The 576716-nt window shown below is 46.0% G+C and overlaps 1 protein-coding gene across 4 annotated transcripts; it reads right to left on the reverse strand.

Annotated features, from left to right (window-relative positions):
• Positions 1-171086: 171086 nt before the first annotated feature.
• On the reverse strand, positions 171087-473906 carry NIPBL (NIPBL cohesin loading factor). 4 transcript variants are annotated; one of them, XM_068155381.1, is made up of 47 exons: positions 473343-473905; positions 381673-381816; positions 373057-373222; positions 371762-371892; positions 357706-357805; positions 355727-355878; positions 353835-353995; positions 349200-349293; positions 332277-332909; positions 321248-322750; positions 286947-287129; positions 247826-248014; positions 247600-247671; positions 247424-247513; positions 245666-245766; positions 244265-244351; positions 233047-233278; positions 232587-232738; positions 230669-230749; positions 226287-226387; positions 223893-224031; positions 223605-223687; positions 222260-222392; positions 221206-221349; positions 209195-209281; positions 208739-208953; positions 208543-208645; positions 207556-207654; positions 207293-207439; positions 200586-200720; positions 199065-199163; positions 197968-198021; positions 197025-197133; positions 196321-196457; positions 185964-186104; positions 185545-185638; positions 185283-185437; positions 184646-184736; positions 179937-180110; positions 179211-179401; positions 178333-178440; positions 177174-177374; positions 175965-176111; positions 174423-174718; positions 173940-174114; positions 172652-172837; positions 171087-172061 (listed from the first exon to the last, which is right to left on the reverse strand). In XM_068155381.1, exons 2-47 carry the CDS (start codon positions 381734-381736, stop codon positions 171693-171695), a joined length of 8304 nt encoding a protein of 2767 aa, XP_068011482.1. In that variant the 5' UTR covers positions 381737-381816; positions 473343-473905; the 3' UTR covers positions 171087-171692. The 4 variants fall into 4 exon arrangements, with proteins under 4 accessions (XP_068011482.1, XP_068011486.1, XP_068011485.1 ...); XM_068155382.1 differs by having other exon boundaries at positions 171981-172061; positions 172611-172837; positions 473343-473906; XM_068155385.1 differs by lacking the exon at positions 321248-322750 and having other exon boundaries at positions 473343-473906.
• Positions 473907-576716: the final 102810 nt, after the last annotated feature.

The raw sequence follows: 576716 nt of genomic DNA on the forward strand, positions 1-576716 counted from the left end.
TTTGAATTGGATGTTCAAAGGCAAAGGCTCCACACCACATCGTGCTACAGACTCAACATGGTCTAAGTGGATGGTACTGATAACACAGAGAGCTCGAATGGGAAATCTTGAAAGACCTGGTCTGGTGGAGGTGATCTCTAGTTGGCCTGAAGGTACCAACTGTGCTAAACTTCCAGAGGAGAAAGTAACTCGTGCTGGGGAGGCTCCTCCTTACAATGACCTTTCTGATGATGAAAAGAAATATGCTTTGTTCACAGACGGTTCCTGTCGTCTTGTTGGAAACAAGTGGAGGTGGAAGTCTGCGGTGTGGAGTCCAACACGACGAGTTGCAGAGGTGAAGGATGGAGAAGGAGAATCCAGTCAGTTCGCAGAGGTAAAAGCTGTCCAGCTAGCTCTCGACGTAGCTGAACGTGAGAGATGGCCAAAGCTTTATCTCTACACTGACTCATGGATGGTAGCCAATGCTCTGTGGGGTTGGCTAAAGAACTGGAAGAAGAGTGGTTGGCAGAGGAAAGGAAAACCCATTTGGGCAGCCAACCTGTGGCAGGACATTGCTGATCGAGTTGAGAGAATTCCAGTGAAGGTGAGACACATCGATGCTCACATTCCTAAGAGCAAAGCTACTGAGGAACAGCAACACAACCATCAGGCAGATCTAGCTGCAAGAGTTTCTCAAGTAGACATGGACTCTAATCTTGATCTTGACTGGAAACACCGAGGAGAGATATTCTTAGCTCGGTGGGCTCATGATTCGTCAGGACATCAAGGCAGAGATGCAACATACCAATGGGCTTGTGACAGATTGTCGTAGTTTAGGCTGGCTGCCCTCTGCTACAGGGGTGTTTCCTGTGTCCAGAAGTCCAGCCCAGTGGGTGGACACAGGAAATTAGGTTATTTCCTACCATGATCCCTTGCACCACTATAAGTTTCACGGCGGGGTCTGGCACTTCCTATTTTCTTCCTCCTCCGTCAGCCGGTAACTGGGGAGATGTCTCCTGGCTTTGGGCCTGGCTAGGCCCAAGGCCACGGGGGGATGGGCAGTCTCAGATCTGGCCAGCTGAGACTAGCCTAGCAATGGGAGGGGGAAGAAGGAGCCCTGGGGGTCTCGGGTGTACCCTCAGGTAGGGATGGGATTTCTCTGGGTCTGTTTTGGGTTCTTTTTCTCTTGTCACTGTATTTCTAGTTCTCTGCACGCACTCACTGTTCTATTTAAACTTTCCATCACTTTTGCAATCCATTTGTCTGAGTCGTTATTTCTGCGCGTGGTGGGGAGGGGGGCCTGCCCCAACCCATTACACAGATCCATAGACATTTCCATGGATGCTATCACACAAGTCATCCATGACTGTGACATTTGTGCTGCTATTAAGCAGGCAAAGCGAATTAAGCCCTTGTGGTATTTTCTCCCTCAGGAGAGGCTAAACCTGTCCAAGGGGTGGTTTCAGCTGAAGGTCCGGGTCACACTTATTGGGTAATACAAGGGAATGGTGAAATTCAGTGTATTCCACAAATAAATTCAACTTTAGCTGCAAGAGTTTAATTTCAGACTGTTGTACAGCCACATTGTGTCCAAAGGAAGAATCTACGAGGAATCTATGGTGCACGAACCCTGAGATCCCTGAAAGCCATGAGTCATCTAAGAGACCCTGAGAATCCTTGTTTCCCTTTTCTTCGCTTCGTCGGCGAAGAAACAAACTGTTTTCCATTTTTCTCATTTTCTGATTTTCTTGGACTTTTGAATCATCTACATCTGAGCATAGCCGGAATGGACTATGAACTTTACTCATGAACTGTAAATATCGTTTTGGATTGGATGGACTGTATGAACAGCCAATGAAATTGTTTAGAAGGGGTGGACTGTGACCGTTTGAGGCTGTCCCCTTAAGAAAGGGAATATTGTGGTCGGATGTTTGTAAACGAAAGACGGATCTAAACTAATTTCATTGGTAGACTGGGGGAAAGCACCTTTTGAACTGGGAGTGCAGCAGTGAATCCTGGGCATTCCTGTACTTTACTTTCTCCTTTGCAGCTCGCAGTTTTCTGGGCTTTCGGTCAGGCTTGACCTTGGAGTAGATAAGACAGTGTCTAACATTCTAACACATAACCGCTTTTAATTAATTTTCTCTTTTCTCTCTTTCTAACCCTCTCTGGGGAAAGGGGGGGAGAAGGGGGAGTAGAGGTAGGGAACCCCCCTCAGCAGAGGGGGGAACTCTCATTTCTGTGTTGCTTTGTTGTATATTTCCGTATATATTGTAAATACTGTAAATTCTGTATATGTTTCCCTGCATTCCCTAAACTGCCTTATAAATATACAGCACCCACTCCTTTGGTAATCCAGCTGTGAGTTTTTCTTTCCCTTTCAACTTTCTTTCCCTTCACTTTATAGGGGGCAGGAGAAGGCCCGGCCTTTCCCTTCCAACCCTCGACATTCTTTTCTTGGCGAAAGATTCAGCTTCTGTATGACCGCTGCAGGGTTCGACCCCAATATTCCCTTTCTTAAGGGGACAGCCTCAAACGTTCACAGTCCACCCCTTCTAAACAATTTCATCAGTGGACAGGCAGAAGCAATGCCTTAAGTTTGATTCCCAGCAGGACTAGTCTCAGTCTTGGTTTTCCCCCTTTGCAGCTCACAGTTTTCTGGGCTCTCGGCAAGGCTTGACCTTGAAGCAGATAAAATCATGAGGCCTCTTCGAACATTCTAACACGCAACTGCTTTTTAATTAACAGTTTCTCTTTTCCTCTCCTTCTAACCCTCTCTGGGGAAAGGGGGAAAGAAGGGGGAGCAGGGGTGGGGAACCCCCCTCAGCAGAGGAGGGAAACCTCATTTCTGTGTTACTTTGTTGTATATTTCTGTATATATTTAATTACTGTAAATTCTGTATATATTTCCCTGTGTTTCCCTAAATTGCTTTGTAAATATACAGCACACACTCCTTTGCTAATCCGGCTGTGAGGCTTTTTTTCCCTTTTCAACTTTCTTTCCCTTCACTTCACAGGGGGGAGGAGAAGGCCCGGCCTTTCCCTCCCAACCCTACGACAACCACCTCCCTGGGCATCCCATTCCAATGGGCAATCACTCTCTCTGTGTAGAACTTCTTCCTAACATCCAGCCTAAACCTCCCCTGGTGCAGCCTGAGACTGTGTCCTCTTGTGCTGGAGCTAGCTCCCTGGGAGAAGAGACCATCATCCGCCTGTCTACAACCCCCCTTCAGGTAGTTGTAGACAGCAATAAGGTCACCCCTGAGTCTCCTCTTCTCCAGGCTAAGAAGCCCCAGCTCCCTCAGCCTCTCCTCATAGGGCTTGTGTTCCAAACCCCTCACCAATTTTGTTGCCCTTCTCTGGACACGCTCCAGCAAGTCAACATCCTTCCTAAACTGAGGGGCCCAGAACTGGACACAGTACTCAAGATGTGGCCTAACCAGTGCAGTGTACAGGGGCAGAATGATCTTCCTGCTCCTGCTGGCCACACTATTCCTGATGCAGGCCAGGATGCCATTGGCCCTCCTGGCCACCTGGGCACACTGCAGGCTCATGTTCAGCCTACCATCAGCCAGCATCCCCAGGTCCCTCTCTGCCTGGCTGCTCTCCAGCCACTCTGACCCCAGCCTGTAGCACTGCATGGGGTTGTTGTGGCCAATGTGCAGAACCCGGCACTTGGATGTGTTAAATCTCATGCTGTTGGATTCTGCCCATCTGTCCAGCCTGTCGAGGTCCCTCTGCAGAGCCTCTTCACCCTCCAGCAGATCAACTCCTGCCCCCAGCTTGGTGTCATCAGCAAATTTACTGATGATGGACTCAATGCCCTCATCCAGATCATCAATAAAGATGTTAAAGAGCACGGGGCCCAGCACTGATCCTTGGGGCACACCACTAGTGACTGGCCGCCGGCTGGATGTGGCACCATTCACCACCACTGTGGCCGGTTGACGTTGCCCCCTTAAGAAAGGGAATATGGTGGACGGAAGTTGGTAAACGGAAGGAATAGTCTAAACTAATTTCATTGGGAGAGTGGGAGGAAGCACCTTCGGAACTGGGAGTGAACTGGACATTTCCACGACTTTTCTGTCAGTCTTGCTTCTGCCTTTTCTTCATGCAGCAGCTCTGTCTCTGTGCTGGGCTTTCTGCCAAGGCCTTGGCCTTGAAGACAGATAAAGGCCGGTATATTAACTCCCTTCCAATTAACACGAACTGCTTCTAACTTTTTTTTCCTCTCTCTTCTTTCTCTTTCTATCCCATTCTGGGGAAAGGCGGGGAGAGAGGGGAGAGCGGAGGTGGGGAACCCCTCTCTGTCCGAGGGGGGTTACTCTCATTTCTGTGTTACTCTGTTGTATATCTATGTATATATTGTAGATATTGTAAATTTGTAAATATTCCCCTGCATTCCCTACATTGCTTTGTAAATATAGCTCCACTGCTTTGCTAATTCAGCTTGTGAGTTTTTTTTTCCTTTCCCTTCAATTTTTTTTTCCCTTTTACCTTACAAGGGGGAAGGGAGGAGGCTTCTCGGCCTTACCCTTCCAAACCCACCACAACCACTCTCTGGGCTCAGCCCTCCAGCCATTAGCTGGATTAGCTGCATTAGCTTCTACTTGTTGCAGTGTGACAGGCTAAGCAAAAGGCTCAGACACATAACCTTGTCAACAGGGGCCACCGAAAAAAACTGCTATTTATATCTCTGGAAGCTGCCAACTTCAAAATCCCACAGAACTGAAGTAGCTGAGCATACACCCACTGAAAGAGGAAAATATGAAATTCTATTAACATGACTACAGCTTGTTTTCTAGAGGAAAAGTTAGTTTAGATACTTAAATTTAAGCAAGAAAATGCAGCATCATGTGGTAGTCATCTCAAACACACATTTTCATTTCTATTTCACAGCAAGAACAGAAAATAATTGCCCGTGATCAGAGAACTAAGAAGGGCTGGAAGGTTGATTCAAGGAACTACAGGCCTGTCATTATCATATGAGTTCCAGGAATGGTTATGGAGTAGGCCATCCTGAATGCCATCACATGGCACATGCAAGACAACCAAGCAATCAGGCTGTCGAGGGTTGGAAGGGAAAGGCCTCCTCCCCCTGGAAAGTGAAGAAAAAAAACCTCACAGCTGAATTAGCAAAGCAGTGGGTGCTGTATATTTACAAAGCAATATAGGATATGCAGGGGAATATACAGAATTTACAATATTTACAATATATACAAAAATATACAATAAAGTAGCACAGAAATGAGAGTTCCCCCCTCTGCTGAGGGGGTTCCCCACCTCTGCTCCCCCTTCTCTCCCCCTTTCCCCAGAGAGAGTTAGAAAGAGAGAAAAGAGGAAAAAATTAAAAGCAGTTATGTGTTAATTGGAAAGCAGTTAATACAGGCCTTGCAGTTTATCAGTTTCAAGGTCAGGCTTGGCTGAAAGCCCAGGAGCTGCGAGCTGCAAGCCACCGAAGGAGGGGAAGGCAGACTGACCAGAAAAGTGCAGGAATGCCCAGGATACTCCGCTGTACTCCCAGTTCAAAAGGTGCTTCCTCCCAATCTACCAATGAAATTAGTTTAGATCCGTCTTTCGTTTACAAACATCCGACTACCATATTCCCTTTCTTAAGGGGACAGCCTCAAACAGTCACACAGGCCCAGTCAGCACGGGTTTATTAAAGGCAGGTCCTGTCTGACTAATCTGATCTCCTTCTACAATAAGGTGACCTACCTAGTGGATGAGTGAAGGACTGTGGCCATCTTGAGCCCCTATTACAAGAGGGATGTGGAGGTGCTGGAACGTGTCCAGAGAAGGGCCACGAGGATGATCAGAGGGCTGGAGCACCTCTCCTATGAGGGCAGACTGAAGGAATTTGGCCTGTTCAGTCTGCAGAAGAGAAGGCTCCGAGGTGACCTAATTGTGGCCTTCCAGTATCTGAAGGGGGCCTACAGGAAGGCTGGGGAAGGACTTCTCAGGATCTCAGGTAGTGATAGGACTAGGGGGAATGGAATGAAGCTGGAGGTGGGGAGATTCAGCCTAGATGTGAGGAAGAGGTTCTTCACCATGAGAGTGGTGAAACCCTGGAATGGGTTGTCCAGGGAAGTGGTCGAGGCCCCGTCCCTGGAGGTGTTTAAGCCCAGGCTGGATGAGGCTCTGTCCAGCCTGATCTAGTGTGGGGTGTCCCTGCCCATGGCAGGGGGGTTGGAACTAGATGATCCTTGTGGTCCCTTCCAACCCTGAATGAAACTATGAAACTATGAAACTATTGTCTACCTGGACTTTAGTAAAGCCTTTGACACTGTTTCCCACAGCATTCTCCTTCAGAAACTCATGTCATGTGGCTTGGATAGGTGCACTCTGCACTGGATAAAAAACTGTTTGGCTGGCCAGGCCCAAAGTGTGGCGGTGAATGGAGTTAAGTCTGGCTGGTGCCCAGTCACTAGTGGTGTCCCCCAGGGTTCAGTACTGGGGCCTTTCCTCTTTAATATCATAATTAATGATCTGCATGAGGGGATTGAGTGCACCCTCAGTAAGTTTACAATGACACCAAACTGGATGGCTGTGTCGATCTGCTAGAGGGTAGGGGAGCTTTGCAATGGGATCTGGACATGTTAGACCAATGGGTCAAGACTAACTGTATGAAGTTCAACAAGGCCATCTGCCAGGTCCTGCACCTGGGTCACAATAGCCCCATTATAAGATACAAACTTGGGGAGGTGTAATTGGAAAGCTACAACTCTGAGCAGGACCTCAGGTTATTGGTTGACAGTCAACTGAATATGAGTTAGCAGTGTGCCCAGGTCGGCAAGTGTGGTAGGTTGAAAGACCAAGTCCCCCACCACGGGCAAAAGAGAAAACTCAGATGTGGCAATGCCAGCGATGAGCAGTGTGAGCAATCTGGCAGTGTAGGCCTAGAGCCTGACATGGTGGTAGGCCATGCTCAGCATAAGTGCAGAGCCAGCTAGCAGTTTAGCAAAACAGTGCTGTGCCTGCAGCATGTAACTAAAACAAGGCACTGGTAGCTATAAACATAGAAAGTTATCTTGGGACAACAGGACATGCACCTGCATCAACAAACCTTGCGTGTCGTTAGTAGTTGGACCAATAATATATAATAGTGCGATGTGTGGTCACTCATAGGGTACCAATGAAGCCATGCCAACAAGGCACTCCAAGTTTATATAAGTTGTAAAAGTTCCCTTGCTACGCACTTCTGCCTTTCTTTTCCCTTCTTCCTCTATGCTTTACTTTACTGTGCTATACTCGCATCACAGACCGGCACCATATGCCTGCAATACTGGAACAATAAAGGAACAATACTCGATCACATTGGTCACCTGTATTGACTCCAACCTCCGTCGTCCCATTACCTGGCACCCGAATACACGCAAACTCGTGGACATGGAATCCTCGGCGCACGATGCTGCTCGACTCAGCAGGGTGTTTAGGGGCCAGCGACCATGAGATAATTGAATTCTCAGTATTTGGTCAAGCAAAGAGGGGTAGCAAGAAGACCTCCACTCTGGATTTCCGGAAGGCAGACTTCAGGCTACTCAAGGAACTTATTCAGAGGGTTCCTTGGGATAAAGCCCTTAAAAACAAAGGGGTCCAGGAGAGCTGGACCTACTTCAAGGAAGAATTGTTGAAGGCGCAGGAACAGGCTGTGCCAATGTGCCAGAAGATGAGCCGCCGGGGCAGACGGCCAGCCTGGATGGTTAATGAACTTTTAATAGAACTAAGGGAAAAAACCCCATGAAAAATTTAAGGATGTTGCTAGGTCTTGTAGGAAGAAAATTAGGGAGGCAAAAGCACATTTGGAGCTTAGCCTGGCCTGTGCTGTGAAGAACAACAAAAAGTCTTTCTATAAATACATTAATAGCAAGAGGAAGGGCAGAGACAACCTCCACTCCTTGGTGGACACGGAGGGGAACGTTGTAACAAAGGATGAGGAAAAGGCAGAGATGCTTAACACCTTCTTTCCCTCAATTTTTACTAGCAGGACTGAATGTCTTCCAGACAGCTGGCCTGCAGAGCTGGCAGAAGGAGACAGGGAGCAGCATAGTTTTACTCTGTTCCAGAAAGGGGTAGTTGGTGATCTGCTCAGCTGCTTGGATCCCCACAAGTCCATGGGACCAAATAGGAATCCATCCTAGGGTGCTGAGAGAGCTGTCAGAGGAGCTGGCCAAGCCACTCTCCATCATTTTTCAACAGTCCTGGCTCACTGGAGAGGTCCCAGAAGACTGGAAGCTGGCCAACGTGGTGCCCATCCACAAGAAGGGCCAGTTGGATGAGCCAGGGAATTATAGGCCTGTCAGCCTGACCTCAGTGCCAGGCAAGATCATGGAACAGGTCATCCTGAGTGCAATCACACAGCACTTACAGGATGGCCAAGGGATCAGGCCCAGCCAACATGGATTTAGGAAGGGCAGGTCCTGCCTGACCAACCTGATCTCCTTCTATGATCAGGTGACCCACCTGGTGGATGTGGGGAGGCCTGTGGATGTAGTCTACCTGAACCTCAGCAAGGCCTTTGACACCGTCCCCCATAGCAAACTCCTGGCCAAGCTGTCAGCCCATGGCTTGGACGGGAGCACACTGCGATGGGTTAGGAACTGGCTGGATGGCCGAGCCCAGAGAGTGGTCGTGAATGGTGTCACATCCAGCTGGCGGCCAGTCAGTAGTGGAGTCCCCCAGGGATCAGTGCTGGGCCCTATCCTCTTTAACATCTTTATTGATGATCTGGATGAGGGCATTGAGTCCATCATCAGTAAATTTGCTGACGACACCAAGCTGGGGACAGGAGTTGATCTGCTGGAGGGTAGAGAGCCTCTGCAGAGGGACCTTGACAGGCTGGACAGATGGGCAGAGTCCAACGGCATGAGATTTAACACATCCAAGTGCCGGGTTCTGCACATTGGCCACAACAACCCCATGCAGAGCTACAGGCTAGGGTCAGAGTGGCTGGAGAGCTCCCAAACAGGGAGGGACCTGGGGGTGCTGGTTGATGGTAGGCTGAACATGAGCCGGCAGTGTGCCCAGGTGGCCAGGAGGGCCAATGGCATCCTGGCCTGCATCAAGAACAGTGTGGCCAGCAGGAGCAGGAAGGTCATTCTGCCCCTGTGCACTGCACCGGTTAGGCCACCCCTCGAGTACTGTGTCTAGTTCTGGGCCACTCAGTTTAGGAAGGATGTTGACTTGCTGGAGCGTGTCCAGAGAAGGGCAACAAAGTTGGTGAGGGGCTTGGAACACAAGCCCTATGAGGAGAGGCAGAGAGAGCTGGGGCTTCTTAGCCTGGAGAAGAGGAGACTCAGGGGTGACCTTATTGCTCTCTACAACTACCTGAAGGGGGGTTGTAGGCAGGCAGAGGTTGGTCTCCTCTCCCAGGCAGCCAGCACCAGAACAAGAGGACACAGTCTCAGGCTGCGCCAGGGGAGGTTCGGGCTGGAGGTCAGGAGGAAGTTTTACACAGAGAGAGTGATTGCCCACTGGAATGGGCTGCCCGGGGAGGTGGTAGAATCACCATCGCTGGAGGTGTTCAGGAGGAGATTTGACAGGGTGCTTGGTTGCATGGGTTAGTTGATTAGGTGGTGTTGGATGATAGGTTGGACACGATGATCTTGAAGGTCTCTTCCAACCTGGTCTGTTCTATTCTATTCTATTCTATTCTATTCTATTCTATTCTATTCTATTCTATAAAGAGGTACGTCCAAGCGATATGGAAAGCCGGTCAAACTAGCACTGCCCCGGTGCTGACCAAATTAGCAGTGCATGCTCAAAAATGATGTGAATCTCACCTTGGGCCCGGTGAGCGGCCGGAGGAGGGGCAAGGGGGAGCACGCCATGAAACAGAAGAGGCTGTGCTAAACGCCCTACAAACTATCCTCTCCGTGGGAGGTTGTGACCATTTGAGGAGGTGCCTTTAACAAAAGGACACCATGGCCGAATGTTTTATAAACAAAAGACAGGTCTAAATTAATTTTATTGTTGGAGAGGCAGAGCACTGCCTTAAGTTTTGATTCCCAGTGAGACATGTCTCAGTCCAGTCTTGCACTTTCTCCTTTCGCATGCTTGCAGCTTCTGGGCTTTCGGCCATACTGACTTTGGAACTGATAACCGTGAGGCACTAACATATTCTGCTTTAATTAACTATTGCTCTTTTTCTCTCTTTCTAACCCTCTTTGGGGAAAAAGGGGAGAGAAGGGGGTACAGGGGGAAACCCTTCCTCCTGGTGGGGGAGGGGAATCTCATTCCTGTGTTACTTTGTAGTATATGTCTGTATATATTGTAAATACTGTAAATTGTGTATATATTCCCCTGCATTTCCTAAACCGCTTGTAAATACAGCACATTTCCTTTGCTAATCCAGCTGTGGTTTTTTTTCCTTTCTTTCATTTTTCTTTCCCTTCACTTTACAGGGCGGGGAGAAGGCTGAGCCTTCCCCTCAACCCTCCACAGATGTATTACTGGCGATTCTGGGATCTTAAAAGGGCTATTAGCCTGGGCCTGGAATCATCCCCACGGCAACCAAGCTTTTACTTCTGAAGCACGGAACAAAATTGCAGCCCAGCTGTGGGATGAGGTGCTCCATACTTAAAAAATAAGCTTTTCGCTAGAGCACCATGTGACGGATCGTCACATACATTGCAATCAAAAAAAGCAGAGCAGTCTACTCCCGATTCAGTTGCTGCGGCATTGGTTCTAACCGAGACGAAAAAGGGAGATTTGGAAGGCACCCCCCGCCCTCCACCCCCCTCCTCTCCCCCTGCACATTGTCTGCCGCTCCGTCAGCATCCTCCTCAGAATTCCAATTGCCTGCTACTTCTTCTACACGAATCGCAGCTCTCTTATTACCATCCTTTTGCGTGAAAAACATCTGCTCCTGCCACGTCAATAGCGGCAGAAGCAAATCCCGATCGAACTGATAAGGTGCACGAAATCAAAATGGACGTCGCTACGCATTAGGAATTAGACAAAGAAGACGCCACATCTGCCACGTTGGCGAGCACACCGTGTTTATTAGACACCACCACCGCCGTCCGCACCCAGCACAGAAACCCATAAAAAGGCAGCAAAACTTGTGATTCAGTGTTTTCGATCCCCTTCATCAACACCTTCCTCTAATACCGCCAGCAACGGCTTGGACTTGGAAGCTGAGAGGACTGATGCTGGGAGGCCGGACAGTGCCAACTCTGCCCTACAACTCCTCTTAGAAAAAATGGAGCACTTGGAGGCTCATGATGGCGGCATTCTTGCGGCTGCACCCCTCCCGCAAGCCCCGGCCACCCCAGCAGTGGTTCCCACCCCACCAGTGCTCATCCCGGTGGCCCTCAGCCTGGTGGCGCCCACCCCAGCCATGCCCCACACCCCAGCAGTTCTCCTGGCGACGGCTCCCGCAAGCCCCCACGACCCCCACAGCTTCCACCAATACCAGCACCACTGATACCAGCAGCCCCAGCAGCAGCCGTCCTCATGGCGGCGGCAGGAACGGCACGCGCGGCCCCAGCGGTCCCTTCCCCCCAGCAGTTTCAGCTGCGCTACACCCCCCTGTTGGGGTTTGTTTTGAGCAAGAGGGGACTTGGGTCCCAGGAACACCTGTGCAATTCAGGCCTTGAAGAATTCTCTGTTGATAATATAGTGGTGGAGTAGGAGCTGTGAGAAAGTGCTGATTGCTTGGTATGCTGAAGTCCAGCTGCCCCTGAGAAGGGAGGCAAGCAAGATAAGGAGGAGGCGAGATCTGGGAAAGAGAGCAATTAGGCCAGATAGAAGAAATCCACAGAGTTGTGAAAACAATGATGTAACCTTTTAGAGAGTAACCAATAGTGTGTTGCCAAGTGGGCATAATTATAGCAAACTGTATATAAGATGTGTCTGATGCTCAATAAAGTTGGATTCCGCTGATCACATTGATCGTATAGCGGCCCCTTCTTGCAACAATGGTGGAGAATGCGGGCAGTGGCGCCTTGAACAGGGACCCCACAGAGTGGGTCCTGAACCCAAAAAGGAGGGTTCTGAAAATCTCCGAAAGGAGTCACGGCGAAGAAGGGAGCCGTGCCATTCCGACGAGGGCTATCAGGGTTCAAGAGCGCAGAAAGCAAGAAGTATTCCGGTCCAGGATAGCAGCACTGGTGCTGTGTTTACCGACCCACAGAGAGGCGGAGGAAACAGCAGAAGACCGAAGACGCCGTAAGCCGATACTGCTCTGAGTAGTCTGTGCGCACAGGTATTACCGCATAATAGATAGTAATGGATAGGCAGGCGGCATATGATTTATTTAAGTGCTTTTTAGAAAAGCGTAAGGCAGAGATATCGTCTAAAGTAATGCCTGGACTTTTGGCCCATGGATCCGCTTTAGGGCATTTCCCTAGCGGAGATAGTTATTTTGATGAAGCTTGTTGGAGAGAATACAGGAACAAGTTGTGGGACTTGGTAATTGATGGTGATAAAACTGCTATAAAACTGCAAAAGTCGTGGCGAGAATGCATGAACTGTGATAAAACCTATGAACTGGAACAGCAAATGGCTGCTGCAGTTTCTGCGAATTTGTCAGAACAGGATGCAGCGCCAGTTGTATCAGAATTGCTACCGAAGGAGGTGTTTGAAAAATATCGCCCGGGGCCGCCTCCAGCACAGAGCACAATACCACTACCGTGCCCTGCAAGACCTGAATTTCCACCTCCACCCCCACCGACGGAATTCAGTGAGGCGCCTAATGACCTAGCCCCAGGCGCAGCCTGCCTGGCTAAGGGAGTGGGGGCTTCGGCTGAACTGAACGACAGCGTAGAATCACAAACTGAGACAGTAAATCAGAGGGAGACACCGTTATCTATTTCTCCGGCTCAGTTAGAAAAGTTGGTGGAGCGCATGTGTCAAAAACTGATTTTAGAAAGTTCCCAGGGAAAAGAAATGCTCTTAGAAAATAAAGGGGGTAAAATGGAGAAGAAACCTAGCTCGGGAGCGGTTGTGCGAATTAACTGGAAAGCGACTGCGCAGGAGGCTGTGAAAAATGGATGTTACGATGTGGCTGCTGAGTTGTCTGAAGTACTGTGTTTTCCTGTAACGTATGATATTGATCATAATCAAGGACACTATCAGGTTTTGGACTGGAAGATTTTGCAGCGATTGAGAGCAACAGTAGCTGAAAGCAGGCTACACAGCGAGCCTGGCCGACAAATGCTGCAGTATATCTGGGGTAGTGATTTGTTGGTTCCAGAGGACATTAAGACACTGATGAGAATGATTTTGACTCCTTCTCAAATGATCATGTTTGATGAGTTTTGGGGTCAGTTTTGTCAGCTCTCAGAGAATACACAACGGCAGCAGGGGGATCCCCTGGCTGGAGTCACAGCACAACAATTAATGGGAACAGGACAATGGTTTGGTGTTGAACGACAAGTTCAAAGTGGTCCTGCGGTCTTTCAGGAATCAATGGAATGTGCCCAAAAGGCATTAAAAAGAGTACAAGCAGACCCTAAAAGGCCGCACTATATGTCTTTAAGACAAAAGCCAGAAGAGTCATTTGCAGAATTTGTAGATCGAGTATGTGAGGCAATGAGTAATTCGGATATTCCTGACTATTTAAAGGGTCATATGTTAAAAAATTTAGCTTTTGAAGGAGCTAATACAAAAACAAAATCAGTATTGGTAAATTTACCACAGGGGACCACAATTGAGGAAATGCTGGAAAGAGCATCTAACATACCTTCTGGTCCACAGGCTTTTCTCATAGATACTATGCACAAATTGGCTGAACGATCACTGAAATTGGAAGAGGCTGCGGAGTCACAAACCCAAATATTGGCAGCCTTAGCTCCTTTAAAGGCTAATACGAGGGGGCAACAAGGGGATGTTTTTCAAAGGAAGATACAATGTTATAAGTGTGGTAAAGAAGGGCATATCCGATCACAATGTAGAGTGAGATTTGTATGGTGTGATAATTGTAGAAGCAATTCTCATTCCACCAATGCATGTCAAAGTTCGGGAAATGGCCAGAGCAGCACGAAGAGCCGCCGCGCCGGGACACAAGTGGCAGCTCCAGTCTATTACCAGCAGGATGCAGAAATGAAAACGACACCTCAGCCTTACAACCAGCAACCAGAGGGAGCATCGGCTTGGACGTGGCAACAGCAGTAGATGTTACCTTAATAGATAATCGGCCCATTAAAGTGGAAACAAATGTAAAGGGACCTATATACATCAATGGTCAGCCTGTAGGAGCATTGTTAATGGGTCGATCATCTATGGGTGTTAAAGGGGTAATGGTATTGCCAGGGGTAATTGATGCGGATTACAGTGGTGTTATTAGTGTTGTGATGTGGAAATGGCATGCGATCAGCCTGTACGAGGTGACAAAGGCTTTGGATCCACAGGGGGACTGGCTCTCTTAACTATACCAATGGGAAGACGACCAGTCACTGGTGTTGAATTTTGGTACGGGTCTCAGCACGTGAAATTAATTTGCCTGCTAGATACTGGTGCTGACATCACAATCATGAGTAATGCACACTGGCCGAGACACTGGCCTTTAGAGCCAGCAATAGAAGTAGAAGGTGTTGGAGGAGCTCAAGCAGTAATGCAGAGTAGTCACAAAATTGTATTGAAGATTGAAGGAAAACAGGCCTTAATTACAGTTACAGTTATGTCATTGCCTAATGGAATCAATGCTTTGGTGGGCTGGGATGTGATGCAGCAATTGGGTGTGGTCTTAACCTCAGCACCCCCCCCCCCCCAGCGGTTTCTGGTACGGCTACTGTCGACCATGGCTCTGCTCTGATTTAAAGCAACAGTACTCATTTTGTCATTTTTGATTGTAATGTCTTTCAGAGATTTGTTATTTAGAGTTTTGTTAAGTTTTTCTAATAAGCATAATGAATAAGTAAGCATTTGGTATTTATAAGTACTTGGTACATAGTAATTGCAGTAAGGTGTAAGTACTTTGTAATGAGTTCACATTGTATGATTTTCTTTTGGTTCGAACCTTTTTTAATTGTGTGCCTATAGGCATTTCAAAGGAGCTCCATGTAATATAGTTAAGGAATGTATAAACAGGTTTTAATTTTGGAAAGTGTTTTTTAGTTAATGTAACAATTTTATTTCTTTTTAGACACTGATTTGATGGATTAATTTTAACATAGTTTTTTAAGGTTTTAAGGATTTTTGGTATTAGCATAAGTTAAGGTTTGTAGCAAATAGGTATTAATTTTAACAACTATTCCTTCACTAATGTGCAGAAGAATCAAGACTAAGAGGAAATAGCATTTCCCATGAAGTCGAACATCGATCACAATAACTGTTATGATAATCTGGGGTCAAAAGCATCAATCAGAAGAATGTAACACAGCATCATGTGAATTAGGACTGAATATTATGGTTGGTTGATTGTTGTGTGATTAGAGAAAATGTTCATAGGGACTTATATGTTATCTCACCAGTTTGCTATAATTTTACACACCTAGAGGGAAAATCAAAATTCATAACAACACAACATGCATTTTCATTTTCGGTTGAAAACATCAACAAACAAACAAAAAAAAAAAAAGGGGGGGGGGGGGAAGAGAGAATACCCCATAGCAAAAATAAAAAGGTTTTTTAATGGTACCAATAAGAGATCAGTATTACTAGGATGAGCAAAACCACATTATTATGGGTAATTTTATATTGGGCAAAGCAATGAAGCTCTTTTGCTCTTGCTGATTGCCTGCAAGTTTTCTGTCTGTGAAGCTAGAGCCTGGCCAGATCTACCTTTACAGATTAAAGAAAACTTGCTACCATTAAACAATTTATGATTTTTGACCATCCTAGAGAAAATAAAAATGTAACATATCCCTAAAGTAGATTGTAAAACAGTGTTAAGGATTGCATTTATGTTTTAATCTTTGTAATGTGTTCAGGCATAATCAAGTCTTCTCTGTCAATAAGAAGAGTGAAATGTAAAGATCAGAACTATTAAGATCTAAGTTCTTCTTTACAATGTCTGTTATCTTTGACCATGTATTATGCCAGCTCTGTTAGAGCATTCTATCTAGATTCAACTTAAGCTTTGTGCCTTGTATAGGTAACATTGCCCAACATAACAGGCAATAATGAATTTTGATTGAGCCTTCAGACTGTGAGTGAACCTTTTCAGACGTGTCTGATAGGGATACCCAGATTTGATGCAAATATGTTTGTTAATTATAGTAGTAAGTTTTAAGGTTTTTAGGTATTATTGTACTAATTTTGATTATTGTTAAACTTGTTTATAATTGTATTATGCAAAGTGTTCAAAGGACAACCTCCAAGGCCTTACTTGCACAAAAGAAAAGCGGGGGATTTGTTGGGGTTTGTTTTGAGCAAGAGGGGACTTGGGTCCCAGGAACACCTGTGCAATTCAGGCCTTGAAGAATTCTCTGTTGATAATATAGTGGTGGAGTAGGAGCTGTGAGAAAGTGCTGATTGCTTGGTATGCTGAAGTCCAGCTGCCCCTGAGAAGGGAGGCAAGCAAGATAAGGAGGAGGCGAGATCTGGGAAAGAGAGCAATTAGGCCAGATAGAAGAATTCCACAGAGTTGTGAAAACAATGATGTAACCTTTTAGAGAGTAACCAATAGTGTGTTGCCAAGTGGGCATAATTATAGCAAACTGTATATAAGATGTGTCTGATGCTCAATAAAGTTGGATTCCGCTGATCACATTGATCGTATAGCGGCCCCTTCTTGCAACACACCCCCCCTGCCTCCTACATTCCAGACATTATCAGCAGAGTATAGCACTCCGACGGAGGTTCCAATTGAGTCCCGATAGAGTGATTGGGAGGTGGGAGGGACAGGGAACTGTCCCACTGCACTGGTGGAAAGGTATAGTGGGAAATGTAGTCACAGATGGAGAATCTGCAGAAGGTTAACAACGACATTTTAGTTCGCTAGCCGATTGGGACCGCTCGTTCGGGACCGCTCCGCTTGAACTGGGAGTTTCTGCTCGGGGTTTTTTTGCCTTCCTTTCGGGGTTTTGCAGGTCGGGAGGACTCCTGGTAGGGGGGAGCCGGCAGGATCGTGCTCTTGCGAGCCTGCACAGGAACGGGAGCCTGACGTCAGCCGTGGCAGTTTTAAATTATGCCCAGGCTGTGCACGCGGCACCATTTTGGTATGCTAGCTAGCCTATTATCTGGTTAAAAGAAAAAAAAAACCTTAAATTTTTTTTTTCTTTTTTTTTTTCTTTTCACCCAAATGTTCCACCATGGTTGCCACTCAGATGAAGGGTAGAAAAGCAGCATCTGCCCAGACAGAGCTGTTTTACCAGCATGCTGGAGTCCAGGCTGCCACCTGCAGAGAGTGCTTCAGCCTGGCACTTGGAATAGAAGGGGAGGGAGAGGACACCTGTGTCAGGTGTGAGCAGGTGAACTTTCTCCTCAGACTGGTGGCAGAGCTGAAGGACGAGGTGGCTGAGTTGAAGGAGGAGGTATCTAGGCTAAGGACAATAAGGGAAAGTGAAAGGGAGTTAGATTTGTGGGAGAAGGCTCTGCAGATCTCCTCTGCTGAGGGAATGGTCCCTGGAAACGGAGAGGGATGGATACAAGTCCCTGCCAGGGGGGGCAAGAGAAATCCACCCCGACCCTCTCCTCCCCCTCCGCTGCCCTTGCATAGTAAGTATGAGGCCCTGCAGGCTGAGGGCAGTAAGGATGAGAGGGCTGAGGCTGAGGAGCAGCCATCCAGAGGGGAGCCTAAGGCCAAGCGGTCCCCACCAGCTATAACGACCAGCTCCACAAAGAAAAGGAGAAGGGTTATAGTTGTTGGGGACTCCCTCCTGGGGGATACTGAGGGATCCGTATGTCGTCCCGACCCATCCCACAGGGAGGTCTGCTCCCTACCAGGGGCAGGGGTTAGGGACATTGCAAGGAGACTCCCTAAATTAATCCAGCCCACTGACTATTACCCTCTGCTGGTAATACAGGCTGGGAGTGATGAGATTTACAAGAAGGGCACCAGGGCAATTAAGAAGGAGTTCAGGGCCCTTGGACAATTGATTGATGGGGCAGGAGCTCAAGTGGTGTTCCGCTCAGTTCCCTCAGTGGCAGGGGTGTACACTGAGAGGAATGGGCGAACCCACACCATCAACAATTGGCTCAGGGGATGGTGCCAGAGGCAGAACTTTGGGTTCTTTGACCATGGGACAACTTTCACAGCACTTGACCTGCTGGGTCCTGATGGGGTGCATTTATCTAGAAGGGGTAAGAGAGTCATAGTATCATCATATTATCATTCAGGTTAGGAAGGGACCACAAGGATCATGTAGTTCCAACCCCCCTGCCATGGGCAGGGACACCCCACACTAGATCAGGCTGGACAGAGCCTCATCCAGCCTGGGCTTAAACACCTCCAGGGACGGGGCCTCGACCACCTCCCTGGACAACCCATTCCAGGGTCTCACCACTCTCATGGTGAAGAACCTCCTCCTCACATCTAGCCTGAATCTCCCCACCTCCAGCTTCATTCCATTCCCTCTAGTCCTATCACTACCTGAGATCCTGAGAAGTCCTTCCCCAGCCTTCCTGTAGGCCCCCTTCAGATACTGGAAGGCCACAATTAGGTCACCTCGGAGCCTTCGCTTCTCCAGACTGAACAGCCCCAACTCCTTCAGTCTGTCCTCATAGGAGAGGTACTCCAGCCCTCTGATCATCCTTGTGGCCCTTCTCTGGACACGTTCCAGCGCCTCCACATCCCTCTTGTAATAGGGGCTCCAGAACTGGACACAGTACTCCAGGTGGGGTCTCACCAGGGCTGAGTAGAGGGGGAGGATCACCTCCCTTGACCTGCTGGCCACACTTCTCCTGATGCAGCCCAGGATCTGATTGGCTTTGCAGGCTGCAAGTGCACACTGAGAGCTCATGTTGAGCTTCTCGTCCACCAGCACCCCCAAGTCTCTCTCCTCAGGGCTACTTTCCAGCCAGTAACTGCCCAGCCTGTATTTGTGCCTGGGATTGCCTCGACCCAGATGCAGGACCCTGCACTTGCTCTTATTGAACTTCATGAGGTTGGCTTGTGCCCACCTCTCCAGCCTGTCAAGGTCCCTCTGGATGGCCTCCCTTCCCTCCAGCGTGTCTGCTGCACCACACAGCTTGGTGTCATCAGCAAACTTGCTGAGGGTGCACTCAATGCCCCTGTCCATGTCACCCACAAAGATGTTGAACAAGACAGGTCCCAGGACTGATCCCTGAGGGACTCCGCTTGTCACTGGCCTCCACTGGGACATGGAGCCATTGACAGCCACTCTTTGGGTGCGGCCATCAAGCCAGTTCCTTATCCATCTAGTGGTCCACCCATCAAACCCATGTGTCACCAGTTTGGAGACCAGGATGTGGTGTGGGACAGTGTCGAAGGCTTTGCTCAGGTCCACGTAAATGACATCAGTTGCTCGCCCCTCATCTATTAATTTTGTCACCTGCTCATAGAAGGCAACCAGGTTGGTCAGGCAGGATTTGCCCTTGGCAAAGCCATGCTGACTGTTCCCAATCACCTCTTCACTATTCTTCTGAGCGAGTAGTGCCTCCAGGAGGATCTGCTCCATGATCTTTCCAGGCACAGAGGTGAGACTGACTGGCCTGTAGTTCCCTGGTTCCTCCTTCTTACCCTTTTTGAAGATGGGGGCAATGTTTCCCCTTTTCCAGTCTGTGGGGACTTCACCAGATTGCCATGACTTTTGAAATATAATAGTGAGGGGGTTCAGCAACCTCATCTGCCAGTTCTCTCAGCACCCGTGGGTGTATCCCGTCGGGTCCCATGGACTTGAACACTTTCAGGTTCTTCAGGTGATTACGAACCTGATCTTCACTTACAATGGGCAGTTCTTCCTCCCCGTCCCTGGCATTGTCTTCCATAACATCTGGAGTGTGGATAGAGGCCCTTGCAGTGAAGACTGAGTCCTGCCACTGGAGTTGGCAGGGCTCATTAGGAGGGCTTTAAACTAGGTCTGAAGGGGGTGGGTGAGGCAATCGGTCCTTCTGCAGAGGAAATAGTAGGGCACACCTCGAGTACTGTGTCCAGTTCTGGGCCCCTCAGTTTAGGAAGGATGTTGACTTGCTGGAACAAGTCCAGAGAAGGGCAACGAAGTTAGTGAGGGGCTTGGAACACAAGCCCTATGAGGAGAGACTGAGGGAGCTGGGGCTGCTTAGCCTGGAGAGGAGAAGACTCAGGGGTGACCTTATTGCTCTCTACAACTGCCTGAAGGGGGGTTGTAAACAGGCAGAGGTTGGTCTCTTCTCCCAGGCAGCCAGCACCAGAACAAGAGGACACAGTCCCAGGCTGCGCCAGGGGAAGTTCAGGCTGGAGGTCAGGAGGAAGTTTTACACAGAGAGAGTGATTGCCCATTGGAATGGACTACCCGGGGAGGTGGTGGAGTCTCCGTCACTGGAGGTGTTCAGGAGGAGACTTGACAGGGTGCTTGGTTACATGGGTTAGTTGATTAGGTGGTGTTGGGTGATAGGTTGGACGTGATGATCTTGAAGGTCTCTTCCAACCTGGTTTATTCTATTCTATTCTATTCTACAAGGCAGGGTCAATTGGGAAGTCAGGAACCCAGCTGCGATGCATGTACACCAATGCACACAGCCTGGGCAATAAGCAAGAGGAGATGCAGGTCCTGATCCATCAGGGTGACTATGTGTGCTGGGTTGAGGCAGCCCCCTTCCCCACCCCTGGCAACAATAAACACTCAGACAAACGGATTGCAAAAGTGATAGAAAGTTTAAATAGAAAGCAGTGAACTTTTACAGAAAACCAAAAGCACAGTGACAAGAAAAAATTCCCAAACAGACCCAGAGAGATCCCATCCTTACCTGAGGGTACACCCGAGACCCCCAGGGCTCCTTCTTCCCCCTCCCACTGCTAGGCTAGTCTCAGCTGGCCAGATCTGAGACTGCCCATCCCCCTGTGGCCTTGGGCCTAGCCAGGCCCAAAGCCAGGAGACATCTCCCCAGTTACTGGCTGACGGAGGAGGAAGAAAAGAGATAGTGCTAGACTCCGTACTGCATCTTATAGTGGTGCAAAGGATTGTGGTATGAAATACTACATAATTTCCTGTGTCCACCCCTCTGGGCTGGACCTCTGGACACAGGAAGTAAACATTGCAGGGGGCACCCAGCTCAAACTGTAACACGCCACCCCTTATTTCATACCATAATCTTTGCACCCAAATACATCATTAAATCAGAAATCTTCTGATGACATGTTCGGCAAAGTCCATATCTTCATCTGGGCGTCCACCCAAACAGTCTCTCATTCAGGCTCTAGTGTCCGTCCATTCCAGTTCTTCCCTCATCTAATGGAACCTCTCAGCGATGCAGAGTTCACTGTTCTGCGGTGCAAGCTCTTCATGGATCCGTTGGACATCCTGGTCACCTGGAAGGAACCTCACAACTTCTCAACCAAACCTTTATTCCCATCTCTATTTACTCAGCGGCATGTTTCCACCCCTGGGGCAATCCAGTCAGAACAATCAGGCTCTAACTGCTTCTCTACCCCTCCAGGAAAACAGCACGCTGAGCCTTTCATAACCCTGCACGGACCTATCCCAAGCCCAGTGCTGACCGCTTCCAGCCGCGGCCCGAGGCTCTACAGATGCATGTCACGGTACACCGCCTTCCCACTAGGCGTTCGCGTACCAAAACGTGCCAGCATCCAACAACTTAACCCTCCCCTGGCGGAGGGAGGGGCTACACCACAACCTAGTGAGAAGAAGGGAGGTGGAGCCAGGTGCTCGGCACCATTTTCGGAACTTGTCCAAAAAAGTCGGGAAAGAGACTAGGGCCGGCCCCGCCGCAACCCGAGCGCACGGCCAGGGACCGCCGTCGCCGCTCCGAGCACACGGCTGTGCTCACCGCCGCCGCAGCCCGAGCGGACAGCCGGGGACCGCCATCGCCGCTCCGAGCGCACGGCCGGTCCCGCCGCCACCGCAGCTCAAGTGGACGGCCAGGGACCGCTGTCGCCGCTCCAAGCACACGGCCAGACCCGCCGCCGCCCGAGCACACAGCAGGGCTCCGCCCACCTCTGCCACCGTGGTACAGAATCAAAATCGCCTCCACCCCTCGGGCATTCAAACGTCTCCTCCAGCAAAAGCCATGATCAAGTCCTCAGGGCCCTTGAGAACAGCTTTCAGTTGGAGTCCCCGTTCGCCCATAGGGAGCCGAGCTCGCCCGCTCACCGCGGCTGGCCCTACCCTGCAGCGAGAGCGGACCTGACTTTGATCTGCTTGCCACTGCTCCTCCCCCACTTCACTCCCTGCCGCTTTTACCACAGAGAATAAAGGTGGGGGAAGGCAGGTCCCGCATTCTCAAGCAGTGCCCCCATTCTGATGGTTAAGAACCACCCCTGTTTGAAATAGCAGGAGGGACTCTCTGCCACCGGTCACGCACCAGGAGTCCCCCTGCAATCCACAAGAACTGACACAGTTGCCCCAACAACAACACGAGCCCCCAACTGCCAAAAAACCAAAACGATGCCCAGAACTAAATTTAAACTCTCTTATCTTTTGCAATCCGATCTGCAGAGTAGCCACAATAACCAACTCCTACTCCTGGCTGGCTCGCCAAGAATGTAAATGGGTTGGGGGCAGATCCTCTGCCCACCTCAACCATCCTCTGCTACCAAGAATGTGCTGGGTTGAGGCAGCCCCCTTCCCCACCCCTGGCAACAATAAACACTCAGACAAACGGATTGCAAAAGTGATAGAAAGTTTAAATAGAAAGCAGTGAACTTTTACAGAAAACCAAAAGCACAGTGACAAGAAAAAATTCCCAAACAGACCCAGAGAGATCCCATCCCTACCTGAGGGTACACCCGAGACCCCCAGGGCTCCTTCTTCCCCCTCCCACTGCTAGGCTAGTCTCAGCTGGCCAGATCTGAGACTGCCCATCCCCCTGTGGCCTTGGGCCTAGCCAGGCCCAAAGCCAGGAGACATCTCCCCAGTTACTGGCTGACGGAGGAGGAAGAAAAGAGATAGTGCTAGACTCCACACTGGATCTTATAGTGGTGCAAAGGATTGTGGTATGAAATACTACATAATTTCCTGTGTCCACCCCTCTGGGCTGGACCTCTGGACACAGGAAGTAAACATTGCAGGGGGCACCCAGCTCAAACTGTAACACGATTAAATAGTCGCCATCTCAGAAACATGGTGGGACAACACGCACGATTGGAGTGCTACACTGGGGGGCTACAGGCTCTTTAGGAGAGACAGGCGAGGGAGAAGAGGAGGAGGGGTGGCTCTGTATATTAGGGAGTCACTCTCTGCCACACAACTTGAGGTGGAAGATGTGGGAGTTGAGAGCCTGTGGGTTAAAATAAGAGGGCAGCCTAACAAATCTGACATCCTGATTGGAATCCCTTACAGACCACCCAACCAGGATGAGGAGGCTGATGAGTTGTTCTAAAAGCAACTGGAGGCCGTCTCAAGATCATCAGATCTTATCCTTGCTGGCGACTTCAACCTATCAGATATCTCCTGGGAACTTAACTCAGCAGAGAGGAGGCAGTCCAGAAGATTCCTGGAACAAATGGAGGACAGCTTCCTGACACAGCTGTTAAGCGAGCCTACCAGGGGACAGGCTGGACTGGAGGAAAATGATGGAGAGTGGCCTAGCTAGCACATCTGCCAGCTCTCTCAGCACCCTAGGATGGATCCCATCCGGTCCCATGGACTTGTGAATATACAAGTGGCTCAGCAGGTCCCGAACTAATTCCTCATGGATTTCCGAGGCATTACACTGCTCCCCGACCCCATCTCCCAGCTCTGGAGGCCACTCGTCCTGAACTCCTCCTGCCTTGCTGTTAAAAATTGAGGCAAAGAAGGTGTTCAGGAGCTCAGCTTACTCCTCGTCTTCAGTCACCATGTTCCCCTCCAGGTCCAATAGGGAGTGCAGGTGCTTTCTGCCCTTCTTCTTATTTTTAATATATTTATAAAAATGCTTTTTATTATCTTTGACTGAGGTGGCCAGCTTCAGTTCCAGCTGGGCCTTAGCCTCCCTAATTTTATTCCTACATAATCTAACAGCTTCCTTGAACATACCTCAAGAAGCCTTCCCCTCCTTCCAAAGGTGATACAACCTCTTCTTCCCCCTTAAATCCTCCAGGAGCTGCTTGCTCATCCAGGCCGGTCGCCTTCCCCGCCGGCTTGCCTTCCGGCACGTGGGAACTGCCAATTCCTGTGCCTTCAAGAGCTCCTGTTTGAAGTAGGTCCAACCCTCCTGAACCCCTTGGTTCATGAGGGCTGGTACCCAGGGGACTTTGCAGATAAGTTTCTTAAATAGGCTGAAGTTCGCCCTTCGGAAGTCCAAGGTGAAGGTTCTGTTGGTGCTCCTCCCTATCTCCCTGCATATTGAAAACTTCACTGCACCCTAGGTAGCCTCCCACAATCACGTCTCCCAGCAGCCCTTACCTATTGCAGAACAGCAGGTCAAGCAGAGCCTGTCCCCTGGTAGGCTCGCTTAACAGCTGTGTCAGGAAGCAGTCCTCCATTCGCTCCAGGAATCTTCTGGACTGCCTCCTCCCTGCTGAATGAAGTTCCCAGCAGATATCTGGGAGGTTGAAGTCACCAACAAGGACAAGATCTGATGATCTTGAGACAGCCTCCAGTTGCTTGTAGAACAAATCATCAGCCGCCTCATCCTGGTTGGGTGGTCTTTAACAGATTCCAATCAGGATGTCAGACTTATTAGGCTGTCCTCTGATTTTGACCCACAGGCTCTCAAGTACCTCATCTTCCACCTCAAGTTGTTCCACAGTTCCCCAGAATGCCTCTTATGGCCCCAACAGTGGCTCCAGTTATAACATGCAAAGTTATAACCCTGCAAATTATGTGCAGTGCACATGTGCGCATGTTCCCCATAACTAGGGGCGCCCTGCCTCCCGCCAGGGGGAGGAGAGGGATTACAGAGATAATAGAATCTATTGGGATGTGTACATCCAGTGGCCTGGCACTTCACAATTTCGGAAGTACAGGGCCTTGGTTGACACAGGAGCTCAGTGCACCATAATACCATCAAATTATCAGGGATCAGAGTCTATAACTATTCTGGGAGTCACTGGTGGATCTCAAGAGTTAAGTAAGGTAGAGGTTAATATAAGTTTAACTGGTAAACAATGGAGGAAGCATACAATTGTGAGCGGACCTGATGCACCTTGTATTTTGGGAATTGATTTTCTGAGAGAAGGGCGTTTCAAGGACCCTAGAGGTTACAAATGGGCTTTTGGAGTAGCTTCAATAGAAAATGATGGACAAAAATTGAAGCTGTCTGCTAGACCTGAGCTTTCTGATGAATCTGCAGTTGTGGGACAACATAAGATACAGGACATTAAATTGCCGGTTGCTTCTCAGACTGTGCATCACAGACAATACAGAAACAACCGTGACTCTTTGTTGCCCATTCAGAATCTGATTCGTCAGCTGGAGAGTCAGAAAGTCGTCAGCAAAACTCATTCACCTTTCAACAGTTCAGTGTGGCCAGTGCGGAAGCAGAATGGAGACTGGCGTCTGACGGTAGACTACCGAGCCCTGAATGAAGTAATACCACCTATGAGTGCAGCAGTGCCAGACATGATGGAGCTACAGTATGAGCTGGAATCCAAAGAGGCCAAATGGTATGCTACCATAGACATTGCTAATGCATTTTTCTCTATTCCCATAGCAGAGGAATGCAGGCCTCAGTTTGCTTTCACCTGGAGAGGAATCCAGTACACTTTCAACAGACTGCCAATGGGCTGGATCCACAGCTCAAGCATATGCCATGCAGTGATCCATGATGCTCTGGAGAAAGGAGGTGCTCCAGAACACATCCAGTTCATCGATGATATCATTGTCTGGGGTAAAACTGCTGAAGAAGTCTTCGAGAAAGGCAACAAAATCATTGACATTCTTCTGGATGCAGGTTTTGCCATCAAGCAAGACAAGGTGAAAGGGCCTACCACAGAGATTCAGTTTCTGGGAGTGCGGTGGCAGGATGGATGCCGACACATTCCAGTGGATGTGGTAAACAGAGTCTCTACCATGGCAAATCCCACCAACAAGCAAGAGACCCTATGTTTCCTGGGGATAGTGGGATTTTGGAGACTGCACATTCCTGGATACAGTCAGATTGTGAAACCTCTGTATGATGTGACTCGAAAGAGAAACCATTTCCACTGGGGACCTGAACAACAAGCAGCCTTTGACCAGATAAAGCAAGAGGTAGTTCAAGCAATGGGTCTGGGACCTGTCCGAGATGGTCCAGACATTAAGAATATTTTATACACGGCTGCAAGTGACAATGGTCCAACCTGGTGCTTGTGGCAAAAATCTCCAGGTGAGACACGTGGACGACCTCTTGGTTTCTGGAGTCGAGGTTACAGAGGTTCAGAGGCTAATTATACTCCAACAGAGAAAGAAATTTTAGCTGCCTATGAAGGAGTAAAAGCATCTTCTGAAGTGACTGGAACTGAATCACAACTTCTCTTAGCTCCCAGATTACCAGTTTTGAATTGGATGTTCAAAGGCAAAGGCTCCACACCACATCATGCCACAGACTCAACATGGTCCAAGTGGATGGCTCTGATAACACAGAGAGCTCGAATGGGAGATTTTGAAAGACCTGGTATAGTGGAGGTGATCTCAAGTTGGCCTGAAGGCATCAACTGTGCTAAACCTCCAGAGGAGAAAGTAACTCGTGCTGAGGAAGCTCCTCCTTACAATGACCTTTCTGATGATGAAAAGAAATATGCTTTGTTCACAGACGGTTCCTGTCGTCTTGTTGGAAACAAGTGAAGGTGGACGTCTGCAGTGTGGAGTCCAACACGCCGAGTTGCAGAGGCCAAAGATGGAGAAGGAGAATCCAGTCAGTTTGCAGAGGTAAAAGCTGTCCAGCTAGCTCTCGACGTAGCTGAGCGTGAGAGATGGCCAAAGCTTTATCTCTACACCGACTCATGGATGGTAGCCAATGCTCTATGGGGTTGGCTAAAGAACTGGAAGAAGAGTGGTTGGCAGAGAAAAGGAAAACCCATTTGAGCAGCCAACCTATGGCAGGACATTGCTGATCGAATCGAGAGAATTCCAGTGAAAGTGAGACACATCGATGCTCACATTCCTAAGAGCAAAGCTACTGAGGAACAGCAACACAACCATCAGGCAGATCTAGCTGCAAGAGTTTCTCGAGTAGACATGGACTCTAATCTTGATCTAGACTGGAAACACCGAGGTGAGATATTCTTAGCTCGGTGGGCTCATGATTCGTCAGGACATCAAGGCAGAGATGCAACATACCAATGGGCTCGTGACAGATCCATAGACATTTCCATGGATGCTATCACACAAGTCATCCATGACTGTGACATTTGTGCTGCTATTAAGCAGGCAAAACGACTTAAGCCCTTGTGGTATGGTGACAGATGGTCCAAGTACAAGTATGGTGAAGCTTGTCAGATTGACTACATCACTCTACCACGTTCTCGTTCTGGTAAGCAATACGTGCTTACTATGGTATAGGCAAACACTGGATGGTTGGAAACTTATCCAGTTCCACATGCAACTGCACGCAACACCATTCTCGGTCTGGAGAGACAGATCCTGTGGAGACACGGAACTCCAGAAAGGATTGAGTCAGACAACGGAACTCATTTCAAGAACAACCTTGTAAAGAGCTGGGCAAAAGAGCACGGTATTGAGTGGATATTCCATATTCCCTACTATGCACCAGCTTCAGGGAAGATTGAACGCTACAACGGTTTGTTGAAGACCACTCTCAAAGCCATGGGGGGTGGATCTTTGAAAAACTGGGAAAAACATTTAGCACAAGCAACCTGGCTGGTAAATAGTAGAGGTTCAGTGAACCGAGCTGGACCTGCACATTCAGATTTGCTACAGAAAGTAGAAGGTGATAGAGTTCCTGTTGTTAGAGAAAAGAATCTGTTAGGTAAAACTGTTTGGGTGTTTTCACCTTCAGGAGAGGCTAAGCCTGTCCGAGGGGTGGTTTCTGCTGAAGGTCCGGGTCACACTTATTGGGTAATGCAAGAGAATGGTGAGATTCAGTGTATTCCACAAAGAAATTTAACTTTAGCTGAAAGAGGTTAATTTCAAACTGTTGTACAGCTACATCGCGTCCAAAGGAAGAATCAACGAGGAATCTACGGTGTACGAACCCTGAGAGCCCTGAGTCAACTAAGAGACCCTGAGAATCCCTGTTTCCCTTTTCTTTACTTCGCCGGCGAAGAAATGAACTGTTTTCCATTTTTCTCACTTTCTGATTTTCTTGGACTTTTGAATCATCTACATCTGAGCATAGCCGGAATGGACTATGAACTTTACTCACGAACTGTAAATATCGTTTTGGATTGGATGGACAGTATGAACGGCCAATGAAATTGTTTAGAAGGGGTGGACTGTGACCGGTTGACGTTGCCCCCATAAGAAAGGGAATATGGTGGACGGAAGTTGGTAAACGGAAGGAATAATCTAAACTAATTTCATTGGTGAAGTGGGAGGAAGCACCTTCTGAACTGGGAGTGAACTGGGCATTCCAGCACTTCTCTGTCAGTCTTGCTTCCGCCTCTTCTTTGGGTAGCAGCTCTCTCTCTGCTGGGCTTTCTGCCAAGACTTCGGCCTTGAAACCGATAAGATAGAAGGCCTGTATTGACTCCTTTCCAATTAACACAAAACTGCTTTTAACTTCTTTCTTTCTTCTTTCTCCCTTTTTCTGACCTACTCTGGGGAAAGGGGGGGAGAGAGGGGAGAGCGGAGGTGGAGAACCCCCTCTGCCGAGGGGGGTTACTCTCATTTCTGTGTTACCTTATTGTATATCTTTGTATATATTGTAGATATTGTAAATTTGTAAATATTCCCCTGCTTACCCTGCATTGCTTTGTAAATATAAAGCTCCACTGCTTTGCTAATTCAGCTTGTGAGTTTTTTTTTTCTTTCCCTTCAATTTTTTTTTCCCTTTTACTTTACAGGGGGGAGGGAAGAGGCTTCTTGGCCTTACCCTTCCAACCCACCACAGGCAGAGATTGACTCTCTAATATACAGAGCCACCCCTCCTCCTCTTCTCCCTCGTCTGTCTCTCCTAAAGAGCCTGTAACCCCCCACTGTAGCACTCCAATCGTGGGTGCTGTCCCACCAAGTTTCTGAGATGGCGACTACATCATAGTCGCCCTGATGGATTAGGACCTCCAACTCCTCTTGCTTGTTGCCCAGGCTGCGTGCATTGGTGTACATGCATCGCAGCTGGGTTCCTGACTTCTCAACTGACCCTAACTTGTGCCCTACTCTTACCTCTGCAGAGGGACCGATTGCCTCAGCCACCCCCTTCAGACCTAGTTTAAAGCCCTCCTAATGAGCCCTGCCAACTCCAGTGCCAGGACTCTCTTACCCCTTCTAGATAGATGCACCCCATCAGGACCCAGCAGGTCAAGTGCTCTGAAAGTTGTCCCATGGTCAAAGAACCCAAAGTTCTGCCTCTGGCACCATCCCCTGAGCCAATTGTTGATGGTGTGGGTTCGCCCATTCCTCTCAGTGTACACCCCTGCCACTGAGGGAACTGAGCAGAACACCACTTGAGCTCCTGCCCCATCAATCAATTGTCCAAGGGCCCTGAACTCCTTCTTAATTGCCCTGGTGCCCTTCTTGTAAATCTCATCACTCCCAGCCTGTATTACCAGCAGAGGGTAATAGTCAGTGGGCTGGAGTAATTTAGGGAGTCTCCTTGCAATGTCCCTAACCCCTGCCCCTGGTAGGGAGCAGACCTCCCTGTGGGATGGGTCGGGACGACATATGGGTCCCTCAGTACCCCCCAGGAGAGAGTCCCCAACAACTTCCCTTTGTGGGGGAGAGAGGGCTCGGCCACAGTTGGAGTTGCTGTGAAACTGCAGATCAGATTGCAAAAGATGGAGAGTTTAAAGTCGTATCTGGGCATTGCTGGTTTTGGAAGTTGGGGCTCAAGTTTTCCTGCCGGGGCAACTGTGTGAGCTTTTATGGACTGCAGGGGGACACCTGGTACATGGCCGATGGCATGGAATCCCTCCTGTTGTTTGAAAAGAGTGAGGGGTGGTTCTTTCTGTCGCTTTCACCTTGGGGTAGCTTGGGAATGCAAGACCTGCTTTTTTGTTTTCTTTTTTCCTCCTTGTTCTCTGCGGAGCAGGAAGTGCCAGGGAGCAAAATGGAGGAGTGGCAGCAGCAAGCAGACTGGAGTCAGGCCCATTGGCGCTGTGGGGGTGGGCCACCTGTGGCAAGTGATGGCTCCTGAAACCCAAGAAGGCGAACGGGGACTCCAGATGGAAAGCCATTCTGAAAGGCTATGGGAATGCATTCATAGCTTTGGCTGGAAAAGCTGTTTGTGTGCCCGAAGGGGTGGAGGTGACTTTGATTCTGCATCATGGCGATAGAGATGGTGGGAGCCCTGCCGGGTACCGAGTGGTGGTGGCGGCAGCTTGGCGGGAGCCGTGCTGGGCACAGCCCGTGCCGTGCTGCGTTTGGGCGGCAGCAGCAGCTGTAAATATCTTCCCTGGTTTTCGGATATGTTCTGAAAATGGCACCTAGCACCTGCCTCTGCCTCCTCTCTTCTCAGTAAGTTGTGGTGCTGCCGCTCTCTCTACCGGGGGAGGGCTGTGTAACCGGATGCTGTCCTGCCTCGGTACACGAACACCCAGTGGGGGGCCAGTGTACCTGTGATGTGCATTTCTATAGCCTCGGACCACGTCTGGAAGCAGTTGGTGCTGGGCTTGGGATAGGCCCGTGCAGGTTTATGGGAGGCTCAATGTGCAGGTCCTTGGAGGAATGAAAAAAAGTGGTCATGGACCCTGATTGCTCCGACTGGCTTGTCCCAGGGGTAGAAAAACCCACTGAGTAAATGTAGATGCATATAAAAGCTTGGCTGAGAAGTTGTGAGGTTCTTCCAGGTGACCTGTGGCAATGCCAGCGACAAGCAGTGTGAGCAATCTGGCAGTGCAGGCCTAGAGCCTGACATGGTGGTAGGCCATGCTCAGCATAAATGCAGAGCCAGCTAGCAGTGTAGCAAAACAGTGCTGTGCCTGCAGCATGTAACTAAAACAAGACACTCGATCAATACTCGATCATATTGATTGATCATATTGATTCCAATCTCCATCGCCCATACCTGGTGCCTGAATACACCTGAACTCGTGGACAAGGGATCCTCGGACTACAATACTGAGCGACTCAGCATAAAGAGGTACATCTGAGCGATATGGAAAGCCAGTCGGAATAGAACTGCCCCGGTGCTGGAAAAATTAGCAGCACGCGTGCTTAAAAAGGAAGCGAATCTAACCCTGGCCCGGTGAGTGACCGGAGGACGGGCAAGGGGAAGCACGCCACAAAACAGAAGAGGCTGTGCTATATGCCCTCCACCTATCGTCTCCATGAGAGGTATTACTGGCGATTCTGGGGTTTTAAAAGGGCTATTAGCCTGTGCCCAGAGTCATCCCCACGGCAAATAAGCTTTTACTTCCGAAGCACGGGACGAAATTGCAGCCCAGCTGTGGGATGAGGTGCTACATACTTAAAAAAGAAGCTTTTCGCTAGAGCACCGTGTGACGGATCGTCACATACATTGCAATCAAAAAAAGCAGAGCAGTCTACTCCCGATTGAGCTGCTGCGGCATTTGGTTCTAACCGAGACGAAAAAGGGAGACTCGGAAGGCACCCCCCTCCCTCCGCCCCCCTCCTCTCTCCCTGCACATCGTCTGCCGCTCCATCAGCATCCTCCTCACAATTTCAATTGCCTGCTACTCCTTCTACACGAATCGCAGCTCTCTTATTACCATCCTTTTGCGTGAAAAAATCTGCTCCTGCCACGTCAATAGCGGCAGAAGCAAATCCCGATCGAACTGATAAGGCGCACGAAATCAAAATGGACGTCGCTACGCATTAGGAATTAGACAAAGAAGACGCCACCTCTGCCATCTTGGTGAGCACACCGTGTTTATTAACCCACTGCCACAGCCGTCCGCACCCAGCAGAGAAACCCATTAAAAAAAAAAAAAAGTCGCGAAACCTGTGGCTCAGCGTTTTCGATCCCCTTCATCAACATCTTCCTCTGACACCGCCAGCGACGGCTTAGACTTGGAAGACGAGAGGACCGATGCTAGGAGGCCGTACAGTGCCGACTCTACCCTGCAACTCCTCTTAGAAAAAAAAATGGAGCGCTTGCAGGCTCGCAATCACGGCATTTTTGCACCCCCACCCCACCCGTGAACCCTGGCCGCCCCGATGGTGGTCGTCACCATCCCAGCAGCGCTCAGCCCGGCAGCCCTCAGCCCAGTGGCGCCCACTCCCACGGTGCCCCACACCCCGGCAGGTCTCCTGGCGATGCCTCCCGCGACCCCCCATGGCCCCCGCAAGTACTGGCGGCTCCGATCAAGGCGGCATCGACCGATGCACCGCCAATAACAGCACTGATACCGGCAGCGGCCACCCCCATGGTCGGCGGTAGAAACGGCCCCTTCCCCCGGCGGCTTCAGCTGCACTACACCCCCCCCCCCACCTCCTACATTCCAGACATTATCAGCAGAGTGTAGCACTCCGACGGAGGTTCCAATTGAGTCCCGATAGGGCAATCGGGAGGTGGGAGGGACAGGGAACTGTCCCGCTGCAGTGGTGGAAAGGTATTGTGGGAAATGTAGTCACAGATGGAGAAGGTTAACAATGACTAATCTCTGGACTAACAAATGTTAAAGGAAGCTAGACAAGCCATAGCTACCTATGGGCTACAGTCAGGATACACAACTGCTGCAATCAATCAGTTGTTTTCAACACATTTGTTAATCCCTTTTCACACACGTATGTCAGCACATGGTGTTTATTACGTGGTCTGAGAGCAATCCATCATGGAAGAGATGGGTGCCTTACAACCCGGCCTCCCAACTCTCAGTCCCCACAAAATGGGACCTGATCATCATTCATTTGAAGGATTGTTTTCTTTACAATTTGCTCACACCTGGAGGATTCAACAAAGTCTCCATCTACTGACTCATCGATTAAGGCAGACTCCACCCACCGATATCAATGGGTAGCCTCAAGGCACTCTCTTCCCACTTAGATAGACCCATTGTGACTTTCTCATCTATAAGTCTATGGATGATATTCTGATTGCAACAAAAAGTTACATCCTAACACAGTGCTCTCTGAGTTTCAGCCCCTGTCAGCAAGCAGAGACTTGAAAGCCATACCGCCTCAGACCTTGCAACTTCTCAATTAAGTGGTAATTCACTTGCAAATGGCTGGGAAGCCACGCCCCGGCGACTTCAACCTGCCAGATATCTCCTGGGAACTTAACTCAGCAGAGAGGAGGCAGTCCAGAAGGTTCCTGGAGCAAATGGAGGACTGCTTCCTGACACAGCTGTTAAGCGAGCCTACCAGGGGACAGGCTCTGCTTGACCTGCTGTTCTGCAATAGGGAAGGGCTGGTGGGAGACGTGATCGTGGGAGGCTGCCTAGGGTGCAGTGACCACGAGATAGTGAAGTTTTCAATATGCAGGGAGATAGGGAAGAGCACCAACAGAACCTTCACATTGGACTTCTGAAGGGCGAACTTCAGCCTGTTTAAGAAACTTATTTGTAAAGTCCCCTGGGTACCAGCCCTCATGAACCAAGGGGTTCAGGAGGGTTGGACCTACTTCAAACAGGAGCTCTTGAAGGCACAGGAACTGGCAGTTCACACGTGCCGAAAGGCAAGCCGGCGGGGAAGGCGACCAGCCTGGATGAGCAAGCAGCTCCTGGAGGATTTAAGGGGGAAGAAGAGGCTGTATCACCTTTGGAAGGAGGGGAAGGCTTCTTGAGGTATGTTCAAGGAAGTTGTTAGATTATGTAGGAATAAAATTAGGGAGGCAAAGGCCCAGCTGGAACTGAAGCTGGCCACCTCAGTCAAAGACAATAAAAAGCATTTTTATAAATGTATTAACAATAAGAAGAAGGGCAGGAAGAACCTCCACTCCTTATTAGACCTGGAGGGGAACACGGTGACTGAAGACGAGGAAAAGGCTGAGGTCCTGAACACCTTCTTTGCCTCAATTTTTAACAGCAAGGCAGGAGTTCAGGACGAGTGGCCTCCTGAGCTGGGCGATGGGGTCGGGGAGCAGTGTGGTGCCCCGGTAATCCATGAGGAATGAGTTCAGGACCTGCTGAGCCACTTGGACACTCACAAGTCCATGGGACCGGATGGGATCCATCCTAGGGTGCTGAGAGAGCTGGCAGATGTGCTAGCTAGGCCACTCTCCATCATTTTCCTCCAGTCCTGGCTCACAGGTGAGGTCCCAGATGACTGGAAACTGGCCAACGTGGTCCCTATCCACAAGAAGGGTCGGATGGAGGAACCTGGAAACTACAGGCCAGCCAGCCTGACCTCAGTGCCGGGGAAAGTGATGGAGCAGATTATCCTGGCGGCAAAAACTGCGCACCTGAAGGATGGCCAAGGGCTCAGGTCCAGCCAACATGGATTTAGGAAGGGCAGGTCCTGCCTCTCCAACCTGATCTCCTTCTATGATCAGGTGACCCGTCTGGTGGATGTAGGGAGGCCTGTGGATGTGGTCTACCTGGACTTCAGCAAGGCTTTTGACACCGTCCCCCACAGCAAACTGCTGCCTAAGCTGTCAGCTCTTGGCTTGGACAGCAAGACTATGCTGGTTTAGGAACTGGCTGGAGGGCCGAGCCCAGAGAGTGGTGGTGAATGGTGCCACATCCAGCTGGCGGCCAGTCACCAGTGGCGTCCCCCAGGGATCAGTGCTGGGCCCTGTGATCTTTAACATCTTCACTGATGTTCTGGATGAGGGGGTCGAGTCAGTCATCAGCAAGTTTGCAGATGACACCAAGTTAGGAGCAGATGTTAGTCAGTTAGAGGATAGAAAGGCTCTGCAGAGGGACCTTGACCGGCTGGACAGATGGGCAGAATCGAATGGGATAGCATTTAACAAGTCCAAGTGCCGAGTGCTGCACTTTGGCTATGGCAATCCCATGCAGAGCTACAGGCTGGGGTCGGAGTGGCTGGAGAGCTCCCAAACAGAGAGGGACCTGGGGGTGCTGATTGACAGCCACCTGAATATGAGCCAGCAGTGTGCCCAGGTGGCCAAGAGGGCCAATGGCATCCTGGCCTGCATTAGGAATGGTGTGGCCAGCAGGAGCAGGGAAGTCATTGTGCCCCTGTACTCTGCTTTGGTTAGGCCGCACCTTGAGTACTGTGTCCAGTTCTGGGCCCCTCAGTTTAAGAAGGACATCGAAACACTTGAATGTGTCCAGAGAAGGGCAACAAGGCTGGTGAGAGGCCTTGAACACAAGCCCTATGAGGAGAGGCTGAGGGAGCTGGGATTGTTTAGCCTGGAGAAGAGGAGGCTCATGGGTGACCTCATTGCCCTCTACAACTACCTGAGGGGTGGTTGTGGCTGGGAAGGGGTTGGTCTCTTCTCCCAGGCAACCAGCACCAGAACAAGGGGACACAGTCTCAAGCTGCGCCAGGGGAGGTTTAGACTCGAGGTGAGGAGAAAATTCTTCACTGAGCGAGTCATTTGTCATTGGAATGGGCTGCCCAGGGAGGTGGTTGAGTCATCGACCCTGGAGGCTTTCAAGAGGGGATTGGACATGGCACTTGGTGCCATGGTCTAGTCATGGGGTCTGTGTTGATAGGTTGGACTCGATGATCCTCAAGGTCATTTCCAACCTTAGTTATACTGTGATACTGTGACTATGGCAATCTCGGGACTGACAAATGTTAAAGGAAGCTAGACAAGCCATAGCTACCTATGGGTTACAGTCAGGATACACAACTGCTGTAATCAATCAGTTGTTTTCAACACATTTGTTAATCCCTTTTGACGCATTTATGTCAGCAAATGGTGTTTATTACATGATCTGAGAGCAATCCATCATGGAGGAGATGGGTGCCTTACAACCTGGCCTCCCAACCCTCAGTCCCCACAAATTGGGTCCTGATTATTATTCATTTGAAGGATTGTCTTCTTTACAATTTGCTTACACCCAGAGGATTCAAAAAAGTCTGCATCTACTGAGTCATCGATTAAGGCAGACTCCACCCACCGATATCAATGAGTAGCCTCAAGGCATGCCAGAATTCTCTGGCTTGGCCTTTGTTCCCATTTAGACAGACTTATTGTGACTTCCTTGCTCATAAGTCTATGGATGATATCCTGATTGCAAAACAAAGTTACATGTTAAGACAATACTCTCTGAGTTTCAGCCCCTGTCAGCAAGCAGAGACTTGAAAATAACACCATGCCAGACCTTGTGACTTCTCAATTAAGTGGCAATTCACTTGCAAATGCCTGGGAAGCCACGCCCCGGCAGCCAGCAGACTCTTTACAAGGTGTCACCACTAATCATATCATTGGGGCGAGACCTTTGCTAGATCATATCAGCAATTGCAGCTTCCTGATAAGGCTTTACAATTAAGTCAGGATATAGCGATCAAAGAGTGGTCCAGAATCCAGGACAACAGCTCTGATCCTGTGCTTCTCACTACTCAGCAGGGTCTAGCAGGGCCACTTGGTTCCTTTGTCGATATCACACATACGGCATTCAATCCTAATTCAGACCTGACTCACGATATGAAGGAAAAAATGCTGGATATTCTGGCATTTGACAATGCTAATGAAGAAACTAAACAGGTTCTCAGCATTTTATCAACAGGTGCCATCAACAGGTCTCATGACAGCAGAATGAATGAAGCACCAACAAACAGCAACGTATCTAGCCATGGCCATAGAAAGAGTCCTGGAACCACCAGTACGACCACCGCACAAAGGAAACAAACTGGGTGGAAATCATCATGCTTCTGAGAAACCTAGGTACCTTAAATCAAATTGCCTGACTGTTGGACAGACTCGAAAGTGTCACAGACCTAATCATTTTACTCCAGATTGTCGCAGGCAGGGAAGTCGCAGATTGTCGCAGCGCAAGTACACCCCACGCGACGACACCAAACCAGGGTGCTTGGACTGCCCCCCCCCCCCCTCCCAGCCCCCCTCTGGCAGCGCATAGCGGACCGGACAACAGCCGCATATCGCTTTTAATCCACAAAGCGTTGTCGAGTTCAATTGGCACGGTCCTTTGAATCACAGACCCTGTGCTCTGTTAATTGGCAGATTGTCTACCTCTAGACAGGGCATCCTTATAATTCCTGGTTCAATACATTCTGATTATGACTGGGCTATGAAAATTATGCTCTATACCATTGCCCCTCCTGTTAGCACTCTTCTTGGGACAGAAATTGCTCAGCTAATACCATCTGAGTCCCGAATGCCTAAAACTTCTAACAGGATCCGAGGGCAAGAAGGCTTGGGTTCCACCGATATGCCTAATATTTATTGATGATCTGGATGAGGGCATTGAGTCTATCATCAGTAAATTTGCTGATGACACCAAGCTGGGGACAGGAGTTGATCTGCTAGAGGGTAGAGAGGCTTTGCAGAGAGACCTTGACAGGCTGGACAGATGGGCAGAGTCCAACGGCATGAGATTTAACACATCCAAGTGCCGGGTTCTGCACATTGGCCACAACAACCCCATGCAGTGCTACAGGCTGGGGTCGGAGTGGCTGGAGAGCTCCCAAACAGAGAGGGACCTGGGGGTGCTGGTTGATGGTAGGACGAACATGAGCCTGCAGTGTGCCCAGGCGGCCAGGAGGGCCAATGGCATCCTGGCCTGCATTAAGAACAGTGTGGCCAGCAGGAGCAGGGAGGTCATTCTGCCCCTGTACACTGCACTGGTTAGGCCACCCCTCGAGTACTGTGTCCAGTTCTGGGCCCCTCAGTTTAGGAAGGATGTTGACTTGCTGGAATGAGTCCAGAGAAGGGCAATGAAGTTAGTGAGGAGCTTGGAACACAAGCCCTATGAGGAGAGACTGAGGGAGCTGGGGCTGCTTAGCCTGGAGAGGAGGAGACTCAGGGGTGACCTTATTGTTCTCTACAACTACGTGAAGGGGGGTTGTAAACAGGCAGAGGTTGGTCTCTTCTCCCAGGCAGCCAGCACCAGAACAAGAGGACACAGTCTCAGGCTGCGCCAGGGGAAGTTCAGGCTGGAGGTCAGGAGGAAGTTTTACACAGAGAGAGTGATTGCCCATTGGAATGGACTGCCCGGGGAGGTGGTGGCGTCGCTGTCACTGGAGGTGTTCAGGAGGAGACTTGACAGGGTGCTTGGTTACATGGGTTAGTTGAATAGGTGGTGTTGGATGATAGGTTGGACGCGATGATCTTGAAGGTCTCTTCCAACCTGGTTTATTCTATTCTATTCTATTCTATTCTAATATCTTATTAGCCCTAGAAATCCATAAGGGAAAACTGGAACAGATTGTAACTGTGGATTGACCCTTGTGGACAAACTATACAATCTTCATGCAATTTTCAGTGATTATGGATACTGGAGACAATGTCATCATTATACCTAGTCAAAAATGGAATGGTCACTAGCCATTGCTTATGGCAAATGCTGAAGTCATGGGTTTAAAAGGTATCCAAACAACCTGGGTTAGCAAAGATCCAGTGCAATTAGCTTTTAACTACGGCAAATCAATCACTGTAAGACTGTACGTGTTAACTCTTCCAGTTGCTCTATTGGGCTGAGATGCCTTAAGTTAGCTAGGAGCAAAACTCGTTACTGTTGCTTTTCTGTGGTGGCTACTAGTCAGCAATCAACCTTCAAATTAAAATGGAAAACAGGTAATCCAGTATGGGTGGAACAATGGTCGCTCAGACACGATAAGCTACAAGTCGTTAAAACCCTAATACAGAAACAATAGCAACTAGGGCACACCTTGCTGGCCACCCTAAACCCACCCCTACCCCCACCCCCACAAAAGGGAGGATTTTCTGGTAGGATTCTAAGTCTACCAAAAGCTCTGCTCTGATTTAAAGCTACAGTGCTAATTTTTTCATTTCTGATTGCAACGTCCTTAAGAGATTTCTTCTTTAGAGTTTTGCTAAGTTTTCCTGGTAAGCATAATGAATGGTAAGCATTCGGTATTTACAGATACCTAGTACACAGTAATTGTAGTAAGGTATACCTACTTTGTAATGAGTTCACATTGTAAGATTTTCCTTTGGTTCGAACCTTCTTAATTGTGTGCCTAGACATCTCAAAGGAGCTCCATGTAATATAGTTAAGATTTGTAGTAAATAGGTATTCATTTTAAGAAGTATTCCTTAGCTAAGGTAATGTCTTTATATTTCCTTCTTAGACATAGACTAGAAAAAATACAAAAAATACCAAAAAAAAAAGTAAACAAAAAGGTAACAAGTGCAAAACCAAAGAAATTAAAACATACAAATATATAACAAAATGTACAAAAACTCTGGATACAAAAAATAGAGTACTAAATAACAGAATAATAAAAAAGAAGAGCAACAATAAAAAAAAAATATTAAAAACAAAATATGACACACTAAAAAATCATAAGTATTACTAACACAGAATAGCTATTAACAAAAATCATAGGAAATGTTAGCAAAAACTAAAAATAAGGATTATCAACACTACTAGAAACAATCCAAAAAATCTGTAAAAAGAAAAAATCAAGAAAATTAAAATGAAAAATTATAATTAAAAAAATTAATATAAAATAAGTTTAACAAATAAAAAAGCAAAAATCAAAATTAAAATAGAAAATAGATTAAACTAAACATGCAAAATTAAAAATAATTACAATAAAGAATATAAGATAAAAAAATAAAATATTAAAAACTAGATAAAAAATACATTAAAAATTTGAAAATAAAAAAATTGATTAGAATAACAAATTAACATACATATTTAAAAAATTACAATAACAAAATAAAGAAGGTAATTTCTTCATTTCTGATTGCAATGTCCTTAAGAGTGGCGTCCATCCTGCCACTTTATTCCCAAGAACTGAATTTCTTGCGCAGGTCCTTTGACTTTGCTTTTCTTTATAGCAAACCCAGCCTTAAAGAGTATTTGAATGATTTTTTCTCCCTTCTTGAACACTTCCTTTGCTTTATCACCCCACACAATGATGTCATTAATGTACTGGAGATGTTCAGGGGGCCTCACCCTTTTCCAGTTCACTCTGAATTAGTCCATGACAGATGGTGGAGCTATGCTTCCACCCCTGGGGCAATCGATTCCACGTGTATTGAACACCCCTCCAGGTGAAAGCAAATTGTGGCCTGCACTCTGCTGCCAATGGGATTGAGAAGAACGCATTGGCGATGTCAATAGTAGCATACCATTTAGCTGCCTTTGACTCCAGCTCATACTGGAGCTCTAGCATGTCTGGTACAGCAGCACTCCGTGGTGGCGTCACTTCGTTCAGGCCACGATAGTCCACAGTTAATCTCCATCCTCCATCAGATTTTGGCACTGGCCATATGAGGCTGTTAAAAGGTGAGTGTGTTTTGCTGATCACTCCCTGGATCTCCAGCTGGTGAATCAGTTCATGAATGGGACCCAGGGAGTCTGGGTTTGTACGATACTGCCGTAGGTGCACTGTTCTAGTAGCAATTGGCACCTGTTGTTCTTCAACCTGCAGCAATCCCACAACGAAAGGACTTTCTGAAAGGCCAGGCAGGGTAGACAGCTGTCTGATCTTCTCTGTACTCACCGTGGCCACACCAAAAACCCATCTATAACCCTTTGAATCCTTGAAGTACCCTCTCTTGAGGTAATCAATACCAAGAATGCAAGGGGCTTCTGGTCCAGTCACAATGGGGTGTCTTTCCCACTTGTCCCCTGTTAGGCTCACATCAGCTTCTAATACAGACAGCTCCTGGCAGCCTCCTGTCACTCCAGAAATCCAAAGAGATTCAGCACCTCTATGCCCTGATGGCATCAATGTACACTGTGCCCCTGTGTCTACCAGCGCCTTGTATTTCTGTGGCTTTGATGTGTCAGGCCATCGAATCCACACAGTCCAATATACTCTGTCATCCCTCTCCTCCTCCTGGCCGAAGGCAGCCCAGAGGGGAGATACTTGGGTTAACAAAGAGCCAGCGCAATTAGCTTTTATATACGGCAAATCAATCACTGTAAGACCATATGTGTTAACCCGTCCAGTTGCTCTATTGGGCTGAGATGCCTTAAGTCAGCTAGGAGCAAAACTCGTTTCTGCTCCTTCTCTGTAGTGGCTCCTATTCAGCAACCAACCCTCAAATTAAAATGGAAAACACATAATCCAGTATGGGTGGAACAATGGTCGTTCAGACACGATAGGCTGCAAGTTTAGAATAAACCAAAACAGGTTGGAAGAGACCTTCAAGATCATCGCGTCCAACCCATCAACCAATCCAACCCACCCAAACATCTAAGCCATGGAACCAAGTACCCCATCAAGTCTCCTCCTGAACACCCCCAATGACGGCGACTCCACCACCTCCCCAGGCAGCCCATTCCAATGGGCAATCACTCTTTCTGTATAGAACTTCTTCCTAACATCCAACCTGAACCTCCCCTGGCGCAGCCTGAGACTGTGTCCTCTTGTTCTGGTACTGGGTGCCTGGGAGAAGAGACCATCATCCGCCTGTCTAAAACCTCCCTTCAGGTAGTTGTAGAGAGTGATAAGGTCACCCCTGAGTCTCCTCTTCTCCAGGCTAAGCAACCCCAGCTCCCTCAGTCTTTCCTCATAGGGCTTGTGTTCCAAAACCCTCACCAACTTTGTTGCTCTTCTCTGGACTCGTTCCAGCAAGTCAACCTCCTTCCTAAACTGAGGGGTCCAGAACTGGACACAGTGCTCGAGGTGTGGCCTAACCAGTGCAGTGTACAGGGGCAGAATGACCTCCCTGCTCCTGCTGGCCACACTGTTCCTGATGCAGGCCAGGATGCCATTGGCCCTCTTGGCTGCCTGGGCACACTGCAGGCTCCTGTTCAGCCTGGCATCGACCAGTACCCCCAGGTCCCTCTCTGCCTGGCTGCTCTCCAGCCACTCCGACCCCAGCCTGTAGCACTGCATGGGGTTGTTGTGGCCAATGTGCAGAACCCGGCACTTGGATGTGTTAAATCTCATGCCGTTGGATTCTGCCCATCTGTCCAGCCTGTCGAGGTCCCTCTGCAGAGCCTCTCTACCCACCAACAGATCAACTCCTGCCCCCAGCTTGGTGTCGTCAGCAAATTTACTGATGATGGACTCAATGCCCTCATCCAGATCATCAATAAAGATGTTAAAGAGCACAGGGCCCAGCACTGATCCTTGGGGCACACCACTAGTGACTGGCCGCCAGCTGGATGTGGCACCATTCACCACCACTCTCTGGGCTCGGCCATCCAGCCAGTTCCTAACCCATCGCAGTGTGCTCCCGTCCAAGCCATGGGCTGACAGCTTGGCCAGCAGTTTGCTATGGGGGACGGTGTCAAAGGCCTTGCTGAGGTCCAGGTAAACTACATCCACAGGCCTCCCCACATCCACCAGGCGGGTCACCTGATCATAGAAGGAGATCAGGTTGGTCAGGCAGGACCTGCCCTTCCTAAATCCATGCTGGCTAGGCCTGATCCCTTGGCCATCCTGTAAGTGCTGTGTTATTGCACTCAGGATGACCTGTTCCATGATCTTGCCTGGCACTGAGGTCAGGCTGACAGGCCTATAATTCCCTGGCTCATCCAACCAGCCCTTCTTATGGATGGGCACAACGTTGGCCAGCTTCCAGTCCTCTGGGACCTCTCCAGTGAGCCAGGACTGCTGGAAAATTATGGATAGTGGCTTGGCCAGCTCCTCTGCCAGCTCTCTCAGCACCCTAGGATGAATCCCATCTGGTCCCATGGACTTGTGGGGATCCAAGCTGCTAAGGAGAGTTCCAACCACCTCCTCATGGAACGTAGGGAAACTGTGCAGCTCCTTGGCTCCTTCTGCCACCTCTGCAGGCCAGCTGTCAGGAAGACGTTCTGTCCTTCTAGTAAAAATTGAGGCAAAGAAGGTGTTAAGTATCTCTGCCTTTTCCTCATCCCTTGATACAACATGAGGAATTCCATGAGGAATTAGTTCGGGACCTGCTGAGCCACTTGCATATTCACAAGTCCATGGGACTGGATGGGATCCATCCTAGGGTGCTGAGAGAGCTGGCAGATGTGCTAGCTAGGCCACTCTCCATCATTTTCCTCCAGTCCTGGCTCACAGGTGAGGTCCCAGATGACTGGAAACTGGCCAATGTGGTCCCCATCCACAAGAAGGGTCGGATGGAGGAACCTGGAAACTACAGGCCGGTCAGCCTGACCTCAGTGCCAGGGAAAGTGATGGTGCAGATTATCCTGGTGGCAATAACTGCGCACCTGAAGGATGGCCAAGGGCTCAGGTCCAGTCAACATGGATTTAGGAAGGGCAGATCCTGCCTCTCCAACCTGATCTCTATCTATGGTCAGGTGACCCGTCTGGTGGATGTAGGGAGGCCTGTGGATGTGGTCTACCTGGACTTCAGCAAGGCCTTTGACACCGTCCCCCACAGCAAACTGCTAACTAAGTTGTCAGCCTGTGGATTGGACCATTATACTCTGTGCTGGGTTAGGAACTGGCTGGAGGGCCGGGCCCAGAGAGTGGTAGTGAACGGTGCCACATCCAGCTGGCGGCCAGTCACCAGTGGTGTCCCCCAGGGATCAGTGCTGGGCCCTGTGATCTTTAACATCTTCACTGATGTTCTGGATGAGGGGGTCGAGTCAGTCATCAGCAAGTTTGCAGATGACGCAAAGTTAGCGGCAGATGTTAGTCAGTTAGAGGGTAGAAAGGCTCGGCAGAGGGATCTCGACCGACTGTACAGATGGGCAGAGTCCAATGGGATGGCATTCAACGTGTCCAAGTGCCGAGTGCTGCACTTTGGCTACGGCAATCCCATGCAGAGCTACAGGCTGGGGTCGGAGTGGCTGGAGAGCTCCCAAACAGAGAGGGACCTGGGTGTTCTGATCGACAGCCACCTGAATATGAGCCAACAGTGTGCCCAGGTGGCCAGGAGGGCCAATAGCATCCTGGCCTGCATTAGGAATAGTGTGGCCAGCAGGAGGAGGGAGGTCATAGTGCCCCTGTACTCTGCTTTGGTTAGGCCGCACCTTGAGTACTGTGTCCAGTTCTGGGCCCCTCAGTTTAAGAAGGACATTGAAACACTTGAACGTGTCCAGAGAAGGGCAACAAGGCTGGTGAGAGGCCTTGAACACAAGCCCTATGAGGAGAGGCTGAGGGAGCTGGGATTGTTTAGCCTGGAGAAGAGGAGGCTCATGGGCGACCTCACTGCCCTCTACAACTACCTGAAAGGTGGTTGTAGCCAGGAAGGGGTTGGCCTCTTCTCCCAGGCAACCAGTGTGGTGAAGAGGTTATTAAATTTATGAATATGAAATATGAATTATGAAAAATATTATTTTATTAATTATCAAACTATTAATAACCGATGAATCACCAACTTATATACATGTTCTAGTGCACGTTCGTGAAATAGATTCCACAACTGGCTTAGTGTTATGATTATAACGTAATTGAACTATCTATAAACCCTTTCTATATTTATATAACGAAGGGTGCAGTTCTGCCGCTTGGCCACTAGATGGAGACTCGGCGGGACGCGGGCGGCTTCTGGCTATACACAGCAATATTATAACCTTGCTATGCGTCAGCGCTTAGTCTGCTAGACGCGGATACTTTGAACTGAGTGCTAGTGGATGGAAAGCACGTGAACGATATTCAGTTCCCTCCAGACAACAGGGATCGGTCCTGGACAGGGTCGGTCTGTGGGGTCGGCCCTCTAAAGTCGGCTCGCACGGCAGGGCGGGACGGCGGTGGCCGGTAGGTGGGCTCGAACGACGGAAGCAGGCGAAGCTACGGGGGTCGGCCCAACCACGGCGGTTCTCGGGGCTGATGCAAACAGCCTCGGGGAGAGAATGCGGCTGCGTTAGGCGGCGGATTCTCTTTAATGAGGTTAAAGGAGCAACAGGACTCTCGCAGTGGTCCCGGGTCCGGTGCAATACAAGCACGGACAATGCTCTGGTTTTCCCTGGAATTCACAGGGCTCAGAGCGGCACTCGGCGGCTCCTCTCCCGCTACGGCGGGGCTAAGCATAGGTGGAGTCGGTATTGATCAAGTCCCTTCTCCCCGGCAACTGGGCAGATCTTACCCGCGGGGGTTGGTCCACTCCTCCAGTGGCACGATGGGCTCTCCCGGTCGGCACGACTGGTTGTAGCAATGCTGAGCTCCTCAGGCTCAGCGAAGGTCCTCCCTCTGGGCTTCTTCACTATGCAGACGCTTCCAGTATGCGTGCATGTATAACAGAAGCTAAAAACAATAAGCTCAATGGCAAAGGCTGCAGCTCGAGAGTTACTCTCTCGAGCAAGCACAGAGACAAAGTAAATGAGGGGGCAACGTGCTCACCAACTGGGGTGATACTTATAGATTCCTCGAGGCTGGGCTTGACCAATGGGCACTCTCATAAGCAACTGGCTTCAGCCTATAGAAAGCATGAAGCTAGAATTATGCCCATACTTGGTGTAAGCACAAGCGCTGTATGCGCTGGGTGCGTGCAAGCCTGGCTAATGCCTTGGCTTTTGTCTTCCTCCAGGAGGAGGGGGAAGCTGCCCACATGCTGGGACAAGATTCAGTATTGGGGCGTAATGTGCCTTCACCACAACCAGCACCAGAACAAGGGGACACAGTCTCAAGCTGTGCCAGGGGAGGTTTAGACTCGAGGTGAGGAGGAAGTTCTTCACCGAGCGAGTAATTCGTCATTGGAACGGGTTGCCCAGGGAGGTGGTTGAGTCATCGACCCTGGAGGCGTTCAAGGGGAGATTGGACGTGGCACTTGGTGCCATGGTCTAGTCATGGGGTCTGTGTTGATAGGTTGGACTCGATGATCCTCGAGGTCCTTTCCAACCTAAGTGGTACTGTGAAACTGTGATTTCCCTCCATGTCAACCAAGGAGTGGAGGTTGTACTTTCCCTTCCTCTTGCTATTAATGTATTTATAGAGGGAATTTTTTCTTGTTAAGACCCTAATACAGAAACAATAGCAACTAGAGTACACCTTGCTAACCACCCACCCCTACCCCCACCCCCAGAAAAGGGAGGATTTTCTGGTACGACTCTTGCCGACTAAAGCTCTGCTCTGATTTAAAGCTAATTTCTTCATTACTGATTGCAATGTCCTTAAGAGGATTTGTTATTTCGAGTTTTGCTAAGTTTTCCTGGTAAGCATAATGAATGGTAAGAATAGAATAAACCAGGTTGGAAGAGACCTTCAAGATCATCGCGTCCAACCTATCACCCAACACCACCTAATCAACTGACCCATTTAACCAAGCACCCTGTTGAGTCTCCTCCTGAACACCTCCAGTGACGGTGACGCCACCACCTCCCCGGGCAGTCCATTCCAATGGGCAATCACTCTCTCTGTGTAAAACTTCCTGCTGACCTCCAGCCTGAACTTCCCCTGGCACAGCCTGAGATTGTGTCCTCTTGTTCTGGTGCTGGGTGCCTGGGAGAAGAGACCAACCTCTGCCTGTTTACAACCCCCCTTCAGGTAGTTGTAGAGAACAATAAGGTCACCCCTGTTTCGGAAAGCATGCACGGACTCCCATGTTGGTGAGGCAGGAATCGTTTATTGGTACAGAACAAGCAGCTTATATAGGAAAAATCGTGCAGGGTAAGCAATTCCCTGACATTCTTGCACCACTGCTGCTAATTGGGTTTTCTCCTTTGATATGCAGCTGTCCATTGTTATCTTCATCCCATATCAGGTTGGTCTTCTCCAGCATGGAGACAAGCATCCTCTTGTCTGGCACGTCAGGTTGTTTACCACGGTCAGCTCTTCTTTATCATCAAGCCATCCTTCCAGTATCAGTGGCCTGTTGTTCTTTCTTGTCCTGAAACCTTCCATAGATACTTTCTGCTTTCCTACAACTCCCCATTTTTATATTGTTTAACACAGCAGCCATCACTTGTGTTCTGACCATCCTCATATTCCTAAAAGCTATGATTACAAATACCATTAACACTACAATTACAATACCAATCACTACCAGGATTCCACCTATAACCCACACTCGTAGATTCAGACCTGAGAACCAATTTTTTGGATTCAACCAGCTAAGATCTTTGTTCAGTGCTTGCCATGTTGAATCAATCTGCACCTGTTGTATATTTGCTAATTGCACTTCCAGCTGATGCTTCAATGTTTGGACATTATATTTCAAGGAGCTATCAAAGGCCCCTTGTAAGTGTGATCTTACTGAGTTCCAATCATGCTGAGAGTCATTCCAAGACAAGGATGTTACACACATGTCCTTCTTATGATATTCCCAATCACACTGCAGCATCATATGGGTCTGCAAGGCAGCTTGTTGGTCTCCTAACCAAACAATGCTGGCTTCAAGTGCATATAGCCTTGCCATTATTTCCTCATCGATAGCTTCCTGCATCTGCAAATCATTTGTCACATTGGTTAATAAAGTTCTCACTGTGTCTGCAGTTTGTATGCCCTTTGTCAAAGCTGTAACTGAAGCAGCAGCAGATGCTAATATTATCACAGCTGATATTATAGCAAAAAATTAACCATCCCACAAATCTTTTTGCCCTTTTTCTAGAATCTTTTAGTCCCTGGTCTAATAGCCTGATGACATGGTCCAATCCATTCTCACTCTCCCATCCTCTTGTCATATTCACTGGAATCCATACTTCTGCCCTCCTTTGGAAGGGAATAATCATGCTCCAGTGATCAATGTCTTTATCAATAATACAAGTCTTAAAACTAATATTGCTACAACTAAGATGATATATGCTTGATTTGTTATAGATTATACAATCAATGCCTATTCCTAATACATATGGGTGGGTAGTACACACAGTAGCAAAGGAACTACGTAGTACACATTCTACTAAAATGCCTTTACATGAGAGGTCTTTTATATTGTGACAAGGCAAGTCCTTCTGACAATGCATCAAGGAACCTTCAACATTAGAGTTTAAATGAGAAACACAACCTCAAAACATACAAAACTGCTACTGCCAGGTTTCACACACACACCCCTTTTTTTCTTATTCTTTTTTTTTTCTCTTTTTTTTTCCTTTTTTTTTCTTTTTTTTTTCCTTGCTTTTTTGTTTTTCTTTTTTTCCCTTTTTTCTTCCTTTTTTTAATTTTTTTTTTTTTTTTTTTTTTTGTCCTTAATGATTTCACCTGGGTCCTTTTACAATTTTTTGGTGAGCTGCTGGATCATGCTTCACCCCCTGCTCACCACTTAGGGGAGAAGCCCTTAACTGCTCTGGGAGGCCCACCACTCCCCTCACCTAATGGTCCTACCAAGAGGGGAGCGGTGGGCTCAGCCCCCTCCTTGGGCTCAGGCCAGCAACTCACAACCACTTCTAAATGCCTTGTGGTTAGTCCATCTATCGCTTCTGTTTGAATACCTTTCTTCTGACCCACCAGGAGACAAAGGGGGGATTCAAAATGACGTTTTAGTTCTGTTAAGATATCATATGATAGAGAGTGATACACGGGAACAGTCCCACCTCCTGGTCTGTTTTCCACCACTACTGGCATCGCACGCATCTGTAACATTTCTGTATTTATAAAACCCTTATCATCTTTATCCATCAAAACATCAGAAATTGAAATCTGCAATCGTGTAGCTACACTTGGAACATGTTCATTAATCAACAATCCATTAGACATTTTAACACCATCCTGCACATTGCCTCCTTGATAAAGCATCCCGTTATCCCTCACCCCCATATTACTCATAATAGCGGCAGGAGGTACACAAACACCTCCATAAGGTGGCGGGGGGGTAGACAAAGCCCCCGCCTGCTGGGGTGTAGGAACCGAATGAGACTGAGGGTAAAAACCTGCTGGAAAAGGAAAGGGATAGGGAACAGAGTTAAGAACTTCAGTAGTGGTATTTAAGGGAAGAGAGGAAGACAAACTTGGTGCTGTGGGTTGGAAAAGTGGCTGGTTTGATTTGTTGAGCGATTCTTGAGTAACAGAGCTGTCAGAATCAAAAGAAATTAGTTTTTCATCAGTTACTTGAGTTGGTGGTTTTAACTTTGCATCTGGTTTTCTTTGTTTCTTCTGCTCCGCCGGAGGATTTGTTTCTTCTGTAACTGCGACGGCTGCCTTAAGCGGAGGTACCTGTGGATATAAACCTGGCTCCTTTTCTGTAGCGGTGGAGCCCTGATCGAAAGGATCATGCGGCTCTGGGTCTGACTCAGAGCTGCTGTCCCCGTATTTTGTATTTGCATCAGGCAGTGTCTTAGACTTCTTAAGGGGCACGTCAAACGGCCTCTTTCGCTGTTGAACTAGGAGCTTTTGTGACCGTGCTCCCATTAGCGGGTCATCAGTGCCTATTCTTTCCTCCCCCGTGTGCCCTGCGGCCAGACCGCTTGTTTCTGCCTGTGTTGTGTTGTTTCCTGCTTCTGAGGCCCGCACGGGTAATGGGAGTGTTTAGAGTCCCCGAGGGTGAAGTGCTGTTGGATTTACTCATTAGCGTGGTCAGCGCTAGCCACAGTATGCGCCACGTTATTAAAATGTCCGGTGAAAAATCATCCCCGGATTTTTGTGCTTCTGAGAGGGTCTCTCCAACCCTGTTCCACTCTGTTAATTCGTATGTCCCTGATTCAGGATACCAGGGACAATTGCGATTTATCCACAGCAAAAGAAGGGTAAGTTTTTGAGAGCTCTGTCTGTACCCTTGCTCTTTGATAATTCGCATAAGCACATCATGGTGCAGCTCTGTGATCTCGTGGCTCCCTGGCCCATATTCTTCCCCGGCCGCAGTCCCTGTACCTGACCTGCAAGTGTAGGGGATGGACGCGTCGTTTGCTCACTTCTCCCGTTCGGCTCACTGGGGGTGCAATCCGAGGGTGAGTCTGGACAAAGACCTCACTGAAATTCCCAATACGGGCGCCATTATTTCGGAAAGCATGCACGGACTCCCATGTTGGTGAGGCAGGAATCGTTTATTAGTACAGAACAAGCAGCTTATATAGGAAAAATCGTGCAGGGTAAGCAATTCCCTGACATTCTTGCACCACTGCTGCTAATTGGGTTTTCTCCTTTGATATGCAGCTGTCCATTGTTATCTTCATCCCATATCAGGTTGGTCTTCTCCAGCATGGAGACAAGCATCCTCTTGTCTGGCACGTCAGGTTGTTTACCACGGTCAGCTCTTCTTTATCATCAAACCATCCTTCCAGTATCAGTGGCCTGTTGTTCTTTCTTGTCCTGAAACCTTCCATAGATACTTTCTGCTTTCCTACACCCCTGAGTCTCCTTCTCTCCAGGCTAAGCAGCCCCAGCTCCCTCAGTCTTTCCTCATAGGGCTTGTGTTCCAAGCCCCTCACTAACTTCGTTGCCCTTCTCTGGACTCGTTCCAGCAAGTCAACATCCTTCCTAAACTGAGGGGCCCAGAACTGGACACAGTACTCGAGGTGTGGCCTAACCAGTGCAGTGTACAGGGGCAGAATGACCTCCCTGCTCCTGCTGGCCACACCATTCCTAATGCAGGCCAGGATGCCATTGGCCCTCCTGGCCACCTGGGCACACTGCAGGCTCATGTTCATCCTACCATCAACCAGCACCCCCAGGTCCCTCTCTGTTTGGGAGCTCTCCAGCCACTCCGACCCCAGCCTGTAGCACTGCATGGGGTTGTTGTGGCCAATGTGCAGAACCCGGCACTTGGATGTGTTAAATCTCATGCCGTTGGACTCTGCCCATCTGTCCAGCCTGTCGAGGTCTCTCTGCAAAGCCTCTCTACCCTCTAGCAGATCAACTCCTGTCCCCAGCTTGGTGTCATCAGCAAATTTACTGATGATAGACTTAATGCCCTCATCCAGATCATCAATAAAGATGTTAAAGAGGATGGGCCCCAGCACTGATCCCTGGGGGACTCCACTACTGACTGGCCGCCAGCTGGATGTGGCACCATTCACCACCACTCTCTGGGTTCGGCCATCCAGCCAGTTCCTAACCCAGCTCAGAGTGCTGCTGTCCAAGCCATGGGCTGACAGCTTGGCCAGGAGTTTGCTATGGGGGACGGTGTCAAAGGCCTTGCTGAAGTCCAGGTAAACTACATCCACAGGCCTCCCCACATCCACCAGGTGGGTCACCTGCTTGTAGAAGGAGATCAGGTTGGTCAGGCAGGACCTGCCCTTCCTAAATCCATGTTGGCTGAGCCTGATCCCTTGGCCATCCTGTAAGTGCTGTGTGATTGCACTCAGGATGACCTGTTCCATGATCTTGCCTGGCACTGAGGTCAGGCTGACAGGCCTGTAATTCCCTGGCTCATCCAACCGGCCCTTCTTGTGGATGGGCACCACGTTGGCCAGCTTCCAGTCCTCTGGGACATCTCCAGTGAGCCAGGACTGCTGAAAAATGATGGAGAGCGGCTTGGCCAGCTCGTCTGACAGCTCCCTCAGCACCCTAGGATGGATCCCATCTGGTCCCATGGACTTGTGGGGATCCAGGCGGATGAGCAGATCACCAACTACCCCATTTTGGAACAGTGGAAAACTATGCTGCTCCCTGGCTCCTTCTGCCAGCTCTGCAGGCCAGCTTTCTGGAAGACATTCTGTCCTGCTAGTAAAAATTGAGGCAAAGAAGGTGTTAAGTATCTCTGCCTTTTCCTCATCCCTTATCACAACGTTCCCCTCCGTGTCCACCAAGGAGTGGAGGTTGTCTCTGCCCTTCCTCTTGCTATTAATGTATTTCTAGAAGGACTTTTTGTTGTCCTTCACAGCAGAGGCCAGACTAAGCTCCAAGTGTGCTTTTGCCTCCCTAATTTTCTTCCTGCAAGACCTAGCAACATCCTTAAATTTTTCACGGGTTGCCTCCCCTCTCTTCCAAAGGTGATACACCCTCTTTTTTTCCCTTAGTTCCATTAAAAGTTCTTTAACCATCCAGGCTGGCCGTCTGCCCCGGCGGCTCATCTTCCGGCACATTGGCACAGCCTGTCCCTGAGCCTTCAACAGTTCTTCCTTGAAGTAGGACCAGCTCCCCTGGACCCCTTTGTTTTTAAGGGCTTTATCCCAAGGAACCCTCTGAATTAGTTCCTTGAGTAGCCTGAAGTCCACCCTCCGGAAATCCAGAGTGGAGGTCTTCTTGCTACCCCTCTCAGCTTGACCAAATAATGAGAATTCAATTATCTCGTGGTCACTGGCACCTAAACGCCCTCCGACCACCACATCACCCACCACCCCTTCCCTGTTGGTGAAGAGGAGGTCAAGCATAGCCTTGCCCCTGGTAGGCTCTCGCAGCACCTGGGATAAGAAGCTGTCCTCCATGCATTCTAAGATCCTCCTAGATTGCCACTTCTCTGCTATGTTAAGATCCCAGCAGATATCAGGCAAGTTGAAGTCACCCATGAGAACAAGGTCAGGCGATCTTGAGACAGCCTTAAGCTGCCTATAGAATGACTCATCAACATCCTCCTCCTGGTTGAGTGGTCTATAACAGACTCCAACCAGGATGTCAGCCCTGTCGGCCTTCCCTGTAATTCTTACCCACAGGCACTCAACCCGATCGTCCCTAATCTCCGTCTCAATGGCATCTAGTGCCTCCCTGATGTACAGGGCCACCCCTCCACCCCTTCTTCCTTGCCTGTCTCTCCTGAAGAGCCTGTAGACATCAATTGCAGCGCTCCAGTCATGTGAGTCGTCCCACCACGTCTCTGTGATGGCAACTACATCATAACTTTCCTGCTGCAGCAAGGCTTCCAGCTCCTCTTGTTTGTTGCCCATGCTTCGTGCATTAGTGTACACGCACTTCATCCGGGATGCTGGTTTCACCTCTGGCTCTGGCTTATCACCCCCAGACCCCAGCCTGGGGGGACTGGTTTCAACCCCTTCCCCCTTCGAAACTACTTAGTAATGAGTTCACATTGTAAGATTTCTTTTGGTTCAAACCTTCTTAGTTGTGTGCCTAGGCATCTCAAAGCAGCTCCATGTAATATAGTTAAGATTTGTAGTAAATAGGCATTCATTTTAAAAAGTGTTTCTTAGCTAAGGTAATTCTTTATATTTCCTTCTTAGACATAGACTAGAAAAAATACAAAAAATGCAAAAAAAAAAGGTAAACAAAAGGTAACATGTGCAAAGAAAAAATTTAAACATAGAAATATATAACAAAAGTACAAAAACTCTGGATACAAGAAATAGAGTACTAAATAACAGAAGAATAATAAAATAGAAGAGCAACAATAAAAGCAAAGTATTAAAACCAAAATATGACAAACAAAAAAATCATAAAGATTACTAACAAAAAATAGCTATTAACAAAAAATATAAGAATTGTTAGCAAAAAATAAAAATAAGGATTATCAAGACTACTAGATTAAAAGAAACAAAAAATTATACAAAGAAAAAATAAAGAAAATTACAATGAAAAATGATAAAAAAAATACTTAATAGAGGAGAAAGTTAAAAAATATAATAAAAAAGCAAAAATGAAAATTAAAATAGAGAATAGATTAAATAAAACAAACATGCAAAATAAAAAATATATTCAAAAAAGAATATAAGATAAAAATAAAAGATTAAACACTAGATAAAAAGAAAAAATAGAAATTACAAAAAAAAAGGAATTGAAAAGAAAATATTGATTAGAATAACAAATTAAAATACAGATTAAAAAATTGCAATAACAAAATAAAAATTATAATAAAGAAGGCAAAGAAGAAATAAATTTTTAAAATTACAAAAAGTAAGTTAAAATATTAATAATAAAAATTTTATGAATAAGGAAAAATTAAATTACAAAAGAACAAAAATTAATTGGAAAAATATAATATCAAAATTAGATTAAAATTAAAACAAAAAAAAAGTTAACAAAAATAATTAAAAAGTGCAGATAAAAAATAAAATAATAAAATACAATGAAGAAAACAAAAAAATCCACACATTAGAACAGTATAAAAATAATTTGAAAACAAAAATTAAAATGAATTAAAGATTACACAAAAGAACTAGATTAAAAGTAAAAATATTAAACATATAAAAATAATAAATTCAGAATAGAAAATAGTAACTAAAAATTAAATAAAATAACAAAAATAAACAAAAAATATATAATAAAAGAAATACATTAAAAATAAAATATTAAACTACTGAACAGAGAACCACAAGCACCGTGGGGGTGCACCCAAAAACCCCCATGGCTCTTTCTCCCCTCTCCAACATGGCCTTGGGCCTAGCCCGGCTCAAGAGAGGCGGCTCACCCCATTACTCAGGCAGCAGTGAGGGAAGAAAGAGGCAGAGAGGACCCCCAGCTGAAGTCTTATAGGGGAGCAGGGCATTATGGGATTAAATACCTGGCTTCCTGTGCTCACCCACTGTCCTGGCCCCTTTTGGTTCATCCCAGGTGTGGCTTCTGCAGTGGCATCGATGGCAGCGCCCCCCCCCCCCGCCTGAACCATCACATGCCACCCCTTATTTCATACCATAATTCCTGCACCCAAAGCATATCATCAAATTAGGAATCTTCTGATGACATGTCTAGCAAAAGTCTCTGTCTTCATCTGGGTGTACTTCCAAGCAGCCTCTCATTCATGCTCAAGTATCAGTCCATTCCAGTTCTTCTTCCTCATATGATGGAACCTCCCAGCAATGCAGAGTCATTCTTCTGCAGTGTAAATTCTACGTGGACTCGTTTGACATCCTGGTCACTACGGGCCACGAAGATTGGAATCAATACAGCTGACCAATATGATTGAATATTGTTCCTTTATTGTTCCAGAGTTGAAGGCCTATGGTGCAGGCCTGTGGTGCAGGCCTATGGAGCAGGCCTGCAGTGCGAGTATAGCACAGTAAAGTGTCACAGTATCACAGTATCACAGAATCACTTAGGTTGGAAAGAACCTCGAGGATCATCGAGTCCAACCTATCAACACAGACCCCATGACTAGACCATGGCACCAAGTGCCACGTCCAATCTCCCCTTGAACGTCTCCAGGGTCGATGACTCAACCACCTCCCTGGGCAACCCGTTCCAATGACGAATTACTCGCTCGGTGAAGAACTTCCTCCTCACCTCGAGTCTAAACCTCCCCTGGCGCAGCTTGAGACTGTGTCCCCTTGTTCTGGTGCTGGTTGCCTGGGAGAAGAGACCAACCCCTTCCCAGCCACAACCACCCCTCAGGTAGTTGTAGAGGGCAATGAGGTCACCCATGAGCCTCCTCTTCTCCAGGCTAAACAATCCCAGCTCCCTCAGCCTCTCCTCATAGGGCTTGTGTTCAAGGCCTCTCACCAGCCTTGTTGCCCTTCTCTGGACACGTTCAAGTGTTTCGATGTCCTTCTTAAACAGAGGGGCCCAGAACTGGACACAGTACTCAAGCTGCGGCCTAACCAAAGCAGAGTACAGGGGCACAATGACTTCCCTGCTCCTGCTGGCCACACCATTCCTAATGCAGGCCAGTATGCCATTGGCCCTCCTGGCCGCCTGGGCACACTGCAGGCTCATATTCACATGGCTGTCGATCAGCACCCCCAGGTCCCTCTCTGTTTGGGAGCTCTCCAGCCACTCTGACCCCAGCCTGTAGCACTGCATGGGGTTGTTGTGGCCAATGTGCAGAACCCGGCACTTGGATGTGTTAAATCTCATGCCGTTGGACTCTGCCCATCTGTCCAGCCTGTCAAGGTCTCTCTGCAAAGCCTCTCTACCCTCTAGCAGATCAACTCCTGTCCCCAGCTTGGTGTCATCAGCAAATTTACTGATGATAGACTCAATGCCCTCATCCAGATCATCAATAAATATTAGGCATATCGGTGGAACCCAAGCCTTCTTGCCCTCGGATCCTGTTAGAAGTTTTAGGCATTCGGGACTCAGATGGTATTAGCTGAGCAATTTCTGTCCCAAGAAGAGTGCTAACAGGAGGGGCAATGGTATAGAGCATAATTTTCATAGCCCAGTCATAATCAGAATGTATTGAACCAGGAATTATAAGGATGCCCTGTCTAGAGGTAGACAATCTGCCAATTAACAGAGCACAGGGTCTGTGACTCAAAGGACCGTGCCAATTGAACTCGACAACGCTTTGTGGATTAAAAGCGATATGCGGCTGTTGTCCGGTCCGCTATGCGCTGCCAGAGGGGGGCTGGGGGGGGGGGGGGGGCAGTCCAAGCACCCTGGTTTGGTGTCGTCGCGTGGGGTGTACTTGCGCTGCGACAATCTGCGACTTCCCTGCCTGCGACAATCTGGAGTAAAATGATTAGGTCTGTGACACTTTCGAGTCTGTCCAACAGTCAGGCAATTTGATTTAAGGTACCTAGGTTTCTCAGAAGCACGATGATTTCCACCCAGTTTGTTTCCTTTGTGCGGTGGTCGTACTGGTGGTTCCAGGACTCTTTCTATGGCCATGGCTAGATACGTTGCTGTTTGTTGGTGCTTCATTCATTCTGCTGTCATGAGACCTGTTGATGGCACCTGTTGATAAAATGCTGAGAACCTGTTTAGTTTCTTCATTAGCATTGTCAAATGCCAGAATATCCAGCATTTTTTCCTTCATATCGTGAGTCAGGTCTGAATTAGGATTGAATGCCGTATGTGTGATATCGACAAAGGAACCAAGTGGCCCTGCTAGACCCTGCTGAGTAGTGAGAAGCACAGGATCAGAGCTGTTGTCCTGGATTCTGGACCACTCTTTGATCGCTATATCCTGACTTAATTGCAATTGCTTATTTTTTTGCTTAATTATTTTATTTGCTTAATTATTGCTTAATTGCAATTCCTTATCAGGAAGCTGCAATTGCTGATATGATCTAGCAAAGGTCTCGCCCCAATGACATGATTAGCGGTGACACCTTGTAAAGAGTCTGCTGGCTGCCGGGGCGTGGCTTCCCAGGCATTTGCAAGTGAATTGCCACTTAATTGAGAAGTCACAAGGTCTGGCATGGTGTTATTTTCAAGTCTCTGCTTGCTGACAGGGGCTGAAACTCAGAGAGTATTGTCTTAACATGTAACTTTGTTTTGCAATCAGGATATCATCCATAGACTTATGAGCAAGGAAGTCACAATAAGTCTGTCTAAATGGGAACAAAGGCCAAGCCAGAGAATTCTGGCATGCCTTGAGGCTACTCATTGATATCGGTGGGTGGAGTCTGCCTTAATCGATGACTCAGTAGATGCAGACTTTTTTGAATCCTCTGGGTGTAAGCAAATTGTAAAGAAGACAATCCTTCAAATGAATAATAATCAGGACCCAATTTGTGGGGACTGAGGGTTGGGAGGCCAGGTTGTAAGGCACCCATCTCCTCCATGATGGATTGCTCTCAGATCATGTAATAAACACCATTTGCTGACATAAATGCGTCAAAAGGGATTAACAAATGTGTTGAAAACAACTGATTGATTACAGCAGTTGTGTATCCTGACTGTAACCCATAGGTAGCTATGGCTTGTCTAGCTTCCTTTAACATTTGTCAGTCCCGAGATTGCCATAGTCACAGTATCACAGTATCACAGTATAACTAAGGTTGGAAATGACCTTGAGGATCATCGAGTCCAACCTATCAACACAGACCTCATGACTAGACCATGGCACAAAGTGCCATGTCCAATCCCCTCTTGAAAGCCTCCAGGGTCGATGACTCAACCACCTCCCTGGGCAGCCCATTCCAATGACAAATGACTCGCTCGGTGAAGAATTTTCTCCTCACCTCGAGTCTAAACCTCCCCTGGCGCAGCTTGAGACTGTGTCCCCTTGTTCTGGTGCTGGTTGCCTGGGAGAAGAGACCAACCCCTTCCCAGCCACAACCACCCCTCAGGTAGATGTAGAGGGCAATGAGGTCACCCATGAGCCTCCTCTTCTCCAGGCTAAACAATCCCAGCTCCCTCAGCCTCTCCTCATAGGGCTTGTGTTCAAGGCCTCTCACCAGCCTTGTTGCCCTTCTCTGGACACGTTCAAGTGTCTCGATGTCCTTCTTAAACTGAGGGGCCCATAACTGGACACAGTACTCAAGGTGTGGCCTAACCAATGCAGTATACAGGGGTAGAATGACCTCCAAGCTCCTGCTGGCCACACTGTTCCAAATGCAGGCCAGGATGCCATTGCCGTTCTTGGCCACCTGGGCACACTGCTGGCTCATGTTTAGGCATCTGTCAAGCAGCACCCCCAGGTCCCTTTCTGTTCGAGAGCTGTCCAGCCACTCTGAACCCAGCCTGTAGCTCTTCATAGGGTTGTTGTGGCCAAAGTGCAGCACCCAGCAGTTGGATTTGTTGACTGCCATCCTGTTAGACTCTGCCCATCTGTCCAGTCAGTCAAGGTCCCTCTGAAGAGCCCTTCTGCCCTCTAACAGATCAACATCTGCTCCCAACTTGGTGTCATCTGCAAATTTGCTGAAGACTGTCTCAATCCCTTCATACAGATCATCAGTGAAGATGGTGTCAAAGGCCGTGCTGAAGTCCAGGTAGACCACATCTACAGGCCTTTCCCACACCCACCAGGCGGGTCACCTGATCATAGAAGGAGATCAGGTTGGAGAGGCAGGACCTGCCCTTCCTAAATCCATGTTGGCTGGACCTGAGCCCTTGGCCATCCTTCAGGTGCGCAGTTATTACTGCCAAGATAATCTGCTCCATCATTTTCCCTGGCACTGACGTCAGGCTGACAGGCCTGTAGTTTCCAGGTTCCTCCATCAGACCCTTCTTGTGGATGGGGATTACATTGGCCAGTTTCCAGTCATCTAGGACTTCTCCAGTGAGCCAGGACTGGTGGAAAATGATGAAAAGACTCAGACAAACGGATTGCAAAAATGGTGGAAAGTTTAAATGGAAAAACAATGAAAGTTTTACAGAGAACCACAAGCACCGTGACAAAAAGAGGGAGAGATCCCAAAACATACCCAAGAACAGAACCCAGAGTGTGGCTGAAGAGAGGAGACAGCTTGAGAAGCGCACCTCTGAGAGTTTGCTTTTGGCTTTGCTTCCCTTACTTTTCAGGCAGTGAGGGGCTGGTGGCTCGGGACCTCCTGAAGAGGGGAGGAGGGGCAGTGGGCTCAGGTTGCCTCAGGCAGTGACGTAGCTGGGGGAGGGGTTGCCGCGGAAACCGTGAGCAAACCAAACAGAACCCAGCGCGTGGCTGAAGAGAGGAGGCAGCTTGAGGAGCGCAGCTCGCCTTCTTACTGACAGCGGGAAAAAAAAAAAAAGCCGGGTGGAGAGGGTGGTTACTGCAAGATGGTTACTACTAGAACAAAGGCTAACAGAAGAACAGTGGGCACCCAAACAGAGACCACTTACAAGCATGCAGATGTTCAGGTAGATGGCTGCAGTGAGTGCTGGAACCTGGCACTCAATATGGAGGATGGAAGGAACAACTCCTGTGTTAGGTGTGAGCAGATCAGTGATCTGATGAGCATGGTGGTTGAACTAAAAGAAGAGGTGGAAAGGCTAAGAGCTATAAGAGATGGCGAACGGAAAATTGATGATTCCCATAATGTAACCTCTTCTAAACCAGAACAGGGGGTAACTCTTAGTGGAGTTTGATACCTTCCCAGCAGCAAGCCTCTCAACCTCCCTGTAGTAACCCACATGAGCAGGGCCAATGGGAACAGGTCTCTGCCCGACGGAAGAAATGGAAACGGGGAAAGTCTGCTACTTTGAGCAGCACGCTGCCTCCAGTGCAGTTACAGAACAGGTATGAGGCTCTGCAGGAGGAACAGGTCATTGGTAAGGTTGAGGACTCAAGAAGGTCAGAAGCTGCACCAATGACAGGTTGCCTCAGGCCAGCCATCAAAGCTCAAGGCACCAGAGCTGAAAACAACTTATGGGACACACTTGTCCCAGAGGGGGAAAAGAATCCTGGGGCAGGAATTGGCAGGGCTCATTGATAGGGCTTTAAACTAGATTTGAAGGGGGAAGGGGTTAATAGTCTCCTGCTGGCTGGTGACAAACAGAGAGGCAGCTCACCAGCAGCAGAGAGAAGGAGAGCTGGTAAGGGCTCTCAACTTGCTGCCCTGAGGCAAGCCACGAATGATCCACCAGGACATTCTGTGGAAACCAAGGGGAATTGGCACAAGAGGAGGACAGGGCCAGCCCAGCTGAAGTGCTTCTATGCGAATGCATGCAGCTTGAGCAACAAACAGGATGCCCAGGCGGATGATGGTCTCTTCTCCCAGGCACCCAGTACCAGAACAAGAGGACACAGTCTCAGGCTGCACCAGGGGAGGTTCAGGTTGGATGTTAGGAAGAAGTTCTATACAGAAAGAGTGATTGCCCATTGGAATGGGCTGCCCGGGGAGGTGGTGGAGTCGCCGTCATTGAAGGTGTTCAGGAGGAGACTTGATGGGGTACTTGGTGCCATGGGTTAGCTGTTTGGGTGGGTTGGATTGGTTGATGGGTTGGACACGATGATCTTGAAGGTCTCTTCCAACCTGGTTTGGTTTATTCTAATAAAGGTTTATTCTAATAAAGAGTTAAGGGACACTGTGCTGCTGGGATGCCACGACATAGTGGCTATTACTGAAACTTGGTGGGATTACTCCCATGACTGGAATGTAGGGATAGATGGGTATAAGCTCTTTAGGAAGGATAGGCAGGGAAGGAGAGGAGGAGGTGTTGCCCTCTGTCGTAGGGTGGGGGAAAGGCAAGGCCCTTCCCCCCCACTGTGAGTAGAGGGAAGAAGATTTAAGGGAAAGAAAAAAAAACTCACAGCTGAATTAGCAAAGCAGTGGGTGCTGCATATTTACAAAGCAGTTTAGGGAAACGCAGGGAAATATATACAGAATTTACAATATTTATATACAGAAATATACAACAAAGTAGCACAGAAATGAGAGTTCCCCCCTCTGCTGAGGGGGTTCCCCACCTCTGCTCCCCCTTCTCTCCCCCTTTCCCCAGAGAGGGTTAGAAAGAGAGAAAAAAGAAAATTAATTAAAAGCAGTTATGTGTTAATTGGAAAGCGGTTAATACAGGCCTTGCGGTTTATCAGTTTCTGGCCGAGATCCCAGAACGCTGTGAGCTGAAAAGGGGGAAAAGCAAGACTGAGGAAAAGTGCAGGAATGCTCAGAATTCTCTGTTGTACTCCCAGTTCAAAAGGTGCTTCCCCCCAATCTACCAATGAAATTAGTTTAGATCCGTCTTTCGTTTACAAACATCCGACCACAATATTCCCTTTCTTAAAGGGACAGCCTCAAACGGTCACACCCTCTATGTCAATAACCAGTTGGAATCAGTGGAACTCCACCTGGGGAGGGATGATGAGCTGGTTGAGAGTGTATGGGTTAGAATTAAAGGCAGGACAGGGGAAGGAGATATTACTATGGGGGTCTCCTACAGGCCACCTGACCAGCAGATCCAAGCAGATGAGGCTCTCCACAGGCAAATAGAAGCGGCTTCCAGGTCACAAGCCCTGGTCCTCATGGGTGATTTCAACCACCCGGATATCTGCTGGAGGGACAACACAGCAATCCAGGATGTTCCTGGACTGCGTAGAAGACAACTTCCTCCTCCAAATGGTAGAGGAACCAACAAGAAATGGTGCTATGCTGGACCTTGTTCTCACCAACAGGGAAGGGCTGGTAAGCAATGTGAGGCTCATAGACGGCCTTGGCTGCAGTGACCATGAAGCAGTTGAATTTAATATCCTCAGGGCAATCAGGAGGAAGTATTCCAAGCTCACGACCCAGATTTTGATCGCATCAGGGATCTGCTAGCCAAAGTGTCGTGGGACAAAGCCCTGGAGGGAAGAGGGACCCAGGACAGCTGGTCAGTATTCAAGGACCACCTCCTCTGTGTCCAGGAGCTCTGTATACCAACAAAGAGAAAAGCAGGGAAGAATGCTAGGAGGCCTGCCTGGATGGGCAAGGAGCTACTGGACACACTATTACTTAAAAGGAAACTCTACAGGAAGTGGAGAGAAGGGCAGCTAGAACAGGGGGAATATAAGGAAGCTGCCTGAGCAGCAAGAGTCCTGGTTAGGAAAGCCAAAGCAGAGTTTGAATTGAATCTAGCCAGGGAGATTAAAGGGAACACTAAGAACTTCTACAGGTATATTAATAGGAAGAAGAAGACTAGAGAAGGTGTGGGCCCCCTCAGAAAGGAAACTGGTGACATGGTCACAAGTGATGAGGAAAAGGCTGAGGTACTTAATAACTTCTTTACCTCAGTCTTCACTGCAAGGGCCTCTAGCCACACTCCTGATGTTATGGAAGACAATGCCAGGGACGGGGAGGAAGTACTGCCCATTGTAAGTGGAGATCAGGCTCGTGATCACCTGAAGAACCTGAAAGTGTTCAAGTCCATGGGACCCGACGGTATACACCCACAGGTGCTGAGAGAACTGGCAGATGAGGTTGCTGAACCCCTCTCTATTATATTTCAAAAGTCATGGCAATCTGGTGAAGTCCCCACAGACTGGAAAAGGGGAAACATTGCCCCCATCTTCAAAAAGGGTAAGAAGGAGGAACCAGGGAACTACAGGCCAGTCAGTCTCACCTCTGTGCCTGGAAAGATCATGGAGCAGATCCTCCTGGAGTCACTACTCGCTCAAAAGAATAGTGAAGAGGTGATTGGGAACAGTCAGCATGGCTTTGCCAAGGGCAAATCCTGCCTGACCAACCTGGTGGCCTTCTATGAGCAGGTGACAAAATTAATAGATGAGGGGCGAGCAACTGATGTCGTTTACCTGGACCTGAGCAAAGCCTTTGACACTGTCCCGCACCACATCCTGGTCTCCAAACTGGTGACACATGGGTTTGATGGGTGGACCACTAGATGGATAAGGAACTGGCTTGATGGCCGCACCCAAAGAGTGGCTGTCAATGGCTCCATGTCCCAGTGGAGGCCAGTGACAAGCGGAGTCCCTCAGGGATCAGTCCTGGGACCTGTCTTGTTCAACATCTTTGTGGGTGACTGTAATGGGTTGACGCAAACCCCCTCCCCACCACGCGCAGAAATAATGACTCAGACAAACGGATTGCAAAAGTGATGGAAAGTTTAAATAGAACAGTGAGTGCGTGCAGAAAAAAAAACTAGAAATACAGTGACAAGAGAGAGACCCCAAAACAGACCCAGAGAGATCCCATCCCCACCTGGGGGTGCACCCAAACCCCCAGGGCTCCTCCTTCCCCCCCCCACTGCTAGGCTAGTCTCAGCTGGCCAGATCTGAGACTGCCCATCCCCCCGTGGCCTTGGGCCTAACCAGGCCCATGGCCGGGAGATCTCTCCCCCAATTACCAGGCGGCGGAGAGGAAGGAAAGAGCAAGTGCCAGACCCCGCCGTGAAACTTATAGTGGTGCAAGGGATCATGGTAGGAAATAACCTAATTTCCTGTGTCCACCCACTGGGCTGGACTTCTGGACACAGGAAACACCCCTGTAGCAGAGGGCACCCAGCCCAAACTACGACAGGAGCCGCCCCTTATTTCATACCATAATCCCTGCACCCAAACACATCATCAAATCAGAAAACTGATGACATGTCTGGCGAAGTCCGTGTCTTCATCTGGGTGTCCACTCAAGCAGTCTCTCAGTCAGGCTCTAGTGTCTATCCATTCCAGTTCTTCTTCCTTCATCCAGTGGAACCTCCCGGCGATGCAGAGCTCATTCTCCTGCGGTGCAAGTTCTCCATGGATCCGTTGGACATCCTGGTCACCTGGAAAAGCCTCACAACTTCTCAACCAAGCCTCTACTTTTCACCTATGTTCACTCAGAGGCATATTCTCCACGCCTGGGGCAGGCCAGTCGAAACAATCCAACCCACGACTGCCTTTTTCAATCCATCCAGGGTGCCGCAAGCAACCGCTTCCAACTGCGGTCCAAAACCACACGGATGCATGTCCGAGGTACTCTGCCCCCCCACTAGGCATACCCGTACCAAGGCAAGACAGCATCCGGCTGCACACCCCCCCCCGGAAAGGGAGGGGCTGCACCACAGCTCACTGAGAGGAAGGGAGGTGGAGCCAGGTGCTCGGCGCCATTTTTCGGGACTCGTCCGAAAAAGTCGGGGAAGAGACTAGGGCCGGCCCCGCCACAGCGCACGGCCGGGTCCGCCGCTGCCGCTCCTCCGAGCGCACAGCAGGGCTCCACCCACCTCTGCCGCCATGGCACAGAATCAAAATCACCTCCACCCCTCAGACACTCAAACGGCTTCTCCAGCGAAAGCCATACACGCGTTCTCAGAGCCCTTGAAAACGGCCTTCCAGCCGGAGTCCCCGTCGGCCCCCCGGGGCTTCGGGAGCTGGCTCGCCCGCTCGCAGCGGCTGGCTCTATCCCCGCAGCGAGAACGGGCCTGACTCTGATCTGCTCGCCGCTGCCCCTCCCCCACTTCGCTTCCCACCGCGGAGGAAGGGCAGGTTCCGCGTTCTCAAGCGGTTCCCCGATGCCGATGGTCGAAAACCACCCCTGCCTGAAATAGCAGGAGAAGATCCGAGCCCCCGGCAGCGCACCAGTTATCCCCCCACAATCCACAAGAACTTACACGGTCGCCCCGGCAACATCACTTGAGCCCCCAACTGCCAAACCCAAACCGACGCCCAGAACTAAATTTAAACTCTCCATCCTTTGCAATCGATCTGCAGAGTGGGCACAACAGCCAGCCCCACGTTGGTGCGCCAAAATGTAATGGGTTGGGGCAAGCCCCCTCCCCACCACGCGCAGAAATAATGACTCAGACAAACGGATTGCAAAAGTGATGGAAAGTTTAAATAGAACAGTGAGTGCGTGCAGAAAAAAAAACTAGAAATACAGTGACAAGAGAGAGACCCCAAAACAGACCCAGAGAGATCCCATCCCCACCTGGGGGTGCACCCAAACCCCCAGGGCTCCTCCTTCCCCCCCCCCCACTGCTAGGCTAGTCTCAGCTGGCCAGATCTGAGACTGCCCATCCCCCCGTGGCCTTGGGCCTAACCAGGCCCATGGCCGGGAGATCTCTCCCCCAATTACCAGGCGGCGGAGAGGAAGGAAAGAGCAAGTGCCAGACCCTGCTGTGAAACTTATAGTGGTGCAAGGGATCATGGTAGGAAATAACCTAATTTCCTGTGTCCACCCACTGGGCTGGACTTCTGGACACAGGAAACACCCCTGTAGCAGAGGGCACCCAGCCCAAACTATGACAGTGACATGGACAGTGGCATTGAGTGCACCCTCAGCAAGTTTGCTGATGACACCAAGCTGTGTGGTGCAGCAGACACACTGGAGGGAAAGGGAGGCCATCCAGAGGGACCTTGACAGGCTGGAGAGGTGGGCACAAGCCAACCTCATGAAGTTCAGTAAGAGCAAGTGCAGGGTCCTGCATCTGGGTCGAGGCAATCCCAGGCACAAATACAGGCTGGGCAGTGACTGGCTGGAAAGCAGCCCTGAGGAGAGAGACTTGGGGGTGCTGGTGGACGAGAAGCTCAACATGAGCTCTCAGTGTGCACTTGCAGCCCGCAAAGCCAATCAGATCCTGGGCTGCATCAGGAGAAGTGTGGCCAGCAGGTCGAAGGAGGTGATCCTCCCCCTCTACTCAGCCCTGGTGAGACCCCACCTGGAGTACTGTGTCCAGTTCTGGAGCCCCTATTACAAGAGGGATGTGGAGGTGCTGGAACGTGTCCAGAGAAGGGCCACAAGGATGATCAGAGGGCTGGAGCACCTCTCCTATGAGGACAGACTGAAGGAGTTGGGGCTGTTCAGTCTGCAGAAGAGAAGGCTCCGAGGTGACCTAATTGTGGCCTTCCAGTATCTGAAGGGGGCCTACAGGAAGGCTGGGGAAGGACTTCTCAGGATCTCAGGTAGTGATAGGACTAGGGGGAATGGAATGAAGCTGGAGGTGGGGAGATTCAGGCTAGATGTGAGGAGGAGGTTCTTCACCATGAGAGTGGTGAGACCCTGGAATGGGCTGTCCAGGGAGTTGGTCGAGGCCCCGTCCCTGGGGGTGTTTAAGACCAGGCTGGATGAGGCTCTGTCCAGCCTGATCTAGTGTGGGGTGTCCCTGCCCATGGCAGGGGGGTTGGAACTAGATGATCCTTGTGGTCCCTTCCAACCCTGAATGATACTATGATACTATTAGATTGGAAAGTGATGGAAAGTTTAAATGGAAAAGCTATTGGTGTTTTAGAGAAACTACAAAGCATAGTGGCAAAGATATCCCAAACCATAGAGTCCCTTACACTACACCCAAAGACCCCCAACATTTCCCTTCCCCCCACCTGGGGGTCTACCCAAAACCCCCTAGGGCTCTTTCTTCCCCTTCCCCCACTGCTACGCTAGTCTCAGGCTGGCCAGGTCGGAGACTGTCCCCCCCTTCTCCTTCTTGCATTAGGCCTAGACAGGCCTAAGAGACCTTGATATATTCCCCCACTGTTACCCAATAGGGAGCATCTCCCACAGAGGCAGAGAGGGAAGAAAGAAGAGAATTACTTTGCAGATGGATTTATAGGGTGCAGGATTTATGGGTATGAAATATGCTGTTTCCTGTGTCCACCTTCTGGGTTGGACACTTGGGACAGCAGAGGTATAACTTATGTGGCAGTAACAGGAGGCACCCAGCCTAAACTGCTACACTCATGTTCAGCCAGCCATCAATCAACACCCCCAGGTCCTTCTCTGTTGAGCAGCTCTCCTGCTGCTCATCCTCAAACCTGTAATATTGCACTGTATACTGTATACTGTATACTGCACTGGTTAGGCCACACCTCGAGTACTGTGTCCAGTTCTGGGCCCCTCAGTTTAGGAAGGATGTTGACTTGCTGGAACGAGTCCAGAGAAGAGCAACAAAGTTGGTGAGGGGTTTGGAACACAAGCCCTATGAGGAAAGACTGAGGGAGCTGGGGTTGCTCAGCCTGGAGAAGAGGAGACTCAGGGGTGACCTTATCACTCTCTACAACTACCTGCAGGGAGGTTGTAGACAGGCAGATGATGGTCTCTTCTCCCAGGCACCCAGTACCAGAACAAGAGGACACAGTCTCAGGCTGTGCCAGGGGAGGTTCAGGTTGGATGTTAGGAGGAAGTTCTATACAGAAAGAGTGATTGCGCTTTGGAATGGGCTGCCCAGGGAGGTGGTGGAGTCGCCATCACTGGAGGTGTTCAGGAGGAGACTTGATGGGGTACTTGGTGCCATGGGTTAGCTGTTTGGGTGGGTTGGATTGGTTGATGGGTTGGACACGATGATCTTGAAGGTCTCTTCCAACCTGGTTTGGTTTATTCTAATTCTAATAAAGGTTTATTCTATTCTAATTGCATCCAGTTGTCATAGCCCAAGCGCAGCACTTGACTTTGTTGAATCTCATACTGTTAGCCTCAGCCCATCTATCCAGTCTGTTCAGATCTCTCTGCAGAGCCTTCCTGACCTCCAGCATATTGACACACCCACCCAACTTGGTGTCATCTGCAATTTGATCCCCTCATCCAAATCACCGAAAAAGATGTCAAACAGAAATGGCCCCAGTGCTAAGCTGTAGGAGGTTGAGAAAGAAGGCCCAGCTCTCCCTCCCCCACAAAGAGGAAAAAACCACAGCTAACTCGGTCGGAGAAGCAAAGGAATGCTATATTTACAAGCAATATATGGAATGCAGGTTGTATATACACAATATATATACAGTATTTACAATATATATACAGAAATATACAGCAAAGAAAAAAAAGTACAGGAACGAAATTCCCTCCTCTGGACAGAGGAGGGTTCCACCCCTGTACCCCGCTCTCTTCCCCTACCTCCCTTTTTTCCCAAAAAGAGTTAGAGAGAGAAAAAGCAGTTATTAAGGAAGAGGCCTCCAGGCACATGCAGGATTAATGCTTATCTTATCCAAGGTCATTCTGGCTAGGTGCCCAGAAGCAGACAAGCTGGAAAGGGAGAAGGAAAGGAACTCAGAAAAATTCCAACTGCACTAAAACTTAAAGCTGCGTTCTACCAATCTACCAATGAAATTCGTTTAGACCTGTCTTTGTTTACAAAATATTTAGCCAGAGTGTCCCAGCACTGTCCCTTTCTTAAACGCTGTGACCGTTTGAAGCTGTCCCCTTAAGAAAGGGAATATTGTGGTGGGATGTTTGTAAACGAAAGACGGATCTAAACTAATTTCATTGGTAGATTGGGGGGAAGCACCTTTTGAACTGGGAGTACAGCAGAGAATCCTGGGCATTCCTGCACTTTTCTAGTCAGTCTTGCTTTTCCCCCTTTGCAGCTCACAGCTCCTGGGCTTTCAGCCAAGCCCGACTTTGAAACTGATGAACTGCAAGGCCTGTATTAACCGCTTTCCAATTAACACATAACTGCTTTTAATTAATTTTCTCTTTTCTCTCTTTCTAACCCTCTCTGGGGAAAGGGGGAGAGAAGGGGGAGCAGAGGTGGGGAACCCCCTCAGCAGAGGGGGGAACTCTCATTTCTGTGCTACTTTGTTGTATATTTCTGTATATATTGTAAATACTGTAAATTCTGTATATATTTCCCTGCGTTTCCCTAAACTGCTTTGTAAGTATGCAGCACCCACTGCTTTGCTAATTCAGCTGTGAGCTTTTTTTCTTTCCCTTCAATTTTCTTCCGTCTACTCACAGTGCGGGGGGGGAGGGCCTGGCCTTTCCCTCAACCCTACGACAAAGGCACAGCCTCAAACAGTCACATAAGCCCTGGGGAACAACACTTGTAACTGGCTGGATTTAACTCCATTCACCACCATTCTTTGGGCCCAGACATTCAGCCAGTTTTTCAACCACCAAGGCATGTGCCTCTCCAAGTCATGAGCAGATATTTCTCCAGGAGGATGCTGAGGGAAACTGTCAAAGGCCTTACTAAAGTCCAGGTAGATAACATCGATGGCCCTTCCCTCATCTACCAGGCAGGTCACCTTGTCATAAAAGGAGATCAGATTGGTCAAACAGGACTTGCTTTTCATAAACCCATGTTGACTGGGCATCTTGTTGTCCCACACATAACGCATGATGTCACTCAAGATAATCTGCTCCATGACTTTTCCTGGCACTGAGGGCAGACTGATAGGCCTGTAATGTCCTGGATCCTCCTTCCAGCCCTTCTTCTAGATGGACATCATATTTGCTAATCTCCAGTCTACCGGGACCTCACTGGTTATTCAGGACTGCTGAAACATGATGAAGAGTAGCTTGACAAGCACTTTCTGCCATCTCCTTCAGCACCCTTGGGTGGATGCCATCTGGTCCCATACGTTTGTGTGTGTCTAAATGGTGCAGCAAGTTGCGAACTATTTTTCTTGGAGCATGGAGGCCTCATTCCCTTCCCCTTCCCTGTCTAGCAGCTCATGGGGCTGAGTACCCAGAGAACAACTACTCTTGCTGCTAAAGACTGAAGCAAAGAAGGCACTGAGTAACTGTGGCCGGTTGACGTTGCCCCCTTAAGAAAGGGAATATGGTGGACGGAAGTTGGTAAACGGAAGGAATAGTCTAAACTAATTTCATTGGAAGAGTGGGAGGAAGCACCTTCTGAACTGGGAGTGAACTGGGAATGAACTGGGCACTCTGGTACTTCTATCTTCAGTCTTGCTTCCGCCTTTTCTTCGTGCAGCAGCTCTGTCTCTGTGCTGGGCTTTCTGCCAAGGCCTCGGCCTTGAAAACAAGATACCAGGCCTGTATTAACTCCCTTCCAATTAACACGAACTGCTTCTAACTTTTTTTTCCTCTCTTTTCTTTCTCTTTCTATCCCATTCTGGGGAAAGGGGGGGAAGAGAGGGGAGATCGGAGGTGGGGAACCCCCTCTCTGCCGAGGGGGGTCACTCTCATTTCTGTGTTACTCTGTTGTATATCTTTGTATATATTGTAGATATTGTAAATTTGTAAATATTCCCCTGCATACCTTACATTGCTTTGTAAATATAGCTCCACTGCTTTGCTAATTCAGCTTGTGAGTTTTTTTCCCTTTCCCTTCAATTTTTTTTCCCTTTGCCTTACAAGGGGGAAGGGAGGAGGCTTCTCGGCCTTACCCTTCCACCCACCACATTTTTTTTTATTGGCGTACCCAACGTGCGGCAGATAATTAGTTTAATTTATTATTTGATTGATTTAGTGTTTTTCCAGCTGAATTAGCAAACATGAAGGTATTGTGGTTTGTGGAGCGATTATTCTTTTCAATTTTTGGGGCTCTGGTTTACAGGTATTGTCTGGGTTTGATTTTGGATTACCTGGGCAAATATTTGGTGCGGACAATTTATATGTGGGTTATGTATAGAGTTAAATTATGGTATGGAAAATGTATTAATTTACTATGGCCAGTGAGATACAGAAATGTTACCTCCACCACTCTCCCAATTGAGATAAAGGGTTTTAAGATTCCGCCTGAGGAGAGAGTAACTTTAGGTGATGCCTGGGATCCAAAAGTGATTTATTTGATGTGTATAAATCTGTTGCTGGTGATGGTAATCGCATATTTACTGTTCTCTTTGCGGCGAGAGAGAAAGGTGTCCAGAGCTTGTTTTGTTATTAAAACTAGATCAAAAAGAAAACGCCGTGGCTCTCGATCAGTCCCAGAGTCATCTAGTGACGAGGACTGTGGAGAACCCATGTCAGTTAAAAAGAAGGCTAAAAAGTTAATTGGTAAAGCAGCTCTAAATGACTTTGCTGATTCGAGCAAGCTGCCAAAGGCGGCAGCTGGTATCAACATGGCGCCTACTCCTTCTCCCACTCCTTCTCCTTCTTCTTCTTCTCCGTCGGCCATTAATGGAGCAACGTCATTTCCGCCCACTCCCTCGGTGGGACTGGAAGTCACTGCCCCAGAAGCTGATTTATCTCAGGACCTGTCAGCTTCCATTAAGGTGGCTGTAAATTCAAACACAGCTCCAGTTAAGGTGGCTCCTTTAAAGACTAGAGGTGGAAAGGCCCAAGATGGAGAAGAAGAGGAGGACACTGATCCTGGTGAGGGGCCCTCTACTCTAAAAGATCCTGCTGAGGAGGAAGAGAAGGTTTGTTTTAAAGATCTAGCTAACCTAGTGAGATCAAAGCAGGATAGAGATGAAGTTAGGAAGGCAGCTGGCAAAGGTGGTTCTCAGCTTAAAGAGATCCTTAGGAGAATGACAGCAGGATTATATGGACAGAGAATTCAGGGAGACGAGGAACAAGATGATATTTCAGACTGTTCTTCGCCCCGGGAGGAATTGTGAAATGTCCGTAAAGATTTCACCAGGGCAGATAAGGAGCCAGTTCTAGCTTGGCTTAGTAGGTGTTATGATACAGGTGCTTCAGCTCTAACAGTTGGAGACAAGTCAGCAGCTCAGTTAGGAACTCTCTCGAGGGATAATGGAATCGATAGACATCTAGGCAGGGTTCTCGGTAAGGTTAATCTGTGGATACGCCTTTTAATGGCGGTTACCCTGAGATACCCTTCCCGAGATGATCTTCCATGGAATCCTAAACCCTGGACTACCATAGATGAGGGAATTAAGCGCTTGAGAGAATTTGCTGTTAGAGAGCTACTCTATGGTGAACATGAAACTCTGAATCCTGATGACATTCCTGTGGGTATTGGTCTTGCTAAAAAGATCATCAAACTTGCTCCTTCTAATTATGCAAGCATTCTGGCAAGCAGAATTCTGTCAAGAAGTTATGGTGGAGCTTCTCCTACGGTTGGCCAATTCAGTGATCAAATGAGACAATTGGAGGATAGCATGACACGTGGTTCTTTGGTTTCGGCCATTAAAACTATGTCTGGTGATATTCAGAATTGCATAAGAGAGTTAAAAGATGAATTTAGAAATTCCATATCCCAATTGGCACAGAGGGATAATTTCAATTCTTCCTCCAGGTGGGTACAAGTTTCATCTGTGAGGAATACACGTCCTCCAAGGAGGTCATTCCAAAACAGGACATTCCAAAACAGGTAATTCCAAAACAGACCACCAAGGCAATCACGTAGAACTATTTGGATAACTCTGCGTGATCAGTTTGGTGAGAACATGAACCGCTGGGATGGCCAACCAACTTCTGATCTTTTCTGGAGACTGAGGGAATTGCAAAGTGGCAGAACCCGAGGTAGCAATACCAGAAGGGTAGCTGTTACTTCCACAGTTCCCCAGAACGACTCTTATGGCTCCAACAGTGGCTCCAGTTATAACATGCAAAGTTATAACCCTGCAAACTATGTGCAATGCACATGTGCACATGTTCCCCATAACTAGGGGTGCCCTGCCTCCCGCCAGGGGGAGAAGAGGGATAACAGAGATAACAGAATCTATTGGGATGTGTACATCCAGTGGCCTGGCACTTCGCAATTTCGGAAGTACAGGGCCTTGGTTGACACAGGAGCTCAGTGCACCATAATACCATCAAATTATCAGGGATCAGAGTTTATAACTATTCTGGGAGTCACTGGTGGATCTCAAGAGTTAAGTAAGGTAGAGGTTAATATAAGTCTAACTGGCAAACAATGGAGGAAGCATACAGTTGTGACCGGACCTGACGCACCTTGTATTTTGGGAATTGATTTTCTAAGAGAAGGGCGTTTTAAAGACCCTAAAGGTTACAAATGGGCTTTTGGAGTAGCTTCTATAGAAATTGATGGACAAAAATTGAAGCTATCTGCCAGACCCGAACTTTCTGATGAATCTGCAGTTGTGGGACAACATAAGATACAGGACATTAAATTGCCGGTTGCTTCTCAGACTGTGCATCACAGAGAGTACAGAACCAACTGTGACTCTTTGTTGCCCATTCAGAATCTGATTCGTCAGTTGGAAAATCAGAAAGTCGTCAGCAAAACTCATTCACCTTTCAACAGTCCAGTGTGGCCTGTGCGGAAGCAGAATGGAGACTGGCGTCTGACGGTAGACTACCGAGCCCTAAATGAAGTGACACCACCTATGAGTGCAGCAGTGCCAGACATGATGGAGCTACAGTATGAACTGGAATCCAAAGAGGCCAAATGGTATGCTACCATAGACAGTAACTCAGCCCCTTCCTCATTCTTTGTCACCGTTTCCTCCTGCATTCATTAAAGGATGGAGATTTTCCTTAGCTTTCCTTCTGCTGTTTATGTATATATATAAACATTTTTATTACCTTTCACAGGATTAGCCAGATTAAGTTCAAGCTGAGCTTTGGCCCTTCTAATTTTCTCCCTATAGTGTCTCACCACATATTTATAGTCCTCCCGAGTGGCCTGTCCCCTCTTCCAAAGGTGATAAATTCTCCTGTTATTCCTGATCTCCAACCAAAGCTCACTATTCAGCCATGCAGGTCTCCTTCCTTGCCAGCCTGTCTTCCAGGACATGGGGATGGCCTGTTCCTGTGCCTTTAAGACTTCCTTTTTAAAGAGCGTCCAGCCCTCCTCAACTCCTTATCTTAATATAATAAAAAAAAATACAAATGCAAACTAATTTTAGATATTTTTCAATAATAAAACGTTGGAATAGTGATGGGGCTAAACCATATGGTTAAATAGGTACTTATTTGTGGCAATGCCAGCGACGAGCAGTGTGAGCAATCTGGCAGTGCAGGCCTAGAGCCTGACATGATGGCAGGCCATGCTCAGCATAAATGCAGAGTCAGCTAGCAGTGGAGCAAAACAGTGCTGTGCCTGCAGCATGTAACTAAAACAAGACACTGGTAGCTATAAACATGGACAGTTATCTTGGGACAACAGGACATGCACCTGCATCAACAACCTCGTTGTGTCATTAGTAGTTGGACCAATAATCTGTAATAGTGCAATGTGTGGTCACTCATAGGGAACCAATGGAGCTATGCCAACAGGGCACTCCAAGTTTATATAAGTTGTAGCAGTTGCCTTGCTACGCACTTCTGCCTTTCCTGTCTCCTGTTTCTTCTACACTTTACCGTGCTATACTTGCACTACAGGCCTACTCCATAGGCCTGCACCTCAGGCCTGCACCATCAGCCTGCACCACTGGAACAATAAAGGAACAATACTCGATCACATTGGTCAGCCGTATTGATTCCCAATCTCCGTCGTCTACATCTGGTGCCCGAATAAACCTGAACTCATGGACAAGGGATCCTTGGACTACAATACTGATCGACTCAGCACACAGAGGTACGTCCAAGTGATACGGAAAGCCGGTCGAACAGCACTGCCCCGGTGCTGGAAAAATTAGCAGCGCGCGCTCACAAAGGAAGTGAATCTCACCCTGGCCCGGTGAGCGACCGGAGGGGCAAGGGGCAGCACGCCACCACAGAAGAGGCTGTGCTAAACGCTCTCCACCTATCCTCTCCATGAGAGGTATTACTGGCGATTCTGGGATCGTAAAAGGGCTATTAACCTGTGCCCAGAGTCATCCCCACGACAATAAGCTTTTACTTCCGAAGCGTGGGACGAAATTGCAGCCCAGCTGTGGGATGAGGTGCTAAATGCTTAAAAAAGCAGCTTTTCGCTAGAGCACTGTGTGACGGATCGTCACGGACATTGCAATCGACAAAAGCAGAGCAGGCTACTCCCGATTCAGCTGCTGCGGCGTTTGGTTCTAACCGAGACGACAAAGAGAGACTCGGAAGGCACTCCCCGCCCTCCGACCCCCATCTCTCCTTGCACATCGTCTGCCGCTCCTCAATTTCAATTGCCCACTACTCCTTCTACATGAATCGCGGCTCTCTATTACCGTCCTTTTGCGCGGAAAAATCTGCTCCTGCCACATCAATAGCGGCAGAAGCAAATCCTGATCGAACTGATAAGGCGCGCGAAATCAAAATGGAGGTCGCTACGCATTAAGAATTAGACAAAGGAGACGGCACCTCCGCCATCTTGGCAAGCACACCGTGTTTATTAACCCACCGCCACAGCCGCCCGCGCCCAGCGGAGAAACCCATTAAAAAAAAAAAAACAAAACAAAACAAAAAACCACGCGGCGAAACCTGCGGCTCAGCGTTTTCGATCCCCTTCATGAATATCTTCCTGATACCGCCAGTGATGGCTTGGCCTTGGGAGCCGGACAGCGCGAACTCTGCCCTAGAACTCCTGCAGTGCTTGCAGGCTCGCGATCACGGCATTTTTGCACCGCCGCCCCGATGGTGGCCCCCACCACCCCAGCAGCGCTCACCTCGGCAGCCCGCAGCCCTCAGCCCGGCGGCGCCCATCCCAACGGCGCCCCACCCTCCGGCAGTTCTCCTGGTGACGCCTCCCGCGACCCCCCATGGCCCCCGCGAGTACTGACGGCTCCGATCAAGTGGCATCGACCGACGCACCGCCGACAACAGCGGCCCCGGCAACAGCCACCCCCACTGCAGCGGCAGGAACGGCCCCAGCAGCCCCTTCCCCCCAGCGGTTTCAGCTGCGCTACACCCCCCGCCTCCTACATTCCAGTCATTATCAGCAGAGTATAGCCTCGGACGGAGATTTCAATTGAGTCCCGATGGGGCGATTGGGAGGTGGGAGGGACACAGAACTGTCCCGCTGAGCTGGTGGAAAGGTATTGTGGGAAATGTAGTCACAGATGGAGAAGGTTAACAATGACTATGGTAATCTGAACTGACTAATGTTCTTTAACAGAAGCTAAACAAGCCATAGCTACCTATGGGCTACAGTCAAGATACACAACTGCTGTAATCAATCAGTTGTTTTCAACACATTTGTTAATCCCTTTTGACACACGTATGTCAGCAAATGGTGTTTATTACGAGGTCTGAGAGCGATCATGGAGGAGATGGGTGCCTTACAACCTGGCCTCCCAACTCCCAGTCCCCACAAATTGGGACCTGATTATTATTCATTTGAAGGATCGTTTTCTTTACAATTTGCTCACACTCGGAGGACTTAACAAAGTCTGCATCTACTGAGTCATCGATTAAGGCAGACTCCACCCACCGATATCAATGGGTAGCCTGAAGGCATGCTTGAATCCTCAAAGCACTCTCTTCCCACTTAAACAGACTCATTGTGACATAGACTTGTGACATCTATAAGTCTATGGATGGTATTCTGATTGCAACAAAAAAGTTACATCGTAAGACAGTGCTGTGTGAGTTTCAGCAGCAAGCAGACTTGAAAGTCACACCATCTTAGGCCTTGCAACTTCTCAATTAACTGACAATTCACTTGCAAATGCCTGAGAAGCCATGCCCCGGCAGCCAGCAGACTCTACGAGGTGTCGCCATTAGCCATCTCATTGGGGCCAGATCTTTGCCAGATCTTATTAGCAAATGCAGCTTCCTGAGAATGTTTTGCAATTAAGTCAGGATTTAGTGATCAAAGGGTGGTCCAGAATCCAGGACAATAACTCTGATCATGTGTTTCTTATTACTGAGCAGGGTCTAACAGGGACACTTGGTTCCTTTGTCAATAGTTTCATTCAGGGTTGGAAGGGACCACACTGATCATCTAGTTCCAACCCCCTTGCCATGGGCAGGGACACCCCACACTAGACCAGGCTGTCCAGAGCCTCATCCAGCCTGGGCTTAAACACCTCCAGGGATGGGGCCTCGACCAACTCCCTGGACAACCCATTCCAGGGTCTCACCACTCTCATGGTGAAGAACCTCCTCATCACATCTAGCCTGAATCTCCCCACCTCCAGCTTCATTCCATTCCCCCTAGTCCTGTCACTACCTGAGATCCTGAGAAGTCCTTCCCCAGCCTTCCTGTAGGCCCCCTTCAGATACTGGAAGGCCACAATGAGGTCACCTCGGAGCCTTCTCTTCTGCAGACTGAACAGCCCCAACTCCTTCAGTCTGTCCTCATAGGAGAGGTGCTCCAGCCCTCTGATCATCCTTGTGGCCCTTCTCTGGACACGCTCCAGCACCTCCACATCCCTCTTGTAATAGGGGCTCCAGAACTGGACACAGTACTCCAGGTGGGGTCTCACCAGGGCTGAGTAGAGGGGGAGGATCACCTCCCTCGACCTGCTGGCCACACTTCTCCTGATGCAGCCCAGGATCTGATTGGCTTTGCGGGCTGCAAGTGCACATTGAGAGCTCATGTTGAGCTTTTTGTCCACCAGCACCCCCAAGTCTCTCTCCTCAGGGCTACTTTCCAGCCAGTCACTGCCCAGCCTGTATTTGTGCCTGGGATTGCCTCGACCCAGATGCAGGACCCTGCACTTGCTCTTATTGAACTTCATGAGGTTGGCTTGTGCCCACCTCTCCAGCCTGTCAAAGTCCCTCTGGATGGCCTCCCTTCCCTCCAGCGTGTCTGCTGCACCATACAGCTTGGTGTCATCAGCAAACTTGCTGAGGGTGCACTAAATGCCACTGTCCATGTCACCCACAAAGATGTTGAATAAGACAGGTCCCAGGACTGATCCCTGAGGGACTCCGCTTGTCACTGGCCTCCACTGGGACATGGAGCCATTGACAGCCACTCTTTGGGTGCGGCCATCAAGCCAGTTCCTTATCCATCTAGTGGTCCACCCATCAAACCCATGTGTCACCAGTTTGGAGACCAGGATGTGGTGCGGGACAGTGTCGAAGGCTTTGCTCAGGTCCAGGTAAACGACATCAGTTGCTCGCCCCTCATCTATTAATTTTGTCACCTGCTCATAGAAGGCAACCAGGTTGGTCAGGCAGGATTTGCCCTTGGCAAAGCCATGCTGACTGTTCCCAATCACCTCTTCACTATTCTTTTGAGCGAGTAGTGACTCCAGGAGGATCTGCTCCATGATCTTTCCAGGCACAGAGGTGAGACTGACTGGCCTGTAGTTCCCTGGTTCCTCCTTCTTGCCCTTTTTGAAGATGCGGGCAATGTTTCCCCTTTTCCAGACTGTGGGGACTTCACCAGATTGCCATGACTTTTGAAATATAATAGAGAGGGGTTCAGCAACCTCATCTGCCAGTTCTCTCAGCACCTGTGGGTGTATACCATCGGGTCCCATGGACTTGAACACTTTCAGGTTCTTCAGATGATCACGAACCTGATCTGCACTTACAATGGGCAGTTCTTCCTCCCCGTCCCTGGCTTTGACTTCCATAACATCAGGAGTGCGGCTAGAGGCCCTTGCAGTGAAGACTGAGGTAAAGAAGTTATTAAGTACCTCAGCCTTTTCCTCATCACTTGTGACCATGTCACCAGTTTCCTTTCTGAGGGGGCCCACACCTTCCCTAGTCTTCTTCTTCCCATTAATATACCTGTAAAAGTTCTTAGTGTTCCCTTTAATCTCCCTGGCTAGATTCAATTCAAACTCTGCTTTGGCTTTCCTAACCAGGACTCTTGCTGCTCGGGCAGCTTCCTTATATTCCCCCTGTTCTAGCTGCCCTTCTCTCCACTTCCTGTAGAGTTTCCTTTTAAGTAATAGTGTGTCCAGTAGCTCCTTGCCCATCCAGGCAGGCCTCCTAGCATTCTTCCCTGCTTTTCTCTTTGTTGGTATACAGAGCTCCTGGACACAGAGGAGGTGGTCCTTGAATACTGTCCTTGAATACCATCCCTTACATACGGCATTCAATACATTCAGGCCTGACTCACGATATGAAGGTAGAATATTTTGGCATTTGTCAAAGCTAATGAAGAAACTAAAAAGGTTCTCAGCATTTTATCAACAGGTGCCACTGCCTCATGACTGCAGGACCACAACGAATGAAGGCATCGACAAGCAGCAATGTATCTAGCTACGGCCATAGAAGCAGTCCTGAAATCATCGTGCCTCTGAGAAACCTAGGTACCTTAAAGTGTCTGATTGTTGGACAGACTCGAAAGGGTCACAAATCTAATCATTTTACTCAAGATCGTCGCAGAAGCTGCTCCTGTAGCGTGAATATACCCCGCACGACGACACCCAACCAGGGTCCTTGGACCGCGCCCCCCCCCCCCCCCCCTTTCCCCACCCCAGCCCCCTCTGGCAGCGCATAGCGGACCTGACAACAGCCGCATATCACCTTTTGAATCCACAAAGCGCTGTCGAGTTTAACTGGCATGGTCCTTTGGGTCACAGACCCTCTGCTCTGTTAATTGGCAGACCTGTCTATCTTTAGACAGGGCATTCGTATAATTCCTGGTTCAATACATTCTGATTATGACTGGGCTATGAAAATTATGCTCGATACCATTGCCTCTCCTGTTAGCACTCTTGTTGGGACAGAAATTGCCTAGTTAATACCATCTGAGTCCCGAGTGCCTAAAACTTCTAACAGGATCCAAGGGCAAGAAGGCTCAGGTTCCACCCATATGCCTAATACCTTATTAGCCCTAGAAATCCAAAAGAGAAAACTGGAACCGATTTTATCTGTCAGACACCCTTGTGGACAAATTATACAATTTTCAATTATTATGGATACTGGAGACGATGTCACCATTATACCTAGTCATAAATGGAATGGTCACTAGCCATTGCTTATGGCAAATGCTGAAGTCATGTGTTTAAAAGGTATCCAAACAACCTGGGTTAGCAAAGAGCCAGTGCAATTAGCTTTTAACTACAGCAAATCAATCACTGTAAGACCGTACATGTTAACCCTTCCAGTTGCTCTATCGGGATGATATGCCTTAAGTCAACTAGGAGCAAAACTTGTTACCGTTCCTTCTTTGTAGTGGCTACTAATCAGCAACCAACCCTCAAATTAAAAAGGAAAACACGTAATCCAGTATGGGTGGAACAATGGTCGTTCAGACACGATAGTTATTAAGACATTAAGTCGTTAAGACCCTAATACAGAAACAATAGCAACTAGGTCACACCTTGCTAGCCACCCACCCCTACCACCCCCACCCCCAGAAAAGGGAGGATTTTCTAGTACTACTCTTGCCAACCAAAGCTCTGTTCTGATTTAAAGTTACAGTGATAATTTCTTAATTTCTGATTGCAATGTCCTTAAGAGATTTGTTATTTAGAGTTTTGCTAAGTTTTCCTGGCAAGCATAATGAATGGTAAGCATTTGGTTTTTACAGATACCTAGTACATAGTAATTGCAGTAAGGTGTAAGTACTTAGTAATGAGTTCACATTGTAAGATTTCTTTTGGTTTGAACCTTCTTAGTTGTGTGCCATGGCATTTCAAAGGAGCTCCATGTAATATAGTTAAGACTTGTAGTAAATAGATATTCATTTTAAAAAGTATTCCTTAGCTAAGGTAATGTCTTTATATTTCCTTCTTAGACATAGACTAGAAAAAAATACAAAAAAAATGAAAAAAAAAATGGTAAACAATAAGGTAACGTGCAAAGAAAAAGTGTAAACATAGAAATATATAACAAAAGCACAAAAACTCTGGATACAAAACATAGAGTGCTAAATAACAGAATAGTAATAAAAAAGAAGAGCAACAATAAAAACAAAATATTAAAAACAAATATGACACACTGAAAAATCATAAGGATTACTAACACAGAATAGCTATTAACAGAAAAAAACCATAAGAATTGTTAGCAAAAAATAAAAATAAGGATATCAAGACTACTAGATTAAAACAAACACAAATTTCTAAAAAAAAAGTCGAGAAAATTAAAATGAAAAATGATAATAAAAAAGAATTAATAGAAAAGGTTAAAAAAGATAATAAAAAATAAAAAATGAAAATTAAAATAGAAAATAGATTAAATAAAACAAACATGCAAAATAAAAAATAATTACAATAAAAAATATAAGATAAAAAATAAAAGATTAAACACTAGATAAAAAGAAAAACATAGAAATTACAAAAATAAAATAAATTGAAAAAGAAAAAATTGATTAGAATAACAAATTAAAATACAGATTAAAAAATTACAATAAGAAAATAAAAATTATAATAAAGAAGGTAAAAAAGAGATAAATTAAAAATGACAAAAAGTAAGTTAAAAAAATATAATAAAAATTTAAAGAACAAAGAAAAATTAAAATACAAAAATAACAAAAATTAATTGAATAAAATTATATCAAAATTAGATTAAAATTAACAAATAAAAAAGTTAACTAAAAATAATTTAAAAGTGCAAATAAAAAAATATAATAAAATGCAATGAAGAAAAAAACACATTAAAACAGTATAGAAATAAATTTAAAAATAAAAATTTTAATTAATTAAAGATTAAACAAAGAACGAGATTAAAAGTAAAAATATTAAACATATCATAATAATAAATTCACAAAAGAAAACAATAGCTAAAAATGAAATAAAATAACAAAATTAAACAAAAAATAAATAATAAAAGAGATACTGGATGGCCACGATCTGGTCACCTCGAGCCTTCTTTTCTGCTAACTGCAATCATCGCAATAAACAACGGCGGAAGAATCAAGACCACGAGGACACAGCATTTCCCATGCAGTCGAACATCACAACAACTGCTATGATCATCTGGGATCATACAGCATCACTCAGAAGAATGTACCACAGCATCGTGTGAATTAGGATTGAATATTGTGGTTGCTTGATAACTTTGTATTCTCTCTTGTTAACTAAGTGTGCCCCTGAATGTAGACATCCTAGAGGATGCAGTTTCATCTTTACATTTTGCTTAGTAGAGATTATTAACAAAAAAAAAAAAACAAAAAAAGGGGGGAAAAGAGAGAATACCCCATAGCAAAAAGTTAGCTCATGGCAACCCTAGAAATGCTGTAACCCTAGAAATATCAACCCTAGAAAATGTTGTAACCCTAGAAAATGCTGTAACCCTAGAAACATCAACTTTGCAATGTGCTGTAACCCTCTCACCACAAGACAGCACAAACACGGCACAACTGTCATGAAAATGACAATCAGCAAACCTGCTTAGCACTGACCTCAACGACGGTCACGATAAACCAAGGTGTCAACAGAAAGCATCTAACTTATAACTGAGTGTCGTGACTGCTTTACTGTTGTGTGAACATTAAGAGATCAGCATTACTAGGATGAGCAAAAACACATTATTCAGTGTAATTTTATATTGGGCAATGCAATGAAGCTCTTTTTGCTCTTGCTACTTGCCTGCAAGTTTTCTGTCTGTGAAGCTAGAGCCTGGCCAGATCTACCTTTACAGATTAAAGAAATCTTGCTACCATTAAACAATTCATGATTTTTGACCATCCTAGAGAAAATAAAGATGCAACATAATCCTAAAGCAGATTGCAAAAGACAGTGCTAAGGATTGCATTTGTGCCTCGATCTCTGTGTGCAATGTGTTCAGGCATAATCAAGTCTTCTCTGTCAATAAGAGGAGTGAAATGTAAAGATGGGAACTGTTAAGATCTAAGTCCTTCTTTACAATGTTTGTCGTAGGGTTGGAAGGGTAAGGCCCAAAAGCCTCCTCCCTCCCCCCTGTAAAGTAAAGGGAAAGAAAATTGAAGGGAAAAGAAAAAAAAACTCACAGCTGAATTAGCAAAGCAGTGGAGCTGTATATTTACAAAGCAATGTAGCATATGCAGGGAAATATATACAAATTTACAATATTTACAATATATACAAAGATATACAATAAAGTAGCACAGAAATGAGAGTTCCCCCCTCTGCTGAGGGGGTTCCCCACCTCCGCTCTCCCCCTCTCTCCCCCTTTTCCCCAGAGCGGGTTAGAGAGAGAGAGAAAGAGAAAATAGGTTAGAAGCAGTTGTGTTAATTGGAAAGCAGTTAATACAGGCCTTATCAGTTTCAATTTTCAAGGCCAAAGCCTTGGCCGAAAGCCCAGCACAGAGAGCTGCTGCCCTGCGGAGGAGCGGAAGCAAGACTAAAGATAAAAGTGCCGGAGTGCCTGGTATACCCTCCTGCACTCCCAGTTCAGAAGGTGCTTCCTCCCACTCTACCAATGAAATTAGTTTAGATCCTTCTTTTAGTTTACCAACTTCCGTCCACCATATTCCCTTTCCTAAGGGGACAACGTCAAACGGTCACAACCATGTATTATGCCAGCTCTGTAGAGCATTGTAACTAGTTCAACTTAAGCTTTGTGCCTTGTATGGGTTACACCAGTCCGTTAGACATGCTGCACTACAGAACTCTTGCTTTTGCTACACAGCTTAGCTTTACCTTGCTTGCTTCTGTGTTTGCAGTAGCATCTTGTATGGGATGAGAACAACTCCCATGACCAGATTGCTCACAAAAACAAAAAGGGGGATTTGTGGCAATGCCAGCAACGAGCAGTGTGAGCAATCTGGCAGTGCAGGCCTAGAGCCTGACATGATGGCAGGCCATGCTCAGCATAAATGCAGAGTCTGCTAGCAGTGGAGCAAAACAGTGCTGTGCCTGCAGCATGTAACTAAAACAAGACACTGGTAGCTATAAACATGGACAGTTATCCTGGGACAACAGGACATGCACCTGCATCAACAACCTCGTTGTGTCATTAGTAGTTGGACCAATAATCTGTAATAGTTTCATAGTTTCATAGTTTCATTCAGGATTGGAAGGGACCACAAGGATCATCTAGTTCCAACCCCCCTGCCATGGGCAGGGACACCCCACACTAGATCAGGCTGGCCAGAGCCTCATCCAGCCTGGTCTTAAACACCCCTAGGGACGGGGCCTCGACCACTTCCCTGGACAACACATTCCAGGGTTTCACCACTCTCATGGTGAAGAACCTCCTCCTCACATCTAGCCTGAATCTCCCCACCTCCAGCTTCATTCCATTCCCCCTAGTCCTATCACTACCTGAGATCCTGAGAAGTCCTTCCCCAGCCTTCCTGTAGGCCCCCTTCAGATACTGGAAGGCCACAATTAGGTCACCTCGGAGCCTTCTCTTCTGCAGACTGAACAGCCCCAACTCCTTCAGTCTGTCCTCATAGGAGAGGTGCTCCAGCCCTCTGATCATCCTCGTGGCCCTTCTCTGGACACGTTCCAGCACCTCCACATCCCTCTTGTAATAGGGGCTCCAGAACTGGACACAAGTCACTCATAGGGAACCAATGGAGCTATGCCAACAGGGCACTCCAAGTTTATATAAGTTGTAGCAGTTGCCTTGCTACGCACTTCTGCCTTTCCTGTCTCCTGTTTCTTCTACACTTTACCGTGCTATACTTGCACTACAGGCCTACTCCATAGGCCTGCACCTCAGGCCTGCACCATCGGCCTGCACCACTGGAACAATAAAGGAACAATACTCGATCACATTGGTCAGCCGTATTGATTCCCAATCTCCGTCGTCTACACTTATTTGTCTGGATATCCTCAGGTAGAAAATGTACCACAATAAAAACTCAAGACAAACAAAAGCAAACAGCAAGGATGCTTAAGGTATATGCCTCTTTAACAGTGTTCTAGGTGAAGCAAAAAGACAAAGTAAATGCAAATAATCAAAATCGGTCATTTCCCAATGACAATTAAATGTACCTCAATGAGTCAGACACTGTCAAGTGCTCAAAGTATAGTATGTTTCGGTCGTCTTCTTCCCCCCCCCCCCCCCCCCCCCCGACATCGGAACACAAAAGACACGGAGGTTGCTGGGCTAAGGAGCAAAAAGAAAAAAAAAATTAAAAAAAAAATTTAAAAAAAGAAGGGGTGGAAGTCAAACTGGAAATGTGGAGCCCCGGCCCGGGCACTCCTCTCTGCTCCGGAGCCTCTCACACACCCCTGAATCACGTTCAGATTCGGCTGCGGCTCGGCCCCTTTCACCGCCTGTGACCGTTTGAGGCTGTGCCTTTAAGAAAGGGAATATGGTGGACGGAAGTTGGTGAACGAAAAGAACAGATCTAAACTAATTTCATTGGTAAAGTGGGAGGAAGCACCTTCTGAACTGGGAGTGCAGGAGGGTATACCAGGCACTCCGGCACTTTTATCTTCAGTCTTGCTTCCGCTTCTCCTTTGGGCAGCAGCTTGCAGCTCCTGGGCTTTCTGCCAAGGCTTCGGCCTTGAAAAACTGATAAAGGCCTGTATTAACTCCCTTCCAATTAACACAAACTGCTTCTAACTTTTTTCTCTCTTTTCTTTCTCTTTCTAACCCACTCTGGGGAAAGGGGGAAAGAGGGGAGAGCGGAGGTGGGAAACCCCCCTCAGCAGAGGGGGGAACTCTCATTTCTGTGCTACTCTATTGTATATCTTTGTATATATTGTACATATTGTAAATTTGTATATATTCCCCTGCATATCCTACATTGCTTTGTAAATATACAGCTCCACTGCTTTGCTAATTCAGCTGTGAGGTTTTTTTTCTTTTCCCTTCAATTTTCTTTCCCTTTACTTTACAGGGGGGAGGGAGGAGGCTTTTGGGCCTTACCCTTCCAACCCTACGACACCGCCCATGGCCCCTCTGCCAGCGAGGACTACGGAAACCTTATTGTCTCGCTTCCTTTGTGTGCCCCACTAAGGGGGAGTGGGGTGTGCTCCAGCCTGGCCCGCAGCCTCCCTCCGCAGCACCCGCCGTGTCAGTGAAAGGAAGGAGACGGCCGAGGGAGACGAGAGACGCCCTGCCTCTCCTCGCATCGTGAAAGGCAGCAGAGGGGCAGAGAGTCCCAAGTGCCCCCCGCGCCGTTCCTCCGCACTAACTGCTTTCAGAGACGGAGCCTACATCTCTCCCAGCCGCCACTCAGCGCCCGCGTACCTGGGGCGTGCAGCGAGAAACCTCACAGCCGATGTCGGAGGCGCTGAAGGTGGCTATGGACTGTTTCTGGAGAGTAACGGGTAAGAAGGTGGCAGCGCTACTACCGCTTCCTTTCTGCGGCAGCAACATGGAATGAGATGCACGACGTGCAGAGAAGAATGAAAGAGGAAGAAGGGTGGAAGAAGGAGGAACCCAAAACTGCCGGTCCGCTCCGCCTCCTCCTGGCTACTGCTGAAGCCTGCACACTCCCATGCGGAGACGGCTAGGGAGGAAGAATTAGAGGACGAGGCACACGCGAGGTGACTCTAAGTACCGTGCCATCACCTGCAGAATCACCAACCTCCCCCTCCCCATGACTAGAGACTATACAGGAATGGACAAAGACTCTGCATAGTCAAAGAACGTCGTCTGCCCTCCAGGGAGGCGAGGAAGCGGGAGAATCTGTGTCCAGAGCAGTGACAACCGTCTCAATCGGCTTCACCCCGCCCACAGGAAAGGTACAAGGCAACGCGCAATGGGACAGAGGAAACAAAGCCTTTCCCCATCTACTTTTCCTAATAACAGACATCTCCAACCCTAGTCATAAGAATCATAGACTCATTTTGGTTGGAAGAGAGATTTCAGATTATCAAGTTCAACTTTATTGGTTGTGACTTCCATTCAGATTTGCAAATTAACTTCTCAGGTCGCTGAACTCAAGATTAAATTTTTATACCTTTTTGTACGTCTGTGGTGGGGTGGAAGGGTAAGGCCAAGAAGACTCCTCCCTTCCCCCTTGTAAGGCAAAGGGAAAGAAACTTGAAGGGAAAGGAAAAAAAAAAACTCACAAGCTGAATTAGCAAGGCAGTGGAGCTATATTTACAAAGCAATGTAGGGTATGCAGGGGAATATTTACAAATTTACAATATCTACAATATATACAAAGATATACAACAGAGTAACACAGAAATGAGAGTAACCCCCCTTGGCAGAGGGGGTTCCCCACCTCCGCTCTCCCCTCTCTCCCCCCCTTTCCCCAGAGTGGGATAGAAAGAGAAAGAAAAGAGAGGAAAAAAAAATGTTAGAAGCAGTTCGTGTTAATTGGAAGGGAGTTAATACCGGCTTTTATCAGGTCTTCAAGGCCGAGGCCTTGGCAGAAAGCCGAGCAGAGAAAGAGAGCTGCTGCACCGTGGAGAGGCGGAAGCAAGACTAAAGATAGAAGTACCAGAGTGCCCAGTTCACTCCCAGTTCACTCCCAGTTCAGAAGGTGCTTCCTCCCACTTCACCAATGAAATAGTTTAGATTATTCTTTCCGTTTACCAACTTCCGTCCACCATATTCCCTTTCTTAAGGGCACAGCCTCAAACGGCCACAGTCCACCCCTTCTAAACAATTTCATTGGCTGTTCATACTGTCCATCCAATCCAAAACGATATTTACAGTTCGTGAGTAAAGTTCATAGTCCATTCCGGCTATGCTCAGATGTAGATGATTCAAAAGTCCAAGAAAATCAGAAAATGAGAAAAATGGAAAACAGTTCATTTCTTCACTGACGAAGCGAAGAAAAGGGAAACAGGGATTCTCAGGGTCTCTTAGTTGACTCAGGGCTCTCAGGGATCTCAGGGTTCGTGCACCGTAGATTCCTCGTTGATTCTTCCTCTGGACGCGATGTAGCTGTACAACAGTTTGAAATTAACCTCTTTCAGCTAAAGTTAAATTTCTTTGTGGAATACACTGAATTTCACCATTCTCTTGCATTACCCAATAAGTGTGACCCGGACCTTCAGCTGAAACCACCCCTCGGACAGGTTTAGCCTCTCCTGAGGGTGAAAATACCCAAACAGTTTTACCTAACAGATTCTTTTCTCTAACAACAGGAACTCTGTCACCTTCTACTTTCCGTAGCAAATCTGAATGTGCAGGTCCAGCTCGGTTCACTGAACCTCTACTATTTACCAGCCAGGTTGCTTGTGCTAAATGTTTTTCCCAGTTTTTCAAAGATCCACCCCCCATGGCTTTAAGAGTGGTCTTCAACAAACCATTGTAGCGTTCAATCTTCCCTGAAGCTGGTGCATAGTAGGGAATGTGGAATATCCACTCAATACCGTGCTCTTTTTCCCAGCTCTTTACAAGGTTGTTCTTGAAATGAGTTCCGTTGTCTGACTCAATCCTCTCTGGAGTTCCGTGTCTCCACAGGATCTGTCTCTCCAGACCGAGAATGGTGTTGCGTGCAGTTGCATGCGGAACTGGATAAGTTTCCAACCATCCGGTGTTTGCTTCTACCATAGTAAGCACGTATTGCTTACCAGAACGAGAACGTGGTAGAGTGATGTAGTCAATCTGCCAAGCTTCACCATACTTGTACTTGGACCATCTGTCACCAGACCACAAGGGCTTAAGTCGTTTTGCCTGCTTAATAGCAGCACAAATGTCACAGTCATGGATGACTTGTGTGATAGCATCCATGGAAATGTCTATGGATCTGTCACGAGCGCATTGGTATGTTGCATCTCTGCCTTGATGTCCTGATGAATCATGAGCCCACCGAGCTAAGAATATCTCACCTCGGTGTTTCCAGTCGAGATCAAGATTAGAGTCCATGTCTACTTGAGAAACTCTTGCAGCTAGATCTGCCTGATGGTTGTGTTGCTGTTCCTCAGTAGCTTTGCTCTTAGGAATGTGAGCATCGATGTGTCTCACTTTCACTGGAATTCTCTCGATTCGATCAGCAATGTCCTGCCACAGGTCTGCTGCTCAAATGGGTTTTCCTTTTCTCTGCCAACCACTCTTCTTCCAGTTCTTTAGCCAACCCCATAGAGCATTGGCTACCATCCATGAGTCGGTGTAGAGATAAAGCTTTGGCCATCTCTCACGTTCAGCTACGTCGAGAACTAGCTGGACAGCTTTTACCTCTGCGAACTGACTGGATTCTCCTTCTCCATCTTTCGCCTCTGCAACTCAGCGTGTTGGACTCCACACTGCAGACTTCCACCTTCACTTGTTTCCAACAAGACGACAGGAACCGTCTGTGAACAGAGCATATTTCTTTTCATCATCAGAAAGGTCATTGTAAGGAGGAGCTTCCTTAGCACGAGTTACTTTCTCCTCTGGAGGTTTGGCACAGTTGATGCCTTCAGGCCAACTTGAGATCACCTCCACTAGACCAGGTCTTTCAAGATTTCCCATTCGAGCTCTCTGTGTTATCAGAGCCATCTACTTAGACCAGGTTGAGTCTGTGGCATGATGTGGTGTGGAGCCTTTGCCTTTGAACATCCAATTCAAAACTGGTAATCTGGGAGCTAAGAGAAGTTGTGATTCAGTTCCAATTACTTCAGAAGATGCTTTTACTCCCTCATAGGCAGATAAAATTTCTTTCTCTGTTGGAGTATAATTAGCCTCTGAACCTCTGTAACCTCGACTCCAGAAACCAAGAGGTCGTCCACGTGTCTCACCTGGAGTTTTTTGCCACAAGCACCAGGTTGGACCATTGTCACTTGCAGCCGTGTACAAAATGTTCTTAATGTCTGGACCATCTCGGACTGGTCCCAGACCCATTGCTTGAATTACCTCTTGCTTTATCTGGTCAAAGGCTGCTTGTTGTTCAGGTCCTCAGTGGAAATGGTTTCTCTTTCGAGTCACATCATACAGAGGTTTCACAATTTGACTGTATCCAGGAATGTGCAGTCTCCAAAATCCCACTATCCCCAAGAAACGTAGGGTCTCTTGCTTGTTGGTGGGACTTGCCATGGTAGAGACTCTATTTACCACATCCACTGGAATGTGTCGGCGTCCATCCTGCCACCGCACTCCCAGAAACTGAATCTCTGTGGTAGGTCCTTTCACCTTGTCTCTTTTGATGGCAAAACCTGCATTCAGAAGAATGTCAATGATTTTGTTACCTTTCTCGAAGACTTCCTCAGCAGTTTTACCCCAGATGATGATATCATCGATGAACTGGATGTGTTCTGGAGCACTGCCTTTCTCCAGAGCATCGTGGATTACTGCATGACAGATGCTTGAGCTGTGGATCCAGCCCATTGGCAGACTGTTGAAAGTGTATTGGATTCCTCTCCAGGTGAAAGCAAACTGAGGCCTGCATTCCTCTGCTATGGGAATAGAGAAAAATGCATTAGCAACGTCTACGGTAGCATACCATTTGGCCTCTTTGGATTCCAGCTCATACTGTAGCTCCATCATGTCTGGTACTGCTGCACTCATAGGTGGTGTCACTTCATTTAGGGCTCGGTAGTCCACTGTCAGACGCCAGTCTCCATTCTGCTTCCGCACAGGCCACACTGCACTGTTGAAAGGTGAATGAGTTTTGCTGACGACTTTCTGACTCTCCAACTGACGAATCAGATTCTGAATGGGCAACAAAGAGTCACGGTTGCTTCTGTATTGTCTGTGATGCACAGTCTGAGAAGCAACCAGCAATTTAATGTCCTGTATCTTATGTTGTCCCACAACTGCAGATTCATCAGAAAGTTAAGGTCTGGCAGACAGCTTCAATTTTTGTCCATCAATTTCTATTGAAGCTACTCCAAAAGCCCATTTGTAACCTCTAGGGTCTTTGAAATGCCCTTCTCTCAGAAAATCAATTCCCAAAATATAAGGTGCATCAGGTCCGGTCACAACTGTATGCTTCCTCCATTGTTTACCAGTTAGACTTATATTAACCTCTACCTTATTTAACTCTTGAGATCCACCAGTGACTCCCAGAATAGTTATAGACTCTGATCCCTGATAATTTGATGGCATTATGGTGCACTGAGCTCCTGTGTCAACCAAGGCCCTGTACTTCCGAAATTGTGAAGTGCCAGGCCACTGGATGTACACATCCCAATAGATTCTATTATCTCTGTTATCCCTCTCCTCCCCCTGGCGGGAGGCAGGGCACCCCTAGTTATGGGGAACATGCCCACATGTGCATTGCACATATTGTGCAGGGTTATAACTTTGCATGTTATAACTGGAGCCACTGTTGGAGCCATAAGTGTCATTCTGGGGAACTGTGGAAGTAACAGCTACCCTTCTGGTATTGCTACCTCGGGTTCTGCCACTTTGCAATTTCCTCAGTCTCCTGAAAAGATTAGAAGTTGGTTGGCCATCCCAGCGATTCATGTTCTCACCAAACTGATCACGCAGAGTTATCCAAATAGTTCTACGTGATTGCCTTGGTGGTCTGTTTTAGAATGACCTGTTTTGGAATATCCTGTTTTGGAATGACCTCCTTGGAGGACGTGTATTCCTCACAGATGAAACTTGTACCCACCTGGAGGAAGAATTGAAACTATCCCTTTGTGCCAATTGGGATATGGAATCTTTTAACTCTCTTATGCAATTCTGAATATCACCAGACATTGTTTTAATGGCCGAAACCAAAGAACCACGTGTCATGCTATCCTCCAATTGTCTCATTTGATCACAGAATTGGCCAACCGTGGGAGAAGCTCCACCATAACTTCTTGACACAATTCTGCTTGCCAGAATGCTTGCATAATTAGAAGGAGCAAGTTTGATGATCTTTTTAGCAAGACCAATACCCACAGGAATGTCATCAGGATTCAGAGTTTCATGTTCACCATAGAGTAGCTCTCTAACAGCAAATTCTCTCAAGCGCTTAATTCCCTCATCTATGGTAGTCCAGGGTTTAGGATTCCATGGAAGATCATCTCGGGAAGGGTATCTCAGGGTAACCGCCATTAAAAGGCGTATCCACAGATTAACCTTACCGAGAACCCTGCCTAGATGTCTATCGATTCCATTATCCCTCGAGAGAGTTCCTAACTGAGCTGCTGACTTGTCTCCAACTGTTAGAGCTGGAGCACCTGTATCATAACACCTACTAAGCCAAGCTAGAACTGACTCCTTATCTGCCCTGGTGAAATCTTTACGGACATGATGCAATTCCTCCCGTGGTGACGAACAGTCTGAAATATCATCTTGGTCTTCGTCTCCCTGAATTCTTTGTCCATACAATCCTGCTGTCATTCTCCTGAGGATCTCTTTAAGCTGAGAACCACCTTTGCCAGCTGCCTTCCTAACTTCATCTCTATCCTGCTTTGATGTCACTAGGTTAGCTAGATCTTTAAAACAAACCTTCTCTTCCTCCTCAGCAGGATCTTTTAGAGTAGAGGGCCCCTCACCAGGATCAGTCTCCACCTCTTCTTCTCCATCTTGGGCCTTTCCACTTCTAGTCTTTAAAGGAGCCATCTTGACTGGAGCTGTGTTTGAATTTACAGCCACCTTAATGGAAGCTGACAGGTCCTGAGATAAATCAGCTGCTGGGGCAGTGACTTCCGGTCCCACCGAGGGAGTGGACGGAAGTGACGTTGCTCCGTTAATGGCCGACGGAGAAGAAGAAGAAGGAGAAGGAGTGGGAGAAGGAGTAGGCGCCATGTTGATACCAGCCGATGCCCTTGGCTGCTTGCTAGAATCAGCAGAAAAGTCATTTAGAGCTGCCTTACCAATTAACTTTTTAGCCTTCTTTTTAACTGACATGGGTTCTGCACAGTCCTCGTCACTAGATGACTCTGGGACTGATCGAGAGCCACGGCGTTTTCTTTTTGATCTAGTTTTAATAACAAAACACGCCCTGGACACCTTTTTCTCTCGCCGTAAAGAGAACAGTAAATATGCAATTACCATCACCAGCAACAGATTTATACACATCAAATAAATCACCTTTGGATCCCAGGCATCACCTAAAGTTACTCTCTCCTCAGGCGGAATCTTAAAACCCTTTATCTCAATTGGGAGAGTGGTGGAGGTAACATTCCTGTATCTCACTGGCCATAATAAATTAATACATTTTCCATACCATAATTTAACTCTATACATAACCCACATATAAATTGTCCGCGCCAAATATTTACCCAGGTAATCCAAAATCAAACCCAAACAATATCTGTAAACCAAAGCCCCAAAAATTGAAAAGAATAATCGCTCCACAAACCACAATACCTTCATGTTTGCTAATTCAGCTAGAAAACACTAAATCAATCAAGTAATAAATTAAACTAATTATCTGCCGCACGTTGGGTACGCCTATAGAAAAATGTGGTGGGGTGGAAGGGTAAGGCCAAGAAGACTCCTCCCTTCCCCCTTGTAAGGCAAAGGGAAAGAAACTTGAAGGGAAAGGAAAAAAAAAAACCTCACAAGCTGAATTAGCAAGGCAGTGGAGCTATATTTACAAAGCAATGTAGGGTATGCAGGGGAATATTTACAAATTTACAATATCTACAATATATACAAAGATATACAACAGAGTAACACAGAAATGAGAGTAACCCCCCTTGGCAGAGGGGGTTCCCCACCTCCGCTCTCCCCTCTCTCCCCCCCTTTCCTCAGAGTGGGATAGAAAGAGAAAGAAAAGAGAGGAAAAAATAATGTTAGAAGCAGTTCGTGTTAATTGGAAGGGAGTTAATACCGGCTTTTATCTGGTCTTCCAGGCCGAGGCCTTGGCAGAAAGCCGAGCAGAGAAAGAGAGCTGCTGCACCGTGGAGAGGCGGAAGCAAGACTAAAGATAGAAGTACCAGAGTGCCCAGTTCACTCCCAGTTCACTCCCAGTTCAGAAGGTGCTTCCTCCCACTTCACCAATGAAATAGTTTAGATTATTCTTTCCGTTTACCAACTTCCGTCCACCATATTCCCTTTGTTAAGGGCACAGCCTCAAACGGTCACAACGTCCAAACTTTATATCAGATTTTGTGCCTATTGGATGTTGATAAAACTGCATGTTTAGAGGATGTAATACTGACCTAGATAGGTAAAAGAGACTGAAAGGTTACATTGCTGTGGAGAGAGGGAGTTAGAAGGGTGTGCACAACTGGAGAACAAAGGAAAGGATAAAGCTGGTTATTTCAGGCTTCCTGCTCACTTGCACACGGGGTAGCTTATAGTTTCAAAACACCATTAGGTATAGGAGAATGATTGTTTCACCAGAGTAATTTAAGGACAATTAACATATTTTTAAGGTAGTATTTCTAGGAAATGGAAGATAAACATACCATGTTTACATGAATACACATTTAGATCATCTGAAAAAATCAAAGCTGCTTTGGATAAATGATCTAGACAATTCAACATTGCTTAAATGCAGTTTCTACCATATTCTATTGATTTTCTGTGGCTACAGTATATTTGGGCATATAGGTATGGGCCTCTTAAAACCCTTTAATCTGAAGAAAACAGCTAGAATTGGAAGGTATGGCTTTATGGGGACTACACCACTGCAATCATTACAAAAAATGCTGACAGCTGATTTCTTTCCTAGTTTGTCAGAGGGATGTCTTCTGAATCTAAAAGCTTCTATCAGAGATATATAAAACTTCCAGGTAAATGGAAGGACAGCAATCTCTGCAAAAGTATAGGGCACTCATAATTGAGCTCTAACACATAAAGACAGCATACAAAGGATGAAAGCAGAGATAGGCAACAGAAGAGGAATTGAGAAACATTGTCCAGGCATATAGGGATGGTATCAGGACAGTTAAAGCTCAGTTGAAGTTGAGGCTTGCAAGGAATGTCAAGAGCAACAGGAAGAGCTTTGTTAGGAAAATCACAATCTCTAACGATTGTACAAATTAGTCTTTATAGTATTAAATTGTATGAACTTTCCTAATAGTATGAAATAATATTAGCTTTTTAAGATATATTTTTTTTTACATTGTATAGTTCATAAACATGGTTAAGTCAGCATAATTAAAAGGTCCCAGCTGACTGCAAGGAGGAGGAAGACTGTTCCCACCTTGAAGAAAAGGACCTTTTGTTTCTCAGAATCTTAAAGCCATTCACAAAGAAAAGGTACCCCTGGACTACAGAGATGATGGCAGCATAAATAAGTAATTACTCCAGGGATAGCTAGAACAAGAATGAAGCAGATGGATGATGATAATGCCATACAATTATAGCTGCTTTACAAAATAGTAGTGTGTGTCGAGTAGTGATTAGCCAAATTATGTTGTACCTCAATGATTGAAAGGTATATGAACCATGTGTAAAACCACATTCAAGGTGCCACATTTTGAATGGGGCATCTCATGTGCATGACTCTTGCAATTCTACCGTGTTAGGTTGAAATTTCCCCCCCAGCATTAACTTTGCCAGACTGACTCAGATGGAAGCAAATGAAAATCTGTATTTACAAGCAAAACTACACTCTACAATGGAATGCAATGAATATGTACAAAATATACAGGATTTACAATATTATACAGATATTTACAATTAGCAAACAACACGAAAATCCCTCTGGGTAGAGAACAGAGAAGCCGTTCCACTGCCCCGCATCCCCCTGTCTAAAGAGAGAAAAGAAGCAGAGAGAGAGCAGGGATTAGACTTAACTAAAAAAACACAGCCAAGGTCAGCCAAAAAGCAGGTTAATCTTTCCCGAGCGAAGCAAGCAGAGAAGAGATCAGAAAAGAGAAAGAATTATTTTGGTACAGCCAATCTTATAGCACATATCTTTCCAATGAATTTGTTTACAATAATCTTTAGTTTTCCTTTTTACACCCAATAGTGATTTGTTTATATTTTTCTACTTTTCTGTTCAAAATCTGTAACTAAATTTTAAAGGCATAGCCTAAAGCCACCATAATCCACCCTTCTAAACAATTTGATTGGCTGCTAACACTGTCCATCTAATCTAAAACAATATAATAATGAGTAAATAAAGTTCATAGTCCATTCCAGCTATCCCAGGTATAGATCACAGTATCACAGTATAACTAAGGTTGGAAGAGACCTCGAAGATCATCGAGTCCAACCTATCAACACAGACCTCATGACTGCCAACTGAGTTGGCAGGGCTCCTTAGGAGGGCTTTAAACTAGGTCTGAAGGGGGTGGGTGAGGCAATCGGTCCCTCTGCAGAGGTAAGAGTAGGGCACGAGGTAGGGTCAGTTGAGAAGTCAGGAACCCAGATGCGATGCGTGTACACCAATGCACGCAGCCTGGGCAACAAGCAAGAGGAGTTGGAGGTCCTAATCCATCAGGGCGACTATGATGTAGTCGCCATCTCAGAAACTTGGTGGGACAACACCCACGATTGGAGTGCTACAATGGGGGGTTACAGGCTCTTTAGGAGAGACAGGCGAGGGAGAAGAGGAGGAGGGGTGGCTCTGTATATTAGGGAGTCACTCTCTGCCACACAACTTGAGGTGGAAGATGAGGTAGTTGAGAGCCTGTGGGTCAAAATCAGAGGACAGCCTAACAAATCTGACATCCTGATTGGAATCTGTTACAGACCACCCAACCAGGATGAGGAGGCTGATGAAGTATTCTACAAGCAGCTGGAGGCCGTATCAAGATCATCAGATCTTGTCCTCGTTGGCGACTTCAACCTCCCAGATATCTGCTGGGAACTTAATTCAGCAGGGTGGAGGCATTCAGCGAATGGAGGACTGCTTCCTGACACAGCTGTTAAGCGAGCCTACCAGGGGACAGGCTCTGCTTGACCTGCTGTTCTGCAATAGGGAAGGGCTGGTGGGAGACGTGATCGTGGGAGGCTGCCTAGGGTGCAGTGACCACGAGATAGTGAAGTTTTCAATATGCAGGGAGATAGGGAGGAGCACCAACAGAACCTTCACCTTGGACTTCCGCAGGGCAAACTTCAGCCTATTTAAGAAACTTGTTTGTAAAGTCCCCTGGGTACCAACCCTCATGAACCAAGGGGTTCAGGAGGGTTGGACCTACTTCAAACAGGAGCTCTTGAAGGCACAGGAATTGGCGGTTCCCACGTGCCGGAAGGCAAGCCGGCAGGGAAGGTGACCGGCCTGGATGAGCAAGCAGCTCCTGGAGGATTTAAGGGGGAAGAAGAGGCTGTATCACCTTTGGAAGGAGGGGAAGGCTTCTCAAAGTATGTTCAAGGAAGCTGTTAGATTATGTAGGAATAAAATTAGGGAGGCAAAGGCCCAGCTGGAACGGAAGCTGGCCACCTCTGTCAAAGATAATAAAAAGCATTTTTATAAATATATTAACAATAAGAAGAAGGGCAGGAAGAACCTGCACTCCCTATTGGACCTGGAGGGGAACACGGTGACTGAAGACGAGGAGAAGGCTGAGGTCCTGAACGCCTTCTTAGCCTCAATTTTTAACAGCAAGGCAGGAGGAAGAATTCAGGACGAGTGGCCTCCGCAGCTGGGCGATGGGGTCGGGGAGCAGTGTAATGACCCGGAAATCCATGAGGAATTAGTTCGGGACCTGCTGAGCCACTTGTATATTCACAAGTCCATGGGACCGGATGGGATCCATCCTAGGGTGCTGAGAGAGCTGGCAGATGTGCTAGCTAGGCCACTCTCCGTCATTTTCCTCCAGTCCTGGCTCACAGGTGAGGTCCCAGATGACTGGAAACTGGCCAATGTGGTCCCCATCCACAAGAAGGGTCGGATGGAGAAACCTGGAAACTACAGGCCGGTCAGCCTGACCTCAGTGCCAGGGAAAGTGATGGAGCAGATGATCCTGGCGGCAATAACTGCGCACCTGAAGGATGGCCAAGGGCTCAGGTCCAGCCAACATGGATTTAGGAAGGGCAGGTCCTGCCTCTCCAACCTGATCTCTTTCTATGATCAGGTGACCCGTCTGGTGGATGTGGGGAGGCCTGTGGATGTGGTCTACCTGGACTTCAGCAAGGCCTTTGACACCGTCCCCCACAGCAAACTGCTGACTAAGCTGTCAGTCCGTGGATTGGACCATTACACTCTGTGCTGGGTTAGGAACTGGCTGGAGGGCCGGGCCCAGAGAGTGGTAGTGACTCAGTGCTCTCGGGGTTCTTAGGCTTCGTGCACCGTAGACTCCTTATGGATTCTTCTTTTGGGTGCGATGTTGTATCTGTACAACACTGAATTTAAACTCTCTCATCTAAAGTTAGATTTCTTTGTGTAATTGTGACCGTTTGAGGCAGTCCCTTTAAGAAAGGGGACATTGTGGCTGAATGTTTATAAATGAATGACAGATGTAAAGTAATTTCATTGGTAGATTGGTAGAAAGCACCTTTGAACTTGGAGTACAGCAGAGTATTCTGGGCAGTCCTGCACTTCTTTTCTTCCTTGCTGCAGCTTGCAGCTTTCTGGGCTTTCGGCCAGACTGACCTTGGAAAAAAAGAGATAAGGCCTTTTCTAACACATAACTGCCTAACTGCTTTTAATTAACAATTATTCCTTTTTCTCTCTTTCTAACCCTCTCTGGGGAAAAGGGGGAGAGAAGGGGGTACAGGGGTGGGGAACCCTCCTCAGCAGAGGAGGGAAATCTCGTTTCTGTGTCACTTTGTTGAATATTTCTGTATATATTGTAAATACTGTAAATTCTGTATATATATTTCCCTGCGTTCCCTAAACTGCTTTGTAAATACAGCACACAATCCCTTTGCTAATCCGGCTGTGTGGTGTTTTTTTTTCCTTTCAATTTTCTTCCCTTTACTTACAGGGCGGAAGAAGAAGTCTTTTGCGGCCTTCCCCTTCAACCCTCGACAGTAATACACTGAATTTCACCATTTTCTTGCATTACCCAGCAAGCATGACCAGCATTCGTTGTGGTCCTGCAGTCATGAGGCAGTGGCACCTGTTGATAAAATGCTGAGAACCTGTTTAGTTTCTTCATTAGCATTGTCAAATGCCAAAATATCCAGCATTTCTACCTTCATATCGTGAGTCAGGTCTGAATTAGTATTGAATGCCGTATGTAAGGGATGGTATTGACAAAGGAACCAAGTGTCCCTGTTAGACCCTGCTCAGTAATAAGAAGCACAGGATCAGAGTTATTGTCCTGGATTTTGGATGACCTTTTGATCACTAAATCCTGACTTAATTGCAAAGCCTTCTCAGGAAGCTGCATTTGCTGATAAGGTCTGACAAGGATCTCACCCCAACGAGATGGTTAATGGTGACACCTCGTAGAGTCTGCTGGCTGCCGGGGCATGGCTTCTCAGGCATTTGCAAGTGAATTGTCAGTTAATTGAGAAGTTGCAAGGTCTACAGATTACCATAGTCATGGTTAACCTTCTCCATCTGTGACTACATTTCCCACAATACCTTTCCACCAGCGCAGCGGGACAGTTCCCTGTCCCTCCCACCTCCCGATCGCCCCATCGGGACTCAATTGAAATCTCCGTCTGAGGCTATACTCTGCTGATAATGACTGGAAGGTAGGCGGCGGGGGGGGTGTAGCGGGTGAAACTGCCAGGATGGGAACCCGTGCTGGAGCCGCCGGGGCCACCGGCATGGGGGCCATCGCTAGGAGAGCTGCCGGGGAGGCCGTGGCCACTGGGGCCATCGCCAAGGGGAGGGCCGCGGGGATGGAGACTATCGCCGAAACCGCCAGGACGGAGACCCGCACCGGAGCTGACGGGGTCACTGGCATAGGGGTCATCGCCAAGAGAGCTGCCGGGGCGGGGGGCGCTGCTGGAGTAGGCGCTGCTGGGATTGGCGCTGCCGGGATGGGCGCTGCCGGGGTGGTGGGGACCGCCATCGGGGCAGCCGGGGCTCGCGGGCGGGGCGGGGGTGCAAAAATGCCGTGATCGCGATCGTGCAGGCGCTCCAGGAGTCGTAGGGCAGAGTTCGCACTGTCCGGCTTCCAAGGCCAAGCCATCACTGGCGGAATCAGGAAGATGTTGATGAAGGGGACGGCTGTGGTGGTGTGTTAATAAACACGGTGTGCTGGCCAAGATGGCGGAGGTGGCGTATCCTTTGTCTAATTCTTAATGCGTAGCGACCTCCATTTTGATTTCGCGTGACTTATCAGTTTGATCGGGATTCGATTCTGCTGCTATTGACGTGGCAGGAGCAGATTTTTCTGTGCAAAAGGACGGTAATAGAGAGCCACGATTCGTGGAGAGGGAGTAGAGGGCAATTGAAATTGAGGAGGATGCTGACGGAGCGGCAGATGATGTGGAGGGAGAGAGGAGGGAGGCGGAGGGCGGGGAGTGCCTTCTGAGTCTCTCTTTCTCGTCTCGGTTAGAACCAAACGCCGCACCAGCTGAATTGGGAGTAGCCTGCTCTGCTTTTTTTTTTTTCGATTACAATGTCCATGACGACCCGTCACACGGTGCTATAGTGAAAAGCTGCTTTTTAAGCATTTAGCACCTCATCCCACAGCTGGGCTGCAATTTTGTCTCGTGCTTCGGAAGTAAAAGCTTAATTGCTGTGGGGATGACTCTGGGCACAGGCTAATAGCCCTTTTAAGATCCCAGAATTGCCAGTAATACCTCTCACGGAGAGGATAGGTGGAGAGCGTTTAGCACAGCCTCTTCTGTGGTGGCGTGCTACCCCTTGCCCCTCCTCCGGTCGCTCACCGGGCCGGGGTGAGATTCACTTCCTTTTTGAGCGCGTGCTTCTAATTTTTTCAGCACCAGGGCAGTGCTGTTCGACCGGCTTTCCGTATCGCTCGGACGTACCTCTGTGTGCTGAGTCGAGCAGTATTGTAGTCCGAGGATCCCTTGTCCATGAGTTCAGGTTTATTCGGGCGTGAGATATGGTTATCAGCGACGGAGATAGGAATCAATACGGCTGACCAATATGATCAAGTATTGTTCCTTTATTGTTCCAGTGGTGCAGGCTGATGGTGCAGGCCTGAGGTGCAGGCCTATGGAGCAGGCCTGTAGTGCAAGTATAGCACTGTAAAGTGTAGAAGAAACAGGAGACAGGAAAGGCAGAAGTGCGTAGCAAGGCAACTGCTACAACTTATATAAACTCGGAGTGCCCTGTTGGCATAGCTCCATTGGTTCCCTATGAGTGACCACACATTGCACTATTACAGATTATTGGTCCAACTACTAATGACACAACGAGGTTGTTGATGCAGGTGCATGTCCTGTTGTCCCAAGATAACTGTCCATGTTTATAGTTACCAGTGTCTTGTTTTAGTTACATGCTGCAGGCACAGCACTGTTTTGCTCCACTGCTAGCTGACTCTGCAGTTATGCTGAGCATGGCCTACCATCATGTCAGGCTCTAGGCCTGCACTGCCAGATTGCTCACACTGCTCGTCGCTGGCATTGCCACAAGCCTGTAGCTCTGCATGGGGTTGTTGTGGCCAATGTGCAGAACCTGGCACTTGGATGAGTAAAATCTCATGCCATTGGATTCTGCCCATCTGTCCAGCCTGTCGAGGTCCCTCTGCAGAGCCTCTCTACCCTCCAGCAGATCAACTCCCGCCCCCAGCTTCGTGTCATCAGCAAATTTACTGATGATGGACTCAATGCCCTCATCCAGATCATCAATAAAGATGTTAAAGAGCACAGGGCCCAGCACTGATCCTTGGGGCACACCACTAGTGACTGGCCACCAGCTGGATGTGGCACCATTCACCACCACTCTCTGGGCTCGGACATCCAGCCAGTTCCTAACCCATCGCAGTGTGCTCCCATCCAAGCCATGGGCTGACAGCTTGGCCAGGAGTTTGCTATAGGGGACGGTGTCAAAGGCCTTGCTGAGGTCCAGGTAGACTACATCCACAGGCCTCCCCACATCCACCAGGTGGGTCACCTGCTCGTAGAAGGAGATCAGGTTGGTCAGGCAGGACCTGCCCTTCCTAAATCCATGCTGGCTAGGCCTGATCCCTTGGCCATCCTCTAAGTGCTGTGTGATTGCACTCAGGATGACCTGTTCCATGATCTTGCCTGGCACTGAGGTCAGGCTGACAGCCCTGGCTCATCCAACCCGCCCTTCTTGTGTATGGGCACAATGTTGGTCAGCTTCCAGTCTTCTGGGACATCTCCAGTGAGCCAGGACTGCTGGAAAAGGATGGATAGTGGCTTGGCTAGCTCATCAGCCAACTCTCTCAGCACCCTAGAATGGATCCCATCCGGTCCCATGGATTTGTGGGGATCCAAGCTGCTGAGGAGAGTTCCAACCACCCCCTCATGGAACATAGGGAAACTGTGCAGCTCCCTGGCTCCTTCTGCCAGCTCTGCAGGCCAGATGTCAGGAAGACATTCTGTCCTTCTAGTAAAAATTGAGGCAAAGAAGGTGTTAAGTATCTCTGCCTTTTCCTCATCCCTTGATACAACATTTCCCTCCATGTCAACCAAGGAGTGCAGGTTGTCCTTGCCCTTCCTCTTGCTATTAACATATTTATAGAAGGACTTTTTGTTGTCCTTCACAGTAGGGGCCAGTTTAAGCTCCAAATGTGCTTTTGCCTCCCTAATTTTCTTCCTACATTATTTGGCAACATCCTTAAACATTCCATGGCTTTCCTCCCCTTTCTTCCAAAGGTAATACACCCTCTTTTTTTCCCTTAGTTCTATTAAAAGTTCATTAACCATCCAGGCTGGCCGTCTGCCCCGGCGGCTCACCTTCCGGCACATTGGGACAGCCTGTCCCTGAGCCTTCAACAATTCTTCCTTGAAGTAGATGCAGCTCTCCTGGACCCCTTTATTTTTAAGGGCTTTATCCCAAGGAACCCTCTGAATTAGTTCCTTGAGTAACCTGAAGTCTGCCCTCCGGAAGTCCAGAGTGGAGGTCTTCTTGCTACCCCTCTTAGCTTGACCAAAAACCGAGAATTCAATTATCTCGTGGTCACTGGACCCCAAACACCCTCCGACCACCACATCACCCACCACCCCTTCCCTGTTGGTGTAGAGGAGGTCAAGCATAGCCTTGCCCCTGGTAGGCGCTCGCAGCACCTGTGATCAGAAGCTGTCCTCCATGCATTCTAAGAACCTCCTAGACTGTCTCCTCTCTGCTGTGTTGAGATCCCAGCAGATGTCAGGCAGGTTGAAGTTGCCCATGAGAACAAGGTCAGGCAATCTTGAGACAGCCTTAAGCTGCCTATGGAATCCTTCATCAACATCTTCCTCCTGGTTGGGTGGTCTATAACAGACTCCAACCAGGATGTCTGCCCTGCTGGTCTTCCCTCTAATTCTTACCCACAGGCACTCAACCCGATCATCCCTGATCTCCAGCTCAATGGCATCTAGTGCCTTTCTGATGTACAGGGCCACGCCTCCACCCCTTCTTCCTTGCCTGTCTCTCCTGAAGAGCCTGTGGCCATTAATTGCAGCGCTCCAGTCATGTGAGTCATCCCACCACGTCTCTGTGATGGCAACTACATCATAACTTTCCTGCTGCAACAAGGCTTCCAGCTCCTCTTGTTTGTTACCCATGCTTTGTGCATTAGTGTACATGCACTTCAGCTGGGTTACTGGTTTCACCTCCGACTCTAGCTTATTGCCCCCAGACTCTTGTCTGAGGGGACTAGTTTCAGCCCCTTCCCCCTTCGAAACTAGTTTAAAGCCCTGTCGATGAGACCTGCCAATTCCCTTCCCAGAATCTTTTTACCTTTGGGGGACAGGCCATTCTCATATACTGTGACCTTTCCCCTCCTCTGGGACAGATGTACTCCATCTGTTGCCAGCTGGCCTGGTGCAGTAGGAAGTTTCCCAAGATCAAAAAAGCCAAAATTCTTTTGACTGCACCAGCCTCTAAGCCACTTGTTAACTATAGCTGCTGACCTGTTCCTTATGGTATTCCCTCATGCAGCTAAGGGTATTGATGAAAAAATTATTTGTGCACCTGACCCCTCAACCAGGTCTCCCAGGGCCCTGAAGTCATTTTTGGTAGCCCTAAGAGTTCTGGTTGCAACATTGTGGCCGGTTGACGTTGCCCCCTTAAGAAAGGGGATATGGTGGACGGAAGTTGGTAAACAGAAAGAATAATCTAAACTATTTCATTGGTGAAGTGGGAGGAAGCACCTTCTGAACTGGGACAGCAGGAGGGTATACTGGGTTTTTCCAGCACTTTATCTTCAGTCTTGATTCCGCCTCTCCACGGTGCAGCAGCTCTCTCTCTGCTCGGCTTTCTGCCAAGGCCTCGGCCTTGAAGACTAGATAAAGGCCGGTATTAACTCCCTTCCAATTAACACGAACTGCTTCTAACATTTTTTTTTCTCTCTTTTCTCTCTCTTTCTATCCCACTCTGGGGAAAGGGGGAGAGAGGGGAGAGTGGAGGTGGGGAACCCCCTCTGCCGAGGGGGGTTACTCTCATTTCTGTGTTACTCTGTTGTATATCTTTGTATATATTGTAGATATTGTAAATTTGTAAATATTCCCCTGCATACCCTACATTGCTTTGTAAATATAAAGCTCCACTGCTTTGCTAATTCAGCTTGTGAGTTTTTTTTTCCTTTCCCTTCAATTTTTTTTCCCTTTACCTTACAAGGGGGAAGGGAGGAGGCTTCTTGGCCTTACCCTTCCAACCCACTACAAACATCATCATTCCCTAACTGCATAACTAGTAAAGGGTAGTAGTCAGAGGGCTGCACCAGTCTAGGCAGCCTACTGTTCACATTATTGACTTGGGCTCCTGGCAGACAACAGAGTTCCTTAAGAGATGGGTCAGGCTGACATATAGGGCCCTCCGTTCCCCTCAGAAGGGCATCACCAATAACAATTACCCTCTTTTTTTTGAGGGAACAGGTCCTGATGCCAGGGGAAGGCTGTTTAACCTTAGGCTGCTTTGCCTTAGGCTGTTTAACCTTAGGCTGTTTAACCACAGGGAGAACCCCAGATGGTTTGTCCTCCGGCATCAGGACCACCTCACCCTCGATCTCCAGTGCTCCATACCTGTTTTCCAAGAGCAGCAGGGAAGGTGAGGGGAGGCAAGTAGGTTTAACGTTGCATCTTTTGAGAGGAACCTGCGTACATTCCCCTCTGCTTTTTGAATAACCAGCCTCTGCTGGGGGGGCCTGCAGAGCCTGCTTACTCTGATTCAACTCTTTCCTCCTTTGGTCCATCTCCTTCCTCCTCTGGTTCATCTCTTTCCTACATACCCTTACATTTCTAAGGCTAGCAACCTCATCCTTCAGTCTGGCCACCAGATTAAGCAGATAGTCAATCTGCCCACATCTTATACAAGAGTTGCCCCCACTACCCTGCTTCTCAAGAGCCAGGCTCCAGCATTCTTGTTACAGTTTGAGCTGGGTGCCCCCCTGCTATGTTTACTTCCTTTGTCCAGAAGTCCAGCCCAGAGGGGTGGACACAGGAAATTATGTAGTATTTCATACCACAATCCTTTGCACCACTATAAGATGCAGTGCGGGGTCTAGCACTCTCTCTTTTCTTCCTCCTCCATGTGGTGAAGAGGTTATTAAATTTATTAATATGAAATATGAATTATGGAAAATATTATTTTATTAATTATCAAACTATTAATAACCGATGAATCACCAACTTATATACATGTTCTAGTGCACGTTCGTGAAATAGATTCCACAACTGGCTTAGTGTTATGATTATAACGTAATTGAACGATCTATAAACCCTTTCTATATTTATATAACGAAGGGTGCAGTTCTTCCACTTGGCCACTAGATGGAGACTCGGCGGGACGCGGGCGGCTCCTGGCTATACACAGCAATACTATAATCTGTCTATGCGTCAGCGCTTACTCTGCTAGACGCGGATACTTTGAACTGAGTGCTAGTGGATGGAAAGCACGTGAACGATATTCAATTCCCTTCAGACAACAGGGATCAGTCCTGGTCAGGGTCGGCCCTCAGAAGTCGGCTCGCACGGCAGGGCGGGACAACGGTGGCCGGTAGGTGGGCTCGAACGACGGAAGCAGGCAAAGCTACGGGGTTCGGCCCAAACACGGCGGTTCTCGGGGCTGATGCAAACAGCCTCAGGGAGAGAATGCGGCTGCGTCAGGCGGCGGATTCTCTTTACCGAACTTAAAGGAGCAACAGGACTCTCGTAGTGGTCCTGGGTTCGGTGCAGTATAGGCACGAACAATGCTTTGGTTTTCCCTGGGATTCACAGGGCTCAGAGCGGCACTCGGCGGCTCCTCAGAGCGGCACTCGGCGGCGTCTCTCCCGCTACGGCGGGGCTAAGCATACGTGGACTCGGTATCGATCAAGTCCCTTCTCCCCGGCAACTGGGCAGATCTTACCCTCAGGGGTTTGGTCCAGTCCTCCGGTGGCACGATGGGCTCTTCCGATCGGCACGACTGGTTGTAGCAATGCTGAGCTCCTCAGGCTCAGCGAAGGTCCTCCCTCTGGGCTTCTCAACGATGCAGACGCTTTCAGTATGCGTGCATGTATAACAGAAGCTAATAACAATAAGCTCAATGGCAAAGGCTGCAGCTCGAGAGTTGCTCTCTCAAGCAAGCACAGAGACAAAGTGAACGAGGGGGGCAACGTGTTTAACAATTGGGGTGATACTTATAGATTCCTCGAGGCTGGGCTTGACCAATGGGCACTCTCATAAACAACTGGCTTCAGCCTATAGAAAGCGTGAAGCTAGAATTATGCCCATACTTGGTGTCAGCACGAGCACTGCATGTGCTGGGTGCGTGCAAGCCTGGCTAATGCCTTGGCTTTTGTCTCCCTCCTGGAGGGAGGGGGAACTTGCCCACATGCTGGGACAAGATTCAGTATCTGGGCATAATGTGCCTTCACCACATCAGGTCAGCAAACGGGTGCCTCAGTTTCCTTTGAGTGAGAGTCTCCCACTACAGGCACCCATTGTTTCTTTTTATAATCACTGTGTTTTTGGGGTTTTGTAGAAGGGTTGTCTCCGCACACAATTCCAAGCCAAGATGTTACAAGTGAAGATGTTTATTACATTACATAGTTATATATTTTTCTAATGCAGTGTTGTCACACTAATTGGTTACGTTTCTACTGACATGCGCTCAAGCAAAGCATACAATTGGTTAATGCTAACAATCTTTTCAAACACATCTCAACATATCCAGCCAAGTCCTGTCTGATGTCTCTCAGTTCCTTATAAAGTGTATGTGACCGGTTGACACTGTCCCCTTAACAAAGGGAATATGGTGGACGGAAGTTGATAAACGAAAAGAAGGATCTAAACTAATTTCATTGGTAGGGTGGGAGGAAGTACCTTCTGAACTGGGAGTGCAGGAGGGTATCCTGGGCATTCCGGCACTTTATCTTCAGTCTTTCTTCTGCTCCTCCGCCGAGCAGCAGCAGCTCTCTCTGTGCTGGGCTTTCGGACAAGGCTTTGGCCTTGAAACTGATAAGCTACCAGGCCTGTATTAACTGCTTTCCAATTAACACAAAACTGCTTTTAACTTCTTTTTTTCTCTTTCTCTCTCTTTCTAACCCGCTCTGGGGAAAAGGGGGAGAGAGAGGGAGAGCGGAGGTGGGGAACCCCCTCAGCAGAGGGGGGAACTCTCATTTCTGTGCTACTTTATTGTATATCTTTGTATATATTGTACATATTGTAAATTTGTATATATTTCCCTGCATATCCTACATTGCTTTGTAAATATGCGGCTCCCATTGCTTTGCTAATTCAGCTGTGAGTTTTTTTTTCCTTTCCCTTCAATTTTTTTCCTTCCCTTTAAGTTACAGGGGGGAGGGAGGAGGCTTTTTGGCCTTACCCTTCCAACCCTACCACATTTTTTTTTTCTTGGCGCCCAATGTGGGGCAGATAATTAGTTTAATTTATTACTTGATTGATTTAGTGTTTTCTAGCTGAATTAGCAAACATGAAGGTGTTGTGGCTTGCAGAACGGCTATTCTTTTCAATTTTTGGGGCTCTGGTTTACAGATATTGTTTGGGTTTGATTTTGGATTACCTGGGTAAATATTTGGTGCGGACAATTTATATGTGGGTTATGTATAGAGTTAGACTATGGTATGAAAAATGCATGGACTTCTTGTGGCCTGCGAGATACAGAAATGTTACCTCCACCACTCTCCCAATTGAGATAAAGGGCTTTAGGATTCCACCGGAGGAGAGAGTAACTTTAGGTGATGCCTGGGATCCAAAGGTGATTTATGTGATGTGCATAAATCTTTTGCTGGTTATGGTAACTGCATATTTACTGTTCTCTCTGCGGCAAGAGAGAAAGATATCCAAAGCTTGTTTTGTTATTAAAACTACATCAAAAAGAAAACGCCGTGGCTCTGGATCAGTCCCAGAGTCATCTAGTGATGAGGAGTGTGCAGAACCCGTGTCAGTTAAAAAGAGGGCTAAAAAGTTAATTGGTAAAGCAGCTCTTAATGATTTTGCTGCTGATTCTGGCAATCTGCCAAAGGCGGTGGCTGGTATCAACATGGCGCCTACTCCTTCTCCTCCTTCTTCTTCTCCGTTGGCCATTAACGGAGCAACGTCATTACCGCCCACTCTCTTGGTGGGACCAGAAGTCAATGCCCCAGCAGCTGATTTATCTCAGCACTGGTCAGCTTCTATTAAGGTGGCTGTAAATTCAGACACAGCTCCAGTTAAGGTGGCTGTTTTAAAGACTAGAGGTGGAAAGGCCAAAGATGGAGAAGAAGAGCTGGAGACTGATCCTGGTGAGGGGACCTCCACTCTAAGAAATCCTGCTGAGGAGGAAGAGAAGGTTTGTTTTAAAGATCTAGCTAACCTAGTGCGAACAAAGCAGGATAGAGATGAAGCTAGGAAAGGAGCTGGCAAAGGTGGTTCTCAGCTTAAAGAGATCCTTGAGAAAATGACAGCAGGATTATTAGGACAAAAAGTTCAGGGAGAGGAAGACGAAGATGATATTTTAGAATGTTCCTCACTGCGTGAGGAATTGCGAAATGTCCGTAAAGATTTCACCAGGGCAGATAAGTAGCCAGTTCTAGCTTGGCTTACTAGGTGTTATGATACAGGTGCTCCAGCTCTAACAGTTGGAGACAAGTCAGCAGCTCAGTTAGGAACTCTCTCGAGGGACAATGGAATAGATAGACATCTAGGCGAAGCTCTCAGTAAGGTTAATCTGTGGATACGCCTTTTAATAGCGGTTGCCCTGAGATACCCTTCCCGAGATGATCTTCCATGGAATCCTAAATCCTGGACTACCATAGATGAGGGAATTAAGCGCTTGAGAGAATTTGCTGTTAGAGAGCTACTCTATGGTGAACATGAAACTCTGAATCCTGATGACATTCCTGTGGGTATTGGTCTTGCTAAAAAGATCATCAAACTTGCTCCTTCTAATTATGCAAGCATTCTGGCAAGCAGAATTGTGTCAAGAAATTATGGTGGAGCTTCTCCTACGGTTGGCCAATTCAGTGATCAAATGAGACAATTGGAGGATACCATGACACGTGTTTCTTTGGTTTCAGCCATGGAAACTATGTCTGGAAAAATTCAGAATTGCATAACAGAGTTAAAAGATGAATTTAGAAATTCCATATCCCAATTGGCACAAAGGGATAATTTCAATTATTCCTCCAGGTGGATACAAGTTTCATCTGTGAGGAATACACGTCCTCCAAGGAGGTCATTCCAAAACAGATCAAATCAAAACAGACCACCAAGGCAATCACGTAGAACTATTTGGATAACTCTGCGTGATCAGTTTGGTGAGAACATGAACCGCTGGGATGGCCAACCAACTTCTAATCTTTTCAGGAGACTGAGGGAATTGCAAAGTGGCAGAACCCGAGGTAGCAATACCAGAAGGGTAGCTGTTACTTCCACAGTTCCCCAGAACAACTCTAGTAGCTCCAACAGTGGCTCCAGTTATAACATGCAAAGTTATAACCCTGCACATTATGTGCACTGCACATGTGGGCATGTTCCCCAAAACTAGGGGTGCCCTGCCTCCCGCCAGGGGGAGGAGAGGGATAACAGAGATAATAGAATCTATTGGGATGTGTACATCCAGTGGCCTGGCACTTCACAATTTCGGAAGTACAGGGCCTTGGTTGACACAGGAGCTCAGTGCACCATAATGCCATCAAATTATTAGGGATCAGAGTCTATAACTATTCTGGGAGTCACTGGTGGATCTCAAGAGTTAAGTAAAGTGGAGGTTAATATAAGTTTAAGTGGTAGACAATGGAGGAAGCATACGGTTGTGACCGGACCTGACGCACCTTGTATTTTGGGAATTGATTTTCTGAGAGAAGGGTGTTTCAAAGACCCTAGAGGTTACAAATGGGCTTTTGGAGTAGCTTCGGTAGAGATTGATGGACAAAAATTGAAGCTATCTGCTAGACCTGAGCTTTCTGATGAATCTGCAGTTGTGGGACAACATAAGATACAGGACATTAAATTGCCGGTTGCTTCTCAGACTGTGCATCACAGACAATACAGAACCAACCGTGACTCTTTGTTGCCCATTCAGAATCTGATTCGTCAGTTGGAGAGTCAGAAAGTCGTCAGTAAAACTCATTCACCTTTCAACAGTCCAGTGTGGCCTGTGCGGAAGCAGAATGGAGACTGGCGTCTGACAGTAGACTACCGAGCCCTGAACGAAGTGACACCACCTATGAGTGCAGCAGTGCCAGACATGATGGAGCTACAGTATGAGCTGGAATCCAAAGAGGCCAAATGGTATGCTACCATAGACATTGCTAATGCATTTTTCTCTATTCCCATAGCAGAGGAATGCAGGCCTCAGTTTGCTTTCACCTGGAGAGGAATCCAGTACACTTTCAACAGTTTGCCATAGACATTTCCATGGATGCTATCACACAAGTCATCCATGACTGTGACATTTGTGCTGCTATTAAGCAGGCAAAACGACTTAAGCCCTTGTGGTATGGTGACAGATGGTCCAAGTACAAGTATGGTGAAGCTTGGCAGATTGACTACATCGCTCTACCACGTTCTCGTTCTGGTAAGCAATACGTGCTTACTATGGTAGAAGCAAACACTGGATGGTTGGAAACTTATACAGTTCCACATGCAACTGCACGCAGCACCATTCTCGGTCCGGAGAGACAGATCCTGTGGAGACACGGAACTCCAGAGAGGATTGAGTCAGACAATGGAACTCATTTCAAGAACAACCTTTTAAAGAACTGGGCAAAAGAGCACAGTATTGAGTGGATATTCCATATTCCCTCCTATGCACCAGCTTCAGGGAAGATTGAACGCTACAACGGTTTGTTGAAGACCACTCTTAAAGCCATGGGGGCACATTCAGATTTGCTACGGAAAGTAGAAGGTGATAGAGTTCCTGTTGTTAGAGAAAAGAATCTGTTAGGTAAAACTGTTTGGGTGTTTTCACCCTCAGGAGAGGCTAAGCCTGTCCGAGGGGTGGTTTCAGCTGAAGGTTAATTTCAAACTGTTGTACAGCTACATCGCGTCCAAAGAAAGAATCAACGAGGAATCTATGGTGCACGAACCCTGAGATTCCTGAGAGTCCTGAGTCAACTAAGAGACCCTGAGAATCCCTGTTTCCCTTTTCTTTGCTTCGTCGGTGAAGAAATGAACTGTTTTCCATTTTTCTCATTTTCTGATTTTCTTGGACTTTTGAATCATCTACATCTGAGCATAGCCGGAATGGACTATGAACTTTACTCACGAACTCTAAATGTCGTCTTGGATTGGATGGACAGTATGAACGGCCAATGAAATTGTTTAGAAGGGGTGGACTGTGACCCATTGACACTGTCCCCTTAAGAAAGGGAATATGGTGGACAGAAGTTGATAAACGAAAAGAAGGATCTAAACTAATTTCATTGGTAGGGTGGGAGGAAGCACCTTCTGAACTGGGAGTGCAGGAGGGTATCCTGGGCATTCCGGCACTTTATCTTCAGTCTTTCCTCCGCTCCTCCGCCGAGCAGCAGCAGCTCCCTCTGTGCTGGGCTTTCGGCCAAGGCTTTGGCCTTGAAACTGATAAGCTACCAGGCCTGTATTAACTGCTTTCCAATTAACACAAAACTGCTTTTAACTTCTTTTTTTCTCTTTCTCTCTCTTTCTAACCCGCTCTGGGGAAAAGGGGGAGAGAGAGGGAGAGCGGAGGTGGGGGAACCCCCTCAGCAGAGGGGGGAACTCTCATTTCTGTGCTACTTTATTGTATATCTTTGTATATATTGTAAATATTGTAAATTTGTATATATTTCCCTGCATATCCTACATTGCTTTGTAAATATGCGGCTCCCATTGCTTTGCTAATTCAGCTGTGAGTTTTTTTTTCTTTTCCCTTCAATTTCTTTTCCTTCCCTTTACTTTACAGGGGGGAGGGAGGAGGCTTTTTGGCCTTACCCTTCCAACCTTACCACAGTGTACATTCCTAGACTTCAAGACAAAACACAGATGTCCCTAAGATAGCCAAAAGCAACCCTTCTCCTACATGTCCCCCTTTTTCTTTTTCTAATAAAAATACACTATTGTTTGATTTTTCTAACATTCACAGAATCACAGAATCACCAAGGTTGGAAGAGACCTCAAAGATCATCAAGTCCAACCTGTCACCACAGACCTCATGATCTTTGCATACATAAAAGCAAGCAAGGTAAAATTAACAATATAACAAAAATAATCAATAAAATCAACAATCCAGTTTTGATAAGAGATTTTCTCCTCCCTGGTAACAACACATCCCATTGAGGTCTTCACATCCATGTCCATGGTCAAGTAACAAGAAATCTATAGAGGCCTGTGGAGGGTTGGAAGGGAAAGGCCTCCTCCCCCCGGAAAGTGAAGAAAAAAAAGTCACAGCTGAATTAGCAAAGCAGTGGATGCTGTATATTTACAAAGCAACATAGGATATGCAGGGGAATATATACAGAATTTACAGTATTTACAATATATAGAGAAATATACAACAAAGTAGTACCGAAATGAGAGTTCCCCCCCCCCCCCTCTGCTGAGGGGGTTCCCCACCTCTGCTCCCCCTTCTCTCCCCCTTTCCCCAGTGAGGGTTAGAAAGAGAGAAAAGAGAAAAAAATTAAAAGCAGTTATGTGTTAATTGGAAAGCGGTTAATACAGGCCTTGCAGTTTATCAGCTTCAAGGTCAAGCCTTGGCCGAAAGCCCAGAACGCTGTGAGCTGCAAAGGGGGAAAAGTAAGACTGAGGAAAAAGTGCAGGAATGCCCATGATACTCTGCTGCACTCCCAGTTCAGAAGGTGCTTCCTCCCAATCTACCAATGAAATTAGTTTAGATCCATCTTTCGTTTACAAACATCCGACTACAATATTCCCTTTCTTAAGGGGACAGCCTCAAACGGTCACAAGGTCCTATTCTGTAACAGAGCATGTCTAATAAATTGATGTTCAGTAGCTACATCACTTAATACTTCCAACGTGATATTGCTTTGTTTTGCCAACCAGGAACTCACTTTGTTGGACATTGTGAGAGACTAAAAGCTTGCCTCTTCTGGTGTGACTCAACAAAGATAAAATCACTTGCTGCTTGCCCAGACAATAGCTGATATGTGTTGGGCAGAGCCACTGGAATGACTCTTGGAAGGTGCAAAGATAACATTGCTCACTGGACCACAGCTGGCCTGACAACAATGGCCCAAGGACCCAGCCATCACACCTTCAGGACAAGATCATTTCCAGCCATCAGATACCCCAGGAAGGGAGGATGGTGAGACAATGGATTCACCACCTGTTTCCTGATGTGTAATGAGTGTGTGGGCAGGTAGATGGAGAAGGAGGAGGCAGAGGGCCCCCCCCTCCATCCAGACCACTGCCCAAACTCACAGAAATACACAGAAAGATTTCCTGGGGAACGATACCTGGATACTTACCTAAGGATGATTTCCTGGCCCCTGAATTCCTGAGGGACAATACTTGGACACATACCTAAGGACTAAAAAACTGTATAAAAGACTTGAGTAACTACTGGCTTGGCAGTAGAAGAAAAATGGAGAACCAAAAACACAGATGAAGGAAAACACAGGACAATGCCGCTGAGAAAGAAAGCACGAGAGATGGAAAAGCCCGGGACAATGCTGCTCCAAAGAAAAGAGGTCATGGAGCCTGGAAGAAGCAGACGGAACCCTCTCTCCATGTCCTAAGTTCCGCCTGCTGCAACTCATGGAGCTGAAGAGGCTGCTCAGAGGACCACATCACTTCTACAGCCAAAGCCTCAGCACCATTTCTCTACAGACCCAACATCTCCTGCAGCACCTTTCCTCCACAGACTCAAACTGTCTTGGTGGGGGGGCGAGGGGTGTGGTAATATAATTCCTTTCCTCTCTCTCTTCTCTCTCTCTCTATTTTCTCTCTCTCCCCTTCTGATCCATCCACTTTATTTATGTAATAAATAGTCTAGCTGTTGATATTTTGGCCTCATTTGTGCCTCTAATTTCAAAACACGGGAATATTCAAAAGAACTGAGTCTCTTTCCCTCTCCGGACCAAGACAGACTCCAATATGATAATTGAAGGCATTTATTATAGCATCTGAGGGTCCTTTTATACTTGTGCCAAGAATGGCTGATGTTACCATGATGTAAAGATACAAAACCCAGAGCTGTACCAACTAGCTCATTCTAACACAACTGGCATAATATATATGTAAAGATAACAAGTCTTGCAGCTACACTAAAATAACAAGCATACATTCCTTTCCACTTATCTTACAAGGTCAAGATAAAAACAGGACAGTTACCTCTTTCAGACAGACACCAGAAAGATTTCATACCACAGTTTTGAACTTTCAAGCACAACACTTCTTTCTTACCTGTCTTATCTCTTAATGGGGACTTAGAATAGAATAGAATAGAATAGAATAGAATAGAATAGAATAGAATAGAATAGAATAGAATAGAATAAACCAGGTTGGAAGAGACCTTCACAGTATCACTTAGGTTGGAAAGGACCTCGAGGATCATCGAGTCCAACCTGTCAACACAGACCCCATGACTAGACCATGGCACCAAGTGCCATGTCCAATCTCCCCTTGAACGCCTCCAGGGTCGATGACTCAACCACCTCCCTGGGCAACCGGTTCCAATGCCGAATGACTCGCTCGGTGAAGAATTTCCTCCTCACCTCGAGTCTGAACCTCCCCTGGCGCAGCTTGAGACTGTGTCCCCTTGTTCTGGTGCTGGTTGCCTGGGAGAAGAGGCCAACCCCCTCCTGGCTACAACCACCTTTCAGGTAGTTGTAGAGGGCAATGAGGTCACCCCTGAGCCTCCTCTTCTCCAGGCTAAACAATCCCAGCTCCCTCAGCCTCTCCTCATAGGGCTTGTGTTCAAGGCCTCTCACCAGCCTTGTTGCCCTTCTCTGGACACGTTCAAGTGTTTCAATGTCCTTCTTAAACTGAGGAGCCCAGAACTGGACACAGTACTCAAGGTGCGGCCTAACCAGAGTAGAGTACAGGGGCACTATGACCTCCCTGCTCCTGCTGGCCACACTATTCCTAATGCAGGCCAGTATGCTATTGGCCCTCCTGGCCACCTGGGCACACTGTTGGCTCATATTCAGGTGGCTGTCGATCAGCACACCCAGGTCCCTCTCTGTTTGGGAGCTCTCCAGCCACTCCGACCCCAGCCTGTAGCTCTGCATGGGATTGCCGTAGCCAAAGTGCAGCACTCGGCACTTGGACTTGTTGAAAGCCATCCCATTGGACTCTGCCCATCTGTCCAGTCGGTCGAGGTCCCTCTGCAGAGCCTTTCTACCCTCTAACTGACTAACATCTGCCCCTGACTTTGTGTCATCTGCAAACTTGCTGATGACTGACTCTACCCCTTCATCCAGATCATCAACGAATATGTTGAAGAGGACAGGGCCCAGCACTGATCCCTGGGGGACACCACTGGTGACTGGACTCCAGCTGGATGTGGCACCGTTCACCACCACTCTCTGGGCTAGGCCCTCCAGCCAGTTCCTAACCCAGCACAGAGTGTAATGGTCCAATCCATGGGCTGACAGCTTAGTCAGCAGTTTGCTGTGGGGGACGGTGTCAAAGGCCTTGCTGAAGTCTAGGTAGACCACATCCACAGGCCTCCCCACATCCACCAGGCGGGTCACCTGATCATAGAAAGAGATCAGGTTGGAGAGGCAGGATCTGCCCTTCCTGAATCCATGTTGGCTGGACCTGAGCCCTTGGCCCTTGGCCATCCTTCAGGTGCGCAGTTATTGCCGCCAGGATAATCTGCTCCATCACTTTCCCTGGCACTGAGGTCAGGCTGACCGGCCTGTAGTTTCCAGGTTCCTCCATCCGACCCTTCTTGTGGATGGGGACCACATTGGCCAATTTCCAGTCATCTGGGACCTCACCGGTGAGCCAGGACTGGAGGAAAATGATGGAGAGTGGCCTAGCTAGCACATCCGCCAGCTCTCTCAGCACCCTAGGATGGATCCCATCTGGTCCCATGGACTTGTGGATATCCAAGTGGCTCAGCAGGTCCCGAACTAACTCCTCATGGATTTCCAGGGTATTACTCTGCTCCCCGACCCCAATGCCCAGCTCCGGAGACCACTCATCCTGAACTCCTGCCTTGCTGTTAAACATTGAGGCAAAGAAGGTGTTCAGGACCTCAGCTTTATCCTCATCCTCAGTAACTGTGTTCCCCTCCAGGTCCACTAGGGAGTTCAGGTTCTTCCTGCCCTTCTTCTTATTGTTAATATATTTATAAAAATGCTTTTTATTGTCTTTGACTGAGGTGGCCAGCTTCAGTTCCAGCTGGGCCTTAGCCTCCCTAATTTTATTCCTACATAATCTAACAGCTTCCTTGAACATACCTCGAGAAGCCTTCCCCTCCTTCCAAAGGTGATACAGCCTCCTCTTCCCCCTTAAATCCTCCAGGAGCTGCTTGCTCATCCAGGCCGGTCGCCTTCCCCGCCGGCTTGCCTTCCGGCACGTGGGAACCGCCAATTCCTGTGCCTTCAAGAGCTCCTGTTTGAAGTAGGTCCAACCCTCCTGAACCCCTTGGTTCATGAGGGCTGGTACCCAGGGGACCTTCAAGATCATCGCATCCAACCTATCACCCAACACCACCTAATCAACTAACCCATGTAACCAAGCACCCTGTCAAGTCTCCTCCTGAACACCTCCAGTGACGGCAACTCCACCACCTCCCCGGGCAGTCCATTCCAATGGGCAATCACTCTCTCTTGAGTGAGTGAGGTAATCAATACCAAAAATGCAAAGGGCTTCTGGTCCAGTCACAATGGGATGTCTTTCTCACTTGTCCCCTGTTAGGCTCACATCAGCTTCTAATACAGACAGCTCCTGGCAGCCTCCTGTCACTCCAGAAATCCAAAGAGATTCAGCACCTCTATGCCCTGATGGCATCAATGTACACTGTGCCCCTGTGTCTACCAGCGCCTTGTATTTCTGTGGCTTTGATGTGCCAGGCCATCGAATCCACACAGTCCAATATACTCTGTCATCCCTCTCCTCCTCCTGGCCGAAGGCAGCCCAGAGGAGAGATACTTGGGTTAACAAAGAGCCAGCGCAATTAGCTTTTATATACGGCAAATCAATCACTGTAAGACCATATGTGTTAACCCGTCCAGTTGCTCTATTGGGCTGAGATGCCTTAAGTCAGCTAGGAGCAAAACTCGTTTCTGCTCCTTCTCTGTAGTGGCTCCTATTCAGCAACCAACCCTCAAATTAAAATGGAAAACACATAATCCAGTATGGGTGGAACAATGGTCGTTCAGACACGATAAGCTGCAAGTTTAGAATAAACCAAAACAGGTTGGAAGAGACCTTCAAGATCATCGCGTCCAACCCATCAACCAATCCAACCCACCCAAACATCTAAGCCATGGAACCAAGTACCCCATCAAGTCTCCTCCTGAACACCCCCAATGACGGCGACTCCACCACCTCCCCAGGCAGCCCATTCCAATGGGCAATCACTCTTTCTGTATAGAACTTCTTCCTAACATCCAACCTGAAAATCCCCTGGCGCAGCCTGAGACTGTGTCCTCTTGTTCTGGTACTGGGTGCCTGGGAGAAGAGACCATCATCCGCCTGTCTAAAACCTCCCTTCAGGTAGTTGTAGAGAGTGATAAGGTCACCCCTGAGTCTCCTCTTCTCCAGGCTGAGCAACCCCAGCTCCCTCAGTCTTTCCTCATAGGGCTTGTGTTCCAAACCCCTCACCAACATTGTTGCTCTTCTCTGGACTCGTTCCAGCAAGTCAACATCCTTCCTAAACTGAGGGGCCCAGAACTGGACACAGTACTCGAGGTGTGGCCTAACCAGTGCAGTGTACAGGGGCAGAATGACCTCCCTGCTCCTGCTGGCCACACTGTTCTTGATGCAGGCCAGGATGCCATTGGCCCTACTGGCCACCTGGGCACACTGCAGGCTCCTGTTCAGCCTGCCATCGACCAGTACCCCCAGGTCCCTCTCTGCCTGGCTGCTCTCCAGCCACTCTGACCCCAGCCTGTAGCACTGCATGGGGTTGTTGTGGCCAATGTGCAGAACCCGGCACTTGGATGTGTTAAATCTCATGCCGTTGGATTCTGCCCATCTGTCCAGCCTGTCGAGGTCCCTCTGAAGAGCCTCTCTACCCACCAGCAGATCAACTCCTGCCCCCAGCTTGGTGTCATCAGCAAATTTACTGATGATGGACTCAATGCCTTCATCCAGATCATCAATAAAGATGTTAAAGAGCACAGGGCCCAGCACTGATCCTTGGGGCACACCACTAGCGACTGGCCGCCAGCTGGATGTGGCACCATTCACCACCACTCTCTGGGCTCGGCCCTCCAGCCAGTTCCTAACCCATCGCAGTGTGCTCCCATCCAAGCCATGGGCTGACAGCTTGGCCAGCAGTTTGCTATGGGGGACGGTGTCAAAGGCCTTGCTGAGGTCCAGGTAGACTACATCCACAGGCCTCCCCACATCCACCAGGCGGGTCACCTGATCATAGAAGGAGATCAGGTTGGTCAGGCAGGACCTGCCCTTCCTAAATCCATGCTGGCTAGGCCTGATCCCTTGGCCATCCTGTAAGTGCTGTGTTATTGCACTCAGGATGACCTGTTCCATGATCTTGCCTGACACTGAGGTCAGGCTGACAGGCCTATAATTCCCTGGCTCATCTAACCAGCCCTTCTTATGGATGGGCACAACGTTGGCCAGCTTCCAGTCCTCTGGGACCTCTCCAGTGAGCCAGGACTGCTGGAAAATTATGGATAGTGGCTTGGCCAGCTCCTCTGCCAGCTCTCTCAGCACCCTAGGATGAATCCCATCTGGTCCCATGGACTTGTGGGGATCCAAGCTGCTAAGGAGAGTTCCAACCACCTCCTCATGGAACGTAGGGAAACTGTGCAGCTCCCTGGCTCCTTCTGCCACCTCTGCAGGCCAGCTGTCAGGAAGACGTTCTGTCCTTCTAGTAAAAATTGAGGCAAAGAAGGTGTTAAGTATCTCTGCCTTTTCCTCATCCCTTGATACAACATGAGGAATTCCATGAGGAATTAGTTCGGGACCTGCTGAGCCACTTGCATATTCACAAGTCCATGGGACCGGATGGGATCCATCCTAGGGTGCTGAGAGAGCTGGCAGATGTGCTAGCTAGGCCACTCTCCATCATTTTCCTCCAGTCCTGGCTCACAGGTGAGGTCCCAGATGACTGGAAACTGGCCAATGTGGTCCCCATCCACAAGAAGGGTTGGATGGAGGAACCTGGAAACTACAGGCCGGTCAGCCTGACCTCAGTGCCAGGGAAAGTGATGGAGCAGATTATCCTGGCGGCAATAACTGCGCACCTGAAGGATGGCCAAGGGCCAAGGGCTCAGGTCCAGCCAACATGGATTTAGGAAGGGCAGATCCTGCCTCTCCAACCTGATCTCTTTCTATGATCAGGTGACCCGTCTGGTGGATGTAGGGAGGCCTGTGGATGTGGTCTACCTGGACTTCAGCAAGGCCTTTGACACCGTCCCCCACAGCAAACTGCTGGCTAAGCTGTCAGCCCGTGGATTGGACCATTACACTCTGTGCTGGGTTAGGAACTGGCTGAAGGGCCGGGCCCAGAGAGTGGTGGTGAATGGTGCCACATCCAGCTGGCGGCCAGTCACCAGTGGCGTCCCCCAGGGATCAGTGCTGGGCCCCGTCGTCTTCAACATATTCATCGATGATCTGGATGAAGGGGTAGAGTCAGTCATCAGCAAGTTTGCAGATGACACAAAGTTAGGGGCAGATGTTAGTCAGTTAGAGGGTAGAAAGTCTCTGCAGAGGGACCTCGACAGGCTGGACAGATGGGCAGAGTCCAATGGGATGTCATTCAACAAGTCCAAGTGCCGAGTGCTGCACTTTGGCCATGGCAATCCCATGCAGAGCTACAGGCTGGGGTCGGAGTGGCTGGAGAGCTCCCAAACAGAGAGGGACCTGGGGGTGCTGATCGACAGCCACCTGAATATGAGCCAACAGTGTGCCCAGGTGGCCAGGAGGGCAAATAGCTTCCTGGCCTGCATTAGGAATAGTGTGGCCAGCAGGAGCAGGGAAGTCATAGTGCCCCTGTACTCTGCTTTGGTTAGGCTGCACCTTGAGTACTGTGTCCAGTTCTGGGCCCCTCAGTTTAAGAAGGACATTGAAACACTTGAACGTGTCCAGAGAAGGGCAACAAGGCTGGTGAGAGGCCTTGAACACAAGCCCTATGAGGAGAGGCTGAGGGAGCTGGGATTGTTTAGCCTGGAGAAGAGGAGGCTCAGGGGTGACTTCATTGCCCTCTACAACTACCTGAAAGGTGGTTGTAGCCAGGAAGGGGTTGGCCTCTTCTCCCAGGCAACCAGCACCAGAACAAGGGGACACAGTCTCAAGCTGCGCCAGGGGAGGTTTACACTCGAGGTGAGGAGGAAATTCTTCACCGAGCGAGTCATTCGTCATTGGAACGGGCTGCCCAGGGAGGTGGTTGAGTCATCGACCCTGGAGGCGTTCAAGGGGAGATTGGATGTGGCACTTGGTGCCATTGTCTAGTCATGGGGTCTGTGTTGATAGGTTGGACTCGATGATCCTCGAGGTCCTTTCCAACCTAAGTGGTACTGTGAAACTGTGATTTCCCTCCATGTCAATCAAGGAGTGGAGGTTGTCCTTTCCCTTCCTCTGGCTATTAATGTATTTATAGAAGGACTTTTTGTTGTTAAGACCCTAATACAGAAACAATAGCAACTAGAGTACACCTTGCTAACCACCCACCCCTACCCCCACCCCCAGAAATGGGAGGATTTTCTGGTACGACTCTTGCTGACTAAAGCTCTGCTCTGATTTAAAGCTAATTTCTTCATTTCTGATTGAAATGTCCTTAAGAGGATTTGTTATTTAGAGTTTTGCTAAGTTTTCCTTGTAAGCATAATGAATGGTAAGAATTTGGTATTTACAGATACCTAGTACACAGTAATTGTAGTAAGGTGTAAGTAGAATAGAATAGAATAGAATAGAATAGAATAGAATAAACCAGGTTGGAAGAGACCTTCAAGATCATCGCGTCCAACCTATCACCCAACACCACCTAATGAACTAACCCATGTAACCAAGCACCTTGTCGAGTCTCCTCCTGAACACCTCCAGTGACGGCGACTCCACCACCTCCCCGGGCAGTCCATTCCAATGGGCAATCACTCTCTCTGTGTAAAACTTCCTCCTGACGTTGTCGAGGGTTGGAAGGGTAAGGCCCAGAAGCCTCCTCCCTTCCACCTTGTAAGGTAAAGGGAAAGAAAATTGAAGGGAAAGGGAAAGAAAAAAAAACTCACAAATGAATTAGCAAAGCAGTGGAGCTTTATATTTACAAATCAATGTAGGATATGCAGGGAATATATACAAATTTACAATATTAACAATATATACAAAGATATACAACAGAGTGGCACAGAAATGAGAGTTCCCCCCTCTGCTGAGGGGGTTCCCCACCTCCGCTCTCCCCTTCTCTCCCCCTTTTCCCCAGAGCGGGTTAGAAAGAGAGAGAAAGAGAAAAAAAAGTTAGAAGCAGTGTTAATTGGAAAGCAGTTAATACAGGCCTGGTAGCTTATCAGTTTTCAAGGCCAAAGCCTTGGCCGAAAGCCCAGGAGATACAAGCTGCTGCCCGAAGGAGAAGCGGAAGCAAGACTGAAGATAAAGTGCCGGAGTGCCCAGGATACCCTCCTGCACTCCCAGTTCAGAAGTTGCTTCCTCCCAATCTACCAATGAAATTAGTTTAGATAGTTTTTTTCATTTACCGACTACCGTCCACCATACTCCCTTTCTTAAGGGGACAACGTCAAACGGTCACAGTCCACCCCTTCTAAACAATTTCATTGGCTGTTCACACTGTCCATTCGATCCAAAACGACATTTACAGTTCGTGAGTAAAGTTCATAGTCCACTCCGGCTAAGCTCAGATGTAGGTGATTCAAAAGTCCAAGAAAATCAGAAAATGAGAAAAATGGAAAACAGTTTGTTTCTTCGCCGACAAAGCAAAGAAAAAGGAAACAGGGATTCTCAGGGTCTCTTAGTTGACTCTGGGCTCTCAGAGATCTCAGGGTTCGTGCACCGTAGATTCCTCGTTGATTCTTCCTTTGGACGCGATGTAGCTGTACAACAGTTTGAAATTAACCTCTTTCAGCTAAAGTTAAATTTCTTTGTGGTATACACTGAATTTCACCATTCTCTTGTATTACCCAATAAGTGTGACCCGGACCTTCAGCTGAAACCACCCCTCGGACATGCTTAGCCTCTCCTGAGGGTGAAAATATCCAAACAGTTTTACCTAACAGATTCTTTTCTCTAACAACAGGAACTCTATCACCTTCTACTTTCCGTAGCAAATCTGAATGTGCAGGTCCAGCTCGGTTCACTGAACCTCTGCTATTTACCAGCCAGGTTGCTTGTGCTAAATGTTTTTCCCAGTTTTTCAAAGATCCACCCCCCATGGCTTTAAGAGTGGTCTTCAACAAACCGTTGTAGCGTTCAATCATCCCTGAAGCTGGTGCATAGGAGGGAATATGGAATATCCACTCAATACCGTGCTCTTTTTCCCAGCTCTTTACAAGGTTGTTCTTGAAATGAGTTCCGTTGTCTGACTCAATCCTCTCTGGAGTTCCATGTCTCCACAGGATCTGTCTCTCCAGACCGAGAATGGTGTTGCGTGCAGTTGCATGTGGAACTGGATAGGTTTCCAACCATCCAGTGTTTGCCTCTACCATAGTAAGCACGTATTGCTTACCAGAACGAGAACGGGGTAGAGCGATGTAGTCAATCTGCCAAGCTTCACCATACTTGTACTTGGACCATCTGTCACCATACCACAAGGGCTTAAGTCGTTTTGCCTGCTTAATAGCAGCACAAATGTCACAGTCATGGATGACTTGTGTGATAGCATCCATGGAAATGTCTATGGATCTGTCACGAGCCCATTGGTATGTTGCATCTCTGCCTTGATGTCCCGACGAATCATGAGCCCACCGAGCTAAGAATATCTCACCTCGGTGTTTCCAGTCGAGATCAAGATTAGAGTCCATGTCTACTTGAGAAACTCTTGCAGCTAGATCTGCCTGATGGTTGTGTTGCTGTTCCTCAGTAGCTTTGCTCTTAGGAATATGAGCATCGATGTGTCTCACTTTCACTGGAATTCTCTCGATTCGATCAGCAATGTCCTGCCACAGGTCGGCTGCCCAAATGGGTTTTCCTTTCCTCTGCCAACCACTCTTCTTCCAGTTCTTTAGCCAACCCCATAGAGCATTGGCTACCATCCATGAGTCGGTGTAGAGATAAAGCTTTGGCCATCTCTCACGTTCAGCTACATCGAGAGCTAGCTGGACAGCTTTTACCTCTGCGAACTGACTGGATTCTCCTTCTCCATCTATCGCCTCTGCAACTCGGCATGTTGGACTCCACACTGCAGACTTCCACCTTCGCTTGTTTCCAACAAGACGACAGGAACCGTCTGTGAACAAAGCATATTTCTTTTCATCATCAGAAAGGTCATTGTAAGGAGGAGCTTCCTCAGCACGAGTTACTTTCTCCTCTGGAGGTTTAGCACAGTTGATACCTTCAGGCCAACTTGAGATCACCTCCACTAGACCAGGTCTTTCAAGATTTCCCATTCGAGCTCTCTGTGTTATCAGAGCCATCCACTTAGACCATGTTGAGTCTGTGGCATGATGTGGTGTGGAGCCTTTGCCTTTGAACATCCAATTCAAAACTGGTAATCTGGGAGCTAGAAGAAGTTGTGATTCAGTTCCAATTACTTCAGAAGATGCTTTTACTCCTTCATAGGCAGCTAAAATTTCTTTCTCTGTTGGAGTATAATTAGCCTCTGAACCTCTGTAACCTCGACTCCAGAAACCAAGAGGTCGTCCACGTGTCTCACCTGGAGCTTTTTGCCACAAGCACCAGGTTGGACCATTGTCACTTGCAGCCGTGTGCAAAATGTTCTTAATGTCTGGACCATCTCGGACAGGTCCCAGACCCATTGCTTGAACTACCTCTTGCTTTATCTGGTCAAAGGCTGCTTGTTGTTCAGGTCCCCAGTGGAAATGGTTTTGCTTTTGAGTCACATCATACAGAGGTTTCACAATCTGACTGTATCCAGGAATGTGCAGTCTCCAAAATCCCACTATCCCCAAGAATCATAGGGTCTCTTGCTTGTGTGTGGGATTCGCCATGGTGGAGACTCTATTTACCACATCCACTGGAATGTGTCGGCGTCCGTCCTGCCACCGCACTCCCAGAAACTGAATCTCTGTGGTAGGCCCTTTCACCTTGTCTCGCTTGATGGCAAAACCTGCATTCAGAAGAATGTCAATGATTTTGTTACCTTTCTCGAAGACTTCCTCAGCAGTTTTACCCCAGACCATGAGATCATCGGTGAACTGGATGTGTTCTGGAGCACCGCCTTTCTCCAGAGCATCGTGGATCACTGCATGACAGATGCTGGATCCAGCCCATTGGCAGTCTGTTGAAAGTATACTGGATTCCTCTCCAGGTGAAAGCAAACTGAGGCCTGCACTCCTCTGCTATGGGAATAGAGAAAAAGGCATTAGCAATGTCTATGGTAGCATACCATTTGGCCTCTTTGGATTCCAGCTCATACTGGAGTTCCATCATGTCTGGTACTGCTGCACTCATAGGTGGTGTCACTTCATTCAGGGCTCGGTAGTCGACCGTCAGACGCCAGTCTCCATTCTGCTTCCGCACAGGCCACACTGCACTTTTGAAAGGTGAATGAGCTTTGCTGATGACTTTCTGACTCTCAAACTGACGAATCAGATTCTGAATGGGCAACAAAGAGTCACGGTTGGCTCTGTATTGTCTGTGATGCACAGTCTGAGAAGCAACCGGCAATTTAATGTCCTGTATCTTATGTTGTCCCACAACTGCAGATTCATCAGAAAGCTCAGGTCTAGCAGACAACTTCAATTTTTGTCCATCAATTTCTATAGAAGCTACTCCAAAAGCCCATTTGTAACCTCTTGGGTCTTTGAAACGCCCTTCTCTCAGAAAATCAATTCCCAAAATACAAGATGCATCAGGTCCGGTCATAACTGTATGCTTCCTCCATTGTTTACCAGTTAAACTTATATTAACCTCTACCTTACTTAACTCTTGAGATCCACCAGTGACTCCCAGAATAGATATAGACTCTGATCCCTGATAATTTGATGGCATTATGATGCACCGAGCTCCTGTGTCAACCAAGGCCCTGTACTTCCGAAATTGTGAAGTGCCAGGCCACTGGATGTACATATCCCAATAGATTCTATTATCTCTGTTATCCCTCTCCTCCCCCAAGCGGGAGGCAGGGCACCCCTAATTATGGGGAACATGCCCACATGTGCATTGCGCACAGTGTGCAGTGCTATAGCTTTGCATGTTACAACTGGAGCCACTGTTGGAGCTACTAGGGTTGTTCTGGGGAACTGTGGAAGTAACAGCTACCCTTCTGGTATTGCTACCTCGGGTTCTGCCACTTTGCAATTCCCTCAGTCTCCTGAAAAGATTAGAAGTTGGTTGGCCATCCCAGCGGTTCATGTTCTCACCAAACTGATCACGCAGAGTTATCCAAATAGTTCTACGTGATTGCCTTGGTGGTCTATTTTGGAATGGCCTGTTTTGGAATGACCTCCTTGGAGGACGTGTATTCCTCACAGATGAAACTTGTATCCACCTGGAGGAAGAATTGAAATTATCCCTTTGTGCCAGTTGGGATATGGAATTTCTAAATTCATCTTTTAACTCTCTTATGCAATTCTGTATATCTCCAGACATAGTTTCAATGGTTGAAACCAAAGAAACACGTGTCATGGTATCCTCCAATTGTCTCATTTGATCACTGAATTGGCCAACCATAGGAGAAGCTCCACCATAATTTCTTGACACAATTCTGCTTGCCAGAATGTTTGCATAATTAGAAGGAGAAAGTTTGATGATCTTTTTAGCAAGACCAATACCCACAGGAATGTCATCAGGATTCAGAGTTTCATGTTCACCATAGAGTAGCTCTCTAACAGCAAATTCTCTCAAGTGCTTAATTCCCTCATCTATGGTAGTCCAGGGTTTAGGATTCCATGGAAGATCATCTCGGGAAGGGTATCTCAGGGCAACCGCCATTAAAAGGCGTATCCACAGATTAACCTTACCGAGAACCCTGCCTAGATGTCTATCGATTCCATTATCCCTCAAGAGAGTTCCTAACTGAGCTGCTGACTTGTCTCCAACTGTTAGAGCTGGAGCACCTGTATCATAACACCTAGTAAGCCAAGCTAGAACTGACTCCTTATCTGCCCTGGTGTAATATTTACGGACATTTCTTATCTCTTTGCGGGGTGACGAACACTCAGTTATGTCATCTTCTTATTCCTCTCCCTCAGCTTGTTGCCCTAATAATCCTCCTGCCATTTTCTCAAGGATCTCTTTAAGCTGAGAACCACCTTTGCCAGCTCCTATCCTAGCTGCATCTCTATCCTGCTTTGCTCTCACTAGGTCAGCTAGATCTTTAAAACAAACCTTCTCTTCCTCCTCAGCAGGATTTCTTAGAGTAGAGGGCCCCTCACCAGGATCAGTCTCCTGCTCTTCTTCTCCATCAGCTTTGATCTTTCCACTTCTAGTCTTTAAAACAGCCACCTTAACTGGAGCTGTGTTTGAATTTACAGCCACCTTAATGGAAGCTGACCAGTGCTGAGATAAATCAGCTGCTGGGGCAGTGACTTCCCGTCCCACCGAGAGAGTGGGCGGAAATGATGTTGCTCTATTAATGGCCGACGGAGAGGAAGGAGGAGGAGAAGGAGTAGGCACCATGTTGATACCTGCTGCTGCCCTTGGCAGCTTGCCAGAGTCAGCAGCAAAGTCCTTCAGGGCTGCCTTTCCAATTAACTTCTTAGCCCTCTTTTTAACTGACACAGATTCTCGACACTCCTCATCACTAGATGTCTCTGGGACTGACCCAGAGCTACAGTGTTTCCTCTTTGATCTAGTTTCAATAACAAAGCACGCCCTGGACATCTTCCTCTCCCGTCGCAAAGAAAACAGTAAATATGCAAACATCATCACCAGCAGCAGATTTATACACATCACATAAATCACCTTTGGATCCCAGCCATCACCTAAAGTTACTCTCTCCTCCGGCAGAATCTTAAAACCCTTTATCTCAATTGGGAGAGTGGTGGAGGTAACATTTCTGTATCTCGTCGGCCATAAGAAATCAATACATTTTCCATACCATAATCTAACTCTATACATATATCTATCTACATCTATATATCTATCTTCATCTATATATCTATATATATACATCTATATATCTATCTACATATATACATCTAACTCAAAAGGTCATCTAGTCAACCCCCTCTGCCAGAGCAGGATTGCCTAGAGCAGGTCACACAGGAACACATTTAGGCAGGTTTTGAATGTCTCCAGGGAAGGGGACTTAACAACCTGTTAGGGTGTTCCACCCTAACAGTGAGGAAGTTTTTCCTTATCTTTAGGCAGAATTTCCTCTTCTCCAGCTTGAACTCATTACACTTTGTCTTCTCATTGGACATCACTGAGAACAGCTTGGCTTCACCCTCCTGAGATGTGCTAAGTGAGTAAATGTTGTTTAGAGCAAGCAGTGGAGGAGTTTGAAATTTTGTGAGCAAATTTGTTGTATTGAATATAAAAATTTTAACGTACATGGAAAGGTGCAGTTATTTGTACAGTCTGTTGTATATGATTGTGCTTTCTTCAATCCCCACATATGATGTCTCAGCTGATGACTCATGTGACATCAGGATATGGTTTTGAGGTGAACCTTGTAGAGTAAGGCTTTCAGTTGGACATGGTGATCCTGAGGGTCTTTTCCAATCTGAATGTTTCTGTGATGTGTTGACTCCATCTGATCCTTACTGAGCTTTCTCGTGTTAGCTTTCTCATTACATTTGTGGCAGCTTCATCTCTGAGAATAAAACATAAACCACAGATAAGTTGTCCGCACCAAATATTTACCCAGGTGTGACCATTTAAGGCTGTCCCCTTAAGAAAGAGAATATGGTAGTCAGATGTTTGTAAATGAAAAGGCGGATCTAAACTAATTTCATTGGTAGATTGGGAGGAAGCACCTTCTGAACTGAGAGTGCAGCAGAGTATCATGGGCATTCCTGCACTTTTCTGGTCAGTCTGTCTTCCCTCCTTCGGTGGCTTTGCAGCTCACAGCGTTCTGGGCTTTCAGCCAAGGCTTGACCTTGAAACTGATAAACTGCAAGGCCTGTATTAACTGCTTTCCAATTAACACATAACTGCTTCTAACTTTTTTTCTCTTTTCTCTCTTTCTAACCCTCTCTGGGGAAAGGGGGAGAGAAGGGGGAGCAGAGGTGGGGAACCCCCTCAGCAGAGGGGGGAACTCTCATTTCTGTGCTACTTTATTGTATATTTTTGTATATATTGTAAATATTGTAAATCCTGTATATTCCCCTGCATATCCTATGTTGCTTTGTAAATATACAGCACTCACTGCTTTGCTAATTCAGCTGTGAGTTTTTTTGTCCCTTTCACTTGTCCAGGGGGAGGAGGCCTTTGCCTTCCAACCCTACGACACCAGGTAATCCAAAATCAAACCCAAACAATATCTGTAAACCAGAGCCCCAAAAATTGAAAAGAATAGTCGCTCTACGAAAAACAACACCTTCATGTTTGCTAATCCAGCTAGAAAACACTAAATCAATCAAGTAATAAATTAAGCTAATTATCTGCCGCACGTTGGGTAAGCCAAGAAAAAGAATGTCGTAGGGTTGAGGGAAAGGCCAGGCCCTTCCCCCCCCACTGTGAGTAGAGGGAAGAAAATCGAAGGGAAAGAAAAAAATACAGCTGAATTAGCAAAGCAGTGGGTGCTGTATATTTACAAAGCAGTTTAGGGAAACGCAGGGAAATATATACAGAATTTACAGTATTTACAATATATACAGAAATATACAACAAAGTCACACAGAAATGAGGGTTCCCTCCTCTACTGAGGGGAGGGTCCCCCACCTCTGCTCCCCCTTCTCTCCCCCTTTCCCCAGAGAGGGTTAGAAAGAGAGGAAAAGAGAAACTGTTAATTAAAAAGCAGTTATGTGTTAGGATGTTAGAAGAGGCCTCACGCTTTTAGCTTGCTTCAAGGTCAAGCCTGGCCGAGAGCCCAGAAAGCTGTGAGCCGAAAAGGGGGAAAAACAAGACTGAGGAAAAGTGCAGGAATGCCCAGGATTCTCTGCTGCACTCCCAGTTCAAAAGGTGCTTCCCCCCAGTCTACCAATGAAATTAGTTTAGATCCGTCTTTCATTTAAAAACATCCGACCACAATATTCCCTTTCTTAAGGGGACAGCCTCAAACGGTCACAGTAATACTTATGATTTTTCAGTGTGTCATATTTTGTTTTTAATATTTTTTTTTTATTATTGGTCTTCTTTTTTATTATTATTCTGTTATTTAGTACTCCATGTTTTGTATCCAGAGTTTTTGTGCTTTTGTTATATATTTCTACGTTTACATTTTTTCTTTTCACATGTCACCTTTTTGTTTCCCTTTTTGTTTGCATTTTTTTTTTAATTGAACTATCTATAAACCCTTTCTATATTCATATACCGAAGGGTGCAGTTCCGACGCTTGGCCACTAGATGGAGACTCGGCGGGACGCGGGCGGCTTCTGGCTATACACAGCAATATTACAATCTTTCTATGCGTGAGCGCTTACTCTGCTGGACGCGGATACTTTGAACTGAGTGCTAGTGGGTGGAAAGCACGTGGAAGATATTTGATTCCCTTCAGACAACAGGGATCGGTCCTGGTCAGGGTCGGTCCGTGGGGTCGGCCCTCTAAAGTCGGCTCGCACGGCAGGGCGGGACGACGGTGGCCGGTAGATGGGCTCGAACGATGGAAGCAGGCAAAGCTACGGGGGTCGGCCTGATCACGGCGGTTCTCGGGGCTGATGCAAACAGCCTCGGGGAGAGAAATGCAGCTGCGTTAGGCGGCGGATTCTCGTTTAATGAACTTAAAGGAGCAACAGGACTCTCGTAGTGGTCCCGGGTTTGGTGCAGTATAGGCATGAACAATGCTTTAGTCTTCCCTGAGGTTCACAGGGCTCAGAGCGGCATTCGACGGCTTCTCTCCCGCTACGGCGGGGCTAGGCATACGTGGACTTGGTATCGATCAAGTCCCTTCTCCCCGGCAACTGGGCAGATCTTACCCTCGGGGGTCGGTCCAGTCCTCCGGTGGCACGGTGGGCTATCCCGGTCGGTACGACTGGCTGTAGCAACGCTGAGCTCCTCAGAAACAGCGAAGGTCCTCCCTCTGGGCTTCTCACCATGCACGGGCTTTCAGTATGTGTGCATGTATAACAGAAGCTAATAACAATAAGCTCAATGGCAAAGGCTGCAGCTCGAGAGTTACTCTCTCAAGCAAGCACAGAGACAAAGTGAATGAGGGGGGCAACTTGTTTACCAACTGGGGTGATACTTATAGATTCCTCGAGGCTGGGCTTGACCAATGGGCACTCTCATAAACAACTGGCTTCAGCCTATAGAAAGCGTGAAGCTAGAATTATGCCCATACTTGGTGTCAGCACGAGCACTGCATGCGCTGGGTGCGTGCAAGCCTGGCTAATGCCTTGGCTTTTGTCTCCCTCCTGGAGGAGGGGGAACTTGCCCACATGCTGGGACAAGATTCAGTATCTGGGCATAATGTGTCTTCACCACACCGTGATGTCTCCAATTAACCAGACAGTATCCTTGCATGTCTGCAAGATAGGTTTCTTTCTCTTTACCCTCTAAACAGTCCTCACAAGATCCTGACCCTTAATCCCAGTGCACTCTAAGTCTTATAATTTTAACACAATTATATTCATCACAATCCCCCATTTTCTTTTTGTCACCATTGATTTGTGTTAAAATTTCCAGATATTTCAGAACCTTCTTAATTGGATCATGATTAAGTTCCTCTATTTTGATCACCTTCAGATCATAACCACCTGCTTGTAACTTATTGGCATAAACAATTTTACCTAAAGGTCTTACCATTTTAAAACAACAATTACAATGAATTACACAGATCAGTATTACAATTATCCCAACAGGTATTTCAAACAATTGTTTAAAGCAACTTGTATTCGATAAGCAAGAAGTTAACTTATCCCATATTTCTTTAAATCCACAAGAAGTATCATCCAATGAAATTTGATGTAATATTTGATTGTGAACTACAATCGCTTAACATAACTACAGATTAACATCATCATAATTTCAGCTGTAGCAGAAAAATTTACCATTGCTTTTTCAAGTTCACTAACCCCAAGCCAAGGTAGAAACCTCCTAGCAAAACTATGAAACTTGCTATGCCTGGTTGGTAGTGGATTTGCTCCCCTCTTGGTTCTTCTTGCAAAGCTCCTGAGTAATTCCTGTGGCTGATTTACTATAAAGATATGAGGATAGGCCAGTCCTATAGCACATCTTCCTTACCAGCCTAAGGGTAATACCTTATAAGCATTTTTACCACATATCCAATACCATCCTGACCCAATAGTATCAGCCATCCTTTAGGTATGTGTTCTTTCTTTCTGGTCTGATCATGGCTCCCCATATTCCCTTCTTCCTAACTAATAAATTGTGAACACTTTGATTACTGTTCTATAAAAATTACATTCCCACATCCAGGGTCAGTCCTATTTCCCCTTTATTCCTGCATATAGTTGTCTCCCAACATCGCTGGATACAAGGTACAGGCATATTTACATCCAAGGGTTCTTCAAATTGTAATCTCCCCCTTAACTGAGATTGTGGAATCTTGGTACAATCCTCAAGTTGCTGGGCTTTTGGAATGCTTTTTGTATTTCTGTTACATCAGGAAAGACTGTCCCTATCAAAGGAAACCTGTGTGCTGAATTCTCAGGTAGCTGGGAACATATCCAACAGTAAAAGGACACTACTGCCTGTCTGCTGCAGGCTTGAACCCACGACCCTGAGATTAAGAGTCTCATGCTCCACTGACTGAGCTGACTGTGCTCCCTTTCAACAACTGCAGATAAGTGTTCTGTTCTCATACCTTTACTTCAGATGATGTTATAATCTTAGCTCCATAATGGCCTTTCAACCTACCTATCATTACTAATATTAGAAGAGAATTTATCCACACATGGGAACATGGTCTTTGATTTTGATTGGACTCCTTATACAAAAATAGGGTTAGGATCAAGATTAAGCTCCACCAGTATATGTTAACTCTGCCTCCTTAGCCTACTGGGTGCAACCAGCAGCGAGGTGTCATGTCTTCTTGGCAGCAGTTACATTCTTCAGGAGCCCCACAGATTCCTTAACCCACTTTAAGATTTCATTCGGAGCCTCTTCTCTACTTCCTCAGTTAGCTTGTTTACCATTTCCCATTGTGCTTTTGTTATTTCAATTCCTCTTCCCTCAAAATCCTCTACAATAATTTTTCTTATGTCTTCCTTACTTTTTTCCTTCTACTAACCCTTTCAATTTCAGAAACCTGATCTCCTTCTATGATCAGGTGACTGCCTGGTGGATGTGGGGAAGCCTGTGGATGTAGTCTACCTGGACCTCAGCAAGGCCTTTGACACTGTCCCCCACAGCAAACTCCTGGCCAAGCTGTCAGCCCCTGGCTTGGACAGCAGCACTCTGAGCTAGGTTAGGAACTGGCTGGAGGCAGAGCCCAGAGAGTTGTGGCGAATGGTGCCACATCCAGCTGGTGGCCAGTCACTAGTGGTGTGCCCCAAGGATCAGGGCCCCACGCTCTTTAACATCTTTATTGATGATCTGGATGAGGGCATTGAGTCCATCATCAGTAAATTTGCGGACAACACCAAGCTGGGGCAGAAGTTGATCTGCTGGAGGGTAGAGAGGCTTTGCGGAGGGACCTCGACAGATGAGCAGAATCCAATGGCATGAGATTTAACACATCCAAGTGCTGGGTTCTGCACATTGGTCACAGTAACCCCATGCAGTGCTACAGGCTGGGGTCAGAGTGGATGAAGAGTGGCCAGGCAGAGAGGGACCTGGGGATGCTGGTTGATGGTAGGCTGAACATGAGCCTGTAGTGTGCCCAGGCAGCCAAGAAGGCAAATGGCATCCTGGCCTGCATCAAGAATAGTATGGCCAGCAGGAGCAGGGAGGTCATTCTGCCCCCGTATGCTGCACTGGTTGGGCCACACCTTGAGTACTATGTCCAGTTCTGGGCCCCTCAGTTTAGGAAGGATGTTGACTTGCTGGAGCGTGTCCAGAGAAGGGCAATGAAGTTGGTGAGGGGCTTGGAACACAAGCCCTATGAGGAGAGGCTGAGGGAGCTGGGGCTGCTTAGCCTGGAGAAGAGGAGACTCAGGGAAGACCTCCTTGCTCTCTACAACTACCTGAAGGAAGGTTGTAGACAGGCGGATGATGGTCTCTTCTCCCAGGCAGCCAGCACCAGAACAAGAGGACACAGTCCCAGGCTGCACCAGGGGAGGTTCAGGCTGGAGGTCAGGAGGAAGTTCTACACAGAGAGAGTAACTACCCACTGGAATGGGCCGCCTGGGGAGGTGGTGGAGTCACCACCACTGGAAGTGCCCAGGAGGAGACCTGATAGGGTGCTTGGTGCCATGGCCCTGTTGATCAGGTGGGTTGGATTGGTTGATAGGCCGGACACGACGATCCCGAAGGTCTCCTCCAACCTGGCCTACTCCATTCCATTCTATTCTATTCTAATTGTTCTTGGTATCCCTAACTAAAAATTTCTCTAGCCTTTATTTCCCACTTATGCCAATCCCTTTCAAGAATTTTCCATGGGGATTTAAATCCTTTTTCGTTACCACAAAATAAGATCTCTATATTTATCAATCCAAACTGCCTATTTTTGGGCCTACTTTTACAGTTTTACAGTTACAGCATTCAGGACAAAATACTCCTCAATTATAAGAGATACAAGACCATTTCTTACAACATTTAAAACATTTACAAGTTACCCATCCCCCATGAGTTCTATGATGTTTTATACACAGAATGAAATGGGGATACTCCTCAATGTTCTCTTGCAACGTAGATTCAATATCACACGCTATTGCATATATTTCAGGAGGTGGGTCTGTCTTGTAAGTTCCAGAGCTTTCAGACTGAGATGTTACAGTATTACATCGAGTACTTATCTGTCAGCACTAACTGCAGTCTTGGAGATGCTTCCAATCATCTGTATAGGTGGCGTGGAATTCATGCTGATGTCAGTTTTGCTTTCTCTGTAGAGTCACTCTAATCTCTCCAGGCTCAGAGGTTACTGTCCTTTTACTTGTGACACATGCATCCACCCTTTTTCTGCAGTCCGGGCAGCTGTAATCTGTTGTTGACAAAACAAAAAAAAAGATCTCTCCCAAGAGAGTGTATTCAGTCTCTGAAACAGCTAACAAATCATTTAAACAAATCCTTTTCCAGATTCTATTTCTATAGTTTCAAGCAGGGGCACCTTAAAAGGTTCCCCTTTAGCTTCAATTACTGTTGCTGGGGTTTTTCCTTCTCAACCCTCTTAGGAGTCTTAGGAGTCTTTTGTATAATCGATTTTCTGCTCCCATATCTACTAAAAAAAATTACCTCCTCCTTCTGGGGACTCATTTGATATTCTTGTCCCCAGAATATACAGCCCCTGACACCTTTATCCATGATCGATAGTACCCCAAAGGTCCGAGCAGCTGCCTGATTTCTGACTTTTCCTTACAGCAGTTACAAACAGTTTAGCCTCTGCTTTTTGTTTCTCTTCATCCCTCCTTACATATACTTTCTGAGCTTCCCATAGTAACTCCTCTAATCCCCTGTCTTGCCAATCCTCGATCTTTTCCAGTTTCTTTCTAATATCTCCCCATGATTTCACCACAAACTGTGTCCTGAGAAGTATCACTCCAACTGCAGGATTGGGGTCTATTCCAGAATACATCTGCAAACTTTTCTTCAATCTTTCCATCCACTCCGTGGGAGATTCATCCTTCCTCTGTTGGTCACTAAAAGCTTTATCAAAATTCTGTCCTCTAGGAACAGCTTCCCTAATTCCTTGTATTATTATAGTTCTCAGGTCACTCATATTCTGTCTCCCTTGGGGATGCTGATGGTCCCACCCAGGGCCACTTTGGATCTCCTGGTGGCCCGCCCTGGTTCTGCCTTTCCCATATTCTCATACCAGCCTGTCTAATCATGTTTCTTTCCTCTGCAGTGAATAGAATGCTGTGGTGGGTTAACATCTTTTTCTGAAAACAAAAGAAGAAAGCAGGGTGGAGGGCTTGTGGGTACTTTACACTCCCTGAAGGGCGTCTCCCCCTAGGAAAGCTGAGTCTGTTCCACTTCCCCCTCCCTGCCCAGCAAGGGTATAAAAAAGCAGGACCTCATAGCTGTTGGATCTCCTTTTTGGCTCCTGCCTCTGCTGGATGAGAGCTACTGCAGCTGCTCTCCTGATCCTCAGCCACGTGGCCGGACCTGATCCTTCTCCCTGCTGCCTCTGCGCCTTCTCAGAGACAGACTGGTTTTGTATTATTCTTTTTCTATCCCCCTCCCATCCATTTTTGTTCCTTGCCCTTGTGAACCTTTTTTCCCTGTTATTGCTATATATATATATATTTTGAAGGAAAAAAAAATTACTTGCCTCTCTACTTCCAAGCTGACTCCAGATTGTTGCTTAGTGGGTTTGCTCCTTACCTTTTTTTTTCCCTCCTCTCCCTGTTTGGAGGGAGGAGGTGGGGGGGAAGTGGGGAAGAGATTCTCAGCCTTTTCCCCATTTGAGCTTTTAACTCTCAGTTAAGGCTCAAACCACTACAATTTTTGGCGCCTCCAACGTGGGGCTTGGAAATTGATCTTGTATTGGGAAAGCAATACTTTTTTTCTGAAAAAGGAGCTTGAAGTAGAAATGGCAATTTTAAAGAACCTGATGGTCCAAGCCTTTTCATGGGCTTTTGGATGGATCTTTTGGACCCACATCTACAAATTAATAACTTACCACGTGGTGTGGTTAATGATAGAGATGCTGATCAAGTGGATAAAAACTTTACCAATTAAGTTAGGCATGTATCTCTTGAATTCATTGAATTTCACTGTCAGTGGTAACTTTTCTAACATAGGAAACTTTCCTGAAGCAAGTTATGAAACCAATGGTGTAGATAAAAGTGCCTGTGATGGAAAATTGCTCTACGTTGCAATATGCTCCATATGCCTAAATGTAATCCTTATAGGGGCATTTGCTGGGACCGTGTTGGGTGGAGGACTAGCTAACCCATTAAGAGCTGTTTGGAGGGTGATAACACACTCCTTTGTGCTCTTTAATGACTGGGGGCGTGTCTGCTGTGGGCATTGTAAGCACTCTGTAGACACAAAGAGGGAGGGGTCGGGTTGTAATGACTGTGCCAGCTCTCAGCCTGAGCCCCAGGCACAAGGGTTTGCCCCACCACCAGCAGTCCCACAGTTGACCCCTGATGCTCCTGCCAATGCAGTCTCTCTAGCACTGGTCACCACACGCAGGAAAAGAAATCAAAAATCATCGCCAAGCACGGATGGTGAGGAAGGAACCTCAGCAGGCCCCAGCACCTCACAGAACCCAGCGGTGGATGAAGATGATTCAGACCAGGAAATAACTGTTACATCGCTGCCCAGAAAGGAACTAAGGCAAACTCGTCTGGACTACGCCAGGAAAGAGGGTGAGCCAATACTAAGCTAGGCCCTGAGATGCTGGGACGAGGGGGTGGATACAGTGGACCTGGATAAGAGGGAGGCAAAGCTTTTAGGCTCCCTGACTCGTGATGCTGGTCTGGACAAAGAGTTAGCCAAACTTGATGGAATACACACTCTCTGGGCCCGGATTCTGAACGCCATCAAGAGCTGGTACCGCTCAAGAGATGACCTGCCCTGGGCCCCAGTTAGATGGACAACTATGGAACAGGGCATTCGGTATCTGAGGCAGATGGCCGTGATGGAAATAATTTATGGGGATGGCCAGCTCCCTTTGGACCCAGATGAGGTGCCCATGAGACGGCCCTTCGTAAAGAAACTCACCCAGGGTGCTCGTCAGAAATATGCTCACACATTAGGAGGGATACTCTTGACTGGACAGGATGGAAGTCCTAAAACTGTCTGTGAGTTTGCCAATGATTTAAGGGAATATGAGGGCAGCGTAAATCAGAAACCCCTGATCTCAGCCATAGAAACTATGGCTAAAGACATTGTCAAAGAGATCAAGACCTCCATGTCTGAACTGAAAAAGGGAAGAGATGCCTCCTTTTCCCCTTCTCCTTCAGAATGGGTCCAGGTTTCAGCAATCAGGAACAGGCGACCTTCCCCTAGGAGATCACCCCAAGCCAATCGGGGAATGTCAAGGGGGTCTCTGTGGAGGTTCCTCTGTGACCATGGAGAGGACATGGACACCTGGCATGGCCAACCCACCTCTGCCCTCTGGAACAGGGTGCGGGAACTGCAAGGCGGGCACCACGGGGATAACTCATCTAGGAGAAGAGCTGCCCCAGTTTCCTGGAGTGGTCCCTCTCGCTCATGAGACCCTTCCCCTAGTAACACAGGACCATGTGACAAGTGTGGACATTGCCGCCAGCATTAGAGGTGCCCTACCTCCAGCCAGGTGGAGGCCAGGGATAACAGAGTATACTGGGATGTGTACGTGAAATGGCCTGGCACTTCAGAAGCCCTGAAGTACCGAGCTCTGGTGGACACAGGGGCCCAATGCACCCTGATACCATCGAGGTACAAAGGGGCTGAGTCCATAAGCATTCAAGGAGTCACAGGAGGCTCACAAGACTTGACTGTACTGCAAGCTGAGATAAGCCTGACCGGGAATGAATGGGGAAAGCACAACATAGTGACTGGTCCAGATGCACCTTGCATTCTTGGCATTGACTTTCTGCGGGAGGGATGCTTCAAGGACCCTAGGGGGCACAAGTGGGCGTTTGGGGTGGCAGCTGTGGAGACTGCAGGCAAAGAACAGCTGTCCACCATGCCCGAGCTTTCAGATGACCCCTCCGTAGTGGGCAGCCATAAGGTGCAGGATTTGAAGTTACCTATTGCCTCTCGCATAGTACATCGCAGGCAATACAGGACCAACAGAGACTCTCTGCACCCCATACACCAACTGATTCGACGACTGGAGAGCCAGAGCGTGATCACTGTCGTGGGATGGAAGGGGTAAGGCCAAGAAGCCTCCTCCCTTCCCCCTTGTAAAGTAAAAGGGAAAAAAAATTGAAGGGAAAAGAAAAAAAAACCTCACAAGCTGAATTAGCAAAGCAGTGGAGCTATATTTACAAAGCAATGTAGAGAATGCAGGGGATTATTTACAAATTTACAATATCTACAATATATACAAAGATATACAACAGAGTAACACAGAAATGAGAGTAAACCCCTCTCGGCAGAGAGGGGGGTTCCCCACCTCCTCTTTCCCCTCTTTCCCCCCTTTCCCCAGATTAGGTTAGAAGAGAGAGAGAGCGAAAGAAAGAAGTTAAAAGCAGTTTTGTGTTAATTGGAAAGGAGTTAATACAGGCCTTATCAGTTTTTCTCTCAAGGCCGGAGCCTTGGCAGAAAGCCCAGCACAGGGACAGAGAGAAGCCGCACCGTAGAAAGGCGGAAGCAAGACTGAAAATAAAATGCCGGAGTGCCCAAGATATCTTTCCTACACTCCCAGTTCAGAGGGTGCTTCCTCCCACTCTTCCAATGAAATTAGTTTAGACTATTCCTTCCGTTTACCAACTTCCGTCCACCATATTCCCTTTCTTACGGGGGCAATGTCAACCGGCCACAGTCCACCCCTTCTAAACAATTTCATTGGCTGTTCACACTGTCCATCCAATCCAAAACGATATTTACAGTTCGTGAGTAAAGTTCATAGTCCATTCCGGCTATGCTCAGATATAGATGATTCAAAAGTCCAAGAAAATCAGAAAATGAGAAAAATGGAAAACAGTTCATTTCTTCGCCGACGAAGCGAAGAAAAGGGAAACAGGGATTCTCAGGATCTCTTAGTTGACTCAGGGCTCTCAGGGATCTCAGGGTTCGTGCACTGTAGACTCCTCGTTGATTCTTCCTTTGGACGCGATGTAGCTGTACAACAGTTCAAAGTTAACCTCTTTCAGCTAAAGTTAAATTTCTTTGTGGAATACACTGAATTTCACCATTCTCTTGCATTACCCAATAAGTGTGACCCAGACCTTCAGCTGAGACCACCCCTCGGACAGGTTTAGCCTCTCCTGAGGGTGAAAATACCCAAACAGTTTTACCTAACAGATTCTTTTCTCTAACAACAGGAACTTTATCACCTTCTACTTTCTGTAGCAAATCTGAATGTGCAGGTCCAGCTCGGTTCACTGAACCTCTACTATTTACCAGCCAGGTTGCTTGTGCTAAATGTTTTTCCCAGTTTTTCAAAGATCCACCTCCCATGGCTTTGAGAGTGGTCTTCAACAAACCGTTGTAGCGTTCAATCTTCCCTGAAGCTGGTGCATAGTAGGGAATGTGGAATATCCACTCAATACCGTGCTCTTTTGCCCAGTTCTTTACAAGGTTGTTCTTGAAATGAGTTCCGTTGTCTGACTCGATCCTCTCCGGAGTTCCGTGTCTCCACAGGATCTGTCTTTCCAGACCAAGAATGGTGTTGCGTGCAGTTGCATGTGGAACTGGATAAGTTTCCAACCATCCAGTGTTTGCCTCTACCATAGTAAGCACGTATTGCTTACCAGAACGAGAACGGGGTAGAGTGATGTAGTCAATCTGCCAAGCTTCACCATACTTGTACTTGGACCATCTGTCACCATACCACAAGGGCTTAAGTCGTTTTGCCTGCTTAATAGCAGCACAAATGTCACAGTCATGGATGACTTGTGTGATAGCATCCATGGAAATGTCTATGGATCTGTCACGAGCCCATTGGTATGTTGCATCTCTGCCTTGATGTCCTGACGAATCGTGAGCCCACCGAGCTAAGAATATCTCACCTCGATGTTTCCAGTCGAGATCAAGATTAGAGTCCATGTCTACTTGAGAAACTCTTGCAGCTAGATCTGCCTGATGGTTGTGTTGCTGTTCCTCAGTAGCTTTGCTCTTAGGAATGTGAGCATCGATGTGTCTCACTTTCACTGGAATTCTCTCGATTCGGTCAGCAATGTCCTGCCACAGGTTGGCTGCCCAAATGGGTTTTCCTTTTCTCTGCCAACCACTCTTCTTCCAGTTCTTTAGCCAACTCCATAGAGCATTGGCTACCATCCATGAGTCGGTGTAGAGATAAAGATTTGGCCATCTCTCACGTTCAGCTACGTCAAGAGCTAGCTGGACAGCTTTTACCTCTGCGAACTGACTGGATTCTCCTTCTCCATCTCTCGCCTCAGCAACTCGGCGTGTTGGACTCCACACTGCAGACTTCCACCTTCGCCTGTTTCCAACAAGACGACAGGAACCGTCTGTGAACATATTTCTTTTCATCATCAGAAAGGTCATTGTAAGGAGGAGCTTCCTCAGCACGAGTTACTTTCTCCTCTGGAGGTTTAGCACAGTTGATGCCTTCAGGCCAACTTGAGATCACCTCCACTAGACCAGGTCTTTCAAGATTTCCCATTCGAGCTCTCTGTGTTATCAGAGCCATCCACTTAGACCAGGTTGAGCCTGTGGCATGATGTGGTGTGGATCCTTTGCCTTTGAACATCCAATTCAAAACTGGTAATCTGGGAGCTAGAAGAAGTTGTGATTCAGTTCCAATCACTTCAGAAGATGCTTTCACTCCTTCATAGGCAGCTAGAATTTCTTTCTCTGTTGGAGTATAGTTAGCCTCTGAACCTCTGTAACCTCGACTCCAGAAACCAAGAGGTCGTCCACGTGTCTCACCTGGAGCTTTTTGCCACAAGCACCAGGTTGGACCATTGTCACTTGCAGCCGTGTGCAAAATGTTCTTAATGTCTGGACCATCTCGGACAGGTCCCAGACCCATTGCTTGAATTACCTCTTGCTTTATCTGGTCAAAGGCTGCTTGTTGTTCAGGTCCCCAGTGGAAATGGTTTCTCTTTCGAGTCACATCATACAGAGGTTTCACAATCTGGCTGTATCCAGGAATGTGCAGTCTCCAAAATCCCACTATCCCCAAGAAACGTAGGGTCTCTTGCTTGTTTGTGGGACTTGCCATGGTAGAGACTCTATTTACCACATCCACTGGAATGTGTCGGCGTCCATCCTGCCACCGCACTCCCAGAAATTGAATCTCTGTGGTAGGTCCTTTCACCTTGTCTCGCTTGATGGCAAAACCTGCATTCAGAAGAATGTCAATGATTTTGTTACCTTTCTTGAAGACTTCCTCAGCAGTTTTACCCCAGACGATGATGTCATCGATGAACTGGATGTGTTCTGGAGCACCTCCTTTCTCCAGAGCATCGTGGATCACTGCATGACAGATGCTTGAGCTGTGGATCCAGCCCATTGGCAAACTGTTGAAGGTGTACTGGATTCCTCTCCAGGTGAAAGCAAACTGAGGCCTGCATTCCTCTGCTATGGGAATAGAGAAAAATGCATTAGCAATGTCTATGGTAGCATACCATTTGGCCTCTTTGGATTCCAGCTCATACTGTAGCTCCATCATGTCTGGTACTGCTGCACTCATAGGTGGTGTCACTTCATTTAGGGCTCGGTAGTCTACCGTCAGACGCCAGTCTCCATTCTGCTTCCGCACAGGCCACACTGGACTGTTGAAAGGTGAATGAGTTTTGCTGACGACTTTCTGACTCTCCAACTGACGAATCAGATTCTGAATGGGCAACAAAGAGTCACGGTTGGTTCTGTATTGTCTGTGATGCACAGTCTGAGAAGCAACCGGCAATTTAATGTCCTGTATCTTATGTTGTCCCACAACTGCAGATTCATCAGAAAGTTCAGGTCTGGCAGACAGCTTCAATTTTTGTCCATCAATTTCTATAGAAGCTACTCCAAAAGCCCATTTGTAACCTCTAGGGTCTTTGAAACGCCCTTCTCTCAGAAAATCAATTCCCAAAATACAAGGTGCGTCAGATCCGGTCACAACTGTATGCTTCCTCCATTGTTTACCAGTTAAACTTATATTAACCTCTACCTTACTTAACTCTTGAGATCCACCAGTGACTCCCAGAATAGTTATTGACTCTGATCCCTGATAATTTGATGGTATTATGGTGCACTGAGCTCCTGTGTCAACCAAGGCCCTGTACTTCCGAAATTGCGAAGTGCCAGGCCACTGGATGTACACATCCCAATAGATTCTATTATCTCTGTTATCCCTCTCCTCCCCCTGGCGGGAGGCAGGGCACCCCTAGTTATGGGGAACATGTGCACATGTGCATTGCACATATTGTGCAGGGTTATAACTTTGCATGTTATAACTGGAGCCACTGTTGGAGCCATAAGAGTCGTTCTGGGGAACTGTGGAAGTAACAGCTACCCTTCTGGTATTGCTACCTCGGGTTCTGCCACTTTGCAATTCCCTTAGTCTCCTGAAAAGACTAGAAGTTGGTTGGCCATCCCAGCGGTTCATGTTCTCACCAAACTGATCACGCAGAGTTATCCAAATAGTTCTACGTGATTGCCTTGGTGGTCTGTTTTGGAATGACCTGTTTTGAAATGTCCTGTTTTGGAATGACCTCCTTGGAGGACGTGTATTCCTCACAGATGAAACTTGTACCCACCTGGAGGAAGAATTGAAATTATCCTTCTGTGCCAATTGGTATATGGAATCTTTCAGATCCTTCATGCAATTCTCGATTTTTCCAGACAGAGTTTCAATGGCTGAAACCAAAGAACCACGTGTCATGGTATCCTCCAATTGTCTCATTTGATCACTGAATTGGCCAACCGTAGGAGAAGCTCCACCATAACTTCTTGACACAATTCTGCTTGCCAGAATGCTTGCATAATTAGAAGGAGCAAGTTTGATGATCTTTTTAGCAAGACCAATACCCACAGGAACGTCATCAGGATTCAGAGTTTCATGTTCACCATAGAGTAGCTCTCTAACAGCGAATACTCTCAAGCGCTTAATTCCCTCATCTATGGTAGTCCAGGGTTTAGGATTCCATGGAAGATCATCTCGGGAAGGGTATCTCAGGGCAACCGGTATTAAAAGGCGTATCCACAGATTAACCTTACCGAGAGCTTCGCCTAGATGTCTATCTATTCCATTGTCCCTTGAGAGAGTTCCTAACTGAGCTGCTGACTTGTCTCCAACTGTTAGAGCTGAAGCACCTGTATCATAACACCTACTAAGCCAAGCTAGAACTGGCTCCTTATCTGCCCTGGTGAAATCTTTACGGACATTTCGCAATTCCTCCCGTGGTGACGAACAGTCTGTAATATCATCTTGATCTTCATCTCCCTGAATTCTTTGCCCATTAAATCCTGCTGTCATTCTCCTAAGGATCTCTTTAAGCTGAGACCCACCTTTGCCAGCTGCCTTCCTAGCTTCATCTCTATCCTGCTTTGATCTCACTAGGTTAGCTAGATCTTTAAAACAAACCTTCTCTTCCTCCTGAGCAGGATCTTTTAGAGCAGAGGGCCCCTCACCAGGATCAGTCTCCTCCTCTTCTTCTCCATCTTTGGCCTTTCCAGCTCTAGTCTTTAAAGGAGCCACCTTAACTGGAGCTGTGTTTGAATTTACAGCCACCTTAAGGGAAGCTGACAGGTCCTGAGATAAATCAGCTGCTGGGGCAGTGACTTCCGGCCCCACCGAGGGAGTGGGTGGAAGTGACGTTGCTCCATTACTGGCCGACGGAGAAGAAGAAGAAGGAGAAGGAGTAGGAAAAGGAGTAGGCGCCATGTTGATACCAGCCGATGCCCTTGGCTGCTTGCTAGAATCAGCAGAAAAGTCATTTAGAGCTGCCTTACCAATTAACTTTTTAGCCTTCTTTTTGACTGACACGGGTTCTCCACAGTCCTTGTCACTAGATGACTCTGGGACTGACCGAGAGCCACGGCGTTTTCTTTTTGGTCTAGTTTTAATAACAAAACAAGCTCTGGACACCTTTCTCTCTCGCCGCAAAGAGACCAGCAGATACACGTTAATTATCACTGACAGCAGGATTATACACATGAAATAAATCACCTTTGGATCCCAGGCATCACCTAAAGTTGCTGTCTCCTCAGGCGGAATCTTAAAACTCTTTATCTCAATTGGGAGAGTGGTGGAGGTAACATTCCTGTATCTCACTGGCCATAATAAATTAATACATTTTCCATACCATAATTTAACTTTATACATAACCCACATATAAATTGTCCGCACCAAATATTTACCCAGGTAATCCAAAATCAAACCCAAACAATACCTGTAAATCAGAGCCCCAAAAATTGAAAAGAATAATCGCTCCACAAACCACAATACCTTCATGTTTGCTAATTCAGCTAGAAAACACTAAATCAATCAAATAACAAATTAAACTAATTATCTGCCGCACGTTGGGTACGCCAATAAAAAAAATGTCGTGGGATGGAAGGGGTAAGGCCAAGAAGCCTCCTCCCTTCCCCCTTGTAAAGTAAAAGGGAAAAAAAATTGAAGGGAAAAGAAAAAAAAACCTCACAAGCTGAATTAGCAAAGCAGTGGAGCTATATTTACAAAGCAATGTAGAGAATGCAGGGGATTATTTACAAATTTACAATATCTACAATATATACAAAGATATACAACAGAGTAACACAGAAATGAGAGTAAACCCCTCTCGGCAGAGAGGGGGGTTCCCCACCTCCTCTTTCCCCTCTTTCCCCCCTTTCCCCAGATTAGGTTAGAAGAGAGAGAGAGCGAAAGAAAGAAGTTAAAAGCAGTTTTGTGTTAATTGGAAAGGAGTTAATACAGGCCTTATCAGTTTTTCTCTCAAGGCCGGAGCCTTGGCAGAAAGCCCAGCACAGGGACAGAGAGCAGCCGCACCGTAGAAAGGCGGAAGCAAGACTGAAAATAAAATGCCGGAGTGCCCAAGATATCTTTCCTACACTCCCAGTTCAGAGGGTGCTTCCTCCCACTCTTCCAATGAAATTAGTTTAGACTATTCCTTCCGTTTACCAACTTCCGTCCACCATATTCCCTTTCTTAAGGGGGCAACGTCAACCGGCCACAATCAGCAAGACTCACTCCCCCTTCAACAGCCCGATATGGCCAGTGCGGAAGGCAAATGGGGAATGGAGACTGACTGTGGACTACCGTGGCCTGAATGAAGTGACTCCTCCAATCAGCGCTGCCGTGCCGGACATGCTGGAGCTCCAGTACGAGCTGGAATCGAAGACGGCCAAGTGGTATGCCACAATTGACATTGCTAATGCCTTTTTCTCCATTCCCATTGCAGAAGAATGCCGGCCACAGTTTGCTTTCACCTGGAGGGGAGTACAGTATCAATGGATTCGGTTACCTCAGGGCTGGGTCCATAGCTCAACCATCTGCCATGAGGTGATCCAGACTGCCTTGGAGAAAGGTGGAGCTCCTGAGCATCTGCAGTTCATTGATGACATCATTGTATGGGGTGAGACAGCGCAGGAAGTTTACCAGAAGGGTAAGAGGATAATTGACATCCTGCTGGAGGCTGGCTTTGCCATCAAGAGAAGCAAGGTGAAAGGGCCTGCCAGGGAGATCCAGTTCCTGGGTGTTCAATGGCAGGATGGCCGTCACCACATCCCTCAGGAGGTGGTGAACAGGGTAGCCACTATGGTGCAGCCCACGAACAAGAAAGAGACACAGTTGTTTTTGGGGCTTGTGGGCTTCTGGAAAATGCACATTCCCGGGTACAGTCAAATTGTGAAGCCTCTCTTCCATGTAACAAGGAAGAAAAATGATTTTGTGTGGGGACCTGAGCAGCAGGTGGCGTTTGACCAGATCAAACGAGAGGTGGTCCATGCTATGGCTCTGGGACCTGTTCGAACTGGGCCAGAGATCAAGAATGTGCTGTACACTGCAGCTGGTGAGAATGGTCCTACATGGAGCTTGTGGCAGAAGGCTCCTGGTGAAACCAGGGGCAGGCCCCTAGGTTTCTGGAGTAAGGGGTACAAAGGCTCTGAGGCCAACTACACCGCGACAGAGAAGGAAATCCTAGCTGCCTATGAGGGCGTCTGGGCTGCCTCTGAGGTAATTGGGACTGAGTCACCTCTATTTCTAGCTCCGAGACTTCCAGTCCTGACCTGGATGTTCAAAGGGAGAGGCTCAACCCCACATCATGCCACAGATGCTACCTGGAGTAAGTGGATGGCCCTGATAACTCAGCGAGCTCGGATGGGGAACTTCGAACACCCTGGCATAGTGGAAGTGACCACCAACTGGCCAGAGGGTGCTGACTTTGGAATGCCACCAGAGCAGACAGTGACCCGTGCTGAGGAGGCTCCCCCATACAACGATCTCCCTGACAACGAGAAGGGCTATGCTCTATTTACAGATGGGTCCTGCCGGCTTGTAGGAAGCAAGCGGAGATGGAAGGCAGCTGTCTGGAGCCCAACAAGGCAAGTGGCAGAAGCAAGGGATGGAGAAGGTGAATCCAGTCAGTACGCAGAGGTAAAAGCTGTCCAGCTGGCCCTGGATATAGCAGAACGAGAGAACTGGCCAGTGCTGTACCTCTACACTGACTCCTGGATGGTAGCCAACGCCTTGTGGGGGTGGCTGAAGGAATGGAGGAGGAACGGGTGGCAGAGAAAAGGGAAGCCTGTTTGGGCCGCTGACCTGTGGCAAGACATCACCGCCCGCCTGGACAGGCTGCCAACCAAGGTACGGCACATCGATGCACACATCTCTCACCAACAGGGAAGGGCTGGTAAGCAATGTGAGGCTCATAGACGGCCTTGGCTGCAGTGACCATGAAGCAGTTGAATTTAACATCCTCAGGGCAATCAGGAGGAAGTATTCCAAGCTCATGACCCTAGACTTTAGGCATGCAGATTTTGATCGCTTCAGGGATCTGCTAGCCAAAGTGTCCTGGGACAAAGCCCTGGAGGGAAGAGGGACCCAGGACAGCTGGTCAGTATTCAAGGACCACCTCCTCTGTGTCCAGGAGCTCTGTGTACCAACAAAGAGAAAAGCAGGTAAGAATGCTAGGAGGCCTGCCTGGATGGGCAAGGAGCTACTGGACACACTATTACTTAAAAGGAAACTCTACAGGAAGTGGAGGGAAGGACAGGTAGAACAGGGGGAATACAAGGAAGCTGCCCGAGCAGCAAGAGTCCTGGTTAGGAAAGCCAAAGCAGAGTTTGAGTTGAATCTAGCCAGGGAGATTAAAGGGAATACTAAGAACTTTTACAGGTATATTAATGGGAAGAAGAAGACTAGGGAAGGTGTGGGCCCCCTCAGAAAGGAAAATGGTGACATGGTCACCTGTGATGAGGAAAAGGCTGAGGTACTTAATAACTTCTTTACCTCAGTCTTCACTGCAAGGGCCTCTAGCCACACTCCTGATGTTATGGAAGTCAAAGCCAGGGACGGGGAGGAAGAACTGCCCATTGTAAGTGCAGATCAGGTTCGTGATCATCTGAAGAACCTGAAAGTGTTCAAGTCCATGGGACCCGACGGGTTACACCCACGGGTACTGAGAGAACTGGCAGATGAGGTTGCTAAACCCCTCTCTATTATATTTCAAAAGTCCTGGCAGTCTGGTGAAGTCCCCACAGACTGGAAAAGGGGAAACATTGCCCCCATCTTCAAAAAGGGCAAGAAGGAGGAACCAGGGAACTACAGGCCAGTCAGTCTCACCTCTGTGCCTGGAAAGATCATGGAACAGATCCTCCTGGAGTCACTACTCGCTCAAAAGAATAGTGAAGAGGTGATTGGGAACAGTCAGCATGGCTTTGCCAAGGGCAAATCCTGCCTGACCAACCTGGTGGCCTTCTATGAGCAGGTGACAAAATTAATAGATGAGGGGCAAGCAACTGATGTCGTTTACCTGGACCTGAGCAAAGCCTTTGACACTGTCCCACACCACATCCTGGTCTCCAAACTGGTGACACATGGGTTTGATTGGTGGACCACTAGATGGATAAGGAACTGGCTTGATGGCCGCACCCAAAGAGTGGCTGTCAATGGCTCCATGTCCCAGTGGAGGCCAGTGACAAGTGGAGTCCCTCAGGGATCAGTCCTGGGACCTGTCTTATTCAACATCTTTGTGGGGGACATGGACAGTGGCATTGAGTGCACCCTCAGCAAGTTTGCTGATGACACCAAGCTGTGTGGTGCAGCAGACACGCTGGAGGGAAGGGAGGCCATCCAGAGGGACCTTGACAGGCTGGAGAGGTGGGCACAGGCCAACCTCATGAAGTTCAATAAGAGCAAGTGCAGGGTCCTGCATCTGGGTCGAGGCAATCCCAGGCACAAATACAGGCTGGGCAGTGACTGGCTGGAGGATAGCCCTGAGGAGAGAGACTTGGGGGTGCTGGTGGACAAAAAGCTCAACATGAGCTCTCAGTGTGCACTTGCAGCCCGCAAAGCCAATCAGATCCTGGGCTGCATCAGAAGAAGTGTGGCTAGCAGGTCAAGGGAGGTGATCCTCCCCCTCTACTCAGCCCTGGTGAGACCCCACCTGGAGTACTGTGTCCAGTTCTGGAGCCCCTATTACAAGAGGGATGTGGAGGTGCTGGAACGTGTCCAGAGAAGGGCCACGAGGATGATCAGAGGGCTGGAGCACCTCTCCTATGAGGACAGACTGAAGGAGTTGGGGCTGTACAGTCTGCAGAGGAGAAGGCTCCGAGGTGACCTAATTGTCGCCTTCCAGTATCTGAAGGGGGCCTACAGGAAGGCTGGGGAAGGACTTCTCAGGATATCAGGTAGTGATAGGACTAGGGGGAATGGAATGAAGCTGGAGGTGGGGAGATTCAGGCTGGATGTGAGGAGGAGGTTCTTCACCATGAGAGTGGTGAAACCCTGGAATGGGTTGTCCAGGGAGGTGGTCGAGGCCCCGTCCCTGGGGGTGTTTAAGAGCAGGCTGGATGAGGCTCTGTCCAGCCTGATCTAGTGTGGGGTGTCCCTGCCCATGGCAGGGGGGTTGGAACTAGATGATCCTTGTGGTCCCTTCCAACCCTGAATGAAACTATGAAACTATGAAACATCCCCAAGAGCAGAGCCACAGAGGAGCACAAGCACAACCACCAAGCAGACCTGGCTGCTAAGATCTCCCAAATAGACTTGGACTGGGAACACAAGGGTGAGCTGTTCTTAGCTCGCTGGGCCCATGACACTGCTGGCCACCAAGGGAGAGATGCCACATACCGGTGGGCTCGGGACAGAGCTGTGGACATCTCTATGGAGGCCATCTCACAGGTCATCCATGAGTGTGACATCTGTGCTGCCATCAAGCAGGCCAAGCGCATGAGGCCTCTGTGGTATGGGGGGAGATGGTCGAAATATAAATATGGAGAGGCCTGGCAGATCGACTACATCACCCTTCCTCGGTCTCACAGTGGCAAGCAGTACGTACTGATCATGGTGGAGGCAAGTACAGGGTGGCTGGAAACCTACCCAGTTCCTCATGCCACTGCTCGCAACACCATCCTGGGCCTAGAGAGACATATCCTGTGGAGACACGGCACCCCCGGGAGGATTGAATCAGGCAATGGAACCCACTTCAGGAACCATCTCATAAGGGACTGGGCTAAGGAACATGGGATTGAGTGGATTTACCACATCCCATACCATGCACCAGCTGCAGGGAAGGTCGAGCGCTACAATGGCTTGCTAAAGACCACCCTAAAAGCCATGGGGGGTGGAACCTTCAGGAACTGGGAAAAGCACCTAGCTCAAGCCACTTGGTTAGTGAACAGCAGAGGATCTGTGAACTGAGCTGGTCCTGCCCAGTCCGACCTGCTGCAAACAGTGGATGGAGATGGAGTTCCTGTGATTGCTGAGAAGAACCTGCTGGGGAAGTCAGTGTGGGTTTTCCCTGCTGCTGGTGGGGGCAAACCAACCCGAGGGGTGGTTTTGGCTGAGGGGCCTGGTCACACGTACTGGGTTATGTTAGAAACTGGGGACATTCAGTGTATCCCACAGCAGAACATGACTCTGGCTGAGAGAGGATGAACTCAGAGGAGGCAACACTCATCAATGTAATTATGTGAACAGTTATAAGTTGTTCTAAGTTTCTCCATCCTAGTTTAATACCAGCCCAGCATCCAGGACCCAACGTACCCACTGCACACCAACCCAAAGAGCATCATCTCACCTGTACCCGTTCCTGATGTCCCTACAGCAACGGACTGTTCCCTATGTCCATACAGCAACAGACTGTTCCTGACTTTTTCCTTTCCCTTTCAAAGACAGACTGATTCCTGATTCTCCTCCACATGCCTGCCCAGTTCAAGCACCACCTACAGCGACCATCAGCAGAGAGAGAGACTGCCCTGGGAGAGAGCAAGCCAGGATAGCAAGAGACTTGCACCAAGGATTCAAATACCATGTGTCAAAATCACATAAAGGGGCTGTGGCAGGAGAGAGGAAGTGGAAGAGAGGGGTGGATTGTGGTGGGTTAACACCTTTTTCTGAAAACAAAAGAAGAAAGCAGGGTGGAGGGCTTGCGGGTACTTTACACTCCCTGAAGGGCGTCTCCCCCTAGGAAAGCTGAGTCTGTTCCACTTCCCCCTCCCTGCCCAGCAAGGGTATAAAAAAGCAGGACCTCATAGCTGTTGGATCTCCTTTTTGGCTCCTGCCTCTGCTGGATGAGAGCTACTGCAGCTGCTCTCCTGATCCTCAGCCACGTGGCCGGACCTGATCCTTCTCCCTGCTGCCTCTGCGCCTTCTCAGAGACAGACTGGTTTTGTATTATTCTTTTTCTATCCCCCTCCCATCCATTTTTGTTCCTTGCCCTTGTGAACCTTTTTTCCCTGTTATTGCTATATATATATATATATTTTGAAGGAAAAAAAAAAATTACTTGCCTCTCTACTTCCAAGCTGACTCCAGATTGTTGCTTAGTGGGTTTGCTCCTTACCTTTTTTTTTCCCTCCTCTCCCTGTTTGGAGGGAGGAGGTGGGGGGGAAGTGGGGAAGAGATTCTCAGCCTTTTCCCCATTTGAGCTTTTAACTCTCAGTTAAGGCTCAAACCACTACAAATGCTCAAAATAGACTGCATCTCTTTCCAAGTATATATATTGGGACCCAAAAATTGGTCCAGTCTCTCAGCTACACCTAAGGGATCATCCAGCAAGGTACCTGTAGGACGACGGAGATTGGGAATCAATACGGCTGACCAATGTGATCGAGTATTGTTCCTTTATTGTTCCAGTGTTGCAAGCCAATGGTGCAGGCCTGAGGTGCAGGCCTATGGAGTAGGCCTGTAGTGCAAGTATAGCACGGTAAAGTGTAGAAGAAACAGGAGACAGGAAAGGCAGAAGTGCGTAGCAAGGCAACTGCTACAACTTATATAAACTCGGAGTGCCCTGTTGGCATAGCTCCATTGGTTCCCTATGAGTGACCACACATTGCACTATTACAGATTATTGGTCCAACTACTAGTGACACAACGAGGTTGTTGATGCAGGTGCATGTCCTGTTGTCCCAAGATAACTGTCCATGTTTATAGCTACCAGTGTCTTGTTTTAGTTACATGCTGCAGGCACAGCACTGTTTTGCTCCACTGCTATCTAACTCTGCATTTATGCTGAGCATGGCCTGCCACCATGTCAGGCTCTAGGCCTGCACTGCCAGATTGCTCACACTGCTCGTCGCTGGCATTGCCACAGGTACCCATCTCTTTCTTAAAACTGCGGACATCTGACGTACTGAGAGGTACAGTCACAAACCCTATTCCTCCTTGCTGCCCCCCCATAGGCACTTCCCTGAGTGGATGTAATCCTACACTGTCTCCCTCTTGTTCATTCCTGTCATTCCTCACTCTGCTTCTTGTTTGGGGAGGTGAAGGAGAAGTTGATTGCAGGGCTATTTGATTTAGAGGACCTTGACCCCTGTTCTGGTGAAAAGGTGGTGGTAGGTTATCCAGGGGTTCCCATTTCTCCTTCTCCTTGTTTTTGTCCTTATACTCAGTTCTTAATATTGGAACAGGAGAGGGACATGAGACCCTAATCCAAATAGCAACATATTCAGCTTCTTCCTTACTTAAACACTTTTTAGAATTCACATGATGGTTCAAAGCTTGGCAAATCCAATCCTCAAAAGATCCAAAAATAGGCCAAAACACATGTGGTCTTAATGATTCTTTTGGCCATACCTCCATACAGTAGTGAATCACTCTTTCCTTTGATTTCCCTTTTCTCTGTCCATCATCCTCCCAGTATTGAATGAGCATTCCTAACGGACTCTCTGGAGGAATAGAAGGTAAAGCCTTCTCTCCACCCTGCCTTGATGACTTACTCTTCTTTTGTCCCATTGTCTCCTGACTACCACAAATATTACAAATAATAAATAAATAAAATAAAACTAAAATAAAAAAATAAAAAAATAAATCCAAAGAATTCCTGCTCAGCAATACCATTCCTAGCTACCACAAAAACTCATGCGAGTGGAACAGTCTAAACAATTCCTACTCACGAATACAATTCCTGGCTACTACAAAAACTCATGCGAGTGGAACAGTCTGAACTATTCCTACTCACGAATACAATTCCTGGCTACTACAAAAACTCATGCGAGTGGAACAGTCTAAACAATTCCTACTCACGAATACAATTCCTGGCTACTACAAAAACTCATGCGAGTGGAACAGTCTGAACTATTCCTACTCATTAATACAATTCCTGGCTACCACAAATGCTCATGCAAGTGGAACAATACCACAAATAATCATGCAAGCGGAATAATCAAAATAATTCCTACTCACGAATACCCCTCTTCTTTACCAGCCAGAGCCACCGCACCAGATCCACCATACCTCCCCCCTTGCAGAACCTGAAACAGCAGACTCAAACACTCAAACTATGGTAGCCGAATACAAATGTAGCCGAATCCTTCCCCCCCCAAGCGGTATTCTCACCACCGTGGTCGTTGTCGCTTGGATCTCGTATATGAAGTTTTACGGGGTCCATGTCCTCCAATTGGACATCAAACAACAAAACAACACCAAAAAAAAAAAAGGAAAATAAAATAAAAGAAAAAAAGATTAAAAGAAAAAAAAATTTCTTTGCTTGCCTCTATTGAGTTCTGATCGTGCTGACCATTCCGTCTTTTGACTACAATGAAGCCACAGAAAATGCTGTGGGGTGCCCCTTCATTTGCAGTTCAAAAGATGTGAAGGTTCAGACGATTCCTGGCCAACGCACCATTTGTTATAGATGACTCCAGGTAAAAGTTTTTGGTAACAGATTTATTGGCACTAAAAGATTGTAAAAAGGCAATAAAAGCAATAAAAGCAAGCAAAGCAACCGGTTGGGCATGTGAGGGTACAAAACTTCACCAAAAAGCAACCTTACAATAGTTTTCTTCATCTTATATAGTTACATCATCTACATAAGCAAACTTATGCTAAATAGAAGGCAGCCATATGATAATGAGTCTTAGAATAGATGGTCAAATCCTTTCTCGCTACATTCAGTGTGGTAAGGGTCAAAGCATCCACTTTCACGCATGCCCAATTGTGCAGGCTTCTTATCTGAAGAAAACAAATTCCTAGTTCTGAATGTTTATCTTTAAGACAGCTCCTTCTCAGCTGTGATGTCTCCAATTAACCAGACAGTATCCTTGCAAGTCTGCAAGATAGGTTTCTTTCCCTTTACCCTCTAAACAGGCCTCACAAGATCCTGACCCTTAATCCCAGTGCACTCTAAGTCTTATAATTTTGACACAAATCACCAGTATATTCATCACACACAATAATTGAATTGTATAATTTGTTCACAAGGGTGTCTGTCAGTGACAATCTGTTCCAGTTTTCCCTTTTGGATTTCTAGGGCTAATAAGGTATTAGGCATATCGGTGGACTCTGAGCCTTCTTGCCCTTGGACCCTGTTAGAAGTTTTAGGCACTCGGGACTCAGATGGTATTAGCTGAGCTATTTCAGTCTGTCGTAGGGTTGGAAGGGTAAGGCCCAAAAGACTCCTCCCTCCCCCCTGTAAAGTAAAGGGAAAGAAAATTGAAGGGAAAGGGAAAAAAAAACACACAGCTGAATTAGCAAAGCAGTGGAGCTGTATATTTACAAAGCAATGTAGGATATGCAGGGGAATATATACAAATTTACAATATTTACAATATATACAAAGATATACAACAGAGTAGCACAGAAATGAGAGTTCCCCCCTCTGCTGAGGGGGTTCCCCACCTCCGCTCTCCCCCTCTCTCCCCCTTTTCCCCAGAGCGGGTTAGAAAGAGAGAGAAAGAGGGAAAAAAAAGTTAGAAGCAGTTTTGTGTTAATTGGAAAGGAGTTAATACAGGCCTTACAGCTTATCAGTTTTCAAGGCCAAAGCCTTGGCAGAAAGCCCAGCACAGAGAGCTGCTGCCCTGCGGAGGAGCGGAAGCAAGACTAAAGATAAAAGTGCCGGAGTGCCCAGGATACCCACCTGCACTCCCAATTCAGAAGGTGCTTCCTCCTACTATACCAATGAAATTAGTTTAGATCGTTCTTTTCATTTACCAACTTCTGTCCACCATATTCCCTTTCTTAAAGGCACAGCCTTCCTCTCCGTCGGCCATTAATGGAGCAACATCACTTCCGCCCACTCTCTCGGTGGGACGGGAAGTCACTGCCCCAGCAGCTGATTTATCTCAGCACTGGTCAGCTTCCATTAAGGTGGCTGTAAATTCAAACACAGCTCCAGTTAAGGTGGCTGTTTTAAAGACTAGAAGTGGAAAGATCAAAGCTGATGGAGAAGAAGAGCAGGAGACTGATCCTGGTGAGGGGCCCTCTACTCTAAGAAATCCTGCTGAGGAGGAAGAGAAGGTTTGTTTTAAAGATCTAGCTGACCTAGTGAGAGCAAAGCAGGATAGAGATGCAGCTAGGATAGGAGCTGGCAAAGGTGGTTCTCAGCTTAAAGAGATCCTTGAGAAAATGGCAGGAGGATTATTAGGGCAACAAGCTGAGGGAGAGGAATAAGAAGATGACATAACTGAGTGTTCGTCACCCCGCAAAGAGATAAGAAATGTCCGTAAATATTACACCAGGGCAGATAAGGAGTCAGTTCTAGCTTGGCTTACTAGGTGTTATGATACAGGTGCTCCAGCTCTAACAGTTGGAGACAAGTCAGCAGCTCAGTTAGGAACTCTCTTGAGGGATAATGGAATCGATAGACATCTAGGCAGGGTTCTCGGTAAGGTTAATCTGTGGATACGCCTTTTAATGGCGGTTGCCCTGAGATACCCTTCCCGAGATGATCTTCCATGGAATCCTAAACGCTGGACTACCATAGATGAGGGAATTAAGCACTTGAGAGAATTTGCTGTTAGAGAGCTACTCTATGGTGAACATGAAACTCTGAATCCTGATGACATTCCTGTGGGTATTAGTCTTGCTAAAAAGATCGTCAAACTTTCTCCTTCTAATTATGCAAACATTCTGGCAAGCAGAATTGTGTCAAGAAATTATGGTGGAGCTTCTCCTACGGTTGGCCAATTCAGTGATCAAATGAGACAATTGGAGGATACCATGACACGTGTTTCTTCGGTTTCAGCCATTGAAACTATGTCTGGAGATATACAGAATTGCATAAGAGAGTTAAAAGATTAATTTAGAAATTCCATATCCCAACTGGCACAAAGGGATAATTTCAATTCTTCCTCCAGGTGGATACAAGTTTCATCTGTGAGGAATACACGTCCTCCAAGGAGGTCATTCCAAAACAGGCCATTCCAAAATAGACCACCAAGGCAATCACGTAGAACTATTTGGATAACTCTGCGTGATCAGTTTGGTGAGAACATGAACCGCTGGGATGGCCAACCAACTTCTAGTCTTTTCAGGAGACTGAGGGAATTGCAAAGTGGCAGAACCCGAGGTAGCAATACCAGAAGGGTAGCTGTTACTTCCACAGTTCCCCAGAACAACCCTAGTAGCTCCAACAGTGGCTCCAGTTGTAACATGCAAAGCTATAGCACTGCACACTGTGCGCAATGCACATGTGGGCATGTTCCCCATAATTAGGGGTGCCCTGCCTCCCGCTTGGGGGAGGAGAGGGATAACAGAGATAATAGAATCTATTGGGATATGTACATCCAGTGGCCTGGCACTTCACAATTTCGGAAGTACAGGGCCTTGGTTGACACAGGAGCTCGGTGCATCATAATGCCATCAAATTATCAGGGATCAGAGTCTATATCTATTCTGGGAGTCACTGGTGGATCTCAAGAGTTAAGTAAGGTAGAGGTTAATATAAGTTTAACTGGTAAACAATGGAGGAAGCATAGTTATGACCGGACCTGATGCATCTTGTATTTTGGGAATTGATTTTCTGAGAGAAGGGCGTTTCAAAGACCCAAGAGGTTACAAATGGGCTTTTGGAGTAGCTTCTATAGAAATTGATGGACAAAAATTGAAGTTGTCTGCTAGACCTGAGCTTTCTGATGAATCTGCAGTTGTGGGACAACATAAGATACAGGACATTAAATTGCCGGTTGCTTCTCAGACTGTGCATCACAGACAATACAGAACCAACCGTGACTCTTTGTTGCCCATTCAGAATCTGATTCGTCAGTTGGAGAGTCAGAAAGTCATCAGCAAAGCTCATTCACCTTTCAACAGTGCAGTGTGGCCTGTGCGGAAGCAGAATGGAGACTGGTGTCTGACGGTCGACTACCGAGCCCTGAATGAAGTGACACCACCTATGAGTGCAGCAGTACCAGACATGATGGAACTCCAGTATGAGCTGGAATCCAAAGAGGCCAAATGGTATGCTACCATAGACATTGCTAATGCCTTTTTCTCTATTCCCATAGCAGAGGAGTGCAGGCCTCAGTTTGCTTTCACCTGGAGAGGAATCCAGTATACTTTCAACAGACTGCCAATGGGCTGGATCCAGCATCTGTCATGCAGTGATCCACGATGCTCTGGAGAAAGGCGGTGCTCCAGAACACATCCAGTTCACCGATGATCTCATGGTCTGGGGTAAAACTGCTGAGGAAGACTTCGAGAAAGGTAACAAAATCATTGACATTCTTATGAATGCAGGTTTTGCCATCAAAAGAGACAAGGTGAAAGGACCTACCACAGAGATTCAGTTTCTGGGAGTGCGGTGGCAGGACGGACGCCGACACATTCCAGTGTATGTGGTAAATAGAGTCTCCACCATGGCGAATCCCACACACAAGCAAGAGACCCTATGATTCTTGGGGATAGTGGGATTTTGGAGACTGCACATTCCTGGATACAGTCAGATTGTGAAACCTCTGTATGATGTGACTCAAAAGCAAAACCATTTCCACTGGGGACCTGAACAACAAGCAGCCTTTGACCAGATAAAGCAAGAGGTAGTTCAAGCAATGGGTCTGGGACCTGTCCGAGATGGTCCAGACATTAAGAACATTTTGCACACGGCTGCAAGTGACAATGGTCCAACCTGGTGCTTGTGGCAAAAAGCTCCAGGTGAGACACGTGGACGACCTCTTGGTTTCTGGAGTCGAGGTTACAGAGGTTCAGAGGCTAATTATACTCCAACCGAGAAAGAAATTTTAGCTGCCTATGAAGGAGTAAAAGCATCTTCTGAAGTAATTGGAACTGAATCACAACTTCTTCTAGCTCCCAGATTACCAGTTTCGAATTGGATGTTCAAAGGCAAAGGCTCCACACCACATCATGCCACAGACTCAACATGGTCTAAGTGGATGGCTCTGATAACACAGAGAGCTCGAATGGGAAATCTTGAAAGACCTGGTCTAGTGGAAGTGATCTCAAGTTGGCCTGAAGGTACCAACTGTGCTAAACCTCCAGAGGAGAAAGTAACTCGTGCTGAGGAAGCTCCTCCTTACAATGACCTCTCTGATGATGAAAAGAAATATGCTTTGTTCACAGACGGTTCCTGTCGTCTTGTTGGAAACAAGCGAAGGTGGAAGTCTGCAGTGTGGAGTCCAACATGCCGAGTTGCAGAAGTGAAGGATGGAGAAGGAGAATCCAGTCAGTTCGCAGAGGTAAAAGCTGTCCAGCTAGCTCTCGACGTGGCTGAACGTGAGAGATGGTCAAAGCTTTATCTCTACACCGACTCATGGATGGTAGCCAATGCTCTATGGGGTTGGCTAAAGAACTGGAAGAAGAGTGGTTGGCAGAGGGAAGGAAAACCCATTGGGGCAGCCGACCTATGGCAGGACATTGTTGATCGAATCGAGAGAATTCCAGTGAAAGTGAGACACATCGATGCTCACATTCCTAAGAGCGAAGCTACTGAGGAACAGCAACACAACCATCAGGCAGATCTAGCTGCAAGAGTTTCTCAAGTAGACATGGAATCTAATCTTGACCTCGACTGGAAACACCGAGGTGAGATATTCTTAGCTCGGTGGGCTCACGATTCGTCAGGACATCAAGGCAGAGATGCAACATACCAATGGGCTCGTGACAGATCCATAGACATTTCCATGGATGCTATCACACAAGTCATCCATGACTGTGACATTTGTGCTGCTATTAAGCAGGCAAAGCGAATTAAGCCCTTGTGGTCTGGTGACAGATGGTCCAAGTACAAGTATGGTGAAGCTTGGCAGATTGACTATATCACTCTACCGTGTTCTCGTTCTGGTAAGCAATACATGCTTACTATAGTAGAGGCAAACACTGGATGGTTGGAAACCTATCCAGTTCCACATGCAACTGCACGCAACACCATTCTCGGTCTGGAGAGACAGATCCTGTGGAGACATGGAACTCCAGAGAGGATTGAGTCAGACAACGGAACTCATTTCAAGAACAACCTTGTAAAGAACTGGGCAAAAGAGCACGGTATTGAGTGGATATTCCATATCCCCTACTATGCACCAGCTTCGGGGAAGATTGAACGCTACAACGGTTTATTGAAGACCACTCTTAAAGCCATGGGGGGTGGATCTTTGAAAAACCGGGAAAAACATTTAGCACAAGCAACCTGGCTGGTAAATAGTAGAGGTTCTGTGAACCGAGCTGGACCTGCACATTCAGATTTGCTACAGAAAGTAGAAGGTGATAGAGTTCCGGTTGTTAGAGAAAAGAATCTGTTAGGTAAAACTGTTTGGGTATTTTCACCCTCAGAAGAGGATAGACCTGTCCGAGGGGTGGTTTCAGCTGAAGGTCCGGGTCACACTTATTGGGTAATGCAAGAGAATGGTGAAATTCAGTGTATTCCACAAAGAAATTTAACTTTAGCTGAAAGAGGTTAATTTCAAACTGTTGTACAGCTACATCGCGTCCAAAGGAAGAATCAACGAGGAATCTATGGTGCACGAACCCTGAGATCCCTGAGAGCCCTGAGTCAACTAAGAGAACCTGAGAATCCCTGTTTCCCTTTTCTTCGCTTCATCGGCGAAGAAACAAACTGTTTTCCATTTTTCACATTTATGATATTCCCAGACTTTTGAATCAACTACATGTGAGCATAGACGGAATGGACTATGAACTTTACTCATGAACTGTAAATGTCGCCTTGGATTGGATGGACAGTATGAACAGCCAATGAAATTGTTTAGAAGGGGTGGACTGTGACCGTTTGAGTCTGTGCCCTTAAGAAAGGGAATATTGTGGTCGGATGTTTGTAAACGAAAGACGGATCTAAACTAATTTCATTGGTAGATTGGGGGGAAGCAGCTTTTGAACTGGGAGTGCAGCAGAGAATCCTGGGCATTCCTGCACTTTTCCTCAGTCTTGCTTTCCCCCTTTTCGGCTCACAGTTTTCTGGGCTCTCGGCCAGGCTTGACCTTGAAGCAAGCTAAAAGCGTGAGGCCTCTTCTAACATCCTAACACATAACTGCTTTTTAATTAACAGTTTCTCTTTTCCTCTCTTTCTAACCCTCTCTAGGGAAAGGGGGAGAGAAGGGGGAGCAGAGGTGGGGAACCCCCCCCTCAGTAGAGGAGGGAACCCTCATTTCTGTGTGACTTTGTTGTATATTTCTGTATATATTGTAAATACTGTAAATTCTGTATATATTTCCCTGCGTTTCCCTAAACTGCTTTGTAAATATACAGCACCCACTGCTTTGCTAAATCACCTGTGAGGTTTTTTTTTCTTTCCCTTCGATTTTCTTCCCTCTACTCACAGTGGGGGGGGAAGGGCCTGGCCTTTCCCACAACCCTACGAGAATTACTAACACAGAATCATAGTATCACAGTATCACAGTATAACTTAGGTTGGAAAGGACCTCGAGGATCATCGAGTCCAACCTATCAACACAGACCCCATGACTAGACCATGGCACCAAGTGCCATGTCCAATCCCCTCTTGAATGCCTCCAGGGATGGTGACTCAACCACCTCCCTGGGCAACCTGTTCCAATGACGAATGACTCGCTCGGTGAAGAACTTCCTCCTCACCTCGAGTCTAAACCTCCCCTGGCGCAGCTTGAGACTGTGTCCCCTTGTTCTGGTGCTGGTTGCCTGGGAGAAGAGGCCAACCCCTTCCCGGCCACAACCACCTTTCAGGTAGTTGTAGAGGGCAATGAGGTCACCCCTGAGCCTCCTCTTCTCCACGCTAAACAATCCCAACTCCCTCAGCCTCATAGGGCTTGTGTTCAAGGCCTCTCACCAGCCTTGTTGCCCTTCTCTGGACACGCTCAAGTGTTTCAATGTCCTTCTTAAACTGAGGGGCCCAGAACTGGACACAGTACTCAAGGTGCGGCCTAACCAAAGCAGAGTACAGGGGCACAATGACTTCCCTGCTCCTGCTGGCCACACTATTCCTAATGCAGGCCAGGATGCCATTGGCCCTCCTGGCCACCTGGGCACACTGCTGGCTCATATTCAGGTGGCTGTCGATCAGTACCCCCAGGTCCCTTTCTGTTTGGGAGCTCTCCAGCCACTCTGACCCTAGCCTGTAGCTCTGCATGGGATTGCCGTAGCCAAAGTGCAGCACTCGGCACTTGGACTTGTTGAATGCCATCCCATTGGATTCTGCCCATCGGTCCAGTCGGTCGAGGTCCCTCTGCAGAGCCTTTCTACCCTCTAACTGACTAACATCTGCTCCTAACTTGGTGTCATCTGCAAACTTGCTGATGACTGACTCGACCCCCTCATCCAGATCATCAATGAAGATGTTAAAGAGGACGGGGCCCAGCACTGATCCCTGGGGGATGCCACTGGTGACTGGCCACCAGCTGGATGTGGCACCATTCACCACCACTCTCTGGGCTAGGCCCTCCAGCCAGTTCCTAACCCATCACAGAGTGTAGTGGTCCAAGCCATGAGCTGACAGCTTAGCCAGCAGTTTGCTGTGGGGGACGGTGTCAAAGGCCTTGCTGAAGTCCAGGTAGACCACATCCACAGGCCTCCCCACATCCACCAGACAGGTCACCTGATCATAGAAAGAGATCAGGTTGGAGAGGCAGGATCTGCCCTTCCTAAATCCATGCTGGCTGGACCTGAGCCCTTGGCCATCCTTCAGGTGCGCAGTTATTGCCGCCAGGATGATCTGCTCCACCACTTCCCTGGCACAGAGTTCAGGCTGACAGGCCTGTAGTTTCCAGGTTCCTCCATCCGACCTTTCTTATGGATGGGGACCACATTGGCCAGTTTCCAGTCATCTGGGACCTCACGGGTGAGCCAGGACTGGAGGAAAATGATTGCGAGCGGCCTGGCCAGCACATCTGCCAGCTCTCTCAGCACCCTAGGATGGATCCCATCCAGTCCCATGGACTTGTGAGTGTCCAAGTGGCTCAGCAGGTCCCGAACTAATTCCTCACGGATTACCGGGGCATTACACTGCTCCCTGACCCCATTGCCCAGCTCAGGAGGCCACTCATCCTGAACTCCTGCCTTGCTGTTAAACATTGAGGCAAAGAAGGCGTTCAGGACCTCAGCCTTTTCCTCATCTTCGGTTACCATGTTCTCCTCCAGGTCCAATAGGGAGTGCAGGTTCTTCATGCCGTTCTTCTTATTGTTAATATATTTATAAAAATGCTTGTTATTATCTTTGACTGAGGTGGGCAGCTTCAGTTCCAGCTGGGCCTTTGCCTCCCTAATTTTATTCCTACATAATCTAACAGCTTCCTTGAACATACCTCGAGAAGCCTTCCCCTCCTTCCAAAGGTGATACAGCCTCTTCTTCCCTCTTAAATCCTCCAGGAGCTGCTTGCTCATCCAGGCCGGTCGCCTTCCCCGCTGGCTTGCCTTTCGGCACGTGGGAACTGCCAGTTCCTTTGCCTTCAAGAGCTCTTGTTTGAGGTAGGTCCAACCCTCCTGAACCCCTTGGTTCATGAGGGTTGGTACCCAGGGGACTTTACAAACAAGTTTCTTAAATAGGCTAAAGTTCGCTCTCCGGAAGTCCAAGGTGATGGTTCTGTTGGTGCTCCTCCCTATCTCCCTGCATATTGAAAACTTCACTGCACCCTAGGCAGCCTCCCACGATCACGTCTCCCACCAGCCCTTACCTATTGCAGAACAACAGGTCAAGCAGAGCCTGTCCCCTGGTAGGCTCACTTAAAAGCTGTGTCAGGAAGCAGTCCTCCATTCGCTCTAAGAATCTTCTGTGTTTGCAGTAGCATCTTGTATTGGATGAGAACAACTCCCATGACCCGATTGCTCACAAAAAGAAAAAGGGGGATTTGTGGCAATGCCAGCGACGAGCAGTGTGAGCAATCTGGCAGTGCAGGCCTAGAGCCTGACATGGTGGTAGGTCATGCTCAGCATAAATGCAGAGCCAGCTAGCAGTGGAGCAAAACAGTGCTGTGCCTGCAGCATGTAACTAAAACAATGCACTGGTAACTATAAACATGGACAGTTATCTTGGGACAACAGGACATGCACCTGCATCAACAACCTTGTTGTGTCATTAGTGGTTGGACCAATAATCTATAATAGTGCAATGTGTGGTCACTCAGAGGGAACCAATGGAGCTATGCTAACGGGGCACTCCGCGTTTGTATAAGTTGTAGCAGTTCCCTTGCTACGCACTTCTGCCTTTCTTGTCTCCTGTTTCTTCTACACTTCACTGTGCTATACTTGCGCTACAGGCCTGCTCTACAGGCCTCTACCTAAGGCCTGCACCATTGGCTTGCAACACTGGAACAATAAAAGAACAATACTCGATCATATTGGTCAGTCGTATTGATTCCAATCTCCGTCGCTGATATCCATACTAACTGGACTTCAGCAAGGCCTTTGACACCGTCCCCCACAGCAAACTGCTGGCTAAGCTGTCAGCTCATGGCTTGGACCACTACACTCTGTGATGGGTTAGGAACTGGCTGGAGGGCCTAGCCCAGAGAGTGGTGGTGAATGGTGCCACATCCAGCTGGTGGCCAGTCACCAGTGGCATCCCCCAGGGATCAGTGCTGGGCCCCGTCCTCTTTAACATCTTCATTGATGATCTGGATGAGGGGGTCGAGTCAGTCATCAGCAAGTTTGCAGATGACACCAAGTTAGGAGCAGATGTTAGTCAGTTAGAGGGTAGAAAGGCTCTGCAGAGGGACCTCGACCGACTGGACCGATGGGCAGAATCCAATGGGATGGCATTCAACAAGTCCAAGTGCCGAGTGCTGCACTTTGGCTACGGCAATCCCATGCAGAGCTACAGGCTGGGGTCAGAGTGGCTGGAGAGCTCCCAAACAGAGAGGGACCTGGGGGTACTGATCGACAGCCACCTGAATATGAGCCAGCAGTGTGCCCAGGTGGCCAGGAGGGCCAATAGCATCCTGGCCTGCATTAGGAATAGTGTGGCCAGCAGGAGCAGGGAAGTCATTGTGCCCCTGTACTCTGCTTTGGTTAGGCCGCACCTTGAGTACTGTGTCCAGTTCTGGGCCCCTCAGTTTAAGAAGGACATTGAAACACTTGAACGTGTCCAGAGAAGGGCAACAAGGCTGGTGAGAGGCCTTGAACACAAGCCCTATGAGGAGAGACAGAGGGAGTTGGGATTGTTTAGCGTGGAGAAGAGGAGGCTCAGGGGTGACCTCATTGCCCTCTACAACGACCTGAGGGGTGGTTGTAGCCGGGAAGGTGTTGGTCTCTTCTCCCAGGCAACCAGCACCAGAACAAGGGGACATAGTCTCAGGCTGCGCCAGGGGAGGTTTAGACTCGAGGTGAGGAGGAAGTTATTCACCGTGCGAGTCATTTGTCATTGGAACGGGCTGCCCAGGGAGGTGGTTGAGTCACCATCCCTGGAGGCGTTCAAGAGGGGATTGGACATGGCACTTGGTGCCATGGTCTAGCCACGGGGTCTGTTTCGATAGGTTGGACTCGATGATCCTCGAGGTCATTTCCAACCTTAGTTATACTGTGATACTGTGATTATGTGGCAGTGAGAGAAGCACCCAGCCTAAACTGCCACATGCCACCCCTTATTTCATACAATAATTCCTGCACCCAAAAAACATCATCAAATTAGAAATGTTCTTAGGATGATGTGTATAGCAAAGTCCAAGTCTTCATCTGGTCATGCTTCCAAATAGTGTTCCATTCCAGTTCTTTTCCCTCACCTGACGGAATCTCCCAATGATGCAGAGTTCCTTCTTCTGCAGTGTGAGCTCTTAATGGATTCAATGGATATCCTGGTCACCTGGAAAAAAACTCATAACTTCTCAACCAAACCTTTATCTCCATCCACATCTGCTCAAGCGGCATGTTTCCACCCCTTGGGGCAACCAAGTCAGAATATTCAGGCTCTTCGACTTCTTTCCACCCCTTCAGGAAACAGCACACTGACACTTCGAAAAACTGCACAGACCTTTCCCAAGCCTAGTACTGACCACTTCCTGCTGTGGCCCCAAGATACACTGATGCACACCACTCACAGGCACTCTGCTCCCCATGAGCGATAGTCTACCAAGGCATAGTGGCATCTGGCTACACAGCCCTCCCCCAGGAGAGGGAGTGGCTGCACTGCAACCCACTGAGAGGAGAGGTGGAGCCAGGTGCTAGGTGCCATTTTTGGAATGCATCCAAAAATCAGGGGAGAGGTAACAACCACTGCGTATGTCATCTGATATATGGAACAACAGAGCCACCGTCACCCCTTCCACCACAGTACATATCAAAGCTGTCACCATCCCTTGGGCTACAGAGCGGCTTTTCCAGCGAAAGCCATTACTCACTCCCTGATCCTTGGGAGCAGCTTTCAGCTAAAGCCACTGCTCGCCTTCTTAGATTGCAGGAGCCACCGCTCACCTTCCCGCTGCAGCTAGCCCCCACTGTGGCAGTACAAGACGACTCTGGTCTGCTTGCAAGTCATGGAGCAGATCATCCTGAGTGTCATTATGCAGCATGTACAGGGCAACCAGGGAATCAGACCCAGTCAGCATGGGTTCATGAAGGGCAGGTCTGCTTAACCAACCTGATCTCCTATGACAGTGACCCACTTGGTGCATGAAGGAAAGGCTGTGGATGTTGTCCACCTGGACTTTGGTAAAGCCTTTAACACCATTTCCCACAGCATCCTCCTGGAGAAACTGGCAGCTCATGGCTTGGGTGGGTGGAGGCTTTGCTGGGTTAAGAACTGGTTGGACGGCTGGGACCAAAGAGTGGTGGGGAAAGGAGTTAAATCTAGTTGGTGGCTGGTACACCAGTGGGGTTCCCCAGGGCTCAGTTTTGGTGCCAGTTCTCTTTAATATCTTTATCAATGATCTGAATGAGGGGATTGATTTCACCTTCAGTAAGTTTGCAGATGACACTAAATTGGGTGGGAGTGTTGATCTGCTTGAGGTCAGGGAGGCTCTGCAAAAGGATCTGGCTAGGCTGGATCAATGGGCCGCAGTACATTGTATGAGGTTTAACAAGGCGAAGTGCTGTGTCCTGCACTTGGGTCACAGCAACCCCATGCAATGTTCCAGGTTTGGGGGAAAATGTCTAGAAAGCTGCCCAACAGGAAAGGACCTGGGGGCACTGGTTCACCTGTTGATCTCTTAGAGGATAGGACTCCGCAGAGGGACCTCGACAGGCTGGATAGATGGGCAGAGTCCAATGGCATGAGATTTAATAAGTCTAAGTCCTGGGTTCTACAGCCTGAGGACAGAGTGGCTGGAGAGCAGCCAGGCAGAAAGGGACCTGGGGGAACTGGTCGACAACCAGCTGAACATGCGCCAGCATTGTGGCCAAGAAAGCCACCAGCATCCTGGCCTGGATCAGGAATAGTGTGGCCAGCAGGAGTAGGTAAGTGATCGTGCCCCTGTACTAGGCACTGGTGAGGCTGCACCTTGAATCCTGGGTTCAGTTTTGGGGCCCTCATTCCAAGAAGGAAACAGAGGGGCTGGAGCAGGTCCAGAGAAAAGCAAGGAATCTGGTGAAGGGTCTGGAGAACAGGGCTGGTGAGGAGCAGCTGAGGGACCTGGGGTTGTTTAGTCTGGAGAAGAGAAGGCTGAGGGGAGACTTAATTGCTCTCTACAACTCCCTGAAAAGAGGTTGGAGTGAGGTGGGATTGGTCTCTTCTCCCTAGTATGAGGTGATTGGATGAGAGGAAATGGCCTGAAATTGCGCCAAGGGTTTAGGTTATGTATTAGGAAAAAATTTGCTGCAAGAGTGGTCAAGCATTGTAACAGGCTGCCCAGGAAGGTGGTGGAGTCACTGTCCCTGGAGGTGTTCATAAAACATGTAGACATGGCACTTTGGGACATGGTTTAATGGCCATGGTGGTCTTAGGTTGATAGTTTGAGGTCTTTTCCATCTGATATGATTCTATAGTTCTATAATTGTATATAATTGAATTTTCCTCTGCTATCCCATGAACAATGGGAGATCTAGACTTAGTAGGAACATATCTGGATGCTAAGATGAATATAGACACCTCTTCTGACTCATAACAGGAAAACTAGCAAGTAAGTTTTGGAAGATCTCTAAAAGGCTTGGCAGAAGTTGTGTATTGCCTCTGGCTACAAGATGAAAGCAGAAGAAGAACACTTCTGGCAAAGCCACCACCAGCAGAATTCTCAGTGAGAGCAAATATACCATTGATCCTACTAGAAAAATTAACAAACATTGTCTATTTATGAAAACAGCAGAGTGCAACATGGAAGCTTGGAGTTGTCTTAACCTTGGACTGGAAGGGCTAATTCCAAATTCAGTTTTACTGTACTCTTTGAAAGTGTCATCCATGGTAAGAGATCATCTCTTCCTTTTTTCCAAGCGTCTGATGCAAAGACACGCAGAGGAAGGGCAAATCCTGCCCTGCACGCAATCCTGCTTTCATGAAAGAACTTCTGATTTATCTGTCTGCTTGTTAACCAGAAGGCTCTGAACATAAGCCAAATAGAATATGCTATGAAACAGATCAGTTGCAGAAAGATGGAAATATCAATTAGTTAAAACAAAAAAAAAAGGAGATACAGAGGAAGAAAATGTGGGCAATATAATCTATATAATCTAATGTATAATTAGAATGATATAATTAAAAAAGAGAAATGGAGAAAAAGTATTTTAAAAAGAAGGGTTGACTACTACACATTGTTTAGAACAGCTCAAGTATCACAAGAACAGCAATTTTTATTTACCATGTGTTTTGGAGATCTACCTGAAGAAAATTAAATTTTCTTTAGCAGTTTCGTAGTGAAACATTTCTGTGTGACTCCAAGATACTGAAATTTCACAGCTTTAAGTATAGGAGTATTTTATTGGGTCAAATCATATACACAAAGTTAGAAACTTAAATTTCTGTATCCTTTTTATAAGAATGACCGAAATATTTTTTCCTTTATTTTGTATTTAATTCCACACATTTGACATCTTATTATATGTTTTTGGTTTTGGTTTCTTCGGTAGTTTCAGTCAGAAAGCTTAAAAAAAACCCAAATTAATTTCTTCCAGAAAGAAAAAGCCCAACTTTCTTCCAGGAAGTTATAAAAAAAAAACAACAAAAGCCAACAATGGAGAGACACTGATAACATTCACCCAAAATCCCCAAGAAAACAAAGGAGATAGCATAGGAAGAAGAAAAAAGAGAAAGCTACAAAAGAAGATGCTGTTTTGATAATCTTTATTCTTTAATATGATATTTTTATTACTAAGGGACTTGGAGTAATAAAGAAAGTGGTACTTACTAGTCCTTGGCTGTCTGTAGCTATACATCTTGAGCAGAAGTCTGTCTCTTTGTCAGAGCTCTGGATGAGGTACTTCAACTAAGAGAACACTAAAGATATGTCAAATTATGTTGAAAAGACAGCTTAAGATACACAGGGCTGGCATCTATGTTTTATTAAAAAAAAATACTGTGCCAGTAAAGAATAAAGGTATCATTCACAAGGAACATGCAAGTAAAGGTAGGTGCATTTTGTACTTCCTACCTCCTCAGTCACACTCACCTTCTCAAGATGGAAAAGAGTTTGTTTAGCTCTGGAACAAGATACTTTAAAGATCATACACAGGCTTCAAGAAAATGTACTTGGCAAGTGCTAGAGTCTGAACTAAAATTTGCAAAATTTTGTAAGAAAAATTAACAAATATTCATTAATAGCTACTACAAACAGAATACATACAACCCTGAAATCATATTGCACAGCTTTATGTAAGGCAGAAGAGGTAATGCATCAAGACTACCATTATCCTCAATTGGAATATTTTTAAATAAGCTAAAATAATAGAAGGATTTATTTGTGTGCATTTTTTTTCTGATATAGACACATCAAATAGAAAGAAGGTAAATTGAGAAAATACAAAGATGAAAAGGAACAGGAGAAATACAGACCTTGTGATGAACAACTGTGCACTCTCCTAAAATTTATTTAAGGAAGTGACCTGTTTGAATGGGTTTCCTAGCCATCATTTAACATTGAAAGCAGGAAAAAATTCCACTAGCCATGGAGCATCCAGTACTTATCAGAGTTGCCCATAGAGTAGGTGTGTAGAAGGCTGTACAATGTTTAATAGTTAATACCCTGGGGAGGTGGGAGTGAAAATCAGCTAAATCATCATTTTCACTTTTAGGAACTAGGACATTTGTCTTCAAAACAAAATTATGAGCCTTTCAACAGAGCTTTACTAAGTTATAGAGAAAAGCTCATTTGAAGTCAAACCAAAATGTCACTAAAATCCTGAGAAACACTTGCCACTATCTTAGTAACTGGCACAGTCAGTTATTTGGTAACGTACTTTCACACCTCCAGTGTTGTAGGCTACTTTGTCTGGACAGATGATGGCTAAAATGCATGCCACACTTGTACAATCATAACACTGATATTTGGTTGCCTGAGCTATAGCTGTTCCACATTTGCCCTTCACACCCCTCCTAATACAGAGAACTAAAAAATTAATTTGGAAACCACAGCTGAATCATGTAGAAACTAGAAACTACATAGTTATATCTGATGGTTTGAACATAGACTGGCAAGAATTCCCTCAGAATAAGGAAAAAATTTATTCCCTGGATGCTTTATAGGTGCCCCAGGCAAAATTTGAGCATTGTGAGCACAATGAGAAAGTATGCACATTCTATGATAAAATCCTGCAAGTTTCATTTTGGAAGAGGCCAAATTGAACTTGTGGATTTGTGCTGGAAACAGTGTTGATAATTCAGGAATGTTTTCATTATTGCTGAGCAGTGCTTACAGAAAGTCAAGGTCTTTTCTGCTCCTCACATCACCCCACCAGCAAGTAGGCTGGGGATGCACAAGATGGTGGGAAGGGACACAACTGGGATGATTGACCCCCAACTGATCTTTTATAGCTGTACATAATGAAAATACTCAAGAATTATTCTGCAATTCGACAGTACTGAAATGGAAAAAAAAAAAGCCTGATCTAGTGTGGGGTGTCCCTGCCCATGGCAGGGGGGTTGGAACTAGATGATCCTTGTGGTCCCTTCCAACCCTGAATGAAACTATGAAACTATGAAACTATTTAGATTGTGGAAATGTCTGTGTTTTCTTAGAGTACAATATGGGTAGTGTTACTTCTGAAAGCTTGACAATATTCCTGTTAGGTAAGCTGCTGCAACAAATTTCCTTGTACATAAATTGTACTTGAAAGAAGAAGGCAGTAAGAAAAAAGTGCAATAATCATTATAGTTATGTAAAAATCGATAGCCACAAAGCTATGTCAACATAAAGGAGTAAAATTCTCTTAGTCCATCAATTACCGCACTTCTTTTTTATGTAAAAACCCCACCATTATCTTGGTATCTACTTTTGCCAATAATGTGGTTCATGTTTGTAAACTTGTGACTTCTACTCAAGAGACTGAGCATGGCACAGATTACAGTGCTTTTCTATTTTATATTTCTGAAAATTATCAGCTCAAGTTATATGAAGCTAACAGAAATATTTTTCTCAAAAATGAACTCTGCTTCCACCTTTCAGATTACTTGCTGTGACTCTTTCTGATAAGCAAAAAAGCCCTAGATATTACTCTAGGGAGTACAGAATGGGAAAATTCAAATCAACTAGTGAGAATCTTGTTCAATTTACTCAATAATCTAGAGTTAATTTTATAAGTCTATATTATAGCAAATAGATTCAATCAAGGAGCATGTATGCTTCAGGTTTCTATTATTTAATTATATTTTCTGATTACTTTATTTTAATAAATACCAAACAAATAGAAATAAAGAAAACTCTTTGCCATTGGGAAAGCTACATGACCTGGAAAAAATTTGCTTATGACAAAGAAAACATTTGTATTACCTATTAAAAATAAGATTATGTAATATAAATAGCATCAGAAATGGCTAACAGACTAGTAATAATTTCATTTTAGACTGCATCTGTATGTAATCCTTGGTTTGAATCATTTGGGAGTTTTCTTGTGAAATATTTTCAACTATTTCTGCTAGTAATGAGACATACCATACATTCCCCTTCAAAGTATGAAATTCCAAGTATAAAAGGTGAGAAATAGACCCTGGGAAATAGAGTATTTCATCTTTTGCTACAAAAATGTCCTGCTTTCAGAGTTGCAGGGGTGACTTCTGCTTGATGTACTTCTCCCTACTTTAACAATACCTATCTTAGCACAAGATGGGGCTTTTTTGTACAGTGAAGTAAACACCATGAACAGTGAAAACAAAAAGGTGAGAAAATTTTTCTGTTTAGAAAAATTCCAGTGGTGATACAATAAAAAAGCATTTCCCATGGGAACAATTACTAACTAGATTCTGAGGAGGGATTGATTCAGTTTAATGTTGTTTTTTTCCTGTACATGAGAATATTTTGGAATACTGTTACTATTACTTTCACTAAAAACCATAAATTAAATTTGTAAAAGAAAATAAGCATAAGAGAAAGATTTACTTATTGAGGAATACTTGTTTTAGATAAGCACATTTGAAAACACAGCAGGGTTTGATACTCCTCTAAAAAGTTTAGTTGCTTTATTTTTTTCAGTTTGCAAATCAGCTGCTTTTGTTACTATCTAGGAAGGCAAATTGCTTATGAAAGACTTCTGGCAATGTAGTAAAAACAAATACTTCTGAAAGCTTTCAAAAGTTTTTTTTTTTCAATTTACAAAATGTGAGAACATCTTTCGGTTAGTAAAAAAAATAGGCTAATATACAAACATTAAAAAAAAAATTCATTTGTGAAGGAAGGTAGCATAATTACTCAAATTCATACCCATTCACTCCTTAGATACTGGTAACTGTCTCCTTTTGACACAAATCTCTGCATATTAACCCAGAGAAATGCATACATAACCAGTTAGTCCAAATAGAATACTCATTCAGCTTTCCCCAAATTTAAACTATCATAAATTATAATTTGGACAGCATTAGAAAGAAGCATACAAGGAATATACTATAGTTTCTTTTTATATCAAAATGTACTTTTGAAAATGTGTTTGGCACAATGCTGAATCATATAGTTAATACTAAATATTGCAGGATACAATAAAACCCTGCAATTAACTTGTGTTTATATCTTTTAAGGGATAAAAAAAAAAGATACCAATTATTCAGAAGTCAGTCTATACAAACTGTATAAACAATATTTTATGTCTTGTTTTGAAATCCACTGATATAGTAAATTTTACATAAATGACTGCAAAATAATATAAATTGATTTAAACAGATCTTTACAATAAAAAAGTCAAATGGAAACAGACAAGTAACAAAGAAGTAAAAAAATTTATTGCAGTATTTGTTCCACCAGATTTGCTGGGGATCCCTTTTTTCATGTATTATTTCAGGGTAGCCTAATACATCAAAATCTACATTTACAAAAACTCCTTCTGCAGATAGGTCATAGATACTGCATGCTTTTTTTTCTTCAACAGAATAAATTATATATCCAGGAGATTCTGCCATTTTACAGCCTGGAAAAACAATGTTTCCCTGGAAACTGGCCTAAGCTAAAGAAAGCCATCCATTGCTAGGTTAAAATCCAAGAACACTTTATTAAGAACATTAACAGACTAATTTTCAACATTCACTTGTTTATTTTTTTAAACAGAAAGGTTTTTTTTTTCCAAGATATAAACATTTTTTTGTTAAACTATAATACAGTGGGAGTAAAAATGAACTGAGAAGTTTCTGCTGCACAACAGCGAAGGAAGCTCCCACATAAATGTTTACTAAACATTTCCTTCTTTTTTCCTGTGTCCCAGGTTCCATTCTTACTCTTCATTTAATTGATTATTTCTTTTTGTCAGAAAGTTGATATTTCAAGATTTTATGTAATTTCAATTCCTGTAAATTTGGCTGCATGTACAAATTCAGTAGCTGGAAGTTCCATCCCTGGCAGCATACAACGATCGTAAAGTCTGCACAACTTTATTAGTCAGCTTATTAGCACTCGTTAGAGCAATTTTTTTGTAAATAATGTCTGACTCTTTAATAGTGTCTACCCAAGGCACCAGTTTGCGGCCATCACGGCGCTTAGCCTCTGTCCAGGAGCCACTGTAGGAGCCTGCCATCCACTGAACACTGAAGCCATTGCTGGTTTTCTGTACTACTCTTGCAATTTGTGGTCGGTCTTTGTACTTTGGACAGCAAATAGCGATGACATCCATGACATCAACACTTTCATTCATCTGTGCTGCCAACTCCGTAGAGTCTGAATTTCGTTTTGATTTTCTCAATGACTAAAACATTGGGGGGGAAAAAAGACCAAGTGTTACACAAAAGAACTTTAGTGAAATTATTGCTTTTATTGCTTTTAATCCCTTGACGCCAGGAGTTGGGATTTCCCAGCAAACATTCCATTGCCGGCAATGAGACGCACCGTGACCGCCAGCGCCAAGGGGTTAACATAACCTTGTAAAACCACATACTCTTAATTTGTACCCGTGTCTTTATCTCTTATTGATATATAAAATTATATATACACACAAATCATAAAGCTACATAAAAACTTGGCAACAATAAAAAGGATAACACACAGTACATTCCAAAGGTAAATTAATAAATTTTTATAAGGGATAAATCTCATTTTCTAGTTGTTATTGGGGTTTTTTGTTGTTGTTTTTGTTGGTTTTTTTTATTGTCTTTTCTGTTAAACTTTCTACAAAAGTTGTATAAACGGTTAAGTAGAGAATCTCTATCTACAAAATGCTTTTTCATGTGGATTACATTACTTGGTATACATTTAATATGATAGACTGACATTTATAAGCACATAAAAATAATTTTACGTAATACGCTGCGAAATACGTTGACTCCTCCTCCGCCTCACCCCTGAAGTGCCTCCTCCTCTATCCTCCCCATCACTTTCATCATCCTCTGTCTCAGCTGCATTGTTTTTAGGACTGCCTCCTCCAAGCAGCGAGGTAATTGCTTTGTTCCGAGCATTTGTGCTAGCTGACACCTCTCCATCTTCTTCCTCTTCATCAGGATCCAAATGTTCCATAAGGAGCTTGAACTATTAGAAAAAAGCCCAACAAAACAGATCAGTCCACATTCTAATTTTAAAAACAGACATCAAACACACACTACATTAAAAAAACAACAAAAAAAGCCCAAAAAAAGATAAACAGGTTAAAACAAATGGGAGACAGCTCGTGTTTTGTTCTATGAACTTTTTATTTTCATTTTCTAGTAGATATGTAAATGCTTTCTTCTTGTGTTTCCAAAAATGTAAGTTATCTCTAGTTAATATTTTAAAGAATTGGTGGAGGGGAAGGTAAAAACACTAGATCTAGTCTCTGTTCCTACAATGGAAACAGGGATAAAGCAAACAAATTATATGGTGGAGGTATACAAGACGGATACCAGAAATTAAAAAATACTCTGTAAAGATGAACATTGTTTAGTTAAAATTAATTATTTTTAATTGTGTTTAAATTAGAAGACATTGAAAAATAATGCTGCTAAAATTCTGAAAGGAAATGGTGAGTTATCAGTAAATCACATAAGATTATCAGAAATGTAACATTTTGAAATGTTAACACATCAGTATCAAACTTTCAAGTTTATACTGCTGTTGCAGTTTGAGCTGGGTGCCCCCCTGCAATGTTTACTTCCTGTGTCCAGAAGTCTAGCCCAGAGGGGTGGACACAGGAAATTATGTAGTATTTCCTACCACAATTCTTTGCACCACTATAAGATGCAGTGCGGAGTCTAGCATCTCCTCTTCTCTTCCTCCTCCATCTGCCGGTAACTGGGGGAGATGTCTCCTGGCTTTGGGCCTGGCTAGGCCCAAGGCCATAGGGGGATGGGCAGTCTCAGATCTGGCCAGCTGAGACTAGCATAGCAGTGGGAGGGGGAAGAAGGAGCCCTGGGGGTCTTGGGTGTACCCTCAGGTGGGGATGGGATCTCTCTGGGTCTGTTTTGGGATTTTTCTTTGTCACTGTGCTTTTGGTTTTCTGTAAAAGTTCACTGCTTTCTATTTAAACTTTCCATCACTTTTGCAATTCGTTTGTCTGAGTGTTTATTGTTGCCAGTGGTGGGGAAGGGGGCTGCCTCAACCCAGCACAACTGCATTCAAAAGGATTTCAGATTTTTTGCAAAGCAACTTTACTTACATCTAAGTACTGTTTTACTATACTCCTCTTCACTTCTTCTGTGATCTTGGAATTAGCCATATCACTCCGCAGAAAATCCAGAGTTTGTTTTGGATGGAAATGAACTCCTGTCTTCCTGTTTATCGCTTTATCATAAACTTTTGCAGATTCAGATGGAGAATATTTCTGAATTTTACTGTTTAAAGAAAACAGAAGAGCTTTTAAGGAAAGTCCAAAGCATTTTCAATGAAAAGCTTTAAAAATCTTCAATATAAGTATTTATATTTTAATCATTCTGTATACAATAGACATCTTGATAAAAAATAAAATTGTTGCTGTTTCTAAGCCAAAGTTTTATTGGATTCCATCTATTATATTTATGCTTTTCTCTTATACAAATTTATTGCTTTAACAATTATTAACAATCAACTTCAGAACAGCAACTTCCAAACTTAACCCTTACTCACTAGGTAAAAAGATGGCCTATTATCTAAATATCCTTACCTATCAGAGAATCCACAGAGGTTCTTTAAATGCTGTTTCAGCATCAAAAGTAATAATATGCCTTGGGAGACATTTGCAAATTCAATTAAAGGAGCTGAATTTTCTGGTAAACATTTCATCACAGCATTTATATCATTTTCTTCTTCAGAATCTGAATCAGAGTCTACTCGTTTCCGTAACCTCCGAGGCTTAGAAGCTTCCTCCTCACTTTCGCTCTCACTACAACTTTTACTGTCACTCTCGGTCTCCTCGTCTGATGAAGGCTTTCTTTCCTTTTTTTTGTCTTTCACCATAGACTGCAAGACAGAGAAGTTAATACACATTCTAAAATTAGCGTAAGTAGTATCATGAATGTTTCTAAAAAATACATTTCCAAAATCATTACTGTCTTAAAATAGAAAGAATTCCCTGAATAATGTTATTACTTCATAACTTGATATTCAAAGAATAAATTAATTTATGGCAAAAATACCTGAATATAATTTTTGCATGCTACATATATTTCCATATGCACTTTGGTGCAGAGTAGTCCAAGGTTTTAACCTTTGTCTCTGTCAAAATTATATGATACTAATTACACTGCTGACCAGAGAAACCCTCAAGTCATCATATATAGTATTACTAACAACCAGTTCTACTTGTAAGCATGAAATTGTGAAGCTCTATATTATTACTTCACACAGTATGATTTGTCATAACAGAACTTAAGATGTTCCAAGTAGGATCTCATCTTCTGTGTGCTGGTGCTATACACTGGTCCCTCATGTCAACAATGTACTGTCACTTTCTAGCAGATTAAAAATTGACTTTAGTAGGCTGAGAATTCAAAGCAGTGTAGTGTACAGGTATCAATTTTGACCTGTACTTACAAGTCAGATTGGACATTCTTGAAACAAGTTTGCTCCCTGACAATTTGGACCTTATACTCTTAAAGTTATCCAGTAAATGAAGACACTGAAGTCTTTAAGAAATGGAGGCCTTTTTTGTACAGGGTTAGGTATTGCCATAGCAACAGCTACTATACCGTTATTGAGGTACTTATATGCTACCTTAAGAAAAGACATATTGTTCACTCTTTTCTTGCAATAAAAAATGCAGTCTCCTAGGTGACACACATGCAACTGCCATCAACTACTTGACAACAAAAGAAACATCAAGCTGGATTTTATTATTAAAATTATACAGTCACAACACACCAGTATTTCATGATGATTATGGGTTCATGTACTTCCCAGATGCATACAATTAATATTAATTAGAAATAATTCAGCAATATTAAGGAATTATATAGATTGAATATTAAGATCTCAATATTTGTCATTCTTAATGACATAAGCACCAATGTAAGGGAAGGTTTTAACTACTGTCTACCAGATATAGGCCAGAACAGAAAGGGTTGTTTGCTTTCTACTTACCAGTTACAAAGTAACACTACTGGTACATATCATAACAATGGCACTTTATTCACTGAAAAATTGACAAAATTATAGAGAAGTTTATGTTGACATAATAATAAATATACTAAAATATAAATGTGCATACCTCTTTAAATGACTGTAGTAGGTTGCTACCAGAAACTGATAGTGTAATGTCTATATGATGCATTATAAACAGTGGCTCTTCCTGTGTTTGATAAGGAAAACAGGCTAGATTGTCTGCTATGTACAAGAGCATATTCACCTCTGTTTTCTGGAAGTTAAAAAAAGGTGCATATAAATATATATACAAATATCTTAAATTTATCATAACAGTCTTAGAGGAAAACATGATCACAAAATGTATTCTACATACTCACCAAACCCACTGTAAAGAACATATATGTTTATGTAAATTCAGTCATACCTACAGATATATTTCTGATCAACCCAAACTAAGTACAGAAAGGTACAGAACAATAGAAAAGTAACAGATGCATCCTGTTATATAGGTAAATAGCTTATATTGCAAAGCAAAACAAAGTACCTTAGAGAAAAATAGTTATAAAAAATTATGTCATAAAAACACATTGTAAAAGGAGAATTTAAGCTTGTAATGATGCATTTTATTTTCTTTTTAAGTGAAGGAAATGTGTCCTGAAGTAAAGGACTTGGGGGTGCTGGTGGATGAGAAGCAAAACATGAGCCACATGTGTGCACCTGCAGCCCAGAAAGCCAATCACATCCTGGGCTGCATGAAGAGAAGCACAGCCAGCTTCTGATTCTCCCCCTCTACTCCGCTCTGGTGAGACCACACCTGGAGTACTGTGTCCAGTTCTGGAGCCCCTAATACAAGAAGGACCTGGACATGATAGAACGTGTCCAGAGAAGGGCCATTAGGATGATCAGAGGGCTGGAGCTCCTATGAAGACAGACAGAGAGTTGGGGCTGTTCAGCCTGGAGAAGAGAAGGCTCTGAGGAGACCTTATTGTGGCTTTCCAGTATCTGAAGGGGGCTACAAGAAAGCTGGTGAGGAACTTTTTAGGGTGTCAGGTAATGATAGGACTAGGGGGAATGGAACAAAACTAGAAATGGGTAGATTCAGATTGGATGTTAGGAGGAAATTCTTCATCATGAGGGTGGTGAGGCACTGGAACAGGTTGCCCAGGGAGGTGGTAGAAGTGTCATCCCTGGAGGTTTTTAAGGCCAGGCTAGATTTGGCTCTGAGCAACCTGATCTAGTGTGAGGTGTCCCTGCCCATGGCAGGGGGGTTGGAACTACATGATCTTTGAGGTCCCTTATAACCCTAACAATTCTATGATTCTATGATGCTTACTGCAGTATCATCAAAGAGGTTGAGTAAAGAAATTAGAAATGCTCGTCTGTGTTGACGGTTTCCTCTGATCATGGAGTATAGGTGTGAACACAATGCATTGGATGATTCATCGTGTCTAAAACCTCTTACAGGATCCTTTGGGCAGGTATTGATTGCCTGTTGTACCTGGTAAGACATCTTCATACCAGCCACTGCTTTCATCTGAAATGGGAAAGTAAAGTATTTATTTTTAATTAAGCCATTGCTTTCAAAAGAGTAAAACTGAAGGTGGAAAATCAAACAAATGCCTGTCAACAGAAACTGCTAGCTCACTATCTTTTATTTATATTTATTTTTATCTTTTATTTCCTTTTATGTGGATGCTCATCTGAAGTTTAACTTTCAAACATGCACTGAGGTGCACTGCCTTATAAGTTGGCAAACAGATTAAAAGAGAATTAGTGGCAGAGATCAAAATGTCTTCAAAATTGCTTTCACTGTAAATTCTGTGTTAGAAATATACAGCTAATCTGTTTACCCACTGTGGCTAGACATTCCATACATGAACAGAATATTTTACTAACTGTGTATGCTTGATGTCACTTGTAGTGAAGCCTACATCTGAATCCATATTAGTACAATAGAACTGACAAACATAAAATGAGGTTTTTGCATATATTCTGTAATTTCCAGTTGATTTTACTTACCTCAGGACTCCTCTTCTAGTTTCAGAACAAACAATCTCTAGCTAGGCTGCATATCCAACTCACCTCATACCACCTTTGCTTCTGTTCTATGTAGTTGTCTCTTCATCTATACAGTGCCTTAAAATCCAGTTGCCTACATAGTAAATTTTATCTGCTAGCCTTCACCTACTGGATTAGTTAGCTGTTTGGATGTCATGAATACTACAATGCTCCAATGTCACTGGAATACAATCAGATTTGGAAAGTCCCACAATGCAGTACAATGTAGACTAGGGCCTTCTGAAATAAGAGGAGGGTGCTGTAGCTCAATTTCAGATCTTAAGCAAAAACTAATGGCACTATGCCACAATTTCACAAGTTCTCACTTAGCCTTCAGATTTTCCTTTCTTAATCTGCAGCTAAGTCATATTGAAGTGTTAAGGCACCAGAGAACCTAACAGTGTTTTCTAAAACGATAAATTACAATTACTTACGTGAATAAACCCAGCATATTTTTTGTCTATTTCCACCAACTGCTGGTCAGCTTTGTTTCGCATAGAGGGCTCTGGATCTGTGCCCATAGCAATTAAGTATGGCACACACTTGAAAAACAAATGAAATTATTATTCAGTCATTGTACCTCCTCTTTCTCTCTTTCTTTGTTCTTCTATTATACTGTTCTTGTTATATTTTGACTACTGCAGAAACTAGAATAGGAAGCTCTATGCAACTAAGAGACTACTTGTTTTGCAAGAAAATATTACAAAATACACAACAGACCAGCATTATAAATGACAGAAGTTATGTGAGTTTTCAGGCAGTATTTCCATTTCTCTCAAACTTTAATGTCAATTTATACTACCAAAAAAAATCATTAAAAAAAAAGCAACATCACCTCTGACTGAACCTGCACAATGGCTGTGATATAAACGAATAATTTTTTAAAAAGGATTAATGGAGATGATAAATGAAGTTCTGACATTGACTCTGGAATTCCATAGTGTTTGGAGGACATGAGGACTGGAGGAGAGGCAAGCTAACACAGTTTTCAGGATAAAGAATCAAAGAAAACTGCTTGTCATACATCTGAAATTTCTAAGTGTAACAGAAATATGCTCCAGTGAACATTTGAAAGTACTCTTTAGGCATCAAGTACATCTTGATCCAAAGACAATAAAGTACAGCATTTAAAACTTCACTGGCTAAACCATATACATCAGATTTCAGAATATGTTTTCTGTAAAGGCTCCTTGCTACAATAAGAAATTACTATAACTTAGTTGGAAGACAAAAACTATAAATGTATCTAGTAAGTGTAAAAATCTCTGAAAACCTGAACAGCAAAGCCCCGTATCATAAAAGCCTACCATACCTGAACAGGATGGATGAGACCCTGGTTTAATGTCAGTGCAATGACATTTAGAGCAAAGTGGCGTACACTGGACTGGGTATGAAAGAAAGCCTCAAGGACCTGTTTGAGATAGAGTTGCATGATGGAACTACTCATCCCTGAGGAAATATCACCCATTTCTTTCAGGTCTTCCTGCTTTTCTACTTTTTTCCCTGTAAAAAGGACAAAAGCAATAGCATGCTCATCACAGTATAATCATTTACTTTGCCATTACTTGATGCATACTGATCTTTAAGCTTTACAATGTATACACATTTCAGCTATCTTAGAATGGGTTCATGATCTCATGAGAAACACAGAACAGTGTGATGTCAAATATACTTCAGAAAACTAAAGCTATGACTTTCAAGTCTTGTTCCTCAATAAGTTGTAATTTTAAAAATTTCTTATTTTGTATCTGCAAATTAAGCTTAGAGAAGATTTTGATTAAAAGTGTTACTATCATTATTACAGCAATTATGCATTCTGGATTGCTTTCAGGATTTATGCAACTTGAAAGTAAATAATAAGCTACACTTCTCAATATACCTATGCACATAATGAATTTTCGAAAACTATTCTAAGATACATTGTGTACAATATTATCAATTAGATAACAACCTTAAGTGACTCAGTTCATGTATATAGTAATTATATATAAGAAAGTTAGGGTTTGCATGCCTTGATAGAATAGAACTCAACACTTACAGTCTCTGTCTGCCTGCTGCATACGTGTATCCTCCTCCTGCAAGTAGGTCTGGAGGTTTTTTAAAACCTGGATTTTTAAGTTTACTGAACAGTTCTTATCTGAAAGAATGCTGTTGTACAGAGTCTTCACTTCCTGTTCAAACATTAAACTTGGGTGTTGTATAAATGCAAATCCTAAGGGGGGAAGAAAAGAGGAAATATTCCATATTATTATCTAGAAATTGTATTTTTGCTTTTAAAGTCTTCCTTCAAAATAGAGGTATGAAATGTATCACACACACACCACCACCCCCCCAACAGCATAGCTTTTTCTATTAGAAACAGTAGTGCTTTTTCATATGGACACCATTCTAAGCTTACAATGAGTTCTATTAGCAATGACTCTGATACATAAAGATGGGGGTCTGACCCAGGGCAGTTGCACTAAGAAGTGTTATAGAGATCTGGAAGCATATTCAGTCTAAAACTTCCCAGTCACGACTTGAGGCTGGTCCCTCTTGTTCTATCATTAATTACCTGGGAGAAGAGACCAGCACCAGCCTGTCCACAGTGTCATTTCAGGTAGTTGTAGAAAGCAATGAGGTCTCCCCTCAGTGTCCTCTTTTTCAAACTAAGCAGCCCCAGCTCTTCATAAGATTTATTCTCCAGGCCCTTCACCAGCTTCATTGCCCTCTTCTCCACTCACTCCAGATCATCTAGTTCCAAGCCCCCTGCCATGGGCAGGGACATCTCCCACTAGCCCAAAGTCTCATCAAGCCTGGTCTTAAACACTTCCAAGGATGAGGTGCCCACAACTTCTCTGGGCAACCTGTTTCAGTGTCTCACCACCCTTACATTAAAGGACTTATTCCTAATATCCAATCTAAATCTTCCTTCTAGTTTCAAACCATTGCTCCTTGTCCTATCACCACAGGCCCTTATAAATAGTCCGTCTCCAGCTTTCCTATAGGCCCCCTATTTTCAAGAGAAGGCCTTAATAGGTATATGAATAATGAAAGTGAGAGGTATAAATTTTATTTTACTGTATTCACTATCTGAGGCAGTCCCAAGAGTACATCTATTGGAAGATGTATACTGTACAATTACTTTAGGCTGCAGCCTTACCCTTAACAAAGAACTGCTTATTCTTAGTCAGTCTTTATTTCATAAAACTCTGATCTAAATTAATGACAGTATCACAGAATCACAGAATGTTAGGAGCTGGAAGGGACCTTGAAAGCTCATCTGGTCCAACCTCCCTGCCAGGGCAGGATCACCTAGAGCACATCACACAGGAACACGTCCAAATGGATTTTTAATATCTCCAGAGACTCTACAACCCCCCCGGGCATCCTGTTCCTGTGTTCTGGCACCCTCATAGTGAAAAAAATTTTCCTCATTTTTCCATGGAACTTCCTATGCCTCAACTTCCACCCATTGCCCATTGCCCCTTGCCCTGTCATTGGGCATCACCAAGCAGAGCCTGACTCCATCTTCTTGGCACTCACCCTTTACATATTTATAAACATTAATGAGGTCACCCCTTAGTCTCCTTCTCTCCAAACTAAAGACCCCCAGCTCCCTCAAGACTGTCCTCGTAAGGAAGAGAGATATCATATATCATTTTAGATCATGCATATATATTTAGAAATGCTGTTGACAAAATCTTACAGAGAATCATAAAAAAACCATAATAGGAACATAATTTTTCAATCTAAACTAAATTTAACTACTTGATTCAGTTTTTTTAAGACTGTGAGGAAAGCATATAATAAGTGCATTTTTTCATGACCACAGAAAACTAAGATAAAAGAATGAGGGGAAAATGAAAGTAAATAAAATTATGCAAACGTGCTGTAACAAAGGGAAGATTGAGTTGAGTTTTTTTAACTGGATCTGTGCACACACACAAGTGTAGGCAAAGGCTAAGTCTAAGGCAAGACCTCTGTGTTTAAGATCTCATTTCAGTCTCAAAACAGGAAGAGGAGAGAAAGCAGGGAAGACAGAGGGGAAAGAGATGAAAGAAAAAAGATTGATGCTCCTCTTTGGAGTATGTAGTATAATTGGGCACTTTGTACAGGTATATATTGATGTTTATAAATCACTTGACTGCCTTTGAGAAAGTCCAACCCATTTCTTAAGGTTAATTTAAAAAACTAAATGCACTTGCATATATGTGCAACAAACCATAACTCTTTCATTCCTTCATTCACTTACTAAATGGCCTAAACCCACCAGTATTCTCAGATAAATTCTTGATTTTCCATCATCTGTAAGTGGGGAAGAAATCTTACTTGACATCAGGATTTGTCATAGGAAATGAAAAAAGGTATCTCCTGTGTTCTTTTAAGGACTGACTTTGCACCTCAGGCTACTCTTGAACCAGTTCTCTTCATACCTTTGTTTTCACTCTGTTAAGAGTAAGCACTGAACTTGGCTGAATAAGACCTTGCCTGTTAGATAATTACAGGTTTAGATAAATTTAATAACAAAATTTCTCTGGAAAAAAAGCATAACCATAATCCTTAATCTCATGGTTAAAACTAATCCCTTGACAACAGTGATATACCAAACAAAGGCTAAAAGTGTTGAGTGTCCTTACTGAAAAGATACACTAATAATTACCGATAGGAAAGCACACACTCTTCACACGATGCCTTCATTATACATAAATGTTAATTTAGGTTGTTAAGTAATTTTCATCTTATTACTGCACACAAGTATTGACTGGATTTGACAGCTGGGCTCAATTATCAGACTGTAAGGTAGAACTTTGCACTGCCTACCACATATCTGTACATCCAGCACAGAATCACAGAATCACCAAGGTTGGAAGAGACCCCAAAGATCATTGAGTCCAACCTGTCACCACAAACCTGACTAAACCATGGCACCAAATGCCACATCCAATCCCCTCTTGTACACCTCCAGGGATGGTGACTCCACCACCTCCCTGGGCAGCCCATTCCAATGGCGAATGACTCAGTGAAGAACTTCCTCCTCACCACGAGCCTAAACTTCCCCTGGTGCAGCTTGAGACTGTGTCCCTTTGTTCTGGTGCTGGTTGCCTGGGAGAAGAGACCAGCCCCCTTCTGGCTATAACCACCCTTCAGGTAGTTGTAGACAGCAATAAGGTCTCCCATGAGCCTACTCTTCTCCAGGCTAAACAATTCCAGCTCCCTCAGCCTCTCCTCATAGGGCTTGTGCTCAAGGCCTCTCACCAGCCATGTTGACCTTCTCTGGACACGTTCAAGTGTCTTGATGTCCTTCTTAAACTGAGGGGCCCAGAACTGGACACAGTACTCAAGTTGTGGCCTAACTAGTGCAGTTACCTTCAAAATGGAATCAGTACTTAAATGAGATTAATATACCAATGAAAACAGTTGTCTGAGTTTTAATTAAAATAAAGACTAATGTGCTTACAGGCAGAGGAAAAATAAAAATCTGAAGAATGCCTAGTGGTAGCCACCTATGTTTTCTTTTCTTACCCCAAACTGATCGGACTGTAACTTAGAGACATTTTTGACAAATGCAACATTCTCAGCATCCATGAGTACAGCAATCATGTCTATGGTTAGGAAGATAGCCCCTATCCCATGTGCAACATTGTGTAGAGGACAATTAAATTAGAACAGGCTACAGTAAGTACTGTGCATCTTGACACAATGCCTAGTAAAACCTCCAGCTAGTCCAGAACACTGTAGCATTGCATCTGCAACAGTGGCAACTCTAAAACCATTAATCCCGCTCTGTTGTCTGAAATAGTTTCCTTAGAGAATATCAAATCAAGAATCAGTTTCAGTCCTTATCCTCACAGTCCTCCCCAGCCTGAATTGAAGCAGGACGTTTAAAAAGTCACCTAAAAAGCAGCATAAGGCGGCAAATTAATGTCTACAGTTAAATCATACAATGCAAGCTCACATGCATGGGAGAACTTTCTTCAGAATAAGCCATAACTATGAACTGAACTCTTCCAGAAACCAAGGCCTATCTGTCCAAACAAGATCCTTTCACATGTATTGTTTTGGCCCTTGAGCAGAGGATGAACATGATACAAACCACTCAAGTGTCAGTTCATGTACATGTAAGTCACTGAAATACCATACTAATGCCTTCAGATAAAGAAATGATTTAAAATTTAAATATTGTCAAAATCCCAAAACAAATTGTAATGTTTAGACTACAACATCATCTCAATATCTCATTAAATCTTACAGAGCATCCTCCATCTGGTACAAACTGCCAGAGTTCCCTTGACTCCCTTACACTTAAAAGTCTCAAAGTTTTTCTAGCATTTTTTCTTGTTATTCTTTAATCATACTTTGGTGGACTGCAAAAGAATATTTGGAGTTATATTTTCACGTGGGGAAAAATAATATTTCCATTAATTTGGAAACCTGATGCTTTTAAAGACTTGGTCACACATAAAAAGGTATTCACTGTCAAAAGTATCTGCTCTACTGAAGAAGTATGGAACTTCAGAGTATTCCTTTGACTACATTTCTATAGCCTGTTCCCAGATAAAACATTGTAATGGTTTAGTGCAAGGGCTAACCTTCCTGCTTCTCCAACAAAAAAGTGAGCAGCAGATTTTATCACTCCATGACAAACATGCAGTGAACTATGATTTTAAATAAATACCCCTGTCACTACACAAATAAATTAATTCCTGCTGAAATGCATGGATTTTTTACTATAGTAGAATAATAAAAACTATTAATATTTCTTACCAAGGCCAATAATGGCTTTTGTCTGTACTTCTTCATCTGAATGCTTTGTAAAATACATCAGCAGTTCAAGTACTTTATCCTTAATGTTAACCTGAGGAAATAAAAACAAAAATAATAGCTATTTGAAAATGAAACAGTTAGTTTTAATCTCTAATAAAATGCATAAAAACCAAAAAGGAGAAACACAGTCTTACTGTATGGCCTTTATTGTATACATTTAGAAAAAATTACATAGAATCATAGAATCATTTAAGTTGGAAAAGATTTTTAAGATCACCAAGTCAAACCATTCTTTAACATTACCCAGTCTGGTGCTAAACCATGTCCTTCAGTATCACATATCTGCATCTTTTAAACACCTCCAGGGATGGGGATTCGACCACCTCCCTGGGGAGCCTATTTCAGTGTTTTTTCTAATATCCATTCTAAACCTCTCCTGGTGCAACTTTAGGCCATTTCCTCTTGTCCTATTTCTTGTTTCTTGGGAGAAGAGATCAACCTCCACCTCACTACAACTTACTTTCAGGGAGCTGTAGAGTGAGAAGATATTTTTTGAGGGACAATGAACATTGCTTTCAAATTGATGTGGAACATTAAACAAACGTAAGTCATGGAACTCAAATATAAGTTATTTTACCTTACTGTTGCCCTTAAAATCCTCCTGATCAAAATCAAAATGCCGACACAATGCTCCAACAGTGAAAAGTGATCTAAGGAGTGCTGGTTTATTGGCAGTAAGTATTGTACTGTTGGAGTCTTCTTGATGTTGACTTTTTAATTTTGAAAGTGCACCTACAGAAAAATAAAAGTTGATCACAGTATTAAGCATGGTGTATCCCTACGGCAGGACTTATAGTCAAAACTGATGTGTGACAATTGCATGTTGTGATTTAACTTACCATAGTATCTGTTAAAACAGGCCCACACAAATTTATAGTTCTGGGTGACTTTGTTCACAACGGCCCCAAGACAGCTCACACAATGCTGAACAACCTAGGATCAAGAAAGAACAAATGAGTTATATATTTAGAAGTTAAAGCCGAGAATTTTGTGAGTTTTTGCAGGAAAAAGCTATGTAGAACTAAAACTAAGGATCTAACAGATGTAATGCCCATCTCCTAGACTGCTATGAAAACTTGCCCAAACTTAAACTTGTTAAAATACAGCAACAATATGTACAAACACTGATAAACCAAGAACACATTTTTTTTTGTGGCTCAAAAGTTATCTTCATAATTAAGATAGACTTCCTTTAAATCAAAACCCTGTATTACAATGTGGAAGGGAATCCACTGAATAGCAGCAAATAAAAGCTTACTGTCATGCCATATTTGATGATGAGTTTCATGAGGTCTTCCTCAATAGTGGCAAGAAATGTCTCACTTGGGTGCTCCATTAGTGGCACTACAAGTTCTAGGATTTTTGCAACATTGCAGATCACCATGAAATCATTCTGGGTCTGAAACAACAGTATTTATAGTATTTAACATTTCTGGCTGTGTTACCTATAAGTTAAATATTATTAATATGTATTATGCAGTATATATGCATTAATATTACACAATAATATTAATACAATAAAATGACACAACAATATATATTAATATATTACAGATACATAATAGTATAATACAATTATATATCTTATGTAAGATATTTGATACAGATTTAAAAGACCATTTATATAGTTTACATCTGCTTTTAAAATACATATTATTTTGAAAGCAAGTTTTTGTTTTCTACAGAACTTCTGGAGGGAAACAAAAAACAATTGAAAAAAATATCTGATGAATGATAACTTCAATTCATCAAGGCTGTGAGAGACCTGAAAACTTTTGGTCCTGATAGTTTTTTGGAATCCTACAACAAATCTAGGGACCCTTCCTGAATGTATACACACTAGAGAGCATACACCACCTCTGAACAGGTATTGGCAACAAATGAAGTTTTACTATGGCTGAATGTGTTTTAAACAAAACAGGTAATAATTCACACAAATACAGAAATTGCAATTAGAATTATTATTAGTTTGCATTATCATGACTGTATATGTGAGTGAGGACTCTATGGAAAACATAAATATACAACCTGCTAGAAATTGTCTTTTTGACAAATCAAGCTCAGTAATCACACAGAATAATTTCCAATTGTTAATATCAGGATCTTTAAATATTTAAGTTGACTGGTAATTCTATAATTTGACTCAACCTGTATAAGTTCAAAATTTCTGGCACACACTAAAGAGATGTAGAAGCAAGTTATAATAAGATAATCCTTTCCTATATTTTTTGACCAGGAGGAGCTTTAAAAGTCTGTTGTAGATGTGCCAAGAAAATGCCCCAGGGCTAAACCTGTAGAATGCTAGACTATGTCTACAATCAATGTTTTGTTTTTATTATTATTATATTTATTATTTGTATTCTTCAAGCCTGCCCTTCCCTGGGCATTTGACCTAATATAATGGATTGCTGCCACCCACCCAGCCAAGCCATGGCTGCATGATCCTGCCCTGCTCCTTCTGCAAGATCAGGGGTCTATCACAACCTTCACTGAGCCAATTGTGCTAATCAAAATGGCAGAAACAAAAGCAGTGTTTCAGAGGAAGAGGTTCACCATTATAGCTCTCTGCCATTTTTGTCTTACAGGTGTAGTGAAGGATGCTTATGATCAGGATTGTGCCCCAAACATTTGGGTAGGATATATTTCTGTATGTGTTAACCCTCCTTTGTCCCCCCTCCTTTCTGGAGGCAGCAGGGGGAATCCTGGCGCCACTGAGTCCAGGTAAACAGCCTACCTGGGCGTGGTCTCACCCCTGCAGTACTAGAGGCAGGCTATATATTTGTTTCCCCGAGTATAGCATATACTCAGGCCATATTTGGTAGCTGGTAGTTCATTGGTTAATGTTTGCGTTGGCAACAGATGCTTATTGGGCCAGTATTCACTGGGGCAAATGGTAAATAGGGGTCGTTTGGCAAATGAGCCCCCCCACCTCGGTGTTGGAGCCTGTGTGTGCGTGCGTGCCAGCCAGTGCTTCGGGAGGCCTCGTGGTCCTTTTGCCACTGTCGCCCAGCTGTGTGCGGTGCCGTGGACAGCACTCCGTGGGATCAACCGCTACGTGATCCATCGTAGGAGAAAACCTGGTAGACCGTGTGAACCAGCGTTGCTGACCTGCCACTACCCCCCCTCTGAACGAGGAATTTTGCATCCTGGGAGAGAACAGCAGAGCCACGCGGTGCGGCCACGCGGCCAGCGCCATTTCCTGCCTCCTTATTACGGCACATCCGTGCCACGTTGTCTGGATTATAAATATTACTGAGGAAAGACTCCACGAAGTTCTCAGCTTGTGAGTAAGCCAAGCCCTTTGTAGAGCTTCGGTTAGGATAGCGTTTATATTGCTCCGGGTGGAGGGTTGCCGGTCACTGATCAACCCCTCCCCTGCCACTCTCTGACCCAGTTTAGATTCTAAGTTCTGTGAATCATTTTGGTTTAAATGCCCATACATAACATTCTGTAAAGATAGTTCCACTAACCGAATATTGATACCTGTGAAGGGCGATTGTAAATACCCCGTTACAGAGTTTGTATATATATAAATAAACTTATTATTTTCGTTGATGGATCTGCCGTGCATTTCTGAGGGCATATCCACGACATTAATGGCGCAGTGCAAGGGTTATCCGATAAGTGACTATCTCTACAGAATGGGATACGTAATAAAACGATCCGATATGCAATGGGCTATAGAAAACCTGACAAATCCGGATCAAATCACCACGAAATTAGCCGAATACGTGGTCGAGCTATGCGCTGATCCAACCGCAATAACCGAGGAGAGAGTTACTGCGATCGGGGCTTGCATAATGCGAGCACAAGACGAATTTACAGCATTAGAGGAAAAGATTAAAAAACTTGAGGAAAAAAATAACTTCCTGGAAAGAGAGTTAGGAAAGTCTGAGGCACAAAATGATAAACTTCATGACTTGTTAACGTTGCAAATTAAAGAAAGCAACGCTACTATGAAGGTATTAGCGGGATCAGACAGAGACTCTGTTTCGAGCCTTCCTGGAATCTCCCAACCGCCTAGCCCCGAGCAGCCCCGCGACCACGATGTCGCGCCCAGAGCCAGCTCTCCCGTACAGTCCTTTTACGAATTACCCCCACCGCAGTCTCGCGGAAAGGACAGAAAGGTAGCGAATCCCACCGTAGCGCAAGACTTTAGACCCACGGTCCCCTTGGACCTGCCGAGACTCCGAACACTGCAAAGCCCGAGTCCCGATTCACTCGCTCAGCCCAGCACGTCAGCAGCAGCGCGTGAATTAAATTCGCCTGACAATAGTGCTCCGAGAAGCGAAGCCCGGAAAAAATCCCATAGCTACCGAACGGAGAGAAACCCATCTGACCGGGACGATACGGATTACAGTTCGGAAGATGAACCCATACGGAGGAAAGCCGTGCATTTACGTCCTGTTCTTAAAGAGCAATACACGGACGGCCGCCGTGGCCGAGGGACAACAACTACCTCTGTTCGCCCGTACAGCGGAGCAAAGCTTCGGGACCTGCAGGAGACGTTTGCACGAGAACCGGACGAGTCGGTAACAGACTTTTTGTATCGCGTTATGGAATTGGGTGGGGATACAATTATTTTGGACCGTAATGAAGCAAAAGGCTGTTCATGGGGTCATGAAGTATTTTTGGGCATGGGTCCAGAGGGATACCACTCGTTAACTTCCCGTGTCGCTCACTGGGCTGGAAGTTTAGATCCTATAGATAGAGACGAACCCACAGAAGTGAGGGTTACCAGTTCGGCCGAACTCACTGCCGCGATTAAAAAGTTGGCGTGCGTTCAAGCAATGTACGATCGCGGGGCATATCCTTCCCCACTAGATGCCCCAATTAACCCAGTGCGACTCAAAATCCTAATCCGTGGTCTGCCGCCGGGTCTGAAAAATGCATGTGATGCCAAAAAGGAGGAAATTGAACGAGTAGTCGAAAGGAATATGGCCTCTACTAATTCCCGGGAACACCAATTAACTTGGGAAGAGCTTCTGATGGCATTATCCCACAAGGGCCGAGACTTGGGCTACTCTGATCATACGCTCATGGCCAAGACCCCCAGCGACAGACCCCATACTGGTTTCAAAGGCAACCACGCGGCGACACCGCGGGGGAAAAAGCAGGAAGTGCGCCACACTAAGACATCCCCTACTGCAACTTCTTCGGGTTCAAGCAGCAGCCCGGAGTCAGATCGCCGTCACTCGGGAAGTCCCAGAGGGAGAAATTCCGACCGCTGGAGAGATAAACGGCGTACTTCTAATAGATCATTTTCACCCAGAGAGAAATGGTATCGACTAGCACTGTCTTTGAATGTACCTGAATTTGTAATAGCGCCATTATCAACGGGAATGTTAAAAGAAGTAGTGCTGAGAATACAAAATAAATCCGGTAGCTGGGAAGAGAACGACTACCGAAGTGACCGCCGTGGCAAGGGGAAGAATGAAGCTGGAAGCATCAGTCCTAAAACTGTTTCACCCAGCAAGGATGCTAACCCCTTCATACCTCGCCGCCAGAGCCCAGATAAAAAGCCAAAAAACTAGACACAGCGGTGACTGTTCCAGGCCTCACTCATCACTTTGTTAATACTTGTCAATGGTCTGAGGATCCGGAGCCTTTCATTTTGATTCCCACTGGACCTACTCGAACTGCTGTAAAATTCCTTATTGACACTGGGGCGCAAATCAGTGTTTTGAATGTGCAACAAGCTAAACGCTTGAAGATCCTGCCATCCCGGAAAAGGATTAAGATACAGGGTGTTACAGGAATGCCTCATACGTGCCATTTAGCCAAAACAAGGTTGTGGCTTCCTGGTGACAAGCGGAGTACCCTGGTAGAAGTTGCCCTGAGTCCGTACCCAGAGAACATCCTTGGATTTGATGTTTTAGCTGGCAAACGGTGGCATCTCCCTAATGGTACCCTGTGGTGCTTTGGCTCCTATGGAGTAGGAGCAAAAGGGACTGAAACCGCTCGGGTAGGCACTCTCCAAATTGCTCCACCCTTACCCAAACCAAGTATCACATGTGTTGCACAGTATTCCCTACCAGCAGCAGCCAGACAAGGCATCACTGAGGTGATTGCAGACCTGGAAAAGAGACAAATCATTACCAGGACACACTCACCCTATAACTCACCAGTGTGGCCAGTGCGTAAACCTGATGGACGATGGAGACTCACCATTGACTACAGGAGGCTCAATAGCAACACGCCCCCACTCACCGCTGCAGTCCCAAGCCTGACATCCATCGTGACAGCAATCCAAGCTGCGTCACATACTTGGATGGCTTCACTGGACATTAAGGACATGTACTTTATGATCCCTCTACGTGAGGAGGATAAACCACAGTTCGCTTTCACATGGCAAGGTTCCCAATACACCTTCAATTGTCTTCCCCAGGGGTACAAGCACTCAGGAACCATTGCACACAACTCCTTAGCAGCACTGTTAGACATCATTGAAGTCCCAAGAGATGTAAGTGTCTACCAGTACATAGATGACATCTTTGTCGGGGGAAATGACGAAGGTAAGGTGGGTTCAGTAGCTGCAGCGATCTGGGACCTTTTGACCAAAAATGGGTTACAGGTTCCACAAGCTAAATGTCAAGGCCCGAGCCAAGAAATTAAATTTCTTGGATCCTGGTGGGTAGCAGGAGCAATATCAGTGCCAGAGGATGCTCTTGAGGCTATTGAAAAGGGCCAACTTCCCAATAACAAAAGGGAGCTTCAGCGGCTCTTGGGTACCTTGGGTTACTGGAGAAAACATATTCCAGGTTTCTCAGTAATTGCTCGTCCCCTCTATGACCTGCTTAAAAAGAGCAGAGTCTGGGACTGGACCCCAAGGCATACTGAAAGCCTAAAGGTTTTGAAGGACAAATTAAAGGCTTACCAGAAATTGGGCCCTTTGCACCCACATGACCCCTTAAGGGCAGAATGGGGCTTCTCTGAACATGCTTCCTACTGTGGGATTTTTCAAAGGGGACCTAAAGGCCCAAACAGAGCCCTTTTATTCTCTTCAACAGCATTCAAAGATGCTGAAAGGAGATACTCTGAATGGGAGAAGGGACTCTTGTCTCTGACCCGAGCTGTCAAAGAGGCAGAGAAGCTGCGCACTACGCAGGATATCGTAGTGCAAGGTCCATTCTCTCTGCTCAAAGCAATCCTCAATGGAACCCCACCACCAGAAGGAATTGCTCAGAAGGCTACCGTAAGAAAATGGTATGCCTATCTGGAAGGGATGGCTCAGCTTATGCCTCTAAGAGAAGGGCCCACAAAAGTATCCAAATTGCAGCAGCCCATCAACCCACATACTATCCCACTGTGCCAGCCCTACAAGCCATCTCCTATTCAGGTAGCACCTGAACTGACTGCCGATGCCAATACTGAGGGAGTGTGGTTCACAGATGCATCTGCCCAAAGGGTAGAATCACAGTGGCATTACAAGGCTGCAGCACTGGAGATTGGCACAGACAGGACTGTCATTGAAGAGGGCGAAGGCAGTGCCCAAGTGGGAGAACTGCGTGCCCTTATGCTAGCTGTGGAAAATGGTGCAGAGACCATATACACTGATTCATATGCTACTTTCAAAGGTGCCACAGAATGGATTTGCCAGTGGGAAGCAAACCAGTGGATAGTTGGCAATACCCCAGTTTGGAGGGCAACCGACTGGCAAAGACTACTAGAGATAAGTCGAGCCAGGACCATCAAAGTAGGATGGGTAAAGGGACACTGCAGGAAGCAAACCCCTGCTGCTACTTGGAATCAACAAGTAGATCACTTAGCAAAAATCAGCGTAGTTGATTGTGAGGAAAAGGAGTGGGAGCGATTGGCTGAGTGGCTACATATTAAAAGAGGTCACTCAGGTAAGTCAGACCTTTACTACGAATGCAGATCCAGGGGGTGGCCAGTTTCTTTGACCACATGCGAAACCATTGTTTCAGCCTGCCCTCAGTGCCAGATCAGATTAAAAGCTAACCATCCCGGTCTGGCTCCAGCCCAGCATATCAAGAAAGACAAAGTGCTATGGAGCACATGGCAGATTGATTATGTTGGTCCCCTCCGACCCTCACATGGGAAAAAATACATACTGGTAGGGGTAGAAGTGGTTTCAGGCTTAGTCATGGCCACTGCTACTAGCACTGCTTCAGGAGCTCAAACCATTGAAACTCTAAAGGATTGGTTCAGCATTCTGCCTATGCCTGAACATATTCAGAGTGATAATGGTTCACATTTCACCTCAACCTCAGTCCAAGACTGGGCCCGAGGGGAAGGAGTCAAATGGACATTTCATACTCCATATTATCCCCAGGCAAATGGCATAGTGGAGAGGGCAAATGGCCTCATTAAGAAACATGCAAATGTTTCAAGGAGTAATTGGGATAAACGCCTGCCTTCTGCAGTTTTCATTGTAAACAACCGATTGGGGAATTATGGCAGCCCCAAAGTCAAGGCATTTTGCCCTGCTGACCCAGTTAGGGATGTCAGCCACATGCCAGGGGAGGCAAAGGATGAACACCCACATTCCGTAACACAGATGCAGGTGGGCCAACCAGTGTTAGTGAAACTGCCTTCTATCAGTATTGTACCCATGACACTGGCTAAGCCCAGGGGTCTATACGCTTGGGAGGCTACTGACATCAATGGAAAAACTCATCGCATAAGTGCTCGGTGGGTCGTTCCAAATTACTAACTGTCAAGCCCGGCTTTAAACACCGTGGCCAGTTTTGTTTCTCCACAGAATGACAACGGTTCCAGTGGACAGATTATCCTGGAAAGGAAGACCCGTCTCGGGAGTAACAGGGATCCACCACCGGTCAGGGGGTGGAGACTAGAAAACACTAAGGTCACCAATACTGACCTTAGACTTAACGAGTTCTATACTGTGTTGTAGCATGCTTTGTTTAGAGTACAGTTGTACACTTCTGATATATGTATATATATATATGTATGCATGATGTTCTTGTGATGTTTCTATATAATGTTAATTCATTTTTGGTAGAGTTTAATTATAGAGTAATATTTGCCCACATATACTTGCCCATAAGCAGGGGGTGGAATGTAGTGAAGGATGCTTATGATCAGGATTGTGCCCCAAACATTTGGGTAGGATATATTTCTGTATGTGTTAACCCTCCTTTGTCCCCCCTCCTTTCTGGAGGCAGCAGGGGGAATCCTGGCGCCACTGAGTCCAGGTAAACAGCCTACCTGGGCGTGGTCTCACCCCTGCAGTACTAGAGGCAGGCTATATATTTGTTTCCCCGAGTATAGCATATACTCAGGCCATATTTGGTAGCTGGTAGTTCATTGGTTAATGTTTGCGTTGGCAACAGATGCTTATTGGGCCAGTATTCACTGGGGCAAATGGTAAATAGGGGTCGTTTGGCAAATGAGCCCCCCCACCTCGGTGTTGGAGCCTGTGTGTGCGTGCGTGCCAGCCAGTGCTTCGGGAGGCCTCGTGGTCCTTTTGCCACTGTCGCCCAGCTGTGTGCGGTGCCGTGGACAGCACTCCGTGGGATCAACCGCTGCGTGATCCATCGTAGGAGAAAACCTGGTAGACCGTGTGAACCAGCGTTGCTGACCTGCCACTACCCCCCCTCTGAACGAGGAATTTTGCATCCTGGGAGAGAACAGCAGAGCCACGCGGTGCGGCCACGTGGCCAGCGCCATTTCCTGCCTCCTTATTACGGCACATCCGTGCCACGTTGTCTGGATTATAAATATTACTGAGGAAAGACTCCACGAAGTTCTCAGCTTGTGAGTAAGCCAAGCCCTTTGTAGAGCTTCGGTTAGGATAGCGTTTATATTGCTCCGGGTGGAGGGTTGCCGGTCACTGATCAACCCCTCCCCTGCCACTCTCTGACCCAGTTTAGATTCTAAGTTCTGTGAATCATTTTGGTTTAAATGCCCATACATAACATTCTGTAAAGATAGTTCCACTAACCGAATATTGATACCTGTGAAGGGCGATTGTAAATACCCCGTTACAGAGTTTGTATATATATAAATAAACTTATTATTTTCGTTGATGGATCTGCCGTGCATTTCTGAGGGCATATCCACGACAACAGGGGAATATAAAAACAGCAGAGCTAGGGAAGGAAGAGATGTGCTGAAGAGGACAGTGCAGGACATTTTCCTTCTGTAATATTTACTATATGTTAAATTATTATTTTATGGAACTGTACTTTTAGTTTTATGATTTGTGTGTTAAATTTTAACTACTTTTTAGACTGTGACTATAAACCAAAACACTTGTAATATATTATTTCATAACAGGTAAAAGAGGTGGCGCAGGTTTCGGTTTCATTTGGCTGTAAAATGTGAATGTAGAGGGTGAGAAACGGCATCTTGGAAGCTATAGAGATCATTAGAAGGATCTATATATCTTCAGAAGATATGATATTCATGAATCATAGAATCACCAAGGTTGGAAGAGACCCCAAAGATCATCAAGTCCAACCTGTCATCACACACCTCATGACTAGACCATGGCACCAAGTGCCACGTCCAATCCCCTTAGAACACCTCCAGGGATGGTGACTCCACCACCTCCCTGGGCAGCCCATTACAATGGTGAACAACTCTCTCAGTTAAGAACTTTCTCCTCACCTCGAGCCTAAACTTCCCCTGGCGCAGCTTGAGACTGTCCTCTTGTTCTGGTGATGGTTGCTAGAGAGAAGAGACCAACGCCCTCCTGGCTACAACCACCCTTCAGGTAGTTGTAGACAGCAATAAGGTCTCCTGTGAGCCTCCGCTTCTCCAGGCTAAACAATTCCAGCTCCCTCAGCCTCTCCTCGTAGGGCTTGTGTTCAAGGCTTCTCACCAGCCTCGTTGCCCTTCTCTAGACACAATTAAGTGTCTCAGTGTCCTTCCTAAACTGAGGGGCCCAGAACTGGACACAGTACTCAAGATGTGGCCTAACCAGTGCAGAGTACAGGGGCACAATGACTTCCCTGCTCCTGCTGGCCACACTATTCTTGATGCAGGCCAGGATGCCATTGGCCTTCTTGGTCACCTGGGCATACTGCTGGCTCATTTTCAGCCATCTGTCAATCAGCACCCCCAGGTCCCTTTCTTTTTGGCAGCTCTCCAGCCACTCCAACCCCAGCCTATAGCTCTGCATGGGGTTGCCGTGGCCAAAGTGCAGCACCCAGTACTTGGACTTGTTGAATGCCATCCTGTTAGACTCTGCCCATATGTCCAGTCGGTCGAGGTCCCTCTGTAGAGCCCTCCTACCCTCTAACAGATCAACATCTGCTCCCAACTTGGTGTCATCTGCAAATTTGCTGATGACTGACTCAATCCCCTCATCCAGATCATCAATGAAGATATTAAATAGGATTGGGCCCAACACTGATCCCTGGGGGACACCACTAGCGACTGGCCACCAGCTGGATGTGGCACCGTTCACCACCACTCTCTGGGCTCGGCCCTCCATCCAGTTCCTAACCCAGCAGAGAGTGTTGCTGTCCAAGCCACGAGCTGACAGCTTGGCCAGCAGTTTGCTGTGGGGGAAAGGCCTTGCTATCTTCAGTTTCATCAAGCATACAAGACAGTAATCCATTTCTATGCTTAAATATCTGGGGAACAGAAAAAATAAGACTGCTTTTCTAATTTTATCTACTTACACTACATTTAGTGGTCAAGTATGGCTGCATGGTCATGGCGTGTTTAACCATTAGCTGGGGCCTGATTTTGCTGAATAAGAACAAAGTGGTTATGCAAGCAACCAAGCGACCAGAATTCACACCTTTGTTGTCAGAATCTGCAAAAAAATTAGAAAATACACAAAGTAATGTTTCAGCAATGAAAAACATATGGCCAAACCATCATATTAATATCTCTTTCATAATATATCTTTCAAGACCAGTATAGAATATTCTTATTAGATTAGAGATGAGGACATAATGTGTTGACATTTGTATGTGATCACAAAATATGTGATATAGAAGCAAAGATGCTTCAAATTTATCACTAGTTTTTAATCTACTTACTGTACATAGAACACTGACCCAGTCAATGATACCTATTTACAAGTGTAAAACAATATTAATGCAAATAAAGCTTGCCACGTTTGTTTTGTTTTCAGTGATCTAGAAGTTTAAAGACTTTATTTTAAAAGTAGTTCTGTTATTGAGGTTAGCTAGAGAAAATTAGGGATGCTTTATTATTATACAGTGCTCAAAAGTTCATAACAAACTTACATATATTAATTCATTACTGTTTCATAATTTGAATTGTGTAACTAACTTTTTGTGATAGTAAATTGAACCACCGCTGTTACAGTATCATATAAAATTCAAAGGAGCTACTGGGTTGTAAACAATATTACCTGATAAGGATTCCTCATATTTAAGAATGTGCTCAACCAAATTGTCAACAAGTTGAGTACAGGCTTTCTTCACAGGTTTATATGAGGCATCCTCTTCTGACTTCAACAGCTATAGCAGATTAAATAAAAAATTTACTATTAGGTGTGCATTCATTTATATTGGATACATGCTGGTTTTGTAATAATTACTACAGATGCACAAGGATTTTAAACTACAATCTTCTCCACAAAAGATATATGGTAAAAGGAAGTTAAAAATCAAACCAAAATGCAAGAGAAGAAAAATTAGCTGTGAAAAAAGGACCAAAAAGTTATACTGATTTTTGCATTGGGATGAAACCTAACTGTGCTTAATTAAATCATGCAGAAAACAATAATGCATTAATACTTGACAGCAGTAACTAATGAATTAGAAGGCTTTTAAAAATGCTTAGAAAAAAAAATGTAGCAAATTCAAAAAGAAAATTTGGGTTTGACACAAAACAACAATATCAAACCAAAATGAAACATAGTTCTAGAAGTAAGCTAAACTCTGAAGATCCATTGCTTCTATAAATTGAGTATTGGATGTGTAAATGTATTTACCATAAAAAAAATTGCATCACACTAGAGGTCTCATTTCAGAATTAAGTATCTTAGCTGTGGACTTCATGTTATGTCACTCACTACTGAAGAGACCATGAAATTAAAATCAACCAAACAAAACTTCTCCCCACCAAAAAGTTATTTTTAAAACAGATCATATGGAAAGAAACTCATGTTGGAAACAAAGAAAATTACACCAATGAAGATTTCAAAAAGGTCAGATGTTTGAAGGGCATGAATTTAATTTGTCTACTGTACAGGACTGCTCTGTGTAGTCTCCCTTCAGTGTGTTTTATTACCAAAAGAAATGTTAAAATTCTTACAATGATTGTGCCATATATTCAAACTCATTACTTACATTTTGAAGAAGTTGTTCAAACCAATCATACCCTGTATCTCTACAAGCTGCAACCTAAAAGTAGTTTTGAGAATAAATGGTTAAAAAAGGCATCTGAAGAAAAATTTCTTCAATACAGATGTCATCTGAAAAGATCAGTAAACATGCATAGATATATTTTCATATACATTCAGTACAATATCTTTGGAGGTCAGAAACTGTCTTGTGCATTTGAAAAACAGTTCTCACATTTAAGTGATCTCAGAACTTGCATCCCATACAACACAAGGCCTACACATTTTACTGGAGATTGCTGGATCTAATGTAAATAAAATTTTGGTTTTGTACAACAAATTTTTGTACAGATTAAAGCACAAGTACAAGTCTGACATACAAAAAATGAACATGGGCATCTATACATATATATATTTATATAAATGAACTAAGCCTTCACTGGTACCACGTCATGAACAGCTCAAAGGATCTCCAAAATAGAATAGATGGGAGAAATGAGAATTAGGCTAAAGTCAAATCAACTAATTTCCCAGTCTGGAAAAATGCACACTACAATGCCATTTAGTAGAAATCTTGAAAAGCAAGATGGAGTTTAATCTCAAAATTATAAGTAGTGAAGCAAGTACTTAGATATTTAGATCTTGGTATAACTGATATTAAAATACCTCTTCAGCACAGTGATTTTACACAACACAATTTCACTAAATATGTATAAACATTTTATTTGAAATAGATTTTTTGTTTTTTTGAGACATGCTGTTTAATTTGCTGCTCCTGAAAAGTAGATAAAGCTATGCAGACTCTAGTTTACCCTGGATGGGAACATGCCCCTGTATTTGTTAAAAGTTATTAACCTTTCAAATTTTTTTTTCTTTTAAGAGACAACTTCTTAAGTAGACTTAATTATATGCTGCTATGAGCATTTACTGGAAAATGTTAAATATAACAGAAATTTGCTGTGTTTTAACTGAACAAGTATTTTACACAACCTGAATATAATGTGGTCTCAGTTGTTACTGCCCAGCAGATTAGCGAGCATTTAAAGTTTCCTACAGTCTGTTCCTACAGTCTGCACACAATTAATTCAGTTTTGTTTATCATACCACATCAGTGATGTTTAGTATTTTCCTGGTCATTGCTTCTTTGTCGTGGTGTGGAGTAGGAGTAAACCAGAGCTTCTGGAATGTCTCATTTACTAATTTCTGAAGTTAAAAAAACCAACAAAACACATTAGCAGAAATAAATACACTTGTCTTGGCACATAGGTATTATTTGTTACATCCATACAATAGATTTGTTGAAAATAAATGCCATTTCATAAGGAATTATTCAACCTAAGTGAGACTGTTGTAGTGACTATTATGAGACAGACCCAGATCTACTATTACAGAACTTATACTGGCCTCTAAAGCAAGCTTCACTAAAATGATCACTGAATACTACAGAAAATGGAGTTACCACTTTCCTGCACTAATCTACATTCCTTGGGAAAATGTAGTACCCTGAGACACTGACAGCGAAACACAATATTACAATTTCTACAGCAAAGTTTGCAGTAATTATAGATTCACTGGCATTTTCAGAACAGCTGTGACAAGGTGGAGAAGAGAGAGAAGCAAAGTCTCTCTACCCAAACATAGGAAGTTAGTTCCCTTCCAATGTGTTTGGATGGAGGAGAAGACAGCATAGAATGAAAGTGAACTAATTGTTCATGAGCTACTTATAAAGCATATTCCTCATTCATGGAAACAAAAAAACCCAACTTTGCAGATACTGCCTCATCTTTCTGATGTTGTTGGAAAGGGAGAGGAAAGGAGAGAGAGCAAGGTCATCCTTCTTTCATAGCAGCTCCTGGGATCCAGCTATTCATCTACTTCTTAATTAACAGTTGTCTTTGAAAGGCATTTGGCATTAATGTATCTCAAGTGGTAAAAATATATGCTGCAGCTTTAAAGTTGAAGTTTTCAAATCCCACTAAAAGCACAATACATAATTATTACAGGTGTATTAATAATTACTCAGCAATTTAAAAATAAATTTTGTTAAATCAAACCACAAATATCAGTGTCAGGTTTATGTTTCAACACTTAGTTGTATGCCCTTCTGCATATACATAGCACAAATAGAATATGTAGTATATGATCACATAAGTAACATTTTAGGAGGGATAACAGATTCATTAAACATTCAGAATTAATGCAAAATTAGCACAGATTAATACTTTATATTTTTTTCATATACATAAAACTTACAAACTTGGCATATACTAACATCAAGTATTTAATTTTGACTTAGCTTATTTTGTGTGCAGAAACAAGTTTTAAACGCCAATTTTACTATTCAGAAAAGAGAAATACTAAAGACAACACTTGTAAGGAGAAAAATAACTCAAAACTCTAAAGAATAACTTTAAAAAAACATTTGATTGTCATCAAGAACTTGAAGAAAATCGAAGGAAGAAAAGAAAGAAAACTGAGTCAGACACCAATGTAGAAAGTTAAGATATTTGCTCTCAAAAATTGAAAGTGAATAAAAATTACAAAGGACCAATGAATTTTTGGGGGGGTCAAAATATTGAAAGACATTATGATAATTAAAATCCTTAAGAATATGTTTCATTCTACCTTAATGCCTTCTTCATCATTGACTCTCCGAATCATTTTCACACACATCTCTGTAATTTTGGGAAATGTTGGTTGTTCAATGCAGATATCCCTAAGTATCTTTATGACTCTTTTTCTGACACTGATACCAGTATCCTGTGAGGAGAAAAGCATTACGCTCTTGAAAACGTCAGACATATGAATTAATATTTGAAGATCACCCAATCTGACCTGCAAAATGTATTTAGAAAAGGCAGTGAAATTATTCTGGAGTGCATTTAAAAAAAAGGTCAGCATAACTTGTACCACTTTATTTGCAACAGAATACCTAATTGCTTCTTCCATTTATATGCTCCCATTTCAGAGCTCATAATGTTGCAAATGTATATTTCCATTTCTTAATTCAAGACCTTACAAGTTAGATGTGATGATGCTTTAGCTACTGTGTTGGAACACATAAGATCCTTTGTAGATGTGAACTGCAATAGTTGAAAAGCCTTTGAATAAAGTTTATGGATAAGGTACATAAAGCAAATATTTTTCATTTTCCTAGGCTTCATCTAAGGAGAAGGATGACTAGTTTCATTTCATATTACCTTGTCAAAACTAATTTAATCTGAATATCAGGATGAATCACTTTATGCTCATATGCGCATCTAAAACTCTTTACAAATGTTTTAACACGTAACTATAGCAAATGAGTAACATTTGACTAAAAATCTGACATGGATGCTAAAAGCTAGTGTTATCATGGAATCATAGAATCAAACAGGTTGGAAAAGACCACAGAGATCATCAAGTCCAACCTATTACCTAATACCTAACACCTCATGACTGAAGGAGTTGGGGCTGTTCAGTCTGCAGAAGAGAAGGCTCCGAGGTGACCTAATTGTGGCCTTCCAGTATCTGAAGGGGGCCTACAGGAAGGCTGGGGAAGGACTTCTCAGGATCTCAGGTAGTGATAGGACTAGGGGGAATGGAATGAAGCTGGAAGTGGGGAGATTCAGGCTAGATGTGAGGAGGAGGTTCTTCACCGTGAGAGTGGTGAAACCCTGGAATGTGTTGTCCAGGGAGGTGGTCGAGGCCCCGTCCCTGGGGGTGTTTAAGAGCAGGCTGGATGAGGCTCTGTCCAGCCTGATCTAGTGTGGGGTGTCCCTGCCCATGGCAGGGGGGTTGGAACTAGATGATCCTTGTGGTCCCTTCCAACCCTGAATGAAACTATGAAACTAAAACATGGAACCAAGTACCACATCCAATCCCCTTTGAACACCTCCAGGGACAGTGACTCCACCACCTCCCTGGGCAGTATATTCTAATGGCCAGTCTCTCTTGCTGGGAAAAACTATCTCCTCACCTCGAGCCTAAACTTCTCCTGCACAGCTTGAGACTGTGTCCTCTTGTTCTGGTGCTGGTTGCCTGGGAGAAGAGACCACCCTCCAACTGTTTATAACCTCCTTTCAGGTAGTTGTAGACCCCTGAGTCTCCTCTTCTCCAGGCTAAACAATCCCAGCTCCCTCAGCCTCTCCTCACAGGGCTTGTACTTGTGACCTCTCACCAGCTTTGTTGCCCTTCTCTGGACATGTTCAAGTATCTCAATGTCCTTCTAAAATTGAGGAACCCAGAAGTCGACACAGTACTCAAGGTGTGGCCTAAACAGTGCTGAGTACAGGGGCAGAATGACCTCCCTGCTCCTGATGGCCACACTATTCCTAATGCAGGCCAGGATGTCATTGGCCTTCTTAGCCACCTGGACACATTGCTGGCTCATGTTCAGCCGGATGTCAAACAGTGCCCCAGGTCCCTGTTGTGGCCAAAGTGCAGAACCCAGCAGTTGGATTTGTTAAATGCCATTATGTAGGACTCCGCCCATCTGTCTAGTTATTATCTTAGAGTTAATTTAACATTGTATTTTATCTGAACATTCAGACAAAAATCCACATTTTATACAAAAAACTACTAAGAAGTCTTTAAAACTCTAATACATAGCATTATCTTTTTTCTTCTTTGGGATTACAAATGGCAATTTTATCGATTACTGTGTTGTAGATCTTTCTTCATCACCCACACTACTGAGCTGCCCTCAGTAACCCAATCTCAGACTTTAAAAATGGGGCAAAATTCCTCATTTCACTTAATTTGTGCCTTAATAAAGGAATCAAAAAGAATATAATCCTGGCTCTGATGCAGGACAACTTTCTATGTATGTTTACCTTCTGATGTAACAAAGCTTCATTAGAAACATGCCATGCATTTTACAGGGCTGGTCATAAAAGAATTATGTTCCCCATTAAAACAATAAGATAAAATATATTATTGGATCACAGAATCACAGAACATTAGAGGTTGGAAGGGACCTCCAGATATCATCGAGTACAACCCATCATTCTGTATTATTAGAATAGAAAAGAATATCAATAACCAGGCTGGAAAAGACCTTTGAGATCATCAAGTCCAACTCATCACCCAACACCATCTAATCAACTAAACCATGGCACCAAGTGCCACATGCAGTCTCTAAAACACCTCCAGTGATGGTGACTCCACCACCTCCCTGGGCAGCCCATTACAATGGCCACTCTTTCTATGAAGAACTTCTTCCTAACATCCAGCCTAAACCTCCCCTGGTGCAGCTTGAGACTGTGTCCTCTTGTTCTGGCACTGGTTGCCTGGGAGAAGAGACCAATCCCCACCTGGCAACAACATCCCTTCAGATAGTTGTAGACAGCAATGAGCTCTCCTCAGAGCCTCCTCTTCTCCAGGCTAAGCAATCCCAGCTCCCTCAGCCTCTCCTCAAAGGGCTTGTGCTCCACACCCCTCACCTGCTTTGTTGCCCTTCTATGGACACGTTCCAGCAACTCAACATCTTTCCTAAACTGATGTGCCCAGAACTGGACACAGTACTCAAGGTGCAGCCTAACCAGTGCAGAGTACAGGGGCACAATGACTTCCCTGCTCCTGCTGGCCACACTATTCCTGATACAGGCCGGGATGCCATTGGCCTTCTTGGCCACCTGGTCACACTGCTGGCTCATGTTCAGCCTACTATCAACCAGCACCCGCAGGTCCCTTTCTACTTGGCCACTCTTCTGCCACTCTGACCTCAGCCTGTAGCACTGCATGGGGTTGCTGCAGCCAAAGTGTAGAACCCAGCACTTAGATGTGTTGAATCTCATGCCCTTGGACTCTGCCCATCTGTCCATACTGTCAGCATCCCTCTGCAGAGCTCTCCTAACCTCTAACAGGACAACACCTGCCCCCAGCTTGGTGTCCTTTACAAATCTACTGATGATGGACTCAATCCCCTCATCCAGATCGTCAGTAAAGATATTGAACAGGATAGAGTCCAGCACTCCCTCAGGGACACCACTAGGGACTGGCCACCAGCTGGATGTGGCACCATTCACCACCACTCTCTGGGCTCGGCCATCCAGCCAGTTCCTAACCCAACACAGTGTGCTCCTGTCCAAGACACAGGCTGACAGCTTGGCCTGGAGTTTGCTGTGGGGGACGGTGTCAAAGGCCTTGCTGAGGTCCAGGTAGACTACATCCAGAGCATTCCCCACATCCACCATGCGGGTCACCTGATCATAGAAGGAGATCAGGTTGGTCAGGCAGGACCTGCCCTTCCTAAATCCATGCTGGCTGGATGTGATCCTTTGGCCATCCTATAAGTGCTGTGTGATTGCACTCAAGATGACCTGTTCCTGGCACTGAGGTCAGGCTGACAGGCCTGGAATTCCCTGGTTCCTCCTTCTGGCCCTTCTTATGGATGGGCATCACGTTGGCTAGCTTCCAGTCATCTGGGACCACTCCAGTGAGCCAGGACTGTTGAAAAATGATGGAAAGCGGTTTGGCCAGCTCATCTGCCAGCTCTCTCAGCATCCTAGGATGGATACCATCCAGTCCCATGGACTTGTGGGTATCCAAGTGGCTTATCAGGTCTCCAACTACTTCCTTCTGGATTACAGGGGAACTATACTGCTCCCTGGCTCCATCTGCCAGCTCACGAGGCCAGCTGTCCGGAAGACAACCTATCTTGCTATTAAAATTTGAGGCAAAGAAGGCGTTAAGTACCTCTGCCTTTTCCTCATCTTTAGTTACAATATTCCCCTCCATGTCCACCAAGTAGTGGAGGTTGTCCTTGCCCCTCCTCTTGCCATTAATATATTTGTAAAGGGATTTTTTGTTGTCCTTCACAGCAGAGGCCAGTCTAAGCTCTAAATGGGCTTTTGCATATCTAATTTTTTTCCTACATGACCTAGCAACATCCTTAAACATGATACACCCTTTTTTTTTCCCCTTAATTTGCTCAGAAATTCATTGACCATCCAGCCTGGCCGTCTACCCCAGCAGCTCATCGTCTGGCACATGGGCACAGCCTGTTCCTGCACCTTCAAGATTTCTTTCTTGAAGTAGGACCAGCCCTCCCGGACCCCTTTGTTTTTAAGGGCTGTTTCCCAAGGTACCTTCTGAGGTAGTTCCTTAACTAATCTGAAGTCCGCCCTCCGAAAGTCCAGAGTGGAGGTTTTGTTGATACCCTTCTTAGCTTGACTGCATTTTGAAAACTCAATTATCTCATGGTCACTGGTCCCCAGGCAGCCTACAACCACCACATCTCCCACCAGCCCTTCTCTCTAAAAAGAAGATCAAGCAAAGCCTTACCCCCTGGTAGGCTCACACAGCACCTGGGATGAGAAGCTATCCTCCATACACTCTAAGAACCTTCTAGACTGTCTCCTCTCTGCTGTGTTGAGATCCCAGCAGATATCAGGCAGGTTAAAATCGCCCATAAGAACAAGGTCTGGCGATCTTGAGACAGCCTCTAGCTGCCTATAAAATAACTCATCAACCTCTTCATCCTGGTTGGGTGGTCTATAACAGACTCCAAACAGGATATCAGCCTTGTTGGCCTTCCCTCTAATTCTCGCCCACAGGCACTGAACTTGATCATCCTTAATCTCTAGTTCCATGGCATCTAGAGCCTCCTTGATATACAGGGCCACGCCTCCACCCCTTCTGCTTTGCCTGTCTCTCCTGAAGAGCCTGTAGCCATCGATTACAGTGCTCCATTCATGTGAGTCGTCCCACCACATTTCTGTGATGGCAACTACATCATAACTTTCCTGCTGTAACAAGGCTTCCAGATCCTCTTGTTTCTTCCCCATACTGCGTGCATTAGTGTACATGCACTTCAGCTGGGCTTCTGGTTTCACCCCTGACTCCAGCTTACCACCCCCAGACTCCTGTCTGGGTAGACTGGTTTCAGCCCCTTCCCCCTTCAAATCTAGTTTAAAGCCCTGTCAATGAGACCTGCCAACTGCCTTCCTAGAAACTTTTTCCTTCTGTGGGATAGGCTGTTCTCATGTGCTAAGATTTTTCTCCCCTTCTGGGACAGATGTACTCCATCTGTTGCTAGCAGACCCGGTGCCATAGAAAGTTCCCCAAGATCGAAACCCCCAAAATTCTGTTGGTGGCACCAGCTTCTGAGCCACTTGTTAATTACACCTGCTTTCCTGTCCCTTTCAGTATTCCTTCCTGCTACTAAGGATATTGATGAAAAAATTACCTGTGCCCCTGACCCCTCAACCAGTTTTCCCTTTTTGCTTGCCTTTGGACCTCTGGTTTCAACATCATCGCTCCCTACCTGCATAACTATCAAGGGATAGCAATCAGAGGACTGTACCAGACTAGGCAACCTTCTGGTAACATCTCTGACCCGGGCCCCAGGGAGGCCTGTGGGAAGGATCTGGCTGACATATAGGGCCCTCTGTTCCCCTCAGGAGGGAATCACCAATAACAATCCCTCTTTTTTTTGAGGGAACAAGTCCTGATGCAGAGGACAGGCTGTTTTGCTTTAGGCAACAACTCAGATGTTGTGTCTTCTGTCTTCTCATTCACCTCACCCTCAACTTCCAGTGCCCCATATTTGTTTTGCAAGGGTAGCTGGGAAGGTGAGGGGAGCCATGAGGGTTTTACTTTGCCTCTCCTAGCAGGGACCTGTATCTATTCCCTGTTGCATCTTGGGTCACCTCCTTCTGCTAGGGGAGCCTGCAGAGCCTGGTTCCTCAAATCCAACTCCCTTTCACATCCCCTTACAGTCCTAACTCTAGCAATTTCTTCCTTCAGTTCAGCCACTAGATTAAGCAGATAATCAAGCTGCTCACACCTAATGCAGGTGTTATCTCTGCTGCCCTCCATTTCAGGTGCCAGTCTCTAGCACTCTCTGCTGCCAGTTGCCTGGACACCTACCTGATTAAGTTCGACCTCAGTCTGGGTCGACACAGATCTTTTGAAAACAGTTTTGCGTCTAGTTATCACCATCCCTATCCCTGGCCACATGACCTAACTGGAGAAAAATTCAGGAACGAGCCCACGTGACTCAGCACCTCCCTCCTTTTGGTGAAAATGTGCTGCGGCACGTGCTGCTAGCTGTAATCAAGCGAGAAGACTAGCTCTCTTGCCAAAATGGTGCCGTGCGGCTCAGGTCTCCCACGTTTAAATTTGCCGCAGCTGACGTCACCCTCTCAAGCAGGCATGCGAGAAGACGACCCTGCCAGTCCTTGCTGTCTGCCGAGGTCCTCCAGCCCCGAAAAGACCCAAAAAGAAACCAAAAAGGAGTGCCATTAAATACATTAAACATATAAACATATATTAAACATATAAACACAGCTGAAAACAAATTTTCCAATGATGCTTATTTTTATCATAAATATCACGAGTCACTGTACCAATATTCTTTCTATCAGCATGTCATAATACTGTTCAGCAAGCTGAGGACGGCAGAGCACAAATCGGCCAAGGAGCTCCACAGCTGCTTCCCGTACACTAGTGGAGTTATCCATTAATCGTCCATGAACACCTCGTTGCATATCCAGCTAAAAAGAATAAATAAAACAGAGATCCAAAATAAGAAATAAAGATTTCTTTCAAGTATGACAGGAGAACGCATGTGCATGGTGGTTATTTCTTTCTTTTTTTTTTTTTTTTTTACCCTGGCTAGAATACTGGGGTCTACAGCAACGACCTCAGACAAGCACTTCATAGCTTTTGTTCGAACAGCAATTGCATTTTCACCAAGTACACGTAGAATCTAATAAAGGAAAAGAACACAAAGATTGAATTGTTTTCTGCAGGTAGCAAACAATGTTTAACAGGCAAAAATGCAGCAGAATAGCATGCAAATTATTTAACTAAAAAAAGAACATCTGTCTACTAAAAACTATATATCTTCTCAAACAGTAAAAAGGTGCATGCAAGTGATGTTCCATGTCATTGATAACTGAGCATGGATATTTACAAGGATTTGCTACATCTCTAAGACTGGTCCAAACAGGATTTACACATATGTTTGCTTTAAGTCCCTTCAATTTAAACTCTACTTTTGCCATTTGGTTGTGTCTTTCACCATGGTTCCTACAACAGGAGAGTTGGATTTGGGGACTGTAATTTTAAGAATGGCTCTGTATGTAGATCAATGTAAGTAACACAATTAAACTAAACAACTAAGCCAGTGCCGAAGTTCAAACATGTCACCATACCAACATGTTAGTGCTTTTCTCCCAGAAAAAGGAAAGAAACCACACTGTTGAAACAGCTTCCAAAGTGACAGTAATATGTACGCAAGCAACTGAGCAGGTTGGTTTGTATTTTCAAATCAAAATTAAGATCAAATAAGCATGCATCTTACAGAAACTGTAAGAAAGATTTCAACATTTTGTAATTATCCTTTTACTATGTACATCTAACAATGATTTTGCCATATACAAACATGGACAAATAAAATAATTTACATATGATGTGACATATGAAATGCATGCAGGAAATATAACCACTTATGTCATCAATACAGAATATGAAAGCATATGGTGTTATCATGGCCTGTTAAATACCTGTGCTCTACAATGAACAGAACTGCAAAAGTGTTTGGAATCAGAAACCAACTGTGTTTCACTGTACTAAGACATCTAGCACAGTTTACCTGTGTCAAATAAATATCGAAGCTCTGGGCAAATGGCCTCATAGAGGCCAAATAGCGAACAATCAAGCATGCATCCTCATAGTCCACAGTATCAGAATTCATCCTGCAACAAATCCAATGTTTTAATTGGGTTGTGTTTAGCACAAATGATAAAAATAAAACATCAAATGAAGAAATTAGTATTGCTGAAACATACTTTAATGTACTGAACTGAGATGGAGCAGTTTTAATGATGCTGCGAAGAAACATTTTGCGACTTTCTGCTCTATGCATAATTTGTCCTGTGGTCTCAACATCTTTTGAATGATGACTTCCTTCAGATGGATCCTCATCCTTCTGAGATTTAATTGCTCTCTCTGTCTCCATAGTTGTATCACGGAACCACTGCGCTATATAAAACTTCCGAGAAAACTGGAGAAATCCAGCAGGATACATAGAAAACAAAACCAACAGAAACAGAAGAGTGAAATTAACAGATTTATAATGAGATTAAGTGAGTCTAATCAACCATATTTTGGAAAATATAATCAAGAGTATATGTTAGGGTGACAATTTAATTGAAGCACTAATATGCATGACAAAAGTGTTTTATTCACTACATGTTACTGAAATTATTTTTATATATATTTGACATCAGAAAGCTGAAATTTACCACTAATGATGCATCCGTTTCTGTGTTCTCATCCAGATAATCAAGCAAAGCCTTTTGCAGCTGTTGAATTTCATCATCTCCTGATATCTATCAGAAATAGAAAGATAGATATGAAATAGAATATTGCACAGTGGTAATTATCATCTGAAAATTTGCATGTCCACATATAAAATACACTGAAGTAAATATTCTTCAATTATCAATACAACTAATAATTTTTTAATCAACTATTTTGACAGAGTATAGTGGACTGTGTGGATTCAATGGCCTGGGAGTTTGGACCCACAGAAGTATGAGGCATTGGTAGACACCAGTGCACAATATATATGGATGCCATCACGATACGGAGGCACTGGACCCATCTGGATCTCTGGAGTGACAGGCGGCTGCCATGAATTATCTGTATTAGAAGCTGGTGTGAACTTAAGAGGGGACAAGCATCCCGTTGTGATGGGCCCAGAGGCCCTTTTTATGCTTGTCTCTGTCCGGAGAGGGGAAGAGACTCAGTTCTTATGAATATTCCCGTGATGTGAAATTAGAGGCACAAATGAGGCCAAAATATCAACAGCTAGACTATTTATTGCATAAATAAAGTGGACATAAGAAGGGGAGAGGGAGAAAATAGAGAGGGAGAGAGAGAAGAGAGAGAGAAGAGGAAAGGAATTATATTACCACACCCCTCACCCCCCCAAGACAGTTTGAGTCTGTGGAGGAAAGGTGCTGCAGGAGATATTGGGTTGGTACAGGAACGGTGCTAAGGCTCTGGATGGAGAAGAGCTGTGGTCCTCTGGGCAGCCTGGGTCTGTAGGGAAAGGGTGCTGAGGCTTCTTTTCTCTGGAGCAGCATTGTCCCGGGCTTTTCCTTCTCAGCGGCATGGTCCGTCTCCTGTGTTTTCCTTCATCTCCTGCGCTTTTCTTCTCTTTTAATCATCCAGTCCAGGGGACACAGTCCCCCACATTTTTCTTCTCCGTTTTTCTTCTAAGTAGCCAGTAGTGGCTCCAGTCTTTTATACAGTTTTTTAGTCCTTAGGTATGTGTCCAAGTATTGTCCCTCAGGAATTCAGAGGCAAGGAAATGATCCTTAGGTAAATGTCCAGGTATCGTTCCCCCGGAAATATTTCTGTGCATTTCTGTGAGTTTGGGCAAGGATGAGGATGGGGGGGGGGGGGCCTCCGCCTCCTCCCTCTCCATCCAGACAAGCCCCCACATTCATTACACATCAGAAAAACAGGTGGTGAATCCATTGTGTCACCCTTCCCAGGGTACTTGATGGGTGGAGATTATCTTGTCTCATGCATATTCCTGAAGGTGGCCTTGGTCCATTGTTGTCAGGCCAGCTGTGGCCCAGTGAGCAATGTTATCTTTGCACCTTCCAAGAGTCATTCCAGTGGCTCTGCCCAACACATATCAGCTATTGTCTGGGCAAGCAGCAAGTGATTTTATCTTTGTTGAGTCACACCAGAAGAGGCAAGCTTTTAGTCTCTCACAATGCTTGGCATAGATTACCTCAGGAGAGGGTACTTCAAGGACCCAAAGGGATATCAATGGGCTTTTGGTGTAGAATACAGAGAAGATCAGACAGCTGTCTACCCTGTCTGGCTTCTCAGAGGATCACTTCATTGTGGGATTGCTGCACGTTGAGGAATAACAGGTGCCAACTGCTACCAGGACCATGCACTGGTGGCAATATCACACAAACCAAGATTCCCTGGCTCCCATCCATGAGCTGATTCATCAGCTGGAGATCCAAGGAGTGATCAGCCCTCAATCGTGGGGCACCCAGTGCTCATTCATAGACCACCTGATTCTGGGTCAGGGTTTCATACATAGCAGAGCAGATCCTTTGCTGCAATCTGTTGAGAATCAGCCCTCAACACATTTGCCTTTTAGTAGTCCCATCTGGCCAGTGCAGAAATCTGATGGAGAGTGCAAATTGTGATCTGAAAGTTTTTGTTTTCAACCAATGTTAATTTTTCTGGATAAAAGGCTGGCAAAAAAACCCCACCAACAACAAAGAAGTTGCTTGAGTTTGGCTGAGCTGGAGTTAATTCTCCACAGAGCATCTTTCTAGTGCTGTGTTTTGCAGTGCTGTAGCTGAGTGTTGATAACACACCGGTGTTTTGGCTACTGCTGAGCCAAGCATCAAGGCTGTGCTTTTCCAGAATTCCCTCCCTGCCCCCCCCCCTTTCAGCAGTAGGCTGAGGGATGGGCAAGATCTTGGATAGGGACACAGCTCAGCCAGCTGACTCAAACTGACCAAAGGGGTATTCCATGTTGTGGTGGTTTAGAAATTTCCCACTACATTAACAAAAAAGCACATCTCACTCAGTCGGGAAGCAAATGGAAGCTATATTTACAAAGCAAAATCTACACTCTACAATGGAATGCAATTAATATGTACAAATATACAGTATGTACAATATTATACAAGTATTTACAATCAGAAAACAGCATGGAAAATCCCCTGAACCCCTTCTGGTATCCCAAAAGGAGTGGGGAAACTGCTCCGCTCTCCCCTAACCCCCCTTTCCCTCTATAATTAGAAGAAAAGAGAAAGACTTTAGGAGAACTGTTAACTCAAAGCATGGTTGGTGTCCTTATCTGCAAGGTCAGCTAGCAGTGATTATATCCTCCCAGCCAAGCAGAAAACAGCCAAACAGCCAGAGAAGAAGGAAAGGAATGAAGTGGAATGGGTGAGATTGCTAGGGTACATCTTGCACATCTGGCCAATGAAATTCATTTAGAATAATCTTTTGTTTTCCTTTTTACACCCAACTGTAAATTGTTTATATTTCTCCACTTCCTCTACTCAAAATCTACAGCTAACTTTTAAGGGCATAGCCTAAAACTGCCACACATGTCATGTGACATGAACTCAGATATAAAAGCTAAGGGAAAGAAGGAAGCATGGGGACATTTGCTGATGACATCTGACCTCCGAAGCAACCACTATGTGTATTGAAGCCCTGCTTCCTGAGGAGTGACCAAACATGATATGTTGATGGGAAGTGGAGAATAATATCTTTCTTTGCTTAGCCTTCCATGTGCAGCCTTTGCTTTGGCTTTGCATCCTATTAAATTGCTTCTATCTTTACTCACGGGCCTTTGTTATATTCTCCCTTCTCCCCTGTCCATATAAGAAGGGGAGTGACAGAAGGGCTTTAGTAGGCATCTGGCCCACAGCCTGGTCCACACCACCACAGCCCTTTTTGGTGCAGGAAAGCAAACATACCTGCAGTTTTGCTTTAAGTTTGCTATAGTTAAGTTACAAGCACCTGTGCAGGTCACTGAGCTTGCTGGCAGCATTGCTTTCTATAGAATAGAATAGAATAGAATAGAATAGAATAGAATAGAATAGAATAGAATAGAATAGACCAGGTTGGAAGAGACCTTCAAGATCATCATGTCCAACCAATCATCCAACACCACCCAACCAACTAAACCATGCAACCAAGCACCCTGTCAGGTCTCCTCCTGAACACCTCCAGTGATGGTTGATTCCACCACCTCCTCGGGCAGCCCATTCCAATGGGCAATCACTCTCTCTGTGTAAAACTTCCTCCTGACCTCCAGCCTAAACCTCCCCTGGTGCAGCCTGAGACTGTGTCCTCTTGTTCTGGTACTGGGTGCCTGGGAGAAGAGACCAACTTCTGCCTGTCTACAATCCCCCTTCAGGTAGCTGTAGACAGCAATAAGGTCACCTCTCAGTCTCCTCTTCTCCAGGCTAAGCAGCTCCAGCTCCCTCAGTCTCTCCTCATAGGGCTTGTGTTCCAAGCCCCTCACCATCTTCGTTGCCCTTCTCTGGACACGCTCCAGCAAGTAAACCTACTTCCTAATCTGAGGGGCCCAGAACTGGACACAGTACTCAAGGTGTGGCCTAACCAGTGCAGTGTACAGGGGTAGAATGACCTCCCTGTTCCTGCTGGCCATACTGTTCCTGATGCAGGCCAGGATGCCATTGGCCCTCCTAGCTGCCTGGGCACACTGCAGGCTCATGTTCAGCCTACAATCAACCAGCACCCCCAGGTCCCTCTCTGCCTGGCCACTCTCCAGCCATAAAAAAAAGGACAGTGGTGCCAGACCACTGCAGGCTTGAACCCACAACCCTGAGATTAAGAGTCTCATGCTCTACCTACTGAGCTGACTGCTCTCCCTTTTTAGGAATTTTTAGAAATGTTTAGGAACATTTGGTTTGATTATGAACATGTCAAAACAGATAATGGCTATCTTGTGCTGGTTGCCTGGGAGAAGAGACCAACTCCTTCCTGGCTACAACCACCTTTCAGGTAGTTGTAGAAGGCAATGAGGTCACCCCTGAGCCTCCTCTTCTCCACGCTAAACAATCCCAGCTCCCTCAGCCTCTCCTCATAGGGCTTGTGTTCAAGGCCTCTCACCAGCCTTGTTGCCCTTCTCTGGACACGTTCAAGTGTTTCAATGTCCTTCTTAAACTGAGGGGCCTAACCAAAGCAGAGTACAGGGGCACAATGACATCCCTGCTCCTGCTGGCCACACTATTCCTAATGCAGGCCAGGATGCCATTGACCTTCTTGGCCACCTGGGCACACTGCTGGCTCATGTTCAGGGGGCTGTCGATCAGCACACCCAGGTACCTCCAGCCACTCTGACCCCAGCCTGGAGCTCTGCATGGGATTGCCGTGGCCAAAGTGCAGCACCTGGCACTTGGACTTGTTAAATGACATCCCATTGGATTCTGCCCATCTGTCCAGTCGGTCGAGGTCCCTCTGCAGAGCCTTTCTACCCTCTGACTAACATCTGCCCCCAACTTGGTGTCATCTGCAAACTAGCTGATGACTGACTCGACCCCCTCATCCAGATCATCAATGAAGATGTTAAAGAGGACGGGGCCCAGCACTGATCCCTGGGGGACGCCACTGGTGACTGGCCGCCAGCTGGATGTGGCACCATTCACCACCACTCTCTGGGCTCGGCCCTCCAGCCAGTTCCTAAACCAGCACAGAGTGTAGTGGTCCAAGCCATGAGCTGACAGCTTAGACAGCAGTCTAGCAGGGGATGGTGTCAAAGGCCTTGCTGAAGCCCAAGTAGACCACATCCACAGGCCTCCCCACATCCACCAGACGGGTCACCTGCCCTTCCTAAATCCATGTTGGCTGGACCTGAGCCCTTGGCCATCCTTCAGGTGCGCAGTTATTGCCGCCAGGATAATCTGCTCCATCACTTTCCCCGGCACTGAGGTCAGGCTGACTGGCCTGTAGTTTCCAGGTTCCTCCATCCGACCCTTCTTGTGGATGGGGACCACATTGGCTAGCTTCCAGTCACCTGGGATCTCACCGGTGAGCCAGGACTGGAGGAAAATGATGGAGAGTGGCTTGGCCAGCTCATCTGCCAGCTCTCTCAGCACCCTAGGATGGATCCCATCCGGTCCCATGGACTTGTGAGTGTCCAAGTGGCTCAGGAGGTCCTGAACTAATTCCTCATGGATTACCAGGGCATTACACTGCTCCCCGACCCCATCGCCTAGCTCAGGAGGCCACTCGCCCTGAACTCCTGCCTTTCTGTTAAAAATTGAGGCAAAGAAGGTGTTCAGGACCTCAGCCTTCTCCTCGTCTTCAGTCACCGTGTTCCCCTCCAGGTCCAATAAGGAGTGCAGGTTCTTCCTGCCCTTCTTCTTATTGTTAATATATTTGTAAAAATGCTTTTTATTATCTTTGACAGAGGTGGCCAGCTTCAGTTCCAACTGGGCCTTTGCCTCCCTAATTTTATTCCTACATAATCTAAGAACTTCCTTGAACATACCTTGAGAATCCTTCCCCTCCTTCCAAAGGTGATACAGCCTCTTTTTTCCCCTTAAATCCTCCAGGAGCTGGCTCAAAAGGTTCCTGATCATTCTTACGTTAACTCTTGAGTACTGCTAATCAATATTACTGGCATATTATGTACTTTGTGGAACCTGGTATCATCATGGCATAAATGTGTAGGAGAAGGGTGGCCTGAGGAGGCTGGTCCCTGGGTGGCAGGATGTGTGGAAGGATTTGGACAGATTCTTAGGATGGTTATCACCTCCCCTAGCCTGGGACTTTACCACATAACAGGCAAATAACCCTGATAAACTGACGCACCACCTGATAGAAGGGTGCCTCACTTACCCCAATGAAACCCAGCAACTTCTAGCATGGTATTTGGGCCTGGCCTGTGCTTACTGAGCCACAATTCAGATCCTTGAGGTCCCTTCCACCCCTAACAATTCTATGACTCTATGACTGTGGTAGAGGCAGGCACCCAAATGACACCTGAGCATAACATGGTTGAGATGGGGACCCAAACAGTAACTACAGTGACTGCCCCAGTAATGAAGAAGAAACAGTGGCTGAGAAGGTCTATCCAGTCCCTGACCTCATCAGAACTTACAGATGTGCGGAAGGATTACAGTCACCAGCCAGGAGAGCGGATTGCTGCCTGGCTTCTCTGGTGCTGGGATAATGGGCCTGCCAGTCAGCTACCAGAAGGAAAAAAGCCAAACAACTGGGACTCATCACTAGAAATCAAGGGATTGAGAAAGGAATTGGAAAACAAATGTGTATTTGCAGTCTCTGGAGATGGCTCCTCTCCAGCATGAAAGCAAGGAACCCATTCAAGGAAGATCATGTGAATTTTCCAGGAAAGTAGAACACTGAAGATGAAGGCATCCAGTGCCTGAGGGAATTAGCAGTGCTGGAAGTTATATACAGTGATCTAGACGATGAAAGCGTCCCAACAAATCCGAAGATGTCCCATGCACGTGTGGGCTATGTGGACAAAGGGAATTCAAGGTGCTCCAGCATCATATTTGTGGCAGTTTTAGGCTATGCCTTTAAAATTAGCTGCAAATTTCGAGCAGAAAAGTAGAAAAATATAAATAATTCACTATTGGGTGTAAAAAGTAAAACAGAAGATTATTCTAAACAAATTCATTGGGCAGTTGTTCCATAAATATCTTTCACATTTCACTTCTAATCTCATTCCTTTTCTTTTCTTCTGTGGTCTTGGCTGTTCTGCTGGGGAGACAATAATTGCTTCTGGCTGGCTTTGAGAAAAGATAAGAACACTAACACTGATTCTTTAAGCTAACATTCCTTCCTCTTGGGTCCTCTTTTCTCCTGTTACAAGGGGGGGAGGAGGCTGGGGGAGGAGGGCAGTGGAACAGCTTCCCTGCTCTCTGGGAAACCACAAAGGGCATACAGGGGGGTTTCTGTGCTATTTTCTAATTGCAAATATCTGTATAATATTCTAAATACTGCATATTTTGTACATATTCATTGCATTCCATTGTAGAGTGTAGTTTTTGCTTGTAAATACAGCTTCCATTTGCTTCCAGCTGAGTTAGTTGTGCTTAGTTAATGAGAATGGTGTGACCGTTTGAGGCTGTCCCCTTAAGAAAGGGAATATTGTGGCTGAAATGTTTATAAACAAAGGAGATCTAAACTAATTTCATTGGTAGATTGGGAGGAAGCACCTTTTGAACTGGGAGTACAGCAGAGAATCCTGGGCATTCCTGCACTTTTCCTGAGTCTTGCTTTCTCCCCTTGCAGCTCGCAGTTTTCTGGGCTTTCGGCCAGGCTTGACCTTGGAGCAGATAAGACACTCTCTAACATTCTAACACATAACCACTTTCAATTAATTTTCTCTTTTTTCTCTCTTTCTAACCCTCTCTGGGGAAAGGGGGAGAGAAGGGGGAGCAGAGGTGGGGAACCCCCCTCAGCAGAGGAGGGAACCCTCATTTCTGTGTGACTTTGTTGTATATTTCTGTATATATTGTAAATACTGTAAATTCTGTACATAAGCCTGCATTCCCTAAACTGCTTTGTAAATATATAGCACAATCCCTTTGCTAATCCAGCTGTGAGTTTTTTTTCCCTTTCAACTTTCTTTCCCTTCGCTTTATAGGGGGGAGGAGAAGGCCCGGCCTTTCCCTCAACCCTACGACAAATGGGAAACTACAACATACCACAATATTCTAACACAGATCTGTATACACCACCTGTGGAGACTGTCTTTACTCCAGAATATTGAAAACAATCTCTGTGGCTCCTCATCCCCACGAGCCAGTGCCTCAGCTATTAGGAGTGCCCCAAGGAATCACTCCACTCCTGCCCCAGTCAGAGGGAAGGGGAGCCCCAGGCACATGCCATGTGGAACACTCTGTTTTTTCCTGCATGACGAGGGGGAGGACATGAGGAAGTGGGATGGTGAACCTACTTCTAAACTGGAAGCTTGCTTGCATGAGCTCAGAGGGAAGACGGTAGTTAAGAAGGGATCACCTGAGTAGGCAGTCAAGTTAGCTGCTGTGGAGGCTCAAGAAGATAACAATGATCATGCAAGCTGAGAACTGTGGTTACATCCCTTGATCCTAATGAGGGGACCTCTGGTCTGATACCACCAAGGTCAGGCAGTGAAAATTCTGATGAAGACCAGGAGTAGAGGGTCCCTGCCTTCAGCCAGGAGGAGGAAAGGGATGACAGAGTATACTGGACTGCATGGACAGAAGTATGAGGCGTTGGTAGACAATGGTGCACAATATATATGGATGTCATCAGGATATGGAGGGACTGGACCCATCTGGATCTCTGGGGTGACAGGAGGCTGCCAAGAATTATCTGTATTACAGGCTGATGTCTGCCCAGGGCAGTGGTGGAGTCACTGTCCTTGGAGGTATTTTAGCAGTGAGTGGACATGGCACTTAGGGACATGGTTTAGTGTTGACCCTTCAGTGCTGGGTGAAGGGTTGGACTGGATGATCTTTGCGATCTCTTCCAACTGGATGTATTCTGTGATTCTGTATGTATATTTTTTTAATATCATTCAATCCTATTACATAACTTCTGGAGATAACAACAAGGATTCTTCTAAAATATTTCTCTACAAAATCTAATGCAGACTTGTTAAAGGAGAATCATAGAATGGTAGAATCATAGAATGTTCTGGGTTGGAAAGGACCACCGAAAGTCATCTAGTCCAACCCACTCTGCAGCAAGCAGGGGCATAATCAACTAGATCAGGCTGCCCAGAGCCCTGTTGAGCCCTACTTTGAATATCTCCAGGGATGGGGTCCCAACAACCTCCCTGGGCAACCTGTTCCAGTGTTCCACCACCCTCATATTAAAAAACTTGTTCCTAACATCCAATCTAAATCTGTTCTTTCCTAGTTTGAAGCCATTGTCCCTCATCCTATCACTACAGGCCTTTGTAAACAGTCATTCTCCATCCTTCTTGTAGGCCCCCTCCAGGTACTGCAAGGTTGCTATTAGGTCTCCCCAGAGCCTTCTCTTTTCCACGATGAACAACCCCAGCTCCCTCAGCCTGTCTGTGTTCCAGAGGTGCTCCAACCTCCAGATCATCTTTCTGGCCCTCCTCTGGACCCACTCCATTATATCCATGTCCTTCCTATATTGAGGGCTCCAGACCTGGATGCAGTACTCCAGGTGAGGTCTCACCAGAGCAAAGTGGCAGAATCACCTCCACTTCTGTTCAACATCTTTATTGATGATCTTGATGAAGACATAGTGTGTCATCAGTAAGTTCACAGATGACACCAAGTTACATGGGAGTGTTGATCTGCACAAGGGTAGGGAGGCTCTACAGAGAAACTTGGATAGATTGGATCTATGGGCCAACATTACCAGAATGAGCTTCAATAAGGCCAAATGCCAGGTCCTGTACTTGGGTCACAACCACCCCAAGCAACGGTACATGCTTGGGGAAGTGTGGCTGGAAAGCTGTCAAGCAGAAAGGGACCTGGGGGTTCCAATTGACAAGCAGCTGAATATGAGCCAGCAGTATGCCCAGGTGGCCAAGAAAGCCAATGGCATCCTGGCCTGTGCTAGAAATGCTGTGTCCAGCAGGGGCAGGGAGGTGATTGTCCCCTTGAACTTGGCGCTGGTGAGGCCACACCTTGAGTACTTTGTTCGGTTTTGGGCACCTCAATACAAGAGAGATGTTGAGGTGATGGAGTGAGTGCAGAGGAGGATAATGAAGCTGTGAAGGGCCTGAAGAACAAATCTTATGAAGAACAACTGAAGGAACTGGGGCTGCTTAGTTTGAAAAAGAGGAGGCTGAGGGGAGACCACATTGCTCTCTACAACTACCTGAAAGGACATTGTGGAGAGGTTGGTGCTGGTCTCTTCTCACAGGTAATTAGTGACAGAACAAGGGGGAACAGCCTCAAGCTGAGACTGGGTAGGTTTAGACTGGACATTAGGAAAAACCATTTTCACAGCAAGAGTCATCAGGCACTGGAATGTACTGCCCAGGGAGGTGTTTGAGTTACCAACCCTAGATGTGTTTAAAGGTAGTTTGGATGTGGTGCTTGGGGATATGGTTTAGGGGTGAACCTTGTAGAGTAGGGTTATCATTTGGACATGGTGATCCTGAAGGTCTTTTCCAATCTGAATGTTACTGTGAACATTTCTGTGATTCTGTGATAGTATAATATTCTAATTGACAGATGTTAGATGAAGTATCAGCCTTATAGTAATAGATGAATTTCGATTCTTTGTTTGAATGCTTGCAAATTGCACAAGTATTTCCTTCAACGTAAATTTATAACAGTCATTATAAAATACGTATAATTTATCTGCGGTCTTTTCAGGTAACTGAAAGGGAAATAAACTTGGTATGACTATTCAACTTTAGGTCTAATCATGCTGAAAACAATTAGTAGGACAGAAAGATGGTCGACGGTAGGCTGAACATGAGCCTGCAGTGTGCCCAGGCAGCCAAGAGGGCCAATGGCATCCTGGCCTGCATCAGGAACAGTATGGCCAGCAGGAACAGGGAGGTCATTCTGCCCCTGTACACTGCACTGGTTAGGCCACACCTCGAGTACTGTGTCCAGTTCTGGGCCCCTCAGTTTAGGAAGGAGGTTGACTTGCTGGAGCATGTCCAGAGAAGGGCAACAAAGTTGGTGAGGGGCTTGGAACACAAGCCCTATGAGGAGAGACTGAGGGAGCTGGGGTTGCTTAGCCTGGAGAACAGGAGACTCAGGGGTGACCTTATTGCTGTCTACCTTAAGGGAGGTTTTAGACAGGCAGAGGTTGGTCTCTTCTCCCAGGCAACCAGCACCAGAACAAGAGGACACAGTCTCAGGCTGCGCCAGGGGAGGTTTAGGCTGGAGGTTAGGAGGAAGTTCTACACAGAGAGAGTGATTGCCCATTGGAATGGGCTGCCTGAGGAGGTGGTGGAGTCACCATCACTGGAGGTGTTCAGGAGAAGATTTGATAGGGTGCTTGGTTGCATGGTTTAGTTGATTGGGTGGTGTTGGATGATGGTTGGACATGATGATCTTGAAGGTCTCTTCCAACCTGGTCTGGTCTATTCTATTCTATGCTATTCTATTCTAAATGTATAATGCTAGATCAGAAATGTATAAGAACTGAGATTTTCTCATCATACTATGTACTCTAGAGAGCCCAATAGTATACATTGCTTTGTTAATTGATGCCATCTTTGTAGATTTGGAGCGTTTTGATAAGCAGCATTAGAAGAAATGCAAATATACATCCATAAGATATATGCAAGTTCAGTAAAAATCCCCAAACATGAAAACACACCAACCCAAAAACTCACAAACCCAAGCACCTCCAACTCATACCAGCTACATCACATAAACTAGCCTTACAGGCCTAACAGTTTAGCTATCTAAAGTCTGTGTATGAGTGCCATAAGCTCAATTACCACTTTGCAATATAAATGCGCATGTATATGCACACATATATATTTTTAAGGCCTCTTAGGATAAAATACAGCTGCCACTCCATACTGTCACAAGAAAACTGGTTTTATCATTGTAATTAACAACTTAATATAATCACTAGGGAGAATGTGTGAGAAAGATATGAATTAACAAATGTAATACTTATAACTAGAGTATATCTGATTTGGAAATCTAAATGACAACAAAAAATTCTTCACAATGTTGGTTTTTCACATATCTTTAAAATGTTCAAATTTTTAAATTTGATACATCTCAATCCAGCTGGTACAAGATGTCTCACATACCTGTTTGAGGATTCTGGCTATAGATCCTTGATCCATTTTGCTAGTGACTGCGTCTTTCCTGAGTCTTGCAGCTACAGTTCCAAGATAGTCAAGTGATGCAACTCTTAATGCCATTTCTGTAGATTTGTTACTGAACTGGTGAACCTAAGAAAAGTAGAATAAACTGTTATAAAAAAATTATTTGCGCAACTTAAATTCTTCTCACGAGATATTGCTTGACCTTATTAAAAATTCCACCTAATTTCCATGCTGCATAAAATTATGTAATTTACTATTATATCAAATATATGCTCCTTACTTTACGTTAATGTTTGTTTCCTTTATTATCTCTCTCTCTTTCCAAATATGTCTGTTAAGAGCTTTTTCTTAATGTTTACATATTTTTTTAAATTTGTGTTTTTATAAAATAAACTAGGCATCAGATCAGCAGATATCCTTTGCAATAGAATAGATAAACACCATAATCCAACTTCCTCATTATTCCCACAAGTATAAGGCAAGCTACATTTTATCAGGCAAGTGACTGTAAAATATTTTTCCAAGAAACAGCTCAAATTACAGTATTAATTACATTCATTACAGTACTACATTAATTACAGTATTAATTACAGTATTAATCACAATGTGTAATTACCTTAGGTAATAATATAATTAATCTAATAATACAATGCATGATTACCTTAGCTTAGCCTATTTGCAGAAGCAGCACAGCGAAATACAGCAAAAAAACCCCAGCATAAACCAGAAAAACAAAACCAGTGCACTGCCCCACTCCCACCCGCCTCACCTCCATGCCTGCAGAAAGGAGCCAACACCCAAGACCTGGAACCCAAAAGCAGCAATTGGAACAGAAAGCCTCTCATGTTGCAATCTGAACTTCAAGCCACATCATACTTTGCTCCAGTTAGCACTTTCATTTTTTGAAGCTGGCATGACTGCAGCATGGTGTGAGTAACAGCAGCATATTCAACTCAACCCATGACATTGTAATAGATCGAGCTGAAATAACATTTCATTGTAATAACACATAATATAATAGTTAAGAATTCCTTACCAATAGCCTTCCCAATAAGCTAAGTAGCAACTCTGCAGCTGGCCATTCTGGTTTATTGACTGTGGAAAGAAGATCTTGAATGAAGTTCTCAAACAGTGGTCTGTAATCTTCTTCCCCTTGTTTACTGCCACACCTGTTTAAAAGAAAATGCATTTTGTAAGAGAATTTAAGAGCCATTTAAGCTTTTCTTCTGATGAAAACAGAAGTAATCCTATGCTTAATCACAAAACCAGTTTTATGCAATTCTAAAAAATAGCCAAAATATTAGCAGAAAAAATGGGTTTATCCATTTACAGAACCATAGAACTGTTGAGGTTGGAAGAGACCTTTGAGATTCAAGTCTAACTGCTCATCTAGAGTTTGCAATCCCACCACTACTGCTAAGCCACTACCACAAAAACACATCCCTTAGCACCTCATCCACGTGTCTTTTAAATGCCTCCAGGGATGGGGACTCCACCACCTCCCTGGGCAGACTGTTCCAATGTCTGAGAATGCCTTCTGTGAAGAAATTTTTCCTAATATCCAATCTGAATCTCCCCTGGTGCAATTTGAGGCCATTTTCTCTTGTCCTATCACTTGTTACCTGGGAGAAGAGGCTGGCCCCCACCTCACTCCAACCTCCTTTCAGGGAGTGGTAGAGAGCAGTGAGGTCTCCCCTCATCTTCCTTCTCCAGGCTAACAATAGATGAATATTCTATAATATTCAAAATGCTATTCAATATTGAATCAATATTCTATAAGATAGATTGGGTATTTAGGAGGTTTGAAATCTGGTCTGACTTATCTCACAGTGATAAGTCATATACTCCACAAAGGTTGAAATCAGAATGCAAAAAAAAAAAAACCCCAATCAAAAACCAGAAGTATGCAGAAAGATTGCTAGATGGCTCAAAAATAATCTTTTGGTTTAACAGTAAAAAAGTTAACATATGAAAAAAACTTCAGGATTTTTTGTTGCAAATCCTTTGGTTATTTGGGTAAGTTTTTTTCCCCTGCTGAGCTACTGACATTCCTAAATATATTGACATTAAAATAATCTTAGGGGGTTTATGTCTTTGTCAGCTTTTTCTTCCATACTTCATATGAGTAGAAGAGCCCTGATAAAAGAATCCTACATAAACTATCAAACAGATTCTTAAATGCATTAATAACTCTATGCAGAGTTTCTGTTCCAACAGAATAGAACACAAGTAGCTCTTTCAGGGATCTTTAAAATATATTGTTATAAGTAACTTTATTAGTATGCATTTAGCATTGTGAAGTGTTTGTTTTGTCTTAACATGTGACAGATTTTATTTGGAGTTGGCTTCATCAATACACTAAAGAACGCAACAGTACTTACTTCTTAAGGAAAATAGAAAGGAAGTTTTGTGCTGTTCTCATGGCTGTTTCATATGAGTTAGTAATAAGCACATCTTGATCCACCTAAAAATAACAAGATTTGTCTGTTAGTGTACACAGAAATATGATTTCCAAATCAACAATTCATCAAATAATTATAGCAGACAGTATTGCAATACTTAATTACTACATAACCATATATAAAATACTATACTTACAAAGTCATTCCTCACACACACACAAAATTGTTTTTCTTTTAAAAAAAGTAAAAAAAATATTAAAATCTTACTTTTTTGTTTGATTCCTCCTCAGAATTAGAGTCTTTTTCTGTTGATGGCAAATGCACTACACACTGAATCAGTTGCAGAACTAGTGCTGTTACCATCTGAATATACATAGGCTCTCCATCAGTTTCACTGCTGTTTAATCTGTTAATAAAAAAAGACAGCATTAACACTACAACTAAACAAAAAAGACAAAACAAACCAAAGTTAGAAATCTGTGTTCTAAATATTTATCTAGTGGGATTTTCCATAGACTTAGAGTTAAAAAGGTAAATAAATTACCATTGGACTGAACAATAACAACTCATAGGTATATATTATTCCATTCATTTGCTGAATAGCTTATACTTGGTTGTACAGATAGCTCTTTCTTTCTTCTTCTGTCACTTATGCTTGCAACTTTTCTCTCTCTGTGTGGCCTTCCTGGGATAATCTTTGTTTTGATTACTGTGTGTGAGGTACCACGAAGAGAAGGGAGGGAGGGGAAGAGACTCCTAATGGTGCCCCTGGACTGCCCAGGGGAGGAATTCTGATTGTTGAGTTCTAAATATATGTAAATTGAATTTTATACTTCTGGATTTTAGTTTACCTTTTGTAAATATAGCATTCATTTTGCTTCTGAGTTCTGAGGTGTTGGTTGGTTGGTTGGTTGTTTTTTTAAAAATTTACTCTAGGGGTAATTTCCAAGTAGTTGGGGGGTAATTTCAGCCTAACACATTTTATTATTGACACCCAACCTGGGGCTTTGCTCGATTGATTAATTGATAATCAGAATAAGGAAGCCAAAATGAAGCTATTCTGGATTTTGTGGCATTTGGTCTATTCTTGTTTAAGTGTGTTGCTTTATAATTGGATTGTTTCATCAATGTTTGACTGTATTTGCTGGTTTATGGCAAAGAAACTAGTTTAGAGGCTTGTTAGGCAGGTTTGGAAATTATTGCCTCCGTTTTGTGGGATATAGGGGATATAGTAACGCCACTGTATATGTCTGTTACCATTTGAAGGGGGAACTTTAGCCCAGATCCTGACTGCAAAGACTGGAAGTTACCATTGGATGCAAAAGGAAAATAATGACAATATCTATATAATTAATTGGATTGCTAATGGGAATAGAGAGCAGAGGCATAAACAGTTCTTTTTTTTTTTTTTTTCTGTCGCTTCTGCTTGCAACTTATCTCTCTCTCTTCCATGGCCTTACCAGGTATCTCTGTTTTGACTATTGTGTGAGGTAACAGGAAGGAGGGAGGGAGTGGGGGAGGAAGTGAATGGGTCCCCTGTTTCCATCCAGAGGGGTCTGAGGAGTTTCTATGTTGTTTATGAACTGTAAATATATATATATATTGTGCATATATTGTATATTTTGTACATATGCATTTGCATTTCATATTTCTAGATTGTAGTTTGCTTGTAGATAGAGATTCATTTGCTTCCATCCCAAACTAAGCTGGTCGGGCAATTTTAGCTTGGGGGGGTAGTTCTCCAAGTTAGTTGGGGGGTAATTTCAACCCACAACAATGTCCCATATGAGTTTATTGAATTTTCTGTTCCTATAACTGAAAGTTATTTTGAGGAGTTAAATCTTCCATTGGTCTGCTCAATATGCCTAAATCTATTAGCTGTTGTGGTTGTGATTGGCTTAGCAATAGTATTGTGCCAAGATAAATATGCAGTTAATCTCTCTAAGCAGAGAAAAAAGATGTAAGGGTTTGTGACGGTTTGAGGCTGGGCCTTTAAGAAAGGGACAGTGCTGGAACACTCTCTGGCTGAATGTTTTGGTATCAAAATGAAAACATGATATTCTAAATGAATTTCATTGGTAGATTGGTAGAATGCAACTTTAAGTCTTAGTTCAGTTGGAATTTTTGTCAGTTCCTCTCTGTTCTCCCCTTCCAGCCTGTCTGCTTCTGAGCAGCCGGAGTTTGACCTTGAATGCCAGATAAGCAAAACTAATCCCTGCATGCGCTTTGAAGCCTAATAAGAATTTTCCTCCTTAATAACTACCTTTTCTCTCTCTCTAGCCCTTTTTGGGAAAAAAGGGAGGTAGGGTGAGAGAGGGGGTACAGAGGGGGAACCCTCCTCTGTCCGGAGGAGGGAGTTTGTTCTGATTATTTTTCTTTGCTGTGTATTTCTGTATATATATTGTAAATACGATATATTGTGTATATATATAACCTGCATTTCATTTTGCTTGTAAATATAGCATATCCTTTTGCTTCTCCGACTGGGCTAGCTGTGGTTTCTTTCTTTTGTGGGGGAGCGAGAGCTAGGCCTTCTCTCAACCCACCACAGGGTTTAATGCAAGCAGGTTGTGGAGTTGTAGATTTTTAAAGAACAAGTTGATACTGAACCCTAAAATCCTACATCTATGAAACCGTAAATTTATCAGTGTAAGAAATTACCTGAAGTTTCTCAAACTCCTCTTGCTGGTTGGTAGTCTCGCAAGGGAAGTGAAAATTTCTTCTAGTATTAACTGTCTATGTTTTTCATACCTGGAGAATACCTATTTAACAGTTACAGGATTGTTAAAAAATATTTATTGTTACACAAAATATTGCTTGTTAAAGAGATTGTTAACAATTATATATAGGCACATCCACTTTACTTGACATTTAAATTATATTTAGTGCATACCTTGTTTTTAATACATTGCATTATTTTTTCAAAGCAAATATTTCTTTATAAAATATATAAATCTGTAATAGCTTTTAAAAATATTGCATGTTTAAAAAATTTCTGCCAATGGTACTGTATAAGAAAGCCACAGTGCCATGCTAAGCTTTCAGATTCCAGCGTAGAGCAAAACTCTAAGAATCATAGAATCATAGAATCAACCAGGTTGGAAAAGACCTCAGAGATCATCAAGTCCAACCTATTACCTAATACCTAACACCTCATGACTAACTAAACCATGGCTCCAAGTGCCACATCCAATCCTTTCTTGAACACCTCCAGGGTTGGTGACTCTACCACCTCTCTGGCAGCACATTCCAATGGCTAATTACTCTTTCTGTGAAGAACTTTCTCCTCACCTTGAGCTTAAACTTCCCCTGGCACAGCTTGAGACTGTCCTCTTGTTCTGTTGCTGGTTGCCTGGGAGAAGAGACCATCCCCCACCTGTCTACAACCTCCTTTCAGGTAGTTGAAGAGAGCAATTAGGTCTCCCCTGAACTTCCTCTTCTCCAGGCTAAACAACCCCAACTCCCTCAGCCTCTCCTCATAGGGCTTGTACTCAAGACCTCTCACCAGCCTTGCTGCCCTTCTCTGGACACGTTCAAGTATCTTAATGTCCTTCTTAAACTGAGGGGCCCAGAACTGGACACAGTACTCAAGGTGTGGCTCTAGAGCACATTTCAGAAACCAGTTTTACTTCATACCATAAGCTTGCTTGATGTGAAATACATAAATGGAAGAGTTTTCCTCTCCTTTTGTTTAGGCAGAATTACTTTAATAAATATTGGAGTGTATGATCTTTACAAAGTTGGAATACATCCACTTGAACAAGCACAACTGTGTTGCACTGCAGTTTTCAGAAATAATATTTTAGCTGCCTCATGAACTTTTCTGATAGCCTCCTGTTCTGAGGTAAAGCATCTTTTATTATGTAGAAACATCCTACTAGTTCTACAGCATATTCCACTGCATAAATGCAAATATTAACAAAGGAATTAAGGAAAACCATATTGTTAAGAACCTCATGAGGCTGGCTTGTGCCCACCTCTCCAGCCTGTCAAGGTCCCTCTGGATGGCCTCCCTTCCCTCCAGCGTGTCTGCTGCACCACACAGCTTGGTGTCATCAGCAAACTTGCTGAGGGTGCACTCAATGCCACTGTCCATGTCACCCACAAAGATGTTGAACAAGACAGGTCCCAGGACTGATCCCTGAGGGACTCCGCTTGTCACTGGCCTCCACTGGGAGATGGACCCATTGACAGCCACTCTTTGGGAGCGGCCATCAAGCCAGTTCTTTATCCATCTAGTGGTCCACCCATCAAACCCATGTGTCACCAGTTTGGAGACCAGGATGTGGGGCGGGACAGTGTCGAAGGCTTTGCTCAGGTCCAGGTAAACATCAGTTGCTTGCCCCTTATCTATTAATTTCGTCACCTGCTCATAGAAGGCCACCAGGTTGGTCAGGCAGGATTTGCCCTTGGCAAAGCCATGCTGACTATTCCAAATCACCTCTTCACCATTCTTCTGAGCCAGTAGCGTGTCCAGGAGGATCTGCTCCATGATCTTTCCAGGCACAGAGGTAAGACTGACTGGCCTGTAGTTCCCTGGTTCCTCCTTCTTACCCTTTTTGAAAATGGGGGCAATGTTTCCCCTTTTCCAGTCTGTGGGGACTTCCCCAGACTGCCATGACTTTTGAAATATAATAGAGAGGGGTTTACCAACCTCATCTGCCAGTTCAGATTGGATGTTAGGAAGAAGTTGTATAAGAAAGAGTGATTGCCCATTGGAATCGGCTGCCTGGGGAGGTGGTGGAGTCGCCATCATTGGAGGTGTTCAGGAGGAGACTTGACAGGGTGCTTGGTGCCATGGGTTAGTTGTTTAGGTGGGTTGGATTGGCTGATGAGTTTGACGCGACGTTCCTGAAGGTCTCTTCCAACCTGGTTTGGTTTATTCTATTCTATTCTAAATAAATTTTATTCTATGCTCTCAGTACCCATGGGTGTAGCCCATCAGGTCCCATGGACTTGAACACTTTGAGGTTCTTCAGGTGATCACGAACCTGATCTTCACTTACAATGGGCAGTTCTTCCTCCCCGTCCCTGGCATTGTCTTCCATAACATCAGGAGTGTGGCTAGAGGCCCTTGCAGTGAAGACTGAGGTAAAGAAGTTATTAAGTACCTCAGCCTTTTCCTCATCACTTGTGACCATTTCACCAGTTTCCTTTCTGAGGGGGCCCACACCTTCCCTAGTCGTCTTCTTCCCATTAATATACCTGTAGAAGTTCTTAGTGTTCCCTTTAACCTCCCTGGCTAGATTCAATTCAAACTCTGCTTTGGCTTTCCTAACCAGGTCTCTTGCTGGTCGGGCAGCTTCCTTATATACCCCCTGTTCTACCTGTCCTTCTCTCCACTTCCTGTAGGGTTTCCTTTTAAGTAATAGTGTGTCCAGTAGATCCTTGCTCATCCAGGCAGGCCTCCTAGCATTCTTACCTGCTTTTCTCTTTGTTGGTATACATAGCTCCTGGACACAGAGGAGGTGGTCCTTGAATACTGACCAGCTGTCCTGGGTCCCTCTTCCCTCCAGGGCTTTGTCCCATGACACATTGGCTAGCAGATCCCTGAAGTGATCAAAGTCTGCACGCCTAAGGTCTAGGGTCGTATGTTTAGAATACTTCCTCCTGATTGCCCTGAGGATATTAAATTCAACTGCTTCATGGTCACTGCAGCCAAGGCTATCTCTGAGCCTCACATTGATTACCAGCCCTTCCCTGTTGGTGAGAACAAGGTCCAGCATAGCACCTTTTCTTGTTGGTTCCTCTACCATTTGGAGGAGGAAGTTGTCTTCTATGCAGTCCAGGAACATCCTGGATTGCTGGTGCCTTGCTGTGTTGCCCCTCCAGCAGATGTCAGGGTGGTTGAAATCACCCATGAGGACCAGGGCTTGTGACCTGGAAGCCACTTCTATTTGCCTGTGGAGGGCCTCATCTGCTTGGTTCTGCTGGTCAGGTGGCCTGTAGGAGACCCCCACAGTAATATCTCCTTCCCCTGTCTTGCCTCTAATTTTAACCCATACACTCTCAACCAGCTCATCATCCCTCCCCAGGTGGAGCTCCATGGATTCCAGCTGGTTATTGACATAGAGGGCAACACCTCCTCCTCTCCTTCCCTGCCTATCCTTCCTAAAGAGCTTATACCCGTCTATCCCTACATTCCAGTCATGGGAATCATGCCACCAAGTTTCAGTAAGAGCCACTATGTCGTGGCATCCCAGCAGCACAGTGGCCCTTAACTCATCCTCTTTGTTGCCCAAGCTGCGCACCTTCACATAGAAGCACTTCAGCTGGGCTGGCCCTGTTGTCCTCTTTTGCCAATTCCCCTTGGTTTCCACAGAATGTCCTGGTGGATCATTCGTGGCTTGCCTCAGGGCAGCAAGTTGAGAGCCCTTACCAGCTCTCCTTCTCTCTGCTGCTGGTGAGCTGCCCCTCTGTTTGTCACCGGCCAGCAGGAGACTATTAACCCCTTCCCCTTTCAAATCTAGTTTAAAGCCCTATCAATGAGCCCTGCCAATTCCTGCCCCAGGATCCTTTTCCCCCTCTGGGACAAGTGTGTCCCATAAGTTGTTTTCAGCTCTGGTGCCTTGAAAACCAATCCATGATTGTGGAACCCAAAGCCCTGTCGATGGCACCAGCCCCTGAGCCATGAATTGACCTGTCGGCCCTTCCTCAATCTTCCCTCATCCATTGCTGATGTTAGAGGGATAGCAGAGAACACAACTTGAGCCCCTGATTCCTTTAGCAGTTCCCCTAAGGTTCTGAAATCTTTTTTAATTGATTGTGAGCCTCTCATTACACTTTAAACAATATAACCCGAAGTAAGTAAATTCCTTGGCTTAAGTAGGCTATCTCTTCCTATAGAGTACTCTGCCAATAGGAGTAGCAGCTCAGGTAAATTTAATACTGTTCCTAGATTATTATATCAAATTGTAAAAACATGCAAGAATAGAAGTAGTTCTAAACTCCAATTTGCTGCCAACAAAAATACAACTTATGTAAGTGCAGTAATAACTCTTAGAAGTATAGGAACATGAAAATGCAACTTAAAAATTACTTACTGCAGTCACTAATTTGATGGCACATAACTGTAGTTCACTGACATTTTCTACAAAGAAAGGTGTTATTCCCATAGATGACACCTATCAATGAAAAGAAGCTATTGTAAGTATATTTAGACTAACAAACTGATATTTATACCCTTTGACAAGTAGGTTATGCATTCATCAGGTAAGGTACTCAACTACAAGTAGTATTATTTGCAAATGAAGTTATTAAATTATATTTGAATACAGTTAACACTTTCCAGTGGACAATAAAAGCCATATGATTTGAACATTAAATGCTCTTCTCCTGCATATTAGAATAGAATAGAATAGAATAGACCTCCAGTCTCAGGATGAGCCAGGGGAGATTCAGGCTGGAGGTCAGGAGGAAGTTTTACACAGAGAGAGTGATTGCCCATTGGAATGGGCTGCCCGAGGAGGTGATGGAATCGCCATCGCTGGAGGTGTTCAGGAGGAGACTTAACAGGGTGCTTGGTTTCATGGGTTAGTTGATTAGGTGGTGTTGGATGATAGGTTGGACACAATGATCTTGAAGGTCTCTTCCAAACTGGTTTATTCTATTCTTTTCCATTCTATTCTATTATTTTGTTCTAGTACTGGTTGTCTGGGAGAAGAGACCAAACTCTGCCTGTCTACAATCCCCCTTCAGGTAGTTGTAGACAGCAATAAGGTCACCCCTGAGTCTCCTCTTCTCCAGGCTAAGCAGCCCCAGCTCCTTCAGTCTCTCCTCATAGGGCATGTGCTCCAAGCCCCTCACCAACTTTGTTGCCCTTCTCTGGACATGCTCCAGCAAGTCAACATCCTTCCTAAACTGAGGGGCCCAGAACTGGACACAGTACTCGAGGTGTGGCCTAACCAGTGCAGAGTACAGGGGCAGAATGACCTCCCTGTTCCTACTGGCCATACTGTTCCTGATGCAGGCCAGGATGCCATTGGCCCTCCTGGCTGCCTGGGCACACTGCAGGCTCATGTTCAGCCTGCCATCAACCATCACCCCCAGGTCCCTCTCTGCCTGGCCGCTCTCCAGCCACTCTGACCCTAGCCTGTAGCACCACATGGGGTTGTTGAGGCCAATGTGCAGAACCCGGCACTTGAATGTGTTAAATCTCATGCTGTTGGATTCTGCCCATCTGTCCAGCCTGTCAAGGTGCCTCTGCAAAGCCTCTCTACCCTCCAGCAGATCAACTCCTGCCCCCAGCTTGGTGTCGTCCGCAAACTTACTGATGATGGACTCAATGCCCTCATCCAGATCACCAATAAAGATGTTAAAGAGCACAGGGCCCAGCACTGATCCCTGAGGGACTCCACTACTGACTGGCCGCCAGCTGGATGTGGCACCATTCACCACCACTCTCTGGGCTCGGCCCTCCAGCCAGTTCCTAACCCATCGCAGTGTGCTCCTGTCCAAGACATGGGCTGACAGCTTGGCCAGCAGTTTGCTAGGGGGGACGGTGTCAAAGGCCTTGCTGAAGTCCAGGTAGACCACATCCACAGTTCTCTCCACATCCACCATGCGGGTCACCTGATCATAGAAGGAGATCAGGTTGGTCAGGCAGGACCTGCCCTTCCTAAATCCATGCTGGCTGGGCCTGATCCCTTGGCCATCCTGTCAGTGCTGTGTGATTGCACTCAGGATGACCTGTTCCATGATCTTGCCTGGCACTGAGGTCAGGCTGACAGGCCTATAATTGCCTGGCTCATCCAACCGGCCCTTCTTATGGATGGGCACAACATTGGCCAGCTTCCAGTCCTCTGGGATATTACATGCTACACAACTAACTAGTCGCTTATGTTAATCATTCAAAAGTTTATACTTATTTCATACTTCATGTCATTAAGACAATCACACTTGACAGTCTCTCTGGGGAAAGAAAAAACATTCTCAGACAGAAATTCTTCTGATAAAACTTACCTGAAGAATAGTTGTATCAGTAAGAAGCTGTATCTCTAGCAACTCTGACAAACTGCTGACAATGTCACAAACTCTGTTATACAACATCACTATAACTCTTTGCTTGTGGGTGGAACACTTGGCACGTTTTGCTTTTGAACTTAAAACACCACCTAGGGAAAAAAAAATCTTTGCTGATTTTTTTTCAGTGTTTTACTTATATCAAATATTAGAAAGATGATCATCTTCATCAGAAAAATGTTCCCAAAATATTGTGCTGATTACAGCTTTGCAAATGCAATTGCTTACAGCAGAAAAACTATTTAGTAGAATCAATTAGAAAGCAAAACTGTTGTATTTTCATAATTGCTCTGAACTCTGGATGCAAGATTTTAAAAATTGTTCTTGAAATTGGACACTCGCATCAGAAGATATGTATATGACAACAAAACATTAAATGCAAAACATTTAGCATACTAACCACCATGAGGATCCACTCTATACACAGGATCATATTGAGGATAGAGAGTATTCTGCAAATGAAATTTTGTGTATTGAATAACTCTTTCTATTACATCCTCAATATATACAGCTTTAGGCATATTTGGTGATGTCATAATATTGATAGCAGTAAGACAAGCATCAGCAGATTTCGTTACTCTCTCCATAATAAGATCTCTCCATAATCTCTCTTCATCTTCAGTGTCATTGTTCTGTAACAGGTGATAAAAAACATGAAAGCGTGAACAAGAAGTTAAGTTTTTATCCTTACCACATAAAAGATAACATTATTTTAATATACTTACATACATACATAATACATATTTCCCTTATGATACAAAAGTAGTTTGTTTTAGAAATCTGATAATGTTTGTTTTACTAGCAACAGGTTTGTAACCTTAAATTACAAGTCTTCAATATCTCACTATATTTTTCTGGTGAAACACAAAGAAGCTTTCTGTGTATCATTAAGAAGCCACTGGAAGCCATTGTTCAGGAGGACAGCTATGACTTGGTCACCATCACAGAAACATGGTGGGATGACTCTCATGATTGGAGTGTTGCAGTGGATGGCTATAAGCTAGAACTCAATCTGGACACTGCCCTGAAGAATAACAAAAAAGTTGTTTGCAAATGCATTAATGTAATGGGTTGAGTTTAACCTTGCTGATATTCAATATCATGCTCCCATCATGCCAGCTTCAAAATGAAAGTGCTGGCTGGAGCAAAGTATTATAGGGCTTGAAGTTCAGATTGTAACATGAGAGGCTTCCTGTTCCGGTTGCTGCTTTTGGTTTTCCATGTTTGGGGTGTTGGCCTTTTCTAATGGGCTGGTTGAGGGGCGGGAGGTGTGTATCTCTGGCTTCTCCTGATGCCTTCTGCATTTTGCTGCACTTTTCTGCAAATGGGCTAAGGTAATTGTGCATTGTATGATCTCATTTTTATCAGTAAATCTCTCTATCTCAACCCAGTGGGGTTTTTTGTGTGTGTAACTTTCCCTCACTTCTGTGTTGGGGGAAAGCAGGCTGTATTAAACCAGCACAACAAAAAGAGAGCCAAGGAGAATGTCCACCCTTTATTGGATGTGGGGGGGAACATTGCCACCATGGATGAAGAAGAGACTGAATTACTTAATGCCTTCTTTGCCTCAGACCGGTTATTCTTGTGGTATTCAGAGAACAAACACCTATAACCCAGGAGGAATCAGTTAATCCCTCCTGCCAGGTCACCTGGACACTCACAAGTTTATGAGGCCAGATGGGATCTAGCCAAGAGTACTGAGAGAGCTGCTGGAGGAGCTCGCCGAGCCACTGTCCATGCAGTCCTGGTTAACAGGGGAGGTCCCAGACAGCTGGAGGCTTGCCAATGTGATGCCTACCTACAAAACGGGCCGGAAGGAGAATCCAGGGAACTACAGGCCTGAAAGTCTGACTTCAGTGTCAGGGAAGGTCATGGAGCAGTTCATCTTGAGTGTCATTATGCAGATGTGCAGGACAAACAAGGGATCAAGCCCAGTCAGCATGAAGGGCAGGTCCTGCTTAGCCAACATGATCTCCTTCTATAACAAGGTGACCTGCTTAGTGGATGAAGGAAAGGCTGTGGATGTTGTTTATCTGGACTTTGGTAAAGCCTCTGATACCATTTCCCATGGCATCCTATTGGAGAAACTGGCAGCTCATGGCCTGGATGGGTGGAGGTTTCGCTGGGTTAAGAACTGGCTGATTGGCTGGGCCCAAAGAGTGGTGGGGAAAGGAGTTAAATCCAGTTATCGGCCAGACACTACTGGGGTTCCCTAGGGCTCAGTGCTGGGGTTACTTCTCTTTAATATCTTTATCAGTGATCTGGATGATCTGATTGAGCACCCTAAGTTTGCAGATGATACTAAATTGGGTGGGAGTGTTGATCTGCTTGAGGGTAGGAAGGCTCTGCAAAGGGTTCTGGCCAGGCTGGATCAAGGGGCTGAGGTCAATTGTATGAAGTTTAATAAGGCCAAGTACTGAGTTCTGCACTTGGGTCACAACAACCCCATGCACCACTACAGGATTCAGGCAGAGTGGCTGGAAAGCTGCCCAGCAGAAAAGGACCTAGGGGTGTTGGTTGACAGCCAGCTGAACATGAGCTAGCAGTGTGCTCAGGTGGCCAAGAAGGCCACCAGCATCCTGGCCTGGATCAGCAATAGTGTGGCCAGCAGAAGCAGGGAAGTGATCATTCCCCTGTACTCACAGAATCATAAAATGGTAGGGGTTAGAAAGGACCTCCAGAGATCATCTAGTCTAACCCCTCCCACTAACACAGGTTTATCTAGATTGGGTCACACAGGAATGTGTCCAGGTGTGTTTTGAAACATCCCTGAGAAGGAGATTTCACAACCTCACTGAGCAGCCTGTTCTAGTGCTCCAGTACCCTCACAGGAAATAAGTTCCTCATTAAGTTCAAGTGAAACCTCCTGTGTTCTGGTTTGCACCCATTGCCCCTTATTCTATCACTGGACACTACTGATAAGATCCCAGCTCCGTCCTCTTGACCTCCACCCTTTAGATGTTTATAAGCATCCATAATCTGTCTGCTCATTAAACCACAACAGATCCCTTACCAGTCTGCTCTTTTCCAGACTAAACAGCCCCAGGTCTCTCAGCCTCTCCTCTTAAGAGAGGTGCTCCAGTCCCCTAATCATCCTTGCAGCTCTCAGTTGGACTCTCTCCTGTAGTTCCCTGTCCCTCTTGAACTGGGGAGCTCAGAACTGCACACAATATTCCAGATGTGGTCTAACTAGGGCAGAGTAGATTGGGAGGAGAACCTCCCTCTACCTGCTGGCCACACTCTTCTTGATGCACCCCAGGATGCCATTGGCCTTCATGGCCATGACGGCACATTGCTGGCTCTTGATGAACTTGTCCACTATCACTCCCAGGTCCTTCTCCACAGAGCTGCTTTCCAGCAGGTCAGCCCCTCACCTGTACTGGTGCAGGAGGTCTTTCCTCCCCAGGTGCAGGACTCTACACTTGCCCTTGTTGAAATTCATTAGGTTCTCCTCTGCCCAGCTCTCCAGCCTGTCCAGATCTCACTGGATGGCAGCACAGCCTTCCAGTATATCAGTCACTCCTCCCAGTTTGGTATCATCAGCAATCTGGCTGAGAGTGCACTTTGCCCCTTCATCCAGGTGGCTTAAATTTTGAAGACTGGACCCAGTACAAACCCACAGGGAACACCACTAGCCACAGGCCTTCAACTAGACCCTGAACCCTTGATTGTAACCCACTGAGCACTGTCATTCATCCAGTTCTCAACCCACCTCACTGTCCACTCTTCTAACCCACACTTCCTCAGGTTCCATATGAGGATGTTATGGGAAATAGTGTCAAAAGCCTTACTAAAATCAAGGTAGAATACATTTGCTGCTCTCCCCTCATCTACCCAGCTGGTCACACCATCATAGAAAGATATCAGATTGGTCAAGCATGTTGACAATTCCTGATGATCTTTTTTTTCCTCCATGCGCTTAGAGATGACCTCCAGAATGAGCTGCTCCATCACCTTTCCAGTGATAGAGGTGAGGCTGACTGATCTGTAGTTGCTTGTGTCCTCCTTGTCATTTTTGAAGACAAGAGTGGCATTGGCTTTCCTTCAATCCTCAGGCACTTCCCCTGTTCTCTGTGACGTTTCAGAAATGCTGAAGAGACACTTAGCAATAACCTAGCCCCATCAGGACCCATGTATTTGTGTGTGTCCAGCTTATCTAGATGGTCTCCTACCCAGTCTTTCTTGACTAAGGGAGAGTCTTTCTTCCTCCAGACTTTCTTTCGTCCTTCCAGGGACTGAGGGCCAGCCTTAGCAGTAAAGCCTGAAGCAAAGGTGACAGAACAAGAGGACACAGTCTCAAGCTGCGCCAGGGGAAGTTTAGGCTCAAGGTGAGGAGAAAGTTCTTCACAGAGAGAGTCATTAGCCATTGGAATGGGCTGCCCAGGGAGGTGGTGGAGTCATTATCCCTGGAGGTGTTCAAGAGGGGATTGGACATGGCACTTGGTGCCATGGTTTAGCCCTGAAGTCTGTGGTGACAGGTTGGACTTTGAGGTCTCTTCCAACCTTGGTGATTCTGTGATTCAGGAACTCTGCCTTCTCTGCATCCTCTGTCACCAGGTCACCCACTTCATTCATCGGCAGACCCACATTTTGCCTGGTGTTCCTTTTCCTGATGATGTACTTGAAGAAGTCCTTCTTGTTATTTTTGACATCCTTTGCCAGATTTAATTCCAAGAGGGCTTTAGCTTTCCTTGTTGCATCCTTACATATTCTGTCAGTGTTCCTATATTCCTCCCAAATGGCCAGTGCCTTTTTCCACATACTGTGGACTTCTTTCTTCCGTGTGAGTTTTTCCAGAAGCTCCTTGCTCATCCATGTAGGTTTCTTGTCTCCCTTGCTTAATTTCTCACTCATGGGGATGCACTGATATTGAGCTAGGATGAGGTGGTACTTGAATACTAACCAGCTTTCTTGGGCTCCCTTTCCTTCTTAAGCCGTAATTCATGGGATTCCTCCAAGTAGGTCTCTGAAGAGCTCAAAGTTGACTCTCCTGAAGTACAGGGTTGCAATCCTACTTACTACCCTGCTACTTCCTTGCATGATCCTGAACTCCACCATCTCATGGTCACTGCAGCCAAGGCTGCCCCCAACCTTCACATCCCCAACAAGGCTTTCTTTGTTTGTTAGAACAAGGTCCAGCAATGCACATCTCTTTGTAGGGTACTCCACTACCTATGTCAAAAAGTTATCCTATATTCACTGCAGGAACCTCCTGGACTGTTTGTGCCTCACTGTGTTGCCTTTCCAGCAAATATCAAGGTGCTTGAAGTCCCCCATAAGAACCAGGGCATGTGATTATGAGGCTACTTTCAGCTGTCTCTACAAAGACTCATTGACTCATTGACTGGTGGATGTGGGGAGGCCTGTGGATGTAGTTTACCTGGACCTCAGCAAGGCCTTTGACACCGTCCCCCATAGCAAACTCCTGGCCAAGCTGTCAGCCCATGGCTTGGACAGCAGCACTCTGAGCTGGGTTAGGAACTGGCTGGATGGCCGAACCCAGAGAGTGGTGGTGAATGGTGCCACATCCAGCTGGCAGCCAGTCAGTAGCGGAGTCCCCCAGGGATCAGTGCTGGGCCCCATGCTCTTTAACATCTTTATTGATGATCTGGATGAGGGCATTGAGTCTATCATCAGTAAATTTGCTGATGACACCAAGCTGGGGACAGGAGTTGATCTGCTAGAGGGTAGAGAGGCTTTGCAGAGAGACCTCGACAGGCTGAACAGATGGGCAGAGTCCAACGGCATGAGATTTAACGCATCCAAGTACCGGGTTCTGCACATTGGCCACAACAACCCCATGCAGTGCTACAGGCTGGGGTCAGAGTGGCTGGAGAGCAGCCAGGCAGAGAGGGACCTGGGGGTGCTGGTTGATGGTAGGATGAACATGAGCCTGCAGTGTGCCCAGGCAGCCAAGAGGGCCAATGGCATCCTGGCCTGCATTAAGAACAGTGTGGCCAGCAGGAGCAGGGAGGTCATTCTGCCCCTGTACACTGCACTGGTTAGGCCACACCTCGAGTACTGTGTCCAGTTCTGGGCCCCTCAGTTTAGGAAAGATGTTGACTTGCTGGAACGAGTCCAGAGAAGGGCAACGAAGTTAGTGAGGGGCTTGGAACACAAGCCCTATGAGGAGAGACTGAGGGAGCTGGGGCTGCTTAGCCTGGAGAGGAGGAGACTCAGGGGTGACCTTATTGCTCTCTACAACTACCTGAAGGGGGGTTGTAAACAGGCAGAGGTTGGTCTCTTCTCCCAGGCAGCCAGCACCAGAACAAGAGGACACAGTCTCAGGCTGCGCCAGGGGAAGTTCAGGCTGGAGGTCAGGAAGAAGTTTTACACGGAGAGAGTGATTGCCCATTGGAATGGGCTGCCTGGGGAGGTGGTGGAGTCGCCGTCACTGGAGGTGTTCAGGAGGAGACTTGACAGGGTGCTTGGTTACATGGGTTAGTTGATTGGGTGGTGTTGGGTGATAGGTTGGACACGATGATCTTGAAGGTCTCTTCCAACCTGGTTTATTCTATTCTATTCTATTCTATTCTTCCTGATCTGGTGGCGTGTAGTAAACGCCTACAAGAATGTCATCCATATTAGCCTGTCCCTTAATTCTTACTCACATGCTTTCAACACACTCTTTTTTTCCCCCTATGCAGAACTCAGTATATTCCAGTTGCACTCTCATATCAAGAGTAGCTCCACCACCTTGCCTTGCTGGCCTGTCTTTCCCTTCTGAAGAGCTTATAGACATCCACTGCAGCAGTCCAGTCATGAGAGTCATCCCACCATGTTTCCATGATGGTGACTAAGTCATAGGTGTCCTGCTTCACAATGGCTTTCAGCTTCTCCTGTTTGTTGCCCATGCTGCTTTCATTGGTGTATATGCACTTGAGCTGGGCTATCAATTTCACCCCCAACAATGGTATGCCACCCCTAGGCTCATCTCTAGTGAGCCTGGTTTTCTCTCCTCCCCCCTCTGAACCTAGTTTAAAACCCTCTCGATGAGCCCTGCCAACTCATGGGCAATAATCCTTTTTTACCCTTTGAGACAGCTGCACTCCATCTGTCACCAGCAGGCACAGTGCTATGTAAACTTCCCTGTGATCAAAGAAACCAAATTTTGCCAGTGGCACCAGCCTCTGAGCTATGTGTTAATCAGGTCCATTGTCCTATTCCTTTCAGTACTCTTCCCTGTCACTGACATCCCTTTTAATCACTTCTGGGCTTCTCTCCACAACTTCATCACTGTCAACCTGCATTACCAGTAGCAGGTAAAAATTAGAGGGCCATAGCAGACCAGGGAGTTTCCTGGCGATGTCTCAAACCCAGGCTCCAGGGAGGCAGCAGACATCCCTGTGGGATGGGTCTGGTCGGCAAATTTGGCCTTCAGTGTCCTTCAGAAAGGAATAGCCTATGACAATTACCCTCCTTTTCTTCTTAATGGAGGCTGTCATAATGTGTGGGGCTGGCCGACTTACCCCAGGCAACTCTCTGAATGGACCTTCATCTACATTCTCATTTGCTTGGCCCTCAAGTTCCAGAGCCACATATCTGTTGTGTAAGGGCAACTGGGAAGGTAAAAGAGGCCAGGAGGTTATTTGCTGTTTGCCCCAAGCAAGGACCTGTTTACATTTCCCCATCCTTTAGGTCCTCTCCTTCTGCCTGGTGGCAAGAAGGAAGGGGATCCTCCACTTCATGTGGAGCCTCCATCTGCTGCCTTTCCCTCAGGGTCTGGCTCCAACCAATCTCTCTCTCCCTCACACTTCCTGATGCTCCTTAACCTTTCCACTTCCTCTTTCAGCTCTGACACCAGGATGAGTAGATCATTCCCCTTGTCATACTACACACAGGTGTCTCTGATGCTCTCTGGGACTAGAGACAGGCTCAGGCACTCTCTGCAGCCAGATAGCTGGACAGCTGTATGCTTGTGTGGGAGCTCTGTTTGGGTCCCCACATTCCTTCTGGTGATGGGTTTTGGTCAAGTAGAAACTACAGCTGGGTCCTCTTTTGGGAGGGTAATGACCATTGGTGGAGCTGCCTGCCCTGCCTGCACAAGCTGGTGTACCATGCCCTTCTGACACACCACACCCTGTTTGCCTGCCATGTTTTCTGTGCCCGTGGTTCCTCCCACTCCCTGGGGGCTGCTCTTGTACCAGAGGGCTTTGGTCTCCATCCCTCTTGTCCATGCCCACACTGAGTCAGAGTGGCCTCTTGCCAGGAGCCCACTCTTCCCACTCTGGGAGGGGAAGTGGAATTTGGGATGGTCTCTCTCTCCCTGTCCTTTTACCTTTGCTCTTTTGCTGGAGTTTTGACACTTTGGGAAGGCTCTCCCACAGTGATCCTCCACTCTAGAGCCCTTCACCTTGGAGACTGGCACTGGTGAGCATGCACCTCAAATACTGTGATCATTTTTGGGCCCCGCAATACAAGAAGGGCACTGAGGTACTACAGCAATTCCAGAGAAGGGCAATGAAGCTGGTAAAGGGTCTGGAGAACAGGTCTGGTGAAGAATGTCTGAGGGAACTGGGATTGTTTAGTCTGGAGAAAAGGAGGCTGAGGAGAGACTCCCTGAGAGGAGGTTGGAGTGAGGTGGGGATGGTCTCTTCTCCCTAGTATTAGGTGATAGAATGAGAGGAAATGGCCTCAAGGTGCACCGGGGGAGGTTTAAATTGGAAATTAGGAAAAATTTCTTTGCTGCAAGAGTGGTCAGGCATTGGAACAGGCTGCCCAGGGAGGTGGTGGAGTCACCATCCCTTGAGGTGTTCAAACAATACATAGACATGGCACTTCGGGACTTGGTTTAATGAGCATGGTGGGGGTAGGTTATGTTTGAAATTAACAATCTTAGAGGGCTTTCCAAACTTAATGATTCTATGATTCTAAGTACTATGAAGAAAGACTGCCACATTCTGTCCTTAAGAAGAATAGAACAGAACAGAACAGAACAGAACAGAACAGAACAGAATAGAATAGAATAGAATAAATAGAATAGAATAGACCAGACCAGGTTGGAAGAGATCTTCCAGATCATCGCGTCCAACCTATCATCCAACACCACCCAACCAACTAAACCATGGCACCAAGCACACTGTCAAGTCTCCTCCTGAACACCTCCAGTGACGGCAACTCCACCACCTCCCCGGGCAGCACATTCCAATGGGCAATCACTCTCTCTGTGTAGAACTTCCTCCTGACCTCCAGCCTGAACCTCCCCTGCCGCAGCCAGAGGCTGTGTCCTCTTATTCTGGTGCTGGCTGCCTGGGAGAAGAGACCAACCTCTGCCTGTCTACAACCTCCCTTCAGGTAGTTGTAGACAGCAATAAAGTCACCCCTGAGTCTCCTCTTCCCCAGGCTAAGCAGCCCCAGCTCCCTCAGCCTCTCCTCATAGGGCTTCTGTTCCAAGCCCCTCACCAACTTTGTTGCCCTTCTCTGGACACGCTCCAGCAAGTCAACATCCTTCCTAAACTGAGGAGCCCAGAACTGGACACAGTACTCGAGGTGTGGCCTAACCAGAGCAGTGTACAGGGGCAGAATGACCTCCCTGCTCCTGCTGGCCACACTGTTCCAAATGCAGGCCAGGATGCCATTGGCCCTCCTGGCTGCCTGGGCACACTGCAGGCTCATGTTCAGCCTACCATCAACCAGCACCCCCCGGTCCCTCTCTGCCTGGCCGCTCTCCAGCCACTCTGACCCTAGCCTGTAGCACTGCGTAAGGTTGTTGTGGCCGATGTGCAGAACCCGGCACTTGGATGTGTTAAATCTCATGCCGTTGGATTCTGCCCATCTGTCCAGCCTCATTACCTTGTCTTTTCTTTGGTGCCCTATACACAGCATTTGCTGCTTTGATCATTCTAATTTTTGCTGCTAGAGGGAATTCTTACACAAAAAAGACTGTTAAGTAACACAAATCTCCTGAGAATACAACTTTCTCCATTTCACAGATTGACCCATCTATTATCAGTGGGTTTAAAACATGTCTCATCAAACATGATCATTTAGATTTAGCACAGGGTTTGTACAAGCTATAAACCCAAACATACATGAGGTTAATTATGACCACCCAGTACTACTGAAATATTGTAATAAAGATAGTAATAGAAAGAAAAAAAAATGGTAGAATTTTTAATAAATTCTCTGATACAGAGAAAAAGAATCTTTACTGCCTGTACAATAGCACAGTTCAAAACTGTTGGCTTTCCTTGTGAAAATAAGGGATTGGTGAAAATACATCAATATTTTCCCTTTAGGGAAGTGAATCTAAAAATATCACAGGGCATTATATATGTGAGAAAGAGATATATCTGAAAAATCAACAGAAACATGCAAGTCAGGAGATGCCTGTAAAGTTCTCGTATAGAATGGCTTTAAATAATTTGAAAGAAAAAAATAAAATATCCTCCCAAACCGACTAAAATGCAAAAAAAATCAAACCCCAAGTAGTTTTAAATATTTTCTATTTGTTTTTCCTCATTAATCTTGGAAATGAAGATAATTTGAAAGTGCAATCTGCCTCTGGAAAATATTCTGACATGGAGGTAGGATATTTTCACTGCACCATAAAAGAAGCAAACTTGCTCCTTAGCAGAGGCTTTCTTTGCCATAATGACCTCAATCATGTTTAATGGGGTTTCAGATAAATCTAAAACTTCTTTGCTTAAAGATTAATTCTTTTTAAATTGAATCCTTGTCTCTGAATTTCAATAATTGGACAATTTCATTAACTGCTTTATAATCTTGAGTTTTACTACAAAAAGTTAAAAGAAAAATATCACTTTAAAAACATTGACATAAAGATTCAATCATATTGAATTAGAGCAGGTAAACCAGCACCTTCTTTTCACTTATTGTTTATACTGCTGAAGACATTCAGGATTAAAATATCTAGATTAAAATATTGAGGTACAAATAATGTATTAATCTTCAAGTTAAAAATCTTCTTGTCCAATATACATAATTACTCTCTATTTCTGCAGATCAAGGCTTTTTCCATAGAATTCAAGAAATCTATTCTTTCTACAATATTGTTTTGACTAGAAAATGCAGTAACATATAAGTACATAAAATATGTAATAACGTTTCAGCCTCATGGAAAACCTCTAAATTCCCATGTAGTTTTAGGTATATCAGGAAAAAAAATTGAAAATTTTCAATTTTGTGTTAATTTTGTTTACATTGGTAACTTCATCTTTGCAGCATAACAGCAAATATAAATAAAGCACTTAATGTTCAGGAGAAGAATATGCTCTACATGAAAGCTGTAATACTACTTCTGATGTGTAATGGATGCTTTATGGACACATAGGAAAGTAGCAAAGATATGTCCAACAGTGCAAGTTATACCAGTTACCATGAATATTTCAGGATGAAGCTATAATATTTAAAACTAAGTCAAGAGAATTTCTCCCAATACATGTTAGCAATCGGTACTATACTAAATAATGTTTAGCATTGAAAGAATATACTAAATTTAATTTTGCTTAGAATTTTAAAATTTGGCATTTCTTAATCACTTATTAAATCAGAAATCCTTTTCACTCAGAGTATTTTAAAGTATTACTATATGGGACTCAAAGGAAGAAAACCCTATTTATACACAATGGTGTCAAATGATGTAATTTGAAACTCACATGATTAAGTAACGTAGAAAGCTTTGCTCCGTCTTGAATATTCTTCTCCAAAATATTTAGGACTTTTACTGTTTTATCTGTTGAAAGCTAAAACAAGAAACAAAACACACCAAACAACTGTAGGAACATAAAAGCTTCCAAATTGATGGGAAAAAAAAGATCCATGGATGAAGGATAGAGCATGTTATCTAATCTGACGAATTATAATTGTAAGTAATCTGAAATAAGGATTGGATCTTGACTTGTCTGGTTTCTGAAACAGCATAATTGAGAATGCTGATAATAAAATCAAACTAGTGAAATATGTTCTAAAATTGCAATCAAATTGCATTTTCAACCCGCAAAATGCATAGAAATATATGTACAACTGCATACCTGTAATTAATGCTGTATAGTCTAGAAACAGAAAATTACCAAAACCAAGTATTAATCACAAATTCTAACTGACTTTAAGAGAAAATCCAAATTCTATGGGCAAACAGAAATAAAATTCCCTGATATTTGATTGCTAATAAAAATGAAACATATTCATAACTGTGTTAATTTAGAAAAATTAGCATGTTGGAAAAAAGTAACTCAAACACACTCACTGATGTTATACAGAATTATGATATTATAATATGTTAAACTCCAAGAGAGTAATTTTTAATACTAATAGTGCTCGCCTTCAGAAGCAACAAAATTCTGATTTTAGGTATACATATATATGTGGAAAAACCACAAGGAACAGAGGTTAAGGGTGAGAACTGCCAGGAAAGAGAAACACTTGGGCTGACATCATGCTACAAAGGAAAGTAGGGAAATTGAATAAAAGACAGGAAAAATATCTAAAATCCTGGATTAAAGAAAATTCTTCAGAGTGACTTGCATAGTAAGTGGCTTCACAGACACTTCATAAACATAGTAAGTGGTCATGAGCAGGCAGAGTAAGAATTTAACACAAGACTGTTCAAACCCAAGAGCTGTAAGAAGATAAGGAAAGCAATAACTTTGTTTCTAGAGGTGTGATATCAACAGTTTGTGTCAACAGAAAGTTCTCTTGAACTGAAGTTGGGAAGAGTATGACAAAAACCCTACAATATGCAGTCTATATAAAATTAATCTTATAATCTGGGGCATTAAATCTTCTAAATTTGAAAGGACTCTTGGAGAGAGTAAGGAAGTAAAAAATTCAGTGTGACGCTGGCTGGACATCATACATTTATTGCACTAACCGCATATATCACAAAGGGTGAATTTTTTTACTTTGCCAGAGGGTTCTGTTTTACTGTGCTTGCTCAACATTTGCTGTAAGAAGCAAAGTCTATAGGTTGATGCGCGAATATTACAAGGGACACAATTTTTGGTATGTTCAACAAAATTAAATGTTTGAAAAGAGTTAAATACTATGAGAAGTTGTACCTTGTCCATAATGCCCATTGCTTTGATTTTTGCAGATTCACTACCCAATTCACTAAGTTGATGCTTTCCCAGAAGCAATTCCTGTGGAATCTCATCATCACCTAAAAAAAATACATCATATTTATAATAAGACTTCAAGAAAACCAGTATTTTATAGCCAATATGAAAAAGATAACTGAAGCAAAAGAACTGATTTTTCCAAATAGCTAGCGTCTAATAGTCCTTTCCATCCATGAAGACTGTTAATGAAAACTTTTGGTTGTGTGAAAACAACTACTTGTTAAATATGACTGTGACCGTTTTAGGCTGTGCCTTTAAGAAAGGGACAGTTGCTGGAACACTCTGGCTGAATGTTTTGAAAACATTCAGATATTCTAAACAAATTTCATTGGTAGATTGGTAAAATGCAACTTTAAGTTTTAGTTCTGTTTGAGTCTCCGTCAGTTCCAGCCTGTTCTGTCTTTTCAGCCTGTCTGCTTCTGAGCAACAGCTGCGGGACCTGTTAACCTTGAGATAAGAAAACTAATTCTTGCATGCGCTTTGAGCTAACAGAATTTTCCTCCTTAATAATTACCTTTTCTCTCTCTCTAACCCTTTTGGGAAAAAAGGGAGGTAGGGGGAGAGAGGGGGGTACAAGGGGGGAACCCTCCTCTGGCTGGAGGAGGAAGTTTTGTTCTGTATTACTTTCTTTGCTGTATATTTCTGTATATATTGTAAATACTGTATATTGTGTATATATCCATTTGCATTTCATCCTGCTTGTAAATATAGCTCATAATTAATCTCTGCTTCTCCAACTGAGTTAGCTGTGGTTTCTTTGTGTGTGTGGGAGAACTGAACTTTCTCTCACCGCCACAAATCCTAAATTAAAAATATTTATAATTTAGCAAAATCCATTTATTGCAGATCTTGAGACATCATCCTCATTTCAGTAAAACAAATCTTAAACGATTATAGTTTTAATTCTAAGGTTCAAATCTGCGGAAAGGCAATAGATGAAAAACACATAGGAAATTTAAGTACCTTGGGATACAATGCATCTTAACCACACAACAAAACCCCCATGATGTTACAAAACACATAGAAAGAATCAATTCACTTTTTAATACAAGGTTAGACACCACTGCTGTGGTGATTTTTTTACTGTGCTCCTTTCCTTGTTCTAATCTTGTGACAAAGATGGTAAAAAATGAATGATCCATTATCCATTTAAATAGAAAGTCATATAGGTCAACTTGAACTTCTTCATCAGACACTTATGCTAGGAAGCTGGCTTATTTTCCACTTAAATGGGTAAGGAGCATACAGTGATTCAGTGCCTCATCCATAAGTGCATAAGCATTCTACTATTAACCAAGATCTGTTGAGCCAAAGGTCACAACAGATGCAAATTCATGTGCCTCTGACATTACCGGCAAGAGAAACATCTTATGTTAGCGTTGTTTAAAAATATATGTTTGGCAGAAAATAACACCCTAATGACATCTCAAGGAGGTATCCTTTCCACTCCAGGGGACTATTTGTCTCACTGCTATTTATGTCCTTTTGGATTCTGTAGAGAGAAAGAAGGAACTTCTTTCTGTAGCAGAAAGTGAAATTGGAAAGGTAAAGGCTTCCACTCAAGGTAGAAATCATATGCAGTATACCATAGCATGTATCACAGGCAATTAAATCAAAGAAGGAAGTTTGAAAATATCAGGATGCAATTTTTTTTGTTTCTAATCAGAGGAGGTGTTTTGAAACTTTCTGACATATTACCAAAAGCTGTAAAATCCATGTCTTCTAAATTTTCCAAAATATTCTCTATTGAAGCAGTAAATCGTTTGAAAGTCGAAGAATCCATCATTTCTGGTTGAAAAAATAAATGTATATATCATTATTTTATATACAAAACAGAAAATGCAAACTGTAGAAAGTAAATCTTCTAAAATTACCTTCAGGTGTTAGTTTAGGTTCATATGCTTTCCTCTTCTTTTGTTTTTCTTTTTTCTTCATTTTTCTAGCCACTAATTAAGAGAATAAAGGATTGTCTACATTTCTTGTGCTTATATTAAATACTGCAGATAAAAATGTTTATTTTAAAATGTCTAACATATCCTTTAAAAATGCACTAGTATTATAAAAGGAAATAATTTTTAAAAAAAAAAACCAATCAGTTACCGTCACTGAGGCTAGGTGGAGAATAATCATCCACATCAGAGTCATTGGGACTGCGATTACGGTAACGGCCACCACCAGTTCTCCTTCCTTCAAAATAACCACTTCTCCTGTGGTCACCAGAATTTCTTCTGTCATGTTCTTCATATTCCCAAGCTTCATCTCTATCCTTTTTATGTCTTTTACGAGAAGCTAGAAATTAAATGCATTTTTATGAAAAGTACAGAAATTCTTTTAATAGCACAGAATGATACATTTGCAGGTTAAACACTATGGTATAGATGTTCTATAAAACAAGTGAACACTAAAACTATCATATAAAATTCTGTTATGGCATTACTCTAATAATTTTTCATCTGGGAAGGAATAATCACAGAATCACAGAATGTCAGGGGCTAGAAGGGACCTCGAGAGATCATCTAGTCCAACCCCCCTGCCAAAGCAGGATCACCTATACCAGGTCACACAGGAAGTCATCTGGGCGGGTCTTGAATAACTGCGGGTCTTAAATAAACTGCACCAGTACAGGTTAGGAGACGATCTGCTAGGGAGCATACCTGTGGAGAAGGACCTGGGAGTCCTGGTGCATAACAAGTTCTCCATGGGTCAGCAGTGTGACCTTGTGGCAAAGAAGGCCAATGGGATCCTGGAGTGCATTAGGAGGAGGTTCTCCTCCCCCTCTATTCTGCCCTGCTGAGGCCACACCTAGAATATTGTGTCCAGTTTTCATAGTATCATAGTATCAGTCAGGGTTGGAAGGGACCACAAGGATCATCTAGTTCCAACCCCCCTGCCATGGGCAGGGACACCCCACACTAGATCAGGCTGCCCAGAGCCTCGTCCAGCCTGGTCTTAAACACCCCCAGGGACGGGGCCTCGACCACCTCCCTGGACAACCCATTCCAGGGTTTCACCACTCTCATGGTGAAGAACCTCCTCCTCACATCCAGCCTGAATCTCCCCACCTCCAGCTTCATTCCATTCCCCCCAGTCCTATCACTACCTGAGATCCTGAGAAGTCCTTCCCCAGCCTTCCTGTAGGCCCCCTTCAGATACTGGAAGGCCACAATTAGGTCACCTCGGAGCCTTCTCTTCTGCAGACTGAACAGCCCCAACTCCTTCAGTCTGTCCTCATAGGAGAGGTGCTCCAGCCCTCTGATCATCCTTGTGGCCCTTCTCTGGACATGTTCCAGCACCTCCATATCCCTCTTGTAATAGGGGCTCCAGAACTGGACGCAGTACTCCACTCCAGTACTTTTGGGCTCCCCAGTTCAAGAGGGACAGGGATCTGCTCGAGAGATTCCAATGGTGTCCTGGTTTGAGGCCAGGCAGATCCTCTCCTACCCCTGACAGGGGCAAAAGAATGATACTCACACAAATGGATTGCAGAAGAGATGGAAAGTTTAAATGGAAAAGCAATCAGTGTTTTACAGAAACTTCAAGCACAGTGACAAAAGAAACCCAAAGCATACAGAGTCCCCTACAGCACACCCAAAAGTCTCCCATATACTTCCCTTTTCCCCACCTGAGGGTATACCCAAAGACTCCCAGGGCTCTTTCTCCCCTCCCCCGGCTAGGCTGGTCTCAAGACTGTCCAGGTCTGAGACTGATGCTCCCCCTTCTCCTCGCATTAGGCCTAGACAGGCCTAAGAGGCCTTGAGAAAACTCCCCACTGTTACTCAATAGGAAGCATCTCCCACGAGAGCAGAGAGCGAAGAAAGAGGAAGTGGAAGACTTTGCAGATAGTTTTATAGGGCGCAGGACACTATGGGTATGAAATATGCTATTTCCTGTGTCCACCTACTGGTCTGGACAATTGGGACACTGGAGATGTAACCTGTGTGGCAGCAACAGAAGGCACCCAGCCTAAACTGCCACAAACGGAGAGCTACCAGGATGCTGAAGGGACTGGAGCACTGCCCTATGAAGAGAGGCTGAGAACCCTGGGGCTGTTTAGTCTGGAGAAGAGAAGATTGAGGGGGGGATTTAATAAATGTTTATAAATATCTGAGGGTTGGGTGTCAAGAGGGAGGGGACAGGCTCTGCTCAGTTGCACCCTGTGATATGACAAGGGCTAATGAATATAAACTACAACACAGGATATTCCACCTCAACATGAGGAGGAACTTCTTCACTGTGAGGGTCACAGAGCACTGGAACAGGCTCCCCAGGGAGGTTGTGGAGTCTCCTCTGGAGGCTTTCAAGACCCATCTGGATGTGTTCCTGTGCAACCTGTGCTGGATTCTATGGTCCTACTTTGGTGAAGGGGGTTGGACTTGATGATCTTCAGAGGTCCCTTCCAACCCCTAACATCCTGTGACACTGTGATTTGTTTTGAATTACAGGAAATCTGTGCTTGAATTTGGCAAAGACATCAGCAAACATTTAAAAATACAAAATTGCACGGCATTTGTCCTTTAAAACAGTCAGGAAAGTACGAACAAATCAAAATAATTTTAATTCTTTCATAAGAGAACACTAACATAATTTCTTCAGTTATCTACTTTGTGACTATTACTGGGTGTCTATGTTCCAAATCCGTGATTGGTTTGCCCATATAACATAGCAAGTTCCAATGAGACTTGGCAACATAGTTGCTTAATGTTATTCTGTTTTATGAAAACAACTAAAATTTTGTCATGCTACATTTGCCCCTAGTAAAGCATGGCTTTACCAGGGGGAAATCCTGCCTGACTAACCTAGTGGCTTTCTATGATAAATAGAATAGAATAGAATAGAATAGAATAGAATAGAATAGAATAGAATAGAATAGAATAGAATAGAATAGACCAGACCAGACCAGACCAGGTTGGAAGAGACTTTCAAGATCATTGTGTCCAACCTATCATCCAACACCACCCAATCAACTAAACCATGCAACCAAGCACCCTATCAAGTCTCCTCCTGAACACCTCCAGTGATGGTGACTCCACCACCTCCTCGGGCAGCCCATTCCAATGGGCAATCACTCTCTCTGTGTAAAACTTCCTCCTAACCTCCAGCCTAAACCTCCCCTGGTACAGCCTGAGACTATGTCCTCTTGTTCTGGTGCTGGTTGCCTGGGAGAAGAGACCAACCTCTGTCTGTCTACAACCTCCCTTAAGGTAGTTGTAGAGAGCAATAAGGTCACCCGAGTCTCCTTTTCTCCAAGCTAAGCAACCCCAGCTCCCTCAGTCTCTCCTCAAAGGCCTTGTGTTCCAAGCCCCTCACCAACTTTGTTGCTCTCTGGAATATCGTGTCCAGTTCTGGGCTCCTCAGTTCAAGAAGGACCTCAGGAAACTGCTTGAAAGAGTCCAGCGCAGAGCTACAAAGATGCTGAAGGCAGTGGAACATCTCCCTGATGAGGAAAGTCTGAGGGCATGTGCTGGGTTAAGCCCAGCCTAGGAGGGGTGGGCTGGAAAAAAGCCTAGCCTCAGGTGAGCAAAGGAAACCTGACCCAGGTTGGCAGAGACACCTGGCCTGCTCCCAGGGGGAGGGGTGTGACAGTTTAGGCTGTGAACATTACTTACAAATTGTAGATATTGTTTTAGATTAGATGGACAGTACTAACAGCCAATGAAATTGTTTAGAAGGGGTAGATTGTGACAGTTTAGGCTGTGCCTTTAAGAAAGATAGCTGCAAATTCTCTAGCTGAATAGTCGGGTGTAAAAAGAAAACCAAAGATTATTCTGAACAAATTTCATTGGCAGATGAGAGGGATGTAGTTTTACGATCTTACATTCTCCTCTCACTCCGTCTCTTTCTGCTCGCATGGTGCTGTTCTGGACAGAGACCTATTATCTATGACCTTGAGATAAGCACTACTGACTTACTAACAATGCTTTGAGCTAACTGAAATTCCCCTAACATTTTCTCCTTTTCTCTTTTCTTCTAATTATCAGAGGAACAAAGGGACAGGAGAGAGGTTGGGGGGAGGCGAGGTAGAATCCTTCTGCCCAAGGATTTCTGTGTTGTTTTATTTTTGTAAATACTTGTATAATATTGTAAATACTGTATATTTTGTATATATTAATTGCATTCCATTATTGCTTGTAAAATACAGCTCCATTCACTTCTCCGACTGGGCTCAGACGAGTTTTTTGATGTCAGTGGGTTAAACCATCACAAGGGGTCCCTGGGTCAAAGTAAATTCCACTCCCACTGCCTGTCCACAACCCTATTTAAGAGGGGGTAATTTCCTTCTTCACTCTCTTCTCCTGCCCTTGCTTCTCTGGTACTCTGTTGCTGTAAACCACGTGACTGGGCTTGTTCCACACAGTTCCAGACACCTAAGGGAACTTCATCTAAAGAGAATCTATTTTACATCCAGAGAATCCTTTGCCAGCTGTGTCTGGTTTTGTATATATTTTTATTTTTCCCTTTTCCTTATACCTTTGTAACCCTCCTTTTACGCAAATGCCTTTTATATTTTGTTAAAATTACCTTTTTTGCTTCCAAATTAATTCCAGACTGTTCTTTCATAGTTTTTACCTCTATCCTCTCCTCTTTTCTAATTTGCTTTTCCCTACTAGGAAAAGAGGAGAAGGGAGGCAATCTAAATCTCTTCTTTTAGGCTTTTGGGCTCTGGGAAAAACTTAAACCACAACAGGGAGCTGGGTTTCTTTAGCTTGGAGACAAGGAGACTGAGGGGTGACTTCATGTTTATAAAGATGCAAAGGGCAGTGTCAGGAGAATGGATCCAGGCTCTTCTCAGTGATGTCCAATGATAGGACAAGGGGAAATGGATGCAAGCTGGAGCAGAGGAGGTTCCATGTGAACATAAGAACAACCTTTTTCACTGTGATGGTGACAGAGCCCTGGAGCAGGCTGTCCAGAGTGGTTACAGGGTTTCCTCTGGAGACATTCAAAACCTATATGAATGCATTCCTGTGCGTACTACTCTAGGTACTCCTGCTCTGGCGGGGGGTGGTGGGGGGTTGACTGGATGATATTTTGAGGTCCTGTCCAACCCCTGCCATCCTGTGATTCTGTGTAAATCGGTCTCCAAAGTTTACAAATCATCAGCACCCATTTAAGCTCTGTAGGATGAATTCTGACCCCAGAAAAACTTCCATGAGAAAAATAAATTCCAATATTGCTTTATGGCAGAAATTTAAATTGACTAGTTTAACAATGCTTCACAACAAAAAAAGTGTTACAGTTGTGCTAGATCTGCAAAGCAAATAAGATGAACAGCTATTCACAATCAGTCATTCCTCTACAAAGTTTATTTTGATGAACATAAAAAAATAACTGTGGCCGGTTGACGTTGCCCCCTTAAGAAAGGGAATATGGTGGACGGAAGTTGGTAAACGGAAGAAATAGTCTAAACTAATTTCATTGGACGAGTGGGAGGAAGCACCTTTCTGAGCTGGGACTATACTGAGTTTCTCCAGCACCTTATAGTCAGTCTTGCTTCCGTCTTTCTACGGTGCGGCTGCTCTCTGTCCCTGTGCTGGGCTTTCTGCCAAGGCTCCGGCCTTGAGAGAAAAACTGATAAGGCCTGTATTAACTCCTTTCCAATTAACACAAAACTGCTTTTAACTTCTTCCTTTCGCTCTCTCTCTCTTCTAACCTAATCTGGGGAAAGGGGGGAAAGAGGGGAAAGAGGAGGTGGGGAACCCCCCTCTCTGCCGAGAGGGGTTCACTCTCATTTCTGTGTTGCTCTGTTGTATATCTTTGTATATATTGTAGATATTGTAAATTTGTAAATATCTCCCTGCAAACCCTACATCGCTTTGTAAATATAGCTCCACTGCTTTGCTAATTCAGCTTGCGAGTTTTTTTCCTTTTCCCTTCAATTTTTTTTTTCCCTTTTACTTTACAAGGGGGAAGGGAGGAGGCTTCTTGGCCTTGCCCTTCCACCCACCACATTTTTTTTATTGGCGTACCCAACGTGCGGCAGATAATTAGTTCAATTTATTATTTGATTGATTTAGTGTTTTCCAGCTGAATTAGCAAACATGAAGGTATTGTGGTTTGTGGAGCGATTATTCTTTTCAATTTTTGGGGCTCTGATTTACAGGTATTGTTTGGGTTTGATTTTGGATTACCTGGGTAAATATTTGGTGCGGACAATTTATATGTGGGTTATTTATAGAGTTAAATTATGGTATGGAAAATGTATTAATTTATTATGGCCAGTGAGATACAGGAATGTTACCTCCACCACTCTCCCAATTGAGATAAAGAGTTTTAAGATTCCGCCTGAGGAGACAGTAACTTTAGGTGAGGCCTGGGATCCAAAGGTGATTTATTTCATATGTATAATCCTGCTCTCAGTGATAATTAACGTGTATCTGCTGGTTTCTTTACGGCGAGAGAGAAAGGTGTCCAGGGCTTGTTTTGTTATTAAAACTAGATCAAAAAGAAAACGCCGTGGCTCTCGATCAGTCCCAGAGTCATCTAGTGATGAGGACTGTGGAGAACCCGTGTCAGTCAAAAAGAAGGCTAAAAAGTTAATTGGTAAAGCAGCTCTAAATGACTTTGCTGATTCTAGCAAGCAGCCAAGGGCATCGGCTGGTATCAACATGGCACCTACTCCTTCTCCCACTCCTTCTCCTTCTTCTTCTTCTCCATCGGCCATTAACGGAGCAACGTCACTTCCACCCACTCCCTCGGTGGGACCGGAAGTCACTGCCCCAGCAGCTGATTTATCTCAGGACCTGTCAGCTTCCATTAAGGTGGCTGTAAATGCAAACACAGCTCCAGTCAAGATGGCTCCTTTAAAGACTAGAAGTGGAAAGGCCCAAGATGGAGAAGAAGAGGTGGAGACTGATCCTGGTGAGGGGCCCTCTACTCTAAAAGATCCTGCTGAGGAGGAAGAGAAGGTTTGTTTTAAAGATCTAGCTAACCTAGTGAGATCAAAGCAAGATAGAGATGAAGCTAGGAAAGCAGCTGGCAAAGGTGGTTCTCAGCTTAAAGAGATCCTTAGGAGAATGACAGCAGGATTTTATGGGCAAAGAATTCAGGGAGATGAAGATGAAGATGATATTACGGACTGTTCGTCACCACGGGAGGAATTGAGAAATGTCCGTAAAGATTTCACCAGGGCAGATAAGGAGCCAGTTCTAGCTTGGCTTAGTAGGTGTTATGATACAGGTGCTTCAGCTCTAACAGTTGGAGACAAGTCAGCAGCTCAGTTAGGAACTCTCTCAAGGGACAATGGAATAGATAGACATCTAGGCGAAGCTCTCGGTAAGGTTAATCTGTGGATACGCCTTTTAATAGCGGTTGCCCTGAGATACCCTTCCCGAGATGATCTTCCATGGAATCCTAAACCCTGGACTACCATAGATGAGGGAATTAAGCGCTTGAGAGAATTTGCTGTTAGAGAGCTACTCTATGGTGAACATGAAACTCTGAATCCTGATGACATTCCTGTGGGTATTGGTCTTGCTAAAAAGATCATCAAACTTGCTCCTTCTAATTATGCAAACATTCTGGCAAGCAGAATTGTGTCAAGAAGTTATGGTGGAGCTTCTCCTACGGTTGGCCAATTCAGTGATCAAATGAGACAATTGGAGGATAGCATGACACGTGGTTCTTTGGTTTCAGCCATTAAAACTATGTCTGGTGATATACAGAATTGCATAAGAGAGTTAAAAGATGAATTTAGAAACTCCATATCCCAATTGGCACAAAGGGATAATTTCAATTCTTCCTCCAGGTGGGTACAAGTTTCATCTGTGAGGAATACACGTCCTCCAAGGAGGCCATTCCAAAACAGGACATTCCAAAACAGGTCATTCCAAAACAGACCACCAAGGCAATCACGTAGAACTATTTGGATAACTCTGCGTGATCAGTTTGGTGAGAACATGAACCGCTGGGATGGCCAACCAACTTCTAATCTTTTCAGGAGACTGAGGGAATTGCAAAGTGGCAGAACCCAAGGTAGCAATACCAGAAGGGTAGCTGTTACTTCCACAGTTCCCCAGAACGACTCTTATGGCTCCAACAGTGGCTCCAGTTATAACATGCAAAGTTATAATCCCGCACAATATGTGCAATGCACATGTGCGCATGTTCCCCATAACTAGGGGTGCCCTGCCTCCCGCCAGGGGGAGGAGAGGGATAACAGAGATAACAGAATCTATTGGGATATGTACATCCAGTGGCCTGGCACTTCACAATTTCGGAAGTACAGGGCCTTGGTTGACACAGGAGCTCAGTGCACCATAATACCATCAAATTATCAGAGATCAGAGTCTATAACTATTCTGGGAGTCACTGGTGGATCTCAAGAGTTAAGTAAGGTAGAGGTTAATATAAGTTTAACTGGTAAACAATGGAGGAAGCATACAGTTGTGACCGGACCTGACGCACCTTGTATTTTGGGAATTGATTTTCTGAGAGAAGGGCGTTTCAAAGACCCTAGAGGTTACAAATGGGCTTTTGGAGTAGCTTCAATAGAAATTGATGGACAAAAATTGAAGCTGTCTGCCAGACCTGAACTTTCTGATGAATCTGCAGTTGTGGGACAACATAAGATACAGGACATTAAATTGCCGGTTGCTTCTCAGACTGTGCACCACAGACAATACAGAACCAACCGTGACTCTTTGTTGCCCATTCAGAATCTGATTCGTCAGTTGGAAAGTCAGAAAGTCGTCAGCAAAACTCATTCACCTTTCAACAGTCCAGTGTGGCCTGTGCGGAAGCAGAATGGAGACTGGCGTCTGACGGTAGACTACCGAGCCCTGAATGAAGTGACACCACCTATGAGTGCAGCAGTACCAGACATGATGGAGCTACAGTATGAGCTGGAATCCAAAGAGGCCAAATGGTATGCTACCATAGACATTGCTAATGCATTTTTCTCTATTCCCATAGCAGAGGAATGCAGGCCTCAGTTTGCTTTCACCTGGAGAGGAATCCAGTACACTTTCAACAGGCTGCCAATGGGCTGGATCCACAGCTCAAGCATCTGTCATGCAGTGATCCATGATGCTCTGGAGAAAGGAGGTGCTCCAGAACACATCCAGTTCATCGATGACATCATCGTCTGGGGTAAAACTGCTGAGGAAGTCTTCGAGAAAGGTAACAAAATCATTGACATTCTTCTGAATGCAGGTTTTGCCATCAAACGAGACAAGGTGAAAGGACCTACCACAGAGATTCAGTTTCTGGGAGTGCGGTGGCAGGATGGACGCCGACACATTCCAGTGGATGTGGTAAATAGAGTCTCTACCATGGCAAGTCCCACAAACAAGCAAGAGACCCTACGTTTCCTGGGGATAGTGGGATTTTGGAGACTGCACATTCCTGGATACAGTCAGATTGTGAAACCTCTGTATGATGTAACTCGAAAGAGAAACCATTTCCACTGGGGACCTGAACAACAAGCAGCCTTTGACCAGATAAAGCAAGAGGTAGTTCAAGCAATGGGTCTGGGACCTGTCCGAGATGGTCCAGACATTAAGAACATTTTGTACACGGCTGCAAGTGACAATGGTCCAACCTGGTGCTTGTGGCAAAAAGCTCCAGGTGAGACACGTGGACGACCTCTTGGTTTCTGGAGTCGGGGTTACAGAGGTTCAGAGGCTAACTACACTCCAACAGAGAAAGAAATCCTAGCTGCCTATGAAGGAGTGAAAGCATCTTCTGAAGTGATTGGAACTGAATCACAACTTCTTCTAGCTCCCAGATTACCAGTTTTGAATTGGATGTTCAAAGGCAAAGGCTCCACACCACATCATGCCACAGACTCAACCTGGTCCAAGTGGATGGCTCTGATAACACAGAGAGCTCGAATGGGAAATCTTGAAAGACCTGGTCTAGTGGAGGTGATCTCAAGTTGGCCTGAAGGTATCAACTGTACTAAACCTCCAGAGGAGAAAGTAACTCGTGCTGAGGAAGCTCCTCCTTACAATGACCTTTCTGATGATGAAAAGAAATATGCTTTGTTCACAGACGGTTCCTGTCGTCTTGTTGGAAACAAGCGAAGGTGGAAGTCTGCTGTGTGGAGTCCAACACGCCGAGTTGCAGAGGCAAAAGATGGAGAAGGAGAATCCAGTCAGTTCGCAGAGGTAAAAGCTGTCCAGCTAGCTCTCGACGTGGCTGAACGTGAGAGATGGCCAAAGCTTTATCTCTACACCGACTCATGGATGGTAGCCAATGCTCTATGGGGTTGGCTAAAGAACTGGAAGAAGAGTGGTTGGCAGAGAAAAGGAAAACCCATTTGGGCAGCCAACCTATGGCAGGACATTGCTGATCGAATCGAGAGAATTCCAGTGAAAGTGAGACACATCGATGCTCACATTCCTAAGAGCAAAGCTACTGAGGAACAGCAACACAACCATCAAGCAGATCTAGCTGCAAGAGTTTCTCAAGTAGACATGGACTCTAATCTTGATCTCGACTGGAAACACCGAGGTGAGATATTCTTAGCTCGGTGGGCTCACGATACATCAGGACATCAAGGCAGAGATGCAACATACCAATGGGCTCGTGACAGATCCATAGACATTTCCATGGATGCTATCACACAAGTCATCCATGACTGTGACATTTGTGCTGCTATTAAGCAGGCAAAATGACTTAAGCCCTTGTGGTATGGTGACAGATGGTCCAAGTACAAGTATGGTGAAGCTTGGCAGATTGACTACATCACTCTACCACGTTCTCGTTCTGGTAAGCAATACGTGCTTACTATGGTAGAGGCAAACACTGGATGGTTGGAAACTTATCCAGTTCCACATGCAACTGCACGCAACACCATTCTTGGTCTGGAAAGACAGATCCTGTGGAGACACGGAACTCCAGAGAGGATTGAGTCAGACAACGGAACTCATTTCAAGAACAACCTTGTAAAGAGTTGGGCAAAAGAGCACGGTATTGAGTGGATATTCCACATTCCCTACTATGCACCAGCTTCAGGGAAGATTGAACGCTACAATGGTTTGTTGAAGACCACTCTCAAAGCCATGGGAGGTGGATCTTTGAAAAACTGGGAAAAATATTTAGCACAAGCAACCTGGCTGGTAAATAGTAGAGGTTCAGTGAACCGAGCTGGACCTGCACATTCAGATTTGCTACGGAAAGTAGAAGGTGATAGAGTTCCTGTTGTTAGAGAAAAGAACCTGTTAGGTAAAACTGTTTGGGTATTTTCACCCTCAGGAGAGGCTAAACCTGTCCGAGGGGTGGTTTCAGCTGAAGGTCCGGGTCACACTTATTGGGTAATGCAAGAGAATGGTGAAATTCAGTGTATTCCACAAAGAAATTTAACTTTAGCTGAAAGAGGTTAATTTCAAGCTGTTGTACAGCTACATCGCGCCCAGAGGAAGAATCAACGAGGAATCTACGGTGCACGAACCCTGAGATCCCTGAGAGCCCTGAGTCAACTAAGAGACCCTGAGATTTCCCTGTTTCCCTTTTCTTTGCTTCGTCGGCGAAGAAATGAACTGTTTTCCATTTTTCTCATTTTCTGATTTTCTTGGACTTTTGAATCATCTACATCTGAGCATAGCCGGAATGGACTATGAACTTTACTCACGAACTGTAAATATCGTTTTGGATTGGATGGACAGTATGAACAGCCAATGAAATTGTTTAGAAGGGGTGGACTGTGGCCGGTTGACGTTGCCCCCTTAAGAAAGGGAATATGGTGGACGGAAGTTGGTAAACGGAAGAAATAGTCTAAACTAATTTCATTGGACGAGTGGGAGGAAGCACCTTTCTGAGCTGGGACTATACTGAGTTTCTCCAGCACCTTATAGTCAGTCTTGCTTCCGTCTTTCTACGGTGCGGCTGCTCTCTGTCCCTGTGCTGGGCTTTCTGCCAAGGCTCCGGCCTTGAGAGAAAAACTGATAAGGCCTGTATTAACTCCTTTCCAATTAACACAAAACTGCTTTTAACTTCTTTCTTTCGCTCTCTCTCTCTTCTAACCTAATCTGGGGAAAGGGGGGAAAGAGGGGAAAGAGGAGGTGGGGAACCCCCCTCTCTGCCGAGAGGGGTTCACTCTCATTTCTGTGTTGCTCTGTTGTATATCTTTGTATATATTGTAGATATTGTAAATTTGTAAATATCTCCCTGCAAACCCTACATCGCTTTGTAAATATAGCTCCACTGCTTTGCTAATTCAGCTTGCGAGTTTTTTTCCTTTTCCCTTCAATTTTTTTTTTCCCTTTTACTTTACAAGGGGGAAGGGAGGAGGCTTCTTGGCCTTGCCCTTCCACCCACCACAATAACTAAAAATGTAAGTACTGACAAATATTTCAAGAGTTATAGTTTATTTTATACCAAAGACTATTGTGACCGTTTGAGGCTGTGCCATTAAGAAAGGGACAGTGCTGGGACACTCTGGCTGAATATTTTGTAAACAAAGACAGGTCTAAACGAATTTCATTGGTAGATTGGTAGAACGCAGCTTTAAGTTTTAGTGCAGCTGGAATTTTTCTCAGTTCGTTCCTTTCCCTCTCCCTTCCAGCTTGCCTGCTTCTGGGCACCTAGCCAGAGTGACCTTGGATAAGATAAGCACTAATCCTGTAATTAATTTGCATGAGGCCTACTAAAATCATTCTCCCCTGATAACTGCCTTTATCTCTTTCTAACCCTTTTTGGGAAAAAAGGGAGGTAGGGGGAGAGAGTGGGGTACAGGGGGGGAACCTTTCTCTGTCCGGAGGAGGGAATTTCGTTCCTGTATTCTTTTTTTCCTTGCTGTATATTTCTGTACATATATTGTAAATACTTTATATATTGTGTATATATACAACCTGCATTTTCACATTGCTTGTAAATATAGCATCCCTTCTGCATCTCCGACTGAATTAGCTGTGGTTTTTTTCCTCTTTGTGGGGGAGGGAAAGCTAGGCCTTCTCTCTCAACCCACTACATTTTTAATTGGTGCCCGACGTGGGGCAAAATTATCTTGATTTATTGCTTGCTTGAGTCAGACAAGCAAATATGAAGGTGCTTTGGATTTTTAAGCAATTGCTCTTTTCAATATGTTCTGTTCTGATTTACAAATATTGTTTGGGCCTACTTATCAATCACATAGGTAAATATTTAATGCAAAAATTATATTTATGGTTCAAGTATAAAATTCAGCTTCTGTATGACCGCTGTCTGGGTTTTTTCGGCTTAGTACATATGGGAATATAACTTTGAGCACTTTGCCAATTAAGATAAGGGAGTTTAAGATTCCAGTAGGTGAAAGAGTAATTTTAAGTGATGGCTGGGATCCAAAGGTGATTTATTTCATGTGTGTGAATCTGCTGCTCATGATAGTGATTGCTTATTTGTTATATTCTTTGCACCGGGAGAGAAAAGTATCAAAGGCTTCCTTCATTATTAAGCATAGATCAAAGAAAAGGAGGCATACTTCTGGCTCTGCCCCAGAGACTTCTAGCGATGAGGAGAGTGGAGAATCTGTATCAGTTAAAGATAAAGCTAAAAAGTCTATTGGAAAGGCTGCTTTGAACGGTTCTGTTGCTGATTCTGTCAAGCAGCCAGGGGCGGAGGCAGCTTCCAACATGGCGGCTGCCCCGTCTTCGGCCGCCATTAATGAGGCAAAATCATTTCCGCCCGCCTTCTTGGCAGGACCAGAAGCCCCCTCCAAAGCAGCTGATCTGTCTCAAAACCTGTCAGCTTCTGTTAAGGTGGCTGTAAATTCAAAGACAGCTCCAATTAAGCAAGTAGCAGTTTTAAGAGCAAGAAGAGGAAAAGCCAAAGCTGACCCAGGAGCTGATGGGGGAGAGGAGCAAGATACTGATGCAGGTGAGGGACCTTCTGTTAGAAAAGATCCTGCTGAGGAGGAAGAGAAGGTTTGTTTTAAAGATCTAGCGGAGTTATTGAGATCAACACAGGATGGAGATGCAGCTAGGACAGCAGCTAGTGGTGGTGCTACTCAGCTTAAAGAGATCCTTAGGAAAGTGACAGCAGAATTATGGGGACAACAAGTTCCAGAAGATGTGATAGCAGGGGCAAAGGAGGAAGAAGATGACATTTCTGAATGTTCTGCACCTCGCGAAGAACTTAGAAAGGTCCATAAAGATTACATAAGAGCAGATAAGGAGGCAGTTCTAGCTTGGCTTAGTGGATGTTATGATACAGGTGCTCCAGCTCTAATGGTTGGAGACAAGTCAGCAGCTCAGTTAGGAACTAACCCCATAACTAGGGGTGCCCTGCTTCCCGCCAGGGGGAGGAGAGGGATAACAGAGATAACAGAATCTATTGGGATGTGTACATCCAGTGGCCTGGCACTTCACAATTTCGGAAGTACAGGGCCTTGGTTGACACAGGAGCTCAGTGCACCATAATGCCATCAAATAATCAGGGATCAGAGTCTATAACTATTCTGGGAGTCACTGGTGGATCTCAAGAGTTAAGTAAGGTGGAGGTTAATATAAGTTTAACTGGTAAACAATGGAGGAAGCATACAGTTGTGACCAGACCTGACGCACCTTGTATTTTGGGAATTGATTTTCTGAGAGAAGGGCATTTCAAAGACCCTAGAGGGTACAAATGGGCTTTTGGAGTAGCTTCTGCAGAAGTTGATGGACAAAAACTGAAGCTGTCTGTTAGACCTGAGCTTTCTGATGAATCTGCAGTTGTGGGACAACACAAGATACAGGACATTAAATTGCTGGTTGCTTCTCAGACTGTGCATCACAGACAAAACAGAACCAACCGTGACTCTCTGTTGCCCATTCAGAATCTGATTCGTCAGTTGGAGAGTCAGAGAGTCATCAGCAAAACTCATTAATCTTTCAACAGTCCAGTGTGGCCTGTGTGGAAGCAGAATGGAGACTGGCGTCTGACAGTGGACTACCGAGCCCTAAATGAAGTAACTCCACCTATGAGTGCAGCAGTACCAGACATGATGGAACTCCAGTATGAGCTGGAATCCAAAGATGCCAAATGCTTATGCTACCATAGACATTGCTAATGCATTTTTCTCTATTCCCATAGCAGAGGAATGCAGGCCTCAGTTTGCCTTCACCTGGAGAGTAATCCACTACACTTTCAACAGATTGCCAATGGGCTGGATCCACAGCTCAAGCATCTGTCATGCAGTGATCCACGATGCTCTGGAGAAAGGCGGTGCTCCAGAACACATCCAGTTCATCGATGATATCATGGTCTGGGGTAAAACTGCTGAAGAAGTCTTCGAGAAAGGTAACCAGTTCTGGGCCTCTCAGTTTAGGAAGCATGTTGACTTGCTGGAGCGTGTCCAGAGAAGGGCAACAAAGTTGGTGAGGGGCTTGGAACACAAGCCCTATGAGGAGAGGCTGAGGGAGCTGGAGTTGCTTAGCCAGGAGAACAGGAGACTCAGGGGTGACCTTATTGACCTCTACAACTACCTGAATGGGGGGGTTGTAGACAGGCAGAGGTTGGTCTCTTCTCCCAGGCAGCCAGGTTCAGGCTGGAGGTCAGGAGGAATTTTTACACACAGAGAGTGATTGCCCATTGGAATGGGCTGCCCGGGGAAGTGGTGGAGTTGCCATCGCTGGAGGTGTTCAGGAGGAGACTTGACAGGGTGCTTGGTTGCATAGTTTAGTTGGTTGGGTGGTTTTGGATAATAGGTTTGAACCGATGATCTTGAAGGTCTCTTCCAACCTGGTCTATTCTATTCTATTCTATTCTATTCTATTCTATTCTATTCTATTCTATTCTATTCTAACAAAATCATTGACATTCTTCTGAATGCAGGTTTTGCCATCAAGTGAGGCAAGGTGAAAGGACCTACCACAGAGATTCAACTTCTGGGAGCGGGATGGCAGGATGGACGCCGACACATTCCAGTGGATGTGTTAAACAGAGTCTCTACCATGGCAAATCCCATGAACAAGTAAGAGACCCTACGTTTCTTGGGGATAGTGGGATTTTGGAGACTGCACATTCCTGGATACAGTCAGATTGTGAAACCTCTGTATGATGTGACTCGAAAGAGAAACAGTTTCCACTGGGGACCTGAACAACAAGCAGCCTTTGACCAGATAAAGCAAGAGGTAGTTCAAGCAGTGGGTCTGGGACCTGTCCGAGATGGTCCAGACATTAAGAACATTTTGTACATGGCTGCAGGTGACAATGGTCCAACCTGGTGCTTGTGGCAAAAAGCTCCAGGTGAGACACGTGGATGACCTCTTGGTTTCTGGAGTCGAGGTTACAGAGGTTCAGAGGCAAATTATACTCCAACAGAGAAAGAGATTCTAGCTGCCTATGAAGGAATGAAAGCAGCTTCTGAAGTGATTGGAATTGAATCACAACTTCTCTTAGCTCCCAGATTACCAGTTTTGAATTGGATGTTCAAAGGCAAATGTTCCACACCACATCATGCCACAGATTCCACATGATCTAAGTGGATGGCTCTGATAACACAGAGAGCTCGAATGGGAAATCTTGAAAGACCTGGTCTGGTGGAGGTGTGTGACCGTTTGAGGCGGTGCCTTTAACAAAAGGACACCATGGCCGAATGTTTTATAAACAAGACAGGTCTAAACTAATTTCATTGGTGGAGAAGCAGAAGCACTGCCTTAGGTTTTGATTCCCAGTGGGACTTGTCTCAGTTCAGTCTTGCACTTTCTCCTTCCCGCAGCTCACAGCTTCTGGGCTTTCGGCGAGACTGACCTTGGAAAAAGATAAGGCCCTTGCTAACACATTTCTTCCAACCATATTTCTGCTTTTAATTAACAAATTATTCCTTTTTCTCTCTTTCTCACCCTCTTTGGGGAAAAAGGGGAAAGAAGGGGGTACAGGGGGAAACCTTTCCTCCAGACGGGGGGAAGGGAATCTCATTACTTTGTTGTATATTTCTGTGTATATATTGTAAATATTGTAAATTCTGTATATAAACCTGCATTCCCTAAACTGCTTTGTAAATACAGCACACAATCCCTTTGCGAATCAGGCTGTGTTTTTGTTTCCTTTCAATTTTCTTCCCTTCACTTTACAGGTGGGGGGGAGAAGGCCTAGCCTTCCCCTCAAACCCTCGACATTTTTTTTTCTTGGCTTCCCAACATGCGGCAGATTATTAGCTTGATTTATTGCTTTATAGCCGGATTAGCAAACATGAAGGTGCTGTGGATTCTAGAGCGTTTATTTTTTTCAATTTTTGGGGCTCTGGTTTACAGATATTGTTTGGGTTTGATTACGGATTACTTGGGTAAATATTTGGTGCAGACAATTTATTTGTGGTTTATGTATAGAGTTAGACTATGGTATGGAAAATGTGTTGATTTCTTGTGGCCAGCGAGATACGGAAATGTGCCCTCTAGCACTCTCCCGATTGAGATAAAAGGGTTTAAGATCCCAGCGGAGGAGAGAGTAACTTTAAGTGATGGCTGGGATCCAAAGGTGATTTATCTTATGTGTATAATTCTGCTGCTGGTGATAACTAATGTGTATTCGCTGTATTCTTTGCATAGGGAGAGAAAGGTATACAGACCGTGTTTTGTTATTAAAATTAGAATAAAAAGGAAGCGACGTGGCTCTGGGTCAGTCCCAGAGACGTCTAGTGATGAGGAGTGTGGAGAATCTGTGTCAATTTTCTTCCCTTCACTTTATAGGGGGGGGGAGAAGGCCTAGCCTTCCCCTCAAACCCTCGACAAGGTGATCTCAAGTTGGCCTGAAGGTACCAACTGTGCTAAACCTCCAGAGGAGAGAGTAACTCATGCTGAGGAAGCTCCTCCTTACAATGACCTTTCTGATGATGAAAAGAAATATGCTGTGTTCACAGACAGTTCCTGTCGTCTTGTTGGAAACAAGCAAAGGTGGAAGTCTGCAGTGTGGAGTCCAACACGCCGAGTTGCAGACGCAAAGGATGGAGAAGGAGAATCCAATGGAGAAGGAGAATTCAGTCAATTTGCAGAGGTAAAAGCTGTCCAGCTAGCTCTCGACGTAGCTGAACGTGAGAGATGGCCAAAGCTTTATCTCTACACCGACTCATGGATGGTAGCCAATGCTCTACGGGGTTGGCTAAAGAACTGGAAGAAGAATGGTTGGCAGAGGAAAGGAAAACCCATTTGGGCAGCTGAACTGTGGCAGGACATTGCTGATCGAATCGAGAGAATTCCAGTGAAGGTGAGACACATTGATGCTCACATTCCTAAGAGCAAAGCTACTGAGGAACAGCAACACAACCATCAGGCAGATCTAGCTGCAGGAGTATGAGCTGGTTGCGAGTGTATGGGTTAAAATTAAAGTCAGGACAGGGGAAGGAGATATTACCAGCAGAACCAAGCAGATGAGGCCCTCCACAGGCAAATAGAAGCGGCTTCCAGGTCACAAGCCCTGGTCCTCATGGGTGATTTTGAACCACCCTGACATCTGCTGGAGGGACAACACAGCAAGGCACCAGCAATCCAGGATGTTCCTGGACTGCATAGAAGACAACTTCCTCCTCCAGATGGTAGGGGAACCAACATGAAAAGGTGCTATGCTGGACCTTGTTCTCACCAACAGGGAAGGGTTGGTAAGCAATGTGAGGCTCAGAGATAGCCTCGGCTGCAGTGACCATGAAGCAGTTGAATTTAATATCCTCAGGGCAATCAGGAGGAAGTATTCTAAACATACGACCCTAGACTTTAGGTGTGCAGACTTTGATCGCTTCAGGGGTCTGATAGCCAATGTGTCGTGGGACAAAGCCCTGGAGTGAAGAGGGACCCAGGACAGCTGATCAGTAATCAAGGACCACCTCCTCTGTGTCCAGGAGCTCTGTATACCAACAAAGAGAAAAGCAGGTAAGAATGCTAAGAGGCCTGCCTGGATGGGCAAGGAGCTACTGGACACACTATTACTTAAAAAGAAACTCTACAGGAAGTGGAGAGAAGGACAGGTAGAACAGGGGGTATATAAGGAAGCTGCCCGAGCAGCAAGAGTCCTGGTTAGGAAAGCCAAAGCAGAGTTTGAATTGAATCTAGCCAGGGAGGTTAAAGGGAACACTAAGAACTTCTACAGGTATATTAATGGGAAGAAGACGACTAGGGAAGGTGTGGGCCCCCTCAGAAAGGAAACTGGTGAAATGGTCACAAGTGATGAGGAAAAGGCTGAGGTACTTAATAACTTCTTTACCTCAGTCTTCACTGCAAGGGCCTCTAGCCACACTCCTGATGTTATGGAAGACAATGCCAGGGATGGAAGAACTGCCCATTGTAAGTGCAGATCAGGTTTGTGATCACCTGAAGAACCTCAAAGTGTTCAAGTCCATGGGACCCGATGGGATACACCCACGGGTACTGGGAGAACTGGCAGATGAGGTTGCTAAACCCCTCTCTATTATATTTCAAAAGTCATGGCAGTCTGGGGCAGTCCCCACAGGCTGGAAAAGGGGAAACATTGCCCCCATTTTCAAAAAGGGCAAGAAGGAGGAACGAGGGAACTACAGGCCAGTCAGTCTCACCTCTGTGCCTGGAAAGATCATGGAGCAGATACTCCTGGAGGCACTACTGGCTCAGAAGAATAGTGAAGAGGTGATTTGGAACAGTCAGCATGGCTTCGCCAAGGGCAAATCCTGCCTGACCAACCTGGTGGCCTTCTATGAGCCAGGTGACGAAGTTAATAGATGAGGGGCGAGCAACTGACGTCGTTTACCTGGACCTGAGCAAAGCCTTCGACACTGTCCCGCACCACATCCTGGTCTCCAAACTGGTGACACATGGGTTTGATGGGTGGACCACTAGATGGATAAGGAACTGGCTTGATGGCCGCACCCAAAGAGTGGCTGTCAATTGGTCCATGTCGCAGTGGAGGCCAGTGACAAGCGGAGTCCCTCAGGGATCAGTCCTGGGACCTGTCTTGTTCAACATCTTTGTGGGTGACATGGACAGTGGCATTGAGTGCACCCTCAGCAAGTTTGCTGATGACACCAAGCTGTGTGGTGCAGCAGACACGCTGGAGGGAAGGGAGGCCATCCAGAGGGACCTTGACAGGCTGGAGAGGTGGGCACAAGCCAACCTCGTGAGGTTCAATAAGAGCAAGTGCAGGGTCCTGCATCAGGGTCGAGCCAATCCCAGGCACAAATCCAGGCTGGGCAGTGACTGGCTGGAAAGCAGCCCTGAGGAGAGAGACTTGGGGGTGCTGGTGGACGAGAAGCTCAACAGGAGCTCTCAGTGTGCACTTTCAGCCTGCAAAGCCAATCAGATCCTGGGCTGCATCAGGAGAAGTGTGGCCCGCAGGTCGAGGGAGGTGATCCTCCCCCTCTACTCAGCTCTGGTGAGACCCCACCTAGAGTACTGTGTCCAGTTCTGGAGCCCCTATTAGAAGAGAGATGTGGAGGTGCTGGAATGTGTCCAGAGAAGGGCCACAAGGATGATCAGAGGGCTGGAGCACCTCTCCTATGAGGACAGACTGAAGGAGTTGGGGCTGTTCAGTCTGCAGAAGAGAAGGCTCCGAGGTGACCTAATTGTGGCCTTCCAGTATCTGAAGGGGGCCTACAAGAAGGCTGGGGAAGGACTTCTCAGGATCTCAGGTAGTGATAGGACTAGGGGGAATGGGATGAAGCTGGAGGTGGGGAGATTCAGGCTGGATGTGAGGAGGAGGTTCTTCACCATGAGAGTGGTGAAACCCTGGAATGGGTTGTCCAGGGAGGTGGTCGAGGCCCCGTCCCTGGAGGTGTTTAAGACCAGGCTGTACGAGGCTCTGGGCAGCCTGATCTAGTGTGGGGTGTCCCTGCCCATGGCAGGGGGGTTGGAACTAGATGATCCTTGTGGTCCCTTCCAACCCTGACTGATACTATGATACTACTATGATACTATGATGCTACTATGAACTGCACCCTTCATTATATAATGTAGAAATAGTCTGTAACTAGTTCAATTAAGTCCTAATCCTAACACTCAGCCACTTGTGGAATGTATTTCACGAACGTGCACTAGAACATGTATATAAGTTGGTGATTAATTGTTTATTAATAGTTTGATAATTAATAAAAATAATATTTTCTTAATTCGTATTTCATATTCATAAATTTAATAACCTCTTCCCCACATATGGACGTTCTGGAAGGCGTCCAGAGAAGGGCCATGAGGATGATCAGAGGGCTGGAGCACCTCTCCTATGAGGACAGACTGAAGGAGTTGGGGCTGTTCAGTCTGGAGAACTGAAGGCTCCAAGGTGATCTAATTGTGGCCTTCCAGTATCTGAAGGGGGCCTACAGGAAGGCTGGGGAGGGACTTCTCAGGATCTCAGGTAGTGATAGGACTAGGGGGAATGGAATGAAGCTGGAGGTGGGGAGATTCAGGCTGGATGTGAGGAGGAGGTTCTTCACCATGAGAGTGGTGAAACCCTGGAATGGGTTGTCCAGGGAGGTGGTTGAGGCCCCATCCCTGGAGGTGTTTAAGACTAGGCTGGATGAGGCTCTGGCCAGCCTGATCTAGTGTGGGGTGTCCCTGCCTGTGGCAGGGGGGTTGGAACTAGATGATCCTTGTGGTACCTTCCAACACTGACTCATACTATGATACTATGATACTATGAGCACGTGGCTGAAGAGAGGAGGCAGCCTGAGGAGCGCAGCTCCAGGAGTTTGCTTTTGGCTTTGCTTCCCTTGCTTTTCAGGCGGTAAGGGCTCGGGACCTCCTGAAGAGGGGAGGGGGGGCAGCGGGCTCGGGTTGTCTACATGTCTGAGGGCAGTGATGTAGCGGGGGGAGGGGTTGCCATGGAAACCGTGCACCAACCAAACAGAACCCAGCGCATGGCTGAAGAGAGGAGGCAGCTTGAGGAGCACAGCTCGCCTTCTCACTGACTGTGATTGGAAGTAGAGATGTTAATGTTGAAAAATCTGATGTTCCAAGCTTTTGCATGGGTGTTTGTCTGGATCTTTTGGACCCATATCTACAAATTAACTTACCATGTGGTGTGGTTAATGATAGAGATGCTGCTCAGCTGGATAACAACTTTACCAATGCAGTTGCACATGCACCTCTTGAATTCTTTGAATTTTACTGGCAGTGGTAATTTCTCTAACACAGAAAAGTTTTCAGAAGCAAGCTATGAAACTAATGGTGTAGATAGAAATGTCTTTGAGGGAAAATTGCCTTATATAACGATGTGTTCTATGTGCTTAAATAGAATCCTTATAGTGGCATTTGCTCTGAAGTGGGGAGGGGGGAGAGCTAACCCATTAAGAACTCTTTACAGTGATAAGGTAGTCTTCTGCAAGCTCTAATGACTGAGGGGGGGATGTGCTGTAAACAGTGTGTGAACAGGGACACAAAGAGGGAATGGTTGGGTTGTAGTGAGTGCTGCCCAGCGGGAAGGACTGCTTGATCTCAGCCTGAGCCCCAGACACAAGGGTTTGCCCCACCACCAGCAGCTCCCTAATTAACCCCTGATACTCCTGCCCACAGATTTTCTCTAGCACCTGTCACCACACACCAGAAAAAGATGCAAAAAACATCTCTAAACACAGATGGTTAGGAAGGCATGTCAGCGGGACCTAGCACCTCGCAGAACCCACCAGTGGATGAGGATGACTCAGATCAGGAGATGATAACTGCTACATCTCTGCCCAGAAAGGAATTAAGAGAAGCTCGTCTGGATTATGCATGGAAAGAGGGCAAGCCAAAACTAAGCTGGGCCCTGAGATGTTGGCATGAGGGGGTGGACACGGTGGATCTGGATAAGAGAGAGGCCTAGCTTTTAGGCTGCCTGACTCATGAGGCTGGTTTGGACAAAGAGTTAGCCAAACTCTATGGAACACACACTCTCTGGGCCTGGATCCTCAATGCCATAAAGAGCTGGTACCGCTCAAAAGACGACCTGCCCTGGGCCCCAATTAGATGGACATCTATGGAATAGGGCATTCAGTATCTGAGACAGATGGCTGTGCTGGAAATAATTTATGGAGATGGCCAGCTCCACTTGGACCCAGATGAGGTGCCCATAAAGAAACTCACCCAGGGTGCCCCTCAAAAGCATGCACACACACTAGGAGGGATGCTCCTGACTAGACAGGATGGAAGTCCTAAAACTAACTGTGAGTTTGCTAGTGACAATGTAAATCAGAAACTCATAATCTTGGCCACAGAAGCTATGACTAAAGAGCTTAACATCTCCCTATCTGAACTGAAAAAAGGGAACGATACCTCCTTTTCCCCTTCCCCTTCTCCTTCAGAATGGGTCCATGTTTCAGCAATCAGGAATAGGTGACCTTCCCCTATGAGATCAGACCAAGCCAATCAGGGGATGTCAAGGGGGTCTCTATGGAGGATCCTCTGTGACCATGGAGAGAACATGGACACCTGGCATGGCCAACCCACCTCTGCCCTCTGGGACAGAGTGTGGGAATTGCAAGGTAGCCACAATGGGGATAACTCATCCAGGAGAAGGGCTGCCCCAGTTTCCCAGAATGGTCCCTCTCGCTCAAGAGACCCTTCTCTGAGTAACACAAGGCCCGCTGACAAGTGTGGGCATCGCCGCCAGTATTAGAGGTGTCCTACCTCCACCCAGGTGGAGACTAGGGACAACAGAGTGTACTGGAATCTTTATGTGAAATGGCCTGGCACTGCTGGAATGTGTCCAGAGAAGGGCAACAAAGCTGGTGAAGGGTTGGAGCACAAGCCTGATGAGGAGAGGCTGAGAGAGCTGGGGTTGCTTAGCCTGGAGAAGAGGAGGCTCAGGGAAGACCTTATTGCTGTCTAGAACTACCTGAAGGGAGGTTGTAGACAGGCAGATGTTGGTCTCTTCTCCCAGGCAACCAGCACCAGAACAAGAGGACATAGTCTCAAGCTGCGCCAGGGGAGGTTTAGGCTGGATGTTAGGAAGAAGTTCTTCACAGAAAGAGTGATTGGCCATTGGAATGGGCTGCCCAGGGAGGTGGTGGAGTCACCATCACTGGAGGTGTTTAGGAAGAGACTGGATGAGGCACTTGGTGCCATGGTTTAGTTGATTAGATAGTGTTGGCTGATGGGTTGGACTCGATGATCTCAAAGGTCTTTTCCAACCTGGTTTATTCTATTCTATTCTATTCTATTCTATTCTATTCTATTCTATTCTATTCTATTCTATTCTATTCTATTCTATTTAGAAGCCCTGAAGTACTGAGCTCTGGTTGACACAAGGGCCCAATGCACCCTGATACCATCGAGGTACAAAGGGGCTGAGCCTATAAGCATCCAGGGAGTCACAGGAGGCTCACAAGACTTGACTGTACTGCAGGCTGAGATAAGCCTGATGGGGAATGAATGGGGAAAGCACAACATAGTGACTGGTCCAGATGCACCCTGCATTCTTGGCATTGACTTTCTGCAGAAGGGATGCTTTAAGGACCCTAGGGGGCACAAGTGGGCATTTGGGGTAGCAGCTGTAGAGACTGCAGGCAAAGAACAGCTGTCCACCACACCCGAGTTGTCCAATGACCCCTCCGTAGTGGGCAGCCATAAGGTGCAGGATTTGAAGTTACCTATTGCTTCTTGCATAGCACATCGCAGGCAATACAGGACTAACTGAGACTCTCTGCACCCCATACACCAACTGATTCAATGACTGGAGAGCCAGAAGGTGATCAGCAAGGCTCACTCACCCTTCAACAGCTCGATACGGCCAGTGCGGAAGGCAAATGGGGAATGGAGACTGACTGTGGACTACCATGGCCTGAATGAAGTGACTCCTCTGATCAGCGCTGCCATGCCGGACATGCTGGAGCTCCAGTACGAGCTGGAATCGAAGGCGGCCAAGGGGTATGCCACAATTGACATTGCTAATGCCTTTTTCTCCATTCCCATTGCAGAAGAATGCAGGCCACAGTTTGCTTTCACCTGGAGGGGAGTACAGTACCAATGGAATCGGTTGCCTCAAGGCTGGGTTCATAGATCAACCATCTGCCATGAGGTGATCCAGACTGCCTTAGAGAAGGGTGAAGCTCCTTGAGCATCTGCAGTTCATCTATGACATCATTGTATGAGGTGAGACAGCAAAGGAAGTTTACCAGAAGGGTAAGAAGATAATTGATATCCTGTTGGAGACTGGCTTTGACATAAAGAGAAGCAAGGTAAAAGGGCCTGCCAGAGAGATCCAGTTCCTGGGTGTTCAATGGGAAGATGGCTGTCGCCACATCCTTCAGGAGGTGGTGAATAGGGTAGCCACTATGGTGCAACCCACAAGTAAGAAAGAGACACAATCTTTTTTGGGGCTCGTGGGTTTCTGGAAAATGCACATTCCTGGGTACAGTCAAACTGTGAAACCTCTCTTCCGTGTAACATGGAAGAAAAATTATTTTGTGTGGGGACCTGAGCAGCAGGTAGCATTCGACCAGATCAAACGAGAGGTGGTCCATGCTATGGCTCTGGGACCTGTTCAAACTGGACCAGATATTAAGAATGTGCTGTACACTGCAGCTGGTGAGAATGGTCCTACATGGAGCTTGTAGCAGAAAGCTCCTGGTGAAACCAGGGGCAGGCCCCTAGGTTTCTGGAGTAAGGGGTAAAAAGGCTCCAAGGCCAAATAAACCATGGCAGAAAAGGAAATCCTAGCTGCCTATGAGGGCGTCCGGGCTGCCTCTGAGGTAATTGGGACTAAGTCACCCCTATTTCTAGCTCCAAGGCTTCCTGTCCTGACCTGGGCTCAACCCCACATCATGCTACAGATGCCACCTGGAGTAAGTGGATGGCCCTGAGAACTCGTCGAGCTCGGATGGGGAGCTTCGAACACCCTGGCATAGTGGAAGTGATCACCAAGTGGCCAGAGGGTACTGACTTTGGAATGCCACCAGAGCAGACAGTGACCTGTGCTGAGGAGGCTCCTCCATATAATGATCTCCCTGATAATGAGAAGGGCTGTGCTTTATTTACAGATGGGTCTTGCTGGCTTGTAGGGAGCAAGTGGAGATGGAAGGCAGATGTCTGGAACCCAACAAGGCAAGTGGTGGAAGCAACAGATGGAGAAGGCAAATCCAGTTAGTATACAGAGGTAAAAACTGTCCAGCTGGCTCTGGATGTAGCAGAACGAGAGAACTGGACAGTGCTCTACCTCTATACTGACCTCTGGATGGTAGCAAATGCCTTGTGGGGGAGGCACAGAAAGGGGAAGCCTGTTTGGGCCACTGACCTGTAGCAAGACATGGCTGCCCACCTGGACAAGCTGCCAATAAAAGTACAACACATCGATGCACACATCGCCAAGAGCAGAGCCACTGAGGAACACAAACACAACCACCAAGCAGATCTGGCTGCTAAAATCTCCCAAATAAACTTGGACTGGGAACACAAGGGTGAGCTATTCTTAGCTCACTGGGCCCATGACACTTCTGGCCACCAAGGGAGAGATGCCACATACCGGTGGGCTCGGGACAGATCAGTGGATATATTTATGGAGGCAATCTCACAGGTTATCCATGAGTGTGAAACCTGTGCTGCCATCAAGCAGGCTAAGCACATGAAGCTTCTGTGGTATGGGGGGAGATGGTAGAAATATAAGTACGGAGAGGCCTGGCAGATAAACTACATAACCCTTCCTCACTCTCACAGTGGCAAACAGTACATACTGACCATGGTAGAGGCAAGTACAAGGTGGCTGGAAACCTACCCAGTACCTCATGCCACTGTTTGCAACACCATTCTGGGCCTGGAGAGACACGTCCTGTGGAGACACGGCACCCCTGGGAGGATTGAATCAGACAATGGAACCCACTTCAGGAACCATCTCATAAGAGACTGGGCAAAGGAACATGGGATTGAGTGGATTTACCATATCCAGTATCACAGAATCACCAATGTTGGAAGAGACCTCAAAGATCATCGAGTCCAATCTGTCACCACAGACCTCATGACTAGACCATGGCGCCAAGTGCCATGTCCAATCTCCTCTTGAACACCTCCAGGGACAGTGACTCCACCACCTCCCTGGGCAGCCCATTCCAATGGGTAATGACTCTCTCAGTGAAGACCTTTCTCCTCACCTCAAGCCTAAACTTCCCCTGGCGCAGCTTGAGACTGTGTCCCCTTGTTCTGGCGCTGGTTGCTAGAGAGAAGAGACCAACCCCTTCCTGGCTACGACCACCTTTCAGGTAGTTGTAGAGGGCAATGAGGTCACCCCTGAGCCTCCTCTTCTCCACGCTAAACAATCCCAGCTCCCTCAGCCTCTCCTCATAGGGCTTGTGCTCAAGGGCTCTCACCAGCCTTGTTGCCCTTCTCTGGACACGTTCAAGTGTCTCAATGTCCTTCTTAAACTGAGGGGCCCAGAACTGGACACAGTACTCAAGGTGTGGCCTAAACAGTGCAGAGTACAGGGGCACAATGACTTCCCTGCTCCTGCTGGCTACACTATTCCCAATGCAGGCCAGGATGCCATTGGCCTTCTTGGCTACCTGGGCACACTGCTGGATCATGTTTAGGCGGCTCTCAATCAGCACCCCCAGGTCCCTCTCCGTTTGGTAGCTTTCCAGCCACTCTGACCCCAGCCTATAGCTCTGCATGGGGTTGTTGTGGACAAGGTGCAGCACCTGGCACTTGGATTTTTTGAATGCCATCATATTGGACTCTGCCCATCTGTCCAGTCGGTCGAGGTCCTTCTGCAGAGCCCTTCTGCCCTCTAAGTGACCAACATATGCTCCCAGCTTGGTGTCTTCTGCAAATTTGTTGACAACTGACTCAATCCCCTCATTCCAGATCATCAAGGAAGATACTAAAGAGGATGGGGCCCAGTACTGGTCCCTGGGGGACTCCACTGGTGACTGGCCACCAGCTGAATGTGGCACCGTTCACCACCACTCTCTGGGCTCGGCCCTCTAGCCAGTTCCAAACCCAGCACAGTGTTGCTGTCCAAGCCACGAGCTGACAGCTTAGCCAGCAATTTGCTGTGGGGGATGGTGTCAAAGGCCTTGCTGAAGTCCAGGTAGACCACATCCACAGGCCTCCCCAAATCCACCAGCGAATCACGTGATCATAGAAGGAGATCAGGTTGGAGACGTAGGATCTGCCCCTCCTAAATCCATGTTGGCTGGCCCTTGGCCGTCCTTCAGGTGCGCAGCTCCATAATCTTGCCTGGCACTGAGGTCAGACTGACTGGCCTGTAGTTTCTGGGTTCCTCCATCCAACCCTTCTTGTGGATGGGGATCACATTGGCCAATTTCCAGTCATCTGGGACCTCACTGGTGAGCCAGGACTGGAGGAAAATGATGGAGAGCGGCTTGGCCAGCTCATCTGCCAGCTCTCTCAGCACCCTAGGATGGCTCCCATCTGATCCCATGGACTTGTGGGTGTCCAAGTGGCTCAGCAGGTCCCGAACGCAGACTGAGGTAGAACCCAAGCAGGTAGCTGTCCAGGTATCTGGCTGTAGAGAGTGCTGGAGCCTGGCTTTTGAGATGCCGGGTAGTGGGGCAACTCTTGCATAAGGTGTGAGCAGATTGACTATCTGCTTAATCTGGTGGCCAGACTGAAGGACAAGTTTGCTAGTCTTAGAGATGTAAGGGAATGTAGGAAAGAGATGAACCAGAGGAGGAAGGAGATGGACCAAAGGACGAAAGAGATGAACCAGAGGAGGAAGGAGATGGACCAAAGGACGAAAGAGATGAACCAGAGGAGGAAAGAGGTGAACCAGAGTAAGCAGGCTCTGCAGGCTTCCCCAGCAGAGGCTGGTTATCCAAAAAGCAGAGGGGAATGGACACAGGTTCCTCTCAAAAGACACAAACTAAAACCTCCTTGCCTCCCCTCACCTTCCCCGCTGCTCTTGGAAAACAGGTATGGGGCACTGAAGATCGAGGGTGAGGTGATCCTGATGCCAGAGGACTCACCATCTGGGGTTCTCCCTGAGGCTAAACAGCCTAAGGTTAAACAGTCTAAGGCAAAGCAGCCTAAGGATAAACAGCCCTCCCCTGGCATCAGGACCTGCTTCCTCAAACATAAGAGGCGGGTAATTGTTATTGGTGATTCCCATCTGAGGGGAACAGAGGCTAGCCTGGTGCAGCCCTCTGACTACTATCCCTTACTAGTTATGCAGTTAGGGAATGATGATGTTGCAACCAGAACTCCCAGGGCTACCAAAAATGACTTCAAGGCCCTGGGAGATCTGGTTGAGGGGTCAGGTGCACAAATAATTTTTTCATCAATACCCTTAGTTGCAGGAGGGAATACCGTAAGGAACAGGTCACCAGCTATAGTTAACAAGTGGCTTAGAGGCTGGTGCAGTCAAAAGAATTTTGGGTTTTTTGATCATGGAGAACTTTCTACTGCACCAGGTCAGCTGGCAACAGATGGAGTACATCTGTCCCAGAGGAGGGGAAAGGTCAGAGTATATGAGAACGGCCTGTCCCCCAAAGGTAAAAAGATTCTGGGAAGGGAATTGGCAGGTCTCATCGACAGGGCTTTAAACTAGTTTCGAAGGGGGAAGGGGCTGAAACTAGTCCCCTCAGGCAGGAGTCTGGGGGCGATAAGCTAGAGTCAGAGGTGAAACCAGAAGCTCAGCTGCAGTGCATGTACACTAATGCACAAAGCATGGGTAACAAACAAGAGGAGCTGGAAGCCTTGTTGCAGCAGGAAAGTTATGATGTAGTTGCCATCACAGAGACATGGTGGGACGACTCACATGACTGGAGCGCTGCACTTGACGGCTACAGGCTCTTCAGGAGAGACAGGCAAGGAAGAAGGGGTGGAGGGGTGGCCCTGTACATCAGGGAGGCACTAGATGCCATCGAGATAGAGATTAGGGACGATCGGGTTGAGTGCTTGTGGGTAAGAATTAGAGGGAAGACCAGCAGGGCAGACATCCTGGTTGGAGTCTGTTATAGACCACCCAACCAGGAAGAAGACGTTGATGAAGCATTCTATAGGCAGCTTAAGGCTGTCTCAAGATCGCCTGACCTTGTTCTCATGGGCGACTTCAACCTGCCTGACATCTGCTGGGATCTCAACACAGCAGAGAGGAGACAGTCTAGGAGGTTCTTAGAGTGCATGGAGGACAGCTTCTTATCCCTGTGTGGTGGTTTAGGCTGGGTGCTGGCCCGGATGCCACTGCATAGACCACACCTGGGAGGTCCCAAGGGGTGGGCCCAGCCGAGGGGGTGGTCACAGGCACGTATTCTAATCCCATAATGCCCTGCTCCCCTATAAAATGCCCGTGCGGGGTCTTCACTTCCTCTTTCGTCCCCAGCTGCAGCCTAGGTAAAATGGCGTGAGCCGCCTCCCTTGGGCCTGCCCAGGCCCAAGGCTGGGTTGGGGGGGGAGGAAAGAGCCCTGGGGGGGTTTGGGTGTACCCCCAGGTGGGGATGGGATGTTCTTGGGCATGTTCTGGGATTTCTCTCTTTGTCATGGTGCTTGTGGTTCTCTGTAGAGCTTTCATTGTTGTTTGTTTTTAAATTGTTTTTCTATTTAAACTTTCCATCACTTTTGCAATCTGTTTGTCTGAGTCGTCATTTCTGCACGTGGTGGGGAGGGGGGTTTGCCCCAACCCATTACACCCAGGTGCTGCGCGAGCCTAGCAGGGGCAAGGCTATGCTTGACCTCCTCTTCACCAACAGGGAAGGGCTGGGTGGTGATGTGGTGGTCGGAGGGTGTTTAGGGGCCAGTGACCATGAGATAATTCAATTTTCAGTATTCGGTCAAGCTAAGAGGGGTAGCAAGAAGACCTCCACTCTGGACTTCTGGAGGGCAGACTTCAGGTTACTCAAGGAACTAATTCAGAGGGTTCCTTGGGATAAAGCCCTTAATAATAAAGGGGTCCAGGAGGGCTGGACCTGCTTCAAGGAAGAACTGTTGAAGGCGCAGGAACAGGCTGTGTCAATGTGCCGGAAGATGAGCTGCTGGGGCAGACGGCCAGCCTGGAAGGGTAATGAACTTTTAATGGAACTGAGGGAAAAAAAGAGGGTGTATCACCTTTGGAAGAAATTTGAGGCAACCCACGGAATGTTTAAGGATGTTGCCAAATCATGTAGGAAGAAAATTAGGGAGGCAAAAACACATTTGGAGCTTAAACTGGCCTCTACTGTGAAGGACAACAAAAAGTCCTTCTATAAATATATTAATAGCAAGAGGAAGGGCAAGGGCAACCTCCACTCCTTGGTTGACATGGAGGGAAATGTTGTATCAAAGGATGAGGAAAAGGCAGAGATACTTAACACCTTCTTTGCCTCAATTTTTACTAGCAGGACAGAACGTCTTCCTGGCAGCTGGCCTGCGGAGCTGACAGAAGGAGCCAGGGAGCTGCACAGTTTCCCTATGTTCCATGAGGAGGTGGTTGGAACTCTCCTTAGCATCTTGGATCCCCACAAGTCCATGGGACCAGATGGGATCCATCCTAGGGTGTTGGGAGAGCTGGCTGATGAGCTGGCCAAGCCACTATCCATCCTTTTTCAGCAGTCCTGGCTCACAGGAGTGGTCCCAGAAGACTGGAAGCTGGCCAACGTTGTGCCCATCCACAAGAAGGGCCGGTTGGATGAGCCAGGGAATTACAGGCCTGTCAGCCTGACCTCAGTGCCAGGCAAGATCATGGAACAGGTCATCCTGAGTGCAATCACACAGCACTGACAGGATGGCTGAGAGATCAGGCCTAGCCAGCATGGATTTAGGAAGGGCAGGCCCTGCCTGACCAACCTGATCTCCTTCCATGATCAGGTGACCCGCCTGGTGGATGTGGGAAGGCCTGTGGATGTGGTCTACCTGGACTTCAGCAAGGCCTTTGGCACCGCCCCCCACAGCAAGCTCCTGGCCAAGCTGTCAGCCCATGTCTTGGACAGGAGCACGCTGTGTTGGGTTAGGAACTGGCTGAAGGGCCGAGCCCAGAGAGTGGTGGTGAATGGTGCCACATCCAGCTGGCGGCCAGTCAGTAGTGGAGTCCCCCAGGGATCAGTGCTGGGCCCTGTGCTCTTTAACATCTTTATTGCTGATCTGGATGAGGGCATTGAGTCCATCATCAGTAAATTTGCAGACGACACCAAGCTGGGGGCAGGAGTTGATCTGCTGGAAGGTAGAGAGGCTCTGCAGAGGGACCTCGACAGGCTGGACAGATGGGCAGGATCCAACGGCATGAGATTTAACACATCCAGGTGCCGGGTTCTGCACATTGGCCACAGCAACCCTATGCAGTGCTACAGGCTGGGGTCAGAGTGGCTGGAGAGTAGCCAGGTAGAGAGGAACCTGGGGGTACTGGTCTATGGTAGGCTGAATATGGGCATGCAGTGTGCCCAGGCAGCCAAGAGGGCCAATGGCATCCTGGCCTGCATCAAGAACAGTATGGCCAGCAGGAGCAGGGAGGTCATTCTGCCCCTCTACACTGCGCTGGTTAGGCCACACCTCAAGTACTGTGTCCAGTTGTGGGCCCCTCAGTTTAGGAAGAATGTTGACTTGCTGAAAGGAGTCTAGAGAAGGGCAACGAAGTTGATGAGGTGTAATGGGTTGGGGCAGACCTCCTCCCCACCACGCGCAGAAATAACGACTCAGACAAACAGATTGCAAAAGTGATGGAAAGTTTAAATAGAACAGTGAGTGCGTGCAGAGAACTAGAAATACAGTGACAAAAGAAAAGAACCCAAAACAGACCCAGAGAAATCCCATCCCTACCTGAGGGTACACCCGAGACCCCCAGGGCTCCTTCTTCCCCCTCCCATTGCTAGGCTAGTCTCAGCTGGCCAGATCTGAGACTGCCCATCCCCCCGTGGCCTTGGGCCTAGCCAGGCCCAAAGCCAGGAGATCTCTCCCCCATGTTACCGACTGACAGAGGAGGAAGAAAAGAGAAAGTGCCAGACCCCGCCGTGAAACTTATAGTGGTGCAAGGGATCATGGTAGGAAATAACCTAATTTCCTGTGTCCACCCACTGGGCTGGACTTCTGGACACAGGAAACACCCCTGTAGCAGAGGGCACCCAGCCCAAACTACGACAGGAGCCACCCCTTTATTTCAAACCATGATGCCTGCACCCAAACACATCATCAAATCAGAAAACTGATGACATGTCCGGCGAAGTCCGTGTCTTCATCTGGGCGTCCACTCAAACAGTCTCTCAGTCAGGCTCTAGTGTCTGTCCATTCCAGTTCTTCTTCCTTCATCCAATGGAACCTCCCGGCGATGCAGAACTCATTGTCCTGCGGTGCAAGTTCTCCATGGATCCGTTGGGCATCCTGGTCACCTGGAACAGCCTCACGACTTCTCAGCCAAGCCTCTACTTTTCACAGATAATCACTCGGCGGCATATTCTCCACTCCTGGGGCAGGCCAGTCAAAACACTCCAACCCACGACTGCCTTTTTCAATCCATCCAGGGTGCCGCAACCAACCGCTTCCAACTGCGGTCCAACTACACGGATGCTTGTCCGAGGTACTCCGCCCCCCCACTAGGCGTACCCGTACCAAGGCAAGACAGCATCCGGCTGCACACACCCCCCCCACCACCAGAAAGGGAGGGGCTGCACCACAGCTCACTGAGAAGAAGGGAGGTGGAGCCAGGTGCTCGGCGCCAGTTTCGGAACTCGTCCGAAAAAGTCGGGGAAGAGACTAGGGCCGGGCCCGCCGCAGCCCGAGCGTACGGCCGGGTCCGCCGCCGCCGCCGCTCGCCATGCAGCAGAGCTCCGCCCACCTCTGCCGCCGCGGCACAGAATCAAAATCACCTCCACCCCTCGGACACTCAAACGGCTTCTCCAGCGAAAGCCATACGCGCGTTCTCAGAGCCCTTGAAAACGGCTTTCCAGCTGGAGTCCCCGTCGGCCCCCCGGGGCTTCGGGAGCTGGCTCGCCCGCTCGCAGCGGCTGGCTCTATCCCCGCAGCGAGAACGGACCTGACTCTGATCTGCTCGCCGCTGCCCCTCCCCCACTTCGCTCCCCGCCACGGAGGAGGGGCAGGTTCCGCGTTCTCAAGCGGTACCCCGATGCCGATGGTCGAGAACAACCCCTGCCTGAAATAGCAGAAGGTCCGAGCCACCGGCAGCGCACCAGTCATCCCCCCACAATCCACAAGAGCTTACACGGCCGCCCCGGCAACATCACTTGAGCCCCCAACTGCCAAACCCAAACCGATGCCCAGAACTGAATTTAAACTCTCCATCCTTTGCAATCGATCTGCAGAGTGGGCACAACAGCCAGCCCCACGTTGGGCGCCAAAATGTAATGGGTTGGGGCAGACCCCCTCCCCACCACGTGCAGAAATAACGACTCAGACAAACAGATTGCAAAAGTGATGGAAAGTTTAAATAGAACAGTGAGTGCGTGCAGAGAACTAGAAATACAGTGACAAAAGAAAAGAACCCAAAACAGACCCAGAGAAATCCCATCCCTACCTGAGGGTACACCCGAGACCCCCAGGGCTCCTTCTTCCCCCTCCCATTGCTAGGCTAGTCTCAGCTGGCCAGATCTGAGACTGCCCATCCCCCCATGGCCTTGGGCCTAGCCAGGCCCAAAGCCAGGAGATCTCTCCCCCATGTTACCGACTGACAGAGGAGGAAGAAAAAAGAAAGTGCCAGACCCCGCCGTGAAACTTATAGTGGTGCAAGGGATCATGGTAGGAAATAACCTAATTTCCTGTGTCCACCCACTGGGCTGGACTTCTGGACACAGGAAACACCCCTGTAGCAGAGGGCACCCAGCCCAAACTACGACGGGAGGTGTTTGGAACACAAGCCCTATCAGGAGAGACTGAGGGAGCTGGGGTTTCTTAGCCTGGAGAAGAGGAGACTCAGGGGTGACCTTATTGATCTCTACAACTACCTGAAGGGAGGTTGTAGACAGGTGGATGTTGGTCTCTTCTCCCAGGCAGCCAGTACAAGAACAAGAGGACACAGTCTGAGGCTGCGCCAGAGGAGGTTTAGGTTGGATGTTAGGAAGAAGTTCTATATGGAGAGAGTGATTGCCCATTGGAATGGGCTGCCTGGGGAGGTGGTGGAGTCGCCATCATTGGAGGTTTTCAGGAGGAGACTTGATGAGGTGCTTGGTGCCATTGTTTAGTTGTTTAGGTGGGTTGGATTGGTTGATGGGTTGGACGCGATGATCTTGAAGGTCTCTTCCAACCTGGTTTATTCAATGTATTCTATGTATTCAGGAGCTGCTTGGTCGTCCAGGCCGGTCACCTTCCCCGCCAGCTCATCTTTCGGCACATGGGAACTGCCAGTCCCTGTGCCTTCAAGAGCTCCTGTTTGAAGTAGCTCCAACCATCCTGGACCCCTTGGTTCTTGAGGGCTGCTGCCCAGGGAACTTTGCAAGTAAGTTTCTTAAACAAGCTGAAGTTTGCCCTCCGGAAGTCCAAGGTGAAGGTTCTGTTAGTGCTCCTCCCTATCTCCCTGCATATTGAAACCTTCACTATCTCATGGTCACTGCGCCGTAGACAGCCTCCCACCATCACGTCTCCCACCAGCTCTTCTCTATTGGAGAACAGCAGGTCAAGCAGAGCCTGACCCCTGGTAGGCTCACTTAACAGCTGCATCAGGAAGCAGTCCTCCATGCGCTCCAGGAATCTTCTGGACTGCCTCCTCTCTGCTGAATGAAGTTCCCAGCAAATGTCTGGCAGGTTAAAGTCACCCAGAAGGACAAGATCTGATGATCTTGAGACAGCCTCCAATTGCTTATAGAATAATTCATCAGCTTCCTCATCCTGGTTTGGTGGTCTATAACAGACTCCAACCAGGATGTCAGATTTGTTAGGCCTCCCTCCAATTTTAACGCACAGGCTCTCAATCCCTTCATCTTCCACCTCAAGTTGTGTGGCAAAGAGTGACTCCCTAATATACAGAGCCACCCCTCCTCCTCTTCTCCCTCTCTGTCTCTCCTAAAGAGCCTGTAACCCCCCAGTGTAGCACTCCAATTGTGCGTGTTATCCCACCACGTTTCTGAGATGGTGACTATATCATAGTCACCCTGGTGGACCAGGACTTTCAGCTCCTCTTGCTTATTGCCCATGCTGTGTGCATTGGTGTACATGCACTTCAGCTGGTCTCTCGACTTCTTACTTAACCCTAATTTGTGTCCCACTCTTTCCTCTGCAGAGGGACTGATTTCCTCACCCACCCCCTTCAGACCTAGTTTAAAGCCCTCTTAATGAGCCCTGCCAACTCTAGTGCTAGGACTCTCTTACCCTTTCTGGATAATTGCACCCCATCAGGACCCAGCAGGTCGGTGCAGTAAAAGTTGCCCCATGATGAAAGAACCGAAAATTCCGCTGCTGGCACCATCCCCTGAGCCAATTGTTGATGGCATGGGTTCTCCCGTTCCTCTCAGCATACACCCCTGCCACTGAGGGAACTGAGCAGAACACCACTTGAGCTCCTGTCCCATCAATCAATTGTCCAAGGGCCTTGAATTCCTTTTTAATCACCCTGTTGCCCTTCTTGTCAATTTCATCACTTCCACCTTGTATTACCAGCAGAGAGTAATAGTCAGTGGGCTGGATTAGCTTTGGGAGTCTCCTTGTGATTTCCCTTACCCGTGCCCCGGGTAGGGAGCAGACCTCCCTGTGGGGTGGGTCGGGACGACATATGGGTCCCTCAGTACCCCCCAGGAGAGAGTCCCCAACAACTATAACCCTTCTCTTTTTCTTTGTGGAGCTGGTCGTTATAGCTGGCAGGGACTGCTTGGCCTTAGGCTCCTCCCCAGATGGCTGCTCCTTGGCCCTCTCATGCCCACTGCTGTCGGCCTGCAGGGCCTGGCCTCATACTTATTATGCAAGGGCAGCAGAAGAAGAAGAGAGGGCCGGGATGGATTTCCCTTGCCACCCCTGGCAGGGACCTGTATCCATGCCTCCCTGTTTCCAGGGACCTTTCCCTCAGCACCGGAGATCTGCAGAGCCCGCTTCCCACATATCCCATACCATGCACCAGCTGCGGGGAAAGTTGAACGCTACAATGGCTTGCTAAAGACCACCCTAAAAACCATAGGGGGCGGAACCTTTAAGAACTGGGAGAAACACCTAGCTCAAGCCACTTGGTTAGTAAACAGCAGAGGATCTGTGAACCGAGCTGGTCCTGCCCAGTCCGACATGCTGCAAATAGTGGATGGAGATGGAGTTCCTGTGATTGCTGAGAAGAACCTGCTGGGGAAGTCAGTGTGGATTTTTCCTGCTGCTGGTGGGGGCAAAGCAACTTGAGGGGTGGTTTCTGCTGAGGGGCCTGGTCACATGTACTGGGTTATGTTAGAAACTGGGGACATTCAGTGTATCTCACAGCGAAACGTAATTCTGGCTGAGAGGGCATAAACTCAGAGGGGGTAACACAGATTAATGTAATATAGTCACTGTATAATATCCAGAAGTTGTTCTAAGTTTTTTCTCTCCCAGTTTAATACCAACCTAGAGTCCAGGACTCAACATGAACACACCACACACAAGCACCAATCCAGAGGGCTCCTGCATCATCTCACCTGCACCTGTTCCTGATACCCCACAACAAAAGACTGTTCCTGTTTCCCTACAGCAATAGACTGTTCCTGATTAATTTTTTTCCCTTTCAAAGATAAAGACTGTTTCTTGGTTCCTGATTCTTCTCCACATCCCTGCCCAGCTCAAGCACCACCTACATCAACCAGCACCAGAGAGGGAGAGACTGCCCTGAGAGAGTGGCAGCTGGGATAAAGAAGGACTTGCATTGAGAACTCTAATACCAGATTTCACGATTGGATGAAGGGATTATGACAGGAGAGTGGAAGTGGAACAGAGGGGTGGACTCTGCTGGGTTGCACCCATCCTCGGAGGGGGAGGGCTGTGAAAGCCCTGCTCTCCTTGGGGATTAAGGAAACCTGATACAGGTGGACTTGGTTCCTTCCCCCCTGGAGGGGCTTCCCCCCCACCACATCTGAGTTAGTCTTTTCCACTCCCTCTTCCTGTCCAGCAAGACTATAAGGGGGAGGGGGGGGGGGGGCCATGGTGACCATTCGCCCTTTTTGCTCCAGCCTCGCCTGTACAAAAGGACCAAGAGCTGCTGCTTGAAAGAGTCCAGTGCAGAGCTACAAAGATGCTGAAGGCAGTGGAACATCTCCCTGATGAGGAAAGGATGAGGGAGTGTGCTGGGTTATTTCTCAGTAGATTTACCTCCTCTTTTTCCTTACCCCCATTTTTTCCCCTTTTTTCTTCCCTTATTTTCTCTGTTCTTTCCCTTTTCTTTTTTTTTCCCCTATCAGGAAAGAGGAAGGGGATGCGGGGGAAGAGTTCTCAGTCTTACCACCATCTGAGCTCTTAAATTCCAGTTAAGGCTCAAACCATGACATCAGTTTAACAGCAATAGGCACTTTTATAGCCTTGCACAGGTAATAAAATTAAGATGTTACTCAGACTGAACACTCCATTTTAATGAAATTTCAGAATTGGCTTAGTGAACTACCATAGAGACAAACTAACTATATGTGGTAGTTTTAGGCTGTACCTTTAAAATTTTCCACAGATCTTGAACAGAAAGTGGTAGAATGTAAATAAATTACCATTGGGTGTAAAAAGGAAAATAATAAGTTCTAAACAATCCCATTGGATAGATAATAAACATAAGGCTGGTAATATAAGCTGTCTTCTTTTTGGTTTCCTTATTCTGGTAGACACTAACTTGCTTCTGCTTGACCTCGCCTGTGTTCTTTGTTTTGGCTGAGTATCCTAACAAAATAACTCTTTGCTCTTTTCTCTTGTCCCTTTTTATAAATTGTAAATACCTGTAAATATTGTGAATCCTGTATATTTTGTACATATTCATTGCATTTCATTTTCAATTGTAGTTTTGCTTGTAAATAGAGCTTCATTTTCTTCCAAATGGACTGGTCTGGCCATTTAATGTTAGGGGGAGTTTTCAACCCACTACACTACACTCTTATTTGTAAGTATGAAATTCATTCCTAACTTCGAGACGTATAATTTTGAGAAACCATCAGCAATAATTTCATCTTTTCAAGCAATACACCATGGAAATAATAGAAGAAATATTTTAAGAAACTTCTGGGCACTAACATTCTTAATTTATCATGTCAGAAAAATGCTTTTATCAATTAAATTAAGAATAATGTAAAATATATTTAGTGCTTATCTGTGTATTTTCTTTAATCTGGCTAAAAATGTTTAATTGCACAACTAAAAAAAAAATCTAGGCGGTGGGTTCCCGTAAGGTAATTATGGAAAGAAATTTACCAACTAGCTGCTTCTCATCTCAAGTGGCAAACTGAAATCAAGTAAAAAAGTGTTCTTGCTCAAGTAAGTAGTCATCTGAACAGCAATTTAATTGTCATGTTTTAGGGTAGCAAATAAAAAAAGAAAATAAAGTATATCTTTTTGCAAAAGGAAAGTTTTAGCCTTCTGTAGGAGTAGAAATAAAACAAAGTACTACTTACATTCAAAAGCTTCTTCACTGTCATTGTCTTCTTCAGAACTGATTTCAGCATATTTTGGTTTCTCATTAACTGTGCTACGTTTACGCTTGTTCATTTTCACACGTTCGCAAAGTGGCATGGTGGATTCAATTTCTGCAAGGAGCTCAGGAGGCAACTCCTTTAACACTGACTGATCTATGCTACCTGTTAATGGAAAGCAAGAAGAGTAAATATGAACCTGAGGCTAAAAATAAGGGCAGAACACTACAGTCCTTTCTCAGGAACTTCTTACAGTATATCCTCTAATAAATAATACCACAGTTAGATATACCTGGATGCATTGGAAAAAGCTGTACCACACCAGGTTTCTTTTCCACAGACAAAACCAGACATCATCACAGAATTTTCATTACATTTTGAAACTACAATTAGTAGTTACTTATAAATGAGATCACCTGCCAATTGCTATACATACACAAACAAATCCTCCAGGAAATAATCTTTTGGATGATAATTCACTCTAATTGCATTTGCTTTATCACTAACATAACTTTCTAAAATTTATTTCCATTTTACACTAATATCTCATCTTCTAATCCAATATTGGTCTCCCCTTAAAAAAAAAAAGCAACCCTAACTGGAATTAGGAGAGTCTTAATATGAGAAAATAGCTTCCAGCAACAAAATTTTTAAAAAGTATCATATATCGCTGGTTTCACATGTCTCTATGCCAATAAAAACTGTCTATAAGCATCCTGTTTAAGTGCATTAAAAAAATATTTTACATAAAATATCCGATTTCTCAAACTCAGGGAACTATGCTTAAAGCAGAACGGATTAGCAAAAGTTGCTCCTCCTTTCCCCATGCTGTGGTCACTAATTTATTTGCTTTAAGCTATCATCCTTTGATAATCACCTGAAAACTTTACCTAAATTCTCAATATTGCTTCCAAAAATGCTAGAAAACATTTCACAGTGTGGTTTAATATTGTGCTGTGAAATTGTTATTCTTAGTGGTCTAGGAACATGATTGAAGGTAGGCAGAAGTATGACAGCATGCATAGATCAGTTCCTCTGTGTATACCAGCAGCTGACTGGATTCTAGCCACATAGTCATGCCTGAGCAGTGGTGTCCCCACACTAATACTTTGTGCTTCTTTGTACACCTATACAGTGTCTAAAGGGAGTTAGCTTACATTCAGCCCCAGACTAGATGAAAATTTGCATGTATGCTTTAAGACAGTTTCTACAGGTGAAATCAATAGAGGGCTTCAGATCCTGGGGTTTTTTAAAACACATTCTCAGTTTCATGGAGTGTTGGTAATTTAATTGAAATCAGTGAGACAACACAAAGCATAAAGCCTACAGCAAATCTGGCCAAAGACATTGCAAAAAATACACTTGTAAGTAAAGGAACAAAAGATGCTTAAAAGTTAGTTGCATTTAAACCAATAGGAGTATTTTCTAGAAATATATCTCTAAATCTCTCCTAGTTGTCATGGGTTGAGTTGAATCTGCTGCTATTCATACCATGCTCATGTCATGCCAGCTTCAAAATGAAAGTGCTGGCTGGAGTATTACAGGGCTTGAAGTTCAGATTGTAACATGAAAGGTATTCTGTTCCGGGTGCGGCTTTTGGTTTCTGGGTTTGGGGGTGTGGGTTACTTCCGCTTGGGTTGACATGAGATTGGGGGGGGGGGGGTGTTAGCTTGCTGGCTTCTGATTGCTGCTGTTTTCTGCATATAGGCTAAGGTAACTGTGCATTATGTTATCTCATTTATATTAAACTCTTTTTATCTCAACTCTTTGTCTCAACCCAGAGGTTTTTTTTGTGTGTGTTACTTTCACTTCTGTGTTGTAGGGAAAAAGGCAAGTTAACTTGTTACACTAGTCAACAATGAAAGGAGACATATTAGTAATGGACTGTATGCCTATTTTGGCAAGAGAGCAATGACCAAATTCTAATTCAATTAAATTTCAATTTCAGTTTCTAAACTATGCCTATTTCATGATGCAATTTTAAGATTGTGATCATTGCTTTAAGGAATTGTTAGAACAGAATTTCTATTGTGCACAAAGAACATCTCAGTAAGATGAAAGGTGATCTATTTTAAGAAAACTTTTTAAAACAAAGAAACAAAAACCCCAAGAATCAAAAATCACAGAATACTATTCTCTGACCTCCTAGGAATTCCTATTCTTGCTTTCCTAATTGATTTTGTTCCTGGAGTAGACCACTACTCAGTCTTTTTAAAAAAGTTAGTTACCACAGTGTTAATTAGAAATCAATGAAAAAATGAAAATACAAGTAGTTTAAATAAAATAATTTTAAAAGCCACCTTTATTTCCTTCTCAAAAGTTCCAAGTTTTCTATGTTCCCCAATGCTAACTTCAACTAATACTTAATTTGTTAATACTTAAACTGTTACAGATATTTCAGATGGGAGTATAAGCTTCCACCTTTATTCTTATATTAGGAAATAGCAAATCTTTCTTTATTCATGATGGGAACAGCAGAAAAGAGAATGGATAGATTTATTGTAAAATGCTCTGTAAGCCATCTATAAAGATTTTGTTGCTATCACAATGTTCCCTGGAACAAGTCTCCTGCATGCCCAGTTTCCTTAGCTGATGAGGACTGCAAATAATTAAATTTAAAAAGAGTTTTTACTCATGGAGTACAAAGGAATTAAGCATGACTGTACATACATGAACAATTGTGATACACAAGGAAAAGGACTCCTCATCCTATCTAAAGAAATTCAGTGATATTATATACTGTGAGACTCCAGTCAAGAGCTTGTTAATATTTCATTTTACTTTATTACTTATGTTGAGTAAGGGCAACCCAATCTTTACTAGAAACATCCTATTAAACTCATTTTTTTCTTATAGCTTAATACTACATAAAAAAATTACTATTTATTTAATGAGGATACAAAAAAATACATAAGAGAATCCAGTTCACCATAAGAATCCAATCAAAAGGCAACAGACATTAAGTTATAAAACCCATATTAATGCCTTTTTGGTTTAAAGGACAGTTTTCAAAAACATTAAAATAAGGGAAGGTGTGGGCCCCCTCAGAAAGGAAAATGGTGACATGGTCACAAGTGATGAGGAAAAGGCTGAGGTACTTAATAAACTTAGCACCAACAGAACCTTCACCTTGGACTTCTGAAGGGCGAACTTCAGCTTGTTTAAGAAACTTGTCTGCAAAGTCCCCTGGGTACCAGCCCTCATGAACCAAGGGGTTCATGAGGGTTGGACCTACTTCAAACAGGAGCTCTTGAAGGCACAGGAACTGGCGGTTCCCACATGCCGAAAGGCAAGCCGGCGGGGAAGGCGACCGGCCTGGATGAGCAAGCAGCTCCTGGAGGATTTAAGGGGGAAGAAGAGGCTGTATCACCTTTGGAAGGAGGGGAAGGCTTCTCGAGGTATGTTCAAGGAAGCTGTTAGATTATGTAGGAATAAAATTAGGGAGGCTAAGGCCCAGCTGGAACTGAAGCTGGCCACCACAGTCAAAGATAATAAAAAGCATTTTTATAAATATATTAACAATAAGAAGAAGGGCAGGAAGAACCTGCACTCCTTATTGGACCTGGGGGGGAACACGGTGACTGAAGACGAGGAAAAGGCTGAGGTCCTGAACACCTTCTTTGCCTCAATTTTTAACAGCAAGGCAGGAGGAGTTCAGGACGAGTGGCCTCCGCAGCTGGGCGATGGGGTCGGGGAGCACTGTAATGCCCCGGAAATCCATGAGGAATTAGTTCGGGACCTGCTGAGCCACTTGGATATTCACAAGTCCATGGGACCGGATAAGATCCATCCTAGGGTGCTGAGAGAGTTGGCAGATGTGCTAGCTAGGCCACTCTCCATCATTTTCCTCCAGTCCTGGCTCACAGGTGAGGTCCCAGATGACTGGAAACTGGCCAACGTGGTCCCCATCCACAAGAAGGGTCGGATGGAGGAACCTGGAAACTACAGGCCGGTCAGCCTGACCTCAGTGCCAGGGAAAGTGATGGAGCAGATTATCCTGGTGGCAATAACAGCGCACCTGAAGGATGGCCAAGGGCTCAGGTCGAGCCAACATGGATTTAGGAAGGGCAGATCCTGCCTCTCCAACCTGATCTCTTTCTATGATCAGGTGACCCGTCTGGTGGATCTAGGGAGGCCTGTGGATGTGGTCTACCTGGACTTCAGCAAGGCCTTTGACACGGGCCCCCACAGCAAACTGCTGGCTAAGCTGTCAGCCCGTGGATTGGACCATTACACTCTGTGCTGGGTTAGGAACTGGCTGGAGGGCCGGGCCCAGAGAGTGGTAGTGAACGGTGCCACATCCAGCTGGCGGTCGGTCACTAGTGGTGTCCCCCAGGGATCAGTGCTGGGCCCTGTCCTCTTCAACATATTCATCGATGATCTGGATGAGGGGGTAGAGTCAGTCATCAGCAAGTTTGCAGATGACACCAAGTTAGGAGCAGATGTTAGTCAGTTAGAGGGTAGAAAGGCTCTGCAGAGGGACCTCGACCGACTGGACAGATGGGCAGAGTCCAATGGGATGGCATTCAACAAGTCCAAGTGCCGAGTGCTGCACTTTGGCTATGGCAATCCCATGCAGAGCTACAGGCTGGGGTCAGAGTGGCTGGAGAGCTCCCAAACAGAGAGGGACCTGGGGGTGCTGATTGACAGCTACCTGAATATGAGCCAACAGTGTGCCCAGGTGGCCAGGAGGGCCAATAGCATCCTGGCCTGCATTAGGAATAGTGTGGCCAGTAGGAGCAGGGAGGTCATAGTGCCCCTGTACTCTGCTTTGGTTAGGCTGCACCTTGAGTACTGTGTCCAGTTCTGGGCCCCTCAGTTTAAGAAGGACATTGAAACACTTGAACGTGTCCAGAGAAGGGCAACAAGGCTGGTGAGAGGCCTTGAGCACAAGCCCTATGAAGAGAGACAGAGGGAGGTGGGATTGTTTAGCGTGGAGAAGAGGAGGCTCAGGGGTGACCTCATTGCCCTCTACAACTACCTGAGGGGTGGTTGTGGCTGGGAAGGGGTTGGCCTCTTCTCCCAGGCAACCAGCACCAGAACAAGGGGACACAGTCTCAAGCTGCACCAGGGGAGGTTTAGACTCGAGGTGAGGAGGAAGTTCTTCACCGAGCGAGTCATTCGTCATTGGAACGGGTTGCCCAGGGAGGTGGTTGAGTCATCGACCCTGGAGGCATTCAAGAGGAGATTGGACATGGCACTTGGTGCCATGGTCTAGTCATGGGGTCTGAGTTGATAGGTTGGACTGGATGATCCTCGAGGTCCTTTCCAACCTAAGTGATACTGTGATACTGTGATACTGTGAATAACTTCTTTACCTCAGTCTTCACTGCAAGGGCCTCTAGCCACACTCCTGATGTTATGGAAGACAATGCCAGGGACAGGGAGGAAGAACTGCCCATTGTAAGTGCAGATCAGGCTCGTGATCACCTGAAGAACCTGAAAGTGTTCAAGTCCATGGGACCTGACGGGATACACCCACGGGTACTGAGAGAACTGGCAGATGAGGTTGCTAAACCCCTCTCTATTATATTTCAAAAGTCATAGCAGTCTGGTGAAGTCCCCACAGACTGGAAAAGGGGATACATAGCCCCCATCTTCAAAAAGGGCAAGAAGGAGGAACCAGGGAACTACAGGCCAGTCAGTCTCACCTCTGTGCCTGGAAAGATCATGGAGCAGATCCTCCTGGAATCATTACTGGCTCAGAAGAAAAGTGAAGAGGTGATTGGGGACAGTCAGCATGGCTTTGCCAAGGGCAAATCCTGCCTGACCAACCTGGTTGCCTTCTATGAGTAGGTGACAAAATTAATAGATGAGGGGCGAGTAACTGATGTCATTTACCTGGGTCTGAGCAAAGCCTTCGACACTGTCCCGCACCACATCCTGGTCTCCAAACTGGTGACACATGGGTTTGATGGGTGGACCACTAGATGGATAAGGAACTGGCTTGATGGCCGCACCCAAAGAGTGGCTGTCAGTGGGTCCATGTCCCAGCGGAGGCCAGTGACAAGCGGAGTCCCTCAGGGATCAGTCCTGGGACCTGTCTTGTTCAACATCTTTGTGGGTGACATGGACAGTGGCATTGAGTGCACCCTCAGCAAGTTTGCTGATGACACCAAGCTGTGTGGTGCAGCAGACACGCTGAAGGGAAGGGAGGCCATCCAGAGGGACCTTGACAGGCTGAAGAGGTGGGCACAAGCCAACCTCATGAAGTTCAATAAGAGCAAGTGCAGGGTCCTGCATCTGGGTCGAGGCAATCCCAGGCACAAATCCAGGCTGGGCAGTGACTGGCTGGAAAGCAACACTGAGGAGAGAGGCTTGGGGGTACTGGTGGACAAGAAGCTCAACATGACCTCTCAGTGTGCACTTGCAGCCCGCAAAGCCAATCAGATCCTGGGCTGTATCAGGAGAAGTGTGGCCATCAGGTCGAGGGAGGTGATCCTCCCCCTCTACTCAGCCCTGGTGAGACCCCACCTAGAGTACTGTGTCCAGTTCTGGAGCCCCTATTACAAGAGGGATGTGGAGGTGCTGGAACGTGTCCAGAGAAGGGCCACAAGGATGATCAGAGGGCTGGAGCACCTCTCCTATGAGGACAGACTGAAGGAGTTGGGGCTGTTCAGTCTGCAGAAGAGAAGGCTCCGAGGTGACCTCATTGTGGCCTTCCAGTATCTGAAGGGGGCCTACAGGAAGGCTGGGGAAGGGCTTCTCAGGATCTCAGGTAGTGATAGGACTAGGGGGAATGGAATGAAGCTGGAGGTGGGGAGATTCAGGCTAGATGTGAGGAGGAGGTTCTTCACCATGAGAGTGGTGAAACCCTGGAATGGGTTGTCCAGGGAGGTGGTCGAGGCCCCGTCCCTGGAGGTGTTTAAGACCAGGCTGGATGAGGCTCTGGCCAGCCTGATCTAGTGTGGGGTGTCCCTGCCCATGGCAGGGGGGTTGGAACTAGATGATCCTTGTGGTCCCTTCCAACCCTGAATGATACTATGATACTATGATAAGACAAAAAAAAAATTGAAAGAGAAGATAGTTAATCTCAGAGTAGATAGTTAGTGGCCTATTGTAGCACTTAGACATACCCAAGTCGCTGGGGCCAGATGGGTTAAACCCAAGGGTACCGAGGGAGCTGATGGAAGCGCTCACCACGCCACTTTCCATTATGAACCAGCAGTCCTGGCTAAGTGGGGAGGTCCCAGCTGACTGCATATAGGCAAACATGATGCCCATCTCCAAGAAGGTATGGAAGTAGGACCCAGGGAACTATAGACCTATCAGTCTGACCTCGGTGCCAGGGAGGGTCATGGAGTGGTTCATCTTAGACTAGACTAGACTAGACTAGACTAGACTAGAATAGACCAGGTTGGAAGAGACCTTCAAGGTCATCGCGTCCAACCTATCATCCAACACCACCCAATCAACTAAACCATGCAACCAAGCACCCTGTCAAGTCTCCTAAACACTTCCAGCGATGGCGACTCCACCACCTCCTCGGGCAGCCCATTCCAATGGGCAATCACTCTCTCTGTGTAAATCTTCCTCCTGACCTCGAGCCTGAACCTCCCCTGGCACAACCTGAGACTGTGTCCTCTTGTTCTGGTGCTGGTTGCCTGGGAGAAGAGACCAACCTCTGCCTGTCTACAACCCCTTCAGGTAGTTGTAGACAGCAATAAGTCTTGAGTGCCATTATGCAGCATATGCAGGACAAAGAGGGGATCAGGCCCACTCAGTATAAGTTCATGAAGGGCAGGTTCTGCTTGATGAAGAGGATCTCTTTCTACAACAAAGTGACCCACTTGGTGAAAGGGGAAAGGCTAGAGAAACTGGGAGCTCATGGCTTGGATGGGTGGAGGCTTTACTGGGTTAAGAACTGGCTGGATGGCTGGACCTTAAGAGTGGTGGGGAGTAAAATCCAGTTGGTGGCTGGTCACTAGTGGGGTTCCCCAGGGCTCAGAACTGGGGCCAGTTCTCTTTAAAATATTTATCAATGAATAGCATGAGGGAAGGGGGAAGGGGCTGAAACCAGTCCCCCCAGGCAGGAGTCTGGGGGTGATAAGCTGGAGACAGGGGTGAAACCAGCAGCCCAGCTGAACTGCATGTACACTAATGCATGAAGTATGGGCAACAAACAAAAGGAGATGGAAGTCTTGTTACAGCAGGAAAGTTATGATGTAGTTGTAATCACAGAGACGTCGTGGGATGACTCACATGACTGGAGCACTGCAATTGACGGCTACAGGCTCTTCAGGAGAGAAAGGCAAGGGAGAAGGGGTGGAGGGGTGGCCCTGTACATCAGGGAGGCACTAGATGCCATTGAGCTGGAGAACAAAGATGATCGGGTTGAGTGCTTGTGGGCGAAAATTAGAGGGAAGACCAACAAGGCAGACATCCTGGTTGGAGTCTGTTATAGACCACCCAAACAGGATAAAGTAATTGATGAATCATTCTATAGGGAGCTAAAGGCTGTCTCAAGATCGCCACACCTTATTCTCATGGGCGACTTCAACCTGCCTGATATCTGCTGGGATCTCAACACAGCAGAGAGGAGACAGTCTAGGAGGTTCTTAGAGTGCATGGAGGATAGCTTCTTATCCCAGGTGCTGCAGGAGCATACCAGGGGTAAGGCTATGCTTGACCTCCTCTTCACCAACAGGGAAGGGCTGGGTGGTGATGTGGTGGTCGGAGGGTGTTTAGGGGCCAGTGACCATGAGATAATTCAATTTTCAGTATTCGGTCAAGCTAAGAGGGGTAGCAAGAAGACCTCCACTCTGGACTTCTGGAGGGCAGACTTCAGGTTACTCAAGGAACTAATTCAGAGGGTTCCTTGGGATAAAGCCCTTAATAATAAAGGGGTCCAGGAGGGCTGGACCTGCTTCAAGGAAGAACTGTTGAAGGCGCAGGAACAGGCTGTGTCAATGTGCCGGAAGATGAGCTGCTGGGGCAGACGGCCAGCCTGGAAGGGTAATGAACTTTTAATAGAACGAAGGGAAAAAAAGAGGGTGTATCAACTTTGGAAGAAATTTGAGGCAACCCACGGAATGTTTAAGGATGTTGCCAAATCATGTAGGAAGAAAATTAGGGAGGCAAAAACACATTTGGAGCTTAAACTGGCCTCTACTGTGAAGGACAACAAAAAGTCCTTCTATAAATATATTAATAGCAAGAGGAAGGGCAAGGGCAACCTCCACTCCTTGGTTGACATGGAGGGAAATGTTGTATCAAAGGATGAGGAAAAGGCAGAGATACTTAACACCTTCTTTGCCTCAATTTTTACTAGCAGGACAGAACGTCTTCCTGGCAGCTGGCCTGCGGAGCTGACAGAAGGAGCCAGGGAGCTGCACAGTTTCCCTATGTTCCATGAGGAGGTGGTTGGAACTCTCCTTAGCATCTTGGATCCCCACAAGTCCATGGGACCAGATGGGATCCATCCTAGGGTGTTGGGAGAGCTGGCTGATGAGCTGGCCAAGCCACTATCCATCCTTTTTCAGCAGTCCTGGCTCACAGGAGTGGTCCCAGAAGACTGGAAGCTGGCCAACGTTGTGCCCATCCACAAGAAGGGCCGGTTGGATGAGCCAGGGAATTACAGGCCTGTCAGCCTGACCTCAGTGCCAGGCAAGATCATGGAACAGGTCATCCTGAGTGCAATCACACAGCACTGACAGGATGGCTGAGAGATCAGGCCTAGCCAGCATGGATTTAGGAAGGGCAGGTCCTGCCTGACCAACCTGATCTCCTTCCATGATCAGGTGACCCGCCTGGTGGATGTGGGAAGGCCTGTGGATGTGGTCTACCTGGACTTCAGCAAGGCCTTTGGCACCGCCCCCCACAGCAAGCTCCTGGCCAAGCTGTCAGCCCATGTCTTGGACAGGAGCACGCTGTGTTGGGTTAGGAACTGGCTGAAGGGCCGAGCCCAGAGAGTGGTGGTGAATGGTGCCACATCCAGCTGGCGGCCAGTCAGTAGTGGAGTCCCCCAGGGATCAGTGCTGGGCCCTGTGCTCTTTAACATCTTTATTGCTGATCTGGATGAGGGCATTGAGTCCATCATCAGTAAATTTGCAGACGACACCAAGCTGGGGGCAGGAGTTGATCTGCTGGAAGGTAGAGAGGCTCTGCAGAGGGACCTCGACAGGCTGGACAGATGGGCAGGATCCAACGGCATGAGATTTAACACATCCAGGTGCCGGGTTCTGCACATTGGCCACAGCAACCCTATGCAGTGCTACAGGCTGGGGTCAGAGTGGCTGGAGAGTAGCCAGGTAGAGAGGAACCTGGGGGTACTGGTCTATGGTAGGCTGAATATGGGCATGCAGTGTGCCCAGGCAGCCAAGAGGGCCAATGGCATCCTGGCCTGCATCAAGAACAGTATGGCCAGCAGGAGCAGGGAGGTCATTCTGCCCCTCTACACTGCGCTGGTTAGGCCACACCTCAAGTACTGTGTCCAGTTGTGGGCCCCTCAGTTTAGGAAGAATGTTGACTTGCTGAAAGGAGTCTAGAGAAGGGCAACGAAGTTGATGAGGTGTAATGGGTTGGGGCAGACCCCCTCCCCTGGCTGGGGTGGGATGTGGTGGTCGGTGGGTCTCTAGGGAACAGCGACCATGAAATAGTTGAATTTTCAGTACGCAGTCAATCTAAGAGGGGCAGCAAGAAAACATCCACTCTGGACTTCCGGAGGGCAGACTTGAGGTTACTCAAGGAACTAACTCAGAAGGTTACTTGGGAAATAGCCCTTAAAAACAAAGGGGCCCTGGAAGGCTGGACGTACTTCAAGAAGAACTCTTGAAGGCGCAAGAAAAGGCTGTGCCAATGTGCAGGAAGATGAGCGGCCAGGGCAGACGGCCAGCCTGGATGGGCAATGAACTTGTAAAGGAACTAAGGGAAAAAAAGAGGGTGTATCATCTTTGGAAAAAAGGTGAGTCAACCCATAGAATGTTTAAGGAAAAAAATTAGGGAGGCAAAAGCCCATTTAGAGCTTAGACTGGCCTCTGCTGTGAAGGACAACAAAAAATCCTTCTATAAATATATTAACAGCAAGAGGAGGGGCAAGGAGAACCTCCACTCCTTGGTTGACATGGAGTGGAACATAGTAACAAAAGATGAGGAAAAGGCAGAGGTACTTAACACCTTCTTTGCCTCAAATTTTACTAGCAGGACAGAATGTCTTCCAGAAAGCTGGCCTGCAGAGCTGGCAGAAGGAGCCAGGGAGCAGCATAGTCCACTGTGATCCAGGAGGAAGTAGTTAGAGATCTCCTCAGCCTCTTGGATCCCCATAAGTCCATGGGTCCAGATGGGATCCATCCTAGGGTGCTGAGGGAGCTGGCAGATGAGCTGGCCAAGCCACTATCCATCATTTTTCAGCAGTCCTGGCTCACTGGAGAGGTCCCAGAAGACTGGAAGCTGGCCAACATGATGCCCATCCACAAGAAGGGCTGGTTGGACGAGCCAGGGAATTATAGGCCTGTCAGCCTGACCTCAGTGCCAGGCAAGATCATGGAACAGGTCATCCTGAGTGCAATCACACAGCACTGACAGGATGGCCAAGGGATCAGGCCCAGCCAGCATGGATTTCGGAAGGGCAGGTCCTGCCTGACCAGCCTGATCTCCTTCTATGATCAGGTGACCCACCTGGTGGATGTGGGGAGACCTGTGGATGTAGTCTGTCTGGACCTCAGCAAGGCCTTTGACACTGTCCCCCACAGCAAGCTCCTGGCCAAGCTGTCAGCCCATGTCTTGGACAGGAGCACGCTGCATTGTGTTAGGAACTGACTGGAGGGCCAAGCCCAGAGAGTGGTGGAGAATGGTGCCACATCCAGCTGGCGGCCAGTCACTAGTGGTGTGCCCCAAGGATCAGTGCTGGGCCCTGTGCTCTATAACATCTTTATCGATAATCTGGATGAGGGCATTGAGTCCATCATCAATAAATTTTCAGACAACACCAAGCTGGGGGCAGGAGTTGATCTGCTGGAAGGTAGGAGAGGCTTTGCAGAGGGACCTCGACAGGATGGACAGATGGGCCAGTGTGGCCAGGCAGCCAAGAGGGGAAATCGCTTCCTGTCCTGGATCAGGAACAGTGTGGCCAGCAGGAGCAGGGAGGTCATCCTGCCCCTGTACACTGCACTGGTGTGGCCGGTTGACGTTGCCCCCTTAAGAAAGGGAATATGGTGGACGGAAGTTGGTAAACGGAAGGAATAGTCTAAACTAATTTCATTGGACGAGTGGGAGGAAGCACTTCTGAGCTGGGACTATACTGGACATTTCCAGCACTTCTCAGTCAGTCTTGCTTCCGCCTCTTCTTCAGGCAACAGCTTATCCTTCCAAACCCACCACAACTGGTTAGGCCACACCTCGAGTACTGTGTCCAGTTCTGGGGCCCTCAGTTTAGGAAGGATGTTGACTTGCTGGAACGTGTCCAGAGAAGGGCAACGAAGTTGGTGAGGGGTTGGAAACACAAGCCCTATGAAGGGAGGCTGAGGGAGCTGGGGTTGCTTAGCCTGGAGAAGAGGATGCTCAGGGGAGACCTCATTGCCCTCTACAACTACCTGAAGGGAGGTTGTAGACAGGCAGAGGTTGGTCTCTTCTCCCAGGCAACCAGCACCAGAACAAGAGGACACAGTCTCAAGATGCGCCAGGGGAGGTTTAGACTGGATGTTAGGAAGAAATTCTTCAGAACAAGAGTGATTGCCCACTGGAATGTGCTGCCCAGGGAGGTGGTGGTGCCTCCGTCATTGGAGGTGTTTAGGCGGAGACTTGATAGGGTGCTTCCAACCCGGTCTCATCTCGTTTCGTCTCGTCTTCCCTTCCCTTCCCTTCCCTTCCCTTCCCTTCCCTTCCCTTCCCTTCCCTTCCCTTCCCTTCCCTTCCCTTCCCTTCCCTTCCCTTCCCTTCCCTTCCCTTCCCTTCCCTTCCCTTCCCTTCCCTTCCCTTCCCTATCAGTAAGTTTGCAGATTTCTCTAAATTGGATGGCATTATTGATTTGCTTGAGGACAGGAAGGGTCTACAAAGGGATCTGGCCAGGCTGGAGCAACGGGCCAAGGTCAATTTTATGAGGTTTAACAAAGCCAAGTACCAGGTCTTGCATTTAGGTCACAACAACCCCATGGATGCTCTAGGCTTGGGGCAGAGTGGCTGGAAAGCTGCCCAGCAGAAAGGGACCTTGGTTCAGCTTTCTGTTGGTTGACAGCCAGCTGAACATGAGCCAGCAGAGTGTGCTCAGGTGACCAAGAAGGCTACCAGCATCCTGTCCTGGATCAGCAAGAGTGTGGCCAGCAGGATTAGGGAAGTGATCATGCCCCTGTACTGGGCACTGGTGAGGCCACACCTTGAATATCCGGTTCAGTTTTGGGCCCCTCACTCGAAGAAGGCCACTGAGGGGCTGGAGCAGGTACAGAGAAAGGGAATGAAGCTGGGGACATCCTGTTCCTGCACCTTTAAGACTTCCCTCTGATCAGTGTCCAGCCTTCCTGGACTCCTTGGCCCTTCAGGACCACCTCCCAAATGGGCCAAAGTCTGCCCACTGGAAGTCCCAGGTGGCAGTTCTGCTGACTCCCCTCTTCAACAACAACTGAGAACTCTGTCATTTTGTGATTGCTGTGCCCAAGATAGCCCCCAACTGTTACATCCTCCACAAGTCCGTCTCTGTTCACAAACAGCAGGTCCAGCAGGCACCTTCCCTAGTTGGGTCCCTCGCCAGCTATGTCAGGAAGTTCTCTTCCACACATTCTAGGAACACCAGGACTGCTCCCTCTCTGCTGTGTTGTTTCTAGCAGACATCAGGGAAGTTGAAGTCCCCCACAAGAACAGGGGCCGGCAATGGTGAGACTTCTGCCAGGTGCCTATAGAATATTTTGTCTGTCTCTTCGTCCTCTTTGGGTGGTCTATAACCGACTCCCATCAGGATCTCTGCCTTGTTGTCCTTCCCCATGATTCTTACCCATAAACACTCAACTCTATCATCACCATCATTAACCTCCAGACAATCAAAACGCTCCCTGACATACAGGGCTATGCCACCCCCTCTCCTTCTTTGCCTGTCCCTTCTGAAGAGTTTGTAGCCTTCGATTGTGGCACTCCAGTGGTGCGAGATACCCCATCACGTTTCTGTGCTGGCCACTATATCACAGTTCTCCTGACAGACAATGGCTGCCAGCTCCTCCTGTTTGTTTCCCATGCTGCGTGCATTAGTGTAGATGCACTTCAGTTGGTCTAAAGGTCTTGCCACCCTTTTGTAGGGAGAGGTCCTAATATCTACGTGGCTGTTCTCAGGTGCTCCCGTGGTTACTAACCCATCAATAACCCTTGTGTCTTTGCTGCCACTTGGGTCTCCATTCCCTACCTCAGACTGCCAGACCTTGCCAGCACCTCATCCTTCAAACACCAGTGTGCTGCCCTTCAGCTTAGTTCCAGCCAGCCCAGTTTTGTACCCTTCCCCCTTCCAATCTGGTTTATTTGGGTCATGTCCTGTGAGTTTAATGTGAGGAGTTTACTTTTTTTCCCCAGATTGTTTGGTTTTGAGGAGGTAAAATCCCTGTTTTCACGGGAAGAGATCTTTTTCCATGTTGCTGTTCTCCTCTCAGTTGTATGTGTCATCATAGAGGTTGGTGGTAAGTTCCAATTTGGAAAAAAGCAAATTGATTCTATTCTTTGTACAATAGCAAAGCTGCAGAGAACTGAGACTCTTCTCCGAGAAGTGTGATGCTGGACTTTCTTTTAACAAACAAAGAAGGCGAGGTCAAGGATGTTAAGGATCGAGGCAGCATTGGTTGTTTGGACCATGAAATGATAGAGTTCAGGCTAGTTAGGGACAGAAGCAAGGCAAATAATAAAATGTCTACCCTGGACTTAAGGAGTGCCAACTTTGTCCTATTCAAAGAACTACTTAAAAGTGTACCATGGGCTAGGGTTCTAGATGGTAAGGGGGTCCAAAAGAGCTGGTTAATATTCAAACACCACCTTCTCTGAGCTCAAGAAAAATGTATACCCTTGAAAATAAAAATCTAGTAGAGGAGGCAGGAGACCTGCATGGATAAGCAAGGAACTGCTGGAAAAATTCAAATGGAAGAGGGAAGCCTACAATAATTGGAAAAAGGGTCTGGGCAGTTTGAAGCACTATAGAAATACTGTCAGAGCATGTTGAGATGCAACAAGAAAGGCCAACGCTCTCCTGGAACTAAACCTGGATAGAGAAGTGAAAGGTAACAGGAAGAGCTTCTTTAAATACATCAGTAGTAAAAGGAAGAATAGGGAAAAAGTGGGTCCATTGTTCAGTGTGGTGGGAGCCCTGGTGACAGACAATGCAGAGATGGCAGAATTACTGAATGGCTTCTTTGCCTCAGTCTTTACTTCTCAGACCAGCCCTCAGGAATCCTAGACACTGGAGGTAAGAGAGCAAAACTGGAGGGAGGAAGACTCTCCCCTGGTCAGTGTGGATTGGGTTAGAGATTGCTTGGATGGCATAAAAATGCACAAATCCATGGGCCCTGATGGGGTGCATGCATGAGTGCTGAGGGAGCTGCTGATGGTGTTGCTGTACCACTTTCCATCATTTTTGAAAGATCATGGAGAACAAGGGAGGTGCCTGAGGACAGGAAGAGGGCCGATGTCACTGCAGTCTTCAGAAAGGGCAAGAAGGAAGACCCAGGCAACTACAGACCAATCCGCCTCACCTCCATCCCTGGTAAGGTGATGGAGCAGCTTGTTCTGGAGGTCCTCTATAACCACATGGAAGAAAAGAGGATTATCAAGAGTAGCCAGCATGGATTCACTAACGGGAAATCTTGCTTGAGTAATCTGATAGCCTTCTATGAACGCATGACCAAATGGATAGATGAAGGGAGAGCAGTGGATATTGTCTATCTTGACTTCAGCAAGGCTTTTGATACCATCTCCCATAACATCCTCGTAGGTAAACTCAAGAACAATGGGTTAGATGATTGGACTGTGAGATGAGTTGGTAACTGGCTAAACAACAGAGTTCGGAGAGTTGTAATCAGCAGTGCAGAGTCCAGTTGGAAGCCTGTGGCCAGTGGTGTTCCCCAGGGATCAGTGCTGGGTCCAGTTTTGTCTGGATGTGTTCCTCTGTGACCTGAACTAGATTGCATGGTCCTGCTCTGGCGGGGGGGGTTGGACTTGATGATCTCTTTGGGTCCCTTCCAACCCCTGACATCCTGTGATATCTTCATCAGTGACCTGGATGAGGGCATTGAGTGCACCCTCAACAAATTTGCTGATGATACAAAACTGGGAGGGGGGGCTGACACCCTGTCAGGCTGTACTGCCACCCAGCAAGATCTGGACAGGCTGGAGAGCTGGGCAAAGGCAAACCTCATGAAGTTCAATAAGGCCAAGTGCAGAGTCCTGCATCTGGGGAGGAATAACACCAGGCATTGGTACAGACTGGGGGTTGTTCTGCTGGAAAGCAACTCTATGGAGAAAGACCTTGGAGTCCCAGTGGACAACAAATTATTCATGTGACAGCAATGTGCCCTTGTGGCCAAGAGGGCCAATGGCATCCTGGGGCACATCAAGAAAAGTGTGGCCAGCAGGTAGAGGGAGGTTCTCCTCCCCCTCTGCTTTGCCTTGGTGAGACCACACCTGGAATACTGTGTCCAGTTTTGGGCTCCCCCGTTCAAGAGAGACAGAGACCTGTTGGAGAGAGTCCAGTAGAGGCTATGAGGGTGATTGAGGGACTTGAACATCTCTGCTATGAAGAAAGAATGAGAGACCTGGGGCCGTTTAGTCTGGAGAGGAGAAGGCTGAGAGGGGATGTGATCAATGTCTATCAATATCTGAGGGGTGGGTGTCAGGATGAAGGTGCCAGGCTCTGTTTGGTGGTGCCCAGGGATAGGACAAGGAACAACAGGTACAAGCTGGAACCCAGGAGGTTCCACATCAACACGAGGAGACAGTTCACAGTGAGAGTGACAGAGCACTGGAACAGGCTGCCCGGAGAGGTTGTGGAGTCTCCTTCACTGGAGGCTTCCAAAATCCATCTGGTTGTGTTCCTGGGTGATCCTGCTTTGGCAGCAGGGTTGGGCTTGATGATCTCTGGAGGTCCCTTCCAACCCCTACCATTCTGTGATTCTCCAAAATGAGTCTGTGACTTTTGAAATAATGTTAATGTTTCACACTAGAAAGATTGAGCTAGCTCTCTAAGAGGTGGGCATTGTCACTTGCATTCCAGGGAAGAGTGCAAAGATAAGCTTTAGTTTTCCTTCAGAAATACTGCCCTGTGTACGTATAGTGGTGCTGTGCGTCACATCATTTTACATACTCATTTTCATTTGTCAGTGAATGGTGGTAGGCAGACAGCTACAACTGTATTTTTCTTGTAACAAGATAACCTAAAATACATAGCACTTATTTAGGATATTTTAAAATATTTAATTTGTAAGGAATTAAAATATACAGTGATTGATTATCCCATTTCGTGGGGCTTTTATGTTTGGCTTTGGTTTTTCCCCCCCCCAACATATGTAAAACTCTCTGTGACACTTCAAATAGAACTTATCTGCACTTTATAATTCATCCCCTTGCTAGAAAAAAGGGATACTTCATTGTAAATTGTTGCAGTTGAACAAATTACAAAAATAAAGTGCTTAGCATGCAGCTGTGTAAATTCTATTTGTCATAGGCTGAGTATTTGCTGCTGCTGGAGCAAAGTATTATGGAGCTTGAAATTCAGATTGTAACATGGGAGGGTTCCTGTTCCAGTTGCTGGTTTTGGGTTCCGGGTTTTGGGCATTGGCTCTTTTTCTGCAGGGATGGTGGTTGTGGTGAAGGCACATTATGCCCAGATACTGAATCTTGTCCCAGCATGTGGACAAGTCCCCCCTCCGCCAGGAGGAAGACAAAAGCCAAGGCATTAGCCAGGCCAGCACGCACCCAGTGCATGCAGTGCTCGTGCAAACACCAAGTATGGGCATAATTCTAGCTTCACGCTTTCTACAGGCTGAAGCCAGTTGTTTATGAGAGTGCCCATTGGTCAAGCCCAGCCTCGAGGAATCTATAAGTATCACCCCAGTTGGTAAACAAGTTGCCCCCTCTTTCACTTTGTGCTTGCTCGAGAGAGCAACTCTTGAGCTGCAGCCTTTGCCATTGAGCTTATTGTTGTTAGCTTCTGTTATACGTGCACGCATACTGAAAGCCTCTGCATCGTGAGAAGCACGGAGGGAGGACCTTCGCTGCGCCTGAGGAGCCCAGCATCGCTACAGCCAGTCGTACCGACCGGGAGAGCCCACCGTGCCACCGGAGGACTGGACCAACACCCGAGGGTAAGATCTGCCCAGTTGCCGGGGAGAAGGGACTTGATCGAGACCGAGTCCACGTATGCCTAGCCCCGCCGTAGCGGGAGAGGAGCCGCCGTGTGCCGCTCTGAGCCCTGTGAACCTCAGGGAAGACTAAAGCATTGTTCGTGCCTATACTGCACCGAACCCGGGACCACTCCGAGAGTCCCGCTGTTCCTTTAAGCTCAGTAAACGAGAATCCGCCGCCTAACGCAGCCGCATTCTCCCCGAGGCTGTTTGCATCAGCCCCGAGAATCGCCGTGGTTGGGCCGACCCCGTAGCTTTTCCTGCTGCCGCGTCGTCCGAGCCCACCTACCGGCAACCATCGCCCCGCCCTGTCGTGCGAGCCGACTCTGAGGGCCGACCCCGACCAGGACCGATCCCTGTTGTCTGGAGGGAATCGACCGAGTCCTGAAGGGAACCTGCTTCTGTGCTAAGCCCAGGTTCCATTATTCCCTCTTCCCTGATGTGAAGGAAGGAGACTGTAACCCAACACCACCGTCCAACTCAACTAGGAACCAGTCCAGCAGCAGCCGTCTGCAAGGACCCCCACCTGGCGACAAACAACAGCTACAGAATGTCTTCCACGTGCTTTCCATCCACTAGCACTCAGTTCAAAGTATACGCGCCTAGCAGAGTAAGCGCTGACTCACAGAAAGATAATAATATTGCTGTGTGTAGCCAGAAGCCGCCCGCGTCCCGCCGAATCGCCATCTAGTGGCCAAGCGGCAGAACTGCGCCCTTTGTTATGTAAATAAAAATGGTCCATAGATAGTTCAATTAAGTTCTAATCATAACACTAAGCCACTTGTGGAATGTATTTCACGAACGTGCACTAGAACATGTATATAAGTTGGTGATTCATTGGTTATTAATAGTTTGATAATTAATAAAAATAATATTTTCATAATTCATATTCCATATTCATAAATTTAATAACCTCTTCACCACAGTGGTGTGAGGGGGAGGGATGTAGTGGTTTAGCTCGCTGGCATCTGCTTGCTGCTGCTTTCTGCTGCACTTTTTCTGCAAATACACTAAGGCAATTGTGCATTATGTTATCACATTTATACTAAGCTCTTTTTATCTCAGCTCTTTGTCTCAACACAGAGTATTTTTGTGTTACTTTTCCGTCACTTCTGTGTTTGGGGGAAACAGTCAGGTTAACCTGTTACAGTGTGTTAACCTGTTGCACTATTAAAACTAAAACCAAATAAGTATGACTGAGTAATCTAGTCTTCAGTTTATTTGTTGTTTTATCTTCTTGGTCAGTTGTGGTTGTTTATGTATCTGCAGCATATGAGCCACAGTTCGCCTTTGCCTTAGCAACAGCTGGGACAATAGTACTGTTTGAATTCTCTAGTAGAAAGTTTTGTATTAAAGCCTCAGAGATATCGAGGGCTACAATTAGCCCTCTATTCCACAGTAGTGAATTGTACATCATTAAGAAGATGGTTGTCATTTGGAGTGAAGTGCCTGGAGAATAAAGTACAAAGAAGATAAGCAGAACATCTGTAGGTTGTATACAGGCAGAGATGGAAGGATTCAGTGTAGATTGTCTTGGTGTGACCCTGTGAGGGCTGATCTAACTTCATGGAGCAGTTCTTGGGCCTTTTCCATATGCCTGTAATGTAGTCAGGTTGTCAGTTTAGTCAATAACTTGGATACTGTGTCCCTGGCCAAAAACTCACTTTTATTTTAGATTATCGGTTTAGAGATATGTTTATAGGATGCATGAGTGTTTTTAATTAATAAAGTGATATATGCAAATTTTACAAATGAATTCACTAATGGGAAAATGCATTTTTTGCTGTTTTAGTCATTAATTGATGAGCAATTCTCTCAAATTGGGATGTGTGACTTACTCTTATAAATAATGAAAAAATATTTGTCGTATATTAATGAATAGCAAAGTAGGGGCAGTGCATTTATCCTCTCTGAGATTTTACTAAGCACTTCTTTGAAAAAGTAATTTTAAGAGCACTTTTTACTGTGTAGGGGTTTTGCTATATTTTTTGTTTGGAAGTTTCATTATCTTCTTGCTTTTGTAAGTGTGAGCTTGTATAGGTGATACAATTTGAATATGCTTTCTGGAAAGGCTACATGACTTCTAGGGTAACTGAAGTTGGAAACAGGTTTAACTAAACCCAAATAAGCTGCCCTTACAGTGAGACTTAGATTTCTGCATTTATTTGATTTTATTTTTAATATTCTACTTAAAAATTAAAAAATAAAAACTTTTAATCCTCTTTCATTAGTAAAGGTTTACTCATCCTTCCCCCTTCCCACCCTCACCTCAATTTGGAAATTGGCTTTAATCACTGTCATAAGGCAGCAAAGAAGCTACATTTTGAAAGACCCCTCCAGGGGGAAATAATTAAATAAAATCTTGTCCTGTTTTATTTTGGTGTATTGACAGAAGAGGTTGGTTGGGTGGAGTGTATGAATGAGGCTCTTTTTCTAGTTTGTGTGTTATAACAGATTTCTAAATGAAAGCTTTGCAAGTGTGTGAAGTAAACAGGATACAGCGGCTTTACTCCCTTTCTCACCTTGAAAAATATGAACAAATTTTTTCAGCCGAGTAAGTTTGTGGGAGAAGACTTGATTTCTGAGGAGACATATATATTTATTGATTTGCAATAATTTCATTGTTTGATTTACAATATTGTAGTGTTTGGTTAAAAGTATTTATAGATGAATCTGAGGTCTTTTCCAACCTTGTTGATTCTATGATTTAGGAATGATGGCTTTCAAAGTGTTTTACTAACATAAGTCCTGGGAAATCTTTTGGCTGATAGGAAGATGTTAGCATCTTTCAGTTTTAGCATAATAGGACAGATAGCTCTGCATGGATCTTTTTCTTTCAATATACCTCTTATTTCCTTGGCATTTGGGGAAATATGGATTAGCATATATGTTGTCTTGTTTGCTTGTATTTAGTTTTAGCAATAATGTGAGCTAGTGTGAACCTTCTCTCTGTATGGTCTGTTGTATGTTTTTCCATTATATTCTACTCCAAAGCAAAATAAAAATAATGTATGATATCTCTGATCAAATTTCTACAAAAGTTATGTCAGTAGAAATATTTAGATTGACATTTGAAAGCAACATTGATATTTGTGGAAGAAAATCAACTCAAAGTGTGATAGACCTTAAATTAGGCTGTAACTGAAAAGTTTTAAGTAACAGTTTAATGGCATAAAGCTGAAAGACCGTAGTTCTGTTATTTTAAAATAAAAGCTGTTTAAATTGAGGTATTTTCTAAGCTATGTCCACTTAGACAAATGACAGCTTTCTGTGAAACTTTCTAATTAAAAAAATAATAATAATCTCACTATCAGCTATCTGAGGGAGAGGATCCGCATAAATTCACATAAGAAGATACAGGAGATGGTTAAGACTTTTGGACTAGGTTCAGTCATCTTTGCACTAATGTGGATGTCCTGGTTTTGCTGGGACAGAATCATAGAATCGTTAGTAGTCCTGAGTCAGCCAGGGGCAGCTGACATGAGTTGGCTACAGGTGTATCCCAGACTATAAACAGCATGCTCAGTATAAAGGGGAAAGTTTGCTGAAGTTAGGCTCTTCCTGCTTCTCCCTGTCCCTCGAGGGGCTTGCTTACCATTCTGCTCCTAAGGACTGCTTTCCCATTTTTTGTGACTGCTGGGCTGGGTATCACTTTACATTAGCATTTATATTAGTTTTGCTGTTTGATTAAATTTGTTTTCATTTCAACCCATGGGTTGTCTTTTCCTGATCCCTCTGCTGGGGAGGTATCACAACGTAACAGATAGTTTAGCCCTGGATATGGTTATATGTAGACAGTGGATTTTTTGGATATTCCTTTAGCAAGCAAAAATTGATTGTTTACCAGATGTGAATTTTAAAAATGCAGGACATGGAGGGTTAAGATGCCTGTAGTTCAGTTTGTCACACCTCATCCGTAACTATCTGTGGTGGGTTGAAAATCCCCCCCCAACATTCAATTGTCAGACCAGCCCAGTTGGAAGTAAATGAAGCTGTATTTACAAGCGAAACTACAACCTGCAATGAAATGCAATGGATATGTACAAAATATACAGTATTTACAGGTATTTACAATTTCTAAACAGCACAAGAACCCCCCTGGCCAAAAACCAGGGGAGCTAATAGCTCTCCCTTCCATGCTCCCCTCCTTACCCCCCTGGACACAAAGGGTCAAGAGAAAGAGCAGAGAATTGTTTCTTAGTACTTAGCCAAAACAAAGAACACAGCCAAGGTCAACAAGCCAAGCAGAAGCAAGTTAGTGTCCCGCAGAGCGAGGAAACCAAAAAGAAGAGAAAGATAGCTTACATTACCAGTCTTATCACAGTATCACCAAGGTTGGAAGAGACCCCAAAGATCATCGAGTCCAACCTGTCACCACAGACTTCATGACTAGACCATGGCACCAAGTGCCACGTCCAATCCCCTCTTGAACACCTCCAGGGACGGTGACTCCACCACCTCCCCGGGCAGCCCATTCCAATGACGAATGACTCGTTTGGTGAAGAACTTTCTCCTCACCTCGAGCCTAAACTTCCCCTGGTGCAGCTTGAGACTGTGTCCTCTTGTTCTGGTGCTGGTTGCTAGAAGAGACTGACCCCTTCCTGGCTACAACCACCCTTCAGGTAGTTGTAGAGAGCAATGAGGTCACCCCTGAGCCTCCTCTTCTCCAGGCTAAACAATCCCAGCTCCCTCAGCCTCTCCTCAAAGGGCTTGTGCTCAAGGCCTTTCACCAGCCTTGTTGCCCTTCTCTGGACACATTCAAGTTATGTTTGTTATCTATCCAATGGGATTCTTTAGAACTTATCATTATTTTCCTTTTTACACCCCATAGTGATTTATTTACATTCTACCCCTTTCTATTCAAGATCTGTGGAAAATTTTAAAGGTACAGCCTAAAACTACCACACTATCTACTGTGGTTTTTATGTCAGGTTATAGAGCTTCATATCTTCAAGACTGCCACATCTAAATTTCCTTAGGCTAAAAAACATTACTATATGTGTCATGACTATATTAAGGCCACTTAGGGGAAATTATGGCAGTAAATGAAGTATAACTTTATAGGTGAATTTTCTAGTTTCTTGTACTATAAAATTGGCAGTTCAGTTATAAAAAATTGACAGGGTAGTACTTGGAGGGCATAAAAGCCATTAATATAAGCTTTTGTGGATAACATGTTGTGGCTTAACCCCAGTCAGCAACTAAGCACCACACAGCTGCTTGCAAACTCTCATCCTCCATCATGGGTTTAGATAAAAACAATTTAATAGTTAAAAAGGCATAAAGAAAAAAAAATGTAAGGAAAAGAGGGGGGAAGAAGACCCACAGAAAGAGAGGAAAGTAAACCCTAAGAAAGACCATTCCAGTGCTTTATCAGCACCCTTTGTCTAGGCATCGTACACAGCTTGCACCTTATGGATCTTGAAATTGGATGACTGATATTAAATTATAAAGAAAAAAAAAAAAAAGAAAAAGCCTTTTTCTCTTTTTCTGCCTACTGGTCAAGATATTTCAGTTACTTCTGGCAGAAATCCTGACAATTGGATAGCAGTTGTTTGTTGTGGAAGTTAACCAAGAGTTAGCTTTAAAACCAAACCAATAAAACCCAGTGAATTGCAATACACTGTTTTTGGGATATGGTATACAAACTGATATTTTTAAAGAATGTTTTCTTGCAATTTGATGGTTAAGCTTTGCCTTAACCATATATTTTGGATTTAACTTTGAGTTTGCTATTTGCTTAATCAGTCTCACTGAATTCTTATGGAACGTTATACCTTAGACAAATAATACTTTTATCTCCAAAACCCTTGGTGGTATTTAATCTAGGCAGTTTCAAAGATTCTCTCAAGTTTTACAACTGAAGATTGACTTATGTCTGTAATTTCTAAGAAGCAGCAGGTGCTGGAGCATGCTGGCTGAAACTAGTAGATGTGAGGGAAATCTTTCTTAGCTGACCTAGGCAATGAAATTGTTTTTCAGTGGGGTTAAAAACACAAAGAAGTTTTATAAAAATTAACTGGGAAAAAATAATGAAAAGCTTTTGGATAAGAAGGGTGTTTTCCTTGTGTTGCACGTTACCTAATGCGGGATCTATTCTTAAGTGAATTTTGTTCCTAGTGGGGCTGTATCTGATTGTGAGTAGTATAAAAACTGACACAGACAATAATTAATTAATTTGCTGCACTAATGCAGTATTGAAAAGCAGTCATAATTCTGAAACTAAGTGCCATATGTGCCTGGATAGGTTTGTGGTATTTTTGGTGCAAGGCCTCTGTTTCTCATTGCTCCTCAGGCTGACTGAAATTTTGGTATTGTTTTGAGTATGTTGTACTACAAACAGCAATGAAGAAAATAGAAGCAACTGCAGCTGTTAATCTTTCTTTTAAGAAGTTACTTAACAGATGGGTCCTGTCAAGTTTTTCTCTCTTTATAACTTAAAAGTGTTTGCTGTAGTCTTTTTGTTATGTGAAGTTTGTTAAATGAATGTAAGGAGATGAGAATTATGTGTTCTATGTGTTAACAGTTGTAGGTCTATCCATGCATCTCAATCTTGTACTTGAAGTGCTTTTGCTACTCAGAACGTGAACCTATTTTGAGCAGCAAGTGCTAGTGATGTTTAATTATATGGCGATTTTTGGTTTAGTGATGTGGACAGGCTGCTATATTTCAAGTTACAGTATGATTGCTAAATTTGGATTGCTCTGCCATTTGTCAAAAGTGTAGTTCAATAAGGCCAAGTGCAGAGTTCTGCATCTGGGGAGCAATAACACCAGACATTGGTAGAGACTGGGAGTTGTCCTGCTGGAAAGCAGCTCCATGGAGAAAGACCTTGGAGTCCCAGTGGACGGCACCATATCACAGTTTTCCTGACAGACAGTAGCTGCCAGCTCCTCCTGTTTGTTTCCTATGCTGCATGCATTAGCGTACAGTTCGGGATTTGGGCTTCTTCCATAATCCTTCTTACTTGTGCTACCCTGCAGGCCTGCCGAATACTTCTGAAGACCCAATTGTGTCCGCCCAATTCCAGCTTCAATCTCTGCAAAACATCTATCCCTATAATATATTCACGAGTGTTAGCAATCATTACTTCGTAGAGACTTGCCACTTGGTCAGCAATTTCCATTTTCAAGGATTTTAACACACCTGAAATGGGTTGGTCTCCCAGGCCCCAGACAGGAGGAGTACACTCCCCTGAATGCTCCAATTTCCTATTGAACACCTCGAGGGATGGTGACTCCACCACCTCCCTGGGCAGCACATTCCAATGACCAATGACTCTCTTGGTGAAGAACTTTCTCCTCACCTCAAGCCTAAACTTCCCCTGCCGCAGCTTGAGACTGTGTCCTCTTGTTCTGGTGCTGGTTGCCTGGGAGAAGAGACCAACCCCTTCCTGGCTACAACCACCTTTCAGGTAGTTGTAGAGGGCAATGAGGTCACCCCTGAGCCTCCTCTTCTCCAGGCTAAACAATCCCAGCTCCCTCAGCCTCTCCTCATAGGGCTTGTGCTCAAGGCCTCTCACCAGCCTTGTTGCCCTTCTCTGGATACGTTCAAGTGTCTCAATGTCCTTCTTAAAGTGAGGGGCCCAGAACTGGACACAGTACTCAAGGTGCAGCCTAACCTGTGACCATTTGAGGCTGTGCCTTTAAGAAAGGGACAGTGCTGGGACACTATCGCTGAAAAATTTGTAAACAAAGACAGGTCTAAACAAATTTCATTGGTAGATTGGTAGAACGCAGCTTTGAGTTTTAGTGCAGTTGGAATTTTTCTCAGTTCCTTTACTTCTCTGTTTCCAGCTTGCCTGCTTCTGGGCAACTTGCTGGAGTTCTGACCTTGGATAAGATAAGCATTAATCCTGCATGTGCTTGGAGGCCTCTTCCTTAATAATTGCCTTTTCTCTCTCTAACCCTTTTTGGGAAAAAAGGAAGGTAGGGGGAGACAGCAGGGTACAGGGGGGGAACCCTCCTCTGTCTGGAGGAGGGAATTTCGTTCCTGTATTTTTTTTTTTTTCTGTATATTTCTGTATATATATTGCAAATAGCGTATATATTGTGTATATACAACCTGCCTTTTCATATTGCTTGTAAATATAGCATCCCTTTTGCTTTTCTGACTGAGTTAGCTGTGATTTTTATTCCTCTTTGTGGGGGGGGGGGAGAGCTAGGCCTTCTCACTCAACCCACTACACCAATGCAGAGTACAGGGGCACAATGACTTCCCTGCTCCTGCTGGCCACACTATTCCTAATGCAGGCCAGGATGCCATTGGCCTTCTTGGCCACCTGGGCACACTACTGGCTCATGTTTAGGCAGCTGTCAACCAGCACCCCCAGGTCCCTCTCTGTTTGGGAGCTCGCCAGCCACTCTGACCCCAGCCTGTAGCTCTGTATGGGGTTGCCGTGGCCAAAGTGCAGCACCCGGCACTTGGACTTGTTAAATGCCATCCCATTGGACTCCGCCCATCTGTGCAGTCGGTTGAGGTCCCTCTGCAGAGCCTTTCTACCCTCCAACTGTCTAACATCTGCTCCTAACTTGGTTTCATCTGCAAACTTGCTGATGACTGACTGAATCCCCTCATCCAGATTATATTGAACATGTGATCCAAGGTCCAGTATTTGAAACACTGCTATAGAATAAAATAAGACTAGACTAGGATAGACCAGACCAGGTTGGAAGAGACCTTTGAGATCGAGTCCAACCTATCATCCAATACTATCTAATCAACTAAACCATGGCACCAAACACACTATCAAGTCCCTTCCTAAACACCTTCAGTGAATGTGACTCCACCAGTGGGTTTTCCATACCATTTCAGAACAAACCTTTATTTTTAGAATAAACCAAACCAGGTTGGAAGAGACCTTCAAGATCATCGCATCCAACCCATCAACCAATCCAACCCACCCAAACAGCTAACCCATGGCACCAAGCACCCCATCAAGTCTCCCCCTGAAAACCTCCAATGACAGCGACTCCACCACCTCCTTGGGCAGCCCATTCCAATGGGCAATCACTCTTTCTGTATAGAACTTCTTCCTAACATCCAACCTGAACCTCCCCTGGTGCAGCCTGAGACTGTGTCCTCTTGTTCTGGTACTGGGTGCCTGGGAGAAGAGACCATCATCCGCCTGTCTACAACCTCCCTTCAGGTAGTTGTAGAGATCAATGAGGTCACCCCTGAATCTCCTCTTCTCCAGGCTGAGCAATCCCAGCTCCCTCAGTCTTTCCTCATAGGGCTTGTGTTCCAAACCCCTCACCAACTTTGTTGCTCTTCTCTGGACTCGTTCCAGCAAGCCAACATCCTTCCTAAACTGAGGGGCCTGTAGCACTGCATGGGGTTGTTGTGGCCAATGTGCAGAACCTGGCACTTGGATGTGTTAAATCTCATGCCGTTGGACTCTGCCCATCTGCCCAGCCTGCCGAGGTCTCTCTGCAGAGCCTCTCTACCCTCCAGCAGATCAACTCCTGCCCCCAGCTTGGTGTTGTCAGCAAATTTACTGATGATGGACTCAATGCCCTCATCCAGATCAGCAATAAAGATGTTAAAGAGCACAGGGCCCAGCACTGATCCTTGGGGCACACCACTAGTGACTGGCCGCCAGCTGGATGTGGCACCATTCACCACCACTCTCTGGGCTCAGCCCTCCAGTCAGTTCCTAACACAATGCAGTCTGCTCCCGTCCAAGCTATGGGCTGACAGCTTGGCCAGGACTTTCCTATGGCGATGGTGTCAAAGGCCTTGCTGAGGTCCAGGTAGACCACATCCACCGGCCTCCCCACATCCACCAGGTGGGTCACCTGATCATAGAAGGAGATCAGGTTGGTCAGGCAGGACCTGCCCTTCCAAAATCCATGCTGGCTAGGCCTGATCCCTTGGCCATCCTGTAAGTGCTGTGTGATCGCACTCAGGATGACCTGTTCCATGATCTTGCCTGGCACTGAGGTCAGGCTGACAGGCCTATAATTCCCTGGCTCATCCAACTGGCCCTTCTTGTGGATGGGCACCACGTTGGCCAGCTTCCAGTCTTCTGGGACCACTCCTGTGAGCCAGGACTGCTGGAAAATGATGGATAGTGGCTTGGCCAGCTCATCAGCCAGCTCTCCCAACACCCTAGGATGGATCCCATCTGGTCCCATGGACTTGTGGGGATCCAAGATGCTAAGGAGAGTTCCAACCACCTCCTCATGGAACATAGGGAAACTGTGCAGCTCCCTGGCTCCTTCTGCCAGCTCCGCAGGCCAGCTGTCAGGAAGACGTTCTGTCCTGCTAGTAAAAATTGAGGCAAAGAAGGTGTTAAGTATCTCTGCCTTTTCCTCTTCCTTTGTTACAACATTTCCCTCCATGTCAACCAAGGAGTGGAGGTTGTCCTTTCCCTTCCTCTTGCTATTAATATATTTATAGAAGGACTTTTTGTTGTCCTTCAAAGTAGAGGCCAGTTTAAGCTCCAAATGTACTTTTGCCTCCCTAATTTTCTTCCTACATGATTTGGCAACATCCTTAAACATTCCGTGGGTTGCCTCCCCTCTCTTCCAAAGGTGATACACCCTCTTTTTTTCCCTTAGTTCTATTAAAAGTTCATTACCCTTCCAGGCTGGCCGTCTGCCCCGGCGGCTCATCTTCCGGCACATTGGGACAGCCTGTCCCTGAGCCTTCAACAATTCTTCCTTGAAGTAGGTCCAGCTCTCCTGGACCCCTTTATTATTAAGGGCTTTATCCCAAGGAACCCACTGAATTAGTTCCTTGAGTAACCTGAAGTCTGCCCTCCAGAAGTCCAGAGTGGAGGTCTTCTTGCTACCCCTCTTAGCTTGACCAAAAACCGAAAATTCAATTATCTTGTGGTCACTGGACCTCAAACACCCTCCGACCACCACATCACCCACCAGCCCTTCCCTGTTGGTGAAGAGGAGGTCAAGCATAGCCTTGCCCCTGGTAGGCTCTCGCAGCACCTGTGATCAGAAGCTGTCCTCCATGCATTCTAAGAACCTCCTAGAATGTCTCCTCTCTGCTGTGTTGAGATCCCAGCAGATGTCAGGCAGGTTGAAGTCGCCCATGAGAACAAGGTCAGGTGATCTTGAGACAGCCTTAAGCTGCCTATAGAATGACTCATCAACATCCTCCTCCTGGTTGGGTGGTCTATAAGACTCCAACCAGGGTGTCTGCCCTACTGGTCTTCCCTCTAATTCTTACCCACAAGCATTCAACCCGATCGTCCCTAATCTCCGTCTCAATGGCATCTAGTGCCTCCCTGATGTACAGGGCCACCCCTCCACCCCTTCTCCCTTGCCTGTCTCTCCTGAAGAGCCTGTAGCCGTCAAGTGCAGTGCTCCAGTCATGTGAGTCGTCCCACCACGTCTCTGTGATGGCAACTACATCATAACTTCCCTGCTGCAACAAGGCTTCCAGCTCCTCTTGTTTGTTACCCATGCTTCGTCCATTAGTGTACATGCACTTCAGCTGGGCTGCTGGTTTCACCTCCGACTCTAGCTTGTCGCCCCCAGACTCTTGCCTGAGGGGACTAGTTTCAGCCCCTTCCCCCTTTGAAACTAGTTTAAAGCCCTGTCGATGAGACCTGCCAATTCCCTTCCCAGGATCTTTTTACCTTTGGGGGACAGGCCGTTCTCATATACTGTGACCTTTCCCCTTCTCTGGGACAGATGTACTCCATCTGTTGCCAGCTGGCCTGGTGCAGTAGAATTTCCTCATGCCCTCCCCAAAGTCACACAAGTAAAACCACAGGGTGCGCCATGGTGTGGACCTCCCAGATTCTCTCCCCTGAACAGGGAAGCACCTGCTCCTCATAGACAAAATTCGGGACTGTACAGGTGGGGAATAGCACATGTTCTCTTTCAGATGATGGACCTCTCGTGACAGTTCCTTTACAGCTGAAGCACAGGCCTGGACAGATGAAGAAAGACTCCCCTCACATTGCTGGAGCCTGCTAGCCATTTCATCCGTCATTTATTCTTGGTCAACTTCCAAGGCCAGAGATACAGACCGAGTGACCACCCCTGACTCTTGTTCTCATGATGACCTTGATTCCTCCTCATCCTTTGATAGATGAGCTGATATCCTTCTATATTTCTTTTTCTGTAGAGGGTTGATGTTTACTGGCACAGGCTGGTTCTCTTGATGCAGCCACAGTGCCTGCTGGTCTGCCTGTAGGTCCAGAGACCTTCTCTTGCTCCTGCACACTGAATAGTGATGAGAATGGCTCGATAGGCATGGGCCAGGCCCAAACACATCACAGTGATTTGTGTCTCTTTGGAACTTCTGGGCCGACAACACACTTTTTAATATTTTACCAATTTACCAGGATTTTACACTTGTTCAGAAGTGAAATTCCAGGAAATCAGAGGTGATCAACAGCCTAGACACTTGCCCATACTCTCCCACATACTCTGCCACTCTTTATTACCCAGCCTTTGGGTAGATCTCCAGGTGGTATTCTTGGCAAAGACCTGCATCATTCTGGATAAAATCTGTCCCATCAATTGGGTGGGATTCCATCTAAACTGAGTGGCTAGTGGAGTAACCATATCATAACATGCCAGTAACCAGCACATCAACAGCATACGTTTAAGCCATTTCCCTGACATGAATATTTTTCTATATGAGTGAATTGTTGACAAAAGACTTTGGCTTGTGAACCATTTAAAAAGCTGGAATTAATCTAATTATTTTGCATAATGTGCCCTAGGAAGTAGGTTACCAGGAAGCTGGGGAAAAAAAAGTTAAATTAGAAATACATGGTAAAAATCTGAAATTCAAATATTTTCTCCAAAATCTACCTGGATGAACACCCAAAACTTGATTTATAAGACAAACATAATTACAAAGGACACAGTCTCAAGCTGCGCCAGGGGAAGTTTAGGCTCAGGGTGAGGAGAAAGTTCTTCACAGAAAGAGTAATTTGCCATTGGAATGTGCTGCCCAAGGAGGTGGTGGAGTCACCATCCGTGGAGGTGTTCAAAAAAGTATTGGATGTGGCACTTGAAGCCATGGTTTAGTTAGTCATGAGGTGTTAGGTAATAGGTTGGACTTGATGATCTCTGAGGTTTTTTCCAACCTTATTGATGCTATGATACAACATTATTCTTTCCAAGAAACTTATTTCTAGTATCACTATAAGAAACATATTCTAAATGCAATAGTAAAGAGGCCGATATCAGATTGAACACCCACACCACCACCACCACCCTCCCCCCCCAGGAAAAAAATGTCCCACGTTATTTCAGAATATGCAAGAAATATGTTACAGTGTGCTCCAAACCCCCTTCCCCCATCTCCATCAGCACAGGTTTGAATGGGGAAAGACAAAGGCACCCTTCCCCCCTTCCCCTTCGCCTGGGGACAGGTAAACTGGTGCTGGGGCAGAGGTCCCTCACAGGTACTTACCAGTGGGGAAGGACTGGTGGGTTTGGGAGCTATGATTAAGTGGGGTGCTACATGCCCACTATACATTGGCCTTGGACACGTTGTCTAGAAACGCCTTAAATAGAGTGGCCAGAAAGTGATTGGGGTTCCTGCTTTCACTCCTGCTCTCGCTCTCACCCCTACTCTCTCACTCTTGCCTTCATCTTGCTCGCTCCACTCAGACCTGGCTTGTCCCAGACCTGTCTGCCTGGGATCCTGCTCTCTGCCTGCCATGGAGTGACCCTGCCTGCCATGGAGTCGCAGCTTTCTTGCTCTGTCAGTGCTGCTGCTCACGAGTTTTGCCTTGTAGCAGCCGTGTCTACGGACACTTGGATTCTGGCAGGTAGAATAGAATAGAATAGAATAGAATAGAATAGAATAGAATAGAATAGAATAGAATAGAATAGAATAGAATGGAATAGAATAAACCAGGTTGGGGTCCTTTTCCTTTGGATTGTACCACATCATCCATAAATTGGATTATATAACCTGAAGTTCCTGGAGCCTGCCACCAACAAGAGAACTAGGGACCGACGCCAAATTCCTGCTCCATCCTCGTGAGTACAACCTGGCGTTTTCATCTGCTTTCACAAGGTTCCTGGCTTGCCTCCGATTATAAGGGTGGTGAAGCTATTTTGTGGTCTAGCCTTTTCCATTTTCTGAATTCTCTAAACTGTACTGAAGTTGCCCAAAATCATCCTGGTAGAATTTGCGACTGAATAGAACCTGTAAATAATAAGTTTTATTCCTAATTTTGGGGTGGGGCTTTTGGGAAAAATAAAGATAACTATTTTTTTGTAATTCCCACCTCATTAATTCAACCCCTATCAAATCAATATATGACTTCAGAAAATGCAAAATACACAAAAATATTGCAGAAAAGTTATAAACCTGACTTGCTCATGTGTGACAACTATGCTAGTCATGCCAATCAGGTAAGAGTCATTAAAACCTTTATGCATTAGTAAAATATAGTATATAAATAACCACATACAATACAGACCAAAAAAAAGTCTATTTCAGAAACATTTTAGAAAGCATACATGCACTGTATATGGCTCTGCACATAGAACTGTGTGAATTCAAAGTCTATCCTTGAGACTAGGGCTGAATTAATCCAGATAGATTTCAGTATTCTACATCAAGAATATGGTTTATCTGAAATCTTTAGACTAAATAGACAAGGATGTAATAATTTTATGTTCAATTCTAAATACCTATTATTATCAGAAATTGAATTTTTACCTGTTCTGAATCTCAGAAAAGGAAAAGGGAAAATATTCATATTTCCAGGATAAAGAGAAAGTATTTAACAAGGAGGCTAATACTTTACACATAAGTAATACTCATCCTGAATTATTAAATCTTTAAGAGTCAATACAATCAGGTTAGTAGACAGAGAACAGACGTAGCACAATAAATTCATTATACAGATGTCAACTCTGTACACATGCACATCAACAGAGTTATATATTCACAAAGTTGTTCTCTAAGTCATTTCTTATTGGATCAACTTTGTAAGAAAACATTTTTACCTCAAATTCATGAGCAATGATATACCTGGTACTGCATTCATAAATAATCCTGTATACAGCTGAAATTCTTTCCCCTGCCACTTTGTCTATTTTTGAGAAACGACAGCTCTATGAACATAACTATGTAAGAAATTTAAATGCTTTAAATGCTAAGCACTTAAAAGGAAACTCTCACCAGTTATTAACATTTATTTCACTATGTGAATTGATCTACTTCAGTCTGAAACCAATGAAGCCAAAATTATATCACCAAGAAAAGCAATTGTATTTTAAGAAATGTTGTATCTGCAGAAAAGACAATCAAATATCAAACCTATGAACTATTCTGAATAATTTCCTGTTCATATTACTAGTTTGAAAATGCCAGTTCATTGTTTATCACTTCCTTTCTGCATACACTGGACCACAGAGATGACAATATCTGAATTCTCCTAAAGACAGAACCTTTTTGTAAGCCTATTGTCACAAAGTCTAAAGTATAAAGGCTTCCCAACAGAGTTGTATTTATAGTGTGTGTAAAAGAGGCAAATGGGACTTTGTAATTATCTAATTTCATCATATCAAATCATTCCTTTGAAAAAACACATTTCAATTCCAATTAAAAATACAAAAGAATCTTAGGACTTGCATCGTATTTCCCACTGCTCCAGCTATACTGATTTAGTTATAGCAATACTAGTCCCTTATATGGGTACACTTAAACTAGTTTAAAAAAGTCATATAGCAGTTATGTTTAACTAGATAAATTACCAATTACCAGATTAAACTAATGTAGCTTAAGTACAGTTGAAGACTATTTAGGTTTTCCCACATTGGAAACTTGCATTGGGGTAAAGAAATAATTTCAATTATACTGTAGCAAGGTTTCCAATAACAACAATTCTGCAAGACAAGTTTCACTTTGTTTTCCAAAATCACCATATAACCAAGTGTATAAACTATCAAATATTTGTGTTTAATTTCTAACCAGAAGAGTAACAAAGCTAAATGAACAGGAGTGTACAAGATATAATACAATTAACATTAAAATTCTTACCTTTATTAGGTTTGGATGATCTGTTCTTGTTAGGTTTAAAAGAGCCTCTTGATTTATCTTCTCTATCCTTAATAAATTTCTGCACATCATCCAATGAAAGCTTTTGAAGGACAACTACAGGCTTAGCTCCTTTATTTAGATCTTCAACTAGCCCAATCTTCTCTATTTTGTCCTTCTGTTCACCTTTAAATTCAGTTTTTCTCGACTCCTGAGTGACACTCCCATCTTTATCACGTTTGATTTTTGGAATGACAAAATGTTTCAGTGTGCCAGATCTTGCTCCCAACAAATAACTGGGAAACTCTGCTTTATTGTCAGCATGTGCTTTATTACTATCTACTTTACTCTTATTACCATCTGTCCTTCGTTCATCCTTGCTGTTGGGCGATTTAAAAGCAGGTTTATCAGGTTTTGATTTACTAGAGTCTCCTTTACTTTCTTGTTTAATGCGAGGGCTGTCAGATCTTGATTTCTGATCTCCAGAAGAAAACCTTTCCCTTGATTCAGCAAATTCATGCCTGTGTTTCCTTTCAAATTTCTCAACTTTTGAACCATCAGATTTAACACCATGCTTAGAATCATGTTCATTTTTGTTTGAGGATCTCAAATATTCAGGCCTTCTAATCTTGGATGGATCTCCTCTGTATCTTTCCGACTCCTCCCTGTCCTCAGATCTTTGTTTAAGGCTATCATAGTCACACCTCAGTGTATCAGAAACCGAACGTCCATCAGGCCTTTGTTTTGTTAGATCAGACCTACTTTCAGATTTTATTCTTGAAAGATCAGATTTCATATCTAGTTTATGCCTAGATATTTCAATTTTTTTATCTGACAATTGTTTACTGGAGTCTCTCCTGTTATCATGTCTATGTTTTGGTGTTTCAGGCCTGCCTTCACTCTTCTGTTTTGGCATTTCGGGCCTCTGCCTTATTTCCTGCTTGCCATTATTTTGTTTCCCCTCATTTTGTTTCATCTCCATTTGCCTCCTCTCATTTTGTTTTGATTCTGTCTGTCTGTTCTCATTGTGTTTCACTTCCATATGTCTGCTTTCATGCTTGCTTTCACATTTAGCTTCTATCTGTTTGCTCTCATTGTGTTTACTTTCCAATCCCCTGCTCATATTTTGCTGACATTCCATTTGTCTTTTTTCATTTTGCTGGACATCTGTCTTTTGGCCCTCAAAGTCTGACGTTTTCGTAAAAATCTCAGGATGGTTTTCAGGTTTAAATTTAAGAACTCCAACAGTGTCTTCTTGGGGAACACACACAAACCCATCATTATACTGCTTAATTTCTTCAGGTTTTCCCATGGTGTCCAAATCCTGAGTTACTGTTGCCTGAGAGTCTGCTCTTCCTGCTTGCTGCAGATCAATACTAACCATCAATGCTGGCCTCACCCCGTTTCCTGCAGAACCTGTCTCCTGAGAAGCTGCTCTATTTCCTCCAGTAGTACCTCCAGGTTCCTGTGGTTTGTTTTCCTGTTTTCGCTTCTTCAGAGGCTTATCTGCAAATTAAGAGAAAAATCATAAATGCTATATAGAAACCAGTAAATGTTCAGGCAAAAATGTCAATTCCCCTCCACTCCCACCAATTAATTCTCAGCATGTATGTGCACACGCAACAAAACTCATTGAAGCAAGAATAGAACTTTCTTAACTAATGCTTTTTAATGTATTCACATGCCAATTAGTAAAAACACACTCAAAACATATGAAATTGAAGTACCTGTAAAATTGCCAAGAGAACCATCTAATAAAGCAACTGCAATACATAACAACAACAAAATCAATTTACACTCAAAGCAAGACTTGAGGAATACTACTGTGGTGAAGGGTGTCTATGCACTGAATTATGCCCCAAATATCACCAAAACTTGTCCCTACATGTTTTGTTCAACCCTGCCCCTTCCCCCTCCTTCTGGAGTGGGTACACAGCCAGAGCTGAGTAAACAAAGGGCCAGGTGTAAATAACCCAACCTGCCTTCTTTGGGATAAACAAGATCACGTGCTCACCTTATGGGTTGCATGTGCTTCTTCCAAGTTTGGGCATAATTCTGACCATATGCTTTGCTATTGGCTAATGGTGTTTACCAAGTTTGACTATTGGTTAAATCCAAGCCTCGAGTAAATTATAAATATTACCCAAATTTGTAAACAAGTTGCTCTTTTGCACTGCTCTGCTTTTGCTTCTGCTATTGTTCTGTGTACATGTTCTGCCTTTGTCTGCAGTCTGGAGAGAAGCCTGCTACTCAGGAAGCACCATCGTGCCTCAGTTTACCCAGAAGCTAGCAAAGAGTCCTTTGCTTCTTTACAGCTTAACATCGTATCTGCAGTCCTGCCAGTAGGAAGAAACTGCCACCGCATCTTAAAAGAATTGAGACCCCGCTGGTAAGCCTAGCCAGCTGGCAAAACTAGCCTGAATCGTTTGGCAGTTCTAACGGTGTCTGCTGCGAGCACAAGCCTTCATGTACCCGCTTACAAAGCAAGGACCGCGACTAGAAGCGCCTGTATACAAGATGCTCAGCCACAGGACAGGGAGCTGCCACCTGCTGCTCCACAGCCCTGTGAGTTAAGCCCCACACAATTCATAGCACCACCCATGCTCTGTCGGGGCCACCTGTGAGTGCCCCAGGCCGCTCGCTCACCTTTTGAGCTGAGCCAGGGGAAAACCGTGCTGCTCTGTGTCGCCCCCCACGCTTCCAAGTCGCTCCGGGAGGGGAACTGCTCCCCGCACTGCGTCCTGCAGACGCCGCAGCACTGCCAGCAACAGGAAGCACCCAAGAGCCTGTCCAGGTGAACCTGCCTGTCGGCAGAAGTCTACGCCGCACCCCCACAGCAGCGGGAGAAGATTTGCCTCCACCATACCCGGAAAGGTCCGCCCCCAGAGCCAGCCCATGAGCCTGGGCGCCAGCCCCCGCCGGCTCCCTTAGCCTCGGCAACCAGCCTCGGTTGCAACCTGCATAGCAACATGTTTAATATCAGTTTTGGTTTTGTTTAAAATCTCCGAACTTTAGCCTGCGTGGTATTGTGATCTATGATTTATAAGCAGCCTTCCCCGGGAATGCCCGGAGTTATAATTCGCGCGGAAAAATTGATTTAGGTCTTATTAAAAAGTTCTTTAATTTTATGCCCTGACTCTCTCTCCTAGCTGTTTAGCAGCCGCCAATCGTCTTGTCGAGTCGCCATCTGGTGGAGAAGCTGCGGAATTGCACCAAGTTGTCTTGAATAACTTTTTTATATTTTTCTAATTTGGTTCAAAAGTGTTATACTGTACATTTATGGGATATTTCCACAACCGTGCTCTAGGATCCGCATATATAGATTGATTAAAAGTTATTAATAATGTTATATTAATTCATAATAAAATATTTAATGCTCATAATTTAATAACCATAATAACTACCATCACAACTACTATAAAATATTCCCTTCTGCAGATTCAGTCTGCTTCATTATATATGAACTAAGCAAGAATCTGCAATGATAAAACAGAGGCTCTCCTTACTTAGATCAGTGCATCAGTTGGGACTTCACATATACTGTAGCCAGGGAATACATGAACAACAAACAAAAATGATTACAATAACTCCAACACTCCATGCTTCTCTGTGAAGCAAGGAGTATATAGCTGAAATATACACCATAATACACAGGAATTAGATAGGGGGCGACTTACACACTTAATAGTTTGCGTATTTTCCCTTTGCAATCATAATAATAATTTATCTGTTTCTGAGCAAATCTTTCAACATTATCCTGCACAACATCCTGATCTCCAAGCTGGTAAAAAACGGTTTTGATGGATGGCCATTCAGTGGATAAAGAACTGGCTTGATGGCTGCACCCAAAGAGCGGCTGTCAATGGGTCCATGTCTGAGTGGAAGCCAGTGACAAGTGGAGTCACAGTATCACAGTATCACTAAGGTTGGAAGAGACCTCAAACATCATTGAGTCCAACCTGTCACCACAGACCTCATGACTACACCATGGCACCAAGTGCCACATCCAATCCCCTCTTGAACACCTCCAGGGACGGTGACTCCACCAACTCCCTGGGCAGCCCATCCCAATGAGGAACGACTCGGTGAATAACTTTCTCCTCACCTCGAGTCTAAACCTCCCCTGGCGCAGCTTGAGACTGTGTCCTCTTGTTCTGGTGCTGGTTGCCTGGGAGAAGAGACCAACTCCTTCCCGGCTACAACCACCTTTCAGGTAGATGTAGAGAGCAATGAGGTCACCCCTGAGCCTCCTCTTCTCCAGGCTAAACAATCCCAGCTCCCTCAGCCTCTCCTCATAGGGCTTATTCTCAAGGCCTCTCACCAGCCTCATTGCCCTTCTCTGGACACGTTCAAGTGTCTCGATGTCCTTCTTAAACTGAGGGGCCCAGAACTGGACACAGTACTCAAGGTGTGGCCTAATCAATGCAGAGTACAGGGGCACAATGACTCCCCTGCTCCTGCTGGCCACACTATTCCTAATGCAGGCCAGGATGCCATTGGCCCTCTTGGCCACCTGGGCACACTGCTGGCTCATATTCAGGTGGCTGTCGATCAGCACCCCCAGGTCCCTCTCTGTTTGGGAGCTCTCCAGCCACTCTGACCCCAGCCTGTAGCTCAGCATGGGATTGCCGTGGCCAAAGTGCAGCACCCGGCACTTGGATGTATTAAATGCTATCCCATTGGACTCCGCCCATCTCTGCAGTCGGTCGAGGTCCCTCTGCAGAGCCCTTCTGCCCTCTAACTGACTAACATCTGCTCCTAACTTGGTGTCATCTGCAAATTTGCTGATGACTGTCTCAATCCCCTCATCTAGATCATCAATGAAGATATTAAAGAGGATGGGGCCCAGCACTGATCCCTGGGGGACGCCACTGGTGCCTGGCCTCCAGCTGGATGTGGCATCATTCACAACCACTCTCTGGGCTTGGCCCTCCAGCCACTTCCTAACCCAGCACAGAGTGTTGCGGTCCAAGCCATGAGCTGACAGCTTAGCCAGCAGTTTGCTGTGGGGGACGGTGTCAAAGGCCTTGCTGAAGTCCAGGTAGACCACATCCACCAGCCTCCCCACATCCACCAGACGGGTCACCTGATCATAAAAGGAGATCAGGTTGGAGAGGCAGGACCTGCCCTTCCTAAATCCATGTTGGCTGCACCTGAGCCCTTGACCATCCCTCAGGTGCGCAGTTATTGCCGCCAGGATAATCTGCTCCATCATTTTCCCTGGCACTGAGGTCAGACTGACTGGCCTATAGTTTCCAGGTTCCTCCATCTGACCCTTCTTGTGGATGGGGATCACATTGGCCAGTTTCCAGTCATCTGGGACCTCACTGGTGAGCCAGGACTGGAAGAAAATGATGGAGAGTGGCTTGGCCAGCTCATCTGCCACCTCTCTCAGCACCCTAGTGGTCTGGCAATGACCTTTGACAGCTCCTTCAGCACCCATGGGTGCATCCCATCAGGACCCATGGGTTTATGGATGTCCAGATGACTTAACTGTTCCCTAACCCAGTCCTCATCAACCAAGCTAAACTCCTCCTTTGTTATGTCTTCCTCTAGCTACTTTTAACATTAATATCTTATATATTTTTTATTCAAAGTATTTGAGGTTTTTAGAAAAGCATGAAACATCTTGAGATAGAAACCTCAAATTTAAATATTAATTCAGTAGTAGGTTGTCTAGACTTCAGCTAGGACAGGGTTAATTTTCAGAAGTAGCTGGGGGGGGCACAGCCAGGACAGCTGAATCAGATGTCATAGCCGCTATGTAAGGGAAGGGCTGGTCTGGTGGGGGCATTTGATTTGAGCAAGCTGCTGCAGCCGGGGTCAAGACCAGACAGTCCCATGAGGTTTTAGGTTTTGTTGTGTTGGTTATTTTTTTCTCCGATTCTCCTTCATATCTTGGAGAGGACAGGATATGACAGATGACACAACATGATACGTGAGTTAAGGCAACGAACTGAAGTTACCAAAATGGAATGAAGCTAGAGGTGGGGAGATTCAGGCTAGATGTGAGGAGGAGGTTCTTCACCATGAGAGTGGTGAGACCCTGGAATGGGTTGTCCAGGGAGGTGGTCGAGGCCCCGGCCCTGGGGGTGTTTAAGAGCAGGCTGGATGAGGCTCTGGCCAGCCTGATCTAGTGTAGGGTGTCCCTGCCCATGGCAGGGGGGTTGGAACTAGATGATCCTTGTGGTCCCTTCCAACCCTAAATGAAACTATGAAACTATGAAAATGAAATTTCTCTCTCAACACCTCCACTACCATGGGAAAAAAAGATTCCCCAGAACAGAAATGCCTGGGACATATTTTTCTAGAACTCAAAATTTATAAAACTAAATTTTTAAAACCAGAAATTTCCTGTCATTTCTTGGAGTAATCACAGTCTACTTCAGAACATGAAGTAAACACAGCTCCAGTTAAGTGAACAAAACAGGTTCAGAATATGGACCTCTTCTTGTTTCAAAAGCATTCAAGAGCACCAACTAGTACAGGAAATGTGACTGCTGACAGTGATTAGAAGACAGTATATGTGAAGTTAGAGGACATTGTGAGGAAGGCAATGGGAACTGTGAACCTGAAGCTCTTCATGTTCCATGGACTTGTTTATTCTGAGACCATTAAAAATCATAGATGTATTAGAATGTAACTTTCAATACTGAGTGCCTTGATCTCCAAAATCTCCAATTATTCCTTTCATTAACAGATACAAACAAATTACTTGCAAAATTAATCAATACAGAAAGGCTTCCTTGATGGAAAATGTAGGAAAAGTAGATAGATGATGGACTCTCGTCCTTCCAACACAGAGAACAAAGATGAAACTGACTTCATTGAAATAGACAAAAAGGATAGAAATATAAAAGCAGAGCTCTGAAAAACACTCAGATATGAAGGCAAATGGTCTATATAATAAAATCTCTCCTTATGCATATCTGATAGATTTTAGGTCAAATCTGCCAGATCTTTGCACTAAGCATTCCTTTTTCAAAAAGCAAGGGGTTGCTTAGCCTGGAGGAGACTCAGGGGTGACCTTATTGCTCTCTGCAACTGCCTTAAGGGAGGTTGTAGACAGGCGGAGGTTGATCTTTTCTCCCAGGCAACCAGCACCAGAACAAGAGGACACCATCTCAAGCTGCACCAGGGGAGGTTTAGGCTGGATGTTAGGAAGAAGTTCTACACAGAGAGAGTGATTGCCCATTGGAATGGGCTGCCTGGGGAGGTGGTGGAGTCACCATCATTGGAGGTGTTCAGGAGGAGACTTGATAGGGTGCTTAGTTGCATGGTTTAGTTGATTAGGTGGGTTGGATGATAGATTGGACATGAAGGAAGGCTGGGGAAGGACTTCTCAGGATCTCAGGTAGTGATAGAACTAGGGGGAATGGAATGAAGCTGGAGGTGGGGAGATTCAGGCTAGATGTGAGGAGGAGGTTCTTCACCATGAGAGTGGTGAGACCCTGGAATGGGTTGTCCAGGGAGGTGGTCGAGGCCCCGGCCCTGGGGGTGTTTAAGAGCAGGCTGGATGAGGCTCTAGCCAGCCTGATCTAGTGTGGGGTGTCCCTGCCCATGGCAGGGGGGTTGGAACTAGATGATCCTTGTGTTCCCTTCCAACCCTGAATGAAACTATGATGATCTTGAAGGTCTCTTCCAACCTGGTCTGGTCTATTCTATTCTATTCTATTCTATTCTATTCTATAGCATGACAATCAGGTTCCAGAAAGATACGCTACTTTTCAAAGAAGGCGGCACTTCTGCAAAACCCTGTGTTAGTTCCACCTCTGGAAGGGAGACTGCCTCCTACTTTGAGAGACTATGTTTGGTGGAAGCTATTTTAACAGTTATTGTTTAACAGTTTTGTTAGAATTAGGAATTTATTACAGAAAGTAATATAAATCCCAAAGAACTCCAATCTCTATTTCCCATCTGGTTATTCCCTTAGGTAAGTGTAGTAGTTGCATCATTTTTAGCAAGAATCTCCCAAAAAAAAACATCTCCACCTCTTCTCTGGAATAAACATATTCATCCAAATCCTTACTGTTAAAAAAGAAGCATCTGAAAATTCCTGAGGAAGCATAGTACTGTAGAGATTTCATGTCTGAAAGGACGTCAGAGATCACTAATCTTCTAGCAAAACTTGCGAGTACAGTTCTACTCAAAATAGTTTATGGATGGTAACAACACTTGCCTACACAGAAAGTATAGTGTAACTGTAAGATGCATTCCCATGCCTCAATTACATAAGCAGCAAAGATGCTTTCATGCAGTTTTATCCTGCATTAGCATCTAGAGTAAGATTACTAGAGGGATGCTTGCTATGTACAGCATTAGGTAACACTATATGTTCCTGTTCTAATTAGACCCAGTACACACTACAATTACACTATTTTCTTGCCATAATGTGAATTGAAGTTGTAGTATATGTACTAAAATGCACAAATGCCAGGCTTTTGCATAAATGCAGTAAGCAACTGCACAGACACACACAAATCACATATTTTGGAGTTACTGGATATATTTCTAACAGACATATTCCCGTAAGAACAACAGAGGAAGCTTCCTCCTGCAGTCAAAAGGCAGAAAGTAGAAAAGTCCCAGTGTATCTACTTACAGACAAACTTACAAGCAATGGCAAAAGAGTTACCAAATAATAAGAATCATATTTCTCTAAGGTGACAACCTTTCAGGAAATCTGTCCTAAGACTGCTAAAAATCCTTCTACTCTATACTATTCATTCATGGCTTGTGGAAGATGTGTTGCCATAGAAGTTTGTCTCATACAGATGCTGCTCTACTCCCCTTTTTGTGACAGTCTGCTCCTGCAACAGTACGTTGCAGTTCAGACACCGCTTGGGTGCCCACACCTGTGCCAGATCAAGGTTGTAGATGCCAGCCTCACAACTGAGCCTGCACAGAGGTGCAGCAGCAGTCACCCAGAATATTGGGGGTATCCTCTGTTCTGCAAGCACCACAACACTATGCACAGATGCCCCAAGAATGACTCACCTTAACTGGGATCCCAATGCGCCTGTGCCATCACACAAGCAGTGCATGATCCGCCCTGCTATGGGACCACCTCCACCAACCACCCCTAGGCGGGTGGGATGCCACTGGAACTCAGTGGTGATACTTTTCTCCTCTTACCTCTGATCTTCCCTCACTTCTGTCTCCACACTTCTCTCTCTCTGGCATGTACTAGGTAATTGCCTTGCCTGCCTTAAGAGTCACTCTATGATCAAAGTGATTTGTATGAACATGTAATTAATAAATCTGTAATCATCCAGACAGTTCAGTGTCAGTTTGCCTCACTTCGCTCCTTAGGTAACCCTAAAGAACCACCTGTGAACCCTTCCACTGAGGTCAGGCTGCGACATAGCTGAAACCTTAGCAGCTAAAGTGAAAAGAGCTGCTGTCCAGCATAGGGGCAACTTACCACCAGTGAATAAATGGTGATCATTTGTCCCAAAATAAGACAGCAACTCTTACACCTGATCCATAGCAATCTCAAGAAATCAGGTAGGACTGAGATCTGGCAGAAGATACAGGTAGAAGGGAAGCATAAGTTTGCAAAGCTTATTTGGTAAGACAGCTATTGAGTAGTGATTGAAGGGAGAGATCACGTTCTATAAAAATCATTCCTTTCCCCAAAAGAAACAAATTGGAGTCTGCCCATGGCTATGTAATTATGGTAAACAAACTTCACTATCTCCTGAAAGCCAGAACAAAAAAGAGTCTTTTAGTCTTGCTCTAAGTGCTTGAAGACTGCTGTGCACCATCAAAAATGCTGCCTCTCAGTCAAAATGTGCTTGGGAATCTACTTAAAGTGTGAGGATATAAAAGTAGCTTTTTAAGTAGTAGGAGACAAAAGACAAGCACTTCATAATTAAATTTAAAATTAATAAAAGAGATGTAAGCAAAGTTACAAATTCCACAATTCCATTAAATCAAAATTAAAGACAGCAGGGACCTCTTTTGAGATGAGCACCCATTTTCTCTGTATATTCACAATGTTTTCTATGAAGACTTGATTTAGATACCAAATAAGAAATACCTAAAACGTAAAACCATTTTGTAATTGCAACAAGAACATTTACGCACACACGAACACAACTCTTTCTCTCAATCCAGGCATCTTTAAAAATAGAAAAAAAAAAAAGTTAAACTTTGAATAGGGAGAAAACTTGGGCTTTCTCTGCTGGTTAAAGACCCAAAGTACAGGTAAATTTAATTGTCTCCATGCAGGTATGTTCAAAATCGATCGTTTTAACCCATAAACTTCCAAAATCAGAATCTGCACTGTTTTCCAGAAAAAAAAAAGAAATGGGGAAAGAAAAAAGAAAGGGTGAGGGAGAATAAATAAATAGATAAAAGCAAAGAGCATACATTGAATGAAATCAGTTAAGACCACCAGTACAGCTACTGAAGAGCAAACATTTCAGAGGTTCATCTGGTACTGTGCTAGAGACCATATAGATATTTGGTACTTCTCTAAAGTTTGTAACATCCCCATAATAATGAATATCCAATTGAACAAACCTTGGAGACGATAAAGTAATACATATTACCCAATCATTACATTGCCTTAAAAAGAATGGATGTGATTTTAGACTAACACCTCCTTCACATTAGGTTCAATTTAGGATATGAATAGAAATGGCTTTTCTTAAATTAGGCAACATATTAAAAAAATTTACTTATGGTACTGCCGAGACTTTAGAAACAATAAACAACATCACTTGTACTTCATTCAATCTCACATTTCAAAATAAGAGTAGCTTAAAAAGAATTTCGAAAAATAAGAACTTCACTTTCCATCCATTAAGATCACAAATAAAGAATATCAGATATTTAAAATATGCATATATATGAAAGATCACAGTTCTTTGTTGGAGGGGAATGGAGATGAATGTTGTAGAACCACCTACACTATATAAATAGAACTGAACTACATGACAATGACAGGAAGGATTTTTATAAATCCATGGGATTAATAAGCATATATATTTATATAATATATAGTGTATACACACAATCCTTTTACCTTTATCTTGCACTTCTTTTGAAAATCGCTCCCTTTCAATAGCTGATTCACGTTCTATCCGCTCAATTTCAGCCAATGCATCCAATTCTACTTCATCATATGACGTTATAGTTCCTTGTTGTGAAACCTGTTGCTGTGTCTGTACCACAGGAGTTTGAGGTTGTTTTGCAGTAACTGAAGCGTTCTGTTGTAAAACAGGCACTTGTTGTGCCTGAAGGAAAGCTGTTTGTTCATGCTGCGGCAAACACTGAGCAGCGTTTAGTGGGCGGTTAACATCCTGTGGAGTAATAGGTGTTTTAGAAGTCTGTCCTGGGTACTGCACATTAAAAGGAATATCACCCTCTGACACACTGCTGTTTTCCAAACCAGAAAGCATATCATCGTGCTGGTCCGTATCCGAAGATCTTACACGAGAGAGTCTTAATGTAAGCTTAGTGGAGTCCTTGGAAGGAGAACTAATGATATCATACATTGCAGCTTTTTCAGTCTGGTCTTTTTCATCCTTGCCTAACTTCATTTTCTTTTGTTTCTTTTGCTTTCTTTCTGGAGAATCTAACAATATGTCTGGGGGAACATCTCTAGGTGATGAATAAGGTGGAGGCTGAGATTGTTGGATTAAAGGTTGTCTTGATCCTAGAATAATAATTCAGAAAAACTGAACAGTTATGTTGTTCCACATTTATATAAAAAACACACTAAATATAACCTACATAATTTTAATATGTATTTGTACATATATCTGTGTTCATAAAGTGAGATTGGCAGGAAGCACATCATTCCTAGATCAAGATGTAATCCATATAGTTGCAGTGTATTTCCTAGGAATTTTAGCCATGTACTGCAGGTAAGAGAAGGAATCATTTCAGAAAAAATGGAATAAAACAACCATTAAAAAAAAAGTACCTGCAAGTTCAGAACATCAACTACTAGAAAACAGTCAGTGAATATAAGTTGACTACAGAAAAAGGAACTATCAAAAAGATTCTTAATATAGTCCAGGGACTTAATGATCAGTATATAGGCATTAGATTCCTTAACTTTGATTCTATCAGTTCATTTTCAATTTTTAAATTATTTTGTTTTAAACTTAGGTGAACTGATTCCAACTTCCCCCAGTTATTACTGACTAAAACCCACTAATTATGTTATAGCATTTTTCTATCATTCCCTGCCTTATCTCTCCCCCCCCCCCCTTTTTTTTTTAAACATATTAATTTTTACTTCTATGTGCACCCAATTTCAGGCTTTGAATATATCTAGATAAATTTTTAAAAGAGGACAGTTTTATTAAAAACATTCTCCAATTAATCACATGAATTTTCTGTTCCTAAAATTAAACTGGCTTCCCATAACTGTTATCCCACAAAAAAACTTTAAAAAATGAACTTTTCAACTTGTCCCAATTATCATTTTGAACTATAATTTTTGGCTCCCCCTTGGGGAGAGTGGAATAAAAAAAACATGAAGTATTTCTAAGCCTATTGCTGGAACAATAAAGCCAGACTCCTTTTGTTAAAGTAAACATTTATCTGATCCCATTCATTCACTGGGGAATGATGATCTTCAGAAAGCAGTTACTGAGATTTTTAATCATTCTGGTTTAGGTCATTGTAGGTCAATATTTCTAACAGCACTCAAAACCTAATTAGAATACAAGTCTCCACGTGCTTCATTCAAGATACACCACTAAAAAAGAGAGCAACTTTATTCTGAAACTTAAATTTCTATCACATATTTAAGAAATATTAAGAACCATTAAGCAATGTACTGACCTGTAGATGGAAAAAAGAATGGATACCTCTAGCAAAGCTTCAGTGCACATGAAAGATGCGCCTTTACCAATGACTTCTTTGCACAGACTACCATACTTATTTTCTCTCCCTAGTACGTACTGTGAAAAGTCTTAGAACCTCTATATGTAGAGTGGGGTATAAAATGGGTTTTTATCTTACCTGTTCTTGATCATCAGCAACACCTCTATATTCTGTCAATAAAATCCACAATGTTGGGAAGCCCTGTTTTGACTAATCCTGATTCTCGAGATCTTTACACTATTCCATTTCTCCTCATTAAATTAGACACCACACTCAATCAACTAGTACTGAAGACCTGTCTATACCTTATGAAGATCTTTCACTTGCCTTCCACCAGATTCCTATTCTTGTGATGACCCCTCCACACATACTTCTAATCACAGCCTCTTTAGACAATAATTCACAAGATTGTCTCCCTGTAACATATAGCAGAAACTGTTAGCTACTAATTTCTTTTAAGGCAATAAATACCACTCACTGGAAATACAAGCTCTGCATCTTTATTTCTACATATATTAGAGGCAGCTCAAAACTTTTTAAAGAGATCTTACTGATATTTTACTCTTGAATTCTCTCTTAAATAAATACTTCTAAAGTTGCAACAATGGAACATTTGCTGTTTTTCACAGTTACACTTCAAATACAGGACACAGATTTGATTCTCCTTTATTCTAAACTCCTCCTCCTGAAGGAAATTCCTGAAAACTGTTGATAGTATAGTCTAGAAGTTGCATGTTAAGAGTACATCTTCTGGCAATAATTTCACAAATTTGTAATAAGGCTAAAGATGGCTAAGGCTCTGGCAACAAAAGAGCTTAGAAGCTACAATATCTATATACTGAGGTGAAAATAAATTTGAAAAGATGAATCATTCTATAACAGTTCTGTTCTACTACAGACATAGTTTTGAACAGGTATCACATATTCATCATATACCACATTCTGTTGGGTGCTTCGACTTCAGACAAAACATTACCCATGATAAAGAGAGTTGTGCCTACTACTGCTGGAATCAGTATGAAATATTTCCTATGGGAGAAGGATTGAGCCATCATACGTCCAAGAACAAAGCTCTTAGAAGACTTGCTGATAACAGAAAAAATGTTTTTATGGATAGAACACAGACAGGTATGATCCCATTTGCTGAACCTCTAGAGATTCCATGGTTGAAAAGGTCTGTTCTACAAAATGCTGTCAACGTAGTAAGTTGTACAATGATCTTTGAAAATTATCTTTCAAAATGAATGAAATTTCAGAATATTTTTAGAACACAGAAATATGTAGACATATTTTTAGTGTAAATCTAGGTGTATGCATTAATTCAGGAATAAATAACTGATTTTCTGCAGTTGATTTTCTAGAATATCAGTAAAAAAACTTTGTCCAAACTCTTTTTGCAAGGCAGAAATATGTAAAACTTGTGAGTTAAAAAGAGATTTGCCACTGATTTCAGAAGGTCATTATATCATTACTGAACAGGAAATACTGATGGCCATCCAGATAATGCTAAATGTAGCTGTGAAGCAGGCAACATCATAGTAAGTAAAGCCTCTACAGAGAACAAATACACTTGTCAAAAATACCTCCGTAATCTATCAGTAACAGGATCCTGACCACTCATGATAATTCGGGGACTTGTTATCCATAGTAAATAGTTTTCTTACTGATTGCTAGTGATAGATGGCACTCAGTATAGAAAACATTTTATCAGCTACTGTCTACTGTACCAATTTGTAAACACATTTTTTTCCTGTGACTCTTACTAATTTCTTATCATATCCTTTATAATGCAAGCAGCTATAACATGCATTGCATTGATAGTAACTTAGCCTTCTTAAAAATGTAAATTTTCAAAAACACTTCTTGTTTGTTTACCATGGAACAGCTTCACTTGCTCATTGTACATCAGTAACTTGGGTAACCACCACAAACTTCTGTCCAGGAGACTGCACACATTACTGACATCTAAAACTTACAGTTGCTGTATGCACACTTTCTAATTATGCCACAATGCTCTGCATGAATCCGTAAGAGAAACCCCTCCTTACCCGCTAAGATACCTTTACAGAATAGGTAAGAGGCCCTGGGTATGTTTCATAAATTGGCAACAGGAATCTATTATCTCCAAAGAGCAGCTACATTCATATATGACAGCAGGAACATACAAGCACCTCTACAGTACATTTTTGACAACTTTTAAATCTTCAAATAGAGTTCCATCTACAATATAGGGCAGAACAACATCAGGATAAATGCAGACCTATAACAATTCAGTTTAAAACAAAAGGTAATTAAAAGATCAAAAATAATAACTTATGTAAAAATATTAGAAAAATGCTGTTCAGTCTGTAGAATATTTGATTAGTGCAAGATGCAGTAACATTCTGTCATATAGGATTTGTCTTTAATAACAAAAAAATAAAAGGATATGAATTGGTTTTAGAATAGAATAGAATTAACCAGGTTGGAAAAGACCTTCAAGATCATCAACTCCAACCCATCAGCCAACACCATATAATCAACTAAACCTTGGCACCAGGTGCCTCATCCAGTCTCTTTTTAAAGACTTCCAGTGATGGTGACTCCACCACCTCCCTGGGCAGCCCATTTGTCTCGGTCCGGAGAGGGAAAGAGACTCAGTTCTTTTTGAATATTCCCATGTTGTGAAATTAGAGGCACAAACGAGGCCAAAATATCAACAGCTAGACTATTTATTACATAAATAAAGTGGAAATAAGGAGGGGAGAGGGAGAGAGAGAAGAGAGAGAGGAAAGGAATTATATTACCACACCCCTCACCCCTCCAAGACAGTTTGAGTCTGTGGATGAAAGGCGCTGCAGATGTTGGGTTTGTACAGGAACGGTGCTGAGGCTCTGGCTGGAGAAGAGCTGTGGTCCTCTGGGCAGCATGGGTCTGTAGAGCTTCCAGGCTCCACGGCCTCTTTTCTCCGGAGCAGCATTGTCCCGGGCTTTTCCTTCTCAGTGGCATGGTCCTTCTCCTGTGTTTTCCTACATCTCCATTTTTCTTCTGTGTTTTTCTTCTTTTAATCATCCAGTCCGGGGGCACAGTCCCCCACATTTTTCTTCTACAAGCCAGTAGTTGCTCAAGTCTTTTATACAGTTTTTAGTCCTTAGGTATGTGTCCAAGTATTGTCCCTCAGGAAATCAGGGGCCAGGAAAATCATCCTTAGGCAAGTATCCAGGCATCGTTCCCCAGGAAATCTTTCTGTGCATTAGGCAGGGGTCTGGATAGAGCGGGGGGGGGGGGGGGGGGGGGCCCTCTGCCTCCTCCTTCTCCACCTACATGCCCCCACACTCATTACACATCAGGAAACAGGTGGTGAATCCATTGTCTACCCTTTCCAGGGTGCTTGATGGGTGGAGATTATCTTGTCCTGAAGGCGTGATGGCTGGGTCCTTGAGCCATTGTTGTAGGCCAGCTGCAGTCCAGTGTTATCATGATGCAATCGCTAGGTGATTTGCATCCAGGATTGGTAGACAGGATTCCTACATGATCTTTGCTCCTTCCTTCCAGTGGCTCTGCCCAACACATATCATTTGGGCAAGCAGCAAGAGATTTTATCTTTGTTGGGTCACGCCAGGAGAGCCAACTTTTAGTCTCTCACACCACCCCGTCAATCAAAGATAAAAGTAAGAAAGAAAGAAAAGTAAGGAAAGGAAAGAAGTTTTAAACAATTTTTACAATAGACGTAAGTTTTGATTGGCTAATGGCACAAATCTGTTGCACACCATCATTAGACACAAATTGCATATTGGACACTATATGTTGAATCACTGTATACAACAGGGATTTATACAAGGTGAAAGAGTAACAATACTATACAAGGTGAAAGCATCCTTGTTCCTCCTGGAAGCCAGAAGAACAAACACACCCATACCCCCCCACCCCGTCAGTCCTTCATTTTGGAATTGAAGTGAGAGCTTCTTTCCAGATCTGAATGCATCTGCGGGGCTATGGAAAGTACAGTCCTTGAAGAGATGTCTTCTGTGATGCAAAACTTGAGAGGTCTATATTGTAACAAGACAAGTCCTTCTGACAATACATCAGGTAGTCTTCAGCATTAGAACTTAAATAAGAAACACAACCTTAAAACATACAAAAGTAGTATTTCCAGATTCCCATACAGAGGTTCTGAGCCACCCTGTCAGGTGATGTTCCTGAAAGAGGTCGCTTAATTACTTTGAATGGACCTGTAAGTATCGTTGATTGTTTCAGGTTCTCTCAAAGCTAAGCTAAACACAAACAAAAGCTTTTTCCCGACCCAAGTACAAGTTTTTTGGTGATCTCCTGACTCATGCTTCACCCCCCCACTCACCACTGAGAAGTGAAGCCCTTAGTTGCCCTGTGGGGCATACCCCTCCCCTCACCAAATGGTCCCAACAAGAGGGGAGCAGTGGCCTCAGCCCTCTTTTTAGGCTCAGGCCAGCATTTCACAATGATTTCTAATTGCCTCGTGGCTACCCCCTCAAACATTTCTTTTGGAATACCTTTCTTCTGACCCACCCCCCACCAATATTGCCAGATATTCAAGTGTTCCCTGCCCCTAGCCAGGTGCCTACTAGGAATACACCACAACTGGCCCTGGGGGCTTGATGGGTGAATAATTTTCACATGCCTCAAGCCTCCAGTTTGAGGTTTTTTAATTTCCTCAGGTATACTATACTGCCTGGCATAATCTAGTAACTCCCTTCCCACTTCTTCCCATGTTAGAGCATCTTGCATCCTGGAAGAAAGTGGGGTATCAGCTATTTCTTTTTGGAGCTGGATACCTCTTATTTTAAGCAAGTCAGGGAGACCCCTGACCAGAGAAGTCATTCTGTTTGCATCCACCAGGAGAGAAAGGGGGGATTCAAAATGATGTTTTAGTTCTCTTTCATATATCATTTGCAGGCATGCAGCCTTTTGCTCATTCTCCATTATCTGATTCATCCCTCCCTGCAGAACTACAGGTTCCCCTCTCTCCTTTGGATCAAACCCCCCTGCCCAATAGGCAACTCACTGGGTAAGGCTCCAGGGTCCACTCCTGGTTTTCGTGGTTAGAAAAACATTATCACCCCAATAGCCCATGGCTTCAGCTTCTGTTAGCATAATCTGATCACCTCCAGTTTTTGAAACTCACCAGACATATTCCACCTCAGATTCCCCAGCAGAGCGTGCAAATTCTTTACAAATTTTGGCCAGCACAGTGTAGGAGAAAGGTGTGTCTTTAGTTGTGACAGTTGGGATAGTTTCCCCATCCTCATATAAAAGTTCAGTTTTAGTGAGAGGTCTAACATGCACAGCAGTTTCCTTAGCTGTTGTCAATTCTGCCCGAGGGTACATAGGGGCAGACTCCAGGTAATTCACGCCCTCTTTTGAGTCCAAATATGAATTTTGCCTCCTCTCCTTTTCCAATTGAATTTTAAGATCTGCCACTACGTCTTTCAAAGTGGCAACATGGCTTTGTAGTCATGAAACAAAGTCCTGCAAAGAGGAAATAGTTTTATTCTCCTGCTCATGCCATACCTCTTTCTCCTTCACTGAGGCGGCTAAACAGGCACCTAAAACCGCACAAATAAAACCTTTGCTTTTCCAAGCTTTTGCTCTTGCATCTTTCTGCAGGGCCACAATTCTATCAGCCACACTCTGGAAATTATTCAAGTTTTCACGGGCCCAGTCAAGTACCTCTACAGATGGGCGAGCACCATGAGTTTCTAAAAGGTTAAAAAGCCTCTCACTCTGGGCCATCACTTTTGTTTCACAAAGCATTTCTTAATAGGGCACTAAGTTTCACGGGGAATTCAGATCAAAACACTGTTTGTACCAACAAAATCTTCCCTGGAAAAACATACACTTATAAAAGGCTTATTCCAAAATAATCTTCTCCAGGAAAAATGCACAATAGATTTCTCAGGAGAGGTCACACACAAGAAAAAAAAAACAATCTGGGCTTCTCAAGGAAGTCACACTATTTCCCTGAGAGAACCCACACTTGCAAAAGCTTCTCAGCTTTTGTTCCTCAATTTTTCTGTTACAACAGGACAAGAACCCTGTGATTCTTAGGGAAGAGTCACTCTGTTTCCCTGAGAAAACACACACTTGCAAAAGTCTCTCAACTTTTGCTTCACTACTGGGCTTCTCGGGGAAGCCACACTTTCCCCAAGAGAATACACACTTTACAAATAACACCAAAACTGGGTTTCCCAAAACAGGGTACTGAGAATTCTCAGGGAGGTCACACTATAAAATCAACATTTGTACCCCAGATAATCTTCCCCGAGAAAGCAAACACATTTAAAGGTTTTGAGAACTCCCACACAGTCTCTCTGAAAATTTCGCTTCGCCCTTCTCTGGCCACTTCCCTCTCGGGAGAGTGAAAACACGAATATGGACTCCGCACTCACTTCGTACTCAAAGTACGTCTCAGACACACACACACATTTCGGGGTTCTCAGAAATGCAATAGTCTTGCTGTGATACTTTCACTGCACAGGAATCCTGCCGACTACGCTAAATTAATGTCTCGGTCCGGAGAGGGAAAGAGACTCAGTACTTTGGAATATTCCCATGTTGTGAAATTAGAGGCACAAACGAGGCCAAAATATCAACAGCTAGACTATTTATTACATAAATACATAAATAAAGTGGAAATAAGGAGGGGAGAGGGAGAGAGAAGAAAGAGAGAAGAGGAAAGGAATTATATTACCACACCCCTCACCCCTCCAAGACAGTTTGAGTCTGTGGAGGAAAGGCACTGCAGATGTTGGGTTTGTACAGGAACGGTGCTGAGGCTCTGGCTGGAGAAGAGCTGTGGTCCTCTGGGCAGCATGGGTCTGTAGAGCTTCCAGGCTCCACGGCCTCTTTTCTCCGGAGCAGCATTGTCCCGGGCTTTTCCTTCTCAGTGGCATGGTCCTTCTCCTGTGTTTTCCTACATCTCCATTTTTCTTCTGTGTTTTTCTTCTTTTAATCATCCAGTCCGGGGGCACAGTCCCCCACATTTTTCTTCTACAAGCCAGTAGTTGCTCAAGTCTTTTATACAGTTTTTAGTCCTTAGGTATGTGTCCAAGTATTGTCCCTCAGGAAATCAGGGGCCAGGAAAATCATCCTTAGGCAAGTATCCAGGCATCGTTCCCCAGGAAATCTTTCTGTGCATTAGGCAGGGGTCTGGATAGAGCGGGGGGGGGGGGGGGGGGGGGGGGGCTCTCTGCCTCCTCCTTCTCCACCTACATGCCCCCACACTCATTACACATCGGGAAACAGGTGGTGAATTGTCTACCTTTTCCAGGGTACTTGATGGGTGGAGATTATCTTGTCCTGAAGGCGTGATGGCTGGGTCCTTGAGCCATTGTTGTAGGCCAGCTGCAGTCCAGTGTTATCATGATGCAAACGCAAGGTAATTTGCATCCAGGATTGGTAGACAGGATTCCTACATGATCTTTGCTCCTTCCTTCCAGTGGCTCTGCCCAACACATATCATTTGGGCAAGCAGCAAGTGATTTTATCGTTGTTGAGTCACACCAGGAGAGCCAAATTTTAGTCTCTCACACCATTCCAATGGGCAATCACTCTTTCTGTGAAGAACTTCTCCCTAACAGCCCTCCTAAACATCCACTGGTGCAGCTTCAGACTGTGTCCTCTTGTTCTGGTGCTGGTTACCTGAGAGAAGAGAGCAACCCCCCCCGGCTACAACCTCCCTTAAGGTAGCTGTAGAGAGCAGGAAGGTCTCCCCCGAGCCTCCTCTTCTCCAGGCTAGGCAACCCCAGCCCCCTCAGCCTCTCCTCAAAGGCCTTGTGCTCCACACCCCTCACCAGCTTTGTTGCCCTTCTCTGGACACGTTTCAGCAACTCAACATCCTTCCTAAATTTACGGGCCCAGAACTGGACACAGTACTCGAGGTGTGGCCTAACCAGTGCAGCGTACAGGGGCAGAAGGCCTTCCCTGCTCCTGCTGGCCACACTGTTCCTGATGCGGGCCAGTATGCCATTGGCCTTCATGGCCACCTGGGCACACTGCTGGCTCATGTTCAGCCTACTATCAACCAGTACCCCCAGGTCCCTTTCTGCCTGGCTACTCTCCTGCCACTCTGACCCCAGCCTGTAGCACTGCATGGGGTTGTTGTGGCCAATGTGTAGAACCTGTCATTATTTGTGTTAAATCTCAAGCCATTGGATTCTGCCCATCAGTCCAGCCTGTCAAGGTCCCTCTGCAGAGCTCTCTTACCCTCTAACAGATCCACACCTGCCCCCAGCTTGGTGTCATCTACAAATTATGGGCAGAATCCAATGGGATGGCATTTAACTAGTCCCAGTGCTGAGTGCTGCACTTTGGCCACGGCAATCCCATGCTGAGCTACAGGCTGGGGTCAGAGTGGCTAGAGAGCTCCCAAACAGAGAGGGACCTGGGGGGTACTGATTGACAGCCGCCTAAACATGAGCCAACAGTATGCCCAGGTGGCCAAGAGGGCCAATGGCATCCTGGCCTGCATTAGGAATAGTGTGGCCAGCAGGAGCAGGGAAGTCATTCTACCCCTGTACTCTGCATTGGTTAGGCTGCACCTTGAGTACTGTGTCCAGTTCTGGGCCCCTCAGTTTAAGAAGGACATCGAAACACTTGAACGTGTCCAGAGAAGGGCAACAAGGCTGGTGAGAGTCCTTGAACACAAGCCCTATGAGGAGAGGCTGAGGGAGCTGGGATTGTTTAGCCTGGAGAAGAGGAGGCTCAGGGGTGACCTCATTGCCCTCTACAAGGACCTGAAAGGTGGTGTGGTTGTAGCCAGGAAGGGGTTGGTCTCTTCTCCCAGGCAACCAGCACCAGAACAAGGGGACACAGTCTCAAGCTGTGTCAGGGGAAGTTTACGCTCGAGGTGAGGAGAAAGTTCTTCACTGAGCGAGTCATTCGTCATTGGAATGTGCTGCCCAGGGAGGTGGTTGAGTTGCCGTCCCTGGAGGCGTTCAAGAGGGGATTGGATGTGGCACTTGGTGCCATGGTCTAGTCATGGGGTCTCTGTTGATAGGTTGGACTTGATGATCCTTGAGGTCATTTCCAACCTTAGTTATACTGTGATACTGTGATACTGTGAAATTTACTGATGATGGACTCAATCCCCTCATGCAGATCATCGATAACAATATTGAAGAGCATGGGGCCCAGCACTGATCCTTGGGGCACACCGCTAGTGACTGGCCGCCATCTGGATGTGGCACCATTCACCACCACTCTCTGGGCTCGGACCTCCAGCCAGTTCCTAACCCAATGCAGTGTGCTCCCATCCAAGCCATGGGCTGACAGCTTGGCCAGGAGTTTGCTGTGGGGGACAGTGTCAAAGGCCTTGCTGAAGTCCAGGTAGACTACATCTACCTCCCCACTACCTCCCCACATCCACCAGGTGGGTCACCTGATCATAGAAGATCAGGTTGGTCAGGCAGGACCTGCCCTTCCAAAATCCATGCTGGCTGGGCCTGATCCCTTGGCCATCCTGTAAGTGCTGTGTGATTGCACTCAAGATGACCTGTTCCATAATCTTGCCCAGCACTGAGGTCAGGCTGACAGGCCTATAATTCCCAGGCTCATCCAACCGGCCCTTCTTGTGGATGGGCACAACGTTGGCCAGCTTCCAGTCTTCTGGGACCTCTCCAGTAAACCAGGAGTTCTGAAAAATCATGGAGAGCGGTTTGGCCAGCTCATCTGCCAGCTCTCTCAGCACCCTAGGATGGATCCCGTCTGGACCCATGGACTTGTGGGGATCCAAGAAGGTGAGGAGCTCTCTAACTACCTCCTTTCGGAACTATGCTGCTCCCTGGCTCCATCTACCAGATCTGCAGGCCTGCTGTCTGGAAGACATTCTGTCGGCAGGTAAAAATTGACGGAAAGAAGGTGTTAAGTACCTCTACCTTTTCCTCATCTTCTGTTACTACGTTTCCCTCCATGTCCACCAAGGAGTGGAGGTTGTCCTTGCCCCTCCTCTTGCTGTTAATATATTAATAGAAGGATTTTTTGTTGTCCTTCACAGCAGAGAATAGTCGAAGCTCTAAATGGGCTTTTGCCTCCCTAATTTTCTTCCTCCATGACCTAGCAACATCCTTAATCATTCTATGGGCTGCCTCACCTTCCTTCCAAAGATGGCATCATAGTATCATTCAGGGTTGGAAGGGACCACAAGGATCATCTAGTTCCAACCCCCCTGCCATGGGCAGGGACACCCCACACTAGATCAGGCTGGCCAGAGCCTCATCCAGCCTGGTCTTAAACACCTCCAGGGACGTGGCCCCAACCACCTCCCTGGACAACCCATTCCAGGGCTTCACCACTCTCATGGTGAAGAACCTCCTCCTCACATCCAGCCTGAATCTCCCCACCTCCAGCTTCATTTCATTTCCCCCTAGTCCTATCACTACCTGAGATCCTGAGAAGACCCTCCCCAGCCTTCCTGTGGGCCCCCTTCAGATACTGGAAGGCCACAATTAGTTCACCTCGGAGCCTTCTCTTCTGCAGACTGAACAGCCCCAACTCCTTCAGTCTGTCCTCATAGGAGAGGTGCTCCAGCCCTCTGATCATCCTCATGGCCCTTCTCTGGACACACTCCAGCACGTCCATATCCCTCTTGTAATAGGGGCTCCAGAACTCGACACAGTACTCCAGGTGAGGTCTCACCAGGGCTGAGTAGAGGGGGAGAATCACCTCCTTTCACCTGCTGGCCACACTTCTCCTGATGTAGCCCAGGATCTGATTGGCTTTGCGGGCTGCAAGTGCACATTGAGAGCTCATGTTGAGCTTCTCGTCCACCAGCACCCCCAAGTCTCTCTCCTCAGGGCTGCTTTCCAGCCAGTCACTGCCCAGCCTGGATTTGTGCCTGGGATTGCCTCGACCCAGATGCAGGACCCTGCACTTGCTCTTATTGAACTTCATGAGGTTGGCTTGTGCCCACCTCTCCAGCCTGCCAAGGTCCCTCTGGATGGCCTCCCTTTCCCTCCAGCCTGTCTGCTACACCACACAGCTTGGTGTCATCAGCAAACTTAATGAGGGTACGCTCAATGCCACTGTCCATGTCACCCACAAAGATGTTGAACAAGACAGGTCCCAGGACTGATCCCTGAGGGACTCCGCTTGTCACTGGCCTCCACTGGGAGATGGACCCATTGACAGCCACTCTTTGGGTGCGGCCATCAAGTCAGTTCCTTATCCATCTAGTGGTCCACCCATCAAACCCATGTGTCACCAGTTTGGAGACCAGGATGTGGTGCGGGACAGTGTCGAAGGCTTTGCTCAGACCCAGGTAAATGACATCAGTTGCTCACCCCTCATCTATTAATTTCGTCACCTGCTCATAGAAGGCCACCATGTTGGTCAGGCAGGATTTGCCCTTGGCAAAGCCATGCTGATTGAAAACAATCACCTCTTCACTCTTCTTCTGAGTCAGTAGTGCCTCCAGGAGGATCTGCTCCATGATCTTTCCAGGCACTGAGGCGAGACTGACTGGCCTGTAGTTCCCTGGTTCCTCCTTCTTACCCTTTTTGAAAGTGGGGGCAATGTTTCCCCTTTTCCAGTCTGTGGGGACTGCCCCAGACTCCCATGACTTTTAGAATAGAATAAACCAGGTTGGAATAGAATAAACCTTTATTAGAATAGAATAAACCAAACCAGGTTGGAAGAGACCTTCATGATCATCATGTCCAACCCATCAACCAATCCAACCCACCCAAACAGCTAACCCATGACACCAAGCACCCCATCAAGTCTCCTCCTGAACACCTTCAATGACGGCGAATCCACCACCTCCCCGGGCAGCACATTCCATAGCGCAATCACTCTTTCTGTATAGAACTTCTTCCTAACATCCAACCTGAACCTCCCCTGGTGCAGCCTGAGACTGTGTCCTCTTGTTCTGGTACTGGCTGCCTGGGAGAAGAGACCATCATCTGCCTGTCTACAACCTCCCTTCAGGTAGTTGTAGAGAGTGATAAGGTCACCCCTGAGTCTCCTCTTCTCCAGGCTGAGCAACCACAGCTCCCTCAGTCTTTCCTCATAGGGCTTGTGTTCCAAACCCCTCACCAACTTTGCTGCTCTTCTCTGGACTCGTTCCAGCAAGTCAACATCCTTCCTAAACTGAGGGGCCCAGAACTGGACACAGTACTCAAGGTGCGGCCTAACCAGTGCAGTATACTGGGGCAGAATGACCTCCCTGCTCCTGCTGGCCACACTGTTCCTGATGCAGGCCAGGATGCCATTGGCCCTCTTGGCTGCCTGGGCACACTGCAGGCTCATGTTCAGCCTACCATCGACCAGTACCCCCAGGTCCCTCTCTGCCTGGCTGCTCTCCAGCCACTCTGCCCCCAGCCTGTAGCACTGCATGGGGTTGTTGTGGCCAATGTGCAGAACCCGGCACTTGGATGTGTTAAATCTCATGCCGTTGGATTCTGCCCATCTGTCTCCTCCTGAACACCTCCAGTGACGGCGACTCCACCACCTCCACGGGCAGTTCATTCCAATGGGCAATCACTCTCTCATGTTCATCCTACCATCAACCAGCACCCCCAGGTCCCTCTCTACCTGGCTGCTCTCCAGCCACTCTGACCCCAGCCTGTAGCTGTGCATGGCGTTGTTGTGGCTGATGTGCAGAACTCGGCACTTGGATGTGTTTTGGAATATAACAGAGAGGGGTTTAGCAGCCTCATCAGCCAGTTCTCTCAGTACCCGTGGGTGTAACCTGTCGGGTCCCATGGACTTTAACACTTTCAGGTTCTTCAGGTGATCACAAACCTGATCTTCACTTACAATGGGCACTTCCTCCTCCCCATCCCTGGCATTGTCTTCCATAACATCAGGAGTGTGGCTAGAGGCCCTTGCAGTGAAGACTGAGGTAAAGAAATTATTGAGTACCTCAGCCTTTTCCTCATCACTTGTGACCATTTCACCAGTTTCCTTTCTGAGGGGGCCCACACCTTCCCTAGTCTTCTTCTTCCTATTAATATACGTGTAGAAGCTCTTAGTGTTCCCTTTAACCTCCCTGGCTAGATTCAGTTGAAACTCTGCTTTGGCTTTCCTAACCAGGACTCTTGCTGGTCGGGCAGCTTCCTTATATACCCCCTGTTCTACCTGTCCTTCTCTCCACTTCCTGTAGAGTTCCTTTTTAAGTAATAGTGTGTCCAGTAGCTCCTTGCTCATCCAGGCAGGCCTCCTAGCATTCTTACCTGCTTTTCTCTTTGTTGGTATACAGAGCTCCTGGGCACAGAGGAGGTGGTCCTTGAATATTGACCAGCTGTCCTGCGTCCCTCTTCCCTCCAGGGCTTTGTCCCACGACACTTTGGCTATCAGATCCCTGAAGCGATCAAAGTCTGCACACCTAAAGTCTAGGGTCGTATGCTTAGAATACCTCCTCCTGATTGCCCTGAGGATATTAAATTCAACTGCTTCATGGTCACTGCAGCCAAGGCTGTCTCTGATCCTCACAGTGGTTACCAGCCCTTCCCTGTTGGTGAGAACAAGGTCCAGCATAGCACCTTTTCTTGTTGGTTCCCCTACCATCTGGAGGAGGACATTGTCTTCTATGCAGTCCAGGAACATCCTGGATTGCTGGTGCCTTGCTGTGTTGCCCCTCCAGCAGATGTCAGTGTGGTTGAAATCACCCATGAGGACCAGGGCTTGTGACCTGGAAGCCGCTTCTACTTGCCTATGGAGGGCCTCATCTGCTTGGTTCTGCTGGTCAGGTGGCCTGTAGGAGACCCCCACAGTAATATCGCCTTCCCCTGTCTTGTCTTTAATTTTAACCCATATACTCTCAACCAGCTCATCATCCCTCCCCAGGTGGAACTCCACGGATTCCAGCTGGTTATTGACGTAGAGGGCAACACCTCCTCCTCTCCTTCCCTGCCTATCCTTCCTAAAGAGCTTATACCCATCTATCCCTACATTCCAGTCATGGGAATCATGCCACCAAGTTTCAGTAATAACCACTATGTTGTGGCATCCCAGCAGCACAGTGTCCCTTAACTCATCCTGTTTGTTGCCCAAGCTGCACGCATTCGCATAGAAGCACTTCAGCTGGGCTGGCCCTGTCGTCCTCTTGTGCCAATTCCCTTCGGTTTCCACAGAATGTCCTGGTGCATCAGGATAGTGAAAACATTTTTCCTTACACTTACTCAGAACCTCCCATTTCAATGTAAGTTCATTGTCTCTCATTCTTCCTCCACAACACTGAAAAATCTGACTCAAGTCTTACTGGTGATCTTGTCCACAGGTATGGAATGACTAAAGTCATGTCTGTCCATTGTGTATCATTGCAGCCATCCCCCTCCACCCACCCCCCATAACACCTCCAAAAAATTTATCCAGAATGCATAAGACCAATACCCTCACTTTCTCACTTTCTCTCCCCCATCTCCTGTTCTCCCTCTCCACCTAACCTGACCACCCAGAAAGATTTCATTTTCTTTCAGGGCTAAAGAGGAGAAAGCGCTGTTGCATCTTTTTGCTATTGCCATATAAATACATAAGCACTGAAAACTTAAATTAGTGAGAATATGCCCGAATTCCTGACTTGCTAAGTCTCATGTATCTCAGTCATTGGTTCTTAGATATATTAAAAACAGTGGTATGTACTCCAGATTTTACCATAAATAATTATTTTCTTAGCTGACATTTCACCCTATTCCTTCTCCACAGCTAAGGCTTTCAGGCTTCATTTATGCAATATTGTGTTCATTGAGCTACTTTTCATTTCATGTTCTGATGATCACAATCAAGACAAGTACTGCATGTTAAAACACTTTTGAGCTAGTGAAGAGTTCAATACTCGTAATGCTGCCTTTAAACCATTGCTTATGGAGAGCAACTGAAATCATTCTTATAAAGAATTTAATCCTCATATTAGAAAGAATTCAAAATTCCTCTATCCTCCATGAATTTGAGCTTTGTTTTGAAGTATGATTTGTCAATTTTTGGACCTACAGAAATTTCTTCTGTATTTGGGATCAAAATAATTTTGTATCCAAAACTCAATTACATACTCTTTAGCACTATTGAAATAAAGAATTCAGGAGAATTCATCAAATATCTCTTTTAGGTGTCTGTTCTTTAAAACTGAGGAAAAAAATACATTGATATGTATGACTACCTTTAAGGGTTCCATCACTTCCAGCTGGAGAGCAGACTGACTGTGGTGACCTCAAGGAAAAGGATGCAGCACTCCTTATTGAAGGATCGCCATCCTAAAGTGACAGTGATAAAAAAAATATTACAAACATGAACACATACTGATAAAATGGATTGGATGAAAAAGTACACAACAAATATTTGGAAAATATTGTACTACTATATAGGCAACATTCTAAAACACAGTCTTATGAAGTATCTACAACCAGATTATGCACATGGAAATAAATATGCTAAATAAGCACTTTTGGTTGAAATTAAGAATCCATTTAGAACTTTTTTGTTACATACACTCATAGTTAAAGAATTGAAAAGCAAAAAGATTAAATCTACACAATACCAGCTGAATGAAACAGAGTATAAATAGCAGTTTTTGTAAAACAAGCTCACTATTTTTTCACTTAACATACCCCTTAAAGTTTATTAGAATGCCATATTACTTTTCAGTTAAGCAAACTACCACTTCTCATTTATAACCTCCAGCATACATCAGGACCAATCAAAATCTGTAGCACTCCCATTGCAGCAGCTGAGATAGCAGCTACACCTTCCCTCTGACAATGGCCAAACAGTCAATTTCCATATGCATAGCAGTAGACTAGCCACTCTACATATTCATAGTTTCATTCAGGGTTGGAAGGGACCACAAGGATCATCTAGTTCCAACCCCCCTGCCATGGGCAGGGACACCCCACACTAGATCAGGCTGGACAGAGCCTCATCCAGCCTGCTCTTAAACACCTCCAGGGACAGGGCCTCGACCACCTCCCTGGACAACCCATTCCAGGGTCTCACCACTCTCATGGTGAAGAACCTCCTCCTCACATCTAGCCTGAATCTCCCCACCTCCAGCTTCATTCCATTCCCCCTAGTCCTGTCACTACCTGAGATCCTAGTGAAGGCATAGTTCACACTGCTTAGAGAAAAGGAAAAAAAGTTTGACATTTATGGACTGAAGGTGCTTACAAGGTAAAGAATATAAATCTGTAAGATACCAGATTTCATTAGTTTCACCATCCATGGGCACTTACAAAACAGTTGTATCACCTTTTTCTTCTTCCCACAACAAAATTAATCCAAAACTCATACTGTGCTATTAATTATACTTATTGTTGCAAAGCAACGATGCTTGCAACTGTTGCCTCACATGAGTAGAGTTTTATGTATAAAGAAATCTAATATTAATATTTCATAAAATAAAAGTAAATATATCTTAAAGGTGCATGCATTTTATTAGCAAGTCAAGATGAATTAATTTCCTGATGTATAAGTCACTTGTTTAGTTAATACATTGAAATTACGAAGCAAAATTTTTCAAAATTGGCTTATCTTTCACAGACTCACAGGATGTTAGGGGTTGGAAGGGACCTCTGAATATCATTGAGTCTGACCCACTTGCCAGAGTGAGACCATAGAATACAGCATAGGTCACACAGGAACACATCCAGATGGGTCTTGAAAGTCTCCAGAGAAGGAGACCCCACAACCCCTCTGGGGAGTCTGTTCCAGTGCTCTGTGACCCTCAAAGTACCTCCTTATGTTGAGGTAGAACCTCCTGTGCTGTACTTTATATCCATTGCCCCTTGTCCTATAACAGGGTGCAACTGAGCAGAGCCTGTCCCCTCCCTCTTGACACCAGCCCTCAGATATTTATAAACATTTATTAAATTCCCTCTCAATCTTCTCTTCTCTAGACTAAACAGCCCCAGGTCTCTCAGCCTCTCCTCATAGGGCAGTGCTCCAGTCCCTTAATCATCCTGGTAGCTCCCCGTTGGACTCTCTCCAGCAGATCCCTGTCCCTCTTGAACCGGGGAGCCCAAAACTGGACACAGTATTCCAGGTGAGGTCTCACTAGGGCAGAGTAGAGGGGCAGGAGAACCTCCCTTGATATGCTGGACACACTCCTCTTAATGCACCCCAGGATCCCATTGGTCTTCTTGGCCACAAGGGCACACTGTTGACCTATGGAGAACTTGATATCCACCAGGACTCCCAGGTCCTTCTCCACAGGGCTGCTCTCCAGCAGATCACCTCACAACCTGTACTGCTGAAGTTTATTCTTCCTTCCCAGATGCAGGACTCTGCACTTATCTTTGTTGAACCTCTCTGCCCAGCTCTCAGTCTGTCCAAATCTTGCTGAATGCCGCACAGCCTTCAGGTGTCTCAGCCAAGCCTCCCAGTTTGGTATCATTGGCAACATTTCAGAGAAGACTCTGTCTGCCTGTCTGTCCCCTCATCAATGTCATTGATAAAGATATTGAACAGGACTGGACCCAGAACTGATCCGTGGGGGACTCCACTAGTTACAGCTCTCCAGGTGGACTTGGCACCATTGACCACCACTCTTTGGACTCAGTCTTGTAACCAGTTCCTAATCCATCTCACTTTCTGTTCTTCTATCCCATACTTCCTGAGCTTACTCACAAGGATGTTATGGGAGACAGTGTCAAAAGCCTTACTAAGGTCAAGGTAGACTACATCCCCTGGTCTCCCTGCATCTACCCATTCAGTTATGGCATCATAGAAGGCTATCAGATGAGTCAAGCAGGATTTCCCCTTGGTAAATCTATGATGACTGCTCCTTTGAAATGTAATAAATCGCAAAAACCTTCCAATACTTGGGACGGGGAAAACTTAGTAACTTTTAAAAATATGTTTTATTAAGACAGAAGAGGTCCTCTACCCATGACTGCCAAGAACACAGGCAAAGATGCCTTTTATAAAATTAACTAAACAGAGGAACTAAGCAGATGACCTTTCAGATACACAAGCTATTCCTACTAGAACTGACAAGTTTTCTGAGCTTGTTTACTGTTTCCTAGTTCAGAAGTTCATCAAATGGAGAAATGTAAGCACAAATTTTTAATCTAGGAATGTTCTCAAGTTTATAAAAAAATGGTCCTTAAATTGAGTATATGGGCAGCGAGATGTCCAGAGTATATTATCTGATTTTGTAAAATTATAATATTGCCAATACACAATATCCTCTAATTATCCATAATTTTTAAAGAAAAAAAATACTGAGATAAAAACTAAACAATAAGTAAAGTTTTCAGGTTTTATGATTGAAGAATTTTTATTCATAATTATCTGTGCCAAAGGTCACACTGCTTCTGAAAAGCTACAAAATTATTAAGGTCCCTTCTAATTAAGCTTATTACTGCAAATTCTTCAAACTGTTTTTTACATGATAGCTTCTAAAAATCATCTTTTAAAGGTATAATTACAATTTACCTTTAGTACTTCTCCAATTAAACCAAACAGTGATGGTATACTTCACTTTCCTAGTACGTCACTTTTGAATGAGTTTCATTTCTAAGTTTTCATGAACTAGGATGTGGTTGCATTGCTTCCTCATTAAACATTGTTAAATAAATTCTCCTAATATTAAATTTGTCCAAAAAATCTTGTCTTAACAAAACCAAGATTCCCTTTAAAGTGTACCTTTAACATAGTTGGGGGGTGCATCTACACCTAATACCAAGGACAGCTTCTTATTTTGAAGAATTTCCATTGGTGAAGTACAGACTGAGAAAAACATATGATGACTGTGTATTTTGATAGATTCCTTCATTACAAAACTCTCTTAAGATACTACTTCCTAGGTTATATTTTTAATCAGCATAATTATTGCATTAAAAAAAAAACTAATAAATTCAATAACTTGGAGTTCTACTGTATTAATCCTGGTAAGGGATTTAGGGAGCTTGATGTTAATAGTACACTTGTTAAATACAATGCTTTTTCGTTTTTTTTGCTTCCACAAGTTAATTTAGGAAGACAAGAGTTGTCCACAGATACATTAAAAAGAAAAAAAAAAGGCTCCCTTGCTACAAGGTTTTGATGAAATTTTTAAACTACTGTTATGCTTATTGTTGTAGTCATCATTATGACCACACTGTTCAAAGAGCTACAGTCAAAAAATAAAAATAAAACTTAAGTGCTTTACCCTTAAGTGTTCTTAAGATGCTTATTAAGAAATTCAAAACACTGTGGGAGAAACTACTGGTTTATTTCCTTTAGATTCAAGGTTTCAGCAAGAATCTTTCCACATGAACTGAAATCACTATGGGAAAAGATCTTATTAAAAAAAGAAAGAACATAAAAGCCCACAACAGACCAGTAACGGAAAAGTGTCAAAAGGAATTCTTGCCTTTGACAACATTACTACTACTATATTACCCAATAGGTTAAATACATCAAGTCTAATTGACAGTTAAGGGATTCTTCTGAAAGAAAAGTTAACTATACACCTATTTTGAATCCAGTATTGTTTACATCAACATGTTGCTACAACAATTGCAGAGACTCTCTACCATTTTGTTAAAACAAACTCACATGAATAAGATTTTTTACTTTTACTAATTTCATCAATGTTCCAAACTGTTCCAAAGGAAAGAGAGCTAGAAAAAAAATAAAACTTGCACATTAAAGTTGCAGAGTTGAGTGGACACATCTAAAACTGAATTATATTTGTAGTGGTTTTATTCATCAATAATAACATCACAACATATCTGACTTAAGGCAGCTAAACACATACTTGTTTTATCATAGTAAATATATTCTTTATTATAATAAACTGATCTAGGTAACATACATCGCTACTTAGCCTATGCACCATCTGTAGATAGTCATCATTTGAGCCATGTCTAGAATTATCAGCATGATGATTAGCTGAATTTCCAGATAATTGACTTGAAACTTTATTTTCATGGAGATTCCTCATGCCAGCTGTGACAATGGGACTGGATACTGAAGCTGAAATACAAAAAAAATATAAATAACTATATCGATATAGTCACACAGTCATTAACTCTCAAAAATTTCACCAAAAATATCATAATAGTGGTATTCTGGTTTGAGCTAGAACTAATTCTGTTCAGTGATTTTTACTTTTCTGCTCAATCTCTTCTCAATAACTGCACTTTCTGCAGTTAATGGCATGTTTGCACAGACAGTGCAGAGCAGTGATAACCCTACCAAGGTTAGTATCAAGTACTGGCATGCAGGCCAAGGTCACTGCTAATCTTGTGCCGAACGTTGGGGTGCCATAAAGTAAAAGGCCACACATGCAGGGAGGAGCGGGCAGGACAGGTGACCCTAAACTAACCAAGAAGGGATTGCATTCCATATACATCATATTCAGCATAAAGCTGAGTGATCACAAGGGCCAAGCTCTCCTCTTAAAGAAGAGGACTCTGTCCATTCTGTCTTCAATCCCAATCCATAAATTCCTGAATCTAGTTCCTGAATCCAGATCCTGAATTCATCTGTCTGCCAGCGAGTCCAGTCTGGGACTTCCCCAGTGCCTGCCCACAGCATCAGTAAAGATGGTGTTGTGATTGCCATCAGGGAGATTGGGTTCAATATTGGTTTTGTATCTATTTAATTTTATTGTTATTATTTTCATTAAACTGGCTTGAGTTTTCCAATTCATCAGTCTCACTTATTCCCTTTCTCGTCCCCTTTAGGAAGGCATAGGGGTTCATAGCATCTGTCACCCATTTAGTGGTGGCCCAGCCCAGCACTAACCCTTGACAAGTGGATATTAATGAGTTGGATGCAAGAGGTCTGGAATCTGAACAAGAATTCAACTTTCTTAATTGAATCCTTTTGCCACAGATATCTTGAATAAAACTAGATATCAACAGTTTGAATTTTCAAGAGGACTTAAAACTAAATTCCATGTACAGATTAGCCAAGCTTCTCTCCATATCTATCCTAATTAGAGTCAGTATCATATTCTTATAGCTTATAGAAAAGTTTATTTTCCTCTATATAATTTGTATTTACTACCTTTAGAAACTTCCATAATATTCATTAGACACACAACATTACATACAGAAGAGCTATATAAATTCTAAGCATGCTACTAAACATTAAGAAGAGATGATTTAAAAGAATCCAAAGATAACTCTGTTTATAAAAAAAAAATAAGCCTAGATACTTAATGATCATGCTGTTCAAGAAAAAGGAAAAACAAAGAAATGCATTCATTCTGAAAGTCATCTTTGCCAAATTACTGTATAAATTGAGCATAATTCTAGCCAATTTAGTCTAGTCTAAACTACAAAGGTTTGGCAAGGCTACATAAGTTAGCAGCAAAACTTACGTTGCACTGGCAAAATTAGGTTTTTGCTAGTACAGAGCAATGATTGCCAAAGCTAATGAATAAAACTGGGGCTTTTTTGTTTTGTTATTTCTATTGTCAAGTATAAGTGACAACTAGGCAAAATGGATGTATCGTGCATAGGGGAGGAGTAGTGTAACATGAACATGTCTTTTACAATTTCTTTTTCCTTTAAAAAAAAAAGTATATACTACAACTCTGCATAGTCAGGAAAGTAAGATACCTAAAAAGCACCCTATCAACTCAAAGACTTTCATTAAGCATGTGACTCCTTAAAAGGAGTTAGAGAGCCATGAAACATATACATGAAGGTAAAGCTGACATGTGATAGGAGAATAAAACAAACATTACAGGCTTACCTTGCTGCATCTGAGGATGTGGTGTATAACTAGGAGGATGTGAATATGGCATGTATCCTGCAGGACTTTGAGGAGCATATGGACTAGGCACTGGACTATTCTGTTGTGCCAAAAATCTGTTACCAGAGCTTGTCTGTGGTGGCACAAACCGGCTAAAAAGAAAATTAACAAGAGTTTTTAAAAGTTGGAAAAGGAAATATAAACAAAATGTATTATTTATTATTTGGAATACTATACCTTTGGAAAATTATAACTTCTGTAAGAGATAAAATTCTAATGCAACCAAGAAACCCCTTCAAAAGCTGTATTTTAAGCTATCAATACCTTCCCAACTTCAATTATTACTTAAGAGCCACAGTTTGGGTACTGCATTAGTAAAAGTAAAGCACAGAATAAAAAGCATTCATAAAACCTCCACCTAGGAAAAGAAAGCTATAACACAAATATTTATTAAAATAAGATCTGCACATATACTAATACAGGACATGCAATTTCCAAATGTTGGTCCAAGAAGTTCGAATTAAAGTGACAGGGGAGGTTTAGGCTGGAGGTTAGGAAGAAATTCTACAGAGAGAGAGTGATTGCCCATTGGAATGGGCTGCCTGGGGAGGTGGTGGAGTCACCATCACTGGAGGTGTTTAGGAGACTTGATAGGGTGATTAGTGGCATGGTTTAGTTGATTAGGTGGTGTTGGATAATAGTTTGGACGCGATGATCTCGAAAGTCTCTTCCAACCTGGTTTATTCTATTCTATTCTATTCTATTCTATTCTATTCTATTCTATTCTACTTTAATTACGGGTTTTTTTCCCAGTAAGATTTCAAAAAACATTTAACATAACTATACTGCAAGAGATAGGTATCTGATAGGCAGTTAGGTAAGGGCCTGAGCCAAAGTCCACTATATACAACTTACTCTTTCACTAGCTTTATCTTAGACTCATCCTAAAGACAGGAAGCCATGAAAGTAGAATAAGCTTGTGACAGTAACATGTATATCATAACTTACATTTTTATATAAGCTTTTCAAAATAAAAATAAACCAAATAAATACTTCAGAATGTACAATACATGCTTTCGCAATCCTCATCTCTAGATAGGAATTCTACGAAGATAAGTGTGCCCAGAAAGAAATAGTAAAGTATATACACAAGGCTTTTTCAAGGTTTTTGAGAATTAGCACACTGTAATATTCACAATTTAAAAAACCTCTTTGATATCACTTTTTAGATATAAAAGTTAAAAAGCATACTGTGTTTTGGGCAAATACAGAGCATTTTATATACAAAGTATTTTATTAAGCTAACTTGAAGTTAAAGAAGTTTATTTTAATAATGTTATCTAATAACTGGAGATGAAAGATCAGTAACTGGATCGAAACTACATGCAGAACTTTTTCCTCTAGTCCAGAGTACTGTATTATATTAACAAAGGCCTGGATTATAGGTACATGCTACTTGCTGACACTCAAAGTTTGAAAAAGAACAAAAAAGTTGGTGAGGAAGATGCTGGAAGACTGGCCAAACTACTGGGCTCCTCTGAGCAGCCTTTTGTGTAACTGTTACAGCAACACTCTCTCCTTTTACAAGCCTTCTTTCCCATCCTCCTGTCACGTTGGTACTGTTATACATGCCACGACATATAGCACCTTCTCTCATCCTCATGCCACCAGTCTCAGTCTCTGCCATAGGTAGAGAAGAGCTGGAGGGGTGGCAGGAGGCAGGGATATTCATGAAGCATTAAGAAGATTTGCCAAAATTATAGGAAGGAGAGAGAATGGGGAATCGTAAGTACTCAGAATACAAAAATTAACTCATTAAGAAAAAGATGTTGTCTTTGCCAGATGAAGAAACTCACCCTGCTGTCAGACTTGCAAAATTTGTCTTGACACTGATCATTTTCCATTCACATACTTGCAACAAGAATTGAGTGTCACCGTAGTTTGCTGCCCATACCACCCCACTTAAAAGAAAGCATTACCTGGAAGGGCTATGTGAGATAGTGGTTTGTTGATAATTGGAAGATGCAGGACTACCTCGCATGGAATTCTGAGAAATATTAAACTGCGACATCATCATTCCTATTAAGAAGAAGATAGTAGCATTACTTTACAAACATTTCCTTTTTAATGAATGATGTCTCTCGTTTCAGAAATTATTTTATACAAAGATATTATATTACAGATATTAACATCAACTACCTACAACTGTTAGAAAATATTTTTTAAAAATATCAATTCCACGTAAGATGTCTATTTTACATTATGACATATAGAGTGTTCCCTAAAGATGTTTATAAATTGCATTAATACTGCAATGGTAGCTCCTTCCTCTGTTCCTTAGCAAAAAACCTGCTAGTAAATGCAAACTTTTTATAACAAGATGTGTGCTCCATGTCCCAGATTGGTGTGTACACATTGTGGGAATAGGTAAAAGCTTTGGAAACTTCACACATTTTTTACACTGTTGACATATCACCAAGAAGAAGATTCATGGCTGTACTGTTCATTTCCATACCTTAAAATACTTAAGGATTTCTTTTAAAGGCAAATTTGATTGTTGGAAATGTTCAGTTCTGAGAAAACATCATCCTAGTAATAACATTCCTAGAATGAGTTTCCTTAATACATACTCCCAATACTTGACTTTTTTTTTTCGGCTTGGAAAAAAGTGATACATGTAAATATATTTTATCATTACTACTAAATGCCAAAGAATGCATTGCATAAATAATGCTACTATTTCTGCCTACTGTGCCTCCCCAGGTGCCACTGCAGAATAGGTATGATGGTCTAGAGGTGGAGGACCAGTCAGTGGATGATGTGGCTGTCAATTTATTCACACTGGAGGAGTCACTAAAACCATAAAGAACTACGTCCTGTATTATTACTACCATCCCCACAAAGAAGAAAAGGAGAGTTACAGTTGTAGGAGACTCCCTCTTGAAGGGAACAGGGGGTCCAATCTGCCCAGCAAACCGTTCTCATAGGGAAGTCTCTTGCCTCACAGGAGCCCACATTAGATCACCAGAAACTCTCAAGCCTACTGAGACCCTCAGACTAGGAATTAGTTTGGGACCTGCTGAGCCACTTGGACACTCATAAGTCCATGGGAACGGATGGGATCCACCCTAGGGTGCTGAGAGAGCTGGCAGATGAGCTGGCCAAGCCGCTCTCCATCATTTTCCTCCAGTCCTGGCTCACTGGTGAGGTCCTAGATGACTGGAAACTGGGCAATGTGATCCCCATCCACAAGAAGGGTCGGATGGAGGAACCCAGAAACTACAGGCCAGTCAGCCTGACCTCAGTGGGGGGAAAATGATGCAGCAGATTATCCTGGGGGCAATAACTGCGCACCTGAAGGATGGCCAAGGGCAGGTCCTGCCTCTCCAACTTGATCCCCTTCTATGATCAGGTGACACGTCAGGTGGACGCGGGGAGGCCTGTGGATGTGGTCTACCTGGACTTCAGCAAGGCCTTTGACACCGTCCCCCACAGCAAACTGCTGACTAAGCTGTCAGTTCGTGGCTTGGACAGAAGCACTCTGTGCTGGGTTGGGAACTGGCTGGAGGGCCAAGCCCAGAGAATGGTGGTGAATGGTGCCACATCGAGCTGGCAGACAGTCACCAGTGGCGTCCCCCAGGGATCAGTGCTGGGCCCCGTCCTCTTTAACATCTTCATTGATGATCTGGATGAGGGGATTGAGACAGTCATCAGCAAATTTGCAGATGACACAAAGTTAGGGGCAGATGTTAGTCAGTTAGAGGGTAGAAAGGCTCTGCAGAGGGACCTCGACCGACTGGACTGATGGGCAGAGTCCAATGGGATGGCATTCAACAAGTCCAAGTGCCAGCTGCTGCACTTTGGCCATGGCAACCCCATGCAGAGCTACTGGCTGGGGTCAGAGTGGCTGGAGAGCTCCCAAACAGAGAGGGACCTGGGGGTACTGATTGACAGCCGCCTAAACATGAGCCAACAGTATGCCCAGGTGGCCAAGAGGGCCAATGGCATCCTGGCCTGCATTAGGAATAGTGTGGCCAGCAGGAGCAGGGAAGTCATTCTACCCCTGTACTCTGCATTGGTTAGGCTGCACCTTGAGTACTGTGTCCAGTTCTGGGCCCCTCAGTTTACGAAGGACATTGAGACACTTGAACATGTCCAGAGAAGGGCAACGAGGCTGGTGAGAGGCCTTGAGCACAAGCCCTATGAGGAGAGGCTTAGGGAGCTGGGATTGTTTAGCCTGGAGAAGAGGAAGCTCGGGGGTGACCTCAGTGCCCTCTACAACTACCTGAAAGGTGGTTGTAGCCGGGAGGGGGTTGGTCTCTTCTCCCAGGCAACCAGCACCAGAACAAGGGGACACAGTCTCAAGCTGCACCAGGGGAGGTTTTGGCTGGATGTTAGGAAGAAGTTCTTCATAGAAAGAGTGATTGGCCATTGGAATGGGCTGCCCAGGGAGGTGGTGGAGTCGCCGTCCCTGGAGGTGTTCAAGAGGAGATTAGACGTGGCACTTGGTGCCATGGTCTAGTCATGAGGTCTGTGGAGACAGGTTGGACTCGATGATCCTCGAGGTGTCTTCCAACCTTTGTGATACTGTGATACTGTGAGACTACTATCCACTACTGCTCTTCTGTCTGGGTGGTGAAAAAGATGTAACATGTAGCCCAAGGGCAATTAAAAGAGACTATAGTACCCTATGACAGTTAGTGAGGGAATCTGGAGCAGAGGTTATCTTTCCTCCCTTCTTCCAGTACTGGGCAGAGACACTGGAAGGGGCAGGCAAATCCATTCCATTAATACATGGCTCCATGACTTGTGTCAGCATCAAAACTTTGGGTTCTTTGATAATGGGTTAACATGACACCAGACATGCTTGCACCAGACAGGAGCCACCTTTCTCAAACGGGTAGAAGGGTCTTTGCCCAGGAACTAGTGGGACTTATTGATAGGGCTTTAAACTAGATATGAAGGGGGAAGAAATCAGGCGTGCCTGTGATAAACAGAGGATCAACTCACTGGGGGCTCTTGAGGCAGTAGAAGCCAGCAAGGAAACTCCCATGAAATACCTCAAGTGAATCTGCTAAGAAAGTGTTGCAGCCAACTGCCCAGTGGAAGCCTCTACATGAAAACACACAGTATGGGCAACAAACAGGAGGAGTTGGAAGCTACTGTGTGGCTAGAAAACTGCGACCTGATAGCCATCACTGAGACTTGGTGGGATGAATCCTATGACTGGAGCGTGGCTATTGATGGCTACAAGCTGTTCAGAACGGACGGGCAAAGAAGGAGGGGTGGAGGCATTACCCTCTATGTCAGGAAATGGATAGAGTGTGAAGAACTGTCCCTGAAGAACTGCCATGAACAGGTCAAAAGCTCACAGGTAAGAATCAGAGAGAGGCAACAAAGGGAACCTTGTGGTTGGCATCTACTACAGGCCACCTGACCAAGGGGACCCTGCTGAAGCCTTCCTACTCCAATTATAGGAGGCTTCACACTCACAGGCTCTCATTCTGCTGAGGGGCTTCAAGCACCTCAACATCTGCTGGAAAAGTAGCACAGCAAGCTGTAGGCAATTGAGGAGACTCCTGCAATGCCTCACAAATGCAAGTGAACTCATCAGTGATGGCAAGACTGGAGGCAGCCTGGGCCGCAGTGATCATGCAGTGATGGAGTTCACAGTCCCAAGGAATATGGGATAGTAGGGCCCCCTGGGAAATGATCCTCAGGGACAGGGGAGCAGAGAAAAGCTGGCAGACCTTTAAGGACATTTTCCATAGAGCTCAAGACCTCTCAATCGTCAGGGGTAAGAAATCAGTCAAGGAAGGGAAGAGACCAGCATAGCTGAATTGGGACCTGCTGGTGAAAATAAAGAACAGGAGGGTACTGCACAGATAGTGGCAGCAGGGACAGGTAACCTGGGAGGAGCATAGCAACACTGCCCAGATGTGTAGAGATGAGGTCAGGAAGGCCAAATCACAGCTAGAGCTGAACCTGGCAAGGGACAAAAAGAATAACAAGAAGGGCTTCTACAGGCACAACAACCAGCAAAGGAAGGTTAAAAAAAAGTGTTCCCCCTCTGAAGAGTGAGACTAGAGAGCTGGTATCAACAAACATGGAGAAGGCTGAATGCTACAGGTTTAGGGCTGATGCCCTAGTTTCCTAATTGCAAATAAGTTTTCCAGAGGATTCAAGACCAGGGGCTGGATGATCCCCGAGGGGGCTGAACAGAATATAAGAGATAAATTTATTCCATTTCATTGGTTCTGCAAATTTCTATATAGTCTAAAAGCACAGCTTGTTTTTCTCCTTTTCTTCTTCTCATTGCTTGTTTTCATTTTCCTACTGGTCTCTCCCTCTGGCCTTGCCTTGCTTGGCTTGATTGTTCTTGTTTGGGTTACTGGTAAGGAACAACAGCGGGATAGAGAGAACATGTTAGCTAGTAACAACCCTCTAGACTTTTGTCCAAGGAAGCCTGGGTCTGTACAAGGGGGTCTGTATAAACGGGTAGCTGGGCTATTGTCTAGTTGCATATGTACATATGCATTTGTATATATTTATTACCTTTAATATTTAGTTTACTTTTGTATTTTAATCTGCCTTTTTTTTTTTTTTTGTAAATAATAATTTCATTTAACTTCCAAATTCTGTGCAGTGTGGTACTTTACTCCTTGGGGTAAATTCCAAACTCTATTTGGTGTAAACCCATCACACTGAGGTACTCAATAACATTTTTGCCTCAGTTTTCACTGTCAATCTTGCTCTGTCCCCCTCCTGAGCTGATGGACCAGTAGATGAGGACCAGTGCAGTAAAGTCCCTCTCACCATAGGGAAGATCGAGTTCAGGGCCAACTGAGAAACCTCAACATACATAAATCTATAAGACCTGATGAGATGCACCCCAGAGTCCTGAGAAAATTAGCTGATGTAGTTGCCAAGCCACCCTCCATGATATTTGAAAAGTCCTGGTAGTCAGGTGACATCCCTGGTGACTGCAAGAAGGGAAACATTACACCCATTGTTAAAAAGGGTAGAAAGGAGGACCCTGGGAACTACCAATCTGGCAGCCTCACCCCTGTGCCTGGGAAGATCATGGAACAGATCCTCCTGGAAGCTCTGATAAGCTCTGGTAAGTCCTGCCTGATCAATTTAGTGTCTTTCTACAATTGAGTGACATTAGTGGACAAGGTAAGGGTAACAGATGTCAGCTGTGTAGACTTCTGCAAGGCTTTAGACACAGTCCCCCACAACATCCTTCTTTCTAAGCTGGAGAGATATGGATTTGATGGGTGGGCTGTCCAGCAGATGAGGAATTGGTTGGATGATCACATCCAAAGGATAGTGGTCAACAGCTTGATGTCCAGGAGGAGATGTACTGGGACCAGTACTGTTCAATGTCTTCATCAATGATATAGACAGTGAGATTGAGGCACCCTCAGCAAGTCTGCAGATGACACCAAGCTGAGCGGTGTGGTTGATAAGACTGAAGGATGAGATCCATCTAGAGGGTCCTGGAGAGGTGGGCTGAGGAGAATCTCATGAGGTTTAATAAGGCAAAGTGCAGGGTCCTGCACCTAGGTTGAGAGCAGCCCTGCAGAGAAGGACTTGGAGGTGCTAGTGGATGAGAAGCTGGACAACAATGGGCACTTGCAGCCCAGAAGGAAAATTGCATCCTGGGCTGCATCAAAAGAAGCATGGCCAACAGATGAAGAGAAGTGATTCTCCCCCTCTGCTCTGGTGAGACCCCACATGGAGTACTGTGTCCAGTTCTGGGGCCCTCAACACAGGAAGGACATGGACCTGATGGAGTGGGTCTAGAGGAGGCCACAAAGATGATCAGAGGGCTGGAGCACCTCTCCTACACAAACAGGCTGGGAGAGTTATGGTTGTTCAGCCTGGAGAAGGGAAGGCTCTGGAGAGACCTTATAGTAGTCTTCCAGTACTTGAAGGGGGCCTACAAGAGAGCTCATAGAATCATAGAATGGCTTGAGTTGGAAGGGACCTTAAAGATCATCTACTTCCAACCCCCCGACATGGGCAGGGACACCTCCTACTAGCCTAGGTTGCTCAAGGCCTCATCCAGCCTGGTCTTAAACACTTCCAGGGATGAGGAATACACATATTCCCTGGGCAACCTGTTCCAGTATCTCACCACAATAATAATAAAGAATTTCTTACTAATGTCCAATCTAAATCTACACTGCTTTAGTTTAAAGCCATTGCCCCTCATCCTATCACTACAAGCCCTTGTAAAAAGTCCCTCCCCAGCTCTCCTATAGCCCTCTTCAGGTACTGGAAGGCCACTATAAGGTGTCTCCAGATCCTTCTCTTATGCAGGCTGAACAGACCCAACTCCCTCAGCCTGTCCTCACTGGAGAAGTGCTCCAGCCCCCTGATCATCTTTGTGGACTCTTCTGGACCCTCTCCAACAGTTCCATGTCCTTCTTGTGTTGGGGGCTCCAGAGCTGGACACAGTACTCCAGGTGAGGTCTCACCAGAGCAGAGGGGCAGAATCACAGGATACAGTTGGATTTCTGGGCTGCAAGCACACATTGTCAGTTCGTGTCAAGTGTCTCATCAGCCAACACCCCAAAGTCCTTCTCTGCAGGGCTGCTCTCAATCCACTCATCACCCAGCTTGTAGTTGTGTTTGGGAATGGAGGTGGCAGGGGGGTCTGTGCCAAGGAGACAAAGCAAAAAGTTTCCACATAATACATCTTTCTTGCACTATTTGTTCATTGTAACTAAAACGAATGTATTCAAAATATAATATTTAGCTTTCTGAAGATATATTTCCTCAGAAATTTACTGAATCAAGAATTTTATTCCACATTTAATGTAATTCATTAGTCAGGTAGTCCTTCTGTTCTTGTATTATATAAAAAAGCTGGGAGAAATTAATTTTCCAGTTTGTCCATACTAATGCTGGAACTCACACTCAAAGGATCATGGTGCAGAGGCCCACCGCAGACTGAGTAAATAGAGAGGGGGTCCCACTGTCTTCATTCCTTATCAATTCTGGGCATTGCAAACACTGGATCACAGCACCCAGCACTGACTTCACTGCATGCTGGACTCAACAGAGAGCAGGAGAATAATATTCAGAAAGAAGACAGTAAGGAAAGCAGAAGAGATGAACTTGAAATACTAGAAAATAGTCTAAATTTCATTCCTCTAGGTGGCAAAATATATTACAGAAGATCTCTATCAAATCCCCAATTGTTCTACAAATCATGACTCTACAGACATTATAAAATCTGTTCAGAAAGCAGAAGAAAATCCAAGCTTTGCTGCCGGAACACATCAGTATATCCTCCTTTGGCCTTGGAGATCTGAATGGGATCTACTGACAACTAATAAGGCTACCACAATTTGACAGCATCTACCTTAAAGATCCCCCTATTTCCAGGTAAGAGTGCAGCCTTTTTCCATAAAAAATGAAGCCACACATTACCTAGCTTTTCCAAATATTCATTCCAGGGCCTTCTTCCTCTCAAAAGACTTGGTCTACAGCTATGCTTTTCATCTCTTCCCCGTCTTTAATTTTTTTCTTATTTCACACTTACATTGCAATGTTTGTACTGGTAAAAGCATTCAGAATTATGTAAGTCTGATCTTTTCTGATTCTCTGAAGCCACTTTAATACAGTAACATCAACTATTCTTTTAAGTTTCATGTTCAATTGTTTTAAATTCTATACTAGTTCCTTCCTTCAAGCATAGGCCAAAGCACATTTACTAGAGGTGCTTTTATTTCATTAAGGCTTATTCTTAACCTACTGAATCAAGCTGCAAAAGTGTTTCCCCCTCTGAAGCACAGAATTAGCAAAAATTAGAAAGAAATTAACTCATTTTATCTTCTTTCTTTCAAAAACCTCTGTTGGAACAAATATTTTCAAAAACAACATCTCCCTTTTGCACTGGCAAAAAAAATATTTTATTCTACAAACCTGGTAGAAGACCAATTCAAGCATATGTAATTTGTGGAACCACTCTGCAAAAACGGGTAGGACGGTCACAACTCTTCCCACAGCTGGAAAAATCATGCTCTGCCACAACTACAACCAAACCCAGAATCTAGAGACTGTTTTCAGCTTGAATTTCAGGATATATGTATCAATGACCTACTAACTTAGCACTGCCTTTCACATTTTCATTCCAGGATATTTGTGCATTCTTTCAAGGAACATTACATGTTCTGTCCTTAGCAAGTTCTTTTCAAATATCATAAGGTTTTTTACTAACTGGTCTAAGTGAAATAATTTAAACTCATTTTATTACTTTTACTCTCCAAAAACATCCTATAATTTCTATCTCTACGGACTCCAGTAACATTTCTATCTACATCTCTACAAATCTAGCAAAGCTTTATCCTCAAACTGCAAAAACTCTGGAAATTCATAGAATCACAGAATCATAGAATTGTTAGGTTGGAAGGGACCTCAAGGATCATCTAGTTCCAAATTCCCCTGCCATAGCAGGGACACCTCACACTAGATCAGGTTGCCCAGAGCCACATCCAGCCTGGTCTTCAAAACCTCCAGGGATGAGGCTTCCATCACCTCCCTGGGCAACCTGTTCCAGTGCCTCACGACCCTCATGGTGAAGAACTTCTTCCTAACATCCAGTCTGAATCTACCCATTTCTATTCTTTTTCCATTCCCCCTAGTCCTATCACTATCCAACACCCTAAAAAGTCCCTCACCAGCTTTATTGTAGGCCCCCTTAAGACATTGGAAGGCCACAATTAGGTCTCCTCAGAGACTTCCCTTTTCCGGACTGAATAACCCCAACTCCCTCAGTCTGTCCTCATAGGAGAGGTGTCCAACCCTCTAATCGTCCTCGTGGCCCTTGTCTGGACACATTCCATCACATCCAGATCCTTCCTGTAATAGGGGCTCCAGAACTGGACACAGTACACCAGATAGGGTCTCACCAGAGCAGAGGGGGAGAACCACCTCCCTCAACCTGCTGGCTATGCTGTATGCTGCACTGGTTAGGCCACACCTCGAGTACTGTGTCCCATTCTGGGCTCCTCAGTTTAGAGAGGATGTTGACTTGCTGGAACGTGTCCAGAGAAGGGCAATGAAGTTAGTGAGGGGTTTGGAACACAAGCCCTATGAGGAGAGGCTGAGGGAGCTGGGGTTGCTTAGCCTGGAGAAGAGGAGACTCAGGGGTGACCTTATTACTCTCTACAACTACCTGAAGGGTGGTTGTAGACAGGCAGATGTTGGTCTCTTCTCCCAGGCAGCCAGCACCAGAACAAGAGGACACAGTCTCAGGCTGCGCCAGGGGAGGTTTAGGCTGGAGGTTGTGAAGAAGTTCTATACAGAGAGTGATTGCCCATTGGAATGGGCTGCCTGGGGAGGTGGTGGAGCCACCATCACTGGAGGTGTTCAGGAGGAGACTTGATGGGGTGCTTGGTGCCATGGTTTAATTGATTAAGTGGGTTGGATGGGTTGATGGGTTGGATGCGATGATCTGGAAGGTCTCTTCCAACCTGCTCTATTCTATTCTATTCTATTCTATTCTATTCTATTCTATTCTATTCTATTCTATTCTATTCTGCTCTGCTCTGCTCTATTCTATTCTATTCTATTCTATTCTATTCTATTCTATGCTTCTCTTGATGCAGCCCAGGATCTGATTGGCTTTCTGGGCTGCAAGTGCACACTGAGAGCTCATGTTGAGCTTCTCGTCCACCAGCACCCCCAGGACCTTTTCTTCAGGGCTGCTCTCAAGCCAGTCACTGCTCAGCCTGTATCAGTGCCTGGGATTACCCCGACCCAGATGCAGGACCTTGCACTTGGTCTTGTTGAACCTCATGAAGTTGGCTTGTGCCCACCTCTCCAGCCTGTCAAGGTCCCTCTGGATGGCCTCCCTTCCCTCCAGCCAGTCTGCTGCACCACACAGCTTGGTGTCATCAGCAAACTTGCTGAGGGTGCACTCAATGCCACTGTCCATGTCACCCACAAAGATGTTGAACAAGACAGGTCCCAGAACTGATCCCTGAGGGACTCCGCTTGTCACTGGCCTCCACTGGGACATGGACCCATTGACAGCCACTCTCTGGGTGCAACCATCAAGCCAGTTCCTTATCCATCTAGTGGTCCACCCATCAAACCCATGTGTCACCAGTGCAGGACAGTGTCGAAGGCTTTGCTCAGGCCCAGGTAAACGACATCAGTTGCTCGGCCTTCATCTATTAATGTTATGACCTTGTCAGAGAAGGCTACCAGGTTTGTCAGGCAGGATTTGCCCTTGGTGAAGCCATGCTGATTGTAAACAATCACCTCTTCGTTATTCTTCTGTCTCAGCAGTGCCTCCAGGAGGATCTGCTCCATGATCTTACCAGGCACAGAGGTGAGACTGACTGGCCTGTAGTTCCCTGGGTCATCCCTCTTTCCCTTCTTGAAAATGGGAGTTATGTTTCCCCTTTTTCAGTCAGTGAGGACCTCCCCAGGCTGCCATGATTTTTGGAATATGATGGAGAGCAGCCTATCAACCTCATCTGCCAGTTCCCTCAGCACCTGTGGGTGTATCCCAATTGGGTTCCATGGACTTGAACACTTTCAGGTTCTTAAGGTGATCTTAAGGTTCTTCGATCATCACGAACCTGATCTTCACTCTCAACAGGCAGTTCCTTGTTCCAGTCCCTGCCATTATCTTCCATTATTCTGGGAGTGTGGCTGGAGCCCTTGCCAGTGAAGACTGAGGTAAAGAAGTCATTGAGAACCTCAGCCTTCTCCATGTCACTTGTCACCAGCTCACCTGTCTCCTTTCTGAGGGGGGCCCACACCTTCCCTAGTCTTCCTTTTACCATTAATATACCTCAAGACATTTTTATTGTTTCCCTGGATCTCCCTGGCTAGATTTAATTCTAACTGAGCTTTAGCTTTTCTAACCAGGTCTCTTGCTGCTTGGGCAGGTTCCTTATATGTCCCCATTCCAGCTGTCCTTTCTTCCACTCCTTGTAAAGTTTCTTTTTGTGTGCCAGCATGTCCAGGAGCTCCTTGCTCATCCAGGCAGTTCTCCTAGCATTCTTTCCTGCTTTTCTCCTTGTGGGTATACTTTGCTCCTGCACACAGAGGAGGTGATCCTTGAACACTGAGCAGCTGTCCTGGGCCACTCTTCCCTCTAGGGCTTTGTCCCACAATACTTTAGCCAGCAGATCCCTGAAGTGATCAAAGTCTGCATGCCTAAAATCCAGGGCTGCAAGCTTGGGATACGTCCTCCTAGTTGCCCTGAGGATCTTAAATTCTATTGCTTCATGGTCACTGCAGCCAAGGTTATCCCTGAGCCTCACATTGGTTACCAGCCCTTCCCTGTTGGTGAGAACAAGGTCCAGCATAGCACCTTTTCTTGTTGGTTCCTCTACCATTTGGAGGAGGAAGTTGTCTTCTATGCATTCCAGGAACATCCTGAATGCCTGTCCTTCCTAAAGAGCTTGTACCCATCTATCCCTACATTCCAGGCATGAGAATCCTCCCACCAAGTTTCAGTAATAGCCACTATGTCATAGCATTCCAGCAGCACAGTGGCCCTTAACTCATCCTGTTTGTTTCCCAAGCTGCATGCATTTGCATAGAGGCACTTCAGCTGGGCTGGCCATGCCACCCTCTTCGGTGAATCCCCCTTGATTCCCTTGGGGTGCCCCAGTGCTTCATCCTTGGCTTGCCTCAGGGCAACAAGTGGAGAGCCCTTGCTAGCACTCCATCCCTCTGCCTCTGGTGAGCTGCCCCAATATTTGACACAGGCAAGCATGAAATTAACAACCTTTTCCCCTTTGAATCTGGTTTAAAGCCCTATCAATGAGCCCTGCCAACTTCTGCCCTAGAATCCTTTTGCCCCTCTGTGACAGGTGCATCCCATTGGTTGCTTGCAGCTCTGGTGCCTTATAAACTGAGCTGTGATCATAAAATCCAAAGCCCTGTCAATGACACCAGTCCCAGAACCATGAATTGACCTGTTGGCTCTGCCTAAATGTTCTCTCATCCATTGTTGATGTCAGAGGGATGGAGGAGAACACAGCTTGAGCTTCTGATACTTTTAGCAGTTGCCCCAAGGTCCTGAAGTCTCTTTTAATTGATTGTGAGCCTCACTGCTGCATCATCACTACCTACCTGAAAAAACAGCAGGACTCACAAGGGTAGGAAGTTTACCTACAACATCCTTTACCTGGGCACCAGGGAGACAGAGGTGTAGAGTAGGGTTCTGGGTTGGAGTTGGTCATCTTGGACCTCTCTATGAAGTGGGTCCGCTCCCCTCAGCAGGGAGTCACCTACAACAATGACCCTTTGGTTTTTCTTTTATAGGTCAGTCTTTATGGCTGGCCTGAGGCAGGCTGGCCTTGGTGGTACCTCTGGCCTTTGTGAGTCCCTGTCCTTGCTTGCAACCATTTCCTCCTTTAGAGCCTCATACCTGTTCTGCAAGGGCACTGTGGGTGGTGTGCTTCTCAAAGGAGCACGTTTGCTCCGTTTGTATAATTTGTTTCGTCAGGTAGCTACCTGTTCCCATTGACCCTGCACATGTGAATTACTGCAGGAAGTCTGTGGGGGCTACCTGATGAGAGGATATCAAATCCTCTGCTCCACTAAGAGTTGACTCCTGTGCTGTACTTGTAAAGATCAGTTTGTGAAAGTTATCAATTTCCTTTTCACTCTCCCTGATGCTTCTTAACCTACTCACCTCTTCCCTTAGCTCCATCACTTCATCCTGGAGCTGTACCAGCTGGCTAAGCAGGTCAAAAACCCGCTCACACCTCACACACCCATAGTTAGTGTTACCCCCAATTGCCTGTAAAAGGCTGTGGCATTCCTCACAACCTGTGGCCTGGGTGCCACTATCCATTTTGGTAGGTGCAGAGAGCACAGTCTTCTTTCTCCAAGTAGCCACCATTATTCCTTCAGTAAGACTGAAGCACCTTGTGTCCTGCCCACACACCCTGCTCATGACAATTACTGAGTTAATTCAAAAGGAGCCCCTGAGATACCTCACAACCCACTCACTGGGTTCCAACTGAGCTAATTTAAAAGGAGCCCCTGGGGTACACTCAGTGAGTATTTGTACTCCCTGTCCCTGTTAGCCTGCCTGCACCAACAGCCAGGTGCTCTCAGATGTCTGACCACACCCCCTCCCTCTCCTGCCCCACTCACTAGGTTGCAACTAGCAAATAGGCTAGTTGCCTCACAGCTCACAGTCTGAGAGCCTCTGCCACTGGGGTTTAAATTTCCTGCGGCTTCTCTGGGAACGCCCCCAGCCACATCACCCTCACAGGCAACCTTGCAAGAGCCTCCAAGTCAGGTTGCCTCTCCCCCTCTTTCTCTCTCGCTCTCAGGTTCCTTGTGTCCGGGAGCCCTCTTTTCTCTTCTAAAGATCTAGGCACAGCACAGAGCTAGCTGGTGCTGATGCAGTTGCCTCGCAGCTCGCAGTCTGAGGTTGTTTCTTATAGTTGTTTCATAGTTTTTAGTATTTAAAGAAAATACTTCGGTTTCAAATTCAAAAGTCTCCACATCTACAAGTAGAATATGTCTGATTAATCCTTAGCTTGGTCTCTCCTCCATCTTTGCTTTTCAACAGTATATCTCACTAAACCTCAGAAAAAAAAATCTGTAGGGCACCACAAATTGCCCCAGAACTATTAAGAACTACCAGTACAATGATACACTATAGCTGAACAGATTTTCAGTAAGATCAAGGCATATTTTCCCAACTTCAACTATTTACTAAGATAAAAATATGAACCTAGCCATAAAGAAATTCAAATAAAAATTACTTTAAAATACAATCCAATCACTCATCCTAGGTATTTAACTTTGTAGTGAAAATAAACATTATTCTTTACAAAAATATACAGATTTTATTTCCATGCTTATTCTAATACAATCACTCTTAGATGTCAAGATACATAGATTTATATCACTATCAAATACAAGGTAAGGCATAGCTATCACAGTTGTTCACCATATATATTTGTGGTTAGTATCAGTCCCCTAAACTTACAGAACAACATAAAACACAATCAATAAATAATCAAAAGCTCTTACCACTTTGTACTCCATATCTGGTTTGCATGCTTTTCTCCCTGAAAACATTAGGATTCCTTGCCAGGACAGCCTGCAGCAAGACTGGTATATCTCCCTCTGGATCATCACTGCCAAGGTTATCTTTCAATTCTCTATAATAGTGGAAATAAGCAAATAGCAGCAAATGCATTTTCAAATTATAAGAAATCATGAGTCAAGTAAAATAAAAAAACCAACCAAACAAAACCAGCCAAACAAAAAAAACAAACCACATAACAGAAACAAAAATACACAAACACACATGCACCAAACCCTAAAACAAAAGATGACAATTTACTATTAAAATATAAAAAAACCTAAGTCTGAAAAGCACTGTTCCCTGCCTCTATTTCTTTTTTTAAGGAATGGAAGAACAGGTATTCCTACTAGCATTCAGAATTATTTTCTCTTAATAACCACTTACATATACATGGCTGTCAGTTTCAGACTATAATATTAAAAGTTTCTTATGCCCAGTTTTGTATCATGATCTTCTCCAAAAAAGAACACTTTGGCATAACATCAAGAAAGTATTACTGTAAGAGTGAAAATAAGATTTGTGTGAATTCAGGTTGCAGCCCAATGCTTTGAATTTATTATTTTTTAAACAGGAAAAGTGGCATATCTTTGACATCACAGGATTCCCTTTGAATCATCAAAAATGTAATGGATTTTCTATAAATCTGTGCTTTCACTTGTTTGCTTTGAGGACTTTTAAAAGCTACTTCCATTTCATTTAATCAATTGATTGGAACATGTAGGAAAAAGACAGGACTGTCAACATAAGACAATTCAAAGGACCCGAGCGGAAAATGAGAAAACCCAAAATACATTAAAAAAAAAGATAATTCATTATCATACTTGCTGGTTCAATTCTTAAAATACTTAAGTTCAATATCTAATCAGAAAACACACAGGTGTCTCAAAAAAGTATCATTTTGTGTAATACCGAGTATATATTTTATGTGCATTATTAACAAAAGTGGAACACAAATTACTATTGTACAATCAATACCACAGCTTGTACTCCTAACTAGCAACAACACAACAAGTAGCCAGTCTATTTTAAAAAATAATAAAATTAGTTATGGATAATATCTGTCAGACAATTACTAACATACTGATTGACGGAAACAATTTAGAGTGGTAATCCACTAAAGTAGCCTAATAAAATCCCTCCATATTCGGATTTTCATATCCTCACAAACACTCTTCTCAGTTTTAACTTCAAGGAACAATGATGGTGATCTGATATAGTTGAAGTTCAAAACACATACATGTGATCTGTTGACACCTGATTGAGACTGTGGACAAGCTGTGAAACCAGATTTTCATCTCTGCAAGCCAGAAGGCAATTCACCTCTTCAGCTATCCGTCCATTGAAAAGCAGGCTTTTTGTTGTTGTAGCAGGTAAAGGTGATGGAAGAGGCAGCTGGTTCAAAACTGTTATAAGAAAACAGTTCAGAATTATTTCATTAAACATGATCATATAAAGATGGACACTTTCTTACTCATGTGATTAAGAAAGATGTTGCAATCATAGCAATAAGTAGTGTGAGCAATCTGGTAATATAAGCTTAGAGCTTGATATAGTGGTAGGCCATGCTTAGCATAAGTGTAGAAGTAACTATCAGTTTAGCAAAATAGTGCTGTGCTAGTAGTGTGTAACTAAAACAAAGTACTGATAGCTGTAAACACAAAGGAATTATCTTGGAATAACAGGATGTATATGTCAATCAACAACTTCATGTGATATTAGTAGTTTAACCAATAATGTATAACAGTAGGACGTGTGGACAATTGTGGGGAACCAATGAAATTATACTAACCATGCTCTGTGAGTTTGTGTGTCTATACAAGCTGTAGAGGTTCCTTAATTAAACTGAACAATGCTTAGATCATATTGGTCGTCCGTATTGATTCCGATCTCCATCATCAAAGAAAGAAAACTTGGCAATTACATTTGAAATATAGGAAAGATTTCTGGACTGATGTATTTGGATTGGCTAAGCTGGAATTAATTATCCTCACAGCATCTTTCTAGTGTTGTGTTTTGCAGCAGTGATTGATAATACAGCAGTGTTTTGGCTACTGTTGAATAAGTATCCAGGATATGTCTTTTCAACATTTCCCTGCCCCAAGAGTATGCTGAGGGGTGAGCAAGATCTTGGGAGGGGACATGGCTGAGCCAGCTGACTCAGACTGGCCAAAGGGGTATTCCATGCCATATGATGTCAGCTCAGATATAAGAATGAAGTGAAAGAAGGAAGTGGGGGATTTGTCCATGGCGACTATCCTCCTAAGCAACCACCAAGCTTATAGAGCCCTGCTGCCCGAGACAGACCATTGTCCTGCTGATGGGAAGTAGAGGCTAACATCTCTCTCTCTCTGTGTTTGCTTTCACTTCCACGCTGTCTATTGCTTTTTGCTTATTATTGTCATTAAAATTGTTTCTATCTTATTACTGGATTTTGTTATATTTTTCCCATCTCCCCTGTCCATTTAAGAGGGGAAGTGTTAGAGCAGCTTTGGTGGGCATCTGGCCTCTAGGCCAGGGCCAAACCACCACAGTCTATTTTGGTGCCGAAACCCAGGAAAAATATATCATAGCTGTAATTCTGAAGTTTTTCTATAAGCCTGCTTAAGATACAAGCTTCTGTGCTGGTCACGGGGCCTGTTGATAACATGTTTTGAAAATACTTTGTTTAGGAACATGCTAAGGCAGATAATGGCTATGTGTTTCTCATGATTGTAGGGCTGCTGTTCTGTGAGAGCTATGCTGGACAGGTTATCATTTCTTCCTCCCTGCCTGAAATTAAAATTGTTTCTATTTTTCCCCTCTCCCCTGTCCATTTAAGAGGGGGAGTGACAGGGCAGCTTTGGTGGGCATCTGGCCTCCAGGCCTGGGCCAAACCACCACAATTGATTTAATCATGACCACACACACACACACACAAAGTTTGGACTCCGTTTTAAACTAAGTAATTCAGTCATGCCCATAAATTATATTAGTATATTATTTTCAATAATAGATTATTGTAAATATTTAACTGTGCTAAGTATTATGAATAAAAACATACTTTTAAACATTACAGAATATTAAGTTATTTAATGCTATGGCAGTTTTCTCTTGGAGGTGAAAACATGGATCAAGAGAAGGAAAGAAATGCAAAATCCTTGTAAGTCCATGCAATACTGTGTTTTATTCCGACCTTCATATTTAAGTTAGTGGTAGATTAAAAAAACCCAACCAAACAAAGACACCACCAAAAAAATTAAGCAACCCAACAACCAATTTGAGCCACTAAATAAATTCTCAGTTTATTCTTCTGCTGTATACATTTTTATGTAAGCGAATCTTCTCAAGTTCCTTTCATGCATCCACAAAAACAAGCTGACCCTGACTTCAATTTCCCAGTCTGATTACATTAAAAATAGCTTCCGGAAAAAAAAAAAAACAACTGTGAAATATACTCTTTTAGTGCTCTCACATTTTGAAATTATTTTTTTAAAAAATAAGGGCAGGAGGGAGGGTAGAATTCCAGTATTTCTTTCCCCCTGTAGAATGATGGGGTGCTTGGTGCCATGGTTTAGTTGTTTAGGTGGGTTGGATTGGTTGATGGGTTGAACATGATGATCTTGAAGGTCTCTTCCAACCTGGTTTATTCTATGTATATATAAGCATAAAAATGTTCCTCAATACTGTATTTAGAATAAACTGTAAATCAGATAAAAATGTATAATAGATTAAAATATCTGTCTTTCATTACTTCCATTAGATTGTCTTGAATCTAATTTTTTTTCTATCTTCACGGAAGACAATAAGATAAATTATAAACTACCCATAAACATACATGTTTTTCTTTATTTGTGGGGTACCAAGATATGTTACTGAATGATATTCCAAATAAAAAATTAATTCCTGTATTTTAAGTTTTGGGTTTACTTAAGGCTTTTTTCATTACACGGTTAGATTACTATATTTAATTTCAATATTTTTTTAATTTAAGCAATGACAAAAGTAACATTTTTACTGTTAATTCAGGCCCAGCCAGCATAGATTTAGGTCCTGCCTGACCAACCTGATCTCCTTCTATGATCAGGAGACCCGCCTGGTGGATGTGGGGAAGGCTGTGGATGTAGCCTACATGGACTTCAGCAAGGCCTTTGACACCATCCCTCACAGCAAACTCCTGGCCAAGCTGTCAGCCCACAGCTTGCACAAGAGCACACTGCGTTGGGTTAGGAACTGGCTGGAGGGCCGAGCCCAGAGAGTGGTGATGAATGGTGCCACATCCAGCTGGCAGCCAGGCACTAGTGGTGTCCCCCCGTGACCAATGTTGGGCCCTATCCTGTTCAATATCTTTATTGATGATCTGGACAAGGGGATTGAGTCCATCATCAGTAAATTTGCAGATAACACCAAGCTGGGAGCAGGAGTTGATCTGTTGGAGGGTAGAGAGGCTTTGAAGAGGGACCTTTACAGTCTGGACAGATGGGCAGAGTCCAACAGCATAACACTTAACACATCCAAGTGCCGGGTTCTGCACATTGGCCAAAACAACCCCATGCAGTGCAACAGGCTGGGAACAGAGTGGCTGGAGAACGATCAGGCAGAAATTGACCCTGGGGAACTGGTTGATAGTAGGCTGAACAGGAGCCAGCAGTGTGCCCAGGTAGCCAAAAAGTCTAATGGCATCCTGGCCTGCATCAGGAACAGTGTGGTCAGCAGGAGCACGGAAGTCATTCTGCCCTGTACTCAGCACTGGTTAGGCCACACCTTGAGTCCTGTGTCCAGTTCTGGGCTCCTCAATTCGAGAAAGATGTTGAGTTGCATGAACATGTCCAGATAAGGGCAACAAAGCTGGTGAGGGGTTTGGAGCACAAGCCCTATGAGGAGAGGCTGAGGGAGCTGGGGTTGTTGAGCCTGGAGAGGTAGAGGCTCAGAGGAGACCTTATTGCTGTCTACAACTACCTGAAAGGAGATTGTAGCCATGTGGGGGTTGGTCTCTTCTCCTAGGCAACCAGCAACAGAACCAGAGGACACTTTCTCAAGCTGTGCCAGGCGGCGTTTAGCCTGGATGTTAGGAGGAACCCAGAACCCAGCGCGTGGCTGAAGAGAGAGGAGGCAGCTTGAGGAGCTCAGCTCTGGGAGTTTGCTTTTGGCTTTGCTTCCCTTGCTTTTCAGGCGGTAAGGGGCTGGTGGCTCGGAGGTCAGCGGGCTTGGGTTGCCTAGGTGCCTCAGGGCAGTGACATAGCTGGGGGAGGGGTTGCCGTGGAAACCGTGAGCCAACCAAACAGAACCCAGCGTGTGGCTGAGGAGAGAAGAGGCAGCTTGAGGAGGGCAGCTCAGCCTTCTTACTGACAGGGAAAAAAAAAAAAAAAAAAAACGAATGGAGAGGGTAGTTACTGTAAGATGGTCACTACTAGAGCAAAGGCTACAGAAGAACAGTGGGCACCCAAACAGAGACCACTCACAAGCATGCAGATGTTCAGGTAGGTGGCTGCAGTGAGTGCTGGAACCTGGCACTCGATATGGAGGATGGAAGGAAAAACTCCTGTGTTAGGTGTGAGCAGACCAGGGATCTGATGAGCATGGTGGTCGAACTAAAAGAAGAGATGGAAAGGCTAAGAACTATAAGAGATGGCGAACAGAAAATTGACTATTCCCATAATCTAACCTCTACAAGACCAGAACAGGGGGTAACTCTTAGTGGAACAGGGAATTTGATACCTTCCCAGCAGCAAACCTCTCAACGACACTCCCTATATTAACCCTCATGAGTAGGCCCAAAGGGAACAGGTCTCTGCCCAATGGAAGAAATGCAAACAGAGAAAGTCTGCTACTTTGAGCAGCACGCTGCCTACAGTGCAATTACAGAACAGGAATGAGGGTCTGCAGGAGGAACAGGTCATTGGTAAGGTCGAGGACTCAAGAAGGTCAGAAGCTGCACAAATGACAGGTTGCCTCAGGCCAGCCATCAAAACTTGCCCGGAAAAGAAACCTCGTAGGGTCATCGTTATAGGAGACACCCTACTGAAGGGAACAGAGGGCCCAATATGCAGACCAGACCTATTTCATAGAGAGGTCTGCTGCCTCCCTGGTGCCCAAGTAAAAGACATTGTAGATAAAATTCCCAACCTCGTGAGTCCTTCAGACTACTACCCACTTCTGGTCTTTCACGTGGGTAGTGACGATGCAACAATGAGAGGTTCACAATCAATTAAAAGAGATTTCAGAACCTTAGGGGAACTGCTATAGGGATCAGGAGCTCAAGTTGTGCTCTCTGCTATCCCTCTAACATCAGCAATGGATGAGGGAAGACTGAGGAAGGGCCGACAGGTCAATTCATGGCTCAGGGGCTGGTGCCATCGACAGGGCTTTGGGTTCTACAATCATGGATTGGTTTTCAAGGCACCAGAGCTGAAAACAACTTATGGGACACACTTGTTCCAGAGGGGGAAAAGAATCCTGGGGCAGGAATTGGCAGGGCTCATTGATAGGGCTTTAAACTAGATTTGAAGGGGGAAAGGGTTAACAGTCTCCTGCTGGCCGGTGACAAACAGAGGGGCAGCTCACCAGCAGCAGAGAGAAGGAGAGCTGGTAAGGGCTCTCAACTTGCTGCCCTGAGGCAAGCCACGAATAATCCACCAGGACATTCTGTGGAAACCGAGGGGAATTGGCACAAGAGGACAGGGCCAGCCCAGCTGAAGTGCTTCTATGTGAATGCGTGCAGCTTGGGCAACAAAGAGGATGAGTTAAGGGACACTGTGCTGCTGGGATGCCACAACATAGTGGCTCTTACTGAAACTTGGTGGCATGATTCCCATGACTGGAATGTAGGGATAGATGGGTATAAGCTCTTTAAGAAGGATAGGCAGGGAAGGAGAGGAGGAGGTGTTGCCCTCTATGTCAATAGCCAGCAGGAATCAGTGGAGTTCCACCTGGGGAGGGATGATGAGTTGGTTGAGAGTGTATGGGTTAGAATTAAAGGCAAGACAGGGGAAGGCGATATTACTGTGGGGGTCTCCTACAGGCCACATGACCAGTAGATCCAAGCAGATGAGGCCCTCCACAGGCAAATAGAAGCGCCTTCCAGGTCACAAGCCCTGGTCCTCATGGGTGATTTCAACCACCCTGACATCTGCTGGAGGGACAATACAGCAAGGCACCAGCAGTCCAGGATGTTCCTGGACTGCATAGAAGACAATTTCCTTCTCCAGATGGTAGAGGAACCAACAAGAAATGGTGCTATGCTGGACCTTGTTCTCACCGACAGGGAAGGGCTGGTAATCAATGTGAGGCTCAGAGACAGCCTTGGCTGCAGTGACCATGAAGCAGTTGAATTTAATATCCTCAGGGCAATCAGGAGGAGGTATTCTAAGCATACGACCCTAGACTTTAGGTGTGCAGACTTTGATCGCTTCAGGGATCTGCTAGCCAAATTGTTGTGGGACAAAGCCCTGGAGGGAAGAGGGACCCAGGACAGCTGGTCAGTATTCAAGGACCACCTCCTCTGTGCCCAGGAGCTCTGTATACCAACAAAGAGAAAAGCAGGTAAGAATGCTAGGAGGCCTGCCTGGATGAGCAAGGAGCTACTGGACACACTATTACTTAAAAAGGAACTCTACAGGAAGTGGAGAGAAGGACAGCTAGAACAGGGGGTATATAAGGAAGCTGCCCGACCAGCAAGAGACCTGGTTAGGAAAGCCAAAGCAGAGTTTGAATTGAATCTAGCCAGGAAGGTTAAAGGGAACACTAAGAACTTCTACAGGTATATTAATGGGAAGAAGAAGACTAGGGAAGGTGTGGGCCCCCTCAGAAAGGAAACTGGTGAAATGGTCACAACTGATGAGGAAAAGGCTGAGGTACTCAATAACTTCTTTACCTCAGTCTTCACTGCAAGGGCCTCTAGCCACACTCCTGTTGTTATGGAATACAAAGCCAGTGACGGGGAGGAAGAACTGCCCATTGTAAGTGAAGATCAGGTTCGTGATCACCTGAAGAACCTGAAAGTGTTCATGTCCATGGGACCCGACGGTATACACCCATGGGTACTGAGAGAACTGGCAGATGAGGTTGCTAAACCCCTCTCTATTATATTTCAAAAGTCATGGCAGTCTGGTGAAGTCCCCACAGACTGGAAAAGGGGAAACATTACCCCCATTTTCAAAAAGGGTAAGAAGGAGGAACCAGGAAACTACAGGCCAGTCAGTCTCACCTCTGTGCCTGGAAAGATCATGGAGCAGATCCTCCTGGAGGCACTACTGACTCAGAAGAAGAGTGAAGAGGTGATTTGGAACAGTCAGCATGGCTTTGCCAAGGGCAAATCCTGCCTGACCAACCTGGTGGCCTTCTATGAGCAGGTGACAAAATTAATAGATGAGGGGCGAGCAACTGATGTCATTAACCTGGACCTGAGCAAAGCCTTCGACACTGTCCCGCACCACATCCTGGTCTCCAAACTGGTGACACATGGGTTTGATGGGTGGTCCACTAGATGGATAAGGAACTGGCTTGATGGCCACACCCAAAGAGTGGCTGTCAATGGGTCCATGTCCCAGTGGAGGCCAGTGACAAGCGGAGTCCCTCAGGGATCAGTCCTGGGACCTGTGTTGTTCAACATCTTTGTGGGTGACATGGACAGTGGCATTGAGCGCACCCTCAGCAAGTTTGCTGATGACACCAAGCTGTGTGGTGTAGCAGACACGCTGGAGGGAAGGGAGGCCATCCAGAGGGACCTTGGCAGGCTGGAGAGGTGGGCACAAGCCAACCTCATGAGGTTCAACAAGAGCAAGTGCAGGGTCCTGCATCTGGGTCGAGGCAATCCCAGGCACAAATACAGGCTGGGCAGTGACTGGCTGGAAAGCAGCCCTGAGGAGAGAGACTTGGGGGTGCTGGTGGATGGGAAGCTCAACATGAGCTCTCAATGTGCACTTGCAGCCCGTAAAGCCAATCAGATCCTGGGCTGCATCAGGAGAAGTGTGGCCAGCAGGTCAAGGGAGGTGTTCCTCCCCCTCTACTCAGCTCTGATGAGACCCCACCTGGAGTACTGTGTCCAGTTCTGGAGCCCCTATTACAAGAGGGATATGGACATGCTGGAGCGTGTCCAGAGAAGGGCCACGAGGATGATCAGAGGGCTGGAGCACCTCTCCTATGAGGACAGACTGAAGGAGTTGGGGCTGTTCAGTCTGCAGAAGAGAAGGCTCTGAGGTGACCTAATTGTGGCCTTCCAGTATCTGAAGAGGGCCTACAGGAAGGCTGGGGAAGGACTTCTCAGGATCTCAGGCAGTGATAGGACTAGGGGGAATGGTATGAAGCTGGAGGTGGGGAGATTCAGGCTGGATGTGAGGAGGAGGTTCTTCACCATGAGAGTGGTGAAGCCCTGGAATGGGTTGTCCAGGGAGGTGTTTAAGACGAGGCTGGATGAGGCTCTGTCCAGCCTGATCTAGTGTGGGGTGTCCCTGCCCATGGCAGGGGGGTTGGAACTAGATGATCCTTGTGGTCCCTTCCAACCCTGACTGATACTATGATACTATGATACTAAGAAATTCTTCACAGAAAGAGTGATTGGCCTTTGGAATGGGCTGCCCAGGGAGGTGGTAGAATCACCACCCCTGGAAGTGTTTAAAATCGGACTGGATGCGGCACTTGGTGCCATGGTTTAGTTGATTAGATGCTGTTGGGTGATGGGTCAGACTTGATGATCTCAAAGGTGTTTTCCAAGCTGGCCGATTCTGTGATTCTGTAATACCAAATCTTATTTTGAATAGATTTACTTATGAGAACCTTAAAAATAAAACTATTTTTTGTGTTTTGAAAATGCAAGTGTTTACTTGAAGTAGTAGAATGGAACATAATAAAATAAAAATAAACAACTAAGAGTACTTACGGTCTGTAAGGCTAGCAATCCCTGCAAGAGTAGTGATGGGAACATGAGGCATATCCCCATTCATCCTGAAATTCTGGGATGGTAGCACCTACACAGATATATTAGTTCAGGTGCCGGCTATCATTACTTCCCATGTCCCAAGCACTAAAAAAACAAGCAAACAAACAAATCACAAAACAAAATTAAAATTTTTGTCTTGCCTAAAATATTTTTAAATTCAATAACATACATGAAACACAGACAATAAGCTCTGCTGAAATCTAAGTAAATTTTATCAAATGTGGGTAGGACAATGTATAAAACAAATATCAAGGCACATGAAGGAATCAAAAAGCAATCTTTTGGTCTCAGAAACAAAAAAGATGCAAGATAAGACAAAAGAAAATTTGGTCAGCTTGAGCAAATTGATGTTACAACTCAAAAATTGGTAACAAAACTTCTGTTGGTTCATACTTCAGTGGACAGCACTTAATTCATAACCAGTTCAAGTTGCTGTATTCACTTTCATTTTTTTTGAGATGGAGAGATTTTTCATATAAGAAGCTAGAAAAATTAAAGGAATAATTTATAGATTCAAAGTCAGGTAGTAAAAGTGATAAATACAAAATCTTAGGATATTTTAAAAGCAGTATCTATTTTAAATTTTACCTGAAAAATATCTTTCTAATACTAAATACTCTGGTCAAACTGCTACAAGGAACTGTTTCCACCCCTCTACATAAAGAAAAGGTTTAGTCAGCACTGAACTGTCTCATTTATTTCCTGCAAAAGAGTACAGTTTATATATTCAACTACTAAAAGGGAATTTGTTCATATAGTTTTCACTAACTATAATAATCCCAATTGCAAGGAAGTCCGCACTACTAAAACCAAACAAAATGCCCACACACCACCACAACCCCCTCAAATAAGATAATAATTTTAACTGCAGTTCTAAAACAACAAAAATTTACAAAGATCAGACATTAAAATCTACTATTGTTATACTAATGAAATGACAAAAATTGAGCAGAATATTTTCTGAAGACAAACAAAATAAAGGAAAGGAACTTCAGATATAAATAGAGATAGATATATATACACACATTTACCCATTATAGACATCCTCCTGTGTTAACAGTTTGTGAAACAGTAAAAAGATTTCTTCTGTCAGCATTTATATCTACTAAAGATTCTAAAATCATGATTTGCTTGCTTACTTTACAAGCCAATATTTTTTCGAATTACATATACAATACACATAAACCAAAACCTCACTGTCACTTCCTTAGTAATTTTTATCTCATTCTTTCTCATTCTACAGCAATGATAGTATACAGGACACCATTACTGATATTTATGTACAGATTCCAAGCAAGACAAGGAAACTGAATGTCATAATTCTTTTTCCTGCTCAAAGTTTTCATGAACCACTGAAGGTAACTTTTCAAAATTTCCCTACACACAACTGAATTCTTCAGGCGGGTGGAGGATGATGGAGATGACAGAACCAACACACAAACCCCCCCACCCAACAGAGGTAAAACAGAACTTAGAATAGAATAGAATAGAATAGAATAGAATAGAATAGAATAGAATAGAATAGAATAGAATAGAATAGACCAGACCAGGTTGGAAGAGACCTTCAAGATCATCGCGTCCAACCTATCATCCAAGACCACCCAACCAACTAAACCATGCAACCAAGCACCTTGTCCAGTCTCCTCCTGAACACCTCCCAGCGATGGTGACTCCACCACCTCCCCGGGCAGCACATTCCAATGGGCAATCACTCTCTCTGTGTAAAACTTCCTCCTGACCTCCAGCCTGAACCTCCCCTGCTGCAGCCTGACACTGTGTCCTCTTGTCCTGGTGCTGGCTGCCTGGGAGAAGAGACCAACCTCTGCCTGTCTACAACCTCCCTTCAGGTAGTTGTAGACAGCAATAAAGTCACCCCTGAGTCTCCTCTTCTCCAGGCTAAGCAGCCCCAGCTCCCTCAGCCTCTCCTCATAGGGCTTCTGTTCCAAGCCCCTCACCAACTTTGTTGCTCTTCTCTGGACATGCTCCAGCAAGTCAACATCCTTCCTAAACTGAGGGGCCCAGAACTGGACACAGTACTCGAGGTGTGGCCTAACCAGTGCAGTGTACAGGGGCAGAATGACCTCCCTGCTCCTGCTGGCCACACTGTTCTTGATGCAGGCCAGGATGCCATTGGCCCTCTTGGCTGCCTGGGCACACTGCAGGCTCATGTTCAGCCTACCATCAACCAGCACCCCCAGGTCCCTCTCTGCCTGGCTGCTCTCCAGCCACTCTGACCCTAGCCTGTAGCACTGCATGGGGTTGTTGTGGCCGATGTGCAGAACCCAGCACTTGGATGTGTTAAATCTCATGCCGTTGGATTCTGCCCATCTGTCCAGCCTGTCGAGGTCTCTCTGCAGAGCCTCTCTACCCTCCAGCAGATCAACTCCTGCCCCCAGATTGTTGTCATCAGCAAATTTACTGATGATGGACTCAATGCCCTCATCCATATCATCAATGAAGATGTTAAAGAGCATGGGGCCCAGCACTGATCCCTGGGGGACTCCACTAGTGACTGGCCACCAGCTGGATGTGGCACCATTCACCACCACTCTCTGGGCTCGGCCCTCCAGCCAGTTCCTAACCTGCCACAGACTCATTCCCACCACTAAATTATATTAAAATTACAGTACACTACAGGTGCAGAAATGTAGTTAAGAACACTGCTGTGTGGGTTGCGTGTTTAGGGTCTTTTTTAATCCGGGAGAAAACAGCCTTCAAACTCCCAGAGCAGTTTCAAATACTACTTGATTCTGTAGTTTCTTTACCTAAAACAAACACTGATGTACACAGAATTTCAACAGTTTCTTAGTTCCATGAAAAAACAATTCCAAAATAAAAATCACCTAACTTTTCCCACAATGAGTCTGCATCAGCAAATCTGCAAGAGCCAACATAATTTTTACAGTTTAAGTTTTCATTGAATGCTCTTGTAAAAAGTCCCTCCTCAGCTTTCTTATTAGCTCCCCTTCATGTACTGGAAGGCTGCTCTGAGGTCCTCCCAGAGCCTTCTCTTCTCCAGGCTGAATAGCCCAAACTGTCTCAGCCTGTCCCCACAGGGGAAGTGCTCCAACCCTCTGATCATCTTCATCACTTCCTCTGGACCCTCTCCAACTATTCCGTGTCCTTTTTGTGTTGGGGGCCCCAGAACTGGATGCAGTGCTGCAGGTGGGCTCTCATCAGAGCAGAACAGAGGGGCAGAATCCCCTCCCTGTCCTGATGCTCACTGATTTAGATGCAGCCCAGGACATGATTGCCTTCTGGGCTGCAAGCAACCATTGTAGGCTCATGGTGAGATTTTCATCAACTCAAAGTCCCTAACTTAGTGTAATCGTTGCTCAGCAACAACTAAACCATCAGTGTGTCAACAACATTCATTCTCACACTAAATGCAAGACACAGCACTGTACCAGATACTAGGAAGAAAATTTACTTTATCCTAGCCAAAACCAGGACAATGTGGTTGGTAAAACAATCCATAATATGGACATGGAAAATACTGACTGCCTTCAGTGGCACAAGGTTTGGGCCACGTTGCGTGGATCCTCCATCTCTATATATACTGCATTTCTCACCACAGTACTGACTTAATGGCAGAGTGGAAAACTTAACACACACACACACACAAAAATCCCTTTAGAGAGAATGGACAAACATGGGTAAAATTAAGGGAGGAAGAGAGGAAGAAAATAAAATGATCAATTTACTCACTGAAGAGATAGACTACAACCAAGAAAGAAAAACAAACAAGCAAACCCACCACACAAACCAACCATCAAAAAACCCCCACAAACAAAATTACACCCACAAAAAAAAAGCCAATAAAAAGAATCATATTCAGATATGGCAGCATCTGACTATCAATAAAATGACCAGAGGACTCTGATCACTAGTTACCATACAAAGGTTCAAGCTCTGCAGTTTTGAAACATTCCTTTTGATTGAAATACATTGTCTCTTCAACAAAAACACCAGTTTTTCCATGGCTTAGCAATGTATGTGCCTGAGAAATGTAGAAAATAAAATAAAGGGGAAAAAAAGATCTGCTTATATGCAGTAATACAGAGGCTCAGTGGTGATGTAAAGATAAGTAACATCTCAGATTCAGAAGTTTGGTATGTATGTTTAAATGTTTCATTGTCCATACTCTAGGGTATTCTTTAACTTATTATACCTTTAGATTTCAATAATAACTTAGATATGACTAAGCCAATATATTTCTTAAAATACTAGAGATAAAATTAGGTGGATTAAAATTAAATTTTAACGAAGGGCTAGGGTATTAGGTCTCTATAGTTTGGGGTTTTTTAAAGCATTAGATTAAATAGAATACTTTAAATACACTTATGTTATATTTAGTTTACATTATTAAATCTTTAGTTAGAATGAAAATATTTTTAAGTGGTTTTAATTTCTTATATATTGAATAGCATTGTATTGATGTAACTGCAGCACAGTGATTACAGCTCATCTCTGCAGCTGCACAAAATAAATCAGCAAAATTAATTTATTAGCTACATTATAATTTAGGTGAGCACTGGACTTTTCCTTTAAAATAGAAAACACGCTACTATAAATTTAAGAAGCCTTGCCTGATAGTCAGTTTTAAACTTCCACATATTGCAATAAACTACTTTTCTTTCGTAATCTGTCCTAAAAAAAAATCAACAAAAGAATAAGGGAGAGGCAAAAAGAGAATCAATTAATATTCTCTTGTTCTCATTCAAATAAAATACTGTGACTGAGTACATCATACAGACTTACTCACAAGATAGCAAATTTCCAATTTCCATACCAGAGCTACAATTTCCTATGACAGCACTTCTGTTAAAAGTTTCCATAATTAAATGTTTTTATATACTTTTAAAAATAGTAGGGAAGGAGACATGATTCCCAAAACATAGTCTAACAGTTAAGTTACATGATGTAATGAGTTAACACAAGGGTTAACCTGCCAGATCCTCCAACACAGATGTGAGGGAAAAGTAACACACAAAAACTCAGGGTTGAAATAAAGAGATGAGTTTACTGAATAAGTGAGATAACATAAATGCACAATTACCGTAGATAGCAATCTAATTAATAATATTTGCAGAAGTGCAGTGAAATACAGGAAAAGAAAAAAAAAAAAAAACATAAAAGAAAACCAGTGATCTCACTCCCCTCATCTTGCCACCATGGAAAAAGCCAACAACCAAGAACCTGGAACCCAGGAGCAGCAACTGGCACAGGAAGACTCCCATGTTGCAATCTGAACTTCAAGCCCCATAATACTTTGCTCTGGTTAGCACTTTCATTTTTGAAGCTGGCATGACTGCAGTATGGTACAACAGCAGGCAGGTTCAACTCAATCCATGGCACCCTGACACATCCCACACACCCCCATGGCAGAAACCCAAGAGGCTGACAGCTCATGCTATGGAGAGCTCCCTATCCTCTCATCCCCTGGCTGAATGCGGTGACTCAAAAGATAGTCAGCAATGGCAGCAGGTTCCTGCTTGGCATGATAGGCACCATGAGCATGTGTCCCACATAACTACCTCACCTTCCCAGCTGCTCTTGCAAAACAGATACAGTGCCCTGCAAGGGGAAGTGAACGATGACAAGGGTGATGGATCACCCAGCTTGGAGGAGCTTCCGAGGTTTAGTCAGTCTAGACCCCACATCAAAACCTCTTCAGTGAAGAATAAAAGATGGGTCATTGTCATTGGTGACACTTCTGAAGGGAGTACAAGGCCTGATATGCAGGCCAGACCCATCTCTTTGGGAAATGTGCTGTCTCCTGGGGCCCTGGAGTGATGTAAGAAAGCTTCCTTCCCTAGTGCAGCCCTTGGACTATGATCCACTGCTGATGTTTCAGGTAGGCAGTGATGAAGTAATGAAAAGTCCAAGGACTATGAAGAGAGACTTCAGGGCATAGAATGCTCCTAGAGTGCCTAGATGACACCCACACCCACCTAGATGTGTGGGTGGTGCTGAGCAGAGCTGTCAGGCACCCTGCTAATATGTGGGTGCCTGGAAGTTGCTGTTCCCCCATCACACCATCAAGAATATCCATGAGCCGGTCGAAAGCTTATGGGTAGGTATTAGGGATCGGGACAACAAAGGGAGCCTTGTGGTAGGACTCTACTACAGGCCAACCAATCAAGCAGGGCCTACTGATGAAACCTTCTTACTCCAGCTCGAGAAGACATCGTGATCACAGGCTCTTATCTATCTAGAGGATTTTAACTACCCCAACAGATGTTGGAAAAGTAACACAGCTAGCTGTAGGTAATCTAGGAGTCTCCTAGAGTGCCGAGATGACAACTTACTTCTTAAGACAAGAAATTAACAGCCCTACCCAAGGGGATGCGTTATTGGACCTGTTGGTCACAAATGCAAGTGAAGTCATCAGGGATGTCAAAGTTGACTGCACCCTGGGCTGCAGCCATCATGCGCTTACTGCAGTTCACTCTCCTAAGGGGTATGAAGCCCATGAGAGGCATAGTTAGGACCCTAAATTTTAAGAAAGCAAACTTCCAGCTCTTCGGGGAGTTAGCAATAGGACCCCTTGGAAAATGGCCCTCAGAGACAAGGGAGTGGAACAGAGCTGGCAGATCTTTAAGGATGCTTTCCATAGTGTAAGAGATCTCAATCCTCAGGTGTAAGAAATGAGGCAAGGAAGCTAAGAGACCACCATGGCCGAGGTGAGACCTGCTGGTCAAACTAAAAGGTAAGATGGAACTACATAAGACAGTGGAAGCAGGGACAGGCATCCTGGAAAGAGTCTAGGGACGTTGCCCAGTTGTGTAGGGACAAGGTCAGGAATGCTAAGACGCAACTGGAACTGAACTTGGCAAGGGATGTAAACAAGAAAGGCTTCTACAGGCATGTTAACCAGAAAAGGAAGGTTAAAGAAAGCATACCCCCCATGATGAGCAACAGTGGGGAACTAGGAACAATGGATGAGGAGAAGGCTGAGATTCTCAACAACTTTTTTGCCTCAGTCTGGATACCCTTCTCCTCATGATCTCATGTTGATGGCCCACAAGATGGAGACTAGGTAGACAAAGTCCCTCCCACTGTAAGTGAAGACAAGGTGCATGACCATCTGAGGAACCTCAAGATATACAAGTCCATGAGACCTGATGAGAGTCCCAGAGTCCTGAGAGAATTAGCCAATGCAGTTGCCAAGCCACTCTCCATGATATTTGAAAAGTCCTGGCTGGCAGGTGAAGTCCCTGGTGACTGGAAGAAAGGAAACATTACATCCATTTTTTAAAAGGGTAGAAAGAAGGACCCTGGGAACTACCAACCTGTCAGCCTCACCTCTGTGCCTGGAAAGATCATGGAACAGATCCTCCTAGGTGCCATGCTAAGGAACATGGAGGACAGGGAGGTGATTCAAGACAGACAGCATGGCTTTACTAGGAACAAATCTCTCCTGACTAAATTAGCTGCTTTCTATGACAGAATGACTGCATCAGTGGACAAGAGATGACCTATGGATGTGATCTATCTGGACTTCTACAAGCCCTTTGTGGTGAAGAGGTGATTAAATTTATTAATATGAAATATGAATTATGAACATATTATTTTTATTAATTATCAAACTATTAATAACCAATAAATCACCAACTTATATGCATGTTCTAGTGCACGTTCGTGAAATACATTCCACAAGTGGCTTAGTGTTATGATTGGAACTTAATTGAACTAGTTACAGACTATTTCTATATTTATATAACGAAGGGTGCAGTTCCGCTGCTTGGCCACCAGATGGCGACTCGGCAGGACGCAGGCAGCTTCTGGCTATACACAGCAATATTATTATATTTCTATGCGTCAGCGCTTATTCTGCTAGACGCGGATACTCTGAACTATGTGCTAACGGATGGAAAGCACGTGGATGATATTCTGTAGCTGTTGTTTGTTGCCAGGTGGGGGTCCTTGAAGACGGTTGCCGCTGGACTGGTTCCTAATCGAGTTGGGACGGCGGCATTGGGTTATTGTCTCCTCTCTTCACAACAAGGAAGAGGGAATAGTGGAACCTGGGCTTAGCACGGAAGCAGGTTCCCTTCAGGACTCGGCCGATTCCCTCCAGACAACAGGGATCGATCCTGGTCGGGGTCGGCCCGTGGGGTCGGCCCTCAGAGTCGGCTCGCACGACGGGCGGGGCGAAGGTTGCTGGTAGGTGGGCTCGGACGACGCGGCAGCAGGCAAAGCTACAGGGTCGGCCCAACCACGGCGATTCTCAGAGCTGATGCAAACAGCCTCGGGGAGAGAAAGCGGCTGCATTAGGTGGCGGATTCTCGTTTACTGAGCTTAAAGGAACAGCGGGACTCTCGGAGTGGTCCCGGGTTCGGTGCAGTATAGGCATGAACAATGCCTTTGTCTTCCCTGAGATTCACAGGGCTCAGAGCGGCACACATGGCAGCTCCTCTCCCGCTACGGCGGGGCTAGGCATACGTGGACTCGGTATCGATCAAGTCCCTTCTCCCCGGCAACTGGGCAGATCTTACCCTCGGGGGTCAGTCCAGTCCTCCGGTGGCACGGTGGGCTCTCCCGGTCAGTACGACTGGCTGTAGCGATGCTGGGCTCCTCAGGCGCAGCGAAGGTCCTTCCTCCATGCTTCTCACGATGCAGAGGCTTTCAGTATGCGTGCATGTATAACAGAAGCTAACAACAATAAACTCAATGGCAAAGGCTGCAGCTCGAGAGTTGCTCTCTCGAGCAAGCACAGAGGCAAAGTAAAAGAGGGGGCAACTTGTTTACCAAATGGGGTGATACTTATAGATTCCTTGAGGCTGGGCTTGACCAATGGGCACTCTCATAAACAACTGGCTTCAGCCTGTAGAAAGCGTGAAGCTAGAATTATGCCCATACTTGGTGTCAGCACGAGCACTGCATGCGCTGGGTGCATGCTGGCCTGGCTAATGCCTTGGCTTTTGTCTTCCTCCTGGAGGAGGGGGAACTTGTCCACATGCTGGGACAAGATTCAGTATCTGGGCATAATGTGCCTTCACCACACCCTTTGACACAGTCTCCTACTTGTCAAGATGGAGATATACAGATTTGATGGGTGGACTGTTCAGTGGATAAGGAGTTGGCTGGCTGGTCGCATCCAGAAGGTAGTGCTCAACATCTTAAAGTCCAGATGGACACCAGTGACAAGTGATGTCCCTCAGGGATCTTTACTGGGACTTGTGCTATTTAATATTTCTATCAGTGTTATAGACAGCAGGATCAAGAATAAACCAAACCAGGTTGGAAGAGACCTTCAAGACCATCGCAGCCAACACATCAACCAATCCAACCCACCTGAACAACTAACCCATGACACCAAGCACCCCATCAAGTCTCCTCCTGAACACCTCCAATGACGGCGACTCCACCACCTCCCCAGGCAGCCCATTCCAATGGGCAATCACTCTTTCTGTATAGAACTTCTTCCTAACATCCAGCCTAATCCTCCCCTGCCGCAGCCTGAGACTGTGTCCTCTTGTTCTGGTACTGGCTGCCTGGGAGAAGAGACCATCATCCGCCTGTCTATAACCTCCCTTCAGGTAGTTGTAGAGAGCAATAAGGTCACCCCTGAGTCTCCTCTTCTCCAGGGTGAGCAATCCCAGCTCCCTCAGTCTTTCCTCATAGGGCTTGTGTTCCAAGCCCCTCACCAACTTTGTTGCCCTTCTCAGGACTCGTTCCAGCAAGTCAACATCCTTCCTAAACTGAGGGGCCCAGAACTGGACACAGTACTCGAGGTGTGGCCTCAAGTGCACCATCAGCAAGTTTGCAGATGACACCAAGCTGAGAGGAGCTGACGATACACCAGAGAGATGGGATGGCATCCAGAGAAACCTGGACAAGCTGGAGAGATGGGCCAAGGTGAACTTAATGAGGTTCAACAAAGCAAGTACAGGGTTCTGCACCTGAGTCAGAACTATCCTCGCTATCAATACAGGCTGGGGGATGAGGTGATAGAAAGCAGCCCTGTAGAAAAGGACTTGGGAGTGGTGAAGGTCGAGAAGCTGAACATGTGCAGACAGTGTGCGCTTGCAGCCCAGAAGGTAAATCATATCCTGGGCTGTATCAAAAGCAGCGCTACCAGCAGATCCAGAGAGGTGATTCTGCCACTTTGCGCTGGTGAGACTTCACCTGGAACACTGGTGTACAGGTCTGGAGTCCTCAGTATAGGAAGGACATGGATATGATAGAGAGGGTCCAGAGGAGGGATATGAAAATCAAGGGGTTGAAGCACCTCTGCTACAAAGGTAGGACAAGGGAGCAAGGGAGCTGAGGGTGTTCAGCCTGGAAAAGAGGAGGCTCTGGGGAGACCTAATAAGACAATAAAAAGCATTTTTACAAATATATTAACACTAAAAAGAAGGGCAAGAAGAACCTCCACTCCTTATTGGACGTGGAGGGGAACACTGTGACTGATGACAAGGAAAAGGCTGAGGTTCTGAACACCTTCTTTGCCTCAATTTTTAACAGCAAGGCAGGAGTTCAGGGCGAGTGGCCTCCTGAGCTGGGTGATGATGTCAGGGAGCAGTGTAATGCCCCGGAAATCCATGAGGAATTACTTCGGGACCTGCTAAGCCATTTGGACACTCACAAGTCCATGGGACTGGATGGGATCCATCCTAGGGTGCTGAGAGAGCTGGCAGATGAGCTGGCCAAGCCGCTCTCTGTGGCAATGCCAGCGATGAGCAGTGTGAGCAATCTGGCAGTGCAGGCCTAGAGCCTGACATGGCGGTAGGCCATGCTCAGCATAAATGCAGAGTCAGCTAGCAGTGTAGCAAAACAGTGCTGTGCCTGCAGCATGTAACTAAAACAAGACACTGGTAGCTATAAACATGGACAGTTATCTTGGGACAACAGGACATGCACCTGCATCAACAACCTCATTGTGTCATTAGTAGTTGGACCAATAATCTGTAATAGTGCAATGTGTGGTCACTCATAGGGAACAAATGAAGCCATGCCAACAGGGCACTCCGAGTTTATATAAGTTGTAGCAGTTGCCTTGCTGCACACTTCTGCCTTTCCTGTCTCCTGTTCTTCCTTACTTTACTGTGATATACTTGCACTACAGGCCTGCTCCATAGGCCTGCACCTCAGGCCTACACCATCGGCCTGCACAACTGGAAGAATACAGGAACAATACTCGATAATATTGGTCAGTCGTATTGATTCCTATCTCCGTCGTCTACAGCTCTCCATCATTTTCCTCAAGTCCTGGCTCACCGGTGAGGTCCCAGAGGACTGGAAACTGGCCAATGTGGTCCCCATCCACAAGAAGGGTCGCATGGAGGAACCCAGAAATTACAGGCCAGTCAGCCTGACCTCAGTGCCGGGAAAATGATGCAGCAGATTATCCTGGGGGCAATAACTGCGCACCTGAAGGATGGCCAAGGGCTCACGTCCAGCCAACATGGATTTAGGAAGGGCAGGTCCTGCCTCTCCAACCTGATCTCCTTCTATGATCAGGTGACCCGTCTGGTGGACATGGGGAGGCCTGTGGATGTGGTCTACTTGGACTTCAGCAAGGCCTTTGACACCGTCCCCCACAGCAAACTGCTGGCTAAGATGTCAGCTCGTGGCTTGGACCACTGCACTCTGTGCCGGGTTAGGAACTGGCTGGAGGGCCAAGCCCAGAGAGTGGTGGTGAGCAGTGCCACATCCAGCTGGCAGCCAGTCACCAGTGGCGTCCCCCAGGGATCAGTGCTGGGCCCCGTCCTCTTTAACATCTTCATTGATGATCTGGATGAGGGGATTGAGACAGTCATCAGCAAATTTGCAGATGACACAAAGTTAGGGGCAGATGTTAGTCAGTTAGAGGGTAGAAAGGCTCTGCAGAGGGACCTCGACCGACTGGACTGATGGGCAGAGTCCAATGGGATGGCATTCAACAAGTCCAAGTGCCAGCTGCTGCACTTTGGCCATGGCAACCCCATGCAGAGCTACTGGCTGGGGTCAGAGTGGCTGAGGAGCTCCCAAACAGAGAGGGACCTGGGGGTGCTGATTGACAGCCGCCTAAACACGAGCCAGCAGAGTGCCCAGGTGGCCAAGAGGGCCAATGGCATCCTGGCCTACATTAGGAATAGTGTGGCCAGCAGGAGCAGGGAAGTCATTGTGCCCCTGTACTCTGCATTGGTTAGGCCGCACCTGGAGTACTGTGTCCAGTTCTGGGCCCCTCAATTTAAGAAGGACATTGAGACACTTGAACGTGTCCAGAGAAGGGCAACAAGGCTGGTGAGAGGCCTTGAGCACAAGCCCTATGAGGAGAGACAGAGGGAGGTGGGATTGTTTAGCCTGGAGAAGAGGAGGCTCAGGGGTGACCTCATTGCCCTCTACAAGTACCTGAAAGGTGGTTGTAGCCAGGAAGGAGTTGGTCTCTTCTCCCAGGCAACCAGCACCAGAACAAAGGGACACAGTCTCAAGCTGCGCCAGGGGAGGTTTTGGCTGGATGTTAGGAAGAAGTTCTTCATAGAAAGAGTGATTGGCCATTGGAATGGGCTGCCCAGGGAGGTGGTGGAGTCACCGTCCCTGGAGGTGTTCAAGAGGAGATTGGACATGGCATGGTCTAGTCATGAGGTCTGTGGAGACAGGTTGGACTTCATGATCCTCGAGGTCTCTTCCAACCTTAGTGATACCGTGATACTGTGATAATAGCCACTTTGCAGTACCTGAAGGGGGCCTACAAGGATGGAGAGAGACTGTTTACAAAGGTCTGTAGTGATAGGATGAGGGGCATTGGCTTCAAACTAGAGAAGAGTAGATTTAGATTGGATGTTAGGAACAGGTTCTTTACTATGAGGCTGGTGGAACATTGGAACGGGTTGCCAAGGGAGGTGGTTAGGGCCCCATCCCTGGGGATATTCAAAGTGAGGCTTGACAGGGCTCTGGGCAGCCTGATGTAGTTGAGGATGCCCCTGCTTGCTGCAGAGGAGGTTGGACTAGATGAACTTTGGAGGTCCCTTCCAACCCAGACCATTCTATGTTTCTATGATTCACCCCTTATTGGACAGGGGTGGTGCCTCCACAGCTGTGCAGAGTGCACATTGGCCTTTCAGTGGCACTATTGCACTGCTTTTAGGCCACAGAGTCAGGCCAGGCCATCTCACACCCTGTGTGAGACAATAAAGCAATTGGTATCTCATAAGTTGTAACCGGAGTTTTGTCCAGTTCTGGGACCCTCAGTTTAGGAAGGATGTTGACTGGCTGGAATGTGTCCAGAGAAGGGCAACAAAGCTGGGGAGGGGTTTGGAGCACAAGCCCTATGAGGAGAGGCTGAGGGAGCTGGGGTTGATTAGCCTGGTGAAGAGGAGGCTCAGAGGACACCTCATTGCTATCTACAACTACTTGAAGGGAGGCTGTAGCCAGTTGGGGGTTGGTCTCTTCTCCCAGGCAACCAGCACTAGAACAAGAGGACACAGTCACAGGCTGCGCCAGGGAAGGTTTAGGCTGGATGTTAGGAAGAAGTTCTTCATAGAAAGAGTGATTGGCCATTGGAATGGGCTGCCCAGGGAGGTGGTAGAGTCAGCATCACTGAAGGTGTTTAGGAAGAGACTTGATGGGGTGCTTGGTGCTATGGTTTAGTTGATTAGATAGTGTTGGATGATAGGTTGTACTCAATCTCAAAGGTCTCTTCCAACCTGGTCTGGTCTATCCTAGTCTAGTCTTATTCTATTCTATAGCAGTGTTTCAAATACTGGACCTTGGATCTGGATGAGGGCATTGAGTTCATCATCAGTAAATCAGTAAATTTGCTGATGACACCAAGCTGGGGGCAGGAGTTGATCTGCTGGAGGGTAGAGAGGCTCTGCAGAGGGACCTCGACAGGCTGGACAGATGGGCAGAATCCAACGGCATGAGATTTAACACATCCAAGTGCCGGGTTCTGCACATTGGCCACAACAACCCCATGCAGTGCTACAGGCTGGGGTCAGAGTGGCTGGAGTGCAGCCAGGCAGAGAGGGACCTGGGGGTACTGGTCGATGGCAGGCTGAACAGGAGCCTGCAGTGTGCCCAGGCAGCCAAGAGGGCCAATGGCATCCTGGCCCGCATCAAGAACAGTGTGGCCAGCAGGAACAGGGAGGTCATTCTGCCCCTGTACACTGCACTGGTTAGGCCACACCTCGAGTACTGTGTCCAGTTCTGGGCCCCTCAGTTTAGGAAGGATGTTGACTTGCTGGAACGAGTCCAGAGAAGAGCAACAAAGTTGGTGAGGGGTTTGGAACACAAGCCCTATGAGGAAAGACTGAGGGAGCTGGGGTTGCTCAGCCTGGAGAAGAGGAGACTCAGGGGTGACCTTATCACTCTCTACAACTACCTGAAGGGTTGTAGACAGGCGGATGATGGTCTCTTCTCCCAGGCACCCAGTACCAGAACAAGAGGACACAGTCTCAGGCTGTGCCAGGGGAGGTTCAGGTTGGATATTAGGAAGAAGTTCTATACAGAAAGAGTGATTGCCCATTGGAATGGGCTGCCCAGGGAGGTGGTGGAGTCGCCATCACTGGAGGTGTTCAGGAGGAGACTTGATGGGGTACTTGGTGCCATGGGTTAGCTGTTTGAGTGGGTTGGATTGGTTGATGGGTTGGACGCGATGATCTTGAAGGTCTCTTCCAACCTGGTTTGGTTTATTCTAAAATAAAGGTTTATTCTAAACATGTTCAATATAATCTTGAATGACGTATTCAGTATAATCCAAGTGTGAACGTAGTTTCATTTAAACACAGTACTTGGAAGTTATTCTCCTGTCTAATATGAATTATATGGTACCTCTCATGGATTTGATGAAATATTTCTGTTAGATTAAGATGTTTATTTTAAAAGTAGCTTTTAAAATATATTTAGGAATGTATCTAATTTACTACATTTGCATTACATGTTGTAACAGGAGTTATTGAGTGAAAGCAGTGTTTAAAATACTGGACCTTGCATGACATGCTCAATATAATCTTGAATGATGTTAGCCACCATGGTGCACCCTGTGGTTTCACTTGTGTGACCTTGGGGAGGGCATGAGGAAGTGGGATGGAAAACCCACTTCAGTCCTAGCTACATGAATTAAAGGAGAATTTTTCCCCAAAGAATGCTGCCTCAGTTTTCAGTAGAAAGTAACCCAAAAAGAGTAAACAAGCTGACACTGCTTCTGATCCTCCTGAAGAGAGGTAGGGGACAGTGGGCCATGTGATAGGGAAAATGCAAGGGCCATTGATGAGCTAGGACTCACAGTAGTGCCTGGGAGCTATTGAGCAGGGAGCAGATCCCTGCCCTGCATAAAGGCACCCCAACTGAAGGATATCTGTGCCAGTGCATGGAGCATGGGGAACAAGCTTGAAGCTATCATCCAGCAGGGAAAACTGATATTGCCCTGACAGAAACATAGTAGGATGAATCCCATACCTGGAGTGCTCTGTTGGATGGCTATAGGCTCTTCAGAAGGGATAGGCCCAGGAGAGGCGGTGGGGTGGCCCTGTATGTTACAGTATCACAGTATCACAGTATAACTTAGGTTGGAAAGGACCTCGAGGATCATCGAGTCCAACCTATCAACACAGACCCCATGACTAGACCATGGCACCAAGTGCCACATCCAACTGTCTCGACTGTCTCGAGCATGATGATGACAGTGATGATAAGACTGAAGGCTTTTGAGTAAGAATTGGGAAAGGCCAACAAGGCAGATGTCATGATGGGGGTTGGTTACAGACCACCCAACCAGAATGATGAGGTTTATGAAGTGTTTCATAGGTGTCTGAGGAAGGTCTCAGAATCGCTAGCCCTTGCTCCTGTGGGGGACTTCAACTTAACCAGGTATCTGTTGGAAATACAACACAGCAATCCCAGAGGTTCTTAGAGTACATGGAAGATACCTTCCTAACACAGCTGGTGAATGAGCTCTCTGCTAGACCTGCTGCTTGTAAACAGAGAAGGACTAGAAGGAGATGTAAAGGTTGGTGGCTGTCTTGGACAATGTGACCACAAGATGGTGAAGTTTTTGATTCTTAGTGAAGTCAGGAGGGGAGTCAATAGAACTACATTCTTGGACTTCTGGAAGGCAGACTTTGACTTGTTTAGACCTGTTGATGGTATTGTAATAAAATATATTTATATTTAATATTTTGGTGGTGGTAGCTTCAGGCTACAGGTTCTGTTATTTGGTTGTGGGTAATATATTCCACATACAAGGAATATGAAGACAGTTACATGATTTAAGCAAAATCATGGATTTCCAATACAGCGATTCAAATTGGAAATAAAGGTGCTGCGATCTGCAGTTTCCCACAAGGGGGATTTTATAGCAAATTAGCTGTATACTCACAGCTTGCTACTTTTTTCTGGTATCTTTCCAGATACTGCAACAATAATTCAAGTGGTTCTTGGATTGGAGAGGGCTAAGGGACCTCTCTCTTCTCATGCGCTCTGGCGTAGGGCTCTTGGAGCTGTAATTCAAGTGGTTTCTTCCTGGTTCATGGGCTGTGATTTTTCCTTGGCTTGGAGAGGGCTAAGGGGCCTCTCTCCTCTTGGGTGCTCCAGCACAGGGCTCTTAGAGCTTCGATTGCTTCAGGCTGCATCAGTGCAGCTCTTTCAGGATTCAGTTCTCTCAAGGCTTTTCCCCTTTCTGCCTCCGGCGCAGGGCTCTCAAAGCATGGGTTGCTTTGTTCCATGTAAAGGTGTGGTTTGCCTGCTAGGACAGACTCTTCAGCTGCAACTTCAGCAGCATTCAGCTCTTGTTGCTTTCCCAGTAAGAACAAGGAAAGTTGACTTGTAGATGACGGAGATAGGAATCAATACGACTGACCAATGTGATCGAGTATTGTTCCTTTATTGTTCCAGTGGTGCAGGCCGATGGTGCAGGCCTGAGGTGCAGGCCTATGGAGCAGGCCTGTAGTGCAAGTATAGCACAGTAAAGAGTAGAAGAAACAGGAGACAGGAAAGGCAGAAGTGCGTAGCAAGGCAACTGCTACAACTTATATAAACTCAGAGTGCCCTGTTGGCATAGCTCCATTGGTTCCCTATGAGTGACCACACATTGCACTATTACAGATTATTGGTCCAACTACTAATGACACAACGAGGTTGTTGATGCAGGTGCATGTCCTGTTGTCCCAAGATAACTGTCCATGTTTATAGCTACCAGTGTCTTGTTTTAGTTACATGCTGCAGGCACAGCACTGTTTTGCTACACTGCTAGCTGACTCTGCATTTATGCTGAGCATGGCCTACCACCATGTCAGGCTCTAGGCCTGCACTGCCAGATTGCTCACACTGCTCATCGCTGGCATTGCCACATTGACTACCTTCTCGGCTGGTTTAAATACTGTCTGAAGACAATGTCCCTTGGTAACAGAGAAATCTGATAGCTTAACCTATAGAATGGGGCATGTCCAAACATGGCCAGGGTGAACACAATTCACAGGTGTGTTACAAGGTTAGTTACACATGCTACACATTTACCTGGACCATTTGGACCCCAGGAAATGTCCAGGTTTGCACATTCATAGGTGCTTAGCCCTTTGTCTGGGTTAGGGTGTGTTTTGGGGTTTGTCCATCCAGGATAGGCGTTCCCTGGGAGGTAGTCCCAAAGGACAAGGGAGTCCAGGAAGGCTGGACATTTCCCAAGTGGGAAATCTTCAAGGCACAGGAACAAGTTGTCTCTATGCATCGGAAGACGGGCCAGCAGGGCAGAAGACCGGCCTGGCTAAGTAGAGAGCTTTGTGTAGAACTCAGGAAGAAAAGTCTACTGGCTATGGAAGAAGGGGCAGGCAACTCAGGAAGAGTACAAGGCTCTTGCAAGGATATGTAGGGAGAAAATTAGAAAGGCCAAAGTTCAACTGGAACTCAGTCTGGCCAGTGGCATTAAAGATAAGAAAAGTGCTTTCATAAAGATGTTAACAGTAAAAGAAGAGCTAGGGAGAATGTCCACCCACTGCCGGACGCAGGAGGGAACCTGGTGACCAAAGACAAGGAAAAGTCTGAACTGCTGAACCCACTTTGCCTCAGTATTTGTCAGTGACACCAGTTGTTCCTTGAGTGTTCAGCCTCTGAAACAGGAAGACAGGGATGGGGAGCAGAAAGCAGCCCCCACAATCCAGGAGGAAATGACCTAGTGTGCCACTTAGATGTGCACAAGTCTATGGGACAATATGGGATTCACCCAAGGGTACTTAAGGAGCTGGCAGATATGCTCACCAAGCTGCTCACCATTATTTGTCGACAGTCCTGGCTGATCAGGGAGGTCCCAGTTGAGTGGAAGCCAGCAAATGTGATGCCCATCTACACAAAGGGCCAGAAGGACAATCCAGGAAACTATAACCCTGTCAGTCTGACCTTGGTGCCAGGGAAAGTTATGGAGCAGGTGATGTACCTGCCACAATAGGAAATTACATCAAAATGTAAACCGAACATCTGTTTTCCATAGTTTGGAAGGGAAAGATAAATAATTACTGAGAATATAAATTTATGAATGCTTGCTTTAGTTTTTATGGCAGGAATAGCCTCTCTGATCCTAGAAAGCTGACCTAAGAGTCAGCAAGCCTCATCATCTACAAGCCCTTTGACACGGTCTCCCACAACATCCTACTTGCCCAGTTGGAGAGATACAGATTTGATGGGTGGACTGTTCAGTGGATAAGGAATTGACACGCTGGCTGCATCCGGAGGGTAGTGCTCAACGTCTCAAAGTCCAGATGGAGAGCAGTGACAAGTGCCAATTTGGATTGGATTTTAGGAACAGGCTCTTTACTATGAGGTTGGTGGAACACTGGAACAGGTTGCCCAAGGAGGTGATTGGGGCCCCATCCCTGGAGATATTCAGTGAGGCTTGACGGGGCTCTGGGCAACCTGATCTAGTTGAGGATGCCCCTGCTGACTGCAGGGGGGGTTGGACTAGATGATCTTCATAGGTCCCTTCCAACCCAGACCGTTCTATGATTCTATGACTGGTTAAGGGGATTGGGAGCACAAGTAGTGTTCTCCTCTATCCCCTCAGCTTTTCTACTTTGAGGGTGATGGAGCACTGAAACACTTTCTCTGCTTCTCTCCCTAGTACAGGGAGATAAAAAGAACAAAATAAGCTGTTCGACATGCAATAGAACTGAGGAGAACTTGTTACATGCAGCTTTGTATCCTACCTTCATGCTAACTTGAATATCACCCCCTTTAACCCTCACTGATCCATGGATGCTGGTCAATGCTATAAAGTGAAGTTATGATTGATTTTGCTCTAAGATAAACATGGCAGAGGATGACTAATTAGGACTTATATAACATTCAGCCAAGATAACGGTCTTAAAACTTAAGATACAACCAATACTGGCAAGAAGGTTCAGAATTTCATAGAATCGTGGAATCCTAGAATTGTTTTGGTTGGAAGAGACCTTTAAGATCAAGTCCTACCTTCAACCCACCACCACCATGACTGTGAAACCACATCCTTAACTTCCAAGGCCGCATGTTTCTTGAACAGCTCCAAGGATGTTGACTCCACAACCTCCCTGCGCAACCTGTTCCAATGCCTGACCACTCTTGCAGCAAATAAATTCCTCGTAATAGCCAACCTAAAACTCCCCTGACAGAATTTAAGGACGGTTCTTCTTGTCCCGTCACTTCTTCATTGGGAGAAGAGACCAACCCCCACCTCACTCCAACCTCCTTTCAGGGAGTTGTAGAGAGCAATGAGGTCTCCCCTCAGCCTTCTCTTCTGCACACTAAACAAACCCAGGTCCCTCAGCCGCTCCTCACCAGCCCTATTCTCCAGACCCTACACCAGCTTTGTTGCCTTTCTCTGGACTGGCTCCAGACTCTCAATGCCCTCCGTGGAGTGAGGAGCCCAAAACTGAACCAAATATTCACAGAATCATAGATTCACAGCATCATAGAATCACAGAATGTTAGAGGCTGGGACCTCGAAAGCTCATACAGTCCAACCCCCCTGCCAGAGCAGGATCACCTCTGTGCCTGGAAAGATCATGGAGCAGATCCTCCTGGAGTCACTACTCGCTCAAAAGAATAGTGAAGAGGTGATTTGGAACAGTCAGCATGGCTTTGCCAAGGGCAAATCCTGCCTGACCAACCTGGTGGCCTTCTATGAGCAGGTGACAAAATTAATAGATGAGGGGCAAGCAACTGATGTCGTTTACCTGGACCAGAGCAAAGCCTTTGATACTGTCCCGCACCACATCCTGGTCTCCAAACTGGTGACACATGGGTTTGATGGGTGGACCACTAGATGGATAAGGAACTGGCTTGATGGCCGTACCCAAAGAGTGGCTGTCAATGGGTCCATGTCCCAGTGGAGGCCAGTGACAAGCGGAGTCCCTCAGGGATCAGTCCTGGGACCCGTCTTGTTCAACATCTTTGTGGGTGACATGGACAGTGGCATTGAGTGCACCCTCAGCAAGTTTGCTGATGACACCAAGCTGTGTGGCGCAGCAGACACGCCGGAGGGAAGGGAGGCCATCCAGAGGGACCTTGACAGGCTGGAGAGGTGGGCACAAGCCAACCTCATGAAGTTCAATAAGAGCAAGTGCAGGGTCCTGCATCTGGGTCGAGGCAATCCCAGGCACAAATACAGGCTGGGCAGTGACTGGCTGGAAAGCAGCCCTGAGGAGAGAGACTTGGGGGTGCTGGTGGACAAAAAGCTCAACATGAGCTCTCAATGTGCACTTGCAGCCCGCAAAGCCAATCAGATCCTGGGCTGCATCAGAAGTGTGGCCAGCAGGTCAAGGGAGGTGATCCTCCCCCTCTACTCAGCCCTGGTGAGACCCCACCTGGAGTACTGTGTCCAGTTCTGGAGCCCCTATTACAAGAGGGATGTGGAGGTGCTGGAGCGTGTCCAGAGAAGGGCCACAAGGATGATCAGAGGGCTGGAGCACCTCTCCTATGAGGACAGACTGAAGGAGTTGGGGCTGTTCAGTCTGCAGAAGAGAAGGCTCCGAGGTGACCTAATTGTGGCCTTCCAGTATCTGAAAGGGGCCTACAGGAAGGCTGGGGAAGGACTTCTCAGGATCTCAGGTAGTGATAGGACTAGGGGGAATGGAATGAAGCTGGAGGTGGGGAGATTCAGGCTAGATGTGAGGAGGAGGTTCTTCACCATGAGAGTGGTGAGACCCTGGAATGGGTTGTCCAGGGAGGTGGTCGAGGCCCCGTCCCCGGAGGTGTTTAAGACGAGGCTGGATGAGGCTCTGGCCAGCCTGATCTAGTGTGGGGTGTCCCTGCCCATGGCAGGGGGGTTGGAACTAGATGATCCTTGTGGTCCCTTCCAACCCTGAATGATACTATGATACCTAGATCCAGGTGGATCTTGAATATCTCCAGAGAGGGAGATTCCACAATCCCCTTGGGCAGCCTGTTCCAGTGTTCCATCACTCTCACAGTGAAAACATTTTTCCTCATGTTTTCATGGAACTTCCTATGCCCCACGTTCCACCCATTGCCCCTTGTCCTCTCACTGGACAACACTGAGCAGAGCCTGGATCCATCCTTTTGGCTCTCACCCTTGTTGCAGTGATATAAATTTATTGGCCAGAAATATGATAAAATATGAATATTATTTATTAAATATAAAAAATTGCTTTCCTGAGCCAATTTTATTCAGGTTAGTTTGCCCCATCGATGACAGGTTGCTTACACATGGTAGAAGACTAATAAACACAAGAGTAACAATCCAGAACAATCAGAATTTGGAATACAGAGGAACAAAGTGGAATCTCCCCATGTGCGTGAAACTAAACAGCAATACTGCCTCGGGTGGCGTACATATTTATAGACATTAATGAGGTCACCCCTCAGGCTTCTTCTCTCCAAACTATACAGACCCAGCTCCCTCAGTCTCTCCTCGTAAGGGAGATGTTCCACTCCCTTAATCATTTTTGTGGCTCTGCAATGGACTCTTTCAAGCAGTTCCTTTAGGTCCTTCTTGAACTGAGGGGCCCAGAACTGGACACAGTATTTCAGATGCAGCCTCACCAGGGCAGATAGAAGGGAAGGAGTACCTCTCTTGACCTACTAACCACACTCCTTCTAATTCACCCCAGAATGGCATTGACTGACCTTCTTGGCCACAAGAGCACATTGCTGGTTCATGGCCAACCTTCCATCCACTAGGACCCCCAGGTCCTTTTCCCCTTCACTGCTCTCCAACAGGTCAGTCCCCAACTTATACTGATCCATGGGGTTGTTCTTTCCCAGGTGCAAGACTCTACATTTGCCCTTTTTGAACTTCATTAAATTTCTCCCTGCCCAGCTCTCCAGCCTACGTCTCGCTGAATGGCAGCACAACCTTGTGGTGTGTCAGCCAATCCACCCAGTTTTGTGTCATCAGCAAACTTGCTGACAGTGCACTCTGTGCCCTCATCCAGGTCATGGATGAATATATTGAATAGTACTTGTCCCAGTACTGACCCCTGAGGGACTCCACTAGATACAGACCCCCAACTAGACTCTGTCCCATTGACCACAACTCTCTGTTTTCTTTCCTTCACACAAGGTGTAGCATCACCAGTGCCAAGTACAGGGGCATGATTACTTCCCTATTCCTGCTTGCCACACTATTGCTGATCCAGGCCAGGATGCTGAATTCCCAAAAAAAAAAAAACAAAAACAAAAAAAAAAAAAAACCCCACCCAAAACAGAAACTTTAGGTATCAGTGTAAAAATATAATGTTCACAATACACTTTAGAAAAGCATCTGAATAAAGTAGATCCTTTATAAAATTCCTTTTCAATCTAAAACTACCAGGAGAAGCTGAAGATGTAACAGTCACATCGAATATGGCTAAATATAACAGTCCTCCAAATGTAATTTTCAGATTCTTGTAACTTTCATTATTTACAGGTTTTTTTTCACATTAAATCAGAAATTAAGCAATTCATTACAGCCTTATCAATAATGTAATTCAAGTATTTAGTAATTTCATCAAATTGGAAGGAAGACATTTGTTCCTTCACTAGCTTTTGCTTTCATCATTCTTACTGGAAGGTAATTAGAGTATCTCATTCTTCTGTGCTTTAGAACTTCATAACCATTTCCAAATTGGAATTAGAGTCAGCTTATATTTCCCTTTTTTTCCATGATCTTTACCTGTAATTTCTCTCTTTTCCAGAGGTGAAAAGCTTGGGAATTGCTGTATGAATAAGTGCATCCAGGTTTGAGCTAGAACAGAACTAATCCTGTTCAGTGATTTTTACTTTTCAGCTCAATCTCTTCTCAGTAACTGCACTTTCTGCAGTTAACAGCATGTTTGCACATACAGTGGCTGCTTCTAGCAGTGATAACTCTCGGTGTTTCTAGTTAGTACCAAGGACTGGTGTGCAGAAAGGCTCTTGCTTACTTTCTCCTATGGAGACCAGGGTCAGTGATAAATCTTGTGCCCCACATTGGGGGTGGAGAAAATAAAAGGCCACACCTGTGGGGAGGAGGAGACAGGACAGATGACCCTAAACTGACCAATAAGGGATTCCATTCCATATACATCATATTCCACATAAAGCTGAGGGATCACAAGGACCAAGCTCTCTTCTTCATTGACTGGTGTCCAAGAAGAAATCTGTCCATTCTTCTGTCTTCAATTCCAATCCACAGGTTCCTGAATGCAGTTCCCAAATCAGTTTACCATCTTTCTTCTACTCTGTCCAATCTAGGACTTCCCAAGCATCAGTGGTGATGTGACTGCCATGTAAATAAGTTCCTTCAGACTGTTGCACCGTAATTTATCCTGAGAGTCTCCACTCTGTAAGACTTTACATAAATTGTCATAATCTTCTAACCTATACATTTGATTTTTTTTCGGAGCCCAAAGAACTACACAGATGCAATCTTAATGTATATACTGTGATATTTGAATATCTCTACACAGATGTACCTCTCCTGATGTATTAAAAAACTGCATATGCTTTTTAATAGTCATATTTTATTGATGACTAGGCATTTTGTAATAATATTAATATACAGGGATCTTATGCTTCCTCTGTCATACCCAGTTGAAAAGTTATCTGCTTAGAGTAGATATTCAAGTAATAGATCTTTGGCACTTATATTTTGTTCTAATTCTATTTCTGCAGCTATCAAGGTCATCACATTTTTCTGACAGGTATTCCCATTCCTCCCTGTACTGACAACAGCAAGCATCTTTAAATCCACAAATTATACTATTAAATTCTTTTTTTAATTCATGGATTATTAACGAATCCAGAATTTTTAAAAGCTTGTAGTGTGGTGGGTTAACGCCCTTTGCTGAAAACAAAAAAAAAAAGCAGGGGGGAGGGCTTGCGGGTACCTTACCCTCCCTGTAGGGCCTTTTCCCCTGGGAAGCTGAGTCTGTTCCACTCCCCCCTCCCTGCCCAGCTAGGGTATAAAAAGCAGGACATCATAGCTGTTGGGTCTCCTTTTGGCTCCTGCCTCTGCTGGATGAGAGCTACTGCAGCTGCCCTCCTGCTCCTCTGCCACGTGGTTGGACCTGATCCTTCTCCCTGCTGCCTCCGCACCTCCTCAGAGAAAGACTGGTTTTGTATTATTCTTTTTTTGTCCCCCTCCCATCCATCCTTGTTCCTTGCCCTTGTGAACCTTTCCTGTTATTGTTTTATATATATATATATATATATATATATATATAGTTTAAAGACAACTCTTTACCTCTCTACTTCCAAGCCGATTTGAAGGTGGATTTGCTCCTTCCTTTTCTCCCCTCTCTGTTGGGAGGGAGGAGGGGGGGAGCGGGGGAGAGATTCTCAGCCTTGCCCCCATCTGAGCTCTTAACTCCCAGTTAAGGCTCAAACCACCACATGTAGATACAAGCTTTACAGTCACAGTGCACATGAGATCCTATGCCAGCATATAACTTTTCAGTAGTTAATAGAACATAGGTTCTTTAGAAAAAAAATCAAATTACATTCTTTAAATATCACTCCTGTGAAAGAACACCAAGTTAAAGCTATACAACAACCTCTATCTACACAAAAAATGTCCATCCATAGGAATAGGGAGACATAACAAAAATCTTATGTAGTAACTAAACTTGTAATTATGATTACTTTGAGTAACACTATGTAGAAAAACTTTGCACAAGACACTCCAGTAAACCTATTCCCACACTTTCATCATTTAAAAATAATTTCAAATATGCAAATGTAGTAAATTAGATAGATAAATTTGAAAATATATATTTTAAGCTATTTTTAAAATAAACATCTTAATCTAATAGAAATATTTCATCAAATCCATAAGAGGTACCATATAACTCATCTTAGAGAGGAGAATATCTCCTACCCTGAGGCTCCCTTTGTTGTCCTGATCCCTAATACCTACCCATAAGCTTTTGACTTGCTCATGGCTATATGGTGCTGGGGGAACAGCAACTTCCAGGCATCCACATATTAGCAGGGTGCCCTACAGCTCCGCTCACACCACCCATGCAGCTGGTCCCGCTGCACCACTCCCTACGCTCCGCACCATGCACCCCCCAGCTCACAACACTTCTCTGCTCCACATTGCCCATACAGCTCAATCCACCACTCCATCACTTCTGCAGAGTATCCCCCTTTTCAAGTGTGAGACTGAAGCCAAGAACTTGGGACGGTTCCTGTGATAATTCTCACTGAATCCAGGGAATGGTGACTCCTTGACTCTCACTCTTTCTTCCCCCTCCCCTCTCCTCCCCTCTCGTCCCCTCCCAGGTCATGACACTACACAAATACATATAATGATGTTAAATAGAAGTTACCACAAAATCATAATCTATTTAGACTTAAGAGGAACCTCTGGACCAGCCCTCTACTCAAAGTAGGAGCAACTTCAAAGTTACACCAGGTTTCCAAGGGCCTTCCTAGTCAAGTTCTGAATATCTCTAAGGATGAAGATTCATTGTGAACTTTTTTCCCCTTAAAGCAAATCAATATTCTCCTTACTGCAACAGCAGCTATTGCTTTTGTTGTCCACCTCAGAGGAACTTGTCTTAAGCTTCTATATAAACAGTCATTAGCTAATAAGGAATCATTTCAAGCCGCCTTAGCTTTCTCTTCACCAGGGCAAACAAACTCAGCTACCTCACTCTTCTACATTTCATGCTCCAGCCACTTATACCATATTACTGGTGCTCTGTTACATTCCCTCTAGTTTGCCAGCAGCTTTTATTTTAACTGATCATGTCATTTACATTCTGGTTTCAAACCAATTTTATCCTCACAGGCAATATCATAATTCATTATTACAGGATCACAGGCTCACAGGATGTCAGGGGTTGGAAGGGACCCAAAGAAATCATCGAGTCCAACAACCCTGCCAGAGCAGGACCATAGAATCTAGCTCAGGTCACAGAAGAATGCATCCAGACGGGCCTTTAAAGTCTCCAGAGAAGGAGACTCCACAGCCCATCTGGGGAGCCTGTTCCAGTGGTCTGTGACCCTTACAGTAAAGAAGTTCCCCCTTGTGTTGAGGTGGAACCTCCTGTGCTGCAGCTTACATCCATTGCTCCTCGTCCTATCACAGGGAGCAAGTGAGAAGAGCCTGCCACCTCCCTCCTGACACCCAGCCCTCAGATATTTATAAACATTTATTAAATCCCCTCTCAGTATTCTCTTTTCCAAACTAAAAAGCCCCAGGTCCCTCAGCCTCTCCTCACCAGGCAGTGCTCCAGTCCCCTAATCCTTGTAGCCTTTCGCTGGACCCTCTCCAGCAGATCCCTGTCCCTCTTGAACTGGGGAGCCCAAAACTGAAAGTAGTACTCAAGATGAGGTCTCACCAGGACAGAGCAGAGGGGGAGAAAAACCTCCCTCAATCTTCTGGACACACTCTTCTTAATACACCCCAGGATCCCATTGGCCTTCTTGGCCACAAGGGCACATTGCTATCCCATGGATAACTTGTTATCCACCAGGACTCCTAAGTCCCTCTCCACAGGGCTGCTCTCCAGCAGATCACCTCACAACCTGTACTGCTGCAGTCTATTATTCCTCCCCAGATGCAGGACTCTGCACTTGTCGAAACTCATTTGGTTCCTCTCTGCCCAGCTCTCAGTCTGTCCAAATCTCGCTGAATGGCTGCACAGCCTACAGGTGTCTCAGCCAAGCCTCCCAGTTTGGGATCATCAGCAAACTTGCTGAGCAGACACTCTACTCTCCCATCAATGTCATTGATGAAGAAGTTGAACAGCACTGGATGCAGTACTGATCCCTGGGGGACTCCACTAGTTACAGCTCTCCAGCTGGACTTGGCACCACTGACCACCACTCTTTGGACTCTATCTTGTAACCAGTTCCTAATCCACCTCACTGTCTGCGGTTCTATGCCACAGTTCCTGAGTTTGCTCACTACGATGTCATGGGAGACGGTGTCAAAGGCCTTGCTAAAGTCAAGGTAGACCAAGTCCACTAGTCTCCCTGAATCTACCCATTCAGTTATGGCATCATAGAATGCTATCAGATGAGTCAAGCAGGATTTCCCCTTGGTAAATCCATGCTGACTGCTCCTGATAAACCTTCTTCTCGTCCAAATATTACAACTGTGTTCCAGGCATTTTGACTCAACCTTTTCATTTTGTCCCTTCTACCATCTTCCATTTCTACCCCACTATGTTTAAAGCTATAAGACTTCACATATTTTTTTCCCCAATTCATGCGACATATGATAGAATGGAATGGAATGGAATGGAATGGAATGGAATGGAATGGAATGGAATGGAATGGAATGGAATGGAATGGAATGGAATAGGTTGGAAGAGACCTTCAAGATCATTGTGTCCAACCCATCAACTAATCCAACCCACCTAATCAACTAAACGATTCAACCAAGCACCCTATCAAGTCTCCTCCTGAACACCTCCAATGACGGTGACGCTACCACCTCCCCGGGCAGCCCATTCCAATGGGCAATCACTCTCTCTGTGTAGAACGTCCTCATAACATACAGCCTAAACCTCCCCTGGTGCAGCCTGAGACTGTGTCCTCTTGTTCTGGTGCTAGGTGCCTGGGAGAAGAGACCATCATCCGCCTGTCTACAACCTCCCTTCAGGTAGCTGTAGAGAGTGATAAGGTCACCCCTGAGTCTCCTCTTCCCCAGGCTAAGAAATCCCAGCTCCCTCAGCCTATCCTCATAGGGCTTGTGTTCCAAACCCCTCACCAACTTCATTGCCCTTCTCTGGACACGTTCCAGCAAGTCACCATCCTTCCTAAACTGAGGGGCCCAGAACTGGACACAGTACTCGAGGTGTGGCCTAACCAGTGCAGCGTACAGGGGAAGAATCACCTCCCTGCTCCTGCTGGCCACACTGTTCTTGATGCAGGCCAGGATGCCATTGGCCCTCCTGGCTGCCTGGGCACACTGCAAGCTCATGTTCAGCCTACCATCAACCAGCACCCCCAGGTCCCTCTCTGCCTGGCCGCTCTCCAGCCACTCTGACCCCAGCCTGTAGCTCTGCACCGCGTTGTTGTGGCTGATGTGCAGAACCCAGCACTTGGATGTGTTAAATCTCATGTCATTGGATTCTGCCCATCTGTTCAGCCTGTCGAGATCCCTCTGCAGAGCCTCTCTACCCTCCAGCAGATCAACTCCTGCCCCCAGCTTGGTGTCGTCAGCAAATTTACTGATGATGGACTCAATGCCCTCATCCAGATCTCCAATAAAGATGTTAAACAGCTGCCAGCTGGATGTGGCACCATTCACCACCACTCTCTGGGCTCAGCCATCCAGCCAGTTCCTAACCCAACGCAGTGTGCTCCCATCCAAGCCATGGGCTGACAGCTTGGCCAGGAGTTTGCTGTGGGGGGCAGTGTCAAAGGCCTTGCTGAAGTCCAGGTAGACTACATCCACAGGCCTCCCCACATCCACCAGGCAGGTCACCTGATCATAGAAGGAAAATCAGGTTGGTCAGGCAGCACTTGCCCTTCCTAAATCCATGCTGGCTGGGCCTGATCCCTTGGCCATCCTGTATGTGCTGCGTGATTGTACTCAAGATGACCTGTTCCATAATTTTGCCTGGCACTGAGGTCAGGCTGACAGGCCTATAATTCCCTGGCTCATCCAACCAGCCCTTCTTGTGGATGGGCACCACGTTGGCCAGCTTCCAGTCCTCTGGGACCTCTCCAGTGAGCCAGGACTGCTGGAAAATGATGGAGAGCAGCTTGACCATCTCATCTGCCAGCTCTCTGTCAAGGGTTAAGGGGAAAGGCCAAGCCTTCTCCCCCCGCCCCCGTAAAGTGAAGGGAAGAAAACTGAAAGGAAAAAAAACCCACGGCCAGATTAGCAAAGGATTGTATGCTATATTTACAAGCGGTTTAGGAAATGCAGGTTTATATACAGAATTTACAATTTTTACAATATATATACAGAAATATACCACAAAGTAACACAGAAATGAGATTCCCCTCCTCTGCCAGGAGGAAGGATTGCCCCCTGTTAGAAAGAGAGAAAAAAGAGCAAATGTTAATTAAAAGCAGTTATGTGTTAGAAGAGGCCTTATCTGCTCAAGGTCAGTCTGGCCGAAAGCCCAGAAGCTGTGAGCTGCGGGAAGGAGAGGGGAAGAGTGCAAGCCTGAGTGAGACCAGTCTCACTGGGAATCAAACCCTAAGGCAGTGCTTCTGCTTCTCCACCAATGGAATTAGTTTAGACCCGTCTTGTTTATAAAACATTCGGCCATGGTGTCCCTTTGTTAAAGGTACTGCCTCAAACGGTCTCACTCTCTCAGCACCCTAGGATGGATTCCGTCTGGTCCCGTGGACTTGTGGGGATCCAAGCGGTTGAGGAGATCTCTACCTACCTCCTCCAATATCACAAACTTTGTCTCCTTCATGCTTTCAATAAGGCCAGCTCCCTCTGTCATTGGCCCCTCTCACTCTAACAGCCAAAGGCTTTATTCTGTTTTCTGTATACAAAGTAGTCTCCTAGAATCACCGTGAGTCATTTGCATTGTCCCCCCCTGAAATCTGTCTTGAACAACGTAGAAGGGTTGTTTCTGGATAGCTTTGGAACAGCTATGTTTAGCCCTTGATTTAGGAATGCACACCTTATCAGTAACTGAGAGAAAGAAAGAGGGAAATGTAGGGGAAGATTTGCCCTTGCTTGAGTTACAGAAGGCCATGTTTAATCTTTGAGTTAGAAAAGAATGTAAACATCTTGTAACTGAGGAGAAAGACTTGACAGAATTTGGTTGGATGTGTTGAAAAGTTGTTTTGTCATTTTAACCTATTGTATGTCTTAATTTTAATTGCCTTGATTTTTACTAGAAGGACAGAACGTCTTCCTGACAGCAGGCCTGCAGAGCTGGCAGAAGGAGCCAGGGAGCTGCACAGTTTCCCTATGTTCCATGAGGAGGTGGTTGGAACTCTCCTTAGCAGCTTGGATCCCCACAAGTCCATGGGACCAGATGGGATTCATCCTAGGGTGCTGAGAGAGCTGGCAGAGGAGCTGGCCAAGCCACTATCCATCATTTTCTAGCAGTCCTGGCTCACTGGAGGGGTCCCAGAGGACTGGAAGCTGGCCAACGTGGTGCCCATCCACAAGAAGGGCCGGTTGGATGACCCAGGGAATTATAGGCCTGTCAGCCTGACCTCAGTGCCAAGCAAGATCACGGAACAGGTCATCTTGAGTGCAATCACGCAGCACATACAGGATGGCCAAGGGATCAGGCCTAGCCAGCATGGATTTAGGAAGGGCAGGTCCTGCCTGACCAACCTGATCTCTTTCTATGATCAGGTGACCCGCCTGGTGGATGTGGGGAGGCCTGTGGATGTAGTCTACCTGGACCTCAGCAAGGCCTTTGACACCGTCCCCCATAGTAAACTCCTGGCCAAGCTGTCAGCCCATGGCTTGGACGGGAGCACACTGCGATGGGTTAGGAACTGGCTGGATGGCCGAGCCCAGAGAGTGGTGGTGAATGGTGCCACATCCAGCTGGCGGCCAGTCAGTAGTAGTGTGCCCCAAGGATCAGTGCTGGGCCCTGTGCTCTTTAACATCTTTATTGATGATCTGGATGAGGGCATTGAGTCCATCATCAGTAAATATGCTGATGATACCAAGCTGGGGACAGGAGTTGATCTGCTGGAGGGTAGAGAGGCTCTGCAGAAGGACCTCGACAGGCTGGACAGATGGGCAGAATCCAACGGCATGAGATTTAACACATCCAAGTGCCGGGTTCTGCACATTGGCCACAACAACCCCATGCAGTGCTACAGGCTGAGGTCAGAGTGGCTGGAGAGCAGCCAGGCAGAGTGGGACCTGGGGGTACTGGTCGATGGCAGGCTGAACAGGAGCCTGCAGTGTGCCCAGGCAGCCAAGAGGGCCAATGGCATCCTGGCCTGCATCAGGAACAGTGTGGCCAGCAGGAGCAGGGAGGTCATTCTGCCCCTGTACGCTGCACTGGTTAGGCCACACCTCGAGTACTGTGTCCAGTTCTGGGCCCCTCAGTTTAGGAAGGATGTTGACTTGCTGGAACGAGTCCAGAGAAGAGCAACAAAGTTGGTGAGGGGTTTGGAAAACAAGCCCTTATGAGGAAAGACTGAGGGAGCTGGGATTGCTCAGCCTGGAGAAGAGGAGACTCAGGGGTGACCTTATCACTCTCTACAGCTACCTGAAGGGAGGTTGTAGACAGGCGGATGATGGTCTCTTCTCCCAGGCACCCAGTACTAGAACAAGAGGACACAGTCTCAGGCTGTGCCTGGGGAGGTTCAGGTTGGATATTAGGAAGAAGTTCTATACAGAAAGAGTGATTGCCCATTGGAATGGGCTGCCCAGGGAGGTGATGGAGTCGCCATCACTGGAGGTGTTCAGGAGGAGACTTGATGGGGTACTTGGTGCCATGGGTTAGCTGTTTGGGTGGGTTGGATTGGTTGATGGGTTGGACGCGATGATCTTGAAGGTCTCTTCCAATCTGGTTTGGTTTATTCTAAATAAAGGTTTATTCTAAATTACACGAACGCCAGCAGAAAATAACCAATTAAGATGTGACAAACATGCTTTCTAAAAGAGTATATAACCTTCCTGTATAACTTCTTCGCCTAGTAACATCTTGGCCAGGAAGCTGTGCTTGTAGTGACAACAGGGTGATCGAACACCAAAACCATATTGCTACAGAACAATATTCTCCTTGAAAAGCACAGAACACTTGTTGATTGTCATACACAAGGTACAACTTGTATTCCCTATTTATATGAACTTGTAAACATAACTGTATTTACCTACTTCATGCACTCACAAATTATCCCATCTATCCTGTGACTGCAAGGTTATTGCAACTTTTAGTTTAGAAGGCAGTTACACAGCTGAGGTAATGAGCTACTTTCACCATTTTTGAAAACTGTTTATTTTAGGAATGGATTTTATAATTTTCCTAATAAATCACTGAGTAAGCTTTAATTTAGTTTGGCATAAGAAGCTGTTTCATTTAATTTTGCATTAGCATGGTAATTTTATCAAAATATCATAGATAGACTCATAGAATATCTCAAGTTGGAAGGGACCCATAAGATCATCGAATCCAGCTCTCTGCTCCTTGCAGGACAACCTAAAACTGAATCAGATGCTCCTTGAACTCTGACAGGCTTGGTGCTGTGACCACTTCTCTGGGAAACCTGTTCCACTGACTTGCCATCCTCTCAGTGAAGAATCTTTTCCTAATGTTAAATACGAACTTCCCCTGACACACCTTCATTCGATATCCTCATGTCTTATCACTAGTCACCAGAGAGAGGTCATCAGCACCTCCCCTTCCACTGACCCTCTTAAGGAAGTTGCAGACTGTGATGAGATCACTCCTCAGCCTTCTATTTACCAAGCTAAACAAGTCAAGTGACCTCAGCCACTCATAAGTCTTGCCCTGGAGACCTTTCACCATCTTGATTGCTCTCCTCTGGACACACTGTAATACTTTGATGCCCTTCCTACAATGAGGCACGCAAAACTTCACACAGTACTTTGAAGTAGGGCTACATTAGCGCAGTATAGTGGGACAATCATAGAATCATAGAAAGGTTAGGGGTGGAAGGGACCTCCAAAGGTCATCTAATAAACCCCCCCCTGCAGTAACTAGGGACATCCACAACTAGATCAGGTTACCCAGACTCCTCTCGAGCCTGACCTCGAATATCTCTGGGGATGGGGCCTCAGCCACCTTCCTAGGCAACCTGTTGCAGTGTTCCACCACCCTCACAGAACAGAACTTGTTCCTAACATCTAATCTAAATCTACTCTTCTCTAGTATCAGCATCATAGAATCATTCAGGGTTGGAAGGGACCACAAGGATCATCTAGTTCCAACCCCCCTGCCATGGGCAGGGACACCCCACACTAGATCAGGCTGGCCAGAGCCTCATCCAGCCTGCTCATAAACACCTCCAGGGACGGCGCCCCAACCACCTCCCTGGACAACCCATTCCAGGGCTTCACCACTCTCATGGGGAAGAACTTCCTCCTCACATCCAGCCAGAATCTCCCCACCTCCATCTCTCCTAATAGGAGAGGAGCTCCAGCCCTCTGATCATCCGCGTGGCCCTTCTCTGGACACGTTCCAGCACCTCCACATCCCTCTTGTAATAGGGGCTCCAGAACTGGACGCAGTACTCCAGGTGGGGTCTCACGAGGGCTGAGTAGAGGGGGAGAATCACCTCCCTTGACCTGCTGGCCACACTTCTCCTGATGCAGCCCAGGATCTGATTGGCTTTGCGGGCTGCAAGTGCACACTGAGAGCTCATGTTGAGCTTCTCGTCCACCAGCACCCCCAAGTCTCTCTCCTCAGGGCTGCTTTCCAGCCAGTCACTGCCCAGCCTGGATTTGTGCCTGGGATTGCCTCGACCCAGATGCAGGACCCTGTACTTGCTCTTATTGAACTTCATGAGGTTGGCTTGTGCCCACCTCTCCAGCCTGTCAAGGTCCCTCTGGATGGCCTCCCTTCCCTCCAGCGTGTCTGCTGCACCACACAGCTTGGTGTCATCAGCAAACTTGCTGAGGGTGCACTCAATGCCACTGTCCATGTCACCCACAAAGGTGTTGAACAAGACAGGTCCCAGGACTGATCCCTGAGGGACTCCGCTTGTCACTGGCCTCCACTGGGACATGGACCCATTGACAGCCACTCTTTGGGTGTGGCCATCAAGCCAGTTCCTTATCCATCTAGTGGTCCACCCATCAAACCCATGTGTCACCAGTTTGGAGACCAGGATGTGGTGTGGGACAGTGTCGAAGGCTTTGCTCAGGGTCCAGGTAAATGACATCAGTTGCTTGCCCCTCATCTATTAATTTCGTCACCTGCTCATAGAAGGCAACCAGGTTGGTCAGGCAGGATTTGCCCTTGGTAAAGCCATGCTGATTGAAAACAATCACCTCTTTGTTATTCTTCTGAGTCAGTAGTGCCTCCAGGAGGATCTGCTCCATGATCTTTCCAGGCACAGAGGTGAGACTGACTGGCCTGTAGTTCCCTCGTTCCTCCTTCTTACCCTTTTTGAAAATGAGGGTAATGTTTCCCCTTTTCCAGTCTGTGGGGACTTCACCAGACTGCCATGACTTTTGAAATATAATAGAGAGGGGTTTAGCAACCTCATCTGCCAGTTCTCTTAGTACCCGTGGGTGTATCCCGTCGGGTCCCATGGACTTGAACACTTTCAGGTTCTTCAGGTGATCACAAACCTGATCTTCACTTACAATGGGCAGTTCTTCCTCCCCGTCCCTGGCATTGTCTTCCATAACATCAGGAATGTGGCTAGAGGCCCTTGCAGTGAAGACTGAGGTAAAGAAGTTATTGAGTACCTCATCCTTTTCCTCATCACTTGTGACCATTTCACCAGTTTCCTTTCTGAGGGGGCCCACACCTTCCCTAGTCTTCTTCTTCCCATTAATATACCTGTAGAAGTTCTTAGTGTTCCCTTTAACCTTCCTGGCTAGATTCAATTCAAACTCTGCTTTGGCTTTCCTAATCAGGACTCTTGCTGCTCAGGCAGCTTCCTTATATACCCCCTGTTCTACCTGTCCTTTTCTCCACTTCCTGTAGAGTTTCCTTTTAAGTAATAGTGTGTCCAGTAGCTCCTTGCTCATCCAGGCAGGCCTCCTAGCATTCTTACCTGCTTTTCTCTTTGTTGGTATACAGAGCTCCTGGGCACAGAGGAGGTGGTCCTTGAATACTGACCAGCTGTCCTGGGTCCCTCTTCCCTCCAGGGCTTTGTCCCACAACAATTTGGCTAGCAGATCCCTGAAGCGATCAAAGTCTGCACACCTAAAGTCTAGGGTCGTATGCTTAGAATACCTCCTCCTGATTGCCCTGAGGATATTAAATTCAACTGCTTCATGGTCACTGCAGCCAAGGCTGTCTCTGAGCCTCACATTGATTACCAGCCCTTCCCTGTCGGTGAGAACAAGGTCCAGCATAGCACCATTTCTTGTTGGTTCCTCTACCATCTGGAGAAGGAAATTGTCTTCTATGCAGTCCAGGAACATCCTGGACTGCTGGTGCCTTGCTGTATTGTCCCTCCAGCAGATGTCAGGGTGGTTGAAATCACCCATGAGGACCAGGGCTTGTGACCTGGAAGCCGCTTCTATTTGCCTGTGGAGGGCCTCATCTGCTTGTATCTGCTGGTCAGGTGGCCTGTAGGAGACCCCCACAGTAATATCGCCTTCCCCTGTCTTGCCTTTGATTTTAACCCATACACTCTCAACCAGCTCATCGTACCTCCCCAGGTGGAGCTCCATGGATTCCAGCTGGTTATTGACATAGAGGGCAACACCTCCTCCTCTCCTTCCCTGCCTATCCTTCCTAAAGAGTTTATACCCATCTATCCCTACATTCCAGTCATGGGAATCATCCCACCAAGTTTCAGTAATAGCCACTCTGTCATGGCATCCCAGCAGCACAGTGGCCCTTAACTCATCCTGTTTGTTGCCCAAGCTGCGTGCATTCGCATAGAAGCACTTCAGCTGGGCTGGCCCTGTCGTCCTCTTGTGCCAATTCCCTTTGGTTTCCACAGAATGTCCTGGTGCATCTCTAGTTTGAAACCACTGCCTCTTGTCCTATCACTGCAGGCCTTTAGAAACAGCCTCTTTCTATCCTTCTTATAGCCCCCTTCAGGTACTGGAAGGCCAACATTAGGTCCCTCCAGAGCCTTCTCTTCTTCAGGCTGAACAAGCTCAGCTCCCTCAGCCTGTCTTTGTAGCAGAGGTGTTCCAACCACCTGATCATTTTCGTGGCCCTCCTCTGGACCCACTCCATTAGGTCCATGTCCTTCAATCATCTCCCTCAACTTGCCAAGCTATGTTGTGCTCAATGTACCCTGGGATATGATTGGCCCTTTTGGCTGCCAGGACACACTGTTGACTCATTCAGCTCACCACTGACCCAAGCCCTTAGATCTTTCCACAGGGATGCTCTCCAGCCTCTTCTCCACCAATGTTGTACATATATCCAGAATTACCTGTCCTAGGGACAGAATCTGGCATTTGCTATTGTTAAATTTCATATGGTCAATGATCGCCCAGCTCTCTAGTCTATCCAGACCTTTATGTAAGTCTCTCTACCCTCGAAAGAGTCCCCTCCTCCTAGTTTAGCATTTTTGGCAAATTTAAGAGAACATACATTTGATTCAAGCATCTAGATCATTTACAGAAATATTAAAAAGAACACTAGTCCTAAAATATGCAATTCATATGTGGTGGTTTTAGGCTATGCCTTCAAAATTTCATTACAGATTTCAAGCAGAAAAGTGGAAAAATATAAATGAAACACTATTGGGTGTAAAAAGGAAAACAAAAGATTACTGTAAATAAATTAATTGGATAAATATCTAGAATAAGACAGGCTGTACCATAACAACTTCCTCTCTTCTCTTCTGATCTCTGCTGTTTTGCTTCACTCAGAAGAGATTAAAGTGCTTGTCAGCTGGCCCTGGCTGAGCTGTTTAGTTAAGTCTAACCCACTGCTTTCTCTCCACTCCTTTTCTCTCTTGGGGGATGGGGGGGGGGGGGGGGGGGGGGAGGGCAGTGGAATGGCTTCCTGGTCTCTGACCAGGGGGCTTTTCATGTTGATTGCTAATTGTAAATATCTGTATAATATTGTAAATAATGTATATTTTTAACATTACATTCCATTGTAGAGTGTAGTTCTTGCTTGTAAATACAGCTTCATTTGCTTCTAACTGAGTTGGTCCGGCAAAGTTAATGCTAGGGGGGAAACTTCAACCCACCACATTATATTGTATGTTTGTATTAAAAAGACGACATAGAAGCCTGAATCACCTCACTCTTATTTTTAATTTAGACCATTCACAGTAAATTAATTAAAATTACCTAACATATTGTGTACATAAACAGAAAAATTGGAGCAACAAGTACCATGATCGCTTGACAAAAATTGGTCCCATGACTTTGTCTGAAGTAACACATAAGGAAACAAGACAAAACAGAAATTAATATTTTAAAAAAGTAAACAGGAAAATCTGATGCAGACTGAAAGTAACAGCACTAAAGGGGCGGACATGAAGCACAGAATAAAAGTTTTATGTAACAGGTGAACTATTTCAGTCACTTACTGCTACTGAAAGCTAATGTTCTCACAGAACTCTCTCCCACCCATTATTAATTTCAGTGTGAAAGGATAATATAGTAAACAAATAGAAGGGTGAGAATGAAATTACTTAATCTCATCCTAAGAAGATGTACTCAATAAGGAATCTATTTTTTAAATTTCTAGTGCAATTAAGAGTTGCATTGAGAAAAAGAAGAAGAGCACCAATCATTTCTTTATCTCTCTTTGCCACTTTAAACTGCTAAAGCAAAACCAAATATGGGAGGGAAGGGGAGGGGAGGGGAGGGGAGGAGAGAGAGGTTGGAAGAGACCTTCAAGATCATCGTGTGCAACCTATCATCTAACACCATCTAATCAAATAAACCATGCAACCAAGCACCCTGTCAAGTCTCCTCCTGAACACCTCCAATGACGGTGACTCCACCACCTCCCCAGGTAGCCCATTCCAATGGGCAATCACTCTCTCAGTGTAGAACTTTCCCATAACCTCCAGCCTAATATCCCCTGGCGCAGCTTGAGACTGTGTTCTCTTGTTCTGGTGCTGGTTGCCTGGGAGAAGAGACCAATATCCGCCTGTCTACAACCTTCCTTCAGGTAGTTGTAGACAGCAATAAGGTCACCCCTGAGTCTCCTCTTCTCCAGGCTAAGCAACCCCAGCTCCCTCAGTCTCTCCTCATAAGGCTTGTGTTCCAAACCTCTCACCAAATTTGTTGCCCTTCTCTGGACACGTTCCAGCAAGTCAACATCTTTCTGGTTGGTGAGGCGGGACCTAAATCCATGCTGGCTGGGCCTGATCCTTTGGCCATCCTGTAAGTGCTGTGTGATTGCACTCAAGATGACCGGATCCATGATCTTGCCTGGCACTGAGGTCAGGCTGACAGGCCTATAATTCCCTGGCTCATCCAACTGGCCTCGAGGATGATCCTCGAGGTTATTTCCAACCTTAGTTATACTGTGATACTGTGAAATTTACTGATGATGGACTCAATCCCCTCATGCAGATCATCGATAACGATATTGAAGAGCATGGGGCCCAGCACTGATCCTTGGGGCACACCACTAGTGACTGGCCGCCAGCTGGATGTGGCACCATTCACCACCACTCTCTGGGCTCGGACCTCCAGCCAGTTCCTAACCCAATGCAGTGTGCTCCCATCCAAGCCATGGGCTGACAGCTTGGCCAGCAGTTTGCTGTGGGGGACAGTGTCAAAGGCCTTGCTGAAGTCCAGGTAGACTACATCCACCTCCCCACTGCCTCCCCACATCCACCAGGCGGGTCACCTGATCATAGAAGATCAGGTTGGTCAGGCAGGACCTGCCCTTCCAAAATCCATGCTGGCTGGGCCTGATCCCTTGGCCATCCTCTAAGTGCTGTGTGATTGCACTCAAGATGACCTGTTCCGTGATCTTGCTTGGCACTGAGGTCAGGCTGACAGGCCTATAATTCCCGGGCTCATCCAACTGGCCCTTCTTGTGAATGGGCACAACGTTGGCCAGCTTCCAGTCTTCTGGGACCTCTCCAGTAAATCAGGACTTCTGAAAAATGATGGAGAGCGGCTTGGCCAGCTCTTCTGCCAGCTCTCTCAGCACCCTAGGATGGATCCCGTCTGGCTCCATGGACTTGTGTGGATCCAAGAAGCTGAGGAGCTCTCTAACTACCGCCTCTCAGAACTCAAGGGAACTATGCTGCTCCCTGGCTCCATCTACCAGATCTGCAGGCCTGCTGACTGGAAGACGTTCTGTCCTGCAAGTAAAAATTGAGGCAAAGAAGGTGTTAAGTACCTCTGCCTTTTCCTCATCTTCTGTTACTACATTTCCTTCCATGTCCACCAAGAAGTGGAGGTTGTCCTTTCCCCCTCCTCTTGCTATTAATATATTTGTAGAAGGACTTTTTGTTGTCCTTCACAGCAGAGGCCAGTCCAAGCTCTAAATGGGCTTTTGCCTCCTTAATTTTCTTCCTACAGGACCTAGCAACATCCTTAAACATTCCATGGGTTACCTCACCTTTCTTCCAAAGATGGTACACCCTCTTTTTTTCCCTTAGTACTTTTAGAAGTTCATTATCCATCCAGGCTGGCTGTGTGCCCCGGTAGCTCATCATCCGGTACATTGGCACAGCCTGTTCCTGCGCCTTCAACAGTTCTTCCTTGAAGTAGGTCCAGCTCCCCTGGACCCCTTTGTTTTTAAGTGCTACTTCCCAAGGAACCTTCTGAGTTAGTTCCTTGAGTAACCTGAAGTCCACCCTCCAGAAGTCCAGAGTGGAGGTCTTCTTGCTGCCCCTCTTAGCTTGACCGAATACCGAAAATTCAATTATCTCGTGGTCACTGGCCCCTAAACACCCTCCGACCACCACATCACCCACCAGCCCTTCCCTATTGGTGAAGAGGAGGTCAAGCATAGCCTTACCCCTGGTAGCCTCTTGCAGCACCTAGGATAAGAAGCTGTCCTCCATGCACTCTAAGAACCTCCTAGACTGTCTCGTCTCTGCTGTGTTGAGATCCCAGCAGATGTCAGGCAGGTTGAAGTCGCCCATGAGAACAAGGTCAGGTGATCTTGAGACAGCCCTAAGCTGCCTATAGAATGCTTCATCAACATCTTCCTCCTGGTTGGGTGGTCTATAACAGACTCCAACCAGGATGTCTGCCCTGCTGGTCTTCCCTCTAATTTTCACCCACAAGCACTCAACCCACTCATCCCTCCAGCTCAATGGCATCTAGTGCCTCCCTGATGTACAGGGCCACCCCTTCACCCCTTCTCCCTTGCCTGTCTCTCCTGAAGAGCCTGTAGCCGTCAATTGCAGCGCTCCAGTCATGTGAGTCGTCCCACCACGTCTCTGTGATGGCAACTACATCATAACTTTCCTGCTGCAACAAGGCTTCCAGCTCCTCTTTGTTTGTTTGTTACCCATGCTTCGTGCATTAGTGTACATGCACTGCAGCTGGGCTGCTGGTTTCACCCCTGGCTGCAGCTTATCACCCCCACACTCCTGCCTGGGGGGACTGGTTTCAGCCCCTTCCCCCTTCAAATCTAGTTTAAAACCCTATCAATGAGACCTACCAATTCCCTTCCTAGAATCTTTTTACCTTTGGGGGACAGGCCATTCTTGTATACTGTGACCTTTCCCCTCCTCTGGGACAGATGTACTACAACTGTTGCCAGGTGACCTGGTGCAGTAGAAGGTTCTGCAAGATCTAAACACCCGAAATTCTTTTGATTGCACCAGCCTCTAAGCCACTTGTTGACTATAGCTGCTGACCTGTTCCTTACTGTATTCCCTCCTGCAACTAAGGGTATTGATGAAAAAATTAATTTGTGCACCTGACCCTTCAACCAGATCTCCCAGGGCCTTGAAGTCATTTTTGGTAGCCCTGGGAGTTCTGGTTGCAACATCATCATTCCCTAACTGCATAACTAGTAAGGGATAGTAGTCAGAGGGCTGTACCAGGCTAGGCAGCCTTTTGGTAACGTCCCTAAACTTGAGCTCCTGGGAGGCAGCAAACTTCCCTGTGAGAAGGGTCTGGCCGACACATGGGGCCCTCTGTTCCCCTCAAGAGGGAAATAACAATAACAATTAGCCTCCTCTGTTTTTTGAGGAAACAAGTCCCAATGACGGGGGAAGGCTGTTTAACCTAAGGCTGTTTAGCCTCAGGGAGAATCCCAGATGGTGTGTCCTCCGGCATCAGGATCACCTCACCCTCCATCTCCCGTGCCCCATACCTGCTTTCCAAGAGCAGCAGGGAAGGTGAGAGGAGGCAAAGAGGTTTTACTTTGCGTCTTTTGAGAGGAACCTGCGTCCATTCCCCTCAGCTTTTTGGATAACCAGCCTCTGCTGGGGGAGCCTGCATAGCCTAGTTACTCAAGTTCATCTCCATTCTGCAAAGATACTTACAGTTCATGGAAGAAGGGACTTGTCACATAGGAGAACTATAAAGAAGTTCTCAGGGCATGCAGGAAGGCAACAAGGAAGGCCAAAGCCACCTTAGAACTGAAACTGGCAAAGAAAGTAAAAGAGAACAAGAAGGGCTTCTTCGAATTTGTCAGTAGGAAAAGGAAGAACAGGGAAGGTGTGGCCCCATTGCTGAAGGAGGAGGCAGCCCTGAGAACTGAGGATGTGGAGAAGGCAGAGTTGCTAAATACCTTCTTGGTTTCAGTCTTTACTCCTAAGACTGAACTCCCCTATGAAGTCCAGACCCTGGATGAAGGATAAGATGACTGGAAGAGGGAGGACTTACCACTAGTCAATGAAGACTGGGTTAGGGAGCAGTTACATAAACAGAATATTCACAAGTCCATGGGGCCTGATGAGGTGCACCCAAGAGTGTTGAGAGAGCTGCCTGATGTTGTTGCTCGACCACTCTCCATCATTTTTGCAAAATTGTGGCAGACAGTGTGACCGTTTGAGGCTAAGCCTTTAAGAAAGGGACACTGTGACTTAATGTTTTATAAACAAAGGACAGGTCTAAACTAATTTCATTGGTGGATTGGTAGAGTACTGCCTTAAGTTTTGATTCCAGCAGAGACTTTTCTCAGTCTTGCACTTTTCCCTCCTCCTTTTGCAGCTTGCAGCTTCTAGGCTTTCTGCCAGACTGACCTTGGACTGATAAGCGTGAGGCCTGCAAAACTTACTAACATTTTGCTCTAATTATAACTGCTTTCAATTAACAACTGCTCCTTTTCTCTCTTTCTAACCCGCTCTGGGGAAAAAGGGGAGAGAAGGGGATACAGGGGGGGAACCCTCCTCCTGGCGGGGGAGGGGAATCTCATTCCTGTGTTACTTTCCTGTATATTGCTGTGTATATATTGTAAATACTGTAAATTGTGTATATACCTTGCATTTCCTAAACTGCTTGTGAATATAGCACATTCCTTTGCTCATCCGGCTGTGATTAGCTGGTTTTGGGTTTTTTTTCCTTCACTTTGTGGGGGTGAGAAGGCTGCGGCCTTGCCCTCAACCCACGACAGACAGGAGAGGTGCTGAGGACTGGAGGAGAGCCAATGTCACTCCAGTCTTCGAAAAGGGTAGGAAAGAGGTTCCAGGAAACTACAGACCAGTCAGCCTCACCTCTATCCCTGGAAAAATGATGGAGCGACTCATTCTGGAGGTCATGTCTAGGCACTTGGAAGAAAAGGTGGTGATCAGGAGCAGTCAGCATGGATTTACCAAGGGGAAATCTTGCTTGACTCATCTGATAGCCTTCTATGATTGCCATAACTGAATGGGTAGATGCAGAGAGACCAGGGGATGTAGTCTACCTTGACCTTAGTAAGGCTTTTGACACTGTCTCCCATAACATCCTTATGAGTAAGCTCAGGAAGTGTGGGATAGAAGAACAGAAAGTGAGATGGATTAGGAACTGGTTACAAGATTGAGTCCAAAGAGTGGTGGTCAATGGTGCCAAGTCCACCTGGAGAGCTGCAACTAGTGGAGTCCCCCAGGGATCAGTTCTGGGTCCAGTCCTGTTCAATATCTTTATCAATGACATTGCTGATAATACCAAACTGGGAGGCTTGGCTGAGACACCTGTAGGCTGTGCAGCCATTCAGCAAAATTTGGACAGACTGAGAGCTGGGCAGAGAGGAACCTAATGAGGTTCAGCATCTGGGAAGGAAGAATAAACTTCAGCAGTACAGGTTGTGAGGTGATCTGCTGGAGAGCAGCCCTGTGGAGAAGGACCTGGGAGTCCTGGTGGATAGCAAGTTCTCCATAGGTCAACAGTGTGCCCTTGTGGCCAAGAAGACCAATGGGATCCTGGGGAGGAGTGTGTCCAGCATATCAAGGGAGGTTCTCCTCCCCCTCTACTCTGCCCTAGTGAGACCTCACCTGGAATATTGTGTCCAGTTTTGGGCTCCCCAGTTCAAGAGGGACAGGGATCTGCTGGAGAGAGTCCAACAGGGAGCTACCAGGATGATTAAGGGACTGGAGCACTGCCCTATGAGGAGAGGCTGAGAGACCTGGGGCTGTTTAGTCTGGAGAACAGAAGACTGAGAGGGGATTTAATAAATGTTTAGAAATATCTGAGGGCTGAGTGTCAAGAGGGAGGGGACAGGCTCTGCTCAGTTGCACCCTATGATAGACAAGGGGTAATGGGTATAAACTACAGCACAGGTGGTTTCACCTCAACATAAGGAGGAACTTTTTGACTTTGTGGGTCACACAGCACTGGAACAGACTGGCCAGAGAGGTTGTGGAGTCTCCTACTCTGGAGACTTTCAAGATCCATCTGGATGCATTCATGTGTAACTTGCACTAGATTCTATGGTCCCACTCTGACAGAGCATTGGACTCAATGATCTCTGAAGGTGCCTTCAATCCCTAACATACTGTGATCCTGTGAATGTTTAGAAGTATCTGAGGGCTGGGCATCAAGAAGGAAGGGACAGCCTCTTCTCACTTCTGCCCTGTGATAGGACAAGGGGCAATGGATCACACAGAATCACCGAATCACCAAGGTTGGAAGTGACCTCAAAGATCAAGTCCAACCTGTCACCACACACCTCATGACTAAACCATGGCACCAAATGTCACGTCCAATCCCCTCTTGAACACTTCCAGGGATGGTGACTCCACCACCTCCCTGGGCAGCCCATTCCAATGAGGAACGACTCCCTCAGTGAAGAACTTTCTCCTCACCTCGAGCCTAAACTTCCCCTGGCGAAGCTTGAGACTGTGTCCTCTTGTTCTGGTGCTGGTTGCCTGGGAGAAGAAACCAACTCCCTCCTAGCTACAACCACCTTTCAGCTAGTTGTAGACAGCAATAAGGTCTCCCCTGAGCCTCCTCTTCTCCAGGCTAAACAATCCCAGCTCCCTCAGCCTCTCCTCATAGGGCTTGTGCTCAAGGCCTCTCACCAGCCTCATTGCCCTTCTCTGGACACGTTCAAGTATCCCAATGTCCTTCTTAAACTGAGGGGCCCAGAACAGGACACAGTACTCAAGACGTGGCCTAACCACTGCTGAGTACAGGGGCACAATGACCTCCCTGCTCCTGCTGGCCACACTATTCTTGATGCATGCTAGGATGCCATTGGCCTTCTTGGCCATTATAGCACAGGAAGTTCCACCTCAGCATGAGAAAGAACTTCTTTATAGTGCCCTGCAAGGGAAAGTGAACGATGACAAGGGTGATGGATCACCCAGCTTGGAGGAGCTGCTGAGGTTTAGTCAGTCTAGACCCCACATCAAAACCTCTTCAGTAAAGAATAAAAGATGGGTCGTTGTCATTGGTGACACTTCTGAAGGGACTGCAAGGCCTGATATGCAGGCCAGACCCATGTCTTTAGAAAGTCTGCTGTCTCTTTGGGGCCGGGGTTAGTGACGTGAGGAGAAAGCTTCCTTCCCTAGTGCAGTACTTGGACTACGATTCACTGCTGATCTTTCAGGTAGTGATGAAAAGTCCAAGGACCATGAAGAGAGACTTCAGGACCTGGACACAACTGGTTAAGAGATCCAGAGCACAAGTAGTGTTCTCCTCTACCCCCTCAGCTGCAGGGTGTTGTAGCAGGGGAGAGTTAGTTGGATTTTGATTAGAGGTACCCAGCTGTCAAGGGCTGCCTAGGAATAATTGGTGTTTGTGCCCAGCTGCCAGGGGGTGTCCAGGATCATTTAGTGTTTGATCAGAAGCTCCCAGGTGCATGACAAGGGCAACAGATAACATGTATATGTAGGCCTCTTTGTTTATGAAACTGAGTGAGGATAGGAACGTATTGAATGTGTTAACGTCCTGAGAAGAGTGTGAAAAACCTTCAAGCTATTGCTTGACTGCTAATGGACCTGAGGGAGATGAAGATGAGGAAGGCTATTGCTAGGCAGGGGGTGTACAACCCCCTGAGCAGGCTGTGTACATGGGCAGTAGGGTGAGAAGTTACATAACATGATTGCAAAATATAGGAAGGGCTTCTGCTCCAAGACCCAGCCTCCTGCGACTGTCCTGGCCCAATAGCACAGGACACATGCTTTTTAACATCTTTATTAATGACCTGGATGAGGGCACTGAGTCCATCATCAGTAAATTTGTGGATGAAAACAAGCTGGGGGCAGGAGTTGATCTGCTGCAGGGTAGAGAGGCTCTGCAGAGGGACCTCAACAGGCTGGACAGATGGGCAGAGTCCAACGGCATGAGATTTAACACATCCAAGTGCCGGGTTCTGCACATTGGCCACAACAACCCCATGCAGTGCTACAGGCTGGGGTCAGAGTGGCTGGAGAGCAGCCAGGCAAAGAGGGACCTGGGGGTACTGGTCGCTGGCAGGCTGAACATGAGCCTGCAGTGTGCCCAGGCAGCCAAGAGGGCCAATGGCATCCTGGCCTGCATCAGGAACAGTGTGGCCAGCAGGAGCAGGGAGGTCATTCTGCCCCTGTACACTGCACTGGTTAGGCCACACCTCGAGTACCGTATCCAGTTCTGGGCCCCTCAGTTTAGGAAGGATGTTGACTTCCTGGAACGAGTCCAGAGAAGGGCAACGAAGTTGGTGAGGGGTTTGGAACACAAGCCCTATGAGGAGAGACTGAGGGATCTGGGGTTGCTTAGCCTGGAGAAAAGGAGACTCAGGGGTGACCTTATTGTTCTCTACAACTACCTTAAAGGAAGTTGTAGACAGGCAGAGGTTGGTCTCTTCTCCCTGGGAAGTAGCACCAGAACAAGAGGACACAGTCTCAGGCTGTGCCAGGGGAGGTTTAGGCTGGAGGTTATGAAGACATTCTACACAGAGAGAGTGATAGCCCATTGGAATGGGCTGCTCAGGGAGGCGGTGGAGTCACTTGGTTGCATCGTTTAGTTGATTAGGTGGGTTGGATGATGGGTTGGACACGATGATGTTGAAGGTCTCTTCCAACCTAGTCTATTCTATTATATGACACGGGACCCTTAAAAAACCTGCCGTTCTCACCAATCCAACAAGACAAGATTTGGACTCGTGGGGATGCGTACCAGGATGGGAGATGGCCAGCTCCACCCATTTGCAATCTTTAGTACTGCCACGTCTCTAATTGGGTACTTAGGGTAAGTTAGCTGTGCTTTCCTGGGAACCAGGCTCTGCTTTTGGGTTTGCTGGGTAGCTTGCAGGGCTATGCCGCGCTTTACTTAGGATTAGGCTCTGCTTTTGGGTCTCATAGTATCATCCGGGTTGGAAGGGACCACAAGGATCATCTAGTTCCAACCCCCCTGCCATGGGCAGGGACACCCCACACTAGATCAGGCTGGCCAGAGCCTCATCCAGCCTGGGCTTAAACACCTCCAGGGACAGGGCCTCGACCACCTCCCTGGACAACACATTCCAGGGCTTCACCACTCTCATGGTGAAGAACTTCCTCCTCACCTCCAGCCTGAATCTCCCCACCTCCAGCTCCATTCCATTCCCCCTAGTCCTATCACTACCTGAGATCCTGAGAAGTCCCTCCCCAGCCTTCTTGTAGGCCCCCTTCAGATACTGGAAGGCCACAATTAGGTCACCTCGGAGCCTTCTCTTCTGCAGACTGAACAGCCCCAACTCCTTCAGTCTGTCCTCATAGGAGTGGTGCTCCAGTCCTATGATCATCCTCATGGCCCTTCTCTGGACACATTCCAGCACCTCCACATCCCTCTTGTAAAAGGGGCTCCAGAACTGGATGCAGTAGTCCAGGTGGGGTCTCACCAGGGCTGAGTAGAGGGGGAGAATCACCTCCCTTGACCTGCTGGCCACACTTCTCCTGATGCAGCCCAGGATCTGATTGGGTTTCCGGGCTGCAAGTGCACACTGAGAGCTCATGTTGAGCTTTTTGTCCACCAGCACCCCCAAGTCTCTCTCCTCAGGGCTGCTTTCCAGCCAGTCACGGCCCAGCCTGTATTTGTGCCTGGGATTGCCTCGACCCAGATGCAGGACCCTGCACTTGCTCTTATTGAACTTCATGAGGTTGGCTTGTGCCCACCTCTCCAGCCTGTCAAGGTCCCTCTGGATGGCCTCCCTTCCCTCCAGCGTGTCTGCTGCACCACACAGCTTGGTGTCATCAGCAAACTTGCTGAGGGTGCACTCAATGCCACTGTCCATGTCACCCACAAAGATGTTGAACAAGACAGGTCCCAGGACTGATCCCTGAGGGACTCCGCTTGTCACTGGCCTCCACTGGGACATGGACCCATTGACAGCCACTCTTTGGGTGCGGCCATCAAGCCAGTTCCTTATCCATCTAGTGGTCCACCCATCAAACCCATGTGTCACCAGTTTGGAGACCAGGATGTGGTGCGGGACAGTGTCGAAGGCTTTGCTCAGGTTCAGGTAAATGACATCAGTTGCTTGCCCCTCATCTATTAATTTCGTCACCTGCTCATAGAAGGCAACCAGGTTGGTCAGGCAGGATTTGCCCTTGGCAAAGCCATGCTGACTGTTCCCAATCACCTCTTCACTATTCTTCTGAGCCAGTAGTGACTCCAGGAGGATCTGCTCCATGATCTTTCCAGGCACAGAGGTGAGACTGACTGGCCTGTAGTTCCCTGGTTCTTCCTTCTTACCCTTTTTGAAAATGGGGGCAATGTTTCCCCTTTTCCAGTCTGTGGGGACTTCACCAGACTGCCATGACTTTTGAAATATAATAGAGAGGGGTTTAGCAACCTCATCTGCCAGTTCTCTCAGTACCCGTGGGTGTATCCCGTTGGGTCCCATGGACTTGAACACTTTCAGGTTCTTCAGGTGACCACGAACCTGATCTTCATGGGTAACTCGCAGGGTTGTGTTTTGCTTTCATGTTTCGTGCCTTGCAGCGTTACGGTGCAGCCCCATCTGCCTTTTATATTAAATAAAGCCATACCTATCAACACGTGTGGTACATGTAATTAATTCATCATCAAAAAGAGCTCCCTGGAACATAAATAGCGACAAGGATGGGATGAGGTGCCAGTGTAATTATTTTCAGGTTTGCAGGACCAGCTTGTGGGAGGCTAGGTGGGACTGTGGACTTGCCAACTTTCACAGGGCTTGTAAGCGGCAGGACTATTTGCAAGACGTGTCACAGTATGATAGACTGGGAGAGGTCCTTGGGGCTTGGAGGTGGGGGGGGGTGGTGGCGCTAGATGCACCGGGACACAATATAGTTGCCAGGTTCACAGTCTTACGGGTGGGCGGGTAGCTAGTAAACGGGGTTCTGTGGATTAGGCTACATTTTGATGACGCACTGGTGGAGCTCATAGCTGGCGGGGTGCAGGGCCTGCAAGCAAGAGGGCTGTTTGTGGGGCTCATAGCCGGATCTGTGTCTATATAGTAAAAGAGGCAGAGGGCTTACTGGTTGGGGGGGTAGCTAGCAAGGACACGTGCAGTGTACTCTGTGTACATAGTTGTAGATAGTTCTGTACAAAATCATATTACAGATTTAGTGCATAAGTGTAGATAGGCTTTGTAGGTAGAGTGTGAAATTAGTGGTAAGGATGGAGAAGTTGTTAACGGTGAGTGCTGCCAGCAACATGCCCGAGAAAAAGACCGAGAGGAAAACCGGGGCTCCCCCCGTGGAGCATGTTGCATGGGGGCAGGAACCCTGGGACACATTGTGGAATAAGTGGGAAGAGTGTACTATGAAGGCACACCTGGAGCTGTGCAGTCAGGCCACCCCTGAGGACATGGTGAGATACTGGGAGCAATTCACCCAAAGCTGAGCGAGTAAGAGCTTGGTTCAGCTCCAGCATGCTGAGCGAATGGGGGGGGGAGCGCTTCACGTTGCATTTAAAGTAACTACCCAGCTGCTAGAACCTGAAGGCAGGCATTGTTAAACCTAGAAAAGACAAAGGAGCAGTTAGAGGAGAAATGCATCAAATTAGCTGATAAGTACACTGTGAGAGTGGTGAAATACAGGCAGCGGAAATTAGGGAAAGGCAGAGACCGAGGTCCCCAAGTCCGGGCAGTGCTCACCTCCCTGGATTAGGACACCGAGATATGGGATTGTAGCATTTGGAGTTCTGGCTCAGAGTCAAGCTCCTAGGAGTCAGAAGAGGAATTCCAAAATGCTGGAGACAAACTCCAGGAGAAAGAGGTAGAACCCCAAACCCAACCAGGGTGTTGCCAGCATAAAAAGGTTCAGGTTGAACCTCAAGGTACACAGGAGTGTCATGTGAAAATTCAGGCTGCCCCGGTATGGAAGAGAAAGGGGGTAGTGGGACCAGGGACAGCATTAGCAAAGCCTTCGACACTGTCCTGCACCACATCCTGGTCTCCAAACTGGTGACACATGGGTTTGATGGGTGGACCACTAGATGGATAAGGAACTGGCTTGATGGCCGCACCCAAAGAGTGGCTGTCAATGGGTCCATGTCCCAGTGGAGGCCAGTGACAAGCGGAGTCCCTCAGGAATCAGTCCTGGGACCTGTCTTGTTCAACACCTTTGTGGGTGACATGGACAGTGGCATTGAGTGCACCCTCAGCAAGTTTGCTGATGACACCAAGCTGTGTGGTGCAGCAGACACGCTGGAGGGAAGGGAGGCCATCCAGAGGGACCTTGACAGGCTGGAGAGGTGGGCACAAGCCAACCTCATGAAGTTCAACAAGACCAAGTGCAGGGTCCTGCATCTGGGTCGAGGCAATCCCAGGCACAAATCCAGGCTGGGCAGTGACTGGCTGGAAAGCAGCCCTGAGGAGAGAGACTTGGGGGTGCTGGTGGACAAAAAGCTCAACATGAGCTCTCAGTGTGCACTTGCAGCCCGGAAACCCAATCAGATCCTGGGCTGCATCAGGAGAAGTGTGGCCAGCAGGTCAAGGGAGGTGATTCTCCCCCTCTACTCAGCCCTGGTGAGACCCCACCTGGAGTACTGCGTCCAGTTCTGGAGCCCCTATTACAAGAGGGATGTGGAGATGCTGGAATGTGTCCAGAGAAGGGCCATGAGGATGATCATAGGACTGGAGCACCACTCCTATGAGGACAGACTGAAGGAGTTGGGGCTGTTCAGTCTGCAGAAGAGAAGGCTCCGAGGTGACCTAATTGTGGCCTTCCAGTATCTGAAGGGGGCCTACAAGAAGGCTGGGGAGGGACTTCTCAGGATCTCAGGTAGTGATAGGACTAGGGGGAATGGAATGAATCTGGAGGTGGGGAGATTCAGGCTGGAGGTGAGGAGGAAGTTCTTCACCATGAGAGTGGTGAAACCCTGGAATGTGTTGTCCAGGGAGGTGGTTGGGGCCCCATCCCTGGAGGTGTTTAAGCCCAGGCTGGATGAGGCTCTGGCCAGCCTGATCTAGTGTGGGGTGTCCCTGCCCATGGCAGGGGGGTTGGAACTAGATGATCCTTGTGGTCCCTTCCAACTCTGACTGATACTATGACAGGTTAAGCAGGATGAACTCACAGATTTTTCCCCAGATGAGATCCAGAATCTGCTGACAAAATATACACAACTGTCTGGGGAAAGACCTCATATGTGGATGGTGCGATTGATGGAGCAGGGAGCTGACTCCATGATGATCAATGACGGGGATGCCATAAGACTCCAGGGTATAACTAACCATCTCTATGTACAGGCAGCTCTCCGATGACTGAGGGACTGTAGGCCCCTTGTCTTGGTAATTTGTGATAGACACCTGAATGAGGGGGCCTGGCAAGATGATCCTACTACCTGAGTTACCTTGAATCAAGCCATAAGGTTATTAATGGGCAAGGGAATGAAAGTAGCCATTGAGAGTGGTACCCCGGGGCAGTATCTGCAGCACGTCTTTACTGCCCAGATGAGAAACAGAATTTTGGGAGGATGCCTGGAGGCCCTATTTGAACCCACTGCTTATTTCTGTGCTGGGTAGCCTCATTGAGGCAGTGGTAGAACAGCTACAGCAAATGGGAGACCTTCAGGGAGCGTCCCAAGTGGGAATCCATAGCAGGGAGGGTGAGGCTGAGGCTGCTAGGAGGGAACAGCACACCAGCCAGGATGCGAGGGAGCATGGCCAATTGTTCAGATTGCTCTTGCAGGAAGGAGGTCCCAAAGAGGAGACAGACAGTCAGCCTCAAATGCATGGCCAAGAGACACCACGTGAGGAAGATAACACAAGCTGAAGAAAACCTTTCCTGGCCAGACCTGGATCAGACAGTGGCTCGTTTCTCCCCTGGACCGGGAGATGATGATCTGGGCCTTGAGTCTAATCCTTATCTAATCACATAAAAGGGGGGTGGCCAAGCCCCAATGCCCAGTGGGTTCCATGTTGCCCTGGGTCAGCAGGATTGCCACCCACACACCACCTGCATTATATACTGGTCTTCACATTAGAGGCAGACAGTGAGGGCACTAGTCAACACTGGGGTGGAGGTCACCATCGTACATGGAAATCCATAGAAGCATTCAGGGGAGTGTACTCCTCCTGTCTGGGGCCTGGGAGACCAACCCATTTCAGGTGTGTTAAAATCCTTGAAAATGGAAATTGCTGACCAAGTGGCAAGTCTCTACGAAGTAATGATTGCTAACACTCGTGAATATATTATAGGGATAGATGTTTTGCAGAGATTGAAGCTGGAATTGGGCGGACACAATTGGGTCTTCAGAAGTATTCGGCAGGCCTGCAGGGTAGCACAAGTAAGAAGGATTATGGAAGAAGCCCAAATCCCGAACTGTACGCTAATGCATGCAGCATAGGAAACAAACAGGAGGAGCTGGCAGCTACTGTCTGTCAGGAAAACTGTGATATGGTGCTGTCCACTGGGACTCCAAGGTCTTTCTCCATGGAGCTGCTTTCCAGCAGGACAACTCCCAGTCTCTACCAATGTCTGGTGTTATTGCTCCCCAGATGCAGAACTCTGCACTTGGCCTTATTGAACTACACTTTTGACAAATGGCAGAGCAATCCAAATTTAGCAATCATACTGTAACTTGAAATATAGCAGCCTGTCCACATCACTAAACCAAAAATCGCCATATAATTAAACATCACTAGCACTTGCTGCTCAAAATAGGTTCACGTTCTGAGTAGCAAAAGCACTTCAAGTACAAGATTGAGATGCATGGATAGACCTACAACTGTTAACACATAGAACACATAATTCTCATCTCCTTACATTCATTTAACAAACTTCACATAACAAAAAGACTACAGCAAACACTTTTAAGTTATAAAGAGAGAAAAACTTGACAGGACCCATCTGTTAAGTAACTTCTTAAAAGAAAGATTAACAGCTGCAGTTGCTTCTATTTTCTTCATTGCTGTTTGTAGTACAACATACTCAAAACAATACCAAAATTTCAGTCAGCCTGAGGAGCAATGAGAAACAGAGGCCTTGCACCAAAAATACCACAAACCTATCCAGGCACATATGGCACTTAGTTTCAGAATTATGACTGCTTTTCAATACTGCATTAGTGCAGCAAATTAATTAATTATTGTCTGTGTCAGTTTTTATACTACTCACAATCAGATACAGCCCCACTAGGAACAAAATTCACTTAAGAATAGATCCCGCATTAGGTAACGTGCAACACAAGGAAAACACCCTTCTTATCCAAAAGCTTTTCATTATTTTTTCCCAGTTAATTTTTATAAAACTTCTTTGTGTTTTTAACCCCACTGAAAAACAATTTCATTGCCTAGGTCAGCTAAGAAAGATTTCCCTCACATCTACTAGTTTCAGCCAGCATGCTCCAGCACCTGCTGCTTCTTAGAAATTACAGACATAAGTCAATCTTCAATTGTAAAACTTGAGAGAATCTTTGAAACTGCCTAGATTAAATACCACCAAGGGTTTTGGAGATAAAAGTATTATTTGTCTAAGGTATAACGTTCCATAAGAATTCAGTGAGACTGATTAAGCAAATAGCAAACTCAAAGTTAAATCCAAAATATATGGTTAAGGCAAAGCTTAACCATCAAATTGCAAGAAAACATTCTTTAAAAATATCAGTTTGTATACCATATCCCAAAAACAGTGTATTGCAATTCACTGGGTTTTATTGGTTTGGTTTTAAAGCTAACTCTTGGTTAACTTCCACAACAAACAACTGCTATCCAATTGTCAGGATTTCTGCCAGAAGTAACTGAAATATCTTGACCAGTAGGCAGAAAAAGAGAAAAAGGCTTTTTCTTTTTTTTTTTTTTCTTTATAATTTAATATCAGTCATCCAATTTCAAGATCCATAAGGTGCAAGCTGTGTACGATGCCTAGACAAAGGGTGCTGATAAAGCACTGGAATGGTCTTTCTTAGGGTTTACTTTCCTCTCTTTCTGTGGGTCTTCTTCCCCCCTCTTTTCCTTACATTTTTTTTTCTTTATGCCTTTTTAACTATTAAATTGTTTTTATCTAAACCCATGATGGAGGATGAGAGTTTGCAAGCAGCTGTGTGGTGCTTAGTTGCTGACTGGGGTTAAGCCACAACATGTTATCCACAAAAGCTTATATTAATGGCTTTTATGCCCTCCAAGTACTACCCTGTCAATTTTTTATAACTGAACTGCCAATTTTATAGTACAAGAAACTAGAAAATTCACCTATAAAGTTATACTTCATTTACTGCCATAATTTCCCCTAAGTGGCCTTAATATAGTCATGACACATATAGTAATGTTTTTTAGCCTAAGGAAATTTAGATGTGGCAGTCTTGAAGATATGAAGCTCTATAACCTGACATAAAAACCACAGTAGATAGTGTGGTAGTTTTAGGCTGTACCTTTAAAATTTTCCACAGATCTTGAATAGAAAGGGGTAGAATGTAAATAAATCACTATGGGGTGTAAAAAGGAAAATAATGATAAGTTCTAAAGAATCCCATTGGATAGATAACAAACATAACTTGAATGTGTCCAGAGAAGGGCAACAAGGCTGGTGAAAGGCCTTGAGCACAAGCCCTTTGAGGAGAGGCTGAGGGAGCTGGGATTGTTTAGCCTGGAGAAGAGGAGGCTCAGGGGTGACCTCATTGCTCTCTACAACTACCTGAAGGGTGGTTGTAGCCAGGAAGGGGTCAGTCTCTTCTAGCAACCAGCACCAGAACAAGAGGACACAGTCTCAAGCTGCACCAGGGGAAGTTTAGGCTCGAGGTGAGGAGAAAGTTCTTCACCAAACGAGTCATTCGTCATTGGAATGGGCTGCCCGGGGAGGTGGTGGAGTCACCGTCCCTGGAGGTGTTCAAGAGGGGATTGGACGTGGCACTTGGTGCCATGGTCTAGTCATGAAGTCTGTGGTGACAGGTTGGACTCGATGATCTTTGGGGTCTCTTCCAACCTTGGTGATACTGTGATAAGACTGGTAATGTAAGCTATCTTTCTCTTCTTTTTGGTTTCCTCGCTCTGCGGGACACTAACTTGCTTCTGCTTGGCTTGTTGACCTTGGCTGTGTTCTTTGTTTTGGCTAAGTACTAAGAAACAATTCTCTGCTCTTTCTCTTGACCCTTTGTGTCCAGGGGGGTAAGGAGGGGAGCATGGAAGGGAGAGCTATTAGCTCCCCTGGTTTTTGGCCAGGGGGGTTCTTGTGCTGTTTAGAAATTGTAAATACCTGTAAATACTGTATATTTTGTACATATCCATTGCATTTCATTGCAGGTTGTAGTTTCGCTTGTAAATACAGCTTCATTTACTTCCAACTGGGCTGGTCTGACAATTGAATGTTGGGGGGGGATTTTCAACCCACCACAGATAGTTACGGATGAGGTGTGACAAACTGAACTACAGGCATCTTAACCCTCCATGTCCTGCATTTTTAAAATTCACATCTGGTAAACAATCAATTTTTGCTTGCTAAAGGAATATCCAAAAAATCCACTGTCTACATATAACCATATCCAGGGCTAAACTATCTGTTACGTTGTGATACCTCCCCAGCAGAGGGATCAGGAAAAGACAACCCATGGGTTGAAATGAAAACAAATTTAATCAAACAGCAAAACTAATATAAATGCTAATGTAAAGTGATACCCAGCCCAGCAGTCACAAAAAATGGGAAAGCAGTCCTTAGGAGCAGAATGGTAAGCAAGCCCCTCGAGGGACAGGGAGAAGCAGGAAGAGCCTAACTTCAGCAAACTTTCCCCTTTATACTGAGCATGCTGTTTATAGTCTGGGATACACCTGTAGCCAACTCATGTCAGCTGCCCCTGGCTGACTCAGGACTACTAACGATTCTATGATTCTGTCCCAGCAAAACCAGGACATCCACATTAGTGCAAAGATGACTGAACCTAGTCCAAAAGTCTTAACCATCTCCTGTATCTTCTTATGTGAATTTATGCGGATCCTCTCCCTCAGATAGCTGATAGTGAGATTATTATTATTTTTTTAATTAGAAAGTTTCACAGAAAGCTGTCATTTGTCTAAGTGGACATAGCTTAGAAAATACCTCAATTTAAACAGCTTTTATTTTAAAATAACAGAACTACGGTCTTTCAGCTTTATGCCATTAAACTGTTACTTAAAACTTTTCAGTTACAGCCTAATTTAAGGTCTATCACACTTTGAGTTGATTTTCTTCCACAAATATCAATGTTGCTTTCAAATGTCAATCTAAATATTTCTACTGACATAACTTTTGTAGAAATTTGATCAGAGATATCATACATTATTTTTATTTTGCTTTGGAGTAGAATATAATGGAAAAACATACAACAGACCATACAGAGAGAAGGTTCACACTAGCTCACATTATTGCTAAAACTAAATACAAGCAAACAAGACAACATATATGCTAATCCATATTTCCCCAAATGCCAAGGAAATAAGAGGTATATTGAAAGAAAAAGATCCATGCAGAGCTATCTGTCCTATTATGCTAAAACTGAAAGATGCTAACATCTTCCTATCAGCCAAAAGATTTCCCAGGACTTATGTTAGTAAAACACTTTGAAAGCCATCATTCCTAAATCATAGAATCAACAAGGTTGGAAAAGACCTCAGATTCATCTATAAATACTTTTAACCAAACACTACAATATTGTAAATCAAACAATGAAATTATTGCAAATCAATAAATATATATGTCTCCTCAGAAATCAAGTCTTCTCCCACAAACTTACTCGGCTGAAAAAATTTGTTCATATTTTTCAAGGTGAGAAAGGGAGTAAAGCCGCTGTATCCTGTTTACTTCACACACTTGCAAAGCTTTCATTTAGAAATCTGTTATAACACACAAACTAGAAAAAGAGCCTCATTCATACACTCCACCCAACCAACCTCTTCTGTCAATACACCAAAATAAAACAGGACAAGATTTTATTTAATTATTTCCCCCTGGAGGGGTCTTTCAAAATGTAGCTTCTTTGCTGCCTTATGACAGTGATTAAAGCCAATTTCCAAATTGAGGTGAGGGTGGGAAGGGGGAAGGATGAGTAAACCTTTACTAATGAAAGAGGATTAAAAGTTTTTATTTTTTAATTTTTAAGTAGAATATTAAAAATAAAATCAAATAAATGCAGAAATCTAAGTCTCACTGTAAGGGCAGCTTATTTGGGTTTAGTTAAACCTGTTTCCAACTTCAGTTACCCTAGAAGTCATGTAGCCTTTCCAGAAAGCATATTCAAATTGTATCACCTATACAAGCTCACACTTACAAAAGCAAGAAGATAATGAAACTTCCAAACAAAAAATATAGCAAAACCCCTACACAGTAAAAAGTGCTCTTAAAATTACTTTTTCAAAGAAGTGCTTAGTAAAATCTCAGAGAGGATAAATGCACTGCCCCTACTTTGCTATTCATTAATATATGACAAATATTTTTTCATTATTTATAAGAGTAAGTCACACATCCCAATTTGAGAGAATTGCTCATCAATTAATGACTAAAACAGCAAAAAATGCATTTTCCCATTAGTGAATTCATTTGTAAAATTTGCATATATCACTTTATTAATTAAAAACACTCATGCATCCTATAAACATATCTCTAAACCGATAATCTAAAATAAAAGTGAGTTTTTGGCCAGGGACACAGTATCCAAGTTATTGACTAAACTGACAACCTGACTACATTACAGGCATATGGAAAAGGCCCAAGAACTGCTCCATGAAGTTAGATCAGCCCTCACAGGGTCACACCAAGACAATCTACACTGAATCCTTCCATCTCTGCCTGTATACAACCTACAGATGTTCTGCTTATCTTCTTTGTACTTTATTCTCCAGGCACTTCACTCCAAATGACAACCATCTTCTTAATGATGTACAATTCACTACTGTGGAATAGAGGGCTAATTGTAGCCCTCGATATCTCTGAGGCTTTAATACAAAACTTTCTACTAGAGAATTCAAACAGTACTATTGTCCCAGCTGTTGCTAAGGCAAAGGCGAACTGTGGCTCATATGCTGCAGATACATAAACAACCACAACTGACCAAGAAGATAAAACAACAAATAAACTGAAGACTAGATTACTCAGTCATACTTATTTGGTTTTAGTTTTAATAGTGCAACAGGTTAACACACTGTAACAGGTTAACCTGACTGTTTCCCCCAAACACAGAAGTGACGGAAAAGTAACACAAAAATACTCTGTGTTGAGACAAAGAGCTGAGATAAAAAGAGCTTAGTATAAATGTGATAACATAATGCACAATTGCCTTAGTGTATTTGCAGAAAAAGTGCAGCAGAAAGCAGCAGCAAGCAGATGCCAGCGAGCTAAACCACTACATCCCTCCCCCTCACACCACTGTGGTGAAGAGGTTATTAAATTTATGAATATGGAATATGAATTATGAAAATATTATTTTTATTAATTATCAAACTATTAATAACCAATGAATCACCAACTTATATACATGTTCTAGTGCACGTTCGTGAAATACATTCCACAAGTGGCTTAGTGTTATGATTAGAACTTAATTGAACTATCTATGGACCATTTTTATTTACATAACAAAGGGCGCAGTTCTGCCGCTTGGCCACTAGATGGCGATTCGGCGGGACGCGGGCGGCTTCTGGCTACACACAGCAATATTATTATCTTTCTGTGAGTCAGCGCTTACTCTGCTAGGCGCGTATACTTTGAACTGAGTGCTAGTGGATGGAAAGCACGTGGAAGACATTCTGTAGCTGTTGTTTGTCGCCAGGTGGGGGTCCTTGCAGACGGCTGCTGCTGGACTGGTTCCTAGTTGAGTTGGACGGTGGTGTTGGGTTACAGTCTCCTCCCTTCACATCAGGGAAGAGGGAATAATGGAACCTGGGCTTAGCACAGAAGCAGGTTCCCTTCAGGACTCGGTCGATTCCCTCCAGACAACAGGGATCGGTCCTGGTCGGGGTCGGCCCTCAGAGTCGGCTCGCACGACAGGGCGGGGCGATGGTTGCCGGTAGGTGGGCTCGGACGACGCGGCAGCAGGAAAAGCTACGGGGTCGGCCCAACCACGGCGATTCTCGGGGCTGATGCAAACAGCCTCGGGGAGAATGCGGCTGCGTTAGGCGGCGGATTCTCGTTTACTGAGCTTAAAGGAACAGCGGGACTCTCGGAGTGGTCCCGGGTTCGGTGCAGTATAGGCACGAACAATGCTTTAGTCTTCCCTGAGGTTCACAGGGCTCAGAGCGGCACACGGCGGCTCCTCTCCCGCTACGGCGGGGCTAGGCATACGTGGACTCGGTCTCGATCAAGTCCCTTCTCCCCGGCAACTGGGCAGATCTTACCCTCGGGTGTTGGTCCAGTCCTCCGGTGGCACGGTGGGCTCTCCCGGTCGGTACGACTGGCTGTAGCGATGCTGGGCTCCTCAGGCGCAGCGAAGGTCCTCCCTCCGTGCTTCTCACGATGCAGAGGCTTTCAGTATGCGTGCACGTATAACAGAAGCTAACAACAATAAGCTCAATGGCAAAGGCTGCAGCTCAAGAGTTGCTCTCTCGAGCAAGCACAAAGTGAAAGAGGGGGCAACTTGTTTACCAACTGGGGTGATACTTATAGATTCCTCGAGGCTGGGCTTGACCAATGGGCACTCTCATAAACAACTGGCTTCAGCCTGTAGAAAGCGTGAAGCTAGAATTATGCCCATACTTGGTGTTTGCACGAGCACTGCATGCACTGGGTGCGTGCTGGCCTGGCTAATGCCTTGGCTTTTGTCTTCCTCCTGGCGGAGGGGGGACTTGTCCACATGCTGGGACAAGATTCAGTATCTGGGCATAATGTGCCTTCACCACAACCACCATCCCTGCAGAAAAAGAGCCAATGCCCAAAACCCGGAACCCAAAACCAGCAACTGGAACAGGAACCCTCCCATGTTACAATCTGAATTTCAAGCTCCATAATACTTTGCTCCAGCAGCAGCAAATACTCAGCCTATGACAAATAGAATTTACACAGCTGCATGCTAAGCACTTTATTTTTGTAATTTGTTCAACTGCAACAATTTACAATGAAGTATCCCTTTTTTCTAGCAAGGGGATGAATTATAAAGTGCAGATAAGTTCTATTTGAAGTGTCACAGAGAGTTTTACATATGTTGGGGGGGGGAAAAACCAAAGCCAAACATAAAAGCCCCACGAAATGGGATAATCAATCACTGTATATTTTAATTCCTTACAAATTAAATATTTTAAAATATCCTAAATAAGTGCTATGTATTTTAGGTTATCTTGTTACAAGAAAAATACAGTTGTAGCTGTCTGCCTACCACCATTCACTGACAAATGAAAATGAGTATGTAAAATGATGTGACGCACAGCACCACTATACGTACACAGGGCAGTATTTCTGAAGGAAAACTAAAGCTTATCTTTGCACTCTTCCCTGGAATGCAAGTGACAATGCCCACCTCTTAGAGAGCTAGCTCAATCTTTCTAGTGTGAAACATTAACATTATTTCAAAAGTCACAGACTCATTTTGGAGAATCACAGAATGGTAGGGGTTGGAAGGGACCTCCAGAGATCATCAAGCCCAACCCTGCTGCCAAAGCAGGATCACCCAGGAACACAACCAGATGGATTTTGGAAGTCTCCAGTGAAGGAGACTCCACAACCTCTCCGGGCAGCCTGTTCCAGTGCTCTGTCACTCTCACTGTGAACTGTCTCCTCGTGTTGATGTGGAACCTCCTGGGTTCCAGCTTGTACCTGTTGTTCCTTGTCCTATCCCTGGGCACCACCAAACAGAGCCTGGCACCTTCATCCTGACACCCACCCCTCAGATATTGATAGACATTGATCACATCCCCTCTCAGCCTTCTCCTCTCCAGACTAAACGGCCCCAGGTCTCTCATTCTTTCTTCATAGCAGAGATGTTCAAGTCCCTCAATCACCCTCATAGCCTCTACTGGACTCTCTCCAACAGGTCTCTGTCTCTCTTGAACGGGGGAGCCCAAAACTGGACACAGTATTCCAGGTGTGGTCTCACCAAGGCAAAGCAGAGGGGGAGGAGAACCTCCCTCTACCTGCTGGCCACACTTTTCTTGATGTGCCCCAGGATGCCATTGGCCCTCTTGGCCACAAGGGCACATTGCTGTCACATGAATAATTTGTTGTCCACTGGGACTCCAAGGTCTTTCTCCATAGAGTTGCTTTCCAGCAGAACAACCCCCAGTCTGTACCAATGCCTGGTGTTATTCCTCCCCAGATGCAGGACTCTGCACTTGGCCTTATTGAACTTCATGAGGTTTGCCTTTGCCCAGCTCTCCAGCCTGTCCAGATCTTGCTGGGTGGCAGTACAGCCTGACAGGGTGTCAGCCCCCCCTCCCAGTTTTGTATCATCAGCAAATTTGTTGAGGGTGCACTCAATGCCCTCATCCAGGTCACTGATGAAGATATCACAGGATGTCAGGGGTTGGAAGGGACCCAAAGAGATCATCAAGTCCAACCCCCCCCGCCAGAGCAGGACCATGCAATCTAGTTCAGGTCACAGAGGAACACATCCAGACAAAACTGGACCCAGCACTGATCCCTGGGGAACACCACTGGCCACAGGCTTCCAACTGGACTCTGCACTGCTGATTACAACTCTCCGAACTCTGTTGTTTAGCCAGTTACCAACTCATCTCACAGTCCAATCATCTAACCCATTGTTCTTGAGTTTACCTACGAGGATGTTATGGGAGATGGTATCAAAAGCCTTGCTGAAGTCAAGATAGACAATATCCACTGCTCTCCCTTCATCTATCCATTTGGTCATGCGTTCATAGAAGGCTATCAGATTACTCAAGCAAGATTTCCCGTTAGTGAATCCATGCTGGCTACTCTTGATAATCCTCTTTTCTTCCATGTGGTTATAGAGGACCTCCAGAACAAGCTGCTCCATCACCTTACCAGGGATGGAGGTGAGGCGGATTGGTCTGTAGTTGCCTGGGTCTTCCTTCTTGCCCTTTCTGAAGACTGCAGTGACATCGGCCCTCTTCCTGTCCTCAGGCACCTCCCTTGTTCTCCATGATCTTTCAAAAATGATGGAAAGTGGTACAGCAACACCATCAGCAGCTCCCTCAGCACTCATGCATGCACCCCATCAGGGCCCATGGATTTGTGCATTTTTATGCCATCCAAGCAATCTCTAACCCAATCCACACTGACCAGGGGAGAGTCTTCCTCCCTCCAGTTTTGCTCTCTTACCTCCAGTGTCTAGGATTCCTGAGGGCTGGTCTGAGAAGTAAAGACTGAGGCAAAGAAGCCATTCAGTAATTCTGCCATCTCTGCATTGTCTGTCACCAGGGCTCCCACCACACTGAACAATGGACCCACTTTTTCCCTATTCTTCCTTTTACTACTGATGTATTTAAAGAAGCTCTTCCTGTTACCTTTCACTTCCCTATCCAGGTTTAGTTCCAGGAGAGCGTTGGCCTTTCTTGTTGCATCTCAACATGCTCTGACAGTATTTCTATAGTGCTTCAAACTGCCCAGACCCTTTTTCCAATTATTGTAGGCTTCCCTCTTCCATTTGAATTTTTCCAGCAGTTCCTTGCTTATCCATGCAGGTCTCCTGCCTCCTCTACTAGATTTTTATTTTCAAGGGTATACATTTTTCTTGAGCTCAGAGAAGGTGGTGTTTGAATATTAACCAGCTCTTTTGGACCCCCTTACCATCTAGAACCCTAGCCCATGGGACACTTTTAAGTAGTTCTTTGAATAGGACAAAGTTGGCACTCCTTAAGTCCAGGGTAGACATTTTATTATTTGCCTTGCTTCTGTCCCTAACTAGCCTGAACTCTATCATTTCATGGTCCAAACAACCAATGCTGCCTCGATCCTTAACATCCTTGACCTCGCCTTCTTTGTTTGTTAAAAGAAAGTCCAGCATCACACTTCTCGGAGAAGAGTCTCAGTTCTCTGCAGCTTTGCTATTGTACAAAGAATAGAATCAATTTGCTTTTTTCCAAATTGGAACTTACCACCAACCTCTATGATGACACATACAACTGAGAGGAGAACAGCAACATGGAAAAAGATCTCTTCCCGTGAAAACAGGGATTTTACCTCCTCAAAACCAAACAATCTGGGGAAAAAAAGTAAACTCCTCACATTAAACTCACAGGACATGACCCAAATAAACCAGATTGGAAGGGGGAAGGGTACAAAACTGGGCTGGCTGGAACTAAGCTGAAGGGCAGCACACTGGTGTTTGAAGGATGAGGTGCTGGCAAGGTCTGGCAGTCTGAGGTAGGGAATGGAGACCCAAGTGGCAGCAAAGACACAAGGGTTATTGATGGGTTAGTAACCACGGGAGCACCTGAGAACAGCCACGTAGATATTAGGACCTCTCCCTACAAAAGGGTGGCAAGACCTTTAGACCAACTGAAGTGCATCTACACTAATGCACGCAGCATGGGAAACAAACAGGAGGAGCTGGCAGCCATTGTCTGTCAGGAGAACTGTGATATAGTGGCCAGCACAGAAACGTGATGGGGTATCTCGCACCACTGGAGTGCCACAATCGAAGGCTACAAACTCTTCAGAAGGGACAGGCAAAGAAGGAGAGGGGGTGGCATAGCCCTGTATGTCAGGGAGCGTTTTGATTGTCTGGAGGTTAATGATGGTGATGATAGAGTTGAGTGTTTATGGGTAAGAATCATGGGGAAGGACAACAAGGCAGAGATCCTGATGGGAGTCGGTTATAGACCACCCAAAGAGGACGAAGAGACAGACAAAATATTCTATAGGCACCTGGCAGAAGTCTCACCATTGCCGGCCCCTGTTCTTGTGGGGGAATTCAACTTCCCTGATGTCTGCTAGAAACAACACAGCAGAGAGGGAGCAGTCCTGGTGTTCCTAGAATGTGTGGAAGAGAACTTCCTGACATAGCTGGCGAGGGACCCAACTAGGGAAGGTGCCTGCTGGACCTGCTGTTTGTGAACAGAGACGGACTTGTGGAGGATGTAACAGTTGGGGGCTATCTTGGGCACAGCAATCACAAAATGACAGAGTTCTCAGTTGTTGTTGAAGAGGGGAGTCAGCAGAACTGCCACCTGGGACTTCCAGTGGGCAGACTTTGGCCCATTTGGGAGGTGGTCCTGAAGGGCCAAGGAGTCCAGGAAGGCTGGACACTGATCAGAGGGAAGTCTTAAAGGTGCAGGAACAGGATGTCCCCAGCTTCATTCCCTTTCTCTGTACCTGCTCCAGCCCCTCAGTGGCCTTCTTCGAGTGAGGGGCCCAAAACTGAACCGGATATTCAAGGTGTGGCCTCACCAGTGCCCAGTACAGGGGCATGATCACTTCCCTAATCCTGCTGGCCACACTCTTGCTGATCCAGGACAGGATGCTGGTAGCCTTCTTGGTCACCTGAGCACACTCTGCTGGCTCATGTTCAGCTGGCTGTCAACCAACAGAAAGCTGAACCAAGGTCCCTTTCTGCTGGGCAGCTTTCCAGCCACTCTGCCCCAAGCCTAGAGCATCCATGGGGTTGTTGTGACCTAAATGCAAGACCTGGTACTTGGCTTTGTTAAACCTCATAAAATTGACCTTGGCCCGTTGCTCCAGCCTGGCCAGATCCCTTTGTAGACCCTTCCTGTCCTCAAGCAAATCAATAATGCCATCCAATTTAGAGAAATCTGCAAACTTACTGATAGGGAAGGGAAGGGAAGGGAAGGGAAGGGAAGGGAAGGGAAGGGAAGGGAAGGGAAGGGAAGGGAAGGGAAGGGAAGGGAAGGGAAGGGAAGGGAAGGGAAGGGAAGGGAAGGGAAGGGAAGGGAAGGGAAGGGAAGGGAAGGGAAGGGAAGGGAAGGGAAGGGAAGGGAAGGGAAGGGAAGGGAAGGGAAGGGAAGGGAAGGGAAGGGAAGGGAAGGGAAGGGAAGGGAAGGGAAGGGAAGGGAAGGGAAGGGAAGGGAAGGGAAGGGAAGGGAAGGTGTGGCCGGTTGACGTTGCCCCCTTAAGAAAGGGAATATGGTGGACGGAAGTTGGTAAACGGAAGGAATAGTCTAAACTATTTCATTGGTAAAGTGGGAGGAAGCACCCTCTGAACTGGGAGTGTAGGAAAGATATCTTGGGCACTCCGGCATTTTATTTTCAGTCTTGCTTCCGCTCCTCCACAGTGCAGCTCTGTCCTGTGCTGGGCTTTCTGCCAAGGCCTCGGCCTTGAAAACAAGATACCAGGCCTGTATATTAACTCCTTTCCAATTAACACAAACTGCTTCTAACATTTTTTTTTTTCCTCTCTTTTCTTTCTCTCTCTATCCCATTCTGGGGAAAGGGGGGGAGAGAGGGGAGAGCGGAGGTGGGGGACCCCTCTGCCTTGAGGGGGGTCACTCTCATTTCTGTGTTACTCTGTTGTATATCTTTGTATATATTGTAGATATTGTAAATTTGTAAATATTTCCCTGCAAATCCTACACTGCTTTGTAAATATAGCTCCACTGCTTTGCTAATTCAGCTTGCGAGTTTTTTTTTCCTTTCCCTTCAATTTTTTTTTCCCTTTTACTTTACAAGGGGGAAGGGAGGAGGCTTCTTGGCCTTACCCTTCCAAACCCACCACAATTTTTTTATTGGCGCCCAACGTGGGGCAGATAATTAGTTTAATTTATTACTTGATTGATTTAGTGTTTTCCAGCTGAATTAGCAAACATGAAGGTATTGTGGTTTGTGGAGCGATTATTCTTTTCAATTTTTGGGGCTCTGGTTTACAGGTATTGTTTGGGTTTGATTTTGGATTACCTGGGTAAATATTTGGTGAGGACAATTTATATGCGGGTTATGTATAGAGTTAAATTATGGTATGGAAAATGTATTAATTTATTATGGCCAGTGAGATACAGGAATGTTACCTCCACCACTCTCCCAATTGAGATAAAGGGTTTTAAGATTCCACCTGAGGAGACAGTAACTGTAGGTGATGCCTGGGATCCAAAGGTGATTTATTTCATGTGTATAATTCTGCTGCTGGTGATAACTAATGTGTATTCTCTGTATTCCTGGCGTCGGGAGAAAAAGGTGTCCAGAGCTTGTTTTGTTATTAAAACTAGATCAAAAAGAAAACGCCGTGGCTCTCGATCAGTCCCAGAGTCATCTAGTGACGAGGACTGTGGAGAACCCGTGTCAGTTAAAAAGAAGGCTAAAAAGTTAATTGGTAAGGCAGCTCTAAATGACTTTGCTGATTCTAGCAAGCAGCCCAGGGCATCGGCTGGTATCAACATGGCGCCTACTCCTTCTCCTTCTTCTTCTTCTCCGTCGGCCATTAATGGAGCAACGTCACTTCCACCCACTCCCTCGGTGGGATCGGAAGTCACTGCCCCAGCAGCTGATTTATATCAGGACTTGTCAGCTTCTATTAAGGTGGCTGTAAATTCAAACACAGCTCCAGTTAAGATGGCTCCTTTAAAGACTAGAAGTGGAAAGGCCCAAGATGGAGAAGAAGAGGTGGAGACTGATCCTGGTGAGGGGTCTCTACTCTAAAAGATCCTGCTCAGGAGGAAGAGAAGGTTTGTTTTAAAGATCTAGCTAACCTAGTGAGATCAAAGCAGGATAGAGATGAAGCTAGGAAAGCAGCTGGCAAAGGTGGTTCTCAGCTTAAAGAGATCCTTAGGAGAATGACAGCAGGATTTTATGGGCAAAGAATTCAGGGAGATGAAGATGAAGATGATATTACAGACTGTTCGTCACCACGGGAGGAATTGCGAGATGTCCGTAAAGATTTCACCAGGGCAGATAAGGAGCCAGTTCTAGCTTGGCTTAGTAGGTGTTATGATACAGGTACTTCAGCTCTAACAGTTGGAGACAAGTCAGCAGCTCAGTTAGGAACTCTCTCAAGGGACAATGGAATAGATAGACATCTAGGTGAAGCTCTCGGTAAGGTTAATCTGTGGATACGCCTTTTAATAGCGGTTGCCCTGAGATACCCTTCCCGAGATGATCTTCCCTGGAATCCTAAACCCTGGACTACCATAGATGAGGGAATTAAGCGCTTGAGAGAATTTGCTGTTAGAGAGCTACTCTATGGTGAACATGAAACTCTGAATCCTGATGACATTCCTGTGGGTATTGGTCTTGCTAAAAAGATCATCAAACTTGCTCCTTCTAATTATGCAAATATTCTGGCAAGCAGAATTGTGTCAAGAAGTTATGGTGGAGCTTCTCCTACGGTTGGCCAATTCAGTGATCAAATGAGACAATTGGAGGATAGCATGACACGTGGTTCTTTGGTTTCAGCCATTGAAACTCTGTCTGGAAAAATCGAGAATTGCATGAGAGAGTTAAAAGATGAATTTAGAAATTCCATATCCCAATTGGCACAGAGGGATAATTTCAATTCTTCCTCCAGGTGGATACAAGTTTCATCTGTGAGGAATACACGTCCTCCAAGGAGGTCATTCCAAAACAGGACATTCCAAAACAGGTCATTCCAAAACAGACCACCAAGGCAATCACGTAGAACTATTTGGATAACTCTGCGTGATCAGTTTGGTGAGAACATGAACCGCTGGGATGGCCAACCAACTTCTAATCTTTTCAGGAGACTGAGGGAATTGCAAAGTGGCAGAACCCGAGGTAGCAATACCAGAAGGGTAGCTGTTACTTCCACAGTTCCCCAGAACGACTCTTATGGCTCCAACAGTGGCTCCAGTTATAACATGCAAAGTTATAACCCTGCAAACTATGTGCAATGCACATGTGCACATGTTCCCCATAACTAGGGGTGCCCTGCCTCCCGCCAGGGGGAGGAGAGGGATTACAGAGATAACAGAATCTATTGGGATGTGTACATCCAGTGGCCTGGCACTCCACAATTTCGGAAGTACAGGGCCTTGCTTGACACAGGAGCTCAGTGCACCATAATACCATCAAATTATCAGGGATCAGAGTCTATAACTATTCTGGGAGTCACTGGTGGATCTCAAGAGTTAAGTAAGATAGAGGTTAATATAAGTTTAACTGGTAAACAATGGAGGAAGCATACAGTTGTGACCGGACCTGACGCACCTTGTATTTTGGGGATTGATTTTCTGAGAGAAGGGCGTTTCAAAGACCCTAGAGGTTACAAATGGGCTTTTGGAGTAGCTTCCATAGAAATTGATGGACAAAAATTGAAGCTGTCTGCTAGACCTGAGCTTTCTGATGAATCTGCAGTTGTGGGACAACATGAGATACAGGACATTAAATTGCCGGTTGCTTCTCAGACTGTGCATCACAGACAATACAGAACCAACCGTGACTCTTTGTTGCCCATTCAGAATCTGATTCGTCAGTTGGAGAGTCAGAAAGTCGTCAGCAAAACTCATTCACCTTTCAACAGTCCAGTGTGGCCTGTGCGGAAGCAGAATGGAGACTGGCGTCTGACGGTAGACTACCGAGCCCTGAATGAAGTGACACCACCTATGAGTGCAGCAGTACCAGACATGATGGAGCTTCAGTATGAGCTGGAATCCAAAGAGGCCAAATGGTATGCTACCATAGACATTGCTAATGCATTTTTCTCTATTCCCATAGCAGAGGAATGCAGGCCTCAGTTTGCTTTCACCTGGAGAGGAATCCAGTACACTTTCAACAGGCTGCCAATGGGCTGGATCCACAGCTCAAGCATCTGTCATGCAGTGATCCACGATGCTCTGGAGAAAGGCGGCGCTCCAGAACACATCCAGTTCATCGATGACATCATCGTCTGGGGTAAAACTGCTGAGGAAGTCTTTGAGAAAGGTAACAAAATCATTGACATTCTTCTGAATACAGGTTTTGCCATCAAGCGAGACAAGGTGAAGGGACCTACCACAGAGATTCAATTTCTGGGAGTGCGGTGGCAGGATGGACGCCGACACATTCCAGTGGATGTCGTAAATAGAGTCTCCACCATGGCAAATCCCACCAACAAGCAAGAGAACCTACGTTTCTTAGGGATAGTGGGATTCTGGAGACTGCACATTCCTGGATACAGTCAGATTGTGAAACCTCTGTATGATGTGACTCGAAAGAGAAACCATTTCCACTGGGGACCTGAACAACAAGCAGCCTTTGACCAGATAAAGCAAGAGGTAATTCAAGCAATGGGTCTGGGACCTGTCCGAGATGGTCCAGACATTAAGAACATTTTGTACACGGCTGCAAGTGACAATGGTCCAACCTGGTGCTTGTGGCAAAAAGCTCCAGGTGAGACACGTGGATGACCTCTTGGTTTCTGGAGTCGAGGTTACAGAGGGTCAGAGGCTAACTATACTCCAACAGAGAAAGAAATTTTAGCTGCCTATGAAGGAGTGAAAGCATCTTCTGAAGTGATTGGAACTGAATCACAACTTCTTCTAGCTCCCAGATTACCAGTTTTGAATTGGATGTTCAAAGGCAAAGGATCCACACCACATCATGCCACAGACTCAACATGGTCTAAGTGGATGGCTCTGATAACACAGAGAGCTCGAATGGGAAATCTTGAAAGACCTGGTCTAGTGGAGGTGATCTCAAGTTGGCCTGAAGGTATCAACTGTGCCAAACCTCCAGAGGAGAAAGTGACTCGTGCCGAAGAAGCTCCTCCTTACAATGACCTTTCTGATGATGAAAAGAAATACGCTTTGTTCACAGACGGTTCCTGTCGTCTTGTTGGAAACAAGCGAAGGTGGAAGTCTGCAGTGTGGAGTCCAACACGCCGAGTTGCAGAGGCAAGAGATGGAGAAGGAGAATCCAGTCAGTTCGCAGAGGTAAAAGCTGTCCAGCTAGCTCTCGACGTGGCTGAACGTGAGAGATGGCCAAAGCTTTATCTCTACACCGACTCATGGATGGTAGCCAATGCTCTATGGGGTTGGCTAAAGAAATGGAAAAAGAGTGGTTGGCAGAGGAAAGGAAAACCCATTTGGGCAGCCAACCTGTGGCAGGACATTGCTGATCGAATCGAGAGAATTCCAGTGAAAGTGAGACGTATCGATGCTCGCATTCCTAAGAGCAAAGCTACTGAGGAACAGCAACACAACCATCAGGCAGATCTAGCTGCAAGAGTTTCTCAAGTAGACATGGACTCTAATCTTGATCTCGACTGGAAACACCGAGGTGAGATATTCTTAGCTCGGTGGGCTCACGATTCGTCAGGACATCAAGGCAGAGATGCAACATACCAATGGGCTCGTGACAGATCCATAGACATTTCCATGGATGCTATCACACAAGTCATCCATGACTGTGACATTTGTGCTGCTATTAAGCAGGCAAAACGACTTAAGCCCTTGTGGTATGGTGACAGATGGTCCAAGTACAAGTATGGTGAAGCTTGGCAGATTGACTACATCACTCTACCACGTTCTCGTTCTGGTAAGCAGTACGTGCTTACTATGGTAGAGGCAAACACTGGATGGTTGGAAACTTATCCAGTTCCACATGCAACTGCACGCAACACCATTCTTGGTCTGGAGAGACAGATCCTGTGGAGACACGGAACTCCGGAGAGGATTGAGTCAGACAACGGAACTCACTTCAAGAACAACCTTGTAAAGAGCTGGGCAAAAGAGCACGGTATTGAGTGGATATTCCACATTCCCTACTATGCACCAGCTTCAGGGAAGATTGAACGCTACAACGGTTTGTTGAAGACCACTCTCAAAGCCATGGGAGGTGGATCTTTGAAAAACTGGGAAAAACATTTAGCACAAGCAACCTGGCTGGTAAATAGTAGAGGTTCAGTGAACCGAGCTGGACCTGCACATTCAGATTTGCTACGGAAAGTAGAAGGTGATAGAGTTCCTGTTGTTAGAGAAAAGAATCTGTTAGGTAAAACTGTTTGGGTATTTTCACCCTCAGGAGAGGCTAAACCTGTCCGACGGGTGGCTTCAGCTGAAGGTCCGGGTCACACTTATTGGGTAATGCAAGAGAATGGTGAAATTCAGTGTATTCCACAAAGAAATTTAACTTTAGCTGAAAGAGGTTAATTTCAAACTGTTGTACAGCTACATCGCGTCCAAAGGAAGAATCAACGAGGAATCTACGGTGCACGAACCCTGAGATCCCTGAGAGCCCTGAGTCAACTAAGAGACCCTGAGATTTCCCTGTTTCCCTTTTCTTTGCTTCGTCAGTGAAGAAATGAACTGTTTTCCATTTTTCTCATTTTCTGATTTTCCTGGACTTTTGAATCATCTACATCTGAGCATAGCCGGAATGGACTATGAACTTCGCTCACGAACTGTAAATATCGTTTTGGATTGGATGGACAGTATGAACAGCCAATGAAATTGTTTAGAAGGGGTGGACTGTGGCCGGTTGACGTTGCCCCCTTAAGAAAGGGAATATGGTGGACGGAAGTTGGTAAACGGAAGGAATAGTCTAAACTATTTCATTGGTAAAGTGGGAGGAAGCACCCTCTGAACTGGGAGTGTAGGAAAGATATCTTGGGCACTCCGGCATTTTATTTTCAGTCTTGCTTCCGCTCCTCCACAGTGCAGCTCTGTCCTGTGCTGGGCTTTCTGCCAAGGCCTCGGCCTTGAAAACAAGATACCAGGCCTGTATATTAACTCCTTTCCAATTAACACAAACTGCTTCTAACATTTTTTTTTTTCCTCTCTTTTCTTTCTCTCTCTATCCCATTCTGGGGAAAGGGGGGGAGAGAGGGGAGAGCGGAGGTGGGGGACCCCTCTGCCTTGAGGGGGGTCACTCTCATTTCTGTGTTACTCTGTTGTATATCTTTGTATATATTGTAGATATTGTAAATTTGTAAATATTTCCCTGCAAATCCTACACTGCTTTGTAAATATAGCTCCACTGCTTTGCTAATTCAGCTTGCGAGTTTTTTTTTCCTTTCCCTTCAATTTTTTTTTCCCTTTTACTTTACAAGGGGGAAGGGAGGAGGCTTCTTGGCCTTACCCTTCCAAACCGGGAAGGGAAGGGAAGGGAAGGGAAGGGAAGGGAAGGGAAGGGAAGGGAAGGGAAGGGAAGGGAAGGGAAGGGAAGGGAAGGGAAGGGAAGGGAAGGGAAGGGAAGGGAAGGGAAGGGAAGGGAAGGGAAGGGAAGGGAAGGGAAGGGAAGGGAAGGGAAGGGAAGGGAAGGGAAGGGAAGGGAAGGGAAGGGAAGGGAAGGGAAGGGAAGGGAAGGGAAGGGAAGGGAAGGGAAGGGAAGGGAAGGGAAGGGAAGGGAAGGGAAGGGAAGGGAAGGGAAGGGAAGGGAAGGGAAGGGAAGGGAAGGGAAGGGAAGGGAAGGGAAGGGAAGGGAAGGGAAGGGAAGGGAAGGGAAGGGAAGGGAAGGGAAGGGAAGGGAAGGGAAGGGAAGACCGGGTTGGAAGCACCCTATCAAGTCTCCGCCTAAACACCTCCAATGATGGAGGCACCACCACCTCCCTGGGCAGCACATTCCAGTGGGCAATCACTCTTGTTCTGAAGAATTTCTTCCTAACATCCAGTCTAAACCTCCCCTGGCGCATCTTGAGACCGTGTCCCCTTGTTCTGGTGCTGGTTGCCTGGGAGAAGAGACCAACCTCTGCCTGTCTACAACCTCCCTTCAGGTAGTTGTAGAGGGCAATGAGGTCTCCCCTGAGCATCCTCTTCTCCAGGCTAAGCAACCCCAGCTCCCTCAGCCTCCCTTCATAGGGCTTGTGTTTCCAACCCCTCACCAACTTCGTTGCCCTTCTCTGGACACGTTCCAGCAAGTCAACGTCCTTCCTAAACTGAGGGCCCCAGAACTGGACACAGTACTCGAGGTGTGGCCTAACCAGTGCAGTGTACAGGGGCAGGATGACCTCCCTGCTCCTGCTGGCCACACTGTTCCTGATCCAGGACAGGAAGCGATTTCCCCTCTTGGCTGCCTGGCCACACTGGCCCATCTGTCCATCCTGTCGAGGTCCCTCTGCAAAGCCTCTCCTACCTTCCAGCAGATCAACTCCTGCCCCCAGCTTGGTGTTGTCTGAAAATTTATTGATGATGGACTCAATGCCCTCATCCAGATTATCGATAAAGATGTTATAGAGCACAGGGCCCAGCACTGATCCTTGGGGCACACCACTAGTGACTGGCCGCCAGCTGGATGTGGCACCATTCTCCACCACTCTCTGGGCTTGGCCCTCCAGTCAGTTCCTAACACAATGCAGCGTACTCCTGTCCAAGACATGGGCTGACAGCTTGGCCAGGAGCTTGCTGTGGGGGACAGTGTCAAAGGCCTTGCTGAGGTCCAGACAGACTACATCCACAGGTCTCCCCACATCCACCAGGTGGGTCACCTGCTCATAGAAGGAGATCAGGCTGGTCAGGCAGGACCTGCCCTTCCTAAATCCATGCTGGCTGGGCCTGATCCCTTGGCCATCCTCTAAGTGCTGTGTGATTGCACTCAGGATGACCTGTTCCATGATCTTGCCTGGCACTGAGGTCAGGCTGACAGGCCTATAATTCCCTGGCTCGTCCAACCGGCCCTTCTTGTGGATGGGCACCACGTTGGCCAGCTTCCAGTCTTCTGGAACAACAAATGTGGGACAGCACAGAATCTCCCTCCTTTGTTGGATGTAGGGGGAAGAGAGCGGTCAAGGATGAGGAATCCGCTGAGGGACACATGCCATCTTTGCCTCTTTGCTGCAAGAGTGGTTAGATGTTGGAAAAGGCTGTCCAGGGAGGTGGTGGAGTCACCATCCCTACAGATATTCAAGAAACGTGTGGACATGGCATTTGGGGACACAGTTTAACGGCCATGGTGGTGTTGGGTTGACAGTTCGAGCCAATGATCTTAGAGAGCTTTTCCAACCAAATTAAGTTGAACCATGATCCAGAGACAAATCTCAATTCAACATCCTTCCACTTGCCATGGAAGATCATAAATTAAAGCTTGCAGAACCAAAACTAGGACAGAATGCCCCAGACAGCTGGCCTGCAGAGCTAGCAGAAGGAGCCAGGGAGCAGCATAGTTTTCCTCTGTTCCAGAATGGGGTAGTTGGAGATCTGCTCAGCTGCTTGGATCCCCACAAGTCCATGGGACCAGATGGGATCCAACCTAGGGTGCTGAGAGAGCTGGTGGATGAGATGGCCAAGCCACTATCCTCAGCAAGGCCTTTGACACCGTCCCCCATAGAAAACTCCTGGCCAAGCTGTCAGCCCATAGCTTGGAGAGGAGCACACTGTGATGGGTTAGGAACTGGCTGGAGGGCCGAGCCCAGAGAGTGATGGTGAATGGTGCCACATCCAGCTGGCAGCCAGTCACTAGTGGTGTGCCCTAAGGATCAGTGCTGGGCCCTGTGCTCTTTAACATCTTTATTGATGATCTGGATGAGGGCATTGAGTCCATCATCAGGAAATTTGCTGACGACACCAAGCTGGGGGCAGGAGTTGATCTGCTGCAGGGTAGAGAGGCTTTGCAGAGGGACCTCAACAGGCTGGACAGAGTCCAATGGCATGAGATTGAACACATCCAAGTGCTGGGTTCTGCACATTGGCCACAGCAACCCCATGCAGAGCTACAGGCTGGGGTCAGAGTGGCTGGAGAGCTCCCAAACAGAGAGGGACCTGGGGGTACTGGTTGATGGTAGGCTGAACATGAGCCTGCAGTGTGCCCAGGCAGCCAGGAGGGCCAATGGCATCCTGGCCTGCATCAGGAACAGTGTGGCCAGCAGGAACAGGGTGGTGATTCTGCCCCTGTACACGGCACTGCTTAGGCCGCACCTCGAGTACTGTGTCCAGTTCTGGGCCCCTCAGTTTAGGAAGGATGTTGGCTTGCTGGAACATGTCCAGAGAAGGGCAACAAAGTTGGTGAGGGGCTTGGAACACAAGCCCTATGAAGAAAGGCTGAGGGAGCTGGAGTTGCTTAGCCTGGAGAAGAGGAGACTCAGGGGTGACCTTAGTGCTCTCTACAACTACCTGAAGGGGGGTTGTAGACAGGCAGAGGTTGGTCTCTTCTCCAAGCCAGCCAGCACCAGAACAAGAGGACACAGTCTCAGGCTGCGCCAGGGGAGGTTTAGGCTGGAGGTCAGGAGGAAGTTCTACACAGAGCGAGTGATTGCCCATTGGAATGGGCTGCCCGAGGAGGTGGTGGAGTCACCATCACTGGAGGTTTTCAGGAGGAGACTTGATAGGGTGCTTGGTTGCATGGTTTAGTTGGTTGGGTTGTATTGGATGATAGGTTGGACACGATGATCTTGAAGGCCTCTTCCAACCTGGTTTATTCTAAAAGCAGCCTTCCCCATCCACACATTTGATATAATTGTCTGTGTGGATTAGATGAATGGACAGTGGGGTAGATGGAGAACTGGCTGAAGAAAAGAGCTCAGAGAGTTGTGGATAGTGGCACAGAGTTTAGTTAAAGGTCTGTAACAGGTATTGTTCCCCAGGGGTCAGTACTAGGTCAAGTTCTGTCCAACATCTTCATCAATGACCTGGATGAAGGGACAGAGCATACCCTGAGCCAGTTTGCTAGTGAAACAAAAGTGGAAGGAGTGACTGACACCCTGTCAGCCTGTGCTGCCATTCAGTGACACCTGGACAGGCTGAGAGTTGGGCAGAGGAAAACTTCATAAATTTCAACAAGAGCAATTGTAGACTCTGTGGAGGACCAACCCCATGCATGAGTACAGGGCTGACCTGCTGGAAAGCAGCTCTGTGGAGAAGGACCTGGGAGCACTCATGGACAAGAAGTTCATCGTGAGCCAGCAATGTGACTAGCAGCCAAGAAGGCCAATGGCATCCTCGGGCACATCAAGAACAGTGTGGCAAGTAGGTCAAGGGAGGTTTTCCTCCCCCTCCACTCTGCCATGGTGAGTCCTCATCCAGAGTGTTACGTTCCGATCTTGGCTCCTAATTTCAAGGGCAAGGAACTGCTTGAGAGAGTACAGGAAAGGGCTACAAAGACAATTAGGGAATTTCAACTTACATGGTATCTACTGGAAATAAAATACAGGAAGCAGTCCTGAAGGTTCCTAGACTGCATGGAAGATACCTTCCTAAAACAGCTGATGAATGAGCCAAAAAGGGATAGCTCTCAACTAGACCTACTGATTGTAAACAGAGAGTAGGAGACGTAAAGGTTGGTGACCGTCTTGGACAAAGTGACCACGAGATGGTGAAATTTTTGATTCTTAGTGAAGTCAGAAGGGGAGTCAATAGAACTACATCCTTGGACTTCTGGAGGACAGACTTTGACTTGTTTAGAAGTCTGATTGATGGTGTCCCCTGGGAGACAGTCCCAAAGGTTGACACAGGAGCTCAGAGCACCATAATACCATCAAATTATCAAGGGTCAGAGCCTATAACAATTCTGGGAGTCACTGGTAGATCTCATAAGTTGACTAAGATATAGGTTGACACACATTTAACTGTGAAAGAGTCAAAGAATAGAATAGAATTAACCAGGTTGGAAAAGACCTCAGAGATCATCAAGTCCAACCCATCACCCAACACCATCTAATCAACTAAACCATGGCACCAAGTTCCTCATCCAGTCTCTTCTTAAACACCTCCAATGATGGTGACTCCACCACCTCCCTGGGCAGCCCATTCCAATGGCCAATCACTCTATCGGTGAAGAACTTCTTCCTAACATCCAGCCTAAACATCCCCTGGCACAGCTTGAGACTGTGTCCTCTTGTTCTGTTTGTGAAACACACTATTGTGACAGGACCAGATGCACCTTGTGTTTTGAGAATTGATATTCTGAGAGAAGGGTGTTTCAAAGACCCTAAGGGTTACAAATGGGTTTTTGGAATAGCAACTATGGATACCGATGGTGGAAAGTTAAAGTTGTCTATCAGACCTGAGCTGTCAGATGAATCTGCAGTAGCAGGACAATATGAGACAGAGGATGTGAATTTGCTGGTTGCTTCTCAAACAGTGCATCACAGACAATACAGAATCAAGGGTGACTCTTTGGTGCCCATTCACAACTGGATTCATCCATTGGAAGGTCAGAATGTCATCAGCAAACTTCATTCACCTTTCAACAGTCCAGTGTGGCCTGTGCAAAAGCAGAATGGAGACTGGCGTCTGACAGTTCACTTCTGTGCCCTGAATGAAGTAACTCCACCTATGAGTGCAGCAGTACCAGACATGATGGAACTCCAGTATGAGCTGGAATCCAAAGAGGCCAAATGGTATGCTACCATAGACACTGCTAATACTTTCTTCTCTATTCCCATAGTAGAGGAATGCAGGCCTCAGTTTGCTGTTACTGGGAGAGTCATCCAGTACACCTTTAATTGTTTGCCCCAGGGGTGGATTCACAGTTCACGCATCTGTCATGCAGTGATCCACAATGCTCTGGAGAAAGGTAGAGCTCCAGAATGCATATAGTTGATTGATGATATCATCGTCTGGGGTAAAACTGCTGAGGAAGTCTTTGAGAAAGGTAACAAAATCATTGACATTCTTCTGAATGCAGGTTTTGCCATCAAGCGAGACAAGGTGAAAGGATCTGCCAGAGAGATCCAGTTTCTGGGAGTGCAGTGGCAGGACGGTAGCCATCACATTACAGGGGATGTGGTAAACAGTCTCTACCGTGGCAAATCCCAGGAACAAGCAAGAAACTCTACAATTCTTGGGGATAGTGGGATTTTGGAGACTGCACATTCCTGTATACAGTCAGATTGTGAAACCTCTGTATGATGTGACTTGAAAGAGAAACAGTTTCCAATGGGGTCCTGAGCAACAAGCAGCCTTTGACCAGATAAAGCGAGAAGTAGTCCAAGCAATGGGTTTGGGACCAGTTCAGACCTTAAGAACATTCTGTACATCTGCAAGTGACAATGGTCCAACCTGGTGCTTACAGAAGAGAGCTCCAGGTGAGACATGGGAACGTCCACTTGGTTTCTGAAGTCAAGGCTACAAAGGCTCCAACAGAGAAAGAGATTCTAGCTACCTATGAAGGTCAAGTAGGTGTTTCTTACATCTCTAAAGTTTAAGGCAATTTTTCAAACACAACTCTGCCCTTTTCAGTGGAAATTTATCTGGGTTATTACCCAACCATATATAAGTGACTTTTACACAGGTGATTATAAAAATTCTTACATTATCTGAAGCTAATTAACATCCAGATTAACATACTGCTGCTGAGTATGTTAATAAGCTACATGGGTACTGAGTTTACTGAACTAGGTTCAGAACTCAAAGTTGCAAAGAAATTGTAAGTGAGAGTCTAGCACTACATCTTAGCAATTAGCATTCCAAGCCACAACCCACCCCATCTCTCCAAAAACTAAAAAAAAAAAAAACTCAAAGATTCATAAAATTATTAACATTAATTTGGGTTTTGTCATAATCAATCACAAGAACAATGCTAAGTAGCTATGACAGAATCATTTGAGCTACTCTTGGTAGATCAGGATCAAAGACAGAATGAATAGAATCCTCCTTGGTTTCTGGCTATTTAAGATGAGAGCTTGGCCCTTGTGATCCCTCAGCTTTATGCAGAATATGATGTATATGGAATGGAATCATTTGTTGGTCAGTTTAGGGTCACTTATCTGCTCCTTCCCACAGGTGTGCGGCCTTTTACTTTCTGCACCCCCAACATGGGGCACAAGACTGAGCAGTGACCTTGGTCTCCATAAGAGCAAATATAAGCAAGAACACCAATCTTCGGTACTAACTAGAAACACCGAGTTATCACTGCTAGAAGCAGCCACTGTATGTGCAAACATGCTGTTAACTGCAGAAAGTGCAGTTACTGAGAAGAGATTGAGCTGAAAAGTAAAAGTCACTGAACAGAATTAGTTCTGTTCTAGCTCAAACCAGGACATCCAATTTTTATTACAAAATAGTATGAGCACAACTATAAAAGGCAAGATTTTTTTTCTTGCATAAAATAGTTATTTGCATGTGTCTATAACAAACTTTACAACATCTTCTAACAGGATTTCAAAATTAATATATTTTGCAATTAGATATTTCATCTATTTTTACTTTCCTTCCACAAACTCTTGTTTGAATTTACACCAGTATCAGTAATTAGGTGCAAATAGGAGACAAATATCCTCCTCCAAAATTTATATAGAGCCCCATGGGCAAGTTGATAAGCCTAGACTCTCCAGTTACAGTGCATGAGCTTACTTTCAATAGTTCTGCTGTCATGGTGTGAGCTGGAACAGAACTAATTCTGATCAGTGATTTTACTTTTAGAATCATAGAAATGCTCCACTTGGAAAATCCCTAAGATCACGGAGTACAACTCTCAACCCAACACCACCATGGCCATTAAACTATGACCTAAGGTGCCATGTCCACACATTTCTTGAATACCACCAGGGATGGTGACTACACCACCTCCCTGGGCATCCTGTTCCAGTGTCTGACCACTCTTGCAGCAAAGAAATTTTTCCTAATCTTCAACCTAAACATCCCTTGGCACAATTTCTGGCCATTTGCTCTTATTCTATCACCTGATCCTAGGGAGAAGAGACCAACCCCCACCTCACTATAACCTCTTTACAGGACGGTGTAGAAAGAAATGAGGTTTCTCCTCAGCCTTCTCTTCTCCAGGCCAAACAACCTCAGGTCCCTCAGCTGCTCCTCACCAGCCCTGTTCTCCAGACCCTTCACCAGCTTCATTGCCTTTCTCTGGACCTGCTCCAGCCCCTTAATGTCCTCCTTGGAGTGAGAAGCCCAAAACTGAGCCCACTATTTGAGGTGTAGCCTCACCAGCGCTGAGTACAGGGGAATGATCATTTTCCTACTCCTGCTGGCCACACCATTGCTGATCCAGGCCAGGATGCTGGTGACCTTCTTGGCCACCTGAGCACACTGCAGGCTCATATTCGGTCAGCTATCAACCACCACCCTCAATTCCTTTTCTGCTGGGCAATTTCCAGCCACTCTGCCCCAAGCCTGGATCATCCATGGGGTTGTTGTGACCCAAGTGCAGGACCCAGCACTTGGCTTTGTTAAACCTCATAAAAATAACCTCAGACCAGCCTGGCCAGATCCCTTTGCAGAGCCTTCCTACCCTCAAGCAGATCAACACTCCCATCCAACTTAGCATCATCTGCAAACTCAGGTTTGCTCAATCACCTCATCCAGATCATTGATAAAGAGAACTGGCCCCAGCCCCAAGCCCCAGGAAACCCCACTAGTCAACAACTGGATTTAACTCCATTCCCCATGACTCTTTGGGCCCAGCCATCCAGCCAGTTCTTAACCCAGCAAAGCCTCCACCCATCCAAGCCATGAGTTGCCAGTGTCTCCAGGAGAATGCTGTGGGAAATGGTGTCAGAAGCTTTACCAAAGTCTAGATAACATCCACCACCTTTCCCTCATCCACTGAACAGGTCACCTTGTCATAGAAGGAGATCAGGTTGGTTAAGCAGGATTCATGAACCCATGCTGACTGGGCCTGATTCCCTGGTTGCCCTGCACATGCTGCATAATGGCACTCAAGATGACCTGTTCTAATATTATCACATGCATGATGATATACACACACCCCACACCTCCCCCCCCCCCAAAATAAAAAAAAAATCAAGTTAATTTAAAAATTCAGGTCCTACAGTTGCTCCAGTTGGACTTCCAGAGACTAACTTCTGCATCTCGGTTCCTAACTTGTGTGATTACATACTCTCCTCAAAAACATTAAACAAGTATTTATGAAGCATTACAATACATGTCACAGAAAGGCCCAAGATGCAATTAAAAATTCTTTCTCTGGAGCAAGATTTAATGTTGTTAAGTGATTAAAGTACACATTAAACACCAAAGAAAAATCAAAATATTTAATCATAAAAGGCAAGACAGGAAGCAATCTCAAGAGTTTATCCCTTTCCCAAAGGCAGGAGCAACAATATCTAAAGCAAATCCTAGAAGACATTAGTATAGCCTGGATTTTTGTATTGGAGAGAGGAGGGGTGGATTTGTTTTGTTTGAGAGGCTTATAATCTATTAAGGAGACTACGTTCATTCCACAGAAGCACTGAAACAGGCATCCTGTTGTAGGAAAAAAAACAACAGACTTGAAAGACTAACAATGCATTCAACAAAGATGAAAACAGACTACACTGGTAGATTGAACTACAGGATTACCTAGTGTTTGCACTTATAAGTATTCCATATTTCTGAGCTGTACACCCAATTCCTAAGTACCCTTCTCAGTTTCTTGCTAAGGGTGTTTCACAGATTTTCCTGTATTTTAGAATTGTAACAGTGTGGGTTTGAAGCGACCTTAAATATCATCCAGTTCCAACTCCCTGTCATAAGGGGAGACACATCCTACTAAACCAGGTTGCTCAAGGCCCCATTCAACCTGGCCTTGAACACTTTCAGGCTTGTAGGCTCAACTTCTCTGGGCAACCTATTCCAGTGCCTCAGCACCTTCATGGGGAAACACTTCTTCCTAATGTCTTATCTAAACCTAATTTCTTCCAGTTTGAAGCCACTACCCTGTGGTGGTAGGGCCAAATGGGCCCAATGCAAACCCAGAACAAGACCTGGCATGTTCAGGCACGATGCCCCTCTCCCCCTCCCTCCTGCAGGGGTCAGGGGAATGTGGGGAAAAAAAAGACAAAGAACCAGGGAAGTCTAGTAAATAAGGGATATGTCCTCCCTTTGTGGTAAACAGGCAGCGTACTGCCCATGCCTCACCTAGACCAGGCTTATATCTTTACCTTATATGGTCACAGCCTGGGGAAAATCCCATTCTATTGGTTGCCAATTGGCCAAATTGATCCTCGGACAAATGATAAAAGCAAAGCCAAATTATAAACAATACACTTTGCCTAAAACCCAGGATAAGAAGCCACAAGCCTTGCCACTCAGAATCTTTGCCATACCTTAGTTTACCCAGAAAGACGCAAGCCCCTTCATGTAAGCTGCACCGAAAGCATGGTCAGCCTCTTCGTGCTGTACAGCCCCGGAGCCAGAAAAGTCTTGCCAAGAAAAGCCAAGACCGAGAGAGCCATCCTCCTGCAGTGATAAGTCGCTTCCAGCTTAAGTGCCCACTTCTCAAACCCAGACCTCGCAGCAGAGTGACAAAAGAAAGAGGCTATTGTCCAAGAGCCTGGAACCCTGGGACAGCCTGTGAATCCAGGGAATCTTTGAGAGCCTCCTGCCACTGTGCCACCTCCAGCCTAGCCATGGGCAGAGTGACACAACCCTGCTCCCACTTGGGAGAGATAACCTGCTTATTGTCTGGCTTTGGCTAAGTCTAACTTCTCTGCTCCTTTCTCTTGTCTCTTTTGTACAAGGGGAGTAGGGGAGAGGCTGGTCCTTGGTCAGGGGGGTCCTTGTGTTGTTTATTAATTGTAAATATCTGTATAACATTGTAAATACTGTATATTTTGTATATATTCATCACATTCCATTGTAGAATGTAGATTTTGCTTGTAAATACAGCTTCATTTACTTCTGAGTTGGTCTGGCAAAAGTTAATGCTGGGGGAAAACTTCAACCCACCACAGCCACCTGCCCCTGCCCCAGGAGAAAAGCCTAGGCATTGTCCACAGTCTGAGGTCTGTGCAGCAGCCTCTCCCTTCAGCAGCTCCATTTAGGTAGATGCATTGGCTAACCCTTGGGGTGCATGGTGTTGACCCCCTGTCTTGAGTTGCAGCCTTTGCTCTCTAACGAGTGTCCACCATTTGGCCTTGAGGATCAAGTAGGATATCTTAACTAAGGATACTTTTATCTGTCCCACTGGCTCTTTTATCCAGTCCTCTCAGTTCAGTCCTCCTTAGGAACTCCAAGCTCCTACTCTCCTCCCAACTCCTGTCCTTTAAACTCCCATTCCCTCTTTAACTGTGCAAGTGCAGTTCCAGTGCACCATTATTCTACACTTCTCCCCCATGTGTTACAGTAGAGCTAGTACCTAGTTAGACACTAATTGTAGATAAAAATTTTCTAGAGAATTTGAGTAGAATAATGCTAGGGATTGGACACAGAATGATAACAACAGATAGGTTAATATCATCCCATCGGTGTGTCAACCATTATATTTTGTATGACAAATAGCTCTGTTTTCTTCCTTGTCACTTCTGCTTGCAACTACTGTCCCCATGGCCTTGCCAGGATCATCTTTGTTTTGACTACCGTGTGAGGTACCAGGGAGAAAAGAGGGAGGGCAGTGAGAGCAGGTGGGATAGAACAGACCTTCAAGATCATCATGTCCAACCCATCATCGAACACCACCTAATCAACTAAACCATGGCACCAAGCACCCTATCAAGTCTCCTCCTGAACACCTCCCAGTGATGGTGACTCCACCACCTCCCCAGGCAGCCCATTCCAATGGGCAATCACTCTCTCTTGTGTAGAACTTCCTCCTAACCTGCAGCCTAAACCTCCCCTGGTACAGCCTGAGACTGTGTCCTCTTGTTCTGGTGCTGGCTGGCTTGGAGAAGAGACCAACCGCTGCCTGTCTACAACCTCCCTTCAGGTAGTTGTAGACAGCAAAAAGGTCACCCCTGAGTCTCCTCTTCTCCAGGCTAAGCAACCCCAGCTCCCTCAGTCTCTCTTCATAGGGCTTGTGTTCCAAGCCCCTCACCAACTTCGTTGCCCTTCTCTGGACTCGTTCCAGCAGGTCAACATCCTTCCTAAACTGAGGGGCCCAGAACTGGACACAGTACTCGAGGTGTGGCCTAACCAGTGCAGTGTACAGGGGCAGAATGACCTCCCTGCTCCTGCTGGCCACACTGTTCCTGATGCAGGCCAGGATGCCATTGGCCCTCTTGGCTGCCTGGGCACACTGCAGGCTCATGTTCAGCCTACCATCAACCAATACCCCCAGGTCCCTCTCTGTTTGGGAGCTCTCCAGCCACTCTGACCCCAGCCTGTAGCACTGCATGGGGTTGCTGTGGCCAATGTTGCGTACAGCCTTGGGGGGTGGGGGGAAGGTAAGAGCTGACTTTGTATAAGGGAGTGTTTCTGGGGTTGTTGAATTGTGAATATATGTAAATATATCCAGTATATGTTTATTGTCTTTTACACTTCTATATTTAGTTCACTTTTTGTAAATATAGCTTCATTTTTTGCTTCCAAACTTCTGAGCTAATCTGGTGATTTATTCTGAGGGTAAATCTCCGATTTTGTTGAGGGGCAATTTAACCCTACAACACCTTTCCAGCTACCTGCAACCTCAGTTCTTGTCTTTTCCACATTCAAATGAATCAGCACTGTGGATATGCAGAGAATGGGCACCAGAAAACTAAGAGTCTGTACCACATCCCGCTGCTTAGAACCATACTTATTAGGAAAGTCCTGTTGCAAATAAAAAATTGTTCTAGTTTAACATCTATAATCAGAAAGTCAGCTAATTTCTCAGACAATAATAACTTGCCCTTTTTTGGACAGATTTTAGAATGGAAACAAAATGTATATCTGTTATACAAAAAGTCACCTTGATCAAATTTTAAGTTCCTCTCTCAAAAAAATGATGTGTTCAGATGACTTGCAAAGGTCAGAAATTACTTTTTAAACACTTTTTGCTCTAGCATGATCCTTAGGAGCAAATGAACTATTCTGACTTTAAGTTTTATTAATAGTCAGTAAATAAATGGCAGTCACCCAGCATGGAAGATTTCAGCCCAAATGACTTAAGTTTACATAAGTCAGAAGTAAAAATAGTGCCTTTAAATATTGTCAAGAAATTGAGAGGATTCACTACCAGCCTCACCTATACAAAACAAGCAGGGAGCAATGTGCATTCTTAGGGTTGACTAGGAACTCTGCTAAGCAATGTTTATAACTGCCAAATTTTAATAGGACATATCAAAAATATTTTCTATGTTACAGGTTATGCCTCAACAAGAGATTTTTTCAAGGAAGCTGCCAGGAAGAAGCAATCATCACTGAGAATGCTAGTAGAAGAAAATTAATTACCAGTGGTGTCCCCCAGGGATCAGTGCTGGGCCCTGTCCTCTTCAACATATTTGTTGATGATCTGGATGAAGGGGTAGAGTCAGTCATCAGCAAGTTTGCAGATGACACAAAGTTAGGGGCAGATGTTAGTCAATTAGAGGGTAGAAAGGCTCTGCAGAGGGACCTCGACCGACTGGAAAGATGGGCAGAGTCCAATGGGATGGCTTTCAACAAGTCCAAGTGCCGAGTGCTGCACTTTGGCTATGGCAATCCCATGCAGAGCTATAGGCTGGGGTCGGAGTGGCTGGAGAGCTCCCAGACAGAGAGGGACCTGGGTGTGCTGATCGACAGCCACCTGAATATGAGCCAGCAGTGTGCTCAGGTGGCCAGGAGGGCCAATAGCATTCTGGCCTGCATTAGGAATAGTGTGGCCAGCAGGAGCAGGGAGGTCATAGTGCCCCTGTACTCTGCTCTGGTTAGGCCGCACCTTGAGTACTGTGTCCAGTTCTGGGCTCCTCAGTTTAAGAAGGACATTGAGACACTTGAGCGTGTCCAGAGAAGGGCAACAAGGCTGGTGAGAGGCCTTGAACACAAGCCCTATGAGGAGAGGCTGAGGGAGCTGGGATTGTTTAGCCTGGAGAAGAGGAGGCTCAGGGGTGACCTTATTGCCCTCTACAACTACCTGAAGGGTGGTTGTAGCCAGGAGGGAGTTGGCCTCTTCTCCCAGGCAACCAGCACCAGAACAAGGGGACACAGTCTCAAGCTGCACCAGGGGAGGTTCAGACTCGAGGTGAGGAGGAAGTTCTTCACCGAGCGAGTCATTCGGCATTGGAATGGGTTGCCCAGGGAGGTGGTTGAGTCATCGACCCTGGAGGCGTTCAAGGAGAGATTGGACGTGGCACTTGGTGCCATGGTCTAGTCATGGGGTCTGCGGTGTCAGGTTGGACTCGATGATCCTCGGGGTCCTTTCCAACCTGGGTGATACTGTGATACTGTAATTTCCCATTATTTAAACAACAACAAAAAAAAAAAACACCCACCAAACCCATACCCTACCTAGCATTAGCTATAGTAAAAAGTAATCATATCTCCTTAGTTCGAACTAGGAATTTAACAGAAAAATCAGATTTATAATTTTCCCTTCAAAAAACAAAAATTGAAGTTAAATTGATTTTAGTTTGCTACAAAACACTGTCCATGAGTTTTCACCATCTTATAAAAGTCTTACCAGAATTTTCCCCAGCTTTTAGACTGCAAAAGCATACTCCAGTTTATTTTTTTTCTACAGGTACTAAGGTAGTTGCTGTACATCACATCCAATGAAGGCTCTCTAAATTTTTTCCCCCCATCATTAGTATCCAGAAAGCATATCAGAAGAAAAAGAGAAGGCAACATGATGGCATTCAACAAGTCCAAGTGCCAGGTGCTGCACTTTGGCCACAACAACCCCATGTAGTGCTACAGGCTGGGGACAGAGTGGCTGGAGAGCAGCCAGGCAGAGAGGGACCTGGAGGTACTGGTTGACAGCTGGCTGAACATGAGCCAGCAGTGTGCCCAGGTGCCCAAGAAGGCCAATGGCATCCTGGCCTGCACCAAGAATAGTGTGGCCAGTAGGAGCAGAGAAGTTATTCTGCCCCTGTACTCAGCACTGGTCAGGCCACACCTTGAGTACTGTGTCCAGGTCTTGGCCCCCCAATTTAAGAAGGGCATTGAGACACTTGAATGTATCCAGAGAAGGGCAACAAGGCTGGTGAGAGGCCTTGAGCACAGCCCTGTGAGGAGAGGCTGAGGGAGCTGGGATTGTTTAGCCTGGAGAAGAGGAGGATGGACATGGCACTTGAAGCCATGATTTAGTAGTCATGGGGTCTTGAGTGACAGGTAGGACTTGATCTTTCAGGTCTTTTCCAACTTTATTGATTCTATGAACAGAAAATAACATACAAGAGACAGCAGGACAGTCTCTATTAAAACTCAAGATCTGCAAACAAAATTTCAGCAACAAAGTATTTGTAACCTCATCCTTTCCAAGTACCTGGTCAACATAGAGAAAAGACTTAACTCATATGAGAGAGGGGAACTATCACAGACATGTTTAACATTGAAAGAGCTTGATAAATTACATTATTAAAAAAACTACAAAATATTAGAACTATAAAACCAAGAATTAAAATATTAAGAAATGTCAGAATTATAGTTGCTTACTTATAATGTATAAGGGACTGAATTGTAATAGCCATTCACTAAACGATCATATATTGGTTTTGTTGTTCACACAATCCCTGCCTCGTACATGGCACATGACACATCGTTAAACAAATCAGTTACAAAGTAAAACGCCTTCTTTAGGACATTATGCTTTTTTACTAAGGAATTTGAATAAAAAGTAGTTAATAAAGCAAAACAATTTTTAAAAGGTTCCCATCCAAGAGATCTTTTGCTAGAAGCTGCCTAGTTTGAAGGAGCAGGGAAGTCATTGTGCCCATGTACTCTGCATTGGTTAGGCCGCACCTTGAATACTGTGTCCAGTTCTGGGCCCCTCAGTTTAGGAAGGACATCGAAACACTTGAACGTGTCCAGAGAAGGGCAACAAGGCTGGTGAGAGGCCTTGAGCACAAGCCCTATGAGGAGAGGCTGAGGGAGCTGGGATTGTTTAGCCTGGAGAAGAGAAGGCTCAGGGGAGACCTCATTGCCCTCTACAACTACCTGAAAGGTGGTTGTAGCCGGGAGGGGGTTGGTCTCTTCTCCCAGGCAACCAGCACCAGAACAAGGGGACACAGTCTCAAGCTGCGCCAGGGGAGGTTTAGACTCGAGGTGAGGAAAAAGTTATTCACCAAGCAAGTCGTTTGTCATTGGAATGTGCTGCCCAGGGAGGTGGTTGAGTTGCCGTCCCTGGAAGCGTTCAAGGGGAGATTGGACGTGGCACTTGGTGCCATGGTCTAGGCATGGGGTCTGTGTTGATAGGTTGGACTCAATGATCCTCGAGGTCTCTTCCAACCTTAGTTATACTGTGATACTGTGACAGCCATCTAAACATGAGCCAGCATTGTGCCCAGGTGGCCAAGAGGGCCAATGGCATCCTGGCCTGCATTAGGAATAGTGTGGCCAGCAGGAGCAGGGAGGTCATTCTACCCCTGTACTCTGCATTGGTTAGGCCGCACCTGGAGTACTGTGTCCAGTTCTGGGCCCCTCAGTTTAAGAAGGACATTTTTTCTCACCTTTTCTTTTCACTTGAGATTGTGCAGGACCTGATTTGTGTCTTGCTTTCTATCCCTATTGTTCACTGTGGACAATCTCCTCACTTTTGAGGTGCAGTAGATATCAATATAAAGCACTACTCTCCCACATGCTTTGGAAATCAGGATCAGCTACTAAGTATACATGCAACACTAATAAAACAAAAAAATAGCTTAATCAAAGATTTTTAGAATGTAATCCTTTAACAATTATAATTTCAAAAGGGCTTCCTTTTTAAAAGGATCATTATTACACAGTGTTATCACTAATACACATACATCACAAATTTTGAGCATTTCCTTGTAGGAAATCTCTGTGTAACAGAGTGGTCATTACTACAGATGATTAAAAAAATAAAAATCAGAAGAACCTGTATTAGTTCTAATAAAGGCATACGAAAAGAAAGACTAAAAATAAGCAGTATCATAATTACTGTTAAAATATCCACACATTGAATATTATATACTCCTCAATTCCTATAAAGTATAAATTTATGAATCCAAAGATTTCCTTCTTACATCTAGTTATTCAAAAGTATATTTTTTCTTCTGTTTACTAGCAATTGTCCACTAACTTTGCATTTCTTGTGCAAGTTACAACATAAATGTTAATATAAATTTATTATCATTACTTGAACATTTTGTTATATAATGCACATAAAATTACCACACTTGCCACTGAACACTGAAAATTACAATAAGAAACTGAATATTTTTCATTTAGTATCCTTCAAAACACAGTTTATTTATAGAGGAATATATATGTGAAACATTTAGGATTAAGGCTGTATTACCTTAATAGAATAGAATAAACCAGGTTGGAAGAGACCTTCAAGATCATTGCGTCCAACCTATCATCCAACACCACCTAATCAGCTAACCCATGCAACCAAGCACCCTGTCAAGTCTCCTCCTGAACACCTAATCATCATACAAGCACAAAAACCCTATAGTCATTTCCTTGAGTCAGAACCATCTATGGCTTTGATTCTGCAAGAAGAGTTGTATGAACATAACATGGAATCTCAAACATGCAACAAGGTTGCACCAGGGTACATGTACTCCTTTGTGGAACAGAGATCTGCAAATGGTTTTAGTGGTATAATTTTGCTTCTCTGATCCTGTTCTGTTTCTTATAAATCAAAATGTAAAAAATGTTTAAGTGTAAAAAATTTTAAGTGATACCAAACACTAAAAAAGAAATAAAACCTGTACACAGAAAACAAATTCTAAATGCACAAAATAGTCAAAAGCATAAAATAAATGACAGCAAGAAGAAAATATTTTCCTCTTTCAGTTAAAACAGTTGTTACAACTAACACCTTGAGAATAATTAGTTTCGTATTTCTATAACACGAATAAAGCCTATAGCATCCTTAAGCAGATAGCTCTTGTGATAAACAGCAGACCGGTATAAAACTCCTAACACTAGGGAAAAAGGAGTATGAGAGAGACAGTCCTGCTTCTCACATGCAAGTTGTTATATACTAAAAATACAATCTAAAGAAAAAAAATAAGTCATCTTATAAACATTTCCACATTAAGTATTTCTGTATAATAAATATATTTTCCAGAGATAAAGAAATTTACAACTACATATGTATTTAATCCTGAACTGGTTCCATCATCATAGCTGGATGAGTCTCTGGCCAGCCTGATCTAGTGTGGGGTGTCCCTGCCCATGGCAGGGGGGTTGGAACTAGATGATCCTTCTGGTCCCTTCCAACCCTGACTGATACTATATGTTGCAGAACAAAAACAAACAAAAAAATCATTACAAATAGGTAGCATCTTAAATTTCCCTCTATAAATATAGCTATTTTTCACACCAGAAAAAACACATGCTTTCCAATTTTAATATAAAGAAGGAGGAAAAAAGTGTGCCATAAACATAACTCCGGCAAGATAAACTTGACACGAACTATGGTAACTTATTTCCTGCTCTTATCTACTATTTTTAAAGCAAACCTCACTAAACCAAAAATAAGCCAGAAGAGTTCATTACTGTTAGCTTAAACCCATTCTCGTTAAAATGAGCTCTTTGAAACAGATGACAAAAGAAACACTAGCGCTCATGTTGTTTCCTGATGATGAAAACTACTTCTGCATAGTCCGTTCTATCCTGTAAAGCAGAGTTGCACACGGCCAAAAGAAAACAGCAATTCGGCGACACACCTAGATAGAAACAGTTAGAAACAACTAGTGGCTCCCCCTGCAATTCATAAAGTTTAAAAATAATAAGCTGCTTTTTCAAAGTGTAAATGGTTCTTCTCCACACACGGAGGCCTGAGGCCCAAGGTCTTATTACAAAGTGTCTAACAGAACCAGACAGCACAAAGACAGGAATGGGAGATTGGTGGGAGTGAGGGAGGCCGGGATTGGGACTGAACAGGATCTTCAGGCTTTTTAAAATTCAAACTGCTCCCTGGCCAATACAAATCATGGACACACTGCTGACTACTACACGGATTTACAGCATTGAAAACACATCTTCTACATGACAGCTATATTAATTTCACCCTTATAAACATGTATTGGGGTACTCAGAAACATGATAGCACAGTTTATAAAGACTAAACACAATATACGATAAAGTTACATTATTAGACACATTAGCCAATCACTTTTACAACACACCTGCTTGAACAACTAAAAAAACCTACTGAAAAACAGACAAATTATGTTATATTGATACTTGTTTGCCATGTACAAATTTCCTTTTTATATGAAAGATGAAACTTGGTATCTTAAAATTTCCCTCAATTATGTTATTTCTGTAGGAGCATTTTTGTTAGTTCATAGGGTGCTTGTTTTAAATCTACCTCAATTTTTAATAACACTCTCGACTCTACCACGCAGTAAAAGCAAGATCTACTTTACTGTAAAATAACTACCTGACAATCAATCATTTACAAAACACATTTGACCTATTAAAATGGCACCTAATTACATATTCAAATATTACGGATACAAACAACTAATAACAACCTCAGGATCTCAAAGTGATATGGCCTGACAAGAAAGGATAATGTTTTTTAAGCATTCCTCACTTTTCCTTTAATTAAATTTACTTTTCATTTTCAAGTACTTAGGGTAAGAGCTCATCCTCACCTTGGCCCCTGAAATGCCATAAACATAGCACGTTACACATCACCTCTCCCCCATTTTCTATTAAGAGTATAAAATAGTATTTAGTCTGAATTTAGTAAAAAATCCTGTAACATATACATAACATGAATATTGAAATTGTGTGGAGTATCTGAAACAATATGCTTATCTATTTCCTGTCTGCAGGTGTCCGTGTTGTGTCAATCATCCCACAAGCACTAGTTTTACGCTATAAATAGGGATTAACACACTAATCAATTGTTATATTATTTAGAGATTAAAACTCTGCACATTATAAATCCATGTGCATTTGGACTTTTCAGTGTCCCAGAACGGAAGCAGGAGGTTTGCAAAGGGAGCTGGCATTTTTGTTTCTGAGTATTTACATTGACCCTCTTTCCCTATTCCTCCACTTCTCTACTTCAGGGGGCTGTCTGTGCTGGGACATTCCTTCTTTCTGCCTTGCCCTGGCCAAGTTGTAAATACGGCAAAAGGATCAGTGCCCGTTTGCGGATAACTGCATTGTTTCTTCCTCCTCCTGCTCTTCTCCGGGTTGAGGCCTGTCACCGAGAAGCCGCTTCGCCTTTCTAATCCCCGAGCTAAAGTAAAGGCGCTGGCCGGTGGGCCTACGCTCTCCACTGGGCCTGGGCCTCCCGACATCCCAGGAAGAACCAATTTTCTCCGCCAACCCCAAGCGTGCAGGAAAAAGGGTTGCAAAATAAACACCTCTGGTTACCACTTATTCCCCTCTACTTCGGGTAACAGCTAATCCTCAATCCTTTCTGCTCCCGGCAGAGATGGGCCGCCTGGGCTAGAAGGCCTGGCCCACTGCTAGAGAGGGCAAGGAGGGGAAAGGGAGACAAGAGGGTATTACCTGAACAAATTGGCGCCTGAATCCAACGAGAATCCGAGAGAGGGAGAGAAATCCGCCCCCTCCCTCCTCAGGGGAGCTGCCGCCGATACTAGGCCGCCGCCGCCGCGAAGCAGGAGGATGAGGGGAAATAATATAACAACAATAATCCGGACCGGGAGGGGGGTTGGCTCTTCTTCCGTCTCCTCCTCAGTGCAGCGAACATGTAGAGCTGGGGGGTGAACAGCCGAGACAAATCCGTTTCCCCTGAGCCTGTTTCACATCAACCCGGTTGTTCCGGCCGAACCGAACCGGTTCAGAGACACACTATGAGAGGCAGGGAAGCAGGGAGTTGGACTGGGGAGGGGGGGAGGAGGGGGGGAGGGGAGAAAAGAGAGATTTAGGGGGAAGAAACAAGAACAACAGGAACAGCTGCTAAGGGGCCGCCGCCGCTCCCTCTGTATGTGCGAGTACAAGAGGGTGGGGGAAGGTGGCAGCCTGGGCACAGAGAACTGCTACCGAGCGGAGGACAGAAGGGAAGGAGAGGAAGAGGAGGAGAAAGGAAGGGTTCCTGTATGTGCGTCTCAGAACAAAATGCCGACCGGAAGTGCAGCTGCAGGAATAACTCCCCCCACCGGCGCTAAACACCAACAGCCTCTCCCTTCCCACCGCTTCGTCTTCACTCGCTTTACTAGTATCGCTGCCGCTACTGTGCTGCTTCACGTAACTTCTATCCCAGCTCCGCTGCAGCGAGGGGGGCGGAGGGGCGCGGCGGGGCGGCTGCTCCCGCGGCTGCTCCCTTTATCCTGCCTCACTTGGCAGCAGCAAGCACAGCTGAGTCTCCGCGGTATGGTTGTTTTTCCCCTTCCCTACCCCGTCAGCTGCTGCCTGAGTTTCTTTACTCTCCTTTTCTGGTGCGTGGAAGAAGACCGAAGTTTAAACTTAGGTCTATGCTAAGAGAAAGGCAGATACTGATTTGTGATGAAGTGGTTGTTAAAAAAAACCACACGTTTTGGGTTTTATTTTTGCCTTCCTTAAGAACGCTGGGGAGGAGGCCTGCAAAATGCCACTTCTCAGGAGACAGGCTTAAAAAGGCATCTTGAAATAAACCCACAAAGGCGATAGTACCGCCCGACTCCCCACCCCCGCAGCGGGTGAGATGTGTCAAACCTGGGACACTTGCTGGAGTTACTGTTATCATTTATGTCTGTCTCTGGGTGTAAATAGGCCGCGTTGCAGGAACTGAAACATCTGATGCTGAAAGCATTACCGGGGCGAGGATTTTTAGGTGGACGTCCCGAACTGGAGTGGATCTTTAAAAAAATATTTTTGGACGAGCATGGGGGAAAATGCTGATCAGGTGAAGGGCCTTTTATTAAAGGCTGCTGCTCCCCACTGCCACCAGATTTACTGGAAATGTTTTAATTGTGAATTATGTGAAGAAGTATTCGGTGAAAAAGAATGTCCTAGTCTGAAAGTTTTTCTGGTTTTCCTCTGTACAGGTAAAGCAGCGAACAATCATAGAGTGAGATAATAGCATTTATATCGGATTAATTAACTATGTCTTTTCCTACTCATATTGTTTTGCTCAGCAGTACTTGGACAAAAATAATTTGATTTTCAGAGGAAGCCTTCCTTGTTTGTGGATTTCAGGATTCAGCCATATCCTGTGACACGTAAACACACCTTTTCATCTCCGGATGCATATTATTTGTGCAAAGGGACAATATATTATATCAAATGCACTTGAATCTTTCCAAGTCTTAGGATTTCCTGAATAATACTCTTTATTAAAGATTTTTATCAAGCTTAAAGAACTATTAAATTTGTAATGTTGGATGAGTCAAAGTTCACTTTACAAGGAGAGCCGCTGCTCTCCTTTTCGGGCTGCGGGAATCGCCATCGCTGCTGAGTTTTGCCGCGAGGAAGGAGCAGCCGTCCTTTCATGTGGTCAGAGTCGTGATCCCAGCGGCGGGAGCGGCTGAATTTAAAAGGGTCAGCTGCGGCTCACGGGGGCTCTCTTCATTGGGCAGCTCTCCTGTATTCTCTTGTACTCTCACGCGCCGCCCCACTTTTTCTAAATTTTTGTTGTTGTTGATTTGTTTTTTTTGTTGTTGTTGTTGTGCAGTAGGTGCTGTGGCCAGGGACAGGCATGGTTGTAACTCGCAGCAAAATCTCCCTAAAAAAAAATCAGTGTCGACCCAGACTGAGGTAGAACAGAAGCAGGTAGCTCTCCAGGTATCTGGCTGTAGAGAATGCTGGAGCCTGGCTCTTGAGAAGCAGGGTTGTGAGGGCAACTCTTATATAAGGTGTGAGCAGGTTGACTATCTGCTTAATATGGTGGCCAGACTGAAGGATAAGGTTGCTAGCCTTAGAAATGTAAGGAAATGTAGGAAAGAGATGAACCAGAGGAGGAAGGAAATGGACCAAAGGAGTAAAGAGAGGAACCAGAGGAGGAAAGAGTTGAATCAGAGTAAGCAGGCTCTGCAGGCTCCCCCAACAGAGGCTGGTTATTCAAAAAGCAGAGGGGAATGGATGCAGGTTCCTCTCAAAAGATGCAAGGTTAAACCTCATTGCCTCCCCTCACCCCCCCCCACTGCCCTTGGAAAACAGGTATGGAGCACTGGAGATCGAGGGTGAGGTGGTCCTGATGCCGGAGGACACACCATCTGGGGTTCTCCCTGAGGCTAAGCAGCCTAAGGTTAAACAGCCTAAGGCAAAGCAGCCTAAGGTTAAACAGCCTTCCCCTGGCATCAGGACCTGTTCCCTCAAAAAAAAGAGGAAGGTAATTGTTATTAGTGATTCCCTTCTGAGGGGAATGGAGGGCCCTATATGTTGGCCTGACCCATCTCATAGGGAACTCTGTAGTCTGCCAAGAGCCCAAGTTAATGATGTGACCAGTAGGCTGCCTAGACTGGTGCAGCCCTCTGACTACTACCCTTTACTAGTTATGCAGTTAGGGAATGATGATGTTGCAACCAGAACTCCCAGGGCTATCAAAAATTACTTCAGGGCCCTGGGAGACCTGGTTGAGGGGTCAGGGGCACAAATAATTTTTTCATCAATACCCTTAGTTGCAGGAGGGAATACCATAAGAAACAGGTCAGCAGCTGTAGTTAACAAGTGGCTTAGAGGCTGGTGCAGTCAAAAGAATTTTGGTTTTTTTGATCTTGGGAAACTTTCTACTGCACCAGGCCAGCTGGCAACAGATGGAGTACATCTGTCCCAGAGGAGGAGAAAGGTCACAGTATATGAGAACGGCCTGTCCCCCAAAGGTAAAAAGATCCTGGGAAGGGAATTGGCAGGTCTCATCGACAGGGCTTTAAACTAGTTTTGAAGGGGGAAGGGGCTGAAACTAGTCCACTCAGGCAAGAGTCTGGGGGCGACAAGCTAGAGTCAGAGGTGAAACCAGCAGCCCAGCTGAAGTGCATGTACACTAATGCACAAAGCATGGGTAACAAACAAGAGGAGCTGGAAGCCTTGTTGCAGCAGGAAAGTTACGATGTAGTTGCCATCACAGAGATGTGGTGGGATGACTCACATGACTGGAGCGCTGCACTTGACGGCTACAGGCTCTTCAGGAGAGACAGGCAAGGAAGAAGGGGTGGAGGGGTGGCCCTGTACATCAGGAAGGCACTAGATGCCATTGAGCTGGAGATCAGGGATGATCAGGTTGAGTGCTTGTGGGTAAGAATTAGAGGGAAGGCCAACAGGGCTGACATCCTGGTTGGAGTCTGTTATAGACCACCCAATCAGGAGGAAGATGTTGATGAGTCATTCTATAGGCAGCTTAAGGCTGTCTCAAGATTGCCTGACCTTGTTCTCATGGGCAACTTCAACCTGCCAGACATCTGCTGGGATCTCCACACAGCAGAGAGGAGACAGTCTAGGAGGTTCTTAGAATGCATGGAGGACAGCTTCTTATCCCAGGTACTGCGAAAGCCTACCAGGGGCAAGGCTATGCTTGACCTCCTCTTCACCAACAGGGAAGGGCTGGTGGGCGATGTGGTGGTCGGAGGGTGTTTGGGGTCCAGTGACCACGAGATAATTGAATTCTCGGTTTTTGGTCAAGCTAAGAGGGGTAGCAAGAAGACCTCCACTCTGGAGTTCCAGAGGGCAGACTTCAGGTTACTCAAGGAACTAATTCAGAGGGTTCCTTGGGATAAAGCCCTTAATAATAAAGGGGTCCAGGAGAGCTGGACCTACTTCAAGGAAGAATTGTTAAAGGTGCAGGGACAGGCTGTCCCAATGTGCAGGAAGATGAGCCGCCGGGGCAGACGGCCAGCCTGCATGGTTAATGAACTCTTAATGGAACTAAGGGAAAAAAAGAGGGTGTATCACCTTTGCAAGAGAGGGGAGGCAACCCACGGAATGTTTAAGGATGTTGCCAAATCATGTAGGAAGAAAATTAGGGAGGCAAAAGCACACTTGGAGCTTAAACTGGCCTCTACTGTGAAGGACAACAAAAAGACGTTCTATAAATATATTAATAGCAAGAGGAAGGGAAAGGACAACCTCCACTCCTTGGTTGACATGGAGGGAAATGTTGTATCAAAGGATGAGGAAAAGGCAGAGATACTTAACACCTTCTTTGCCTCAATTTTTACTAGAAGGACAGAATGTCTTCCAGACAGCTGGCCTGCAGAGCTGGCAGAAGGAGCCAGGGAGCTGCATAGTTTTCCTCTGTTCCAAAATGGGATAGTTGGAGATGTGCTCAGCCTCTTGGATCCCCACAAGTCCATGGGACCAGATGGGATCCATCCTAGGGTGCTGAGAGAGCTGGCAGAGGAGCTGGCCAAGCCACTATCCATCATTTTTCAGCAGTCCTGGCTCACAGGAGTGGTCCCAGAGGACTGGAAGCTGGCCAACGTGGTGCCCATCCACAAGAAGGGCCGGTTGGATGAGCCAGGGAATTATAGGCCTGTCAGCCTGACCTCAGTGCCAGGCAAGATCATGGAACAGGTCATCCTGAGTGCAATCACACAGCACTTAGAGGATGGCCAAGGGATCAGGCCCAGCCAGCATGGATTTAGGAAGGGCAGGTCCTGCCTGACCAACCTGATCTCCTTCTATGATGAGGTGACCCACCTGGTGGATGTGGAGAGGCCTGTGGACAGATGGACAGGTGGGCAGAGTCCAATGGGATGGCATTCAACAAGTCCAAGTGCCGAGTGCTGCACTTTGGCTACGGCAATCCCATGCAGAGCTATAGGCTGGGGTCGGAGTGGCTGGAGAGCTCCCAAACAGAGAGGGACCTGGGTGTGCTGATCGACAGCCAACTGAATATGAGCCAGCAGTGTGCCCAGGTGGCCAGGAGGGCCAATAGCATCCTGGCCTGCATTAGGAATAGTGTGGCCAGCAGGAGCAGGGAGGTCATATTGCCCCTGTACTCTGCTTTGGTTAGGCTGCACCTTGAGTACTGTGTCCAGTTCTGGGCCCCTCAGTTTAAGAAGGACATTGAAACACTCGAGCATGTCCAGAGAAGGGCAACAAGGCTGGTGAGAGGCCTTGAACACAAGCCCTATGAGGAGAGGCTGAGGGAGCTGGGATTGTTTAGCCTGGAGAAGAGGAGGCTCAGGGGTGACCTCATTGCCCTCTACAACTACCTGAAGGGTGGTTGTGGCCAGGAAGGGGTTGGCCTCTTCTCCCAGGCAACCAGCACCAGAACAAGAGGACACAGTCTTAAGCTGCGCCAGGGGAGGTTTAGACTCGAGGTGAGGAGGAAGTTCTTCACCGAGCGAGTTATTCGTCATTGGAACGGGTTGCCCAGGGAGGTGGTTGAGTCATTGACCCTGGAGGCGTTCAAGGGGAGATTGGACGTGGCACTTGGTGCCATGGTCTAGTCATGGGGTCTGTGTTGATAGGTTGGACTCGATGATCCTCGAGGTCCTTTCCAACCTAAGTGATACTGTGATACTGTGATGTAGTCTACCTGGACTTCAGCAAGGCCTTTGACACTGTCCCCCATAGCAAACTCCTGGCCAAGCTGTCAGCCCATGGCTTGGACAGCAACATTCTGAGCTGGGTTAGGAACTGGCTGGATGGCCGAGCCCAGAGACTGGTGGTGAATGGTGCCACATCCAGCTGGCGGCCAGTCGCTAGTGGTGTGCCTCAAGGACCAGTGCTGGGCCCTGTGCTCTTTAACATCTTTATTGATGATCTGGATGAGGGCATTGAGTCCATCATCAGTAAATTTGCTGACGACACCAAGCTGGGGGCAGGAGTTGATCTACTGGAGGGTGAAGAGGCTCTTCAGAGGGACGTCGACAGGCTGGACAGATGGGTAGAATCCAACGGCATGAGATTTAACACATCCAAGTGCCGGGTTCTGCACATTGGCCACAACAACCCCATGCAGTGCTACAGGCTGGGGTCAGAGTGGCTGGAGAGCAGCCAGGCAGAGAGGGACCTGGGGGTGCTGGTCGATGGCAGGCTGAACATGAGCCTGCAGTGTGCCCAGGCAGCCAAGAGGGCCAATGGCATCCTGGCCTGCATCAGGAACGGTGTGGCCAGCAGGAGCAGGGAGGTCATTCTGCCCCTGTACACTGCACTGGTTAGGCCACACCTTGAGTACTGTGTCCAGTTCTGGGCCCCTCAGTTTAGGAAGGATGTTGACTTGCTGGAACGAGTCCAGAGAAGGGCAACGAAGTTGGTGAGGGGTTTGGAACACAAGCTCTATGAGGAAAGACTGAGGGAGCTGGGATTGCTCAGCCTGGAGAAGAGGAGACTCAGGGGTGACCTTATCACTCTCTACAACTACCTGAAGGGAGGTTGTAGACAGGTGGATGATGGTCTCTTGTCCCAGGCAGCCAGTACCAGAACAAGAGGACACAGTGTCAGGCTGCACCAGGGGAGGTTCAGGTTGGATGTTAGGAAGAAATTCTATACAGAAAGAGTGATTGCCCATTGGAATGGGCTGCCCAAGGTGGTGGTGGAGTCACCGTCATTGAAGTGTATGTGGTTTTGTTTGAACGCACAAAAATGAAGATAGCACTGGAGAATATGCTAATTCAGTGCTGGAAATACTAATATCTAATGGGTACATACTCATGTAAGTTTAATGGAGACAGAGTAAACTAAGCTCTGAAAGAAATTTTATATACCTTTGTTCCAAGTTAATATAAAAGGTGCCAACCCTATAATTGTTTACTCATTCACAACTTCAAGTTATCAATTTGAATTAAGGATAAATAATTGGTAGCAAACTAAAGTTTAATAAACTACCTATTTAGAGTTCACATACACATATTATGTAGACATATACAGCTATGAATTCAAAGGAAAATGTGTTTCTAAAATGACAAAGTTGGCCCAGAAATACTATTTCAATCTGATTGCTACAAATTTATGCTGATGGAGTCTTTATGTGATTTTAGTAACATATAATGATTTATTGTTTTTCTTAATTAGTAATTTAGTGTGTAAATAAAATGTAAATTCTGAATTTTTGCTTTTCAAATGCCAGGTGTCTTCTGTATCAAATATGGTTTAGCCAGTATAAACATCATGGGGAGACATAACACCTATTTGATTACTCTGTTTCTGTTGGAATTTTCCAGTGAGAATGTAACTGGACCATTTTATGTGTTTTAAATACCATTCAACTAGGGTTTATGGATGCTATCACCTTCTTGCCCCCCCCGGGCATGCTGCTGGCTCATATTCAGGTGACTGTGGACGAAGAGTAAGGAGAGAACAAAAGGAGATTATCATATTTGAGACCATCTAAGGAACTGGAAGGTGCACAAATCTATGGGACCTGATAAGATATATCCACGGATCCTGAGGGAACTCGTAGATGAAGTGGCTAAGTTACTATCCATCATATTAGAGAAGTTGTGGCAAAAAAAAAAGGTATCACTGCCCATGGCAGGGGGGTTGGAACTAGATGATCTTTAAGGTCTCTTTCAACCCAAACCATTCTATGATGACAAACTTGCACCCTCTCTATCATGTTAAGAATGTGCTTCTGTTTGTATGAAGAAAGGATATGAATTCTATGGCAGATATATCTTTTTAAATGTATACCTGTAAAAAACAGTTCTTTATGGAAGAAAAATGATGGAAGACAAAGATGTAGTATTTTAATTTGAATGTTACAGTCAGGTTTTGATTATGCAAGGCACAAAGGATTCTGAATAAACTTAAAATATAGATAACATAAAATATGTAATTTAGACTATAAACATAAATAACAATAAAATGCATAATATGACAGAAAAATGAATCAGTGATAGATTACTCTGATGGACAAGTAGACTGTCCCAGTATTGTTATATTAGGGCTATAAGAACAGACCTAATAACAGTTGGTTTTGTAGGGAAGATAAATGATCAGTTATACATTATCATTGAAAGAAAGATGCTCTTTTCTGTGTATTCACTATTGATGAACTTCAGAAAGCAGGTAACATTCTTGCTATAACTTCCAGAACTTCCCACAATGTTTTTATTTTTATTTTTTCTTTAATCTGAACCTCATATGACTTTATCCTCTCAAAAGTATTCTTTTGGACAGGCGCTGGGAAAGCAATTTCTGTCATGTTTATATAGAGACATAGAACTGCATATCATCTACATAAATTCTGTGTAATTTCATAAAAGAGCTGGGAGGGCCACAATGGATTACATTGAGAAATTAAGATTTTTTTAAAATTTGGCCTTTCCCCCCCCCCCCCCCATTTTGTAAGGTGTAAAGGTAAATCGATACAACATCATGGGCCAGCAAGTTAATATGGACATTCATCTTCTGGAAAAGGACAGAAATTAAAAACTGGCCTAATGGACTGTTGTATTCAGGGCAAGATAAAAGCCATACTTGCATGGATTAAAGAAATCTGAGAACCTCATATCACGCTTTAAATGTCTTGCCACTCCCCTTTTTAATGAATTTGCCAGTAAAAAGAAAATTTAACACAGATGATTATCTAAATCATGTATGTTAAAATAGCTTCTTAGGCTTAGGCCTTTAAAAATGGCTTCTTTGAAAGACTGAAATTTAGCTCTCAAGTTAGATATTTGTTCATGTGAAGACATTTTAGGAAGTCCCATATGGTGGCTAAAACAGCCTTCTAACCTGCAGCAGATGACCCGCTTTTAGACATTCTGTGGCCCTTATGAAAGGATGTTATGGTGAGAACAGGAACAGAAAACACATATTGTGCAATAAAATGAAATTAAACCCAAGTAACTTTCACACTCCTTTAAATTATGATTGTTATTGTCACTTTGTAATGAAAATAACTTCTAAAATGTATATTTATTTATTTTTAAAATAAAAATGGAAAAGAAGTAAGGATAAATAAAACATCATTGGATATTTTCCAAATGCTTAGTATTCCTCTTATAACTTCTTAAAAAAAATAATTCCATTTTGATTACTCCTCATTGTGGTCATAGCAACAAACATCAGTCCATCTGCTTTGTCAGCACTTCAGAAGATGAGTGGGTGCTCCATTAGTGAGACAGAAACATGTATTAATTTGTCACAGATGTATTTTTCACAGACTTGCGATACCATGCATTCTGATGCACTAAGTCTTTTTTTAAAAAAAATTTGATGTGGATAATAAATGGTCCACAGAATTTAATTGTTGACTTGGAGAAGCTGCCTAGGCTTTTACAATGCAATTAAATACAGAGAAATATCTGCCTAGTTGGTGCAATTCAGTTACAGTAGAAAAAGGAAAAAAGACTGAGATAAGAATATAACTTTTAGGAACAGTTAGCATGGAATTTTCAGATAGCTATATGTAGGGCTGGTGAAGATTTTGTTATGATAAACCAGGATAGTTTGCCTTCCCCATCCTAGTGTGTTGAGTCTGAAGCACATTTTATCTTGCTTTTATGCCAACCCGAGATAGTTCGCTTGCCATCCTCCTACATCTGCACATATCCCAGCACAGGCACCAATGAAGATGGCCAGCTGTGGAATTCAGGCAACAGCAACTGTATTACACCAGCTAGTTTGCTAATGAACAAGACAAGACATTTCCTATGTGTGATATATTAATCACCACATATTTTATTATCTACCCTTGTAGTACTTTCCTTTGAGGTTCACTTCCTAGCAGGGCTGAACTTCATTGGGTCCCCATTTGATTAGAGACAGTGTCCTGGGGCTCCCACTGTGTTAATACTATGCTTTCATTAAAACCAAAGCTTTCAGCCCCTGGCGTATCTATACCTGCCTTTTACCATAACTTAAAAATCAACTGAAAATTATCTATTTATGGAAAATGTACTTTTATATATCATGATGTATTTAAATTCTAGTTTTTGATATCTGAATTTCTGTTTGTCCTCCCCCTGTTTTAAAATACCTACATGACTTCACTCAGGTTCCCTAAATATAATTTGTCTTTGAAGAGAAGAACAGCATAGAAAATCTTGGCCTAAGAGGTACATATTTGGAAAAGTAACAGGATAAGCATGAGCAGTTTTCTTAAAGTAAGTGGAAATTGTTTACAAATCTTGACTCTAATGAAAGAACACTAGTGTACACAGCATTGTTAATTTACATTAATTTATAGTTTTGAGTTACTGCTGGACATTTTGTAGGTTTTTCAACTTTCTTTACTGTATTCTCAGCAGACGTTTCCATTTCACATGAAAGATATGACTTTTGTTATGAATTTATGAAAAGTAAGATGGCAAATATTATTATTAATAAAAATATTAATAACTTTTTATTAATATAAAAACTGCCCAAAACTTATCAAATAGGTTTAGTGTATGTCTGGACTATATATATTTACAGTGGGAATGTACAATATTTAGGCAATATAACAATTTTAACAATTTTTACGCAAACCAAAAGGAATAACAGAAAGATAATCCCTGATTCAATACGGCGCTCAACCACAGGGGAGACTCGATGAGACCCATAAATACAGGAGGCAATAAACTAGTTACTACAAATTAGTTTCACCTGAGTGGGGGGGTTGCTGCTGCTGTATATTAGCCCTTACGGCTGTAAGGCACTTCTTGTGCACCTGGCACAGCAGTTACTTACATGCTAGCTTAGTGCACTGAATTCCTTATTTATCCACAAAAAAATCCAAATAGCACAACAACAATGATTAATGAAAACTTCCTGGTGCTGTTTCATTGGTGTGCCCCAGAGGGACAACCATTGTTATAATGTATTTAATCTCTTCTATGTGGATTCTCCATATATATCATGTTACCACAGTGCTACTGCTTATACTACTGTGAGAGGAATGGGTTAATTTGTGTTTGACCAGAGGTATCCAGCTGGCCAATAAGAAAGGCTGAAACTATGAAAAACAGAGTCTGCAAGTTCCTGTTTTATAAACAAAGTAGGGGCTAGGAATTCACTATCAATTCAGGAGACCACAGGTACCCTTCAAAAGCTCCATGGAGGTCAAATGGCCCTAGAGGAAGATGAAGGGGAGGAAGGCTATTGCTGGTCAGGGCGACCCCCAAGTGGGTTGTGCACATGAGCAGTAGGGAACGCATGTTATGCAACATGTTGCAATAGGGAGGAGCTTTGTTCTCCTCAGCCCAGCCTCCTGGGACATCCCAGTCTGACATCACTGGATGCTGACTCTATGTACTCGGAATCTATAATGGCGGAGCTGGAGCCACTGCGCCAATTCTACAAACAGGGCATTGTTATTGCGGGGATGCCGACTTGGATGGGTGCTGGCCAACTTCACCATTTTGTGATCTCCAGAATCACCGTGTTGCTCGTTAGCTGGCTAGGATGAGTGGTTTCTGTCTTGCTTTCTGTTTGTGCCTTGCTTTCTGTTTCGTGCCTTGCAACAATATTACATAACCTTGTCTGCCTTTTCAATAAAAGAAAGCCCTGCCTGGATGGCACTTGTGGTATGCGTGCTAATTCATGAACCCCAAAGAACCAACTAAAACAACTACTCAGCTGGTGCTTAGGAATAATTGGGAAGACAAGAAATGTTATTATTAATGATATAGAAGAAAATATCACATTAAAAAAATTAACTGGAATTTCCAAAGTTGCTCTTCCAAAAGCCCATTTGTAACCCTTAGGGTCTTTGAAATGCCCTTCTCAGAATGTCAATTCCCAAAATACAAGATGCATCTGGTCCTGTCACAATAGTGTATTTTCCATTCTTTTCCTGTTAAAGTTATGTCAACTTGCATCTTAGTCAACTCAAAATCCACCAGTGATTCCCAAAATAGTTATAGACTCTGACTCTTGATCATGTAGGAGAAAAAGTAGGGAGAAAAAGCCCAGTTAGAACTTAAGCTGGCCACTTCTGTGAAAGACAATAAAAAGCATTTGTATAAATATGTTAATGCTAAAAAGATGTGCAAGAAGAACCTCCACTCTTTATTGGACCTGGAGGGGAACACTGTAACTAAAGAGGAGGAAAAGGCCGAGGTACTAAATACCTTCTTTGCCTCCATTTTCAACAGTAAGGCAGGAAGACTTCAGGATAATTGGCCTCCTGAACTGGTAGATGGGGTCAGGGAGCAGTATAATCCCCCTGAAATCCACGAGGAAGTAGTTAGGGACTTGCTGAGCCACTTGGATAATCACAAGTCCATGGGACCAGATGGGATCCATCCTAGAGTGATGAGAGAGCTGGCAGATGAGCTGGCAAAGCCACTCTCCATCATTTACCACCAGTCCTGGCTCACTGGAGAGGTCCCAGATGACTGGAAACTGGCCAGTGTGATGCCCATCCACAAGAAGGGCCAGACGGAGGAACCTGCAAACTACAGGCCAGTCAGCCTGACCTCAGTGCCAGGAAAGCTTATGGAGCAGATCATCTTGGGGGCAATCATAGCACACCTGCAGGACAGCCAAGGGATCAGGCCTAGCCAGCATAAACTTAGGAAGGGCAGGTCCTGCCTCACCAACCTAATCTCCTTCTGTGATCAGGTGACCTGCCTGGTGGATGTAGGGAAGGCTGTGAATGTAGTCTATCTGGACTTCAGCAAGGTCTTTGACACCGTCCCCCATAGCAAATCTTGGTCAAGCTGTCAGCCCATGGCTTGGACAGGAGCACTCTGCGATGGGTTAGGAACTGGCTGGAGGGCCGAGCCCAGAGAGTGGTGGTGAATGGTGTCACATCCAGCTGGCGGCCAGTCAGTAGTGGTGTGCCCCAAGGATCAGTGCTGGGCCCAATCCTATTCAATATCTTTATTGATGATCTAGATGAGGGGATTGAGTCCGTCATCAGTAAATTTGTAGATGACACCAAGTTGGGAGCAGGTGTTGATCTGCTGGAGGGTAGAGGGGCTTTGCAGAGGGACCTTGACAAGCTAGACAGATGGGCAAAGTCCAGCATAATGTCATTTAACAAGTCCAAGTGCCGGGTGATGCACTTTGGCCACAACAACCCCATGCAGTGCTATAGGCTGGGTACAGAGTGGTTGGAGAGCAGCCAGGTAGACAGGGACCTGGGGGGTACTGGTTGACAGATGGCTGAACATGAGTCAGCAGTGTGCCCAGGTGGCCAAGAAGGCCAATGGCATCCTGGCCTGCATCAGGAACAGTGTGGCCAGCAGGAGCAGGGAAGTCATTTTGCCCCTGTACTCAGCACTGCTTAGACCACACCTTGAGTACTGTGTCCAGTTCTGGGCCCCTCAATTTAAGAAGGACATTGAGACACTTGAACATGTTCAGAGAAGGCCTTCTAGGAGGATGTCTGTTTCTGACAGCTGAAACTTATATCCATTTGGAAGAAGAACTGAGATATCCCCCTTTGCCAGTTTGGATATGGAGGTTTTAAATTCCTCCTTCAGCTCTTTCATGCCATCCTTTATCCCTCCAGCCAGAGTTTTTATGGCTGAGACCAAAGAAACATGTGTGAGACTATTCTCCAATTGCCTCATTTGGTCAGTAAAATGACCAACAGTAGGAGGCACTCCACCATAGTTTCTTGTTACAATTCTGCTTGCCAAAATAGTAGCATAATGAGGAGGAGCAAGTCTAATGAGTTTCTTGGCAAGACCTGTTCCCAGAGGAATTTCATCAGGATTAAGGGTAACATAATTTCCATAAAATTACTTCTCTCACAGTGAACTTCCTCAAATGCTTGATCCCCTCATCTATCATAGTCCACTTCTGTGGGTTCCATGGAAGGTTGTCCCTGGATGGATACCACATCAGCACAGCGAAAAGGAGGTGTGTCCATAAAGAAACTTTACCAAGGCAAGTGCCTATATGCTTGTCTATGCCAGAGTCCTTTGCAAAGGTTACAAGCTGTATCGCAGACTTGTCACCTACTATTAAAGCAGGAGCACCTGTGTCATAGCATCTTCCCAGCCAGCTCATTATTGGTTCAGTGTCTCCTCTGACATAATCTTCCCTTTCATGATTAATTTCCTGCCTGGATACATTAGCTGATTGTATATCATTCTTATAGTTTCATAGTTTCATAGTTTCATTCAGGATTGGAAGGGACCACAAGGATCATCTAGTTCCAACCCCCCTGCCATGGGCAGGGACACCCCACACTAGATCAGGCTGGCCAGAGCCTCATCCAGCCTGCCCTTAAACACCTCCAGGGACGGGGCCTCGACCACCTCCCTGGACAACCCATTCCAGGGTCTCACCACTCTCATGGTGAAGAACCTCCTCCTCACATCTAGCCTGAATCTCCCCACCTCCAGCTTCATTCCATTCCCCCTAGTCCTATCACTACCTGAGATCCTGAGAAGTCCTTCCCCAGCCTTCCTGTAGGCCCCCTTCAGATACTGGAAGGCCACAATTAGGTCACCTCGGAGCCTTCTCTTCTGCAGACTGAACAGCCCCAACTCCTTCAGTCTGTCCTCATAGGAGAGGTGCTCCAGCCCTCTGATCATCCTTGTGGCCCTTCTCTGGACACGTTCCAGCACCTCCACATCCCTCTTGTAATAGGGGCTCCAGAACTGGACACAGTACTCCAGGTGGGGTCTCACCAGGGCTGAGTAGAGGGGGAGGATCACCTCCCTCGACCTGCTAGCCACTCTTCTCCTGATGCAGCCCAGGATCTGATTGGCTTTGCGGGCTGCAAGTGCACATTGAGAGCTCATGTTGAGCTTTTTGTCCTCCAGCACCCCCAAGTCTCTCTCCTCAGGGCTACTTTCCAGCCGGTCACTGCCCAGCCTGTATCCAGCCAGTTCCTAACCCTATGCAGTGTGCTCCCATCCAAGCCATGGCCTGACAGCTTGGCCAGGAGTTTGCTATGGGGGACAGTGTCAAAGGCCTTGCTGAAGTCCAGGTAGACTACATGCACAGGCCTCTCCACATCCACCAAGCAGGTCACCTGATCGTAGAAGGAGATCAGGTTGGTCAGGCAGGACCTGCCCTTCCTAAATTCATGCTGGCTGGGCCTGATCCCTTGGCTATCCTGTAAGTGCTGTGTGATGGCATTGAGGTCAGGCTGACAGGCCTATAATTCCCTGGCTCATCCATCTGGCCCTTCTTGTGGATGGGCACCACGTTGGCCAGCTTCCAGTCATCTGGGACCACTCCAGTGAGCCAGGACTGCTGAAAAATGATGGATAGTGGCTTGGCCAGCTCCTCTGCCAGCTCTCTCAGCACCCTAGGATGGATCCCATCTGGTCCCATGGACTTGTGGGGATCCAAGAGGCTGAGCACATCTCCAACTATCCCATTCTGGAACAGAGGAAAACTATGCAGCTCCCTGGCTCCTTCTGCCAGCTCTGCAGGCCAGCTGTCTGGAAGACATTCTGTCCTGCTAGTAAAAATTGAGGCAAAGAAGGTGTTAAGTACCTCTGCCTTTTCCTCATCCTTTGTTACAACGTTCCCATCCGTGTCCACCAAGGAGTGGAGTTTGTCTTTGCCCTTCCTCTTGCTATTAATGCATTTATAGAAGGACTTTTTGTTGTCCTTCACGGCAGAGGCCAGTTTAAGCTCCAAATGTGCTTTTGCCTCCCTAATTTTCTTCCTACAAGACCTAGCAACATCCTTAAACTCTTCATGGGTTGCCTCACCTTTCTTCCAAAGATGATACACCCTCTTTTTTTCCCTTAGTTCTTTTAGAAGTTCATTACCCATCCAGGCTGACCGTCTGCCCCGGCAGCTCATCTTCCTGCACGTTGGCACAGCCTGTTCCTGTGCCTTCAGGAGTTATTCCTTGAAGTAGGCCCAGCTCTCCTGGACCCCTTTGTTTTTAAGAGCTGTTTCTCAAGGAATCTTCTGAGTTAGTTCCTTGAGTAGCCTGAAGTCCACCCTCCGGAAGTCCAGAGTGGAGGTTCCCAGTCTCTTGGAAATCCTGCCCTGTTTTGCATCTCCATCATCTATTGGTGGTTTCACTAAGTCAGTTAGATCTTTAAGACAAACTTACTTTTCCTCCTCATCACTTTCATCATTATCACCTTGATTAGCTTTCTGTGTTTGACTTTGTGACCGTTTGAGGCGGTGCCTTTAACAAAGGGATACTATGGCCAATTGTTTGTAAACGAAAGACGGGTCTAAACTAATTTAATTGGTGGAGAGGCAGAATCACTGCCTTAAGTTTGATTCCCAGTGGGACTAGTCTCAGTCTTGCTTTCCCCCCTTTGCAGCTCACAGGTTTCTGGGCTCTCGGCCAGGCTTGACCTCGAAGCAGATAAAAGCGTGAGGCCTCTTCTAACATTCTAACACGTAACTGCTTTTCAATTAACAGTTTCTCTTTTCCTCTCTTTCTAACCCTCTCTGGGGAAAGGGGGAGAGAAGGGGGAGCAGGGGTGGGGAACCCCCCTCAGCAGAGGAGGGAACTCTCATTTCTGTGCTACTTTGTTGTATATTTCTGTATATATTGTAAATACTGTAAATTCTCTACATAAACCTGCATTTCCTAAACTGCTTTGTAAATATACCACACACACTCCTTTGCTAATCCGGCTGTGTATTTTTTTTTCCTTTCAATTTTCTTCCCTCTACTCACGGGGGGGGGGGGGGGGGGGGGGAAAGGGCCCGGCCTTTCCCCCAACCCTACGACAGACTTCTTGTCTGCATTTGAGCAGGAACATCAAAGGGGTCATTTAAGACTGGTTTGTTTGTCTTTCCCTTTGCTTTACATGGAGGTGGGTTTGAATCTTGATCAGAAGGATCCTTATTCAGAACAGCAACCAGCTTTTCAGATGCTTGTGCCGCATGGACATTCACAGCAGGACCAGCAGAAGCAGAAGGGGCTGGCACAGAAACAGCGTCACCGGGCAATCTTTGTGACCCTGCCGCCGCTGCTGAACTCGCTTCCGTTCCGACTTATGCAGGCGGAAGTCTCTGTGCCTCGGTAATGGTCACTGCCTGTGGAGTTGCCGCCGTCGCCGCCATTGCTGCCTGTTGAGCAGGGGCTGCTGGCGAAACTCCCAGTGCCGCCGCCTTTACGGGCGCAGCCGGGCTTGCTGCTGACACCGGCACAGCCACCGCCGCTTGCACAGGGGCTCCAGGCACAGCCGCCACTTGAGTAGGGCTCGCCGCTGCTGCCAGCACAGGAGATAGCGGCCGCCCCCCTACTGGCTTGTCGCCAGCACTGCCGAGGCTTTTGCTGTGGTTCAAAGCAGTTTTCCCATTAACTCCTGCCTGCCTGCTACTTACCGCCTGTTGTTGCAGTTTCTCCTGCTTCTGTGTCTTCCTTACTACTAGAATTGCCTGCATTAGACCCAGATCTCTTAACGTCTTTTTCTCCGTTTAGAGACAGCTGGATGATAGATTGGACGTGATGATCTCGAAGGTCTCTTCCAACCTGGTTTATTCTATTCTAACAGAGTACTTAGCTGCACGTCCCTTTCAGCACTATGATATTAACAGACCTATTATTACTACCACAAATAACAAATTCAGGCATAGCAAGCAGACCACTGTAAGATTACAGTATCACAGTATCACAGTATCACAGTATCGCTTAGGTTGGAAAGGACCTCGAGGATCATCGAGTCCAACCTATCAACACAGACCCCATGACTAGACCATGGCACCAAGTGCCACGTCCAATCTCCCCTTGAACGCCTCCAGGGTCTATGACTCAAACACCTCCCTGGGCAACCCGTTCCAATGACGAATGACTCGCTCGGTGAAGAACTTCCTCCTCACATCGAGCCTAAACCTCCCCTGGTGCAGCTTGAGACTGTGTCCTCTTGTTGTGGTGCTGGTTGCCTGGGTGAAGAGGCCAACCCCTTCCTGGCCACAACCACCTTTCAGGTAGTTGTAGAGGGCAATGAGGTCACCCCTGAGCCTCCTCTTCTCCAGGCTAAACAATCCCAGCTCCCTCAGCCTCTCCTCATAGGGCTTGTGTTCAAGGCCTCTCACCAGCCTTGTTGCCCTTCTCTGGACACGTTCAAGTGTTTCGATGTTCTTCTTAAACTGAGGGGCCCAGAACTGGACACAGTACTCAAGGTGCAGCCTAACCAAAGCAGAGTACAGGGGCACAATGACTTCCCTGCTCCTGCTGGCCACACTATTCCTAATGCAGGCCAGGATGCTATTGGCCCTCCTGGCCACCTGGGCACACTGTTGGCTCGTATTCAGGCGGCTGTCGACCAGCACCCCCAGGTCCCTCTCTGTTTGGGAGCTCTCCAGCCACTCCGACCCCAGCCTGTAGCTCTGCATGGGATTGCCGTAGCCAAAGTGCAGCACTCGGCACTTGGACTTGTTGAATGACATCCCATTGGACTCTGCCCATCTGTCCAGTCGGTCGAGGTCCCTCTGCAGAGCCTTTCTACCCTCTAACTGACTAACATCTGCCCCTAACTTTGTGTCATCTGCAAACTTGCTGATGACTGACTTGACCCCTTCATCCAGATCATCGATGAATATGTTGAAGAGGACAGGGCCCAGCACTGATCCCTGGGGGACACCACTAGTGACTGGCCGCCAGCTGGATGTGGCACCGTTCACTACCACTCTCTGGGCCCGGCCCTCCAGCCAGTTCCTAACCCAGCACAGAGTGTAATGGTCCAATCCACGGGCTGACAGCTTAGCCAGCAGTTTGCTGTGGGGGCCGGTGTCAAAGGCCTTGCTGAAGTCCAGGTAGACCACATCCACAGGCCTCCCCACATCCACCAGGCGGGTCACCTGATCATAGAAGGAGATCAGGTTGGAGGGGCAGGATCTGCCCTTCCTAAATCCATGCTGGCTGGACCTGAGCCCTTGGCCATCCTTCAGGTGCGCAGTTATTGCCACCAGGATAATCTGCTCCATCACTTTCCCTGGCACTGAGGTCAGGCTGACTGGCCTGTAGTTTCCAGGTTCCTCCATCCGACCCTTCTTGTGGATGGGGACCACGTTGGCCAGTTTCCAGTCATCTGGGACCTCACCTGTGAGCCAGGACCGGAGGAAAATGATGGAGAGTGGCCTAGCTAGCACATCCGCCAGCTCTCTCAGCACCCTAGGATGGATCCCATCCGGTCCCATGGACTTGTGAATATCCAAGTGGCTCAGCATGTCCCGAACTAATTCCTCATGGATTTCCGGGGCATTACACTGCTCCCCGACCCCATCGCCCAGCTCCGGAGGCCACTTGTCCTGAACTCCTCCTGCCTTGCTGTTAAAAATTGAGGCAAAGAAGGTGTTCAGGACCTCAGCCTTCTCCTCGTCTTCAGTCACCGTGTTCCCCTCCAGGTCCACTAGGGAGTGCAGGTTCTTCCTGCGCTTCTTCTTATTGTTAATATATTTATAAAAATGCTTTTTATTATCTGTGGTGGGTTTGGAAGGATAAGGCTGAGAAGCCTCCTCCCTTCCCCCTTTGTAAAGTAAAAGGGAAAAAAAAATTGAAGGGAAAGGAAAAAAAAACTCGTAAGCTGAATTAGCAAAGCAGTGGAGCTATATTTACAAAGCGATGTAGGGTTTGCAGGGAGATATTTACAAATTTACAATATCTACAATATATACAAAGATATACAACAGAGTAACACAGAAATGAGAGTGACCCCCTCGGCAGAGGGGTCCCCCACCTCCGCTCTCCCCTCTCTCCCCCCCTTTCCCCAGAATGGGATAGAAAGTGAAAGGAAAGAGAGGAAAAAAAAAGTTAGAAGCAGTTCGTGTTAATTGGAAGGGAGTTAGTATACAGGCCTGTAATCTGGTTTTCAAGGCCGAGGCGTTGGCAGAAAGCCCAGCACAGGCAAAGCTGCTGCACGAAGCAAAGACGGAAGCAAGACTGACTGAGAAGTGCTGGAAATGTCCACTTCACTCCCACTTCAGAAGGTGCTTCCTCCCACTCGTCCAATGAAATTAGTTTAGACTATTCCTTCCGTTTACCAACTTCCGTCCACCATGTTCCCTTTCTTAAGGGGGCAACGTCAACCGGCCACATTATCTTTGACTGTGGTGGCCAGCTTCAGTTCCAGCTGGGCCTTTGCCTCCCTAATTTTATTCCACCAGCACCCCCAAGTCTCTCTCCTCAGGGCTGCTTTCCAGCCAGTCACTGCCCAGCCTGGATTTGTGCCTGGGATTGCCTCGACCCAGATGCAGGACCCTGCACTTGCTCTTATTGAACTTCATGAGGTTGGCTTGTGCCCACCTCTCCAGCCTGTCAAGGTCCCTCTGGATGGCCTCCCTTCCCTCCAGCGTGTCTGCTGCACCACACAGCTTGGTGTCATCAGCAAACTTGCTGAGGGTGCACTCAATGCCACTGTCCATGTCACCCACAAAGATGTTGAACAAGACAGGTCCCAGGACTGATCCCTGAGGGACTCCGCTTGTCACTGGCCTCCACTGGGACATGGAGCCATTGACAGCCACGCTTTGGGTGCGGCCATCAAGCCAGTTCCTTATCCATCTAGTGGTCCACCCATCAAACCCATGTGTCACCAGTTTGGAGACCAGGATGTGGTGCGGGACAGTGTCGAAGGCTTTGCCCAGGTCCAGGTAAATGACACCATTTGCTCGCCCCGCATCTATTAATTTTGTCACCTGCTCATAGAAGGCAACCAGGTTGGTCAGGCAGGATTTGCCCTTGGCAAAGCCATGCTGACTGTTCCCAATCACCTCTTCACTATTCTTTTGAGCGAGTAGTGACTCCAGGAGGATCTGCTCCATGATCTTTCCAGGCACAGAGGTGAGACTGACTGGCCTGTAGTTCCCTGGTTCTTCCTTCTTACCCTTTTTGAAAATGGGGGCAATGTTTCCCCTTTTCCAGTCTGTGGGGACTTCACCAGACTGCCATGACTTTTGAAATATAATAGAGAGGGGTTTAGCAACCTCATCTGCCAGTTCTCTCAGTACCCGTGGGTGTAACCCGTCGGGTCCCATGGACTTGAACACTTTCAGGTTCTTCAGGTGATCACAAACCTGATCTTCACTTACAATGGGCAGTTCTTCCTCCCTGTCCCTGGCATTGTCTTCCATAACATCAGGAGTGTGGCTAGAGGTCCTTGCAGTGAAGACTGAGGTAAAGAAGTTATTAAGTACCTCAGCCTTGTCCTCATCACTTGTGACCATTTCACCAGTTTCCTTTCTAAGGGGGCCCACACCTTCCCTAGTCTTCTTCTTCCCATTAATATACCTGTAGAAGTTCTTAGTGTTCCCTTTAATCTCCCTGGCTAGATTCAATTCAAACTCTGCTTTGGCTTTCCTAATCAGGACTCTTGCTGCTCGGGCAGCTTCCTTATATACCCCCTGTTCTAGCTGTCCTTCTCTCCACTGCCTGTAGAGTTTCCTTTTAAGTAATAGTGTGTCCAGTAACTCCTTGCCCATCCAGGCAGGCCTCCTAGCATTCTTACCTGCTTTTCTCTTTGTTGGTATACAGAGCTCCTGGACACTGAGGAGGTGGTCCTTGAATACTGACCAGCTGTCCTGGGTCCCTCTTCCCTCCAGAGCTTTGTCCCATGACACTTTGGCTATCAGATCCCTGAAGCCATCAAAATCTGCACGCCTGAAGTCTAGGGTCGTAAGCTCAGAATACTTTCTCCTGATTGCCCTGAGGATATTAAATTCAAGTGCTTCATGGCCACTGCAGCCAAGGCTGTCTCTGAGCCTCACATTGCTTACCAGCCCTTCCCTGTTCGTGTGAACAAGGTCCAGCATAGCACCTTTTCTTGTTGGTTCCTCTACCATTTGGAGGAGGAAGTTGTCTTCTATGCAGTCCAGGAACATCCTGGATTGCTGGTGCCTTGCTGTGTTGTCCCTCCAGCAGATGTCAGGGTGGTTGAAATCACCCATGAGGACCAGGGCTTGTGACCTGGAAGCCGCTTCTATTTGCCTAAACCAAAGGAACAGCTTATATACGATGTACCTGCCAACTTGGTCAATCAGTGTAGAAACAAACCATTTATAAAGCATCACACTGAAGACAGAGTATACCAAAATGCTGCAAAACCCAAAACAGCTTCATTTTTGCTTCCTTGCCTTGCATTGGGCAGACAATCTTAATGTGGTGGGTTGAAAATTCCTCCCAACTTTAAATTGCCAGACCAGCTCAGTTTGAAACAAATGAAGCTGTATTTACAAGTAAAACTACAATCTACAATGAAATGCAATGAATATGTACAAAATATACAATCTTTACAATACTTACAGGTATTTTCAATTTATAAATAGCACAAGAACCCCCCTGGCCAAAAACCAGGGCAGCTAACAGCTTCCCCTTTCCTTCTGTCTACACACACCCCCCACACACCACCCCCACCCCCATACACAAGGGACAAGAGAAAGAGCAGAGAGTTATTTGTTAAGATACTCAGCTACAACAAAGAACACAGCCAAGGTCAGCAACAGCCAACAGAAGCACAAGTTAGCATCTGCCAGAGTGAGGAAGCCGAAAAGAGAAAGTTAGACTATACAGATCAACTTTGTTAGTAGTCTATCCAATGGGATTGTTTATCATTATTTTCCTTTTTACATCCAATGGTGATTTATATACATTCTACCACTTTCTGTTCAAGATCTGTGGAAAAATTTCCAGGCACAGCCTGAAACTACCACACAGGACACATCCTGGAGTGAAATAAGACATGTGAGAAAGGATTATCTGAGAAATTAAAATGAATCAGCAATGGGCTGGTTAGGAAGAAGTTATGACACAGGAGCCAGTGCTGTAGAAGTAAGCAACAAGTTGGCCAAACAGTTAGGATCACTTGCAAGAGATAGTGGAGTGAATTAGTATATAGGATGTCCAATTGTTTAGGCTTCCCTGTGGACACGCCTTTTATTGGCTGTGCTAATGAGATATCTGTCCATGGATGATTAACTGTGGAACCCACAGAAGTGGTCAACAAGTGAACAGGGAATTAAATGTTTGAGGGAGTTTGCAGTGAGAGAAGCAATTTGTGGAGATTATGGCATACAGAATCCTAATGAGATTCCTGTGGGAAAGCTCTCTCAAAAAAGCTTCTAAAGCTTGCTCCTCTATTATATGCTAATATCCTGGCAAGCAGACACTGTGATACTGTGTGATACTGTGAAGAGATAATGGAGGAAGGCTTCCTACTGTTGGTGAATTTGCTGATCAGATGAGGCAGCTGGAGGACAGTCACACAGTATCACACAGTATAACTTAGGTTGGAAAGGACCTCGAGGATCATCGAGTCCAACCTATCAACACAGACCCCATGACTAGACCATGGCACCAAGTGCCACGTCCAATCTCCTCTTGAACGCCTCCAGGGACGGCAACTCAACCACCTCCCTGGGCAGCCCATTCCAATGACGAATAACTCGCTCGGTGAAGAACTTCCTCCTCACCTCGAGTCTAAACCTCCCCTGGCGCAGCTTGAGACTGTGTCCCCTTGTTGTGGTGCTGGTTGCCTGGGAGAAGAGACCAACCCCTTCCCAGCCACAACCACCTTTCAGGTAGTTGTAGAGGGCAATGAGGTCACCCCTGAGCCTCCTCTTCTCCAGGCTAAACAATCCCAGCTCCCTCAGCCTCTCCTCATAGGGCTTGTGTTCAAGGCCTCTCACCAGCCTTGTTGCCCTTCTCTGGACATGTTCAAGTGTTTCGATGTCCTCCTTAAACTGAGGGGCCCAGAACTGGACACAGTACTCAAGGTGCAGCCTAACCAAAGCAGAGTACAGGGGCACAATGACTTCCCTGCTCCTGCTGGCCACACTTCCTAATGCAGGCCAGGATGCCATTGGCCCTCTTGGCCACCTGGGCACACTGCTGGCTCATATTCAGGCGGCTGTCGATCAGCACCCCCAGGTCCCTCTCTGTTTGGGAGTTCTCCAGCCACTCCGACCCCAAGTCTATCACACAATTCTTTGGTTTCAGCCATAACACCTCTGGCTAGAGGAAAAAAAGAATGGCATGAAAGAGCTGAAGGAGGAATTTAAGACTGCCATATCCCAGTTGGCAAAGGAGAAGGATACCACTCTTTCCCCCTGTGACCGTTTGAGGCTGTCCTCTTAAGAAAGGGAATATGGTGGTCGGATGTTTGTAATTGAAAAGACGGATCTAAACTAATTTCATTGGTAGATTGGGAGGAAGCACCTCCTGAACTGGGAGTGCAGCAAAGTATCTTGGGCATTCCTGCATTTTTCTGGTCAGTCTGTCTTCCCCTCCTCCGGTGGCTTGCAGCTCGTAGCTCCTGGGCTTTCGGCCAAGCCTGACCTTGAAACTGATAAACTGCAAGGCCTGTATTAACCGCTTTCCAATTAACACATAACTGCTTTTAATTTTTTTTTCCTCTTTTCTCTCTTTCTAACCCTCTCTGGGGAAAGGGGGAGAGAGGGGGGAGCAGAGGTGGGGAACCCCCTCAGCAGAGGGGGGGAACTCTCATTTCTGTGCTGCTTTGTTGTATATTTCTGTATATATTGTAAATATTGTAAATTCTGTGTATTCCCCTGCATATCCTATATTGCTTTGTGTTATAGATGACTCCAGGTAAAAGTTTTTGGTAACAGATTTATTGGCACTAAAAGATCGTAAAAAGGCAATAAAAGCAATAAAAGCAAGCAAAGCAACCGGTTGGGCATGTGAGGGTACAAAACTTCACTCAAAAAGCAACCTTACAATAGTTTTCTTCATCTTATATAGTTACATCATCTACATAAGCAAACTTATGCTAAATAGAAGGCAGGCATATGATAATTAGTCTTAGAATAGATGGTCAAATCCCTTCTCCCTACATTCAGTGTGGTAAGGGTCAAAGCATCCACTTTCACACATGCTCAATTGTGCAGGCTTCTTATCTGAAGAAAACAAATTCCTAGTTCTGAATGTTTATCTTTAAGACAGCTCCTTCTCAGCCGTGATGTCTCCAATTAACCAGACAGTATCCTTGCAAGTCTGCAAGATAGGTTTCTTTCCCTTTACCCTCTAAACAGGCCTCACAAGATCCTGACCCTTAATCCCAGTGCACTCCAAGTCTTATAATTTTAACACAAATCACCAGTATATTCATAACACTTTGTAAATATACAGCACCCACTGCTTTGCTAATTCAGCTGTGAGGTCTTTTTTTCTTCACTTTCCGGGGGGATGAGAAGGCACAGCCTTTCCCTTCCAACCCTCGACATTTTTTTTTTCTTGGCGCCCAATGTGGGGCAGATAATTAGCTAAATTTATTACTTGATTGATTTAGTGTTTTCCAGCTGAATTAGCAAACATGAAGGTGTTGTGGTTTGTAGAACGACTATTTTCAATTTTTGGGGCTCTGGTTTACAGATATTGTTTGGGTTTGATTTTGGATTACCTGGGTAAATATTTGGTGCGGACAATTTATCTGTGGTTCATGTATAGAGTTAGATTATGGTATGGAAAATGTGTGGATTTCTTATGGCCAGCGAGATACAGAAACGTTACCTGCACCAATCTCCCAATTGAGATAAAGGGTTTTAAGATTCCGCCGGAGGAGAGAGTAACTTTAGGTGATGGCTGGGATCCAAAGGTGATTTATGTGATGTGTATAATTCTGCTGCTGGTGATAACTAATGTGTATTCATTGTATTCTTTGCGGCGAGAGAGAAAGGTGTCCAGACCGTGCTTTGTTATTAAAACTAGATCAAATAGAAAACGCCGTGGCTCTGGATCAGTCCCAGAGACATCTAGTGATGAGGAGTGTGGAGAATCTGTGTCAGTTAAAAAGAGGGCTAAGAAGTTAATTGGAAAGGCAGCCTCGAATGACTTTGCTGCTGATTCTGGCAAGCTGCCAAGGGCGGCGGCTGGTATCAACATGGCGCCTACTCCTACTCCTCCTCCTTCTTCTCCGCCAGCCATTAACGGAGCAACGTCATTTCCGCCCACTCTCTTGGTGGGACCGGAGGTCACTGCCCCAGCAGCTGATTTATCTCAGGACCTGTCAGCTTCTATTAAGGTGGCTGTGAATTCAAACACAGCTCCAGTTAAGGTGGCTGTTTTAAAGACTAGAAGTGCAAAGACCAAAGATGATGGAGAAGAAGAGCTGGAGACTGATCCTGGTGAGGGGCCCTCTACTCTAAGAAATCCTGCTGAGGAGGAAGAGAAGATTTGTTTTAAAGATCTAGCTAACCTAGTGAGATCAAAGCAGGATAGAGATGAAGCTAGGAAATGAGCTGGCAAAGGTGGTTCTCAGCTTAAAGAGATCCTTGAGAAAATGAGAGCAGGATTATTTGGGAAACCAGTTGAGGGGGAGGAGCTAAAAGATGACATAACTGACTGTTCGTCTCCGAGGGACGAGCTAAGAAATGTCCGTAAAGATTACACCAGGGCAGATAAGGAGCCAGTTCTAGCTTGGCTTAGTAGGTGTTATGATACAGGTGCTCCAGCTCTAACGGTTGGAGACAAGTCAGCAGCTCAGTTAGGAACTCTCTCGAGGAATAATGGAATAGATAGACATCTAGGCAAGGTTCTCGCTAAGGTTAATCTGTGGATACGCCTTTTAATGGCGGTTGCCCTGAGATACCCTTCCCGAGACGATCTTCCATGGAATCCTAAACCCTGGACTACCATAGATGAGGGAATTAAGGGCTTGAGAGAATTCGCTGTTAGAGAGCTACTCTATGGTGAACATGAAACTCTGAATCCTGATGACATTCCTGTGAGTATTGGTCTTGCTAAAAAGATCATCAAGCTGGCTCCTTCTAATTATGCAAACATTCTGGCAAGCAGAATTGTGTCAAGAAATTATGGTGGAGCTTCTCCTACGGTTGGCCAATTCAGTGATCAAATGAGACAATTGGAGGACAGCATGACATGTGTTTCTTTGGTTTCAGCCATTGAAACTCTGTCTGGAAAAATTGAGAATTGCATGAGAGAGTTAAAGGATGAATTTAGAAATTCCATATCCCAATTGGCACAAAGGGATAATTTCAATTCTCCCTCCAGGTGGATACAAGTTTCATCTGTGAGGAATACACGTCCTCCAAGGAGGTCATTCCAAAACAGATCAAATCAAAATAGACCACCAAGGCAATCATGTAGAACTATTTGGATAACTCTGCGTGATCAGTTTGGTGAGAACATGAACCGCTGGGATGGCCAACCAACTTCTAATCTTTTCAGGAGACTGAGGGAATTGCAAAGTGGCAGAACCCGAGGTAACAATACCAGAAGGGTAGCTGTTACTTCCACAGTTCCCCAGAACAACTCTAGTAGCTCCAACAGTGGCTCCAGTTGTAACATGCAAAGCTATAACGCTGCACACTGTGCACAATGCACATGTGGGCATGTTCCCCATAACTAGGGGTGCCCTGCCTCCCGCCAGGGGGAGGAGAGGGATAATAGAGATAACAGAATCTATTGGGATGTGTACATCCAGTGGCCTGGCACTTCACAATTTCGGAAGTACAGGGCCTTGCTTGACACAGGAGCTCAGTGCACCATAATGCCATCAAATTATCAGGGATCAGAGTCTATAACTATTCTGGGAGTCACTGGTGGATCTCAAGAGTTAAGTAAGGTGGAGGTTAATATAAGTTTAACTGGTAAACAATGGAGGAAGCATACAGTTGTGACCGGACCTGAGGCACCTTGTATTTTGGGAATTGATTTTCTGAGAGAAGGGCGTTTCAAATACCCTAGAGGTTACAAATGGGCTTTTGGAGTAGCTTCCATAGAAATTGATGGACAAAAATTGAAGCTGTCTGCTAGACCTGAGCTTTCTGATGAATCTGCAGTTGTGGGACAACATGAGATACAGGACATTAAATTGCCGGTTGCTTCTCAGACTGTACATCACAGACAATACAGAAACAACCGTGACTCATTGTTGCCCATTCAGAATCTGATTCGTCAGTTGGAGAGTCAGAAAGTCGTCAGCAAAACTCATTCACCTCTCAACAGCCCAGTGTGGCCTGTGCGGAAGCAGAATGGAGACTGGCGTCTGACGGTAGACTACCGAGCCCTGAATGAAGTGACACCACCTATGAGTGCAGCAGTACCAGACATGATGGAGCTACAGTATGAGCTGGAATCCAAAGAGGCCAAGTGGTATGATACCATAGACATTGCTAATGCATTTTTCTCTATTCCCATAGCAGAGGAATGCAGGCCTCAGTTTGCTTTCACCTGGAGAGGAATCCAGTACACTTTCAACAGATTGCCAATGGGCTGGATCCACAGCTCAAGCATCTGTCATGCGGTGATCCACGATGCTCTGGAGAAAGGCGGTGCTCCAGAACACAACCAGTTCATCGATGATATCATCGTCTGGGGTAAAACTGCTGAGGAAGTCTTCGAGAAAGGTAACAAAATCATTGACATTCTTCTGAATGCAGGTTTTGCCCTCGAGCGAGACAAGGTGAAAGGACCTACCACAGAGATTCAGTTTCTAGGAGTGCGGTGGCAGGATGGACGCCGACATATTCCAGTGGATGTGGTAAATAGAGACTCCACCATGGCAAATCCCACAAACAAGCAGGAGACCCTACGTTTCTTGGGGATAGTGGGATTTTGGAGACTGCACATTCCTGGATACAGTCAGATTGTGAAACCTCTGTATGATGTGACTCGAAAGAGAACAATTTCCACTGGGGACCTGAACAACAAGCAGCCTTTGACCAGATAAAGCAAGAGGTAGTTCAAGCAATGGGTCTGGGACCTGTCCGAGATGGTCCAGACATTAAGAACATTTTGTACATGGCTGCAAGTGACAATGGTCCAACCTGGTACTTGTGGCAAAAAGCTCCAGGTGAGACACGTGGACGACCTCTTGGTTTCTGGAGTCGAGGTTACAGAGGTTCAGAGGCTAATTATACTCCAACCGAGAAAGAAATTTTAGCTGCCTATGAAGGAGTAAAAGCATCTTCTGAAGTGATTGGAACTGAATCACAACTTCTCTTAGCTCCCAGATTACCAGTTTTGAATTGGATGTTCAAAGGCAAAGGATTCACACCACATCATGCCACAGACTCAACCTGGTCTAAGTGGATGGCTCTGATAACACAGAGAGCTCGAATGGGAAATCTTGAAAGACCTGGTCTAGTGGAGGTGATCTCAAGTTGGCCTGAAGGTACCAACTGTGCTAAACCTCCAGAGGAGAAAGTAACTCGTGCTGTGGAAGCTCCTCCTTACAATGACCTTTCTGATGATGAAAAGAAATATGCTTTGTTCACAGATGGTTCCTGTCGTCTTGTTGGAAACAAGCGAAGGTGGAAATCTGCAGTGTGGAGTCCAACATGCCGAGTTGCAGAGGCGAAGGATGGAGAAGGAGAATCCAGTCAGTTCGCAGAGGTAAAAGCTGTCCAGCTAGCTCTCAACGTAGCTGAATGTGAGAGATGGCCAAAGCCATCTACACTGACTCATGGATGGTAGCCAATGCTTTATGGGGTTGGCTAAAGAACTGGAAAAAGAGTGGTTGGCAGAGGAAAGGAAAACCCATTTGGGCAGCCAACCTGTGGCAGGACATTGCTGATCGAATCGAGAGAATTCCAGTGAAGGTGAGACACATTGATGCTCACATTCCTAAGAGCAAAGCAACTGAGGAACAGCAACACAACCATCAGGCAGATCTAGCTGCAAGAGTTTCTCAAGTAGACATGGACTCTAATCTTGATCTCAACTGGAAACACCGAGGGGAGATATTCTTAGCTCGGTGGGCTCATGATTCGTCAGGACATCAAGGCAGAGATGCAACATACCAATGGGCTCGTGACAGATCCATAGACATTTCCATGGATGCTGTAACACAACTCATCCATGACTGTGACATTTGCGCTGCTATTAAGCAGGCAAAGAGAATTAAGCCCTTGTGGTATGGTGACAGATGGTCCAAGCACAAGTATGGTGAAGCTTGGCAGATTGACTACATCACTCTACCACGTTCTCGTTCTGGCAAGGAATACGTGCTTACTATGGCAGAGGCAAACACTGGATGGTTGGAAACTTATCCAGTTCCACATGCAACTGCACGCAACACCGTTCTCAGTCTGGAGAGACAAATCCTGTGGAGACACGGAACTCCAGAGAAGATTGAGTCAGACAACGGAACTAATTTCAAGAACAACCTTGTAAAGAGCTGGGCAAAAGAGCACGGTAGAATAGAATAGAATAGAATAGAATAGAATAGAATAGAATAGAATAGAATAGAATAGAATAGAATAAACCAGGTTGGAAGAGACCTTCAAGATCATCGCGTCCAACCTATCACCCAACACCACCTAATCAACTAACCCATGTAACCAAGCACCCTGTCAAGTCTCCTCCTGAACACCTCCAGTGACGGCGACTCCACCACCTCCCTGGGCAGTCCATTCCAATGGGCAATCACTCTCTCTGTGTAAAACTTCCTCCTGACCTCCAGCCTGAACTTCCCCTGGCGCAGCCTGAGACTGTGTCCTCTTGTTCTGGTGCTGGCTGCCTGGGAGAAGAGACCAACCTCTGCCTGTTTACAACCCCCCTTCAGGTAGTTGTAGAGAGCAATAAGGTCACCCCTGAGCCTCCTCCTCTCCAGGCTAAGCAGCCCTAGCTCCCTCAGTCTCTCCTCATAGGGCTTGTGTTCCAAGCCCCTCACTAACTTCGTTGCCCTTCTCTGGACTCGTTCCAGCAAGTCAACATCCTTCCTAAACTGAGGGGCCCAGAACTGGACACAGTACTCGAGGCGTGGCCTAACCAGTGCAGTGTACAGGGGCAGAATGACCTCCCTGCTCCTGCTGGCCACACTGTTCTTAATGCAGGCCAGGATGCCATTGGCCCTCCTGGCTGTCTGGGCACACTGCAGGCTCATGTTCATCCTACCATCAACCAGCACCCCCAGGTCCCTCTCTGCCTGGCTGCTCTCCAGCCACTCTGACCCCAGCCTGTAGCACTGCATGGGGTTGTTGTGGCCGATGTGCAGAACCCAGCACTTGGATGTGTTAAATCTCATGCCGTTGGACTCTGCCCATCTGTCCAGCCTGTCGAGGTCTCTCTGCAAAGCCTCTCTACCCTCTAGCAGATCAACTCCTGTCCCCAGCTTGGTGTCATCAGCAAATTTACTGATGATAGACTCAATGCCCTCATCCAGATCATCAATAAAGATGTTAAAGAGCATGGGGCCCAGCACTGATCCCTGGGGGACTCCACTACTGACTGGCCGCCAGCTGGATGTGACACCATTCAACACCACTCTCTGGGTTCGGCCATCGAGGCAGTTCCTAACCCAGCTCAGAGTGCTGCTGTCCAAGCCATGGGCTGACAGCTTGGCCAGGAGTTTGCTATGGGGGACGGTGTCAAAGGCCATGCTGAAGTCAAGGTAAACTACATCCACCGGCCTCCCCACATCCGCCAGGCGGGTCACCTGCTTGTAGAAGGAGATCAAGTTGGTCAGGCAGGACCTGCCCTTCCTAAATCCATGTTGGCTGAGCCTGATCCCTTGGCCATCCTCTAAGTGCTGTGTTAATGCACTCAGGATGACCTGTTCCATGATCTTGCCTGGCACTGAGGTCAGGCTGACAGGCCTATAATTCCCTGGTATTGAGTGGATATTCCATATTCTCTACTATGCACCAGCTTCAGGGAAATTTGAACGCTACAACGGTTTGTTGAAGACCACTCTTAAAGCTATGGGGATGGATCTTTGAAATACTGGGAAAAGCATTTAGCAGAAGCAACCGGGCTGGTAAATAGTAGAGGTTCAGTGAACCGAGCTGGACCTGCACATTCAGATTTGCTACAGAAAGTAGAAGGTGATAAAGTTCCAGTTGTTAGAGAAAAGAATCTGTTAGGTAAAACTGTTTGGGTATTTTCACCCTCAGGAGAGGCTAAACCTATCCGAGGGGTGGTTTCAGCTGAAGGTCCGGGTCACACTTATTGGGCAATGCAAGAGAATGGTGAAATTCAGTGTATTCCACAAAGATATTTAACTTTAGCTGAAAGAGGTTAATTTCAAACTGTTGTATAGCTACATCGCGTCCAAAGGAAGAATCAACATGGAAATCTACGGTGCACGAACCCTGAGATCCCTGAGAGCCCTGAGTCAACTAAGAGACCCTGAGAATCCCTGTTTCCCTTTTCTTTGCTTCGTCGGCGAAGAAATGAACTGTTTTCCATTTTTCTAATTTTCTGATTTTCTTGGACTTTTGAATCATCTACATCTGAGCATAGCCGGAATGGACTATGAACTTTACTTACGAACTGTAAATATCGTCTTGGATTGGATGGACAGTATGAACGACCAATGAAATTGTTTAGATGGGGTGGACTGTGACCGTTTGACGTTGCCCCCTTAAGAAAGGGAATATGGTGGACGGAAGTTGGTAAACGAAAAGAAGGATCTAAACTAATTTCATTGGTAGATTGGGAGGAAGCACCTTCTGAACTGGGAGTGCAGGAGGGTATCCTGGGCATTCCAGCACTTTTATCTTCAGTCTTTCTTCCGCTCCTCCGCCGAGCAGCAGCTCTCTCTGTTCTGGGCTTTCGGCCAAGGCTTGACCGTGACAAAACTGATAAAACTGCAAGGCCTGTATTAACTGCTTTCTAATTAACACATAACTGCTTCTAACTTTTTTCCTCTTTTCCCTCTCTTTCTAACCCGCTCTGGGGAAAGGGGGAGAGAGGGGGGAAGTGGAGGTGGGGAACCCCCTCAGCACAGGGGGGAACTCCCATTTCTGTGCTACTTTTTTGTATATTTCTGTATATACTGTAAATATTGTAAATCTTGTATATATTTCCCTGCGTTTCCCTGCTTTGTAAATATACAGCACCCATTGCTTTGCTAATTCAGCTGTGAGGTTTTTTTTCTCTTTCCCTTCAATTTTCTTTCCCTTCACTTTACAAGGGGGAGGGAAGAGGCTTTTTGGCCTTACCCTTCCAACCCTACGACAGAAGCTCAACATGAGCTCTCAGTGTGCACTTGCAACCCGCAAAGCCAATCATATCCTGGGGTGTATCAGGAAAAGTGTGGCTATCAGGTCGAGGGAGGTGATCCTCCCCCTCTACTCAGCCCTGGTGAGACCCCACCTGGAGTACTGTGTCCAGTTCTGGAGCCCCTATTACAGGAGGGATGTGGAGGTGCTGGAATGTGTCCAAAGAAGGGCCACAAGGATGATCAGATGGCTGGAGCACCTCTCCTATGAGGACAGACTGAGGGAGTTGGGGCTGTTCAGTCTGCAGAAGAGAAGGCTCCAAGGTGACCTAATTGTGGCGTTCCAGTATCTGAAGGGGGCCTACAGGAAGGCTGGGGAAGGACTTCTCAGGATCTCAGGTAGTGATAGGACTAGGGGGAATGGAATGAAGCTGGAGGTGGGGAAATTCAGGCTAGATGTGAGGAGGAGGTTCTTCACCATGAGAGTGGTGAAACCCTGGAATGTGTTGTCCAGGGAGGTGGTTGAGGCCCTGTCCCTGGGGGTGTTTAAGAGCAGGCTGGATGAGGCTCTGGCCAGCCTGATCTAGTGTGGGGTGTCCTTGCCCATGGCAGGGGGGTTGGAACTAGATGATCCTTGTGGTCCCTTCCAACCCTTAATGATACTATGATACTATGATACTTAGGGAGATGGCAGATATGCTCACCAAGCTGCTCACCATTATTTGCCAACAGTCCTGGATGACCAGGGAGGTCCCAGTTGAGTGGAGGCCAGCAAATGTGATGCCCATCTACAAGAAAGGTCAAGATGACACCAAGCTGGGTGAATGTGTTGATCTGCTAGAGGGTGGGAAAGTCATACAGCACTTGAGTTATTTCATGGGAGTTTCCTTGATGGCTTCTACTGCCTCAAGAACCCCCAGTGAGTTGATCCTCTCTTTATCACAGGCAAGCCTGATTTCTTCTCCATCCCCCTTTACATCCCCATCTCCCTTCAAATCTTGTTTATAGCTCTTCCTGTAAGGTCTAATTCTTGTCCAGGATCCTTTTCACCCTTTGAGACAAGTTAACCCCATCTGTTGCTAGCAGGCCTGGTATCTTATAGACCAGCCCATAATCAAAGAACCCAAAGTTCTGCCAGTGACAGCAGGCTCAAAGCCAAGAACTCATGTGATGGCTCTTTTTGTCAAAGCCTTCATCACTCCCTGCAATTGGTGGGATAGAACAGAACACTACTTGTGCTCCCGATCCCTTAACCAGCTGCCCCTGGGCTCTAAAGTTTCTTTTCATTGCCCACAGACTTCTTAAGTTCATCGCTACCTACTTGAAAACTTAGTAACAGGTAGTAATCCAAGGGGGGAACTAGGGTGAGAAGTTTTCTTTTTACATCCTTGATCCTTGCCCCAGGGAGGCAGCAGACTTTCCTAAGAAGTGGGACCAATCTGCAAATAGGGCCATCTGTCCTTTTCTGAGGTGAGTCATTTATGACAAGGGCACATCTTTTTTTCTTTACCAAAGCAATTTTGATACAACACTTAATTCAATTTAGTACTGGCTACACCACTAAGTTAGGTGAATCTTCATCCTCATTGGTATTTGATTCTCCCTGCAGAACAGTGTATCTATTTTGCAAGGGCACCTGTGAAGGCGGGGTAGGTACTGAGGTGATACCTACTGCACCTGGCAGGAACTTGTTGCCACTGTACTGTATCCTCTAAGTCAGCCTGTACAGCAAGCTGGGGAGAGGATGGTGAACTGTCTGCACCCGTCGGGACTGTTTCAACCTTCTCTTTCAGATCACTTATCTGCATGCAGAAAACACAGATGTTATAGAATAGAATAGAATAGAATAGAATAGAATAGAATAGAATAGAATAGACCAGGTTGGAAGAGACCTTCAAGATCATCGCGTCCAACCTATCACCCAACACCACCTAATCAACTAACCCATGTAACCAAGCACCCTGTCAAGTCTCCTCCTGAACACCTCCAGTGACGGCGACTCCACCACCTCCCTGGGCAGTCCATTCCAATGGGCAATCACTCTCTCTGTGTAAAACTTCCTCCTGACCTCCAGCCTGAACTTCCCCTGGCGCAGCCTGAGACTGTGTCCTCTTGTTCTGGTGCTGGCTGCCTGGGAGAAGAGACCAACCTCTGCCTGTTTACAACCCCCCTTCAGGTAGTTGTAGAGAGCAATAAGGTCACCCCTGAGCCTCCTCCTCTCCAGGCTAAGCAGCCCCAGCTCCCTCAGTCTCTCCTCATAGGGCTTGTGTTCCAAGCCCCTCACTAACTTCGTTGCCCTTCTCCGGACTCGTTCCAGCAAGTCAACATCCTTCCTAAACTGAGGGGCCCAGAACTGGACACAGTACTCGAGGTGTGGCCTAACCAGTGCAGTGTACAGGGGCAGAATGACCTCCCTGCTCCTGCTGGTCACACTGTTCTTAATGCAGGCCAGGATGCCATTGGCCCTCCTGGCTGCCTGGGAACACTGCAGGCTCATGTTCATCCTACCATCAACCAGCACCCCCAGGTCCCTCTCTGCCTGGCTGCTCTCCAGCCACTCTGACCTCAGCCTGTAGCACTGCATGGGGTTGTTGTGGCCAATATGCAGAACCCAGCACTTGGATGTGTTAAATCTCATGCCGTTGGACTCTGCCCATCTGTCCAGCCTGTCGAGGTCTCTCTGCAAAGCCTCTCTACCCTCTAGCAGATCAACACCTGTCCCCCAGCTTGGTGTCATCAGCAAATTTACTGATGATAGACTCAATGCCCTCATCCAGATCATCAATAAAGATGTTAAAGAGCATGGGGCCCAGCACTGATCCCTGGGGGACTCCACTACTGACTAGCCGGCAGCTGGATGTGACACCATTCACCACCAGTCTCTGGGCTCGGCCATCCAGCCAGTTCCTAACCCATCGCAGTGTGCTGCTGTCCAAGCCTTGCTGAAGTCCAGGTAGACTACATCCACAGGCCTCCCCACATCCACCAGGCAGGTCACCTGCTCGTAGAAGGAGATCAGGTTGGTCAGGCAGGACCTGCCCTTCCTAAATCCATGCTGGCTAGGCCTGATCCCTTGGCCATCCTCTAAGTGCTGTGTTAATGCACTCAGGATGACCTGTTCCATGATCTTGCCTGGCACTGAGGTCAGGCTGACAGGCTTATAATTCCCTGGCTCATCCAACCGGCCCTTCTTGTGGATGGGCACCACGTTGGCCAGCTTCCAGTCCTCTGGGACCTCTCCAGTGAGCCAGGACCGCTGAAAAATGATGGAGAGTGGCTTGGCCAGCTCATCTGACAGCTCCCTCAGCACCCTAGGATGGATCCCATCTGGTCCCATGGACTTGTGGGGATCCAGGCGGCTGAGCAGATCACCAACTACCCCATTTTGGAACAGAGGAAAACTATGCTGCTCCCTGGCTCCTTCTGCCAGCTCTGGAGGCCAGCTGTCTGGAAGACATTCTGTCCTGCTAGTAAAAATTGAGGCAAAGAAGGTGTTAAGTATCTCTGCCTTTTCCTCATGCCTTATCACAACGTTCCCCTCTGTGTCCACCAAGGAGTGGAGGTTGTCTCTGCCCTTCCTCTTGCTATTAATGTATTTATAGAAGGACTTTTTGTTGTCCTTCACAGCAGAGGCCAGACTAAGCTCCAAATGCGCTTTTGCCACCCTAATTTTCTTCCTGCAAGACCTAGCAACATCCTTAAATTTTTCATGGGTTGCCTCCCCTCTCTTCCAAAGGTGATACACCCTCTTTTTTTCCCTTAGTTCCATTAAAAGTTCTTTAACCATCCAGGCTGGCCGTCTGCCCCGGCAGCTCATCTTCCGGCACATTGGCACAGCCTGTCCCTGAGCCTTCAACAATTCTTCCTTGAAGTAGGACCAGCTCTCCTGGACCCCTTTGTTTTTAAGGCCTTTATCCCAAGGAACCCTCTGAATTAGTTCCTTGAGTAGCCTGAAGTCCGCCCTCCAGAAATCCAGAGTGGAGGTCTTCTTGCTACCCCTCTTAGCTTGACCAAAAACCGAAAATTCAATTATCTCGTGGTCACTGGACCCTAAGCACCCTCCGACCACCACATCACCCACCAACCCTTCCCTGTTGGTGAAGAGGAGGTCAAGCATAGCCTTGCCCCTGGTAGGCTCTCGCAGCACCTGCGATAAGAAGCTGTCCTCCATGCATTCTAAGATCCTCCTAGATTGCCTCTTCTCTGCTATGTTAAAATCCCAGCAGATATCAGGCAAGTTGAAGTCACCCATGAGAACAAGGTCAGGCGATCTTGAGACAGCCTTAAGCTGCCTATAGAATGACTCATCAACATCCTCCTCCTGGTTGGGTGGTCTATAACAGACTCCAACCAGGATGTCAGCCCTGTTGGCCTTCCCTCTAATTCTTACCCACAGGCACTCAACCCGATCGTCCCTAATCTCCGTCTCAATGGCATCTAGTGCCTCCCTGATGTACAGGGCCACCCCTCCACCCCTTCTTCCTTGCCTGTCTCTCCTGAAGAGCCTGTAGCCATCAATTGCAGCACTCCAGTCATGTGAGTCGTCCCACCACGTCTCTCTGATGGCAACTACATCATAACTTTCCTGCTGCAGCAAGGCTTCCAGCTCCTCTTGTTTGTTGCCCATGCTTCATGCATTAGTCTACATGCACTTCATCTGGGCTGCTGGTTTCACCTCTGGCTCTGGCTTGTCTCTGCAATCTGCCACTGCAAGTGAAAGACTTTGGTACTCCCTGCAGCCAGAGGACTGGACACCTACCTGTTGACAAGGGAGCACTGTCTGAGTCACCACTTTTCTTCTACCAACAGTTTTTGTCCGAGTTGCAACTATAGCTGTTTCTGACCACGCAACTAACTGTAACAGCACACCCAGGTGACTCACCACAACTCCTTTATTTAACATTGATTGCTCCCTGATGGGGTTTAAATAGCCTTCTGATGCTGCGGTTCCACCCACATTTTTGTTGTTTGATTGTCTTAAGTCAAATGTAGAGCTTTCCTTTTCATATGAGGAAGTGTTTCGAGCATTGTAAACTTTTGAAGTTATCAGAGTATCACAGTATCGCTAAGGTTGGAAGAGAACTTGAGGATCATCGAGTGCAACCTGTCACCACAGACCTCATGACTAGACCATAGTATCAGTCAGGGTTGGAAGGGACCAGAAGGATCATCTACTTCCAACCCCCCTGCCATGGGCAGGAACACCCCACACTAGATCAGGCTGGCCAGAGCCTCGTCCAGCCTGGTCTTTAACACCTCCAGGGACGGGGCCTCAACCACTTCCCTGGACAACCCATTCCAGTGCTTCACCACTCTCATGGTGAAGAACCTCCTCCTCACATCCAGCCTGAATCTCCCCACCTCCAGCTTCATTCCATTCCCCCTAGTCCTATCACTACCTGAGATCCTGAGAAGTCCCTCCCCAGCCTTCCTGTAGGCCCCCTTCAGATACTGGAAGGCCACTATTAGGTCACCTTGGAGCCTTCTCTTCTCCAGGTAAACAGCCCCACCTCCTTCAGTCTGTCCTCATAGGAGAGGTGCTCCAGCCCTCTGATCATCCTCATGGCCCTTCTCTGGACACACTCCAGCACATCCATATCCCTCCTGTAATAGGGGCTCCAGAACTGGATGCAATACTCCAGGTGGGGTCTCACCAGAGCTGAGCAGAGGGGGAGGATCACCTCCTTCGACCTGCTGGCCACACTTCTCCTGATGCAGCCCAGGATCTGATTGGCTTTGCGGGCTGCAAGTGCACACTGAGAGCTCATGTTGAGCTTCTCGTCCACCAGCACCCCCAAGTCTCTCTCCTCAGGGCTGCTTTCCAGCCAGTCACGGCCCAGCCTGGATTTGTGCCTGGGATTGCCTCGACCCAGATGCAGGACCCTGCACTTGGTCTTGTTGAACCTCATGAGGTTGGCTCGTGCCCACCTCTCCAGCCTGTCTAGGTCCCTCTGGATGGATCCCTTCCCTCCAGCGTGTCTGCTGCACTACACAGCTTGGTGTCATCAGCAAACTTGCTGAGGGTGCACTCAATGCCACTGTCCATGTCACCCACAAAGGTGTTGAACAAGACAGGTCCCAGGACTGATCCCTGAGGGACTCCGCTTGTCACTGGCCTCCACTGGGACATGGACCCATTGACAGCCACTCTTTGGGTGCGGCCATCAAGTCAGTTCCTTATCCATCTAGTGGTCCACCCATCAAACCCATGTGTCACCAGTTTGGAGACCAGGATGTGGTGCGGGACAGTATCGAAGGCTTTGCCCAGGTCCAGGTAAATGACACCATTTGCTCGCCCCTCATCTATTAATTTTGTCACCTGCTCATAGAAGGCCACCAGGTTGGTCAGGCAGGATTTGCCCTTGGCAAAGCCATGCTGACTGTTCCCAATCACCTCTTCACTATTCTTCTAAGCCAGTAGTGACTCCAGGAGTATCTGCTCCATGACCTTTCCAGGCACAGATGTGAGACTGACTGGCCTGTAGTTCCCTCGTTCCTCCTTCTTGCCCTTTTTGAAAATGGGGGCAATGTTTCCCCTTTTCCAGTCTGTGGGGACTTCCCCAGACTGCCATGACTTTTGAAATACAATAGAGAGGGGTTTAGCAACCTCATCTGCCAGTTCTCTCAGTACCCGCGGGTGTATCCTGTCGGGTCCCATGGACTTGAACACTTTCAGGTTCTTCAGGTGATCACGAACCTGATCTTCACTTACAATGGGCAGTTCTTCCTCCCCGTCACTGGCATTGTCTTCCATAACATCAGGAGTGTGGCTAGAGGTCCTTGCAGTGAAGACTGAGGTAAAGAAGTTATTAAGTACCTCAGCCTTGTCCTCATCACTTGTGACCATTTCACCAGTTTCCTTTCTGAGGGGGCCCACACCTTCCCTAGTCTTCTTCCCATTAATATACCTGTAGAAGTTCTTAGTGTTCCCTTTAACCTTCCTGGCTAGATTCAATTCAAACTCTGCTTTGGCTTTCCTAACCAGGTCTCTTGCTGGTCGGGCAGCTTCCTTATATACCCCCTGTTCTAGCTGTCCTTCTCTCCACTTCCTGTAGAGTTTCTTTCTAAATAATAGTGTGTCCAGTAGTTCCTTGCTCATCCAGGCAGGCCTCCTAGCATTCTTACCTGCTTTTCTCTTTGTTGGTATACATAGCTCCTGGACATAGAGGACGTGGTCCTTGAATACTGACCAGCTGTCCTGGGTCCCTCTTCCCTCCAGGGCTTTGTCCCATGACACATTGGCTATCAGATCCCTGAAACGATCAAAGTCTGCACGCCTAAATTGTAGATTCGTAAGCTCAGAATACTTTCTCCTGATTGCCCTGAGGATATTGGATGTTAGGAAGAAGTTCTATACAGAAAGAGTGATTGCGCTATGGAATGGGTTGCCCGGGGAGGTGGTGGAGTCGCCGTCATTGAAGGTGTTCAGAAGGAGACTTGATGGGGTGCTTGGTGCCATGGGTTAGCTGTTTGGGTGGGTTGGATTGGTTGATGGGTTGGACACGATGATCTTGAAGGTCTCTTCCAACCTGTTTTGGTTTATTCTAATATTAAATTCAAGTGCTTCTTGGCCACTGCAGCCAAGGCTGTCTCTGAGCCTCACGTTGCTTACCAGCCCTTCCCTGTTCGTGTGAACAAGGTCCAGCATAGCACCTTTTCTTGTTGGTTCCTCTACCATTTGGAGGAGGAAGTTGTCTTCTATGCAGTCCAGGAACATCCTGGATTGCTGGTGCCTTGCTGTGTTGTCCCTCCAGCAGATGTCAGGGTGGTTGAAATCACCCATGAGGACCAAGGCTTGTGACCTGGGAGCCGCTTCTATTTGCCTGTGGAGGGCTTCATCTGCTTGGTTCTGCTGGTCAGGTGGCCTGTAGGAGACCCCTACATTAATATCGCCTTCCCCTGTCTTGCCTTTGATTTTAACCCATATACTCTCAACCAGCTCATCATCCCTCCCCAGGTGGAGCTCCACTGATTCCAGCTGGTTATTGACATAGAGGGCAACACTTCCTCCTCTCCTTCCCTGCCTATCCTTCCTAAAGAGTTTATACCCATCTATCCCTACATTCCAGTCATGGGAATCATCCCACCAAGTTTCAGTAACAGCCACTATGTTGTGGCATCCCAGCAGCACAGTGGCCCTTAACGCATCCTGTTTGTTGCCCAAGCTGCGCGCATTCACATAGAAGCACTTCATCTGAGCTGGCCCTGTCATTCTCTTTTGCCAGTTCCTCTTGGTTTCCACAGAATGTCCTGGTGGATCATTCGTGGCTTGCCTCAGGGCAGCAAGCCAGCTCTCTGCTGCTGGTGAGCTGCCCCTCTGTTTGTCACCGGCCAGCAGGAGACTATTAATCCCTTCCCCCTTCAAATCTAGTTTAAAGCCCTATCAATGAGCCCTGCCAATTCCTGCCCCAGGATCCTTTTCCCCCTCTGGGACAAGTGTGTCCCATAAGTTGTTTGCCGCTCTGGTGCCTTGAAAACCAATCCATGATTGTAGAACCCAAAGCCCTGACGATGGCACCAGCCCCTGAGCCATGGATTTACCTGTCGGCCCTTCCTCAGTCTTCCCTCATCCATTGCTGACATTAGAGTTCCTAACCCAATGCAGTGTGCTCCCATCCAAGCCACGAGCTGACAGCTTAGACAGCTGTTTGTTGTGGGGGACGGTATCAAAGGCCTTGCTGAAGTCCAAGTAGACCACATCCACAGGCCTCCCCACATCCACCAGACGGGTCACCTGATCATAGAAGGAGATCAGGTTGGAGAGGAAGGACCTGCCCCTCCTCAGGTGGCTCAGTTGGTAGTGCATCAGACCCTTAATGGGAAAGTCGTCAGTTCAAGCCTGCAGTGGGCAGTAGTGTCCTCCCTACTCTAGTCATGAGGTCTGTGGTGACAGGTTGGACTCGATGATCTTTGAGGCCTCTTCCAACCTTATGAATACTGAAATCCATGTTGGCTGGACCTGAGCCCTTGGCCATCCTTCAGGTGCGCAGTTATTGCTGCCAGGATAATCTGCTCCATCACTTTCCCTGGCACTGAGGTCAGGCTGACTGGCCTGGAGTTTCCAGGTTCCTCCATCCGACTCTTCTTATGGATGGGGACCACATTGGCCAGTTTCCAGTCATCTGGGACCTTACTGGTGAGCCAGGACTGGAGGAAAATGATGGAGAGCGGCTAAGTTCTGGCTGATTCTGTTCACTTCCTAATTTCTTCTCCAGAAAGGACTTCTGTTGTCTCACACTGCAGCCTCACAGATGGCTGTAATTCTTTGGGGGATGGTTAAAATCCACGTCTTAAAATTCTTCCATCATAAATAAACTAGGACATAATATCAAACCTTTGTTTCTAATCTGGGTTAAGTACTTTAAATCACCCATAAACCTTTCCTTGTAAAAGGCACTTTAACAGCTTTTGGCTTTGGTTGACATTTAAGGTTGTCCATACCAATGCTTTTTTGCTGAATGTCCCTTATCACAGAATCAGAATCAACCAGATTGGAAAAGACCTCAGAGATCATCAAGTCCAACCTATTACCTAATACCTAACACCTCATGACAACTAAGCCATGGCTTCAAGTGCTACATCCAATCCTTTTTTGAACACCTCCAGGAACAGGGACTCCACCACCTCCCTGGGGAGCCCATTCCAATGGCCAGTTTCTCTTTTTGTGAAGAAATAACATCTGTCAGCTTCTGTCTAGTTCCCATGTCAAGTAATTCAGTATTGGGATTACATTTACCAGAAATTTGGGCATGGAAATACATAGCTTGGTCAGAAAAAGAATTCTAAACTTTATATTGACATGTGAAGAAATGGCACCCTTTAATAGTTTTAAACCAGTTTGGAATCACATACAATAAAATACCCAAGCCATAGTAAAAATTTCTGAGTAATAACCATGTCCATCTAATATCCATGAAAATATCAATAAATATTTTAAATTTTAGCCCTATTTGATATAAAATTTGTCCCGAAATCCATTTTGCCTTTACCACTTTGTTAGCATTATTGCTTTAAAGTGCAAAATGGGAAATAAGTGTTACAAGTCTTCCTCTATTCTTTGAATCTTTATCTTTATCCCAATTACATGGGCTATTTATTTCCCTAAAATCATCATGCCAATTTTATGTCTCATTAATTTACAAGAAACCCATTATTTATAGTGAATGTTTCCTCCCAATAACAGCATGGGCTCTTTTTATTTTGTTTGGCTTTTTGTTAGTGGTGTTTTGGGGTTTTTGGTGGTTTTGTTTTGTTTTTTTTAACACCTTTGAACTTTCAATTCAGTCTCCTATCTGAGACGTATCTTATGTCAGGATATAAAGATTCAGACAAAGCAGGTAATGTGAAATCAGTCAGTTATAGGGCATTCAGTCAACAACCCGCTTTTATACTCACAAAGTTCCGATATGTTACGTGCATGTCTGTGAAAAGTGACAGGAATTGAGTGTATTCTCAAGTGCTGTTCAATAGAAAGTAATTACTCCAACCGCTGGTCCACAGTCCCTGTACGGCCTTCCAGCACTTTCTGTCTTTCCCCCACTAGATGGTGATAAAGGAACAGCTCTGGCTTCATATTTGAAGGACACCAGGTTAAATATCCTATAGGCTAGCAAACCCCAATACATTCTCTCATGCATAGTCTCTTCAATGCAAGTGGACAATTAAAATTACTTTCAAACAAACTTCTTTCCTGTTTTGTAGAAAGCACAGTCTATGATAAGAAAGATGAACTTGCTCAAGAAAGGAGGAATTTAAGTCTGAATAATAATGTGTAACTATGTGTGGTGATAATACTAATGTGCAAAACTTATTAGGATACTTTGAAATAAACTATATTTTAGAAATGTGACACTCTAAATGGCATTAGTCATAATCTTTTGCCTAACAAATCATTAGTAAGTTGTTTTTATGGAGAGATGAATTGCTCGGAGTAGATAATTAATCAAATAATAGCTTCACTCCCTGAACTGCTCTTTTTCTCTCTTTCTAACCCTTTTTGGGGAAAAAGGGGAGAGAAGGGGGTACAGGAGGGGGAACCCTCCTCTGGAGGAGGGAATTTTGTTCCTGTATTATTGGTTTTTTTACTTTGCTGTATATTTCTGTATATATGTTGTAAATACTGTAAATTGTGTACATATCCTGCATTCCCCAAATTGCTTGTAAAATATAGCATTTTCCTTGCTTCTCCGGTTGGGCTAGCTGTGGTTATTTTTCCTCTTTGTGGGGGAGAGGAGGCTGGGCCTTCTCTCCAAACCCACCACATTTCTTTTTGGCTGCCCAACTTGGGGCTTGAGGATAATTAGCATGATTTATTGCTTGCTTGACTTGGAGAAGCAAACATGAAGGTGCTTTGGATTTTTAAGCAATTGCTCTTCTCAGTGTGTTCGGTTCTGATCTACAAGTATTGTCTGGGCCTCCTTATTGATCATCTAGGCAAATATTTAATGCAGAAGTTATATTTGTGGTTTGTGTATAAAATCTGGCTTCTATATGATCGCTGTCTGGGATTCTTTTGGCTTACCAGATACAGAAATGTGACCTCTAGCACTCTCGCGACTGAGATAAGGCAGTTTAAGATTCCACTAGGCGAAAGGGTAATTTTAAGTGATGGCTGGGATCCAAAGGTGATTTATTTTATGTGTGTAATCCTGCTGCTGGTGATAACTAATGTGTATTTGCTATTCTCCTTGCGCCGGGAGAAAAAGGTGTCTAAAGCCTGTTTCATTATTAAGCACAGATCAAAGAGGAGGAGGCGTACCTCTGGGTCAGCCCCAGAGACGTCCAGTGATGAGGAGAATGGAGAATCTGTGTCAGTTAAAGATAAAGCTAAAAAGTCTATTGGAAAGGCTGCTTTGAATGGTTCTGTTGCTGATTCTGGCAAGCAGCCAGGGGCAGCGGCAGGTCCCAACATGGTGGCTCCCCCGGTTTCGGCAGCGGCAGCCATTAACGGGGCAAAGTCATTTCCGCCCACCCTCTCGGCAGGACCAGAAGCCCCTTCCACAGCAGCTGATCTGTCTCAAAACCTGTCAGCTTCTGTTCAGGCAGCTGTAAATTCAAACACAGCTCCAATTAAGCAAGTAGCAGTTTTAAAGACTAGAAGTGGAAAGGCCAAAGCTGATCCAGGAGCTAATGGGGGAGAAGAGCAGGAGACTGATCCTGGTGAGGGACCTTCTACTAGAAAAGATCCTGCTGAGGAGGAAGAGAAGGTTTGTTTTAAAGATCTAGAGGAGTTAGTGAGACCAAAACAGGACAGAGATGCAGCTAAGACAGCAGCTAGCAGTGGTGGTTCTCAGCTTAAAGAGATCCTTAGGAGAGTGACAGCAGGAATATTTGGACAACAAGTTGAGGAAGAGGAGGCAAAGGAGGAGGGAGATGATATTTCTGAATGTTCTTCACCTCACGAAGAATTGAGAAATGTCCATAAAGATTACACCAGAGCAGATAAGGAGCCAGTTCTAGTTTGGCTTAGTAGATGGTATGATAAAGGTGCTCCAGCTCTAACAGTTGGAGACAAGTCGGCAGGTCAGTTAGGAACTCTCTCAAGGGATAATGGAATAGATAGACATGTGGCAAGGCTCTCGGTAAGGTTAATCTGTGGATATGCCTTTTAATGGCAGTTGCCCTGAGATACCCTTTCCGAGATGATCTTTCATGGAATCCTAAGCCCTGGACTACCATAGTGTGGTTGGTTTGAGAGAGAAGGGCCCAGCCTTCTCTCCCTCACAAAGAGGAAGAAAAATAAAACACAGCTAGCCAGCCAGAGAAGCAAAGGAAAAATGCCATATTTACAAGCAATTTTGGGGAATGCAGGATATATACACAATTTACAGTATTTACAGCATATATACAGAAATATACAGAAAAGTAAAAGAAAACCAATAATACAGGAATGAAATTCCCTACTCCGGAGGAGGGTTCCCCCCTGTACCCCCTTCTCTCCCCTTTTTCCCCAAAGAGGGTTAGAAAGAGAGAAAAAGAGCAGTTATGAATTAAAGCAAAGTGTTAGTGGGCCTTATCTGTTCAGGGTCACTCTGGCAGGGAGCCCAGAAGCAGATGAGCTGGAAAGGGAAAAGGAAAGGAGCGAACTGAGGAAAGTCCCAGCTGCACCTAAGCTTAAAACTGCATTCTAACAATCCACCAATGAAATTAGTTTAGAATATCTGATTGTTTTGGTTAATATTCCAAAACATTCAGCTATAGTGTCCCAGCACTGTCTCTTTTCTTAAAGGCACAGCCTCAAATAGTCACACATAGATGAGGGAATTAAGCGCCTGAGAGAATTTGCTGTTAGAGAGATTCTCTATGGTGAACATGAAACTCTGAATCCTGATGACATTCCTGTGGGTATTGGTCTTGCTAAAAAGATCATCAAACTTGATCCTTCTACTTATGCAAACATTCTGGCAAGCAGAATTGTGTCAAGAAATTATGGTGGAGCTTCTCCCACGGTTGGCCAATTCAGTGATCAAATGAGACAATTGGAGGATAGCATGACCCGTGATTCTTTGGTTTCAGCCATTGAAACTCTGTCTGGAAAAATTGAGAATTGCATGAGAGAGTTAAAGGATGAATTTAGAAATTCCATATACCAATTGGCACAAAGGGATAATTTCATTTCACCCTCCAGGTGGATACAAGTTTCATCTGTGAGGAATACACGTCCTCCAAGGAGGTCATTCCAAAACAGATCAAATCAAAACAGACCACCAAGGCAGTCACGTAGGACTATTTGGATAACTCTGCATGATCAGTTTGGTGATAACATGAACCGCTGGGATGGCCAACCAACTTCTCTACACTGACTCATGGATGGTAGCCAATGCTCTATGGGGTTGGCTAAAGAACTGGAAGAAAAATGGTTGGCAGAGGAAAGGAAAACCCATTTGGGCAGCCAACCTGTGGCAGGACATTGCTGATCGAATAGAGAGAATAGAATAGAATAGAATAGAATAGAATAGAATAGAATAGAACAGAACAGAATAGAATGGACCAGGTTGGAAGAGACCTTCAAGATCATCATGGCCAACCTATCATCCAACACCACCTAATCAACTAAACCATGCAACCAAGCACCCTGTCAAGTCTCCTTCTGAACACCTCCAGTGACGGTGACTCCACCACCTCCTCGGACAGCCCATTCCAATGGGCAATCACTCTTTCTGTGTAGAACTTCCTCCTAACCTCCAGCCTGAACCTCCCCTGGCGCAGCCTGAGACTGTGTCCTCTTGTTCTAGTACTGGTTGCCTGGGAGAAGAGACCAACCTCTGCCTGTCTACAACTCCCCTTCAGGTCGTTGTAGAGAGCAATAAAGTCACCCCTGAGTCTCCTTTTCTCCAGGCTAAGCAACCCCAGCTCCCTCAGCCTCTCTTCATATGGCTTGTGCGCCCCCTAGGACGGATGCCATCTGGTCCCATGGACTTGTGGGGATCCAAGCAGCTGAGCAGATCTCTAACTACCCCCTCCTGGAACAGAGAGAAACTATGCTGCTCCCTGGCTCCTTCTGGCAGCTCTGGAGGCCAGCTGCCTGGAAAACATTCTGTCCTGCTAGTAAAAATTGAGGGAAAGAAGGTGTTAAGTACCTATGCCTTTTCCTCATCTTTTTTTATAACATTCCCCTCCGTGTTTTCAGTGAGAAGCTCTCTCGGTAACACACCGCAAACAGCAGCCTCGGGGGGCACTAACTGCTTTCCTTTTCATCCTACGGGAACGGCAGGACCCCGGCGGTCTCACCATACTCAGCAAGAATCTGCGCTGCTGTTTTCTCATGTGCTTGCTGCTTGGGATCGCTACGTCACTGGGAGCACATTTAAAGAAAAGGTAATTATTAAGGTGGAAATTCTGTTAGCTCAAAGCTTATGCAAGAATTAGTTTCTTATCTGGTTAGTTGAAGGTCAGCACCCACCAGCACAGACAGAAGACAGCTGTTCAGAGAGACTGAAACAGACAGACTGAACTGACTGAGATTCAAACTGAACTAAAGCTAAGATTTAAAATTGCATTCTACCCATCTACCAATGAAATTAGTTTAGAATTATCTTTGTTTTCATTATTACACCAAAACATTCAGCCAGAGTGTTCCAGTAACTGTCCCTTTCTTAAAGGCATAGCCTAAAACGGTCACACCTCTACTGGGGCTGCAGGAACCTTGTAAGTGTTCTCTTCCGGTGCAGTGTTTGTGTCTGCCCGGGTTGGCAGAAGGGGATGCTTGAGAGCGTTGCTCTTCCGTTCTCTGGCTGTGCAGTATCACTTTACAGCTGGCGGTATATACCTTTTGCTGGTTGTGACTGTTTTAGGCTGTGCCTTTAAGAAAGGGACAGTTGCTGGAACACTCTGGCTGAATGTTTTGGTGTAGAATGAAAACAAAGATAAAGTCTAAATGAATTTCATTGGTAGATAGGTAAAATGCAACTTTAAGTTTTAGTTCAGTTTGAGTCTCTGTCTCAGTTCCAGTTTGTTCTGTCTTTTCAGCCTGTCTGCTTCTGAGCAACAGCTGCGGGACCTGTTAACCTTGAGATAAGAAAACTAATTCTTGCATGCACTCTGAACTAACAAAATTTTCCTCCTTAATAATTACCTTCTCTCTCTCTCTAACCCTTTTGGGAAAAAAGGGAGTTAGGGGGAGAGATGGGGTACAGGGGGGGGAATCCTCCTCTGGCCGGAGGAGGGAGTTGTGTTCTATATTACTTTCTTTGCTGTATATTTCTGTATATATTGTGTGTATATTCACTGCATTTCATCCTGCTTGTAAATATAGCTCATATTTCATCTTTGCTTCTCTGACTGAGTTAGCCATGGTTTCTTTGTGGGGGAGGGAGAAATGAACTTTCTCTCACCACCACACTGTTGTTCCTCCCTGCAGGGTCTGTGGTTCCCTTTGGAACTCTCCCTTTTGGAGGTCTTTTCCTGGAGCTTTGCTTTCAGGATGCGGTGGGGTTTAGCCTTATTGGCTTCTGTGGCAGCTTGGCTTTTCCGCAGCTTACAGTGATGCTGTGGGCTAGACTCACATCCAGAATCTGAGTCTGATGTGGTGCTCCATGTGTCTTTGGGATCACAGTAAGCTCTCTTGCTGGGATGTTGTGCAAGCCATTGTCGAGTTGGCTTGGCTATCTTATTGCAGGAGCTTCTACTTCCCTTGTTACCTCTTGGTCTGCCATGCTGTGGGAATCTTGGTCCTCTGCTGGCTTGGGAGTCATCTAGCGATGCTAAGTTGAATCTCACCTTCCTCTTGCAGATTCGTTGCTGGTTGAAGCTGGTGACCTCATTGTTATCACCCGGTGGTGTGGAGCCTGGCTTGGCTTGATGCACTGGTGTAGTGGCTGCTGATCTGTCTGGTGTGGGTGAGCTAACGTCAATCACATGCTGATGCTGGGCAGTTGCTGAATTACAGTCAGCTGGGTTCTGCTTGTCAGCTGGAACAGGCAGAATAGGAGAGCCTGGCTCTCGTGGATCACTGAGCCTTGAAGGCAGACATGGTCTCTTTTATGTGCAACTCAAAGAAATCATGAAGTCTCTGGCTTTGTGCTTCTGACATTGCCAACTCCCTTTCCAACAGGAAAACCGTTTGGTCAAAGAATTTAATTTCCTCATGCATCTGTATGATACAAGATGCTATAAGGACAGCATGTTCACTGCTGGGTTTGATTACCTTTGTGAAAATGCCATCTATATTTTTACAATTTAGTTTTGCACACTCCAGGTCTGGGGCTGCAATTTTGTATTCCATATTGTGGAAATATTTCACAGCTGTGCACCCTGCTCGCTGCGCCATTATAGCATGAAGAAATTAAATAATAGAATAGAATAGAATAGAACAGAACAGAACAGAACAGAACAGAATAGAATAGAATAAACCAGGTTGGAAGAGACCTTCAAGATCATCATGTCCAACCTATCATCCAACACCACCCAACCAACTAACCCATGCAACCAAGCACCCTGTCAAGTCTCCTCCTGAACGCCTACAGTGATGGTGACTCCACCACCTCCTCAGGCAGACCATTCCAGGGGGCAATCACTCTCTCTGTGTAAAACTTCCTCCTGACCTCCAGCCTGAACCTCCCCTGGCGCAGCCTGAGACTGTGTCCTCTTGTTCTGGTGCTGGCTGCCTGGGAGAAGAGACCAACCTCTGCCTGTTTACAACCCCCCTTCAGGTAGTTGTAGACAGCAATAAAGTCACCCCTGAGTCTCCTCTTCTCCAGGCTAAGCAGACCCAGCTCCCTCAGCCTCTCCTCATAGGGCTTGTGTTACAAGCCCCTCACCAACTTTGTTGCCCTTCTCTGGACACGTTCCAGCAAGTCAACATCCTTCCTAAACTGAGGGGCCCAGAACTGGACACAGTACTCGAGGTGCGGCCTAACCAGTGCAGTGTACAGGGGCAGAATGACCTCCCTGCTCCTGCTGGCCACACTGTTCTTGATGCAGGCCAGGATGCCATTGGCCCTCCTGGCCGCCTGGGCACACTGCTGGCTCATGTTCAGCCTACCATCAACCAGCACCCCCTGGTCCCTCTCTGCCTGGCCGCTCTCCAGCCACTCTGACCCTAGCCTGTATCACTGCATGGGCTTGTTGTGGCCAATGTGCAGAAGCCGACACTTGGATGTGTTAAATCTCATGCCGTTGGATTCTGCCCATCTGTCCAGCCTGTCGAGGTCTCTCTACCCTCCAGCAGATCAACTCTTGCCCCCAGCTTGGTGTCGTCAGCAAATTTACTGATGATGGACTCAATGCCCTCATCCAGATCAGCAATAAAGATGTTAAAGAGCATGGGGCCCAGCACTGATCCCTGGGGGACTCCACTACTGACTGGCCACCAGCTGGATATGGCACCATTCACCACCACTCTCTGGGCTCGGCCATCCATCCAGTTCCTAACCCATCGCAGTGTGCTCCCATCCAAGCCATGGGCTGACAGCTTGGCCAGGAGTTTGCTATAGGGGACGGTGTCAAAGGCCTTGCTGAAGTCCAGGTAAACTACATCCAGAGGCCTCCCCTCATCCACCAGGCGGGTCACCTGCTCGTAGAAGGAGATCAGGTTGGTCAGGCAGGACCTGCCCTTCCTAAATCCATGCTGGCTGGGCCTGATCCCTTGGCCATCCTCTAAGTGCTGTGTGATTGCACTCAAGATGACCTGTTCCATGATCTTGCCTGGCACTGAGGTCAGGCTGACAGGCCTATAATTCCCTGGCTCATCCAACCGGCCCTTCTTATGGATGGGCACCACGTAGGCCAGCTTCCAGTCCTCTGGGACCACTCCTGTGAGCCAGGACTGCTGAAAAATGATGGAGAGCGGCTTGGCCAGCTCCTCTGCCAGCTCTCTCAGCACCCTAGGATGAATCCCATCTGGTCCCATGGACTTGTGGGGATCCAAGCAGCTGAGCAGATCACCAACTACCACATTGTGGAACAGAGGAAAACTATGCTGCTCCCTGGCTCCTTCTGCCAGCTCTGGAGGCCAGCTGTCTGGAAGACATTCTGTCCTGCTAGTAAAAATTGAGGCAAAGAAGGTGTTAAGTACCTCTGCCTTTTCCTCATCCTTTGTTACAACGTTCCCCTCCATGTCCACCAAGGAGTGGAGGTTATCCTTGCCCTTCCTCTTGCTGTTAATGTATTTATAGAAGGACTTTTTGTTGTCCTTCACAGCAGAGGACAGTCTAAGCTTCAAATGTGCTTTTGCTTCCTACAAGACCTAGCAACATACTTAAATTTTTCATGGGTTGCTTCCCCTCTCTTCCAAAGGTGTGTGACCGGTTGAGGCTGTCCCCTTAAGAAAGGGGAATATGGTGGTCGGAAGTTGGTAAACGAAAAGATGGATCTAAACTAATTTCATTGGTAGATTGGGAGGAAGCACCTTCTGAACTGGGAGTGCAGGAGGGTATCCTGGGCATTCCAGCACTTTTCTATCAGTCTTTCTTCCGCTCCTTCAGCAGCAGCTGTTTCTGGTCTTTCGGCGAAGGCTTGACCTTGAAAACTGATAAACTGCAAGGCCTGTATTAACTGCTTTCCAATTAACACATAACTTCTTCTAACTTTTTTTCTCTTTCTCTCTCTTCGTAACCCGCTCTGGGGAAAGGGGGAGAGAGGGGAGAGCGGAGGTGGGGAACCCCCTCAGCAGAGGGGGGAACTCTCATTTCTGTGCTACTTTGTTGTATATTTTTGTATATATTGTAAATATTGTAAATTCTGTAAATTCCCCTGCATATCCTATATTGCTTTGTAAATATACAGCTCCACTGCTTTGCTAATTCAGCTGTGAGTTTTTTTTTCCCTTTCCCTTGAAATTTTCTTTCCCTTTACTTTACAGGGGGGAGGGAGGAGGCTTTTTGGCCTTACCCTTCCAACCCTATGACATGGTGATACACCCTCTTTTTTTCCCTTAGTTCTATTAAAAGTTTATTAAGCATCCAGGTTGGCCGTCTGCCCCGGCAGCTCATCTTCCGGCACATTGGCACAGCCTGTCCCTGCACCTTCAACAATTCTTCCTTGAAGTACTTCCAGCTCTCCTGGACCCCTTTGTTTTTAAGAGCTTTATCCCAAGGAACCCTCTGAATAAGTTCCTTGAGTAGCCTGAAGTCCGCCCTCCGGAAATCCAGAGTGGAGGTCTTCTTGCTACCCTTCTTAGCTTGACCAAATACTGAGAATTCAATTATCTCGTGGTCACTGGCCCCTAAACATCCTCCGACCACCACATCACCCACCCGCCCTTCCCTATTGGTGAAGAGGTCAAGCATAGCCTTGCCCCTGGTAGGCTCACGCAGCACCTGGGATAAGAAGCTGTCCTCCATGCATTCTAAGAACCTCCTAGATTGCCTCTTCTCTGCTATGTTAAGATCCCAGCAGATATCAGCCAAGTTGAAGTCACCCATGAGAACAAGGTCAGGCGATCTTGAGACAGCCTTAAGCTGCCTATAGAATGACTCATCAACATCTTCTTCCTGGTTGGGTGGTCTATAACAGACTCCAACCAGGATGTCAGCCCTGTTGGCCTTCCTTCTAATTCTCACCCACAAGCACTCAACCCGATCGCCCCTGATCTCTAGATCAATGGCATCTAGTGCCTTCCTGTTGTAAAGGGCCACCCCTCCACCCCTTCTTCCTTGTCTGTCTCTCCTGAAGAGCCTGTAGCCATCAATAGCAGCACTCCAGTCATGTGAGTCGTCCCACCACGTCTCTGTGATGGCAACTACATCACAACTTTCCTGCTGCAGCAAGGCTTCCAGCTCCTCTTGTTTGTTACCCATGCTTTGTTGCATTAGTGTACATGTACTTCAGCCGGGCTATTAAATTTATAAATATGAAATATGAATTATGAAAATGTCATTTGTATTAATTATCAAAATTATTGATAACCGATGAATCACTAAATTATATACATGTTCTGGTGCACGTTCATGAAATACATTCCATAAGTGGCTTAGTGTTATGATTAGAAGTCAATTGAACTATCTACAGAACTATTTCTATATTTATATAATGAAGTGTGCAGTTCCACCGCTTGGCCACTAGATGGCTACTCGACGGGATGCGGGTGGCTTCTAACTATATCACAGTATCACTAAGGTTGGAAGAGACCTCGAGGATCATCGAGTCCAACCTGTCACCACAGACCTCATGACTAGACCATGGCACGAAGTGCCACGTCCAATCCTCTCTTGAACACCTCCAGGGATGGTGACTCCACCACCTCCCTGGGAAGCTGTGACCATTTGAGACGTTGCCTTTAACAAAGGGACACCATGGCTGAATGTCTTATAAACAAGACAGGTCTAAACTAATTTCATTGGTGGAGAAGCAGAAGCTGGGACTAGTCTCAGTCTTGCATTTTCTCCCCCTTCTTCTGCAGCTCACAGTTTCTGGGCTTTTGGCCAGACTGACCTTGGAACTGATAACCGCAAGGCCTGTACTAACTGCTTTTAATTAACAGTTGCTCTTTTTTCTCTCTTTCTAACCCTCTTTGGGGAAAAAGGGGAGAGAAGGGGGTACAGGGGGAAACCCTTCCTCCTGGTGGAGGAGGGGAACCTCATTCCTGTGTTACTTTGTTGTATATTTCTGTATATATTGTAAATACTGTAAATTGTGTACATATATATATATCCTGCAGCCCCTGCTTGTAAATATATCACATTCCCGTGCTAATCCGGCTGCGTTTTTTTTTTCCTTTCTTTCATTTTTCTTCCCTTTACTTACGGGGCGGGAGATGACAAATGACTCTCGGTAAAGAACTTTCTCCTAACCTCGAGCCTAAACTTCCCCTGGCGCATCTTGAGACTGTCCCCTTGTTCTGGTGCTGGTTGCCTGGGAGAAGAGACCAACTCCTTCCTGGCTACAACCACCTTTCAGGTAGTTGTAGAGAGCAATGAGGTCACCCCTGAGCCTCCTCTTCTCCAGGCTAAGCAGACCCAGCTCCCTCAGCCTCTCCTCATAGGGCTTGTGTTCCAAACCCCTCACCAAATTTGTTGCTCTTCTCTGGACTCGTTCCAGCAAGTCAACATCCTTCCTAAACTGAGGGGCCCAGAACTGGACACAGTACTCGAGGTGTGGCCTAACCAGTGCAGTATACAGGGGCAGAATGACCTCCCTGCTCCTGCTGGCCACACTGTTCCTGATGCAGGCCAGGATGCCATTGGCCCTCTTGGCTGCCTGGGCACACTGCAGGCTCATGTTCAGCCTACCATCGACCAGTACCCCCAGGTCCCTCTCTGCCTGGCTGCTCTCCAGCCACTCTGACCCCAGCCTGTAGCACTGCATGGGGTTGTTGTGGCCAATGTGCAGAACCCGGCACTTGGATGTGTTCAATCTCATGCCGTTGGATTCTGCCCATCTGTCCAGCCTGTCGAGGTCCCTCTGCAGAGCATCTCTACCCTCCAGCAGATCAACTCCTGTCCCCAGCTTGGTGTCATCAGCAAATTTACTGATGATGGACTCAATGCCCTCATCCAGATCATCAATAAAGATGTTAAAGAGCACAGGGCCCAGCAGTGATCCTTGGGGCACACCACTAGTGACTGGTTGCCAGCTGGATGTGGCACCATTCACCACCACTCTCTGGGCTCGGCCATCCAGCCAGTTCCTAACCCATCGCAGTGTACTCCCGTCCAAGCTATGGGCTTACAGCTTGGCCAGCAGTTTGCTATGGGGGACGGTGTCAAAGGCCTTTCTGAGGTCCAGGTAGACTACATCCACAGGCCTCCCCACATGCACCAGGCAGGTCACCTGATCATAGAAGGAGATCGGGTTGGTCAGGCAGGACCTGCCCTTCCTAAATCCATGCTGGCTAGGCCTGATCCCTTGGCCATCCTGTGAGTGCTGTGTTATTGCACTCAGGATGACCTGTTCCATGATCTTGCCTGGCACTGAGGTCAGGCTGACAGGCCTGTAATTCCCTGGCTCATCCAACCGTCAGGATTGTTCCCCAAATATTTCTAGGACATACTTCTCTGTGTGTTAATCCTCCTTTGTTCCCCCTCCTTTCTGGAGGCGGCAGGGGGGGATCCTGGCGCCACAGAGTCCAGGTATACAGCCTACCTGGGCTTGGTCTCACCCCTGTGGTACACAAGGGCCAGGCTATATGTTTGTTTTGCTGGTTATAGCACATGTTTATGCTGTATTTGGTAGGTTTCAATTAATTGGTTAATCTTTGTGTTAGCAACAGATGCTCATTGGACCAGTATTCACTGGGGCAAATGGTAAATAGGGCTTGTTTGGTAAATGAACACCCCCCCCCATTTGTGTTTGGCCAATTCACTGATCAAATGAGACAATTGGAGGATAGCACGACACATGTTTCTTTGGTTTCAGCCACTGAAACTCTGTCTGGAAAAATTGAGAATTGCATGAAAGAGCTGAAGGATGAATTTAAAAACACCATATTCCAATTGACACAAAGAGATAATTGTTGGGGTTTGGTTTAGGCAAGAGGGGACATGGGTCCCAGAAACACCTGTGCAATTCAGGCCTTGAAGGATTTTCTGTTGATAATATTGCAATGGAGTAGGAGCTGTGGGAAAGTGCTGATTACTTGGTATGCTGAAGTCCAGCTGCCCTTGAGAAGGGAGGCAAGCAAGATAAGGAGGAGGTGAGATCTGGGAAAAAGAGCAATTAGACTGAGTAGAAAAATTCCAGAGTAGTGAAAACAATGATGTAACCTTTTAGAAAGAAACCAATAGTATGTGTTAAATTAGAATAGAATTAACTATGCATAAGATAAGACTATAAAAAATGAAGTGTGGAACAATAAAGGTGGATGATTACTGTAATGGGTTGGGGCAAACCCCCCTCCCCACCACGCGCAGAAATGACGACTCAGACAAACGGATTGCAAAAGTGATGGAAAGTTTAAATAGAACAGTGAGTGCGTGCAGAAAACTAGAAATACAGTGACAAGAGAGACCCCACAACAGACCCAGAGAGCTCCTATCCCCACCTGAGGGTGCACCCAAAACCCCCAGGGCTCCTCCTTCCCCCCCCCCATTGTTAGGCTAGTCTTAGCTGGCCAGATCTGAGACTGCCCATCCCCCCATGGCCTTGGGCCTTACCAGGCCCATGGCCGGGAGATTTCTCCCCCAGTTACCAGGCGGCGGAGAGGAAGGAAAGAGGAAGTGCCAGACCCCGCCGTAAAACTTATAGTGGTGCAAGGGATCATGGTAGGAAATAACCTAATTTCCTGTGTCCACCCACTGGGCTGGACTTCTGGACACAGGAAACACCCCTGTAGCAGAGGACACCCAGCCCAAACTACGACAGGAGCCACCCCTTATTTCATACCATAATCCCTGCACCCAAACACATCATCAAATCAGAAAACTGATGACATGTCCGGCGAAGTCCGTGTCTTCATCTGGGCGTCCACTCAAACAGTCTCTCAGTCATGCTCAAGTGTCTGTCTATTCCAGTTCTTCCTCCTTCATCCAGTGGAACCTCCCAGCGATGCAGAGCTCATTCTCCTGCGGTGCAAGTTCTCCATGGATTGGTTGGGCATCCTGGTCACCTGGAAAAGCCTCACGACTTCTCAGCCACGCCTTTATTCTCACCTATGTTCACTCGGCGGCATATTCTCCACCCCTGGGGCAGGCCAGTCGAAACAACCCAACCCATGACTGCCTTTTTCAATCCATCCAGGGTGCCGCAACCAACCGCTTCCAACTGCGGTCCAAAACCACACGGATGCATGTCCGAGGTACTCCGCCCCCCACTGGGCGTTCGTGTACCGAGGCATGACAGCATCTGGCTGCACACCCCCCCCCCCAAAAAGGGAGGGGCTGCACCACAGCTCACTGAGAAGAAGGGAGGTGGAGCCAGGTGCTCGGCGCCATTTTCGGAACTCGTCCGAAAAAGTCGGGGAAGAGACTAGGGCCGGCCCCGCCGCAGCCCGAGCGCACGGCCGGGTCCGCCGCGGCTGCTCGGCACACAGCAGGGCTCGGCCCACCTCTACCGCCGCGGCACAGAATCAAAATCACCTCCACCCCTCGGACACTCATACGGCTTCTCCAGCGAAAGCCATACGCGCGTTCTCAGAGCCCTTGAAAACGGCTTTCCAGCTGGAGTCCCCGTCGGCCCCCCAGGGCTTCGGGAGCTGGCTCGCCCACTTGCAGTGGCTGGCTCTATCCCCGCAGCGAGAATGGACCTGACTCTGATCTGCTCGCCGCTGCCCCTCCCCCACTTCGCTTCCCGCCGCGGAGGAAGGGCAGGTTCCGCGTTCTCAAGCGGTACCCTGATGCCGATGGTCGAGAACCACCCCTGCCTGAAATAGCAGGAGAGGGTCCGTGCCACCAGCAGCGCACCAGTTATCCCCCCACAATCCACAAGAATTTACACGGTTGCCCGGCAACATCACTTGAGCCCCCAACTGCCAAACCCAAACCAACGCCCAGAACTAAATTTAAGCTCTCCATCCTTTGCAATCGATCTGCAGAGTGGGCACAACAGCCAGCCCCACGTTGGGCGCCAAAATGTAATGGGTTGGGGCAAACCCCCCTCCCCACCACGCGCAGAAATGACGACTCAGACAAACGGATTGCAAAAGTGATGGAAAGTTTAAATAGAACAGTGAGTGCGTGCAGAAAACTAGAAATACAGTGACAAGAGAGACCCCACAACAGACCCAGAGAGCTCCTATCCCCACCTGAGGGTGCACCCAAAACCCCCTGGGCTCCTTCTTCCCCCCCCCACTGCTAGGCTAGTCTCAGCTAGCCAGATCTGAGACAGCCCATCCCCCCGGGGCCTTGGGCCTAACCAGGCCCATGGCCAGGAGATTTCTCCCCCAGTTACCAGGCGGAGGAGAGAAAGGAGAGAGAAAGGAAAGAGAAAGTGCCAGACCCCGCCGTAAAACTTATAGTGGTGCAAGGGATCATGGTAGGAAATAACCTAATTTCCTGTGTCCACCCACTGGGCTGGACTTCTGGACACAGGAAACACCCCTGTAGCAGAGGACACCCAGCCCAAACTACGACAATTACTATCACTCATATTGAGTGCTGTCGTCCCTGTCTCCATTCTCGTCAGATAATTCCAATTCTTTCTCCAGATGGATACAGGTTTCATCTGTGAGGAATAGACTACATCCAGTGGCCTGGCACTTAACAATTTTGGAAGTACAGGGCCTTGGTTGACACAGGAGCTCAGTGCACCATAATGCCATCAAATTATCAGGGATCAGAGCCTATAACTATTCTGGGAGTCACTGGTGGATCTCAAGAGTTAAGTAAGGTGGAGGTTAATATAAGTTTAACTGGTAAACAGTGGAAGAAACACACAGTTGTGACCGGACTTGATGCACCTTGTACTTTGGGAATTGATTTTCTGAGAGAAGGGCGTTTCAAAGACCCTAGAGGTTACAAATGGGCTTTTGGAGTAGCATCTGTAGAAGTTGATGGACAAAAATTGAAGCTGTCTGTTAGCTCAAAGCGCATGCAAGAATTAGTTTTCTTATCTCAAGGTTAACAGGTCCCGCAGCTGTTGCTCAGAAGCAGACAGGCTGAAAAGACAGAACAGACTGGAAGTGAACTGAGACTCAAACAGAACTAAAACTTAAAGTTGCATTTTACCTATCTACCAATGAAATTCATTTAGAACATCTGAATGTTTCCAAAACATTCAGCCAGAGTGTTCCAGCAACTGTCCCTTTCTTAAAGGCACAGCTTAAAACGGTCACACCTATGAGATGGGTCTGGCCGACATATGGGGCCCTCTGTTCCCCTCATGAGGGAATCACCAATAACAATTAGCCTCCTCTTTTTTTTTGAGGGAGCAGGTCCTGATGCCAGGGGAAGGCTGCTTAACCTTAGGCTGCTTTGCCTTAGACTGTTTAACCTTAGGCTGTTTAGCCTCAGGGAAAACCCCAGATGGTGTGTCCTCCGGCATCAGGATCACCTCACCCTCTATCTCCAGTGCCCCATAGCTGTTTTCCAAGAGCAGTGGGGAAGGTGAGGGGAGGCAAGGAGGTTTTAGTTTGTGTCTTTTGAGAGGAACCTGTGTCCATTCCCCTCTGCTTTTTGGATAACCCGCCTCTGCTGGGGGAGCCTGCAGAGCCTGCTTACTCTGGTTCACCTCTTTCCTCCTCTGGTTCATCTCTTTCCTCCTCTGGTTCATCTCTTTTCTACATTCCCTTACATCTCTAAGTCTAGCCACCTCATCCTTCAGTCTGGCCACCACGTTAAGCAGATAGTCAATCTGCTCACACTTAATGCAAGAGTTGCCCCCACTACCCTGCATCTCAAGAGCCAGGCTCCAGCACTCTCTACAGCCAGATACCTGGACAGCTACCTGCTTGTGTTCTACCTCAGTCTGGGCCGACACTGATTTTTTTAAGGAGTTTTTGCTGCGAGTTACAACCATGCCTGTCCCTGGCCACAGCACCTACTGGACAAAAAAGTTAGAAAAAGTGTGGCGGCGCGTGAGAGCACGAGAGAATATGAGAGAAGACGGGCGAGCTTCCCGCCGAATGGAACCCCCACGAGTCACGGCAGTCCCTTTTAAAATTTGCCGCTGATGATGCTGGGATCACGAGCCGCAGGCACGTGAAAAGATGGCTGCTCTGAGCCTCGCAGCGTGTCTAGGAGTCTCCGCAGTCCTGGTGGTTCCCATAGCCTGAAAAGGAGAGCAGCAGATGCCCCCAGGAGGCTGCTGGTTCTGATGTGGTCCCGAGAGAGCTTCCCGCCAAAAGTTAGAACCCCTTTGAATCCTTACAGTGGGGTTGGCTGTAGCTTCAGAAGTTTCTTTTAGGCCTCAATCTTGTTAGTTTAATCTGTTTATGCTTCCTTCATTTGTTTTCTACCTTGTATCTTTGCTTGTGTACAAGATATGATTGCCAAAGCTATTAAGTCTTTTAGCACTAGAGGTGTGCATTATCAGCCACTGGTTATTTCTAATTACATGGTGGAATGTAGCAGGGAAGAATTAATTGGAGTTTGATTTGAAATACCCAGCTGTCGAGGACTGCTTGGGAATAATTGGTGTTTGTGCCCAGATGCCTGGGGGTGTCTGGGAACACTTAGTGTTTGATCAGAAGCTCCCAGGTGCATGATAAGAGTAGTGGATAACATGTATCTGCAGGTCCCTTTGTTTATGAAATTGAGTGGGGATGGTAATGTATTGAATGTGTTGACATCCTGAGCTGACCGCAAAAGACCCTCAAGTTTGACTGCTAATGGACCTGAGGGAGATGAAGATGAGGAAGGCTTTTGCTGGGCAGAAGGCATGTGTCCCCCTGAGTGGGCTGCACGCATGAGCAGTAGGGTAACAAGTTACATAACACGATTGCAAAATATGGGAGGAGGTTTGGTTCCAAGACCCAGCCTCCTGTGATTGTCCTGGTCCAACGGCACAGGACGTGGGACCCTTAAAAAACCTGAAGATTGCTATGGGCGTCTGCTGTTCTCTCCAACAAGACAGGATTTGGTCTTGTGGGGATGCCTGCCTGGATGGGAGATGGTTGAAAGGAGGTTGAAAGGCTGAGGATTATATTATCTGCTCAGCTGAGTAGCACAGCTACAAGGTGAAATTGAAAGATGGCAAGATGAAGTCAAAAGGCTTAGGAGCATTAGGGAAGCTGAGGATGAGACTGACTGGTGGAGACAGACTCTGACTGCCCTGAAGAAGAGTCAGGAACACCCATTAAAAAATAATGAGGGTCAAGTACCCCCTGTATCCTTTCCCTGTCAGACTGAAGGCAGTAATCTAAAGGAAAAGAGGGAGCAGAGGCAAGTCCATGGTCAAGGCAGCAAGCAATCTCCTGCCTTGCCCACCTCTGCTTTTTTGCCACTGACTCCTTGACAGGGCAGTGGCAAAAAAGTTCAATTATTCCCCTAACCTCCCAGGTGCCTTTGCAGAACAGGTATGACAGTCAGCAACTGCAGCCATCCAATGAGGAAGATGAATCATCTAGCTTGGAAGTATTCCCAAGATTAAGGAAGTCCAAGCCCAGCTGTGGTAGTTTTAGGCTATGCCTTTAAACATTTTTCACAGATCTTGAACAGAAAAGTAGTAAAATGTAAATAAATCACTATTAGGGGTAAAAAGGAAAATAAAGATAATTCTAAACAATCCCATTGGAGAGATCTACTTAGATCCCAAACCAATTTCTCTCTTCTCTTCTCACTTCTTTGCTCTGGGAGAGATCCTAACTTGCTTCAGCTTGACCTTGGCTTCATTGTTTTGGCTGTCTAACATCCCTCTGCTCCTTTCTCTTTTCCCTTTTGTACAGAGGGGTAAGGGAGAGGACACGGAGGGAGAAGCTAATAGCTTCCCCTGGTCTTTGACCAGGGGGGTTCTTGTGCTGTTTATTAATTGTAAATACCTGTAAATATTGTAAATCCTGTATATTTTGTACATATTCATTGCATTCCATTGTAGATTGTAGTTTTGCTTATAAATACAGCTTTCATTTGCTTCCAACTGAGCTGGTCTGGCAAATTTAATGTTGGGGGGGAAATTTCAACCCACCACACCCAGCATACAAACATCTTCTATCAAAAAAAAAAAAAGAGAGGAGTCATTGCTATAGGTGACTCCCTTCTGAAGGGAACAGAAGGCCCAATATGCAGACCTGAGCCACTTCAAAGGGAAGTCTGCTGTCTCTGTGGGGCCCGAGTTAAGGATGTGGTAAGAAAGATTCCTACCCTGGTACAGTTCACAGAATGGTAACAATGACCTTGAAAGAAGAAAACTGAGGGCTGTGAAGAGAGACTTCAGGGCCTTTGGTAAACTGGTCAAGAGAGTGGGAGCACAGGTAGTGTTCTCTTCTATACCCCCAGCTGCAGAGACCAACCCACAAAGACTGAGGAGGACTCACCAGATCAATTCTTGGCTTTGAGCCTGGTGCCTCCAGAAGGACTTTGGGGTTTTTGGCCATGGGTCAACTTACATGATGCTAGATCTGCTGGCAGCAGATGGGGTGCATCTCTCTCAAAGGGGGAGTAGGTTCATATCACAGGGGTGTAGTGGATATGCCCTCAGAAATGAGCGGCAGATCCATCAATGAAAATATAAGTTTATTATATATATGTACAAACTCTGTAATGGGGTATTTACAATCGCCCTTCACAGGTATCAATATTCGGTTAGTGGAACTATCTTTACAGAATGTTATGTATGGGCATTTAAATCAAAATGATTCACAGAACTTATAATCTAAACTGAGTAAGAGAGTGGCGGGGGAGGGGTTGGTCAGTGACCGGCAACTCTCCACCCGGAGCAATATAAACGCTATCCTAACTGAAGCTCTGTAAAGAAGGGCTTGGCTTACTCACAAGCTGAGAACTTCATGGAGTCTTTCCTCAATAATGTTTATAATCCAGACAACGTGGCATGGATGTGCCGTAATAAGGAGACAGGAAATGGCGCCGGCCGCATGGCTGCACCGTGTGACTCTGCTGTTCTCTCCCAGGATACAAAAGGTTCCTCGCTCGGAGGGGGGGGGGCAGTGGCAGGTCAGCAACGCTGGTTCACACGGTCTACCAGGTTTTCTCCTATGATGGATCACGCAGCGGTTGATCCCACGGAGTGCTGTCCACGGCACTGCACGCAGCTGGGTGACGGTGGCAAAAGGACCACGAGGCCTCCCGAAGCACTGGCTGGCATGCACGCACACACACACAGAGGCTCCAACACTGAGGTGGGGGGGGCTCATTTACCAAACGACCCCTATTTACCATTTGCCCCAGTGAATACTGGTCCAATAAGCATCTGTTGCTAACGCAAACATTAACCAATAAACTAACACCTACCCAATAGGGCCTAAATATATGCTATACCCAGGGAAATAAACATATAGCCTGCCTCTTGTACTACAGGGGTGAGACCACGCCCAGGTAGGCTGTTTACCTGGACTCAGTGGTGCCAGGATCCCCCCTGCTGCCTCCAGAAAGGAGGGGGAACAAAGGAGGGTTAACACATAGAGAAAATATATCCTACACAAATGTTATGGGCACAATCCTGACCATAAGCAACCCCATAAGGGGTTGGCTGGGCTCATCAATTGAGCTTTAAGCTATATTCAAAGAGGGAAAGGGGAAAAACCAGTCTTGCTGGAAACAAGCCTGGGAAGTTTGAGGAGCAGTGTGTCAGCTCCACTGCTATCTCATGGGAGGTAGGGGCAAATGAGCCATGTGTTGGGGAAGACGCAAGGGCTATCAATGATCTAGGACTCACATTAGAACCTGAGAATGATCAAGTAGATGAGGAGGGGAAGTGGGATAATGATATCATCAGGCCTTCATGTAACGAAATGAGGGAAAACACACCAGGGTTGGAGGGATGGGGGGCTAGTAAGGGCCTTCAGCCCATTGCCCTGCAGCATGCTAGGGACACAGAAGCACAGTCAAAGTCTCACAGAGTCTTCCACCCCGCCAGGGTAGAATCGGCATGCTCAGCTTATTCCCTGAAATGTCTGTTCACCAACATGTACATCATGGGGAATAAACAGGAGAAGTTAGAAATCCATGTGCAGTCAAGGGGTTATGATCTGGTGGCAATTACAGAGACGTGGTGGGACAGCTCACATGACTAGAATGTGGTCATGGATGGCTATGTCCTTTTTAGGAAAGACAGGTCAACAAAGTGAGGTGGTGGAGTTGCTCTTTATGTGAGGGGGCAACTAGAATGTATTGAGTTCTGTCCAGGAGTGGATGGGGGGGTGAGTTGAGAGCTTGTGGGTGTGAATTAAAGGGCAGGCTAGCATGACTGATACAGTTGTGGGTGTTTATTACAGACCACCTGATCAGGATGAGGAAGTTGAGGCCTTCTACAGGAAGCTGACAGCAGCCTCGCAATCACAGGCCCTAGTTCTCATAGAGGATTTTAACTACCCAGATATTTGCTGGAAGGCCTACTCAGCCAGCCATCCACAGTCCAGGAGGTTCCTCCAGTGCATTGATGATAACTTCTTGATGCAGCTTTTGCTGCAGTGATCATGAGATAGTGTGGTGGTGAGAGAAAGTTCAGTTCTCCCACACACACAAAGAAACCACAGCTAACTCAGTCAGAGAAGCAGAAAATGGATAAGAGCTATATTTACAAGCAGGATGAAATGCAGATGGATATATACACAATATACAGAAATATACAGCAAAGAACGTAACACAGAACAAAACTCCCTCCTCCAGCCAGGAGGGTCCCCCCCCCCCCCGTACCCCCTCTCTCCCCCTACCTCCCTTTTTTTCCCAAAAAAGGTTAGAGAGAGAGAAAAGGTAATTATTAATGAGGAAATTCTGTTAGCTCAAAGCGTATGCAAGAATTATTCTTCTCTGTTAGTTCAAGGTTAACTCCGTCCCACAGCTGTTGCTCAGAGAGAGACTGAAACAGACAGGCTGAAAAAAAAGAGATAGACTGAACTGAACTGACTGAGATTCAAACTGAACTAAAACTTAAAGTTGCATTCTACCTATCTACCAATGAAATTAATTTAAAATATCTTTAATTTTCAAAACATTCAGCCAGAGTGTTCCAGCAACTGTCCCTTTCTTAAAGGCACAGCCTAAAATGGTCACAGATAGGGAGCTCAGGATCTCATGTGGTAAGAACAGAATATCAAGCAGGATCATAACCTTGGATTTCAGCAGGGCCAACTTTGGCCTTTTCAAGCAATTGCTAGGGGAAATCTCATGGGACAGGGTACTAGAAGGCAAAGGGGCCCATGATAGTTGGTTAATATTCAAGGACCTCTTCTTCCAAGCTCAAGATCAGAGCATTCAAACAAGTAGGAAATCGAGGAAGGGAGCCAGGAGACCTGCATGGTTAAGTAGGGAACTGCTGAGCAAGCTCAAGTGGAAGAAGAGAGTCTACAGATCATGGAAGGAGGAGCTGGCCACATGGGAGGAGTATAAGACAGTTGTCAGAGGATGTAGGGAGGCAACTAGGAAGGCTAAGGCCTCATTGGAATTCAGTGCTCAAGGGAGTTCAAGGACAACAGAAAGGACTTCTTCAACTACATTGCAGGAAAAACTAACACTAGAGGCAATGTAGGGCCAGTGCTGAATGAGGTGGGTGCCTTGGTGACAGGGGATACAAAGAAAGCAGAGTTACTCAGTGGCCCCTTTGTCTCCATCTATACTGCTGGAGATTGTTCTCAGGAACCCCAGACCCCTGAGGCCCCAGAGGAAGACATAACAAAGGAAGAGTTTTCCTTGGTTGTTGAAGACTGGGTGTGGTGGGTTGAAAATTCCCTCCAACATCAACTTTGCCAGACCAGCTCAGTTGGAAACAAATGAAAGCTGTATCCACTGAATGGAACCCATACTGCACCAGCTTGGAGACCAGGCTGTCATGCAAGACAGTGTTGAAGGCTTTGCTCAGGTCCAGGTAAATGACATCAGTTGCTTGGCCTTCATCTATTAATGTTGTGACCTTGTCATAGAAAGCCACCAGGTTTGTCAGGCAGGATTTGCCCTTGGCAAAGCTGCGCCGATTGTGCCAAATCACCTCTTCATTATTCTTCTACCTCAGCAGTGCCTCCAGGAGGATCTTCTCCATGATCTTACCAGGCACAGAGGTGAGACTGACTGGCCTATAGTTCCCTGGGTCATCCCTCTTTCCCTTCTTGAAAATAGGAGTTATGTTCCCCTTTTCCAGTCAGTGAGGATCTCCCCAGACTGCCAGGACTTTTGAAATACGATGGAAAGTGGCCTAGCAACCTCATCTGCCAGTTCCCTTAGCACCTGTGGGTATATCCCATCAGGTCCCATGGACCTGAACACTTTCAGGATCTTCAGATGGTCACGAACCTGATCTTCACTCACAATGGGCAGTTCCTTCTTCCAGTCCCTGCCATTATCTTCCATTATTCTGGGAATGTGGCTGGAACTCTTGCCAGTGAATACTGAGGTAAAGAAGTCATTGAGAACCTCAGCCTTCTCCATGTCACTTGTCACCAGCTCACCTGCTTCCTTTCTGAGGGGGCCCACACCTTCCCTAATCTTTTTACAATTGATATACCTCTAGACATTTTTACTGTTCCCCTTTATCTCCCTGGCTAGATTTAATTCTAACTGAGTTTTAGCTTTTCTAACCAGGTCTCTTGCTGCTTGGGCAGCTTCCTTATATACTCCCATTCCAGCTGTCCTTTCTTCCACTCCTTGTAGTTTCTTTTTGTGTGCCAGCATGTCCAGGAGCTCCTTGCTCATCCAGGCAGGTCTCCTAGCATTCTCTCCTGCTTTCTTCCTTCTGGGTATACTTTGTTCCTTGAACACTGACCAGCTGTCCTGGGCCCCTCTTCCCTCCAGGGCCAGCAGATCCCTGAAGCGATCAAAGTCTGCATGCCTAAAATCCAGGGCTGCAAGCTTGGGATACATCCTCCTAGTTGCCCTGAGGATATTAAATTCTATTGCTTCATGGTCAGCCAAGGTTATCCCTGAGCCTCACATTGCTGACCAGCCCTTACCTATTGGTGAGAACAAGGTCCTGCATAGCACTTTTTCTCGTTGGTTCCTCTACCATTTGGTGGAGGAAGTTGTCTTCTATGCAGTCCAGGAACATCCTGAAATGCTGGTACCTAGCTGTGTTGTCCCTCCAGTAGATGTCAGGGTGGTTGAAATCCCCCATGAGGACCAGGGCCTGTGAACGTGAAGCCACTTCTATTTGCCTGTGGAGTGCCTCATCTGCTTGGTTCTCCTGGTCAGATGACCTGTAGTACACTCCTACAGTAACATCACCTTCCCCTGTCTTCCCCTTAATCTTCACCCATATGCTCTCAGCCAGCTCATCATCCTTGCCCAGGTGGAGCTCCACTGATTCCAGCTAGTCATCTTCCTCATCATCCTCATCTTCTTCATCCTGCTGTCCCCCTGTTGAAAGCCTGTGTAGGATCTCCTTAAGTTCAGAAGCACCTCCCTGGGTTCCTGATCTACTAGGACTCATACCCTGTCGTGCATCTTCATCATCCATTGGTGGCATCACTAAGTTAGCTAGATCTTTAAGACGGACTTTATCTTCCTCGTCACAATCACCCTGAGCAATATTCTTGGGTTTACTTCTGGTCTGCACTTCAAAGTCCCCTTTGCTTTACGTGGAGAACTTGGACCTGGATCATAAGGATCCTTGTCACCATGCTTCTTGTCCAGAGTAGCAACCAGTTTTACTGGTGCTGCTTGGAAATTCACAGCGGGACCGGCAGAAGCAGAAGGGGAGAAGGGGCTTGCGTCACCGGGCGCTCTTTGGGACCCTGCTGCCGCCGCTGCTGGACTCGCTTCCGTTCCAGCCGCAGCGGGCGGAAGTCTCTCTGCCTCGATAATGGCCACCGCCTGTGAAGCCTTCGCCGCTGACATTCCGGGTGCTGGCTTGGGGCTGCAGCTGCCACAAGCACAGTCGCCACCGCTTTAGGAGGGTTCGCTGCCGTCGGCACAAGGGCTAGTGGCCGCCCCCCACTGGCTTGGTGCCAGCGCTACCTCGGTGTCTGCTGTTGTTCAAAGCAGTTTTTCCATTAACTCCTGCCTGCCTGCCACAGCCTGTTGCTGCAGCTTCTCCTGCCTGTCTTCCTCACTATTAGAACCGCTTACATTAGACCCAGATCTCTTACATCTCCTCCATTTTAAGACAAAACAATTAGTTGCACGTCTCTCTCGGTACAATGATATTAACAGATTTATTATTACCACCACAAGTAACAAAATCAGGCGTAGCAAACAGATCACCTTAGGATTCAAATCTCCTAGATAACTCTCAGTTACAGGAACTCTAAATTAAAAAAACTCAGAAAGGACACTCACATTTATATTGCTGTATCCCCCCCAAACCAACAAATCCGAGGCAGTGTTATGAATATACTGGTGATTCTGTGATTTGTGTTAAAGGTAGAGAATTCAGAGTGCACTGGGACTGGGGGTCAGGAGCTTGCAGGAGCCTGTTTTGAGGACAAAGGGGGAGCTGCATATTTTACAGACTTAAACAGAGACAGTGTGTTTGGCTAATTGGAGACACCAAGGCTGTGGAGAAGAACTGAGAATTTGTTTTCTTTAGATAAGAAGCCTGGACAATTGAGCATGCGTGAAAGTGGATGCTTTGACCCTTACCACACCGAATATAGGGAGAAGGGATTTGATCACCTATTCTGAAAACTCGTTATCATATGCCTGCCTTCTATTAAGCATAAGCTTGTTTATGTAGATGATGTAACTATATAAGATGAAGAAAGCTATTGTAAAGGTGCTGTGGGGCGAAGTTTTGTACCCTCACATGCCCAACTGGTTGCTTTGCTTGCTTTTATTGTTTTTATTGCCTTTTATTACCTTCTTAAGATCTTTTAGTGCCAATAAAACTGTTACCAAAAACTTTTACCAGGAGTCATCTATAACAGATGGTACATTGGCCGGGAATCGTCTGAATCTTCACATCTTTTGAACTCCAAATGAAGAGGCGCCCCACTGCATTTGTGGTGGCTTCATTGTAGTCAGAAGACAGAAAGGTCAGCACGATCAGAACTCAAATAACAGCAAGCAAAGAAATTTTTTTTTCTTTTCCTTTTTTATTGTTGTTGTTTTGTTGTTTGTTGTCCAATTGGAGTACGTGGACCCCGTAAAACTTCGTATACAAGATCCAAGTGACGACGACCACAGTGGTGAGAATACCGCTTGGGGGGAGGATTTGGCTACATCGGGATTCGGCTACTTTAGTTTGAGTGTTTGAGTTCCGCTGCTTCAGGTTCCGCAAAGGGGAGGCACGGTGGATCTGGCGCGGTGGATCTGGCTGGTGAAGCTGCGCCAGGGGAGGTTTAGACTCGAGGTGAGGAGGAAGTTCTTCACCGAGTGAGTCATTTGTCATTGGGACCGGCTGCCCAGGGAGGTGGTTAAGTCATCGTCCCTGGAGGCGTTCAAGAGGGGATTGGACGTGGCACTTGGTGCCATGGTCTAGTCATGGGGTCTGTGTTGATAGGTTGGACTCGATGATCCTCGAGGTCATTTCCAACCTTAGTTATACTGTGATACTGTGATACTGTATTTGCGAGTAGGAATTATTTGGATTATTCCACTTGCATGATTATTTGTGGTACTGTTCCACTTGCATGAGTATTTGTGGTAGCCAGGAATAGTATTCCTGAGTAGGAATTGTTTGGATTATCCCACTTGTATAAATATTTGTGGTAGCCAGGAGAAAATGGGACAAAAGAAGAGTAAGTCATCAAAGCAGGGTGGAGAGAAGGCTTTACCTTCTATTCCTCCAGAGAGTCCGTTAGGGTTGCTCATTCAATATTGGGAGGATGATGGACAGAGAAAAGGGAAATCAAAGGAAAGAATGATTCACTACTGTATAGAGGTATGGCCAAAAGAACCATTAAGACCACATGTGTTTTGGCCTATTTTTGGATCTTTTGAGGATTGGATTTGCCAATCTTTGAACCATCATGTGAATTCTAAAAAGTGTTTTAGTAAGGAAGAAGCTGAATATGCTGCTATTTGGATTAGGGTCTCACATCCCTCTCCTGTTCCAATATTAAAAACTGAGGATAAGGACAAAAACAAGGAGAAGGAGAAATGGGAACCCCTGGATAACCTACCACCACCTTTTCACCAGAACAGGGGTCAAGGTCCCCTAAATCAAATAGCCCTGCAACCAACTTCTCCTTCACCCCCCCGAACAAGAAGCAGAGTGAGGAATGACAGGAATGAACAAGAGGGAGACAGTGTAGGATTACATCCACTCAGGGAAGTGCCTATGGGGGGGCAGCAAGGAGGAATAGGGTTTGTGACTGTACCTCTCAGTACATCAGATGTCCGCAGTTTTAAGAAAGAGATGGGTACCTTGCTGGATGATCCCTTAGGTGTAGCTGAGAGACTGGACCAGTTTTTGGGTCCCAATACTTATACTTGGAAAGAGATGCAGTCTATTTTGAGTATTCTATTCACTGCAGAGGAAAGAAACATGATTAGACAGGCTGGTATGAGAATATGGGAGAGGCAGAATCAGGGGGGGCCACCAGGAGATCAGAAGTGGCCTAATCAAGATCCTGGGTGGGATCAGCAGCACCTTCAAGGGAGACAGAATATGGGAGACCTGAGGACTATAATAATAGAAGGAATTAAAGCAGCTATACCGAGGGGTCAGAATTTTGATAAAGCTTTTAGAGAGCAACAGAGTGTCGTAGGGTTGGAAGGGCAAGGCCAAAAAGCCTCCTCCCTCCCCCCTGTAAAGTAAAGGGAAAGGAAAACAAAAACGCACAGCTGAATTAGCAAAGCAATGAGTGCTGTATATTTATAAATCAGGGAAATGCAGGGGTTCCCCCCTCTGCTGAGGGGATTCCCCACCTCCGCTCTCCCCCTCTCTCCCCCTTTCCCCAGAGTGGGTTAGAAAGAGAGAGAAAGAGAAAAAAGTTAGAAGCAGTTATGTATTAATTGGAAAGCAGTTAATACAGGCCTTGCAGTTTATCAGTTTTTCAAGGTCAAGCCTTGGCCGAAAGCCCAGCACAGAGAGAGCTGCTGCTCGGCGGAGGAGTTGATAGGTTGGACTCGATGATCCTCGAGGTCCTTTCCAACCTAAGTGATACTGTGATACTGTGAAAGACTGATAGAAGAGTGCCGGAATGCCCAGGATACCCTCCTGCACTCCCAGTTCAGAAGGTGCTTCTTCTCAATCTACCAATGAAATTAGTTTAGATCCATCTTTTCATTTACCAACATCCGTCCACCATATTCCCTTTCTTAAGGGGACACCCTCAACCAGCCACACAGAGGAAGGATGAATCTCCCACAGAGTGGATGGGAAGATTAAAGAAAGATTTGCAGATGTACTCTGGAATAAACCCCAATCCTGCAGTTGGAGTGATACTTCTCAGGACACAGTTTGTGGCAAAATCATGGGGAGATATTAGAAAGAAACTGGAAAAGATCGAGGATTGGCAAGACAGGGGATTAGAGGAGTTACTATGGGAAGCTCAGAAAGTATATGTAAGGAGGGATGAAGAGAAACAAAAAGCAGAGGCTAAACTGTTTGTAACTGCTGTAAGGGAAAGTCAGAAATCAGGCAGCTGCTCGGACCTTTGGGGTACTATCGATCATGGATAAAAGTGTCAGGGGCTGTATATTTTGGGGACAAGAATATCAAATGAGTCCCCCGAAGGAGGAGGTAATATTTTTTTTGGTAGATATGGGAACAGAAAAATCGATTATACAAAAGACTCCTAAGAGGGTTGAGAAGGTAAAACCCCAGCAACAGTAACTGAAGCTAAAGGGGAACCTTTTAAGGTGCCCCTGCTTGAAAATATAGAAACAGCATCTGGAAAAGGATTTGTTTAAATGATTTGTTAGTTGTTTCAGAGACTGAATACACTCTCTTGGGAGAGATCTTTTTTTTTGTTTTATCAACAACAGATTACAGCTGTCCAGACTGCAGAAAAAGGGTGGACGCATGTGTCACGAGTAAAAGGACAGTAACCTCTGAGCCTGGAGAGATTAGAGTGACTCTACAGAGAAAGCAAAACTGACATCAGCATGAATGCCACGTGTGGAGGGTTTGAGAGAAGGGCTCAGCCTTCTCCCCCCACAAAGAGGAAGGAAAAAAACCCACAGCTAGACAGCCAGAGAAGCAAAAGGAAAAATGCTATATTTACAAGCAATTTTGGGGAATACAGGATATATACACAATTTACAGTATTTACAATATATACACAGAAATATACAGCAAAGTAAAAAAAACCAATAATACAGGAACGAAATTCCCTCCTCTGGAAGAGGGTTCCCCCCCTGTACCCCCTTCTCTCCCCTTTTTCCCCAAAGAGGGTTAGAAAGAGAGAAAAAGAGCAGTTATTAATTAAATCAAAGTATTAGTAGGCCTTAGTTGCTTATCTGTCCAAGGTCAGTCTGGCAGGGAGCCCAGAAGCAGATGAGCTGGAAGGGGAGAAGGGAAGGAGCGAACTGAGGAAAGTCCCAGCTGCACCTAAACTTAAAACTGCATTTTTACCAATCCACCAATGAAATTAGTTTAGAATATCTGATTGTTTTCATTAATATTCCAAAACATTCAGCCATAGTGTCCCAGTATTGTCTCTTTCTTAAAGGCACAGCCTCAAATGGTCACACCACGCCACTTATACAGATGATTTGAAACATCTCCGAGACTGCAGTTAGTGCTGACAGATAAGTACTCGATGTAATACTGTAACATCTCTGTCTGAAAGCTCTGGAACTTACAAGACAGACCCATCTCCTGAAATATATGCAATAGCGTGTGATATTGAATCTGCGTTGCAAGAGAACATTGAGGAATATCCCCATTTCATTCTGTGTGTAAAGCATCATAGAACTCATGGGGGATGGGTAACTTGTAAATGTTTTAAATATTGTAAGAAATGGTCTTGTACTTCTTATAAACGAGGAGTATTTTGTCCTGAATGCTATAAGTGTAAAACTGTAAAAATAGGCCTGAAAATAGGGAGTTTGGATTGATAAATATAGAGACTTTATTTTGTGGTGAAGAAAAATGGATTTAAATCCCCTTGGAAAATTCTTGAAAGGGATTGGCATAAGTGGGAAATAAAGGCTAGAGAAATTTTTAGTTAGGGATACCCAGAACAATTGAAAGGGTTAGTAGAAGGAAAAAAGGGTTAGTAGAAGGAAAAAAGGGTTAGTAGAAGGAAAAAAGTCAGTGAAGCATGAGACTCTTAATCTCAGGGTTGTGGGTTCAAGCCTGCAGTGGACAGGCAGCAGTGTCCTTTTACTGTTGGATATGTGTTGTGGTCTATAAAAGGATAAATTAATGTTCAATAAGTGGGGCAATTAATTTAAAAAATATTAATAATTTTATTAATCACAAAAAAAAATTCCTGCAAAAAAACCCAAACATTAATCAAAACCTATTTACAGATTCGAGGGGTTCGGTTGTGGAACAGGTACCTCACCAGCAGGAACAAGTAACAATTTAGACAATATGTACAAAAATCCAGAAACAACAAACAGAGCTTTAAACTATAAAGAAAAGCAACCTCGGCAATGAAGTCGGCAATTGCCCACAACAGGGGGGAACTCTAGAATACCCTAAGGCAACAGACCTTCAATAGATGCTTATAAAAATCAGATATTGTAATTACTCACTGATCCTGATACCTCGTGGCACACGTTAAGATCTAGACAAACCAAAATGGCCCCGACCATGTGGAAGCTGCAGGAGCACCATTTCACTTTCTGCTGGTGTCTGCAGCTTATTACTGAGGCAGGATTTGTTCCCAAAGGATTTGTAGCTGAAAGCTTTGTAGAGAGGAGGTTTCTCAGCTGTAATCCTTTTGTAGCAGTGCTCGCTCCTTTCTCCAGTCAAACAAAACTGTCCCGGGGACACAGATCCTCTGGGGTTTCGTCTCTCGGCCCGGCAAGACGCGTGTCTGTCCTCTGGGCTTTACAATGCTGAAAATAGCGAGGGGTCCTTGCTGTCTTGTCTGGGTAAACTGAAACACAGTTCAGCTTCCAAGCGAAGCTTGTGGTTCCTTCCAGAGTGTGGACAATTGCAAGACAAGGCTCTGGCTCTTTGGGCTGATACTTATAGATTTCCCGAGGCAATAATGGCCAGTAGCAACACAGATCTAGGGATAAAACCCTGGTATTGCAACCTATAGAAAGCCTTCTTTCCAAACGTGGCCAAAAGCATGCCCACCTGGCTCATTCTGGCTCTGAGACATGTTCAAGCAAGCCTAAAGAACCAGATCTACTAACTTCGGCCTCATTGTCTGATTTTGAGGCTTTTTGTCCATCCAGGACAATATGTTCCCAGCTACCTATACCTCCTATAGTCAACAAGTGACTTAGAGGCTGGTGCAGTCAAAAGAATTTTGGGTTTTTCAATCTTGGAGAACTTTCTACTGCACCAGGTAGCTGGCAACAGACGGATTACATCTGTCCCAGAGGAGTGGAAAGGTCACAGTATATGAGAATGGTCTGTCCCCCAAAGGTAAAAAGATTCTGGGAAGGGAATTGGCAAGTCTCATTGACAGGGCTTTAAATTAGTTTCGAAGGGGGAAGGGGTGGAAACTAGTCCCCTCAGGCAGGAGTCTGGGGGTGATAAGCTAGAGTCAGAGATGAAACCAGCAGCCCTGCTGCAGTGCATGTACACTAATGCACAAAGCATGGGTAACAAACAAGAGGAGCTGGAAGCCTTGTTGCAGCAGGAAAGTTATGATGTAGTTGCCATCACAGAGACGTGGTGGGATGACTCACATGACTGGAGTGCTGCACTTGACGGCTACAGGCTCTTCAGGAGAGACAGGCAAGGAAGAAGGGGTGGAGGGGTGGCCCTGTACATCAGGAAGGCACTAGATGCCATTGAGCTGGAGATCAGGGACGATCAGGTTGAGTGCTTGTGGGTAAGAATTAGAGGGAAGACCAGCAGGGCAGACACCCTGGTTGGAGTCTGTTATAGACCACCCAACCAGGAGGAAGATGTTGATGAAGCATTCTATAGGCAGCTTAGGGCTGTCTCTAGATCGCCTGACCTTGTTCTCATGGGCGACTTCAACCTGCCTGACATCTGCTGGGATCTCAACACAGCAGAGAGGAGACAGTCTAGGAGGTTCTTAGAGTGCATGGAGGACAGCTCCTGGGCTGCCCAGGGAAGTGGTGGAGTCGCCGTCATTGGAGGTGTTCAGGAGGAGACTTGATGGGGTACTTGGTGCCATGGGTTAGCTGTTTGGGTGGGTTGGATTGGTTGATGGGTTGGACGCGATAATCTTGAAGGTCTCTTCCAACCTGGTTTGGTTTATTCTAAATTCCATTCTAAATCCCAGGTGCTGCACGAGCCTACCAGGGGTAAGGCTATGCTTGACCGCCTCTTCACCAATAGGGAAGGGCTGGTGGGTGATGTAGCAGTCTGTTGGTGAAAGACGAGAGAAGACCAGCAACCAATCAATATGATTGATAAGCAAGCTTCAACTTTATTGTTCGAAAGCACAGCTTATAAGGCATCTCAGCTAAATACGCACAAGTGTCATCATTCTATTGGCTATTAGTCCAGGGTTACATTATAATATCCAGCCTACTTGCAGTTAGGTGTATGTGCAATTTCACACGCTCCTCTCTAATTAGTTCTTTGTTTTACTTATACTTTGCTTCAATGCTGTTATCTTGAAGCATAGCTACAAGCATAGCTACAGAGGTATGATGACATGCTGTTATCTCTAAGCGCACCTGCAAGCATAACTACAAGGCCACGACGCCCTGGCTACATCAGCTAACTGTGAGCAGTAAACAACAAGATGGAGTACGGCCTACAAATTCTGCTCAAATAGTTGTTCCATAGACCCATGTCCCTTAGATTCAAGCCATTCCTCAACAATTCATAGTATCATAGTATCAGTCAGGGTTGGAAGGGACCACAAGGATCATCTAGTTCCAACCCCCCTGCCATGGGCAGGGACACCCCACACTAGATCAGGCTGGCCAGAGCCTCATCCAGCCTGGGCTTAAACACCCCCAGGGACGGGGCCCCAACCACCTCCCTGGACAACCCATTCCAGTGCTTCACCACTCTCATGGTGAAGAACCTCCTCCTCACATCCAGCCTGAATCTCCCCACCTCCAGCTTCATTCCATTCCCCCAAGTCCTATCACTACCTGAGATCCTGAGAAGTCGCTCCCCAGCCTTCCTGTAGGCCCCCCTTCAGATACTGGAAGGCCACAATTAGGTCACCTCGGAGCCTTCTCTTCTGCAGACTGAACAGCCCCAACTCCTTCAGTCTGTCCTCATAGGAGAGGTGCTCCAGCCCTCTGATCATCCTTGTGGCCCTTCTCTGGACACGTTCCAGCACGTCCATATCCCTCCTGTAATAGGGGCCTCAGAACGGGACGCATGTCGAGGGTTGGGGGAAAGGCCGGGCCTTCTCCCCACCCTGTAAATAAAGGGAAGAAAATTGAAAGGGAAAAAAAAAACACAGCTGGATTAGCAAGAGGAATGTGCTATATTTACAAAGCAATTTAGGGAACGCAGGGAAATATATACAGAATTTAAAGTATTTACAATATATACAGAAATATACAACAGAGTGACACAGAAATGAGGTTTCCCTCCTCTGATGAGGAGGGCTCCCCACCCCTGTATCCCCCTTCTCTCCCCTTTTCCCCAGAGAGGGTTAGAAAGAGAGAGAAAAAAAGGAGCAGTTGTTAATTCGAAAGCAGTTAATACAGGCCTTGAAGTTTAGCAGTTTCAAGGTCAGTCTGGCCGAAAGCCCAGAAAGCTGCAAGCTGCCGCAAGGAAGAAAAAGAAGTGCAGGACAGCCCAGAATACCCTGCTGGACTACGAGTTCAGAGGGTGCTTTCTACCAATCTACCAATGAAATTAGTTTAGATCTGTCTTTCATTTATCAACATTCAGCCACAATGTCCCCTTCCTTAAAGGGACAGCCTCAAACGGTCACAACGCAGTACTCCAGGTGGGGTCTCACCAGAGCTGAGTAGAGGGGGAGGATCACCTCCCTTGACCTGCTAGCCGCACTTCTCCTGATGCAGCCCAGGATCTGATTGGCTTTGCGGGCTGCAAGTGCACACTGAGAGCTCATGTTGAGCTTTTTGTCCACCAGCACCCCAATGTCTCTCTCCTCAGGGCTGCTTTCCAGCCAGTCACTGCCCAGCCTGTATTTGTGCCTGGGATTGCCTCGACCCAGATGCAGGACCCTGCACTTGCTCTTATTGAACTTCATGAGGTTGGCTTGTGCCCACCTCTCCAGCCTGTCAAGGTCCCTCTGGATGGCCTCCCTTCCCTCCAGCGTGTCTGCTGCACCACACAGCTTGGTGTCGTCAGCAAACTTTCTGAGGGTGCACTCAATGCCACTGTCCATGTCACCCACAAAGATGTTGAACAAGACAGGTCCCAGGACTGATCCCTGAGGGACTCTGCTTGTCACTGGCCTCCACTGGGACATGGACCCATTCCTTATCCATCTAGTGGTCCACCCATCAAACCCATGTGTCACCAGTTTGGAGACCAGGATGTGGTGCGGGACAGTGTCGAAGGCTTTGCTCAGGTCCAGGTAAATGACATCAGTTGCTCGCCCCTCATCTATTAATTTTGTCACCTGCTCATAGAAGGCCACCAGGTTGGTCAGGCAGGATTTGCCTTTGGCAAAGTGTGGCCGGTTGACGTTGCCCCCTTAAGAAAGGGAATATGGTGGACGGAAGTTGGTAAACGGAAGGAATAGTCTAAACTAATTTCATTGGACGAGTGGGAGGAAGCACTTCTGAGCTGGGACTATACTGGACATTTCCAGCACTTCTCAGTCAGTCTTGCTTCCGCCTCTTCTTCAGGCAACAGCTTTCTGTCCTGGGCTTTCTGCCAAGGCCTCGGCCTTGAAAACCAGATAACAGGCCTGTATACTAACTCCCTTCCAATTAACACGAACTGCTTCTAACTTTTTTTTCCTCTCTTCTCTTTCTCTTTCTATCCCATTCTGGGGAAAGGGGGGGAGAGAGGGGAGAGCGGAGGTGGGGGACCCCTCTCTGCCGAGGGGGGCACTCTCATTTCTGTGTTACTCTGTTGTATATCTTTGTATATATTGTAGATATTGTAAATTTGTAAATAATCCCCTGCAAACCCTACATCGCTTTGTAAATATAGCTCCACTGCTTTGCTAATTCAGCTTGCGAGTTTTTTTTTCCTTTCCCTTCAAGTTTCTTTCCCTTTACCTTACAAGGGGGAAGGGAGGAGGCTTCTCGGCCTTGCCCTTCCACCCACCACATTTTTTTTATTGGCGCCCAACGTGGGGCAGATAATTAGTTTAATTTATTATTTGATTGATTTAGTGTTTTTCTAGCTGAATTAGCAAACATGAAGGTATTGTGGTTTGTGGAGCGATTGTTCTTTTCAATTTTTGGGGCTCTGATTTACAGGTATTGTTTGGGTTTGATTTTGGATTACCTGGGTAAATATTTGGTGCGGACAATTTATATGTGGGTTATGTATAGAGTTAAATTGTGGTATGGAAAATGTATTAATTTATTATGGCCAGTGAGATACAGGAATGTTACCTCCACCACTCTCCCAATTGAGATAAAGGGTTTTAAGATTCCGCCTGAGGAGACAGTAACTTTAGGTGATGCCTGGGATCCAAAGGTGATTTATTTCATGTCTATAATTCTGCTGCTGGTGATAATTATCGTGTATCTCCTGATTTCTTTACGGCGAGAGAGAAAGGTGTCCAGAGCTTGTTTTGTTATTAAAACTAGATCAAAAAGAAAACGCCGTGGCTCTCGATCAGTCCCAGAGACATCTAGTGACGAGGACTGTGGAGAACCCGTGTCAGTCAAAAAGAAGGCTAAAAAGTTAATTGGTAAAGCAGCTCTAAATGACTTTGCTGATTCTAGCAAGCAGCCAAGGGCATCGGCTGGTATCAACATGGCACCTACTCCTTCTCCTACTCCTTCTCCTTCTTCTTCTCCATCGGCCATTAACGGAGCAACGTCACTTCCACCCACTCCCTCGGTGGGACCGGAAGTCACTGCCCCAGCAGCTGATTTATCTCAGGACCTGTCAGCTTCCATTAAGGTGGCTGTAAATTCAAACACAGCTCCAGTTAAGGTGGCTCCTTTAAAGACTAGAAGTGGAAAGGCCCAAGATGGAGAAGAAGAGGTGGAGACTGATCCTGGTGAGGGGCCCTCTACTCTAAAAGATCCTGCTCAGGAGGAAGAGAAGGTTTGTTTTAAAGATCTAGCTAACCTAGTCAGATCAAAGCAGGATAGAGATGAAGCTAGGAAGGCAGCTGGCAAAGGTGGTTCTCAGCTTAAAGAGATCCTTAGGAGAATGACAGCAGGATTTTATGGGCAAAGAATTCAGGGAGATGAAGATGAAGATGACATTACGGACTGTTCTTCGCCAAGGGAGGAATTGCGAAATGTCCGTAAAGATTTCACCAGGGCAGATAAGGAGCCAGTTCTAGCTTGGCTTAGTAGGTGTTATGATACAGGTGCTTCAGCTCTAACAGTTGGAGACAAGTCAGCAGCTCAGTTAGGAACTCTCTCAAGGGACAATGGAATAGATAGACATCTAGGCGAAGCTCTCGGTAAGGTTAATCTGTGGATACGCCTTTTAATAGCGGTTGCCCTGAGATACCCTTCCCGAGATGATCTTCCCTGGAATCCTAAACCCTGGACTACCATAGATGAGGGAATTAAGCGCTTGAGAGAATTTGCTGTTAGAGAGCTACTCTATGGTGAACATGAAACTCTGAATCCTGATGATATTCCTGTGGGTATTGGTCTAGCTAAGAAGATCATCAAACTTGCTCCTTCTAATTATGCAAACATTCTGGCAAGCAGAATTGTGTCAAGGAGTTATGGTGGAGCTTCTCCTACGGTTGGCCAATTCAGTGATCAAATGAGACAATTGGAGGATAGCATGACACGTGGTTCTTTGGTTTCAGCCATTGAAACTCTGTCTGGAAAAATTGAGAATTGCATGAAGGATCTGAAAAATGAATTTAGAAATTCCATATCCCAATTAGCACAAAGGGATAATTTCAATTCTTCCTCCAGGTGGGTACAAGTTTCATCTGTGAGGAATACACGTCCTCCAAGGAGGTCATTCCAAAACAGGTCATTCCAAAACAGGTCATTCCAAAACAGACCACCAAGGCAATCACGTAGAACTATTTGGATAACTCTGCGTGATCAGTTTGGTGAGAACATGAACCGCTGGGATGGCCAACCAACTTCTAATCTTTCCAGGAGACTGAGGGAATTGCAAAGTGGCAGAACCCAAGGTAGCAATACCAGAAGGGTAGCTGTTACTTCTACAGTTCCCCAGAACGACTCTTATGGCTCCAACAGTGGCTCCAGTTATAACATGCAAAGTTATAACCCTGCACAGTATGTGCAATGCACATGTGCGCATGTTCCCCATAACTAGGGGTGCCCTGCCTCCCGCCAGGGGGAGGAGAGGGATAACAGAGATAATAGAATCTATTGGGATGTGTACATCCAGTGGCCTGGCACTTCACAATTTCGGAAGCACAGGGCCTTGGTTGACACAGGAGCTCAGTGCACCATAATACCATCAAATTATCAGGGATCAGAGTCTATAACTATTCTGGGAGTCACTGGTGGATCTCAAGAGTTAAGTAAGGTAGAGGTTAATATAAGTTTAACTGGTAAACAATGGAGGAAGCATACAGTTGTGACCGGACCTGATGCACCTTGTATTTTGGGAATTGATTTTCTGAGAGAAGGGCGTTTCAAAGACCCTAGGGGTTACAAATGGGCTTTTGGAGTAGCTTCAATAGAAATTGATGGACAAAAATTGAAGCTGTCTGCCAGACCTGAACTTTCTGATGAATCTGCAGTTGTGGGACAACATAAGATACAGGACATTAAATTGCCGGTTGCTTCTCAGACTGTGCATCACAGACAATACAGAACCAACCGTGACTCTTTGTTGCCCATTCAGAATCTGATTCGTCAGTTGGAGAGTCAGAAAGTCGTCAGCAAAACTCATTCGCCTTTCAACAGTCCAGTGTGGCCTGTGCGGAAGCAGAATGGAGACTGGCGTCTGACGGTAGACTACCGAGCCCTGAATGAAGTGACACCACCTATGAGTGCAGCAGTACCAGACATGATGGAGCTACAGTATGAGCTGGAATCCAAAGAGGCCAAATGGTATGCTACCATAGACATTGCTAATGCATTTTTCTCTATTCCCATAGCAGAGGAATGCAGGCCTCAGTTTGCTTTCACCTGGAGAGGAATCCAGTACACTTTCAACAGATTGCCAATGGGCTGGATCCACAGCTCAAGCATCTGTCATGCAGTGATCCACGATGCTCTGGAGAAAGGCGGTGCTCCAGAACACATCCAGTTCATCGATGATATCATCGTCTGGGGTAAAACTGCTGAGGAAGTCTTCGAGAAAGGTAACAAAATCATTGACATTCTTCTGAATGCAGGTTTTGCCATCAAGCGAGACAAGGTGAAAGGACCTACCACAGAGATTCAATTTCTGGGAGTGCGGTGGCAGGATGGACGACGACACATTCCAGTGGATGTGGTAAATAGAGTCTCTACCATGGCAAGTCCCACAAACAAACAAGAGACCCTACGTTTCTTGGGGATAGTGGGATTTTGGAGACTGCACATTCGTGGATACAGTCAGATTGTGAAACCTCTGTATGATGTGACTCGAAAGAGAAACCATTTCCACTGGGGACCTGAACAACAAGCAGCCTTTGACCAGATAAAGCAAGAGGTAGTTCAAGCAATGGGTCTGGGACCTGTCCGAGATGGTCCAGACATTAAGAGCATTTTGTACACGGCTGCAAGTGACAATGGTCCAACCTGGTGCTTGTGGCAAAAAGCTCCAGGTGAGACACGTGGACGACCACTTGGTTTCTGGAGTCGAGGTTACAGAGGTTCAGAGGCTAACTATACTCCAACAGAGAAAGAAATCTTAGCTGCCTATGAAGGAGTAAAAGCATCTTCTGAAGTGATTGGAACTGAATCACAGCTTCTTCTAGCTCCCAGATTACCAGTTTTGAATTGGATGTTCAAAGGCAAAGGATCCACACCACATCATGCCACAGACTCAACCTGGTCTAAGTGGATGGCTCTGATAACACAGAGAGCTCGAATGGGAAATCTTGAAAGACCTGGTCTAGTGGAGGTGATCTCAAGTTGGCCTGAAGGTATCAACTGTGCTAAACCTCCAGAGGAGAAAGTAACTCGTGCTGAGGAAGCTCCTCCTTACAATGACCTCTCTGATGATGAAAAGAAATATGCTTTGTTCACAGACGGTTCCTGTCGTCTTGTTGGAAACAAGCGAAGGTGGAAGTCTGCAGTGTGGAGTCCAACACGCCGAGTTGCAGAGGCGAAAGATGGAGAAGGAGAATCCAGTCAGTTCGCAGAGGTAAAAGCTGTCCAGCTAGCTCTCGACGTGGCTGAACGTGAGAGATGGCCAAAGCTTTATCTCTACACCGACTCATGGATGGTAGCCAATGCTCTATGGGGTTGGCTAAAGAACTGGAAGAAGAGTGGTTGGCAGAGGAAAGGAAAACCCATTTGGGCAGCCAACCTGTGGCAGGACATTGCTGATCGAATCGAGAGAATTCCAGTGAAAGTGAGACACATCGATGCTCACATTCCTAAGAGCAAAGCTACTGAGGAACAACAACACAACCATCAGGCAGATCTAGCTGCAAGAGTTTCTCAAGTAGACATGGACTCTAATCTTGATCTCGACTGGAAACACCGAGGTGAGATATTCTTAGCTCGGTGGGCTCACGATTCGTCAGGACATTAAGGCCGAGATGCAACATACCAATGGGCTCGTGACAGATCCATAGACATTTCCATGGATGCTATCACGCAAGTCATCCATGACTGTGACATTTGTGCTGCTATTAAGCAGGCAAAACGACTTAAGCCCTTGTGGTATGGTGACAGATGGTCCAAGTACAAGTATGGTGAAGCTTGGCAGATTGACTACATCACTCTACCACGTTCTCGTTCTGGTAAGCAATACGTGCTTACTATGGTAGAGGCAAACACTGGATGGTTGGAAACTTATCCAGTTCCACATGCAACTGCACGCAACACCATTCTCGGTCTGGAGAGACAGATCCTGTGGAGACACGGAACTCCAGAGAGGATTGAGTCAGACAACGGAACTCATTTCAAGAACAACCTTGTAAAGAGCTGGGCAAAAGAGCACGGTATTGAGTGGATATTCCATATTCCCTACTATGCACCAGCTTCAGGGAAGATTGAACGCTACAATGGTTTGTTGAAGACCACTCTCAAAGCCATGGGAGGTGGATCTTTGAAAAACTGGGAAAAACATTTAGCACAAGCAACCTGGCTGGTAAATAGTAGAGGTTCAGTGAACCGAGCTGGACCTGCACATTCAGATTTGCTACGGAAGGTAGAAGGTGATAGAGTTCCTGTTGTTAGAGAAAAGAATCTGTTAGGTAAAACTGTTTGGGTATTTTCACCCTCAGGAGAGGCTAAACCTGTCCGAGGGGTGGTTTCAGCTGAAGGTCCGGGTCACACTTATTGGGTAATGCAAGAGAATGGTGAAATTCAGTGTATTCCACAAAGAAATTTAACTTTAGCTGAAAGAGGTTAATTTCGAACTGTTGTACAGCTACATCACGCCCAGAGGAAGAATCAACGAGACATCTACGGTGCACGAACCCTGAGATCCCTGAGAGCCCTGAGTCAACTAAGAGACCCTGAGAATCCCTGTTTCCCTTTTCTTCGCTTCGTCGGTGAAGAAATGAACTGTTTTCCATTTTTCTCATTTTCTGATTTTCTTGGACTTTTGAATCATCTACATCTGAGCATAGCCGGAATGGACTATGAACTTTACTCATGAACTGTAAATATCGTTTTGGATTGGATGGACAGTATGAACAGCCAATGAAATTGTTTAGAAGGGGTGGACTGTGGCCGGTTGACGTTGCCCCCTTAAGAAAGGGAATATGGTGGACGGAAGTTGGTAAACGGAAGGAATAGTCTAAACTAATTTCATTGGACGAGTGGGAGGAAGCACTTCTGAGCTGGGACTATACTGGACATTTCCAGCACTTCTCAGTCAGTCTTGCTTCCGCCTCTTCTTCAGGCAACAGCTTTCTGTCCTGGGCTTTCTGCCAAGGCCTCGGCCTTGAAAACCAGATAACAGGCCTGTATACTAACTCCCTTCCAATTAACACGAACTGCTTCTAACTTTTTTTTCCTCTCTTCTCTTTCTCTTTCTATCCCATTCTGGGGAAAGGGGGGGAGAGAGGGGAGAGCGGAGGTGGGGGACCCCTCTCTGCCGAGGGGGGCACTCTCATTTCTGTGTTACTCTGTTGTATATCTTTGTATATATTGTAGATATTGTAAATTTGTAAATAATCCCCTGCAAACCCTACATCGCTTTGTAAATATAGCTCCACTGCTTTGCTAATTCAGCTTGCGAGTTTTTTTTTCCTTTCCCTTCAAGTTTCTTTCCCTTTACCTTACAAGGGGGAAGGGAGGAGGCTTCTCGGCCTTGCCCTTCCACCCACCACACAAAGCCATGCTGACTGTTCCAAATCACCTCTTCACTATTCTTTTGAGCGAGTAGTGACTCCAGGAGGATCTGCTCCATGATCTTTCCAGGCACAGAGGTGAGACTGACTGGCCTGTAGTTCCCTGGTTCCTCCTTCTTACCCTTTTTGAAGATGGGGGCAATGTTTCCCCATCAGGAGTGTGGCTAGAGGCCCTTGCAGTGAAGACTGAGGTAAAGAAGTTATTAAGTACCTCAGCCTTTTCCTCATCACTTGTGACCATCTTGCAGTAACCACCCTCTCCACCCGGCTTTGGGGTTTTTGTTATTTGCTTTTTTTTTTTTTTCCCCCCTCTCAGTGAGAAGGCTGAGCTGAGCTGAGCTGAGCTCCTCAAGCTGCCTCCTCTCCTCAGCCACGCGCTGGGTTCTGTTTGGTTGGCTCGCGGTTTCCGTGGCAACCCCTCGACCAGCTACGTCACTGCCCTCAGGCAACCCGAGCCCGCTGCCCCTCCTCCCCTCTTCAGGAAGTCCCGAGCCACCAGCCCCTTACCACCTGAAAAGCAAGGGAAGCAAAGCCAAAAGCAAACTCCCAGAGCTGAGCTCCTCAAGCTGACTTAACATGGGTTGAAACTCAGAGAGTATTGTCTTAGGATGTAGCTTTGTTTTGCAATCAGGATATCATCCATAGAATTACAGATGAGAAAATCACAATTAGTCTGTCTAAATGGGAACAAAGGCCAAGCCAGAGAATTCTGGCATGCCTTGAGGCTACCCATTGATATCGGTGGGTGGAGTCTGCTTTAATCAATGACTCAGTAGATGCAGACTGTTGTGAATCCTCCCGGTGTAAGGAAATTGTAAAGAAACAATCCTTCAAATGAATAATAATCAGGTCCCAATTTGGGAGGATTGGGAGTTGGGAGGCCAGGTTGTAAGGCACCCATCTCCTCCATGATCGATTGCTCTCAGATCATGTAATAAACAGCATTTGATAACATGCGTGTGTCAAAAGGGATTAACAAATGTGTTGAAAACAACTGATTGATTACAGCAGTTGTGTATCCTGACTGTAACCCATAGGTAGCTATGGCTTGTCTAGCTTCCTTTAACATTTGTAGCTTCCTTTAACATTTGTCAGTCCAGAGATTGCCATAGTCATTGTTGACCTTCTACAGACTCTCCATCTGTGACTACATTTCCCACAATACCTTTCCACCAGTGCAGTGGGACAGTTCCCTGACCCTCCCATCATCCCAATCGTCCTATCGGAACTCGATTGGAACCTCCATCGGAGTGCTATAGTCTGCTGATAATGACTGGAATGTAGGAGGCGGGGGGGGTGTAGTGCAGCTGAAACCGCGGGGGGAAGGGCCACTGGTGCGGGCCGCTCCTGCCAGGCCATGGGGATGGCTGCTGCCGCGGCTGCTGCCGGTGTCGGTACTGGTATCGGCGGTGCGTCGGTTGGTGCCGCCTTGATTGGAGCCGCCGGTACTCGTGGGGACCATTGCCAGGTGAGCTGCTGGGATGGGGTCGCTGCTGGGATGGGCACTGCTGGGATGAGTGCTGCTGGGGTGGGAACCACCGCCGGGGTGGCCGGGGCTCTTGGGCGGGGTGCGGTCGCAAGAATGCCGCAATCGTGAGCTTCCAAGCGCTCCATTTTTTCTAAGAGGGACTGTAGAATAAAGTCGCTGTTTGAGTTTCTCAGTGTTGGTGTTTTCATCTTCCAAATCCGAACTGTTGCTGGCAGTATTAGAGGGAGATGTTGATGATCGAAAACGCTGAACCACAGGTTCTGCTGCCTTTTTATCGCTTTCTCCCTGCTGGGTGCGAATGGCAGAGGTGGTGTCTAATAAACACGGTGTGGTCGCCAAGATGGCGGACGTGGCGTCTTCTTTCTGCAATTCCTGCTGAGTAGTGACCTCCATTTTGATTTCAGGTGCCTTATCAGTTCGATCAGGGTTCGCTTCTGCCGCTATTGACGTGGCAGGAGCAGATTTTTTCATGCAAAAGGACGTTAATAAGCGAGCTGCAATTCGTGTAGAAGGAGTAGCGGGCAATTGAAATTGTGAGGAGGATGCTGATGGAGCGGCAGACGATGTGCATGGAGAGAGGAGGGGGGCGGGGGGTGCCTTCCAAATCTCCCTTTTTCATCTCAGTTAGAACCAAACGCCGCAGCAGCTGAATTGGGAGTAGACTGCTCTGCTTTTTACGATTGCAATGTATGTGACGGTCGGTCACACGGTGCTATAGCGAAAAGCTTCTTTTTAAGTATTTAGCGCCTCATCCCACAGCTGGGCTGCAATTTTGTCCCATTCTTCGGAAGTAAAAGCTTGGTTGCCGTGGGGATGATTACAGGCCCAGGCTAATAGCCCTTTTAAGATCCCAGAATCATCAGTAATACCTCTCACGGAGACGATAGTTTGGAGGGCGTTTAGCACAGCCTCTTCTGTTTCGCGGAGTGCTCCCCCTTGCTCCTCTGGCTGCTCACCGGGTCCTGGTGAGATTCACTTCCTTTTCTGAGCACACGCTGCTTATTTAGTGAGCACCGGGGCAGTACTGGGTCGACCGGCTTTCCGTATCTCTCGGACGTACCTCTTATGCTGAGTTGAGCAGCATCATAGGCCGAGGATCCCTTGTCCATGAGTTCAGGCTCCAGATATGGACGACAGAGATTGGAGTCAATACAGCTGACCAATATGATTGAGTATTGTTCCTTTATTGTTCCAGTATTGCAGGCCTATGGTGCAAGTATAGCACAGTAAAGCATAGAAGAAGAAGGGAAAGGAAAGGCAGAAGTGCATAGCAAGGGAACTTCTACAACTTATATAAACTCGGAGAGCCTCATTCCCTATGAACGCAGCCTGAGACTGTGTCCTCTTGTTCTGGTACTGGCTGCCTGGGAGAAGAGACCATCATCCACCTGTCTACAACCTCCCTTCAGGTAGTTGTAGAGAGTGATAAGGTCATAGTATCATAGTATCATTCAGGGTTGGAAGGGACCACAAGGACCATCTAGTTCCAAACCCCCTGCATGGGCAGGGACACCCCACACTAGATCAGGTCACCCCTGAGTCTCCTCTTCTCTAGGCTGAGCAACCCCAGCTCCCTCAGCCAGACTCAGAATAGAATAGAATAGAATAGAATAGAATAGAATAAACCAGGTTGGAAGAGACCTTCAAGATCATCGCGTCCAACCTATCATCCAAGACCACCTAACCAACTAAACCATGGCACCAAGCACACTGTCAAGACGACTCCTGAACACCTCCTGTGATGGTCACTCCACCACCTCCCCGGCCAGCACATTCCAGTGGACAATCACTCTCCCTGTGTAAAACTTCCTCCTGACCTCCAGCCTGAACCTCCCCTGGTGCAGCCTGAGACTGTGTCCTCTTGTCCTGGTGCTGGCTGCCTGGCAGAAGAGACCAACCTCTGCCTGTCTACAACCTCCCTTCAGGTAGTTGTAGACAGCAATAAGGTCACCCCTGAGTCTCCTCTTCTCCAGGCTAAGCAACCCCAGCTCCCTCAGCCTCTCCTCATAGGGCTTGTGTTCCAAGCCCCTCACCAACTTTGTTGCCCTTCTCTGGACACGTTCCAGCAAGTCAACATTCTATTAAAACATCTATTAAAAAAGACTTCAGAACCTTAGGGCAAATGCTAAAGGGATCAGGGGCTCAAGTCGTGTTCTCTGCCATCCCTCTAACGTCAGAAATGGATGACGACACACTGAGGAAGGGCCAACAGATCAATTCATGGCTCAGGGGCTGGTGCCATCGACAGGGCTTTGGGTTCCACAATCATGGATTGGTTTTCAAGGCACCTGAGCTGAAAACAACTCATGGGACACACTTGTCCCAGAGTGGGATAAGAATCCTGGGGCAGGAATTGGCAGGGCTCATTGATAGGGCTTTAAACTAGATTTGAAGGGGGAAGGGGTTAATAGTCTCCTGCTGGCTGGTGACAAACAGAGGGGCAGCTCACCAGCAGTAGAGAGAAGGAGAGCTGGTAAGGGCTCTCAACTTGCTACCCTGAGGCAAGCCACGAATGATCCACCAGGACATTCTGTGGAAACCGAGGGGATTTGGCACAAGAGGAGGACAGGGCCAGCCCAGCTGAAGTGCTTCTATGAGAATGCGCGCAGCTTGGGCAACAAACAGGATGAGTTAAGGGCCACTGTGCTGCTGGGATGCCATGACATAGTGGCTGTTACTGAAACTTGGTGGGATGAATCCCATGACTGGGATGTAGGGATAGATGGGTATAAACTCTTTAGGAAGGATAGGCAGGGAAGGAGAGGAGGAGGTGTTGCCCTCTATGTCAATAGCCAGTTGGAATCAGTGGAGCTCCAACTGGGGAGGGATGATAAGCAAGTTGAGATTGTATGGGTCAAAATTAAAGGCAGGACAGGGGAAGAAGATATTACTGTGGGGGTCTCCTACAGGCCACCTGACCAGCAGATCCAAGCAGATGAGGCCCTCCATAGGCAAATAGAAGCAGCTTCCAGGTCACAAGCCCTGGTCCTCATGGGTGATTTCAACCACCCGGATATCTGCTGGAGGGACAACACAGCAAGGCACCAGCAATCCAGGATGTTCCTGGACTGCATAGAAGACAACTTCCTCCTCCAAATGGTGGAGGAACCAACAAGAAATGGTGCTATGCTGGACCTTGTTCTCACCAACAGGGAAGGGCTGGTAAGCAATGTGAGGCTCATAGACGGCCTTGGCTGCAGTGACCATGAAGCAGTTGAATTTAACATCCTCAGGGCAATCAGGAGGAAGTATTCCAAGCTCACGACCCTAGACTTTAGGCATGCAGATTTTGATCGCTTCAGGGATCTGCTAGCCAAAGTGTCGTGGGACAAAGCCCTGGAGGGAAGAGGGACCCAGGACAGCTGGTCAGTATTCAAGGACCACCTCCTCTGTGTCCAGGAGCTCTGTGTACCAACAAAGAGAAAAGCAGGTAAGAATGCTAGGAGGCCTGCCTGGATGGGCAAGGAGCTACTGGACACACTATTACTTAAAAGGAAACTCTACAGGAAGTGGAGGGAAGGACAGGTAGAACAGGGGGAATACAAGGAAGCTGCCCGAGCAGCAAGAGTCCTGGTTAGGAAAGCCAAAGCAGAGTTTGAGTTGAATCTAGCCAGGGAGATTAAAGGGAATACTAAGAACTTTTACAGGTATATTAATGGGAAGAAGAAGACTAGGGAAGGTGTGGGCCCCCTCAGAAAGGAAAATGGTGACATGGTCACATGTGATGAGGAAAAGGCTGAGGTACTTAATAACTTCTTTACCTCAGTCTTCACTGCAAGGGCCTCTAGCCACACTCCTGATGTTATGGAAGTCAAAGCCAGGGACGGGGAGGAAGAACTGCCCATTGTAAGTGCAGATCAGGTTCGTGATCATCTGAAGAACCTGAAAGTGTTCAAGTCCATGGGACCCGACGGGTTACACCCACGGGTACTGAGAGAACTGGCAGATGAGGTTGCTAAACCCCTCTCTATTATATTTCAAAAGTCCTGGCAGTCTGGTGAAGTCCCCACAGACTGGAAAAGGGGAAACATTGCCCCCATCTTCAAAAAGGGCAAGAAGGAGGAACCAGGGAACTACAGGCCAGTCAGTCTCACCTCTGTGCCTGGAAAGATCATGGAACAGATCCTCCTGGAGTCACTACTCGCTCAAAAGAATAGTGAAGAGGTGATTTGGAACAGTCAGCATGGCTTTGCCAAGGGCAAATCCTGCCTGACCAACCTGGTGGCCTTCTATGAGCAGGTGACAAAATTAATAGATGAGGGGCGAGCAACTGATGTCGTTTACCTGGACCTGAGCAAAGCCTTTGACACTGTCCCACACCACATCCTGGTCTCCAAACTGGTGACACATGGGTTTGATGGGTGGACCACTAGATGGATAAGGAACTGGCTTGATGGTCGCACCCAAAGAGTGGCTGTCAATGGCTCCATGTCCCAGTGGAGGCCAGTGACAAGCGGAGTCCCTCAGGGATCAGTCCTGGGACCTGTCTTATTCAACATCTTTGTGGGGGACATGGACAGTGGCATTGAGTGCACCCTCAGCAAGTTTGCTGATGACACCAAGCTGTGTGGTGCAGCAGACACGCTGGAGGGAAGGGAGGCCATCCAGAGGGACCTTGACAGGCTGGAGAGGTGGGCACAAGCCAACCTCATGAAGTTCAATAAGAGCAAGTGCAGGGTCCTGCATCTGGGTCGAGGCAATCCCAGGCACAAATACAGGCTGGGCAGTGACTGGCTGGAAAGCAGCCCTGAGGAGAGAGACATTGGGGTGCTGGTGGACAAAAAGCTCAACATGAGCTCTCAGTGTGCACTTGCAGCCCGCAAAGCCAATCAGATCCTGGGCTGCATCAGGAGAAGTGTGGCTAGCAGGTCGAGGGAGGTGATCCTCCCCCTCTACTCAGCCCTGGTGAGACCCCACCTGGAGTACTGTGTCCAGTTCTGGAGCCCCTATTACAAGAGGGATGTGGAGGTGCTGGAGCGTGTCCAGAGAAGGGCCACAAGGATGATCAGAGGGCTGGAGCACCTCTCCTATGAGGACAGACTGAAGGAGTTGGGGCTGTTCAGTCTGCAGAAGAGAAGGCTCCGAGGAGACCTAATTGTCGCCTTCCAGTATCTGAAGGGGGCCTACAGGAAGGCTGGGGAAGGACTTCTCAGGATCTCAGGTAGTGATAGGACTAGGGGGAATGGAATGAAGCTGGAGGTGGGGAGATTCAGGCTGGATGTGAGGAGGAGGTTCTTCACCATGAGAGTGGTGAAACCCTGGAATGGGTTGTCCAGGGAGGTGGTCGAGGCCCCGTCCCTGGAGGTGTTTAAGAGCAGGCTGGATGAGGCTCTGTCCAGCCTGATCTAGTGTGGGGTGTCCCTGCCCATGGCAGGGGGGTTGGAACTAGATGATCCTTGTGGTCCCTTCCAACCCTGAATGAAACTATGAAACTATGAAACTATGAAACATCCTTCCTAAACTGAGGGGCCCAGAACTGGACACAGTACTCGAGGTGTGGCCTAACCAGTGCAGTGTACAGGGGCAGAATGACCTCCCTGCTCCTGCTGGCCACACTGTTCCTGATGCAGGCTAGGATGCCATTGGCCCTCCTGGCCGCCTGGGCACACTGCAGGCTCATGTTCAGCCTACCATCAACCAGCACCCCCAGGTCCCTCTCTGCCTGGCCGCTCTCTAGCCACTCTGACCTCAGCCTGTAGCACTGCATGGGGTTGTTGTGGCCGATGTGCAGAACACGGCACTTGGATGTGTTAAATCTCATGCCGTTGGATTCTGCCCATCTGTCCAGCCTGCAGAGGTCCCTCTGAAGAGCCTCTTCACCCTCCAGCAGATCAACTCCTGCCCCCAGCTTGGTGTCATCAGCAAATTTACTGATGACTGACTCAATGCCCTCATCCAGATCATCAATAAAGATGTTAAAGAACATGGGGCCCAGCTCTGATCCCTGGGGGACTCCGCTACTGACTGGCCGCCAGCTGGATGTGGCATCATTCCTGGCTGAATGTTTTGAAAAACAAAGATATTCTAAACAAATTTCATTGGTAGGTAGTTAAAATGCAATTTTAAGTTTTAGTTCAGTTTGAGTCTCAGTTCAGTTCTGTTCTGTCTTTTCAGCCTGTCTGTTTTCAGTCTCTCTCTGTGCAACAGCTGCTCGACGGAGTTAACCTTGAACTAACAGATAAGAATAATTCTTGCATACGCTTTGAGCTAACAGAATTTCCTCCTTAATAATTACCTTTTCTCTCTCTCTTTTCTCTTTCTCCTGGCTGGAGGAGGGAGTTTTGTTCGGTATTACGTTCTTTGCTGTATATTTCTGTACATACTGTAAATATTGTATATTGTGTATATAGTCACTGCATTTCATCCTGCTTGTAAATATAGCTTTTATCAATCTCTGCAACTGAGTTAGCCGTGGTTTCTTTGTGTGTGGGGGGAGAACTGAACTTTCTCTCACCACCACTCCCATTTTCTTTTTGTCACCATTGATTTGTTTTAAAACTTCCAGATATTTCAGAACCTCCTTAATTGGATCATAATTAGGTTCATCTTTTCTGATCACCTTCAGATCATAACCATCTACTTGTAACTTATTGGCATAAACAATTTTACCTAAAGGTCTTATAATTTTAAAACAACAAATACAAAGAATTACACAGATCAGTATTACAATTATTCCAACAGGTATTACAAAACTGGGTTTGTAATACCCAGGTTTGGCTGAGGTCAGAGTGGCTGGAGAGCAGCCAGGCAGAGAGGTACCTGGGGGTACTGGTTGATGGTAGGCTGAACATGAGCCTGCAGTGTGCCCAGGCAGCCAAGAGGGCCAATGGTATCCTGGCCTGCATCAGGAACAGTGTGGCCAGCAGGAGCAGGGAGGTCATTCTGCCCCTGTACACTGCACTGGTTAGGCCACACCTTGAGTACTGTGTCCAGTTCTGGGCCCCTCAGTTTAAGAAGGACATTGGGATACTTGAACGTGTCCAGAGAAGGGCAACAAGGCTGGTGAGAGGCCTTGAGCACAAGCCCTATGAGGAGAGGCTGAGGGAGCTGGGATTGTTTAGCCTGGAGAAGAGAAGGCTCAAGGGAGACCTCATTGCCCTCTACAACTACCTGAAAGGTGGTTGTAGCCAGGAGGGGGTTGGTCTCTTCTGCCAGGCAGCCAGCACCAGGACAAGGGGACACAGTCTCAAGCTGCACCAGGGGAGGTTTAGGCTCGCGGTGAGGAGAAAGTTCTTCACCGAGAGAGTCATTGGTCATTGGAATGGGCTGCTCGGGAAGGTGGTTGAGTCACCATCCGTCAAGGTGTTCAAGAGGGGATTGGATGTGGCACTTGGTGCCATGGTCTAGTCATGAGGTCTGTGGTGACAAGTTGGACTCGATGATCCTCGAGGTCTCTTTCAACCTTGGCGATACTGTGACTGTGATAAAAAAAACCTCTGTCTGGGTAGATGCTGTTTTCCTAGCCTTCGTCTGAGTGACAACCATGGTTCAACGTTTGATTGAAAAAAATTATTTTAATTTTTTTTTTTTTTTAAATGTGAGCAGCAGGTAGGGTAGCTCTCAAGCCAAAATGGTGTCACGTGCACAGCCCCAGCAGGATTTAAACTTCTCACGGCTGACGTCATGCTCAGGATCCCGAGCAGGCTCGCGAGAGGACGATCCTGGTCCTGTCCAGGTATTGTTTCCCCAGGAAATCTTCCTGTGTATTCCTTTGTGTTTGGACAGGGTTCTGGAGGAAGGGGGGGGGGCTCTGCCTCCTCCCTTTCCATTTACCTGCCCACACACCCAATGCACATCAGGGGCCAGGTGGTGAATCCGTTGTCTCACCATCCTCCCTTTCTGGGGTACCTGATGGGTGGGGATGATCTTGTCTTATGCATATTCCTGAAGGTATCAATGGCAGTGGCCCCAGGTCCATTGTCTGTGCCAGCAGCAAAGGTGATTTTATCTTTGTTGAATCACATCAGGGGAGATATGATTTTAGTTAAAGGAAAAGTAAAAATTAATTATAACACAACATACATTTTCATTTTAGGTTATTAAAAAAAAAAGAGGGAATTTAGTTATGTCAGAAAAAAATGGTTAAAGCATGTTATGTTCTCAAATTGCCATTTTATATGTGGTTTCAAATGTGATCTCACAAAATTTATAGAACATATAAGAACTCTGGAATCTTTAGCTAGGAGAAACTAGAAAAAAGAACAAACAACATTAGGCCTGTGACCGGTTGACGTTGTCCCCTTAAGAAAGGGAATATGGTGGACGGAAGTTGGTAAACAGAAAGAATTATCTAAACTAATTTCATTGGTAAAGTGGGAGGAAGCACCTTCTGAACTGGGAGTGAACTGGGCATTCCAGCACTTCTCTGTCAGTCTTGCTTCTGCCTCTTCTTCGGGTAGCAGCTCTCTCTGTGCTGGGCTTTCTGCCAAGACTTCGGCCTTGAAACCGATAAGATAGAAGGCCTGTATTGACTCCTTTCCAATTAACACAAAACTGCTTTTAACTTCTTTCTTTCTTCTTTCTCCCTTTTTCTGATCTACTCTGGGGAAGGGGGGGAAGAGAGGGGAGAGCGGAGGTGGGGAACCCCCTCTGCAAGGGGGGGCTACTCTCATTTCTGTGTTACTTTATTGTATATCTTTGTATATATTGTAAATATTGTAAATTTGTATATATTCCCCTGCATATCCCTCATTGCTTTGTAAATATAAAGCTCCACTGCTTTGCTAATTCAGCTTGTGAGTTTTTTTTTCCTTTCCCTTCAATTTTTTTTTTTCCCTTTTACTTTACAGGGGGGAGGGAAGAGGCTTCTTGGCCTTACCCTTCCAACCCACCACATTTTTTTTTCTCGTCTCTCCCCCACGTTGGGCGCCAATAAAAAAAATGTGGTGGGTTGGAAGGGTAAGGCCAAGAAGCCTCTTCCCTCCCCCCTGTGAAGTAAAAGGGAAAAAAAATTGAAGGGAAAGGAAAAAAAACTCACAAGCTGAATTAGCAAAGCAGTGGAGCTTTATATTTACAAAGCAACGAAGGATATGCAGGGGAATATATACAAATTTACAATATTTACAATATATAGAAAGATATACAACAGAGTAACACAGAAATGAGAGTAACCCCCCTTGCAGAGGGGGTTCCCCACCTCCGCTCTACCCTCTCTTCCCCCCTTTCCCCAGAGTAGTTCGGAAAAGAGAGAAAAAGAGAAAGAAAGAAGTTAAAAGCAGTTTTGTGTTAATTGGAAAGGAGTCAATACAGGCCTTCTATCTTATCGGTTTCAAGGCCGAAGTCTTGGCAGAAAGCCCAGCACAGAGAGAGCTGCTGCCCAAAGAAGAGGCGGAAGCAAGACTGAAGATAAAAGCGCTGGAGTGCCCAGTTCATTCCCAGTTCAGAAGGTGCTTCCTCCCACTTTACCAATGAAATTAGTTTAGATAATTCTTTCCGTTTACCAACTTCCGTCCACCATATTCCCTTTCTTAAGGGGACAACGTCAACCGGTCACAAGGCCAAAGCTAGTATCAATAGGACTCAGTACCTTTCCTTAGCAAAAACAAAGCATCAAAAGATCAGTATTATTAGGATGAGTAAAAATGCATTATTATGTTCAATTTTATATTGGGAAAAGCAATGAAGCCTTTTCACTCTTGCTGTTTGCCTACAAGTGGTTTCTTTATCTGTGGAGCTAGAGCCTGGCCAGATCTACCTTTAAAGATTAAGGAAAATCTTACTAACATTAAATAATTTATGATTATTGACCATCCTAGAAAAATAAAGATGCAACATACCCTTAGAGCAGATTATAAAAGACAGTGCTGAAGATTAGGTTTGTTATCTTTGACCATGAATTATGTCAGTTCTGTTAGAATGTTCTAATTAGCTCAACCTAAGCGTCGTGCCTTGTATGGGTTACATCAGTCTTTTAGACATGCTGTGCTACAGAACTTTTGCTTTTGCTGTATAGTTTAGTTTTAACCTGCTTGCTTCTGTGTATGCAAAGAGTATTTTATATGTGATGGTGTGACTGTTTTAGGCTGTGCCTTTAAGAAATGGACAGTGCTGGAACACTCTGGCTGAATGTTTTGGAATAATAACGAAAACAAAGATAGGTCTAAACGAATTTCATTGGTAGATAGGTAAAATGCAACTTTAAGTTTTAGTTCAGTTTGAGTCTCTGTCAGTTCCAGTCTGTTCTGTCTTTTCAGCCTGTCTGCTTCTGCTTCTGAGCAACAGCGGTGGGACCTGTTGACCTTGAGATAATAAAACTAATCCTTGCATGTGCTTTTGAGCCTAACAAGAATTTCCTCCTTAATAATTACCTTTTCTCTCCCTCTAACCCTTTTTGGGAAAAAAAGGGAGGTGGGGGGAGAGAAGGGGTATAGGGGGGGAACCCTCCTCTGTCCAGAGGAGGGAGTTTTGTTCTGTATTACTTTCTTTGCTGTATATTTCTGTATATATTGTAAATACTGTATATATTGTGTATACATTCACTGCATTTCATCCTGCTTGTAAATATAGCATATCCTTTGCTTCTCCGACTGAGCCATGGTTTCTTTCTTTGTGGGGGAGGGAGAACTGAACCTTCTCTCACCACCACAGATGGGAACAACTCCCATGACCAGATTGCTCACAAAAACAAAAAGGGGGATTTGTGGCAATCATAGCAGTAATTGGTGTGAGCAATCTGGCAATATAAGCTTAGAGCTTGACATAGTGGTAGGCCGTGCTTAGCATAAGTGTAGAAGTAGCTAGCAGTTTAGCAAAATAGTGCTCTGCTAGCAGCACGTAACTAAAGCAAGGTACTGGTAGCTATAAACACAGAGAATTATCTTGGAATAACAGGGTGCACACGTCGATCAACAACCTTGCATGATATTAGTAGTTTAACCAATAATGTATAGCAGTAGGATGTGTGGACACCTGTGGGGAACCAATGAACTTATGCCAACTATGCTCTGTGAGTCTATATAAGCTGTAGAGGTTCCTTAATAAACTGAACAATACTTAGATAATACTGGTCGTCCATATTGATTCCGTACTCCATCATCAACATCCCTCCTCTGGAGATACTTTCAGGGCTGAGTGTCAATGGGCCTGCCCAGGTGCTGGCTTCTCCTTGCCGTGCAGAGGCTACTAGTTTGCTTGCATATATGAGGGAGAAGACCTAATAGCAATGAACTCAATGGCAGAGGCTATGCCATGAGCTTAGGCTTGAGCAAAGAGAGAGAACAAAGTAAAAGAGGGCAATGTATTTACAAACTGGGGTAATACTTATTTGTTTCTTGAGGCTAGATTTGGCCAATGGGAACTCTCATAAACAAACTGGCTTCAGCCCATGGGAAGTGTGAAGCTAGAATTATGCCCATACTTGGTATTAGCACAAACATCCCATGCGACGGGTGTGTGCAGTGGTCTGAGTCACCTTGGCCTTTGTTTTCCTCATGAAAGGAGGGGGAATTTGTCCACATGCGGGGACAGGTTTCAGTGTCTGGGCATAATTCTGGGCATAATGTGCCTTCACCACAGGGCACCAGTTGTCAGGTGCGGTGGCTGCAGAGAGAAAACACACAGCACACAGACATTCAGGAGCCTCTGCATCAACAACTGCCAGCACTTTACTGAATACACATCATGGCTTAAATACCTTTTCTTTTCTCACATGCTCTTCCCCTTCTCCTCTTTCCCAGGCCAGAGAAAAGCTCCCTACACCTTGTTATTCACAGCTGTGCCTTTTCCCAGAGCTTTTCCCAGAGCAGTTGAATTTAATATCCTCAGGGCAATCAGGAGGAAGTATTCCAAGCTCACGACCCTAGACTTTAGGCGTGCAGATTTTGATCGCTTCAGGGATCTGCTAGCCAAAGTGTCGTGGGACAAAGCCCTGGAGGGAAGAGGGACCCAGGACAGCTGGTCAGTATTCAAGGACCACCTCCTCTCTGCCCAGGAGCTCTGTATACCAACAAAGAGAAAAGCAGGTAAGAATGCTAGGAGGCCTGCCTGGATGAGCAAGGAGCTACTGGACACACTATTACTTAAAAAGAAACTCTACAGGAAGTGGAGAGAAGGACAGGTAGAACAGGGGGTATATAAGGAAACTGCCCGAGCAGCAAGAGTCCTGGTTAGGAAAGCCAAAGCAGAGTTTGAATTGAATCTAGCCAGGGAGATTAAAGGGAACACTAAGAACTTTTACAGGTATATTAATGGGAAGAAGAAGACTAGGGAAGGTGTGGGCCCCCTCAGAAAGGAAAATGGTGACATGGTCACATGTGATGAGGAAAAGGCTGAGGTACTTAATAACTTCTTTACCTCAGTCTTCACTGCAAGGGCCTCTAGCCACACTCCTGATGTTATGGAAGTCAAAGCCAGGGACGGGGAGGAAGAACTGCCCATTGTAAGTGAAGATCAGGTTTGTGATCACCTGAAGAACCTGAAAGTGTTCAAGTCCATGGGACCCGACGGGATACACCCACGGGTGCTGAGAGAACTGGCAGATGAGGTTGCTAAACCCCTCTCTATTATATTTCAAAAGTCATGGCAATCTGGTGAAGTCCCCACAGACTGGAAAAGGGGAAACATTGCCCCCATCTTCAAAAAGGGTAAGAAGGAGGAATGAGGGAACTACAGGCCAGTCAGTCTCACCTCTGTGCCTGGAAAGATCATGGAGCAGATCCTCCTGGAGTCACTACTTGCTCAAAAGAATAGTGAAGAGGTGATTGGGAACAGTCAGCATGGCTTTGCCAAGGGCAAATCCTGCCTGACCAATCTGGTGGCCTTCTATGAGCAGGTGACAAAATTAATAGATGAGGGGCAAGCAACTGATGTCATTTACCTGGACCTGAGCAAAGCCTTCGACACTGTCCCGCACCACATCCTGGTCTCCAAACTGGTGACACATGGGTTTGATGGGTGGACCACTAGATGGATAAGGAACTGGCTTGATGGCCGCACCCAAAGAGTGGCTGTCAATGGGTCCATGTCCCAGTGGAGGCCAGTGACAAGCGGAGTCCCTCAGGGATCAGTCCTGGGACCTGTCTTATTCAACATCTTTGTGGGTGACATGGACAGTGGCATTTAGTGCACCCTCAGCAAGTTTGCTGATGACACCAAGCTGTGTGGTGCAGCAGACACGCTGGAGGGAAGGGAGGCCATCCAGAGGGACCTCGACAGGCTGGAGAGGTGGGCACAAGCCAACCTCATGAAGTTCAATAAGAGCAAGTGCAGGGTCCTGCATCTGGGTCGAGGCAATCCCAGGCACAAATACAGGCTGGGCAGTGACTGGCTGGAAAGTAGCCCTGAGGAGAGAGACTTGGGGGTGCTGGTGGACAAAAAGCTCAACATGAGCTCTCAATGTGCACTTGCAGCTCGCAAAGCCTATCAGATCCTGGGCTGCATCAGGAGAAGTGTGGCTAGCAGGTCGAGGGAGGTGATCCTCCCCCTCTACTCAGCCCTGGTGAGACCCCACCTGGAGTACTGTGTCCAGTTCTGGAGCCCCTATTACAAGAGGGATGTGGAGGTGCTGGAACGTGTCCAGAGAAGGGCCACAAGGATGATCAGAGGGCTGGAGCACCTCTCCTATGAGGACAGACTGAAGGAGTTGGGGCTGTTCAGTCTGCAGAAGAGAAGGCTCCAAGGTGACCTAATTGTGGCCTTCCAGTATCTGAAGGGGGCCTACAGGAAGGCTGGGGAAGGACTTCTCAGGATCTCAGGTAGTGATAGGACTAGGAGGAATGGAATGAAGCTGGAGGTGGGCAGATTCAGGCTGGATGTGAGGAGGAGTGGTGAAGCACTGGAATGTGTTGTCCAGGGAGGTGGTTGAGGCCCCGTCCCTGGAGGTGTTTAAGCCCAGGCTGGACGAGGCTCTGGCCAGGCTGATCTAGTGTGGGGTGTCCCTGCCCATGGCTGGGGGGTTGCAACTAGATGATCCTTGTGGTCCCTTCCAACCCTGAATGATACTATGATACTATGATACTATTTACATTCCTGACCCAAAGGAAGTGGGATGTGCTCATTAACACAGACTGCTGCCTGCAGCCCTGTCCTTGAAATCCACAAGGTAAAACAAGAAGAATGGACTTCCATCGACTTTGGAAGTAAAGATATAATTTTTTAACAAAGGCAAACAGTAATTTAGGGAAAGGGAAAGTTACAGGTATAAGGGAAGGGATAAAGAGAGAATATTTCTTAAAAAGAAACTCTACAGGAAGTGGAGAGAAGGACAGCTAGAAAAGGGGGTATATAAGTGTGGTGGGTTGAGAGGGAAGGCCTAGCTTTCTCTCCCCCACAAAGAGGAAAAAAAAACAGCTAACTCAGCCGGAGAAGCAGAAGGAATGCTATATTTTACAAGCAATGTGGAAAATGCAAGATATGTACACAATATATACAGTATTTAAAATATATATACAGAAATATAAAGCAGGGGAAAAAAAAGAGATCACAGGAACGAAATTCCCTCCTCCGGACAGAGGAGGGTTCCCCCCCTGTACCCCCCTCTCTCCCACTACCTCCCTTTTTTCCCAAAGAGGGTTAGAAAGAGAGAAAAAGGCAGCTATTAAGAAAGCAGAATTTTAGTAGGCCTCATGCGAATTAGTATTAGAGCTTATCTTTATCCAAGGTCGCTCTGGCAAGGAGCCCAGAAGCAGCCAAGCTGGAAGGGAGAAGGAAAGGAACGAACTGAGAAAAAATTCCAGCTGCACTAAAACTTAAAACTGCATTCTACCAATCTACCAATGAAATTTCTTTAGATTATTGATGTTTTCATTGTCTTCACCAAAACATTCAGCCAGAGTGTCCCAGCACTGTCCCTTTCTTAAAGGCACAGCCTCAAACGGTCACAGTCCACCCCTTCTAAACGATTTCATTGGCTGTTTATACTGTCCATCCAATCCAAAACAATATTTACAGTTTGTAAGTAAAGTTCATAGTCCATTCTGGCTATACTCAGATGTAGATGATTCAAAAGTCCAAGAACATCAGGAAACAAGAAAAATGGAAAACAGTTTGTCTCTTCGCAGACAAAGCGAAGAAAAGGGGAACAGGGATTCTAAGGGTCTCTTAGTTGACTCAGGGCTCTCAGGGTTCTCAGGGTTCATCCACCGTAGATTCCTCGCTGATTCTTCCTTTGGACGTGATGTAGCTGTACAAGAGTCGGAAATTAAACTCTTTCAGCTAAAGTTAAATTTCTTTGAGGAATACACTGAATTTCACCATTCTCTTGCATTAACCAGTAACCCGGACCTTCAGCTGAAATTGGCTTTGGCTACCATTCATGAGTCGGTGTAGAGATAAAGTTTTGGCCATGTCTCACGTTCAGCTACGTCGAGAGCTAGCTGGACAGCTTTTACCTCTGCGAACGGACTGGATTCTTCTTCTCCATCCTTCGCCTCTGCAACTTGGCGTGTTGGACTCCACACTGCAGACTTCCACCTTCGCTTGTTTCCAACAAGACGACAGGAACCGTCTGTGAACAGAGCATATTTCTTTTCATCATCAGAAAGGTCATTGTAAGGAGGAGCTTCCTCAGCACGAGTTACTTTCTCCTCTGGAGGTTTAGCATAGTTGGTACCTTCAGGCCAACTTGAGATCACCTCCACTAGACCAGGTCTTTCAAGATTTCCCATTCGAGCTCTCTGTGTTATCAGAGCCATCCACTTAGACCATGTTGAGTCTGTGGCATGATGTGGTGTGTAACCTTTGGCTTTGAACATCCAATTCAAAACTGGTAATCTGGGAGCTAAAAGAAGTTGTGATTCAGTTCCAATTACTTCAGAAGATGCTGTCACTCCTTCATAGGCAGCTAGAATTTCCTTCTCTGCTGGAGTATAATTAGCCTCTGAACCTCTGTAACCTCGACTCCAGAAACCAAGAGGTCGTCCACATGTCTCACCTGGAGATTTTTGCCACAAGTACTAGATTGGACCATTGTCACTTGCAGCCGTGTACAAAATGTTCTTAATGTCTGGACCATCTTGGACAGGTCCCAGACCCACTGTGTGGTGGTTTGGAGAGAAGGGCCTAGCCTTCTCTCCCCCACAAAGAGGAAGAAAAAACACAGCTAGCCAGCCGGAGAAGCAATGAAAAATGTTATATTTTGCAAGAAATTTGGAGAATGCGGGATATGTACACAATTTACAGTATTTGCAATATATACACAGAAATATACAGCAAAGTAAAAAAAAAACCAATAATACAGGAACGAAATTCCCTCCTCCGGAGGGGGGTTCCCTCCCTGTACCCCCTTCTCTCCCCTTTTTCCCCAAAGTGGGTTAGAAAGAGAGAAAAAGAGCAGTTACTAATTAAAACAGAGTGTTAGTAGGCCTTATCTGTCCAGGGTCACTCTGGTAGGGAGCCCAGAAGCAGACGAGCTGGAAAGGGAGAAGGAAAAGAGCGTGTGACTGTTTGAGGCTGTGCCTTTAAGAAAGGGAATATGGTGGACGGAAGTTGATAAATGAAAAGAAGGATCTAAACTAATTTCATTGGTAAAGTTGGAGCAAGCACCTTCTGAACTGGGAGTGCAGGAGGGTATCCTGGGCATTCCGGCACTTTATCTTCAGTCCTTCTTCCGCTCCTCCGCAGGGCAGCAGCTCTCTGTGCTGGGCTTTCTGCCAAGGCTTCGGCCTTGAAACTGATAAGCTACCTGGCCTGTATTAACTGCTTTCCAATTAACACAAAACTGTTTCTAACCTTTTTTCTCTTTTCTCTCTCTTTCTAAACCGCTCTGGGGAAAGGGGGAAAGAGGGGAGAGCGGAGGTGGGGAACCCCCTCAGCAGAGGGGGGCACTCTCATTTCTGTGCTACTCTGTTGTATATCTTTGTATATATTGTAAATATTGTAAATTTGTATATATTCCCCTGCATAATTGTGGCCGGTTGACGTTGCCCCCATAAGAAAGGGAATATCGTGGACGGAAGTTGGTAAACGGAAGGAATAGTCTAAACTATTTCATTGGTAAAGTGGGAGGAAGCACCTTCTGAACTGGGAGTGAGCTGGGACTACCCTGGGCACTCCGGCACCTTATCTTCAGTCTTGCTTCCGCCTTTTCTTCGTGCAGCAGCTCTGCCTGTGCTGGGCTTTCTGCCAAGGCCTCGGCCTTGAAGACAGATAAAGGCCAGTATATTAACTCCCTTCCAATTAACACGAACTGCTTCTAACCTTTTTTTCCTCTCTTTTCTTTCTGTTTCTATCCCATTCTGGGGAAAGGGGGGAGAGAGGGGAGGGCGGAGGTGGGGAACCCCTCTCTGTCCGAGGGGGTTCACTCTCATTTCTGTGTTACTCTGTTGTATATCTTTGTATATATTGTAGATATTGTAAATTTGTAAATATTCCCCTGCAAACCCTACATTGCTTTGTAAATATAGCTCCACTGCTTTGCTAATTCAGCTTGCGAGTTTCTTTTCCTTTCCCTTCAA

Source organism: Melanerpes formicivorus, unplaced genomic scaffold, assembly GCF_026170545.1.
Source record: "Melanerpes formicivorus ecotype bairdi unplaced genomic scaffold, bMelFor1.0.p_v2 SCAF_31, whole genome shotgun sequence".
Lineage (NCBI taxonomy): Eukaryota > Metazoa > Chordata > Aves > Piciformes > Picidae > Melanerpes > Melanerpes formicivorus.

Excerpts from the sequence above, each read along its gene's own strand:
- NIPBL (XM_068155381.1), bottom strand. The coding sequence starts at position 381,736 with ATGAATGGGGATATGCCTCATGTTCCCATCACTACTCTTGCAGGGATT. Across the intron at positions 245,767-247,423 it reads CATGGATTTTACAGCTTTTG|GTGATGATGAGATTCCACAG; the intron begins GTAATATGTCAG and ends TATTTTTTTTAG. Across the intron at positions 172,838-173,939 it reads TAGTAAAACAGTACTTAGAT|TTCAAGCTCCTTATGGAACA; the intron begins GTAAGTAAAGTT and ends TTTTTCTAATAG.